At 39.0% G+C, this 475,695-nt stretch overlaps 4 protein-coding genes across 7 annotated transcripts; 2 read left to right on the top strand and 2 right to left on the bottom strand.

The window, feature by feature from the left end:
- Nucleotides 1–22,466: 22,466 nt before the first annotated feature.
- Nucleotides 22,467–61,355, top strand: LOC307183087 (coagulation factor XIII B chain-like; the record flags this gene model as incomplete). The annotated part of the gene is made up of 12 exons (XM_079915086.1): nt 22,467–22,603; nt 29,702–29,902; nt 38,100–38,285; nt 39,407–39,583; nt 39,953–40,129; nt 42,814–42,993; nt 43,086–43,271; nt 44,374–44,556; nt 48,044–48,244; nt 48,974–49,156; nt 60,048–60,258; nt 61,322–61,355. Exons 1-12 carry the CDS (start codon nt 22,540–22,542, stop codon nt 61,353–61,355), a joined length of 1,983 nt encoding a protein of 660 aa, XP_079771212.1. The 5' UTR covers nt 22,467–22,539.
- Nucleotides 61,356–68,281: 6,926 nt separating this feature from the next.
- Nucleotides 68,282–135,527, bottom strand: ASPM (assembly factor for spindle microtubules). Of its 2 annotated transcripts, XM_079940843.1 has the most exons (28): nt 135,082–135,527; nt 124,545–124,688; nt 122,896–124,390; nt 114,014–114,118; nt 113,465–113,611; nt 111,512–111,757; nt 111,166–111,233; nt 108,704–108,845; nt 108,027–108,157; nt 107,339–107,514; nt 105,151–105,296; nt 104,976–105,061; nt 104,310–104,531; nt 103,057–103,264; nt 102,810–102,952; nt 102,562–102,690; nt 97,340–97,534; nt 84,641–89,350; nt 81,119–81,285; nt 79,532–79,628; nt 78,046–78,255; nt 76,588–76,740; nt 75,549–75,737; nt 74,720–74,912; nt 74,435–74,589; nt 72,414–72,590; nt 70,994–71,160; nt 68,282–68,409 (listed from the first exon to the last, which is right to left on the bottom strand). In XM_079940843.1, the coding sequence occupies exons 1-28, from the start codon at nt 135,364–135,366 to the stop codon at nt 68,307–68,309; spliced, it is 10,389 nt and encodes a 3,462-aa protein (XP_079796969.1). In that variant the 5' UTR covers nt 135,367–135,527; the 3' UTR covers nt 68,282–68,306. The 2 variants fall into 2 exon arrangements, with proteins under 2 accessions (XP_079796969.1, XP_079796970.1); XM_079940844.1 differs by lacking the exon at nt 84,641–89,350.
- Nucleotides 135,528–140,519: 4,992 nt separating this feature from the next.
- Nucleotides 140,520–191,768, bottom strand: ZBTB41 (zinc finger and BTB domain containing 41). The gene is made up of 11 exons (XM_079918199.1): nt 191,607–191,768; nt 189,755–190,994; nt 181,354–181,561; nt 180,555–180,624; nt 169,445–169,592; nt 167,218–167,347; nt 163,493–163,588; nt 161,977–162,083; nt 160,219–160,324; nt 155,073–155,161; nt 140,520–146,750 (listed from the first exon to the last, which is right to left on the bottom strand). The coding sequence occupies exons 2-11, from the start codon at nt 190,875–190,877 to the stop codon at nt 146,095–146,097; spliced, it is 2,733 nt and encodes a 910-aa protein (XP_079774325.1). The 5' UTR covers nt 190,878–190,994; nt 191,607–191,768; the 3' UTR covers nt 140,520–146,094.
- Nucleotides 191,769–191,976: 208 nt separating this feature from the next.
- CRB1 (crumbs cell polarity complex component 1) lies at nt 191,977–457,578 on the top strand. 3 transcript variants are annotated; one of them, XM_079912086.1, is made up of 13 exons: nt 191,977–192,518; nt 232,543–232,680; nt 311,865–312,446; nt 334,899–335,094; nt 337,711–337,850; nt 343,236–343,418; nt 404,756–405,712; nt 410,933–411,480; nt 412,866–413,031; nt 418,758–419,664; nt 422,470–422,598; nt 426,046–426,172; nt 456,720–457,578. In XM_079912086.1, exons 1-13 carry the CDS (start codon nt 192,434–192,436, stop codon nt 456,933–456,935), a joined length of 4,374 nt encoding a protein of 1,457 aa, XP_079768212.1. In that variant the 5' UTR covers nt 191,977–192,433; the 3' UTR covers nt 456,936–457,578. The 3 variants fall into 3 exon arrangements, with proteins under 3 accessions (XP_079768212.1, XP_079768213.1, XP_079768214.1); XM_079912088.1 differs by lacking the exon at nt 232,543–232,680 and adding an exon at nt 203,791–203,865 and having other exon boundaries at nt 192,430–192,518; XM_079912087.1 differs by lacking the exon at nt 232,543–232,680.
- Nucleotides 457,579–475,695: the final 18,117 nt, after the last annotated feature.

Raw genomic sequence — 475,695 nt, 5'->3', positions numbered from 1 at the left:
AATTTTGGAGATTAATCCTTTGTCAGTTGCTTCATTTGCGAATTTTTTCTCCCATTTGGAGTGTTGTCTTTTCATATTCTTTACGGTTTCCTTTGCTGTGCAAAAGCTTTGAAGTTTCATTAGGTCCCATTTGTTTATTTTTGTTTTTATTTCCATTTCTCCGGGAGGTGGGTAAAAAAAATCTTGCTGTGATTTATGTCAAAGAGTGTTTGCCTATGTTTTCCTCTAAGAGTTTGATAGTATCTGATCTTACATTTAGGTCTTTAATCCATTTTGAGTTTATTTTTGTGTATGGTGTTAGGATGTGTTCTAATTTCATTCCTTTACATGTAGCTTTCCAGTTTTCCCAGCACCACTTATTGAAGAGGCTGTCTTTTCTCCATTGTATACTCTTGCCTCCTTTAAAAAATTAAGGTGACCATATGTGCGTGGATTTATCTCTGGGCTTTCTATCCTGTTCCATTGATCTATATTTCTGTTTTTGTGCCAGTACCATACTGTCTTGATTACTGTAGCTTTGTAGTATCATCTGAACTCAGTGAGCCTGATTCCTCCAGCTCCATTTTTCATTCTCAAGATTGCTTTGGCTATTCGGGGTCTTTTCTGTTTCCATACAAATTGTGAAATTTTTTGTCCTAGTTCTGTGAAAAATAACAGTGGGAGTTTTTTTGTTTGTTTGTTTCTTGTTTTGTTTTGTTTTTTGCGATATGTGGGCCTCTCACTCTTGTGACCTCCCCATTGCGGAGCACAGGCTCCGGATGCCCAGGCTCAGCGGCCATGGCTCACAGGCCCAGCCTCTCCACGGCATGTGAGATCTTCCGGGACCAGGGCATGAACCCATGTCCCCTGCCTCGGCAGGCGGACTCTCAACCACTGCACCACCAGGGAAGCCTGCCAGTGGTAGTTTGATAGGGATTGCATTGAATCTGTAGATTGCTTTGGGTAGTAGAGTCATTTTCACAATGTTGATTCTTCCAATCCAAGGACATGGTCTATCTCTCCACTGTTTGTATCATTTTTAATTTCTTTCATCAGTGTCTTATAGTTTTCTGCCTACACGTCTTTTGTCTCCTTAGATAGGTTTATTCCTAGGTATTTTATTCTTTTTGTTGCAATGGTAAATTGGAGTGCTTTCTTAATTTCACTTTCAGATTTTTCATCATTAGTGTGTAGGAATGAAAGAGATTTCTGCGCATTCATTTTGTATCCTGCTACCTTACCAAATTCATTGATTAGCTCTGGTAGCTTTTTGGTGGCATCTTTAGGATTGTCTATATGTAGTACCATGTCATTTGCAAACCATGACAGTTTTACTTCTTCTTTTCCGATTTGGATTCCTTTTATTTCTTTTCCTTCTCTGATTGCTGTGGCTAAAACTTCCAAAACAATGTTGAATAATAGTGGTGAGAGTTGGCAACCTTGTGTTGTTCCTGATTTTATTTGAAATGGTTTCAGTTTTTCAACATTGAGGACGATATTGGCTGTGGGTTTGTCATAATGTCCTTTATTTTGTTGAGGTAAGTTCCCTCTATGCCTACTTTCTGTAGGGTTTTTATCATAAGTGTGTGTTGAATTTTGTCGAAAGCTTTTTTCTGCATCTATTGTGATGATCATATGGTTTTTCTCCTTCAATTTGTTAATATGGTGTATCACATTGATTGATTAGCGTATACTGAAGAATCCTTGCATTCCTTGGATAAACCCCACTTGATCATGGTGTGTGATCCTTTTAATGTGCTGTTGCATTCTGTTTGCTAGTATTTTGTTGAGGATTTTTGCATCTATGTTCATCAGTGATATTGGCCTGTAGTTTTCTTTCTTTGTGACATTTTTTTCTGGTTTTGGTATCAGGGTGATGGTGGCCTCGTAGAATGAGTTTGGGAGTGTTCCTCCCTCTGCTATATTATAGAAAAGTTTGAGAAGGGTAGGTGTTAGCTCTTCTCTAAATGTTGGATAGAATTCTCCTCTGAAGCCATCTGGTCCTGGGCTTTTGTTTGTTGGAAGATTTTTAATCACAGTTTCAATTTCATTGCTTGTGATTGGTCTGTTTGTATTTTCTATTTCTTCCTGGTTCAGTCTCAGAAGGCTGTGCTTTTCTAAGAATTTGTGCATTTCTTCCAGGTTGTCCATTTTATTCACATATGGTTGCTTGTAGTAATCTCTCAGGATCCTTTGTATTTCTGCAGTGTCACTTGTTATTTCTCCTTTTTCATTTCTACTTCTGTTGATTTGTGTCTTCCTTTTTTTCTTGATGAGTCTGGTTAATGGTTTATCAATTTTGTTTATCTTCTCACAGAACCAGGTTTTAGTTTTATCAATCTTTGCTATCACTTCCTTAATTTCTTTTTCATTTATTTCCACTCTGATATTTATGATTTCTTTCCTTCTGCTAACTTAGGGGTTTTTTGTTCTTCTTTCTCTAATTGCTATAGGTGTAAGGTTAGGTTGTTTATTTGAGATGTTTCTTGATTCTTAAGGTACGATCGTATTGCCATAACCTTCCCTCTTAGGACTGCTCTTGCTGGATCACATAGGTTTTGGGTCGTCATGCTTTCATTGTCATTTGTTTCTAGGTATTTTTTGATTTCCTCTTTGATTTCTTCAATGATCTCTTGGTTATGAAATAGTGTATTGTTTAGCCCCCATGTGTTTGTATTTTTTACAGATTTTTCCCTGTAATTGATATCTAGTCTCATAGCATTCTGGTTGGAAAAGATACTTGATATGATTTCAATTTTCTTAAATGTACCAAGGCTTGATATGTGACCCAGGATATGATCTATCCTGGAGAATGTTCCATGAGCACTTGAGAAGAAAGTGTATTGTATTGTTTTTGCATGGAATGTCCTATAAATATCAATTAAGTCCATCTTGTTTAATGTATCATTTAAAGCTTGTGTTTCCTTATTTATTTTCATTTTGGATGATCTGTCCATTGGTGAAAGTGGGTTGTTAAAGTACCCTACTATGATTCTGTTACTGTCGATTTCCCCTTTTATGGCTGTTAGTATTTGCCTTATGTATTGAGGAGCTCCTATGTTAGGTGTGTAAATATTTACAATTGCTGTATCTTCTTCTTGGATTGATCCCTTGATCATTATGTAGTGTTCTTCTTTGTCTCTTGTAATTGTCTTTGTTTTAAAGTCTATTTTGTCTGATATGAGAATTGTTACTCCAGCTTTCTTTTGATTTCAATTTGCATGGAATATCTTTTTCCATCCCCTCACTTTCAGTCTATATGTGTCCCTAGGTATGAAGTGGGTCTCTTGTAGACAGCATATATATGGGTCTTGTTTTTGTATCCATTCAGCAAGCCTGTGTCTTTTGTTTGGATCATTTAATCCATTCACGTTTAAGGTAATTATCGATATGTATGTTCCTATTACCATTTTCTTAATTGGTTTGGGTTTGTTATTGTAGGTTTTTTTCCTTCTCTTGTGTTTCCTGCCTAGAGAAGTTCCTTTAGCATTTGTTGTAAAGCTGGTTTGGTGGTGCTGAATTCTCTTAGCTTTTGCTTGTCTGTAAAGGTTTTAATTTCTCCGTCAATTCTGAATGAGATCTTTGCTGGGTAGAGTAAACTTGGTTGTAGGTTTTTCCCCTTTCCTCACTTTAAATATATCCTGCCATTCCCTTCTGTCTTGCAGAGTGTCTGCTGAAAGATTAGCTGTTAACTTTATGGGGATTCCCTTCTATGTTATTTGTTGTTTTTCCCTTGCTGCTTTTAGTATGTTTTCTTTGTACTGAATTTTTGATAGTTTTAGTAATATGCCTTAGCATGTTTCTCCTTGGATTTATCCTGTATGGGACACTCTGTGCTTCCTGGACTTGATTAACTATTTCCTTTCCCATATTAGGGAAGTTTTCAACTATAATCTCTTCAAATATTTTCTCAGTCCCTTTCTTTTTCTCTTCATCTTCTGGGATCCCTACAATTCGAATGTTGGTGCATTTAATGTTGTCCCAGAGGTCTCTGAGACTGTCCTCAATTCTTTTCATTCTTTTTTCTTTACTCTGCCCTGCAGTTGTTATTTCAACTATTTTATCTTCCAGGACACTTATCTGTTCTTCTGCCTCAGTTATTGTGCTATTGATTCCTTCTAGAGAATATATAATTTCATTTATTTTGTTGTTCATCATTTTTTGTTTGCTCTTTAGTTCTTCTAGATCCTTCTTAAACGTTTCTTGTATTTTCTCCTTTGTATTTCCCAGATTTTTGTTCATCTTTACTGTCATTATTCTGAATTCTTTTTCAGGTAGACTCCCTTTTTCCTCTTCATTTGTTAGGTCTGGTGGGTTTTTACCTTGCTCCTTCATCTGTTGTGTGCTTCTCTGTCTTCTCATTTTGCTTAACTTACTGTGTTCAGGGTCTCCTTTTCGCAGGCTGCAGGTTTGTAGCTCCCTTTGTTTTTGGTGTCTGTTCCCAGTGGGTAAGGTTGGTTCAGTGGGTTGTGTAGCCTTCCTGGTGGAGGGGACTGGTGCCTGTGTTCTGGTGGATGAGGCTGGATTTTTTCTTTCTGGTGGGCAGGTCTGCGTCTGGTGGTGTTTGGGGTGTCTGTGACCTTATGCTTTTAGGCAGCCTCCCTGCTAATGGGTGGGGTTGTGCTCCTGTCTTGCTAGTTGTTTGGCATAGGGTGTCCAGCACTGTAGCTTGCTGGTCATTTAGTGAAGCTTGGTCTTAGCGTTGAGATGCAGATCTCTGGGAGATTTTCACCATTTTATATTACGTGGAGCTGGGAGGTCTCTGGTGGACCAATGTCCTGAATTTGGCTCTCCCACCTCATAGGCACAGCCCTGACACCAGCCAGAGCACCAAGAGCCTGTCATAGCTGCAATATTTTATAACCTAATCTAGGAAGTGATATCACATCACGTCTGCCACTGCGAGTCCCTAAGTCCACACCACTTAAGGGACACAAATTAAGATTCCCCTCTTGAAGGGAGAAGTGACCAAGAATTTTTAGACACACTTTGAAAACCTCCACAGATTCATTGGTTCTAGAGAAAGCATTCTGTACGTCTGTGCATGGATAGTGGGGGCAGGTACAGCAATCTATACTCAGCAAATGCATCTACTCCAGAGAGGAAAATACCACCTCTTCTGTGGTAGAAAGGGTTTAATGTAACCGACATGCCACAGGTAACTGGTTGGTCCCTGGGGAGTGGAGTCACATTGGGGGTTCTGCTTGGCCTCTGTTCGCAGGACAGGCTCTCAATGGTGGGATATCCGATCAGCCTTGGAAAGAGGGAGACTGTTTAAGCTCTTTCATAGCCCGCATATCTGCGGCCATGGCCAGTGTATACATGGGTTCACCAAATAAGAATGGGGTCTCTGAGGAAAGAGGTTCTGACACCTAAGCAGGACAGGTTGTCTTGTTTGCCTGATTTTTGAGCTCTTCCTTTGCCTTGGATATTCTCTGATGGCATTTACTAGGGACACAAATTTCTTAATTTCCTGTCCCTATTTTTCTTTTAAATTAATTAATTTATTTTTGGCTGCGTTGGGTCTTTGTTGTGGTGCACGGGCTCCTTACTGTGGTGGCTTCTCTTGTTGCATAGCACGGGCTCTAGGCGTGCAGGCTTCAGTAGTTGGGGCACATGGGCTCAGTACTTGTGGCTCACGGGCTCCAGAGCACAGGCTCAGCAGTTGTGGCGCACGGACTTAGTTGCTCCGCAGCATGTGGGATCTTCCCCGACTAGGGCTCAAACCCATGTCCCCTGCAATGGCAGGCGGATTCCTAACCATTGTGCCACCAGGGAAGTCCCCCTGTCCCTATCTTGAGATGTCATTTTACATACCTCTCCTCCCCAGACTTAACTTGTCACCAAGTTTTCATTTTGCTTTTTCCAAACCCTTGACCTGCTGCCCAACCTGTTGACTGTGCCCTTGAGTCAGCAGAGAGCAGAGATGTGTCTTCTCCCCTTGGAAGTGGATTAGATGCACCATCCAAACTTCTGCTCCCTGAGTGTTCTCATCTACCCTGAGGGGAGGCTATAGCGCAGCTCTGCTCACATCTGGCCTACCATACACAACCGTCCATAAACCAGGCTTTGTCTTCCTTTATGAAATGGTCAAGGAGATCCTCGATTTCCCCGAGGTACAGCCTGAGAGAGACAGTGTAGGAGGAGGAGATATTACAGGACCCGTGTCGTCTGTGCAGCTTGTGAACTTGGGGCCTGCTCAGCCCTGGGCTGGTGTTCACCACTTTGACTTGATAATGGAATGTTGCTTGTCACATCCAGTTGTTTGGTTCCTTGGATTAGATCCCAGGTCAGCAAACTTCTTTGTAAAGGGCCAGATACTAAGTAGTACAGGCTTTGCAGGCAATATGATTTCTCCTGGAACTATTCGACTCCACCTTTGTAGTGTGAAAGCGGCCATAGATAACATGTAAAGGAATGGGTGTCTCTGTGTTCCAGTAAAGCTTCAGCGGGGTAAGTCTCAGACCCTCCCAGCTCCTGACAGCTGTTTCTTGCTCATCAGATTTAATTAGCAAATGTCATCAATATAACGGACCGGTGGAGGGGCTGCCTCTGCTGGTGAGGGAGGTTTGTGGGAATAGGGAGAAATACAAGCTCTCAGCCTTTAAAATTTTGCCCAAATACCGTACTCCTTCCCAGGGTCCCCCTCCCTCCCCTTAGCTAGGAGGGCTGGTAGGGTCGAGCATTTCATCAGTGCTGCCACATTTACCAGCAGCCTCGGGATTAGTCCTCGGCCATGTGTTCCCTGAGACCACAGGAAGTGAGGGGCTTCTTCAGGCCTTCTGTCCACACATTCTTGTTCTCAAGATATGTTCTTAGTGGTACCCTTGGATGTTCAACAGAGTTTCATTTTCTTTTTCCCTATGTATGCTCTCCAGGGTGGTCAGGTGAAACCAGGTGACACTCTAAGCTTTATAATCATTTATAAAGTGTTGGCATAGCCACTGTGTGCCCCGGCCACCTGATCTTTGAATAAATTGCCCTTCGTATGCACTTCATCTCATGCTGCCGCCACAGATAGATGATTTGAGGACTCAGGATGCTACCGCATCCCATGGATTATCATGATGTTTCTCGCTAGCAGGAGTTTATCCCTGTGCTCCTCAGATAGGAGCAACTCAATTCAGAATTCGATCTTAAGAGGCAATTTCCTAAGGCCACTATTGCATCAGCCAGGGACACTAAGAAAATAGTTGGCCCTCTCCAATTTAGTGGAATTCAAGGAAGTTTAATAAAGGGACCATTTGCAAAGATGTGACAGGGATGCAGGGAAACAAGCAATAGTGCCATATCCTGGGACTAGTAACACCATGGTATCCCCACACCCAGATCCCCAGAGACCCATGAGGAGAGGGCACCTCTCCAGCTACTTGTGATTTTAATGTTGAGATGGAGCCAGCCCAAGGGGGGCAGGAATGAGGGAAGTACCCTTACCTCTCTCTTTGAATAAAACAGAAGCTACAGAGTAAAAAAAACTATGGATGTAGCAAATACAGAACACAGGCCAGCATCCCACAGCAAAGAGCAGGCTGGAAAAGGGTGGAGGATGGAAGTGGAGGGCAAATAAAAAATAATCCATACAGTTCATTCTGGATTTTCTAAAATTGTGCGTCAACAGCTTTGCTTTATGAAGAGAAGCTGTGAGGGGAGAGCATAGATAAACAAGATGTGTTACTATCATGTTAAAAAGGGTTGAAACAAACATTTCAGTGACTTAAGCTTAAGGGCTTATATGCGTAATGTTAATTTGATGAACAACATTTATTATTTATTAAATAATAAATATAAATTAAGTGTATATGAAGGTTATTGTTGTTCACATTAACATTTTGCTAAAAAATTATGGAGTAGTGGTCTCATTGTGCATCAATCCTAAATTAGGATTTTAAGAAACCTCCATGAACACTTTTGATTCAGTATCGTTAAGATAACCGGGTTCAACATCAGGTCAAAATGGGTGTCAGTGAATATAATTTCAGATCCCACCTTCCTCATTTTGGTTTTCCACCCAGGGAGATTTCTTTTGATATATTTCATGCACGCGTACACACATCTACAATTTATTTTTTAAAGTCTCCTCCTGATATATTTCATGCATGCGTACACACATCCACACCTTATTTTTTAAAGTCTTCTCCTGTCTTTAGAGGCAGTAGGTGCAGGGGTGAGAGCAAGACCAGCCGAGCTGCCTGTGTCCGTCTCTTGGCTTTGCCACTTCCTGGCTGGCTGGACGCCGGCCTCGCTCATCTGTGAAGCACGAATCATGGCACCTCCCTCACAGGGTTGAAATGAAGGTTGAGATAAATATGTGCAGGGCTTAAAACAATGCCTGGCAAGGAGTAACATGTAAGCGATAACCATTATTATCAGATGTCTACAATTAAAATGAAAACCGGAAGTTATTTGTCAAGGGCAATGCCAGTCAAGACCATCGCTTATGAATTTCTGGGAATCTCAGGTTTTGTTTGTTTACCTAGTTTTGCTGCCAGTATCACTGAGGCCCTGCTGGGGTCAGGCACTGACATCAGCACGTTCACACTAACTATTGTAAGGTCGGATCTTAACAAACGGCACCACGAAACAGAGGAAAGCTTCAAGTGAGCTTTATTAAGGAGCGCTCCCGGGCCAGGTTCACTGGTCCGAGAGAAAGGGGCCAGAGAAGTCGCAGCCGGGCGAGGGTTGGGCAAAACTTTATAGGGGAAGAAGGGAAAGGGGTGTGGTGAATCTGGGAGGGCGCAGGGTATTCCTTATTTGGTGGTCTTTTCGGGTATCCTGGGGGACCGTTAGTCCCGCCCCTCGAAAGGCGGGAAGGCTGGGCTGGTTTCAAAGTCCCCAGGTCAGTTCCTGGAACTGGGTGGTCCGGAATATCTCCAGGACAGTTTCTGGAACTGGGTGGTCCGGAGAATTTCGTTCTGATGCAACCTGTGAATCTGATTGTGTTCCCCTGCCTCGGGCCAGTTGGCCTTACAACTATACATTTAATTTTCCTCATTTTCTCCCATTTGGGCCCAGGAAGCCTCTGCGGGGAGCTCAGGGTTGTGACCCTGCGCGGGGATACTGGGGGAGGGAAATCACTGTCCCAGCAAGGCAATGACTGCTGCATTTACGGTGGAAGTGCTGTGACCCTCTTTCTTTCAAGTAACCTGTTCACAAAACCGAAAGGCGAATTCCGAGTCTGAGCCCCGGGCCTCGGGGCCCACCGAGACCCCGACGCCACTGCCGCCTCCGCGCGCAGAGCGACGCGCCGCCGCCGATACGTTTAAATAAGGCGCCTTCTTCTCATTGGCCGGGGCTGCTGCCGGGAAAGGTGATTGGCCCCGCGTGGAGGCGGGCGGGGCCTGGGGATCCCATTAGTGGAGGCGGGAAGTTTAAACAGCAAAGAATCTGCGCTGTTTGCTCCTGTTTCTAGTTTGCGAGTCTGTGCCACGCTTATTTTCCGGGTCCCGGCGATTGCACGAGAAGGGGGGCGAATTCGCTCCAATTCCCCCAGCTTCCCGAGAGGACACGTTGGGCGTTCCTCCACGGGCGGCTCGGAGCAGCCTGTTGGGCCCAGAGGCCGCCATGGCGACCAGGCGTCGGGGGCGCGACTGCTGTGAGCGGAGCCCCCGGAACCGAGGCCGCGGGCGGGGCCGCGGGGCCCCCGAGCCGAGGAGGAGGCGGCCTCCCCGCCGGTCCTGTCCCTTAGCCACTTCTGCAGGTCGTCCTTCCTCTGCTTCGGGGAAGTGCTCCTGGGAGCCTCGCGGACGCTGCCCCTGGCCCTGGACAACCCCAACGAGGAGGCGACCGCCGTGAGGTTGTCCCGTGGCCCGGCCGCCGAGTGCGGCTTCACCGTCTGGCCGAGCGCCTTCGTGCTGCAGGTAGGAGGGGAGTGGGCCCTCCGCGGTCACCCCGCCGCGCTCCGGGAGGGGCCTCGGAACGAGCAGCAGCGGACCTGAGGCCTGGAGATAAAGCCAGGTCCTTCCCTCTAACTCTGGATGAGCCCTGGTCCCCGGGGCAGAGGAGCCGGGTCGGCGGGGACTCGGCGGTGACAGCGCGTCCACGCGCCTGCGCGGAGCATCCTTAGGAGCACTTTCCTAGCTTTCTGTTACAGAGAAGCGTTTTTCATAGGCTTCGGCCCTCGAGAAGACTTGCGGTTCTAGAGTAATGGATGGCACTTTTAAAATTAATATTCTTTCATCTGTCTCTCTATCCATCCATCCATCTGTCTGTATTTAAAACTGCCAGGAGTACTTTGGTTAGAGCAGGGTTTTTTAATTGCTTTTCATCAGTCATCCTAAATATCCACTTTAGTTTCCATAGGGAAACTGATTCCACAGAGTGAGGGTAACTCTAATACTTATCATAGAGAAAGAGTGAGCTCCTTTTTAGCTGAATGTCTATAGCAACAAAGCCAAAAACACCTCTTCAGGGTTGTTTTCAACAAGTATGAACACTTCAGTGTTTTACTCTTTTGTTTCCTTTGCTGTAGTGTAGTTTTTTGTTTTTGTTTTTTTTTTCTAAAGAGATGGGGAAATGAAGATATATGTATCAACAGAATAATTTTCATTGCAGTGCTTTTGTGATAATAGTAATCTGTAATAATGCAATAGTTAAATAATACATCCATTAATTGTATCTATCAAAATTATTTTAAAGAGTTCTTTATGCTGCAGTGTACTTTTTATTTTTTAATTTTTGGCTGCATTGGGGTCTTCGTTGCTGCGTGCGGGCTTCCTCTAGTTGCGGCGAGCGGGGCCTACTCTTCGTTGTGGTGCGCGGGCTTCTCATTGCAGTGGCTTCTATTGTGGCAGAGCACGGGCTCTAGGCCTGCGGGCTTCAGTAGTTGTGGCACTTGGGCTCAGTAGTCGTGGCTCGCAGGCTCTAGAGCTCAGGCTCCGTAGTTGTGGCGCACGGGCTTAGTTGCTCCGCGGCATGTGGGATCTTCCTGGACCAGGGCTTGAACCAGTGTGCCATGCACTGGCAGGCGGATTCTTAACCACTGCGCCACCAGGGAAGCCCTGCAGTGTAATTTTAATGGCGATTCAAATTTTGTGACTTTTGTTTCAGAACTTCCTGGGTAGCTTTTCTGCATTGCATTGACCAGAGCAATGCTCCCATTCCTGTCACCAAAATCCAAAGAATTTACATCCTTATTTTGACTGCTCTGGTCTTTCCATTGATTAGAACCTCTGAAAGTGTGAAAAGGAAAAAAAAAAAAAAGCTGAGGGAGTCTTACTCCTTGTCTAAATAACAGCTTCCTAAGGCAGTGAGAAGAGGCTCTAATCTGAGGTCCATGGGCTTGTATCTAAGCAGTGGTTCAGCTACACTTAAGAACCTGCCCTTCCCCTTTAGTTTATAAATGCTTGCTTTACATGGAAAGGTATATATTTTTTCTATCTACGTAATACTTTTTTACTTATTCTTTTTTGTTATGTGGAACTAAAGGTTTGCTGTGTTATTTTTTTTTGCTTTTGTTCTTTTGTTTTAGAATTTACTCTTTTATAGTGTAAAAGCTCACTGTTCTTTTTAAAAACCAATTGTTTATGATGTGTTATGGTTTCTGCTTTAAAACAAAACTTCTCTTTTATTAGCTGTTGATTTCCCTCAGCTTCAGGTCTGAGTGTGCTGATTCCACTTAACCCACCAAGCCACTAAGATAATACATACAAACATAATGTTCACCGTTTACAAATTCTTTTAAACTCTGTTGCCTTATTTAATCCTTACATCAAACTCATGGAGTCCTTATCCACATTTGTAGATAAGGCAACACTGTCAAAGGGTTTGTGTCCAGTGGATCAGGGTAGGCAGCTCAGTTCACTCTTCTGAGTCTTCCGTGTCTATTTTCTCATCCATCGGTTGGAAGTAATGCCAGCTGCAGTTGTGCATGGTGCTCAAATGAGAGAAAGCTTCAAGCAAAAGTCTGGACTCTGTGTCCTGAATAAATGTTCTCTTCCTGATTTTTAATGAGGAAATATGCTCAGAGGGTGGAAATATTTACGCATGGTTTTATTCATAGCAATTGACAGAGCTGGGATTCCCATCCAGGTCTTATAATTTTAAATCCCATGCGCTTTCCCTTATATTGATTTATAGACGTGAGACATGGTTCCTCCCTAAAGACATATGTTAGGAGGTTGAGGGAAAAATTCTAAGAACAAGAAGAAGCTACATCAAACAGCTATCAAGGAGGTTGGGATGTTTTGAGGAGACCGGTGGTTCTCACATTTAAGAATGCATCAGAATCACCTGGAGGGCTGGTTAAAGTACTTTTGGGTCCCCACCTTCAGAGTTTCTGATTCCATATGTGTAGAATAGGACTAGAACTTGCATTTCTAAGAAGTTCCCAGGTGATGCCTCTGCTACTGGTCCAGGGACCACATTTTGGAAAGCACTGTAGTAGAAAATAAATATTAGAACATCCCTTAACTACAACACACCCCACACCTTCAGTGAAATAGCGTGTCACGGTATGACTAAGCAGCGTTTCTCTGAGATGCCTCAACCACGTGCGTCAGATTTGCCTGGATTGCTTGTTAAATGAGGGAGATTTCTACTCACCACTCCACACTCACTAATGTGAATTTCTGGGGGTAAATGCAGAAAACTCGATGTACGCAGATGGCATCTAACGAACCACTAGGTAAAGTGTTATACTTGCCAAATAGTGACAGAAATTCACAATTAGTATAAAAATAGGTCTACAGTACAATGTATCTAGGCCTAATAAGGAGTGAGGACCAGAAGACTGTCATTTGGGATATTTTTGTAGAGCAGATTTACTGGGGCCAATCCAAGGAAAACTTTTTTAAATGATCTTTTGGGTTTCTTTTAATCTCCTAGTCATTCTTTTTAAAACTTCAATAATACTGGTGTGTTAGAATCTGCATAGGACTGCTGTAATGTAGGGGGTTTGTCATTTGGGTCTAGGTCTTCAAAATAACATTCAGTTAAAATCACCAGCCATCCTATTGAATGGGATTAAGCTACGTGGTGTTTCCATCCTGACTGCACGGTACCTCAGTGGTGAGCTTTAAAAAAACCACCGGTACCAGGACCCCGCTTCAGCATCACTCCTGGGGAGGACATAGAGGAGGGTCGGGGCATTTTTACTTTTTACAAACCCCTCAAATGATCTCTGTATCCAGGGTTATGAACAACTCAACTGGATGGTTTAACAGACTCATTGGTGCCAGTTCTGGAAATAGGAGCTTTTGCTCTGCAAACGAGTAGAGGCCAACATGAGGCAGCTCGCACTTCTTCAAGAAAATAAGGCACCCGTCTATTGTGCAATGAGTTTGATTCTAATTTGATGTGACTGGGAGACTTGGATGAACTGACTGGCAAGGCAGCCCCAAACCTGACTCTTCCCTCCTTCACAGGCAGGCTTCTCAAACAGTCATGGTCATTGCACTTATGGCCACAAGGGGGCGGGCCAGATCCATTTAATAACAAGGCAGCTTCAGTTGTCACTGGCTGCAGCTACCATTTTCTGATTTGTCACTAATAAAAAGTTTGTAAACAAAGACCACAGAATCTTAGAACTAGATGGAATTATGAGAGATCATCTTGTTTATTGATTGACAATATTTTTTAATCTTTTCCCAAAGGAGGGAGATGCAGCCCACTTTTTTAATTGTAATTCTGACTTTCTGCTGTCTTTCAGAATCTAGATAAAATAGTAAGATTCTTATCTCAGACACATGGCAATGCTTCTGTTCAAAAATTAACAGTGATGCATATCCAAGAATGCCATTACTGAAGGTAATAGAGGCATATTTAAAAGAAAGTAGTATAACAGATCTGTTCCCTCATTTGTTTGGTTACCTAAGAAATTTTTTTAAAGGGTGGAGTTGGGGGGTGGGGGAGACCAAATAAAGATTTACAAAAGGGAAAAGGTAAAATGCTTTATGTTTTATTTCTGTTTTTAGACCTCTGAGGGTATTTGTCTCCATAAAAGCTGAAGTTTTATAGCTAGACTATCACTGCAGTCTGAAAAGCAGGTATCAGTCATAAATCCCTTTGTGTCTCTCAGAACTGACTCGCTCTCTGTGCCTTAGTCTATATAGATTGTTACAAATGATGGAAGGGCTTCCTCATGGGAAGTTGGATGGAAGCGGAGAAGGCAGAGAAAAGAAAGATGGAGTGAACACTTTGAGCATCTTTTTTGCTCATGTGCTCTCCTCCTGGATTAGCCGATTAACCTTTCAATTAAGGATAAAAAGACTAGCACTTCATTTTGTTATGCCTTAAGAAAGGCCTTAAGAAAGAAGGCCTTTCTTTCTTATGCCTTAAGAAAGAAAATAGACAAACTAAAAATCAAAAGCCTTTGCAGCCACAAAACATACACCTAAGTAATGTTTATAATTCAAATCTACTAAATAAATTACATATATACAACCATCCCCAACATTTTGAAAGATATAATTTTAATGAGAAAGTCATAACTGAAACTTCCTTTGACCCCATAGATAATGTTAATGGCCAAAGCGAAGAGAATAGTAAACTTATTCTTACCCCCAAACTGTTTTTCAACTTTGAACATCACACAAAGCCAAGGAAATTTTCTAAGTCCAGATTTTTTTGTGAATAATAGCTGTGTAGCTAATAATGAACCAGAATTAGTGGAATGTCTTTCACCAGATATGTTTGTAAAGATTATTCAAAGCCTATGCATTTGGAATCAAAACGTGTGCATGAGATTTTCTACACAATTTTAAGTCCAGATTCTTTCATAAATGATAATTACAGACTAAATTAGGATCTAGAATCAGAGTCAATTAGTCCAATTCTACCCCCAAGTCAATGTGTAAAAGATAACATGGCATATATATCTCAGCATATATGTGAATTATCACCATCATCAAATGAAAATTCTCACAACCTCCTCAAGATGAGAGAAGAAATGAAGTTTTACCTTGATTCCTGAATGTCAGGGTTCAAAATCTCCAAAAGCTATTTTTGAAAAATCCAAGCTTTAGAAATGAAGTCAAATTATTACACTTTTAAGAAACCATAACCAGCCTAAATTTTCTGCAGTTCAGGATATTTCTAATCACAGCCATAATAAACAACTTAAGTGATGACTGCATGAGGTAACCTAAATTACAAGACTCTGATAGTGCCTGGCACAAAGTATTCGACTGTTAGCTGTCACTGTTATTTTTCATAGTATTGAATTCTTTTCTACCTCTTCCAACCTCTTTTTTGTCTTGTTTTTCTTATCTGTGTTCTTGGCTCCGGGCACTTTGCAGTTCAGTGGAAGGCCCCGTTCCTGGTGTGTCACGTCCACTGCAGGGTCAGCTCAGGGTCACCCCTGCCAGGAGGCTGGCCTGCCGTTTAGGTGACTTAGCTCTCCCTCCCCTTGTCCCATGACTCCTCATGTGTACTTCTCCTTATGCAGTGTATTGTGATTCTTTCTACACTTCTGTGCTAGACCGAGAACTTCCTAAGGGAAGAAAATGTTTTATAAAAATTCAAATTGCATTTCAGAATTTAATTTTAACAAATCAAATTCTTTAAGGGCTTAGCTTTCTAATTTATAAAGGGGGTGGAAGCAGAGAAACCAGTTAGGAGGCTCTCCCATTAGTCTGGGTTAGAGGTGATCATGTTGGAACCTGGACAATAGAGGTTGTGAGGAGTGGTTCGACTTGGGATACAGTTTGCAGGTGTAAGTGTCCTGAGAGCTCCTACCAAGGATGAAGTGTCTCTCAGAGCTTACAAGTTAAATAGATTACGTTGTGCTGCATGTCATTTATTTACTTCTGAAAAAATGGTTAAAGCTATGAAAAATCTTGAAATTGACATTGAAGTTAAGCGGTTAATTCTTGGAAGAAAGATGTGGGTAAGAACATTACAGAAATCTTGAGATTAATTCTTTAAACTTTAAATTCTTCAAATATACTCTAGAAATGTTGTATTTCACAGTTTGGCTTTGCTGTCTAAAAATCTCACAAACTTAAATGTGGTCATGTATGTTAAAGAGTGGAAGTATACTTTATTTAAATTATTTCATGTATGCGACTTTCCTTTTTTGCCACTGAATTCTCCATGAAATTTTATTTACTGTCTCTATTTGATTAGTGATCTGAGCTTACTTGCTTTTCACTTGCATTTCAGGAGAATGACAGAAAGTCCTGAACTGGCTGTTGTCATATAATCCTTTGTGGTTACAAATCAGCCTAAAGGTAAGTCACCATTTGATTTTTGAAAAAAAAGATAATTTTTTTAGTATATACTTTTAATAGATTCTTTAATAAAATATGGTTTCACTTATAAAGACATTTGGTTAGCTTAATTGACCTCTCAGTATGAAATTTAAAGTCCTTTAATAAATGCTCATTAGGTTAATAGACCCTGTCATTATATATTATTGCCATTTTGTTATACAGCAATTTTCCTGTTAGTTTCTTGAATATATAAGATGTGGTACTAGACGTAACAACAAGTATAATAAACTCCTTTCTGAGCATTTACAAATGACAATACTAGGATGTTTTAAATACATTTTCTAGTTTAAATTTTTATAAAACCCAGTGAGGTATGTATTATTATTTCTACTTCACTGACGAAACAGAAGCTCAGATGTTAAGTGACTCGCTGAATGACAATGACTGGTTGGGACTGGAATCTACAGCAATCTGATGCCATTGGAACCATTTTGATGGAACATTGCTCATAAAAAGTTCATCGGAATTTGAGTTTTTCACATGGTGCATGGTTCAATAATATTTAGAATGTTAAAACGAACTGAATTAGAAAACCACTCGGGGGACTTCCCTGGTGGTTCAGTGGTAAGGAGTCCTCCCTGCAATGCAGGGGACATGGATTCCATCCCTGGTCAGGCCACTAAGATCCCACATGCCACAAGGCAACTCAGCATGCGTGCCACAACTACTGAGCTCACGCGCCTCAACAAGAGAGCCTGCGTGCTGCAAACTACAGAGCCCACATGCCCTGGAGGCTGCGCACCACAACTAGAGAAGAGAAAACCCGCACGCCACAACTAGAGAGAAGCCCGCGCACCGCAATGAAGAGATCCCGCGTGCCGCAACTAAGACCCAAAGCAGCCAAAAATAAATAAGTAATAAATGAATAAAAATATATTTCAAAAAAGAAAACCGGGGACTTCCCTGGTGGCACAGTGGTTGGCAGTCTGCCTGCCGATGCAGGGGACACGGGTTCGTGCCCCGGTCCGGGAGGATCCCACATGCCGCAAAGCGGCTGAGCCTGCGCGTCTGGAGCCTGTGCTCCGCAGTGAGAGACCCGCGTACAGCAAAAAAAAAAAAAAAAAAAAAAAAAAGAAAACCACTAGGAGTTGACTGTTTTAAAAAATTAATCTTTTATTAAAATCCTCAATGTTTTCATTTCCTTTAGTCTTTAACTGGTGCATTCTTCTATTTTCTTTAGTTTTTTTTTTTACCATTATCATGTCGGAAAATCTGATGGTCCTCAGAGAGATGCATGCCCTCAGGATTCTGCAGCAGGATGGGCACAAAACCCAGGGTGTACCTGTGGTAGCCAAGTCTGTATATCAAAGAATACTGCTTGTTGGTTTTTCCTTTAAATAGTTGCTATGCTTAACTTGTATGGTTTGTTTGTTGGTGTATTCTCCATTACTGAACTTCAGCTGTGACTTTACATTTTGTTCAGGCAGTTAAATTTTATTTAAAAATGATTAATTGATTTTAGCTTATTAACAAAAAGATTTAATTGATTTTGATGAACTAGATTAACTCATGATGTTAATTTTCTTCCTTCCCTCTCCCTCCCTCCCTCCCTCCCTCTCTCTCCCTCTTTCCCTACTTCCTTTCTACAACTCATCAGTTCTCTACTTAGTGCAAATCCAACAGTGTTGACAGTGACCTATTTCTTGGCCTGGGTTATATAGCAGTTAGCTTTATAATTACTCATAATTATACAATGTGTAATAGTTGTAAATTGGTTTTGTGCCTGCATGTTTCACAGTATAAGGTAAAAATAGTCTACTTGCATGAAATTTATTAGTGGGAACCATCACTACATATGATTTTTATTTAAGGACCGGGTACATTTTAATACTAATTATCTTGTAAAAACTATTAACATATGAATGAATAGGTTCTTTTTTTTTTTCTTTTGACATAAGCAAGTTTTCTGAGGTAAAACTCCCAACAGTATAAATGTACCCTTTATTTAGGTATGCAATTCAATGAGTTTTGACAAACGTATACAGTTGTGAAACCACTACCACTGAGATAAAATATTTCTGTCACAACAAAGTTCCCTTGTGCCCCCTTGCAGTCAGTTCTCTCCCATTTAACCCCTAGGTTCTGGAACCTGCTGATGGGAGTTCAGTGCCTTTAGTTTTGCCTTTTCTGCTTTGTCCCATAAATGGAATCACACAGAGGTAGCTCCTTGTGACGGGACTCTTTTACTTAGCGTAATGCCCTTGAGGTTCATCCATGTCGACGCATGGCTTAGATTGCATCTCTTTCTCCACAGACTGCTGTTCCACGGTAGGGGGATATATACCCGCTCTGTTTGACCACCCCCCAATTCATAGATGTTCGGAATTTTCACTGGAAAGAACAGGAAGATGGAAGTGCATATAGTGGTAGGGATTCATGTGAGGAAGGTGGCTGTGATGCCGTTTCCTCAGTGAAGAAGGAGATCATAAACATTAGCTCAGAAGCAGATGGGGGACGGTGTGGAGGGGACATTTGGAAAGAAGAAAACAGTCATCTTGGGGAAAGAGAAAGGAAGCAATTTCTAGGTAATTTCAATCATTGGCATAAAATCAGCCAGCCTGGTTGTGCAGGTTTTCTTTAGCAATGTCCAGCTGTGCAGGAATGGAGAAGGCAGATACCTGGATTCAACTTGGAATCCACATAGAGCTTTCCAGTTGCATTCAATAGGGAAGAGCAACAATGGCGTTAACGGCATTTGCAATGGAGATTATACTGAGGGACCCAAGCTAGACGGGAGGGAAAGGAGACCAGCATTGTGCTGGGTGACAGGCACGGGCTGAGGTCCCCTGAAGTGGACACCACAGTGGGAGGAAGCTGTGAGCCGTGGAAGTATTAAGTCAAAGGGTGTGGATGAACCCCAAGAGGTGGTTCGGGCTGGAAGGCTCAGGCTGAGCAGTCGGTGGCCGGGCACTTTCTGAGGGTGACAGCGGCTGTCTTGTGATTGTGTGACGGGGGGTGTGCTGAGTGGACCCAAAGGAAAGGGGGCAGAAACGGAGAGGTGAGGGGTCGGCTCTTTAGCTACAAGGCTGCTGAAGTTCTGAGATGGGGCAGGAGTTGAGGGAAGACCAGGAACCAGGTTTACAGACAAAACGCTGGGGTTTGGTAGCTGAATAGCCTGAGCTTCAAAGGATCCAGGATCATCCTTCAGGGAAGATGGAGAGAAATAGTCTAAAGTCATAAACGGCCATAACATGAAGCCTCCCACCTGTGTGAGGGCCTGTGAGGGAGGTGATGTGTCTAGGAGGGACCACATTTCAGTTAAGACAAAGCGATGGACGTGAGTCTTCTAAGAGAGGAACTGGGTTAATGCAAGGTTTCTATTCTTCTCACAGACTTAAACCGGATTGGGTGTTGAGAAGAGATAACTTGGATGAAATCGTGAATCCTCTGAAAGCTATTCAAATGGTGATGGACACACTTGGCATTCCTTATTAGCAAAGGCAAACGTCTCAGTATGTACAGGAAAAGAAATAGGAAAGCTGATCACATGTATGGAAAGTGCTTTTTGCTTTCCTTGTACAATTTTTAAAATCTGACTTTGTGTTAAAGTTAAAAAGGTATAGGTAACAAACAAACTTTTTCTATTCTTCGTTTCTTTTATCTAAAATTTAAAATTCTTTTTAAAATTCATTTAAAAATCTTTGCTGATTAAGAAAATACTGTCTTTTGGATTGCTTGTTGCTAGTAGCTAGGCTTCCTAACAGGCTTCCTTTTAATTTTTATATTGTTCACTCAGTCCAGAAAGAGTGATAATTAATCTACTATAGTTCTACTTTCACCAAAAAGAGAGAATTCCGGGCTTCCCTGGTGGCGCAGTGGTTGAGAGTCCGACTGCCGATGCAGGGAACACGGGTTCGTGCCCCGGTCCGGGAAGATCCCACATGCCGCAGAGCAGCTGGGCCCATGAGCCATGGCCGCTGAGCCTGCGCGTCCGGAGCCTGTGCTCTGCAACGGGAGAGGCCACAACAGTGAAAGGCCCGCGTACCGCAAAAAAAAAAAAAAAAAAAAAAGGAGAATTCCGATGGAAATATTTATAGCTTCTTTATCAGAGGTAAATATAATGCAGATAAATATTTACTTACAATTTTCATTTGAGGGCATGTGTATTTGTTGGTATGTGTAAAAAATTCCAACCTATATAGAGGAAGAAGGAAATAGTCCAAAAACCTGCTTATTTCTAGGAATACTTAAGGGGGGTCTACATAAAGCAGTGCTTCTGCATCTTGCATAAATTATGGACCCTTTTTTTCTCCAATTATACAGAAGCCTATTTCAGAAACCAGTCTTAGAGAGTAGAGTTTTATTCTATGAATAATATTCCATTATTACTGCAGATAACTTTTGTATTTGGAATAGTGATGGTTTATTTTGAATTATCTAAATGAGACCAAAATGAAACTTGATCTAAACTTTGCCCTTGCTTTGCCAAAGCATCATTAATTTTCATACCTGCTGAACATTGTTGGAGTATTAGAAACAGGCTCTTCCTGCCATCAGTAATTGTGATGGATCTTTATTGAGGTACATTTGAAGAACAGTCCGGTGACATTTATATTCACCTTAACAACGTTATTAAAGACATAGGTTACTCAGTGTCTTCCTTCTACTGTTACTGTCTGTCTGAGGCTGTCTGGGTTCCATGGCCACTTTCCTACAAGACCATTCAATTCCATGTGTGTTCCTATCTGCTCTAAAATAAGTGCTGACCTACTGGACAGGTAGCAGTGATCTGCTTCCATCACACCCAGGCAGTTTTCGAGTGAAAATCCATCCTGATTTGTAGCCTCGCTGTCAGCGTGCAGGTGTTTGCTCTTCAGCAACTTCTGTGCTCCACGTTTAGAGATGCTGTTTACGTCAGCGGTTTGAAGTATCCCGTTGTATGCCTTGCTCAAGGCTCAGAATGTACACTTAAAAATTCTGCATTTCTTTGTAAATTTCATGGCAAAAGAATCTTTAAAATTACTGGGTTAAGGATATATTTGCTTTAGTTTTTAGAGGAGCACACACAAATACCTACCACTTACTTTGAAATGCGTCAAAAAAGGACAGATGGATAGATGAATAAGTACATGATTTTAAAAAGTATAATAAAATGTGAACAGTAGAATCCAGGGAGAGGTTATGTTTGAAAATTTTCAAATTAAAAAATAATCTTTGAAAATAAGCAGAGGCCACCTTATATTCCTTAACTGGAAGTCACCCAAATGTCCATGAAGAGTAGAATGGGTGGGTAATTCGCGCCATATTAGCAGAGTGGAAAACTGCAGGGAAGGAGTTACCTTCTACAGCCCAAGACCAGAACGAATCTCACAAGCAAAATGTTAAACAAAAGAAGCCAGATATTTTAAAAAAAAACCAAAAAACTCTAGGATTTCATTTATGTAGAATAAAACCAGGCAAAATTGACCTATGCTGTCAGAAGCCAAGATTGTATTTATACTGGGAGTAGACCTTGCCAATGACCCGGAGCGGGGACTCTGGGAACTAGTGTATCCTCTTGTTCTGGGTGCTGGTTCACAGATGTGTTCAGTTAGTGAGAATCCATTGATCTGTGCACTAATTGTACATGCACTTTTCTCTTAATATGTTGCATTTTAATAAAAAGTTCCTGAACTGAAATAATAATAGTTCCCACCTCACAGTATTATTTTGTAGTTTAAACTAAAACCCATTAGAATGTAAACTCCATGAGGACAGTCATTGGAATCTATTTTTTCACTGCCATAAACCCAAGACTAGAGCATGTCCTGATATAAACCAGATAGTCGAAGCATTTTTCATGAATGATAATTCAGCACAGTGCTTCTCTAATCACCTGCCACAGCATACAACCTCTCTCAACATTAGACTTTACAATCAATAACATTATTCTATCACTGCTCGAGACAATTAAGGCCACTTTTCCCTTTAGCAGTGCAGTCTAGACAACACTGTTTTCATATCAGGGATCCATTAATTCATGTACCTAAGTTCATCCCTTCATTTGATCTACAGTGGTAAAGAAATCAATGGCCACCAATGAACTTTACTCCATGGACTTACATTGGGAAATTAACATTGAAAATTTACCCTGTTTTTTATGCAGCCTGAGTTAATTATTTTGCTGCTGTTATCGTTGACCTCATCGGTGGTCATGTTCTTATTGGACTGTGGCGTGAAAAGTACTGTCAATTAATGTAGTTGTGTATTTTTAGTGTTTTTCTAAACTGTTTTAAATCAAATATAAGGCTTGTTACAAAGGGACTTAGATGTTGTAAATAATTAACTTTTTTCAGGAGACGTATTGTGTACTTAATGAGGAGTCCCTAGTACTTTAGAATGGTTAAACCCTTTATTAAGCACACCATAGAAGATGAGGTCGAAAGGCTTGGCTCTGATTATCATATTAATCATCTCAGGAGAACTCAGTGCAGAAGGTAAAGTTAACTTTAAATATTCTTTATTCTTTAATAATTATAAAGGGAAATTCTAACATTATTTCTCTTGAGCTTTTAATATAGTCTTTCATTTTTATGTACCAATTTTATAAAAAAGATACTTATAAATATAATTTGTTATAATATTTAGACAGACTTTTTCCTTTGAGAAAAACTACTAAACTATTCTTAGAGTAACATAGCTTAGAAAACCAAAACAAGACAAAAAAAAAAAAACCTTTTACATCTTTAGTTTTGAGGGTATAGGAAACCAGGATCTAAAGACTTCAAAGTGTTTTCAGGCTAACAGGCTAACGGTACCACCATTTGAAGCTGTAAGTTAACCTTAATTCTAATTTCAGACCAGAATTCATTCCTAACACTGCACAGCTTGTACAATTTTAATTCTTTGCTCTTAAAGAGAGAGCTTTCATGTGGGAAATTTTAAAAAGAACCATAAATCATCAGCAAGATCTTTGACTGTTGACACCTTGATTTTTATCCTAATTTTTATTCTTTGGTTGAAGACGGTAAGTAATGATTAGTAGGAGGACCATATGATTCTTTATGTAAATGAGGACATGCCTCAGGGTGAAAGCAGGTTTTATTAATACTCAAATGGGACAGCAGGGGTAAATCAGTACTGTCCAGACAAGCAATACCTGTGGACTCCCTAACTGTTAGAAATCTTTCTACCCAGACTGCCTCATGTGTGAGGTGAATGTGAGTGTGCAAGTGTGGGTTATTTAGGAAGAGTTAACGATGTTCTTGGGCTGTAGGGATAAGAAGCCAGGCAAGTCATTAAGTATCAGCAAGAGTAGTAGACAAAGTAGGAAACCACAGCCATAAGCCTCTTTTAAAACACCTTAGGAAATTTCTTGAAATAAAATATCTGACAGATTATATATAATTGCCTTAGTTGAATAGTTTACTACAAATTTTCTGCCAGAAGAGGCTCTGCAATTAAAATTATGAAAGTGAAATTAATAGAATTCATCTTACACGTTTATTTCTACAATAAGATAATTTTTGCGTGAAGTTTCCTTTTATTTTTCTGTCTAAATAGGGAAAAAACAGCTGATATAATTGTCTATTATCTATACCATGAAAACACTGCAATATTCTAGCTAATTTTCTAATTATTGTGTAATTATAATCTTCTTTCACACAAACAAAGAAATGTCAGCTGCCTGAAGACAGGGACCATGACCTCATATTCCCATGCTTCCCCCACCCCCATCTGGAATCTTGGGGGCAAGATCAAGTTAACTATGCTCCTCATTTCATGTGACCATCACTGGCCTATGAGAAGTGTCACTTTTGTTTTATTTACACATTTTCCCTCTTCATTCCTGACCCTGAATTCCATTTCCCTTTCAACCCAACTGTTGAAAACCCAACTGTTGGGACGCACTATAATGTTTGATATATCCTTAAATATGCAAATATGTTTGTAAACTATGTCTGGTTTTGTGTGTTTTACATTCATATAAATGGAAGCTTGCCATAGATTTTATCTCCTTATTGTTTCATTTTACTTGCTACTGTTTAAACGTATTTCCTTGTTGCTGAATCTAGTTTGTTGCCCTTTAGTGCTACCTATCTTCATATATTTACTTATCCACTCTCCTAAGGATGGACACATAGTTTCCTCCTAACCTCAAGTAACTCTGAAATGAGTGCTTTCATGTAATCACCTTATTTCTCTGTGACGATTTCTCTTGCCTGTATATATCCCCCATGTAGGGCTATGGGCTCAATTCCTTTTCTTTGTTTCCTGATTTATAACAGATTAGCATTTCCCTCTGCTTTCTGCCTTTTAAAGAGCTGATTTGTGGGCGCTCTTTGCAGACAATACATTTTAACTTCTTGTCACTTTTAGACATTGCAAATTCCTTCTTCCAAAATGTGATGTGTGTGTTTTGTCAACAGTACTTTTCATGGAAAGACATTCTCAATTTTCATATAATCAGATTCATGAACTTTTGCCTATAGTTTCTGCTAGTTCTAAAGAGTCTTCTTTGTAAATCCCTGGTGGTATGGGTATGGAAAATTGTGAGAATTCTCAGGGGACGGGACCTCCCCTGCGCATGTTTTTATCTGCTCCTTCCTTCCATCAGACTCTGGAAAGTTTCTTTTACTCATAATTCCTTGCCCACTTCCCTCAGCCCTGGGAGGGCACTGCTATTATTTTATGTCTCAGGGTAGCAAGAGGGTTGACTGTCGTCCCCAAGGCATTGAAGGAAAAATAATCCCATCCGCCCGGGTCTTCTACACACCTGCCACTTCCTCCCAACACAAACCCTAGGGGCTGCTCAATAACTGCTTTCTTTTAAGTGTATTTATGATTTTAAAGTCTCCAACGTAAGGACAGATTTTTAAAAATAAATGTTTTCTTTGGAGTATAATGTATGCAGAAAAATGCAAAAAATCATAGGATGCCCCTCTATAAATGTTTACTAAATTTTACTGCACCCGGATCAACATATAGAACATTGATCGGCACTCAGAAGCCTCCTAAATGTCCCTTTTTTTTGCGGTACACGGGCCTCTCACTGTTGTGGCCTCTCCCATTGCGGAGCACAGGCTCCGGACGCGCAGGCTCAGCGGCCATGGCTCACGGGCCCAGCTGCTCCGCGGCATGTGGGATCTTCCCGGACTGGGGCACGAACCCGCGTCCCCTGCCTCGGCAGGCGGACTCTCAACCACTGCGCCACCAGGGGAGCCCCCTAAATGTCCCTTTTTAAAGGACTAAACCTCAGGTAACCATCCTGACTTCTCTGACCATGGTTTATCTGGCATGAGGGTGACGTGCCAGAGGTGGGTGGAAGAGGCTTCCAAAGGGATGCTCTCCAGAGCCATCCTGGAACAGGAGCCAGTGCTGCCAAGCTCCAACTCCCCAGAGACAAAGGAGGAGCCTTCACCCACCCCCTGAGCTTGAACACATCCCCAGAAAAAGCACAGGAGCCCCAGTAGAGCTGTGGGACTGGCCTGGGCCACCAGCTTCCCTGTGGCACCCTCTTCTCCATCCTTCTCTCCCCCGTGGCACCCTCCTCCCATCCTCCTCTCCCCTGTGGCACCTTCCTCTCCATCCTCCTCTCCCCCGTGGCACCTTCCTCTCCATCCTCCTCTCCCCCGTGGCACCTTCCTCTCCATCCTCCTCTCCCCCGTGGCACCCTCCTCCCATCCTCCTCTTCCCTGTGGCACCTTCCTCTCCATCCTCTCCCCCATGGCACCCTCCTCCCATCCTCCTCTCCCCCGTGGCACCCTCCTCCCATCCTCCTCTCCCCCGTGGCACCCTCCTCCCATCCTCCTCTCCCCCGTGGCACCCTCCTCCCATCCTCCTCTCCCCTGTGGCACCTTCCTCTCCATCCTCCTCTCCCCCGTGGCACCCTCCTCTCCATCCTCCTCTCCCCCGTGGCACCTTCCTCTCCATCCTCCTCTCCCCCGTGGCACCCTCCTCCCATCCTCCTCTCCCCCATGGCACCCTCCTCCCATCGTCCTCTCCCCCGTGGCACCCTCCTCCCATCCTCCTCTCTGCCATGGCACCTTCCTCTCCGTCCTCCTCTCCCCCGTGGCACCCTCCTCCCATCCTCCTCTCCCCCGTGGCACCCTCCTCCCATCGTCCTCTCCCCCGTGGCACCCTCCTCCCCTCCTCCTCTCCCCCGTGGCACTCTCCTCCCATCCTCACCACAGGGAAGCAGGAGAGGACCATCTGCAGAGGTTGAAAACTGCCAATCATGCGGCAACAGCATTGCCGAAGATGAGAGCCAGGGTCTGGGCCTCCCAACATGCATCTCCGGAGGTGGCACTCTCCCCTGAACGACTGACATGGTCCCAGACTGTAGAGTTCTTTGGGTTTGGCCTCAGTTCTGGTCCTTGCCTCAGGTCCAAGGAGGGCATGTGAAGCCCAGGCTGTTGCCAGCCCCACCCTCTCCAGAAGCCATCCAAAAGTAAATAACGTTAGTTATTTGGTGGGAGGCTTGGTGAAGGGGCATGAGAACTGCTGAGGCAGAGGATCAAGCAGAGGCTGGTGGATGGGGGTGAACTGCCCCCAGCCCAGCCATAGACCCTGGGACAGAACCACACATCAAAGCGACAAGCACCCAAAAGAAGAATCTGGGGGGACCCTCTTATATCCAGGGGGCCTCCTGCCTTCCCACCACAAAAAGAAAAAGTCCTTCAGACATCGGAACTGCTCCTGCGGCTGAGGGCCGTCATCTTTGGCTCTTTCCCTCTGACCTCTGCCACTTGCTCCCAAAGCCTGACTCTCCCCTTGTGGGAGCGAGGGCTGGAGATGAAAGAACAGGGAGGCCCTGCGGTGTAGACCGTTTCTCACTCTGCGAGCACCCATCCTTCCTGGCCCAGGACTGCTTCTCCCATCACGGCCCCCTGGGCTGTCCAGACGGGAGGCCCTGGGATCAGGAGCAAGGGACCAACCTCGGAGGCTGCCTCCAGGCCTCCCTCTCCGGGTCTCACAGCGGGGTGTGTGCACCTTGTCTGACGGCTCCCGGCGAGGCCGGCTCTGGGTGAAGCCCAGTCCTGGTGGGAGAGGTTCCTTTCCCTGCACGGATGCCCTCGGCTGCCTGGCTTGACCTCCTGCACGATGAGCCAGGGACCCGGGCGCGCAGCCTGGCCTCCTCGCCTCGCGCGCTGTGTCTTTGGAAGCTCCGGGCAGGCTCTTCTCCTCACGGTCACACTGCTCTCTGGACCTCAAGACTGTCCTCTGGCCTTTCTCAGGTTGGCAGGTGGCCTGAGAAACCGAGTTACCATTCAAGCTCTGCAAACTGATGGAGATGCAGACGGCCCCCACCTGTGGCCGCTGGTGGAGCCGAGGCAAGAGCGGTGCAGTCCGCCCAGCACTGCCGGAGGACCCACCCGGCCTCGTGCGAAGAAAGGATGCTCAGGGCACCTGGGTGCTCACCAAGCAGGAGCGCAGCACGACCATCCAGGCACTGGCTCTCCTGAATGTCCACGAGTCAACCTTCCGCCCCCACACACCTGGCACCGCCGACGGGTCTCAGGTTCTCCACGTGCTCCGTCCCCGCGGCATCTCACCCACGGCAGCTGGGTGGTGGCGCCTTTCAGAAGACGGGAAGGCAGGTGGGAGGAGGTGGTGCCTGTGATGATAGTGGCCTCTGCTCTGGGAAGGCGCCTCTGGCCTGCGTGTCCGAGCTTGATGCCACCAGGATCTCTGAGCCTAGGGGTAGTGGCCTGGGTCAGGACCCACGGACGCCAGGCTGCCATTGGCTACAACCACCGCTTTGGGTAAAGGTCTGTGTTTCATCAGTGCCTGTTGGGATTGAGGGCAGAACGCCTGGGCCTGATTTTTCTCGGCCATCTCTGCTGAGTTCCTGGTTGACCCTCGCCCCTCACCCTGATGGTCGGAGGTCTGATGGGACAGGAGGCGGACGCTGGGCTCATCCTCTGAGCTGCCACCACACGATACACTTGAGAAGATAAAGCGCCAACCACCCTAGGACCTCAAGTCTGGGTGTAGGGTCGCTTGATGTGTCTGCAACAGCACCTCCCATCATGCAGTCTGAGAACCTGAGAACAACCATCCATCCCTCACATTCTGCCACCGGCACCGATCCCTGCCTTCAACCTTTTGTTGCAGTGGGGCCAGTTCTTCACTTCCCGTTTTACTACATTTCTCCTGGCTCTCTCTGCCTGACAGCTGTGGCAGCTTCCAGAACGGACTGGTCCTCCTGAGGGGTAAGAACCCAGCTGGCACCTGATGGAGGGGTTCCAGGCAAGTGTACCCACAGGCAGCCTGCATATCTGATGAGAGATGGGCATTGGACCTGGAGCAGGTCCATGACTGAGCTCTCCAGTGAGGTGACAAGGGCCCAGGCGGAGTGGCTGGGGGCTTGGTTGAATGAGTGGGGGAGGGGCTCCTTCTTCCAGGAGTGGCACAAGTGGGGAAGGTGGGAGGTGGTGAGGTTGGCAGAAAGAAAAAGGAGGGGACTCAGTAGGAAATTAGGTGGCACGGCGGAGACAATCATAGGTCTGTGAGGTTCACCATGAGCATCAACACTCATGTTGCTGTGTAATATCCCTTGTGTGGATAGTCAGGCGTGTGTTTGTCTTTTCTGCTGTCAGTGGGCACTTGGTTGCTTCCAGTTGGTACCACATGCAGAGACTTGCCAGGAACACTCTCTTACACATGTGGCTGCACAGAGATGTGCTTTCAACGTGGTTTGTACACATTCTGTCGTACTGTTTTCTCAGGAGAGGTCGTACCTGTTTACACTCTTACTTGCAGTGGTCTTGAGCTCCCTTTTCTCCATGTCCGCCCCAACCACTGGGGTAGTCAGTCTCTTCCAGGTCAGTCATTCCTCTGGATGTATGGTTCTATCTCACAGTGATTTAAATTTGCCTTTCCCTGGTGACTGATGAAGCTGAGTCCTCTTTGCTAGACCTCGCACCGTTTAATGTAAGGTTCTCACTCAAGTCTTTTATTTTTTCAGTTGGTTGTCTGTCTTTTTCTTAAAAAACAAAACAAGACAAAAGCCATTCATATGAAAACTTGTAACTGCGTATCTTAAGGAGAACCTCATCTATTCTAGAACTTTCCCATCCAATAATACAGTGGCCAGTAATCGCATGTGGCTTTTGAAATGAGACTAGTCCATATTGGGGTGTGGCATGAGTGTAGATACACACTGGAGTTCAGACTTAGTAGGAAAAAATAATAATGCTTTTAGTATATTGGGTTAAATAAAATCTGTTATTAAAATTAACTTCAACTGTTCCTTTTATTAATGTGCCTGCTAGAAATTTAAATATACATATATGGCTTGTGTTCCTATTAGAACGTACTGTTTGACAAAGTTAGGAAAGGCTTCTCTGAGGAACTGGCCTGCCCAGATTTGTTCTGACTCTTGGGTGTTGTTGCTAGCAGATTACTTCCTGATTGAAAAGGATTGGCAAAAAATACCCTAAAATGTTAAGTAATAAAAATAAGTACTGGGTACTTATGGGTACAAAGTGTCTGCAAACACTTTGAATTTAAAAACCTATTGTCACTTCATCACAAATTGTATGGTTTTAAATATATTTTTCAGTGTTCAGCTTGATATTTTCTCATTTCAGAGAAACCCTGTGGTCTTCCAAGTGTGGAAAATGGAAGGATTGCCCAATATTACTATACTTTTGAAAGTTATTACTTTCCAATGAGCATAAACCAAAATCTGTCATTTTCCTGCTTGGCTGGTTATACAACTGAAACTGGGAAACAAGAGGCCCAGACCACGTGTACGGCAGCAGGATGGTCCCCAGAACCACGGTGCTTCAGTAAGTCAGTGGTGGGGTCAACATCACGTGATAACACGGAAATAAATGAGCTTGTAAAACTAGCATCCCCTAAAATATGGCAGGTGTCTAAACCTTTTGGTAGATAAGAACAAAATTGCTGGCCAACTGTCTTTTTTACAAAATGAAAGCATATACTGTAATTCTGTAAATCACGTCTTTCATTAAAATGTTATCTTCTTTATCTGTTTGTAATATTACCCTGTGAAGAGAATACTGATAGTTATTGAAATTGTTATTATCACATTGCAAAGAAGAGAGGCACCACTGCATGAACACAACCTGAAGGGGCTAGTGCGCCACAGCTGGCTGGGAGGGATTCTGGGAAAAGGTCTGGAGCTGCCGAAGAGGCAAGAGACCTCCAAGAAGCCTGTGTGTGAGCACAGGTCACAATCCACACCTCCTCTCCTGGGAGCCTGTGCAGCCTGCCACCGCCGGGTCCCAGGATCCAGGGACAACTTCCCCGGGAGAACGCACGGCGCGCCTCAGGCTGCTGCAACGTCACACTGGCCTCTGCCACCGCAGGCTCGCCCCACACTCCATGCCCCTCCCACCCCCCGACCTGAGTGAGCCAGAGCCCCCGAATCAGCGGCTTCTTTAACCCCATCCTGTCTGAGCGAACAAAAGACGCCCTCAGGCGACCTACACGCAGAGGCGGGGCCAAATCCAAAGCTGAACCCCAGGAGCTGTGCGAACAAATAAGAGAAAGGGAAATCTCTCCCCGCAGCCTCAGGAGCAGCGGATTAAATCTCCACAATCAACTTGATGTACCCTGCATCTGTGGAATACCTGAATATACAACGAATCATCCCAAATTGAGGAGGTGGACTTTGGGAGCAATGATATGTATATATATTTTTTCCCTTTTTTCTCTTTTTCTGACTGGGTATGTCATGCTTCTGTGTGAGATGTTCTCTGTATAGTTTTGCTTTTACCATTTGTCCTAGGGTTCTGTCTGTCCTTTTTTTGTTTGTTTGTTTGTTTGTTTTTTAGTATAGTTTTTAGCGCTTGTTACCATTGGTGGATTTGTTTTTTGCATTGGTTGCTCTCTTCTTTCTTTCTTTGTTTATTACTTTTAAGTAACTTTTTTAAATAATTATTTTTTATTTTAATAACTATTTTATTTTATCTTCTTTCTTTCTTTCTTTCTTTCTTTCTTTCTTTCTTTCTTTCTTTCTTTCTTTTCTCCCTTTTATTCTGAGCTGTGTGGATGACAGGCTATTGGTGCTCCAGCCAGGCATCAGGGCTGTGCCTCTGAGGTGGGAGAGCCAAGTTCAGGACATTGGACCACCAGAGACCTCCTGGCCTCACATAATATCAATCGGTGAGAGCTCTCACAGAGATCTCCATCTCAATGCTAAGACCCAGCTCCACTCAACGACCAGCAACCTACAGTGTGGGATACCCTATGCCAAACAGCTAGCAAGACAGGAACACAACCCCACCCATTAGCAGAGAGGCTGCCTAAAAGCATAATAAGGTCACAGACACCCCAAACCACACCACCAGACGTGGACCTGCCCACCAGAAAGACAAGATCAAGCCTCACCCACTAGTATACAGGCACTAGTCCCCTAGCCAGGAAGGCTACACAACGCACTGAACCAACCTTACCCACTGGGGACAGACACGAAAAACAACAGGAACTATGAACCAGCAGCCTGCAAAAAGGAGACCCTGAACACAGTAAGTTAAGCAAAATGAGAGGACAAAGAAACACACAGCAGATGAAGGAGCAAGGTAAAAACCCAGCAGACCTAAAAAATTAAGAGGAAATAGACTGTCTACCTGAAAGAGAATTCAGAATAATGATAGTAAAGATGAACAAAAATCTGGGAAATAGAATGGAGAAAATACAAGAAACATTTAACAAGGACATAGAAGAACTAAAGAGTAAACAAACAATGAGGAATAACACAGTAAATGAAATTAAAAATTCTCTAGAAGGAATCAATAGCAGAATAACTGAGGCAGAGGAACGGATAAGTGACCTGGAAGATAAAATAGGGGAACTAACTACTGCAGGGCAGAATAAAGAAAAAAGAATGAAAAGAACTGAGGACAGTCTCAGACACCTCTGGGACAACATTAAAGGCACCAACATTCTAATTATAGGGATCCCAAAAGAAGAAGAGAAAAGGAAAGGGACTGAGAAAATATTTGAAGAGATTATAGTTGAAAACTTCCTTAATATGGGAAAGGAAATAGTTAATCAAGTCCAGGAAGCACAGAGAGTCCCATACAAGATAAATGCAAGGAGAACCATGGCAAGACACATATTAATCAAACTGTCAAAAATTAAATACAAAGAAAAAATATTCAAAGCAGCAAGGGAAAAACAACAAATAACATACAAAGGAATCCCCATAAGGTTAACAGCTGATCGTTCAGCAAAAACTCTGTAAGCCAGAAGGGAGTGGCAGGATATATTTAAAGTGATGAAAGGGAAAAACCTACAACCAAGATTACTCTACCCAGCAAGGTTCTCATTCAGAATTGACGGATAAGTTAAAACATTTACAGACAAGCAAAAGCTAAGAGAATTCAGCACAACCAAAAGAGCTTTACAACAAATGCTAAAGGAACTTCTCTAGGCAGGAAACACAAGAGAAGGAAAAGACCTACAATAACAAACCCCAAACAGTTAAGAAAATGGTAATAGGAATATACATATCGATAATTACCTTAAGTGTAAATGGATTAAATGCTCCAAACAAAACATAGAGACTGGATGAATGGATACAAAAACAAGACCCATATATATGCTGTCTACAAGATGCCCACTTCTGACCTAGGGACACATACAGACTGAAAGTGAGGGGATGGAAGAAGATATTCCATGCAAATGGAAATCAAAAGAAAGCTGAAGTAGCAATTCTCATATCACAAAATATAGACCTTAAAACAAAGACTATTACAAGAGAAAAGGAAGGACACTACATAATGATCAAGGGATCAATCAAAGAAGAGGATATAACAATTGTAAATATTTATGCACCCAACATAGGAGCACCTCAATATATAAGGCAAATACTAACAGCCATAAAAAGGGAAATTGACAGTAACACAATCATAGTAGGGGACTTTAACACCCCACTTTCACCAATGGACAGATCATCCAAAATTAAAATAAATAAGGAAACACAAGCTTTAAATGATACATTAAATAAGATGGACTTAATTGGCATTTATAGGACATTCCATCCAAAGACAACAGAATACACTTTCTTCTCAAGTGCTCATGGAATGTTCTCCAGGATAAATCGTATCTTGGGTAACAAATCAAGCCTTGGTAAATTTAAGAAAATTGAAGTCGTATCAAATATCTTTTCCGACCACAATGTTATGAGATTAGATGTCAATTACAGGAAAAAAATCTGTAAAAAATACAAACACATGGAGGCTAAACAATACACTATTTAATAACCAAGAGATCACTGAAAATATCAAAGAGGAAATCAAAAATACCTAGAAACAAATGACAATGAAAACGCAACGGCCCAAAACCTGTGGGATGCAGCAAAAGCAGTTCTAAGAGGGAAGTTTATAGCAATACAATCCTGCCTTAAGAAACAAGAAACATCTGAAATGTAAAACCTAACCTGACACCTAAAACAATTAGAGAAAGAAGAACAAAAAAAACCCAAAGTTAGCAGAAGGAAAGAAATCATAAAGATCAAATCAGAAATAAATGAAAAAGAAATGAAGGAAACAATAGCAAAGATCAATAAATTTAAAAGCTGGTTCTTTAAGAAGATAAACGAAATTGATAAACCATTAGGCAGACTCATCAAGAGAAAAAGGGAGAAGACTCAAATCAATAGAATTAGAAATGAAAAAGGAGAAGTAACAACTGACACTGCAGAAATACAAAGGATCTTGAGAGATTACTACAAGCAACTATATGCCAATAAAATGGACAACCTGGAATAAATAGACAAATTCTTAGAAATGCACAACCTTCCGAGACTGAACCAGGAAGAAATAGAAACTATAAACAGACCAATCACAAGCAAAGAATTTGAAACTATGATTAAAAATCTTCCAACAAACAAAAGCCCAGGACCAGATGGCTTCACAGGAGAATTCTATCAAGCATTTAGAGAAGAGCTAATACCTACCCTTCTCAAACTCTTCCAAAATATAGCAGAGGGTGGAAAACTCCCAAGCTCATTCCACACGGCCACCATCACCCTGATACCAAAACCAGACAAAGATGTCACAAAGAAAACTACAGGCCAATATCACTGATGAACATAGATGCAAAAATCCTCAATAAAATACCAACAAACAGAATCCAGCAGCACACTAAAAGGGTCATACACCATGATCAAGGGGGGTTTATCCCAGGAATGCAAGGATTCTTCAATATACGCAAGCCAATCAACGTGATACACCATATTAACAAATTGAATGAGAAAAACCATATGATCATCTCCATAGACGCAGAGAAAGCTTTTGACAAAATTCAACACCCATTTATGATAAAAAAACCCCTCCAGAAAGTAGGCATAGAGGAAACTTACCTCAACATAATAAAGGCCATATATGACAAACCCACAGCCAACATCGTCCTTAATGGTGAAAAACTGAAACCATTTCCACTAAGATCAGGAATAAGACAAGGTTGCCCACCCTCACCACTGTTATTCAACATACTTTTGTAGGTTTTAACCACAGCAATCAGAGAAGAAAAAGAAATAAAAGGAATCCAAATCAGAAAAGAAGAAGTAAAGCTGTCACTGTTTGCAGATGACATGATACTATACATAGAGAATCCTAAAGATGCTACCAGAAAACTACTAGAGCTAATCAATCAATTTGGTAAAGTAGCAGGATAGAAAATGAATGCACAGAACTCTCTTGCATTCCTATACACTAAAGATGAAAAACCTGAAAGTGAAATTAAGAAAACACTCCCATTACCATTGCAACAAAAAGAAAGAAATATCTAGGAATAAACCTACGTAAGGAGACAAAAGACCTGTATGCAGAAAATTATATGACACTTGAAAGAAATTAATGATGATACAAATAGATGGAGAGATATACCATGTTCTTGGATTGGAAGAATCAACATTGTGAAAATGACTCTACTACCCAAAGCAATCTACAGATTCAATGCAATCCCTATCAAACTACCACTGGCATTTTTCACAGAACTAGAACAAAATAATTCCACAATTTGTATGGAAACACAAAAGACCCCGAATAGCCAAAGCAGTCTTGAGAAAGAAAAACAGAGCTGGAGCAGTCAGGCTCCCTGACTTCAGACTATACTACAAAGCTACTGTAATCAAAACAGGGTGGTACTGGCACAAAAACAGAAATATAGATCAGTGGAACAGGATGGAAAGCCCAGAGATAAACCCACGCACATATGGTCACCTTATCTTTGATAAAGGAGGCAAGAATATACAGTGGAGAAAAGACAGCCTCTTCAGTAAGTGGTGCTGGGAAAACTGGACAGCTACATGTAAAAGAATGAAATCACTACAGTCCCTAACACCATACACAAAAATAAACTCAAAATGGATTAAAGACCTAAATGTAAGGCCAGACACTATTAAACTCTTAGAGGAAAATATAGGCAGAACACTCTATGACATAAATCACAGGAAGATTCTTTTTGACTCACCTCCTAGAGAAATGGAATTAAAAACAGAAACAAATGGGACCTAATGAAACTTCAAAGCTTTTGCACAGCAAAGGAAACCATAAAAAAGACAAAAAGACAACCCTCCGAATGGGAGATTTGCAAATGAAGCAACTGACAAAGGACTAATCTCTTAAAATTTGCAAGCAGCTCCTGCAGCTCAATATCAAAAGAACAAACAGCCCAATCCAAAAATGGGCAGAAGAACTAAATAGACATTTCTCCAAAGAAGATGTACAGATTGCCAACAAACACATGAAAAGATGCTCAACATCATTAATCATTAGAGAAATGCAAATCAAAACTATAATGAGATATCATCTCACACCAGTCAGAATGGCCATGATCAATAAATCTACAAACCATAAATGCTGGAGAGGGTGTGGAGAAAAGGGAACCCTCTTGCACTGTTGGTGGTAATGTAAATGGATACAGCCACTATGGAGAACAGTATGGAGGTTCCTTAAAAAACTACACATAGAACTACCATATGACCCAGCAATCCCACTACTGGGCATATACCCTGAAAAAACCACAATTCAAAAGAGTCATGTACCACAATATTCATTGCAGCTCTATTTACAATAGCCAGGACATGGAAACAACCTAAGTGTCCATCAACAGATGAATGGATAAAGAAGATGTGGCACATATGTAAAATGGAATATTCCTCAGCCATAAAAAGAAATGAAACTGAGTTATTTGTAGTGAGGTGGATGGACCTAGAGTCTGTCATACAGAGTGAAGTAAGTCTGAAAGAGAAAAATAACATATGCTAACACATATATATGGAATCTAAAAGAAAAAGAAAAAAGGTCATGAAGAACATAGGGGCAAGACGGGAATAAAGACGCAGACCTACTAGGGAATGGACTTGAGGATACAGGGAGGGGGAAGCGTAAGCTGGGACAAAGTGAGAGAGTGGCATGGACACATATAGACTACCAAATGTAAAATAGATAGCTAGTGGGAAGCAGCCGCATAGCACAGGGAGATCAACTCGTGCTCTGTGACCACCTAGAGAGGTTGGATAGGGAGGGTGGGAGGGAGGGAGACGCAAGAGGGAAGAGATTTGGGGATATATGTATATGTATAACTGATTCACTTTGTTATAAAGCAGAAAGTAATACACCATTGTAAAGCAATTATACTCCAATAAAGATGTTAAAAAAAAAAAAAGAATGAGGGGCTTTTACAGAGAGTTCTGCAGGAGACCGAAAAATGCTTGACATTGGCCTTAGGAAGCATATATAGGGTTGTTACTCTAGTATTTTATCATTTGAAAGACTCTCCTTTGTATGACAACTTTTTCTCACATAATATCCATTGAAAAATGTGTTTTTTTGAGTTCAAATTTGTGAAAAGGAAATCTGATCGGCTCATCTCAATATTTCATGTGAGGCTACACTAGAGTCAAACTATCAGCTGGCTTCCATGGAGTCAGGTTACCTCTCTTGATTGACACATTCCCCAGGCTCTGTTTTGCAGAGTAAGGCGCTTTGGTTGAGTCAGTTTCATTCAGAAGAAGTGGGTATGTTGCTTATGGTGGTCGATATGTCCAGTGAATATATCTATTTGGGATAATTATCCACTCCATGACTTGTGGACGGAGCATCAATTTAAGCATTGCACTTTTAGTATTAACATGGACCACAGATTAACTGTAATAAATACATCTCACTCATAACTAGAGCATAAAAGTAAATTAAACATCTTAGATGAGATGATGTGAGAGCAGTGAAGTAGGACCCAGAAAAGGATGTTGCAGGGTTAGCATTGCAGTGTCAGGATTGAGACACCCTCTGTGGCCAGACTGCCGCCTGTGAATACTGCTCCAACACTGAAAAGTGGCTTAAACATTCCGAGCTGGACTTTCTCACCTATAAAATGCAAATCATACAGCTTCGATGAGATCATCTTTATAAAGGGCTCGCCACACAGCAAGTACAACATATATTTAAACTAATATTAACCTTGGACAAGTCTCTTCGCCTTTCTGAATTGGTTTGTTATGAGGGTCCGTTAATGAGGCTTAAAAAATGATTAAACTCCATACAATGCTAAGGTAAATGTACTGTCCAACACATCACAGTTCCAAGTATTTAGTAAAAATTAGCTCTGTGAACTCCAAGGTTTTGAGTAGCCTGTCTGTGACTCAGTCACAGTTTACATGGACTGACTATGGAGTCTTACTGTGCAGGTAGGTGATCAGAGGCTTAAAAAATAAATGAACACAGTTTTCACATTAAATTGTCTGCATGATTCTTTAAGGATGCATAGAGTAGGTATATGTGCTTTAGTTACATCATGTTAAAAATTATCAAATGCAGTGGCCTCAAAAGTATTAGGAAGTAAACCCAAAAGAAATTCTTTCTATTTTCCATTAATGACAATTAGTTAGAAGAAGATCCCTGGATATATTTTCTAACGTAGATGAGGTAGGGGTGGGATGACTGTGAGAACCGAAGTTAGTACATCCAAGAATTTTATTGTCAAATTGAATCAACTATTTTTTCCCCACAGAAAAATGCCCTAAGCCTGACCTGAGGAACGGTTACGTCTTTGACACAAAATTATTTTACAAAATTCAAGAGAACATGCGTTATCGTTGTGCATCAGGCTACAAAACCACAACAGGGCAGGATGAAGGAGTGGTTCAATGCCTCCCTGTTGGATGGTCTTCTCAGCCAACCTGTAGGAAGGAACATGGTATGTGTTTAAGAATTATCTCCTAAATCTGAAGGTAAGAGCTTGTGAGTTCAATGCTTTCTTATATGGGTAGGCATTCTTGTTTAAATATAATTGTTATTTTATTATGTCTCTCGATGCAGGAAGTTATTATATTGTTTCCCTCTAATGCTGGGTGTTTCCTTAATCCAAGGATTCCCAACCTCTACCACACACCTACTCCAGCAGTTCCTATTTTTTACTAGTAAACAAAGAATTGGAGTGGAATAAAAGGAAAGACCCTTAATGAAACTTTCTGTCACAACATACATAAATTAGTATTTCCTTCATTAGAGAAGAGTTTGAAATAATGCACATTATTTTATACCTCAAACCAATATCAGATAAACTTAAAAATAACCCAATCAGGGACTTCCCTGATGGCGCAGTGGTTGCGAATCCACCTGCCAATGCAGGGGACATGGGTTCGAGCCCTGGTCCGGGAAGATTCCACATGCTGCGGAGCAACTAAGCCTGTGCGCCACAGCTACTGAGCCTGCGCTCTAGAGCCTGCAAGCCACAACTACTGAGCCCGCATGCCACAGCTACTGAAGCCCACGCTCCTAGAGCCTATGCTCTGCAGCAAGACAAGTCACCACAATGAGAAGCCTGTGCACAGCAACGAAGAGTAGCCCCAGCTCACCACAACTAGAGAAAGCCCACGTGCAGCAGCAAAGACCCAACGCAGCCAAAAATAAATAAATAATAAATTTATTTTAAAAATAACCCACTTATTTGTATATATATATATGTATATATATAGTTAGTGTGGTGTTATCTATTTAAATTATACAAATCCACAGATGGGACATCATCAAAAAATCGCTACTGCACAAGTTTTCTATTGAATTGTGACCTTTGGCCAAATACACTAGAGTAGAATTTTAAAGACTGAAGACAGGTAGAGTTAGGATTCAGGGTGCATGAAGAAAGGGAATCCAGAGACAAAGGCAAACTTTGATTATTTTTCAATTTTGCCAAGAGCTGATTCTGTCATGTATTGTTAAAATTCATAGAAAATACTTTTTGAGATTTCCTTTTAATATTCTAGGTTTAGGGATGGAGTTCATAAAACAAATGACTTTAATTTCTTTTTTTTTTAGAAACATGTTTGGCCCCTGAATTACATCACGGAAATTATTCCACAACACAGAAGATGTTCAAAGTGAAGGACAAAATACGATATGAGTGTGCCTCTGGGTACCACACAGCTTCCGGGAAGAGGACAGAGGAGGTGGAGTGTCACCCGTATGGATGGGCCCTCACCCCACGATGTGCCAGTAGGTTCTCACTTTGAAGACGACTACTTTCACTTTGAAAACTCCCTCTCAGAAATGGGTACAAGTTGTTATGCGAATTATGTTCCTTTTTTCATATTTTTTTGCTTCTGGTTTTAATGATGTTGACAGTAGGCTTTCATCATTTCAAGCTCTCAAAGAGGGAAAAATCCTTTTAGCTCAGATACTTAAATTAAAATAAGTTTAATGATATTCAATAAATATATAAATTGGCAAGCTTTTACTAGGAATAACAAAATTTGGCAAAGTTGCTGATTTCTAATTCAGATATGGCAGGTAAGTAGTGGGTGAATTTTGTTCTAGCAGGAAAAATAACACTTCTTTGTTTTTTATTTGTTCTTTCATTTTTAGAATTAATATGTTCTTCTTTAAGATCAATAGAAAATGGTTATTTTCATCCTGTGAAGCAAACCTATGAAGAAGGAGACGTAGTTCAGTTTTTCTGTCATAAAAATTATTATCTAAGTGGATCTGATTTAATTCAGTGCTATAACTTTGGTTGGTACCCAGAATCTCCTGTCTGTGAAGGTAATTTTTAAAATTTCATACTCACACAAATAAAATATCATGTCTGAATCAGCTTTAATTTCTTTAATTTCTATGGAAAAAAGTCTCTGATGATATCTAATTCTTCTCCAGAGTGCTATTTTTTTAAATAAATATTGTCTTTTAAATCAGTGCTATTTTCAAGAGTCTTTAATACATTTAATCTGAAGAAATCTTAATTTTTACATTAGTTTGTAGAGTGGATATATCTTTTAAATATATTTTTAAAAATCTATTATAAATTGTAAATCTCTCATTATAATGAATAATTGTTGTTGTTGGGAATTAACTAGATCCAGTTGTCCCAAGTTGGCAGCTTTGTGGAGGTACTTTCTTATTACTTAGCCACATATTCCCTGATGTGAAAATACAGTCTTCAGAACAGTGGGGTAAAGAGCAGGAAAAGCAGCAGAATGTTACCCAGATTGAAAATGAAAACTGAGGTCATCCAGTAAGAGCCACTGTCAAATGGGACGTCTGTGGTTCCATTTATATCACTGGCTGTGTTCAAGCAGGTGGTATGATTATCTGTTAAGAGACATCAATTCAATAGTCATATAATCACACCTGCAGTGTTATATGAAGGAGGTCCTGGTCTAGCAGAGGAAACAGATACAAATCATTGGTACAATGTGACAACTGGTGTAATAAAGTCAGGTATAAGGTGTTTGAACAAACACTGAAGGTTCTGATTGATATGGTGTGGGACAGTGTTTACAGAGGTGATGGATAATGTCTGAACTGGGCCTTAAAAGATAAATAGGACTTGGAGGATTGGGAAGGATGGGGAGAGGTAAAGGGCTTGATAGCCTCTATTGTCTCTGTAATGTAGGAAATAGTGTCATTATTAACAGGCAGGAGAAAGACAGGAAAGGAAAACTTGGAAGAGAGTAGTGAAGATTTGAAACAGTTGCTGGGAGGAACGAAAGAGGGGTCACCAGGGTTATGCAGTGGGGTTTCCCAGAACTGCCATCATTCTCTAAATGCTGCCATCATTCTCTAAATGCTCATCCTCTAAATTCTCTAAACAATGACTTTAATTTTTTTTGTTAGAAATATTCTTTTTAAAACTTTCCAGTGGTGCCCAACAGCCTTGCTCTAACAGCAGAGAGGAAGATTGTTAGCAAATTACCTGTAGCATATTATTTCAAAATGAAATGGCAGACCCCTACCTACTTATCACCTGTTCGCCCCACTCCCACCAAATTAAGTCAGGTGCCAACATTCCTGCTATCGTTTTCTAGCAAACAGTCCTTAGATGTAGGATGGGCAGTGTAGTCGTCTGAGTAATGCCTCCCTCCCTCCCAAAAGAAAATATTCATATTCAAGTCCCTGGAACCAGTGAATGTTACCCTATAGGGCAAAAGGGACTTTGCAGATGTGATGAAATTAAGGATCTGGAGAGAGGAATAATATCTGGGATTATCCATGTGGGCCCCAAATGTAATCATAAGCATCATAATTATATAAGAGGGAGGCAGAGGGAGATTTGACTACAGAAGATCAAGTATGAGATGTGACGATGGAAGCAAAGGTTGGAGTGAAAAAGGAAGGGGTCATAAGCCAAGGAGGGCACGCAGCCCCCAGAAGCTTGCAGAGGCAAAGAAGCTGCTTGTCTCCTAAAGGCTCCAGAAGGAACACAGCTCTCCTGATACCTTGATTTCAGCCCAGTGAAACCGATTCTGGACTTTGGCTTCCAGAAATGTAAGAGAATAAAGGTGTGCTATTTATTAAGCCTCTCCATTGTGGTAATTGGTCACGGCAGCCATGGGAAATTAATATAGTCAGTATTTTAGAATAGTTAAGAGCAGGAGATTTTAATTCAGATAGACATGGGTTTAGGAACAGATCCACCACTTACTAATAATTTACTTACTTCATAAGTTTTAGTTTCTTTGTCTGTAATATGGGAGATGTAATAGTCCCCACTTAAAGTTATTTTAAGATTAAAGGAGATAATGAATGTAACGTGCTGGCTCTTTTAGTTTTCTATTGGCACGAACTTAACAGCTTGAAACCACACACCTGTGTCTCACAGTTTCTGTGGGTCAGGATTCTGGGTGGAGCTGACCTGGCTCTGTGTCCATGTCTAACAAAGCTGCAGTCAAGGTGTCAGGTGGGACTGTGGTGTCATCTGGGGCTGGGCTCGGGAAGAACCTGCTTTCAAGTTCACTGTGGTTTGTGGCAGCATTTGGAGCTTGGCAGGCTGCGGAGCAGAGGGCTTCAGTCTCCTCCTGGATGCCCCTGCAGGCAGCCCTGTGCCCCCTGCCCTCTGACCCACCCCATTCGGAAGCTCGCGATGAAGCAGCTTGCTTCTCTTCCAGATCAGCTGCGAAAGAGCTTGGCAAGAACGGCCTTACCATACTGTGCTGCGAGAGTATGTGTGCATGGTCACACGCATCCATCCTTGTGGCTGTGTTTAAACAGGTCACATGCATCCCATCATCTTGGCTGTGTTCATTGCTTAGAAGCAAGTCCCAGTTCCTGTTCTTGGGGAGGGGCATGACTCAAGGAAGTCAGCCTCAGGATGTGGGGATCCAGGGGGTGGCCCCAGTCTGTCTGCCATACTTCTTAGGGTCCTTGGCACAATGAATGTGCTTATGAAATCTTAACTATTATTTTTTGGTAATTATATGACTAAATATACTGATGTTTCTCCATAAAAGGAAGAAGAAATCGATGTCCTCCTCCCCCTGTGCCTCTGACTTCCAGAATCCAAAGGTACTCAACCACTTATCGTCACGGAGAAACAGTGCGTATAGAGTGTGGACTTAACTTTGAGAGGCAGGGATCAGAAGAGATACGCTGTGAAAATGGAAAATGGACAGAACCTCCCAAATGCATTGGTTAGCAGCACCTCAAATGAGCTTTCCTTAAAATGAAACCTGCGTGCATGTGGAGCTAAATGGTCTCTTCTGTTTCAATTTTCCCTTTTCAGAAGAAAAGCAGAGGATGGGCTGTGAGGAGCCGCCCTTGGTTGAGAATGCTGCAGCAAACCTATCCTCCAAGGTCTATTATAATGGGGATAAAGTGACATATATGTGTGAAAGAGGGTATCACCTCCAGGGACCAGAAGAAATAACTTGTAAACGTGGAAAATGGACCCTTCCCCCTGAGTGTGTTGGTATGTGTGCTGCGTTTCACATCCAGAGCTAAGCCTAGTGTGTAACATTTTCCTTTGTTTAATTCACACACTTACAGCAACGGTCCATTGCTTAGAAGAGTTTGAAACACACAGAGAGAGCACTTACTCTGCTATTTTTCCTGAGCATATGGAGCTCTCTGTAGAATTTAACTGGATATAAAGAATTGGGAAACAAGTTTTTAACATCTTGATGATAGTACTTTTGCATCTGGCCATTCTGAGCCCTCCACCCTCTGAGCCATATACCTGCTGTTTCATCTCACTGAAGGGCACAACCAGGGTACCACTCCTTGGTGCTACCCATCCTGCCATCCTTCTCATTTCTTTTTTTTCTTTTTTTTTTTTTTTTGTGGTACGCGGGCCTCTCAGTGTTGTGGCCTCTCCCGTTGCGGAGCGCAGGCTCAGCGGCCATGGCTCACGGGCCCAGCCGCTCCGCGGCATGTGGGATCTTCCCGGACTGGGGCACGAACCCGCGTCCCCTGCATCGGCAGGGGTACTCTCAACCACTGCGCCACCAGGGAAGCCCTCTCCTCATTTCTTGATCAGGTCCTGGAGAGACCTCCACAGACATGTTTACCGAGGATATCTGTTGTGTAAGAGAAAAGCTATTAAAGATGCTAGAGAAATTAGCCGAGTAGGAGAAAGACTCTGAAGACAGAGAGAAAAATGGAAATTTTCATCCATGTGTTGATTGAGATCTGAGATGAAGAGAGATGAGAAGGAAAAAATAAAAATGGATGATAACAAAGGTCAGTTTTTAAATGGACCATAATCGTTAGGTTAAAGAACACTGTTTACCTTTCTGTACATTTTAAGAATATCTATAGCAAGAGTCCTTCAGAAGCAAGAAAAGTGAAAAATCCGCTGCATACTTGTCCTTCAGCAAAACATTTGCTCTTTAGTTTGGCTTAGTAAATTTTAACAATACTTAGCTGAATAAAGTTTCTCTGATTCTGGTACACTGAGAGATCAATTGTCCTAAATTACATAGTGAAATATTAAAGTACTATTGTATGCGCAACTGTATTATATCATTATGTTGTTATGTTTGTATTAATTTAAAAATAACTTCTTTTCTTAGGAAATACTGAGAATTGTAATTCTCCACCTGATATAATAAATGGAGCTGTTATTGGTGGATTATTAGCAAGCTACCCAACAGGATCCTCAGTGGAATATAGATGCAATGAATATTACTTATTGAGAGGAGCAAAAATATCTCATTGTGAACAAGGAAAATGGTCATCCCCACCTGTTTGCTTAGGTAAGATAGAGAACACATTGAATTAAAAAAATTTTTCCCAGCCTTATTGAGATACAATTGACATATAACCTTGTGTATGTTTAAGGTGTATAATGTGATGATTTGATACACAAATACATTGTGAAATTATTACCACAATAAGGTTAGTTTATTTATCCTTCACCTCATGTAATTTTGGGGGTTGTTGTTATGATGAGAGCATTCAAGATCCACCTTAGCAACTTTTAAGTGCACAACATTGGGGTGGTTTTTTTTTAATTTTTTACTTTTATCTTATTTATTTTTTTATATATTGTTTTGTACATTAGGTCCCTGGAACTTATTCTGCTTATAGCAGGACACATTGAATTTGTTTTACCCTTATGTTTGTATTCTTACGTGATTTTCATATAATGTTTTATAGCATGGAAAAGAGAATTTTGTATATATCTTTCATTCTTCAAGAGTTTCACCTTATCGTTTCTGTCAGCAGAAAAACATCCCTAGTATCTTAGGGTTTAGGCTATACTCGTTCTTACCCCACTGCATTTTTTTTTTAATGTGGTAACATAAGAACAACAAAACTTTACCATTTTAACCATGTTTAAGGGTCCACTTCAGTGGCATTAAACATAATCACGTTTGTGTGTCTGATTACATTTGTGTTGTCTTTCTCCTAACTGGAATTTCCCCTGGTTGTTTATATTCCTCGTTGTCTCTCTTATTGTCCTCAGAATGTCATTTGGACAGAAGAATAATCAATCCAATTCTTTCCTTGGTAGAGCATGTCATTTATAGCTTTCTTTGCCACTGCTTCCTCACTTTTGTTTTATCTTGTTGAGCAGATAAAAACGTTTGTAGTTACTCTATATTTTGGATTAAGGCATGGATTAATTAATGTTAATGTCTTCAAGTAGAAAACTGAGGCAGCTATCTAAATAATTACCTAAATTGAAATTACTTTGGGAAAACAATATTCACCTCTCATTTCAAGCCTATAGATTTGCCTCATTTTTTAACTTTGCTAGTCAGAGTTACATTTAAAAGTAACGTACCTGGTCACTACAGTTGCAAAGAACTTCTTACATTGTGACTTCTACAAATAGAAAATTGCATGATAAACTCCCTATAAATTAAAAAAGACGTTTAGTTAAAAATATTAGCTCTTTAAACTACAAAAGCAAATCATTGTTATCTACAAGAAAATTAATAAACATACAGAATAAACTAGAAGAAAACAGAAAATATCAGTAACCTTGCCGGAAACGTCAGTGACTTAGATAATGGTCTTTTACACCTTTTTCTACACCAGCTTCCAACATACATATTCACAAAACTTTATGATATCATGAAAAGGCTATGAATCTTGTTTCTTTCACTTAAACTATATTATGAACATGGTTTGATATATTTCTACATTATATTTTAATGGCTATACAGTTTTCCTTAATGCAGATATGCCATAATTTAATTATTTTTTGATGGACATTTAGTGTGTTTTCAACATTTTTATATTCCACACAGTACATCTTGTACTAAATATTTGTACATGTAAATAATCTTTATTTTTTAATAAAATAAAATTAATTCTATTTATTTCACATGTTTTGTTTTTGTTTTCAGATTATCTGAAGAGGAATTTCTGGATCAAAGAGATCTGGAATTTTAATTAAATTTCTGATAATTGCCAAACTGCCCTTCATAAAGTTTATTCTGATTTATGATCCTAGCATCAGTGAATTAATGAAGTAGTTTCTTAATCTTTGTGAACTTGAATATCTTAATCTTTACATATTGTTAATAAAGCAATTAAAATTACTTTAATTGGATTTATTTGGGTATTAAACAGTTGACATTTTTCAATTTTCTAATGGCCATAGGTGGTTTTTCAATGAACTGATTGTTCATAGTTTAGCGATTTTTCCATACCCATAAGAGCTTTATCTATATAAATTACATTATCCATTTGACAGTCATGTATATTGCAGCTATTTTTTATTTTCCTCTTCCTTTTATTTATAGTGTTTTTAATATACATAAATTTAAGTTTTAAGTCAGCTCTTTCAGCATCTCCTTTGTGGTTTCTCTCCTTCAAGTCATTCTTAGTTTGCTGTTCACATTCACATTCAGATATATCTTCACCTGTAGTTTTTCTATTGCTCTCATATTTTCATAAATGATTTTGATGTTAAGCTTTTGATGATGTGATTGATATTGCATTGAATGGAAGTACAGTCATCTCTGAGGATAGAGACTGGACCGAAATTGTAAAGGAAAAGCTAGTAATGGAACAATCCCATAGGGAACAATAAGGTTTAAGGAAACCTATCATTTTCTGTCTGGAGCAATTGCCTCATGACATTTAGGCTTGGTGCCCACAGCCTAAAGCAAATACTGAGTGAAGATCATTTATTGTCATCAGGGCAAGAGGAGAGAGCTTTGTGCATCTTACTTGTCCTGTGGGACTGAAAATACTCTCACTACGAATGGGAAAGATGGTGCTATAATTCCCATCTGTGAATTATTCCAGATGTTATGAACTTCTCAACCTCCCCCCTGCTGGTCTTCCCTGCCCTTATCCTACTTCAGCCAGTCTAGTCTCATTACTCCTCCCCAAGTAAGCCAGGTGTGCTCTCACCTCAAGGTAGTTCCCTGTGCCTGGAATGCCCTTCCCTCAAAAAATGACTTGGTTCAGGGGCTTCCCTGGTGGCGCAGTGGTTGAGAGTCCGCCTGCCGATGCAGGGGACATGGGTTCGTGCCCTGGCCCGGGAAGATCCCACATGCCGCGGAGCGGCTGGGCCCGTGAGCCATGACCGCTGAGCCTGCACGTCCGGAGCCTGTGCTCCGCAACGGGAGAGGCCACAACAATGAGAGGAAATGACTTGGTTCACTCCTTAGCCTTCTGCAAGTCTGTTCAAAGATTACTTATTTAAGCCTGTCCCAACCACCTTACCTAGAAGCACAGCCCCCCTTCCCCCACGCCTCCACTATTAATTTTCCTATCGCACTTATTATATGTAGTTTAAAGATGGCCCCAAATTATAAGATCCATATATTTATTACATTTATTGTTGATTGTGTGTGTGTGTCTCCCAGTTAGAAGGTAATCTCCATGAGGGCAGGGATCTTTGTTTTATTCACCGACGAATATCAGTGGTAAGTGTCCCACAAATATTACACAGTTAATACATTTTCTATTTGAAGATTTTATTTTATAGGAAGGAAATCAGGATGAACCTAAGTGGTTGTTGCCTTAAACAATATTTTTAATGTTTCAAATTAGGTGGTTTTAATTTATGATATATTGAAGATAATACAAAATATATAAATTCATTTGACAGCAATAAAGTGTATCCTTTATCATGTATATGTGTGAAGAGCTTTAATAATGATAAATGGTAAATATAAAATACTGCTTTTGATGCCTGTCATAATTTTTTTTGTAAAAATATATCACTTTCATACTTGTGAGATGAGTAAAGAATTGAAAAGACCCTTTGTTTTACAGAGCCGTGTACAGTTAACATGGATGACATGAGAAGAAATAACTTAGAGATGAAATGGAATTATGAAGGAAAGATCCTACATGGAGATTTAATAGATTTTGTATGTAAACAGGGGTATGACTTGTCTCCATCAACTGCACCCTCTGAATTATCGGTGCAGTGCAACAGAGGTGAAGTGAAATATCCTTCATGTATTAGAAAAGGTAAAACAGTAGTGCTTCCTGACAATTTCTTGGGTGACCAGTATCACAGGTGATCAGTATGAGTTCAAAGGATAAGACCCTAAGCAATCCACCACCCTCATCATCTAATCTATAAAATTGGGAATGACCTGATCAATTTCCAATCAGCACATACCCTTAAATAGGATCTATGCTGACATCTTTTAATTCTGTAAGTCAGTTTTATAAAGAGAGAAATCATGAGATTTTGTACATATCACCAGACTTTCAGAGGATGGATCACCCTCTTGTGAGCAATCAACAACCCTGTAAAGCATTGCTCTCCTCAGGGTTTGCAGGGGAGCATTGTCTCAGAAGAGGGCTTAAGGTAGAGTGAGAGACTTTGTGTACTCCTTGGGCATGGGACTGTCACTTTTAATAAGGAAACAGGAAGAGAATGCATACAGAAAGCATGGCCTCAAGACGGATCTTATATGCTTTCACTTTTGGCAAACAGAAAGGGGAAAAGTAAAATCACAATAATTAATACTTCGCTAGTTTTAAACGTGTATTTAATATTATGATATTCTAATTGCAATCATAAATTTTATGTATGAAGTTATTGCAGAAATGCTTTTGATATTTAAAAATTACTTGAGAGATGTCTTAAAAATGCTTTTACATGAAATATATTGTTTTATTTCTGTAGAAATTATAAAAACACTGGCTGCCTATTGTAGCAATTCATTGCAGACTTTATTATTTTTGCAGTATCTAAAAGAACATGTGCATCTCCCCCATTTATTAAAAATGGAGTTATTAAGAGTTCAACAGTCAGGACCTATGAAAATGGTTCCTCAGTGGAATACAGATGTTTCGAGCACCATTTCCTACAAGGGTCTAAGGAGTCCTATTGTTTAGAGGGAGTGTGGACTACACCACCATTGTGTTTGGGTAAGTACTGCCACATATGTCTCTATTTATTAAAATAAAACCATTTTTTTCACTTCCTCTTCTCTTCGAGTTGATATAGCACTAATGTAAAATTTAAATTTTGCATTTTTGTTATTTTATTAGTGTGCTTGTTGAATTACTGGTTTCTACTCTTTCCTCTAGATCATAAATAACTAGAATGCAGCTCATTCTAACAAGTACTTTTTAAGTACAAACCATACATGAGGTACTGGGTTGGTAGGACCTATAGGATGGTTAAGCTGTGTGCTGTGGGTAACCAGTCTAACAGTGGTCATTCAGTGTTATTGGTGCTGTGCTAGAAAACACGAGGACAGCGGGAAACAGATACAGGAATGGTCCCCTCAATCTGAAAGATGATAATGCCTTGTTGATGAGGCATCCTAATAAAAGTAACACTATCTCCCAAAATTCTCAGGAGTCATAAAATAGCATATTTTTAAATAAAAAGAAAATATTTCTTTGTGTTTATATCTGACTTTCATTTATTTTCTTATTTCACTGTCTTGGACTTCAGTATAATGCTGAGTATAAGTGGTGGGTATCTGTGTTCTGATCTCATAACTAAATCTTTCAGTAATTCATCTTTAAATATGGTGTTACAAATACGTTAAAAAAATCAAAATAAAGATATAGAAACCACCTATTTCTATTTTGCTAAGAGTTTAAAAAAACCTTCAGTGAGTTTAATTTTAGCAATATCTGTTGAAACAATCATATGATTATTACATTTATTTTTTTTTCCCTGGAATTACATTGCTTCTTTTTTGAATGTTAAAGCAGGATTGTATTTCTGTAATAAATCCCACATGGTTGTGATGAATTATGCTTTTTATGTATTGTTGAATTTTATTTGCTAATACTCTACGTAGGATTTTTGCAACTATTTTCATGAGGGAGATTGGTTTGTTATTTTCCTTTTGGGTTTTGTATCAAGTTTCTGCTAACTTCATACAATGGGTTGGGAAGTATTCCCTTTTTATCAATTCTCTAGATTTTGTCTAAGACTGGTACTATTTCTTCTTTAATAATTGTAAGAAATCATCAGAGATGCCACCTGGGCCTTGAGGTTTTTTTTGAGGAAAGGTTTTAATGACAACTTCAATTTGTTTAATAGATATTAGGTTATTATTCTCTTCTCTCCGTTTCAGTAGGAAGTGGTTTGTAAGAATGTGTCCATTATATCTAAATTGTCAGGTTTGTTGACATAACGTTCATGACATCCTCTTAATGGTCTTTTTAATGCCTTTAGTGATGTGTCTTTTGTTATACTACTGTGAAGAAGTATGTCTTTCTGATATATCTTGCTGAGGGTCTGTAAATTTTATTGGTCCTTATAAGCAATCAGTATCTGCATTTTTTGATCCTTTCATCAAATGTTGCTATTTCATTAATTTATATTCTTGTCTCTATTATTTCCTCTCTTCTACTTTCATGGATTTATTTTATTATACTTTTCCTAGCTTGTTTAGATGTATACTTAGAGTACTAATTTTCATCCTTTATGTTTTTCCCTAAAAATGAATTTAAGGATATAAATTTCCCACTGAGCATAACTTCAGCTTCATCCCACACATTTTTATATTTTTGATTTTTACTATCATTCAGCTAAAAATTTATAATACCCATTTTGATATCTTCTATGCACTCTGAGTTATGTAGAAGTTTATTTTTTAAATTCTAAACATTGGAGGATTTTCTAGTTTTCTTTTGGTTGTTGATTTCTAGTCTAAATCCATTGAGACATACTTTGAATTATATCTGTTCTTTGAAATTCACTGATACTTAGTCTATTACAAGCATATACTTGTTTCAGGTAAACCTTTTTACTGGAAATAAATTAATTTTGTCCTTGTTGGGTTCACTGTTGTTACATACATATCAATTGAATTGAATTTTGTTTCTCATGTTACTAAGTTCATTCTTATCTGTCCAGATTTATGTTTGTTTGTTTATTTTTCTACCAATTATCAAAAGAAGTGTGTTAAATTCTCTCACATGGTACATTTAAAAATGTTTATCATTTTAGTTCTGTCAAATATTGGTTCTGTATTTTGATGCTATTTTATTAGGTGCACACAGATTGAAACATGTTGAATCTGTATAATTTGAGTCTTTCTTTACCTATAGTAATGCTTTGTTTTTGTTTGGTTTTGCCGTAAAAATCTACTTTAGCTGTACCAACTGGCGTTTGCCAAGTATTTACAAGGTGTACAATTTTTCATCCTTTAACTTTCAACTTTCTGGATTCTTACTTGTAATGTGTATGTCTTACAAGCAATATATAGTTAGTGTATGTAAAATTATACTTATTCAGTCTGACAATCATCTCCTTTACAATGGATTATTTAGTCCATTTACATATTAATGTGATTACTGATATGTTTGGGTTTATAGCTACTACCTTACTATACTAGATATATATCCTATCTGTTCTATGTTCTGTTTTTTCTCTCTTTTTTTTTGTTTTCTCATGGGCAAATCAAATTTTTTGTTATACCATTTTACTCTCTCATAGCTTGTGGATTATACGTTTCTCCAGACTTCCTTTAGCTGTTATCAGAGATTTCATAATGCAAAATTGCCTTATTACAATTGAGTACAAATTCGTAGTTTTACCATTTCTCTAGGACACAGAACACTTTATTTACTCTTCCCACTTTTTGTATTATTATGTCATGCATTTTCATTGTACATATAGTTTAAGTCCCAAAGATATATTAATATTATGTTGTCCAACAATATTCTTTTAGATTTACCCATATATTTGTCAGTAATTTGTTCCTCATCTTTTCTTTTTTTTTTAATTTATTTTTTGATACAGCAGGTTCTTATTAGTCATCCATTTTATACACATTAGTGTATACATGTCAATCCCAATCTCCCAATTCATCCCACCACTACCACCACCCCCCCACCACTTTTCCCTCTTTGTGTCCATACGTTTGTTCTCTACATCTGTGTCTCAATTTCTGCCCTGCAAACTGGTTCATCTGTACCATTTTTCTAGGTTCCACATATAGGCATTAATATGCAGTATTTGTTTCTCTCTTTCTGACTTACTTCACTCTGTATGACAGTCTCTAGATTCATCCACATCTCTACAAGTGACCCATTTTCCTTTTTATGGATGAGTAATATTCCATTGTATATATGTACCACATCTTCTTTACCCATTCGTCTGTCGATGGGCATTTAGGTTGCTTCCATGACCTTGCTATTGTAAGTAGTGCTGCAATGAACATTGGGGGTGCATGTGTCTTTTTCAATTATGGTTTTCTCTAGGTATATGCCCAGGAGTGGGATTGCTGACTCATATTGTAATTCTACTTTTAGTTGTTTAAGGAACCTCCATATTATTCTCCATAGTGGCTGTATCAATTTACATTCCTACCAATGGTGCAATAGGGTTCCCTTTTCTCCACACCCTCTCCAGCATTTGTTGTTTGTAGATTTTCTGATGATGCCCATTCTAAATGGTGTGAGGTGATACCTCTTTATAGTTTTGATTTTTATTTCTCTAATAATTAGTGATGTTGAGCAGCTTTTTATGTGCTTCTCGGCCATCTGTATGTCCTCTTTGGAGAAATGTCTGTTTAGGTCTTCTGCCCATTTTTTGAATGGGTTGTTTGTTTTTTTTAATATTGAGCTGCATACGCTGTTTATATATTTTGGAGATTAATCCTTTGTCTGTTGATTCGTTTGCAAATATTTTTTTCCCATTCTGAGGGTTGTATTTTCATCTTGTTTGTAGTTTCCTTTGCTTTGCAAAAGCTTTTAAATTGCATTAGGTCCCATTTGTTTATTTTTGTTTTTATTTCCATTACTCTAGGAGGTGGATCAAAAAAGATCTTGCTGTGATTTATGTCAAAGACTGTTCTTCCTATGTTTCCCTCTAAGAGTTTTATGGTGTCCGGTCTTACATTTAGGTCTCTAATCCATTTTGAGTTTATTTCTGTGTATAGTGTTAGGGAGTGTTCTAATTTCATTCTTTTACATGTAGTTGTCCAGTTTTCCCAGCACCACTTATTGAAGAGACTGTCTTTTCTCCATTGTATATGCTTGCCTCCTTTCTCATAAATTAGTTGACCATAGGTACGTGGGTTCATCTCTGGGCTTTCTATCCTGTTCCATTGATCTATATTTCTGTTTTTGTGCCAGTACCATATTGTCTTGATTACTGTAGCTTTGTAGTATAGTCTGAAGTCAGGGAGTCTGATTCCTCCAGCTCCATTTTTTCCCTCATGAGTGCTTTGGCTATTTGGGGTCTTTTGTGTCTCCATACAAATTTTAAGACTTTTTGTTCTAGTTCTGTAAAAAATGCCATTGGTAATTTGATAGGGATTACATTGAATCTGTAGATTGCTTTGGGTAGTATAGTCATTTTCACAATATTGATTCTTCCAATCCAAGAACATGGTATATCTCTCCATCTGTTGGTATCATCTTTAATTTCTTTCAACAGTGTCTTATAGTTTTCTGCATACAGGTCTTTTGTCTCCCTAGGTAGGTTTATTCTTAGGTATTTTATTCTTTTTGTTGCAATGGTAAATGGGAGTGTTTCCTTAATTTCTCTTTCAGATTTTTCATCATTAGTGTATAGGAATGCAAGAGATTTCTGTTCACAAATTTTGTACCCTGCAACTTTATCAAATTCATTGATTAGCTCTAGTAGTTTTCTGGTGGCATCTTTAGGATTCTCTATGTATAGTATCATGTAATCTGCAAACAGTGACAGTTTTACTTCTTTTCCAATATGTATTCCTTTTTCTCATTTTCTTCTCTGATTGCCGTGGCTAGGACTTCCAAAACTATGTTGAATAATAGTGGCGAGAGTGGACATCCTTGTCTTGTTCCTGATCTTAGAGGAAATGCTTTCAGTTTTTCACCATTGAGAATGATGTTTGCTGTGGGTTTATCGTATATGGCCTTTATTATGTTGAGGTAGGTTTGCTCTATGCCCACTTTCTGGAGCGTTTTTATCATAAATGAGTGTTGAGTTTTGTCAAAACCTTTTTCTGCATCTATTGAGATGGTCATATGGTTTTTCTTCTTCAATTTTTTAATATCGTGTATCACACTGATTGATTTTCATATATTGAAGAATCCTTGCATCCCTGGGATAAATCCCACTTGATCATGGTGTGCAATCCTTTTAATGTGTTGTTGGATTCTGTTTGCTAGTATTTTGTTGAGGATTTTTTTTTTTTTAATTATTATTTATTTATTTATTTTATTTTTGGCTGTGTTGGGTCTTCGTTTCTGTGCGAGGGCTTTCTCTAGTTGTGGCAAGCGGGGGCCACTCTTCATCGTGGTGCGCAGGCCTCTCACTGTTGCGGCCTCTCTTGTTGCGGAGCACAGGCTCCAGACGCGCAGGCTCAGTAGTTGTGGCTCACGGGCCTAGTTGCTCCGTGGCATGTGGGATCTTCCCAGACCAGGGCTCGAACCCGTGTCCCCTGCATTAGCAGGCAGATTCTCAACCACTGCGCCACCAGGGAAGCCCTGTTGAGGATTTTTAAATCTATATTCATCAGTGATATTGGGCTGTAATTTTCTTTTTTCGTAGTATCTTTGTCTGGTTTTGGTATCAGGGTGATGGTGGCCTCATAGAATGTGTTTGGGAGTGTTCCTTCCTCTGCAAATTTTCGGAAGAGTTTGAGAAGGATGGGTGTTAGCTCTTCTGTAAGTGGTAGAATTCACCTGTGAAACCATCTGGCCCTGGACTTTTATTTGTTGGAAGATTTTTAATCACAGTTTCAATTTCATTACTTGTGATTGGTCTATTCATATTTTCTATTTCTTCCTAGTTCAGTCTTGGAAGGTTATACCTTTCTAATAATTTGTCCATTTCTTCCACGTTGCCCATTTTATTGGCACAGAGTTGCTTTTCGTAGTCTCTTAGGATGCTTTGTATTTCTGTGCTGCCTGTTGTAACTTCTCCTTTTTCATTTCTAATTTTATTGATTTGAGCACTCGCCCTCTTTTTCTTGATGAGTCTGGTTAATGGTTATCAATTTTGTTTATCTTCTCAAAGAACAAGCTTATAGTTTTATTGATCTGTGCTATTGTTTTCTTTGTTTCTATTTCATTTACTTCTGGTCTGATCTTTATGATTTCTTTCCTTCTGCTAACTTTGGGGTTTGTTTGCTCTTCTTTCTCTAGTTCCTTTAGGTGAATAGTTAGATTGTTTATTTGAGATTTTTCTTGTTTCTTGAGGTAGGCTTTTATAGCTATAAACTTCCCTCTTAGAACTGCTTTTGCTGCATCCCATAGGTTTTGGATCATCGTGTTTTCATTATCATTTGTCTCTAGGTATTTTTTGCTTTCCTCTTTGATTTCTTCAGTGATCTCTTGGTTATTTAGTAACATATTGCTTAGCCTCCATGTGTTTGTGTTTTTTTTGCTTTTTTCCCTGTAATTGATTTCTAACCTCATAGTGTTGTGGTCAGAAAAGATGCTTGATATGATTTTAATTTTCTTAAATTTACTGAGGCTTGATTTGTGACCCAAGATGTGATCTATCCTGGAGAATGTTCCGTGCGCACTTGAGAAGAAAGTGTAATCTTCTGTTTTTGGGTGGAATGTCCTATAAATATCAATTAAATCTGCCTGGTCTACTGTGTCATTTAAAGCTTGTGTTTCCTTGTTAATTTTCTGCTTGGATGATCTTTCCATTGGTGTAAGTGAGGTGTTAAAGTCCCCACTATTATTCTGTTACTGTTGATTTCCTCTTTTATAGCTGTTAGCCATTGCCTTATGTATTGAGGTGCTCCTATGTTGGGTGCATATATATTTGTAATTGTTATATCTTCTTGGATTGATCCCTTGATCATTATGTAGTGTCCTTCCTTGTCTCTTGTAACATTCTTTATTTTAAAGTCTATTTTATCTGATATGAGTATTGCTACTCCAGCTTTCTTTTGATTTCCATTTGCATGGAATATCTTTTTCCATCCCCTCACTTTTAGTCTGAATGTGTCCCTAGGTCTGAAGTGGGTCTCTTGTAGATAGCATATAGATGAGCCTTGTATTTGTATCCATTCAGCAAGCCTGTGTCTTTTGGTTGGAGCATTTAATCCATTCACGTTTAAGGTAATTATCGATATGTATGTTTCTATGACCATTTTCTTAATTGTTTGGGGTTTGTTTTTGTAGGTCCTTTTCTTCTCTTGTGTTCCCACTTAGAGAAGTCCCTTTAGCATTTGTTGTAGAGCTGGTTTGGTGGTGCTGAGTTCTCTTAGCTTTTGCTTGTCTGTAAAGCTTTTGATTTCTCCATCGAATCTGAATGAGATCCTTGCCGGGTAGAGTAATCTTTGTTGTAGGTTCTTCCCTTTCATCACTTTAAGTATATCATGTCACTCCCTTCTGGCTTGTAGAGTTTCTGCTGAGTAATCAGCTGTTAACCTTATGGGAGTTCCCTTGTATGTTATTTGTTGTTTTTCCCTTGCTGCTTTCAATAATTTTTCTTTTTATTTAAATTTTTGCCAATTTGATTACTATGTGTCTCGGCATGTTTCTCCTTGGGTTTATCCTGTATGGGACTCTCTGAGCTTCCTGGATTTGGTTGACTATTCCTTTCCCATGTTAGGGAAGTTTTCGACTATCTCTTCGAATATTTTCTTGGGTCCTTTCTCTTTCTCTTCTCCTTCTGGGACCCCTGTAATGCAAATGTTGTTGCATTTAATGTTTTCCCAGAGGTCTCATAGGCTGTCTTTATTTCTTTTCATTCTTTTTTCTTTATTCTGTTCCACAGCCATGAATTCCATCATTCTGTCTTCCAGGTCACTTATCCATTCTTCTGCCTCAGTTATTCTGCTATTGATTCCTTCTAGTGTAGTTTTCATTTCAGTTATTGTATTGTTCATCTCTGTTTATTTGTTCTTTAATTCTTCTAGATCTTTGTTAAACATTTCTTTCATCTTCTAGATCTTTGCCTCCATTCTTTTTCCAACGTCCTGGATCATCTTCACTATCATTATTCTGAATTCTTTTTCTGGAAAGTTGCCTATCTCCACTTCATTTAGTTGTTTTTCTGGGGTTTTATCTTGCTCCTTCATCTGGTACATAGCCCTCTGCCTTTTCATCTTGTCTGTCTTTCTGTGAATGTGGTTTTTGTTCCACAGACTGCAGGATTGTAGTTCTTCTTGCTTCTGCTGTCTGCCCTCTGGTGGATGAGGCTATCTACCTTATCTTTTCTTGTTTTTCTGTTTCTCATTTTTTGTATGCCTGAAAAAATTAGTTCTTTATTATTTTCTCAGTTTGTGTTTGTCTGCAAATCTCTTTATTTTTTTTCTCCTTTGAGGAATATTTTTGCCTGATATAGAATTCTAGCTTGTCCATTATTTTCTTTCAATGCTTTAAGGATGTCATTTCATCCTTTTCTGTTTTTGTACTTTTTGTTAAATAGTCAAAGACCATTTTAATAGTACTTTTTTGAAAGTAAGCATCTTTTACTCTGCTGCCTTTGAGATTCTCTTTGCCTTCTCAGTAGGTTATTTTGGTTGGACATAGATGTTGGTTTCTTTGTGCACTTTATTCTCCTAGTTGGTAGGACTTCTTGAATCTGTGACTTGATATCTTTCATGGGTTTTGGAAATGTTTGGCTAATGTCTTTTCAAATATTTTTAACATTTTCTCTTTTCACTCTTTCTGTGATTCCATAAAACACGTTACATCTTTTTCCAGTGTCCCCTGTCTCTTAAAATCAATATTTTCTTTCCTTTTATCTTCTCATTGTTTCAGTTTGGTAATTCTCTGCTGATCTATTTTCCAGTTCATGAATCCTCTCTTTAGATGTGTACAGTCTGCTTTAAACTTGTATACTGAGTTCTCAATTTCAACTATTATCTTTGCATTTCTAGAATATCCATTTCATATTTTTTTGTAGATTTGAGTTGTCTGATGAAAGACTTCATCTTAACATCTATTTCTTGACCATATTAGTCGCAATTATTTATTTTTAACTCCTTGACTGCAAATTCCAATATCTGGATCATCTGTAAGCTATATCTATTTTCTAGATCCATTTCTTGCTATTTCTGTTAATGGTTGATTGAATATCAAATATTTATGTGTGGATAAAATTTTAGGATCTTGAGACAATGATGCCATCTTATTCCAGACAATACTCATCCCATCTTCTGGCTGATAGTGTAGGGAAATTTATTCTCTATTCAGTGAGAGACAAAGCTTTCTCTAAGTTTATTTTCAGAACTTTGTTTGCTCCTGCTCATAGAATGTACCCTGCAGGGTTCTTCACTAGAGTTTGGTGTGTATACCAAGGTCCCCCTTCCTGCCTGGCTCTGATATTCCTGGGAGATGGCCACTGCTCACTGTAGCTTTCCGTTCACTTCAAGCTGAACTCCTCATTCTCTCTCTGCACAATCAAGAATAGGCAGATGCCCCCCTGGCAAAGCCAGGGCAGAGTATCAAGCTCATTTCACCATACCTCCCATCTCTCTGGGCTCTGACACGTCAAGTCCTGGCTGTCTTGGCTGACCCACTTTTCTATCCTCAACCCCGTGGGATTTCCAGCAGCTCTTCTGGCTCTGTGTTTGTCGCTGGCCCATCTGTATCTAGTCTCTCAGCTTGCGCTGAAAATCAACAAAGCCCCAAGAGAAAAATGGCACAGAGTGTGGAACTCATCTGAATGGGCTTTTACCAGACCCTTAGCCTCTGGAGTACTGCCTGCCTTGAAAATTCTCTGATCCCTTGAAATACTTGCTTTGGGTCTGTTTTCAGAGTTTCTAGTTCTTAGTAGAAGTGCTGGTCTGATATAGGTTACTCTGTCATGGTTGAGAGCAGAAGTTCCGTGAAACAATTTTGAACTCGTTTTAATTTAAATTGCATGTTTTGTAGAACATTCTAAACAATAGTACCATTTGACCTCATTTTCAAAACTATTTTTCAGTGACTATAAAGATCCTGTTAGACTCTTTCTAATCATTCCTGTCATTTGTTTTCTATCTATAGCGTTTCTAGGATGACATCTGACACACAGGCCTTCACTTGAGAACGACTGAATAAAGAAATATTTTAGCGTGTCAGTTGTATGATTCATTTGCTCTGTTAGCAACTCTGGACCTTTTTATTTATCTCAGAAGCAACTGCTTGGTGCGCTCAGTCATCCAGGAGGCAAATATGAACGCAAGCAGCCCCATTTTCTGACATGATTTGACATTTGGTATCTTAAAAATACCAATGTTTTTATCAAGGGAAAGAAACCAGAGAAGTTTGTTGGGTATCCTAGTTCTTATCTTAAGTTTTTATTTTGTTTTGTTTTAATGCATAAGGAGAAGGACACAATAATACTGTCAATGCTTAAAATTTAAAGCATCTCAATCCAATCTTAATAATCCTTAATAACTGAAATTTAAAAGAGAAGAAACTGTTAATTACTTTGGATATACTTTATACATCAGCTCATAAATTCTGAGTCAGTGTCGAAACTCTAGCTTGTTTCTACATTTCCATAAAATATTATCTATCCAACCATCAATGGTTTGTCTCATGGGTGTTTTATTTGCACTTTCTGAAGAAGAAAAAAGAAAAAGAACACTATTTCAATGACTATTATTAACTATCAATGTTTTTTAAAAAACACCTTTTTTGCCTTCTGTCTTTGCAAATCTTAATGGCAAAAAGCTCAGTAACTGGCAGGACATACCCTTTTTCCAAATTCAGGGCAACAGAGATAAATGGCAGGCTGTTTTCTGTGAGCTTTGAACATATTTTCTGACTTGAATACGAATTCTAACTTACTTGCTGCTCTAATGCCTGGGAATTTTAAGGTTATTATGAGAAAGCAACACAATGGTTCCTGTTAATTCTGAGAGGTATCAAGATAGTTTTCTTTGTTTTTTATTTTTTTCAGAGCCTTGCACATTATCTTTTGATACAATGGAAAGTAATAATTTGCTCCTGAAATGGAGTTTTGACAATAGGCCATATATTTTGCACGGCGAGTATATTGAGTTTCTTTGTAAGAGAGATACTTACATTGAGTTTCCTATTATCGGATCGAAATTGAGAGTGCAATGTGACAGAGGGCAGTTAAAATATCCAACATGTATTCAAAGAGAAAGGTAAGGAGAGGCTTGTACCTGCAACTATTTTTTTTTCTGTTCAGGTTGTTATTCATGAGATTCATTATGTTATAAATTTCAGAAACATTAGGTTCTACAACAGTCCTACTTTATGGTCATTATAAAGGGAAAAAAATCATGTTGTCTTTATTTTTTAAAACCAAGCCAACTCCTAGACGTATTAACTAATTCAACAAGCTTTCTGAGTGGTCTAAAGTCAAAGCACTGTTTGCTATTGGATATTTGTGACTCTTTGGCAATCAGGTAAATAAATCAATTTGAGACAGTTTTACAAACTTGATACTGAGGGAAGAGCATGTCAATAACAAAGATTAAAATTATGGTATTTGTTTTCAGGAACACGGTTCTATATAAGAATTTGGAAGTTATTTCTGAAGTGTTTTCTCATATAGCAATTTTTAACATATATTTTCTACTACTTGATCAATGGAAAACAATCCTGTTCTTTTCTTAGAGAAATGTTAAAAGAATGCAATAAAATAATGTAATTCATTTTATTGGGTCAGAGTTTTGCCCCCTTTGAAGATACATTATAAAATGGGAATTATACTCTAGGTTCAACTAAGAACATTTTTAAATGACTTAAAAGTGCATGTGGTACTCTTCTAATGGTTATAAAGAATGAGCTGTATGAACTACATAAGGACAGTTTTTTAGATACTTGGAACATCCTAGAAAAAAAATTCATAAGACACACAAGTGGAAAACTTTTTTATTTTTAATTGCAGTGAAAATCAGAGTAGAAAAATGTATGTGCTATTTAAATTTTTTATTATATCTTGCATTTCCTATTTCTAAGAGAAAAAGGAATAAGTAACTTAGGAAAAAAAATGTAGAAAATGGTGTTAGTGTAGTTAACGACATTGAGTTTTTAAAAAGAAATTGGTGGTATAATTTACCAGGGATGGTTACTTGCTTTTATCAGTACCTCATTAAAACAAGGACCAGTTATATGAAATATTGAAGGGCTAAGACTGTAATAAATACTTGACCAGAAATGATGCTTATTTCAACCCCCACCTTCTCTTTTTTTCTTATCAAGGATGTTGTCTTATCAAGAACGCTTAAGAACATGAAAATGAATGGCAAAAAGAAGAATAACATTTTGACACATCATAAAATCCTTTATAAAACATAATTGTTAGAAGAAAAATGTTGAATTAAAAACCTCTGATTTTTTACTTGCATGAAGATTTGAATCTAAACTGTTTACGCTGGACATTTTCTTTATTTATAAATAAAAGCTACACATGCTATTGTTTCACTTCTGGTTTGGATGACTTGACATGTGACCTCATCTTTGCTGCATGTCTTTCATCTATTAAAACATCAATGTGCACATCAAAATATTTCCGGTTCCTAATGCCAGTTCACTGGACTATACTGTCTTCAATATATGTGCAAAAATTCACACGTCTTTAATCGTCTTTGTTAATATCAGGGTTTTCTGTTACTTTGAGTTCAATATTTATTCAAAAGAACCAGCACACTAGAGCTGAGAAACTATACATCATGTTAGAGGATTTACTTTATTAAATGAGCCGAGACTGCCCTTCAGACTTTCTAAGTGTAAAGAACTTTTAAAATTAACTGTACTGTTAGCTACCATTTGTTAATAATCAAATGGTTTGTGAATTAGTGAACCTTCCACATGTTTAAATGTTGCCCAAAGAACACAGCTATAAAAAAGAATAACCCTTACTATTTTTATATTATACACCGTCAATTTTTTTCTTAGATCGGGTAATTAATGGAATCATGCAGATTCTGAAAAATAAAACCTGAAGTCAGAGAGACCTTCAAGCACCAAAAAAAGGGTGTGTCAATAATACTAGGGCCTGTCAGAGGCCTGAAATACTGCGTTGTCACTTTTCAGTGTGAAAGAGAGTTACTCACCCAGTTGTTATTACGGCTCATTCATAAGCACTACCTGGTTCTAGTACCCTTGTTAGGACCGGTTGTTGTTCCCAGAACAGCACATTTTTCCTCCCTAGAAGGTCTTCAGTTCTTCTAACTCAAGACCTTATTTTCCCAGTATGATGGCATTCTTCAAACCCCAACGTACAATTCCTGCTCCTGGGCTATGAGAGTTTCTCTGGAAATGAAGCCACACCTGGACTTAGCTCTGTGGATTAAACATGAATTCATTTAATGTTCAAGCATGTATGTTTTAGAACTGTCCTTCCTTGAGTTCATATGCATTATTTCAATTAATCTCCAAGAGCAGTTTTTCACAGTGGCTCTCATAAAATTGAAATTTGACTGAACTATCAACAGGAAAGTATTAATCCTTTCCAATTAATTCGACCAATCCATTAAGAAATGATACTGATCAGGTGTGGTGTCCCAGGAAACATGTTAGGTAATGCAGGATTCAGAGATGAATAAAATTCAGCTCATTATTTCAAGGAACTCACAATAATGAACTACTTAGTTTAGGAAAAGAGTTAAACTTGTATTATTGGTCATAAACTCTGATGCCTGGGGACAGGCACAACACGTGGATGGGTGAAGCAGGTCTAGTGGTATTTCTGGGCAACTGCTCACGGCATGCTCTCTTTAACCTGGGTAGCTTGCTAGCTTCCTGATTTTAGTTTTTAAATGTGGGTTTCTGCATTTTAAAAGTAATTTAGCAATGGTATGTAAAGTTTTGTAAGTTGAAAAAAGGTATTAATCTTTTTCCATTAATTCATCAATGAATCCATTTATAAATGATGTTGAGTACCTGCTTTATCCCAGGAAACAGAAGTTTTGCTCAAGGAGGGTAATTGTCATGTGGGAATGTTGTATCCAGCATTGCCGTATCTTCTGATTTGTTAATTGTGAAATCTACTGATTTTTATATGGGGGGGCGCCTAAAAAATCCGTGACTCACATCGTGGCTCATTAGCAGCCAATTTGTAAACTCCAAATGCTAAAGCAATAAAAGTGTGAAAAGTGCAGCGATGGAGCATGTAAAAGGAGTGGCATTGAGGAAGCAGTAATTAACTCTTTTGGTATTAACTGGGCTGTAGGAAGATTCCTGGAAAAAGTTAAGTTTACAAGACTAGGGAAGACATTCCAAGTAGAAGGAATGGCACACACAGAATCAAATACTGAGCACACACTATGTGCCAGGCCTGAGGCTCCACACTGGAGGTAAAGCACTGAATAGGACACGTTATTTCTGCTGTTAGGAGCTTGTGCTCCAGGTAGATAAAAAAGATATTAAACAAATCATTACAAGATGCGGTGTGTCAGGAAAGATCCTGTCTTAGGCAGCAAGGACCAGGAGGGACAACCTAGCCCTGGATGCCCAAGAAAGGCTCCTCTGAGGAGGTAATACGGAGGCTGAGATTTGAAGGGAGAAAAGAAAGCATTTCAGGTAGAGGAAAGAACACGTAGAAAACAGCAAAGAGCATGGTGTTTCCAAGAAGCTAATAAAAATGCATACTGGATTGAGCAGAAAGGAGGGAAGGCGAGAGTAGAGGAAGGCCTTTGTCCGCCAAATTAAAGATGTCGGAAGTCAGTGACTGAAATGAGATGTTTACAGTGTTTTTTTTTTTTTTAAAAAAAGAAAAAAAATGGTTCTGAGAAACCTAGGGGCAGGACAGGAGTAAAGACGCAAACGTACAGAATGGACTTGAGGACACGGGGAGGGGGAAGGGAAAGCTGGGACAAAGTGAGAGAGTGGCATGGACATATATACACTACCAAATGTAAAATAGATAGCTAGTGGGAAGCAGCCGCATAGCACAGGGAGATCAGCTCGGTGCTTTGTGACCACTTAGAGGAGTGGGATAGGGAGGGTGGGAGGGAGACGCAAGAGGGAGGAGATAAGGGGATATATGTGTATGTATAACTGATTCTCTTTGTTATAAAGCAGAAACTAACAACACATCACTGTAAAGCAATTATGCTCCAATAAAGATGTAAAAAAAGAAAAGAAGAATAAGATGAGCAGAGCTATCAACAGACCCTGGGGTTTAGAAAACCAAACAGTGGTTTTCAGAGTCTGTAAGAGAACAGGAAACTCTAGGGCCTTGAAAAATAAGAGTAGGTGAGAAGTAGACATAGACTAGCCTGCCTAGGGACCGAAATCCATCTCGAAACTGTCTCAACCTAAATTGGATAAAGGTGATGTGAGGTAGCTGGTGTTTCTAGCCTAGTTGTCAGCTGGGAGCACAATAAACTCTCTGGAGAAGATGACATCATTCACAACCTTGCATTGTACCTGAGTTTTCACATTTAATGTCCTCAATTAATTTTTTAAAAGTAAAATTGTATTTTTTTTGAAGGAGAATACAACAGATGATAAACAACCTCTTCAACTTCTGCTATGAATACGCACAAGTAAAATTCTAAGAGATAACAACTATAAGCTCTGAACAAAAGCCAAACTAACCCCCAACCCCAAACAGAAGACCAAATACATGGATGCACAGCAGAATGGAAAATAGCAGATTGTGGACGGGAGGATTCAGCTGAAAGAAGGTAATGGAGCTAGTTCTCTCAGGCAGTAACCCATTTTTACAGGTTACTGCCTGAGAGAGCTCTGCAATCAACACGTTTGCAATGGAGTTAAACCTTGGACTAAAAGAAAAAGCCCATAGCATTCTAGCCAGAGGTACCAGTGAAGTGGGTGTGGGGCAGTCACATCCACTGAGAAAGGAGGCGGACGGGTAGATCAGACTAGTGAGAGCAAAGAGAGGGCCCCAAATTTCGTGTGTAAATTCTACATAAATCTCCAAATGACTCTTGGATATCTATGTATTGGGCAAATTCAAAGTAACTCAGATAAGAATAAAAAACAATTGAAATAAGATTTGAGCTGCCACCCCAAAATCAGTGTTCAGCTTGAGCCGACCAAGTTGTTAAAAACATTATTTTTTGGAGGACTAGAAGAGAATCCAGAGTCTCCACAATATAACATTCAATATGTCTAGGATACAAGACAAAATTATGTGATATACGAATAGAAGAATGTGGTCCAGACACACCTCACGGAGGTTGTTGAAGAGCAAACACCTACATGCTGAGAGCGAGGCTACAAATCAGGATGGATTTTCACTTGAAAGCTGACTGGGTGTGAGGGAAGCAGATCACTGCTACCTGTCCAGTAGGTCAGCACTTATTTTAGAGCAGATAGAAACATACATGGAATTGAATGGTCTTGTAGGAAAGTGGCCATGGAACCCAGACAGCCTCAGAGAGAGAGTAACAATAGAAGGAAGACACTGAATAACCTATGTCTTTAATAACGTTGTTAAGGTGAATATAAATGTCACCGGACTGTTCTTCAAATGTACCTCAGTGAAGATCCATCACAATTACTGACGGCAGGAAGAGCCTGTTTCTAATACTCCAACAATGTTCAGCAGGTATGAAAATTAATGATGCTTTGGCAAAGCAAGGGCAAAGTTCAGATCAAGTTTCATTTTGGTCTCATTTAGATAATTCAAAATAAACCATCACTATTCCAAATACAAAAGTTATCTGCAGTAATAATGGAATATTATTCATAGAATAAAACTCTACTCTCTAAGACTGGTTTCTGAAATAGGCTTCTGTGTAATTGGAGAAAAAAAGGGTCCATAATTTATGCAAGATGCAGAAGGACTGCTTTATGTAGACCCCCCTTAAGTATTCCTAGAAATAAGCAGGTTTTTGGACTATTTCCTTCTTCCTTTACATAGGTTGGAATTTTTTACACACACCCACAAATACACACGCCCTCAAATGTAAATTGTAAATAAATGTTCATCTGCATTACTCTTACCTCTTGTGAAGAGGTTATAAGCAAAGTATTTTCATTGGAATTCTTCCTTTGTTGAAAGCAGAACTACAATAGTTTATCACTCTTTCTTTATACCAAGAAACAGTGGCAGCTGAACAATATTAAAATTAAAAGCAAGCCTGTTAGCAAGCTTAGCTACTAGCAAAAAGTAATCCAAAAGGCAGTATTTTCTTAATCCGCAAAGATTTTTAAATGTACTAGGCTTTCATTGCTACAATGAAAAATTAGAAGTTATAAAGATAATAAAACCTGGAAAAAAATCACCTATTGAGAAAAATTCAACAATTTTGCATAACAGATTGCACAATGTGAATTTCTTCCTCTCAAGCATTAAGCCAAAATACGGTATGGGTAAGAAGCTATATTAGGGATAGATAAATTTTCCAAGGTTGTAAAAGTATGGATTTTTTTTTTTTTTTTTGCGAAAATCATAACTATGTAACTTTATATATGTATACATTTAAAACTAAATTAGGTACTTTCCTGGCGGTCCAGTGGTTAAGACTCTGCGCTTCCACTGCAGGGGGCACAGGTTCGATCCCACGTGGCTTGCAACACGGCCAAAAAAACCAAAACCAAAACAAAACAACCAAAAAACCCCACTAAATTAAAAATGACACTCTATGGTTATAATGACATCTACTGGAAATCTGGGTTAATTACAGACAAGAAGGTGAATAAAATTCACCTAACTTCACCAGTAATAAACTCACCTAACACAGAACTAGATTGGAGTTAACGTATTTATATTCCTTCTTTAATACAATGTAATCTCTCTGTAGGAAACAGCAACTTCTAAAGAAAAAGGCTTAATTACCCCTCAACCATTCCTTCCAACCACACACACACACACACACACACACACACACACACACACACACACACACGCCTTCCAGCCTTCAGGAAGCCTTGGAATCCTGATATGGATTTATCACATACATTTAAGAGGAATATCCTTCACATGAAAATAGAATATTATGTAAAATTTAAAAACTTTTAGTCTGAGTTCCAACAATAGAAAAACTGGACATCTAGAACTCACCTTTCACGTATAACTTCATAGAAATATTTCTTGTGCAAATACTAATTGGTTATAACCATCTTAGAGGAAATTAACACCAATAACATTTTATGTTGATTATATCCTAGTGGTATAATTTACCAAGTAAATAAATTGCTTACACTAAAATTCTGTTAAATGAAAGAGAAAAACAAACCATTTGGGAGAGTCAACAAAAACTATAGTATTTGGCATATTCTAAGTAACAAGAGTTCTCCAAACTCCAAACACTTCATTGGAAGAAAAAAAAAATTCTAAAAATTTCTAGTTACTTTCAATATATTCTTTAATATGTCAATATGGTCTTTATTCTAACCAAATCTCAACAGTCTCTGACTAGGTTTAATCCTCATTCCAACAAAATAATAAAGTTAAGTAGTTAAATGGTCTCTCCATTTCTAGCTACTACTGATTTATTTCAAGCACTTTAAAACTGTCCTGGCCCCCATAGCTAGACAGTCTTTGGGACCCGATCAGACTGCAGACAGCCACTGGAAATAGCCTTCTGTGGCTCTGGAATCACACTGGCTCAGTATTGGTAACAGTGACCCAAAGCTACTGAAAATAACAAGTGAATCATCTTCAGGTCTGTGCTCAGTGACTAGACAATGAGTTTCTACTACAAGCAATACCTTGCTCTTCCCAGGTCAAATTACAGCCCCACTCAGTTCAAAGTCAGGAGTTTTTAATATATGAAGGGGTAGGCTGAATTTGTCTAATTTCCTCAGAGCGGCTCATTTGCCCATCTTGATGGTCCCGTCAGTCAGGAAACAGGGGTGCTGTCTATGGCATTTGTGGGATTATTTTATCCTCACTTCTACGTGAGTTGGCAGAATCTTAAATTTTCAACATTTGTTTTAGATAAATGCCTCAATTTACCTATAAAACAGGAATAATAAGCTAATCTTTTCCCTTTAGGAATATGATTATATTCAAACTAATATAATATTTTAAGACAACAGACATAGATAACAGTGTTGGAATCATGTCATGACATTAGTTTGTTATCTGCATAAAGCTATTAAATAAAAGAAACGAAGAATATAAAAAGTTTATTTGTTACATACCTCTTTTGAACTTTAATACAAAGTCAGATTTTAAAAGTTGTACAAAGCAAGCCAAAAGCACTTTCCATACATGTGATCAGCTTTCCTATTTCTTTTCCTGTACATACTGAGACGTTTGCCTTTGCTAATAAGGAATGCCAAGTGTGTCCATCACCATTTGAATAGCTTTCAGAGGATTCATGATTTCTTCCAAGTTATCTCTTCTCAACACCCAATCCGGTTTAAGTCTGTGAGAAGAATAAAAACCTTGCATTAACCCAGTTCCTCTCTTAGAAGACTCACGTCCATCGCTTTGTCTTAACTGAAATGTGGTCCCTCCTGGACGCATCACCTCCCTCACAGGCCCTCACGCAGGTGGGAGGCTTCATGTTATGGCCGTTTACGATTTTAGACTATTTCTCTCCATCTTCCCTGAAAGATGATCCTGTTTCCTTTGAAGCTCAGGCTATTCAGCTACCAAACCCCAGCGTTTTGTCTGTAAACCTGGTTCCTGGTCTTCCCTCAACTCCTGCCCCATCTCAGAACTTCAGCAGCCTTGTAGCTAAAGAGCCGACCCCTCACCTCTCCGTTTCTGCCCCCTTTCCTTTGGGTCCACTCAGCACACCCCCCGTCACACAATCACAAGACAGCCGCTGTCACCCTCAGAAAGTGCCCGGCCACCGACTGCTCAGCCTGAGCCTTCCAGCCCGAACCACCTCTTGGGGTTCATCCACACCCTTTGACTTAATACTTCCACGGCTCACAGCTTCCTCCCACTGTGGTGTCCACTTCAGGGGACCTCAGCCCGTGCCTGTCACCCAGCACAATGCTGGTCTCCTTTCCCTCCCGTCTAGCTTGGGTCCCTCAGTATAATCTCCATTGCAAATGCCGTTAACGCCATTGTTGCTCTTCCCTATTGAATGCAACTGGAAAGCTCTATGTGGATTCCAAGTTGAATCCAGGTATCTGCCTTCTCCATTCCTGCACAGCTGGACATTGCTAAAGAAAACCTGCACAACCAGGCTGGCTGATTTTATGCCAATGATTGAAATTACCTAGAAATTGCTTCCTTTCTCTTTCCCCAAGATGACTGTTTTCTTCTTTCCAAATGTCCCCTCCACACCGTCCCCCATCTGCTTCTGAGCTAATGTTTATGATCTCCTTCTTCACTGAGGAAACGGCATCACAGCCACCTTCCTCACATGAATCCCTACCACTATATGCACTTCCATCTTCCTGTTCTTTCCAGTGAAAATTCCGAACATCTATGAATTGGGGGGTGGTCAAACAGAGCGGGTATATATCCCCCTACCGTGGAACAGCAGTCTGTGGAGAAAGAGATGCAATCTAAGCCATGCGTCGACATGGATGACCCTCAAGGGCATTACGCTAAGTAAAAGAGTCCCGTCACAAGGAGCTACCTCTGTGTGATTCCATTTATGGGACAAAGCAGAAAAGGCAAAACTAAAGGTACTGAACTCCCATCAGCAGGTTCCAGAACCTAGGGGTTAATGGGAGAGAACTGACTGCAAGGGGGCACAAGGGAACTTTGTTGTGACAGAAATATTTTATCTCAGTGGTAATGGTTTCACAACTGTATACGTTTGTCAAAACTCATTGAATTGCATACCTAAATAAAGGGTACATTTATACTGTTGGGAGTTTTACCTCAAAAAACCCCCGACAGTGTCAAAAGGGGAGAAAAAAAAAAAAAAAGAATCTACTCATTCATATGTTAATAGTTTTACAATGTAATTCATATTATAATATGCCAAGTCCTTAAATAAAAACCGTATGTAGAAATCGTTCCCATTAATAAATTTTAAGCAGACTATTTTTATGTTATACTGTAAAACATGCAAGAATAAAACCAATTTACAACTATTATACAGTTTATAATTATGAGTAATTATAAAGCTAACTGCTGTATAACCCAGGTCAAGAAAGAGTGCATTGTCAGTGGTGCAGGACTTACACCTAGTAGACAATTGTCCAGTCATAGAAAGGAAGGAGAGAGAGGGAGAGAGAGGGAGGGGTTCTAATGATTCCTGCATCTAATTTATATCTCTAGACCATTTCCCTAATTTATATCTCTAGACTGTTTCTTCTGCCCAGAACCAGAGAGCAACAACGAATGTCCTTACAAGAAACACAGAGGAGGGAGAGGGAGAAGAAGCCCTGTGAAGACTTAGGCGGAGGACAGAGCTATCGAGCAACAAGCCAAGGACACTTAGCCGCCAGAAACTGGACGAGCCAGGGAAGGATTACACCCCAGAGCCTCAGACCAGGTGAGGCCCTGCTGACAACCTTCATTTCAAACTTCCAGTTTCAAGAACTGTGAGAGAATAAGTTACTGGTGTTTAAGGCCACTAAGTTTGTGCTAGGTAACTAATACAAGGTCAAAAAGAACTTCTCTAGGAGGAGAAATTTCAGGCATCGGGGTGATTATGCAAGGAGTTGGAGGTTGATGTTTTGGCCATCAGAGACCTTTGCCACCTCCCCAGTAGTGCAGCTTGTCCTACATGGAAGGGAAAAAATGATACGGCAAAGCTTATTGAGAGCTAATTATCAGCCTTAGCACGTACCTTGTTAGAACCAGGAATTTACCCAATAACTACTAAATACTCTTGGCTGCAGTGTTATTACTTCATTAACTGCTGAGATCGTCTCCTTTAGATTTACCAAAGATTTTCTTCTTGTTCACATGCTGTTTCGCCATTGTCAAGCACAGTGTCTTGCTCATAGTAGGTGCTCAATAAATGTTTGCTAAGTGGATGAATGAATGAATGAATGAATGGTGACACAAAACTATAGGGTACATTTACTGCTCACCTTGAAACCATTCTGGTTCTTACAGGTGTTTCTGGAATAAAGGAAATGCTCATAGATTTCTTCTTTTGTTTACAAAGGATTCTTTCAGTATTCACTTTATGTTTATGAGCTGTAAGTTTATAGAGACTATAAATACGGTCAACAACTTTGGACCTACTTCGAACATCCTACAAAAGAAAATGTGCATTTATTAAACTAATAAGAATTCTATATCCCTTCTATGCTAGCAAAATCAATCACAGTATACAAACACTATGCAGTAAATTAAGAGCTTTTAACAATAAAAAAGCCGAGCTCTCCAAGTTCAGCAGTTAGATTGGTTTAAATTATGAATTTATAAGACAATTATGAAGAAGGCAAATATTCAAAAATTGTACACTTAACTCCATACTAAATAAAAAAGCAAACATTTAAGTAAATATACCTATTATACATGGTTACCAAGTCCTGTGAATTTTACCTTCTTTTTTTTTTTTTTTTTAAGATGTTGGGGGGTAGGAGTTTATTAATTAATTAATTTATTTTTGGCTGTGTTGGGTCTTCGTTTCTGTGCGAGGGCTTCCTCTAGTTGTGGCAAGCGGGGGCCACTCTTCATCGCGGTGCATGGGCCTCTCACTATCGCGGCCTCTCTTGTTGCAGAGCACAGGCTCCAGACATGCAGGCTCAGTAGTTGTGGTTCACGGGCCTAGCTGCTCCGCGGCATGTGGGGTCCTCCCAGACCAGGGCTCGAACCCGTGTCCCCTGCATTGGCAGGCAGATTCTCAACCAGTGCGCCACCAGGGAAGCCCCGAATTTTACCTTCTTAAAGTTTCCAGCGTTACCCACTTACCTCTGCCTGATGCGACCCCAGGTCAAGTACAGTCTCTTGCCCAGACCACTGTGTGTCTACACTTGCCTCTTTCCTTAATGGTCTCCCTATACCCACACGATCTCCCAAATCCATTCTTCGACCAGCAGCCAAAGTGATGTTAAAACTTAAACTGGAACATATCTCCTTGCTTAAAATCCTCCAGTGGTTTCCCACTGTTCTCAGGATAAAGGCCACAGTCCTATCATGGCCTGCAGTCACCCCTGCTGACTGTAACTCCTGGAGAGGATGCTCAGAGGCCTCACCGGAGAAATGCTTGTCACATCTTTATGTCACAGCAGGGGGTGAGGAGTTGTGCACATCTGGATTTCTACCTTGCTGGGACAGCTGTTGCTTCTCTCAAGTACATGGGAGCTGGTTGCTCCTAGGGCTGTGACAAATTCTACTTCTAGAATTCAGCTTCTCTGACACATAAGAAACAACTCATATCAGCACAAAGAGCAGGTGTGAACACACGCAAAGCCCTATTTAAGTTGTGATAACTGCTTAAAAGTCTTGGACTTAAGAACATGTAAAGATAACCTCAAAGGAAAAAAACTGATGAATACTTACAGAAGCTCGATTTGTCCTCTTCAGTAAAACAGCTAACAAACAACAAGTTTTTGTGAAAATGCTTCTACTCTTGTCTGCAACTTTGTCACCGGGCTTTTCTTGGTACATTTGCAGAAGCTCCAGCAGTGTATCTACACAGTTTTCTACATCGTAAACTGCTGAAGTCGTTTTCTCATACTGGAAGAGAACAGAACCAAGTTACAAATTATAATAAACACAGATACTGGGCTGGCCAAAAGGTTCGTTCGGTTTTTTCCGTAAGATGGATCTAGTAGCATCAGTTTTCTTTAACTCCATTCAAAACAATTTTGTTAGATTGTATATGGCAGCTGTCATATCAGCGTGCATTTAAAAAAAGACTAATCAAAATTGATGAAGTTTTGTGTAGTTATTTTAATACTGAAGATGGAAGGAAAAAAGCAACATTTTCAGCATATTCTGCTTTATTATTTCAAGAAAGGTAAAAATGTAACCGAAATGCAAAAAAAAGATTTGTGCAGTGCATGGAGAAGGTGCTGTGACTGATCAAACGTGTCAAAAGTAGTTTGTGAAGTTTCGTGCTGGAGATTTCTTGCTGGACGATGCTCCACGGTCGGGTAGACCAGTAGAAGTTGAGAGCGATCAAATCGAGACATTAACTGAGAACAATCAGTGTTACAACACGTGGGAGATAGCTGACATACTCAAAATATCCAAATGAAGCGCTGAAAATCATTTGCACCAGCTTGGTTATGTTCATCACTTTAGGTCTACGTTAAGTTAAGCGAAGAAAACCTTCTTGACCCTATTTCCGCATGCAATTCTCTACTTAAATGTAATGAAAACGTTCCACTTTTAAAACAAATTGTGATGGGTGATGAAAAGTGGATACTGTACAATAATGTGGAATGGGAGAGATCGTGGGGCAAGTGAAATGAACCACCACCAACCACACCAAAGGCCAGTCTTCATCCAAAGAAGACAATGTTGTGTATAGGATGGGATTGGAAGGGAGTCCTCTATTATGAGCTCCTTCCAGAAAAGCAAACGATTAATTCCAAGAAGTACTGCTCCCAATTAGACCAACTGAAAGCAGCACTTGACGAAAAGCATCTAGAATTAGTCAACAGAAAACACATAATCTTCCATGAAGATAACACAAGACCACATGTTTCTTTGGTGACCAGGCAAAAACTGTCAGAGCTTGGCTGGGAAGTTCTGATTCATCCGCCGTGTTCACCAGACGTTGCACCTTCGGATTTCCATTTATTTCTGTCTTTACAAAATTCTCTTAATGGAAAAAATTTCAATTCCCTGGAAGACTGTAAAAGGCACCCGGAACAGTCCTTTGCTCAAAAGGATAAAAAGTTTTGGGAAGATAGAATTATGAAGTTGCCTGAAAAATGGCAGAAGGTAGTGGAACAAAAGGGTGAATACGTTGTTCGATAAAGCTCTTGGTGAAAATGAAAAATGTGTCTTTTATTTTCACTTAAAAACCAAAGGCACATTTTGGCCAACCCAGTACTTTAGAAACACCAACCAAAAAGGAAGCCAGACGTGATCAGAAGAGGTTCTGCTGTTCTGATATAGCGCAGTGTACAGGCTGTCAGCTCCGGAGGGAGATGGACATGAACCCTCCACCACTGACCACACGCTGGTCCTCGGGCGAGGACCTTACCTCCTGTAAAAATGATTATCCCTTCACTACAAAATGGGAAAGATAATACCATAAGAACCATCTTAGAGGATGAATGGGAGCACTAAATTAAATGATGCATGAAAAGAACTAGCACATAGTTAGCAAGGCCTTAACTAACTTGCTGTTATTAATATTATAAAAACAGGAGAAATAAATCATAAATAATTATAGTTTCTATGTACAGTTATGTTAACAGAGTAAACATTCCCCCCCGAAGACTCTGGCACATAGTAAATGAACTTTAACTCGGGGATCTGAGTTCTAGTGATGAGCAAGCATAAACCCAACTTGCTAGGGGAGGTTTCTTGACCAAGGAACTCTTCATTATCAAGACGGAAACTACCTTGGCGACGTTAAGCAAGACCTGCACAGCGTATCCGATGACCTCCATACAAGGGACACTACGGTTACAGCTTCGGATCAAGACAAATATTTTAGAAATTGCTCCACTCTGGGCCATATTCTCACAGCAAAGTGAAGACAGTCCAGTAACTACCTCTGAAAGGGGGAAAAAAAAGAGATACATTCACAGCAACAAAATCAGTATCGTATTATTATATTCTTTGTACGACTCAAGGGTAAAAACGCATTTCTAACCTTATACAAGATATTGTTAAAACAAACTAACCCAGGTGCTTTAGAGCCTCAAGAATAGCGGAAAGGTACTTGTATGTCAGGAGATAGTGCAGGGCAAGTGCGGTTCTGTGGTAGAGCTTGTTTTCTTCTCGAATCTCCCGGTTAACACACTGAAGTCTCTGTCGAATGGCTTTAATTTTTGAACAATCATTTTTCTTCCTCCAAGAATATCCTCTCCATAACGCCTTACCAAGAGACAAACCAGTAACTTTAAGATTACAACCTCTGATGTTGTGGACTTAACATCTACATCTACTTCCACAAAGTAAATGTTTTCAGTAAAATTATATGATGTGATCTTTGCAACTTTGCAACTACAACTTCAATTCAGGTTCTAATAAATAGCAAAAGCAATTTTTCTAGGAAGAAATACATACAATATTCCTGTATATAAGCTAAAGCATCATTCACTGGCCAAAGACGGCTAAATCGATTCAAAAGGCAAAAATGCTTTTGCATCTTTCAGTCATCAACTTCCTCTCTGGAATGTGAAAATAAAGGGCTTAACAATGAAATTATGGTAGCATAGTGCATATGAATTATTCTATTGGCCAATCACAGCTTTTTAAAATGAGTATGACTGTGCTTTTTAAAATGTTAGATGTTGGGGATTCCCTGGCGGTCCAGTGGTTGGGACTCGCCGCTTTCACTGCCGTGGCCCGGGTTCAATCCCTGGTTGGGGAACTAAGATCCCGCAAGCAGTGAGGCGCAGCCAAGAAATAAAATACATAAATAAAAATAAAATTCAATAAAATGTTGTATATCGTGTAGATGAATTGCAAACCAAAGTCTTGAACTAAAATCATAATATTTTCAGTTACCTGGATTTTAGTGACTCTATTATCAAGCTTTTCCTGCTTTTTACGGAGGAGGAAACGGTGTACGGCTTTCTGTATTACTGATGCAGCCCTATTTTGCTGGCTTATACGTTCTTGAGCTTCATTCTGAATTTTCATGAAGCGATGTTTCTGAAGAAACCTCTTATGCTGTAATCTTGCTCGAAACCATCTCTGTTTAAAACATATGAATAGTTTTTTTACTTCAGGTTTCTTAATGAAATAAATAGAACATTTATTGAAATATCTTTCAACCCTCCCCAGTGGCATTACACTTCCACTCTAGTTGGTGCAGAAAATTCCAGGCCACAGTGGGTTTAAGTGTGTGTCTGTGTGTGTGTGTGTGTGTGTGTGTGTGTGTGTGTGTGTGTGTGTCTGAGAATTTAACCCTGCACAACATGTTCCTCATTTCATAATTGATATAAATCTTATCAAGCTGTATATTATTCTTCAATTTCTTTACTCAATATTTTATATGTAAGTATATTAACATATACTGTACAAACAGGATTCTTATCCAGAATACATAAAGAACTCCTATAATCATTAAGAAAAATAAAACACTCAACAGAAAAATGAGCAAAGTATGTGGAAAAAAAAATTTAAAAAGCATACCGTACACAGATAAAAATTTGAATAACCAACACAGAGGAAAGATTTTTTAGAATTGCTAGCAATCATAGGAAATCCAAACCAAATATGAGATGTAATTTGCCATTCATCAAAATGACAAAATCACAAAGTCTTGTAATGTCACGGGTTGGCAAGGAGGTCGAGAGACAGGTGCCCTGGGTGTCGCTACATGAGGGGTGAATGCGTACAATGCGCCAGAGGATAACCCACAGCCTTAGTCCTGAGCCATAAAACGCAACTCACCTCTAAGCCAGCCAACCACCCTGATGGCCACATGGCAAAAGCTAAATACTACATAACTTTAGCAGGGGTATTTGGAAATTGTTTACGAAATATTAAAAAGTTTCAAACAAAAATTAGGTCATAGTTTTACTGCAAAGGAAAAGCTAACCTGAATACGGATGGCTGAGTTAACCTGTTTATCATCAGCATTCTTCAGAGCCCTGTGAAGTCTGTAGGCTCTTTGAATTCTAAGAGCAGACAGGTGATAAAAGGCAGCTGCTGTGAAGTGAAGAAGCCTAATTTTGGCTCTCTGTTCTAAAATCTAAAGGAGAAAAAAAGATTAACAACCAAATAGTTGACTCTTAAGACAATCAACCAATGTTTATTTTTGTATATCCTTAATACCAAATTATATAAATTAGCAACAATAAACTAACTTGTAACTATTAAAATTATCTACATTGTAACCTGAAGTAATTATACTCCTTTACTATACAACACTTTCAATGGTGTAACCCCTAACTGAGGATATAGAAAGCACAATTATATTTGGGCACTTCACTCCAGAATTTAACTAGACTACCCAAGGGCAGCTAGATAAGGATTTGAAGGTACTAATTATAATGGGAGAAGTCTAGGAATAGTAAACTGAGAAAGGGTTAGAGAGCTCCAAGCAGAACCGTTGAAGATGGTGACGTTAAATTGGGCAAACATTTGACCTGACTTCTCCAGTAGTGGTCTCGCCACATCCAGCACAAGACTTCTGCAGCTGAAGCTCCCTCCAGGGAGGGGCCTTTGGCCTTCAGAGTTTCAATTTATACTCAGTGAACAAAACACAAAAGATTTCTCCTTTAATTTAATTATTTTCTGTTTACCACTGCTTCATGTACTGGATGCTCAGAACGTCAAGAATTCCCTAGGGAGGATTCTCTCCTGCTGAAGGTGTGGAAGTTATCAACGGAATGGTCCTACAACCCCTGAGAGAGTTGCTTGGTGGTAGCAAAAGGTGACTTGAATAACAACCTCCTTCACGTGTGGGGAGGGGGAAGGGGAAGCTGGGACAAAGTGAGAGAGTGGCATGGACTTATATACACTACCAAAAGTAAAACAGATAGCTAGTGGGAAGAAGCAGCATAGCACAGGGAGATCAGCTGGGTGCTTTGTGACCCCCTAGAGGGGTGGGATAGGGAGGGTGGGAGGGAGACGCAAGAGGGAGGAGATATGGGGATGTATGTATGTGTATAGCTGATTCACTTTGTTATAAAGCAGAAACTAACACACCATTGTAAAGCAATTATACTCCAATAAAGATGTTAAAAACTTAAAAAAAAAAAACTCCTTCACATGTGGAGCCCTCCTCATACTTCAGTTCCTTTGTTAAGATTTATTACACGAGAAAAGTTATTTTGCATTTTTGGTGAGCATCTATGGGAAATAGGATCACAGAACAAAAATCTATGGCAACCAGTGATCTTGTTACATGGGGCTCTTCAGAAGCTGAATAAATTCTAGTTAATGGCTATATCAGTTCTGAAATTATTCTCCAAAATCTCAAATTTCTTAACACAATTTAACATCAGGTATTTCCACTTCATAAGACTGAGATATCCTACTTAAAAATACTTACCCTTTTTCTTACTAACCAACCACGCACCAGTGCTTGTAGAACAACTGTAGATTTTTTTAATTCAACATATTTTCTCCTTTCAGACTTCTCAGTCTTCCTGGCTCGTATGTATCTTTGTATGGTCAAAGCAGCTGATTTCTGCTGGAGAAAGACCTGCCTTCCTTTATATCCTCTGAAATTTGCTTGGATCAAACAAGCAGCTTGAAATCTCTATAAGGAAAAATTTGCAAGTGACACTAATAGATAGAAATAATAGTTCAACCCACTGGAGGTTCTGGAATTTCTCAATGAAAAATAAGATGGTATAATTATGATTTTTTTTTTTTTACATTTTTAAGAATGTCATATTTCACAGATTTTGAAACCCACAGAGGGCTACAGCTGAAAATGAAGCTTTTATGAAGGTGCAAACCAGGGACCATAGATACCTGGTGTTTTTTCCCTCCCTTCCTCTTGATACTTTTCATTGTGAATGAGCAAAGAACTAGTATTACTACAGGACAAATGCATTTAATACAAAAGCTAGCTACACTCTAGAGAACAGAATGGGCATTGTAAGCAGCTGTGAGGGAAGCTGTCTGCTGCTTCGAGAACCAGTGTACTCCCAGCACATCTTAGATTCCTCAATTCTAGAACATCCTGATAATCAAATTCCAAGACACATAAAGCATCTGGATTGAAACGAAAACTAGGTTTGTTTTACAACATAGACCCCCCCCACCTACTAGCTGAGTGACTTTGAGCAAACCCCTTTATCTCTCCAGACCTCAGTTTACTCATTTGTAAAATGGGAATGCTGATAATAGCTGCCTCACAGAGTTATCATGAGGATCTGATTAGTTAGTAAATATATAATAGAAGGTGTAATAATAATAGTGTGTATATAATCATACATAGTGAATATGAACATCAAAATTTACAAGTAAAATTTTGATTTCCTTAATAAAAGACCATAGGTACCACCACTGTTCTAGAACCGATGTTAAATATTTTAAATAGATTACCAAATGTGGCTTAAAGAGTATGTGTTGACTACATACTACAGGATATGCTACATCTATTACGATTTTCTTCAAATAAATCACTTCAAATTGGGTTTGAGAATATGTTATAAAAACAGATACACAAATAAAAATACAAATAGTATGTTTATGAGTGAATAAAATTTTTTTTTTTTTGCGGTATGCGGGCCTCTCACTGTTGTGGAGCATAGGCTCCTGACGCGCAGGCTCAGCGGCCATGGCTCACGGGCCCAGCCGCTCCGCGGCATGTGGGATCCTCCCAGACCGGGGCACGAACCCGTGTCCCCTGCATCGGCAGGCGGACTCTCAACCACCGCGCCACCAGGGAAGCCCGAGTGAATATAATTTTTAATTGACTGCAATGATGTGTTTAAAGCAAATGTATAGTTAGATCTTTAAATCATTTTTTGTTTTCTGTTTTTTAAAGTAGTTCTTTACATATGAACTGTTTTTTTAACACCTACTTTTGTCGTTAAGAATTGCTCATGAGCTGTTCTTCCAGAAAGTACAGCTCTCCATTTTCTCTGAATGATGATTGTTGATGCTCTCACGTTCAAAAACCTAAAAAGTGATTATTGGAAAGCAATTTCAAATTAACTCATTTAGTAAGTATTCATTGCCCACCCCCTATAAATACTAGAGGAGAAAGAAAATATAAGAAAGGCAATGAGAGAATAAAAAAAAGTAGAAAAGGATAATTCATACTTAGGTTCTAGCAATCAGAACTTTACAAACACAAACACACACACACACACACACACGGTAACACAATGCAAAACAAGTTTTACAATTGGCAATATTTCAGTGGTCAAGAAATATTAAGTTCTAGAATGACAAAAAATTCTGAACGGGATCAGAAGAAAGTAGGATTAGCCAGATCTAGACAAAGCCTAGATAAAGGGGAGGTGGTAGAAAAAATGGTAGAGAATAAAGTCTGAGTCCACACTGTGAGTGAGTCTTTGAGCAGACAGGTGTGGCTGAGAAGACAGCCTGGGAGGGTGGAGTGGCATCAGGCAAATGAGAAACAAACACTTGTTTGAAAGGAAAGATGGCATCATCAAAAGATTTAAAAAGGAATATTCTGTAAACAGAACTGGAGAAAAATTCTAAATGTGAGGGCTAGAGATTAAACTTTAGGCGTCAACATAGCAGTGACAACAATCGAGAATCGGCAGGCTCTTTCATCTGTTCATGGTCCTGTGGAAAAGGGAGAGAGATTAACCTATGTCATGTGGCCACCTTTCCTAGAAAGTAAGGCTGAATATCAATGGGAAAAACTGGACACTGGTCCTTAATAGCTGAGAGCAGCAATTATATTTTTATTTGTTAAGCCCTGACTCTGCCCATGGAATTGATCAAGAAATGCCTGTAACACTAGTGTGCTCTCCCAAAATGATCTTTAAAACCATCACTGATATAATAACTCATCAATTCTGGGAACTGATGAAAAAATTCTTACACTATGAAATAAAAAAATAATATAGACTATCTGGTAAGAGCTTCTGAAAATGTGTTTAAAAGAAATGAACTAGGAATAGGGAAATACGAGTAACATAGATAAGTTGGTAATTAGGTCTTCGTCATTAAGGATAAAGAGTACAGGGGTTAATACAAAGAAAAAAAAAAAGCATAAGAAAACAAATGTTGCCAGTAGCTAAATCAACAGACAAAATGGACCCGTGCACTAACAAGGAAAACAAGACTTACTAGATCATTTTATTAACTTCCCATCCTCAGTCCCTACTGAGTCCCTCAGTCCCTTATCCTTATGAACCTGAGTTAATCAAGTTTAATATTTTCTCCTGGATTATACCATCAAGGCTGTATCTCAAAAAATAAGACAGTCTCAGAGATAATTTTGTTACATTATTGCAGGAAACACCAGCAAACCATACAAATTAAGCATAGCAACTATTTAAAAGAAAACCCAACAAGCAGTATTACTTGACACACAGACTTGGTTACGGCACATGCGCGCGTGCATGCACAACCCTGCCCGCCCCCCCCCCCCCCAAAACACACGCTCTCGCCCACGCAGCTGACACATTTACCGTCTTCTCTGCAGTTTGGTACGGAAGCAACCCTGAATGATTCTAACAGCTCTTAACACAGCCAGATACTCTTTACGTGCTTTCCAACACCTGTACCAGGCTTGAATCTTGCAGGCAGCTTTCACTTCACGTAAATATTTCCTGGCTTTATGTCTCCTCCACGCAGTCTATTAAACATATAAACATAACAAATATGCAATGAGATGTCTAATTATTTTTTTGTAAACTGGAAGACTCAGTATTGATAACAGTTAATATAAGGTCAAGCAGACAGGATCAACTGCAGAAATGCAGTCACACCCCAGCTCCACTGTGGGACTCGCTCACTCCGGACACATGAGCCCCCTGAGAACAGCGGGCTGACCTGTGACCTCCTACTACCTGCTTCAGCACATACCCTGCGGCTGGCTGCTGGCTAAGCCCAATACAACCCTGGAAAGTATTTAAATTGTAAGCTGCACGCAAAGCCTGGGAAGCCAGGTGTGTGCACTGCCCTCACCTTCTCAGTCCATGTGAAGGAATGAAAGGAAATGAACACACTGATGCCTCCAATTCCAGGGAAGGGACGGGAATTCTTCCGACTGCCCTCCCCACACACTGCAGACACATCCTGGGTTCTGGGTCCATCCTGCTGCAGAATCCTGAGGGCATCCATCTATCTGAGGACCACCAGATTTCCCGACTTTGGCAACCTTGTGACTGACTAAAAGCTTAAGTAACAGCTACAACTTCTTAAGTGCTTAGCGCTATACTAAGCACTATAATTCTTTACAGTAACATAGGTAGGTAATACTATTATCTCTAATTTAGAGATGAAAACAATGAAGGCCCGGAGGAACTGACACCAGTAAAATTACTTGTTGATGTCACAGGTAATAAGTGACAGACATATCTTATTTAATCCTTATAAATATCTTGTGAGATGATTATTAAGATCTCTATACAAAACAGAAATTAACGTCAAGAGACTTGTTACCACATAGCCAGTAAGTGATAGAGTCAAGATTTGAACCTGAGTCTATCTGACTTCAAAACACCTACAGCAAATACAATAGCTCCACCTAACATGGGGATCAGGCTCTAAATTCAGTTGACAGGCGAGAATGATATGTATGGTCAAACTGAACTCTTGTGATGTCCTTAACTCAGAGTATTTCTATATGGTTTTTATGTAAACAAAACCGAATACCAACATAGTAGTATTCATAGTGGAAGCCAGGTATCAGTACTTTTAAAGATTCCAAAGTGATTCCAATGTGTGCTAAAGTTTAAGACCACTGGTTGGTATGTGTTAAAAACTAGATTGCAACATGCACTTTTATAATTTAGTTATATAAAAGAAAAAACAGGGCTTCCCTGGTGGCGCAGTGGTTAAGAATCCGCCTGCCAATGCAGGGGACATGGGTTCGAGCCCTGGTCCGGGAAGATCCCACATGCCACGGAGCAACTAAGCCCGTGTGCCACAGCTACTGAGCCTGCGCTCTAGAGCCCTCAAGCCACAACTACTGAGCCCGCGAGCCACAGTTACTGAAGCCCGCACGCCTAGAGCCCGTGCTCTGCAACAAGAGAAGCCAGCGCAATGAGAAGCCCGCGCACCGCAATGAAGAGTGGCCCCCGCTCGCAGCAACTAGAGAAAGCCCCTGTGCAACAACAAAGACCCAATGTAGCCAAAAATAAATAATTTTTAAAAAACCCCCCAAAAAACAACAACTAATTACTAAAAAGAAAAAAAAAAGAAGAAAGAAATAACAGTTGAATTTTCCTAAGGTTGTTATTTTGGCTTTTCTAACATAACCCCAACTAACACACGCGCTTGACACCCACCAGTCCTTGACTCCTGGCAGCGTCTGGAACTTGGGCGCTCCTTTCTTCCTCCCTCAACCCTTGGTTTCTTCATACCACAATCTTTAGCTTTCTTCATTCCCTCTTAATACCATATGTTGGCTTCTCCTCTCAGCACCCCTGAATTTTGATGCTCTTTAGGGCTCCAGTCCTGGGCCCTCTTCTTTTGCCCACTTCATGCATTCTCCCTACGTGATCCCCTATCTCCCACAAGTTCAGTTATCACTGTATGCCAACAATGTAGAAGTCAAATTCCAAAATCCGTACTGCTGTCCGAATTACAGCAAACATAGCAGCTGGACGCGTGGTGGTCACGTCAGCTTCACGTACCCCAGGCCGAGCTCATCGGGCTCCAGACCGTCTCCTCCCGTTGTTCCCACGTCAGTGAAGGGTACAATCTACTGAGTCACCTCAGCCATAAAGATGGCTTGGCTCCTTGTTTACGCTCTATACAAGGCCAATCCCATCCTCCACTCACACTGACCCTGACAACCCTGCTGTCAAACGGTGGTTCACTTTCCCTGACCTACTGCCTGCAGTCTCCTGGCTAGCCGCCCAGCATTCAGTTCAGTCCATCTTCCACATCCCTGCCTGAGTAATTTTTTTTTTTTTTTCGGTTGCACCACATGGCTTGGGGGATCTTAGTTCTGTGACCAGGGATTAAACCCGGGCCATGGCAATGAAAGGGCTGAGTCCTAACCACTGGCCTGCCAGGGAAATCCCATCTGAGTAATTTTTAAAAAAATAAACTATGATTCTGCTCTTCTCCTACTTAAACTCCTCTAGAACTTCTTTTAGTCCAGAGGATAAAGACTAAACTTTTTCTCTCTTACACAGCTGCCCACATCTCACTCCTTGGATCGCATCCTGGTCGCCGGTCACCCTTTATTGCACACCTGTTCTCTCTCATTTTTGAACTCCGTGTTACCTCCTACAGCTGGAATACTCCTTGCATACATTTTACTTGGCTGTTTCCAGTTCATCCTTCAGCTTAACATCTCAACTTAAATCACTGTGACTAGCTTAGGTTTCTCTTCTCTGCATTCCCAGCAACATACATTTCTCGTTCTGTATTATCATGAAGAAATTTCCATACACTGAGGTTATGGGCAAGTCATTCTGGCTAATACAGGATTTAATTTGAACTTTATGTTAACTAGAACAGCCTCTTTTGTGGCCTATTAAACATATACTGTGTATCTGCTTTAACCATTAAAGAAAAGAATGCATTTAAAAATCAAAATGGATTAACTGTGGTTCAGGCATCCACAGTGGAGCCGGGTGGCCATTGTGGATGTGGTTTCAGACATGCTCCTACATCACTGAGAACGTGAACTGTATCAGACTCAAGGACACCACCAGCTGTTCTCAAAAACAATATCTGCTCACAGCTGCCAGCTGCAACCTGATGGTCTCAAGGTCTCTGCTTTTAACTGTGCAACCATAGTTGCAACAAGCTTAGGGTGTCACACTCAGAACAATCCCAGTTCTGTGCCGTCTTCGGTGAATTATTTTTGGTATCCTTTGCCCAACCTCAAAAATGTTCCATTTTGGAAGGTAAATGAAAAGGCCACGTAAACTAAGTATTAATCTTTACAACCTGCTTAAGCTCATTTTATAAATTCTAAGAAATACTGGTCAAAGAAAGAATGAAAGCTTTATATTTCAATATATAAATACCTGGATTTTTATGGTGCTATCTTTAATTTTCTGAAACTTCCGTTTCTGTATAAATCCTTCCATTCTAGCCTGAATAACGATAACACTGCTTCTTATTTGTAAATAAACTTCTCTTTGATGTTTTGCAGACAAAAAGGCTCTGTGGTGATTTTGTAAAACGACTGCTGCTTCTCCATACAATAAAAACTGTTTTCTGGTTTGCCTTTTCCTGAAATACCGCTGTAAAGTGATAGCTGCCCTTTTCTGCTGAATGAATCTTCTTCGATACACAGCCATCTGAAGGAAGGACTGAATTCGCACAGCAGCACGCTTGTGCTTTTCCAATCTTCTTGTGACCATTTTACGAAAAGCTTTTTGAATTGTTACTGCAGCCTTTCTTTCAGAATGATACTCTGCTTCCTGTAAGGGACCAACCAGAGAAGCTTTACACCGCCTTTGAACCGTAAGTGCTGGGCTTTGGCCAGCTTCATACTGAGTTTCAGTTCTGTGACAGCAGAATGCAGTTTGGGCAGCAGGGACTGCCATTTCTTCTTCGGGCATGTTTTTAAATTTCTGTCTAAGTTTCATGCCGCTAAGCGCAGCCTGAATAGGTCTTACAGATTTGTGAATGGCTAAAAATTTTTTTCTTTCCATTTTTACTCTGGCGTATGACCTGTAATAATTCTGTATAACAACAATTGCCATTCTCTTTGCCTGATAATCCACTCTGGCCCTGTACATTCGGTAGAATGACTGAATTCGGGTGGCAGCCAGGTGCATGAGTTGGATACCCCTTCGTGCCTTAAAGCCTCTGTAGTAAGACTGTATACAAATGACTGCCTGGGTTTGCACTGCAACTAGTGTTCTGTACCTTCTTTGAACAAAATCTACCTTTGCTCTAAAGTGGAGATGGTGCCTCCTTGTTTTAAAGGCTCTAAAATGCTTCTGAAGAGTAATGGCAGCCTGATGCTGCTTTTCCTGAATCTCTCTCCTTATAATCATATCCTGAAAGTCTGCTTGGACACAGGGTGCTGCTTTCTTGAGTGCATTGTGTTGAAGAGCTTTCTTTTTATTGGCTCTATATCTTTCTTGTATTACTTTTGTAGCCCACTGAAGCTTTTGGTAGAAAAAATACTGCCTGTACATTCTGTATGTGCTTTGTATTATGACAGCAGCTCTGTGCTTTTCCCTTAAAAGCTGTCTTGCTTTCATCCCCTTATAGGCAGCCTGAATGACCACTGCAGAATGCCTTTGTTGGACATAATGCTCTCTTTGCAATTTTGCAGCTCTGTATGCTCGGTAATGTTGCTGAATGAGAATCGAGGCGTGTTTCCAGGTCTGAAAGGTAAGGTGTGTTCTGTGCATTCTGAAAGTTGCCTGGATGAGGGCTGCGGCCCTGTGCATCTCCTGTAACTTCTTCTTTGCCACCAGCCTTCGGTAAGATGGCTGGATTGTAATGACTGCCTTCTGTAACTCCAAGAATTGGTGCAAGTGATGTTTGGCACAAATGGTGGCTCGATATTTCCTCTGAACAAAAATAGCTGCTTTCTTGAGGGAAAGGAACCTTTTCCTCATCACTAAAGATCTAAACCTGCTCTGAATCAGGGTTGCAGAGGCATGCATCCTTTTCAATTGTCTTCTGGTTTGCATACCCCTGAATGCAGCCTGGAGGACCACAGCAGAGTGTCTTTGCTGGAGGTAGAGCTGCCTCTGCAGCAGTTTGGCCCTGCTTGCCCGGTATTGCTGCTGGATGACCCGCGAGGCGTGCCTCCAGGCCTGGTATCTCACACGTGCACGGTGCCTTCTGAAAGCCGCCTGGAGAACGGTAGCAGCCCGGTGCATCTCTTGCACCTTCTTCCTCACCACCCACCCTCTGTACCAGGACTGGATTTTGAGGGCTGCCTTTTGTAACCGTAGTAACTGTTGTAAGCGATGCTTTGCGCAAACATTTGCACGATATTTTCTCTGAATCCACACAGCGGTATTCCTGAGAGACAGGAATCTCCTTCTCATCATCAGAGTCCTAAATCTCCTCTGAATCATAGCCGCGGCTGAGTGCATGACTTTTAAGTGTCTTCTAGCTTCCATCCCCCTAAAAGCAGCCTGAATGCAGATTACGGAATGTCTCAGTTTGTTATACCTTTGTAATTGTATGTTCCTTTCCCTCACTGCCCGGTACTTTTGCTGCACCATTCTTGTCACCTTCTTCAACTTATTAAAATAAGCTTGTTGTCTGTGTCTTCTGTAGTGGGACTGGATGAGTGTTGCTGCGGTCTGCATCCTTCTCAGGGTCTGTCTAACTCGTCCTCCTCTGAAACTGGCCTGGAGAATGGTAACAGCTTTCAAAGTTGTCAGGTACTTTGCACGTTGAGTTCTACCCTGATGATATGCTCTGTACCTTACCTGAATTATGACGGCTGCTGTTCTCATTTGATGATATCGCCTCCTTGATTGCTGCATTTTAAACACGGCTTTAATAAGAGTGGCTGCTGCGTGCAGGTGCTGAGTCTGTCTTCTTACTGTAACACCTCTATAAACAGCTTGGATTTTCACAGCCGCCTTCTTTAACGTAAGATATTCCTTACGCTGACGGTCTGCAATTTTAATATCTCGATACCACCTCTGAATTATAACAGCTGACGCTCTGTAGGTGGCATACTTCTTTTTGGTTTGGTAAGCTCTGTAACTAGATTGTATAGTGGCTGCCGCCTTGTGGTGCTCCTTTATTTTTTTCCTCACTCTCATACCTCGGTAAGCTGACTGTAGGATTACTACTGCTGCTTTGGTTTTCAAATACAAATGATGCTGTTTTCTCCCAGTACTGTAAGCCCGATAGTACATTTGAATCAGACAAGCCGCTTTTTTCATGATTTTCCACTTCTTTCGCTGCACGTACATTCGGTAGCACGACTGTATGAGGACAGCACATTTGTGTTGCTTCTGAACCTGTCTTCTCGCTGCTCTGCCCCTCCACGTGGACTGGAGCATCACTGCTGCAAGGCGGAGCACAGTGTACTCCATCCGTTCCCTCCTCCCTGCAGCCCGCGCTCTCAGATGTTGCTGGATGACGGATGCTGCCGTTTTTAACAACCCGAACTCTTTCTGGGCCTTGGCCATTCTGAAAGCAGACTGAATCTTCACTGCAGCTTGATGTTCCCTTCTGATCTGCTTCCGAACTTTCCAGCCACGGTAAGCGGACTGTAGAGAAATCACAGCTGCCCTTGTCTTTAAAAATTGTGTCCTTATGTCAGAAGCAGTCTTGTGTGTCCTGTACCATCTCTGAATCTTGAGAGTAGACTGAAGCACAGATCGATATTTCATCCTCTTACTGTAGCCTCTAAAAGCAGTTTGAATTTTAAGAGCAGCTGTAGATTGTTGTTTGATTAGCTGGCGTACCTTATAACCTCTGTAAGTGGCCTGCAAGCAGATAACTGCTCTTTTGACTTGCAAGAAGTTCTTCCTCTGATTGACCTGCGCTTTGTATGCACGATAGTAACTCTGAATGACAACAGTTGCTTTATAGATTTTCAGGTAGTACAGGCGCATCTTTCTCATCCTGAAATGAGACTGTAGTGAAACAGCAGCTTTTCTCTGCAACCTCACTTGCTTTCGAACCAGGTACCCTCTGACAAAAGCTTGCAGTTTGATGCAAGATGCCCGCATGTGTTCTTCTATCTTTAGTGCAGCTGCTCTTAAATGTAAATATTGTTTACGAGTTTGCTTCATCTTGACGATGGATTGTAACTTCACTGCAGCATTTTTTAGCCTCAGAAATTTTTTTCTGGAAACATAAGCCCTGTAATATGATTGAATCCTTATAACAGATGTGAGGATGTGAATAAACTTTTTCCTGGCCTGCATCCCTCTAAATGCAGACTGCAGAACAATGACAGCAGATCGTGTCTTCTGGTAAGAAGCTAGAACTTTCTTGGCTGAAATGTAAGCTCGAAAATGAATCTGAATTACAAGGGCAGCTTTCTTCATCTTCTTATATTTCTGTAGTTGTTGATGCTTCCTTATGTGTGCCTGCAATCTGATAATATTTTTCTTAAGGTTTAGAAATCGAAGTCTGTCCTGTCTCATTCTCCAGTATGACTGAAAGACACAAGCAGCGGTGATCTGTTTGCGTAAATTACGAGCTTTCATTCCCCTGAAAGCGGCCTGTAGTCGGATGGCTGCAGCCCGTTTCTGCAAATAGCTGGTGCGCTCAACCTTTCCTTTCAGATATGCTTTGTAGTACTTCTGGAGAGAGAGGATAGACTCTTTTTTCCTTTTATATAACTTTTGGGCTTGAAAGCACCGAAATCTTGTCTGAATGATGACAACACAAGATCTAATATGAATGTATTTCCGTAATTCTCTCTGCATCCTGTACCAGGATTGTATGACCATGGCAGCTTTCTCTTCTTTAACCTGTTTCCTGACACACCGTTCTCTAAAAGCTCTTTGCAGTGTTATTGCAGCTTCTGTTTGTAGCTGCATTTTACGTTGCCTCCATCTTCTGAACGCAGACTGGATTATAAGGGCTGATGATCTTAGCATTTCATATCTCTGTTGATCCTGCTTTCTTCTTAAACAAGCACGCCAATGCCTCTGAATTGTAACTGCAGCCCAAAGGTATCGTTTGTAAGAAGCAACAGCAATGATCATTCTTATCCTAGATTGCAGGATGATTGAATAATATTTCAGCTTCAGAAACTGTTTTCTAGTGGAATATCTTCTCCAATATCTCTGAAAAAGGTAAGAAAGGACACAAAGTAAAATAGACACATCTTTCTATACTTAACACCCTTGAAAGTATTAACGTTTCTAACATTTTGCTTAAAAACAAAGACATTAATTTTAAAAGCAATATATTTTTAAAGAAGATACTTATCTCTTTTGTTTATAGTTTAGTTTCTGTGTTGATACAACTGTAGCCAATCCAAACTAATGATATTTATATGGCATTTGTATTCAGGAGACATAAGAAATATAAACAAGTTTATGCTGTATTAGAATAATATATTAGAAGATTTAAAATGAAACTATAGTAATATTCTGCTATCTATTGATTCTAAGTAATTTCCTATGAATGTATCTCTGGATCTTATATTTTCCCCTTTTATTAAGGTTGCTAAGCTATCTTATAATGATTGAAAACTGTTTATAGGAGGGACCCTGTGTTACAGGCCTGGTAACATCAACACAGGATTTTGAGAAATATCACTGAGTCACAGCACTCTCTGAGTCAGTATTTTCATTAAGAATAAAATTTAGGAATTATAGATACATGGTTAAAAAGTAGGATTCTGGAAAGACTTGAGAAGTAATAAAGCTTTTTCCTCTTGCTTCCTTCCCAACCACCCCACATTCCCTAACTCCTTAGTTATCCCAGCAACATGCGAGCTACAAAGTCTCAAGCGGATCCTGGCTACTGGTTATCAAGCTCTGGACGTTCTTCTCGCAATAAGACCATTCCTTTGTCCAAAACACTCCAAATATTGCTGAGATGTGGCAGGGACTAATGGAAGGATTAAAAGTCTCAGAAAAAAACCATCAAAGATACAACTAAGAACCAAATGGGAATATTAGAACTGAAAACACAATAACCAAGACAACAGCAACAAAAAACCTCACTGGCATGGCTCAGTAGCAGAATGGAGATGACAGAAGAATCAATGAACTTGGAGATCAATACAAATTCTCTAGGCTGAACAAGAAAGAAAAAAAATGACTGGGGAAAAAAAGAGAAAGAAATGTCTCAACAAACTAAGAGTAGAGGGGTATAATAAGAACATTTACACAAACCTACAGCTATCATCAGATTTAACGGTGAGAAACTAAATGCTTTCCCTCTTAGACCAGGAATAATACAAGGATGTATCCTCTCACCAAGCCTATTTAGCATCTACTAGAGGTCCTGCCTAATGCAATAAGAAAAGGACATAAAAGCTATGCAGACAGAGAAGAAATAAACCTTTTTTTTGTTCATAGATGACATGATCATTTATGTAGAAAATTCAAAGAAATGACAAAAAAACCTCCTGGAATAAGCAATTATAGCAAATTTGTAGAATATGGAAACATTAGCATTATTAGCAAAAAAAAAGAGAAATACTTAAGAATATATCTAACAAAATATGCACAAGATCTGTCAGAGCTACAAAACTGTGCTGAAAGATAACACAGAATATCTAAATAAATAGAGATATATCATATTCATAGATAGGAAGGCTGGATTTTGTTAAGATGCCAGTTCTTCCCACCTGGATCTATCAATTCAATGTCGTCTCAATCAAAATCTCATCCAGTTACTTTGTGAACACTGGCAGACTGCTTCTAAAGTACATAAGGTGACGCAAAATACCCAGAATAGCAAATACAATAGTGAGGAAAAACAAAGTTGGAGGACTAACATCATACAACTTCAAAAGTTATTATAAAGCCACAGTAACTGAGACAGTGTGATACTGGCAAAATAATAGAAAAATAGATCAATGGAACAGAATAAGGAGCCCAGAAATAGACCCATGCAACATAGTCAACTGATGTTTGATAAACAAACAACACAACTGAATGGATAAAAGATAGTTTTGTCGGGCTTCCCTGGTGGTGCAGTGGTTGAGATTCTGCCTGCCAGTGCAGGGGACACGGGTTCGTGCCCCGGTCCGGGAGGATCCCACATGCCGCGGAGCGGCTGGGCCCGTGAGCCATGGCCGCTGAGCCTGCACGTCCGGAGCCTGTGCTCCGCAATGGGAGAGGCCACAGCAGTGAGAGGCCCACGTACTGTAAAAAAAAAAAAAAAAAAAGATAGTTTTGTCAACAAGTGGTACTGGAAGAAGTAGACATCCATATGAAAGAAAAGTGAGTCAAGCACTAACTCTTAACCTTTCACAAAAATTAACTCAAATAGATCATAGATCTGAATGTAAAATGCAAAACTATAGAACTTCTGAGAGATAACAATAGAATATCTAAGTAACTTTGGGTTTGGCAATGGCTTTTTAGATATAATGTCAAAAGTATAATCCATGAAAGAAAAAAAATTGATGTCAGAGTTTATTAAAATCAAAAAAAAAAGTCTGCCCTGTGAAAGACTGTTAACAGAACAAAAAGATAAGCCATAAACTAGGAGGAAATATTTATAAAATATAAATCTGATAAAGGGTTTGTATCCAGTTATACAGAGAACCCTTAAAACTCAACAATAAAGAATTCAAAAATGGGCAATAAGAATTTTAAAATGGGGAAAATATCTGAATGCTTCACCAAAGAAGATATACAGATTGTAAATGGCATATGAAAAGATGCTTAACATCAAATGCACTAGGGAATTGCAAATTGAAACAGCAATGTGATGCCTATACACATCTATTTTTAATGGTAAAGTCTAAAACAGTGACAACACCAAATGCTGGCCAGGAAGTGGAGCAACAGGAACTCTCACTCATTGCTGGTGGGAATGCAAAATGGTACAGCCACTTTGGAAGACAGTTTGGCAGTTTCTCACAAACCTAAATATAGTTTTGTCATATGATCAAGCAATCCCATTCCTAGGTACCTACCCAAAGAAGTTGAAAACCAAGTCCACAGAAAAACCTGCACACAGGTGTTTATAGCACCTTTATTCATAATGGCCCCAAATTAGAAGCAACCAATACGTCCTTCAATAGGTAGGATAAAAACGACTGTGGTACATCAATATGATAGAATGTTATTCAGCAATAAAAAGAAGCAAACTATCAAGGCAGGAAAAGACATAAAAGAAACTTAAATGCATATTGTGAAGTGAGAGAACCTATCTGAAAAGGCTACATATTGATGAGTTCAAATTATAGGACATCCTGGAAAAAGCAAAAGTATAGAGACAGTAAAAAGATCAATGGCTGCCCAGGATTTTGCAGAGGGATAAGAGATGAATACGTAAAGCAGAAAGGATTTTTAGGGCAGGATTTTTGTCAAAGCACAACTATACCACATAAAGAGTGAAACCTATGGAAACTAAGGACTTTAGTTAATTAAAATGTTCATAAATTGCAAAAAGTGTACTATAAAAAAAGAAAGCAAAGCTACAGAAATGAAAAGTATCTGCATTAACAGGATATTATTCTCATGTACTCTTTAAAATATTTATTATGATTGAAAGCAAAACTTATAACATTACCTGATGTGATTTTATTTGTATGTAGGTTTAATAAATAAGACCGCTAAAACATAAAAGTGGGAGGAGCAAAGGGACCTAGATAGTGGTAAGTTTTCTACATTCCATTTAAAGGGATAAAATATTGATTCTAAGTAGATTAAAAGTTTTGTATACTGAAATGCCTATAGCAACCAAAAAAAGGCAAAAAACCAACCAAACAACCAAACAAACAAACCCCAAATGACCAAACCCCTGTACAAGGGGATAAAATAATAACTAAAAAGAAAAATGATAAACTAAAATGTAACACTAAAATGTATTCAAATAATTGAAAAGACAGGAAAGGGGAAAGAGAAGAATGAAAGAAAGTGAACATTCAGAAAACGAAACAATAAAATGATAGACCCAAATCCAAGCATATTGATAAATATCTGAAATATAAATCGTATAAATCATCAATTAAAAGATAGAGATTTTCAAAACATAAAAACTATATGTCAAGACTTTAAGCCATATATAATGATGTAAGCAAATAATAAGTAAAAGAAAGGAAAAAAATATACCCTGCGAATGATAATCAAGTGAAAGCTGGAGTGGTTATAGTAAGAGCATGCAAGGTTGACTTCAGAGCAAAGAAAATTTTGAAGGATAAAAAAGGAACATTACACAATGATAAAAAATGATTTAAAAAAATTCAACTCACCAATGATAAAAAATGATGATAAAAAACAAAACTCAACTCACCAAGAGGACATAAAAATTCCAAATGTGTATGCACCTAACAAAACATCTTCAAAATACAGGTAGATAAAACCAAAGGGAGAAAGATATATCCACAATTATAGTTAGAGACTTAAATACTGCTCTCTTGGTGTAAGACTAAATAAACAGAACACCAGTCAGGATATAAAAGAACTGTTAAATATCGTCACCCAAGTAGATCTAATTGACATTTATAGAACACTCCACCCAACAACAGAATACACATTCTTTTCAAGTACACAGAACATTCACCAAGATCAAAGGCCAGCAAACTCTGTCTGTAAAAGGCCTATTAAGAGAAAATAGTTGCAAATCACTGACAAACAACTTGTACCCAGAATATAGAAAAAGTCTCAAAACTCAATAAGATAAGCTCTCAATTATAAAAATGGGCAAAAGATTTCAAGAGACACTTCATAAAGAAGATAATCGAAAGGCAATTAAGCATTTGAAGACATATACATAGCCATTAGGAAAATAGAAACTAAAACCAAGACACCACTACACATCCATCAGAACGACTGAAAAACATGGAAATCCGTGTTGCTAAGGATATGGAGCAATTAGCATCCTTACACTTTGGGGGTGGGCAGCAAAGTGGGTTAAGCCACTCTAGATACAGTTGGCGATATCTTATGGAGCTAAACATACACTTACCAAATGACCCAGCAATCTCATTCCCAGCTGTTTACCCTAATGGAATGAAATCACCTAAAACTGGAAACAATGCAAATACCTCTCAACAGATTAATGTATAATCAAATTGTGGTACATCCATACAATGGAATACTATTCAGCAATGAAGGAGAATAAACCACTGATACATGCAACAACTTGGATGAGACTCAAAGGCATCCTGCAGAGAGGGAAAAAAACCAGTCTCAAAACTTACCTACCGCATGGCTCCCTTATGCGACATTCTCAAAAAGGCAAAACTATGGGAATAGAGAGCAGAGCTTGGGTGCCTGGGGCTGGGTGAGGAGGGAGAAAGGACCGCAAAGAAATAGAATGCAACAGCTCTTCTGGGAGATGGAACTGTTCTGTATCCTGATTGAGGTGATGATTTCACAACTGTGTTTAAACACATGTGTATGTGTGTTTAAATCTGTGGAACCACACACCAAAAAAAGAAAAGCACATTTTACTGAGGGTTAATTTAAAAATTTTAATTTTAATCAACGTAAAGTTAAAATTTATTAAATTTAAATTTAAAAAAATTTATAATATACCTAGGAACAAATGAAGATATTTAAGACCTCTTGCATCAGATCATAAAACCATTTCAGGAGACTTTTAAAGAAGGCCTAAATAAATAGGAAATAAATACCACGTTTAGTAGCTAAAGATATCAATTCTAACTAAACTGACCTATTCAATTAAATCTCAATCAAATTCCAATATTTTTTAAACTTCAGATTCAAAACGTGTGAAAATGCAGAGGACTTGAGAATAGCCAAAAACTTCTTAAAGAAAACAAAGAAAGTTTTATCTACCAGACATCCAGATTTCTTGTAAAACTAGAGTACATGGCTCACTGGTAGACAAAAAGAACAATGAAATAGAAAAAACTCTAGAAACAGAACCACACATATAAGAATATTTTATGTATGCTAAAGATAGCACAGCAGGGCTTCCCTGGTGGGGCAGTGGTTAAGAATCCGCCTGCCAATGCAGGGGACACAGGTTCGAGTCCTGGTCCGGGAAGATCCCACATGCCGCGGAGCAACTAAGCCTGTGAGCCACAACTACTGAGCCCACGCGCCTAGAGCCTGTGCTCCACAACAAGAGAAGCCAACGCAATGAGAAGCCTGCGCACCACAACAAAGAGTAGCCCCCGATCACTGCAACAAGAGAAAGCTCGCACGCAGCAACGAAGACCCAACACAGCCAAAAAAAAAAAAAAAAAAAAAAAAACTAATTAAAGATAGCACAGCAATGAGGCAAGTGTGGTCATTTCAGTAAATTGTAACTGAAACAATGGCTATCCATATATACAAAAAGAAAAATGGTCCCTAACACAAATCATATGCAAAAATTAATTTCAAGAGAGATCTAAATGTGAAAGACAACACATTAAAGGATTCAGAATATAACACAGGAGAATATCTTCAAGGCCTTAGGTTGAAAAAACACTCCTTAAATGGTTCAAAAAAAAAAACAAAACCCACTAACCATAAAAGAAAATTAAGATCTTTCACTGAAGACATAAAACTATAAACCACGGTCTGGGAGAAGACATTTAAAACCCACATATCCAACAAAGGTCTGATAACCAGAATAGATAAAGATCTCTTACAAATCCACAAGAAAGCAAACAATCAAAATAAGAAACGGAAAAAAAGATCCTTGAAGAAACACTTCATGAAAGAAGACTTTCAATATGAAAATGTGTTCAATGTCATTCATTATCAAGGGAATGCAAATTAAATCTATTCTAAGATACCACCACACAAAGACCAGAATGGTGACCAGGATGGCTAAAATTAAAGAGATAACTTCCAAGTATTATAAACAGCTGGTGGTGCTATAACCACCTTAGAAAAGTCCTTGGCAGTATGTACTAAAACTGAAATATATATACTCTAAGACAAACAGTTGTACTCGTAGGTATATGCCAAACAGAGTGAATATATTTCACACCAAAAGGCACGTTCATAAAAGCTTTAGTCATAACAACTCAAAACCAGAAAGCCAGATGTCCATCAACAACAGAACAGACAAATAAATTGCAGGATATTATAAAATGAAAGTTAAATCACAGTTACACTCAACAACACTGATAAATCTCCACAAATTTCATGTTCAATAAAAGAATTCGCACTGTCTGAACCCCTCTATGTAAAATTCAAAAAACAGGCAAGACAATATTAGAGCATTTAAGAAAGATGTATAGGAAAAAGGCATGATTAGCATACATTAGAATAATGGTTACCTTCGGCTGGGCTGGGGGATTAACTGATTGAGAAATGCCTTCTGAGAGGCTAGCAATATTCTATTTCTTGACCTAGGGTGTGGTTACGTAAGTATTCACTTAGTGAAAAACCATTAGGCTCTACATTTGTGTTTTGTGCAATTTTTTATGTGTAATATTCCACATTAAAAAAAAGGTTCAGAGAAAGAGAATTTATTAAATCAGAATCTCTCACTTTCAGTAGTAGTAGCCAGAAACAAATCTCCAAGTTTATAAAATAGATAAAATTCAATGGCATTTACATAGGGTAAATTTAAATAGTACACCTCTCTGATGTTATTAAAATAGAATGTAATATCAAAGACTAACATTTGGATGTAAGGAATATGTCCATTAAGTAAAGTAGATAAGTTAATTTTTTTTTTTTTTACTCAGTAGAAAAATTACATAGGCATTCTATAAACTGATGATAAGTAGTATTTCCAGCACTTGTCAACTAAGTGGGTTGGAGAGGAAGATGTACACTGTTATCCCCAAAGAAAAATTTCCAGGACTCATAGTAAAGATGCAAAAGAGAGTGTGGCTGGGTTTATGGATATACAAGGTAGAAGGATACAGTGTGCCAGCATGACCCACAGTGGAAGATTGCAAACTTCTAATGTAAAGCAAAGAAGACAGCACGGGGTACAGAATTAGACTGTTCCCTCCTTCAGAGCAAAGGAGGTGTTTCGATTTGTTTGACCTTTATGCTGAACACAGCCAAGAGTTTTACATGTAGCAGGGAGGTATCAAATATTTGTTAAGCTTAAGTACTATATAAAATATAGAAGCCTAAAATATAATAATTTAAAACTTTATCATATTTTACTTTCTTAAAAATGTCATTAAACCCTTTTAAATTCAAAAATTCAGAATACTATACCTGAATAACAGATGCTGATTTATTTTGAACTTTTTCTAGTTTTTCCTTTTTTAACATTAATAATTTTCTCTTCGCTAAGAGTCTTCGCCAATATTTCTGAATGACCAATGCTGCGTTGACCTCCTTTTTGAATTGTCGTTTAGTTAGAAAATTGATTACAGCTGACTGAATAATTCTTGCAGCTTTGTCTCTCTTCTAGAAAAAAAAAAAAAGCACTTACTCACTTAAGACCCTAAACCATTATTTGTAAGAAAATCACCTGTTAAATATTAATCAAATCGATCCTGGAAATAAAATGTCCCCCAGACTTATTGTAAAATATGCTCATCACTTCTGGGCATGTTGAAATAGCTGATATATTGTTGAACATATTGAATAGACGTGCAGATATATTTATATGATAAAACAAAGATTCCTAGGAAATATCATCCTAAAATAATGATCACAGACATGTTTGATTTATCACAGATCATCGGTAGTCAATATAAAGTCAATTTAAATGTGGTATGTGTCTCATTATGGTGCAGTGAATTCATGTTTGATTTGAGAAAGGGATGGATTGTAGGAGAAAAAAAGAGACTCTAAAACAAATGCTTTACAGTATAAGGTGGTACTGTTCTGCTACAATTTGAAGAAAGGAATTCACAAAAAAGGAAAGGCAAAATACCCTCCTTTATCCCCAGAATACATGGTGGCTTTAAGCCATACAGGCTGAAGAGAACAGAGTACTGGGTTGTGATAACTGATGCCAGCATTGCCCTGCAGCATCGGTGGCCAGAGAGGAGCTGGCTGCCCCGGGAGCGCTAGAGGCCAGTGCCCTGCACATCTCTACTTCTTACTTCTAATCATGAATTAGTATGAATAATAAAAGATTAAATACCAGGTGTCAGGCACCATTCTAAACACTGCAGGAATGATTCACCCAACCTCACAACAACCATTAAGAACAGATGAACAGGCACTACTCTCATGGCCATGAGGAAACTGGGGCTGAGCGCTCAGGTAGATAGTCAGTCCACCAGGAGGATGGCCAGGATTGGACATAGGTAGTCTGGCTTCAGAGTTCGTGCTCTTAATCATTTTGCTATACTCTTCAAGGCTAGATCTATCACTTCAGTTCACCTGAATTAGAAACTGGAATATAAATTATTCATCTAGTGAAAAGGAACAACTTAGAGGTCGTCTGATAACCCTTTGCATTGCTGTCTGGGACCACGCACTACGCAAGAGTGGGCTCTACACAGAGATTAGCAGTTTGCCTCTACACAGAGATTAGCAGTTTCCTAGGGAAGGGATCAAACTGCTATTCTGACAGAGGAAAAAGGGAACTAATGGACTGAAACATATACTAAGGAATGGCGGGGGCCATATATTGGATCACACCCTTGAGTGAGGAAAGACTAGAAAGTTCTAAAATTAGGCTGAGGAATTATGTCCAACAAGTGGATTAAGCCATCTAACGTCATTGTCAGTGCCCTGTGAAGCCTGTGGCCTTTAAGGCTACAAAGATCCAAGTTAAAAGCACACCCCCCTTCACCAACACCCACAATTTCAAAACATATCACAAAGCTACAATAATCAAACAGTGTGGAACCAGCATAAAGACAGATATATAGAACAATGTAATAGAATAGACTGCCCAGAAATAAACCCCCATGTAACTGGGTAATTGATCTTTAACAAGGGTGCCGAGACCACTCAATGGGAAAGGGACAGTCTCTTCAATGAATGGTGTTGTGAAAACTGGTGTTTGGATACCAACATATCAGAGAGTGAAGCTGGACCCTTATCTCACACACTATGCATTTATTAACACAAACTGGATGAAAGTCCTAAACATTCAACCCAAAGGTATAAAACTCTTAGTAGAAAACATAGGGTAAAATTTCATAACATTGGATTTAGCAATGATTTATAAGATATGACACCAAAAGCACAGGCACAAAAGCAAAAATTAGACAAAATGGGATTACATCAAACAAAAAATTTTGTTCATCAAAGGGCACAATCAACAGAGTGAAAAGGAAACCTACATACTGAAAAAAAATTTTGCAAATCATATATCTAATAAGGAACTTGTATCTAGAGTATATAAAGAATTGTTACAACTCAACAATAAAAAATCAAATAACCCAATTAAAATATGGGCAAACGAAGATATTTCACCAAAGATGACATACAAATAGGCAACAAGCATATGAAAAGATGCTCAACAACACTCATCATCAGAGAAATGCATATCAAAATCACAATGAGATATCTCTAAACTACTACAAACAAACAACCAGAAAACAACAACTGCTGGCAGGGATCATGGAGTAGCTGGAATCTTTGTTCACTATTGGTGGGATTGTAAAATGCAACCCACAGTGACTACTATTGGAAAACAGTATAGTGGTTCTTCAAAAAAATTCAAAAATAGAATTACCATATGATCCAGCAATACCACTTGTAGGTAGATCTCCAAAAGAACTGAAAACGGGGTCGAAAAGAGGGATTTGTACACTCCTGTTCATAGCAGCATTATTCACAATAGCCCAGAGGTGGAAGTAACCCAAATGCCCATTGAATGGATAAACAAAATGTGGTATATACACACAATGGAATACTATGCAGCCTTTAAAATGAAGGAAATTCTGCTGCAGGCTACAACATGGGTGAACCTTGAGGGCATATGTTAAGTGAAAGAAGACAGTCACACAGGGATGAATATACTGTATGATTCCACTTATATTAGGTGTCTAAAGTAGTCAAAATAGGAAGTAGAAAGGTAGTTACCAGGGATAAGTGGGGGAGGAAATGGGGAATGGTTAATGAGTACAAAGTTGCAGTTCTCCAAATTGAAAAACTTCTGGAGATCTGTTTCACAACAATGCAAATATACTTAACACTACAAATGGTAGTGATCTGTAAACTTTAAAACTAGGAATAACCCAAAACACAGTTAAGATGGTATATTTTATGATATGTGTTCTTTACCACAGTTTAAAAGAAAAATATTTCAGGGGAATAAAAAGCACCCAACTGATTAGCTTAATAAAGAATACAATGCAGTTCAAAAGTAGCTTTTGAGTCAAAAGCTCTAAGGACCAGGGGCATTTTTGGATGCAATAAGTTGATGTAAAATGAAACTGAATTCAGCTTGTAGATCATCTCAATCTCAAGCAAACTAATGTGGAACAATTGTATGTGACATTAGAAAAGCTACAGAAGGAAAGTAGATAAGTTCAAAGAGCCAAATATATTACAAAAACTAGCAACTATTTGAAAACTTACATAAACCAATGGCAAAAGTTCCCATACCCGCAGTCACTGACCACATGTCATCATTTTTAATTCTACCGTGTGGCTGAGCCAACGTGTTACCAGTTTATTTTTATTTTGCTTTGTATATGTAAAGAATTTACTTTGCTTTGGAACTGGTGCCTATTCACTCAGGAAGAACTAAGAGGTAGAATGTGTCGGGGACCCTTGGATAACCCTGCTTCATTCGTCAGGGAATTTGGGCTGTTTAGCCAATGCTTCTCCATCACAACAAGAGCTTGAACCATTCTATTCTCAATAAATAGTTTATCTAAATTATAATAATGACTAAAGGAAAATATAGAACCTGGAAAATAGCTACCTCAAGGTAATGTTTATGTGCTTACTACCTTGTGATATTTCTACAGGAATATGAAGGGAACCTGCTGCTTAATGTTCCCAATAGCAAATGAAGAGGTATACTTGGATCTCAGTGTAATTGTATAAGAAAAGGAGTATTGTCACCTGGAGAAAGGAGAGAAGCAGTGGTTTTCAAAAAAAAAAAGGGAAATTTCCAATACTTGGACAAAGGAAATAAATCAAGAAAAGGAATCTTGTGAGGAAAAAGCTAAGAAATTTCTGCAATTGATATGTGTGATTAATACAAGACTACCTTGAGCAGAAAACTAAGATTTCATTACCAAAAAAAAAAAAAAAAAAACTAATTGATACCTGTTTCTTAAAATCTTAACTGTCTCATTTATTGCCATATAAAAAGAATTAATGAACTAATTTGAGGACTGGCCAGGAGGGTGCCCTCCCTGAAAACTTTGCTAAAACAATTCTCCGAAAAGCCTCCAGAAGTGCAAGTTATCCTCCAAGGATATGTGGGCAAGGAGGCGGACCCTGGGAAGATAAGGGGTGAAAGAAGGCACAGAGAATACGTGGCAGCAGAGAACACCCCTTGCGAGTGTAAGCCACTGCCTACTTCCCAAAAGTTACTACCAAGACTTAGTGGGGCCAGAGCAGATTATTTCAATTAGTGTTATTTCCAGGTCTGATATGGTGTGAGAGAAAACATGGTATGTTTATGATTCGCCAAAATTTAGCTACTTTACAGCTACTAAGAACTTTATCGTAAGTGCATTGTAATTCAAAACCGAGGCGCAATCCTGGATGAAATGTATTTCTGAAACAGATCTGATAAAATTTCTTAAGCATGGCTGCTTCTTTGATTTCTCCAAATAAATACAGCATCATTAGTGGAAAGAGTACTGAGATAAAAGGATTAAAATAGTTTTTTCAATTTGATCAAGGAGACCATTTCTCAGATTGTTAAAAATGATATTTTTCTCAGAACTCAAGAAAACTCTTATTTTATGTTAATGCAAAATTCATACTACTGGGGTTGCAAAGGAAAACAGTAAATAACATCCTTCTCCCTGTGCTCAGGTCCTAAACATTTTGAGAAATAAAACGATGGAAACCAAAATGCTGCTTTTAAACTAACAAAGGATAACCTAGAAGACAGTTCCATGGCAGACAAAATGAGCTGGCTAATTGAACTGCAGAATCAGGCAGGCGACACCCAGGCCCGAATGGCACTGGTTGGGGTCAAGCCTTCCAGAGCATAGCATGAAAAATTAAAGGAAAACTCCTGTTTCCCGGAGGCAAGTCAGAGTCCAGGAGGAAGGAGGGAAGAGCTGAGTCAGACCTCCCCAGTTAACTTTTCACCAATTTACAACGTGGTTAAGGTACTCCATGTCCCTTGGGGCAGAGGCTGGAAGAAATATTGAATGAAGGAAACATGAGGAGTTAGGGGAAAATGTTCATCCCCAACTCGAAACACACACAATTATGAAAATTACCTCAGTAATTTCCTACCTCGGTAAAACGTAAGAACAGTATCAAGAATCAATCAGCTGACATCTTATGAACTACAGTTTAGGTTATAGTGTTTTTTCATTTTTGAGGAGTACCTGATGGCGTTTTAGATCCTTTTTTAGCTTATATTTTCTCCAAGTTGTTTGTATAAGTCGAGCGGCTCTCGTTTCTTTACGAAGATCCAAAAGCCTCGCACAAAGAAATGACAAATAGGTAATAACCACCTAAGAGATAACATAAAAGATGAAAACAGAAGTTTCCATGAGACAGAGAATATAAAACTTCCTGTCGTCTGAGACTCTGATTATTAAGAGGTATTATTGGTTAAGAAACTTTTACTTACCTTCTCGTCGGGAATTGTATTTGACATATCTGAGTGATGGATCATAGCAGGTATTCCACCGAGGTCTCTAGCTGCAGACCTGACCAACTGAAAATTCTTCTTTTCATTTTCTAGGAGTTCTTTGTATAGTTCCGAAGTATTTTCTGCAATGCAAGTAAAAGAGAGAGATCAGATTAGACTGCTCTTGCCAGAAATCACACAGGCCAATGAAAAAACTGGAAAAGTTAATCAACCAAAAGGGACTAACCCTGATCAAGTGCTTTAAGAGACAAATCCAGGGAACTTTCATCAGATTCAGATGATGAGTTTAACACCACAGAACCAGTTTGCGTACACTCTACGGTTTGGGTGGTACGCTGACATATGGCAGCAAAAGGCACATAGCAAGGATGGTAGTGGTGGATCAGGTAACATAACACCCGGCCATCTGAGAAAGACACTGTAAAATTCTCCACCTGATTGGAAATATCAGAAAAAGAATGAACTGTATTTAGATAGGAATATAGATTCTAATGGTTTTGTAGTCCATATTTCCTTTGAATAGCTGACTATCACGTTAATTTCTAGTAGCGCCTAGTATAATACCACATGCACGGCCAAATCCTCACCTATAAAATATCAGTCATATTGTTGTTCTGGGTTGGACAGTGTTCATCAAAAATTCATGTCCTTCCCAGAATCTCCGGATGTGACCTTATTTGGATACAGGGTCACTGCAGGTTTAACTAGTTAAGGTGAGATCACACTGGAGTAAGACGAGTTCTTAATCAGACGTGACTGGTGTCTTTATAAGAAAAGGAGAGACGCAGAGACAGACACACAGGGAAAATGCCGTGTGAAGATGGGCAGTGATGGGAGTGATGTGTCTACACAGCAAGGAAGGCCAAGGGTTGCCAGCAGGACCGGAAGTTAAGAGAAAGGCATGGGACACATTCTCCCCTAGAGCCTCAGCACTAGGGTCTTCAGGGCTCTCTAGTGCTTAATTAAAACATAGACGATTACCCATATATTTGATGGTTTTTCTGTTTTATATTCCTTACCAGATATTTTATTCATGTGTGTCAGGACCATTTATTTTCATGTATTTATACTTAAACGTACATTTCATACAGAAATACAGGATCGATCTAACAAATGATTATAAAAGACACAGCTTAGACTCATCTCCTCCTCTCTAACGTCCCTCTGTGGTTTATTTGCATTCCCTCTTGTAATGAGGGTGTGATCCTTTGGCCCACAGTTCAATGCAAGCATCTCCTATTAAGACTCCCAACTAGGACATTTTTTTTTCTTGGTGATACATAAAATAATCGTGCATTATACAATTGGTGACAGATTAGATGACACTAGGTATGTGACAGTACCCTTACTCATTAGAGGAAAAGTTTGCTTATACATATCAACTAAATTATTTAAGAAATTAAAGAAAATATTTCACATGCTAAGTTTGACTTTAACCAAAATTTACTTAAAGAAACTGGGCTAAAACAAAGAACTTACTTTTTTATTATAGAAGTCACAGACAGCATTTACCCAATCCATCAGTAGCTTTACGCTTTCACTATATTGTTCAAAGTGACCACTATGCCTTTTGTCTTTTTTCTTACTGATAACAGCATCAGAATGGCATGACAGTGCAGACATTGTTCTCTTCATACTCTGTGTGTGCTTTAAAAAGTCAATTTCTTCCTTTAACTGATCTAAATTAAGGGAAATATCCACCTGAAATACGAAAAGAGGATACATATCTTTATATTTTTCATATATTATTTTTGACCCACAGAAGCTAAAGTCTTCTATTATCATGATTTTTTTTTTTAAGGCAAATACAATCTACGTGGAAGTGATGGAATGTGTAAGTGGTTAAGTGCATGGGATCTGCGGCCACGCAAGCCTGGGTTCTAATCTCCTCTCTGCTTCTGTTCAATGCTGAACCCTAACTCCAGTCTCCTCCTTTCCCTATGAAGTAATGACAATTAGCTACCTTATAGGGGCATTGAGAAGATTAGACTGGAATATACTTAAAGCAGTTACCACAGTTCCTGGGACAGAAGAAAGTCTAGTTAGTAATAACTACTACTGTTAGTCTTTATTTGATGAAAAATGCTTTTATAAATCAATATTGAAAATTGATAAAAAGTACAAAATGTACCAAATGTACAATACCTGAAAAGCCAATACTATCTTCCAAAGCAAAGCCAGAGTTTTTTCTTTGTGCCTATCCACAATATCCTTAGAGAGGATTGTATTTCCTGCAAATGGAAAGATAGTCCGTTAGCACAATATGTGTACACATCAATTTTTAGTGAGAAGAAAAGTTTTATAGTTACTCAATTTTTACCATGCTCATCATTCAACTGAATTCCTCGTGATTTAAGAACTTCAAGAACAATGTCAACATTGTGCATCTTTTGAAGACGACTTATTGCAGGAATCCTGAGTTTCTTTGAGAGATTCCAGTTTCGTGTGAGAAGTTCCATGGTTCGCCTAACAATAGAGGAATTTTCAGATGAAATTGTTAGATAAAAACATACATGAAAAATGAACTTCATTTAAATAAAGTAATCACCCACATCAATCTTCCCGATTTAAAGGGTTTTAGGTTAGAAAGACCCCAAAATACTATCTCAAAACTCTGGTTGCTCCACAGTTAGCAAATAGAGTTATTTCTCATTTAAGTCGGGGGGTTAAGGTCTGTGAACAGAATGTAAGAATGAAAAATAAGATGCACACACACAAATGCACACAGGAACAGAACAACAAGGTTCTATAGGGAAAGGAAAGGAAAATGGACATTTATTGAGGGGCTACTGTATTCTACACATCAAGTAAGTGCTTTCTTTTATTTTAGTCCCCATGGCAAATCCCACAATCAGGCATTATTATCCCATTTTTGGCAGATGAAGAAACCAAAGCCCAGAAAAGTAAAGTAAATTGCCTGTGATCATACAGCTAGTAATGACAGGACTAGCTGTATCAGAGCTAAAACCCAGTTTTACAGTTTCCAAAGCCATGCTCTTATACCTATACCAGATAAGATAAAAATGCTTGAGTGCCTACCTTAAGAAGTCATTTATACCACAGTTTAAATCAAACTCTTAGTATCATGTAGTGTTTTACACTAGACAAAGATCCCTGTTTCCACAGAAAAATCAAGCCCCAACTGATTACCATATATAGTTAAAATTTCGCAGAATTGTTTACAGAACCGTATTTCTAAAGGTTAGGAAGCAATGTACGATCATTGTAGGCCAACCACTCAGTCAATGTCTGAAGCGTTTCTGCAACACTAGACTGACTGCCACCTACAGCATCAGTGGATTAACCGTTCCCAAGTATCCTCAAATGACCTTGAAGACCTATGGCCATTTTGCTGACACTGAAGAAAACAGAAACTTGGTATGCAAGATCGAGTCTCTTAACTAGCAAGAGTTCCTGACCAATGACAAAGCATCAACACCCAACACTGGGAAATCCTCAGTAACTCCTATAAAAGCACAAAAATGTCCTTCATTGTCAAAAATAGCACTGAACATAAAGCCAATCACTGCTCCTCCTGGACAGTGGAAAAAGTCTAAAATCGTGAATTCCCACTGGCCAGAAAACAGATGTGGTGGCTTGGATTTATGAAATGAAAAATTAAATATAAAAATAATATGGAAAACATTATCAGCAAACGCTCTGGCCTATATGGAAATTACTCAAGTGAGAGGAAGCTACAGTAAAGTTCAAAAGACTGTTACCTTGCCATGAGAATATATGATCAGAAAAGAAAAGAAAGTTCATGGAGACTTAATTTAGAAGGCAACAAGGGACATGCATGCTGTTTTTGAAGAACTGGGGATTCACAGAGATATAGGGATCCCTTCCTCACAAATGTCAAACGTAATATAAATTAGAGAGTTTCCTAGAAACAAGACGGATGTCTTCAATCCACCTGTCCTAAAGAAGCCAACCAAGGCACAGTGTAAAGGCCACTCCTTCCAGAGCAGGCCCTGGTAACTGTTGTCACACCAAAGCCAATGTTGAGGATTCCAGTTTGTTACTGAGGAAACAGCGTGGGATCTGAAGCCAGACATCCGGAGCTGATTTCCACCACCACTGTATAAAACCTGGGCAAGCCACTTTATGTCTTCATCTCACATGTCCTCACGTGTAAAACAAGGTTAACACGACTAAAACTGGTCTCAAACGATGCACTCATGAACCCACTGCAGATGTAAAGCATCATTTAAATGTCTGCTAATTTAATTAGTTCCATGCTTTCCCCAACTCCTATTCTGGGGTATCAGTGGTTCCTACTCAGACACTGTCACATGCCAGCAGGGAGAAAAAAATGTGGATAGGAGACAAGGTTTCTGGGCCTAAAATTGACAACATTTTCCCAAACTTATCCCAACTTTTTTAAACCCTAGATTTATCCCATTACGTAAAGGAGCAAGAAAGATTGTGTATGTACAGAAAAAAGTGTTTTCCAGAAAATTTTAGTCTATTCTAGTGAGCAAAATAATTCCATTTCTTATACTTACACAAGACGCACCCCACACTGCAAGTCTACAGCAAGATTTGTAACAGCAAAATCAAATTCATCGAAAGGTGTCTGAACATGGTTCACAGGTAATCCCAGGAAGCTCAGGTGACGGGAAAGGTCACCTTCACCACCTAGGAAGTTTCGTGAAAAAGCCAGAAGAATTTCTTTACTAGCCTATGGAAAAACAAGTGGCAGCTATTATATTCTAGAATTATAATTTTATTTACAATGAAAACAAATTCTTCAAATCATTCTGTGCATATAGAAATAAAATTAATAGTAGTATAAAAAGACGGTCAGTTTCATATCCCGTAGTAACAATGCGAAACTCATATATTTCCAATTTAAGACCTTTAAAGAAAGTGCTCATAATTAATAATACACTCTAAAAATTAGCATTAATTTGATAACATACTAAATTAGGAAAGAAGTTTTCTCCCAAATTAATTCCTCAGAAGCATAGTGACATTCATTCTCAAATCAAAGTTAAGAACAGGGTGATATGCTGGTGAAATGTCAACCAATAAAAAGTTAGGCAGGGTTAGAACTACGGGGTAGGCATTCTTATTCTACTCCAGAGTCCTGTTCTTTGGGAAACTCACTTTTTCTAAGGAGGAAATATATAATAAAAACAGGCGAAAGTCTTAACTGTGAAATATAAACCAAATATAAACTGAAAACTATACCTTGAACTCAGCATCTTTACAGAAGAGACAAGGATCGTGATCAATAAGTCTGGAGATTTTAGCATAATCAAGGAAACAAACCAGCAGCAATAGCTTTTTCAATGTAAACTTAGACAAAGCTTCTTCATGACCTGAAATAAAATACAAAAAAGCCTAGCAAGTTAACCTGTACCCAAGTTGTTTTTTGTTTTTTTTTTTTTGGTTCTGAATCTAGTTTTCTATATTTATTTATTCTGTTGTGCTTTTAGTCTATATATCCCTACTAAGGATTCTTGAGATGTGTTTTAAAGTCAAATTATCTTGGAATTCTTAATAAGATTATAAAACTTCTTATGTTTACCTTTTTTTCTGGCTGGGTTGGTTGCTTTGTTTTGGCAGGGGGAACGTAAATTGGTGCAGCCACTATGGAAAACAGCATGGAGGTGCCTCAAAAAACTAAGACTAGAACTACATGTGATCCAGCAACTCCACTGCTGGGTATACATCCAAAGAAAACAAAAATGCTAATTCAAAAAAATACATGCACCCCAATGTTCATAGCAGCATCATTTACAATAGCCAAGAGATGGAAGCAACAACCTAAGAGTCCATCAACAGACGAATGGATAAAGAAGATGTGGTATGTACATAATATATAGACATATAGATATATCTGCAGTTGAGGCAGAACCACTTACCATCTCCATATAGATGAGGAACGGTCGGGTGCCGGTACTCGGCTGCAATATCAGGATTCCAAAGCAAGCGATTCAGAATAAACATTGCCAACCCTGTGACGTCACTGTTGTCTTCCAAAGGGATGAGTTCTCCATATATTGTCTAAAAAGAAATTCATGCTAGAGTTGGGACTGTGTCAGCTCTAAGGGGCAGTGGGATGCAAAAGGGGAAAGACAGACAATGACGGTCTAAGGAACTGGCGCTGTTCTACGTCCTAGATAGCATGGGAATAATAGGAATATTTGCTACAACTCTTTGGACTGAACATATACGTTTTGTGCAATTTTTAGTGCATATAGTATATTTCACAATGAAAAAGAGACGAAAGCTCATGACTAAGACAAATTCTTAAAAATCATGTGACAAGTAATATTTACATTTTAATTTTTTCCTTTAAGAACTATCAAATGTAGGCCTGTTGCTCAAATTTAATTATAACTGTCCCACAGAGTATATCATGAAGGTACAACAGACACGTAAATAATTCTAAACTTTCGAATAGTTAACAAATGGAAAACCATCTGTAAACCATGGTTCTAAACTATCTGGGACGCTCAGATCTGTATATAATCAATGACTAAAATATGTCATTAATTTGACATCAATATGATTAGTATTAACGATTTTTAAAGCAATTAGAAAAAACTAAAAATATATCAAATTATATTTTATAATCTTACACTGACAAAACTAGACAAAAGCATGGGAAAGTATTAATATCTGCCAAAATACAGAAATTTTATCTTTGTTTACTTTTTTTTTTTTTTTTTGGCCTGTGATGCTTTTTTAAGATACTCAAAGGTCACACCCACTAGCAGAACCCTAAGGTGTGGTGTAAAGTAGAATGTTTTGTCCACAATTATTCATCCCTTCCTTCCCTTTAAAAGGTCTTATTCCCGAGCTTCCCTGGTGGCGCAGTGGTTGAGAATCCGCCTGCCAACGCAGGGGACACAGGTTCGAGCCCTGGTTTGGGAAGATCCCACATGCCGTGGAGCAACTAGGCCCGTGAGCCACAACTACTGAGCCTGCGGGTTTGGAGCCTGTGCTCTGCAACAAGAGAGGCCGCGATAGTGAGAGGCCCGCGCACCGTGATGAAGAGTGGCCCCCGCTCGCCGCAACTAGAGAAAGCCCTGGCACGGAAACAAAGACCCAACATAGCCAAAAATAAATAAATAAATTAAAAAAAAAAAAAAAGGTCTTATTCCCAATAAATGGCATAGACTTGCTGTGTCTCTTGCAAGAGAACAAATATTTCTGCCTCATTTGTGTCTGGACAGATAATGCACTTTGGCCAGAAATACGGTTGGTAGTGATGCACACTACATGTAAGCAGAAGTTTTCAAAGGCATTGCATGTTTCCACCGAACTCTCCTATGTTTTACTTCTGCCACAAAAAAGCTATGCCCCAAATAGACAGGTTCTACTTTAATTGAGGTTCTGGAACTATTTGACATGTGAAAGCACAGCCAGGTGATATATAATTTTCTAATTAATCTTTCACTGAAAGAAATAAGAAATTGAATTGAATTTCAAATCAATTGAAATAAGAATTAAAGTAAGAAGTCTTAGCAAGGACACTATCGAGCTGAGTGACCAGAGTAGGCTTCTTATTCATTGCCTCAATTCCTTGATAAATAGCCAGATTATTGTAAAGATTCCTTTCAGTACCAAAGTTTTTTAATTCAAAAGCCTAGAAGTAATTGAAGCAAGAATGAGATATCCCACATGACAAAAGTAAAAAGCCTGAACAAAATATGAGTACACCAGTAAAAGACTGAAGGAAATGGAAACACTGAGGATTGTAATAAAAGAATATTTTTAAGAGTCAACTCCTAGTGGCTTTCTAATTCAGTTAGTTTTAACATTCTAAATATTATTGAACCATGCCCCACGTAAAAAACTCAAATTCCGATGACGTTTCCATGAGAGGTGTTCCATCAAAATGGTTCCAAAGGCATCAGACTGGTGTAGATTCCAGTCCCGACCAGTCATTGGCATTCAGCGAGTCACTTAACATCTGAGCTTCTGTTTTGTCAGTGAAGTTGAAATAATAATACATACCTCACTGGGTTTTATAGAGATTTAAATATGGAAATGTATTTACAACACCCTGGCATTGTCATTGGTAAATGCTCAGAAAGGAGCTAACTATACTTGTTATTACATCTGGTACCAAATTATATATTGTATATATTTAAGAAACTAACAGGAAAATTGCTGTATAACAAAATGGCAATAATATATAATGATGGGGTCTATTAACCTAATGAGCATTTATTAAGGGACCTTAAATTTCATACTGAAAGATCAATTAAGCTAACCAAATGACTTTATAAGTGAAACCATCATTTTATTAAAGAGTCTATTAAAAGTATATAATAAAAAGATGTTCCTTTTTTCAAAAACTGAAAGGTGTACTTACCTCTAGGCCGATTCGTAGCCACAAAGGATTATATGACAACAGCCAATTCAAGACTTTCTGTCGTTCTCCTGGAATACATGTGAAAAGCAAGTAAGCTCAGATCACTAATCAAATAGAGACAGTAAATAAAATTTCATGGAGAGAAATCAGTGGCCAAAATGGCAAATCACATATATGAAATAAGTTAAAGTATACTTCCACTCTTTAATATACGTACATGATCACATTTAAGTTTGTGAAAGTTTAGGCCACAAAGTGAAACCATGTACATATATTTGACTCTGAAATAAAAAATTTCTAGAGTATTTTTAAACAATTAATGTCAAGATTTCTATAATCTTCTTACCCACATCTTTCCAGAGGTGTCTGTCTTTTCGAACAATTAACCGTCTAGCTTCAATTTCAATTTCAAGCTTTTTCATAGCTTTAACCATTTTTTCAGAAGTAAATAAGCGACACGCAGCACGACGTAATCTATTCAAACTGCAGCGAGCGGTATAAGCTCTGAGAGACACTTCATCCTTGGTAGGAGCTCTCGGGACACTTATTTTATGTTGACTCTCCAGTCCCAAAAGAAGAGTGGAAGCATTTACTGGGTAAAAACGAAAGAAAGAATGTTTTTGGTTAAACAATATTTACATACATTTTAAAACCCTGCAATAAATGCAATTGAAGATGGCCAAGACAGAACCTATTCCCCGCCCCTTCCAGCCTGCTTCTTCTCTTTCCCACGTCAAAATAAAGGTGTCGCCATTCACTCAGAACCTTAGGCCATGCTATCATTGCAACATCTTGGCTCTTGCCTTCAAACTGTACCCCAAGTCTAACCATTTCTCACAACCACTATTGTCCAGGTTCCAACATGATCACCTCTAACCCAGACTAATGGGAGAGCCTCCCTGACTGGTTTCGCTGCTTCCACCCTCTTTATAAATTAGAAAGCTAAGCTGCTAAAGAATGTGATTTGTTAAAATCAGTTAAATTTTGAAATGCAATTTGAATTTTTATAAAACACATTTTCTCTCAAAAAGAGAACTAGAAATCATGCTTTGTTTACTTTTGGAAAATAAAGAAAAGTACCTCAGAGATCATCTAATCAAAGGGCCTTTTAATGTAAAATTCCCATACACACTTCTCTGACACTTACAGACCAGTGTCTGCTGGAACACTGCAGCAATGGAGAAAGCATCTCCCTAAAGTCAGCCTGGGTGTTGCTTTGGCAAGTTAAATATTTTAAAGGGTTTTTCCTTAACTTGAGTAGAACTGATCCCTATACCAACTTCCATGGGAGAGCAGCCCAAGTGAAGCTTCCTTCTCTCAGGAGAAAACTCTTTAAATATTTGAAGGATATCATGTTTCCATCCTGTTCTATACTTGAGTTTCTCTCTTTTCCAGAACAAACACTGAAATATTTTTAAAATTCCCCATATCAACTGGTTTTCAGAGCCCTCATAATTATATACTTGTCTACAAACTTCTTAAACTAAGGTACAGTGGAGACAACATCCCTAATCAGGCCACATAAGACTTAAATTGATTCACCAGGACATTACACTTTATTAATGCAGCTAAGACTGAACTGGATTTCTAGGCAGCCATGTCTCACTGTTAGTGCAGATTGAATCTATACTAAAGTAAAACCCATTCACTGCAAAGGCTAGAAATTGAACTGGCTGAGGAGCAGGAAGATAAAGCAAAAAGAAAAAGTAAAGTTCGGAACTTTCAGCACAAAATTCTCACCCGCACGATCTTGAGTATTTGTGTTAATGATCTAGCGAGCCATGCCATTAACTACAATATAATAAACATGTATAACTAAAGAATGAAGAATCACGTTAAAAAACTACCTGTTAAGGGACTTCCCTGGTGGCGCGGTGGTTAAGAATCCACCTGCCAATGCAGGGCACACGGGTTCGAGCCCTGGTCCGGGAAGATCCCACATGCCGCAGAGCAACTAAGCCCGTGGGCCACAACTACTGAGCCTGCACTCTAGAGCCCACGAGCCACAACTACTGAGCCCACGTGCTGCAACTACTGAAGCCTGCGTGCCTAGAGCCAGTGCTCCGCAACAAGAAAAGCCACCACAATGAGAAGCCCACGCACTGCAATGAAGAGTAGCCCCCGCTCGCCACAACTAGAGGAAGCCCACATGTGGCAACAAAGACCCAACACGGCCAAAAATAAATATAAAATAAATAAATTAATTAAAAAATATATATTAAAATAAAAATAAGTATTTTTAAAAACTACCTGTTAAAACAAAAGTATTATTTAATTTAAACATTAACTAAATGTTTACCTTCAGAAATATTTGTTTTTACAGTGAAGTCATCAGGAGTTAATATAAAATTTAGCCACCAAGTAAAGCCCTGTTCCTGCTTTTCCTTCCAGCGTTCATCATAAAACATGTTTTTTGCAGCAAATGGCATTGGGTGTCTAGGAATACCTAAGAATACAATTAGGTTATGGCATAAGAAATTTTCCTTTAAATTATTATACAATCTATAGCAAAAGACCATTTTTACCAGCAAAACCACCTTTAAAACACTGAACAATGTTTGCTTTTTCACTACTTCCTAGAAATAGTTGAAAGCATTTTGAGTATAAAATGTAGTCAAAGTAAAAGAGAAAAGGTATGGCCATACCTCCTGGTTTTTTAAAAATCCCAGGTAAAGTGGGTCAATTTCATTGAACTCTGAGAAAATATCCTGTTATTTGAATACACACTTTAACAATTTTTCAAAGCCTTTATTTGACAAAAAAGTATCAATTCATTTCCATTTGAAATGCAATTAATGCTTCATTCCATGTCAGTTTTTCATAGACTTTAAAGATATTAAACACTTGCCTGTTTTTAGTGGTTTTATGAAGGTCAAATTAGATTGTGCCACAGGAACAATGGGTTTTGTCTTTTTGTTTTTTTTAAAATTAGGAGTTCTGTGTCCTAAAGACTCTAAAATATATGAGAAAACAGAACAATAGCATTAAAAAAATGAAATAAATTCTGTGAATGAACTGCTGTCAAGTTAAGGTTTGGGCTCTCCAAAATCATATCCGTTTAGAAAATGCTGAATAAACACTATGTGCCAGGGTATGAACTCGGGTAATAAAACTTATGTCTGAAGTTACAGACCAGAAACTACAGTATATTTTGTGTCTACAGAAGCTAGGGTTCAGATTCAACCAGTTCACTGTGTGTGTGTATACAGCAGACTCCGTGCCAGGTGCTGAGAACGCAGAATGGAAAGATGTGGTCCCGGCCCTCAGGAAGCTCTCGGTCTAGCACAGAAGTGTAGAAAGAATCACAATACACTGCATAAGGAGAAGTACACATGAGGAGTCATGGGACAAGGGGAGGGAGAGCTAAGTCACCTAAACGGCAGGCCAGCCTCCTGGCAGGGGTGACCCTGAGCTGACCCTGCAGTGGATGTGACACACCAGGAACGGGGCCTTCCACTGAACTGCCAAGTGCCCGGAGCCAAGAACACAGATAAGAAAAACAAGACAAAAAAGAGGTTGGAAGAGGTAGAAAAGAATTCAATACTATGAAAAATAACAGTGACAGCTAACAGTCGAATACTTTGTGCCAGGCACTATCAGAGTCTTGTAATTTAGGTTACCTCATGCAGTCATCACCAGAAACCTATGAGAAGTGCGCTTTTATTCTCTACATTTTATGGAATCAGGATACTGGAGCTTAGAGCAACTAAGCCACTTGGTCAAAGTCACGCATGCTAGTAGGTGGCAGAGCTGGACAGTATAGCTCCAGAGCCTGCACTATTATTCAGTTAGAAGTACCTGGTGGGCCAGTGAAGGATTAAAGTCCAGGCAGTAACACCATCATATATATTTCAGAAGACAGAATGGACAATGGACTGAAAGGAGTCAAGAGTAGAGATGGAAGCCAAAAGGAAGCTATCCCAGGGGCCTAAGTTAGCTATGATGAGAACTTAAAGGAACACGGAAGCACTGGAGACAGATTAGAGAAGAGTTGTTTTCACAGCAGAACTAACAAGGCTTAATGTCAACTGACTAGGCAAGTGATGGAGAATGAGAGCCCTGATGGGTCCCCGTGCCTCACCCCGGTGATGAGGGAGACAGTGGGTGGTCCCTACAAGTAACCTGTCCGAACGCAGTTCACTCCCTCAAAGGCAGGTTTCACACCAGCTCGTGCTGCTGCTCAATACAAACAAGAAGCCAATAAAGACAGAGGAGGGAAAGCTAAGGCCCAGGGCAGAATCCAGCCCATGGCTGTTTGTGTACAGTCTGCAAGCTAAGAAGAATTTTCACATTTATAAATACTAGTTGGAAAAAAAAAAAAACCCTCCAAACAATTATATTTCATGACACATGAAGATGGTATGAAACAGTCACACCTGTTCATTTACACATTGTCCATGGCTGTTTTCCCTTCCACAATGGCAGAGCTCAGCAGCTGTAACAGAGATCGTATGTCCTGCAAAACCTAAATATTTACTATCTGGACCTTTAGAGAAAAAGTTTGCTCAGCTTTGATTTAGAAGAGTTGAAAATCTACTCCAATTGTCAAAATAAGGAGTATGACCAAATTGTTACACAATAGTTATTAGGTTATAAGGGTCTTTGCACTGTAACATATTTAAAAATAAAAATATGAGGAAAAGTTCCTCATTCTGAAGGCTTGCAAAAGCTGGCCCCTCCGCCTAGAACCATTTTATTCTGTGGGAACCTTCTTTGGACAGGTCTCACAGCTTCTTGTCAGTCATGTAAAGCCAAGTAAAGTGCCCCCACTTCTGTGCTTTCGTGATTCCCTGTGCATAACTCAAAGGACTGGGAACAACTTGAGGACAGGAATGATACCTTTTCTCCTTGTAGCCACAGAGCCTAGAACAATGCATAGGACATAGTAGGTACCTTATCAAGGTTGAATAAATGCATCTTGAAAAACTGACTTCTTTTTCTGCTCTCCTGGGTTTGTCAGAATAGAAAGAAGGCAGACACTCTTAGTGAGTTACCATGCTCATAAATCAGATATCCAGTGTGTGCAATTCTCTTTAAACCTTGCAAAGAGGCTCAGCTCAGCTAGGCGGTCACCTCAAACAAACTGCAGGTTCAAGTGTCAACACATCAGTGGTTTATTTGCTCATTCATTCATTTACTGTGTCATTCATTCATCATTTAGTGTACACCTTGTAGGAGGTCAAAACAGATATGTTCCTTACATTCAAAGAATTTGTTATCTGGTCAGAATATTTCCATAGGAAATAAAATGATGCGAGCAAAGAAATGGAGTTAACAGGTAGATACGAGATGTCTCGTATGCTGCATTCAAATTTGCTAAGGGAATATACATAGAGGAAAAAGTCATCAGGGAATAAAGTACTAGAAATCAGTGAAAGATTTGAGTTAGTGAGAAAACAACATATATGAAAGTTAATAAGAGGATACATGGTCAGGAACAAGATAAGGATGCCCACTCTCATTACTTTTATTCAACATAATCTTGAAAATCTTAGCCACAACAATTAGGCGAGAAAAAGAAAGAAAAGCCATCTAAATTGGAAAGTAAGAAGTAAAAACTGTCACTATTTGCAGATGACATGATGCTATATATATAGAAAACCCTAAAGACACCACCAAAGTACTGTTAGAACAATAAACAAATTCAATGAAGTTGCAGGATATAAAATCAATGTCCAAAAGTCTGCTGCATTTCTGTACACTAATAACAAACTATCGGAAAGATTCTTACCACATCAAAAAGACTAAAATACCTAGGAATAAATTTAACCAAGGAGGTGACAGGCTTGTACACTGAAAACTATAAAACATTGTTGAAAGAAATTGAAGAAGACACAAATAAATGGAAAGATATTCCTATGTTCATGGATTTGAAGAATTAACACTGTTCAAATGACTATACTATCCGAAATCTACAGATTCAATGCAATCCCTATCAAAATTCCAATGGCATTTTTCACAGAATGAAAACAAACAATCCTAAAATTTGTACGGAACCATCAAGAAAGACCTCAAATAGCCAGAGCAATCTTGAGAAAGAACAAAGCTGGAGGCATCATGCTCCCTGATTTCAAACTAGACTCAAAAGCTACAGTAATCAAAACAGTATGATATTGGCATAAAAACAGACACACAGATCAGTGGAACAGCATAGAGCCCAGAAAAAAACCCATGCACATATAGCGAATTAATTAATGACAAAGGAGCCAAGAATATACAATGGGGAAAGAAGAGACTCTTCAATAAATGGTGTTGGGAAAATTGAACAGCCACATGCAAAAATATGAAACTAGACCACTATCTTATACCATACATACAAAAAATAACTCAAAATGGATTAAAGACTTAAATGCAAGACGTGAAGCCATAAAACTCTTAGAAGAAAACATAGGGGGTAAGATCCTTGACATCAGTCTTGGCAATGATTTTTTTGATCCCACACCCAAAGAAAAGGCAACAACAGTAAAAATAAACAAGTGGGACTACATCAAAATAAAAAGCTTCTGCACAGCAAAGGACATCACCAACCAAATGAAATGGCAGCCTACTGAATGGGAGAAAATATTTGTAAATCATATATCTGATAAGGGGTTAATATCCAAACTATATAAAGAACCCATACAATTCAATAGCAAAAAGCAAACCATCTAATTAAAAAATGGACAGAAGAGCTGAATAGACATTTTTCCAAAGAAAACATACAGATGGCTAACAGATACATGAAACCATGCTTACATCACTAACCATCAGGGAAAGGCAAATCAAAAGCACATTGAGCAAATCACCTCACACCTGTCAGACGGCTGTTATTAAAAAGACAACAAATAACAAGTCTGGAAGGGTGTGGAGAAAAGGGAACCCTTGTTGGTGCAGCCACTATGGAAAACATTATGGAGATTTATCAAAAAATTTAAAACAGAACTACCAAATGATCCAGTACTTCCACTCCTGGGTACTTTCTGAAGAAATGAAAACACTACCTTGGAAAGATACATGTTCACAGCAGCATCATTTACAACAGCCAAGGTGAAAACAACCTAAGTGGTCATTGATGTTGTATACATATGCCATGAAATATTAATTAGCCATAAGAAAGAAAGAAATCTTGCCATTTTCAACAACATGGATGGATCCTGAGGGCATTATGCTGACTGAAATAAGTCAGAGAAAGACAAATACCATATGATCTCACTTACATGTGGCATCTGATGGAAACACAAAAACAAACTCACAGGGCTTCCCTGGTGGCGCAGTGGTTGAGAATCTGCCTGCCAATGCAGGGGACACGGGTTCGAGCCCTGGTCTGGGAAGGTCCCACATGCCGCGGAGCAACTAGGCCCGTGAGCCACACTACTGAGCCTGCGTGTCTGGAGCCTGTGCTCCGCAACAAGAGAGGCCGCAACAATGAGAGGCCCGTGCACGGCGATGAAGAGTGGCCCCCGCTCACCGCAACTAGAGAAAGCCCTCGCACAGAAACGAAGACCCAACACAGCCAAAAATAAATAAAATTTAAAAAAAAGAAAATAAACTTGTTTAAAAAAAAAAACAAATAGATACAGAGAACAGATTGGTGGTTGCCAGAGATGGGGCTGGGGGTGGTGGTGAAATAGGTGAGGGGGGTCAAAAGTTACAAACTTCCAGTTATAAAGTAAGTCCTGGGGGTGTGATGTCCAGTGGGGCGGCTGGATAAGACTGCGCTGTGTATTTGAAAGTTGTCATGAGAGCAAATCTGAAAAGCTCCCACATAATAAGAAACAATTTTTTATTATAATTATGTATGCTGAGAGATGTTAAGAACAACAACAAAAGAGGATACCTGGACGGAATGGCAAGAGTAGCATGGCGAGAATGTTGTTGAATAATAAGACAGCAGGCTGGATAAGGGGAGGTCACATGAAGAGAATCTTAAATGACAGAATAAGGAGCTTGGAAATCATCTGGTGACAGCAGAGGGCCGCTGAAGGTTCTGAGGAAGGAAGCAGGTAAAGCCACGTCCTGGACACCAAGTGCCTCGAGCTAACTGGCACATCACAAGTTTGAAGTTGGTGGATCTCCAAAACTGTCATCCTTGGTCAGTGCCCAAAATAAAAACCTCATGTCTACCCGCTCTCTCTCTTTCTCAAATCACAGTAGGATAGAAAGATGTGGTAGAACATGCACGTTGCAGACAGGGAGACCTGTGTTTAAACCGTGGCTCTGTTTTAGGAGATTTTGTGACCTTGGGCAAGTTACTGGCCCTTTTGAGGCTGATATAAGGGACTTAGAGAAGGAAGTCATTCTATACAGAGGGGACAATTAACAGCAAATACCCTGAGGGAAGAGAATGTTGAAGGGTCAAGGATAACAAGGAAGCCAGGGTGACAGAAGCAAGAAGGACAGAGAGGAACGACGGAGGTTGGGAGGAGATTGGGGCAACACAGACCTTACAGGGCCTTGTGCATCATCATTGTAAGAACTTGGTTTCCAGTGAGACGAAAGGTCATCAGGGGCATAGTAACGGACAATGTTAGCATCCACTTAACAAATATTTGAAAAGTATGGCCCTGGTTGCTACGTGGAAAATAGACTCCAGAGAAGGCAAGGGTGAAAGCAAGATCTGTTAGGGGGCTTGCAGAGTCACAGACAGGCTCAGATGGTGCCATCAGAAATGGTGAGAAGTGATCCAATCCTGAATGTATTGATACTTGGAAGGAACAGAAGATAGGATTTGTCAATGGACTGAATTTGGAATCAGGCAGACCGTGTGCATTTATAGAGAAAGGGTAGGAGAGAAACACACTTAGGGACAATCCCAAGCTTTGGGGCCTGAAATGAGAGGAGGTCATAACAGAAGTGCTGTGTCGGGAGTGATACACCAGGTACACGTGTCACGGGAGTGGGGATAGCAAAGGGCTGGTTTTGGACAAATTAAAGATGCTCACTTGGCAGTCAAGTAGAAATATTAGATGTTGGATAAATGAGTCTACAGATTAGCGGTCCATCCCAAAGATATAAAATTGTGAGGCCTCCATGTACAGATAGTATTGAAAGCTGTGAGATGGCCTGAGAGCGTTAAGGGAATGAGTGAAAGTATAAACAAGGTTCAGTGACTAAGTCTTCATGTACTCCAAGGTTGGGAGGCTGGAGAGACACAGTGCTCCAAAGAGAAACCTGAGAAGCGGCCAGTGCCGCGGGAAAAGAACCAGGAGGAAGTGCGGCTGGCAGGATAAAGCATTTCGAGAAGAAGGAGATTCAAAGCATCAGTCTGCCTAAGAGTTCAAGATGAAGACTGAGAAATAACCACTGGACTCAAAGTGTGGATGTGTTCATGACCTTGACAGGAAAAGTTTTAGTAGAGTCGTCAAAATCTGGTTGAAGCGGTTTCAGCCAATAGGTGAGGAATTGGAAACAGCTAACATAAGCAACCTTCAAAGTGATTTTTTTTTACACTAGAAAGCACCTTTTAATTCAAGCACGATGTTTACCCGGAAAAGTATACAGAACTCAGTGAACTATCACAAAGTGGATACCTAGGTTCTTTCAAAGAGTTTTGCTTAAAAGAAATCAGAAGAAAGGAGCAGGGCCTGAACGGGTAAGTGGTATCAGCAAAAAGTCTTTGTTTCTTTAGGAGCTGGAGGTAAGAACGGCACATCTGTGTGTCAATCAGAAATGACCCAGTAGGGAGTAAAACACTGGAGATGTGGGAGAGAGAAGGCAGCTGCTAAAGCAACGTCCGTGTAGAGGGCGTCGGGCTTTTGGTGCCGGTAGAGCCCGGCCTCACTGGGCGTGCAGACCTTTCAGGCTGTAATAGGAGGGAAGGGAGCCGTGCATGAAAACACAGCGGGGTGGTGGATGCTACGGAAGTTTCCCTCAGTGAGGCAGGAAGCAGGTTGGGGAAGGAGCAGAGCGCCAGCTCCGGAGCCCTCCTGACCAGGTGGTACCCCAGCCCAACCACTTACCACCCGTGACCTTAGGCAAATTACTCAGCGTCTGGATGCGTACATTCCCTCATCTTCAACATGTATTCATGACAACATCTACTCGGTATGATTGCTGCAGGTAGGTATGAGAGGAGGAAATAGCAAAGCACTTACAACCGGGGCCGCAGAGAACGCAGTCAGTAAATGTTCACTGCTGTTATCCACCCTGAGCGGAGGGAGGGGGTGCTTGAGAAGAAGGGAGGGATGAGATAGGCTGCAGCAAAGTGATAAAGTCAATAAGCCAGGAGGATAGAGCCAAGAGGAGCTACGGTTAGTGGTCAGGAATTTGAAGGCCAACCAGCAAGGTCCAGGCACAGAGCAGGCAGACTTGGGCTGGGATTGGAATTTGCCGGACAAGCACAATGAACATAAGAGAGGTGAACAAAGGGATTATGAGGAACTGTGGAATCCAAGCTGAATAAGTAAGAAAGTGAGGATATAATGAGGTGACGGCTGGGGAAATGGGGCTGGATTAGTTGGGTTCTAGAGAAAATGCTGAGATCATAGCGAGGGAGACGTCTTTAGGACAGTGTGGCCTAAGTACGCTGGAGCTAACACGCCAGGATATTGGAAGGCTCTCCTACAAGAATCTTGAGATCATAAAGAATCATCGTAAAGTAGTAGTTTTGGAGAAGCTCTCGTGAGCCAAATGTAAAAATCTCGAGTTATCTCTCACTGTAACAAGGAGAACTCTGGGTGGGATAGTATGAAAAACGAACTTCAAGCTGTTTGTTGCAGTTTGCTTTCTTTTCGTTTGTTTTTAAGGAAGAAAGGAGAAGCAATAGTCTGGAAGCAGATATGAGACGGCGGGCGGTCCATTGTCCCGCCGAGATACTCAAGGCCAGAGGAGCGGGAGAGAAGACAGCCAGTGCTGGAGAGGGTTGCATGAGGGTAGTGTTCTCGGGGGAGGGCCAGGCTCAGCGTGGGAACAGGAGGGAGTATCCAGAAGACAGGTGCTAAGGAAGGGCAGTGAGTCCACAGGGCACAGACCCTGTAAAGAGCTGCGGAGAAGGAGTGGAAGATGGTCCCAGTTAGGCGGTGTGCAAAGAAAAATGAGATAAAATACAGAGGGGGATATTTCCTAGGAGTCCTAGAACTCTTTTAAAATTACCTGTTAAATAACCTGTGTGGTTTGTTTTCCTGTGGGGACCTTGATTGGCGTCTGAGGGAACTGGGGTTAAAAGGTCATGATGGGATTGGCCCTAACAGTTTTCAAGGCAGACAGCGGTAGTACGGCTGTGAGCGCTAGGGAAGGAATGGTGAAGTTTTCCCCAAAGGAATGAGGAGCTCAGGTGCCCTGTCTTCATTCCTAAATAACGGCCAAGTGAAGGCTGAGCAGAATGATGTCCCCGGAGCACGGGGAGTGTAAAGGCCTCCTCTGCATCCCCCCAGGTGGTGTGATGGGGCCAGGCATTCACTGGGTCCTCCCATCAGGGCCTGGACTAAGGTGAGGCACGTAAAGTACAACACTAGAGGCGGGGGCCAAAAAACTCACTCATCAAGTATTTTAATGCAAAATTTTTTAAAAATCAAAGTTAATGCAGAAAAATCACGATGAACAAAACGTTAAAAGTTTAAAAAAGAACGAGATCACAGTGACTGCAGAATTCAGCCCTGCGCTACGTTTGCTCCATCTTCCACTAAGCAAATTGCTAAATGAAAAGTACAAGTAAATTCAAGCTTATCGATAGTAATTTACTAAACCAAAAGAAACAGAAAATATGCCCTGCATAGCTATACTTTCATTAAAGATTTTATTAACAAGACTCACCAGTTTTCTTCTTCAGCTTTAATTTCTCTCTGTTGCTAATACGTTTCGAGGTGGAGGTTATCACTTTCTTTGTGTTTTTAACAGTTGATGTTTTGGACTCCACAGGAGAATAATGGATCCTTTTGATTTCTTGTACTTCTGTGTATTCTGTAACTGTAACCTTCAAATTTGCATCTTCTGTGTTTCCCTCACTCTTTCTTTTACGAGCAACTAAAGCTACCTTTGAGGGAGGAGTTATCACATTTTTACAACTCTTAGGTCTACTCAGTATTAAATCTCTAGCTGGAAGAAAAGAATGAAAATCACCTTTCTCTTTGTGATCATCTGTTTCTTTTTCACACTCACCCACTACAATACTGAGACATCTTTTTGCCTTCGGTTTATCAGCCTCCGTTTGGTTTTCTCTGGCACAGGTGGGCTTTCTTTTAGTAACAGTGGCAGAAAGTATTGGGCGTCTCTTAAGAGGTTTATCGTGGCTGTGACTAGAAATATCCTGAACTGCAGAAAATTTAGGCTGGTTCCGTTTCTTAAAAGTATAACAATTTGACTTCATTTCTAAAGCTTTGGATTCTTCAAAAGTAGCTTTTGGAGATTTTGAACCCTGACATTCAGGAATACAAGGTAAAACTTCATTTTTTCTCTCATCCTGAGAAGGTTGTGAGGCCTGAGAATTTACATTTGATAATGGTGACAATTTACATGTTTGCTGAGATACACATATGTATGCCATATTATCTTTTAAAAATTGATTTGGGGATAGAATTGGATTAATTGACTCTGATTCTAGATCCTGATTTAGTCCATAATTATCATTTATGAAAGAATCTGGACTTAAAATTGTCCGATAAATTTCACATACACTTTTTGACTCCAAAATCACAGGCCTTGAATTACTTTTCACACACATGCCTGGTGAAAGACACATCACTAATTCTCGTTCATTATTAGCTGCACGGCTGTTATTCACAAAGGACTCCGGACTTAGAAAATTTCCTTGGCTTTGTGTGATGTTCAACGTTGAAGAATAGTTTGGGGTAAGAGTAAGTTTACTGTTCTCTTCAATTTGGCCACTAAGATTATTTATGGAGTCAAAGGAAGTTTCAGTTATGACTGTCTCATTAAAATGAAAATCGTTTACAATGTTGGCACCTTCTACTTTTAATACTTCCCCATTTTCAGATGCAGGAAGGGATGTGTAGGTAGTAAACTGATGGACAGAAACTGGCAAGCAGGTCTCCCCATGGCACTCTTGGAAAGTGGGACTGATAGGTGATATGGGTATTTTATTTTCTTCAAGGATTAAAGAATTGTTTTCTGTTGGGGAACAGCTTTCGTTCGTAGCCAGATTCTCACATGCTTGTAGTGGGCTTCTAACTCTGTCAAATTTTGAGGAAACATTAAATGTTTTATTTACATTTTGAATATTTGAAATATTCTGGTTATGACCTGAAGAGGCTGATACTTTCTTTTTATTAATGGTATCCCAAAGACTCCTCTGCAAAAATAAGAAAACATACAGATTAAGTTGATAACTATTGAATAGTACCTTTAAGCAAAATTATGTATGCTACCTCAAGACTGTTAACAAAATAATTTTTACATATTATTATTTTCCTAGAGTAAATTACAGAATGATGAAAACTTAGTACCTTTTTCTTTTTCGGCTCTTCTGCATTTCCTAGTAATATAGCTTGGTGTTTCAGAACATCATTTACAAGAAATGTCACGATCTCTCTTACTCGGCCTCCTTTTAACGGTGTCCAGGTAATAGAAATAACAATTTTTTCTTTAGGCTATAATTAAAAGAATACATTTTAAATGACTATAACAGTAGTGATGTATAATAACCAAAATATATTATATGCAACTTAGAATACAGTAGATGATTAATAATTGTTACTCACTAATACTCTATACCCTAACAACATTTAGAAATCAAATATATTTTCCTACCCTATCTCATTTCATTATAAGGAAAAAAGTTACTAGCAATAACAAGCGTAACAACAAAATAAAATTATAATAATCACTCAGTGGTTTTTAAAAATTTAATCACATATTTCCACTTCTTTAGAATATGTACAGAACCTCTATTTCAAATATAATGACCTTACATTATAAAGAATTTTTCAAAAAGCAATGTAAAGATGATCAGCTAAATTCCTTGCTCTCCACTTCTCTAAAGTCCATATTATCATTATTGATATTTGTTAAATACTTACTTTGTTCCAGGCATAGTTTCAGGTATCTAATATAACTAGTCAAATCCTCACATCCCTAGGAAGCAGATACTGTGATGATGCACGTTTTACAGATGAAGTAATCAAGGTCCAGAATGCTTTAAGTATTTTGCCAAAGTCATACCGCTAGTAATTAGAACCCAGGCAGTCTGAGTCCAGAGTTTAAACCTTAACCGCTACACCCTACAGCCTGGCAGGAATTTGCAAAATGCAAAACTCTCACATGACAAAACAAACTCTGTCTTTGTTGTTTTTCAGGGGAAAAAAAAGACAAGTTTTGTTTGTTTGTATGTATGTATGCATGTATTTAGACAAATTAAAATAGAAGTTTTACTGCAGAAGTTGTATTACGGTAATGCCGGAAGGGAGGAGAGATGGTAGACCAACTACCAACATTAGGACCCACGATCACACAACCCGAAAGACAAGAAATGGTAGAGCTGAACTGGTATCAGCCTCACAGAGGAGGTCAGACCTTTACAGCTTTTCCCCTGGACAGAAAAAGCAATTCTCCTGTCCTCTTCACAGTACCTGGGCTTCTCAGAACTCATACTCCTAGAGTTTAGTTATACAGGTGCCTGTTTTTAGTACCAAGCTTGCCTGCCATATAATAAAAGTCCTTACTTTGATATCTGTCTTTTATTCCCTTCCCTATGCTTGGCCATGGGCCCAATAGAAGCATACTCCAGTTTCATGATACTGAATGAATATCTTTGGATCTTTCTTGTTGAATTATGCTAACTCAGTTAAGTGACCAGCTACAGCAAAAACAACAAGAATAAAATCATAAGAAAAACTCTGGTGAAGGCTAGCCTCCCCCTCGTCTGGCCTTGCAGAATTCCTGAGCTTCTCAACAACTTAGTATCCATAATTAGGTGAGTGTTCGAGACTCACTTTCAGAGCTCTGAAGGCCTCAGTAGATGGATAAACTGGAAAAATCTCAGTCCCAGAGACCACACACACCATCTTCAACCCACCTGTTGTTATCCTAGGTCAGATCAGACTCACACAACTCTAATAAAAGGAAGGGGGATTATAAGCAAAGGTTAGGGTTGGAAGATCCCCCGAATTTAGAGCTTAAATGGGCTTTGTCTCATTTCACTAAATTTCAACTCATCACTTTGTTAAATTAATGTTTAACAGCACATCTGTGGTAGGCTAGATTATTTTGGTTCCAGGCTAGGATGTTTCTGGTTCTGTGATGTGTGCTCCCCATATAGAAATCATTAGGTCAGTGAATGTTCTTTCTTTTTTTGTCATATACACACATACCTTGTTTTATTTTTCTTTATTTCGCTTCATAGATACTGAATTTTTTTTTTTTTTAACAAATTGAAGGTTTGTGGCAACCCTTCATTGAGCAAGTCTACTGGTGCCATTTTTCCCACAGCATTTGCTCACTTTGTATCTCTGTGTCACATTTTGGTAATTCTTGCAATATTTCAAACTTTTTCATTATAATATTTGTTCTGGTGCTCTGTGATCTTTGATGTTAGTATTGTAATCGTTTGGGGTCCAGGAACTGAGCCCATAGAAGACAGCAGCCTTCACTGAGAAATGCTGTGTGTGTTCTGACTGCTCCACTGACCAGCTGTTCCCCCGCGTCTCTCCCTCTTCCTCGGCCTCCCTGTTCCCTGGTTCCCTGAGACACAACAACATTGAAATTAGGCCAATGAACAACCCTTCGACGGTCTCTAAGTGTTCAAGTGAAAGAAAGAGTCGCATGTTTCTCACTTTGAATCAAAAGCTAGAAATGATTAAGCTGAGTGAGGAAGGCACGTCGGAAGCGTTGACAGGAGGAAAGGTGGGCCTCCTGCGTCCAGCTGTGAAGGAAAAGGAAACGTTCTTAAACGTGATGACCTATTTAAGATCATTTAAAACTCAAAATGGAGCAACTGTTGTTCAGGCATCCAAAATGGAACCTGGTGGCCATCGTGGATGTGGTTTTAGACAAATTCCTGCATCAGTAAGAACCTGAATTTTCTGAACGGTATCAGACTCAAGGATACTGTGGTAGGAGATAGACGGGCCCTTGGGCTGGACAGCTGGTGTTTGTCAAGCGGAGGAAAATCTGTTCTCCCTGGACACTCCAAGGACAAAGTTAATGGCAGGAGCTGAGCTCTGCTGGAGTAACAAGATAAGATGACCACTCCTGACTCCTTGGGGGTCAAAAAGGAGGGGGCACCACCCCATAATAGGTGATGCCAAGCCTCTCACAGCCCCTGTGATGGAACCCATCTTGGAAAAAAGATGCACACACATGTTGGGGAGGGTCCTAGAACAGGTCATTTGTGGGAAAAGAAGTGAGATAATTGGCCAAAGGTGAACAAAGACCCAGAAGGACTGTCCTGTATAAAGGGTTTAAATCGCCTCTTCACTGCACTCCTCTTCGTTAGGAAGGACACCCACACCCTTTCTCCCCAGGTGTGTATTGCTTCAGTCTTAAATAAACAAACTGCTTCTCTGTGTGCTCTCCCACTTGTTGTGCTGTGTCTCTAATAATAAACTTTGTACCGTTTTTACAGTTTTTGCCTCCTTGAAACATTCTCGCTTTCAAACGGGGGTAAGAGCCAGGGCCACTCTGCTTCTAGTCTCTGGCCCCTGGTGGTCTGGCAGCTAGGATTCCTGGTTTTCATCCAGGTGACCCAGGTTCAATTCCTGGGCAGGGAACTAAGATCTCGCTTCAAGCCACGGCTCACTTCTGTCTCTCTGAAATCACTACTACCAGCCGTTCTCAAAACAGTATCTGCTAGAACTGCCAGCTGCAACATTATGGTCTCAAGGCCTCCCCTTGTAACTCTGCAACCCTTTTGGACCCCAACAAATCCTGGCTTAACAAGCACCCTTACTTCTTGCCAGCTCCAATCCTAATCCTTGATGAACAACTTATGTCACCTTCCTGTTTTTTGCCTTAATAAGCTTTCCTCATTTTGTAGTCTGATGGAACACAATTCAAGTACTTTTTGGATCTGTGTCTCCTGGGCTGGAGTCCTAACAAACCCAAATAAACACCTCTTTATTTCAATCAGTTCTTGGAATTCTTGGTTAACAAAGGAAATTAAAAGTGCTACTCCAGTGAACACAAGAATGATAAGAAAGCAAAACAGCCTTATTGCTGACATGGAGAAAGTATTAACGGTCGGGATAGAAGATCAAACCAGCCACAACATTCGCTTAAGCCAAAGCCTCATCCAGAGTTAAGATCCTAACTCTCTGCAATTCTATGAAGGCTGAGAGAATTAAAGAAACTGTAGAAGAGTTTGAAGCTGGCAGAGCTTGGTTCATGAGGTTTAAGGAAAGAAGTCATCTTCACAACATTAAAAGTGCAAGGTGAAGCACTAAGTGCTGATGTAGAAGCTGCAGCAAGTTATCCAGGAGCTCTCCTAAGATAATTAATGAAGGTGATTGCACTAAACAAGAGGTTTTCAGTGTAGAGGAAACAGCCTTCTACAGGATGAAGATGCAATCTAGGACTTTCATAGCTGGAGAGGAAAAGTCAATGCCTGGCTTCAAAGCTTCAAATGACAGGCTGACTCTCTCCTTAGGGACTAATGCAACTGGTGACTTCAAGTTGAAGTTAATGCTCGCTTACTATTCTGAAAGTCCTATGGCCCTTAAGAATTATGCTGAATCTACTCTGCCTGTGTTCTGTAAATGGAACAACTAAATCTGGATGATGGCACATGTCTTTACAACATGGTTTACCAATATTTCAAGCCCACTGTTGAGACATACTGCTCAGAAAAAAAGACTAAATTCCTTTCAAAATATTATTGCTCACTGACAATGCACCTGGTCATCCAAGAGCTCTGATGTAGCAGTGAGATTAATGTTATTTTCATGCCTGCTAGAACAACATCTATTCTGCAGCCCATAGATCAAGGAGTAATTTCGACTTTCAAATCTTATTAAGAAATACATTTCATAAGGCTATAGTTGCCATAGATAGTGATTCCTCGGATGGATCTGGGAAAAGTAAATTGAAAACCTTCTGAAAGGGATTCAGCATTCTGGATGCCATTAAGAACATTCATGATTCATGGGAAGAGGTCAAAATATCAACATTAACAGGAGTCTGGAAGAAGTTGATTCTAGTCCTCATGAATGACTTTGAGGGTTTCAGTTACTTCCTGGAAGTAACTGAAGATATGGTAGAAATAGCAAGAGAACTAGAATTGTAATAGGGAAGAACAAATCTGACTCCATATTAGATCTGTTTCTTTTACTTTAAACTTTGTACTCTATTGCTTTTGCTACAAGTTAAGAATGTTGCCTATAGCCTGAAATATACAGGATAGCCCATTCTCAAGGCTCTGACCTTTAAAGGCATAACACTTTTCCATTCATATAGAGATTCAAAAGCTGCAGAACAGAGAATAACATTTGTCTTGTTGGAGGTTTATAGGAACATCATGACCTGACCTACAGGGACAGCTGCGAGAGCAAAGGATTCTGACACCAAGAAGTTTGCAACAACTAACAAGAGACCCTCCCCTTTTAATATAAAGGAAGCCTGAATTCTAACTCAGGTAAGATGGTTCTTTGGAATACTAGTCTGCCATCTTCTTGGTCAGCTGGCTTTCCAAATAAAGTCACTATTCCTTGCCCTAACGACTTGTCTCTAGATTTATTGTCCCGTTGTGTGGTGAGTAGTACGAGCTTGGACTCGGACAACAGATTTAAAAGTGTTGCTTGCAGATGTGACTGAATTGCTGCAATTTCATGATAAAATTGAATGGATGAGAAGTTGCTTCTTATGGATGAACAAAGAGAATGGTTTCTTGAGATGGAATCTACTCCTGGTGAAGATGCTGTGAAGATTACTGAAATGACAACAAAGGATTTAGAATATTACATAAACTTAGTTGATAAAAAAAGGCAGGGTTTGAGAGGATTGACTTTAATTTTGAAAGACGTTCTACTGTGGTTAAAATGCTATCAAACAGCACCGCAGGCTACAGAGAAATTGTTCATGAAAGGAAGAGTCAATCAATGCAGCAAACTTCACTGTTGTCTGGTTTGAAGAAATTGCCACGGCAACCCCACCCTTCAGCAGCCACCACCCTGATCAGTCAGCAGCATCAACATCGAGGCAAACCCTCCAATGAGCAAAAAGATTACAGTTTACTGAAGGCTCAGATCGTTCGCATCTTTTAGTAGTAGTCTTTTTAACTTAAGATATGTATATTGTCTTTTTAGACATGATGCTATTGTACACTTAATAATTACAGTATAGTGTAAACATAACTTTTATATGCACTGGGAAACCAAAACATTCTTGTGACTCGCTTTACTGTGATTTTCACTCTATTGCAGTGGTCTGAAACTGAACCCACAATATCTCCAAGGTCTGCCTGTACAACTGACTTAATGGGCATATCTATCAAATTTTGTTCTTATTGAGATTCAAATGAAATTATCTGTTTAGGATAAATTCAAGAGTGTGAACTCTTACTACTTGCTTCTCAATTTATATATAGAAAATTTTAAAAGGGGGTGTCCCTTCTAAAAAGTTACTGTTATTTAACAAATAGTTATTGAGTGCCTAATGGCATACATAGTGCCTGACACAGGATAGGCATACATTAAATATTTAACTGACAAAATTATTGAATGAATGAAAAGTAGACATGGTCTCTGGCCTTATTGACACTATATTCTTCCCAATAAAAGAAATTACAAAATCTAAGTGAAAAGATAAATACAAAAATACAAGTCCCCAATACTGTTATCAATAAAACAAAAAAAAGGTTTGAGAGAGCCAGAGTGAAGGGACCTATAATCTCTAACTGGGTGATCAGAGAGTATACTACTAATTTTTAAGCTAAGACAAAGTATATGAATGAGCTGGACAGACAGAGCTAAGGGAGGAGCAATTCAGCAGAACGTGCCAGCATGTACACAGCCCTGAAACAAGAAACTGCTTAGTGTATCCCTAGAAACAAATAGAGGACCAGTGTGGCTTCATGTCAGCGGGAAGGCAAATGACCTGCGATACATGAGGTTGGAGAGAGAAGCAGAGGACTATGGTATATACGTAATCTCTTTAACAGATTTGAACATTATAAACAGCATTACTTAGGTGTACATTTTGTGGCTGCAGAGGCTTTGTTTTGTTTTGTTTGTTTGCCTATTTTCTTTAAGGCATACCAAAATGAAGTGCTAGTCTTTTTATCCTTAACTGAAAGGTTAATCAGCTAACTCAGGAGGAGAGCACATTGGGAAGATGCTCAGAGCGCTCATCCCCTTTTCCTTTTCCATGCCCCCTCTCCATCCACCTTCCCATGAGGAAGCCCTTCGTTAATCTGTAACAATCCATAGACTGAGACAGTGAGAGCGACTCAGTTCTGAAAAATATGTCAAGGGATTTATAACTGATACATGCTTTTTGGACTGCAGTGATAGTCTAGCTACAAAACTTCACCTTTTATGGAGACAAATACCCTCAGAGGTGTAAAAACAGAAATAAAACATAAATCATTTTACTTTTTCCCTTTTGTAAATCTTTATTTGGTCTCCCCTGCCCCCCAACTCCACCCTTTAAAAAAATTTCTTCGGTAACTCAAACAAATGAAGGAACAGATCTGTTATACTACTTTCTTTTAAATATGCCTCTATTACCTTCGGTAATGGCATTCTTGGATATGCATCACTGTTAATTTTTTGAACAGAAGCATTGTCATGTGCTGAGATAAGAATCTTACTATTTTATCTAGATTCTGAAAGACAGCAGAAAGTCAGAATTACAATTAAAAAAGTGGGCTGCATCTCCCTCCATTGGGAGAAGATTAAAAAAATGTTATCAATAAACAAGATGATCTCTCATAATTCCATCTGGTCCTAAGATTCTGTGGTCTTTGTTTACAAACTTTTTATTAGTGACAAATCAGAAAATGGTAGCTGCAGCCAGTGACAACTGAAGCTGTCTTGTTATTAAATGGATCTGGCCCGCCCCCTTGTGGCCATAAGTGCAATGACCATAACTGTCTGAGAAGCCTGGCTGTGAAGGAGGAGGGAAGAGTCAGGTTTGAGGCTGCCCTGCCAGTCAGTTCATCCAAGTCTCCCAGTCACATCAAATTAGCATCAAACTCATTGCACAATAGACGGGTGGCTTATTTTCTTGAAGAAGTAAGAGCTGCCTCATGTTAGCCTCTACTCGTTTGCAGAGCAAAAGCTCCTATTTCCAGAACTGGCACCAATGAGTCTGTTAAACCATCCAGTTGAGTTGTTCATAACCCTGGTTACAGAGATCATTTGAGGGGTTTGTAAAAAGTAAAAATGCCCCGACCCTCCTCTATGTCCTCCCCAGGAGTGATGCTGTAGCGGGGTCTTGGTACCGGTGGTTTTTTTAAAGCTCACCACTGAGGTAACGTGCAGTCAGGATGGAAACACCACGTAGCTTAATCCCATTCAGTAGGATGGCTGGTGATTTTAACTGAATGTCATTATGAAGACTCAGACCCAAATGACAAACTCCCTACATTAGAGCAGTCCTATGCAGATTCTAACACACCAGTATTATTGAAGTTTTAAAAAGAATGACTAGGAGATTAAAAGAAACTGAAAATAACATTTAAAAATGTTCCTTGGATTGGCCCCAGTAAATCTGCTCTACAAAAATATCCCAAATGACGGTCTTCTGGTCCTCACTCCTTATTAGGCCTAGATACATTGTACTGTAGACCTATTTTTATACTAATTGTGAATTTCTGTCACTATTTGGCAAGTATAACACTTTACCTAGTGGTTCGTTAGATGCCATCTGCGTACATCGAGTTTTCTGTATTTACCCCCAGAAATTCACATTAGTAAGTGTGGAGTGGTGAGTAGAAATCTCCCTCACTTAACAAGCAATCCAGGCAAATCTGACGCACGTGGTTGAGGCATCTCAGAGAAACGCTGCTTAGTCATACCGTGACACGCTAATTCACTGAAGGTGTGTTGTAGTTAAGGGATGTTCTAATATTTATTTTCTACTACAGTGCTTTCTAAAATGTGGTCCCTGGACCAGTAGCAGAGGCATCACCTGGGAACTTCTTAGAAATGCAAGTTCTAGTCCTATTCTACACATATGGAATCAGAAACTCTGAAGGTGGGGACCCAAAAGTATTTTAACCAGCCCTCCAGGTGATTCTGATGCATTCTTAAATGTGAGAACCACGGGTCTCCTCAAAACATCCCAACCTCCTTGATAGCTGTTTGATGTAGCTTCTTCTTGTTCTTAGAATTTTCCCTCAAACTCCTAACATATGTCTTTAGGGAGGAACCATGTCTCACGTCTATAAATCAATATAAGGGACAGTGCATGGGATTTAAAATTATAAGACCTGGATGGGAATCCCAGCTCTGTCAATTGCTATGAATAAAACCATGCATAAATATTTCCACCCGCTGAGCATATTTCCTCATTAAAAATTAGGAAGAGAACATTTATTCAGGACACAGAGTCCAGACTTTTGCTTGAAGCTTTCTCTCATTTGAGCACCATGCACAACTGCAGCTGGCATTACTTCCAACCGATGGATGAGAAAATAGACACGGAAGACTCAGAAGAGTGAACTGAGCTGCCTACCCTGATCCACTGGACACAAACCCTTTGACAGTGTTGCCTTATCTACAAATGTGGATAAGGACTCCATGAGTTTGATGTAAGGATTAAATAAGGCAACAGAGTTTAAAAGAATTTGTAAACGGTGAACATTATGTTTGTATGTATTATCTTAGTGGCTTGGTGGGTTAAGTGGAATCAGCACACTCAGACCTGAAGCTGAGGGAAATCAACAGCTAATAAAAGACAAGTTTTGTTTTAAAGCAGAAACCATAACACATCATAAAACAGATGGTTTAAAATATAAGAACAGTTAACTTTTACAGTATAAAAAGTATAATTCTAAAAAAACAAAACCCAAAAACTTTAGTTCCACAAAACAAAAAAGAACAAGTAGAAGCATTATGTAGATAGAAAAATGTATATATCTTTTCACGAAAAGAAAAGCAAACATTTATAAACTAGAGAGAAGGGGCAGGTTCTTAAGTGTAGCTGAACCACTGCTTAGCACAAGTCAACAGACCTCAGATTAAAGCCTCTTCTCACTGCCTTAGGAAGCGGTTATTTACATAAGGAGTGAGACTCCCTCAGCTAATTTTTGTTTTCTTTTCACCCTTTCAGAGATTCTAATCAATGGAAAGACCACAGAAATCAAAATAAGAAAGTAAATTCTCTAGATTTTGGTGACAGGAATGGGAGCATTACTCTGGCCAATGCAATGAAGAAAAGCTACCCACGAAGTTCTTGAAACAACATAAAATTAAATTTCAATCACCGTTAAAACTACACTACAGCAAACAAACAAAAATAAGATTAAAATAATAAGGTGTTCATATTGGTTGAAAACAACACTGAGAAAGTGTTTTTGGTTTTGTTGCTATAGACGTTTGGCCAAAACAAAGCTCACCGGAATAGTAGTTACCCTGACCCTGTGGAATCAGTTTCCCTATGGAAACTGAAGTGGATATTTAAGGTGACTGATGGAAAGCAATTAAAAAACCCTGCTCTAACCAAAGTACTCCTGGCAGTTTTAAATACAGACAGATGGATGGATGGATGGATGGAGAGACAGATGAAAGATAAGAATATTGATTTTAAAAGTGCCATCCATTACTCTAGAACCGCAAGTCTTCTCGAGGCCTGAAGTCTGTGAAAAACGCTTCTCTGCAACAGAAAACTAGGAAAGGGCTTCTAAGGATGCTCCGCGCAGGCGCGTGGACGCGATGTCACCGCCCGAGTCCCCGATGACCAGGCTCCTCTGCCCCGGGGACCAAGGCTCACCCAGCGTTAGAGGGAAGGACCTGGCTTTATCTCCAGGCCTCAGGTCCGCTGCTGCTCGTTCCGAGGCCACTCCCAGAGCGCGGCGGGGAGACCGCGGAGGGCCCACTCCCCTCCTACCTGCAGCACGAAGGCGCTCGGCCAGACGGTGAAGCCGCACTCGGCGGCCGGGCCACGGGACAGCCTCACGGTGGTCGCCTCCTCGTTGGGGTTGTCCAGGGCCAGGGGCAGCGTCCGCGAGGCTCCCAGGCGCACGTCGCCGAAGCAGAGGAAGGGCGACCTGCAGAAGTGGCTGAGGGACAGGACCGGCGGGGAGGCCGCCTCCTCCTCGGCCCGGGAGCCCCGCGGCCTCGGTTCCGGGGGGCTCCGTTCCCAGCGGTCGCGCCCCCGACGCCTGGTCGCCATGGCGGCCTCTGGGCCGAACGGGCTGCTCCGAGCCGCCGTGCAGGAACGCCCACCGTGGCCTCTCGGGAAGCTGGCGGAATTGGAGCGAATTCGCCCCCCTTCTCGTGCGATCGCCGGGACCTGGTAAATAAGCCGGACACACAGACTCGCAAACTGGAAACAGGAGCAAACAGCGCAGGTTCTTTGCTCTGTTTAAACTTCCCGCCGCCACCAATGGGGGAGCCCGGACCCGCCCACCTCCCCGCGGGGCCAATCATCGGGCAGCAGTCCCGGCCAATGAGAAGAGGGCGCCTTATTTAAACGTGATGACGGCAGCGCCTGGCTCTGCGCGCGGAGGCGACAGTGGCTTCGAGGTCTCTGTGGCCCCTGAGGCCCGGGGCTCAGACTCGGAATTCGCCTTTCGGTTTTGTGAACAGGCTGCTTGAAAGAAAGAGAGTCACAGCACTTCCACCGTAAATGCAGCAGTCATTGCCTTGCTGGGACAGTGATTTCCCTCCCCCAGTATACCCGCGCAGGGTCACAACCCTGAGCTCCCCGCAGAGGCTTCCTGGGCCCAAATGGGAGAAAATGAGGAAAATTAAATGTATAGTTAGTGTGAACGTGCTGATGTCAGTGCCTGGCCCCAGCAGGGGCTCAGTGATACAGGGAGCAAAACTAGGTAAACAAACAAAACCTGAGATTCCCAGAAATTCATAAGTGATGGTCTTGACTGGCATTGCCCTTGACAAATAACTTCTCGGTTTTCATTTTAATTGTAGACATCTGATAATAATGGTTATCGCTTACATGTTACTCTTTGCCAGGCATTGTTTTAAGCCCTGCTCATCTCAACCTTCACTTCAACCCTGTGAGGGAGGTGCCATGATTCGTGCTTCACAGATGAGCGAGGCCGGCGTCCAGCCAGCCAGGAAGTGGCAAAGCCAGGAGACGGACACAGGCAGCTCGGCTGGTCTTGCTGTCACCCCTGCACCTACTGCCTCTAAAGACAGGAGGAGACTTTAAAAAATAACGTGTGGATGTGTGTACGAGTGCACGAAATATATCAGGAGGAGACTTTAAAAAATAAATTGTGGATGTGTGTACGCGTGCACGAAATATATCAAAAGAAAACTCCCTGGGTGGAAAACCAAAATGAGGAAGGTGGGATCTGAAATTATATATTCACTGACACCCATTTTGACCTGATGTTAAACCCGGTTATCTTAACGATACTGAATCAAAAGTGTTCATGGAGGTTTCTTAAAATCCTAATTTAGGATTGATGCACAATGAGACCACTACTCCATAATTTTTTAGCAAAATGTTAATGTGAACGACAATAACCTTCATATACACTTAATTTATATTTATTATTTCATACTGTGAATGTTGTTCATCAAATTAACATTACAAATATAAGCCCTTAAGCTTAAGTCACTGAAATGTTTGTTTCAACCCTTTTTAACATGATAGTAACACATCTTGTTTATCTATGCTCTCCCCTCACAGCTTCTCTTCATAAAGCAAAGCTGTTGACGCACAATTTTAGAAAATCCAGAATGAACTGTATGGATTATTTTTTATTTGCCCTCCACTTCCATCCTCCACCCTTTTCCAGCCTGCTCTTTGCTGTGGGATGCTGGCCTGTGTTCTGTATTTGCTATATCCATAGTTTTTTTACTCTGTAGCTTCTGTTTTATTCAAAGAGAGAGGTAAGGGTACTTCCCCCATTCCTGCCCCCCTTGGGCTGGCTCCATCTCAACATTAAAATCACAAGTAGCTGGAGAGGTGCCCTCTCCTCATGGGTCTCTGGGGATCTGGGTGTGGGGATACCATGGTGTTACTAGTCCCAGGATATGGCACTATTGCTTGTTTCCCTGCATCCCTGTCACATCTTTGCAAATGGTCCCTTTATTAAACTTCCTTGAATTCCACTAAATTGGAGAGGGCCAACTATTTCCTTAGTGTCCCTGGCTGATGCAATAGTGGCCTTAGGAAATTGCCTCTTAAGATCGAATTCTGAATTGAGTTGCTCCTATCTGAGGAGCACAGGGATAAACTCCTGCTAGTGAGAAACATCATGATAATCCACGGGATGCGGTAGCATCCTGAGTCCTCAAATCATCTATCTGTGGCGGCAGCATGAGATGAAGTGCATACGAAGGGCAATTTATTCAAAGATCAGGTGGCCGGGGCACACAGTGGCTATGCCAACACTTTATAAATGATTATAAAGCTTAGAGTGTCACCTGGTTTCACCTGACCACCCTGGAGAGCATACATAGGGAAAAAGAAAATGAAACTCTGTTGAACATCCAAGGGTACCACTAAGAACATATCTTGAGAACAAGAATGTGTGGACGGAAGGCCTGAAGAAGCCCCTCACTTCCTGTGGTCTCAGGGAACACATGGCCGAGGACTAATCCCGAGGCTGCTGGTAAATGTGGCAGCACTGATGAAATGCTCGACCCTACCAGCCCTCCTAGCTAAGGGGAGGGAGGGGGACCCTGGGAAGGAGTACGGTATTTGGGCAAAATTTTAAAGGCTGAGAGCTTGTATTTCTCCCTATTCCCACAAACCTCCCTCACCAGCAGAGGCAGCCCCTCCACCGGTCCGTTATATTGATGACATTTGCTAATTAAATCTGATGAGCAAGAAACAGCTGTCAGGAGCTGGGAGGGTCTGAGACTTACCCCGCTGAAGCTTTACTGGAACACAGAGACACCCATTCCTTTACATGTTATCTATGGCCGCTTTCACACTACAAAGGTGGAGTCGAATAGTTCCAGGAGAAATCATATTGCCTGCAAAGCCTGTACTACTTAGTATCTGGCCCTTTACAAAGAAGTTTGCTGACCTGGGATCTAATCCAAGGAACCAAACAACTGGATGTGACAAGCAACATTCCATTATCAAGTCAAAGTGGTGAACACCAGCCCAGGGCTGAGCAGGCCCCAAGTTCACAAGCTGCACAGACGACACGGGTCCTGTAATATCTCCTCCTCCTACACTGTCTCTCTCAGGCTGTACCTCGGGGAAATCGGGGATCTCCTTGACCATTTCATAAAGGAAGACAAAGCCTGGTTTATGGACGGATGTGTATGGTAGGCCAGATGTGAGCAGAGCTGCGCTATAGCCTCCCCTCAGGGTAGATGAGAACACTCAGGGAGCAGAAGTTTGGATGGTACATCTAGTCCACTTCAAAGGGGAGAAGACACATCTCTGCTCTCTGCTGACTCAAGGGCACAGTCAACAGGTTGGGCAGCGGGTCAAGGGTTTGGAAAAAGCAAAATGAAAACTTGGTGACAAGTTAAGTCTGGGGAGGAGAGGTTTGTAAAAGGACATCTCAAAATAGGGACAGGGGGACTTCCCTGGTGGCGCAAGGGTTAGAAATCCGCCTGCCATTGCAGGGGACATGGGTTTGAGCCCTAGTCGGGGAAGATCCCACATGCTGCGGAGCAACTAAATCCGTGCGCCACAACTCCTGAGCCTGTGCTCTGGAGCCCGTGAGCCACAACTACTGAGCCCATGTGTCACAACTACTGAAGCCTGCATGCCTAGAGCCCGTGCTATGCAACAAGAGAAGCCACCGCAGTAAGGAGCCCGTGCACCACAACAAAGACCCAACGCAGCCAAAAATTAATTAATTTAAAAGAAAAATAGGGACAGGAAATTAAGAAATTTGTGTCCCTAGTAAATGCCATCAGAGAATATCCAAGGTAAAGGAAGAGCTCAAAAATCAGGCAAACAAGACAACCTGTCCTGCTTAGGTGTTAGAACCTCTTTCCTCAGAGACCCCATTCCTCCTTGGTGAACCCATGTATACAATGGCCATAGCCGCAGATATGGGGGCTATGAAAGAGCTTAAACAGTCTCCGTCCTTCCAAGGCTGATTGGATGTGCCACCGCTGAGAGCCTGACCTGTGAACAGAGGCCAAGCAGAACCCCCAGTGTGACTCCACTCCCCAGGGACCAACCAGTTACCTGTGGCATGTCGGTTACATTAAACCCTTTCTACCACAGAAGAGGTGGTATTTTCCTCTCTGGAGTAGATGCATTTGCTGAGTATAGATTGCTGTACCTGCCCCCACTATCCATGCACAGACGTACAGAATGCTTTCTCTAGAACCAATGAATCTGTGGAGGTTTTCAAAGTGTGTCTAAAAATTCTTGGTCACTTCTCCCTTCAAGAGGGGAATCTTAATTTGTGTCCCTTGAGTGGTGTGGACTTAGGGACTCACAGTGGCAGATGTGATGTGCTATCACTTCCTAGATTAGGTTATAAAAGACTGCAACTTAAATCCTGCCTGTGTTCTCTTTCATTTTTTCAGCTGGGGGCAGCCAGCTGTGTATCTATCACCAGGTAGCCCTGTAGAGAGAGGCTGTGTTGGGAGGAACTATGGCCAGAAGTGGGCTTGGAGGTGAAGTCTGCTCCAGGATGGCCTCTAGAGACTGCAGGTCCCATGAAGTTTGACTTCAACCTCTGGCCCTGAGCCAGAGCCACCTAGCTCAGCCAGTCGATTCCTGACCCACAGGACCTGTGAGATAATGTCTGTTGTTTCAAGCCACTACATTTGGTCTAATGTGTTACACAGCAATAGAGAATTAGGTGTCCCACACAACACCGCCTCCAGTGGGAAGGCTTGGAATTCACTAGTCTTCTACCAGCTGCCTGTGGAGGCTCAGTTATGGTGCCAGATGCAGATGACAGCTGGCCAGGTCGGGTGTGTCCTGTCACTCAGCTCTTGCCTTAGACCAGCAGTGGTCCCTCCTGTGGCCAGAGTGTACAGTTCTGGGAATGAGAGGTAGTGGCGAGAGTGTCCCCTCTCACTGTCGCAGGCAACAGCCCTTTCATGGGATTTTCTACACTTCAGACTCCTTGGGGAAAAACAGCACATGACTACTTCAAGCATAATAGTCCACTATTAATATTTAAACATATTAATTAGCCACTTAAAAACCATTAAATAATGATTTATACATTTAACATATTTCATAATGATACCTAGCTTATGAAAAATAAAGAAAATTTTAATAACTGTGCCCCAAGACACTGGTTTTCTATGTGTTCATGATCTTTTTATTCAATTTTTCAGGAGGCAGGCAGAGCACTGCATTGTCATGCTGTGAAAATGTGTTCAATAAAACCTAGATATGCTTTATTAGGACCAAAGAACTTTATTTTAAATATCAAAACAACACAAAGAACTAGTTCAATATACAATACACTTCCTAGTCTTCACAGAGAACTGAATTTTTCTATAAAGACATTGGTACTCAGGATACACGAGACAATCAAAATATCTATAAAACTCACAAGATACTTTACACACAGTTGACAAAATAATGAATCTTGATATTTTAGATTTTTCTTTGCAATCGTTTTTTAAAAGAGTTCTCATGATTAAAAAGAAAACTTAGGATTGGAGACTGAAAACTAGGTTCATAGGCATTTCCACTTTAGTGTACATCATAAATCCCGTAATGAGAACACTTCCTACACAACACGGAGCAGCCAAGTGCCCACCTCTGTGCTCATGTTTTGGCAGCCGCACGCATCGGTTGTAAAACAGTTTTGTCCACAGGGATAAGAAAAGTCCGATTGTTACAAGGAATAAAAATTTTGTAATTACAAAGCAGGAATACCAAGCAACGAGGCGAAATAACAATGAGAAGTGTGCATGCTCTTCTTTCAAGAAATGTTTTAAAATCGCCAGCAGTAATGCAAGCACCGAAATTACTTCTTTACCTAAGAATTTGGAAAAAAGCAGAACAAAAGACGTATATCCATCTTTGTATAACCTCTAGTCTCTGAATATAATTCTTATTTTCTCTCTATATAAATGGCTACAGAGGCTAAATTTAAATTGGGGATTTTTCAACACAGACTCAAGATCAATGCACAGCAAGTTGAAAAGTGAAGAGTAAACACAGTACAGACGCTCTCTCTACCAGACCTTTCCCTCATCCTCCACATGACCTAATGCTGTAACTTCTACCTTATTAAGGCCACTTCCAAAGAGGAAGCTCAGAAAACATGCAACTATTGCAGGAAAAAAGTACCTTGAAGTAGAAATAATTTTAGAGGAAATAAGGGAACGATCCCCCCTTCCTAAACCACTACAGACTTTACTGAGAGGAATGTGCAAAAGAAAGGGGGGGACCTAAAAAGAACTGTCTATGGTTCCTAGAAATTATCAAAAAATTATTCTCACATTATCCATTATTCAATCTAATAGTAACATTTACTGTAACACTATTAAAAGTTTTAGAAATGCTACTTTTGTTTCTTATTAAAAAATACATTTCGAGTCATTTTAAATTTGGCAATGAATCTTAGAATAATCCAACATGACTTTAAAAGTCCCAATTTTTCCTGAGTTCATCAACTCAATTTGTTTGTTGGTTGGGATCTTGCTGCTTTTTATGAGACCCATCTCAAACCATCACCTCTGGCTCAGTTTTAGGCAAACTGAAAAAAGAAGTGGTTCAGTGTAGAGCTGGGTGGTTTGGTAACTGATTATTAACAAGAAAAGGTGGGGGATGGGAGGAGGAGAGGCAGACACACTGCTCTTTTTACTTTATTTGTCAGATTCCTCTAATGAGCATCTAGAGACAGGCCCAGGAGTGGCTTCACAGTAACTAGAAAGGCCACAGTAGTAGAGATTAAAAAAAAAAAAAAAAAAAAAAAAAAAATCACACTAGTACTTGGTGCCAATTTTCCTACAAAAACATAAAGCAACCTAAAAACAACTGTTGCCTGACCAGCAGGCAACACACACATAAGACCCATAACAACAACAAAACCACAATCATTTTTTAACCAAAACAATCTAGCCAGCAGAGTCAACTCCAAGCAAGTATAGCGCACTGAAAAGGCACAAAGCATTCAATCCAGAGAAGACTGGGCATATATAAAAGGACACTGTCAAAGAGCTGATGCTCCCCGTCTGACTTTCCACCAATGATACAGCAGAGTGATCTGCTAGGAAGAGAACGCAAACAAACTTACACACACACACCAGTTAATGGTGTTTTTAATTCGTTTGCAATTATAGAGTGAAAAGCAATGAATGACATTTAAATACTTGTTAGCCCTTAACTAATAGCTTATAGTCACTCCTCAAAGATGTTTTGACAATTTTAAGGTTGACAGAAAATTATTTATGTACCTACTTCATGATCTACCATCACTTTAAAGAAAGTCACTTAATAAAGCACCAGTTTAAAACCCTATTTTTGCTACTCCTCTTCAACAGATGACTAAGTTACTTACTTAAAAGTATGCAAAGATCACTGCCTTCACAGTCGTTGGTGAAATCTTGCTGGCATGAAGAACAAACCCTAATCTTAAATAGCATTTTAGGCTGCAAAAAATAGGTGGGGTTTCTTACAAAAAAATCTTCAGCTTGTCTTAAAAAAAATTCTAAGGCAAAATTAATTAATAGTGTAGTGTAAAAAGTAAGCTTATTTTTAGCATTTAATAGTGTCCACTTAAAAGATAACATTCAATTAATTAAACTGAGGAAAACTGAGTATTTTTATTTGTAACTGGTTTGTCAGTATGACTATTCCCAGAGTGTTTTCTTCTGTTCTCATTTTTATACATATAAACACAAACATTTAATCTTAGTATTCAAACGATTTTTTAAAAAAATCCATAATCCTAGGACTTCAACTGTGCTTCTTTGGACACATATTTATTCAAACAACAAAGAATTTAAATTCTTTTAAACTATTTTAATACCTACTAAAAATCTTTGGTACATTTAAGTAAAAATGGATTAGGTTAACAAATTCCTACATTTGATAAATTATTCAATTTACATAATAAGTGCTAACTGCTATCAACTACAAAATTAATTTAAAACAATAAATTATGCTCATAAAATAAAAAATTCTGCATGAGGCTAAACTTAGTTGCAAGATTCAAAATTTTAAGTATAAAATTTACAGAATTAATGGGTTTTAGAGTTAATGGAGCATTTGTTCAAAATGCTCCAAATCACAATGTGACAAAAGGTTAACTGAAAAGAGCAGGCCTCATTTCATATTTTTTTGTGCCAACTTCAAAAACTTATGTACATTCAGTTTGCTCAAATCCATGAGGTTTTCACAATTGTAAAATTTCGTATATTCTAATTTGGAAATTAGAGGCAGATTTGTTTGTCTGTTCACCCGCTGAGGTTATTTCTTCATAAGAATTATACTACCTACCTCCCAGACTGTTTTCAAGATTACATGAGAAAACGCAGTGCCCGGCACCTTGTAAGCATTCATTAATGCTCCATTTCTTTCCCTATTAGTAGCTCTGCCACTTATTAATGATGTAGGCTTAACCTCAGATTCTTTATCTCTAACATGGGAATACAGTATGTCATTTCTATTTCAGAGCTGGTTATGAGGTTTAAATGAGATAACTGTGAAAGCATTGTATAAAACAGTAAACTATTCAAGTTTGTTATCTACAATAATAACTAAATATAATTATGTTTCACTTTATATAAGAGATGTATTCCAGAAAAGTTCTATACTGTAAACCAATTCCTACAATCAAATCATATATTTAAAGCATTAGGAGATTATTATTAAAAGAACCCTAAAGTCAATACCTTCAAAAAGCAAGGTATTCTTTTGAATGTTGAAAATGCAACACCGCAACACCCTCTTTTTCTGCTACCAAACATATAATATACCACACACATATACATATATACCATTTGCCTTTCTGTAAGTCCAAACTTTTCTACATTGGTTTATATGCAAGGCAGGGTACACTTTTAGATATGATTTCTTTTCATCATACTAAGTTTTTTAGTTAAGTCTTGCAGGTCTTTATGATAAAAATCATAAAGATATGTATTTTTTAAAGTCATTTTGAAAGACAGAATAATAGTACCTCATATAGTCAAGTTCTATCATGTAAGTACTCCAGACATAACATTTCCACACGAAAGTAAGAATGCTTTATAAAGAATTAATACATAAGTAGTATCTATCGGTCCTAGGATAATTATAACCAAACTTTAATAAATGAGGCAAAACTCAGGTTGGTTTTATTACTTATATGCGCTACTTTGGTTAACTGCCCTAATTCTCAACTTTTTTTTTCTTGTGTTTTATTTCCATTAGTGTGGTGAGTATTCCTGTAAAGTACCTTCATTTCTTAAGTGCTTCAGGAAACAAGTTTCCACATTATTAAGTGGTTAAATTTTATTCACTAAAACTTCATTATTTTATTTGTGATTTTTTTCACAAGGGCTGGGCCAGACTTTACACAAAAAAAGTGCTTAAAGCAATTAGGAGTGTAAACAAAACTGAAGTAGAAAACTCTTAAAATTGCTATTTTCCAGTAGTTTACATACAAATGACATGCTAATAATAAATCAACCCTGCCTATTCTCTAACCCTTTAAGCAGCTCTACTAGGAAACATCCTAGTTTAAGTTTAAACTGACGTGAAAATATGGAAAGTGCACATCTTTAAAGGTTATTTTACAATTCTGACTGACTTCTTCCTCATTTAATTTTAATCAGTGAGGCTTTGCTCCAACTGCTATTTACTTTTACCAAGTCCTCAACTTTTGTCTCATACAAAAATAAAAATCAAGGATAATTACAGACATTAGGCTTATTGTAAAGCAAAAATAAAGATCTAGATTACATGTAAATCTGTATACAAATAATGGTTCCCTTTAATTAAAAAACATTAAGTTCAATTAGACACAAATTTTATGTTTGTTTGGCACCTTTTCTAACAACCATATATGAAATCTGTAGGTTCTATTTCCCAGAGTTTCAGTTAGCAAAGGTAAATGAGACCAAAAGTAGCTTGTTAAATTTTCACTAATTAGTTATAACTGCCCTTCCCATAGTAAGATGAAGATATATGTTGTGATATATTATTGTTTCTGAAATAAATGGCAAAATACATAAGGTGAACTTACCTTGAAAAATATCAGTTAAAACTGTCATATTTTGCTTTTAACACATTTTCAACTTGTGTAATTTAATGCCTAGACCTGTATTTGCATTTCTTATTCACAATAATTGAAGCATAGGCAAAAACCAACCATCTGGGTAATTATTTCAATTCTACATTTCCTTCAATGAGCTAATCCTGCATTAGTTAGCTTTCTGGCTTTGAGTTTGTCAAAAGACCAAAGGATAGTCATAAACTGAAATTATGGCCGGATGAAAAAAGAACACCCAACTATCCAAGACTTTCTTATAAATTCAAATTCCTGATTTCAGTTTTTAAAAATCTGGAAGAAATAATCATGACACTTAAGTTAGGATAAGGAACCGTTGCAATTATCAGTTCTATATACTCTTGTATTCTTTCTTAAAAGCTACATTATCCTTAACACTTGTTTGGAAGATGGGGAAGGGAGAAATGAGGAATGAGACTAAAGAAGAATAAAAATTTCCATTGATGACTAAAAACAAATACCCTCATGATGTTAACAGCTAATAGTTTTGAAAAGTTAAAGAAACCATTAAAAATTAGCATTAGCCTTTAAAAAAATCATAAAAATGTCCATTTCAAATATTATACCTCAAAATATGTCCAAATATTCATATGTTCAGTAAACAGCGATACATATTTTTCTTGATTTGAAATGGTTCTGAGGACTTGAGAAACTAGAGAAAATGAAAAAATAGCAGCCCCACTAAGTTAAAAGCTGTCAGCTCTAGGCTACCATTAACACGTAACCACAGAAAAAGTCTGTGGAATGCTTAGATTTACTCATGAATGATGCTCACGATTAGAAATATTTTGTACAGCAGTGGCATTATCAAGGCCCAATAACGTTCCAAGATAAGACTGTTCTCTAGGATCTAGCATTTGTTCAGGTCGGACTGGATGAACTATATTTGCAGGCTGAGGAGTAAGAGTGTATTTCTCCAGGAAAGCTAAGTCAGCTGCTCGTGGGTAATCAGTGGATGGCTGCTGTGGCGACAAGATCTCGTGAGAAGGTGGAGGGAGAGTAGTGGTGTGACGCACCAGGTCACTCTGAGTGTCAGGCATCTGGACTGGAACCAGCGTTACAGGGACACACACTTCAGCAGACACACTCTGCAACATAGTCTTGGCTTCTGACGGGTAAACTTTGGGCTGGTCCATATATTGTTTTGTTTCTGTTTGAAAGATTTTATCATCGGACGAGTACTCTACTGGCAAGGATACAAGCTTCTCCTCAGAAGCACTGAGAGGATCGTCAGGTGACTTTATGCCATGAACGTGGTCAATGTGGTATTTCAGCTTGTCTTTCCGCTTAAATGTTGCATTACAGTGCTGACAGTTGAAAGGTCGGGCATCAGAATGAATGACCAAGTGTTTTGTTAAAGTTTTCTTAATTCTAAAAGATTGATTGCAAATTTGACACTTGTATGGTTTTTCACCTGTATGAACACAAATGAAATTAACTGTAAAACGCAGTCACTTGGTAAGACAATGATTTTAATTAAGTAGCAAATTTTCCATGGGAATTCTTACACGAAGTTAATAAAAGCAGTAATGCATGCTATCACAAAGTGGAGACAGTATAGTAACTGGTAAAGAGAATGAACTCAAACATCCAAAAGATCTTAGTTTGAATTCTAGCTACACCATTTACCAGGCAAACCTGGAGCAAGCTCCCCAACTTCTAAGCACAGTTTCCTCACCTGTTATAGGGAATAATAACAGTACCTACCTCACAGACTTGGTGAAAGGACTGAATGAGAAAATGAAATAATAGTGCTTAGCATTACACTGGCACGTGGTAAGTACTTGATAAACCTAGGCTGCTTGCTTGCTATTATTCCCACTATAGCCCCTAAAAGAGTTGTAAACTAGAGCATTTGATTTCCTCCCACCCAAGAAGGATAAAAGCTAAAACAGCAACTCGATTAACCTGGTTCTTTGGATCTGAATGAGAAGTAGTAACACCAATGTCTAGCCTGATGTTAGAATAAGGAGAGTTGATGAGGATCAAGAATAAGGAAGCTTGGGCTTCCCTGGTGGCGCAGTGGTTGAGAGTCCACCTGCCGATGCAGGGGACACGGGTTCGTGCCCTGGTCCGGGAAGATCCCACATGCTGCGGAGCAGCTGGGCCCGTGAGCCATGGCCGCTGAGCCTGCGCGTCCAGAGCCTGTGCTCCGCAACAGGAGAGGCCACAACAGTGAGAGGCCCGCATACCGCAAAAAAAAAAAAAAAAAAAAAAAGAATAAGGAAGCTTGGCCAGTTTTCAATTCTTCCTGAGTCAGGTTCTCACACAGCAGTTTTTGGTTTTTGTTTTTTTCCCATGAAACATAAATTCCTACAGTAGCCAGGGTGGTTGGCTAATCCCCGAAAGTTATCATTTTGTTACCTTACATGGTGAAACGGTCTCTGCAGATATGATTAAGGTTAAAGACCCTGAAGTGGGGAGATTAACCAGGTAGGCCCAATGTAATCACGTGGGTCTTTAAAAGCAGTGATAACTGAAGATGAAAAGGTCAGAGAGCTGTGACAAGAGAACTCAATCCCGAACTGCTCGTTCTGAAAATGGAAGGAGGAGGCTAGGACCCACGGAATGTGGCAGCCTCTAGAAGCTGAGAAAGCTCTCAGCTTACAACCAGTTAAAAAACTAGAACCTGGGCCCTGGTCCTGCAACTCAAAGAATCGATTCTACCAATAACCCAAATGAGCAGGAAACAGATTCTCCTCTAGAGCCTCCAGAAAGAAATGAAGCCCTACCAACACCGAGGTTTTAGCTTGGGTCACACTTCTCACCTACAGATTTGTTACATCATAAACTTGTATTGTAAGCCATTTGCAAGAGAGGGGTACATAAGACAAAGTGATCAGTCTAACATACATATAATTGGAGTCCCAGAAAGAAAATAAGAGTATAGGTCAAAAACAGTATTTGAAAGAAAAATTGACTGAGAATCTTCCTAAATGAAAGACAAGTCATAGATGCAATAAGTTCTACACATCTTACAAAATACAAAAAGAAAGAAAAAAAAAAAAACAACCCCCAAAACACATCTGGGCACACTATAATAAAACTACTGAAAATCAAAGACAGAAAAATCTTAAAAAGCAGTGAATTAAAGAGAGATTTCTTTTAAATGAGCAACAATAAGACTGCCAGTATGTTTTTCAACAAACACTAGAGAAGGTCAAAGAGGAAAAAAATGACACATTTAAAATATTGAAAGAAAAATAACTGCTAATGTAAATTCTATAGTCAGCCAAATAGTCTCCATAAAGTAAAATAACATTTTCAGACAATCAAAACCTAAGAGAATTTGGTGCCAGCAGATATGCACAAAAGGGAATCCTACATGAAGAAGGAAAATGGTCATGAAGGAAGGAGTGGAGAGTAAAGGGTAAATATGGTTAAAAATAAATGAGTTATTTAAAGCAAACAAACAAAATAATAATGTTTTACATGGTTTAAAGTATATGTAAAATTAAAATACATATAACACGTAAAGGCTGAGAGAGATGAGGTGTCGTAAGGTCTTTGAATTGTCTAGAAAAGAGATCAAGAACTAATTTAAGATAGACTCTAATAATTTAAGAAGAACACATGTTGTGATCTTCAAGGTGACCACTAAAAGAATACTGAAAGAACATACAATTAACAAGTAAACTGAGGGAAAATGGGTTATAAAAATACTTCATAATTACAAGGAAATGAAGACAAGAAAAAGAAAGCATCAAGAAACAGACGGGACAAATAGCATGATGACAGATTTGAACCCAAATAAATGAGAAATCATGTGACATTTAAATGAACTAAACATCCTGATTAAAAGAGGTTACCATAATAAAATAATACTCCAAAGACACACATCTTAAATACAGGCCCATATAAGGACTGAAAGTAAAAAGAAAAAAATACCACATAAATATTATCCAAAAGAGAGCTGGTCCTTTATCCCAGCATAAAAAGGGACATTTTACAATGATATAAAGGACCATCAACAGTAAGATATAACCATCTGTACATAGCTAATAACACAGCCTCAAAATATATAAGGCAAAAAACTGAAGAACTCAAAATGAAAAATAGATAATTTATAATCAACAGTTAGGTTAGAGATTTTAACATATAGCTCTCAGTAACTTATAGAATAAGTAGACAAAAATATCATATTAGAATGCAGAATATTTGAATAAAATACATTCTCTGACAAAAGTGGAATTAAGCTAGACATTAGTAACATAAAAATACTTAGAAATCCCCAAATATTTAGGAATTGGGCAATACAGTACAATTTAAAATAAAGCACAAATGAGAGAATAAATCAGAAGACATTAAAAACTATTTTTAACTGAATTCTAATGAAAACATAAAATATAAAATGAGTTGTGAACTGTAACTAAAGCAGTATTTAAAGTGTTTAGAACTTTAAAATATGTATAATAAAAAATAAGAAATGCCAAATTTAATGAAGTTAGGCATCTATATAAAGAAGATAGGGAAAGACAGAAATTAAATCCAAATAAAATAGAAAGAATAAAAAAGAGAAAAGCAGAAAAGAAATATACAACAAATATAAAAGAGAAAAAAAAATCAACAAAATCTAGTAGTTTTTTGAAAGATTAATAAAATCAACAAATTTCTAGAAAGAAAAAACAAATTACCAATAGGAATAAAATAAGGTTATCACTAAAGATCCTATAATCATTAAAAGATAAATAATACTCTGAATTTTGCCAATAGATTTTATATTTTAGATTAAATAAAATTCCTTAAAAATGAAACAAGAATTGAAAATCTGACAGCTCTGAAACTATTAAGGAATCTTTAATTGAAACCTTTCTCCAAAGAAAACAAGTTCAGTGGAATTTATCAGTGAATTCTTCCAAATAGTAATGAGGAAATAATGCCAATATTATATAAACTCCTCCAGTTAACTGAAAAAAGATGTATTATTTCCCAAATTATTTTTTGATGCCAGCATAGTCATAATAAAACCTGTTAGGGACATAACAAGGAAAAAAAATAGACAGTATGACTCATGACCATAGACCAAAAAAAAAAAAAAAAAAACCCCAAACAAAAATCAATGTATTTTATCACAATAATAAAGAACAAATATATAATCACCTCAATAAAAGCAGGGAAAAATCTGATAAAATTCAACACCTATTCATGACAAATACTCTAACTAAACTAGGAACAGATGATAATTTCTTTATCTGAAAAACAGTATCTACAAAAATCTATAAAAACCATACTCAGTAATGAAATATTGAAAGCTTTTCCCTGGAGACAAGTATTTCCACTATCAATATACCACTGATGATATGAAGCAAAGCAATAAGGTAGAGAGAGAGAGAGAGAGAGAGAGAGAGAGAGAGAGAGAGATGCAAGGACTTAAAAAGGGAGAAATAAACTGTGATTATTCACAGATGGCCAGTTTGTATGCTTTAGAAAATCCAAAAGTAGCTAGAAGGTATTTGTGTTTGGAAATTTATAAGCTGTTTCTAAATTCAGATGAAAACATAGAGGAAAAAGAATAAGAAAGACAATGAAAAAGAACAAAGTTGGAGTATTTACACTACAAGATATCAAAAGCCACAGTACTTTATATGGTATAGTAATGGTGAAAGAATATACACATAGTCCAATGAACAGAAGAGAGTCCAGAAACAAACCACACATATATGATCACTTAACTTAAAACAAATAGGCCATTGAAATGCTCTGAGGCAAGGATGGTCTTTCCAATAAACGGTGCTAGGGCCACTAGATAACCACATGTCAAAAAAACAAAGAACTTTGACCTTACCTAATAATAAACACAAAAATAAGATAAAGTTCATAATCTAAATATGTAAGTCAAAATAAATCGTCAGAAGGCAAAAGAAAAAATATTAATGACCCTGGGGTAGGCAAAAGTTTCTTAAAGGGGATACAATAAACCTAACTAGAAAGAAGAAACCTGATACAAGACTTCTTTAAAATTTGGGACCTTCAGTCATTGAAAGATATCATTACTAGAGTGGAAAAGCCAGCCACAGACTAGAAGACACCTGTAATTTAGATATCCAACAATGAATTCATACCCAGAATATAGAAGGAATTCCCATAAATCAATTTGAAAAAGATGGACAATCCAATTTAAGAAAATCAGCAGAAGAATGAATCATGTGTTCCATAAAAGTGAATATCCAATGACCAATAAGTGTATGGAAAGGTGCTCAATATCATTACTCATCACAGATATGCAAATTAAATCCACTTTGAGACAGTGCAACATATCCAACAGAATGGCTAAAAAAAGAGACACTATCAAGTATTGGTGAAAATGTGGAGCAACTGGAATTCTCATACACCATACACTACTGGTAGGAGGTAAATTGTCACAATTACCTTGGAAAACTGGTTAGTAGTGTCTACCAAAGTAAAACATATGCATATCCTATAAGCCAGCAATCCCAGGGCTAGGCACGTACACAAGAGAAATGAATTCAGTGTGTATGAAAAATCATAGACAAGAATATTTAGAGCAGCTTTATTTATAATAGACCCAAGTAAACACAAACCAAGTGTCTATCAAAGTAAAACGGATAAATAAATTTTGATATATTCATATGAAAATGAAACAAACTACTTTCATGGATGAATCTCATAGACATATGACTGAAAGAAACCAGACAAAAGAGCGCATACTGTATGATTCCATTTATATGAAGTTCAAACAGACAGACTAATTAATGGTGATATAAGTCAAAATAATGATTATTTTGCAAGGAGGTTACTGATTGGGAGGGGCCAGGGAGGGTGCTTCTGGAGTTCTGAATGTCCTACATCCTGATCTGAATGGTGGTTACATAGAAGCACTCATTTATAAAAATTCATTTGTGTACTTTATGTGTTATACTTCAATAAAAAACAGCTTAAAAATTCTGCCAAGTCTAAAATCAAGCCCTAAATTTATCAGCTTTATACCCATTTTAACTGAATGTATTACATCTCAACAAGACTACTGCTGAATAGACATAATTACTACTCTGAGGATTACACAAGCAAAGCACATAAGAGATGAGAATAAGACATTTGTAGAAAAAAATCTTATATCCATTTTCCAATGAATTTCTCTAATTGTGTGGTTTGAAAACATACATGAGTTTAGAGGGTAGTTGTAGGAAAACATGATAAATTCATTCCTTGAATAAATATTTATTAAGCACCTACTATTTACAAGTCCTGGGCTAGGCGCTGATCATATCTATTCATTTGAAGCACTTAAGGGTACTGACCTGGCCAAAACTAAAACCAATCACTTATTTGTACCTCTTCTAAAGAAGGAACAATGGAAGAGAAGAAGTCTGTAGGGACTCCGGCAAGGGTATTCCAAAAAACAAGAATCTAACAGTACAGACAATGCAGTAAGGGTACCTGCACTAGAGAAAAGGAATCTGGGGAACACAATTATTCTCATCACCAGAGAGGTGCACTGTTACAACAGGAAAGATGGCTCAGCATCCTTCACCATTTCCTCAGTAAATGATTCCATACAATTATTACCTAATTTTATTCTATAACTACATTTAGCAATTCTCCTTCTGATGAATAAATTTAGCAACTCTACTTCCTTGATAAGAGAAAAGGACACCTTGGCCAGCACACATTAATATCTCATTCTCTAGAAGGTTAATAGTAAGCTGACACTCTGGTGATTCTACTTCCAGTGGTTATTGAAGAACTCCTTAGAATACTTATAACTATTAGTGCACAGATATAAAATTGAGTTTCTGGACCTGTAAATCTCAGGAGTGGACTTGGGAGCATAGCACCCAGTTCTTGGAACAGCTGCTCTGTGAAGTCCTGTCTGGGTAGCCTGCTGATCACTTTAGATCAAGAGGTGGCAAACTATAGCCTGAAAGCCAAATACAGTCTCTTGCCAGTTTTGGTACATAACATTTTCTTGGAATGTGGTCACATTCATTTATTTATACCCTTCTATGGCTGCTTTCATGTTACCACAGAAAGTTGAGTGGTTGAGACGGAGACTGTCTGGCCCACAAAAACTTAAATATTTACTATCCAGCCCTTTACCAAAAAAGTGGGCTGACCCCTGCTTCAAATGATTTCTCCCTCTCATTTCATAACAGCCATAAACTTTATCTTATTCTGTAACAGAGCTCATTTCCTTAATTTTCAATGGACAGAGGACTTGCCCCTAATTTCAACTAACGTTGAGATATCCAGAATTGAGAATTCCACGGTCATTGGTCATCAACTAATTACTACAAATCAGTGTTTTCAAAAAACTTAATGCAGTTAGAAAGCCAGCTCTTATTAACTTTCTCCTCTAGATAATTCCTGTAGTTTTACAATTCTTAAATCATCAGTGGTTTCAAATTAACTTTTCGTAAGTTCACCAACTTTTTCAAATCATGAGTTTATTAGGCATATTACTTACAACTAGTGTGGAGACTAGCATTAATATAGTTTCCTCATTTTTTACATTTTTATATATTTATATACCCCCCAAATTATGACTTTCTCATTTTGAGAGAGGTGTAATTTTATTTTTAACAGCAGTACTATATCAGTAATAAATTCTTTACTGAAATTCTTTGCTATTGAAATTGCCCAAATCCAGTTATTTCCAATTTTGATATTTATGAAATCAATTATTTTTCCCTACCAGAACAGCAGCTTGACAAAATCCAAAGTAAATATAAAGCAAGGCAGCCATAAATGCATTAATGGGTTTCTTTCTTAAAAAGAAGGAAAGAAAGCTTTAAAAATTGTTAATTTACATGAGAAGTCAAACAAGAACTATGACAACATATATGAAAAAATCCAAAAATCTATGTTTCAATATATGGTAGCACTGCCAAGGGAAAAAAGGAAAGATTAAAAAAAAATAACTTCCGGAAACCAGCTGAAGCAAATCATTCTACTAAAACTACCTATAAATCACAACAAATCATTCTACTATAAATCACAACTGACTATGTAAAAAGGAAAGCTACCCAACAGTAACTTGGGGGCTTTCCTGGTGGCACAGTGGTTAAGAATCCACCTGCCAATGCAGGGGACACAGGTTCAAGCCCTGGTCTGGGAGGATCCCACATGCCACGGAGCAACTAAGACCGTGTACCACAACTACTGAGCCTGTACTCTAGAGCCTGCGAGCCACAACTGCTGAGCCCATGTGCCACAACTACTGAAGCATGCGCACCTAGAGCCCGTGCTCTGCAACAAGAAAAGCCACGACGAGAAGCCTGTGCACTGCAACGAAGAGTAGCCCCTGCTTGCCGCAACTAGAGAAAGCCTTCACACAGCAACGAAGACCCAATGCAGCCAAAAATAAATAAATAAATAAATATAAAACAGTAATTGGTAAACAGGACAATGAGGTCATATTTTAATTACTCTTTTAAAAGAGAAGAAAATAAAAGAAATGTCTTCAGAGCATCTCATAGATATAGAGGAACCAAAAACAACCAGAAAAGGGGACGATGAGAACTAAAAGTTGAATAAATTCCCTAAGGAAAAAAATTTTCCCAAATTCTACAAAATGATATTCAAAAGTATTGAAGCTTACATAATAATGGAATAGTAGATCAGAATATTGTCTGTTCATGACATCAATTCTAATAAGTAAAAATCTTACTGGGGGAAAAACAAAACAATTTCACCAAGAACAACAAAGTATAAATGTCCATATTTCACTTCTGAATAATTACACAAAAATATATACAAAATACCCATTAGGTTTTACCTGAATGTGTCCGAAAATGCATTTCCAGACTTGATTTGCCTTTAAAAATTTTCTTACAAACATCACACTGATGAAAGGTTGCTTTATATCTAAGAAAATAAAATGGTTTGAGCTTTTCAATATAATTTTAATAAATAACATAATGAAAATACGTTACAACTCATTTACAACTTCATATATAATTCTCACATTAGTAAAGCATAGAACTCCAAATGAACATGGAAATACTTTTTAAGTATCAACCTTATCTCTGATTCTTCCTTCTCCAGTTATATTCAACAAATAAATCTATAAAAGATGTCCTTAGATTTTCAACTTTAAACTGCTTAATTTTAAGCTTTAAATCAGCAAACTTTTGTATTATTATTTTCTGTTAAAAAATACCAAAGGAAAAATTGTAGGGACAGAAAAAAAAAAATCAATGAGAGGGGTAAAAGGGAGTTGACTACAAAGGTACAAAGGTGGACATTTCAGGGGTGATATAGATCTATTCTGTGTCTCAACTTACGGTAATGATTACATGACTGCATGCATTTGTCAAAACCTGCAGAACTACACACTAAAAAGAGTGAATTTCTCCGTATATAAATTGTACCTTAGTTAAAATAGATGCAAAAATGAAACTGCAGCAGTCTCAAAATCTGCATTCATCAAAAGGGGACACTTTTCCTCGGTAGGTACGCTTTATAACAAATAAATATTATAAACTTAAAATAAATTTTACACCTAAGTAAAAAAGAATGAGATACCAGTCTTTTATTTTTATTGTAGATTAATAGACATAAAAAGCTATAAATTACTCAGAAGTTAACTTAGAAGCAAAGTGTAGTGCCTAAGAGTATGTACTTGTGAGTTAAACAATCCTAAACTCAAAATTTAGTTGTTAGGATTAATATATTTGTAAAATGATTAGCATTTAAGTGATAGTTACTAGGAAAGCCATATCATCTCACCTTGGAAGCAATTCACTTCTAATGAGTACATGGAAAAACAAATCAAACACAGGCTACCATAATGTTCTAGAAGACAGCTGGCCTTAACATATCCACTGAGTGTTACTGGAATGTTTAGCATGTTGTTACTAATATTAAATAGCAATCGTATGCCTAGGGTTTCAAATGCCATTCTCACTTTTCAATTCATCCAACTCTACATTTACAAAGTAGCTACAGAGACACCAGGCAAGGCCCTGTCTTCTAGGAACTTACTTCTACTTGATGAAATGGACATTTAAAAAGATAATGTGGATTTAGTGAACTGGGAGTGTCATTGATAAACTTAGCAAAAGACTTGCAACCTGTATGCCTGGCTTATCTTATTCCATGTATATCCATGTTAAATACAGAGATACAAACAGGGTTCCCACGGGCACATAGAGAAAGCAGCAGTGGTAACTCAACTAGGGGCAGTTTTGACCCCCCTGGGACATGTGGCAATGCCTGAAGACATTTTTGGTTCTCACAACTAGGGGTAGGTAGGTGCTACTGGCCACTGCCATCTAGTGGGTGGAGGCCAGGGATGCTGATAAACATCCCACAATGCACAGGACGACCCCACAACAAAGAATGACCAGGCCCCAATGTCAGTAGTATTGTGGCTAAGAAATCTTGGTCTGTACTATGGACAGAGTGACATTTTAAACACGGATATGCTCAAAACACAAACTGTCTCACAGTGTATGTAGGAAAAAGATAAAATCTACAAGGACCTGCATGGGTCAGGCTCTATGTATATATCTCTCCATTCTCACACAGATGCTGAAGAGCAGAGATTTTCAGGGCAGGAGTGATACACAGTTCCACATGGAGCAGAGATGCCTAGTATGAAAGGGATTTAAACAGGTCTACTGGATTTGGCAATAAGAGACTCCTACTGATAGCAACTGGAGAGGGATAGTAAGGTCAGAGGTCACATCCCAACAGCTTACAACAGTGAACAGAAAGTGAAGGAGAGGATACTGAAGGAGTCACCATTTAAAAACATTCAGAAGAAGAGACATTTGAAAATGACTGGTTGGGGGGCGGGTGCTAGTCTTCATCACTCTCCACGTTCTCTCCTTGAATAATCTGCACATAAAGTGCTCACATGTAATTCTTTATACACAGCCCAGACTTCACTTCTGAGAGGTAGACTACTATCCACCTATCGGATTTTATGTTTCAGTGTGCACTGAGCATCTCAAAGTCAATATACACCAAACTCATCATCTCCCTATGTTATATTCTCTAACTCAGTGGCTGGTATCAATCAACCACTCACTTGGAAACAGGAATTCCTCGGAAAGAGGAATCACCTGTGACTGCTCCCATTCCCTCAATAAAGGCCTAAATATTGGTCAAATAAGTACCTTCCACTGTTCATTATTAAGGCTACTGCCTAGTTTAGGTCCTCACCATCTTTTTCCTAGATTATAACAGCCTTCTAACTGGTTGATCTACTTGCCTCCAGATTTATCCACCACTAATCCAGCTTCCATACATCAATAAGAGTGATGTACCTAAAATACAAATCCAATTATGTCATCCTCTTGTTTAAAATCTTCAATGGCTTTTTATCTCTTAGAAGTAAGTGTTGGTTCCACGAAATGATCGTAAGGCTCCATATTCTAGATCCACCCTTAGCAGCCCTTGCAGAGCATGGAGAATACAGATTCTGGTTCCACAAGTATCTAGGCCAGCAGATAGGTCACAGGCCCTGCTGGCGGGGAGAGGATCCCAAAGGTCTTTCATGGGGTCTACGAGATCAAAATTATTTTCAAAATCATACTTTAAACATGACTTGCTTTTCTCACGATGTTGACATTTACACTAAAGAGCAAAAGGAACAGTGGGTAAAAGTGGTGGTGCCTCAGCTCTAAACAAGGTAGTGATACCAAAATGTACTAATGGTCACTGTACATTTTCACCACGATGTACTCACAGAAAGAAAAACAACTGTGATAAAGCAGTAAAATTACTAACTTTATTAAAGTTCACCCTTTGCACTGTGGCCTTTCCGCTAACCTCGTGATGAGGTGGGAAGCATGAAGCTCTACTGCACGCTGGGTACTCTGTGTGCTCGAGGCGCCTGCGAGACCCGCTGTGAGCCCAGGGATCCCTCCCCTCACGGAGCACCATTCCACTTGAGGAAACGGAAGTCAGAGTACAGCTGGACTTGAGTAGGTGGCAGACATTTTCTTGAAAATTCAATGAAGTAAGCCTGTCACTTCAAGGGAAAAAACTGACAGTATTTGTTATCAGTGATAAAATTTGAGCTTTCAAGCTAATTAAGAATTTTGGAAAACTTGCATCTGCCCCTGTGATCTTGACAACTTCCCAGTTCTCCTTCTGAGAGACTGGAAGCAATGTTAACAAGTGTGATTTGTTGTTCCTGTACTGTGAAATGTGGTAACATTGGGAAAATCTGCATAACTCAGTGAACCCTTATTTTCCAAATGACAAATGCATATTACAGTAGGTTAAAAATCCACTTCAGAGCACAAGATAGACCAATGGACTGAATGGAAGAGTATGAAAGCTTCATGAATCTTGTTTCAGATTCCTCTTTGCAACTACCTTGAAGAAACTACCACTGGTTTAGTTTTGGTGTGGCAGCAAAGGGTAACAACCACAATTTTCTAAGAAGGCTTAATATTCCTCTACTACTAGTTTTACCAACTATGTATCTGAGTGAGCTAGATTTTCTTCATTTACTTCAAACAAAATAACACATAAGAGCACATGTGACAATCCAACTGTCTTCTATGAAGCCATTAAAGAGACTTACAAAAATGTGAAACAATGCCACTCTTGGGACTTCCCTGGTGGTCCAGCGGGTAAGAGTCCGCACTCCCAATGCAGGGAGCCGGGTTCGATCCCTGCTCAGGGAACAAGATCCGCATGCATGTCGCAACTAAGAAGTCCACATGCCACAACTAAGACTCGGCACGGCCAAAAATAAATAAATATTTTAAAAATGCCACTCTTTAGTATTTGTTTTTGTTCTGTAAAGTAGTTATTTTCCATAAAATGGCTATTCATGTTAGCATGATGGGTATATTATTACTTTAAATGAATTAATAAGTACTTAATTTTTAATCATTTTAATTTCTAATATGATTATATAATTTATTTAGACAATAATCTTATTTTTATATTATATAATTTCTATAAACAAAAGCCCCCGAAGTACTAAATAATTTTTAAGGGTATAAAGGAGTTGAGAAAAACAGTTATAGAATCTGTGGAGCAAGTGAGTTTCCAGTTCTATTTTCCACCCACTCATACGATATGTTGAAGTTTTTATTTTCTACTCCAGACAGCATCATGTATATCTTTATATCCCAACACTTAGCAGCATTCCTTGTATCTAGTGAATACAAGAGTTCAATGACTACAATGAATACATTGATTCAATGAGTGTATCACTGAACAAAATCAATGAAAGAAACAATAAACCAACACATGAAAATGGAAAAAAGAAATACAAATCAACACTCCTTACTCTTCTTCAAATTGGCCTATCATTTACTACATTTACATATACTATGTGTATTTTGTTGATCATATCATTACACTAAGTTTCTTGACACCCTAGACCAAGTCTATTACTTACCATTTGCTCCAAGTACCTAGTCCAAGAACAGAACTTCTTTGAACATTTTAAACTCAACAACTAATCTCAGTTAAGCCTGGATATCTAAACTGTGCTAAAAAGTTGATGTTCAAAGACAGTACATACCTCCTTCAAATAAAATACCATTTTAAATGTTTAGTGTGAATAAAAAGAGGTTTAAATTCTGACAACAAATATTTTCCAGTAACTGCTGTCACATTAATGACAATATATGTAGGCAGTATGTTTATTTATATTTAGCTCTCCAAGAGCCCCTGAAACCAAACATAAATGAAATCCCCAAAGAAAGCCAAGATTTTATACTAGTCATTCACTTCAATGTCTAGCTCCTCCTAGCCATTGAATCAACCGAAAACAAGTATGAAAAATATGCTACATTCAATTCCTTTAGGTCTGCAGAAAAGCTATAGAAGCTAGAGAAAAATCACTGATTAACCCAACATCAATTACATAAAATGAACTATGAGACAACTTTCCTCCAACCCAGACTTATCAAGGTAATGATGATGAGAAACTCTGCCTTTTCACTTACTTTTGCCACACTTTCTCTCCAAGGTGTACACTTTTGTAATGGACAGTGAGATGATCCCTACGACCAAAGCATTTTCCACATTCTTCACACTGATGAGCCTTCTCACCTTAAAGACCCAAATATTTTCGTTATAAGGTGCATTTCAATTTTTTTTTTATCTCCAGAAACAAATTATCCAACAGTAAGATAACACGGTAGAAAACATATACCAGGAAGGTAAAGCCACCCTTTATCTGGGCTGTTTGCCTTATATTCTTACTCAAATATCTTCCTTCAATGACTCTGTACTTATTTTTATGGGTGTGAAGCCTCCTCCCCACTTGGAGAAGGAATCAGTAGCCTTTTGCCGTACACTTCAAACCCTGACGTTCAGTGTAACAGAGTAAGATAAATGAAAGGACCTCAAAACTCAGGATGTGTTTTAGGAATATGTAAGTCTGGATATCAAACACCTCAAATGAATGTACACTTAAGATGAGGCTGTCTTATGTTTATAAAAAGGACCTGAACATTTTCAGATCTTTGTGCTTTACTTTTAAAAGATTTTTCATCTGTGGGGATTTCTTACATTTGCAATGAGCCAAAATACAAATATAAAGGAAAATCCTAGATGAGTCCAATTTGTCATCTCTATTTTTTTTTTTTGCGGTATGCGGGCCTCTCACTGTTGTGGCCTCTCCCACCGCGGAGCACAGGCTCCGGAGGCGCAGGCCCAGCGGCCATGGCTCACCGGCCCAGCCGCTCTGCGGCACGTGGGATCCTCCCGGACCAGGGCACGAACCCATGTCCCCTGCATTGGCAGGAGGACTCTCAACCACTGCACCACCAGGGAAGCCCCATGTCATCTCTATTCTTATATCCAGTTACAAAGGCTTGGCCTTTAAAAACCAGCCTCAACTTAACACCCGTGTGCAATTAAATCATGTGACCTCTAGGATTAGGAATTTAGAATTCTCCTGAAAATGGAAATGCGCAATTCCAGTGAGAAAGTCATCAGACCTTCAACATCTCTTAAAAGTGGCTATAACAACCGCAACCTGCCTCATTGGGGTCATTTAAGAAAATGTTATATCTGTTGCATACTTTATATTTTAATTATGTTTAAAATAATAATAATAATCACCTGTTCTACTGGGCTCATAGAGATGGCTCTTTCCCATTATTGTGCTCATATAGGTGGCTCTTTTAGCACTTCCTGAACATCAATCTGAGAGGAAAATACGAAATGAATCCCCAGAGTATAAAAATTATAAATACAGAATAAAGATCTGAAATTGATCAGGATTATTAAGGTACTCTTCCAAAGATAGGGCTTCAAAAATTCACTAGTACTCAACTTTAACACCCCAATTATAATAACTCTCTTCAAGCATCCAAGTTTTGCTAACTTCTTTCAAATCCAATCAAAATGAGAACTATTATCTTGGCTTCTTCCTTCAAAGAAGTGCCAATAGTAATTACGTCACATATCTACATAATACGCAAAATGCAAACCTTGAGAATTTGATTAAAACAAATTTCAAAATACGGTTTGTGGTCATAAAGGGTAACCAAATGATTAAAATTACAGTGATCAAAAAACATGTCACAAAATTATGTCTCTTTCAGATGCTTTTTAAAAAAGGTTTTTACAACCAGCATTACAAAGAGGTGACCAAATATACCAAATCACTTAAATTACAGCCAAAATAAACATGATGTGGTTTTCAGGTGTTTTTGAAAAGGATCTTGGAAACATCATTACAAAACGCGCCTCACCTGAATGTATTTTCTTGTGCTTTGTAAGGTGATCGTGACGGATGAACGTTTTCCCACATTCATCGCACTCATATCTTTTATCGTCGTGATGTACTCGTAAGTGAAGTCTATAAAGAAAAAAAATTGAAGCCCATTGACACTAGTGACACAGAAGGAAAAAAAAAATTGAAGCCCATTGACACTAGTGACACAGAAGGAAAAAACTTGGTTAACTCTAAATAACAAGAGCTGGCTGCTTACTCAACCACGCTCACCCACTATTTGCTCCATTTCTGACTTTCAGGGTCCTTCCCACTTTCACCACCTGACTCCAGGGCTCCCACTCACCAGTTTCAAAGCAGCACTTCAACATCTGCACAGGCTCCCACGACCTCTGGATGATACTCCTTCCTGCCTTTAAGATCCTAAATCTGCTTCTGGGAACCTACCAAATGTCTAGGGGCGTCAGCCGATGTTGCAGAGGGAGCAAAAGGAGGACTGAATCAGATGGAATTAGAATCGGACACAGGGGGTAAGTGCACAAGTGACTTAAACATATGATGATAGCAAATTACTAAGGATTAATCCTATTCTGGACAACTGACACCACTTATACACTGACAGTTGAGAACTTAGCAAATTTAATAAGTAATCAACTTTCTGACAATCACATTTTACTACTTTTCTTCACACTAAACAAATAAAGTGTGGCTCATTTCATAGTCACCCAAAAACAGATTATAAAAGGTTATTATAATAGGTTATTAAAATTCATTCAATTTCAATTACTTTTATCCCCACAATCCTCCAACTATATATCAATACATGCTAGTGAAATGAACAGCCTTCCCATTCAAGTTGTCCAAACAGGTATTGATTCCCCTATGACTAAAACCAGTAAATGGACTGGACTACATCTAAAGGGGAAACATTCTGTTTAAACTTAAAAAGAGGTAAGTAAGAAATGATAGTGTAAAAACTAGATTCTTAAGAATATTAACAAAATTTGAAATTGTATACATATCTCACAGTAAGTAATCTATTATTTATTCATTAAAAAACTTTTCATAAATTGCAAATGTAGTCAGCACTCAGCTATACAAGTATTACGTAAGTTACAACTATTACTCAGAAGACATTCTAAAACTGAGAATCCTGGAGTTTTCAATTTTGTCATATTTTCACATCAAAATATTCTTTGATAATTAGTACTGAAAAAACACACCAACTTTAGAACACCAGAGTTTTCACGAATTTTGATTCAAAGAAAAATAATGAAATATTTAAATGACAATGACTTAGTAAAGCATTCACCAAACTTAGTGATGAGGAAATATTTTAAAATATTTTATACTACAAAATGAATATTAAAAGGTAGGGGCAAAAGTCTACAGTTTTCTGCACAACTTTGCTTATCACAAGCGCTAAAACATGTTTTAATTCATCAAACGACTAACGCAATGATAAGAAAAGAGAGTTAAAGTGGAGATATAATTTTATTGTACCTAATATTGGGGAAAAAAATGGCTTGACCTACCTGTATGAGCTTCCATGACGAAAACTTTGCCCACAAATACTACAAAGATGAGGCTTTTCTCCACTATGGATTCTCAAATGTTCTTTCAAAGTAGTTCTGCATTAAAAAAATATATATATATATATTTAGCTACGGATTTTTTAATGCCAATGTATGTATTAAACACAGATTTCTAGAAAGCTTACTAGAACAGTGTTCAAGCTAACAGATAACGATGTCAATTATTCCCTTTTTCATACAATATGTTTGCTCTTTATTGGATTAGTAGCACCAGCACAATAAACATGTTTATTATGTCTCTCTCCTTAAAAAAAGCAAATAATTTAACTTTGGACTCCTTTGCCATTCGTTTGCTCTAAGATTTAATATATAGCTTATGTAAACTTCCAAGAAATACAAATGAAAAATGCTCAATTGTCACTACTGATTAGGTAAAACTGACGTTAGTTTTAGTGGACAGTGTTTAATAATATGTAAGAAATCCAGTTTATCAGTACTATTCCTTTCCAATATGTGCTCAAAACTTGTTAAAAGAATGTTTTAAGGCAAAGAAAACTTTACAGGCACTTGTAATTTCCAGATGCCAACGTTATAAAGGGAAACCAAATAAAGGACGCAACTCTTGCTAGTCCTACCGACCCTGGATGGGCCACTGTGTAACCACTGCTGCATTTCCGACAGTTCTAACATTCGGAGATTTCCCACGTACATACACTGCTGAGTAAGGATGGACAAAGTTATTCTGGGGGGGGAAGAAAGGAAAACACATGGAAAGGTTGTTTTCTTTTTTGGTTTGTTTGCTTTTTGTTTTTATAGGAAGACCTTTAAGGGAAAAAAATTTATAATGTATAAGATAAACTATAATTTACCAATCTGTAAATACAAGTTTTCATATAAATATAGCACATTGATTTTCCTGCCATCATACCCATTTGTTTTCTTTTTAGGAAAGTGGCATTTCTAATCTTTTTAAAATAATGAACTTCTATATACTGAAGAATATAAATATACACATATTGTTTAAAGAATAGTACCAAACGCTGATATGCAGGATAAGACAGAGAACACTCCCATCCCTTACAACTCCCCACATGCTCCTCCCTGGTCCTATCCCCCACCACGTCCCTCTCTCAGAAATAACCATTTATGTAACTATGCCCTTTCTTTGCTTTACTACCTATATAGTACAAATCACTAAACTATGTATCGTATGTTTTTGAAAAACTGAGTAGCAAGCACAAACCTAAAAATATGGCCACTACTGGATAAAGGGCCCACAAGGTAATAGCAGCAGGGTCTCCATGTCGGCTTGGCTGCTCAGCTTCCCTGAGCGTTGGCACCAGCCCTTTCCAGCCTGTCAGCAGTAAAGTCACGACCAAATACTGCAAAGCACAGGGTTCATCCCAACCAGAGCATCTGGCTGGCTGGAGGGGACCTGGTACTGTAATCTGGCAGAGACACGGTCAAAGTGAGTAGGCTGCTGTGTATATCTGGCTCCTAGGCGTACCATGACCTACGTCTAGTTCTCATGGACAGGTCACAAAAGAACATTTCTGTGAAATGAAATGAGTATCCTCAGTTAAATCAAGCAGCCAGGCAAACAGACAACAGCAGGAGCCTCTTAAGCATACAGGTACTATACAGCCAGCAGAATACAGATGAAAATTTGGGTCAGCGAGGGGGACATGGGGAGTTGCTGTTCATGCGTATGAGGTTTCAGTTACACAAGATGAGTAAGTTCTAGAGACCCAGTGTACAGCATTGTGCCTGTGGTTATCAACACCACATTGTACACCCAAACATGTGCTAAGAGGGTAGATCTCGTGTTAAATGTTCTTAACACAGTAAAACAATAAAGCCTTGGGGTCAGACCTACTCCAGCGTTCTGTCCACTAGTTAACAGAGGAAACATGTCAGCAGGGATCTTAGCACTGACTACCCTCAACATGTCATGGGTCACAGCCACTATGAGTGTGGACTCAGTACCCATCACATAATCACATGTGACATCCTGGGATCTTCATTCACCATCCTGCACATGTGACATCCTGGGATCTTCATTCACCATCCTGCACATGTGACACCCTGGGATCTTCATTCACCATCCTCCCGTGAACTCCCTTTGCCTCTTTACCATATTAAAAGTCCGGTTTCCTGGTCTTCCTCTTCATCAGTTTACTTTCTCATTCTGGTGAAGCACACCTTCTAGGGGCTTCATGAGAAAGATTACAGTGAAAGCTAATTTTTTGACATCATGAAGAGTATCCTTATTATCCTCAGACTTGTTGACAGTTTAAGAACAGAATTCTAGGTTGGAATTTCTTTTTTTTCCAAATTTTGAAGGTACAACTGGACCACCTTACTTCCAGGGCTGCTGCTCAGAGGGAAGTCCGAGTAACTCTCATTCTTAATTCCATGTGTGTGACTTTCTCCCTAGAAAAAACAGAAGCACAGACAGGCTTCTCCTTGTCCCCAGTGTTCTGAAACATCATAGTGCTGCACCTTGGAGTAGGTTTATTTTCACCTAATGTCCTAAGCATTTAATGTGTCATTTCTGTCTGGCAACTCATATCTTTCAGTTCTGGGAAATCATCTTGAACTATTTCAGTGATGATTTTATTCCCTTCCATCTTCTCTGTTCTTTCCTTCTGGACCTCTTGCCTGGTTTCCAAATGTTCTAATCTTTACTTTTCAGTTCTGTATTTTTTTGCTCTACTTTTTTGGAGATCCCTTAACTTTGTCCTGCAATCCATCTGTTAAGGTCTTTACTTTGTGGATCATGCTTTGAATTTCTGGGAGTTCTGATTTGTCATGTCAGTGACTCATTTGTATAACATCCTGTTCTTGTTTAATGGATTCTATATCTTCAACTGAGGATATTAGTAATTGTTTACTTCTTTTTTTGCAAGTTTTCTTCTTCCTGCATGTTTCCTTCAAGTTTTTGTTTCGTTTTCTGTTGGAATAAATCTCCCATGTTAAAGGTTCTCCTTCTGCGTCTTGTAATTCTTCACTGTTTGCTCATGATTAAGTGTGATAGGCTAAACACAGATGGGAGGATCAGGGAGCATGGGTAGGCCTTGATGACTCTGTGTTTCACTGTAGGTGGTCTGGGTGTATTATTTACCAGGGAATATATTTGTCCTTTGGTTGCTCATGTTTTCAGGGAATTGTTTTCTAATCTACTGTCTGAAGGGTAAAATCTAAAAGCCAAGATGTCCAGCAGCAACGGCCTGTGTGGGTGACGGAAGAGAAGCCAATGATCTAACTTAACTTCTAGAGCAGTTCTGACTCTAGTGCTCCTTACTCCGCCTGTCCTTCACCCTAGTTCCAGAGGCATCTGAGACTGCCAGTTCCCATACCTTTCGTGGCTTCTGGGATGTAAGCTAGGTTCTCAATTTCTCCATTGCCACTTTGGGATCTGTCTTCCTCAGATCTGCTAAGTCAGTTACCACTGATACATCTGCTTTCTAGCTTCCAAACCTGTGTTGCTCTTGTCATTTTTCTGTCTCACTGTCTTTGTAGCTTATGTCTTTAAAATAAATAAATGAATGAATAAACAACCTTCTACAACATATTACATAATTTCTTTTATCCTTAAATTTCAAATTAAAGCATAATTCAGGTATCTTGTGTCTTGTGTTACCCTAATCCTTATAAAATACATTCATTAATTATTTCTACATAACAGTACCAGGATGTTTCTGGGTATTTAGATAATTCCTCACCTTTCTCGTACTGATTTCCCACAGATAAAGCAAGTCCATTTTCTCTTTCCACCATGGGTACACTCTATATGGCGTTTCAAATTTCCAGTGTCGTTAAACTGGCGACCGCATATATCACATGGAAAAGGACCTAAAAAGGAAAAAATAGTGTGCATCTAAACTTTAAGAATAGATACTATGTTAAATTTAATACGTATGTTATAAATTCATGCCTACCACTACTAACGTATATATCATAACACAATCTATTATTATTTTTTACACAATTATTATTATTTTACACAATCAATTATTTATTTATAGTTTTCTCTTCCCTTCTAGAGTGTTTATTTTATTCCCAGCAGACAGGATACAATCATCTCTGTATTCCCAAAGCTGAGTATGGCACCAGGCATCTAATATAACAAAAGCTGAATAAACTAATGAGTTTATTATAAACTGAAACAGCCAGTTCCTAGTTTGAAATCAGACCGGGTCAAACTAAAAAATGTTACATACCAAATTTCTGGGGAAAGGAGGTAATGAGAAGCCTTAAAGAACCAACAGAACACTAAGAGAGCTCATGGTTTGGAAAGGCACTGCTGCTCCTTAGAGCCAAAAGATCTTAGTGACACTGCCTCTACCGAAAAGACTGTGGCACATTTCTGTTTAGTCGTACAAAATTAAATACACATTTCTTACAGTAATATTGACCTTAGCTGGATTCAAAATTTCACCATGATTTTACCAAATCACTGGAGAGAAGACAGAGTTCTACCGAAGGGCAAACTGAAAAGATGACAAAGGATGTGTGAAAAAGAAGTATAACTCAGCTTGCTTCACCCTCCCCACCCCAATATCTGTGGATTCAACCAACTCCAGATAGAAAATATTTGAAAAAAATTCCAGAAAGTTCCAAAAAGCAAAACTTGAATTTGCCAGGCACTGGCAACCATTTACATAGCATTTATATTGTATTTACAACTATTGAAATAGTATTTACATTGTATTAGGTATTATAAGTAATCTAAAGATGATTTAAAGTATACAGGAGGATGTGCACAGGTCATATGCAAATGCTACACCATTTTATACAAGGGACTGGGGCATCCTTGGATTTGGGTATCTGGAGAGGTCCTGGAACCAACCTCCATGGATACTGAGGGGCAACTGTATTCCTCATTGTGCAATACAGCCTTGAAAATATCTGAAGATGGCTGTCCTGTCTCCCTTTCCCAAACAAAATATTTCAAGGTCCTTCAAAAGTTTTTCAGATGACATGATTTTAAAGCCCTATGTTGCCATAATTACCCACCTCTAGAATATATGTCAGTATCCATTTTGAATGTGTTATCCATAAATGAATGCAATATTCCAGATCAATTTAAAATCAGCCAGATGATTACCTTCCTAATTCTGAACATTTTTATTAATGTAGTTTAAAACTACAGTTGTTTTTGTCAGTCATATGACGTTACTGGTTCAGACTGTGCCTCTGCTATTAATAAGCCCATCTGAAAAGTGAGGCATTTGGATTCTGTACTATTTTAAAGCTCTGCAACTCCTAATGATTAAAAAAAGTCAGATCATTCCCATGTGTACAACTTTGTATTTATTCTTAATTAATTTTAACTTTTTTTTTAAAGCAGAGAGTTTTTTTTTTTTACTTCTTTATTTTCTGCTGTATCAACTACCCCTGCCAGCTTTATGTCATGTAGCATATGGATAAATCATGAAATATATTATTTTTATCCAAGTTGTCAATAAAAACATTGAATAGGATAGGGAAAAGGCTACTTGAAAGATAATAATTCATTATTGGGAGTAACTGTCATAAATAAATGTACCTAACTGTACTACCATCTGGAACACAAGTCTCCACCTTGGCCATAAGCATGAGGGAGAGAATTCATCAAATACAATATTGAATTTCAAATATACTAAGTTTACTACACTCTCTGAAAAATGAGTTTTTTCCAAGACAAAAATGCCTACCCCCAGGCACTCACAAACCTATCCAACAATCAACAATAAATAAATGCAGTTATGACCATGAACACATCTGCCACCAGAAAACAAAACAAAACAAACCCCATATTTACTCATCTCCAAGAACAGCAGCAAATCCAGTACCCCTCCCCACATACATGACCTCCTTCTCCTAGTGATTCAACAGCAGCGGCCTCCTCCAGCACGACGTGACCACCAACAGTTGCTATGCTGCTCCTAGGAAAATTAATCTACTTACCCAGATGGAACTTCTCTTGATGCTTTAACCGTGCAAATCGTGATTTAAAATGTTCTTCACAATAGGTACACTTAAAAGGTTTATCTTGAGAATGGAGAATCATATGTTCCTCCAAGTGTGGTCTTCGAGTAAAAGATTTCTTACAAATCTAAAAGAAAATGCACATAAAATGTAAGGGAACCTGAATTTAAAATAAAAATACAAAGCTCATGATGAGAAATAAACACATATATTCAAGTAGCTAAAGAGAAATTTCTCCTAAAAGAAAAAACTTACCAGAAGTATAATCAACTATTGTGCAGAAAAAATACCTTGGAGGAATTACAATAAGAATTTATTTTAAATTAGTACTAAAGTTAGCTAAATTTCAACACCTTACATTTCTAATAGGCTAATTCCTAAGATCATACAGTAATCACACTATCTTAATCCTGGTCAACATTTCTAAATCCATTAAATTTATATTTTAAATCGAGGGCTTCCGGGAAGATGGCGGAGGAGTACGATGCGGAGATTGCCTTCCTCCCCATAGATACACCAGAAATACATCTACACGTGGAGCAACTCCGGCAGAGCACCTACTGAACGCTGGCAGAACACCTCAGACCTCTCTAAAGGCAAGAAACCCCTCACGTACCTGGGTAGTGCAAAAGAAAAAAGAATAAACAGAGACAAAAGGATAGAGACAGGACCTGCACCAGTGGGAGGGAGCTGTGAAGGAGGAAAGGTTTCCACACACTAGAAGCCCCATCGCAGGCGGAGACTGCAGGTGGCGGAGGGTGCAGCTTCGAAGCCGCGGAGGAGAGCACAGCAACAGGGGTGCGGGGGGCAAAGCGGGGAGATTCCCGCACAGTGGATCAGGGCCGACTGGCACTCACCAGCCCTAGAGGCTTGTCTGCTCGCCCGCTGGGGCGGGCGGGGCTGCAAGCTGAGGCTCGGGCTTTGGTCGGAGCGCCGGGAGAGGACTGGGGTTGGCGGTATGAGCACAGTCTGCAGGGGGTTGGTGCACCACGGCTGGCCGGGAGGGAGTCCGGGGAAGAGTCTGGACCTGCCGAAGAGGCAAGAGACTTCTTCTTGCCTCTTTGTTTCCTGGTGTGCGAGGAGAGGGGATTAAGAACGCTGATTAAATGAGCTCCAGAGACGGGCGCGAGCCGCGGCTGACAGCGCGGACCCCAGAGACGGGCATGAGACGCTAAGGCTGCTGCTGCCGCCACCAAGAAGCCTGTGTGCGAGCACAGGTCACTCTCCACACCCCCCTTCCGGGGAGTCTGTGCAGCCCACCACTGCCGGGGTCCCGTGATCCAGGGACAACTTCCCCGGGAAAACGCACGGAGCGCCTCAGGCTGGTGCATCGTCATGCCGGCCTCTGCCGCCACAGGCCCGCCCCGCACTCCGTACCTCTCCCTCCCCCCTGCCTGAGTGAGCCAAAGCCCCCGAATCAGCGGCTCCTTTAAGCCCCAGCGGCTCCTTTAAGCCCGTCCTGTCTGAGCGGAAAAACAGACGCCCTCCAGCGACCTACACGCAGAGGCGGGGCCAAATCCAAAGGGGCACAGACGCCCTCCAGCGACCTACACGCAGAGGCGGGGCCAAATCCAAAGGTGAGCCCCGGGAGCTGTGCGAACAAAGAAGAGAAAGGGAAATCTCTCCCAGCAGCCTCAGAAGCAGCGGATTAAAGCTCCACAATCAACTTGATGTACCCTGCATGTGTGGAATACATGAATAGACAGCAAATCATCCCAAATTGAGGAGATGGACTTTGAGAGCAAGATTTATGGTTTTTTCTCCTCTTCCTCTTTTTGTGTGTATGTATATGCTTCTGTGTGCGATTTTGTCTGTATAGCTTTGCTTCCACCATTTGTCCGAGGGTTCTATCCGTCCGTTTTTTTAAAAAATTTTTTTCTTAATAATTACTTTTCATTTTAATAACTTTATTTAATTTTACTTTATCTTCGTTCTTTCCTTCCTTCCTTCCCTCCTTTAGACAATGAATCATCCCAAATTGAGGAGGTGGACTTTGAGAGCAAGATTTATGATTTTTTCCCCTTTTCCTCTTTTTGTGAGTGTGTATGTGTATGCTTCTGTGTGAGATTTTGTCTGTGTAGCTTTGCTTCCACCATTTGTCCGAGGGTTCTATCCGTCCATTTTTTTTTCTTTTTTTCCTTAATAATTACTTTTCATTTTAATAACTTTATTTTATTTTACTTTATCTTCGTTCTTTGCTTTGCTTCCACCATTTGTCTGAGGGTTCTATCCATCCGTTTGTTTCTCTTAATAATTATTTTTTTATTTTAATAACTTTATTATATTTTATCTTATTTTATTTTACTTTATCTTCTTTCTTTTTTCCTTCCTTCCTTCCTCTCTCCCTCCCTCCCTCCCTCCATCCCTTCTTTCTTTCTTTCTACTTCTACTAATTCTTTCTTTCTACTTTTTCTCCCTTTTATTCTGAGCCGTGTGGATGAAAGGCTCTTGGTGCTGCAGCCAGGAGTCAGTGCTGTGCCTCTGAGGTGGGAGAGCCAACTTCAGGACACTGGTCCACTAGAGACCTCCCAGCTCCACATGATATCAAACGGTGAAAATCTCCAAGAGATCTCCATCTCAACACCAGTACCCAGCTTCACTCAACGACCAGAAAGCTACAGTGCTGGACACCCTATGCCAAACAACTAGCAAGACAGGAACACAACCCCACCCAGGAGCAGACAGGCTGCCTAAAATCATAATAAGTCCACAGACACCCCAAAACACACCACCATATGAGGACCTGCCCACCAGAAAGACAAGATCCAGCCTCATCCACCTGAACACAGGCACTAGTCCCCTGCACCAGGAAGCCTACAGAACCCACTGAACCAATCTTAGCCACTGGGGACAGATACCAAAAACAACGGGAACTACGAACCTGCAGCCTGCAAAAAGGAGACCCCAAACACAGTAAGATAAGCAAAATGAGAAGATAGAAACACAGCAGATGAAGGAGCAAGATAAAAACCCACCAGACCTAATGAATGAAGAGGAAATAGGCAGTCTACCTGAAATAGAATCCAGAATAATGATAGTAAAGATGATCCAAAATCTTGGAAATAGAGTAGACAAAATGCAAGAAACATTTAACAAAGACCTAGAAGAACTAAAGATGAAAGAAACAATGATTATCAACACAATAAATAAAATGAAAAATACTCTAGATGGGGTCAATAGCAGAATAACTGAGGCAGAGGAACGGATAAGTGACCTGGAAGATAAAACAGTGGAAATAACTACTGCAGAGCAGAATAAAGAAAAAAGAATCAAAAGAACTGAGGACAGTCTCAGAGACCTCTGGGACAACATTAAACGCACCAACATTCGAATTGTAGGGATCCCAGAAGATGAAGAGAAAAAGAAGGGGACTGAGAAAATATTTGAAGAGATTATAGTTGAAAACTTCCCTAATATGGGAAAGGAAATAGTCAAGTTCAGGAAGCACAGAGAGTCCCATACAGGATAAATCCAAGGAGAAATACGCCAAGACACATATTAGTCAAACTGTCAAAAATTAAATACAAGAAAACATATTAAAAGCAGCAAGGGAAAAACAACAAATAACACAGAAGGGAATCCCCATAAGGTTAACAGCTGATCTTTCAGCAGAAACTCTGCAAGCCAGAAGGGACTGGCAGGACATATTTAAAGTGATGAATGAGAAAAACCTGCAACCAAGATTACTCTACCCAGCAAGGATCTCATTCAGATTTGACGGAGAAATTAAAACCTTCACAGACAAGCAAAAGCTGAGAGAGTTCAGCACCACCAAACCAGCTCTAAAACAACTGCTAAAGGAACTTCTCTAGGCAAGAAAGACAAGAGAAGGAAAAGACCTACAATAACGAACCAAAACAATTAAGAAAATGGGAATAGGAACATACATATCGATAATTACCTTAAATGTAAATGGACTAAATGCTCCCACCAAAAGACACAGATTGGCTGAATGGATACAAAAACAAGACCCATGTATTTGCTGTCTACAAGAGACCCACTTCAGACCTAGAGACACATACAGACTGAAAGTAAGGGGATAGAAAAAGATATTTCATGCAAATGGAAACCAAAAGAAAGCTGAAGTAGCAATTCTCATATCAGACAAAATAGACTTTAAAATAAAGACTATTAGAAGAGACAAAGAAGGACACTACATAATGACCAAGGGGTTGATCCAAGAAGAAGATATAACAATTGTAAATATTTATGCACCCAACATAGAAGCACCTCAATACATAAGGCAAATACTAAGAGCCATAAAAGGGGAAATCGACAGTAACATATTAATAGTAGGGGACTTTAAAACCCCACTTTCACCAATGGACAGATCATCCAAAATGAAAATAAATAAGGAAACACAAGCTTTAAATGATACATTAAACAAGATGGACTTAATTGATATTTATAGGACATTCCATCCAAAAACAACAGAATACACATTTTTCTCAAGTGCTCATGGAACATTCTCCAGGATAGATCACATCTTGGGTCACAAATCAAGCCTTGGTAAATTTAAGAATATTGAAATTGTACCAAGTATCTTTTCCGACCACAACGCTATGGGACTAGATATCAATTACAGGAAAAGATCTGTAAAAAATACAAACACACAGAGGCTAAACAATACACTACTTAATAACGAAGTGATCACTGAAGAAATCAAAGAGGAAATAAAAAAATACCTAGAAACAGATGACAATGGAGACACAACGACCCAAAATCTATGGGATGCAGCAAAAGCAGTTCTATGACGGAAGTTTATAGCAATACAATCCTACCTTAAGAAACAGTAAACATCTCGAATAAACAACCTAACCTTGCACCTAAAGCAATTAGAGAAAGAAGAACAAAAAACCCCCAAAGTTAGCAGAAGGAAAGAAATCATAAAGATCAGATCAGAAGTAAATGAAAAAGAAATGAAGGAAACGATAGCAAAGATCAATAAAACTAAAAGCTGGTTCTTTGAGAAGATAAACAAAATAGATAAACCATTAGCCAGACTCATCAAGAAAAAATGGGAGAAGAGTCAAATCAATAGAATTAGAAATGAAAAAGGGGAAGTAACAACTGATACTGCAGAAATGCAAGAGATCATGAGAGATTACTACAAGCAACTCTATGTGAATAAAATGGACAACCTGGAAGAAATGGACAAATTCTTAGAAATGCACAACCTGCCAAGACTGAATCAGGAAGAAATAGAAAATATGAACAGATCAATCACCAGCACCGAAATTGAAACTGTGATTAAAAATCTTCCAACAAAGAAAAGCCCAGGACCAGATGGCTTCACAGGCGAATTCTGTCAAACATTTAGAGAAGAGCTAACACCTATCCTTCTCAAACTCTTCCAAAATATAGTAGAGGGAGGAACACTCCAAAACTCATTCTACGAGGCCACCATCACCCTGATACCAAAACCAGACAAGGATGTCACAAAGAAAGAAAACTACAGGCCAATATCACTGATGAACATAGATGCAAAAATCCTCAACAAAATACTAGCAAACAGAATCCAACAGCACATTAAAAGAATCATACACCATGATTAAGTGGGGTTTATTCCAGGAATGCAAGGATCCTTCAATATATGCAAATCAATCAACATGATACACCATATTAACAAATTGAAGGAGAAAAACCATATGGTCATCTCAATAGATGCAGAGAAAGCTTTCGACAAAATTCAACACCCATTTATGATAAAAACTCTGCAGAAAGTAGGCATAGAGGGAACTTTCCTCAACATAATAAAGGCCATATATGACAAACTCACAGCCAACATTGTCCTCAATGGTGAAAAACTGAAACCATTTCCACTAAGATCAGGAACAAGACAAGGTTGCCCTCTCACCACTCTTATTCAACATAGTTTTGGAAATTTTAGCCACAGCAATCAGAGAAGAAAAGGAAATAAAAGGAATCCAAATCAGAAAAGAAGAAGTAAAGCTGTCACTGTTTGCAGATGACATGATAGTATACATAGAGAATCAAAAAGATGCTACCAGAAAACTACTAGAGCTAATCAATGAATTGGTAAAGTAGCAGGATAAAAAATTAATGCACAGAAATCTCTGACATTCCTATACACTAATGACGAAAAAATCTGAAAGTGAAATCAAGAAAACACTCCCGTTTACCACTGCAACAAAAAGAATGAAATATCTAGGAATAAACCTACCTAAGGAGACAAAAGACCTATATGCAAAAAATTATAAGACACTGATGAAAGAAATTAAAGATGATAAAAATAGATGGGGAGACATACCATGTTCTTGGATTGAAAGAATCAACATTGTCAAAATGACTCTACTACCCAAAGCAATCTACAGATTCAATGCAATCCCTATCAAACTACCACTGGTATTTTTCACAGAATTAGAACAAAAAATTTCCCAATTTGTATGGAAACACAAAAGACCCTGAATAGCCAAAGCAATCTTGAGAACGAAAAACGGAGCTGGAGGAATCAGGCTTCCTGACTTCAGACTATACTAGAAAGCTACAATAATCAAGACAGTATGGTACTGGCACAAAAACAGAAAGATAGATCAATGGAACAGGATAGAAAGCCCGGAGATAAACTCACGCACATATGGTCACCTTATCTTTGATAAAGGAGGCAGGAATGTACAGTGGAGAAAGGACAGCCTCTTCAATAAGTGGTGCTGGGAAAACTGGGCAGGTACATGTAAAAGTATGAGATTAGATCACTCCCTAACACCATACACAAAAATAAACTCAAAATGGATTAAAGACCTAAACTCAAAATGGATTAAAGTAAGGCCAGAAACTATCAAACTCTTAGAGGAAAACATAGGCAGGACACTCTATGACATAAATCACAGCAAGATCCTTTTTGACCCACCTCCTAGAAAAATGGAAATAAAAACAAAAATAAACAAATGGGACCTAATGAAACTTAAAAGCTTTTGCACAGCAAAGGAGACCATAAAGAAGGCAAAAAGACAACCCTCAGAATGGGAGAAAATATTTGCAAATGAAGCAACTGACAAAGGATTAATCTCCAAAATTTACAAGCAGCTCATGCAGCTTAATAACAAAAAAAACAAACAACCCAATCCAGAAGTGGGCAGAAGACCTAAATAGACATTTCTCCAAAGAAGATATACAGACTGCCAACAAACACATGAAACAATGCTCAACATCACTAAGAATTAGAGAAATGCAAATCAAAACTACAATGAGATATCATCTCACACCAGTCAGAATGGCCATCATCAAGAAATCCAGAAACAATAAATGCTGGAGAGGGTGTGGAAAAAAGGGAACCCTCTTGCACTGTTGGTGGGAATGTAAACTGATACAGCCACTGTGGAGAACAGTATGGAGGTTCCTTAAAAAACTACAAATAGAACTACTATATGACCCAGCAATCCCACTACTGGGCATATACCCTGAGAAAACCATAATTCAAAAAGTGTCATGTACCAAAATGTTCATTGCAGCTCTATTTACAACAGCCCGGAGATGGAAACAACCTAAGTGTCCATCATTGGATGAATGGATAAAGAAGATGTGGCGCATATATACAATGGACTATTACTCAGCCATAAAAAGAAACGAAATTGAGCTATTTGTAATGAGGTGGATAGACCTAGAGTCTGTCATACAGAGTGAAGTAAGTCAGAAAGAGAGAGACAAATACCGTATGCTAACACATATATATGGAATTTAAGAAAAAAAAACTGTCATGAAGAACCTAGGGGTAAGACAGGAATAAAGACTGTGTCCTACTAGACCTACTAGAGAATGGACTTCAGGATATGGGGAGGGGGAAGGGTAAGGTGTGACTAAGTGAGAGAGTGGCATGGACATATATACACTACCAAACGTAAGGTAGATAGCTAGTGGGAAGCAGCCGCATAGCACAGGGAGATCAGCTCGGTGCTTTGTGGCCGCCTGGAGGGGTGGGAGGGAGGGAGACACAAGAGGGAAGAGATATGGGAACATATGTATATGTATAGCTGATTCACTTTGTTATAAAGCAGAAACTAACACACCATTGTAAAGCAATTATACTCCAATAAAGATGTTAAAAAAATTTATATTTTAAATCAATGATATGAATAAAGGTTTTATCATGCTTGCCATATATTTGATTAGGAATAGGAGTAAGAAACTTCAGAAAAATTACTTTAAAAAGTTTATCTCTTGAGGTGGTCAGAAAGAATAGACACAACATTTTAAATAAATTTGGCAGACATCAGATTTAGAAAAGGGGAAGAGGAACTGCTGTACCAATATAGCATGTCCTAAACACCAAGCATAACAACCACCACAATACAGCATGTACTATACACCAGGTATAACAACACAGCATCTACTGTACGCCACGTATGTAACAACATAGCATGTACTATACACCAGGTATAACAACACAGCATGTACTATACACCATGTATAACACAGCGTGTACTATACACCAGGTATAACATAGCATGTACTATAAACCAGGTATAACACAGCGTGTACTATACACCAGGTATAACACAGCGTGTACTATATACCAGGTATAACACAGCGTGTACTATACACCAGGTATAACAACATAGCATGTATTATACTCCAGGTACAACAACAGCACAGCATGTACTATATAACAGGCACAATGCTAAGTAATTCATGGATTATTTTACTTAATTCTCACAATAAACCTAAGAGGTAGATATAATTGTTATCATTTTGCAGCTGAGGATGATGAAACTTAGTAAGGAGAAGAAACCATCTTATAAAGATCCAAATAATTAATAATTAACTTCAATTCCTAGAAGCTGAAATCAGAGAAATGGTGAGAATCTTGTCATGTATTGGGTTGGCCAAAAGGTTCGTTTGGTTTTTTGCGTCAGATGGCTCTAGTAGCACTTAGTTGTCTTTAACTTCATTCAAAATAATTTTGTTAACCGCAAAAAAACAAAACAAAACAAAAAATTTTGTTAGATTGTATTGTGACAGCTGTCATATCAGTGTGCATTTTTTTTAAAAAGTATCAAAGTTGGTGAATTTTTGTGTGGCCATTTTAATATTGAAAATGGAAGAAAAAAGCAACATTTTCGGCATATTACGCTTTATTATTTCAAGAAAGGTAAAAACACAGCTGAAACGCAAAGATTTGTGCAGTGTATGGAGAAGGTGTTGTGACTGATCAAACGTGTCAAAAGTAGTTTGTGAAGTTTCGTGCTGGAGATTTCTCGCTGGACGATGCTGCACGTTGGGGTAGACCAGTTGAAGTTGATAGCGATCAAATCGAGACATTCACTAGAACAATCAATGTTATACCACGTGGGAGATAGCTGACATACTCAAAATATCCAAATCAAAGGCTGAAAATCATTTGCACCAGCTTGGTTACGCTAATTGCTTTGATGTTTGGGTTCCACATAAGTTAAGCAAAAAAAACCTTCGACCCTATTTCTGCATGCGATTCTCTACTTAAACATAACAAAAACGTTCTGTTTTTAAAACAAGTTGTGGTGGGTGATGAATAGTGGATACTGTACAATAATGCGGAACAGAAGAGATCATGGGGCAAGTGAAATGAACCACCACCAACCACACCAAAGGCCAGTCTTCATACAAAGAAGGTGATGTTGTGTATATGGTGGGTTTAGAAGCGAGTCCTCTATTATGAGCTCCTTCTGGAAAACCAAACAATTCCAAGTAGTGCTCCCAATTAGACCAACTAAAAGCAGCACTTGATGAAAAGTGTCCAGAATTAGTCAACAGAAAACACATAATCTTCCATCAGGATACCACAAGACCGCATGTTTCTTTGGTGACCAGGCAAAAAACTGTTAGAGCTTGGCTGCGAAGTTCTGATTCACCTGCCGTATTCACCAGACATTGCACCTTCGGATTTCCATTTATTTTGGTCTTTACAAAACTCTTCTAATTGAAAAAATTTCAATTCCCTGGAAGACTGTAAAAGGCACCTGGTACAGTTCTTTGCTTAAAAAGATAAAAAGTTTTGGGAAGATGGAATTATGAAGTTGCCAGAAAAATGGCTGAAGGTAGTGGAACAAAACAATGGATACATTGTTCAATAAAGTTCTTGGTGAAAATGAAAAATGCGTCTTTTATTTTTATTTAAAAACTGAAGGAACTTTTTGGCCAACCCAATATATAAGTTGAAGCCTAGGAGTAAACAAAATGATATCTGATTACTCCTTTAAACAATATTTACCTAAATAATGAAAAAGTACTTTAGGAGTTGCGGTAGAATAAAAATACGTACAAATTCTTTGCTACTCCTATCATTGTAAAATGGAGATTAATTCCACTCCCCTTATATCTTCCTAGGCTGTAGTGCCTTGTGTGACCAACAGAACATGTTAGAAGTGGTGCTCTGAGACTTCCGAGGTGAGGCCATAAGAAGCCTGAGAGCATTTACCTCGGCTTCCTGGAACAAACACACACTCACTCCTGGAGCCCAGCTGCCATGCCAGAAGGCAGTTCAAGTAGCCCCAGGAAAAGCCAGCTGTCCTTGCTGAGCTTCTAGCTGTTGACCAACACCAGGTTTCCAGCCATGTGAGTGAGGCACTTTGGAAGCAGCCCCAAACCAGACCAGATCATACAGACCATCCATCAGCTGAAAACAACTGAGTGACTTCAGCTGACACCATGTAGAACAGAAGAATTGCCTAGCAAAATCCTGCCCCCATTTACATTACTGACCCCCAAAATGATGAGATACAATGAAATGGTAATTCAAGGCCACTAAGTTTTGAGGTGGTTTGATATATAGCAACAGACAACCAGAAATGGAAGGAAAATTCTAACATTTTATATTCTGTGCAACAGTAACATCACAGTTTCAGACAACTGTAAAAACATGGTATAGTGATTACAATAAAAATAAAAACTAGGATTTCTATTTTTCAGGTCCATCATTCAAAAACTAACTCATACCAGGCTTAATTTACAAAAATATTAGGATAACACTGTATAAAAGAGAGATTCTAAAAGTGATATAAGCTAAGTTTATATTACTTTAAAATTTAATTACTTTCCCAAAAGGTCACAATACATTTAATTTGGTTTTCTACAACAAATTAAAATCTCTTACATCACATTTCCAACTTTCACTCTTAGTCTTCTTAATGGAAGTAAATTCTTGTGCATTTTCAGGATGAAATCTATAAGAAAAAAATTAAAAGGCTGTCAGGAAAAGATTATATTAGTTAAGTCAATATTCTATCTAATATGTTGACAGTGATTACAAGAATCAGGCACTGATTCCTTTCTTAAAGAGACAGGCACATTTGAGTACTTCAAGAATACAGGTATCGCTATTATTTTAATATATGAATATGTGTGCTTAAAGTTATGCAGAAATAGTCAAAGTGAAGCATAATCATACTTTACATATATTCAGGAACCTATCTATTCACAGATAATCTTCAATGCCATTCACTTGACTTGTTTTAGTCTGTATTTCAGTAAATTTAATTTCTCAAAGTTAAATATGCAATACTATACTAAATATTCTTTCTCCCACAAATTTGCATACACTAAAGACAAAGTTGAGCATGCAGAATAAGTTTCCTACAGTTCTAAAATCATATAGGTTGAAAACATACTTGCCAAAACCCAAGACAGAAAACCCAGGATAACAAAAATTCTGTATCTTAAACTTCTATAGCATAGACTATAGTTTTTGTTTCAGTATCAAAAAACTTCATCTCAATAGCAATAGTAAAAAATATGAACTAACATTTGCTGTTCTTTTCTTAATAAATTTGTAGTCTAGAAAATGTAAGCAATGAAAAAATTGGAGACAAGCACCCCATAGATGTTTTTAGCTCACTACGTATTTAAATTAGAAGGCACACTAAAGTATATTACGGAAGCAAGATAATACTTGCCTCTTAACATGCTTGGCTAAAGTCTTCTTGCTTGCATGAAGTTTATTACAATAAGGGCACTTGTGCTCCTTCTTATGAAATTCTGTTTCATTACTGTGCTTCTTTCTGTGAACAGTTAGGTTAGACTTTGTCGAATAGCGCTGGTGACAAATATCACACTCAAAGGGCTTCTCACCTGTGTGAACACGTGTGTGGCTCTCATATTTTCCTATAAAAAGACAGAAATTAAGATTAAATTCAGTACATTTACTACATAGTGACTGAAATTTGACAGTGGAATAAAATCTCCTGATTAACAGTTTATTTAGAAGCCATGAATTGAAAGGAATTTTCAGATTTGGCAGACCTTTTAAAAATATTGTAAAAGGAAATATAATATGTTATGTATCTTATATATTTTCATCTCTCTTCACAAAGAAGGTAATCTGGAAAGGGCACTACAAATCTAGTATACTCAGAAAAATTTATACTTCACTACAGTCCATTCCTACAAGACCTCTCCAACTTATAAGACATTAAGACACAAGTAAATCACCTGTACTTGACTGCATGCTTAACACTAAGCTACTAAGGCCAATATATATGGGCAGTATCAAGGGAAGTAAGAAAAGGAAAAAATGAACAGGTATGATGTACAGACATATTAATGTGAGATTTGTATTATATTCTGAATGCATATCTGAGTTCCAAACAAATGTTACAGGTATTTGCAATAGAAAGAATCAAAAAATTTTAACCCTCCTACACTGTTGGGAATGTAAATTGGTGCAGCCACTATGGAAAACAGTATGGAGGTTCCTTAAAAAAAGTAAAAATAGAGTTACCATATGATCCAGAAATCTCACTCCTGGGCATATATCCAGAAAAGACAAAAACTAATTCAAAAAGTTTCATGCACACCAATGTTCACAGCAGCACTATTTACAATAGCCAAGACCTGGAAGCAACCTAAATGTCCACTGACAGATGAATGGATAAAGAAGATGTGGTATATATATATATATATATATATATATATATATATATATATATATACACACACACAATGAAATATTACCCACTCATAAAAATAATGAAATATTGACATTTGCAGCAACATGGATGGACCTAGAGATTATCATAACAAGTGAAGTAAGCCAAAGACTAATATTATTCTCATTTATATGTGGAATCTAAAAAAATACAAATGAACTTATTTACAAACACAAACAGACTCACAGATATAACAAATCTATCATGAAAAAGAATCTAAAAAAAAAATATATATATATATATATATATCTGAATAACTTTGCTGCACACTTGAAACTAATGCAATATTATATATCAACTATAGTTCAATAAAAAGATAAAATAAAAAAAATAGAAATTTTAACACAACCTGTCCAAAGAGAAAAGTGACAATAAAAAATGAAATACAAGGATACATTTTGGCTTAAATCTTACCTATATTCCTACTTATACTAAAATTCTTTTACATCATTATTTAGAATATAAATTTCCACATTACAGAGGCAGAACAGCATCATAGGTAGGGGCACAGACCCTGGATCCAGCCACCTGGAAATGAATCCCAATTCTTTAAATTGCAGGCTATGTGACCTTGGACAAGTAACCTTTCTAAGCCTCAAATCTTTCTCATCTGAAAAAATAATAATGGAATAATAGATTTACCTCAGAGGACTGTTGTAATAATACATAAATACACATAAAACCTTTATAACTGTGTCAACCCATTATAAGCTATCAATTAATGTTGGCCATTATTATTAACCTGTAATCAAGTTGTGAATGTGCACATCTACTAGCTTAAAATAGAAATCTCAATTAAGGATACCTCTGAGTGAAAGGCAACAAAAATAAGAAAAAAATACTATCAATATGAAGAGTAATTTTCAATGAAAAGCTTAGCTTTGCTTTGTCCTAAAAAAAAAAAAGTATAAATTTTTCTTCAGGCTAAAGCTAACATGAAAGTACAGCATTTCATCCATATACTTTTAAAAAATATATAAATCATAAATATATCATGGAGATTACATAAAACCCAAAATATTCAAAGGCCACTAAGGACAAAAGATAATCATAATTATTCGTCTACTTAGTAAATACATTCATCAATTTATTACATGTATCTAAATATGATTATATTTAATAAACACAGTATATTATCTAAAAGTTAACTGCACTGCACTTACATAAGCATATTGAGGAAAGGGAACCAAGGTATTTTTTTTAAGGTGGGGGGAAGGATGACAATCATAAGCAAAGTAAAACAAAAGTATGATAAAAATCCAGTAGGTATTTAGGTACTGACCATATGATGATGATCTATGCATCTTTTACATGCATGTAGTCAGGAAACTCAGCCAATGTTTGGGCACCTACTAAATTAGCTGTGTGATCTTAATCAAGCCAGTAATTTAACCTCTGTCTACTTGCGTTATTAACACTTCATGGGGCTGTGGGAAGTAAACAAATTAATATATACGCGACACTTAAAACATCCTAGCACATAGTAAACATTAGTAACTATTAGTCATCATCATCATTATTATTATTATTATTAGGATTACTGGCCACAGGACGGGCACATAGATCTATCTCAAGTATAAATATGCATACACCTGGTTTATGAATATGTTATAACAGATCAAACTGGAGTTTCAGCTCTCTGAAAATACTGTAAGAACTTGACTTTGTCCCCTGGCCATTGCTAAAAACGCCTAGTATCTCCTCAGTTCTCCCTCTGCCACTGCCGGGGCATGACCGCATTGATACATGTATACACACCGGAGCACCACCGGTTCCCCTGCTGTGGTCAAGGGATCAGAGCTAATATGGGGCTTGCCTGGGGGAGAGGCGTGCTTGTGTGTCCCAAGGCGAAATCTTTCCACAGACATCACAAATAACAGGTAGGTTCTCAAAAACAAGAGTTGAGCTACATTATGGCTTAGATCAGTGTTTCACAAACTAAAAATCATGTGTCAATAAAATCAATTCTGTGGGTTATGATGATTAGCACTGGGGGGAAAAAAGGAACAGAACAAAGCAGAAAATATCAGAGTGCATTCACTCTAGATTCAAGCAATTATTTTGCTTCAGTGCATGTATGAGCACATATATATATATACATATATATGTATTAGCATAATAATATATGTATTTCTGATCTTGAACCATCCCCCCCAAAAAAGTTGGAAAAGCACTGATTTTTATTACTTTTTGCAGGGTATAACCAGACCAATACTGCTATAACATAACTTCTTTGGGGAAATGTTTTCTGAGTTGATTTTAATCTTTCTCTATTATAATATGGCATGCTTGTATTGGATTCCTTAATATTTGTTACACATCTACTGGATATGAGAAAAGGTACAGAATCCAAACATCAGTATGTACTAATAACCCACAATTCTAATTTGGCAAAGGTAGGGGTCATTTTATGGAATTAAAAAAAAATGTTTTCCTTGATTGTGAAAGTGTTCACATTTTTCATAAACTTGCTTTTTAAATTATGGAAATGAATCAAGAGTACACAGTATGAGTTTAAGTGACTAAGTTACAAGTGATTTTTGGAACAGGACCATTCTTACCTGGGGATTGACTGCTTGCTTAGCACTGACTCTCAGGACTGAAGGCTAACTTATCAACCCCCTACCACTCAAGTCTCCTGATTTTTTACACCCAAGTGAACAGGAAGAGCAACTTAATAAAAATCTTAAATTATAAGAAAACTCTTAACCAAAACTTTTATTTTCTATGAAAATGCCTTTGCTGGAAAGATCAATTAGTAGAATTTTCCGTTTATTTGTAGTCAAGAAATTCTTGCTTGCAAATAAAAATTAAGTTATATGTAGTTGAATATTAAAGCCATCAAGTGGCAGTTAAATTAAAAATCAAAACCACTTTTGATTGTTAAACTTCCATTTGCCTACAGACCAGTAGACTTAACCAAAACACAAAAAGAAACAAATAAAATCATTTAAAAATAAATTCAGCAAAGTCCAAAGAGACCAACGAAAATACATAAATTTGAATAATTCATTATAACATTTAGAACCTCTAAAGTAAAAACACATTTTTGTTATGTTATTAATTCAAATTTAATGCACAGAGGCATTGCAGGACCTGTTATCTGCATGGATTTGAATTTCTGACCAACAGAAGAGACAGAACTTCTGAGGGAACGCTGAACTCCAAAGTCAGATAAATGTTCAAAGAAATCCCATGCTTAAATCAATTGGTAGGGATGTGTGGGGGTTCTCCTCAGCATAAACACAATCTACACATATATCTGTTTATTTTCTTATGGGGTGGGGGGAATTCAATAATAATGTATAAATCAAATGTTCACTTCAAAGTTATCAAATAAAAAAAAAACCCTCAGTATTCTTTCACAGAACACTAAACTATGCCCCACCATTCTTAATCACCAACAGAAAACAAATAATATTAAGAAATTTCATCCACAGCATTTTTCTGACTGAATCCCAGTATGAATTGTGTCCCAAATCAGGACACACAAAATAAAGATATTTTCACATAACAAAACCTGACCCTGTGCTTCACTCCATATGGGTCATGCAAAATTATTATCAGATTTCGTATGGAGGTTTTACAAAGAGAAACATCACCAAATTAGCTCATTATATCTCATATGCCAAATCTTAAATTAACCTTGAATTTATTCATTTGGCATACCCTAAAGAATATTTAACTAAAATATTTAACATTAAAGTAGAGAATTATGCTACTGTCATTACTCTTTTCTATTCAGAACCAAGCAGAATCTGTCAGGATGGTCTACACAGTCACATTTTTTTTTTTTAAGTTTTTAAACATTTTCTACCTCTAGAAAAGATTAAATTTAATCTAAGGAAAGATTTTAGTTCCCAGTAGGAACGACAAAAAAGATAAATTATCCAAATTTTTTCTCTCACCCCCATCTGTCATCTTCTCACCATTTTTGCCTTTTCACCAGCTAGGTTTTCGGTACAAGGGGAAAGGTCAAAGGACTCTTATTTTGCATGAGAATAGGCTGAAAGGAGGACAGCTGGGAGCCTAAGGAAAAAATACAACTGGATCAGTCTGAGCAACTATTAAGCACGTCAAAAAAGATAAAAGATCCAAAGTGCTGGAATCAAATTACTAAACTACATACTGTGGAGCTAATGGTTCCAGCAGAACATCTCAGAGCTTATTAATTCTCTCTCCTAAACCCACTCTGAGACAGCAAGTTAAAGACTTCTTACAAGTCCAAAGTCAGAGTCAACCTTTCACCTTAGTTCAATTAAACAAGAGCTTACTGAAAACTTATTATCTGAAATAACCTGGGGTATCATGAAGGATACTAATCAAAAGTAACATACAAAACCTTCACGCTCACAATCTAATGATATAGGGAAATAACAATCAAAATTCTAGGTGGAATCCTATGAAAGGATTAAAATCCTATGAAAGGAATGTGGGTGATATGAGGATTACTGGAAAGTAGCCCTTGAACTGTTTTATTTTAAGAATAAAGAGGACTTCTGATAGGGATGATAAAGGAGGACATTTAAGAAACACAGGTCTTCTCCATCTGCATATTCTTTTCACTCTATCCATCACCAGTCCACTGAAGCCTATATTCAGGGCACCTCTGATCTACTCCTGTCCCACATCCAGTTCCCAATGCTGCTCATCTGCCTGGTCCAAGCCTGCAACACCTCCAACTTCCTTCTCATCACTGAAGCCAGAGTATCTTTCTAAAACTCCTATGGCCGTCATTTCCTTTGTCAAAGTTTTCTCAACTTTCTATCACTTATTGGATAAAAACTCCTCTGTACTGCATACAAACCACTCAAAACTTGACCTCTGCTTACTTGCCAATCCTCACCTCTTGTCATTTTCATTATGCCTCCTTGCCCACCCCGAAATCACCCTGCCTTTAGCAATTTCCAGAAACAGCTACCTCCATGTCTTTGCAGCTGTGGTCCTTCTGCCTTGTAAGTTCCTCCCTATTCTTTAGGTCTGAGCTCAAATGCTACCTGCTCCGTGAAATCTTTCCTAATTCCTATAAGCCTCTGTATTTGTCCTGATAAGATGATCTTATTGTAATATAATTGTATTTGTGCATGTACTCATTAACCTCTAAGATTCTTGAGGACAGAGAATATATCATTTCATATTTATTTGGCATAGTAGAGACACTCAAAAACTGCATTAATGATCAATAAGAGAAGCTAGCATTCCCTACACACCTAAATTTCACACGATATTTTAAGTGATTCACAAGGACTATCCCATTTAATCCTCATAGTAACACCCATGAGAAGGTACCATTAGCATCAGCCCACTCTATCTGTGAGGAAACAAAAGTACACACACAGGTTAAGCAACTCACATAAGACCTGGATTCAAAAATGCAGGCAGTCTGACATCACCACAGCTCATACTTTGTAACCAATATGATAAAATCACAATCTCAATCTCTTGCTTGCTCTCTTTCTCTGTACTGGGGAAAAGCCAGCAAGCCCCAACGAAGCTAAGCAAGAGAGGGGCTCAATAAGAGGGGTATAATGTAAAATACATCCAGGAAGGAGGCTGGAAATAAGCTGACAATGTGCCTTACTGATTCCCACAATTATCTGATTATCTGAACTGAATTTGGTTAAAAAAGCTGCAAAACGCCTTCTTCTTAGTACATTAGGACCTTGACCTTGAGCACTCTTTCCCCAAATAGTGTGCACAGAACTCTACTTTCCTGGGAGTTTCCAAGGAAAACTCCAAAAGTGTCTAGTGGTAAAATTATTTGAGGAAATGCCAGGTTAAGTAAAATGAACGGGTTTCTTTACTAAAGAATTTGAGAGCATTAATACAGATAGATGAGTATAGTTATCCCCGTCTTACCTGAACACAGAACCCCTTGCTCATAACATATCTCACGGGCCTAGTTAGTGTTCGATAGGACAGTTTGAGGTCTACAATGCCATTTGCAAACTGACCCCTGCCCACACACCTCAAGTCAAATTAGGTCAAATTAAGGTGTAATACAGGAAGCATGTGCTAAGAATACAAAGTCTAAAAAAGAGACTCAACTGGAAAGATGAAATGTTGTCAGGTATCTCAATCCAAAAATGTTGTTCTCGTCTCTATACCCCTCACAGCATCTGTTCACAGCTCTTCAAGAGCATTTACCAACCTGAGTTTAACACGCTACTTGTATCCGCACACTTTTCCAACTGACCTACTCAAAAAAAGTTGTTTTATTCATTTGTATAGAAACTTAAACACAGTAAAAATAACAATAAATAATTATTAAATTGGATTGTCAAAAGCATTCTGATTTAGAAAAAAATATTCAAAGGCATAAGAAAAAGCAAAAAGAGGTTACCACTGCTATGCCATAGTTTATACTATCGAATATTTTGAGAGCAAATAATTACCAATGCCTATGTAAATGCAAATGTAACCAATTTTCACCTATGCCAATAACAAGTAACTCAACACTCCAAGACACATTGGGATATATTAAACTGTATAAGTAATTTTACAAGGTCAAATTACGCTTATCTCTTCTTTTTATCATTCTATGCAGTTGAACATATTTCCCAATTTCATAACTTTGATTTATATGTAAATAGCTGAACTGCTGCAATTTAAAATTTCACATTAGAAAGTCCATATAAGACACCTCCAAAAATTATTTTACTAGCAAATATTAGATCTCTTGAAAGTAAATATTCACTGATAAAATTTTAACTTAAGGTTAGAGACATTTCCTATATAGGCTTTTTTAATAAAGAAAAAGTTGATATATTCATTATTATAATAACCCAAGAATACTATTAGGATACTTCCTGAAGTCTCTGTCTACAGAATGAAATTACATTTAGCACAGTTTTATTCCTAACTATGTATTAGAATAATCTGAAACATCCCAATTCTAAACAGTACTGGATACTGGAAAAGTGACTGTATTTATGACTCACATTATTACCATGCTCAAGGGGAAATAGTATACAAATTATTAAATTACATCTAACATAACCTAACTCAATTTTCTATAATGACTCAAAAATATCAGTTACCTATGAAATTAAATTAGCATATAAATCAAAGCTCTACATTCATAATTATTGATACTCTGGAATTTTTCACACTAAATACAGGAACTAATGATCTGTCACCTACTGCCACGACATGAGGAAGAGAAAATAAAGGGTAATATAAATACTTAATTCCTGAATCACAACAAACCCATAATAACAGGATAAAATATGTATCAAAAATCAAATATCCTCCCTACTTAAGTTTTCTTTTTAAAAGTTACTTTCAAAGTTTAGCTTCCAACTATCACCTTTAAAATACCCATGAAAAGTAAGTTATGAGAGACAGGAAACAAGCTTTCTTTTCTTACCTATGCGGTCAAATGTCTTATCGCATTTGGGACATTGCAATATTTTTTTGTTACTGTTCTGAATGACTACAGGGGTTAATCCCTCATGAATGCTTCCGACAGAATCACCAGCCTCAGCCTCCTCTTCTGCATCATTGGGATCCTTTTCACTGTGCTCTTCAATGTCAGAGTATTCATCTGACATTTCCTCCTCTAGCTCATCCTCTTCAGCATTACATTCACTGCCGGGATCCTCAGAATCATTTCTATCTGACTTTTCCTTATCAAAACTGTCTTGATTCAAATTGTCTGACCCATCACCACTTTCTTGTTCATCATCACTAGTGTCATCAAACTTAACAGGGCACTTCCGATTCCGTTTTGATCTCCTTGTGGAAAAACTTCTCTCCAGCATTTTTAACCCATGCTTTTTCCCTAATAAAAGGGATCTATGGGTTTTCGCCAAATGATTCTCTAAAGACTTCTTATAACAAAAATGTCTACTACAGAATTTACACTGATGATTACTCGACAGTCTTCCAGTTAACTCACTTAGTGTTTCTTCTGGTGACGATTTTTCAGTTAGCTCAGACTGAAAAGTGGCAACATTTTCGTTATTTAGCAGCTTAACTGCATCTATAATATCCAGGAATTTTGCAGCCTCTAAAACAAGTGGGATTTCATATTTGTACACAAAAAATTCTGATGTGTAAAGAAATTCAAGCAAATGCTGAAAAACGGAGTGAGTTACGTGATCCAGGGTGACAACATCCGTGCTTGGATTTTTGCTCAAACACGCATGAAAATAACTACTGCCAACAGCAACGACGACTTTGTGCGCGCTAAATTCTTTTCCTTCTACTATGATAAGTAAGTCACAGAAAGATGGCTGCTTCTGCCTATCATCATTTAAATACTTCAGCAAGTTCTTATTGTACTGCAAAGAACTCAGAAGTTTTCTCTGATCCGGAGAGGGAGGAAGTTCCTGGTAACAGCGAAGAGCTTCGGGAGCTGGTCTTTCCGTGGAATGAGTGTAGGTTACTTGCTCACACTCCACTGCAACATTTCCTTCCGAAGAATCTTTACGGTAGCCTAGATGGATCTTCTCGTCAAGATGTGAAGTAACCTTTCTCCTTTTCTTCATTGCAGTACAACGGTATCAGAACAAGAAACTTCATAAGTGTCTTGAGGGATTTATAAAGGAAAACTAGATTGTCTTGGATCACAGCTTCTGGAGGGGCGTGCCCGAGGGTTGCATGGTCTGCGAAAAGAGTTATGAACCATGAAAAATAACTGCATGGCCAAGCGATCCTAAATCCTTCGCGGCATTGTAAACAAATCCTTCCTAAACGAAAACTAAATTATGATAAAGTCACCGCTTCCACTCATTTGTGGCTGAGATTTTAGGGCGGAGAACAAGGAGGGCCGGGTTAGAAAACACAGCCAACAAAAGAATTTTAAAGGAGGCAGAGCACACCTTGCAGGCCCGATTCCCGAACCGGGTAGGGGAAAGTGGGGCAGAAGGGGAGGCTCCGCGGAGCGCGCCGTGGGTGCAGGTCGAGGCGGCCACCTTCGCGGTGCAGGGGCGCCGGGACAGTGACAACCAGGCCGTCGCGGCCGCGGAACCCACGTCCCCCATTAATACGCTTCCCAGGGGCGGCTAGGCGCACCTCCTCGGGGCCGGCGAGCGTCCAAATGCTGGAGGCGCCCGGCGGGACGGCCCCGGGAGGCGCGGAGAGGAGAGCGGGTCACCCGGGGGACGGCCGCCGGAGCAGAGCCTCCTCAGGCCCCGCCGGGTGGAGATCGCGCCGCCGAGGGCGCCCCCGCCGCCCGCCAACCCGCTCCCCGCGCAGACGCCCCGCGCGTCCATTACCGGGAACCCAGGGCTACCCGTTGGCTCCCGGCCGCTGAGCTCCACTCCGGGCGCGCTCGCTCTGGCGCCGACCCACTTCCGGGTTCAGCCCCCGGCCCCGCCCGCCCTTCCCCTCTTGACGCCCTGCCGCCGCCGCCGCAGCCACCGAGCACGTCAACCGCGCGCGCAGCCTCTCGGCCGCCAGACACCCCAGCGCGCGACCCTGCGCCGGCAATGCGCATGTGCGCGCACCCTCCCTACGCATGCTCCGTGAGGCCCCCCGCCACCCTCGCGGCGACCCCAGCGACTTCAGGAGTCCGTTAGTCCGGGTTTTCGCGGCAGTCCGGTGGCCGCTGTGACTGAGCCAGTCGGGGTCTCGCCGGCAGCCAGGCGGGGACCGGCGGAGGGGAAGATGAGGCGGAGTTTCGTAGGGGTGGGCGGAGGCAGCATGCCGCGAGCGGACAGCGTCCTCATGGCTTGTGGCCGGTTGCGGCAGCCCCTCAGCGGAGGGCGAAGCCGTCTCCACAAACGCTGCCCTGCGTCTGAAGAACCCAGCCGGACGCAGCTAACGCAGTTGCACCTAGAATTCATTTTTAACTTTTTATTGTCCACAGAAAACACTGAAAAATGTACATACAAGTATACAGCTGGCAGGACAGGAAAGAAAGCCGAAACGAAAAGAAAAAGGTCCACAAGGATAACTTTTGGAGCCAAGATTGTGCGTTTCTAACACAGTCGCAGGTGGTGCTGGTATTGCTGCTCTGAGGACCACATGTTTAGTAGCGAGGTCCTAGGCTTGTGACTTTACAGACACGAGGAAAATAAGGCAGAGACTGAAGCCAAATAGGATGGGTGACCAGGTTGGTGAACCCATGTCCGAGTCCCCTGTGGATGGAAGAGTTACAGAAAAGTTATCGCTGACACTTGTTAACGGTAAGGCAAACTTTATTCAGGGCGTCTACTACAGTGGGGTTTTGTACTAGGTCAGAGAGATTGGGCGCAATTCCAGACAAGGGAAGGTGGGAATTTGTAGCCCAGGAGCCGGCTGGGCGTGGCTGGCATGTCCGTGAACAGAAAACGGCTAAGAGAAAACAAGAGGGGTAAGGGGGGCGGAGTGGGGGCCGGATTCTGGCTAAACTGACCTGACAAGGGTTCTTGCGGGAGGCAGGTGGGATGATCAGACAGGGCTCGAGGAGGAGGAGGAACCAGATGTCAGATATTAAGGGTGGGAGATTCTGGCTAAACTGAGGAATGCAGGAACCTTGCTAAAACTGAGGAATGCATAGACAAATAACAGAAGTTCAAAAGTCAGAGGAGCCTAATTGAGAAAGGAGTTTAGGGCCACCTGATTAAAGTTTGGTGAAGGAGAGAAACTTTGTTAGACCTAATCCAATCAGTTGAACGTCTTTACCGAGGAAGCTATTCGCCTCGAGAGCATAGAAACTCAGCCTGATTCCCTGAAGTATTTGGACTCAAGGCTGGAACAGCAATTCTTACCCGAGTTTCCAGCCTGCAGTCCTGCCCTATGGATTTTAGACTTATAAGCCCTCAGAATCAATCATGCAAGCCAGTTCCTTAGAATATCTGTCTATCCTCTATCTATCTATCCAGATAGATAGAACCAAACAAATGTTGGTTCTGTTTCTCTGGAGAACCCTCGCTCATACACCAGCAATGAACAGGAAGAAAATAAAATTGAAAAAATCATGCCTTTATGTTTTCCTCGATCGTATAGCACCAACATCCATGTCCCTAAGGTGTCAGAGGTCTTTGTCAGAGGAAGTAGCAGTGGGGCGGGGGGGCCGAAAAGGAAAGCGCAGGGGCAGAAAGCCAAGACAGAAAGGAAATCTACACTCTTCAGAATCTCTTTCCTGTGTCTTCCTTTTGCTGATCTGTCATGGTCTTAATTCAGCATCCTTTAGCAGGCTGTTTCACAAATTTATTTCTGAAAATGAAAATGTTTTTCTTCATTTATTTGTTGAATATCCATTAAACAACCACTCTGTACCAGGCATGTAACATTTTAAATAAACTTAGTCATAAAAGATGTTACTTGATGGCATCAGAGGTATAAAATACCTGGGAATGAATCTAATGAGTTATGTTCAAGACCTCTACACACAATTCTCTACAACAGGGCTGACAAAATTTTCTGTAAAGGACCAGATATGAAATATTTTAGGTTTGTGAGCTATGGGTAGTATCTTTTCCATTTTATTCTTCATTTTTATGACAACCCTTTAAAATGTAAAAATTATTCTTATCTCATGGACCATACAAAAAACAAGCCATGAGCTGATTTTGGCCTGTGGGCCATTGTTTTCTGAGAACTCCCCCTAAAACCCAACTCAGGGAAATTAAAGAAAACATTGAAGAAATATGTCATATTCATAGATTGGAAGAATCAATATTGTAAAGATGTCAGTTGTCCTCAAATTGATCTGTAGATTTAAAGACATCAATGTATTGGACTTAATCAGTATTAAAAACTTCTGTTTTTCAAAACCAATTAGGAAAATCAAAAGGCAAGCCAAAGATTAGGAGAAGATATTTGAGAAACATATGCCCCCAAAATAAAACGGACTCTTGCAACTAATGAGAAGGAAAAAAATATGTAAAATGAGCAAAATATTAGAACAGACATTTCATGAAAGAAGTACATGAAAGATCTTATCTTTAAATTGCATCTTAAAGGAGATGCTAATTAAAACCACACTGAGATACATCCCTGAGCATAACTAAACTTATAAAGACTGACAGTGTCAAGTGTTGATAAAGATGCAGATCAACTGGAAATCTCATTCACTTCTTTTTTTTTTTTTAATTTTTATTTATTTATTTATTATTGGCTGCTTTGGGTCTTCGTTGCTGCACGCGGGCTTTCTCTAGTTGCGGCGAGCGGGGGCTACTCTTCGTTGCGGTGTGCCAGCTTCTCATTGCGGTGGCTTCTCTTGTTGTGGAGCATGGACTCTAGGTGCTCAAGCTCCAGTAATTGTGGCACACGGGCTTCAGGAGTTGTGGCATGCAGGCTCAGTAGTTGTGGCTCGCAGGCTCTAGAGCGCAGGCTCAGTAGGTGTGGTGCACGGGCTTAGTTGCTCCGCGGCATGTGAGATCTTCCCGGACCAGGGATCGAACCTGTGTCCTCTGCATTGGCAGGCGGATTCTTAACCATCACGCCACCAGGGAAGTCCCTCATTCACTTCTTATTGGAATACAAGCACTTTAGAAAATAGTTGAGCAATTTCATAAAATTACACATATACAAGCTAGCCATTCCATTTTTTTAATAATAAATTATTTATTTATTTTTGGCTGTGTTGGGTCTTCGTTGCTGTGCGCAGCTTTCGCTAGTTGCGGCGAGCGGGGGCTACTCTTTGTTGTGGTGCGTGGGCTTCTTATTGCATTGGCTTGTTGCAGAGCACGGGCTCTAGGCATGTGGGCTTCAGTAGTTGTGGCATGCGGGCTCGGTAGCTGTGGCTCGTGGACTCTAGAGCGCAGGCTCAGTAGCTGTGGCGCTCAGGCTTAGTTGCTCCGTGGCATGTGGGATCTTCCCGGACAAGAGCACAAACCCGTGTCCCCTGCATTGGCAGGCAGATTCTTAACCACTGCACCACCAGGGAAGCCGTAGCCATTCCGTCATTATTCAAGAGAAACCAAAGCATTATATCCACACAGTCTTATATACAAAATTTTATAGCAGCTTTCCTTGTGATAGCCCAAAATTGGGATCAACCTAAATGTCCAACAACAGGTGAATGGAAAAACAAATATATAGAATACTATTACTTAACAATAAGAAGGAACAAACTAATGCCAAAGGCAACAACATAGATGAGTCTCAAAATAACTTGAATAAAAAACAAAATGAGTATATTCTACATGATTCCATTTATCAAATGTCTAGAAACTGCAGATTAAAATGACAGTTTGTTGCTTAGTCACAATGGGTGGCATCAGAGTTTGTGATAAATTAAAAAAGGGCACAAGAAAATTTTAATTATTTTGATTGTAGTGATGGTTTCACTAGTGTATACATATATCATAACTGATCAAATTATTTACTTGAAATGCATGCAGAATATTGCATGACAGTCAATCTTAAAGTCATAAAAAAAAGAATGTCACACAGACACTTGAACAGGGACATACAATGAAACAATAGAAAAATCGAAATTCCAGAGCTTCAAATTCACAGGTTAATTTACTATATAAAAAGGTAAAATTTCAAGTCTGTGACATAAAGATAGAATATCCAATAAATGAAGATAGATAAAGAGGTGGCATCAGAAATAAAAGTAAGTTGTATATAACCTCAGTGAATCAAGATAAATCCCAAATGGATCAAAAATTTAAATGTAAAAACTGAAACCATAAAAGAACTATAACAAAACACAAACTTCTAAATAACAGTAAAATGGTGAAGGTCTCTCTCACCACGAATCAAAATTCAGAAGCAATTAGGGAAACAAATTGTTAAATCAACCATATAAACTTAAAAATTTTTTTGCATGGAGGAATTCCAGTATCAGCAATGGTGAATTAAGTAGCTGGAACCAATTCTGCTGTGAACAGCTAGGACAAAATGTTTTTTTAACAAAAGCTACTGTTTTGGATGCATGGCATAGCTACCAGGGTTATGTGTGAGGAATTGTGAGGGCCTGGTCTGCAAGAAAAAGAGGCTCAAAGTGGTGATCTGGCTTTGGGAGGCGGGGGCTTCTCCCTAAAGGCAGTTACTGACTGGAAAGAAGCAACTGAGAGGCTGATAAAATGATTAGATCCTTGACAGACTCATGAGGCAGGGAGACAAACATTGAAATTTAAGGACCCGGAGAAAGGAAGGGCCCTAATAAACACCCTGTGTTTTCAGCTGGGACTCTGAAAGGCCTAACCTATGAGTAAGAACGTACTAGAAATAGACCACCCATCACAGCGCTGAAGCCCTTACATTTTTACTCCTTTGAGAAAGACAATCAGGAATTGCTTCTTCTCTTAGTCTCTCTGCCTGCCAGGAGCAAAACCAAATGCTGTCTTGATTAAGGTGATGTCATCCAGACTCTTAACTTGTTAATTTTTAATATAAAATAGCCAGCATTGAATCAAACACCCACACACACAGAGGATATTTCCAAAAAAGTAAAAGACAGACAAAACAGATCCAGAGGAGATCAAGAAAATGAAGTTATTGGACCAATACAACAACAAATAAACTATGAGTAATATGTTCAAGGAATTGACAGAATATTGAAAATGGAAATGAAATAGAAATTCTAGAACAGGAAAATATGATAGGTGAAATTAAAAAGAATGGATGTGTGTAAACTAAGATTAGAAAGAGCTGAAGAGAAACTATTGAACTAAAAGATAAATCAGAAGAAATATCCAAAATAAAACACAGAAAGCAGGTATGGGTAATACAGAAAAGAGGAAAAAGAAATATGTAGAACACATAAAACACCAAGCACAAATCTTAATAGAACTGCAGCAGCAGGAGAGGAGAATGACAATGAGGAAGAGGCAGTATTTTAAAAGACAATAGCTGAGAATTTCCCATCGATGAGAGACATCAAGCCAGAGATTCAAGAAATACTAGGAACTCCAAAAGCAGGATGAGTTCAAAGAAAAGTAAAATTGGGCATGTCATAGTAAAACTGCTGAAAATTGGAGATAGGAAAAAATTTTTAAAAGCATGCATAGGGAAAAAAAGTATTGGCATTAGAGGAGCAAAATTAGACCAAGAGCTGACTACCCAATGGAAGCCTAGGAGGCCAAAAGACATCTTAATGATATCTTAATGACGCTCAAAAAAGGTAACTGCTGAGCTAGAACAAATCCTTCAAATGAGAGCAAGATAAAAAGTAGTTGAAATAAGCCAATCTTGAGAGAATTCGCTAACTACAGACTCAGAGTTCCAGAAATACCAAATGGAGACTTTTAGGCAAAGGGAAAAATCACAGATGGAAGCAGTGTAGTGAAGGAAAGAGTAAAGAATAACATGAATAAATGCAAATTGACTGTGAAAATAATAATAAAATGACTGTGGGATTAACAAAATAATAACATAAAACACAAGATATATTGAATTAAGAATTTCTAAGGTCCTGTGCTGTCCAGCATGTGTTAAAAGTTCTAATTTATATATAACTTTATTAACTCAAGGATGTTTGTTACAACCTCTGGAGTAACTACTAAAATCAAAATTAAACAAATGTTTAATAAATAGGCTCATAGAGGTGGGGAAATTGAACACTGAAGAATCAAGATGAAGAAAAGAAAGTGGAGAAAAAGAAACAGCATTTGAAACAAATAGAAAAATATAATAAGATGGTAGATTTAAAACCAAATGTAATAATTAATTACTTAACTGTAAATTGACCAAACTATTCCATTAAAAGGACAGTCATTGATAGACTGAATGAAAAAAAAGACAAAAACTTGCTACTACAGACTTGATTACTACAAAAACTTGATTATTACAGACAAAACAAAGTTAAAAGGACATGTTTGGAAAATGATACACTATGCAAATACTAACCAAAGGTAGGTTGATGTATGTATATTAATATCAGACAAAGTAGACTTTAACATAAATGAGTTATTTGAGATAGGACATATCATAATAATATAATTTGCAATCCATGCAGAAGATATAACAATTTCAAACATGTATGCCTGTACTAAATTATCTACATATTTTATAATATATACTTATGAATTTCTATCTATCCATGTGTATACATATTATGTACTATTTTATTTACTTATATAAAAAGATAAGTATACTATTCCATAATATTTTATATACTAATTATATATATAACATTATTATATATACATATTAGTACAAAAAAAGATAACTTGAAAACCCCAAATGTTTGGAAATTCATTAATACATGGGTAGCCCATAGGTAAATAGCCCAAAGAAAAAGAAAATAATCTCAATAAAATTTAGAAAATATTTTGAACTGAATAATAATAAAAATATATCAAAACAAATGTGACAGCTAAAATCATGTTTAGAGGGCAATTTTAACTTTAAATGCTCACACTAGAAGAAAAAGTGAAAATCCTTGACCTATGCATTCATTTTAAGAAATCAGCACACACACACACACACACACACACACACACACACACACACACACACACACACACACACACACACACCAAATTCCAAAGAGGTTATAAGGCTGGAAACAACAAAGAACAGATATCAATGAAATGCAAACAGTCACTTAAAAGAGAGGGTCAACAGTATCAAAGTTTTCTTTTGTTGTAAAAAAAAAAAAAACAATTTATAATTGATAAGGAACTCTTACCTTCCTGTGTGCCATTTATTAAGTTATTGTCTTAACTTCAAGTCCACCCTTCAAAATTCTGCATTGTGATGCTGGGCTGGAATTCAGTTTTGCAGGCTGGCTACTTGTTAGTTTCTGCAAGGAACAATAGAGATTTTTAAAAAGTAAGAAAAACATGGTTGCAAAGTGACATTCAAGCAAGTGACATTTTCACTCAGGAAAGTGAAAAGACAACCTGAAAATGGGAGAAAGTATTTGCATATAATAAATTTGATGAGGTTCTAGTATCCAGAATATATTTTAAAATCTTATGAGTAAAAAAAAATAAAATAACCCAGTTTTTAAAATGGACATTGGATTTGAATAGACATTTCTCCCGAGAAGATATATGAAGGCCAATAAACACATGAAAAGTTGCTCAACATCATAGTCAGTATAGAAATGCAAATCAAAACCACAAGTACATACCTACCACTTCACACCAACTAGGATGGTCATAATTAAAAAGATAACAAGCATTGGCAAGGCTGTGGAAGTTGGAATCCTCATACACTGCTGGTGGAAACATAAAATGGGGCACCCACTTTGGAAAATATTTTGTCAGTTTCTCAAAAAGTTAAGCACACGGGTTACCATATGACCCAGCAGTTCCACTTCTAGGTATATACCCAAGAGAACTGAAAACATATGTTCACACAAAAACTTGTAAACAGATGTTTATGGCAGTATTATTCATTTTAACCAAAAGGTGGAAAAAACCCAAATGTCCATCAGCTGATGAACAAATAAACAAAATCTGGTATATTCATACAATTTAATATTATTCTGCCATGAAAGGGATTAAAGTACTGATACATACTACAACATGGATGAATCTTGAAAAACTGTGCTAAGTGAAAGATGTGAAACATAAATGACCACATATTGTGTGATTCCAGTTATATAAAATGGATAGCGAAATTCACAAAGACATAAAGTAGATTAGTAGTTGTAAGGGTCTATAGAAAAAGGGAGTAGGGGAATGAGTGCTGACGGGTACAGGTTTCTTTTGGGGTAATGAAACTGTTCTAAAATTAGATTGTGGTAATAGTTGTACAACTTTGTGGATACACTAAAAACCACTGAATTGTATGCTTTAAAAGGGTAAACTTTGGGACTTCCCTGGTGGTGCAGTGGTTAAGAATCTGCCTGCTGATGCAGGGGACACGGGTTCGAGCCCTAGTCTGGGAAGATCCCACATGCCGCGGAGCAACTAAGCCTGTGCACCACAACTACTGAGCCTGCGCTCTAGAGCCCGCGAGCCACAACTACTGAGCCCGCGTGCCACAGCTACTGAGCCAGCATGCCCTAGAGCCCGTGCTCCACAACAAGAGAAGCCACAACTAGAGAAAGCCCGCACGCAGCAACAGAGACCAAAGCAGCCAAAAGTAAAATTAAATTAAAAAAAACCCCTAAAAAACAAAATTAAACAAAGGGTAGACTTTATATTATATGAATTATATATATATATATGTAGTGACTGCCCCATTGTGTGTACCCAACAGCAATGTATGAGGATTGTGAATTCCAGTTTCTCCACATCCTTGCCTTATTGTCTTGTCTTTTTTTTAATCACAGCCATCTTAATGGAAGTGAAGTGGTGGCTCAATGTAGTTTTTTTTTTTTTTTAACATCTTTATTGGAGTATAATTGCTTTACAATGGTGTGTTAGTTTCTGCTTTATAACAAAGTGAATCAGCTATACATATACATATATCCCCATATCGCTTCCTTCTTGCGTCTCCCTCCCTCCTACCCTCCCTATCCCATTCCTCTAGGTGGTCACAAAGCACTGAGCTGATCACTCAATAAAAATGATATATTCATTTTTGTAACTGTAATAGCATAGAAGATGCTTACATAATAATTTTTATGTGTAAAAGAGTACTTTTTGTTCATATGGTATGGTCACATGTATAAAAAAGTTATACTGAGTAAAGATTGGAAAACGTTGCACCAAAATATTAATAGGAAGTCTCTCTAGGTTGTGGGGTGACATAAGATTTTCTTTTCTTCAATTTTTTAAAAAAAATTTCAACTTTTCTATTATAAACATGTATTTTTATAATGAGAAAAATATATATATTTTTAAAGTACCATAAAGAAAAGATGTCAGGGGCTTCCCTGGTGGCGCAGTGGTTGAGAGTCCGCCTGCCGATGCAGGGGACACGGGTTTGTGCCCTGGTCCGGGAAGATCCCACGTGCCGCGGAGTGGCTAGGCCCGTGAGCCGTGGCCGCTGAGCCTGCGCGTCCGGAGCGGAGCCTGTGCTCCGCAACGGGAGAGACTACAACAGTGAGAGGCCCGCGTACCACAAAAAAAAAAAAAAAGTGGAGTAAATAAAGAACTTTGAAGAAGTAGAAATTAAACCTAAAACCAGCAACATTAAAACATTGAATTAGGTTGAGGAAGGTATTCAAGAAGGGTGAGAACAAATCTTAACTTGACAGCTCAATGCCTAGGCTGGTTCCAGAAGGGTTTCTGATAAGAGACAAGACCAAAGGAGCAGAGGGGAAACAGAGGGTGTCAGAATTTGACCCTGGGCTGTCAGAGCTTCAGGTAACAAAGATAAAAATTGTGTTTGCTTTCTTTTGTGAGAAAGCTTTAAGTTGATTTGTCAAGTACAGCAGATGTTTGTTTGGCAAAGGGGCAGCATGGAGAGAAAATTGTATTTCTTAGTATGACCATCTGCAAGGAAGAGGTTTGGAAATCCTCTAATGAGCGTGCTAGGATAGAAGGCACTCAAGTTGGATTATCAGGCTTTCATTTTGCCTGGTGTGTATGGTGTGTAAGGCAAGGCTAGAGAAGAATTGGGAAAATAGAGGGGATTTTTGAGGTCAGATTGAGCGGAGAGAGGAAAGCAAAGAAGGGAGGAATTTCAAGGAGAGATGACAGCTAAGAAAAGAACCTCAGTTTTAGGTGGTACCTGCTCCTGATTTTGATAGTGTGGTGTTAATTCATGAGAAGCAGAAGAAGATTGAGCAAGGGTTCAGTAACCATAGGATTAGCATAGAATATTGTGGAATGAGTTCAGTTTTGGAGTCAAACTGATCTGTGTTCAAAACATACCTCTTACATCCTGTTGGTGGCAGCTTGTACGCTTCTCAGACTATAGTGAAAAACATAGAGACGTGCTTAGCCTTTCAGTTCTTTCTGAAAAATAATAATTTGACAAGCAGTAATTCATATTTTTCCAATTGAAAAAATCATATACATTTTAAAGAAGAATGAAACACTTGCCTGATGATGTGGTATAATATATCTAAACTATTTCTACATGAAATACAGAGTAAAGGATATTCTTTTAGAAAATATTCAATTTATGCCTGTGCATGTCCAATTTTATCTTTTACTTTTTCTTTTTAATTTTTTCATTTAAAGCTCTTTTACTTTCCCAGCATTTAATGGCCTGTTTACACAGTAGATTCTGAAACTCAGAGCAACTCTCTGGAGACCCAGAGGAAATGAATAGTGGTAGATATACATTAGTGCAGGTTATAAAACATAATTACATTAAAATTTTTAGGTGAAAGCACATTTTAATGCATTAAACCTGCATTGCAGAAGCATACTAAGTTTTTATGGATAAATTTTTTTCCCACTGGAGGGTGCAATTCATCAGTGTATCAAGATTTCTACAGTTCCTTTAATGAATATACTTTATAAATAATATCAAAGAACTGATTATTTCCAAGACACTAATGTAGAATGCTGAGTAGATTTTATAAAACTTTAAATAGATAGAATTTCACTAATAGGAATCTGGGCTTTATTCTACAATATACTTGTGACTTAATTAGGATCAAATGATTTTTAAGCCAAGTGTATTCTTTTATTCTCTCTTTTGGATACTATGTATGACTTTCTTGGTTATTAATACTGCAAAAATGTATGCTAAAAATTCATAATAAAGAGAAATACAGTCCTAGTTATTATGAAGTTTTTGCAGTTGTTTTCTTTAGCAGTCTATGTATTTAATTAAAATTCTCTGTGAAATATAGATTATTAGACTCTACACACAGTAATAATGTGTGGTCTAAAATTAAATGTAAATTTATTAAGCATAAAACTAATATATACATTTAATTGAATTTTTTGTTTTCATTATATATCTTTATGTAGTATGAAGGCTTTTAGATAATGTGTGCCTTCAGTATAACACTAATAAAATATAAATTTTAATAACAGCCAATATTTATTGAACACCAACCAACTGGGTCTCAGCAGAGTTCTGTACTGATTAACTTTACATTTTTAACTTATTTAATTCTCACAACAACCTCAACAAATAAGTAACATTTTCCTCACTTCACAGATGAGGAATCTCAGGTGTCACGTGACTTACCCAAGTGCATACAGTTGGTATGAACTGCTGCTCAACCTGGGTGACCTGACTTCATGGCCCAGACTTAATCACTGTTTAATAGCTATGTTAGACGTGTTGGTGCCAACCCCTGCTACCCAAACAGTAATGTGTTGATTTTTATTTTAGACACCTGAAGACAGGCACTTTGCATTGTGGTTAATGTCTCAAAGATCTCCATCAAATATTGTGGCTTTTGCTTGCCTGGAACTGATAGAACTGCTTTAATTATGACTTAGATGAATGGTGGCTCAGACTCTTCTTTTAAATCGTCTGCCCCAGCAGCTCTCCTCTCCTTCCCTACCCATAGCAGAACACCAAGACTGCCACTCAGAGGAAAAGACTGCATTGTCCCATCTCATGCCGTCTCAGAGATGCACAGTTACATAACCAAGTGGGCAGTGAAATGTTAAGTGTAAGTGTTGGGTGGGACTTCCAGGAAGTCTCCTTAAGAAATAAGGTCTGTGGCCTGTGACATTACTCCAACTTACCCTCTCCCACTGCCCACAGTGCCGGCATGAAGAGCAGCTGGGGCTCAAGCAGCCAGGATGACAGAACACGAGAGGGAAGGAACATCTATCTCCTGTAAGCCTCTATTTTGAGTTTTTCTGATATAGGCAGCTCTTTAATCATATTAACAGTTAAGGAGTTTTCTAAGGTTTAAAAACCCATGTTGTCTATCTTTTGATCCTCAGTCAACACCAGACTACAGCCTTTCTCAACAGATGTGACCCTACCATGAGGCCACCAAATATCCTTTCTATATTAATTTTGAATATGTTATTGGGCTAGTGATATGTGTTTGCTTAATTCTACAACATCATTTCTTTAAAGATCATTTCTATCCATAGTTTAAAATTAATTGCAAAACTTGTTCTACTCAGGGTAAAAACTTGCAGCTTGCTTTTACTGTTGTCAATGATTTAAAATATTTTAATTCATGCCAGGTGTTATTTCCCTTTTTGTAACCAGGAGGAGTACTATGGTGTATTCTTCTTGAGGTCAAATAAGTTATAAAGTATTTTTATGAGATTAGTAACATGATTTGGCAGTAAAGAATATGCATGACACATTTTGTATAAAAAAATTGACAAACTTCCTGGATTCCCAGCATTTCCTCTTTGCTCAGACATAAACCTAGATTATGCTGACCTCTCTTTAAACTTGCCACCTACGTCTAAGGAAAAGAATAAAGAAGTTTGCTTTAAAGCCCTTTCCTTGAAGTTTAATCAATATTTGAGAAAAAAAAATTCATGAAATGTCTTAGATTAGAAGATGACCAAAGGTGTATGAGAGGTAGAATATCATAGAGGTTTTAAGGTTTTTGCCAGATGTAATAGTAACAGTAGCAACATAACATGGTTATTAATAGTACTGTCTTTCACTTATGCAGCACTCATGGTGTACTTGGCACAGTACTTAATGATTTGTATGTATTAAGCCATTTAAGTCATTCAGTTCTCTCCATTCTAACAGAGGTACTGTTTTACAGCTCAGGGAACTGAACCATAACAACGTTAAACAATTTGCTCAAGGTCACTCAGCTAAAATGGAGAAATCAGGACTTGAACCCATGCTTTTTGACCTTGCAATAGTACAATATTACACAATAGTCCTCCATTCAGAGAATTGTTATAATTATTGTATTAAATTAGCTGAATGAAAGATATAATTAGAGAACTATTTAGAAAGCTATACTGAATATAGCTTCTTTCCTTTTTTTTTTTTTTTTTTTTTTGTGCCGTGGGTCATGTGGGATCGTAGTTCCTCAACCAGGGATCGAACCCATGCCCCCTGCATTGGGAGCATGGAGTCTTAACCACTGGACTGTGAGGGAAGTCCTGAATGTAGTTTCTTGCTCTATGCTTCTCAGACCCTCTTTCTTGGGATTGAAATGTAAATTTGTACAAACCACTGTCTGAATACTTAATAGTTGAATATTTAGTAATTTTTTTTTATCTCCTACCCCTATCTTGCCCCTTCCCCCTTCCCTCTTCCCACTGGTAACCACTAGAATCTCTATATCTGTGAGTCTGCTACTCTTTTGTTATATTTACTAGTTTGTTGTAATTTTTAGATTCCGCATATAAGTGATATCATATGATATTTGTCTTTCTCTTTCTGACTTACTTCACTTAGTATGATCATCTCTAGGTCCGTCCATGTTGCTGCAAATGGCAAAATTTCATTCTTTTTTGTGGCTGAGTAGTATTCCATTGTGTATATACATATATCACATCTTCTTTATCCATTCATCTGTTGATGGACACAGGTTACTTCCATATCTTGGCAATTGTGAATAGTGCTGCTATGAACATAGGGGTGCATTCTGAATTAGTGTTAGAATAATTTAATATTGAATAAGATTTTTAATTCATTTTTCACCAAGTTAATTTCCAAAGGAAACATTCATGATAGTTATCCAAATTTTTCTTTTTATTTCTATTTTTCTATGGCCTCACCAGATATAGGTATTAGGATAGACATTGTAATCAGGTTTAGATTAAGTCTTGGGAAAGAATCACCATGTGGCAAATTAACTCTATCTGATAAGGGGTTGATTATATCTAGTTCCCTTATGGTTGGTCCTGTAGGTAGAAAAATAAAATAAATTATCCACTTTCATGTCTGCCAAGAGTATGCAAAAGAAAATGATATATAGGGCTGAAAATATCCTTTATAATCTATTAAATACTGCCTGTATTTTGCAGAGAAAGATAAAGTCCATATTGATCAAAACACTTGACCAAGATAATTTACGCAAGCAAAAGGTAGCAGTAAAATATACAGAGCATGTACTCTAGTGTCAGAAGATGTAGGTCAAATCGTGGTTCTGTAATTGATTAATCAAGAAAACTTGAAGTGTTACTTAACCTCTGGGAGGATAAAGATTTTGACTAGTAAAATTAGCTAATGATACAATAATATTGCCTATAAAATTGTCTTGAGGATCAAATGAGAAGATATATGTGGCAGTGTTTTGCAAACTATTAAGTGTTATATAAATGTTAGCTACTATTAATTAGATTTTGTTTTCCATTATAGAGAGGAGGTACTATAAAATCTACATATCATCAACAACTTAGAAATTGTTCCCATACCAAGGCAAAGGCAGGAGATACTATAGCTTCTTTATAAAATATTTTTATAAAAAGTTTCAGATGTTATTGAAAGTACTGAATAATTAGATTACAATTCCTAGCTTATCATTTTAAAATCATACATTTATAAACTCATAAAATAGCCTTCAGTTTTGTTTTAGTCTGTTACAAAAAATTACAAAGGATTTTGCAAGATCTGCAAGAGAATAAATCTGTGTAGTTTTAAGCCACTGCTTTTGGTAATGTGTTACAACAGCTATAGGGAAAGACTTCACTTTTAAAGAACTGGACTAACTAATGGGGATGACCCCCTAAAACAGTGGAGACCAAATGGCCATGCTTCACAGTTAGGAGTCAGGTGGGTGCACTTATGGTAAAGAGGAGAAAGGTCTGAGTGGCATTCAGCAGAGCTGACTAATGGAGAGGCTGTGGCTCCCAGAACATAGTGCCCCAAAGAGGCAAGACAGATGGGCAGCCCACACAGACACTACTCAGTCTACACAGTGAGAAGAGATCAAGGATGGATGACCAGGAGGCTGTAGCCAGTTGCTTCAAAAAAAACTCATGATTCCTTTTCCAATTTTAGGATTTGAATCACTTTTCAAACCCACTGAGTGAAGAAGAGGTCAGGTATCCAATGGCAAGCACTCTTGAAAAGTGTATATGGCAATAATTTACCTAATGCTACCACAATAGAACCTGTGACCAATTCTTTGGGTAACAGGACAAAGGTGAATACCCAGACACTTTAAGGACTGCTTAAAGTCAGAATCTGAGTTGACTTTGTTACTCAGAAACCCCAAATCTCATCACAGCCCTCCTATTAGACTGAAGTCATATGAGGCCAAGTAATAGAATCCTGGCCCAGATCCAGTTCACAGGGGGTCCACTGGTTCCACAAGTATACCCATTGTTTATTTCCCTTCCTTGAAAGTATAATTGAAGAGGACATACTTGATAGTTGACACAACCCTCACTTTGATTCTTTGGCCTGAGGGTGGGTGGGTGAGGAAGGTCAAGTGGAAGTTTTTGAAATTACTTGCCATTGTGGCCAAGACGGTGAATACAAAACACTATTCAGTGTCAAGGAGGAATGGCAGAAATTACTACCACTCTTAAAGGATGCAGAGATGGTGGTCCCCCCTGTATTTCTATTTGATCCACCAGTTTGTTTTCTACAAAAGGCGATGGTCCTTGGAAAATTACAGTAGATACCATAAATTCTGTCAAGTACTAGCCCCAATTGCAGTTGCCATGACATAAAAGAATACCTTTTCTAGAGCCAATTTAAAAAAGAATGCTAATCATACTGGATGAGCAAGAAATGATAAGTATCAAGGATGCATTGATAAGATACATTTACTTGAGAGGGAAGGAGATTAATGCTATGAGATTTCAGGGACCTGCTACATCAGTAATATTTTAGAGGTCCAGTCGTCTGAAGCATGTTAGGCTATCCTCTTCACAGTGAAGGAGAAATTCTTGCATCTTGTAACTTCCATCATGAAGAATGAAGCAAAAGGCTTGGGAGGCCTCCTTGGGCTCTGGAGACAGACTATTCCATACTTGGAAATACTGCTCCAGCCCAAATATTAAGTGATATGAAAGGCTGACAGTTTTGAGTGAGGCCTGGGGCAGAAAGGGGTTCTGATGCAAGACCAGCAGATGATGCAACCTCCGCTTGGACAATACAACTCAACAGACCGTATTATTTTAGATGTATCTGTGAGATAAGATGCAGTGTGGAATCTATGGTCAAATTCCAGAATCTCATTGCAAGCCTTTGGAGTTGTGAAGCAAGGCCATGCCATCTGCAGTGGAGAACTATCTAGCTTTTGGAAAACAAATCCAGATGGGCTACTAGGCCCTGGTAGAGATGGAATGCCTGGCTATGAATCATGAGATGGCCCTGCTGCCAGGGCTGCTCAGCATGAGAAAGATTCCATCGAACACACCAAGTCATAACGTCAGGGCCCCAGCAGCAACCCAGTTTGAAATGGAAATGTTACACTGTGGATTAGATGTAAGTGGGGACAGAGGGCACAGATACTTCAAAAGCCCCATGGCATCTACGTTCCACCCTTCATGGGACCTGGATCCACTTCTGCATATTCATTCCAGGAGCCATTCCTTCAGGATTCTAGAGGGCCTCTTTTCCTGGGAGAATCTTTAAGGAGAACATAAGTGGCACTAACCACAGCACCCTCCATTGCAGCTAATCAAAGGGGTATAACTGGTCTTCTGAATCTTTCTTCTCTACTAAGAATTCTAGATGACGCTCACCCTCAACTGTTCTAGGTGGATTAATGGTGGTTTGACCTAGACCCCAATATGTGATGGGTCTGAGCCCTTGGCTCTCCAGGCCTTTCTTAGGGCATAGCTGTTACACTTGCCCATTAGCCATCAAGATTGGTCAAGGGTGTATCAAGGGCCACCTAGTTGGGAGCCAAACATATTTCTCCTGATGCAACTAGGGTATGGTTGGCTAACAATCTGTAGCTGTTTTCTTATTCGATATCTACCTAACGTTTGAGCCAAGGTCATGGTCTTCTCAGGGAAGCCAGTGAATAAGATGGCAGTACATGGGCCTAGCCATTTCTGCCCAGTGTGAGATCCCTCTTATGGACTCTTCTAATGAGTTCTTTGCTCCAGAACTCCCCACTGAGCTGGCAGACAACTTGTCCATCCTGCATCATGATTTGATTGATCCCCTGCCAAATTGTTTCCTCCTTTTGTCTTTCATGGGTGTTACCTCCCCTCCTCCAACAGATTAATTTCTTCTCCTAACTCCATCTCTGTGTCTGCTTCTCAGAGAACCTGAATGACCTTCACAAAGAAGTAGGGTAGGGTAGAGACATGTGGATGACCTTTGGGAGTGGGCACACAGTCTGAAGATCTTTGTACCATTTGTGGTAGTGGTTTTAAGTGTCCCCACATTCTTTGATACTCCTCTCTTCAAGAGGTGGAGCGTAGTTTCCCTCCCCTCAACTTTGGGCTAGACTTTCTTCTAATGAAGAAAGTTTACAAAGTTTACACTAGTTTACAAAGTTTACACTAGTTTACAAAGGGCACTGTAGCTTCCTGCTCCTTCTCTCATATCACTTCCTCTGGAGGAAGCCAGCTGCCATATCATGAGGAACCCAGGGGACACAGGAGAGCCCCATGTGATGAGCAACAGAGGCTTTCTGCCAACAGCCATGTGAGTGGCCTTGGAAATGGACCCTTTAGTTCCCAGGCTGCAACCCTAGGCAGCAGCTTGACTGCAACCTCCTGAGGGACCCTGAACCAGAACCAGCTGCTTCTGGATTCCTGAGTGGAAGTCGATGCAGATAAATGTTTGTTGTTTCAAACTGCCACGTGTCAGAGGATTTTGTCACACAGCAGTGGATGACCATATACTTGTAAATGACCATCTGAAAGTATCCACTATTGAAGAAGCACTAAACAGACAAAGTGACTCACCCAGTTGTCATCAGCCAGCCTCTGTCATCAGCCCCTCCTGTGCTGGTAAAATGGTTGCAAGAATAGAGAAACCATGGGGACAGGGATGAAAGCTATTCGTGGTCCCAACAACTTGGGCTCCCATTCACCAAGGCTTATCTGTCTAGTTCTGCAGCTCCTGGAAGCCTGAACTGGCGGCGATGGAGGCCAGCACTGAAACATTCTACGAGGAAACTCACCTGCCAGTTGGTGGCAACATAGCTGCATTGGACCCTTCTGTGAGGCAGGAGTGGGCGTGTGCCCTTGGAATCCACAGGTTGTGTCAGTTATATCCCATGTCACTGAACAGCTGCTGGCCTGACAGAATGATGGAAAAGTCTGTCAAAAGCACAATTAAGAAGTCAGCTCACATCATCCTCCAGGACGTAATGTATGTTCCAAATCAGTGACAATGTGTGGCTCTGTGTCCTGTGGGCAAATATGTGGGAACCAAGGGTGGAAGCAGGAGTGGCCCAACCTGTCCTCCTTTTGGGGGCCCAGTTGGGGAGCTTGTACTTTCTGTCCCTGCAACTCTGAGACACTGAAGTGTGTTTTGAGGACCTGATTTCATAGGGGAAATAATTTCATTTGGGTCCCACTAACTCTAAGCTACAGTTGCTAGCTGGGCACTTTGGGTTCCTCATGCTAACGGGCAAGCAGGCAGGGAGAGTCGTCAGCATCCTGATGGGGATAATTCGACCTGATCATCAAGCAAAGGCAGGACTTCAGAGATTTGACATATGCAGAGCTCTGTGGCTGGCTCCCCTGCTGCTCCTGGAATCCTGTGAGCACCATGTGGTACAGCCTGTGTTAAACTGCTGTGATGACAGACATGTGGCCCAGGTACCCATGCTGCCAAATAGCCATCATGTGAGTGAGACCATCTTAGTCACCTACACACCAGCCAAACCACCAGACGAGTGTGCTGGAGGCATGAGCAAGCCAGAAGAGACAGCTGGGTGGTTCAGACCACAGACTCACAATTAAATAAATGATCAGATTTCTAAGTACCTAAATGCTAGAGTAGTTTGTTATAGAGCCAGAGTATAGACAAATAACTCACAAGGAGAAGGGTTGTAGGAACCAGGTTACTGGGCCATCTTTCTTCTCAAACACTGTGTGATCCAAAGGTCTTTCCAAGAAAAATGGACATTTACTAATGACTAGAGTTTCTGAATTAAATCCTTCTCTCATCTATCCTTCTGGTGACTTGATTGAAGCCATGCGTGAATCTTGGGGCTGTTCTTTCCTATTTTGTGTTAGGCTTATCCTGAAGCCATGCTCTTGTGGCCTATCCCCTGGTTCTAGCTTTGGTTCAGGTTGGAATTCTCAACCTTATCACATAGTTGTGCTCTTATGAGCTCTAGTACAAACACATTATGGACAGAAGTAAGGCTGTGTGATTATAGCCTTATGTATTATGGAGTGAACTTGAGAAGTAGCCCCGTACACACTGTGTAAGTATGACCTGTAAGGCTTTTATTTTCTTTTTTTGCCTTATTGCACTGGCTAGAACTTTCAGCACTATGTTGAATAAGAGAAGCTAAGAATGGACATCCTCGACTTGTTCCTGATCTTAGGGTGAAAGCATTCCATCCTTCACTATTTAGCTGTGGAGTTTTTGGTAGAAGCTCTTTATCAAGTCGAAGAAGTTTCCCTCCATTCCTATTTTTCTAAGCGTTTCTGTCATGCATGGGAGTTAAATTTTGTCAAAGGCTTTTTCTGCTTCTAATTATATGCTCATATGATTTTTTTTCTTTAAAGCTTTTAATGTGGTTGATTACATTGATTTTCAAATGTTGAACCAGCCTTGCCTATGAGGAATCAATCCCTTTTGGGCATAGTGTATAATTCTTTTCATATATTTTTTGGATTCAATTCACTAGTATTTTACTGAGGTTTTTTTGCATCTATGTTCATGAGATATACAGACCTGAAGTTTTCCTTTCTTCTAATGTCTTTACCTGTTTTAGGCATTAGTGTAATGTTGGCCTCGTAGAATGAATTAGGAAGTAGTCTCTCTTCTACTTTCTGGCAGAGACTGTAGAGAGTTGGTCTCATTTCTTCATTGAATGTTTGGTAGAATTTACCAGTAAAATAGTCTGGGCATAGTGCTTTTATTTTTTGAAGATTATTATTTGAAGATTATTGACTCAATTTCTTCAATAGATATAGGCCTCTTCAGATTATTTATTATTTCTTGTATGGATTTTGTATTTTCTGTCTCTAAAGAAAATGGTCCATTTTATCTAAGTTACCAGATTGGTGGGCACAGAGTTGTTCATAGTACTTCCTTTTATTGTCCATCTGATCAGTAGTGACATGTCTGTCTTGCTAGGTTCCCTATTTTCTGGTCCTTTGGCTAAAGAGTGCAGGCTTTTGCTCGACGTTTATTTGTCTACATCTGTTGGCATTTTTGAATTTCTAGCTTCTTCAGATCCAAGTGTGGGATACACAAGGCCAAAAAACCCCAAAAAAGAGCTTATCATCATATCATTTCTTGAGCCTCGAGTCCACTAGCCAGTCTGCTTTGCTCTATCTTTTAGAGTCTCTCATGTTTGCTTTACATGTATAATGTATAGGGTTTTTAGTTGTAATTAGCAGAAGGAATAGGAAAAAAATATGTATATTGCATTTTCCTGGAAGAGGTCCCAAGAATATTTTTAGATTGTTAAGTGCTTGAAAAAAGAGCAAAAGAAGAATAAAATTTCATGACACATGAGAACTATATGAAATTCAAAATTCAGTGTCTATAAGTAAAGTTTTAATTGTCCATGGCTGCTTTTGTGCTACAATGGCTGAGGATGAGCAGTTGCATCAGAGACTGTATGGTTCAAAACACTAAAATACTTACTATCTGATCCTTTATAAAAATTTGCTGACCCCTGGATCACATGACAGAATGAATTACTAGAACTTTATTAGCAGAGCTGAGTAGAGTACCTCCTCAATCAAAATTAAAAGAATAAAGAATGTGTAAATTCAGATAGACTCTATTTAGGTTTAGGCCCTGGTGAATACAGATTTGGTTGAAATGTTGGTTAGGAAAGGTGATACTTCTACAGAAGGTTTCCTGCACTCCTACCCCTAGTATCCATATTTTTTACATATTAGTTTACAATACTTATTTCATCAATTCTAAGAAGTATCTTTCCCTATATTTTAACATCTCTGATGTGACTTGCAATCAATACCTTGTCATAGTTTAATTGGCAGCATTTTTTCCTTCTTAGTAATATAAAAAATAATGATGCATCTTATAGTTGATGACATCCTCGATTAGATGAGATATGCAATTGATCTGAAGCCGTCACAAATACATCCTTGAGCAGTTAAGAATGTATACATTTTTGAGTTTAGGCCAGAAGCTACTCAGGTTATATTAACTTTTCCTTAAACATTGACCTCAAGGTCACCCTTTTAAAAAATAAATTCTTTTTAGTGCAAAACCTTTTTCACTTATAATTTTTTCAATTAAATGTTTTTCTAGCAAAGTCCGGTACGGATACTCTTAAATATTTTTTCTACTCTCAAAATGTTCCCCTCAAAACGTGAATGTTTCCAAAAAATTTTCTCATTTTGATTATACATAATTGTTGTGTGTTTGTAACTTTCATTTGCATATTGGAATTGTATAACCAAGGTTGTCACTGTCATAATGTCGACCAATTCTAATTATGAGTCCTAAAAGCAAAGCACCAAACTAACTTTGAAAGGCATATTGCAAGAAAAAAAAAAAACCAAACCAAACCAATGGTACTATTTTCCACTTATCTAACCTTTCAAGGGCACTTAGCAGTTAGAAGATTATGATAAGTACAGACAGGTTTCATGATTAGAAGGTTCATTAGTAAGAAGGTACAGAATACTAATCACAAGACTTTCATTTGCACTGACAAGGTCTGACCTAGCTAGCATTCATCAGTGACAATGGAATTGCTCCCTGGTGGTATCAACCCCAGGCAAGGCGGAGAAAACATGTTCTTCATGGAGGAATTCATCAAAAGTAAGCAGCGCTGTACCACACACCACTGCTTTCAGGTGCTCCCCGGAGGGTAGCCAGCATCTTCTCCGAACTGGTTTGTTTGGTCTGTAAAATGCAAAATGCTTAGGGGAAGTTTGCATGTTAAAGAAACAGAGCTTAAACTTTGGAACTTGGGAAAAACAATCATCACACAAATTTGCACCTTAAATAATCTAGGTGACCATGAGTAGGTGCTTTGGTAAATGTTAAACCTATAAGCCCAAGAGAATATTATTAACTATGAATATTATTAACTATTAACTATGTAGTAGTTATACATGTTATAAATTCTTGTAAATATTGCCATTTTAAAATATTGTGACACCGAAAGATTACTACATTAATATCACTCAAAATTGCATATTTGAAGCCTGGAAAGATATTTGTACATTTTAATTATTCATGTATATTAAATGGCTCTTTTTACAAACATCACAATTTTCAACAAAATATACCCTCATCATGTAAAAGCATTTTAGGAAGAATAATTAAGTTCCCAGAGTTTGGTCTGTGAAGGACAAAACCGAGCACTGCCAATCTGCAGAAATTTTCCCATCTGCAGAAATCTTACTGCTAATTTGTTACAGAATTAGCAAATGAAATAATTAGAAATTATACAAAACAAAATATGCCTGAGTGGGAAGCATCCAGTCTCTGGAGTCAGACAAACCTGATTTTGAATTATTTTGATTACTTAAGGACTCTGGGCCTCAGTTTTCTTATCTGTAAAGTAGGACAATACTACCTAAAATACAGGGTGGGGGATAAGTGTTAGATAAATGGTGATTATTGTAGCCAACTCTAAATTGTGTAGTAAATATTTTAAATACAAAAAAACTCCAAAAGAGAAAAAGGAGCTCAGTGAAACAGGTGAGAGTCTCCTGGAGGTGAGACTTGGGCTAAGCCTTAAAAATTCTCTATTTCTTACAATAATAACATTATTATTATCTTACATTTTAATGTTTCTGAAATTGATGTTAAGTGGTAAAAAAAAAAGCAGGTAAGGATTAAATTATGATACAGTTAGCATTGCCTACATATTTGCCAATTCATGAGATCCCCACAGATGGGTAAATTTTAGTTTTAATTTGGATCTTTATTATTGATTGCAGTGTCTTCACAATAATTAAACTCTGGTACAGCATTAAAACAAAATGTTACTTTTTTTTTTTTTGCGGTTCGCGGGCCTCTCCCTGTTGTGGCCTCTCCCGTTGCGGAGCACAGGCTCCGGACGCGCAGGCTCAGCGGCCATGGCTCACGGGCCCAGCCAATCCGCGGCATGTGGGGTCTTCTCGGACCGGGGCACGAACCCGTGTCCCCTGCATTGGCAGGCGGACTCTCAACCACTGGGCCACCAGGGAAGCCCCAAAATGTTATTTTTTTAAACAAGGTGTGATTAAAGGCCACAGACAAAACTGGTTTCTCAGAATGAATCATGAAAGTTTTTGTTAATCTAATTTTTAAATAAGTACTATAATTATAAATTTCAAAATTAAGAAAGATAAGTATAAGCAGGCATGCTATGAAAAATCTCCAACTCACTTGTGTCTCCGACCATCCAGGTGTCTTATCCAAAGTGAAATAAAGTTACTGGTTTTTCTTTTTAATTCTTCTACTGATATTTTATGCATATATAAGCGGACACAGGTAATTATAATCCCTTCTTTTTGTAACACAAATGTTACATACTTACTATACACACCATTTTTCACATTGCTTTTTTACAATGTCTTTTGGAATACTTTATTATCATGTTCATAAATAACTTTTATTTTTTTAAAACAGCTGTTTAGTATTTCATTAAATACTCAGATCATACATTTTAACCAGTCCCCTCCCTATATGTCCCTTTTGGTAAGAGGGAAATTTCTCAATATTTTATAATTACAATGAAGCCATGAATAATCTTGTACATAGAACATGAAATTTTCAAATTAGGAAAGGCTGATACAAAGCTATTTATTTTGTGAATGGTGTGTGTACAGATTTCTGAACATTTCTGAATGGAGAGGAGGAAATATGATTAGATAGCAGAGGGCTGTAAACTACAGATTCTCTGAATGCAGTGGATGATAATTAATGATGTGATAGAAAGTAGTATGGAACTATTGAAAGTAATGAGTAGTGTTTAAGGAAGATGAATGTTCTGAGTGTGAGGTCTTATTTCCTGCGTTCTGGAGTGTTGGGAGCGTTCAGAAAGGGCGTTAGGAGATTTTCCAGATAGAATAAAACTAGCGGTCTGATAGGTGTAGGCAGTCAAAATGGCGAGGTCAGAGAAGACAAATGTTGCAGGAGGGAACAGGAAGGAAGCCAGAATCTAAATTCTGGGAGGTCAACTCAGGTGAGAGAAGCAAGTTAACACTGACATTCTAAATAGCAGGCAAAGTCCAGAGTGGAAAAATCCATCAAGAGTGGAGTTAGTAAAAAAAGTATTGACACTTAGATTGCTTCCATGTCCTGGCTATTGTAAATAGAGCTGCAATGAACATCGTGGTACATGACTCTTTTTGAATTATGGTTTTCTCAGGGTATATGCCCAGTAGTGGGAGTGCTGGGTCATATGGTAGTTCTATTTTTAGTTTTTTAAGGAACCTCCATACTGTTCTCCATAGTGGCTATATCAATTTACATTCCCACCAACAGTATATGAGGGTTCCCTTTTCTCCACACCCTCTACAGCATTTATTGTTTGTAGATTTTTTGATGATGGCCATTCTGACTGGTGTGAGATGATATCTCATTGTAGTTTTGATTTCATTTCTCTAATGATTAATGATGTTGAGCATTCTTTCATGTGTTTGTTGGCAATCTGTATATCTTTGGAGAAATGTCTGTTTAGGTCTTCTGCCCATTTTTGGATTGAGTTGTTTGTTTTATTGATATTGAGCTGCATGAGCTGCTTGTAAATTTTGGAGATTAATCCTTTGTCAGTTGCTTCCTTTGCAAATATTTTCTCCCATTCTGAGGGTTGTCTTTTGGCCTTGTTTATGGTTTCCTTTGCTGTGCAAAAGCTTTGAAGTTTCATTAGGTCCCATTTGTTTATTTTTGTTTTTATTTCCATTTCTCTAGGAGGTGGGTCAAAAAGGATCTTGCTGTGATTTATGTTATAGAGTGTTCTGACTTGCATGCTGCTGTATACTTGACACCTTGCCCAGGGCATTCATTGCACAGAGAAACTATCCGTTGAGTGGACAAATGAATGATGTTCCATTTGTCATTGAAGTAATTTCAGCTTTGATTGTGCTTACAGTTTTGTGGAGAATATTGATATTAATAAAATAATAACACAAACAATTGTAAAAGTATATCTCTAATTCATGGGACAAAGGAAAGGAATATTTTCCTGGTATTTGAAGAATGAATATAAAAAGGAGGCTTGGATTTAGGTAGGTGTTCTGGGTTGAACTGTGTTCTCCCAAATTCATATGTTGATGTTCTAACCCCCAGTACCTCAGAACTTGACCTTACTTGGAAATAGGGTCATTGTGGATGTAATTATTTAAAATGAGGACATACTGGAGTAGATCGGGCCCCTAATCGAATACAACTTGGTATCCTGATAAAGAGGGGAAATTTGGAGCCAGACATGCACCCAGGGAGAAAGCTGTGTAGAGATGAAGGTGGAAATTTGGGGTAGAGCAGCAGGGCCCAAGGAGTGTCAACTATTGCCAGCAAAACACCAGAGGCTGGAGAGAGGCCTGGAACAGATCCCTCCCTCACAGCCCTCAGAAGGAACTAACCCTGCCAGCACCATCATCCCATACTTGTAGCCTCCAGAGCTGTGAGGAAACACAGCCCTGTTGTTTAGCCCCCCAGTTATAATACCTTGTTATGTCAGCCCCAGGAAACGAGCACACTAGGCCATGAATGCCTGCCTGAGGAAATGACAGTTAGTGATGACACCAGGCACTGAAGGATGAATTAGGGGAGCATTTACACAAAGAGAGAATAGCATGTGCAGAGGCCCTGTGATGGGAGGAAGCCCACCTGGAATTATCTTGCCATTGTTTTTCTCAGTTTTTCATCTGCTTTGCAACCAGATCAAATATATTAATAATTTTTCCTTAAAGGGCTTGTTTTGGTATTAAAAACAGTTTTCCCCATCCCAAAATTACATAGTTGCATCTATATTATGCATTATTTATTGTCTTATATTTTTCATTTAAATCATTCATCCATCAGAAATTTATCTTGATGAATAGCATTAGGCAAAGAAAAATCTTTTGAAAATGATTTTCAATTCTTCTTCCCATCCTTCGTGGGACCACAGCTTTTCGCATCAGGGAAGAGCCCCACCTTAGTTACAAGTGCCTCCTCGCCATGTTGTTTTCTGTGTGATAGGTTTTTCTTTCCCTTGATTTTCCTGGTGAGCGTCTCTCAATGCCCTTGATATAAAGGTTTTCAAGCAAAGTGATTTCCATCTATCCTCCATTCTGTCCACTTGGTAGCCTTCACCTCTGTATCAGTGATTAAAGCAATTCCATAAAATATGGAAATAACCACCATTTACTAAACAATCAAAACATAGACATTGTGCAGCTTTTCATATTTTATTTGATTTGAAGAAATAGTGCAGCGCAGTGGTTGAGAACATGGGCCCTGTACGCAGACCATCTGATTTCCAATCACGGTTCTGCTTGCATAGCTGTGAAACCTCGTGTAATTTACATAACTTCGTTTACTACCGTTTCCTTATGTATAAAATGGTGTCGTAAGGATTTAAATAAATGAACACATAAGGTGCTTAGAATAATGCTGAGCACATAGGAAGCTCTATAGAAGTGTTTGTAGTTGTCCTTGTTGTAGAATGTTGGAGGTGGCTGTTATTTGATTTTCAGAGCAGACCTATAAGGTGCCTTTTAAGAAACAGGTTCAGTGATGTTAAGCTTGTGCAATATCATGTAATTGCCTGGTATGCAGTCAATACTCATTAAATACACATTTAGTGAATGAAGTTATAGACAGGACTGGCTGACATTGAGTCTTGTGCTTTTAATCACTGTTCCTCAAAATATCTCTTTTACTTATTTCCTGCCAAATAAGATCACTTTCTCCAGAATGGAAGCTGTGTGCTTGACTCTCCCTGGCTTCTTTAGTCTTGTCTTAAAAACATTCTGTTAGAAATTCCTTGAAATTTGTCCCATAGAGCTAGCTTCCTCCCCAAGTCTTCAGTGCAATATGGGGTTTTCCAATATTTTAATGTTTTAAAAAAATCATTTCAGTTGGTATTGTGGTGTTAGGAAGAAGGAGAGTTAGATTATCTGCTTAGTGCCAGCTTACCCAATATTCTCTTGTAGTGATATTTTTCTGTATTCAGGATTTTTATCAGTTACCAGAACTTGAACTAGGTTAATATCTAGAACGATGAATAGTTTTCGGTGATGCTGTTACTTTACTACTGGTGGTAGAATCTTTCTGAATATAACTCATTTTGGACCTAGCTATCCAGTTTGTTTATACCCTAGATCAGACATTAGCAAACTTTTTCGGTAAAAAGCTAGGTCATAAATAGTTTCGGTTTTGTAGACCACGTGGTCTTTGTTGTAATGCTTAGCTCTGCTGCTGTATTGTGAGTGCAGCCAGCTGTAGACAACATGGATGTGAATACATGGCTGTGCTCAAATACAACTTTATTTATGGACACAGAAATTTGAATGTTATATAATTTTTACATTTTATGTGTTAGATATTATTCTATTAAAAACCTGAAACTATTTAAAAATGTAAAATCCCATTCTTAGCTTGCAGGTAATATAAAAATAGGCAGCTGTTTAGAGTTGTTCCACAGACCGTAGCTTGTACCCCCCCCTTTTCCTGCATCAAATGGCCACAGTCCCTATCATCCAGATGATTCCACTTTATTCATCACACTGCAGCTGGGATTATCATCCTTAACTTTAAACCACTCATCTAATTATATTACTCCCTTCCTTATGACCCTTTGTTGACCCTCCAAACTCCTTGGCATGACATTCCAGGTCACAAAACCTGCTGAGTCCACCTCGTCCAGACATCTTTCAATACTTCCCTCTGAGCATCCCCTGGTCAAGCTAATCCCAGTTATTTGCTGATTCCATAAATACATTCATATATTCTGCTGTCTCCTGGGTCTTGAATACTTTTATCACACATTATTTCTTGGCATAGTTTTACTTATTCTTAAAAAGTCCATTTAAAATGACATCTCTTCCAGGAAATTGTCTCTGAATTTTCAGGCAGAATTAATCACTTTTGCATTCATGCTTTCATAGCACTTTGAACATGTTTTAAAACATTTATCTTATTATGTTACAATTCATTGTATTCGTGGTTGTCTACACTGATTTTAATATGAGCTCTTAATGTAAATAACTGGGTTAATTTATCTGTGTTTTCTCCAAACCTGTATATATTTGGGACTTAACAAATGATTTTGAATGTTGCAACAATAGAATTAGATTTGAGTGCTCATATCTGCCATACTGCACACAAAATGTGTTTTATAAAGAAGGAAAAAACCCCAACACTTTTGGAAGGAAAATAGTGTATGGGTTTATCCTTTACAAAGCAAAGATTCACTTGGTAAACTAACAAAACTCTTAAATTTGTTTGTTTTGAATTTTTAAGGCTATAGTTTCATTTGCTAAAACTATCAAGGTTTTAAAGAATTAACAGCTCTTTGTGCTGATACCTTCCTCTGCCACTGCCAGTGAGGTCGAAATTATAAATCTGAGATTTGGGGAGTTTTTTCAGTACTGAGCACTTGGGTGCTGAAATAGTCTCAGAGTTCATCCCAAATGTCCTGGGGATGGAAATGGTGATAAAGCTTCGGGTAGCTATGCATCCAGACTCTGAGCTTCCACTCTGTTCTCTTCAGCCTCCCAATTCATACATCTTTTCTCCTCCTCCACAGAGAGGTAGATACATTTATTTACAGATATAAGAATAATTATTGGGAAGAAATCCACAGCCCTAGTATTTGATAAAAAGCTTCCTGGAGATTCTGCAGGCTCGTGGACCTTACAGTTATTCACCTGGTGTAGTACCCGGGCCCCCTGAAGACCAGGGTCAGCACATGAATCCCTCTGTACTCCTTTGCCCTCCCTTGTCCTGAGTGATGCACAAAAAATTCTATGTAATCATTATTTATAGCAAAATAGAAGAAAAAAGTACTATAGGGTGCTGAAAGTTTTAGTCCACTAAGGATTTTAGAAATTAATATTGATGTCAGTGGTGACAACTTGTCAGAATTGTTCATGTTTTTTCTTAGTAGTGTCACAATGATTTATGATATGAATAGAATGTATTTTTTTATATTGTCTCTCCTACTCAAATCCCAGCTCTGTTGCTATTTCTGCTTTTCTGTGGTGGTGATAATTGAATGAGGAGAAGGAGCAAAAGAGCCTCATCTGTTTTAATTTCTGAGTAGGGACATAGATTAACTAGAATCAGGACTGCCCCCTGAACTCAGGAAGTCAGTTTTTACAAAGACACTTGTGTGTGTGTGTATATATATATATATATATATATATATATATGTATATATATATATTAAGATATATTCATATATATATATATCTGAATCACTTTGCTGTACACCAGAAACTAACACAACATTGTAAATCAACTATACTTCAATAAAAAGGTGTCTATATATATCTTTATGAAAGATAATAATTTCAAAGGCAATTGTAGGGTTTGAATAAAGTTCATATATGCCAATAAATTAATTGAATCATTGCCTTTATCTTATTATATGACTTCACAAATTTATATTTGTGTTCTCTCTACAATTCTAGAAAATATCTCTCAGTTAAACTTTTGCAGAACTCTGTAACACAAATAAGTACATTTTAATATATCTAGTAATTTTGTGGTGGGCATTCTCTTCAATGGGGAGTAATTTTTATGTGACAATGTACAGTGATTTATTCATTGGATTTTGTCGTTGTTTAAATTTAAAAACCTCTTAAGGATACTCAGCCTTGTCATGGATTCTTCATTAATTTTTTTTTTTGCGGTATGGGGGCCTCTCACTGTTGTGGCCTCTCCCGTTGCGGAGCACAGGCTCCGGACGCGTAGGCTCAGCGGCCATGGCTCACGGGCCTAGCATCTCCGCAGCATGTAGTATCTTCCCGGACCAGGGTACGAACCTGTGTCCTCTGCATGGCAGGCGTACTCTCAACCACTGCGCCACCAGGGAAGCCCCTCTCTTTAGGTTTATAATGGGCATTCGCTCCTTTTGGTTGCCAGCATCCATTTCCCCGTCATTTGACAGCAGCATCCTAAATTCCTTTGGGGGAGTTCTTGCTTTTTCATTTGGTGTAGCTTGGTAGCACTGCATGGCAAATCAAGGTGCACAGCCCTGCCTTACTTTGGTAGGCCACTCTGGTTCCCTCTTCCTCGACTTTGACAGAATGGGGGAGATTATTCAAATTCATTCATGTGAGTGGTATTATCCTCACAGAATTATGCGATTCTTATTGTCCTGACTCAGCACCACCATGGTTTCGCTCTATTCAAACTTGTTCTCCTAAATTCTCATCTTCCTGTGAGGCATTGAGTATTCTGCCAATAAATTCTTTATTTTCTTAAGGTTACCTGTTACTTATAATCTAAGTATTCTAAGCTCTTAGATGTGGGTCTAGCCAAGAAAAATATTTATCAAGAATCAATACCTGTTGGGACTTCCCTGGCGGTCCAGTGGTTAAAACTTCACCTTCCAATGCAAGGGGGTGTGGGTTCGATCCCTGGTCAGGGAGCTAAGATCCCACATGCCTTGTGGCCAAAAAACCAAAACATAAAGCAGAAGCAATATTGTAACAAATTCAATAAAGACTAAAAATGGTCCACATCCAAAAAAAAAAAAGTCTTAAAAAGAATCAATACCTGTCATGGTTCAGATCCTGGTTGGAAATGAGCATTAATAATTGTAAGAAGGCACCCACATCCAGTGCATCTGGATTACTGGCACCTATGCCGATTTTGGAGAAACAAGGACTCTTCCACCTGTCGGTCGATTGCTTTGGTCTGGCTGTCTCATCTATTCGCTAGGGAACTTCAAAGTGCAGACTTAGCCCCTTAGAGCCGCAGACATTTTTGCCAAAGCAGTACAAGTTGGGAACCAGAGTTAGTCCTATTGTCCTTAGCATGTTTTCTCACATGACTATCAGGCTTATTCTTTCACCTTAATTCCTCTCACACTTTTTCAGCACATTGAGCTTCTGCCTGGACTTGCTGATTTGTCTCCCTTTCTCACTCTGGGCCTAAGTCCCTGTTTTGAACCCAGGCCATGGTCTTGGAACCCTGAATATCCTAAGTATATCATGTCAGAACTCTCCCCGTTGTGGTCTAGCCCAGTGCCTCATGGCATGACCACTGGCTGAGTTTCTGTTCTGAATGGACCAACTTGGAACCTCCTGAGGTTCTGAATCTGCTCTGAGTCCTTTTGTGGTTGCCAAAACTATAAACTTGAAAACACACACACACACAATGTAAGAGCTGTGAGCTTAGTTTATTCAGTGTCTTATGAGGACTATAGCCTGGGAGAAGCCTCTCATACAGCTCTGAGAAACTGCTTCAAAGAGGTAGGGGAAGAGGCTGGTATATATGTGATTTTAGAAAAGGGGTACATGTAATCAGCATATATCTTGGTAGAAGGTTACTGCTAATCACAAGGAACAGATATCTCTGTTAATGATCTTAGTACTTTTCTTAATATGAGGAGATACAAGAGTCCAGTTTCATTAAAAAAATTTTCCTGAAGTATTTCTAACTATCTGAGGGCCTATTCGGCCTATTTCCCCAGAGCACAGAGTGCCTCATTCCTGATCTTCACCCTGAATTTCTTTCAGGGTGTTCCGTAGGTCAGCAAATGCAGTGGCTAATGAGTCAATCCTTGTAGACCAGATGGTGAGTGACAATTTGCACTATCTATCATCTATCTATCATGTTTCTATTTATTGTCTATCTAACTATAACTACTATATAACTACATAGTTATATATTCTACAGAAAATATATCCTTCACAAACTTTCTACACAGAACTTGGAGATTTCAACTTCATCCACTGTTTTGGATGTTACTGAGTGTCTGAACTCACCATACCTTTTCATTTTCTGTATTTTCAATGCTTTGACATCTTTTTCTGACCTTGGAGAGACTGAGAAAGTGCCCCTCCTAGGACTAGCCAATTCCTAGAAATAGTAAGTCTCCTCTGCAAGCATGCCTTTCAGATGCAAACTAACCAATTCAGAGCCCACACCCCACCACTTCCTTTATCAGACTCATACTCCAGACCACTATTCTCCTGCCCAGATCACTCCAGAATCAGGGACCAGACCACTAAAGACAACCTCTACACCCCAGAGCCTGCTGCAATTATTCCAGCTAGCCTGCTTACCCTGCCTCACCCATTCCTTTTATATCTTCTAAACGAAACCTGCTTACCCTGCCTCACCTGTTCCTTCCTGCAGAAACAGGAAGGAACACATTTTCCTACTGTTCCTTCTGCCTCCTGGATGACCATGGTGCTTCCTGTGTGGCCCTGCCTGGCATGAGGTGTCCCCTCCTCTTGGGAACTGTGAATAACAAACAAACCATCTTTTCAGTGGCAATCATCTTCTGATCTGCTGGCCTCAATATACCTGAATAATAATAAAACCTACATTTTAAAACAGAGTCTCTTTAACAGGTTATCAGGTTGTGTGCCTTTGCTTGGATTTCCTGGAATGAAGCAAGGCTTAAGTGCTAATGTTTTATTGAGAGGTTTAATTCCAGAGCAGGAGTGTGGGAATTGGTGAATGAGAGAGAGAGGAGTATGAGAGAAAATATAAAGTGGTACTTTCCTTAACTGGTCCTTGCTTGATAAATCACACACACACAAAAACATTATTTAGTTCTGTCTCTAAGGGATTCAGTTTTGGTAATATGTATTTTTCTAAGAAATTATGCACTGAATCTAGATTTCCATATTTATTTACATAGAATTGTAAAAAGTGATCTCTTAGAGTTTAAAAAACGTCCTCTGAGTTAAATCACTGTATCTCCCTTGTCATGTATAATTTTGTCATTTTTCATTTTTTTCTTAATTTATATATATATATTTATATCTGTAGTATGTTGGACACTCTAAAATATGGGACTCAGCATCCACCCCAGAGGAGATTAGATGAAGGTCATCTGATCTGGAGGCGTAGAGAGAGGGTAATAGGGCTTGGAACTGGAGAGGCAGTGACAGGAGACAAAAGGGCAAGTTAGACCTGGTTGAGGGTGGGAGGCATGGGAATCGATTAGAAAGAGATGAGAGAGTCAGCTTAACTATGAGAGAGCCATGGGGATGTTAAACCAACGTCTAAAACCATGCCTGTCCATCCCTGTGTGCATATATTATCCATTACTTATGTGAAAGAGTTGGTCAGCTATTCTCCAGGCTATTCTAGAAGACTTTCCTTTGAAAACTGTCTGTGGCCTGTTGATTATGTAACAGAAAATTCTGTTTCATGCCCAGTGACTCTGGTCTATACTTGGCCCCAACTGTCCCATGTGTCCTTAACTCCTTGTTGTTAAAAAACCAGGACACTTGGAAGGTTCCATGAAACAGAGGGTGGAGTCCTTGACTCCTTGTGGGGCTATGGTGTTGTGAAAGAGAAAGCCTTAGTGTTGGTATTGGGTACACTCTGGTGTAGTAATCAATAGAGTGTTTTCTCTCCTTTTATATCATTTCTCTTGTACTTGTAAGGAAGCCGAGACCTACTTATCTATAAATCTGTAGAGTCTGTATTATCTATACAGACTATAGATAATGCTCATATTAAATTAATGTTTATTTTATTTAGTTGAATAAGAGATTGTACCAGCAACTAAAATTCATTCATGAAATCTAGCTTTCTTTTTTGTTTTTATAGTCTATAATTTTTCAAAATCTAAAACAAAGCAATCACAAATGGAAAGCTCTCTAACTCAGTAAATGCTACTGGAAAATGGATAACATTATAAACATCAGTGATATATAATCAGAAAACAAAAAGATGAATAAAAAAGAATAAAGGTTAAAAGACTTTTCAGGATTCAAAAATAGCTCTTACTCTTTGAATAAATAGATTTTAAACTTGATATGAAATTTATTTTTGGATATAATTTACAAATAACCTTTACTTATGAAAATAATCAGAGTTTGGGAGGAAGATTACTGAAATCATCATTAATAATAGAGATCATTTGCATAAACAAAAATAATGCAAAATGGAAATATTAGATTGTAGGAATCCAAAATAGAATAATAACCACAGGGTCAAAATGAATTAAATACAAGAATCTCCTGACAGTATTTTATCAAAACCCAGTGTTAAGATGATCCTTAAGCTTTATTTATATCTTGTTACAATTTATGATATTGAAATTATTTAGAGGATTACATCTAAAATTGCCCTATGAAATTTTCCATATTTATCAGCCCTCTGTAAGAAATATTGACCACTTAAATTTATATTAGTAAAGATAATTTTTGACATTCATTTCTTTTCTTTTTTTTTTTTTGATGTGAACCATTCTTAAAGTCTTTATTGAATTTTTTACAATATTGCTTCTGTTCTGTGCCTTGGCCTTTTGGCCACGAGGCATGTGGGACCCTAGTTCCCCGACCAGGGATCAAATCCCCACCCCCTGCACTGGAAGGCGACGTCCCAACCACTGTACTGCGAGGGAAGTCCCTGACATTATTTTCAAAAGACAAGATCTTATCAGATCCAGCAAAAGGGAATTCATATAAAGTAGAAATTTGTGTGTTAGGAAATACCTAGACATACTCTAAAACCTAAAATTACTGCTTTTATGCATTTGCCCTAGAGAAACTCTTGTGCATTTGCACAAGAGAGGTGTGTAAAATGATTATTGTTAAATTATTGTTTGCATAGAGAAAATTGGAAACAACACTGACACCCAGAAAAAGAAATAGTTAAACTATGGTACATCCATCCTGTGGAATGCCATGTGGCGTTAAAAAGTGTGAGCTGGAGGGCTGCCTTGGTGGCGCAGTGGTTGAGAGTCCATCTGCTGATGCACGAGACACGGGTACGTGCCCCGGTCCAGGAAGATCCCACATGCCGCGGAGCAGCTAGGCCCGTGAGCCATGGCCGCTGGGCCTTACGTCCGGAGCCTGTGCTCCTCAACGGGAGAGGCCACAGTGGTGAGAGGCCCGCGTACTGCAAAAAAAAAAAAAAAAAGTGTGAGCTGGAGAGCTGGACACCACCTACTTCTCGGCCCCTGCCCTCCCTGGCCAGGTCCTGGTCCTTTGTGACCCTTGGCCGCTGTGGTCTGGAGATGGAGCCACTGCTCCTGGTCTGGAGCTATTTTAGGCGCAGGAGTTTCCAGCTCTGCGCAGATCTGTGCAGACAGATGCTGGAGAAGTCCCTTATGACCAGGTACCGGCTGGACCCTGTCAGCCCTGTGGATCCTGGAGATAAGGCTGAGGGCCCTGGGGGGGGCGGTCTCTAGGTCCCTGGGAAGTGGGTCCAGGGAGGAGGGCCCGGGGTGGGGAGGAGGTTGACTGTGTGGTCAGCATAGACACCTGGAGCGGGACCCCCTGGAGACACACACACAAAAAAGTGTGAGCTAGGTAGATTTAATAATGTGCGGAAATACCCAAGACATATTGCTGAGTGAGAAAAGAAAGTTGCATAATAATACACATACTATAATATTATTTAAAAAGAAAAAAATGAAAAGAAGCCAAATAATTTGTCTGTCAGTCTATCAATCAGTCATCTATATATCTGTCAACCTGTAGTCTAGAATGGTATAAAACAATCTTCACAAACAATAACAATGGTTATTTCTGAGGAGGAGTGTGAGATTGGTATTCATCAAAGATTCTTTAGAGTACTTTTACAAGAATACATTTATAATTTACTTATATAATTAAAAATAAGTACCATCATGACAAGAATTAAGAACAATAGATTAGTAGAACTGAGTTTGAATCTGAACTCTATCACTTATTATATGTTTGACCTGGCTGGCTCAGCCTCTCTTTTGTCGAATCGAGATAACTTCATATACTTTATGGAGATTCGATTCTGTGGGTATTAAACGAGAGAGCGTCCAGGAAAGAATCTGCAGTCCAGAGCAGGTAATCAGCTGAAGATAACCAGCGCTCTTTGCACTCTATTAAGTCAATTTTAAACCTCAAGTAACTGAATGATGAAGTATTTTTTCTCACTAGGTTGCATCTGCTCACTAGAGTGTAGATCCATAAGGGCAATGAGCCTGTCTTAACATATATATATGAATTACTGATGTTTACTCTGGTGTCTGGTATACAACAGGCACTCAGCAAATGTTTGTACATTAATATGATACCTATCTATTCCACCAAGAAGAACTGCTGTCCTGAATTCTGGAGTTGTATTTCCAGATCCTATCACATATCCTCATCTTGCTTTTGAACAGGCACCTCAAACTGAACATATTTTATAACTGTACTTATCATTTATATCTACACACCTTCATCTCCTCCTATATTCTTTGTTTTATGACATCTAGCTTATTGATGAAAAGTCTTCAGTACTTTTTACTGTCATTCCACCGTAGACTTTTTAACTTTAAAGACAAATATTGACCTTTAAGATTTTATTTTGTTCACTTTGTCTTATTTCACTTATTTTTGATGCACTTTAAATATGGTATCTTCTAGGGACTCAGTGGGCTTTTTTAAATTCAAGAAGTCATATTTTTTTACTCATATTTAAAAAATATATACCATTAGGAATTACATCCTCCCCATTTTCTTCCTTCGTTCTTCTGGAATAGAGCTTTCTACCTCTCTTCGTTGTTCATTCTTTTGGACCATCTCCTTATCTCATACCGCTCTATTCTGGATGAATTCTTTGGAACCATCCGCTAGTTAGCTGAGTGTAGTGTTGTCTACCATTTAAGCCATCAGTTGAGTTTTTTTATTTCACTGACTACTTCTCATTTTTAGAATTTATATTTGGTTCACTTTCTAATAGGCCTAATTGTTTTTCATGCATTCTTTTATCTCTTTAAAAATTTTAAACAGACATTTTATAGTGTTATTTTAAAGTCTCTTCTGATAGCTCCATTTTCTTTGAGTCTTTTGAGTGTGAATGTTTCCGTTTGTCATGTCTTCTGTCTCTTATGGCAGCGGGTTTCTAGTTTGATCCATAGTTTTAGACTGTGAGCTTATCTTCAGTAGAGGCTGCCTTCCACAGGAACCCTGTGTGAACAGTGGGTTACAGCATTCCCACACAATGGTTCCTATCAGGCTCCTCTCACTGGACCATTGATTTTCCTATTTCCAAACAAGTACTTCTTTCTTTCCTTTTTATATTTAATAAGATTTTTGGCTTAGAATTTTGCACCCCATGTTCAGTGCAAGTTGAGACCTCCACATGGTGTAGGTTCACACATGGGGCAGGTCTGGGTTCCTGTTTCTCACAGGGAGCCATCTATCCACGTTCAAGAGTAGGAGTCCTGCTTCCAATCTGCATTCCAAAGCCAATGGGAAGAATTGGAATTCGTCCCCTGCATGAAGCCAAAAGGCAAGCGATTTCTGTCCCAATTGGATATTCCCCTCCCCCCCTTTTTAGAGCTAACCTATGTATTTTTACAAAAGTTATAGTTTGTCCAAATGCATGTATTTCAGTGTGTTTGACTTGCAGGAGAGTGCTTGCTCCTTCTTGTTTGGAAGCCCTTGTCTATATTATTTATTTCTGTGAGTGCATTACTATTATCCCAAGTGCCCAAGCTGGAAAAATTATAGCTTTTCTGCAGCCTTATTCTCTACCTCAGTCCTTTCGATCTATCTAGTTTACTTTTACTCTTTTTTTTTCATTTGCTCTGCCCACTGTCTGATTTAGTTTGGGCCCCATCGCTCTCTTGTGGGCTATGACAACATCCTTTTCACTGGTTTCCATGCTTCTCATCTGCCCTCTGCCAGTCATTGCCACGTGACCAAGGGAGTTATCTTTCCAAATGCAAATCTAATTAAATTATGCCAATCCACTGTTTAAAACCTGTTGATTGTTTCCTTTCTTCATATTAGAAGTTAAACTACCTTGATTTTGTGGTTTACTGAGTTTTATGTGCTGACATTGCCCTGTTCATACTTGTATTTCTGCAATATCAGAATATGTTCAGTTCCTTGATCTGCCCATACACTGTATGCCTCTATTCCTATACACGTGCCCTTTTCCTGAAAAGCCATTAAACACCACTTTCCCTCTATTTATTTGTTTCACCCACACTTGAAAATTCAGCTTAAATATTACTTCTTTTGTAAAGATTTCCTAACTTGCCCCAAATCTGACGCATAGTAGCCATTCACTCTTTTGTTTAATAGCTATATCTGATTATTTTCCTATATTCAAGCTCAACGTATACAATTTCTTCACACATTCTTTGTGTAATATGTTTCCCCAACCACTTATTATCTTTGATAATTTTGTCTTTTGAAAAACCCAAATTTTCTTTGCCTCTTTAATTGTGACACTCATAACACAACTTTACAGAAAGTTTTCTAGTACCGTCAGATTCTATGCCTGGAGCCCTTCATTTCCTCTCCAGTCTATCAAGTGGTCTTGTACATTGTCACTCGCTTAGCCTTGAGGTCCATGAGGTCCATGGTGGAACCCAGTTTTATTTTTTTATTTATTTTAAAAAATTTTTATTTATTTACTTATTTTTGGCTGCATTGGGTCTTCGTTGCTGTGCGCGGGCTTTCTCTAGTTGTGGTGAGCGGGGGCTGCTCTTTGCTGTGGTGCGCGGGCTTCTCATTGCTGTGCCTTCTCTTGTTGCGCAGCACGGGCTCTAGGTGCGCGGGCTTCAGTAGTTGCAGCACTTGGGCTCAGTAGTTGTGGCTCATGGGCTTAGTTGCTCCGCGGCATGTGAGATCTTCCCGGACCAGGGCTCGAACCCGTGTCCCCTGCATTGGCAGGCAGATTCTTAACCACTGTGCCAGCAGGGTTTCCAATAAAATTGAGAGTTAGGTATAGAGATTTCCCATATACGCCCTGCCCCGACACATGGAGAGTCTTCCCCATTGTCAGCATCACCTACCAGATGGTACATTTTTTATTAAATAAACTTACATTGACAAATCATAATCACCCAAAGTCCATTACCTTAGGGCTTGCTCTTGGTGTTATACAGTCTGTGGGTTTGGACAAAAGTATAATGACATGTATCCATCATTATAATATAATACAGAGCATTTTTCACTGCCCTAAAAATGCTCTGTGCTCTGCCTATTCATCTCTCCCTGGAGGCCTTTTTAGGACAGATGGAAGATTTGATTGTTCTAGTATGTGGATTTCCCAGAGTCCACATTGCAAAAAGCATAAAGGGATATGTAAGAATAAAGATGAAAATGGAAACCATAGGGTTTATTGAAGGCATAATGTTCTAGAAATCAATGGGGAGACTCTAGTCCTAACTCTGCCATATCTTTCTAGATGACTCTGGGCAGACAGTATAATTGCTCTGCATTTTCATTCTCTAACTGATAAAATACAGGGATTAGAATAGAGGATTAATACTGCCTCTATAATCTGTAATTATTTTACTCTAATTGTTAAATTGCTCAAGCTAAATTGTTTGTATTATAGGGAAAGATCTTTAAAAACAATAACTATCATGAACTCTGTAAGAAATAAAAAACTAAAGTGGATAAGCCCCACTATAGCAAGTAAAATCCTCTGGGAGTGGGTCAGCATATAACATTAGTAGGAAACATTAAGCCATCAAAATATTATTCCCTATTTAGATACACAAGCAGGAAATATAGAGACTTTAAAATACATAAACTTCTGACAGAGCTCTCAAGTTTTACACAAAATCTGAAATGTAAATTGCGTTTTGAGTGTAACAAGTAGCCAGTTTTAACAAGGGAGCAAGGCCATGTACTAGCACTAACCTTAGAGAATAAGACATCTGACTTTAACTATAGATGTTTCTGTGAAGTGTCCAAGGAAAATACAGTCTTAAGGACTTGAACAATTTAATCTGAAGAAAAATACCACAGTACTTAGCATAAGTATATATAAAAAATAAGCAAATATATTTGCATTCAACAATTATGGTAAAGCAAAAATTCAAGAAACCCCAGAGGTTATAAATATCATGAACAGGATTAGGAATGGGCTCTAGGTTTATGGAAGAAAAACTGCTTCTAAATAGTCTCCAGAACTCTGTCCATTTTATCAACAACCGTAATCTGACTGAGTTGTGAGAGTATGTTTATGAAAAGGTGACGTGTCTGTGAATTGTGTTCTGAAGATGAAGGTAAATATACAGAAATACAGGGTGTTCCTTTAATAGTTGTCAGATCATAATGATTGTGTGCCAAGACGGTCATCAGAAATTAATTCCTCTTTTAAGAATGATTCAGGACACTCACCTAAAGCAGGCCCTTTTCAGGCAGCATTGTTAAAGGAAGGAAAGTAGTACACAAGGTCTGAGGGGGGATGACTCCAGTCCAGCATGAGGAAAGTCTGCACCAGGTTTGAAAAATCACCCCATCCTCCTGTGTAAGTAAGATGCTAAGAATCACAACTGCTTTCCGAATCTAAGTCCCCAGTCTTCTGTGAGGGAGCTGTAGGAGGGGAAGGGGCAGAGGTGGCACCCAGGGGCTCTGAGACTCTGGCTTCTTTCTGAGTCAGGCAGAGCTCGGGAGCTGGACAGGGACCAGACCACCACCAGCACGTCGGAGCATGTCCTCCACGAGACCATGGCGCTTCAGACAGTTACCCACCTTCTCATCTTCTGCCTCAGTCTCTCACTGCTCATCTCCATAAAAAGTAAGCCTCTTCCATTTGTTGAACTTCTGACATTTCCTGACTTTTAAGTATTTCATGGGAAAAGTGTGTAGTGTTGCATGTTCTACAAAATGAAAGGCTTTAAAAAAAAGTAAAAAGAATTTGGTGTGAGCAAGCGTCCTGTGTTAAACAAATCAGTGGGACCAGTCAGTGTGAACAATTTTCTGATTCTATGATTTCCAGTAAGTATTCTAATAGAAAATGTTCTTTTTCAGTCTTTTGAGTGGTGAGCAGGAGGTTGAAATGGCCACATAGAGAAGGTTTTTTGATGTATTTATACTTTTATGGAATAGATCTGGCACTTTGTAATTGATATCCTTTAAAAGGAAATTAATCATAAGCTATAAAGCATTTTATTCCAATACTGTGTATGTATCTTCACTTTTAAAGAACTTGGTGTCCCAACATTTGCTCTCACAATCAAGGAGATAGAGTCTCAATTTTCCCCAAAGGATGATGGTTCAAAGCATTTCTTTTGCCAGAGAGAAATGGGCTTCCTTTCTATTGTATGTGCTTCTGTTTTATAAATGGAGTTGTCATATTCCACAAACTTCCCCAAATTGAAACAAGAATAATGTTTCTGAGATAATCTTGTTGGATGTTCGGCAGTGTGGAAAATCAGAGGAGACCAACAGCCTCAGCTGTGTGTTTATGAAGGACAGTAGCTATTGAACATGCTTAAAACAAAGACAGGCAGAGTGTGTGCTTGTCAAAGGGGCCATGTGATTTGTGTCTGTCGAATCTGAATATCAATAAGGCAAGGCATAGATCAGCTGCTGTTGAACAAGACTCCTTGGTGTTAGAACACAGAGTTGTGTAATCTGGGTCACCTGCTGTGGCTGCACCAGCGAGAGCGTTACTTGTATGGTTTACAGCTGAGCGTATATCAGAGGTTTGGTGAAAACAGGAATAGATGCTATAGCTAAGGCAGCTGAAGGCAAGTGGAGAAAGACCAAGTCAAACTAAAAGAAGGAACAGTAAATTCACAACACATACCACACACTCAGGACTTTTTTTCAGAGTGGTACTTATTGAAAAGAGTTGTCATTTAAATAGTATTCATCCTCCTTGAAACTTAAAGTGGGCCCCATGCAATCGGAAGTGAGGCATAGAAGTGATATGTTGAGACGTGGGGGGAGAAATGGAGCAAAAGAAATGACAAGACACGGAAAACGCAAGATGAAGTCAGGTTACAGTACATTTTATGGCAAAGACCTTTGTAATTCCAATGCAGGGTATACTCTAATTCCTAGTGTTTGCTGCACTTAGCTTTTAAGGAGATGAATATGTAACCTCTAGAGTACCATCTCTTTTTTTAGGGGCTCAACTGTGCAAATGAAATTACATACAAATAATTTGTCTTCTTTCTCTTTGAGTGGGGGATTATTTATTGATAGTCTTTAAATAAATACTTTGTAATTACTTGATATATTCTCTAGCACAATATTTTTATTAGTTAAAAAAAATTGAAGCTTCATTTTGTTTAATTTTTAGGCAGGCAGACTCTTATCTGTGTTAATATATTTGCCGGCAAGTTGTGATGATATTGCCTTCCTCGTCAAAACACTTAGTTTAGACTTTTATTTTTAACTGACTTGAAAACTTTCACAACCTCAGCCTTCTTTTCCACCCTTGCCTCTTAGTACTCATGACACAGATCCTATATTCCAGCCATATTAATAAAATAATAGCTAATAGTAAAAGTTGCTGACATTGCTAAGCATTTTATATATGTTATATTTCATTTAATCCTTACAACTCCACCATAAGATAGATATGATAATGATCATCCGTATTGTATAGAATCAGATGGCTATCCCAGGTATCTCAGCCTTTGGTACATAGCAGAGAGCTGGTATGTTTAAGACGCAGCCTCTCAAGTCCAGCCCCAGATATTTCATATGTCTGGGTAGGTCCCATGAGTATGTCGTTCAACAAGCTCTCTGTTTCAAATGCAGGTGATCACAAGTTCTACACTACCCAATATATCTTTCTTGAGAACTTTAGTCATCAGAGTTGTAAGATATAAACATCTCTCTCTCTCCTCGGAAGGATTATTTAGGAGAGAAAATAAGCAGTATGAGCTTTACAAGCATTATTTCCATTTAACTTGCATGACAAGTAGAACTTGTCATTAATTCCATTTTATAGCTGAAGAAACAGTGGCACAGCGAGGTTATTTACTTTCCCGAGGCCACGCTGCAGGGAACGGTGGACCTGGGACTAGGACCCAGAGGTCCGACTCTGGATTCTGTGCTCTTAGCTTACATGTACAGACTCTGTTGAAGGGATAGTGTGGAGGGATTAGCGTGCTGCTCAGAACACAATAAAAGCACACAGAAAATTTTAGTTCTTTGGATCATATGCGTTCAATGAATCAATGATTTTTCTTCTTGAACTTTGAAATACATTCTTTTAAAATTAAGAGAAAAGAGTCACCCTTGACTCCACACTATACTTTTTCATGAAAGTGGTGCCTTGCTGTCCTTCAAGGGGCATGCTGTGACCTTGATGCATGAATCTGTGGTGAAAGGCTTTAAAGAAACTACCTTATTAGAGCTACCATGCATTAGGAAAGTGATTGACAGCGGTATTTCATGAGTCCTTTATGCATCTGGAGGTAAATTGAATATTTGTCAATGTAAATTCCACATCTAGTTTAATTTAAAATTAATTGTTTTAACCCATATTCAAAGTGTGGTCATAGTATACAAGTGAAATGTGGTTTGATAAAATTATTATTTAAGTTATTTGAATAATTTCAAAGACTTTGGGATAGCTGAATTTGAATAGAGTTATTTTAAAGAATGCTTTCTTTTCAATCTACCTAAAGTATAAAGAAATAGAATCTATAAAGACAAAATATGGTCGTATTTATTCAGTCTTAATGCCGCTATCAAGAAATAATTGAGTTTGCTCAATAGGTCAGAGAAGGTTGATGTTATTCATTAGGGAGTAATCGTCTAATTTTCTTTAAAATGTTACTTATGTAGAAACATTTGAAACTTTTATATTCACCATTCCAGTTAACATCTTTGCATGTTGTAAAGCGCTTACAGAATTATCAGAGTGAGAAAAAGGTATCTTTGCTTCTTCATAAATTAAACAATTATCTCATCAGTTTACAGTAGAAGTCTCTACTTCATGAAGGTTACTCACTGTTCCCTGAATCATGCAGCAGAATTAATTTTAGCTTGTAATTTTTGATGCTTATTTTATGTGAATCAGATTTTTCAGGAGAACTGCATTATTTTTCACCTTTGGTGATTTTCAAAAATTACCATTAATGGTATTACAATATAAAATTTTGAAATTCGAGAGGACAACAACAATCAGGGTTTTTAGTTCTCTTTTATATTTTACTGCTGGTTTATTGGAAATCCCTGAGAAGCCCAAATTTCTCCTTTTAGAAAATGAAAATGAGAGTATCCATCTTCCCCATTCACACCATCCCTGTTCACATTAGATTAAACTTCACTATACATACTTTCATTACAATTTGCATTTCTTTTCATAGTATGTGCCAAAATTTGAAAATATTACTTTTGCGTTGACTTATGTTTTACCTATGAGGTTGTAAGACATGGGTGTTTTGCTAACTGATATATCCTTAGTCAGTGGGTAGCTACTGTCCAGCTCAGGGTAGTCACTCAAGGAATAGTTATTAAATGAGTAAATGAATGATGGAACTTTTATAGCATTTGCTATAAGAATTGAATATCTTCTTTACTCATGACATTTTGGCATTATTTTTTAACTCTTACATTGTTTTACTTTTTATAAAAGACTTTATTATTTTAGAATAATTTTACGTTTACAGAAAAATTGAGAGGATGGTACAGGAGGGCCACCTATATCTCATACTCAGTTTCCTCTATTATTAACATCTTACCTCAGTATGGTAGATTTGTTACAATTAATGAACCAATATTGATACATTATTATTAACTAAAGTTAATAGTTTATTCAGATTTCCTTAGATTTTTTTACCTGATATTTTTTTTCCTATTCCGGAATTCCATTCAGAATACCATGTTATATTTGGTTCTCAAGTATCCTTAGGTTCTTTTTGGCTGTGGCAGTTCCTCTGGCATTGTTTTTGATGACCTTGACAATTCTGAGGAGTACTGTTTAGGTATTTTATAGGATCCTCTAGTGGAATTTGTGGGATGCTTTTCTCATGGTAAGACTGGAGTTATGGGTTATTGGGAGGAAGACCACAGAGGTAAAATGTCATTCTCAAGATATCACATCAAGGATCTGTGCAATCAACATGATTTATGACTTCTCTCTCCTTTTTTCTTTTTTTTTTGATTTATGACTTCTGATGTTGACCTTAATCACTTGGGACGTGGTATTTGTCAGGATTCTCCACTGTAAACTTCTTTTTGTTCCCTTTCTGTACTTTCTTCTTAGGAAGGAAGTCACTATGCACTGCCCACACCTAAGGAGAGGAGAATTATGCCCACCTCTGGGAGAGCAGAGCATCTACATAAATTACCTGGGATTCTTCCGCATGGGAGATTTGGCTTTTCTCCATTGTTTATTAATTTATTCGAGTATTTATGTCACTATGGAGTCATGGATATTTATTTTGTACTCTGGTTTATACTACTAATACTGCTACTACTTTACTGTTTAATACTTACTGTCTAATACTACTTTACTGTTTTGTTTCTCAAGTTGTTCTAGCTTTGGCCACTGGGAGTTCCTTCACTCGGTCCTGTTCTCTTTTATCCTACTCCCTATCAACGTGAGGTGCTTTACTTCCTGACTTTCTGGCTCTGCAAGCTGTTCCAGACTTGTCTTGTGTATTTCCTGCCCCAGTCCTACCATAAGCCATTGCTCCCGTGAGCCCTGGTTCCTTTTCACTAGAGAATGGCAATAGAAACCAATTATCTGAATGTAAGGTGTGCTTGGTGCCACTGGGGTATCATTTCTTTCAGGCCATCTCAGCTGATAGAGCACAGAAATATATGTGTGTATATACACATTTCCTTACATATATCTATAGGTACCTTGGTACATATATTAAGCTAAACATGAGTTTATGTTGATGCCTCTAACTTCATTACCACATGGATCATTCTAGCTTCTTCCCCTTCCTGGTCTGTAAATTTCCACTCTAACAGTGAGAAACCTGCCATCTGCCATTCATTTACTTAATTGTTTAAATTCAGTAAATATAATTTAAAAAGTATGTAAAGTATATAGGAGTGTCAAATTCTTAACCCATAATCCTGTAGAAATACCTTTATCAATTTGAGTACACTACTTATGTGCATTTCCTTTTGTCTTTAGTCTTAACACTTTGCTTGTTTCCTTAGGACAGCACCTTTTTCCCCACCCCCTTCTGTGTGATTGTATTATACATTTTTTTGTGTGTCACAATCAACATTCTTTCCTGGGATCTTTGCATACAAAAAAATTCACTCTTTGTGCTCTAAGGTTCTATAGGTTTTGACAAATGCTCCACTACAATAGTATACAAAATAGTTTTACTACCCTAAAAGTCCCCTGTGATATACCTTTTTCACCCTCCTTTCTTGTCCCCAACCCCTGGGCAATCACCGATCATTTTATTGTCTCTATGGTTTTGTCTTTTACAGGATGGCATATAATTGGAATGATAAAATATGTAGCATTTTCAGACTAGCTTCTTTCAAGTAGCAATATTCATTTAAGTGTTCTTCATGACATTTTGTGACTTGACAGCTCATTTCTTTTTATCACTGGATAATATTCCATTGTATAGATGTACCACAGTTTGTTTATTCAACTATTGGACGTCATCTTGGTTGCTTCCAATTTGGGGCTATGGTATTAGTTTCCTAAGGCAGCTGTAACCAAGTGCCATAAACTGTGTAGCTTAAACAGAAATTCATTCTCTCATAGTTCTGGAGGCTAGAAGTCTGAAATCAAGGTGTCAGCAGGGCCCTGCTCCCTCTAAAATCCTTCCTTGCCTCTTCCCAGCATCTGGTGGTGGTCTTCAATCCCTGGCATTCCTTGCCTTGCAGCTGCATCACTCCAAGCTCTGCCTATATAATTACATGGTGTTCTCCCTTCATCTGTCTATAGCTCTTCTCTTCTTTTTACAAAGACATCAGTCATATTGGGTTAGGAGCCATCCTAATAACCACATCTGAACTTGATTACATTTACAAAGACCGTGTTTACAAATAAAGTAAACAGGGCACAGGTACCAGGGTTTAGGACTTCAGCATATCTTCTTGGGAGACACAGTTCAACCCATGATATCTATTATAATAAACCTCTGATTTATGATGAAACTGCTTAATTAATACCACTTTTATTGGGCAAAATTAACTTTACATGCAAATGAATTATAAAAGGATTTTTTAAAACTTGACAAGTGCTCAGTGTCATATGTCCATATTTTTCTCTTATTTTTCCTCATTCTTTACACTATCCCCACCTTCCACACATTAAACCTTTGGTTTTGAATTGAGGGCTCAGAAATTTCCTCCCACATAGATTTTCCTCATGACATTAGAGTCTGGTTAATATAGAGAGTGGCACCAGAATTGGGCATAAATGTGTTTTCACATTTTCTTGGGACAAATAGCTTAGCACTCTTCCCCTACATGAATGTTCAATACTTTAACCTACTTTTCTTTCACAAACTGTGTTTGTTACTTGGGGCACCAAAAGATTACTATCTTTCATTATCAATTCAAAACAATGGTTATAAATTACTTTGTTGTAAATGTATTATTTGTTGTGTTTATTAATATAATATCATTCTTTATTTTCTTCTTATGATTTTGCCATAACAGTGAAATTGGAGGCAGGAATGTACTTAGTCATCTAGAACTAGGTTGTTGATATTAACACCCTTTATCAGTCTTCTAGGGTTTCCTTCCCAATTTAATAAAAAGCAGTGACTCCTCTGAAGTTTTCCAGCAATATGTTAGGTAAGTTGTCATATATTCCCATGCCTTCTTTTTGTTCTCAGAAAAGTTCTACTACAAGGGAAACTGAAGCCAGTGTACTTAGAATAATAACAGTATGGGACCAAAAAATAAGAAAAAGCATGGCAGTAGGTATGGGCATGACTATTCAGAGCCAAAATGTTTTGGCTGGAGCAGAAAGTTTATTGGTTCTAGAGGGAAATCAAGTAAGATTAGTTGTCCCTAGCCTCAAGATAGGATAATTAATACATATTTAAAAGTTTACTGTTTACTCACTCATTTCTTCATTGACTCCTTTATTCAACTATTAAGTCTACATGCTTGCCACTGCTCAGAGGATACAGTAGTAAACAAAGAGACCACAATCCTTGCTATTGTGAAGTTTATATTTTAATGGGGTGAGACCAGATAAGTCTCAAAAACCAAATAAGTACAGTATGTAATTATAAGCTGGCAGTAAGTGCTTTGGAGAAAAGCAAAGGATGAGAGACAGAGAGCAGTTGAGCCATGAGGATATCTGGGTGAATACCATTTTGGCAAAGAAAATAGGGGCAACTAGTCCTGAGGGAGGAGTGTGCCCAGAGTGTCTGAGGTATTGCAAGGTGTCCAACGTTGCTGGACTGGATTAAACAAAAAAAGAGCAAAGTAGGAGAGGTCTCAGGGGTTTTGTTATCCATATCTCAAGTCCTACAAAGTAGCTATTATTAAGCCAATTAAGACACCTGAGACCATGGTAGCTTACGTGATATACCTAAAACACAGCTACAAGGTGATACAACTGAGATTTAATCCCAGACCTGTCAGGTTCTAAGCCTCATACCAGCTCACAAAAGCCAAGACATGTTAAAACATTCAGGAATTTTGCAAGCCAGTTATTAAACTGCTGGTGGCTTCAATGAGCAACAGTGGAAGTAACTGCATCACAGAAATTGGCAAACACTACAAATCAGGGTGGTATTTTTTTCTTTTTGAAAAAAATTAGTGCTAGATAACTGAGTGTCCACTTCATCTTTAAAACTTTTCCAAATTAAAAATGTTTACAGTTTCAACTGCTCTTCCACTCCTTTGACTAATATCTGCAGAGGCAAAACTTGCTCCTATGTAACCTAGATTAAACTTTCTGTGGTCTTTTTCGTTCTTCACATAATTGTGCTGATAATTCCCAAATGAATGATTCTTTTCTCTGAATCCAAAATTCTTTTATCCTTAAAATAAGTCCACTGTAGGCAAATTAGTGAGAGCAGAGTGCTAATGAGGCTGGGTTTATTGTTCAATCTCAGTATGGTTCTGTTTGCTTCGCACAGAGACCAAGTGTATACAACGAGTACTGGTCAGTCTGATCTGCTGGTCTCAAATTTGTCGCGTTGAACAGAAGGAGAGAGAATGGAAATAGCTCTTAGCAAATCAAGCATCACTACTGGAAAAATCAGTTGTGAGTTAGCAGCAATAACTTTTTCATACAGGGAATTCATTATTTTGATTTCATATCTGTCTATAATTTTAGTGATCCTTCCTTTTAATATAAAGAACAAATATTTATATTCAGCATTAATTTTTAAATAAGTAGAGTCAGGACATTCAGATTTGGGCCCTGGCCCATCATTAGTTAATTGCATATCCATGAATGCATCTTTTACGCTAATTTCTCACTTGTAGAATGAGGGGGGTAGATTATATAATTTCCAGGTTCCTGTGAGATCCACGTTTTTTGATTCCATGATTATTCTAAGTAATGGAATCATAGGCTTGGATAAGTAAAGAGTGTTTCTTTTTAAATTAATTTTTTTATTGGAGTATAGTTGATTTACAATGTTGTGTTAGTTTCTGCTATACAGAAAAGTGAGTAAGTTATACCATATACATATATACATCCACTCTTTTTCAGATTCTATTTCCATATAGGTCATTACAGAGTACTGAATAAGAGTTCCCTATGCTATACAGTAGGTTCTTATTAGTTATCTATTTTATATATAGTAGTGTATATATGTCAATCCCAGTCTCCCAGTTTATCACCCCCTCCTTTTCCCCTTTGGTAACCATAAGTTTGTTTTCTATATCTGTGATTCAATTTCTGTTTTATAAATAGGTTTATTGGTACCATTTTTTAGATTCCACATAAAAGTGATATTGTATGATATTTGTCTTTCTCTGTTTGACTTACTTCACTCAGTATGACAATCTCGAAGGTCAATTCCTTTAGCTGCAAATAGCATCATTTTGTTCTTTTTTATGGCTGAGTAATATTCCACTGTATATATGCACCACATCTCCTTTATCCATTCCTCCATCAATGGACATTTAGGTTGCTTCCTTGACCTGGCTATTGTAAATAGTGCTGCAATGAATATTGGGGTCATTGTATCCTTTCGAATTATGGTTGCCTCCAGATACTTGCCCAGGAATGGGATTGCTGGATCATATGGTAGTTCTATTTTTATTAGTTTTTAAAGAAATCTCCATACTGTTCTCCACAGTGGCTGTACCAATTTACATTCCCACCAACAGTGTAGGAGGGTTCCCTTTTCTCCACACTCTCTCCAGCATTTATTGTTGTAGATTTTTTTAAAAATTATTTATTTATTTATTTATTATTTTTGGCTGTGTTGGGTCTTCGTTTCTGTGCGAGGGCTTTCTCTAGTTGTGGCAAGCGGGGGCCACTCTTCATCACGGTGCGTGGGCCTCTCACTATCGCGGCCTCTCTTGTTGTGGAGCACAGGCTCCAGACGCGCAGGCTCAGTAGTAGTGGCTCATGGGCCTAGTTGCTCCATGGCATGTGGGATCTTCCCAGACCAGGGTTCGAACCCGTGTCCCCTGCATTGGCAGGCAGATTCTCAACCACTGCGCCACCAGGGAAGCCCCTGTTGTAGATTTTTTCATAATGGCCATTCTGACCGGTGTGAAGTGATACCTCATTGTAGTTTTGATTTGCATTTCTCTAATAATTAGAGTTGTTGAGCATCTTTTAATGTACCTCTTGGCCATCTGTATGTCTTCTTTGAGAAATGTCTATTTAGATCTTCCACCCATGTTTTGATTCAGTTGTTTGTTGTTGTTTTTTTTTTATATTGAACTGCATGAACTGTTTGTATATTTTGGAGATTAATCCCTTATAAGTTGCTTTGTTTGCAAATATTTACTCCCATTCTGTGGGTTTTCTTTTCATTTTGTTGATGGTTTCCTTTGCTGTGCAAAAGCATTTAAGTTTAATGAGGCTCCATTTGTTTATTTTAGTTTTTATGTTCATTACTCTCAGAGATGGATGAAAAAAGATATTGCTGCAATTTATGTCAGAAATTGTTCTGCTGATGTTTTCCTCTGAGAGTTTTATAGTATCCCGTCTTATATTTAGGTCTTTAATCCATTTTGAGTTTGTTTCTGTGTATGGTGTTAGAGAATGTTCTAATTTCATTCTTTTACATGTAGCTGTCCAGTTTTCCCAGCACCACTTATTGAAGAGACTGTCTTTTCCCCATTGTATATTCTTGCCTCCTTTGTCATAGATTAGTTGACTATTGGTGTGTGGGTTTATCTCTGGACTTTCTATCCTGTTCCATATCATTTTTCACAGAATTAGAACAAAAAATTTTATAATTTGTATGGAAACACAAAAGACCCTGAATAGCCAAGGCAATCTTGAGAAAGAAAAATAGCTGGAGGAATGAGGCTCCCTGACTTCAGACTATAGTACAAAGCTACAGTAATCCAAACAGTATGGTACTGGCACAAAAACAGGAATAAAGATGAAGAGTGTTTTTGTAATTCACCCTGTATTACGCAGCTTTCATTAGATTATGCTGCAACAATCAAACTCAACATCTTAGCAGTTTACAACAACAAAGGTTTATATTTTGTTCCCACCGCATATTGCGGGCAGGTTGACTGTAACTCTACTTCATGTATCTTCATCCGGAGACACAGGTTGAAGAGGTAATCCCTTTTTAGAACTGGTGTTTTCACAGCAGAGGGAAAGCGCATTGGTAGAACCATGTCATGGCTTCAGTGCGTATGTGACCTATGTCAGTCTGGCTCACATTTAATTCATCAAAGCAGGTTATGTGGCTAAGCCTGATGTCTTTGAACCAGGTATATATTAAGGCAGAAAATATTTGAAACAAATAGTATGGTCTGCTTAACTTTTCCCTTGTTTCCAACTTCCAGAGGGCAATTTCTATACAAATTTATTTAAATAAACATTAAGGTTGAATATTAAAAATGTACTGACATTGACAAACATTTCAACAAATATTTATTAAGTAGTTAATATGAGCAAGGTAATGACTATAGAAAATACCATTGTTCTCCAGGCAAATTTACATTGTAGTGGGCTGGACAGATGTATAAAGGCTGTTCACACATTGTTGTCAAAGAGAATAATCACGCTTTAAAGTATTGTCAGAGATCTGTGCATGTATCTAGGCATTCTTTTCCGATGTAGATAGAGAAAATTTAGTCCAAAAAATCAAACTAGTCTTGTGATACGAAGAAATGTTTTCTGAAAATAAATATAATCAAGCTTGCTTTGAAATCATTAACCCTACTAAAATTAATTATATTTTGAGGTTAAGTTCAACTCAGAATTTAGGCAATAACATATCCGGTTTGTATATTATAAATTCCTAGTTATCTCCATCCTCATTTCATTTACTGATATCATTAGAAACTTGAAAGGAAAAACTGTTTCTCCCTCTATTCACCAGTCTTCTCACACCCAACACAGTCAACACTCTGGTCACCAACTGTGGGGTAGTTTTGCCCTCACCAAGCAATTCTCCAATTCTCTGTGCACACCAACTGGGTGTCCTACATTTCAGCTAAATTCTGACGCTGTCTACCTGGGGCTAGCTCAGACCTCACAGGTTAAGGGCTCTGTCCCACTCCCATCTCCCCCACTTCAGACACCAATTGCAAGTCTAGGTTGTCACCTGTGCTTCTGACTCGCTGGCTATAAATAAGAGGTTCCCACAACCACTTCCTCAGGTTTGATAATTTGCTAGAGTGGCTAACAGAACTCAGTGCGAAAACAAGTTTACTTACTAGTTTACTGGTTTATTATAAAAGGATACAACTCTGGAACAGCCAGATGGAAGAGATGCCCAGGGTAAGGTGTGGAGGCAGGAGGGACGGACTCGGAGCTTCCACGCCCTCTCCAGGCGAGCCACCCTCCCAGCCCCTCCATGGGTTCATCAACCCAGAAGGTCTCCAAATCCCCACAGTTGGGTGTTTTTATGGATGCTTCATTACGTAGGCATGGTGATCAAATCATTGATCACAGGTGATTACCTCAACTTCCTGTCCCTGTCTCCTCCCCAGAGGTCAGAGGATGGGGACGAAAGTTCCAACCCTCTAATCCCTTGGTTGGTTACCCTGGCAACTAGGTCCCATCAGGTGTTTATCTAGGGGTTTTCCAAAATCACCTCGTTAACATAAACACTGGTGTGCTTGAAAGGGCTGTTGTGAATGACAAGGCACTGCTTTCACCTTTATCACAGGAACTATTGATATTTCAGGAACCAAGGACAAAGACCAAATAATATAAAAATGATGCTCCCAGGGCTCTTAAGAAATTACAAGAATTTGAAGAGCTATGTGCCAGGAACCATGGATGAAAACTTAAAAAAAATATTTCTTATTATATCACAATGTCACACAACTCTGTGAGAGGCTGGGTAAGGAAAGAGAAGAGAAATAAAATGCAAAGCTTTACATTTTAAGTATCAATGCCTGAGAATTGCATCAAACTCACTATTATAAGAAGCTATTATTAAAAGATAAACTGAGCCATATTAAAATTTTAAGAGTTTATCTGAGTAAAAATAGATTTGAATGCCAAATTGCACAGTCAGAATTTGGAAATACTGATTGCACTATTTATGAGACCTTCTAAATTTTGGTACACTGGACAGTTTAAAACTTTTGGTGCCCTGAATTATATAGCCTTTGGGTAGAAACAGCATCAGAGTCTGCCTCCAGACTTTGGGCTTGATGAAGAAAAACATTAATGCAAATATAATGGGCAATGAGAAATCAAAAAGTATAATCAAAGGAGAGAGATGCAGTGGGAACCTCATCAATCCAGCCTGTGAATAGGTTCCACCTGTGAATAATGACCTATTGCTTAAACCATAAGAAATAAAGGTATTAAAGACTGTGTATCACCTGTGCATGTGCTACAAGTATAATTTCAAATATCAACATACTGTATATTCTCAAAGGGAATTTGTTGTGAGACGGGTGAATTTCAAAGAGCCATGAACTTTGGGAATAAACTGACTTCCAAAAAATCTAAATATCATACTGACCATGTATGCTATTAAGCACATTTCTCTAAGGCTTTTTTTTCCCTCAATAGGTAATCATGAACACTGGAATTGTTTAGAGTGAAGATTGTCACAAAGATATATCTCATTAATTCTTAGGGTCAATTGTGTGCCTACCATCAATATAATTGTTTATTTTTTAGGTGAAGGGTAGTTTTTATTATGTCCTTTTCCTGGGAAATATTTCACTGTTTATTGATCAAAGCTGATGAATTCATATTTATGAAGGCAACATTTTCTTATGTAACTCTATTTTCTTTTGCTATTTTATGGAATATATGTAACCATATTTTGCAAACTAAATTGGTCAGTGAGATTGTGTGTACAGCAATGGTTTACACAATTTAAAGTGTAAAATAAAGACATGGGGGGTCATTTAAATAATGGGTTTTTTGTATGGGTTCTAAATCCAGATGTTGTGATTCAGTTATTCCTGGTGGGACCCAGGAATCAGGTTTTTTCTTTTCCTTAAAAACAAACCCCACATGACTGTGATGCATGTCTTTTACAGATTAGACTTTGAGACACTAATCCATAGTTTAACAAAGTAGGAGTTGGTAAATGATTGATTCTTAAAGTGTGGTGAAAACTGGCATGAGGGAAGAAGCAGGGAGAGTAGGGGAGTAACAGGGGTAAGAAAAAGGCGAGAAGCAGCCAAGGGCACAGCGCATTTGGGACCTATTAATAGAAAAAGGGAACGGGGGAGTGACGTGAGATGAGGGGCTGCGGGCAGGGTGCACATGAGAAAAGGCTTTAAGTGCCGCAATGGACAGTGATTAGATAGTCACAGGTGCCCAAATGTTTTCACACCGTGGTCCAAAGAGAAAGGATAATATATGCACACCACACTTACCACGTAGTCAGGACTGTTGGCAGCAAGGGTGACCACCTGGTGGCCTGCGGCTCTGGCACCCCTGTAACCTACTCTGGGCACACGTTTGGGAAGTGCCAGGAAGGACATGGGAAGCCACTGAGGGACTTGAAACAGGAACACTGACATGGCCACAATGAGGAGGTTCTGGAGGGCAAGGCTGTTAGGTAGGAGACCTCGAATGAAATGATGGGGACCTGAACGGTGTGGTTATAGTAAGGAGGAAGAAACAAGGGTGGCTTAAAATATTTCGGGGGGAAATCAGCTTCATGTTTGATGAGAAATGAGAGAGGGAAAGGGAGTATTGTGAAGGATGACTTCCAGGCCTCCAGCATGCCCACCTTAAATAATGCTATGATGTCATCGACTGAAATCATAAAGGCAAAGAAGAAAGTAGGGTGCATACTTACACTTTTTTTTTTTTAATGCCTACAGCACCAGGTATTCCCAGACGGTCTCCCACCCAAGTACTAACCAGGCCCGACCCTGCTTAGCTTCCAATATCAGACGAGATCCCGCACGTTCAGAGTAGTATGGCCATAGTTGCATACTTACACTTTAAACCTGTCTATTTTGAAACGTAATTGAGACATTCAGGTGAAGATGTCCATCAGGCAGTTAGAGACGCCCCTCCAAAGTTTAAGGGAGAAACTCAATTACGGATAAAGAGTCGAATCCTCACTTGCTAATTCAGTAACTACCATTGAGCCCACACTATGGACTATTTTCCATGACAGGAACAGGGCACACAAATATCTGAGAGAAGTTCTATAAAATATTTTCACATTGTGTATCAAAAGCCTTAAATAAGAATGTTCATACCTAACAACCTAGAAACTCTTTGAGAAAAATAATAATTGAAAATTAGGGCAAAGATTAACATGCCAAGGTAGCCATAACATTTGCATATAGTGGGAAATTAGAAATAACTTTAATGAAATCAATCAAGCACATTTGTACTAAGAAAATGTTTGAAATATAAATTGTGTTGCTTTATGCTCTGGTATCTAGAGATGCTTTCAAAGACAAACAAAATCCAGTAACCAAAATGAAATTAAAATAATTCAAATGTTTCCTGGGCTCTCTTAAGAAAAAAAAAAAACAGAATATAATACACAGAAAAACTGCAAAAAATACTTTCTCCATTTTTATGTTCTCAATATCTCTGACTACTTCCCAAAGTCCAGTCTCTCAGCCTCCCCAAAGCTCCTTTCTTTTGAAGTCCTCATAGGCCCCCCTTTCTTGCCTCTTGGAAATAAATCTCTATCTCATAAAAATTCCCTGTCCTAGATTTTCAAGTTCCATTTCTCTCTTTTTCCATTATATTAATTTTGCATCACAAAAACCCAGGAACAAAGCTGGCGAGGATCAAATGTTTCATAGTGGTTAGGAGAGGGGTAAGGAGGATGAGCAAACAAAGCCAAATTTCCTCTAGTGAATAAGGAAAGAGGGAAAGAATGTCAACACTTATTCAGAAATTAACTTTTGCCTCTCAAAAAATTGTAAGTGATAAAAAACCCATGCGGGATGTCAAATTGTATAGCATGTACAACACACAGTATGTGATGTAAAAAATAGGCAAAATTTTTAATCACCATAGAATAGTATTTGTACTAAAATAAATCTTATTTCAAAATAGTATAGGTATTCCAACAATTGTGGGCTTAAATTTTAAGTCACAGAGCTTCTGCTAACAGAAGGAGCTATATAGGGAAAAAAATATTAAGTAAATATTTGCTGTTTTTAAGATGCTAAAAATATATACTTACTAGAGAGAAATCAGTTTCAAAAATATGTAAGAAATGAGAAATAGTTTATTTCAATTGTAAGGTGAGTGACCTTGAACCATTTTACTTAAACTCTGCATTTTCCATCCCTGCAAAATGGAAATGGTGATTATGTCCAACTGCATTGCAGTATTGCGAGGACTGAATAAATTCATGTATGCGCGACATCCACTCTGCTCTACCAGTAGCTGAGGTCTTAACTTCAGATTGACAATCAAACTCAAAATTCACCATAGGCTTCAGCAAGCACCAGTTTTGGTTATCTTTAAGAAGGTTTGCAGAACAAGCATCATGGCACACAAAACAACTTGGCAGTAGTCCCATATTTCCTAGGTACAGCTCTCAATGTCCTGGCCATCCTGCACACTGGGTGTGTGGCATCACCAGGGGCAAAGTTGACTAGACACAGCTTCAGCCCAGGGTAGCCATCGGCTCTGAGGTCCTTTCAGCTTTTATAATGAGTCCTGTGCCTATACCCTCTGTGGGTCACATCTCCCCAGGTTGATGTGAATAGCCCCCGTGCTCCAGGACAGCTCCATTCCATTAGTTCCCAGTTACTCATAGACAGCCTTAACGATGATTACAAGTGCTTAGTCTGGGACATGGGATTCTCACTTATCTTGCATCTGATTTAGATGCAACTATTCCTCATTTACTGCTGCAAGACTAAAGGTCGAATCTTCAGGCCTGCTTTACACAGACACATAGTAAGCACATAAAAATCTTACAATCATTGCATTTGTCTTTCAAAAATGGATAAATCAAGTGTTCATTATAATACTATAATTATTTTAAAAAGAGAACAAGGAAATCCACTGCTTGGTTGACATATCTTTTCTTCCTTGATTTTTTTTTTTAAATGATCATTGCTGAAATTAGGTGTTCACCCTATGCTCTGTCAGAATCCTTTCATTTCTAGTAAAATTTAAACCTACTCTGTCCTTGAAAGCAGTTTGTGTTGCAGGTCAATAATTATCATATCATGTAACAATTCAGTGTAGCGGGAGTGAGGGATTTTGACAAGTTGTGGTCTTGAGTGTAAGTGGCTGAAATAGGTCGGGAGTGAAGGCTACTGTAGTGTGAGATTGGTCGTTAACCTGTGAAGGATGATTCTGATCAACACTGAAGTCCCTCTGGCTGGGAAGTGACCTGGATGGTAGTTGGGATAATTGGTTGGAGGGAGTGGAAAGGCGAGGCTCCATGTGCTCCAAGGGCATGGCTTCTAAGAAGATTGTGCAAGGAAATGATGGCTAAACTACTTTGAATGATAAGTGACCATGGATTTGGGGGTCAGAGAGTAAAAAGAGAGAATTTGGAAAGAAATGGAGGAGTGGGGAGAGCTTGGTCAACTTGGCAGAGGCCACAGCTTCCGGAGAAAAATAGCCAGTGAAACGTTCCTCTCTGTGGGGTGTACAAAGGGTGAGGAATGAGAATGTCAGAGTCTCAATTTTAACTCCTCTGTATTACCGCATTTTAAAGCCTCTCTGTCCCTCCAAACTTTCAGTAAGATTTTATTACCTTTCTAGCCTTGGGGAGTGGAATTGTGAAGAATGGTAATAATGGTGGAACTGAGCTATGAACAGTATATTGTGACTCCCATTTGCCTCCCTGCTGAGGCCAAAGTGATGGGAACAAGGGTTTTTGAGAGATCACAGTCCAGAAGTTTTGAGAGGTAATGCTGGCTCAGGAGGCAACCTCTTCCCATTTTCACCAGAGGACGAGCCTGCCAGGGAAACACACATGCTGATTAAATAGTGAAGAGAATCATCTACATAGAATTAAAGCTGTCTCAATAAATCTTACTTTTAAGGAATTACTAATTTATTTATTCTCTGAATTAGAAAAGAATCTACTTTTTATAAAGTTTTCCTGGCCTGTGTGAGTGTCTAGGACTTCTTAGCCAGCACAGTAAAGTCACAGTGTTTTTCTAGAATTAATCTTCAGGTTCTCAGTACCGAAGGACCCCTGGGTGCCGTGGATGCCCTCTTAATGCACCACCCAGCCCTGTGATTTTATAAAGAAATCACTAACACAGGTATCATTTTTTGCATTATAATTTTATAAAAATTTTGTTTATATCTGTAATTTAAAGGAAAACCTTATGGTCATCAGAGATAATGAATATTTGATTTGATTATTTAACTGAGTCATTTTGTCTCTGGTTCACGGGTAAAAGGAAAACTGTTTTGAATTCTATTAATTTTTTACTTCATTGAGTATTGGACATTTATGAATAAAAGTTCATAAAGATGAGAGAATTCTCAAATTAAACTTAGGTTGATAGATTCATTTATTGTGTAATATTTATATGCTTTTGAAATTCCAAAAATTCACATTGTATCATATATTCAGAGGTCACAAGACAGGTAAAAAGAATTTCTGGAATATAAACTGAATAAATAGGAGTCAATTAAGAAAGAAATGTCCATCGACAGATGAATGGATAAAGAAGATGTGGCACATATATACAATGGAATATTACTCAGCCATAAAAAGAAATGAAATTGAGTTATTTGTAGTGAGGTGGATGGACCTAGAGACTGTCATGCAGAGTGAAGTAAGTCAGAAAGAGAAAAACAAATACCATATGCTAACACATATATATGGAATCTAAAAAAATAAATAAATGGTACTGATGAACCTAGTTGCGGGGCAGGAATAAAGAGGTAGACATAGAAAATGGACTTGATGACATGGGGTGGGAGGGCGAAGCTGGGGCAAAGTGAGAGTAGTAGCATCGACATATATACACTATGGAATGTAAAATAGTTGTCTGGTGGGAAGCAGCAGTGTAGCACAGGGAAATCAGCTTGGTGCTTTGCGATGACCTAGAGGGGTGGGATAGGGAGGGTGGGAGGGAGGCTCAAGAGGGAGGGGATATGGGGGCAGGTGTATGCATATGGCTGATTCGCTTTGTTGTGCAACAGAAACTAACACAGTATTGTGAAGCAATTATACTCCAATAAAAACCTATTAAAAAAAAAAAGAAAGAAAGGTAGAACTTGATGATAAAGAGACTGACTTTGGTAAACACTAAGTTGGGAAGATATAATAAAGTTGGTCCTAGCCCTTTGAACAGTAGAGTAACTTTAACCTACTGTAACCAACCTGGTATCTTCTCCAAATCTCCTGATGCAATACCTGACATTTCTCCTCATTGTTTGTTGCTTTTGCTAGTTCAAACTCTCCAGAAGGTTCATTTATGAAAAGACAATTCCACGTTAATTCATCAATCCATCAACATAGATTTACTTTCAGTTTCTTAACTTAGAGACTTGAAACAACAAGACCTAAAGTAGATTACCTGTGGAGAGCTTGGAAAAGATTGTAAGCATAAGAAACTGGTTATCGTGACCCCTATAGTGGGGACCCTGACTGACCCCAGTGCAGCATGGGGATACTGACTTCTCATTGTGAGAAAGACAGATGCTAAAGAAAGATGCTGGAGGCAGTAATAAGGCAAAATTCACTCATGCTTAATTTATCTAAGTCTTGTCTGAAAATTCTAATTTTCACTCTACTCGTGAAGGAAAAAGAAATACAACTAATCAAATGATCCACCAGGAATTGCCTTCCTTCTTAGTTATACAAACTTGGGTAAAAACAAAAAAAGGGGATTAAGAGGTACAAACTTCCAGTTATAAAATAAATAAGCCATGGGGATGTAATGTACAGCAGAGGGAATATAGTCAATAATATAGTAATAACATTGTATGGTGATGGATGGTAACTAGGTTTATTATGGTAATCATTTCATAACGTATGAAAATATTGAATCGCTATGTTGTACAACTGAAACTAATATAAAATTCTAAATCAGTTAAACTTCAGTAAGAAAACCAAGTGCAAAAAAATAGAAATTCATTACATTTAAAGATTATGTTGCATTTAAAGGTTATATTCTATTCTTAATTTTTTGAGGAATCTCCAAACTGTTCTTCATAGTGGCTGCACCAGTTTACATTCTCATCAACAGTGCAGTAGGGGTCCCTTTTCTCCACATGCTCTCCAGCACTTGTTATTTTTTACCCTTTTGATAATAGCCATTGTAATGGGCGTGAGGTGGTATCTCATTATGGTTTCAATTTGCATTTCCCTGATGATTAGTGATATTGAGCATCTTATCACGTGTCTGTTGGCCACTGTATGTCTTCTTTGGAAAAGTGTCTATTTAGGTCCTCTGCTCATTTTTTAATTGGGTGGTTTGTTTTTCTGATGTTGAAATGGATGAGTTCTTTGTATATTTTTAGATATTAACCCCTTATCAGATATATTACCATATGAGCTAGCTATTCCACTTCTGGGTATTTACTTGAAGAATACAAAAGCACTATGCACCCCTATGTTCACCACAGTATTATTTTCAATAGCCAAGATATGGAAACAACCCAAGTGCCTAGTGATGGATGAATGGATAAAGAAGATGTGGTATATATACATATGATGGAATATTACTCAACTATAAAAAGAAATACAGTCTTGCCATTTGTGACAATGTGGATGGAACTTGATGGTATTATACTAAGTGAAATAAGTTAGATGGAGAAAGACAAATACCATATGATTTCATGCATTTGAGGAATAAATAAATAAATAAAACACATAAATACAGAGAAAAGAATAGTGGTTACCAGAGAGGAAGGGGATAGAGGGAGAGCAAAATGGGTAAAGGGGGTCAACTGTATGGCGATGGATGGAAACTAGACTTTTGTTGATGGGCACACTGTGGTGTATACAGAAGTCAAAATATTGTTGTTCACGTGAAACTTATATACTGTTATAAACCAACGTTACGTCAGTATAAATAAATAAATAAATAAACATTTTTAAAAATTAAAAAAATAAATAACGGTCATATTCTGAAGGGCACTTCCACTTCTGAGCAAGATGGAATAACAGGGACTGGAATTACCCTCTTGTCTGAAGCAATTAAAAACTTGACAATATATATAAAATAATGGTTTTTAAGACATGGCTATCAGGTAATAAGGGACAGTCATCTCCAAGTAATGAGAAACAAACAAGAGAGCCCTAATTTCTTGAGCTAACGACCTTGAGAGAGTTTCCAGGAAACAGCATTGGGTGGGGGGACCCAAGCTGAGCTCAGCAAATCACTGAACTGAGGGGGCAAAGCTGAATGTTTGAGGAGACTCTGCCAGAAAGTATTCTCAGTATAAAGTTCTTGAGAGGAGATTGCTGCCCAGAGACAGAGGACCAGAGACATATGCAGAGGCTTCCTCTTGCATATTCAGCTGAGTTCGGATCAGCTCATGCATGTGAGGAAACTACCCAAGACCCAGAAAAGAATATGACCTGAAATGATGGAAGATAATAGCACCCAGCATTCACAGAGGACTGAGAAGAGTACCTGTCCCCACCTGCCGGACTAGATAACTTCATGATTGATGGGACATTGGGTAAACAGAGGAACCTGCCTCAGTAGTGGTATAATTAGCTCTGGACTCCGCCTACTCTTGTCCTACTCAACAAATCTTAAAAGCAAACCTGAAAGGATTAAACTACTTCCAAATAACTGCATCACAGGACAAAGTTCAAGAATATATACAGGAGGACAAAAATAACCAGTACCTAACAGGGGTAAAGTTCACAAATAAAAGAGGCATGCAAAGAAACAAGAAAGTAAGACCCAAATGAAGAGAAAAATCAATTGAAACTGATCATAAACTGACACAGATGTTAGAATTAGCAGATAAGGACATTAAAACAGTTACCACTGTATTCCAGATGTTCAAAAAGTTAAGTAGAAATGTGGACAGTATGAGAAAAGATTTAAGTCAAACTTAAAGAGATTAAAACAACAATGTATGAGATGAACAGTACCCTGGATGGGGTTAGTGGCAAATTAGACATTGAAGGAAAGATTAGTGACACAGAAATAGAAACTGTCCAAAATTAAACAGAGAGAAAGAGCATTTAAAAAGAAAGCAAAGCAAAACAAACAGAAAACAGAGCATCAGTGAGCTGTTCTACAACTTCAAGAGGTCTAATATATGTATAATTTGAGTCCCTGCAGAAGGGGATGAGGAAAAAAAATACTTGAAGAAATAATGGCCAAAGTTCTCCATGGGCCAAACTTTTCTAGTGGATGAAAACTGTAAACCTACAGATCAAACAACAACCATCCCCCCCCAAAAAACAAAAAAAAACCACCCAACAAACTCAAAATTCCCAAGCACAAGAAACATAAAGAAAACTATACAAAGGCACATCATAATCTCTTTGCTCAAATAAGTGATAAAGAGAAAAATCTTAAAAGTAGCCAGAGGAAAAAAAGACATGTCATACAGAGGAACAAAGACAAGACTGTCAGCAGATTCCCCCTGGGTGAATAGGTAACTAGTGAGGTACTGATGGCAGGTTGATTATATTTTACCACTTCTGAGGTGGAGGGGCGGTAATTTACTCCCACTGACATGACATTATTCTGTTCTTGGGTTTTGTTCCTCCTACCCACCATATCTATCAAAGCAACACAGTCTCCATAGTCACCATCATGCTATTCTATCCAAAACTGTATCCTTCTTTCCTCATTTCTATTCTATTTTGTATCGGGAATGTTGTTTAGGGTTAATATAGTTTAGATCATGGGTTACAAAAGGTCAGGATAGAATTTTCACTGGATGAGGAGAGAAATGGCCATCAACCAGTATGGTAGGCAACCCTAAGATGGCCCACAGTGACCCCCCGGCAATATTCATCATTGTGAAATCCCTTCTTATTGAAGGGACTGAACCTGTCTCCTAAGGAATAAAACAACACAAAAACAATGGATGTCACTTTTGAGATTAGATTACAAAGAACTGTGGCTTCTACCTTGGGTGCTTTCTCCCTTTCTCTTGCCTGCTTGCTCTCAGGGAAGCCAGCTGTCATACTGTGAGCTCTTCTGTGGAGGGGATCACATGGCAGAGAATTGAGGCCCCAGGATAAAAGCCAGTGAGGAACTGAGGCCCCAGGATAAAAGCCAGTGAGGAACTGAGGCCCTCAATCCAATAGCATGCAAGGGACTAAATAAACTCTGACAAAACCACACAAGTGAGTTTGGAAATGGATCCTCCCCTCATTAAGCGTTCAGATGAGACTGCAGCCCCAACCTAATGAAAGACCTTGAGTCAGAGGTTTCCAGCTAAGCTTTGCCTAGAGTCCTGACACAAAGAAACTGTAAATTAAAAAATGTTTGTTGTTTTGGAGGTGACTTGTTATGCAAAAAAGGATAACCACTACACTCATAGATCCTGGAATTGGAGGATGCTGTGAATGACGAGAATATGAGGAGAGAGCATTCTGGTGTTTTCTTTTATAGGAGAAATAACTTCATTCTGTTAGGTGGGAGTATATTGTTTTTTATTTTATTTTTTGAAGTTTAGGCATGGAACAGTGATGCGTGTTGATGGCCAATAGGCATGCATATTATTACACGAGTTTTGCTGAACAACAGTATTTGAAAACCCTTTTTCTATGTAGGCAATTTCCCACTTTATAAGTTATCTCTTCCCAAGATAAGAGTCAGACTGCTTGGTGGCTACAACACAAGGCAGGAAATCTAGACTCTGCCAATCAGACATAATATATGCATGAAACTTGGATTTGGAAGTGAACAGATGAAATGGCAGCTCTGCCCAATGGAATTGGTGTAACATATTCAGGCAAGCATGATGTGATGATGATGGAGCTGTTTGTTTTTTCTTCAAACACAAGTGGGCGGAATTCTGGCATCCAATACTGAAAGTTACCAAGACGCAGAGAAAATGGAGTTTCCCTTAAAGCATTCCTTGTGGGATGGCTGCACACTTCAGAGCCACCTCTGACTTTCAAGAGAGGCCCCAGGCTACCCAATATTCTTTAATAAAATTCTTTTCTGCTTAAAGTAGTCAGAGAAGACTCTGTGGTAGGCAACTAAAATCCTTTTCCTGGTACATTATAACTTATGGAATGGTCCATTATTTTCCCACTGACTTGTCATTATACCTCTGTATATACGCATGGTTCTAAATGAACCTGTACTACTACCATATCATATTAATTCTTAGAAAGTTTGGTATGCTCTACCTATCTGTTTCTGAAATTACTGAGCTAAAAATCTTTCACATGGTTGGCAAAAGGACGTGGAAAATTATCTTTGTCATTTCATCTATTTTTGATCTTTTTAAGCTTTGTTTTGTGTGCTACTAGTTCATAATTTTATCTTTCTGGTGAATTATTTTATTTATAATTATTCTCTTATTCCTAATAATGCTTTTTTTTAATTTATTTATTTGATTTATTTTTATTTTTGGCTGTGTTGGGTCTTCATTGCTGTGTGCAGGCTTTCTCTAGTTGCAGTGAGCGGGGGCTACTCTTCGTTGCGGTGTGTGGGCTTCTCATTGCGGTGGCTTCTCTTGTTGTGGAGCACGGGCTCTAGGCATGCGGGCTTCAGTGGTTGCAGCACTTGGGCTCAGTAGTTGTGACTCGCAAACTCTAGAGCTCAGGCTTAGTAGTTGTGGCACACAGGCTTAGTTGCTCCGTGGCATATGGGATCTTCCTGGACCAGGGCTCAAACCCCTGTCCCCTGCATTGACAGGCGGCTTCTTAACCACTGCGCCACGAGGGAAGCCCCCTAATAATGCTTTTTATACAAAATCTGTTTGGTATTAATTTAGGTACACCAATTTTATTTTAGTTCATAATTTTCTGAGATAACTTTTTTATTCTTTCATTTCAACCTTTCTGTATCACCATGTTTTTAGGTTAATTTCTTGCACAGAAACTACAGTTAAATTTTGATTTCATATTTAATTTGAAACTTCCTATCATCTAACTGATGATCTGAGCTCATTTATATGTACTGTGATTATTAATATATTTGGGTTTGTTTATGTCATCCTATTTTGTGCTTTCTGTTTACCATGTTTTTTCAGAGTCTCATTTTCCTTCCCCTCCTTTTATGCACTATTTTGGGTTGATGCAGTTTCTTTTATTCCTTCCCCACCCCCACCTTCTGATTTGACAATATTATTTTGTTTCTATTCTTTTAGTGTTGTCCTTACAATTTAAAAGGCACAATCTGATTTTTTTAAGTCTGAAGTTAATAAATATCCCTGCACTCCTATTGAATAATATGAGCATCTTATTTTCTTTACCTCTGACCACAATGCTAATATATTGTATGTTACTGTGTATTTTCCTTGCATCTCCTTCATCTACACCCATCAATTTACTATTTTGTTATTGTTTTTAATCCAGTTAGTATTTGTGTATTAACAATTTCTTTGCTTATCGAAGCTTTTGACATATTACCTCTTCCATCTGATTTCAGTTTTCTTCTTCCTTCTGTAGTTGGGCCAATAAATGGGAAACATCCTTCTGAAATGTCATTATTTTCTCCTTAACCCTTGAATGGTATTTTATCTTTGACGCTATCATGTCTCTGTCTTCAGGTCACAGTTTTTTTCTGTGGAGAGTTTTGCTCTCACCCTGATTTTGGTTCCTTTGGAGGTTCTTTTTTCTTTTTCTGGTTGCTTAACACATTCTGTTCATCTTTGGTATATTATGATGTTCCTTGGTTGGGCATTTTCTTTAAATATTTATTTTATTTGTCATGCTCAAGACTTTTTGGGCTTCTTGAATCTGAATTTTTACACCTCTTATGGGTTTTGAGGATATCTGAGCCTTTTATCACTTTAAATACTGTCTCGCATTCTCTCTTCTCTCTCTGTACCCCTTTTAAATGAATACTGGAGCTTTTTCTTCTATCTTTGGAACCTGCTAACCTCACTAATATATTTTTTCTTTTTCTTTTCAGCTCTGTTTAATTTATTGATTTAAATGTTAGTGGCTACATTTTCCTGCCCAAGAGATCTATTTGCCTTTTAAAAATGTACCTATTTTTTAACACAATATATGATTTTTTTTGTATTGCAATTTCAATTTCTTTTAAGATATATAATATATATTATATACAACTGTATATGTGTATGTATAAAATACATGTACAAATGAAAAGACAAATAAAATACAAATATGTATGTATATATACATACATGTATAGTTATTTTTATCGAGTTATGTGAAAGTTATATATGTTGGTCTGTTATCTCAAGAGTTGGGAATTTAGTCTCCTGTTTATTGCTTCTGTAAACTCATTGCTTTTTTTTTAAATAACTCATGATTGTTTTTGTGTGTGAGACTCTTTGAGAGGTTTTTAAAATTTCTTTTATTCAGTTTTATGTATTTGATGAGAACATTTTGTGACCTGAGTTAGGGGAACTTCACTCTGAATACTCTTTTATTTGCTTTTGCCAAGTGGCCAAGTGTACCACTGGCTTAGAACCAGTTTTTTTTGCTCTCTTTCTTGTCTGTGTGTGTGTGTGTGTGTGTGTGTGTGTGTGTGTATTTGGGGGAAGGGGATTGAAGATCATATGGCTACTGTAACTGGGCCAGGTGCACAGTCCTGGGGTTTGATTTCTTGGAGAGCAAGTGTGCAAGGACCCTGACATCCTTAGCTTCAGTGTTGCCCCCCAACACCCACAAACCAACAGTGGGGAAGATTATTTGCTAGGCCTTCTTTTCACAGAACACCTTGGTTCCAAATCCCCAGCTGCTTTCCTTGGACATTAAAAACCAAGCTCCTGATGTGCAGGATCCACTTTCCCTCTTCCTCGCTCCCTCCTGTCATCCACCAGGACAGACACAGTGTCAATGTACATAATACTCCTGCTGGTTTGCAGCTCCTCCTGCCTTTGTGTCACCTGGTGATCCCCCTTTCCTTCACTTACACATTTAAATAACTTTTGTTTGATTGGATTCAGTGTTTCTGAGTATTTATAATGGAGGGGGGATTTTAAGTTTATTTACATTTGACACGTGCAGAAAGTAGGAGTTAATTATCCATTTATTGAAGTAAAATTATCTGTTAAAATGACATGCTATCACAGGAAACTGTGTTTCTTGTGCCTGGCTCCCTGGCAGTAAATGTAAGTACATTTTTAATTGTAATGGACTCTAATGAAGAAAGAATCCTTCTTTAAAATAAATACTTTTCAAAATAAGGGATGAAACTAAATACACTGTAAACATTAATCATCTTTTTTTATATATATGCCAGTCTCACAGGCAATTCAAAATTGGCAACTTCTGTAAGTTCGCATTTAATAGGTCCTAAGTAAAAGCAATAATTTCAAGAACCAGAATGACAATATCTTAAACCTTAATCAGTAATATTTAAATACCCATGTAAGATAATACATTTCTTGAACAATATACTCTTTAAAAACTCCATTTGAATGCAGATATTAATAATGAAAAAGTTGAAATATGTACGAGAGTAGACATATATGTCTTTTTCTTCGATTCTAATGATTGAGTTTTACTTTCCTTATCACTGTGGGCTAACAAACAGAAGACATTTCTTTTTTTTTTTTTTAACATCTTTATTGGGGTATAATTGCTTTAAATGGTGTGTTAGTTTCTGCTTTATAACAAAGTGAATCCGTTATACATATACATATGTTCCCATATCTCTTCCCTCTTGCGTCTCCCTCCCTCCCACCCTCCCTATCCCACCCATCCAAGCAGTCACAAAGCACAGAGCTGATATCCCTGTGCTATGTGGCTGCTTCCCACTAGCTATCTACCTTATGTGTGGTAGTGTATATATGTCTATGCCTCTCTCTCGCTTTGTCACAGCTCACCCTTCCCCCTCCCCATATCCTCAAGTCCATTCTCCAGTAGGTCTGTATCTTTATTCCTGTCTTACCCCTAGGTTCTTCATGACATTTTTTCCCCCTAAATTCCATATATATGTGTTAGCATTCGGTATTTGTCTTTCTCTTTCTGACTTACTTCACTCTGTATGACAGACTCTAGGTCTATCCACCTCATTACAAATAGCTCAATTTCGTTTCTTTTTATGGCTGACTAATATTCCATTGTATATATGTGCCACATCTTCTTTATCCATTCGTCTGATGATGGGCACTTAGGTTGTTTCCATCTCCGGGCTGTTGTAAATAGAGCTGCAGTGAACATTTTGGTACATGACTCTTTTTGAATTATGGTTTTCTCAGGGTATATGCCCAGTAGTGGGATTGCTGGGTCGTATGGTAGTTCTATGTGTAGTTTTTTAAGGAACCTCCATACTGTTCTCCACAGTGGCTGTACCAATTCACATTCCCAACAGCAGTGCAGGAGTGTTCCCTTTTCTCCACACCCTCTCCAGCATTTATTGTTTCTAGATTTTTTGATGATGGCCATTCTGACTGGTGTGAGATGATATCTCATTGTAGTTTTGATTTGCATTTCCCTAATGATTAATGATGTTGACCATTCTTTCATGTGTTTGTTGGCAGTCTGTATATCTTCTTTGGAGAAATGTCTAGTTAGGTCCAGAAGACATTTCTGAGTAGTTTATTCTAGCTTGTAATTACATTAGGGAATTTAATATCTCAATATTTCCTTAATTTTCCAATATTATTTGGTTATCTGTCTTTTCAAATTAATGTTCTTGATTATTGAAAATATCTCACATTCAAAATAGCCTCAAATTACATGATAAAATTCCATTCAATTGACTTTTGTATCAATTCAGTCATCAAAAATTTATGACTTTGTTGGATATTAGTTCATGCTATTATCTTTCTATAGTAAGAGCAGAATTAGTCAGAGAGTTCATATCTATTTATATTGGTCTTTTCTGTTCCCAGAGTTTTTGGTTAACATGGTTAGTGCTAACTAGAGCACATTCCCAGACAATTTGTCTTTATTTATTTAACTTTTAGATTACATATATATGTATGTATTACATATATATGTATAATGCATAATTATTAAAATTAAAATTAAATTAAAATTATATATGCAACCATGTTTTATTACATACCAGTCTTTCCTATCCTATCTTCTCCTGGGAAGTCTGTGTGAGATCAAGACCTAAGACTGTTTTACTTGACTGTTTGGGTGGGGAGAGTAACTTTTCCCTAAATGGTATGAGTGATATACTCCAAATTCTTACAAAACCACAAACTTCTTTCAACCTATTGGCAGGATGTAGGAGTCTTGATTCCAGTCCTTTTTTCAGTGTCTGTAGATGCTGTTCAGCTGCCCCCTGGCCTCCAGCCAGTCCAAGACCTGAGTGAGGGTGGCACTGGGTGGTGTCATCCGGGTTCTGAATGTCTGACTCCCACAGGACTGAAGTTGGAAGCCAAGGAAATGTGTTAAGTCCCATTAGGCAGACAAGAGCAAGGGTCAGACAGAGAGTAGGGAAGACTGAGAGCAATTGGGATAGCCAGAAGGTGAGAGCAGCTGAACCTGGGGTCACAGGGGGCAGGGGGGAGGATCTTGCCATAGGATAGAATGTCGTAGGATGCAGAATCTTTGAGGCGAATCATGGGACCAGACACTCAAGGACTTTACAGTCTCACTGAGTTTGTGCCTCATCATGTTAAGTGCTGTCGGTTGTATTTTACTGCTAATGGCCCAATTCCAAGCCTCCATGCCTGTGGCAGTGCGCCATGTAATAACTGTTATGTATTTCAGCAACTTTGTTTTAGTCACCTTCCCTTCTTCCACCTCATGATTAAGACTTGTTAATGGAAATATCTGTTGGATAGAACAAGATTGTGAATTAGATTTTCTTTTCTTTTTTTTTTTTTTGCTGCACGTGGGCCTCTCATTGTTGTGGCCTCTCCCGTTGCAGAGCACAGGCTCCGGACACACAGGCTCAGCGGCCATGGCTCACGGGCCTAGCCGCTCTGCCGCATGTGGGATCTTCCCGGACCGGGGCACGAACCCATGTCCCCGCATCAGCAGGCAGACTCTCAACCACTGCGCCACCAGGGAAGCCCTAGATTTTCTTTTAAGTGCAACATATGTCTGAGATCTAATCTTAGTTCTGCTTGAGACCAGATGTACCTAGGATGCTCCTAGTAAATACTGTGTCTTCATAAAGCAAAGCCAGCCTTACTGTGAAGCAAGGCATTGCATAGCTGGAAAGGGGTTTCTTTTGTCTCTGCCGCTGGCTCTAAGAAAGATGGCATCTGAACTCTTTTGAGATTTTTGGTTTTCTCCTCAGACAAGATAAGATATAGACCTTCATTAATGCATGGAAGAATGGGGCTTTAAGAGTATGGACACCCGACTGGGGAATCTGAGTCCCAGAACTGCTTAAGTTATAAAACGGGTCCCCAACCCCCGGGCCACAGACCAGTACCGGGCCACACAGCAGGAGGTGATCAGTGGGCCAGCAAGTGAAGCTTCATCTGCCGCTCCCCACCGCTCCCCATCACTCGCATTACCGCCTGAACCATCCCCCACGACCCTGGTCCGTGGAAAAATTGTCTTCCATGAAACCGGTCCCTGGTGCCAAAAAGGTTGGGGACCGCTGCTATAAAATACAAATTGCTTCATTTCTTGGATTGTTTTTTCACATGCAAAATGGAGGCATGAATAACGTTCTTAGGAGTAGTAACAAGAAACACTTTTCATAGAAGGTAAGAGCAGAGGGTTTTCAGCCAGGCTGCTGGGGCTGAAGCTTGTCTCCACCACTTACCAGATGTTTAGCTTGAGAAAATTACCTTTCCAAGCCTCAATTTCCTCATCTGTAAAATGAGACTAATAATGATACTTACATTAAATTGTTTATTGTTTTTATGAAGTTTAACTGACATAAGAGTAAATGATTTAGGACAGTGCCAAACAATGCCTGGCACATATTAACCAGTAAATTTTAATTTCTGCTTTTATTATCCAATGAGATCACTGAATTTCTTTTATATTTTATTCTGTCGAAACTGCATTGCCACAGATTCTGAAGTCTCCAGGTAAGAGGAGAGTGATAGACCTCGGGAACACAGCAAAGTGGTTTAATTTTGAGACCCCACTTATCTGAGCTTGAAACGCAGGGTTCAAGGACCGACTTCTCCCAGTAAACAAGTCTCTTCCTTAATTGACTTCCCTTCTTTGCTCTCCATTCCTAATAGGTGAATTTGGTTCTGTCTGACCTGGTAGCCTCAGTATTTGGATTTTCTAATCCTGTAACATCGAGTTTCTCCATGATTGGGTCACTGAATCCTGTGGCTTGATTCTCTACTGTGAACACTTGGGCACATGAAACCTCACTGATTACTTTCCATGATCTCAGCTCTGTCCTCTGTCCTCTCTTTGGACCTTGTCTAACAGTCCTGATATTCAAGCGGTATGATTTCCTTAAAGTTGATAACCTGATCCTAACTATCCCTTTCCGGACCAAGAGAATACCAGGTGTGCTTTTACATAGGTATGAATTAGAGTCTACAAGGTCTGATGAATCACTGAGTGTGTTGAATAACAGAGAGGAAAGAGCCAGGGATGACAGTCAGGATTCTGTTTTGGTCAGTTGTATGGCCAGCGCTTCCATCAACTTTCTAGCTGAGCTATGGAATATGGCAGGAGGAGAAGTGTTGGGTGGGGAGTGCAGGGGTAGGTGATGACTAGAGGAGTCTCATGCTTGTAAGTTGAGTTAGAATGGAGCTGTCAGATAGGGAGTTAGACTCATAAGCCTCAAGTGGAGGAAAGAGAGGTGCCCTGGAAATTCAGATTTGAGAGACATCAGCCTACAGGTGGCAAGTGAAGATGTGATGGTTAAAGATTGCCTAGGGCGACAGTTTACAGGGAGAAGAGAAATGGGCCCCTGAGGAATACTCATTTAAGTGACAGGTTGAGAAAAAAAGAATCCACAAAAGAGCCTGAAGAGCTTAAAGGGGATAAGAGAGAAGTCAGAAAAGTGTGGAATTATGAAATACTTGAGAGGGTAATTTGCAAGAGGGAGAGACCAGAGAATTTGAGTAAAAAGATTTCAAGTCAGAAAATGACTCCACGAGTTTTACCAGTGTCCTTGGCTTGGGTAGGTTCTTGGGGTGGTGAAGCAGTAATCAGATGACAGCTGACTGGGTACTAAGTAGAAGCTGAGTAAGAGTCAATGGTCAGCATGGACAAGTGTTTCGAGAGGCTTGGTTGTTAGGAGGGGAAGACAGATGCTGCAGTGGCAACAGGGAAATGGGTAGAAAAGAGGGCTATCCTATGGATTTTACTTCTTTGGTTGTGTTTTATTTTTAACAAAGATTTGAACATGCTTCATGCTTATAGAGAGAAGTTGTAGACAGAGAGGCAAAACTCAGGTTCTTTAACCTGATTCTGAGCACTGTAGTGTTTTCTCCTTGGACAAGGAGAGGAGAGCTGATAAACTGGTAACAGGAAGGAAAGGGGAGTACAGGGACATGGATGTAGATTACTTTGTGCAGTTGGTGCGGAGAAGTTGAAGAAGGTCTCTCACAGGTTCTCTTTTCTCTGCAAAGAAGGACACTAGGCAATTCCTGAGGGTGAAAAAAGAGGGATGAGGAGATTAAATGCTTCGGGAGACAGGAAGCTTAAAATATTAGTTGGGTTTCTCCACAAAATGATCTATAAATGCAACGTGAGTCTAATAATTTTCCTGATTGAGTGTTTTGGATGAACTTAATGAGTTGATTCTAAAATGTAGTGGAATAACAAAGGCCTAAGACTAGCTAAAACACCCCCAAGGAAGAATAATGAGGTGGTAGGAATATGTCCTACCAGATAATATAGCAAATCTTATAACACTACAACTGAGAAAGTGTGAAATTGGCTCAGGGGTGAATAAATAAAGCAGAGGCTCAGAAAGACCCATATGGAGATGGAAAATGGTACATGACAGAAGTGGTCTTGCCAATTACTGGGAATAGAATAAACTGTATTTAAATGATGTTGCCCAATTATTTGTTCATATAGAAAATTTAGATTTGGTTTCTGTCTTATTCATACACAAAAGACAGTTTCAAATAAATTAAATAATTAAACATGAAAGCAAAATTTTTAAGCTTTTTTAAAAAAGCAAAAGAACATCTTCTTACCTCAGTGTAGGAATACATTTGTTAAAGACACAAAAGTTCTAATTATGAAGCAAATTAGGGATTAGATTCAACTATGTTAAATTAAAAACTGTAATTATCAAAAATACCACAATGGATATGAGAAAAACAATCAACAAACTAGAAGAAATTTGCAGCGTATATAGTCAACAAAAAATTACTATGTAAAGCACTTCTATTAATTAATAAGAAAATGACAATCAACCCAATAACAAAATGGGTCAAAGACGTGAAGAGTTGTTTCACAGAAGAGGAACCATGGGTGGCTAAAAATATAAGAAAATACGGTCTATCTCGCTAGTACTCAGGGAAATGCAAGTTAATGTCACAAAAATACCATTTTGCTTCCAGATGGGTAAAAATTAGTAAGTTTTACAAAGCCAACTAGATGGGACCGTGGGACCACATGAGGGCAACTCTTGCATATTATTAAAGGAAGTATCAGTTGGCACAAGCATTCTGGAAAGCAGTTTGACATTATTTTACAAATTGACCATAAATATGCTCTAAGACCTAGTAATTCCACCAGTACATGCTAGAGGAGAAATCTTCAGTGTGTATGTGCAATAGGAAATGTGTACAAAAATGTTCATACAGTGTTCCTAATAGCAAAAATCTAGGGGAAAAAATCTGCCTTGACCAGAAAACGAATAAATAAACTATGATATATTTATACAACAGATTATTAGAGAATGTTGAAAATGAATGAACTACTGTTAATGCAACTACATGCATGAATCCTGAAAACCTATACTGAATAAAAGAAGTGGGACTCCATAGACTGCAACCATGATCTAGTTATAAAGCTCATAATTAACCAAAAACTAAGAAATATAAAGGCCTAAAAAGGGTCTAAAACACACAAGATGAGAGTAAAATGTGGCCAAGTGTGAGCTAAGTGTCAGGAGTGAAGGTGGAGTCTGCTGGTCTGCCTCAGACTGACGAATGGACAGTAGTAGGAAGTAGAAAATCCAAGGTGGGGTCGGAGGCCAGGGTAAAAGAACACCAGACAAGATCTCAGGACAGATGTAGGGCACTATCAACACAGGGCACAAGAGCCTCTTTAGGCCAGCTTGAGCTAAAATCTGTCAGTGTTAGAAATCACATCAAATTAAAATCAGAAGAACCGAACACACTCTTGAAATTAAACACCCCTTTAGGCTACAGGAGCCAAGTGGGAAGGGATGTCAAGTTCTTCCTGATAATTAAAGATCCATCCTCAAGGCTTACCTAAAACACACACATTTCCAAATTTCTCACCTCTCATGAAGCTACACTAAATACAAGCATTCTGTGTGTCTTGGTCTCTAGCATCCTACTTTCTCATTATCAGGTTTTTTGTTAAAATGAAGCCTAAATCCAAATGAGTTATTCCTAATGAAGAGAAGATCTTGGTCATTTTTTTCTGTTTATTTTTACTCTGAAGCAAAAGACTTATTACTCCTAACAGGGAAAAGTAAAATAACACATAATAGTACCATGTTGTATTTACATATAGCTTTGGACATTGTTTATAAGTATTTATTATCGAGCTTTACTCTCTCCAACACCTCTATTGTGGCCAGTCGGATAGGTGTTATCATCTCGAGGTTAAATATGATGAAATTCAGACCTTGAGAAAATAAGTCACTTGCCCTAGCTAGGTTAATGATAGAACCCAAACTAAAATTCAGCTATTTTGATTCATGCTATCCATGGATAAATTCTAAATAAGTCTCTTTAGATTTCCCATATCTATTTACCTTTTTCTAATAGCTAAACTTATTGTAACATTAAAAGAGATTATCATATACTTGGGAAAAACACTGTTCAAAAAATATTATTTAAACTTAGATGTGTTTCAGAAGAATAAAAAGGCAATACTCTAACGATCTTTCAACAAATCTTCAGCATGCCTTTACTAAGTAGAAGAAAATACGTGTTGACGTGTGATAGTCCTGTTGGTGGATAAGGACATATCAGGTAATTCTAGGTCATTATGATACTAAGACCATCCTTTCCTAAAACCTTCCCAATACAGATCTCAAAAATTGAATTTAATATACCCTTTTGAATTGAATTATATTGAATATAATATACCCTTTAATAATTTTATCTAATTTTTAAAAAGTAATTCAAATGCAATTTGATACCTGCTTTTCTAATGACCACATTTAAAAATATATTGATGTTAATTTTAAATGACATTAAATGTTTAACCGCGTTTGGGAGAGATTGATCTGTGAATGGCAGTGGGGTGTAGTAAAAAAGAATGTTGGATTTAGTCAATAAAGGCGATTTATGTTTCGGCCCCATGTTCTGGCTTAACCTCTATGATCCTCATATTCACCTTCTGTGAGTTAGAGGCGTTTATCCAGGTGACCTCTGTGTAGGTACTGTGGCCTGACTTGCTCATCCTTCATCCCACCCTCCTCCTCTGTGCTTTTCTGCATTGTGGAAGCTGGAAAGTTAAAATCTGCCTTTTCTGTTTCCTTGCAGGTAGGGTTCTATATGTAAATTAGGTTCCACCAATTAAAAGCACTTGGAAGGCAGAAGTGAACCCTCTTCCTCTTTTGGGCTGTGTGTACAGGCTTGCCCAGCTGTGATGATAGAAGGATTTGGGCAACAGCATTCTGTTGCCCACTACCTAGGTGTCAAGAGGCATTTGTGGCATAGACTGTGACGATGGTGGCAGTGACAGCCAGGCAGTCCTAATCCCTGGATCATTGCTCTGGCTCTGTGTTTGGCACTTAGCAATTCCAGTGGCAGAGTCAAGGATAGTTCTGTAGAGTTCTGGAAGTCATTTGAAGCCCAGTTGGAGCCCACTCTTGATCCCCTCCAGTGGTGTTGCTTGCATCTCATTCCCTGTTACTAAGTCTGTCTGTACTGAAAATATTTAGTGTTTTTTAATGTTCTATACTGAACCCTAATGCGGTATCTACATTTGCTTTGGGCTCTAATGTTCTTTAAGTCTGTTATCTTCACAGGGGCACTTTCCTCATGTGGTTTCTAATACACAGTGTCTAATTTTTACAGTTATTTTCTTAAATAATTTTAGTTTCTCTCTATGTGGAGTCTGTATATGGTGTAATTTTAATACCATCCAATAATTATCTTCATTTGTTTTGAGTATATGGGAGTCAAGTGTATAAACATGTTTGTTAATGAATCAGTAGCTTTGGGGTGTTAATAAAAATGAAGAGTGTGTATATGTGTTTAAAATTTTTTGTGTAATAATACAGCAAATTAAAGTGTCTGAAGTGATTTAAAAATATGTAATTGTGTTTTCTAAAAGGATTTTTGGAGGTTAGGATGATGACAAGATATTTTATATATGTATATAATATGTATATAAAATATATATAATGTGAGAGGGAGAGAGGAATAGTAATTACATGGATGACTGCTAATAATCTACACGTTTTCACCAGGGTCCTTTTATAAGTTTTATTTTGGATAAACTATTATAGCACCTGAAGAATTATCTGACTTTTATAATCAGCTTCTTGGTGTCTTTGATAATCAGTATTAACTGCACCTGAACACTTTAGTCTTGAACTTAAAAACATTCAAACACCTTCAATCATTGTAAATATTTCCCCCAAATTGCAATTTTTTGTATTTTAAAGAATATGATATAGAAAAATCTATCTAATGCAGGTGATGAATTATTCATTTTATAAACTGATATTTGGGATCTAATTAAAAAACTAAAATAAGAACTGACCAAGCCTCCACATTTTCAGGCTCAATTCTGGGAAGAGCTCTGTTACTGAACTATAGCGAGTGAAACCAAAGAGGATTAGAGGCAAAACAAGCAGTACAGGATTCAGCCTCAGCCTCAGTAAAGAGTGTCTGATAACGCGCAGCCTCAGGGAGCTGAGCAGAGGAACCGCTCTGACCCAGGAAAGTGACCGAGACGGGCACACACAAGGTCATCAGGCTCAGAGGAGGCACCTGGCCCCGAGCCTCTGTACAGTGCTAGACACGGAGATTCAAACTGGTGTAAAGTCCAAGATATAGGAGAATAATAGGTCCCAGGGGGTCGGAGGGAAATTAAATGGTCAAAGAAGGAAAGCTGTGAAAAAATTCCGACCTATAATCAGGAGAAACTAGGAGAAAACACAGCATATTTGAACTATCAAGAATGGGAATCATCGCGATAACTGTGGCAGAGATTTCTTGTCTGAGATGTAGGGTTTTTCTAAACCCTAGGGGAGAACTTATCCCATGGTGGACGGTCCAGGCTGGCCAGGAAATCGAAAATACTGCCCTGAGAGACAGAGGCAAAGAGGCTGGCACATGCAGTGAGTGGCAGGGTAGGTTTGGGTGGGTGTTGGGTGGAACAGTGAGACAGTGGGAAGAGAATTCTTTGCTGAGGGCGGGACTTGGGCACAGATGTCTCAAGAGCCAAGGATCAAAGAAGAAAGAGAAATCGGTCCATTGCTGACAATTTAGTTGCAGCAAAAGGAAAATGGCACAGAAAATAATGATGTAAACCCCCAAAGTCAAGTACACGGAGGGCTCACTGTGTGCTTCCTTGTCATCCAGTCATTTTCACTGCTAATGAAAGCTCACAGGTGCTCTTTTCTAAAGCAGGGCGAACGGAAATAGCCATTACAACAGAACATTCCCTATTCTACTCATGTCATGTTGTCAGTTGTGCTCTTAGCAACACACTGAAAAAGAAACTTGATTTGTGTAGCCTGACAATTTTCCCCCCATAACTGTGAAAATAACCCTTAGGTGTAAAATGGAGGCCCATTTACTTTTATTTGTTCCGTTTGAATTTCTTTTGAATACATGTGCTACCTGGAGGCCAGTACAACAATAACTAACATTTATTAACCGCGTTTTATTTGCCTTGCACTTTACCTACAATATTTTACACAAGTCTTCAGAGAACTTAGTAAGTGCTTGTGGAGCTGAGAAGTAGTGAAAGCTTTAGACCCACTGTCAGGATTGCCCGGTTCAAGTTTCAGACCTATTTCTAAGTGGCAGAAACCTTCAGCAGATTATTTCCCCAGTCATCAGTTTTCACAACTGTGAATGAGAATGATAAAAACTGTTTTGCAAATGGAAAGGATTAAAGGGCTTTACATGTGCAACTCAGTCCTTTTAATGGATGTTTATTAACAAAATAATGTGTGCCAAACAGCAGGCAAGGCCCTGGGGATGCAAAGGAAAGAAGCTATGGTTTCTGCCATTTAGGTCTTGAGTCTAAAAGAGGAGAGAGAAATACACACAAAAGGAAAAAAATGGCAGGAACTACGAAGGCAGAGAGAAGCCTGGCAGGAGGGTGACTAAATCATAGTCACACGCAGACCACAGTTGGTGGTGCTCAATAAATGCTGATTTTTTGTTTAATTATTTTAAAATTTAAAAACGATGAGCAGAAATGTCCAAAAACTGTCACTGATGTGTAGATGACCTACACTAGTGGATGGCGGGTTGCTCATTAATCTAATGGTACTAGAGCTTGAAGGTGCAGTGGGCAAGAGCCCCAAGGCTGTGTCAGGCTCTGGCCCGTCCTAGCTTAACCTGATGACCCTGGCAATATTCCTGACTCTCCCTCTACCTGGCCCTTCTGCTTACTAGCTACGTAATCTTTTGCAAATTACTTAAATGCTGTCCTATTATGGGAATAACAATCACTTCTACATCATAAAATTACTGTGAAGCTAATCTAATTAGCTAATGAGCTAATCTATATAAAGTGCTTAGAAAACTAGCAAACAGGTTGGACTCAATCAAAGTTATCTATTGTTGCTCATGTTATTTTTAGTATGATGCCAGTGATAGCGCTTGATGTATTTCTTTGTAAAATAGGGAGAAGAATGAGATTTATCTCTTAACTGTGTTATGAGGGTTAAATTTTAAAATGCCTTATTTAACAAATTCTCAATAAATGTTAACTATTGTGATGATAGAGATTTTTAAGAGAAATAATTCCTTACATATGTTTAACATTTCACAATATATCAGATGCTTTTTATAAATATATAAAATATAAAAATAAAAAATGTAAACATATAAATCCAAAAATGTATGAATATATAAATGTATAAAAAATATATGTATGTAGATGTGTGTGTGCGTAGATGTGCAAATGTATATCCACTGATGCTCAAAGAGAGAAATAGGACAGATTTTTCTGTTCCCAGTATTACTCACATTTTGTAGTTCACTATTAGGGTAGTTTGGACTTCTGTGAAGATCTTTGAACGTCCTGTTGTGTCTTTCTGACACACACACAAGATTTCCTAGTTGGTACCTAGGCTGGCATAGGTTTTCTGTTTAGTGGATTTTTCCTTCTGCTACTTCTATTGCTTCCTACCTCCAAAAGAATATTTGGAGTCAAGTATTTAGAGAAATTTACTTCTTGACTGTAGTGGTTCAAAGTGAGGGTTCAGGAAGCTTAGAACACAGAGCACGATAGTATAAGCATACTTGCATTAATATAGGCTCTTGAATGTAGTATACAGCACTTCTAGCAAGTGGACATCTGCTGGTCTAACAACATATTTAAAAAAGGAAACTGAAAAAAACCCACACTTGCCCACTGGCTGATAAAATTAAAATAGGTTCAATGAGTGATTTTCGGTGCATAGCTTTCTTCTTTTAACTTTTTCATTTGGGATGAGCAGCGTCAGTTAGATGGCATGGTGTTTATATGTATGTGATTGATACAGTTCCCTGTCCACAGAGGTTACCCTGCAGGGTGGGATTACAAGAAGTCACCATACTGTTGAAAACAAAATAATTAAAATTTCTAGGTCAAACTTCAAGGAAGGTCCTTCTCTTGAGACTCTCCTTGTTGCCTCAAGGAATGACCGAAGCCCAGCTGGTTTGGCAATTTTCAGAATAGAAAAATATAAAAGAAAATCTGAGCATTTGGGGACAAAGAAGAAAACATTCTCTTCCCCTTGCCTTCCCCATTATCAGGCCTTAGTAGGAGGTTGTGGTATCTAAATCCTTCTTCCTTTACTAAGTTGGAAACTGAGGGCATCTCCTCCTGGAAGTTGTTGGACCCCTGGATGTGCAGACTGCTGCTTTGGTGCAAGACTACAGGCTATAGGGAAAAGCAATTCCCAAGATGACGTGAAGGGAAATCTCAGAGTAACAGCCATGTAATTAGCTTGTTGAGCAGATAGTCTAAAAGGGAATGGACTTATAAATTTTTTAAATGTGTTTTTACCATATTGAGAGTAACTTTAGAATTTTGTCACAAACCTCCTAGATCAATGAGAACTAGTTATACAGAAAACTCTGTAAATAAAAATGAAAGAATATACTAATGGATATATAATTAGAGTGTTCTCTGTGAACCATAGAATTACTAGAGTATTCACCTGAAAACCATGTTTGCATAATTATACTAATTATGTAATGACTTTTATTTTAACAAAAAATCAATACATAAGGCAATGTGGGGTGGTAGGAAACACTATGTGCTTTTGTTTGCATTATATCTATTGATGCCCCTTTGGTCAAAGCAAGTCACACAGCCAAACCCAACATCCAAGTAGTGGGGAAGTGTATTCTACTATGGAGGTGAGGAAAGGAACGAATACTTTGCTGAACAATAATTTCATCCACAGCGCCTGCCTTCCATCGAGCCTAGAAATAAATTTCAATTTCAGAAGATTAAAGATCTAAACCTGAAAAGCTAAGCTACAAAATAATTTTTTCACCTTAATATTTTTATTTTGACATAATTTCAGATTTCTAAGGTAATAGCAAGAATGGTAAAAACTATAAAATATTTGAATGACATATAACAGAACTTTTTTTATAATCTTGGAAAAAAAAAGATTTTCTTAAGCAAGACAAAAACCTCTGAACGAAACGGGTTACATACTCATTTGGTTTCTATGGTGTTTTGTGGTGTGTTTTGTTTAATAGCAACTAATGAATAGTTAGTATGTAGTTATCCTTCCATCCTACAGTTTATTTTCATATTTTTATTTTCTAGTTTCAGGGATGTTAAAATTTTTTTTTCATCTTATCCAATATGGAGCAGCATGCCTAAGTTATATAATTTATGGGAAATCGAGGACATGATAATTGAGCTGTCATTTACAGAAAAGAAAGCAGAAAATATGAGAAAACCCTTATCTTTTACTCAGACATGCACAGAACACAGCTACAGAAATGATTTTTAACTGAAGAAGATTTCATTGGGAAAGAACCTTCTATCTCTGGCAGAATTAACAACAAAATCTCTTTAAAGTTTCCAGTAATTAAAGCAAATTGAAAACAACCCCAAGTATTTAAAGATTTATTCTTTTTCTAAACAACTATTTGTACTTATTTTTATATGATATCATAATCTGTCACTGAAACTGGTGTGAGAGATTAAAGATACTTTGGTAATCCAGTTAAAGTGTTGAAAAACAAAGGTTGACATCTTACTTACAACTAACTGTACATCCTAAACAATACAACTAAGGCTTCCCACTTAAGGAGAACCAAAAACTACCTGAATAATATTTGTTTCATAACTGTTTGAAAAGAAGGAAATTTGCTCCTTGCCTGAAATTTGTTCCTTGTCTGAAATTAGTCAAGGCACGCCACTGGGTATCATTTGAGTCATTTCATAGGTGTTTACTAAGTTGAATAGCCAATACTGTAATCAAATGCTGGATAGTGTAGGGATTTTAAGACAAATCTGCATTTGAACCCTTGCCTCTGTAAATGACAGTTAAATTACCATTCATAAAACCACATTAGGGCAGGAAAAACAGCGTATGGCTACAAAATAGGGGCCATTATCCATTCAAATAAAAGAGAGTGCTTTTATACTGTTTCTCCAGAAATTACACATAACAACATTTAATATTATCCTTGTATTTTTCACTTTCTTTAATATATTAAGTACATGAATGCTTTTCCACAATATTTTGTCTGGTTCCATTTCAAGAAGGTAATAGATTCATTAAATAGCACAGCCAAAATTAGTGAAAGAACAGAAAATGTAATTTGAAGAAATATTATACATATATATACCAATGTAAAATCAGGATCCAGTATGTTTATAAATTCAGATCAAATTTCAAAAACTATTAAAAATCTCAGAAAAGAGGCTCTTTGTAAAACAGATGAATTATGTCTATAAGAACAACTATTTTTTGTGCTTTTATCTTGTAGTATGAAGCCAAATAAATTGTTTACTGACAAAATATTGATGTAAATTGATGCAGATTCTGGAAGGCTTCTCCTGAAGGAATTATTATATTATGCTATCCATAATTTCAGAATAATAAGCAATGTAAATGTTCCAGGGTTAGAGCAGAAACAACTCTGGGGAGGTAGCTGTAATACATTATGTAACTCCAATAACAGGCCTAGACTTGTCTTCCCTCATCAAACATATTTAAGCCCCTTTATACGCCAGGTTCTACGACAGGTAGGGCAACCACACAAAAGACTAAGGCACTTTCTCTACTCTGTTGGGGCACATATCCTAGTAGAGAAAGTAGGGTAAGGGGAGGAAAGAAGCTATATACTATTAATTGAATTTCTAGGAAGTGTCACGTTTTACGATAAGAGTGTTTTACCAATTTTTCATTTAATTTAGAGGACAACTCTGCAAGGTTTTTATTACTCTCACTTGATATATGAAGAGATTAAAATAAAAGGGGATTAAGCAACTTGTCCTATAGGTATACAGCTAGTAATAGAAAGCGAGCGTGATATTGAGGAAAGAGGATGGAACTTGGAGTCAGAAAGACCAGGGGAATAATAGAAAAGATTCATGATGGTGTTAAATTTAGAATTTTTCTGTAACAATTACCTAAGAAAATAAAAATACACCACCTGTAATTATCACAATAAATACAGATACCACAATAAATGGTGGTTGGAAAAACCACAGTGCTTAGTACATTCCTAACTCAGAGTAAATAAACAAACAAACAAAAATCTTTCTGGCAAGTGTATTAATTTTTTTGGCTATTCTTCTACCTACTACGGAAATAGTGAAAGAAAGAATGAATGAATTCAAATCACATTAGATTCCTGGAAAGCTACTGTTTTATTTCTTTCTTTCCAGCTTTATTAAGATATAATCGATATATAATACTGTGTAAGTTTAAGGTGTCCAATGTGCTGATTTGACACGCAAATGTATTGCAAAATGATTACAGCCATAGTGTTAGCTAACACCTGCATCACATCAAATAATTACCATTTATTTTTGTGGTAAGGACATTTAAGATCTACACTCTTAGCAACATTCAGGTATATAATATAGTATTATTAACTATAATCACCATGCAGTACATTAGATCCCCACACCTTATTCACCTTACAACTGGAAATTTGTACTCTTTGACCAACATCTCTTGTCCTCCCTCACCCCCCAGTCCCTGGTAACAATTCTTTTCTCTGTTTCTACACGTTTGACTTTTCTAGATTACACATATGAGTGACATCATACAATATTTGTCTTTCTCTGACTTATTTCACATAGCATATGCCCTCAAGTTCCATTCATAGAGTCACACATCGCAAGATTTCCTTCTTTCTTATGGCTGAAATTTAATATTCCATTGTATATATTTACCACATTTTCTATATCCATTCATCCATTAACAAACTCTTAGATTGTTTCCATATCTTGGCTATTGTGAATAATGCTGTAATGAACATGGAAGTAGAGATATGTCCTAGAGATACTATTTTCATTTCCGTTAGAAATATACCCAGAAGTGGGATTGCTGGATTGTACGATAGCTCTATTTTTAAATTTTTGAGGAACCTCCGTACTGTTTTCCATAGAGGCTGTACCAGTTTACATTCCCAGCAACAGTACACTAGGATTCCCTTTCCTCCACATTCCCCTCCCCCGCCAAACTTGCTCTGTTTCATCTTTTACATGATAGCCATTCTGCCTGGTATGGGGTAATCTTATTGTGGTTTTGATTCCCCTGTTTAGTGGTGTTCAGTACCTTTTAATAGACTTGCTGACCATTTGTATGTCTTATTTGGAAAGATGTCTGTTCAGTTCCTCTGCCCATTTGTAAATCACATTGTTTGCTTGTTTTCATTACTGAGTTGTACGAGTTCTTTTTTTTAATAGGCAGGTTTTTTAAATTTTTATTTATTTATTTTTGGCTGTGTTGGGTCTTCCTTGCTGTGCGCAGGCTTTCTCTAGTTGCAGGAAGCGGGGTCTACTCTTCCTTGCGGTGCACATGCTTCTCATTGTGGTGGCTTCTCTTGTTGCAGAGCATGGGCTGTAGGCCCACGGGCTTCAGTAGTTGCAGCACGTGGGCTCAGTATTTGTGGCTCGCGGGCTCTAGAGCACAGTCTCAGTAGTTGTGGTGCAGGGGCTTAGTTGCTCTGCGGCATGTGGAATCTTCCTGGACCAGGACTCGACCTGTGTCCCCTGCATTGGCCGGCAGATTCTTAACCACTGCGCCATTAGGGAAGCCCACCAGTTCTTTATATAATATATATTTTGGATATTAACCCTCTATCAGATATATGATTTGCAGATATTTTCTGCCATTCTGTAGGTTCATTTTTCATTTTGCTAATGGTTTCCTTTGCTCTGAAGAAGCATTTTAGTTTGATGTAGTCCCACTTGTTTGATTTTGTTTTTGTTGCCTTTGCTTTTGGTGTCAAATCCAAGAAATCATTGCCAAGACCACTGTCAAGGAGCTTACTCTCTATGGAGTTTTATGGTTTCAGGTCTTACATTTAAGACTTTAATCCATTTTGTGTTAATTTTTGTACATGATATAAGATAGTGGTCCAATTCATTGTTTTGCACATGACTACCCAGTTTTCCCACCACAATGTATTGAAGAGACTGTCCTCTATTCATTGTATATTCTTGGCCCCTTTGTCATAAATTAATTGACCATACATGCATGTGTTTCCATGTGTCTTTTCTGTTACATTCATTTATGTATCTGTTTTTATTCTAATATCATACTTCTTTGATTACTATAGCTTTGGAATATAGTTTGAAATCAAGAAGTGAAATGCCTCCTGCTTTGTTCTTTTCTCTTAAGATTGCTTTGACTATTCAGGGTCTTTCATGATTCCATACAAATTTTAAGGTTGTTTTTCCTATTCTGGTGAAAAATGCCCTTGGAAATTTGATAGAGATTGCATTGAATCTATAGATCACTTTGGGTAGCAGGGACATTTAAAAAATATTAATTTTTCTAATCATAGACACAGAATTTCTTTCCATTTATTTCTGTCTTCTTCAATTTATTTTATCAATAATCTTTTTGTTACCGGTATACAGATCTACTTGGTTAAATTTACTCCTAAGTGTTCATCCTTTTTGATGCAATTGTAAATGAGATTGTTTTCTTATTTTATCTTTTTGATACTTCATTGTTAATATATAGAAATGCAAGACTTTTGTATATTGATTTTGTATCCTGAAACTTTACTGATTTTTTTATTAGCTCTAACACTTTTTTTTGGTGGAGTTTTGTGGGTTTCCTATATATAATATCATGTCATCTACAAATAGAGATAATTTTAATTCTTTTTAATTTTGGATGCCTTTATTTCTTCTTTTTTCCCCCCTAATTGCTGTGGCTAAGACTTCAGTACCACACTGAATTAAAGTGGTTAAAATGGGCATCTTTGTCTTGTTCCTAATCTTAAAGGAAAAGATTTCAGCTTTTCACCACTGAGTATGATGTTAGCTATGGGCTTGTCACATATAGCCTGTATCATGTTGAAGTATCTTCCCTGGAAACCCAACTTGTTGAGAGTTATCATGAATGGATATTGAATTTCATTAAATGCTTTTTCTGCATCTATTGAGATGATCATATGGTTTTTTATCCTTCATTTTGTTAATCACATTTATTTGTTGACAGCTGTTGAACCATCCTTGCATCCCTACATAAATCAGCTTGATCATGGTGTGTGATCATTTAATGTACTCTTGAATTGTTAATATTTTGTTGAGGATTTTTGCATCTACGTTCATCAGGGTTATTGGCCTGTCGTTTTCTTTTCTTGTAGTATCTTTGTATGGCTCTAGTGTCAGGGTAATCCTGGCCTTGTGAAATAAGTTTGGAAGTGTTTCCTCCACTTCTAGTTTTTGGAAGCATTTGAGAAGGGTTGGTTATTATTCAATATTTAAATGTTTGATAGAATTCACCAGTGAAGTCATCCAGTCCTGTACTTTTCTTTATTGGGAGATTTTTGATTACTGAATTAATCACCTTACTAGTAATTGATCTGCTCAGATTTTCTATTTCTTCATAATTCATTCTTGGTAGGTTGTATGTTTCTAGAAATTCATTCGTTTCTTCTAAGTAGTTCAATTTGTTGGTGTATAATTGTTCATAGTAGTCTCTTATGACCTTTTGTATTTGTGTGGTATCAGTTGTAATATATTTTCTTTCATATATATTTTTATTTCTTTGAGTCCTTTTTCTTTTTTTTCCTGGTTAGTCTAGCTAAAGATTTCTCTATTTTGTTTATCATTTTGCAAAAAATAGCTTCTAGTTTCACTGGTCTTTTCTGTTGTCTTTTTGTTCTCTATTTCATTTATTTCCATTCTGATCTTTTAAACTTCCATCCTTCCACTAACTTTGGGCTTACTTTGTTCTCCTTTTTCTAGTTCCTTGAGATGTAAAGTTAGGTTGTTTATTTGAGATCTTTCTTTTTTCTTAATGTAGATGTTTATCACTATAAATTTCTGCCTTAGAACTGCTATTGCTGCATCCCATAAATTTTAGTATGCTCTGTTTCCATTTTAATTTGTCTCAAGATATTTTTTGATTTCTTTTTTGATTTCTTCTTTGACTCATTGGTTGTTCAAGAGCTTGTTGTTTAACCTACATGCACAATATTTATGGATTTTTTTAGTTTTCTGCTTATAATTCATTTCTAGTTTTATATCATTGTGGTCAGAAAAGATGCTGGATATGATTTCAGTCATCTTAAATTAAGACTTGTTTTGTGGTCTAACATATGCTCTATCCTGGAGAATGTCCCATGTGCACTTGAGAAGAATGTGAATTCTACTGCTGTTGGATGGAATGTTCTGTAAATGGCTGGTTTGTGTGGTCTAAAGTATAGGTCAAGTCCAACATTTCCTTCTTGATTTTGGCTGGATGATCTATCCATTGATGAAAGTAGGGTATTGAAGTCCTCTAGTATTATTTTATTGCTGTTTATTTCTCCTTTCATTTCCATTCATATTTCCTTTATGAATTTAGGTGCTCCTTGTGGGATGCATAAATATTTACAAATGTTATATCCTCTTGATGAATTGTACCCTTTATCATTATGTACTAACCTTCTTTGACTCTTGTTTATAGTCTTTGGCTCAAAGTCTATTTCTCTGATACGAGTATAGCTGCCCTTGCTTTCTTTTGGCTTCCGTTTACATGGAATATTTTTCTTCCATCCCTTCACTTTCAGTGTGTGTGTCCTTAAAGCTGAAGTGAGTCTCTTATAGGTAGCATATAGTTGGGTCTTATTTTTGTTTGTTTGTTTTTAATCCATTCAGCCTCTCTGTCTTTTGATTGGAGAATTTAGTACACTTATATTTAATGAGTAATGATTGATAGGTATGGACTAATTATTGCCATTTTGTTAATTGTTTTCTGGTTCTTTTAGATTCCTTTGTCCCTCTTTCTCGCTTGTTCTCATCCTTTGTGATTTGACCTGCATCTGTATCCACAGGGCATGGGGAGTTCTCCTTCGACCGTTAAGAGCTGCTTGTTTGTTTGCTCCAATCTGTGGAACTGATTAATGCAAGCCTCATTGGCTATCAGAGCCAGGCAATCCAGAGCCCCATGCCTTGGGCAGTGGCCACAAAAGCTGGAGTGCCCGATATTTGTATAAGCTCCCCCCAGAGAGATACTGACAACCTGGGGCAGGCTAGAGAGAGAGGGGAGGGAAGATGTCCATAGGCTTGCTTCCTTGGTTTCCAGGGAAGAGCTCAGTCATCCCATAGATGCTTGCTAAATTAGAAGCCTGACTTGCAGGCAGCAGCTTTTAGTGTATAAAAATAGATGCTTCTCAGGGAAAGAAAGGGAGGTGGGTATTTTTTTGTCTGTTCCCTTCATACTGAATCCTGGGGGGATATCCATGGTGAGTTTTTTGGCGCTCATTAAGAACTGTTTCTTTGTTTCCTATAGTCTTGTGAGTCTCATGAATGCAAGTCCCATTGGTTTTCAGGGCTAGGTGTCTGGAGGCAGCCCATCCCTCAGATGGGGGTCTTAAATGTTGGGTGCTAGATGTAGGGTCCAAACACTTTGCTCCTCAGAAAGAAGCCGAGAATTTAGAGTTCCCTCCTGATTGTATGGTGCTGTGCTGGCAGTGAGGTTTATGGTGAGAGTGTGTCTCAGTCTTTCCTATCTGTTTTAATGTGGATATTTTCTCATTCACCCAATTTGTAGGAATCACTCAACTATTTTCTGGATTTCTCTCAGAGGGAATTGCTCCATGTGTATCTATACACTCAGTATGTCCATGGGAGAAGGGGGAGTTCAGGAGCCTCCTATGTCATCATCTTGGACCAGAACTCTTATCTGTCAAATTGAATGTAGAATCACGAAAATTTTTGAGTACTATATTTACATATTCTGAACATGTATTATTATTTGCATATATCAAATATTATATAAAAATTAAATACTAAATTTTATATTAATTTTATCTTAAATACTGTAAAATGTTTGTTTAAAAAGTAAAAAAATCAATATTGTATGAAAAAGGCCTTGAAGAGAGATCTAATTTGACTCTAAAACACTAAGCAGTTTTAAGAAAATGCTCATTAATATTAATACCACTTCTTTTATAAACTCTAGAAGTCATTTGTCATCTATGGCTTAAACTGAGAAAATTAAATTATTTAGAGAAGAAAATATTGTATTTCAACTTAATATTGACTATCAAATAGAAATATAGTAAATTAATAGCATTTCTTCAAATGACTCATGTCTTCCTTGGTCTATTTTTAGATGTATTATATTTTTCATTTTTTTTTAATGAGTTAAATGCACTTTCAGTGAAGTACACAGATATTAACTGTATCATTAGATAAATTTTTATAAACATATACCTTCGTATAAGCAGCACCACAATAGAGATAATAAATCTTCTATCACTCCAAAAATATACCACATACCACGTTCCAGTCATTTCCTACATCCCATAGGTAATCATTGTTATGATTAGTTTTGTCTGCATGTAAATTTTTAGGACAAATAACACTGCAGGGTGAAAAGAAAAATAATGTGTTAATTATAGTATGAAAATAACTTTTACCTCACGAATTCCATATAAAAGGTCTCCCTACCCCAGAGGTCCATGTACCACACTTTGAGAATTTCAGCTCTTACCACAACAGTATGTATCCTTAACTTACCATTGTCAACTTAGAGTTAGTATTTTTCCACTTCACATAAAGTGTGATAACCTTACAACAGTAAAAAAAACTCTTTACCGTCTCTGTCCTTTGTGCTATTCTTGACATATATTTTACCTTTATGTATGAATAAACCCCCCACAATGTAATGATTATTTTTGGTTCAAACCATAAGTTTTCTTTCAAGAAATTAGGAAAAAAGCATCTGAAGCCTTTTGTATATGCTGAAATATGTACTAATTCCAGTGCTCTTCATTCCTTCCTATAGATACAAGTTTCTTCTGATGTCATTCAGTCCCTTCAGCCTGAAGAATCAGATATGCTTGTGACTTTCAGCTTTTGTTATCTGAATATACTTTTATTTAACCTGAAAATTTTAAAGGACGTTTTCACCAGTATACAACTCTAGCTTGACAGTTGTTTTTCTTTAAACACTTTAAAGATTCCATTCCATTGTTTACTTTTGACCTCCATATTTTTCTAATGAGAGATTAGTCGTCAATCCCTTCATCTGTAGGCAGTGTGTTTCTGATTCTTTTCCTATACTCAATCCTTAGGCATCTTATAGATTTTTCACTATATATTTATTCTAAGTAGTTTTATTATAATGTGCGTAGGTATGATTTTCCTTGTATTAAGCTTGATTAGGGTTTGCTAAGATTCTTGGATTCTTGGCTTTCTTTTTTTTTTTTTTTGTTTAACATCTTTATTGGAGTATAATTGCTTTACGATGTTGTGTTAGTTTCTGCTGTATAACAAAGTGAATCAGCTATATGCATACATATATCCCCATATCCCCTTCCTCTTGTGTCTCCCTCCCACCCTCCTTATCTCACCCCTCTAGGTGGTCACAAAGCACCCAGCTGATCTCCTTGTGCTATGCAGCTGCTTCCCACTAGCTATCTGTTTTACATTTGGTAGTGTATATCCGTCAGTGTTACTCTCTCACTTTGTCCCACCTTACCCTTCCCCCTCCCCGTCTCCTCAAGTCCATTCTCTACGTCTGCGTCTTTATTCCTGTCCTGCCCCTAGGTTCTTCAGAACCATTTTCATTTTTTTGGATTCCATATATATGCATTAGCATACGGTACTTGTTTTTCTCTTTCTGACTTACTTCACTCTGTATGAGAGACTCTAGGTCCATCACCTCACTACAAATAACTCAATTTCATTTCTTTTTATGTCTGAGTAATATTCCATTGTATATATGTGCCACATCTTCTTTATCCATTCATCTGTCGTTGGACACTTAGGTTGCTTCCATGTCCTGGCTATTGTAAATAGTGCTGCCATGAATATTGTGGTACATGACTCTTTTTGAATTATGGTTTTCTCAGGGTATATGCCCAGTAGTGGGATTGCTGGGTCATATGGTAGTTCTATTTTTGGTTTTTTAAAGAACCTCCATACTGTTCTCCATAGTGGCTGTATCAATTTACATTCCCACCAACAGTGCACTAACCTTACACCTAAAGCAATTAGAGAAAGAAGAACAAAAACCCCCAAAAGTTAGCAGAAGGAAAGAAGTCATAAAGATCAGATCAGAAATAAATGAAAAAGAAATGAAGGAAACAATAGCAAAGATCAATAAAACTAAAAGCTGGTTCTTTGAGAAGATAAACAAAGTTGATAAACCATTAGCCAGACTCATCAAGAAAAAAATGGAGAAGACTCAAATCAACAGAATTAGAAATGAAAAGGGAGAAGTAACAACTGACACTGCAGAAATACAAAGGATCATGAGAGATGACTACAAGCAACTCTATGCCAATAAAATGGACAACCTGGAAGAAATGGGCAAATTCTTAGAAAAGCACAATCTTCCGAGACTGAATCAGGAAGAAACAGAAAATATGAACAGACTAATCACAAGCACTGAAATTGAAACTGTGATTAAAAATCTTCCAACAAACAAAAGCCCAGGACCAGATGCCTTCACAGGAGAATTCTGTCAAACGTTTAGAGAAGAGCTAACACCTGTCCTTCTCAAATTCTTGCAAAATATAGCAGAGGGAGGAACACTCCCAAACTCATTCTACGAAGCCACCACTACCCTGATACCAAAACCAGACAAAGGTGTCGCAAAAAAAGGATTCTTGGCCTTCTAAATTGCTGTTTTCCACCAATTTGGGGGAAATTTTGGTCATTATTTAATCAAATACTTTTTCCCTCTGCCTCTGGAACTGCAGTTACACATATGAGAGCCTGTCTGGAATCATCCCACGGTTCATTGCAGCTCTGTTCATTTTAAAAAATACTTTTTTCTCTCCATTTTTCAGATTGTATAATTTCTGTTAATTGTCTTCAGATTCAGGGATCCTTCCTTCTCTGGCTCCAGTATGCTGTCAAGTCCATTAAGAATATTCTTCATTTCAGATATTTGACTTTTCACTTCTAGAACTTCCACTTGGCTCTTTTTATAGTTTTCATATCTTGGCTGAGATTTCTCATTCGTTTACTCATGTTCATCCTTTTCTCTGTTTTTTGGTAAAATGTATTTTTAATGGATTTTGTTTCAGTTTACACATTTCTGTATACTTTTTTGTGTATTCATTAACTTGTTTTTTAAATACACTTTAATTGTGAGGTAATTGTAGTCTCACATGAAATTGTAAGAAATGATACAGGGAGATCCCTTGTACCCCTTACTCGGTTTCCCCAGTGATAACATCTTACAGACTATAGTACAATATCACAATAAAGATACTGACATTGATACAATCCACCAATCTTATTCCTTTTTCCTCCTTTTTACTTGTACTTACTTGGATGTGAAATGTGTGTGTGTTTAGTTCTATCATATGCAATTTTATCGTATGTGTAGTTTTTTGTACCCACCACTACAGTTCAGATATAGAACAGTTCTATCACCACACATATCCCTCATGCTGCTCTTTTACATCCATACCCACCTCCCTCCCACAGCCTTCTTTCCCCGCCATCCCCAACTCCTGTCAACCACTGATCTGTTCTCCGGTTATAAAATATTTTGAGAATGTCACATAAATGGAATCCTATAATATGTAATATTTGGGAACTAGATTTTATAAGTAAACATTATTCACTTGAGATTCATCCAGGTGGTTGCATGTGTCAATAGTTTGTTTCTTTTTTTTCCTGAGTAGTGTTACATGATATGGATGTACCACAGTTTGTCTAGGCATTCACTCATTGAAGGACATTTGTGTTATTTCCAGTCTGGGGCTATTATGAATAGAGATGATATGAACGATTGTGTACAACTTTCCATGTGGATGTGAATTTTTATTTCTCTGGGATAAATGAACAAGAGCACAGTTGCTGGGTGTATGATACTTGCATGCTTAGTTTTTATAAAAAACTGCCTAACTATTTTCTAGCATGGCTGTACCATTTTACATTCCTACCAGCAATGTATATATAAGTGATTCAGGTTCTCCACACTTTCACCAGCATTTGCTGTTGTCACTATTTTAATTTTAGCTATTCTGATAGGCATGTAGTGATAACTCACTGAGATTTTAATTTGCATTTTTATAATGATGAAAGATGTTGAAGGTACTTGCATGATCCTATTTGCTATCTATATATCCCTTCTTTAAGTCCTTAAAAATATTAAGTTATTGTCTACTAATTTCAACAATTGTGTCATCTCAATATCTATTTCTGTTGACCAGTTTTTCATTGGTTATAAGTCACACTTTTCTACTTCTCACACGTCTACTAATTTTTTATTATATGCTGGATGGTCAGATGATAATTCTAGGGGTTCCTGATTGTGTGAGCTTCCTTTAAAGGATCTGGAATTTTGTTCTGTCAGGCAGTTAAAGTTTTTTCCTTATAAATCTTGGTTTTATTTTTTCTTTGAGATGTTATGTTTTGGCTTTGAACTTACAGCATCTTCCTTTTTCAATGGTGTGGTCTTTACTCCCAAACCGAGGCTTTTCTGGCTTCTCAATGCTTGAGATGTCCAGTGAAGTCTCTCTACTCTGGCTGGGCTAGAACTCCAACTGTCTATTTTTCTGGTATTTTAATTTATCTCAGTCTCTCAGCAGATGATATCTGGTAAGCTTCCCAACAACCCGTGATGAATAATGAATCTTTTGGGCCCTCGTAAGAGTGTCTCTTTGTTCTCTGGTGCTCTGACCTGCAAACTGTAATTGCTTCTGCAGCCCTATGACTTGGTCTTATCCTCCTGAGCTCAGAAACACTGCTGATTCTCTGATTGTACTCCTCTCAGCATTAAAGTCATTCCATGCCCAGAAAGCCCTAGGTGTCTTTATTTGATTTCTAACACAAATCATAGTTCTGCACTATGTTCAATGCCTGAAAATAGTTACCTCATATATTCTTACTTTTTTTAGTTGTTTACGTTGGCAGGACAAGTGTGCCAAGATTGTGCCAGCTCTTCTGTCGTGGGCAGAAGTGAACATTGAGAAAAGGCAGCTGTCCCTTAAAATTGTTAGACACTCAGTGGGAGCTTAATAATCAGAAAAAACAAGTTGATTTAATTATGTGTTCAGCTGTAAGAAGAATGTGATTCAAGACTAGATAAGAAAGATAAATGCACTGTCTATGATCAGTGAGTATGGTCTTTCCAGCTGGTTTGAGTAATCACAGAAAAGCATTTTGTACCTAATTGGCTCAATCAAAATAACCAAACTAGTCACACATACAAAGTGGTATTAAGTATTTCCTGTGTGTCTGTGTGTCATGCACTATTTGACACATTAGAGAAGTTCATTCTCTAAATCTGTTTCCATTTTGTAAGTAAGTTCATTCATATTATTTTTTTTTAGATTTTGCATATAAGCATATAAGCAATATCATATGATATTTGTCTTTCTCTGTCTGACTTACTTCACTTAGTATGATAATCTTCAGGTCCATTCATGTTGCTGCAACTGGCATTATTTCATTCTTTTTAATGGCTGAGTAATATTCCATTGTTTATGTGTACCACATCTTCTTTATCCATTCATCTGTAGGTGGACATTTAGGTTGATTCCATGTCTTTGGCTATTGTAAACAGTGCTGCAATGAACATTGGGGTGCATGTATCCTTTTGAACCATGTTTTTCTCCAGATATCACCCAGGAGTGGGATTGCTGGACATATGAAAGTTCTATTTTTATTTTTTTAAGGAACCTCCATACTGTTCTCCACAGTGGCTGCACCAATTTACATTCCCACCAACAATGTAGGATGGTTCCCTTTTCTCAACACCTTATCCAGCATTTATTGTTTATAGATTTTTTTTGGTGATGGCCATTCTGGCCAGTGTGAGGTGATATCTCATTGTAGTTTTGATTTGCATTTCTCTAATAATTGATGATGTTGAGCATCTTTTCATGTTCATCTCGGCCATCTGTATATCTTCTTGGGAGAAATGTCTGCTTAGATCTTCTGCCCATTTGTTGATTGGGTTATTTGTTTTCTTGATATTGAGCTGCATGAGCAGTTTGTAAATTTTGGAGACTGATCCCTTGTGGGTCGCATCGTTTGCAAATATTTTCTCCAATTCTTTGGGTTGTCTTTATGTTTTCTTTATGGTTTCCTTGGCTGTTGCAAAAGTTTTTGAGTTTAATTAGGTCTGATTTATTTTTGTTTTTATTTCCATTACTCTAGGAAACAGCTCAAAAAAGACCTTGCTGTGATTTATGTCAGAGAGTGTTCTGCCTACGTTTTCTTCTATGAGTTTTATAGTATCCAGTCATACATTTAGGTCTTTAATCCATTTTGATCTTTTTTTTAATGTGTGTGTATATGGTGTTAAAGAATGTTCTAATTTCATTTTTTTCACATGTAGCTGTCCAGCTTTCCCAGCACCATTTATTGAAGAGACTGTCTTTCCTCCATTGTATAGTTTTGCCTCTTGTCATAGGTTACTTGACCATAGGTGTGTGGGTTTATTTCTGGGCTTTCTATGCTGTTCCATTGATCTATATTTCTGTCTTTGGGCCAGTACCATACTGTTTTGATGACTGTAGCTTTGTCGTATAGTCTGAAGTCAGGGAGCCTGATTCCTCCAGCTCAGTTTTTCTTTCTCAAGATTGCTTTGGCTATTTGGGATCTTTTGTGTTCCCATACAAATTGTAAAATTTTTTGTTCTAAGTCTGTGAAAAATGCCAATGGTAATTTGATAGGGATTGCACTGAATCTGTAGATTGCCTTGGGTAGTGTAGTCATTTTGACGGTATTGATTCTTCCAATCCACGAACATGGTATACCTTTTCATCTGTCTGTGTCGTCTTTGATTTCTTTCATCAGTATCTTATGGTTTTCAGAGTACGGGTCTTTTGTCTCCCTAGGTAGGTTTATTCCTAGGTAATTTATTATTTTTGATGTGATGGTAGATAGGTTTGTTTCTTTAATTTCTCTTTCTTATATTTCATTGTTAGTGTATAGAAGTGCAACTGATCTGTGTATTAATTTTGTAACTTTACTGAATTCATTGATGAGCTCTAGTAGTTTTCTGGTAGCATCTTTAGGATTTTCTATGTATAGTATCATGTCTTCTGCAGTGACTATTTTACTTCTTTTCCAATTTGGATTCCTTTTATTTCTTTTTCTTCTCTCGTTGCCGTGGCTAGGACTTCCAAAGCTATGTTGTATAAAAGTGGTGAGAGTGGACATCCTTGTCTTGTTCCTGCTCTGAGAGGAAATGCTTTCAGCTTTTCACCATTGAGTATGATGTTATCTGTAGATTTGTCATATATGGCCTTTATTATGTTGAGGTAGATTCCCTCTATGCTCAAATTCTGGAGAGTTTTTTTTATCATAAATGGGTGTTGAATTTTGTGAAAAGCTTTTTCTGCATCTATTGAAATGATCATGTTTTTTTATTATTCAGTTTGTTGATGTGGTGTATCACACTGAATGATTTGAAGATATTGAAAAATGCTTGCATCTCTGGGATAAATCCCAGTTGATCATGGTGCATGATCCTTTTAATGTATTGTTGGATTCAGATTGCTAGTATTTTGTTGAAGATTTTTGCATCCATGTTCATCAGTGATATTGGCCTGTTATTTTCTTTTATTGTGATATCTTTGTCTGATTTTGGTAGCAGGGTGATGGTGGCCTCATAGAATGAGTTTGGGAATATTCCTTCCTCTGCAATTTTTTGGAATAGTTTCAGAAGGATAGGTGTTAATTCTTCTTTAAATGATTGATAGAATTCACCTCTGAAGCCATCTGGTCTGAGCTTTTTGTTTGTTGGGAATTTTTTTATCACAGTTTCAATTTCAGTACTTGTGATTGGTCTGTTCATATTTCCTATTTCTTCCTGGTTCAGTGTTGGGAGATTCTAAGAATTTTTCTAAGATTCTAAAATTTTTCTAATTTTTCTAAAATTTTCTAATTTTTCTTTCTAAGAATTTGTCCATTTCTTTTAGGTTGTCCATTTCATTGGCATATAGTTGCTTGTAGTAAACTCTTATGATCCTTTGTATTTCTGTGGTGTCAGCTGTAACTTCTTTTTCATTTGTAATTTTATTGATCTGAGTCCTCTCCCTTTTTTTCTTGATGAGTCTGGCTAAAGGTTTTATCAATTTTGTTTATCCTTTCAAAGAACCAGCTTTTAGTTTCACTGATGTTTGTATTGTTTTCTTCATTTCTATTTCATTTATTTCTGCTCTGATCTTTAAGATTTTTCTCCTTCTACTAACTTTGGGTTTTGTTTGTTCTTCTTTCTTTAGTTGCTTTAGATGTAAGGTTAGGTTGTTTATTTGTGGTTTTTCTTGTTTCCTGATGTAAGATTGTATTGCTATAAAATTCCCTCTTAGAACTGCTTTTGCTAAGCCCCATAAGTTCTGTATCATTGTGTTTTCATTTTCATTTATCTCTATGTATTTTTGGATTCCCTCTTTGATTTCATCAGTGATCCATTGGTTATTTAGTAGAATATTGTTTAGCCTCCATGTGTTTGTGTTTTTTACAGTTTTTTTCTTGTAGTTAATTTCTAATCTCACAGCGTTGTGGTCAGAAAAGATGCTTGATATGATTTCAATCTTCTTAAATTTACTGAAGCTCACTTTGTGGCTCAGGATGTGATCTGGAGAATGTTCCATGTGCACTTGAGAAGAATGTGTATTCTGCTGCTTTTGGATGGAATGCTCTATAAATATCAATTAAGTCTATCTGGCCTAATGTGTCATTTAAAGCCTGTGTTTCCTTATTGATTTTCTGTCTGGATGATCAGTCTATTGATGAAAGCAGAGTGTAACACTAATAACACTATTATTGTGTTACTGTTGATTTCTCCTTTTATGGCTGTTAGTATTTGCTTTATATATTGCAGTGCTCATATGTTGGGTGCATATATATTTACAGTTGTTATATCTTCTTGGATTGTTCCCTTGATCATTATATAGTGTCCTTCCTTGTCTCTTGCAAAACTCTTTACTTTAAAGTCTATTTTGTCGGGTATGAGTATTGCTACTCTAGCTTTCTTTTGATTTTCACTTGGATGGAATACCTTTCTCTATCCCCTCACTTTCAGTCTGTACATGTCCATAGATCTGAAGTGGGTCTCTTGTAGACAGCATATATACGGGTCTTGTTTTTGTATCCATTCAGCCAGTCTATGTCTTTTTTTTGGAGCATTTAATCCTTTTACATTTAAGGTAATTATCGATATGTATGCTCCTATTAACATTTTCTTAATTGTTTTGGATTTGTTTTTGTAGGTCTTTGTTCTTCACTTTCTGTTGTGTTCTCTTCTCTTGTGAACTGATGACTAACTGTAGTGTTGTGCTTGGATTCCTTTTGTGTGTGTGTGTATCTACTGTAGATTTTCAGTTTGTGGTTACCGTGAGGTTTTGATATAGCAATCTATAGATAAACAGGATTGTTTTAAATTGCTGGTCTTTTAATTTCAAATGCATTTCCAATAGACTGCTTTCATGCTCTCCTTTTCTCACAATTGCTGGTTTTGATATATTTATGTGCAGATGATTTCTACCTTTACTTTATGTTTGCCTTTACCAGTAAGCTATTCCACTCATAATTTTCTTGTATCTAGTAGTGGCCTTTTCTTTTTGACTTGGAGAAGTTCCTTTAGCATTTGTTGCAAAGGTGGTCTGGTGGTGCTGCATTCTCTTAGCTTTTGCTTGTCTGTAAAGCTTTTGATTTCTCTGTCAAATCTGAATGACAGCCTTGCTGGGTAGAGTATTCTTGGTTGTAAGTTCTTCCTTTTCTTCTCTTTAAATATATTGTGCCACTCCCTTCTGGCCTGCAGAGTTTTGTTTTTTTTTTTACAGTACACGGACCTCTCACTGTTGTGGCCTCTCCCCTTGCGGAGCACAGGCTCCGGACGCGCAGGCTCAGCGGCCATGGCTCACGGGCCCAGCCGCTCCGCGGCACGTGGGATCCTCCCGGACCGGGGCACGAACCCGCATCCCCTGCATCGGCAGGCGGACTCTTAACCACTGCGCCACCAGGGAAGCCCAGGCCTGCAGAGTTTTTGCTGAGAAATCAGCTGATAACCTCATGGGAGTCCCCTTGTACATTTTTTGTTGCTTTTCCCTTGTTGCATTTAATAATTTTTCTTTGTTTTTAACTTTGGTCAATTTGATTACTATGTGTCTCGGTGTGTTCCTCCTTGGGTTTATCCTGCCTTGGACTCTCTGTGCTCCCTGGACTTGGTTGACTGTTTCGTTTTCCATGTTAGGGAAGTTTTCAGCTATTATCTCTTCAAATATTTTCTCAGTTTCTTTCTCTCTCTCTTCTCCCTCTGAGACCCCTATTATGTGAATGTTGGTGTCTTTAAAGTTGTCCCAGAGGTCTCTTAGACTGCCTTCAGTTCTTTTCATTCTTTTATCTTTATTCTGTTCTGCAGCATTGATTTCCACCATTTTGTCTTCCAGCTTACTTATCCATTATTCTTCCTCAGTTACTCTGCTACTGATTCCTTCTAGTGTATTTTTCATTTCAGTTATTGTATTGTTCATCTCGGTTCTTCAATTCTTCTAGGTCTTTGTTAAATATTTCTCATATCTTCTCCGTATGTTCCTCCATTCTTTTTCTGAGATCTTGGATCATTTTCACTATTATTACTCTGAATTCTTTTCCCAGTAGATTGTCTATCTCCAGTTCACTTGGTTGTTCTTCTGGGGTTTTATCTTGTTCCTTCATCTGGAACATATTCCTCTGCCGTCTCATTTTCTCTTACTTTCTGTGATTGTGGCTTCCGTTCTGCAGGCTGCTGGATTTTATTTCTTCTTGCTTTGGCTGTCTGCCCTCTGGTGGATGAGGCTGCCTAAGAGGCTTATGCAGGCTTCCCAGTTCAAGGGACTGCTTCCTGCTGGCTGGTGGGTGGAGCTGGGTCTTATTCCTCTGGTGAGCAGGGCCATCCTCAAGAAGACTTTAAGCAGCCTGTCTGCTGATGGGCAGGTGGGTGTTCCGCCCTGTTGGTTGTTTGGCCTGAGGCAACCCAGCACTGGAGCCTACAGGCTGTAGGGTGGGGCTAATGGCAGCCTCCGGGAGGGCTGATGTCAGTGAGTACTCCCAGAACTGTTGCTGCTAGCGTCTTTGTCCCTGCAGTGAGCCATAGCCACTCCCCACCTCCACAGGAGACCCTCCAATAATATCAGGTAGGTGTGGCCCAGGCTCTTACGATGTCATTGCTTTTTTCCCTGGATCCTGGTGTGCATGAGACCTTGTGTGCACCCTCCGTGACTGGAGTTTCCATTTCCCCCAGTCCTGTGGACTTCCTGTGATCAAACCCCACTGGCCTTCAGAGCCAGATTCTCTGGGGGCTCCTCCTCCCATTGCCAGACCCCCAGGCTGGGAAGCCTGACATGGGCCTCAGGACTTTCACTCCCATGGGAGAACTTCTGTGGTATAATTATTTTCCAGTCTGTGGGTCGCCCATCTGGCAGGTATGGGATTTGATTTTATTGTGACTGTGCCCCTCCTGTCACCTCGCCGTGGCTTCTTCTTTGTCTTTATCTTTTTTGGTAGGTTCCAGCATTTTTTTGTCAATGGTTGTTCAGCAGTTAGTTGTGATTTTGGTGTTTTTGTACGAAGGTGTGAGCTCACGTCCTTCTACTCCACCATCTTGCTGGCAAGTCCCTCCAACCCTTGATATTTCTAAGATCTTCATGGGGGTGACAGAGGTTCTAAACATTTTTGCCATCATCATCCTTGTGTCAAAAAAATCTGATTTTGAGTTATTTCCAAGTCAGTTTTATGTATGTGTCTGCTAGCATTCTAAAACTAAAAACCATAAAATCCAATGAACTAATTACTTTATTTATTAACAGACAATAATTACTTTATTTATTAACAGACAAGGCAATTCAACATGAAAAAATAAAGTCTGAGGTATGATAAAGAAAGTAAAGAAATAAGTCTGTTTGGTTTAATTTATGTAAGCCATTTTTACACAAAAACAGTGCCAAATTCAATATCATATGAGAATTTTAAAAATGATTACAACCTTGTAGGGAAGGAGATGAATTAGATTATGGTTATCAAAACATGACTTCTTCAGTATGACACCATATTAGGACTTAATATCTTATAAGAAACTATTATAAGAAAATTACCTTTTATTTATTTATTTATTTTATTTTTAATTTTTAAAATTTTTTGGTTGTGGCACGTGGCTTGCAGGATCTTAGTTCCCTGACCAGGGATTGAACCTGGGCCATGGCAGTGAAAATGCCAAGTCCTAACCACTGGACCTCCAGGGAACTCCCAGAAAATTACCTTTTATATTTAATTTGATTTAAACTAGGAGAGACAACACCAGGCAAAGGCATATATTCTATTGGGAAATTCTCTAAAATGTCCAATGGTGGCTTTAAAAATATGAGAATAGCAATATTTTACATCTACTTTTTTATTACTCACTTTGAGTCTGAACAGATGGTAATGAAGAGATTTGGTCACCAGTTTAAAAGCTTGTCTGTTTGTTTAATTATATTTCTTTTCCCTACAAAGTAAAACTGAAATACGTTGGATCTCTTTATTGCTTGTAATGTGCCCTCCCTCATTCTTCTCTCTCTCTCTGTGTCTTCTTTTCTTTCCCATTAAATTTGTTTACCCTTTTTTTTCCTCCTTTGTTTCCAGGATTTAGGAGCATTTAGAAGCAAAACTGTCTTGGAGAGGGGTGGGGGGGGGTGATGGCAAATGGATCAAAAACTAGCTTCTGGTCATTTGGTGGTTACTATAGCAATAATCATGATGGGAGATTTTCAGCCACAAGTAGTTTCTATAACAACATGATAGGGTGCTTTAGAAATAGACCTGAGGTAAATAGATTCTTTAAGCGTCTCTTAACCCCTTTTATACCACAGGATTAGCATCTTCTTGGAGGATAAATATTAGTTGGCTTATTTGATGGAAGCCTTTAAAATATTGCTTTTATGTTGTAAAGATTAAACATTTTATTTTTCTATAGAGACCTGGCTTTAGCTGATAGGATCTTAGGTTCCTTCATTTCAGAAAATAATTGATAGCATCCTTATTCTGTTTCTGCATTGTGAAATTGAAGTAGTCTTTAAAGCTGATTCTTTCATTGTATTGCCCCAAAATGTGGAAAGCGATAAATACTCCTCACTATAGCATCTATCAATTCTCTCATAGGTCAGATGTGCTTCAAATTAGGCATGGTTTCTATTTGACTTATAATTTACTAGGTATTATAAAAGGACGTTTATTGGAATTGTTTTGAATTTATGGTTTTATCTTGGTAAAAAATGACATAAGAAGAAAATGAAGGCTCCCATTTCATACATAAGTATCATTCAAGAGCCCCTTCTAAGTGAAAGATTAATGGGAGTGTACACCAGGTATATGATGCAAGAATAGATGATGGTGGGCTGGGGACAGTTTTTCAAGAGAAAAACACACGGAAAGCTTAAATTTAGTGACACAGTCAGTTACATTTCGGGAGACAGGGATTAAGCTTGCTTGGTTCAGTTCCATTATGAATTACTGATTATTGACTCTATGCTGGATATGGGAGGTATATACAATGATAACTAATACATGGGATTTACTTTGAAAACAATTACCATATCAAGTGAAAATATTTTCTATTATTAAGCAAAATATCAGTTTACTTAAGTTTATTGATTAAAAAGTAATTAATTATTTGCTCAAGTTCATCCTTCTTCTTTCCCCATCTACCCCCTCCCTCCACAATATTTTAAGTGCAAAGACACAGCCATGCCTTCCTAAAAGAGGTGATTATGGGCATATTTAAGCCCAGGTGATTCATCCAAGGTACAGTGTCTCATGTCTGCACATGTAGCTCACTTCTATGCATTTTCCACAATAGAACTATCCTTATACTTTTATTATTTTCTATTCAGTTAAGCTGCCAATTCCCAATATGAGACACTGTCTTTCAACTCTCAGGAGGATGTCAACAATCACGCGTCTCCCTCTGAGTTTTCTCTCGTTCCCCTGGTGTTCTGTGCTCGGTAATGAAGGCTCAGCCTTCATTCCGTGTGTGCTTGCCACAGCCTTCTGGGGTAGCGTTTGCCAAATGGGCCCCTGGGAGATGGAAACCCATCCTCCATGTGTGTCACGGGGTGTGCAGCGGAGCTAAGGCGTGCCTGTGCACCCCAGGGCCTGCTCAGAAGGCAGGGCACACGGGCAGGGGGACATCCACACTCCAGAATCTTCCCCAGACCAAAGGCGCAAGAGCATTGTACTTGCTGCACTCAGTGTCACGGGGCTTTTAGCTGAATAAAAAGAAAATGAAATGTATTCACGATGGTTTCCAGGTTATCTAGTAACCACAGTAACCTGGGCTTTCCCCAAGTCTGGCTCACAACCTACAGTGACCAGACCAGCAAATCATTCTCTTTCTGTTACAGTGTGGTGAGCCTTAAAGTGGAAAGAACAAATTGCCCCCGGGGGAAAACCAATCAATCAGCAAAGCAAACAGTCAGCGTGGACTTACTGCACTATTCAGGAGCTAGTGTTCCGAGTGTGGTGGGAACTGAATACGCAGAGCATATGTACAGACAGACTGAAAAATTGAATGTTCTAGTTCCTGAACTTAAAGTGTTTGTTTGCTAATTATGAAGACAAGTCTCCATAACGTGAAACAGAACAATTCAGGAAATTCATAAATAAGTGTGATGTTGTCTTAACAATGATAAGTTCTGTGTCTGCTCGGGCCAGGAGATGAACAAGAATGCAAAGATCTGGGACGACTCATGGGAACGTAGGCTTCTAAGGATGTGCACGATTTGAATGTACATCATAATTAATAGACTGTTAGAAAGTACCTTGACACCTCTTTATTCATGCCTACTGCTATAATCATATCATAAAAGAAGATAATTTAAATCCTAGAGGACTAATGACTTACTCATAATTATAACCAAAAGTTATTTTTCTAGACATTAGTTCCCTGTACAAAATAATGAGAAAACTGTTGAGATCTGCATTGTCCCACATAGTAGCCACTAGTCACATGTGGCTCTGAGCACTTAAACTGTGGCTAGCTAGGGCTGAGGTGCACTGTCAGTGTAAAATGCACATAGGATTTCAAAGACTTAGTATGAAAAAAGATGTAAATATCTCATTAATTTTTAACTCTACATATTAGAATGATACTGTTTTAGTTATATTTGGTTAAATAAAATATATTATTTTTTAAAATTTAATTAATTAATTAATTTTTGACTCTGTTGGGTCTTCGTTGCTGCTCAGAGCAGGGGCTACACTTTGTTTCAGTGCTAGGGCTTCTTCCTGTGGTGGCTTCTCTTGTTGCGGAGCATGGGCTCTAGGTGTGCGGGCTTCAGTAGTTGTGGTACACGAGTTCAGTAGTTGTGGCATGTGGGCTCAGTAGTTGTGGCACGTGGGCTCAGTAGTTGTGGTGCATGGGCTTAGTTGCTCCGTGGCATGTAGGATCTTCCCAAACCAGGGATCAAACCCTTGTCCCCTGCATTGGCAGGTGGATTCTTAACCACTGCACCACCAGGGAAGTCCCTAAAATACATATTATTAAAGTTAATTTACCTGCTTACTTTTACTTCTTAATTTAATTGTAATTTTTTTTAGCATCTTTATTGGAGTGTAATTGCTTTACAGTGTTGTGTTAGTTACTGCTGTATAACAAAGTGAATCAGCTATATGCATACGTATATCCCCATTTCCCCTCCCTCTTACCTCCCTCCCACCCCTCTAGGTGGTCACAAAGCACGGAGCTGATCTCCCATGCAGCTGCTTCCCACTAGCTGTTTTACATTTAGTAGTGTATATATGTCAATGCTACTCTCTCACTTCATCCTAGCTTACCCTTCCCCCTCCCCATGTCCTTAAGTCCATTCTCTACGTCTGTGTCTTTAAATTATACTTTTCACTAGAAGACTTAACATTACATATGTGGCTCACATTGTACCTCTGTTAGACAAGGTAGAGATGCTTGCTATTTAAATTGCAGTCTCTGGACCCTCAACATCAGCACCCCTGGGGGATTATTAGACATGCTGACTTTCGGGCCTCACCCTGAAAGAACTGGTGAGTCAGAATATTGGCAGTGTTCATGAGATCCTCGTGGTTCATATGAATGGGGAAGTGTGAGAAGTGCTTATCTACATACTTCTTAGGTGCTTCCTTTTAATGATTCTATATTCATGTTTCGGATTTTTTCAAATAAATGTTTTAAAGTCTTTTTGGCATCCTAATCTACCACATATTAGCTGCATAACTTTGGGGAATTTATTTAACATCCCTGAATCTCAGTTCCTTACTTACAAACTGGCTGTATTCCCTCCAACCTCTATAAGAACTAAATGTGACATTTATCCCCAGAAACCAATAAATTGGAGGCATTTTTGTAATATCAATAATAAAATTGAAACAGATTATTCTAATTTTTTCATTCTTATATCGTCCATACTATTTTGGTGTACAGTGGAACAAGCTAAAATTTGAAGGGCTGTTTTCACTTATTTTACCAATTTTCTTTATTTTTTTTCTTTAGCCTTAGTTACGTATAATATAATTACTTAAAAATCTGATAAAAATCTAATGGAAGCTATTTAAACTTTCAGGTGCCTTTTTAGAACAAAAGTGCCATGTAGCTAAATTATTCTTCATGATGGTTTTATAATTAATATTGAAATTATGTCTGTTGATCATTGATCGGTTAAATAAATGTGGCTTTATGGAGTGAGAAAAAAAAACTTTTATTTTTCTCCTCATTTAGAACATTTTTAGCTTTACTGTGGGAATTTCAATTCGCTAGAGGCAAAGGAGCTAGTAAAATGTAAGTATTCCGTTAAATAAAAGGGGTTATTTAAAAGCCTGTCCTTATTAAAGTGTACATGGATTATAATAAGGTCAGTGTTTCTAGGCCTGATTAGCTTTAAATGAATTTAATGTCAAAGGAACATATTAGACCCTCATTAAAACTTTCAGTGATTGACATTTAGTAAAAATGACCTTCACAGTTTGCATTATTTAGTCATGTTCTAAGGATGACACAGGGCAGGGCACCTTCTCTGGGGTTAGTGTGTGTGTGATTGCAGCCACAGGCAGGATGTACTTGGTCCATCACCCTGACCCTATTGACAGAGACCTGATCCCATCCAGACCTGTGATCAGGCATATTCTGTGTAGATGAGGACCCCGAGGCTTCTATTCTCATGGGGAGGATTTGAGAGCAAAAGAAAGCTTTGGAGAAGCAGGCCCCTGATTTCATCTGTGACAATGTTAATGATCAGAAATTGTACATAAAAGCACCTAGCAAGATGGCAACCATATGTAGGGGATTTAAAATACCTCTGTGGAAAAATTTCTTGGTGAGTCTATGGACACTCTATAGAGGAGGTGAGATGCAGATGACACCAGTGAGCTTTGGCACAATCTTCTCAACTGGAGCAGCAAAATGGTGCTTCAGAGTTTGCATGTGAGTTAACTGTGCTAAATTTGCAGTTGGCCATGCTGGGCTCCTACATGGACCCTGAGGACAGATTCTCAAGAATGTGTGATGACAGTAAATTTATACTTCCCAGAACTCAAAAACTAATAACTCTTTCCAATATCATATAGTCTCATTTTCCTTGGATTCATTCTTTTATTAAACATGCATTTATTTACCAAGCACCCACTATGTCAAGGTACTGTGCTTGTCAGTAGAAGGGGACCAAGGCAACTATGCTTTGGACTCTGCATTGAAAGGAAAGACAAATAATACTGATAAATCATTACTTATTATACATTTTTATAAAGAACTTTATGTATGTTATCCTTTTTATCCCTCATGATAATAACAATAATAACTATAATACAAATTGGCTGACAACGCTCTCTCTGTTACAAGCACTGCTGGGAATTTTATTTACGTTAAATAATTTAATCTCCACAATAAAATTATGGGGTAGGCATCGCTTTTATAGAAATGAGAACAAGGCACAGAGGTGTTAATTATCTTAATAAAACTCATGGCCTCTGTAAGTGGCAGAGTCAGGATATAAACCCAGGCTCCAAAGTCCATGCTCTGAAGCACTGTGCATATGGCTACATAGTATCTCCCTTAGAAACGAGGAAACAAGCTCCATGACACTGATTCTGCTAAGACCACAGGTATGGGTAACAGCAGAACTAAAATTTAAACCTCTGTCTGTCTTACCACAAAATTATACTCATGCTGTTACATTAAATTGGCCTCAATTTAGAATTTAAAACCATGTCTATAGAAATAGCTATGTATGAGAGAGTGAATGCCTAGTTTTTTAGAGGCCACAGGAATGCAGAGGAAAGGAATGGTCTTAAAGGGCCCATCTACTTCTTTAACTGTCCCGTGAGAGCCTATCATTCTGTGCATTAAAGTAAGTGATTTACCCGATGATTTGCTCTGCTTGATTTTATCAAAAGAGGTGAGAATAGGAACTTCACAGCGAGGCTTAAATGATAATTCAGGTTTTCTTGCTCATTCATCCATTATTCAACAAATTTCTATTGATTACCTACCATGTGCAAGCTATTTGACTACTTCCCGAATAAAGATTGGCCCCTCCTGCCACATTCATCCTCCCCCGGCCGGTCCCGACCCTGGAGTTATATTTCAGTCTCTGCAGAATGCTAGGCTCAAGAAAATTCAACCAGACACTATATTAGGTTGACATTCTTCAATCTGGAAATTTCTCCTCTATCTCCAGTAGCATTGTTTAAAACTTCTATTTCATTCTAAAGGCAACTCATCATGGATGATTTGAAACCTGAACATCCCAAATATTTGCTGTTTGAAATCCAAACTGTGATTGAAATTGTTAGGTGGTTCACCAAAATGACAAGGGCCATCCGATTTACCAAATTTCTGAAGGAAGAGACAATAAATCTTGAATAAAAATTTTTTTCTTTGACAGCTGAATTAAATCCTCTTTATTAAGTCAATGGCTATTCCAATTATAGAAATCAGTAGTGGCTTTTGAGATGTGGTTTAATGAAATATAGAAATCTATATTAACTTCTAAATATCAAGGATGTAAACATAATATCTATATAAAGACAGTAGATTTTGTTGTTTCTTAATAAAAACAAAAGTACAAATAAAATAAAAACAACTCACTAGCAAATGTTTACTTATTCTTCTATAGGAAAAGATCTTTTATATGAAAGAATATCAGAAACGATTCAGTAGATGTTGCTGGGAATATCAAATTTATGGTCACAGTTCCTCAATTCATCTTCCATTTTTACTTAGGTAAAATTAGGTTAAATGTATATTAAGAATGGAATTAACATTAAAAAAAAAAACCTGTGCCATAGTATGTCAAAAAAATTACTTTATCCTGCAATGGGCATGTCCTGCTCCCGTCCCAGGCAGCAGCTTTCCCCAGTCCCTGCCCACGTCTCAGTAGTTTGAGGAAACAACACAGTAAAATACCTGCCCCAGAGCAATGAGCTCAGAACACTTTATTTGTAATAGTGGGAGTACAGGTGAGTGTTTGATCTACTTAAATGTGAGGCGTATTTAAAACTGCTAATTTAACCCAGGTATGCACAATAACAGTAGTTCCACCTACAGCCCTTCCTTCTTCTGCTAACAGATTTGATTCTTAGAATTAATATCAATAAAAATGAGGACTAGAGAGTGATATGGGGAGAATTCGGTTAATAAATCCTAGGAAAAGACTAATAAGAGTTGTATACGAGGGCATTTAAATTAAAAAAAAAACAAGGGTCAGTAGTTAGCCCTACAAATACATACACGTGTACACATACACATGCAAAGTGTATACGTATATACACTTTATACAGCAAGGGACATCTTTAAGGTAAGGATCATGGCTTTGACTATTAATATCCACAAAATATTCACTGAGCATTTGCTGGGCATGAATAGGCACTAGGAACACAAAGATATAGCAGATCCTCTGAACAGTAAAACCCTTATCACAACTCTCAGTTCATGTGGTATTTCTCTGAGCCCCAAACTTAAATGATACTCAAAATATAGTGAGATGGTAAGATACTCTTGGGTGAGAGCAGATTTTTTCCTACGTCTAAACTGCATTTACCTCGGTTTGATCCTCAGCAACTCCAGGTACTTTACGGGAAAAGTGTCTGGTCTGTTGAATGAGCCCATCGGTAGGCTCTCCGTGTAAGCGTATACTTGGGTCTGTGTTTTGTTTCCTAAAATAAAATTCCTGCAGTGACAATGTGTTAGTAAATGGCACTTTTTATGTTATTATTGTTATTGCTATATTTTGTATTAATCTCGTAACTTCTCTATTAGGAACCCCAAACGATCTCTAAGCATCTTATAACAATAAGACCTAACATTTATTGAGCGTTTACCATATGTCTGCCAAGAGTTTAAATCTAGTGACTTAATCATCACAAAACCCCTAAGAAGTGGGATCTACTGTTCTCTCCTTCCTTGAGGCTGCGCGTGGCAGAGCCAGGACTGATAGGGCGTGTTTCACTTCACAGACTTTGCTCCTCCGTCACTCTCCCTCTCTGGCAAGTCTCTGATGGTTGGCCAGTCCAGACGTTGCCAAAAATGTTGGTAATAAAAAGAAAGTTGATAAAATTTTCAGATTCTTGACTGATGATTATTAAATCAGAGAATTACCTATTTCATAGATAAGTACATTAAAACCATCAAGGACAAAGGAATGAGTAGTCTTCATAGATAGTAATCTCGGAGATATTAAAATGCTTTTCCCTGAAATCACCTTGCAGTGTTTCATTGCTCTGAATAAATATATTCTACCTTATAACTAAGCTAAATTACCAAAATGGCCATTTTCCAAGTAAATCAAATTATTAGAAAATACCCACACACACATAAATAAATACTAAAATTTGAGTGCTCATCTTCTTTAAAACTGGTCAAGTTACGTTTTACTTCTCAGCAAATATATATATATATATTTGTATATGTATTTGTATGTAATGTATATATAATGTATAAATATTTTATTTTGTCCTGAACAGAGAGTTCAAATTGCTCTTCAACCTCTAAGGGCTCCCTGCAGGCATCTCCAGAAATTGTGGGAGGCTGAGTGACTGGACTGCAAGGTCTCCTCCCCTTCTTCAGCCTGAGCTGGTCCACATTCCAATTTTGTGTGTTGGGATTACTCATGGCGTTTTCCTTGGAGGAGTTCTGCTGTAATTAAGAAAAACGAAAAAGCCTGAAACCCATTATTCTAGAACTTCTTATAATATCCAGTAGATGGCAGACTTTACTACAAGAAAATAGTTTGGCATACTGTATAAATTGGTCTGAGAATATCAGTTACACTTCACACCCAGTAAAGTTTTTACCCTGTGTCTAAGGCTCATATGAAAGCTGGAAACAAAATTCTCTTCCTATAAGGTTTTTGTGTGTATGTCCATTTAAGTCTTGTTCTTTAGGTATTATCATTATGAGAATTATTTTGTTGTTCACTGAACGTACACACAGTGTACATGGTATAATGTAATAGTATATATGATAGATTGTTTTTCAACTTAGGTGCACAAAACTGAAATAATCATAACCCTTCATGACACTGCCATCATTGGTCTGTGCATATTCTGCTTTTATTTCCTTAGTTGGCTATTTAATTAGTTGTTTTTAATAAGGCAGTAAATTGCAGTTCCTTTTTATATTTGAAAAATATTATTTTCTTTTTGATAGGCAATTGTCTTTGCTTGTTTAGTAGCTGAAGCATCAGTTAACAATGCCTAGGTCACAGACCGCATTTCTAAGAGGGCCTGTTGGCATCTCAACTAGGGACACACCCGTAAACCCAGACAGCAAATGGTGCCAATAACAACATCACCCCCAGAGAAGACTGAGTAAAAGGATGTGTTTGGTGGATCATCTTGTCCAGTACCAGCACTGAAAACATAATTCGAAGTGCACATGTAAGCAAAGCGATGGGTGTGTGTGCATGTGTGTGTGTGACTATATTATAAATCTACCTATTTTGCTTTAAAGGATATTTTTTATTACATTTATTCAGTAATACTTTAAAAGTTACTGAGAGTTATAAGGAAACAATAGTACAGTTCTTACCATCCCCATGCCTGCTTCTCATTCCCAGCCTGCACTCCCCAGAGGCAACTACTTGAAACTCTTCCTGCTCTTTCTTATAGTTCTTCTTTATATATTTTTAAATAATAGGCTAGGCTTTACTTTTCACTTTTAGCTACTGACATAATCTCTTGGAATTCTACTATGATAAAAGTGGATTGAACCTTCCTGCAGGTCTCAAACACACACACACACACACACACACACACACAGAGTCACTCCCCCAGCTCTACTTGATATCATTACATTATTACCATTATTGTTATTATAAAGAATTCTCTTCAGTTACATGGTATATTATGACTTCATTTCCTTTCTTATACAACATTCAATTTTCCTAGAATTAATACTGGTAAGAGGTTTTTTTCAATTGTTTTGTTTAATTTTCTAACATATGGTACTCTGTGCATTTTTCTTCCTGGAATCCTTCCTGGAGCTCCACTTTTTCTGCTCTCAGGGCTGGTTAATCTCTAAGTCAGCAGCACACCTGCCATCTGGGAGCGATTTTCAGTAACATTTTTTGCTCCTTTCCTTTGTTAGATCCCTTGTACCCTAAATTCCATTCTCTTTCTTGGCTTACACCCTCATTTCCATGGCCCATATATCTTCAAGAAGCTCCCTGAAAAGTGAAAATTTGAATGCCTGAAAATGTTTCTCTTATCCCTTCGAATGTGATTGATAGTTTAGCTGGGCGTAGAATTCTAATTTAGAAGTTATTTCCTTTCAAGATTTTTAAGGCATTGTCCTAACGTCCTCTAGTTTCCAGTGTTTCTGTTGATCAATCAAATGCTATTCCGATTTCTGATACTTTGTGAATGAACTGTTTCCTGTCTCAGGGAAATGATGTGCCTTGCTGTGGATTTATTTTTTATTCATTTTCTAGGGCACGTCGTAGAAACTTTAAATCTGTAAACTTGCTTGTTTTTAATGATAGGAACATTCTTTATATTCTGTCATAACTTTAAGTTTCTTCCCCCTTCTCTCCTTGTCCCCCTCACCTCCTCCCCATTTTCTTTGGTGTCTCATATCGAAAGTCCTCCTTGACTGATCTTCTAGTTCCCTGTTTTTTCTACCTCCTATTTCCAATCTCTTGGTAATTCTTTTGTGGGGGTGAGGTGGGGGAGATTTTTCTCAGCATTAACTTTCAATCACTCAACTGAATTTTTAAATTTCTGCTACTTGTATTTTTAATCTCAAAGATCTCTTGTTTTCTACAAGTTTATCTTTATAACCCTTCTACTCATTTCATTGCTGCTGTATCTTTTCTTGACTCTTTAAAAATAATAATTCTCAAACTTACATAAGTTTTGGTCCTCTCCCTACACTGTCTTTGCCTCTTCCAAGTTACTTTTTTTTTTTTTTTTTAAATGTGTGTTTTGGTCTTTGTGTTTGATCTTAGTTAGAGGTTTTCCTCAAATGTCTGGAAATCTCATACAATCTGTTCATATATAATAAGGAAGTACTATTGTTTCTTAAGTTGATTAGTGAATACAAAAATGTTCATTTATCATTATTTTTTAGAGTATAATTTAAAGTATAATTAAAGGATAACTATGCCCTATATGCTTATGTACATTTCATATATAGCTCTTATTAAAGAGCTATTTGAAAGCTCTTTCTTTATGTTCTAGGATCTGCCAGCTTATTAGGATTTATTCTAGAGTGATCAGGCTGGGTCATTTCAATGGATGACATCCCATATCAGTATCTGAAAGTATTTTCACTCAGGCTGGCCAAGAGAAATAACTCTGTTTCCTGCTTGGAGTATAAACCTGGTTTCTAGCATTTTTAGAAATGAATTGGAAATGAGCTTGCGGAGTGCCTCACAATTCTGTATAGACATCCACTTAATTCCGTCTTCAGCCCGGACCCAGCCACTCCTGCATCACCAGTGTCTCTGAATCTGCCTTCATGGGAGAAACGGACTTGCAGTTTCCTAGTGTGAGAGTTAGAATATGAGCATCTAACTGCTTTCAGTGAGTTTTCCAAACAACCTTCCTTTTTTCAGCCCCACTTCCACGATCATTTCAGAAGTACCTGGAACGCCTAATTCCTGAACCTGTCTGGGGTTCTGTGGCATAAACTGGCCTGGTTCTGGGATTCTCCCACTGCTGGCATGGTGCCTGCTCTTTCTGGCTTCCTAAGACTAGTACTACTCGCCCACTTCCAGTGTGTATGTGTATGTGTATTTATGGCTGTCTACCTCCTCAACCTCTGTCCTGGCTCTTGTAAGTTTATGATGACTTATTCCTTTCTGTATTATTTTAGGATTTGTAGGGGGGTCTGATTTATTGAGGTATAATTTACATACAATAAAATCCACCACTTTTAAGTGGCAAATGCATACGATCAGTGACTGCCAGCACAATCACCATACAGAATGTTTCCATGAAAACTCCTTTATGCCCCTTTGCATTAAGTCCCTTCAACCACTTCCATTCCCTGGTGACCACTGAACTGCTTGCAGTGTTATAATTGTGCCTTCTCTGGAATGTCATAAAAATGGAATAATACAGCAGGTCTGGCTTTTTCATTTAGCATAATACTTCAGAGATTCCTTCATGTTATTCTGTGGATCCGTAATTTGTTTCTTTATATTCCTCTGTAGTAGTCCAACATATGATATATTAAAATTTATTTACCAGTTGATGAACATTTGGGTTTTTTCCAGTGTTGGACATTATGAATAAGGTTGTTAAGAATTTTGCAAGCAATTTTTTGTATGGGCATTATGTTTTCATTTCTCTTGGGGGAAATACCTAGGTGTGGGATTGCTGGGTTACACGGTAAATGTATGTTTAAATTTATAAGACACTTCAAAACTCTTTTCCAAAGTGGCTACACCATTTTGAATTTCCCCCAGCAATGTATGTAACTGATACAGCAATAATAATAATGATAAAAGTAGTCTTTTAAGGTATGATGTATTATTAAAGACAAAAAATGATATTTTATGAATATACTGGGGTCAAATCAGCAAGATGATGTAACCATTCGGAATTTCTATGAACATAAAAACATTGCTTCAGAATATAAAAGTGAAAATTGTCAGAACTAAAAAGAGAAATAGAAAATTTATAATCACTATGGGAGATTATAATGCATCAATCTCAACAGAGAGAAAAAGTAGAAAAAAATGAGTACTGCTATAGAAGCTCTAAATAACACAATTAACAAACTTGATCTAATTGATTCTTGTAGATTTTCCATGGGGCAAAGAAGAACTCACAATGGAAATTAGAAAACATTTTGAATATAATGAAAAGAAATTTTAAGAAACACAGTAAAGCTGCATTTTTAGAGAAAATAATTTTAGTCTTAACTTAGTAAATTAGAAAAAATCTGAAAAAGTAAACAGCAAGTTAAATCCAAACAAAGAAAAACTAAGAAAATAAGGCAAAAGCGGAAATGTATAGGGCAGAAAAGATAGTATAAACAAACTCTACAAAGTCGAAGTCCATTATTTGAAAGACTAATACAATTATTAATACATAGACAAGAAAGATCCGTTATAATAAAGAGGGCATGAAGGAGAGTTCCATTTTCTCCACATTCCCAGCACTTGGTATTGTCAATCTTTGTCATTTAGACGTTCAAATGGGTGTGTAGTCATACTGTTTTAAATTTCTGTTTCCCCAATGATGTTGAGCATTTTTCATTGTGCTTATTTGCCATTCCTTTAGGTCTTTCATGGGGTTTGGAAGGCAGCAGAAGTAACAGTTATGTGAATATCACCATGGTTAAGTAGGAAACTCTATTCAAATTATCCTAACTTCTAAAATAATGCAGTAAAAAGAAATGGACTTTGGAATCAGACACACGAGAGGTTCAAATCCCACCTCTCTATGACACTGTGCAAATGACTTATTCCTTATAAAACTTAGTTTTACATCTGTAAAATGTTTTACACAAATGTTGTTAGAAATTCAATTTTTAAATTGCACTGTAAGGGCCTTGGATATAAATGCTAATTTCTTTGCTGTGTGTTTTTCCACACAAATGCTTCAATTCATGGCTTAAATGAAGATACTTGATTTCTGAAGGAAGGAAAAAAACATCACCATTACCACTAACAAACTGAAGCAAAACAGAACAAAATCAAAAACATAATTTCATAATAGACCCTTGACAGTGGGAGTTAAGAGAGCAGACTTGTAATATTTGATTGTCTTTTTTTCAGTTTGGACACAAGAACTTTAAGTACTCCCAAATGTTTGAACTATTAAATATCTCTTCATTTTTCCTCCCTATTCTCTGCCCTACACCCTCATATTTTTCATACTATTGGCAGAGAATGCCAGTACCTCTCATGTGTTTTTTCTTTCTTCTGAAAATAATACCCTTCCTTCACTTGCATTCATTTAAAAAGACATCTCAAGTACCTTTTCTTCAGTGAGGTTTTCCCTGGTACATTTGCCCTGGGCCCTGTGATCGCACAGCACTCTTCCTTCCATGTTTCTGTGGTGACATTTCTCCCCCTTCTTCCAATAAGTATGTACTGAGCACCTACAATGTGACAGGTAACGTTATAGACCCAGGAAATACCAGAGACAAGGTCTTCCCCTTTCCTCCATGGAGCTAAGATTGTAATGAGGAAAACAGAAAACAAACATACACACAAAGAAATAAGAACATTTCATATGTATTAGAAAGCAAAACAATAAAGGTTTAGAAAAGTTCAGAGAAAGCTTTTCTCAGGAAGTGACATTGTAGCTAAGACACGAACAACCAGAAGCCAGTCATACATTTGAAGATGTGACTGGAAAACCAGCACCTGAAAAAAAAAAAAATAGTAAAAGGATGAAAGGATGATTAGTTGAGTTTTTCCATAGGGACTAGAAAAGGTTTGCTCTCAGATCAACCCTCCTGATAACATATAAGCATATGTTAATCTTCTGTGCTCACGCACTGGAGGAAAATTGTCAGCTGCCAGAAAGACTCCACTCCACGGAAGATAATTGTGAAAATCTTCTCACTCTTGTGTGATGAACCAGTCAATCATTATCTTCTCCATCTTCTCATCACCCAGTTGGTGGCCAGACCACATTAAAAAGAACAACTTCTCTAAACTCAAAATGGATTAAAGACCTAAATGTAAGGCCAGACACTATAAAACTCTTAGAGGAAAACATAGGCAGAACACTCTATGACATAAATCACAGCAAGATCCTTTTTGACCCACCTCCTAGAGAAATGGAAATAAAAACAAAAATAAACAAATGGGACCTAATGAAACTTCAAAGCTTTTGCACAGCAAAGGAAAACATAAACAAGATGAAAAGACAACCCTCAGAATGGGAGAAAATATTTGCAAAGGAAGCAACTGACAAAGGATTAATCTCCAAAATTTACAAGCAGCTCATGCAGCTCAATATCAAAAAAAAAAAACAACCCAATCCAAAATGGGCAGAAGACATAAATAGACATTTCTCCGAAGAAGACATACAGACTGCCAACAAACACATGAAAGAATGCTCAACATCATTAATCATTAGAGAAATGCAAATCAAAACTGCAATGAGGTGTCACCTCACACCACTCAGAATGGCCATCATCAAAAAATCTAGAAACAATAAATGCTGGAAAGGGTGTGCAGAAAAGGAAACCCTCATATACTGTTGGTGGGAATGTAAACTGATACAGCCACTGTGGAGAACAGTATGGAGGTTCCTTAAAAAACTACACATAGAACTACCATACGACCCAGCAATCCCACTACTGGGAATATACCCTGAGAAAACCATAATTCAAAAAGAGTCATGTACTACAATGTTCATTGCAGCACTATTTACAATAGCCAGGACATGGAAGCAACCTAAGTGTCCATCAACAGGTGAATGGATAAAGAAGATGTGGCACATATATACAATGGAATACTACTCAACCATAAAAAGAAATGAACTTGAGTTATTTGTAATGAGGTGGATGGACCTAGAGTCTGTCATACAGAGTGAAGTAAGTCAGAAAGAGAAAAACAAGTACCGTATGCTAATGCATATATATGGAATCCAAAAAAATGAAAATGGTTCTGAAGAACCTAGGGGCAGGACAGGAATAAAGATGCAGACGTAGAGAATGGACTTGAGGAGACGGGGAGGGGGAAGGGGAAGCTGGGATGAAGTGAGAGAGTGGCATGGACATATATACACTACCAAACGTAAAATAGATAGCTAGTGGGAAGCAGCCACATAGCACAGGGAGATCAGCTCTGTGCTTTGTGTCCACCTAGAGGGGTGGGATAGGGAGGGTGGGAGGGAGACGCAAGAGGGAGGAGATATGGGGACATATGTATATGTATAGCTGATTCACTTTGTTATACAGCAGAATCTAACACAAAATTGTAAAGCAATTATGCTCCAATAAAGATGTCTAAAAAAAATAAAAAAAGAAAGACAGCAATGCTCCTACCCGTGGGCAAAGTCATGGTGGCTTACGGTACAGATAGCACCAGCCCCGTGCACTGCATGCAGGGGATCCAGCAACTGGCTCTCTTCCTTTGGAGAGTGTTGTTTCGTGAAATGCAAGATTAGAGAATGATTAATGAAGAATTAACATTAATAATATTACCAATTATAAAAACTAACAATTGTAAAATCTTTGCTATGAGATAGGTATAAAGTCAAACATTTTGCATGGATTATACCATGTCATCAGCAGAAAATAAAATAAAAAACAAAAGCAAACAAACAAACAAAAAAACTAAAAATAGAACTACCATACGACCCCACAATCACACTACTGGGAATATACCCAGAGAAAACCATAATTCAAAAAGAGTCATGTACCACAGTGTTCATTGCAGCTCTATTTACAATAGCCAGGACATGGAAGCAACCTAAGTGTCCATCAACAGATGAATGGATAAAGAAGATGTGGCACATATATACAATGGAATATTACTCAGCCGTTAAAAGAAACGAACTTGAGTTATTTGTAGTGAGGTGGATGGACTTAAGAGTCTGTCATACAGAGTGAAGTCAGAAAGAGAAAAACAAGTACCGTATGCTAACGCATATATATGGAATCTAAAAAAAAAAATGGTTCTGAAGAACCTAGGGGCAGGACAGGAATAAAGATGCAGATGTAGAGAATGGACTTGAGGAGACAGGGAGGGGAAAGGGTAAGCTGGGACGAAGTGAGAGAGTGCATGGACATATATACACTACCAAATGTAAAACCGATAGCTAGTGGGAAGCAGCCGCATAGCACAGGGAGATCAGCTCTGTGCTTTGTGACCACCTGGAGGGGTGGGTTAGGGAGGGTGGGAGGGAGGGGATATGGGGACATATGTGTACGTATAGCTGATTCACTTTGTTATGCAGCAGAATCTAACACAAAATTGTAAAGCAATTATACTCCAATAAAGATGTTAAAAAAAAAAACTTCTCTTTCTGCAGGAAGAGAGGGAAGAAATTTATCATTATACATATTTACCAAAGTTTACATGCTATTTTCTTCTGACAGTAGTTGATTTATATCTCATAAGAGCAAACTATTCATTTTGTAATTTTTAAAATTATAAGCCTGTACGCTTACCCACTATTACATTAGTGAGTAATATTGTGAGACAGGAAGTAAAAATAAGAGAATGATGTATTAGATAAATCCACATGCAAAAGACAGTGTTTTGTGAGCTGATGCAATTGAGTTGCCAAATCATAAAGATTCTCTGTGATCATAATGTGTGTAGATTCAGGGGAACTTTGTACACATGCATATAGCCAGTGAATTTGGAAAAGAATCATAGAATTTTTGCTTTCTTGCAGGTTATCATTCCAATTAGAATTTTAAAAATGTATCCCTAGAACAGAGAAGCTTTCAGAAAATTGAAAGTCCATAAACTTTACAACATCTGCTTCCTTGCGGTGGGACTTAATCTGTCATCTGTTAAGATGTACACAATATTGTGTTGCTGTGAGGATTATAAATAATATCTGTGAAACACCTGACATGCTTGGTACAGAGAGTAGACCTTCCACAAATAGTTGGTATTTTCTTTTATTTTTATATTTTCACTTTTCTATGCTTTTCTTTTTAGAGCATAAATGGTGATTGTGATAAACAGTCATAAGCCAAAGTATAGTATTTATTCAAATATTAGTTTCAGTTCGTATATTCAGAGACAATTTTGTATCTCATCTCCCAGTATACCCCCAAAATTCTCCATGAGAGACTGTGAATTTCAAAATTTGGGATTTATGGGACAATTTAACAATTCACCCCATTGCTCAACAGCACTTATACCTGAGAAAGGAAAATGCAGGAGAAGCAAAGAATCTGAAACCAGCCATTTTTGTTTCTTATTAGAAGTATATGAAAAAAAAAGACAAATCATCATTAGTGACAAAAGTCATTATTAGACAAATTTGACAAATTCATCACCAGAATGCAGTCAATTTTGTATTTCATTGAGTTTCTTTGAGATGCATGAAGAGCAGAAAGAAGGAACTTCTTTAATTTATTGTCCACCATTTATTTGTAAGCTTCATCCTGATGTTTTTTATTTTCTTGTAGATTCCTTGTGCAATAAAAATGACACCAAGTGCCTCTCAGATTCTTGCCAAAACAATTCTACATGCAAGAATTTTTCAAAAGACGGCAGTTGCCATTGTTCAGGCACAGCCATTAATTTGGACAAAGACTGTGACCATGAGGAAGACGCTTGCTTCTCCAGTCCCTGTCCAGGAAATGCCACTTGTGTGAGCGTCCCAGGAGAGAGGAGGTTTCTGTGCAGATGTCCTCCTGGGTACAGTGGGACCACCTGTGACACGGCCATTGCTCCCTGTGGCACCAACTCCTGCCAACACGGAGGCTTTTGCCATCAGGACCCTGTGCACCCTGTGTGCATCTGCCCTGCTGGATATGCCGGAAGATTCTGTGAGCTGGAGCACGATGAGTGTGCGTCCAGCCCCTGCCACAACGGTGCTGTGTGCCAGGACGGAATCAATGGATACTCCTGCTTCTGTGTCCCAGGCTATCAAGGCAGGCACTGCGACTTGGAAGTGGACGAGTGTGTGTCAGACCCCTGCAAGAACGAGGCCACGTGCCTCAACGAGATAGGACGGTACACTTGCATCTGTCCCCACGATTACTCCGGTAAGTGTGATTCCACTCAAATCCCAGATGATGTAATTAGCATTCCCTTTAATGTGACAGAAGCAGAAGTGGCCTATTATGTCCCATCCAACTGCTTATGAAAATGGCCTTGACAGGAACTCATCAACAGATAGAAAGCTTCCTAAACTACTAAAAATCCACTGAGCTTAAGCATTTGTGTACTGTCACTGTCGTCGTTTTAAATGGAGTCCTACATTGTTTAAAACATAGATTTAGCCTAGAATTAGTGGGCTCTGCAGGACCTAGCCTTCCGGGTCAGGGCAATACAGGCTCCCTGGCAGGGCAGATGCCCTTCGTCCTAGCTAACCTAACATGTGCCCTCTCCTGCCACCGCAGCCTGGTGGGGGCAGGCCACAGGATGGACATGGGTAGATGGGTTTCTAGTGTTGGAGTGTGATAAACACACCAAGGATAGCAAGGCTGACAGAGCATGGCAGATGAGATAAGTCACGAGTTTACTCCTAAAGAAGTCGCTTCTTGTTGAATCTCTTGGAAATAGCAAGTAATAGTGCCTCATACCTATTCACAAAGTTTTTGCTGATGTTGATTTAGTAATAGAGTAACAAGCAGCTCATTCATTACAAGGCTACGTGCTGTTCATCATCCTCGCGCTCAGTCTCCATTCCTCCCCCCTCCCGCCATTCTCCTGAGTCAGCTGCCCATTTAGGTCAGTTTTTCATGCCAACAATCTTCCTTACACCGTTTTACTCTGTGGATTTTCCGTCTACTGTAAGGGGTCTTTGCTTTCTCACGTTCGTTCTAACTTCTGCTCACCACTTTCCCGGGCTTCCTAACTACTAGCTCTGTGACATCATTCTCCTGTTATGCCTCTTTTTCCCTTAGTTCGTGCCACTTTTGTAGCCTCCTGGGGTATTTGGCTTCCAACTTGCCTTTTCCCAACCCTTTGACACTTACTTCTTGGTCTTGTCATTCTTTTTCCAAGTATGCTAAGCAATATAATTATTTAACAAATATTCCCCTTCAAAATTTGTACCAGAACCCTCCAGGATCATTTTGCTAATATTACAGATTCTAGAAATGTCTATTTTACAAAGTAGACATATCCCTAGTGGCTCTGATATAAAATTTGCTCCCTCTCCCTTGACCTTCACCTACAGCTAATCCTCAAATTCTGTTGTTTTGACATCCAGGAGGTCTCCCAAATTGAGCTCATCCACTCTGTTGCCAGTGCCTTGCCTCATGCCATCAGATCTCTTGTGTGAAGCACAGTACATTCTCCAGACCCTTATCTTCCCCAACTGGTTCTAAACAATGCCTCCAAAATAATCCTTCTAAAATAGACCTGGCTGTGCTGTTCCCTTCTGAAGGGCCTTGAGAGCTCCCCACTACAAAGAGACCAATTTTAATGTCTCACTAAAAACCCTCCATAATTTGTCCCTTACTTATGGGTCATATCTCCACCCACCATTCCACCAAACCATTCTATTTCCTCAAGGCATCTTCACTCTTTATTCTAGTGGCTTCCATCCTTCTGGAAGGCCCTTCCTCGATTCACAATATCTACTCTGTGAAGTTCTTCTTTACTTTAAATCCTCAGTTCACCACCCAGCTCAAGAAGTATTTCTGACTTACTAGTAGCTATGTAGTAATTATGATTATTTATTACTTCCATAGTAGTTTGCACCTCTATTAAAGAACTCCCTGTATTCTGTCCTCTTCTTCAGATATATGTGTTTTTGTCTCCTCCCACTAAAGTGTTAGTTTTGAAAGAAGTCATGTCTTATATTTGTTCTTTAATTCATCAATACTTTGGGGGTATTTATTATATTAAGTTAGTGAATTAAAAAGAGCAGTACTCAGCACAGTGAATAATGGTGGCTTAATAAACTGTTAGTGAATTGTTCTAATTAATTCTTCCTTAACTTTCTGGGCACCCTTCCTAGTAATGAAACTGATGTATAATAAATAGATATTAAACTAGATTTTACTTTCTCTTTATGCATACTTCATGACGGTAGAATGCTTGTGTCAAGTGGAAAATTATTTTGTTGAGTGCCTTTGAATTACCAATACTATGCTAAAAGTTATGGGGTGTACTAAAGGAGCTTATAAAACAGTACTTCTACATGAAAAAACCCCTTGTTCATATGCCATACTATCATATCCATTCTCTTAATTGAGTTATAGCAATTGATTTCAATTATTAAGTTTTAAATTTTTTTTTATTGAGGTGCTGTTGATTTGTAACATTATGTTTCATACAAACAGCATTATATTTCTACTTTTGTATACACTACAGTGTGCTCACCACCAAAATCAATTTTATTAATTTTTGAATAAAAATGAGAAGTAAATTTTTGTAGGGCTGGTTTGGGATTGCTTCTGTTTATGAAGGTCACATTTAAAAACCACTATAGTTTACTAAGATAATATCTTCGGTTTCCTGCTCTTAATACAATATCCTGAATGGTGACTAAAAGGAATCGATGTGAGATCACATGTTTCAGCCATTTTAACTACAGTTTTCTGAAACAGTCTTATAATTGCAGAAACACAGCTTGAAAAATTATGTTTTACAGTCTGCGTGTTTTTACATTTACATTTTAATTTAATTGGATTGTAATGAATCTTTTAAGTGGTTTAAATTTAGGCATAAAAGATGTCAAAGGTGTGTCCCAAATGTGAAATGTAGTAAAACTCCATCATAAGGCATTTCACTGTGCAATAAATTAATGTATCCTGTGGCTGCATCATATCCCTGCTGGGCCTAATAAGAATCAATGCCTTTTCCTCACTAAAACACGCAAAGTCCACAATGAGGACACTTCCCTTGCCCAAACCCTGATATGAAAGTGTTGTTCCCTATTTAAATATGTTCTCCTTTTGTTTTCCAAGAAATCAGCTACATTTTAATATTTCAGCTTTTCAAGGGACGTATATACAACTTACCCACAAACAGCATTTCAGTGAACGACTCAGAAGGCATTAAGAACAAGGTCTATTATTAGCTGGGTAGGCTTGTTCGGAGAGAAATGTGTGGTTTAGGCTTGATCACCAGTCTCCTCCCACAGTGAGGTAGCCGGCGTCTGGGATCTCCTCCGTGGTTCTCAGGCCTGACTGCACAGGAGCAACTCCCCACGGAGCTCTGAGCCAGAGGTGCTCGTTTCTGCCTCCCGAGAACCACATTTAGCTGACGGTTCTAATGCACAGCCAGGCTGGAAGCCAGAAATTAAGTTTATGTGAACCTAATTGGAAAATTTTCTTGCACAGCCCCAACCTTTAGACCCTCAAGGAAGCTTGTTTTTTTGGCGCTGCCCTGTGGTTGCCAGTGTTCATGGCAACTCAGGCCAATTAATGAGAAACCCAAAGAAGTTCTATAGAATCAGGGAAAAAGCTGGAGCTGAAAAGGACAGAAGAAAGCTCTCGGCCCTCAGCACCGGTTCGCGGAGGCTCCGGCTCGCCCCGGCCCTCCAGGCGCATCCCGGAAACTATATCGCAGGCCCGAGCTGTCGCGGGCCATGTCCAAATTTAGAGTGATCATAAAGAACCCGGCTTACAGGAAAAAGCCCGCGTTCCTCTGAGCAGCACAGCCAGAAAACGCAATAAATTTCCAAAGACAGGGAGGCAGGAGAGGAGAGAGTGGTAGCACTTGGAGAGAGGGTTCACCCTAAGGGGCTTCTCCGCTCTGCGCCCTCCTGCCGGGGGATTCACGAGCTATACAGCAGCGGGCTCCGGCTCCAGAGGCGCTCAAGGTGCTGGCGGGAATCTGCGCTGCATAAGCAAAAACTCCGTTTCAGCTGAAAGCGAACAGCGGCCAACTTTTTTTTAATGAAAAGAATATTAGCTTTGAGTATGTGACTGCTTTTAGTTCAAGGGCTTGCAATGGATCATTCTGTAATTGAAGTCTTCGTTAGAATTAGCCCGATTGACTAATGAACATTTTTCACGTTAAAATGTCTGCAGCATGAGAAAAATAGAGCTACAGAAGGGCAGGAGGAAGGCCAGTTGGATGCACGGTGAAGCAAAACAGTGTAGGAAAAGATCTTAGTTCCTCAACTGTAAAACAGATCTTTGGTATAAAAATAATCTTTAGGGGGCTTCCCTGGTGGCGCAGTGGTTGAGAGTCCGCCTGCCGATGCAAGGGACATGGGTTCGTGCCCCGGTCTGGGAAGATCCCACATGCCGTGGAGCGGCTGGGCCCGTGAGCTGTGGCCGCTGAGGCTGTGCGTCCGGAGCCTGTGCTCCGCAACGGGAGAGGCCACAGCAGTGAGAGGCCCGCGTACCGCAAAAAAAAAAAAAAAAAAAAATCTTTTGGGAAATAAGAAAAAACACTATATTAAATGTACTTATCGACTGTAAGATCCATCTCTATTTCAGAAACAAAAATATGTGAAGAAATTCACTTTATATTCAAGAAAATGTCTTAGTATACGGAGACAAGTTAGCACATGGAGACTAGTTAGAAAGCCATTGCAAGACCAGGTGTAAGACGTTAGGACCAGGCCTGGAAGAGGGGTATAGGCGTGTAAGGGAAGAGTAGGTGTACCATCCCTAGGAAGAAGACTCGCTGACATTTATCAAAGCCGGAATATTTCCAAACTTATTTTACCAACAAAAAACTTGAAATCCCTAATACAAAAATGAGAATGCATTAAAAGTTCAATTGCCATTTCCAGGTTAATGAATTTATAATCTCTACCAGTGGTTCTCAAACTTTAGCATGCAACAGACTCACTATTAAAGTACAGTTTCCGATTCAATAGATCTGAGGTGGGGTCCAAGAACTGCATTTATAGCAAGTTCCCAGGCGGTGCTGATGCTGCTAGTTTGGGCACCACACTTTGAGAACCACCGATGTAGACAATTATGTGGATTCTCATGCGGCATCCTTGATTCTTATTTCACAAACGTTATGAGACGAGGAAAAAGAGTCAACACAAAGTAGTTATATGTATATTTTAATATATTTTATTTTATATACTTATATATTTATTTTATATATGTATATATATATGTATATATACTATTTATTACTGGAAACAGTTCCAGATAAATGATATGGGTAAAAATAAATGTTTGTTGAGTTCATTCAGTCATTAATTTAGTGAACAAGCACATATGTATATATTGGGTCCCTGCAATGTGTCAGGCATTGTTTTGTTTCTGTAAATATAATAAGAAAAGTGATGAAAAAGTCCCTTACATTCAAGAAGGAAGAGATAGACATGTATAAAATAAGTAATAGGTAGATAAAAATATGTAGTAGGGTAGGTGGCGATAAACTCAGTGGAAAAATGTAAAACAAAAAAAGAGGGAATTAGGGATTAAGCTTTAGGTAGAATGACCGGGGAAGGCCTCACTGAGAAGTTGACAGGAGAATAAAGTTCTAGGGAGGTGAGAAAGGGAGTCGGGCAAATACCTTGTGGAATAGCACCCCTGGAAGAGGAACAGCATGTGCAAAGGCCCTGAGGCAGAGTCCATGGAAGCAGCAATGAGTCCAAGAGAAGCAGCAATGAGATGTATGTGATTGGAGTGAAGTGGACAAGGAGGAGACATAATAGGATCAGATTACTGAGACTTATAGGTCACGGTAATGACTTTGGCTCTTCCTCTATGTGAGATGGGAAGTTGTTGGAGAGTTGTTTTTTTTTTTTTTTTTAATGTTTGTTGAAGTATAGTTGATTTACAATGTTGTGTTAGGTTCAGGTGTACAAGAAAGTGAATTGGTTTCTTTTCCATTATAGATTATTATAAGATATTGAATATAGTTCCCTGTGCTATACAATAGTCCTTGTTGTTTATCTATTTTATACATAGTAGTGAGTATCTGTTAATCACAAACTTGTTGAAGAGTTTTGAGCAGAAGACTGAAATGGTTTGACTCGCATTTTATTTATTTATTTAATTTATTTTTGGCTGCGTTGGGTCTTAGTTGCAGCACGTAGGATCTTCGTTGAGGCATGTGGGATCTTTCGTTGTGGTGCACGGGCTTCTCTCTAGGTGTGGTGCATGGGATTCTCTCTAGTTCTGGCACATAGGCTCCAGGGCGTGTGGGCTCTGTAGTTGTGGTGCACGGGTTCCAGAGTGCGTGGGCCCTGTAGTTTGCGGCTCACGAGCTCTAGTTGAGGCACACAGGCTCAGTAGTTGTGGCACGTGGGCTTAGTTGCCCCATAGCATATGGTATCTTAGTTCCCCAAGATCCTGGTTCACCGACTAGGGATTGAACCCCCGTCCTCTGCATTGTAAGGCGGCGTCTTTACCACTGGACCACCAGGGAAGTCCCTTGACTTGCATTTTAACAAAATGTCTTTGCTTATTATGTTGAGGATATGCTGAAGGGAGAGGTTAAGGTAGAATTAGGGTGCCCAATGGAGAGTAATACAATAATCCAAGTAAATGGACTATTATTTGAGAGGAAAGAGTGAAAGAGAAGTATCACAATAGCACCTTTTTTCCTTTAAAATTTAGTACAGAAATGAACACTGAAGGATCACGGATCACGCAAACGAAATGAGAGCACACTTTCCCTGGCCTGCTCTCTTCTGCCCTCAGGCGGGATGTCCAGATTATTCAGCACAGGTCTATCCTTCACAATATTTCTAGCAACCATGCAGGCTTCCTTAGAAGTTCAGATCGACCATATCGTCATGCAGCGTCTTTCACATCCACACCTGAGACTTACCCTACTTCTCTGCATCTTTTTACTCATTTAAAATTTCCTATCAGAGCTTTTTTTTTTTTTGATAATTCTTCATGTTCTTCTCTGAGCTTTCTCCAGTAGTCCTCATCCATTCTGATTGTAAGAGGTAGTGAACTCTGACACTGCAATTACAGTGGCATTTATTAAAGGCATATTTTGAATTTCAGTCATTGTGGAGATTAGAACCTATTCTTGATGTTCCATTATGCCTAAATGTATTTTTGATCAACTAAAGCACTTTGAAGCATCTATGATGAATCAAGTGGGTAATTTAATGGTCATGAAAATAATCTGGGAAAAATAAAAGTATTATATATTATAAAATATAAGCTTATTTCATGAGAAATAATATTATTATTGTTACTATTGAAGTTTTTTTTACTGAAAGTATAATCCTGATTATAAAATTAAGACATAAAACTTGATGAACTTACATCAATTTACCGGGAATAATTTTTAATAAATAGTCCATATTTATATAAACATACTCAATATATGATACCAGTTTAAATAACACTTAAATATTGATTCTATGAGCACCTACCTAGATATCTCAAATTTTACTCACCATGTAATATACCCATAACAATTATCTTTCAGACCTCAAAGGAAAATAATGTATAACAGCCTAAAGAGAAATTCTGAATTTCACAGGCTGTATCTTTATTTTATCAAAGGAAAATGGTTGTTTTTCTATATGCTCTTAATTATTAAATTGACCAACTTTTGGTGGTGTCATGTAAAGGCAATTAAACACTGTTCAGGCCTTTGCTCAGGACTAGAGCCATTTGAAGTAGTTTTTATGATGAAATGTAGTTTCTGTCTTTTGACAAATGTGTGTTGAATGAGTGCATAAAATAACAAATGCTATTTGCTCAGCAAATATTTATCACAGCCTTGAAAGGCACTGGACACTGTGCCGGACCGTGGAAATATAAAGATGACTAAGGCAAAATTTATTCAGGGAGGAGGAGTGTAAACAAAAATTACAGTCTCTCTCTGAACAGAGTGCAGAGGAAGCACAAAGGAAGATGCCGCTCAGGGTCAGGAAACGCTCCAGAGAGAAAGCAGACCATAGCAGAGCAGGGATGCACCACTTCCAGGATGCAGAGCTGAGACTTCTGTCCTCTGACTACATTTATTATTATTTTTGAATGAATAACAATGAGCTGAATGCAAGGGGGAAGGACTGCAGACGTGTTTTAGAAAGGGGTGATGTCTCTCCCGTCGTGTTTGCTCTGATGATTGGCTTGTGGTTTAGGCAGTAGTTACGGATGACGTGCTCCATCCTAAACTCTGTATCTCTCTGACTCCTCCTCTTAGTGCCTTCCCAGCTATGAGCAGGGTGCGCGGGCCGAGTGAGGAGGAGATATGGTCATACATGGTACTAGCCTGTAATATGAGGAATTAGCAGGAGACAGGGATTCCAGGCCCAGCCTTGATGTTCTCTAGTGGTTTGGTATTGATAAATAACAAGAGTTCTGAGCTTCTGTTTCCTCATTTTAACATATAGGCATAATAATATCACCTAACTTCAGGGTCCTGGTGAGAATGACATGACTTAATGAAAGTTTTTTCATAAACTATTTAAGTCTATGCATATGCTGGTTGTCACTATTTTAACATGTTCAATATTGCTACTAATACCATTGCTGTTTGTATTTCTCTAATAATTAGTGATGTTGAGCATCTTTTCATGTGCCTCTTGGCCATCTGTATGTCTTCTTTGGAGAAATGTCTATTTAGGTCCTCTGCCCATTTTTTGATTGTGTTGTTTGTATTTTTGATAATTCAGCTGATTGAGCTGTTTGTATATTTTGGAGATTATTCTCTTGTCAGTTGTTTCATTTGCAAATATTTTCTCCCATTCTGAGGGTTGTCCTTTCATCTTTTTTATGTTTTCCTTTGCTGTGCAAAAGCATTTAAGTTTAATTAGGTCCCATTTCTTTATTTTTGTTTTTATTTTCATTCCTTTAGGGGTTGTGTCAAAAAAGATCTTGCTGCGATTTATGTCATAGAGTGTTCTGTCTATGTTTTCCTCTAAGTGTTTCAGAATGTCTGGCCTTACATTTAGGTCTTTAATCCATTTTGAGTTTATTTTTGTGTATGGTGTTAGGGAGCATTCTAATTTCATTCTTTTGCATATAGCTGTCCAGTTTTCCCAGCACCATGTATTGAAGAGACTGTCTTTTCTCCATTGTATAGTCTTGCCTCCTTTGTCATAGATTAGGTGACCATAGCTTCATGGGTTTCTCTCTGGGCTTTCTGTCCTGTTCCATTGACCTATATTTCTGTTTTTGTGCCAATACCATACTGTCTTGATTACTGTAGCTTTGTAGTTTAGTCTGAAGTCAGGGAGCTCGATTCCTCCAGTTCTGTTTTTCTTTCTCAAGATTGCTTTGGCTATTTGGGGTCTTTTGTGTTCCCATACAAATTGTAAAATTTTTTGTTCTAAGTCTGTGAAAAATGCCAATGGTAATTTGATAGGGATTGCATTGAATCTGTACATTGCTTTGGGTAGTATAGTCATTTTCACAATGTTGATTCTTCCAATCCAAGAACATGGTATATCTCTCCATCTGTTTGTGTCGTCTTTGATTTCTTTCATCAGTATCTTATAGTTTTCTGAGTACAGGTCTTTTGCCTCCCTAGGTAGGTTTATTCCCAGGTATTTTATTCTTTTTGTTGCAATGGTAAATGGGAGTGTTCTTTAATTTCTCTTTCTGATCTTTTGTTGTTAGTGTATAGGAATGCAAGAGATTTCTGTGCATTAATTTTGTATCTTGCAACTTTACCAAATTCATTGATTAGCTCTAGAACTTTCCTGGTGTTATCTTTAGGATTTTCTATGTATAGTATTGTATCTGCAAACAGTGACAGTTTTACTTCTCCTTTTCCAATTTGGATTCCTTGTATTTCCTTTTCTTCTCTGGTTGCCGTGGCTAGGACTTCCAAAACTATGTTGAATAATAGTGGCGAGAGTGGACATCATTGTCTTGTTCCTGATCTTAGAGGAAATGCTTTCAGTTTTTCACCATTGAGAATGATGTTTGCTGTGGGTTTGCCATATACAGCCTTAATTATGTTGGGGCAGTTTCCCTGTATGCCCAATTTCTGGAGAGTTTTTATCATAAATTGGTGTTGAACTTTGTCAAAAGCTTTTGCTGCATCTACTGAGATGATCATTTGGTTTTTATTCTTCAGTTTCTTAATATGGTGTATCATATTGATTGATTTTCATATATTGAAGAATCCTTGCATCCCTGGGATAAATCCCACTTGATCATGGTGTATGATCCTTTTAATGTGTTGTTGGATTCTGTTTGCTCGTATTTTGTTGAGGATTTTTACGTCTATGTTCATCAGTTATACTGGCCTGTAATTTTCTCATATTGTGGTATCTTTGTCTGGTTTTGGTGTCAGGGTGACGGTGGCCTCATAGAATGAGCTTGGGTGTGTTCCTCCCTCTGCAGTTTTTTGGAAGAGTTTAAGAAGGATAGGTGTTAGCTCTTCTTTAAATGTTTGATAGAATTCACCTGTGAAGCCATCTGGTCGTGGACTTTTGCTTGCTGGAAGATTTTTAATCACAGTTTCAATTTCAGTGCTTGTGATTTGTCTGTTCATATTTTCTATTTCTTCCTGGTTCAGTCTTGGAAGGTTGTGCCTTTCTAAGAATTTGTCTATTTCTTCCAGGTTTTCCATTTTATTGGCATATAGTTGCTTGTAGTAGTCTGTTATGATCCTTTGTTTTTGTGTGTTGTCTTTCCTTTTTCATTTCTAACTTTATTGATTTGAGTCCTCTTCCTTTTTTGCTTGATGAGTCTGGCTAAAGGTTTATCAATTTTGTTTATCTTCTCAAAGTAACAGCTTTTAGTTTCATTAATCTTTGCTATCGTTTTCTTCTTTTCTTTCTATTTCATTTATTTCTGCTCTGATCTTTATGATTTCTTTCCTTCTACTAACTTTAGGTTGTGTTTGTTCTTCTTTCTGTAGTTGCTTTAGGTGTAAGGTTAGGTTGTTTATTTGAGATGTTTCTTGATTCTTGACGTAGGATTGTATTGCTATAAACTTCCCTCTTAGAACTGCTTTTGCCACATCCCATAGGTTTTGGGTCATTGTGTTTTCACCGTCATTTTTTTCTAGGTATTTTTTGATTTCTTCAGTGATCCACTGGTTATTTAGTAGCATATTGTTTGGCCTCCATGTGTTTGTGTTTTTTACAGTTTTTTTCCTGTAATTGATTTCTAATCTCATAGTGTTGTGGTCAGAAAAGGTGCTTGATATGATTTCAATTTTCTTAAATTTACTGAGGCTTGATTTGTGATCCAAGATATGATCTATCCTGGAGAATATTCCATGTGCACTTGAAAGTGTATTCTGCTGCTTTCAGATGGAATGTCCTATAAATATCAATGAAGTCTATCTGTTCTAATGTGTCATTTGAGGCTTGTGTTTCCTTATTAATTTTCTGTCTGGATGATCCGTCCATTGGTGTAAGTGGAATGTTAAAGTCCCCCACTATTATCGTTGTTTACACCATGTTGACCAATAATTTTTACAGGTATCATTTTCTTATACCTGAACTACTTTCTTTTTGAATATATTAGACTCATAGGAATGGGTTAACTGAGGTCATAACCTCTGCACTCTGTTTATGAGTTAAAACTGGAATATTCTGATATGTCTAGGCAAGAATTTAATTTCTGAAACTGCCATATCATAAAATAAAGGATTTAAGAAATTGTTAATATTGTAACTTTTCAAATACTCAGGAATAACAATTATCCTAATGAAGAGAAACATAAGAAAGATGTTTATGATGAAAAGATTGTAATTACCGAAGGGTGAAATGTATAATATTGGCATATTTAACATAAAATGTGAACTTCATAATTTTCCTATAATCTTCCCAAAAAACTTAAAAAATTAAGCAAGCTATAAGCCACTCAGAAAAGTAGTGTGTTTTTCAAACATAGCATCTTGGAGACCCTGAAATGGGTTACTCCAATTTAAACTTGGTATAGATTTTCTCACTTTTACACATTAAAAATGTATATCTACACACATATAAAATATGGGCAGTAGATTAAGGAAGTCATGCCTATTGACTTAGGAAAGTAAGATTTTAAAATCAAGTAACATCTTTGTACATGTTATGACATTTCAGATGGGATGAAGTTTGGAGGTATAGCACAGAGACGGGTTGAGAGAAAAATGGCTGGAGAAGAGGGATGAAGGGCGAGCTGGTTAGAGTAGGGGAGGCAGAAGAGCATTTCCACAGTAGACCAGCACTCTAGGAAGGGTCACAAACAAGGCAGAACAGGAAGGCACTGCCGCTCTCCGCCTGCCCTTAGGGCTGACGAGAAAAGAGCCGTTCTTTCCTCTCCTGGAACGAGGTCTAGCCTCCATGAATATTCTGGAAAGATGGGGATGAAATAGAGTCAAGAACATTCTTAAACTTTCACGAATGATAAGAGGAGGAGGGAATAGGGCAAAATATGAAAGGGGTTAACAAAATGAGCAAAAAGCATGCTTAATATTAAAGAGGTTATTCCAGTTATGACTCTTGCTAAAAGCATACCTTGCAGAAACAAAGAAGATTTAGATAGCTATAATAACAATGATATAATTAGTTAAATAAATAAAATAGTGCCTATTGCCCAAGAGTATCTCTCGTGGTTAAGGGTAGCCAATGGCCTGGAAGAGTTCAAGGGTCATGAAGACACAAGGCATCTGCCTAATTCCAAGCCTAACCTACCCAAAGGAGCTTATTCCACCTGGTGGCAGATGTGATGGGCCCTCCTAAGCCCCCCAGAGATGTGCGGGTCAGGCAGCAGGCATCCTCTGTGAGAGACCCTGGAGGCCTGGGAGCCAGCTCTGCGTGTGCTCCACACATTGCTCTCTGGAACAGGGGGAATCCGGGCCAGAACCCGGCTCAGGAGAGGCCAGTTCCGTATCTTGTGCTCCTGGGGGAAACCAGACATCTGCCAATTACAAGCCCTAATCCACCTAATGATGCCCGTTCCCCCCGAAGGCACAGCTGGCAGGAACTCACTGCCTTGCCTTGGCCAGCCAGGTGGTCTGCCTGGGGACCCTCCACTTGGTGCGCCTGGGAGCCCTAGTTTTTGGGTAGGGAGAGGCTGGGTCCCTGGAGTAGATTCTGGTGGGAATAATAAAGTATTAATAATACTTTAATATATATTATAATATGTAATAAATATTATTAGAAATAATAAAAGAATACATCTATTTTCATATTTTATCAGGGTTAAATTCATCATTGATAATTGATAATTGATCATTGATCATTGATCATTGATAATTACATTGACTAAAATATAGCACAACACCAAGGCACTGTTGATTGTAAAGTCCATGGTGGTTTCTAGGAGTTAAAAATATGAGGGTGGGGCTTCCCTGGTGGCGCAGTGGTTGAGAGTCCGCCTGCCGATGCAGGGGACACAGATTCGTGCCCGGTCCGGGAAGATCCCACATGCCGCAGAGCGGCTGGGCCCGTGAGCCATGGCCGCTGAGCCTGCGCATCCAGAGCCTGTGCTCCGCAACAGGAGAGGCCACAGCAGTGAACGGCCCGCGTACCACCAAAAAAAAAAAAAATATATATATATATATATATATATATATATATATATATATGGGGGTGAAACATAGCAATCTTGGAATTGATGAAACTTAGTTGTCCTTCAGAGATGAATCCTAGGCTTGTAAAGTCTACTTTAAGTGAATGCTTTTTAAAAGGTGTGTTAATAACTTTTTGGTATCTTTAGGAAAGGTGTGTCTAAATGCACAAGCCAGAGATCCTTTTGGGTAAAAATCCAAAGATGTTCCCACTGAAAATAAAAATCCCAACTCTAATCTCTCATAGCATCTTGCTAATCATTATTTTACTAGCTTGACACTATTAATCAGAGCAGGAAGTGGCACAGCCTCTTTTCATTGTTCCAGGATGTTAAAAGATTATACCTGATATATAGAAATCCAGACCTCTACTGTAAACCCATAGCTATAATGGAAACGTGTGCTATGTACCTCTGCACTGATACTGGGTCCAGATTTGCACTGACAAGTGTTGTAACTGATGTACCGTATATCATTCCTTAAAGACCCCAGAAATAGCATATATAATTCTTATTCAAAAGGAAAATGTTGTGCATAGAGAGGCCTGTTAGATATTAATTATATTGGGTGGACTCTGAAATTTAGGATGATAACTTAAAGCTAAAGTGGAATTATTTCCAAAGTGTGGGCTCTGCAGATAATGAGAAAGGTGATCAGAGTGGTTGGTCAATGCCACACGGTGTGTGTGGCTCCCTCTATCCCCACTGTGATGAGTGATGACAGCGTCGGTGACCAGACCTGCTCCTGGCTGATAACCTGTGATGTGCATTATCTTGCAGTAGAGTTAACCTTGATCTCTAATTGCTGAAAGATGCATATTGAGCTGAAAAATCTCTAAATGCTGATCAGAAGTTTAGGGCACAATTGTTCAGAAACAATGCTTTGTTTAGACATTTGCCAAAGCCACAGATTTGACTTTATGGCTTTGATTTTGACTGGGCCCAGGCTTGTGGAAGCGTTGAGAAGCTGCATCCTGGCATGCCGATCGCTTCCAGGAGAGAAGGTGAGTCACTCCATAGCTATGACATGATCATTCAGTCACAATTCATTGAACATTTGCTATGTCCCAGAATATGTGCTAAATGCTACAGATCTCAGTGTTAAAAGACAAAGACTTTGACCTCAAAAATCTAGCAATTTTGTAGATAAAATTGACAAATAAAGCGATTGCTGTACAATATAATATATACTTTTATATTACAGTGAAGTGGTGCTTAAGGCAGGTCTAAGTGGTTCACTACAGTTTCCAGGATCATGTGGTACTGGACCTCAATCTTGGAGAACTAACTGGAATCAGCCAGGGCAGAAGGGAGGGAGGAGTGGGCTTTACAAGTAAGGAGAACAGCTCTGTGCAGTCTAGGGGCATGAGACACGGTGGGCTGCAAGACCATCCTTGTAGGTGGCCCCAACAGAGTCCACATCTTTTAGAAGCTTCTACAGCACTCCAAGACACTGTACTTTTTCCTAGACAAGGAGAAAGTATTTTAAAAATTTACACACACAATAGTAAAATCAGATTTATATCATATAAAGATCACTGTCAGAAATGTAGAGAGTGATTAGGAAGAGAGAAGCTAGTAGTAGTCAGACCGGATGAGAGATGGTGAGGGTCTGGATAAGTTTACAGCAATGGGGATGGCACCTTAGATCCATTTCTAAGGGAGAAATGACAGGATTTGATGACTAATTAGGATGTGGGAAATAACAAGTGAGATGACGATAGTTGCTAGAAATCTGGCTTGGGTGACCTGGATGATAATCCCATTTCCTGACAGGGATGGGGGTGTAGAGGGTCAGAGAGGGTGGACGGAAGAGAGAGAGTCTGTATTTGGAATTGTTGAATGATGCCTGTGAGATAGTTGGCGGAGATATCCTGTAGATAGCTGGATTCAGAAGGGCGATCTAACCTCGAGTTACACACTGCTAATGTACAGTTTCTATGGAAGTGTCATGGGAAAAACTGCTTCCTGATTTCCAGAATAATGGTCACCTGCTTCCCCCCACTCCACCCCCATAGTCTTTTCTCAGATGCAAGTAAATAAACAAAACATTTTTATTTTTTTCCAATGCACCTTTAATTCCTTGGCCTTTGCTGGAACTTGGTATTTTTCTGATGAAACCACTTTGCACACAACACTTATTAAAGGGTTCCTCTCCCCTTGATTCTCAGGGCCAGGAGGAAAGTTGGCTTTCTCACTCAGCCCACTGCTCCTGAAAGACCATCGTTTGGTTCTTGACTCTCTTCTCTTCCTTGTAAGCTGTTACTTACTTAATCCTGACTCTACCCACTTTCTAACTTTTTGATCAGCTTCAAATTTCTTAACTTCTCTGGGCTTCAGTTTCATCCTTAATAAAATGGGCATCATAGTAGTGCCTCATGGATAATTTTTTGACAATTAAGCAAAATAAAATCATTCACATAAAATGCTTATTAGCACAGTATCTGGTGTGAAATAAACTCTCAGTGAATGTCAGCTATTACCATTAATAATAGGCAAGGATCTTTGTCTTCAAAGCAGTTGTGGGAGATAAGCAAGTAACAAATAAGTAAAATATAATGGTGTAAGGGCTGTCAAACACAGAGAATGAAACCAGTAAGGAAATAGGGGAAGACTTCACTGAGGATGGGACATTTAACAGAAGCCTTAAAGGAGGACTTCATCAGGTGGACAGGTGGGAAAGAATTTTCCAGAGAGAGAGGGAGAGAGAGCAGTGTGTCCAAACTCGTAGGAGGGTAGAAGTACGTGGTGGGTTTGAGAAAAAGCAAATGGTCTGATAGGACTGGCGTGTAAAGGGATGATAGGATTGTCATGGGAAATGAACTTGAAAATATTACAAAGGTTTTTAGGTACCAAAATAAGTTTTCGGTTTATCTAAATCCAATTAGGAGCTATTGCAGAATTTTATGGACCAAGCTTTTGGAACTTCTTGAGCTTCTTAATTTCGGTGACCTCCATCTCTACTCCACTATAGCCGTACAACGCCACAACTTCACGTTAGACCCTGCCATTGCTTTACCACCAAAATTCTCACCACAACCCGAGCTTCTCACTTTCTTGCTTCTGTTGAAATCTTACTTCATCTTTAGCAGAATCTCAGTCACCTGGCCTCTCCACACTCATGCTGTCCATCACTCCTTCCATATCTTGATGTCTCCTTAACAAGCCTGAACTCCATGGGGAGCTGTTTTACTGATGTGCCTCTGTCATCTCTATTGTTAACTTTCTTGCCCTTGACCTTCAATTAATATTTTGCAACTTTCCGGTCCTGGAAAGCCCCATTGCCTACTTTCTTTTCCCCTGATTTAAAGTCTATTGACCCACCTCAGATATTATCCAATTGTAGTTATGTATTTACTATTGTTCAGCAGGTATTTATATGTCGTGGTAGATTTTTAAAACCATATTTAATATAGTGGCTGCTCCAAATTTTTCCAGTTTCTAGCTCCTATACTCTTAGCATCACATCTGTGTTTAACTGAGTTTGAAGCGATTCCAGATTCCCTTGCAGAGTTGTCTTTGCTTCCAATTACTTTTCAAAATTTTTAAAGATTCTATTCTCTACTTGGAGAAATTGAGGAAGGAATACAGGCAAGAACAAATGACTGCAGATAATACCTACCATTCACTGAGCACTAACTACATCCAGCCTCGCTAGTAGCAGTGGAGAGCAGAGCGTGGGTCTGGGCGGTCTCCCCACAAAACCCGCGTCCCTCTGCTCTTCTGTGATGAACGGCAGAGGAGAGGGGGAAGAAGGAAAGCAATAGTAGCAGGTACAATGTTTAAAATTCTCTAACTCAGCATTATAAAAAAGTAATTACTTCACTTATTTTGAAAGCACTTGGCGGCTTTAATGTTTCCACAAGCATTCTCTATAAAACGATTTCACTTACTCAGGTCCTGTGTAGTTTTCTCTCTTCGACCATTTTGTGCTACGGTGGCTTGGCAATTATGGTGGCCTCATGTGTTTCCAGAGTTCTAGAAGGAAAATGGGACACTAACAACCTTTTTCCTGGGATTCCAGCACATATCTGCGGTTCTGTCAAATCCCCAGCCCACCTAGGTTGGGGGTGAAGAGTACGGGGCTTCTACTCCAACTGCATTTGTGCTGTATCTGTGACCCTCAGCTTCTCTCCTTTAATCTGAAGACTGGACCGAAACCCGAACAGTTCTGCTTGTTTGAGTATGCTACTCCAGTCTTTTCTATCTTAGGTCTGTGTATCAATCAGGATTTGGTCAGGAAAAAATTCATTCTATATATTTCAGATATGAAGAGTTTAATGTAGGAATTAAGGGCTTGTACACAGAACAGCCTATGTAATTTGTAAGCCCTTAATTCCTATTTGAGGACAGAGGACAGAGATTCTGGTGATGCTTCTATAAGCCAGAGGATGTCAAAGATTGCCAGTCGACCATCAGAAACGAGGGAGAGGCCTGCAATAGATTCTTCCTCACAGCCCTCTGAAGGAACCAGTCCTGATGACACCTCGATCACAGACTTGGAAACAGTGAGGCAATGCATTTCTGTTGTTTAAGCCACTTGGTTTCTGTAGTTTGTTATGGAAGCTCTAGGAAACTCATACAGGACCCTTCTAGGCGCAGGGCCCTGAGTGAGAGCGAAGGTCACGTGCCATCAAATCCAAGAGGCTGGCACTGCTTGTATGATGGCCAAAGGAAGTCAAAGAAGTTTCCAGGAAAGATCTTTGTCCAAAGCACCAAAGTGGGGGTTCTTGAAAGCTCCTAGGAAAGCGCTGAAGTTCTGAAGAATCTCGGGGAAGTTTCCAGCCATCCCATCCTGCAGCAGTGGAATGAGTGGTCTCCAGACTCCCTAGGAAGCTGTTATGAGGCACATCTGTGCATGTGTGGGACCAGTCTAGGAAATGTCCAGAGAATCCTGGCTTCTCTCCCACCTTCCAAACCCATAAGTGCCCCTCATTGGCAAGCTCAAGGCACGAGGCACTGGGAGAAGGAGACTTGAGAAGGTGTATTTTCTGGCATCTCTGTGATGCAGGGGAGGCCGTCTTAGGAAGGGGTGACAGCAGTGCTGTGCCGGCAGTAGACTTTCCGGCATACTTGGGCCGACACTCTGCACTCAAAGTTTGGATGTCACTTTTCTAACACGACAGCCTTCCGCCTCAGGCAATGGGGTGTTCTGACTGGATATCTGGAGGAGGGGGAGGCAGGAGGGCAGGAGTGGCCCTGGCCCTTCTCTTACCCTTAAGGGCATGAAGTGAAGATTCACACTGAAGTGGAGTCTCCTCCCACCAGTGAAGCAGATCTTTCCATATAAGGAAAAGGGAAAAAGAATGACGTAGCAAGTAACCAAGAAGGGGAAAGAAAGGAGGGTCAAGGAGAGAGGGGGGCGTGGGAAGGGAAGGAAGAATCAAGCCAAGAAGCGTTTGAAGAGACAAAAGGAGGACCCACTGAAAGCGCCGTCCTGAAAACCAAGATGAGGTGGAATGGCTTTTTGCTTTAAATTAATTATATAAGAAGAAGGGGAGCATTCTTAGATTATTTTCCAGGAATGCTGCTTCTCTACCAAAGCCAGCGCGTCAACTTGGGAATGTCTCATCGTTTTACCTTTCTACTTAATACTTAAGGGAAATGCGTGTAATTCCAATCCCTCTTTGAAACTGATACCTTTTTTTTTTTTTTTTTTTTTTTTTTTTTGCGGTACGCGGGCCTCTCACTGTTGTGGCCTCTCCCGTTGCGGAGCACAGGCTCGGGACGCACAGGCTCAGCGGCCATGGCTCACGGGCACAGCCGCTGCGCGGCATGTGGGATCTTCCCAGACCGGGGCACGAACCCGTGTCCCCTGCATCGGCAGGTGGACTCTCAACCACTGCGCCACCAGGGAAGCCCTGAAACTGATATCTTTAAAAATATTTGGGTGTGAGGGAATTTCTGAACTTATTTTGACAGCTAATGAAAATTGCATAGCTCAGAGTGGAACTATCCCTGACCGCCAGGAATTCATGATCTCACATCTTAGTCACCTGTATTGATGTAGAGATGCCACTGTGCATGTTAGCACAGCATTAGTCATAGTGAGTCGCCAAAGCTGATAAAGTCAGAGGATTTTTTTTTCCTGCCCTGTACATTTTTCTTTTGGTGAAGAGTTCCCCTTATTTGTGTTTTCTTCCCCCCAACTCTTTTTATTTTCTTTTGTTTCATACAGAATTATAAACCAATTCCAACAGATTGGTTGGGTTCCTGGATGAACTTTGTGAAAGAATTTTGCAGATATGAATTTTCCATTTATTAGACAATCAGCCACAGAAGTGCTACTCAGTATAACTGCATTCAATTTCTATTGCTACCTAGAGTTATAATGACATGGCGCCATACATAGTAACACTAGTCATAAAAAGAATGTTTCCAGATAGACTGGACCACACTGTGTAGGTATGTTTTTGAAGGTCAATTAACTGTCTATACTTAATGGCTGCATGCATGTAACAGTAAACATCCAAATGAAAACTGAAAGTCATAGTTTTCCAGATGTTTTACCTATGAAGCCAAGCATCTGGAAATACAAAAACATCTGGATGACTGACTGTACTTATCACTTTTCACCCAGCCATTTTGGCATCATGCAGACGTAGACCAAATCACTTTTTTTTCCCATATCAGTAGCAGTGAAAAGCTGCAGTAAGAATCACATTGCTAAGTAATATTAAGAGTAATACAGGGCTTCCCTGGTGGCGCAGTGGTTGAGAGTCCGCTTGCCGATGCAGGGGACACGGGTTCGTGCCCCGGTCCGGGAAGATCCCACATGCCGCGGAGCGGCTGTGCCCGTGAGCCATGGCCGCTGAGCCTGCGCGTACGGAGCCTGTTGCTCCGCAACGGGAGAGGCCACAACAGTGAGAGGCCCGCGTACCGGAAAAAAAAAAAAAAGAGTAATACAAACAAATCAAATAAATCTAAAGTAAATAGTTGTTTGAACCGAAATTGTATTTAAGTTATTGAAACACGTTCTTATACATGCATCAGGATCACTTTAAAGCTAAAGCATTTGAGCGACATTGTTATAAATGGAGCTGCAGTGTTTAAAATAATGGTTTATAATGTATTTCTTAAGGATTAGGAAATAACCTAGGTGTATAACAGATGAATATATGAATTTTATTTGAATTATGAAATAAAATTTAGGAAAGTGTTAACAAGTTTTAAACCACTGGTCTGGCTTTATATGTTAATAGTTTTCAACAAATACAGATGACTAAAATACCAAAGGACATAATCCGAAGGTGTTATGGAGAGGTGGGTTGACCAGGAGGAGACAGGAATGGCAGAGACACTGTCATTTACTAACTATGGGACACAGGCAAGTCAGTGCACCTTAAATGTGTTGGGATGGAATAAAAGAACACATGTGACATCACCTCACCCTGCACGTGCACATTGTAGCTGTGTGATAAGTGCCAGTTGCCGTCTGCGCAGAGAGCGCCACAGGAGCCCACAGGGATGGATCATTTTGGGGTGAGCAGAGTTCTCTCTTAGTCCTGATCGATCAGTGTCATTTTAACGGAGTGCTAACACATTATAGTTTCAGTTGCTACATGTGTTTAAAAATAATTATATAAAACTTTAAAAAAAAATGTATCATTTTTATCTTTCATATATTCTTAGAAAGTATTTAAAAAAGAGGTTTCTGTTATTGTATTATTTTACATGGCAGAAAAAAAGATATGAAAACATTGCTGAAAAGCTGTTTCAGAGACAGAATGAGAACACAGGTCTCCACCGGACGGTTCAGTGCTCTTTCTCTTGACCTTTCTGATACCAATGAAAACAGGTACGGAAAATCTCATTCACAGACTGGGTGAGAAATAACCTCAAATGGCAGGCCATTTACCTGCAACAAATACTATTCCACAACTTTCCATCTTTAGTGACATAAAATTTAAGTTCTTTTTCCTCTCAGAAAACAATCAAATTTACTATGCTGGCGTCTCTTTTCACTTCCGCATTTGTAGAATCTAGTCACAGTTGTAAATGGCAGGTGGTGTTAGAATATCCTATTGTATTTTCTATTAGGAAAGAGAGCACAGTATCAATCAAACTACTAAAAACCTCTGAGTTATTTGAAAACTCCTCAATATCATTTTAATAATTTATTACCCTGGGTCATAGGCACAGGAATAAAGATTGACAAATATAGGTAGCCCCCCTTCTGTGTCTTTTAAAACCTATGGGAAAATTTGATTGTGTATCTGATACTGTTTTGGCAGATTCAGTAGTTTGCTATCTCAGTGTGACCATTTTTGTAAATCTTAAACTTGGTTTGCTTAGAAAATAATCTTCACCTACTATTTGGGCAAGGGGGTAAATACAGATTTTTTTAAAATGTAATGTTACCTTAAAATGAAGTAGCTTCTAATAATACCACTAATTACAACGAGTTTAAGTCAAATTGATTTTCTATTTAAAAGCAGCATTTTACAGCACTATAGAAAATGTAAATATTTCTGTGCAAAAGGGACACTTAAGGAAAGAATTGCACATCATATTTGTACAATAAATTTTGTGGAAAGAACAAGTACTTTTTTTTTTTCTCTAGCAAACAGTATACACCAGCTACTATCATAAACATTTTAGAACACACTGTAATTGTAATAATTATCCTATGGGGTAATTACAACTATTGGTCCCATTTTTCAGGTGAAGAAACTGAGGTAAGGAAAGGTTAAGGAACTTTCCCAAGGTCACACAGCTAAAAAAGGCTGTGCCAAGATCCCAACCCAGGCCATTTGGCTTTGGAGTCTGAGCTTTTACCCACTGTTCAATATGACTCCTATTAAAAATAATCTAAAGACATTGACCGGTCCCCTTCCGGCTTCCAACAGAAGTACAGTAAACAATTACTTTGTCCTAAGAATGATTTGTGTCCTCGGACCAAAAAGCCACGAGCTGTTGTATGCAATAATTCTTTGTAAGTGACAGCTGCTCTGCTTTGTGAATGTCCCACGAGCATGCCAGAAAGTTAATATCAGTTACAATTAAGGAGGAAAATTATTTGGTGCAACACCACGTTTCACAAGAGCCTTGCTAAATAAAGCATTGCCAAAGAGCGAAAATATTAACGCTTTGCTAAAACTTTGCCTTTCTTTTCTGTGCCGACTTTTTAAAAAGGTGTAAACTGTGAATTGGAAGTTGATGAATGTCGGTCCCAGCCCTGCCTCAGTGGTGCAACCTGTCAGGATGCTGTGGAGGCCCATTTCTGTGACTGTGCCCCTGGCTTCCTGGGTGCTGGCTGTGAACTCAGCACTGATGAGTGTGCCAGTGGGCCGTGTCTCCATGGAGGGCTGTGCGTGGATGGAGCCAACAGGTACATTTTCTCCTACATTTGGGTCATTGGCTTGGAGCGAACTCACTGACCAGAAGCTATTGCACCAGTCATTCTGGTGAATTTGGAGATCTCACATCCTTGGCTTAAAATGTGCAGATTGCTTTTTATACTTTAAATATAAAGAAGTTGTGACATTCACATTTTATTAAAATAATGCAACCTTTGGACGCCATCTGTCTCAAGAGGGAGCATTTTCTAAGTCATTCTTGTAATAGTTTTGAACTGGTTCTGTTACAGAAAAGCGCCAGCCTTCCAAATCCATGAAACAAATGGAATCTACCTTCCGTATCTTTTGTAGATGCAAAAACAAAGCTAGAGATTATTCTATATGTGAATATAAGATTGTATTTATAAAATAACAAGCATATAAATCAAGTGGTGAAAAATAAATCCTTTAGGAATTTTATATAAACAGTGTTGGAAAGGGTGTTGATATTAAATTAATTATATCTTGAATTTCTAGGTGTTTGGAGAATTGAGTGAATACTTTGAAGACAGCAGAATGATGAGAAGTAGCCATGTAATTCTGTTCCAAATTAGAGTCTATCATTGGCTTTTCAGTAAAAACAAAAACAAAAATAAAACAATAAATTACACCTTAATATGATGCATATAAGAAATTTGGGTAATGGTAGTTGAATTCATATAAATATTTTTGAAAGAACTTTCTAATACTTATTTAAACCACAAGCATCGAGTTATTAAACACTTAAGTTTTAACAGCATTAAAATTTAATATTGCCTTGACACATCCTTCAGCGGCTCAGTGGACAGCAAGATGGGCACTAAAGCTCCCCCTTTACAATAAGGAGTCTAAAGTTCAGGGAAGTTAGGTGACCCCCCCCATCCCCCCACAAATTCACACAGTTAATTCTTTGAAAAAGGAGGCCTAGAATTGAACTTTCCTTTATTTAATAAATAAGATAATATATCCCAAATCTGAATTTTAAAGTGAATCAGACTCAAAAGGGCAGCAATAAAAGGCACGTGTGCTTCATATATACCCAGGAAAATAATGTGATTTTAAAAAGAGCAAAGTGGTAGAACATTTTTTTTTTTTGTAAATTATAACCATTCTCCACGTCTTGCCTGTGACTTTCAGTTACACCTTACACCCAAATGATTCTCCAGTGGCATGAATCTTCAGGCCTGGAGACAAGTAACTGGGCAACACATAGATCAGAAAGGCAGTTTCCACACAAGCGCTCCAGACAAAAGGAGGATGCTCTCCCAGCCATGCTTCACTGTTTCCAGAAACCATCAGAACAGAAGGCACACAACGCTTGTAATGTCTATGGAAATGCAAACAGAGCAAGGCTGAACCTGCCAGCTTTCCTCTCTTCACCTGAATGCGTGCCATGAATAATTTTTCTATTGTATCCACATCTCTCTTATGACCTAATTTTTGAGATCATCGCAAGGTCAGCAATTACAGCCTGACTTTATTTTCCCACAGCAAAAAATTAACACATTTGCTATGAGGAGCATGGGAAAGTCAGAAACTGTACCCCATGAAAGGTTCTTGCAGACAAAGGAAGATTCAAATGGAGACTGATTCCATGACTTGAGGTCCACTAGCCAGCCGTGACCACAGGGCTCTTGTCTCCAATGTCTTACACATAGTAGATTTGTAGTAGGTATTTTTAATCAAGTAAATGGAATAGTGAATAGAGGATTTCTGGCTAGCAAAATTATGTGTAAAAATTATAGTCACTTATATTTGCTAATATTTAAGTTTCCTTAGTGAAATCTTAATATCTGTGTTGGTGGTAAATAGACACACAGCCGTGGTGAACAGGACTGTTACTCTTTATACAATACTAGGTATCCCTCCCCCCAGACACTCATTTTATCTAAGCTGAGTGTGCAAGCCCATGTTTTTGTGATACTAGATCCTCGAGGAGAGACCGTCTAAATTGAAAGCCTATTATGATAAAGTGAACAGTTCTCCCCAACAGATTTGTATTTTAGGTCTGTCAGATAATCCCACTTAATCAGTGAATGATTACAAATAGCAAGACTAAAATATTCTTGTACTCTGAAAATAAGAAAACATAAGTCAAAATTTATATAATGAGAATTTTTCCTATTTTTTTCATAATTTATTGTTTCATTTTTCATAAGGGACTTCTTTTCTGGGCTCTCTATATAAAAAAGTGCCTTGATGATATAAATCAGTTTCTACTGCTTCACAATATTAACAACTTTATTTGGTACTATTCAGTAGTTTTATTCAGTATTTTCTGCCCTTTGGCATGCCGTGTCCATTCTTTATATGCACATTTAATTACGCCAACAACTCTGTCACAAAGGTACCATTACCTTCAATTTACGGGTGAGGAAATTGAAGTATACAATCATGGTTTCCCAATAATTTTGATTGAAAACTGTACTGTAAAATTTTAAAGATAAAAAGCTATTAATATGGAAGCACATAATGCTTTCAGGCTTATAGAGATGATTCCTCAAGGTTTTTGATAAGTATTAAAACCATGCCATGGGTCTGGGGTTGATGGACAAGTGAAGAGACAGGATAACAATATTTGATCTTAATATGACCAAGAGTTGATGTGACAATTTCATTTTACTCTCCAGGTACAGCTGTAACTGCATGGGTAGTGGATTCACAGGGACACATTGTGAGACCTTGATGCCTCCATGTTGGTCAAAACCCTGTCACAATAATGCTACATGTGAGGACAGTGCTGACAATTACACTTGTCACTGCTGGCCTGGTAAGTGACAAAATATCTTCCACCTTTTTTTTTTTTTTTTTTTTTTTGCTTAGAATAGAAACAAATCGCTTATAGCAAATAGAAACTAAAAATTCTTCTTTCTAAAGGTTTAAAACCAACTCTTTCTTCTAGTTATCATTGTTTAATTTAATTGTATTCTTCAGTGCTCAAACATATCTACTGCTACACTATACATTGTCTGAAGTAGGTTACCAAGCTGCCCAATCATCAGAATCTTCTGGAAGAAACACAGAGGAAAAAAAGTCAGTGGAAGGGTCGATTTCAGCATGGTCTTTGTGGAGTAAACTTCACTGGAAGATGCTTCCTTTTCCTCCAAGATGTTTTCCTTGACACCTAGAATATATTAAAACCCATGAAACACTATTAAAATCCTAAGTGCTTGTATTATAATTCATGGAGTCAGTGTGATCATAATGGTCCCCATAAAGGGTGTAGGATGGTATTCCAGAAATGGGTGTATTCTCCTAGCCTTTTATAATGTAAAAGACAATACAAGTTACACAACACATAAACCATAACTAAAAATTACACTTAAAAGGTAATTAGACTTGAGTGTAGAGGTGATAGCAGAATCAGGAGGAAACAGTATGTAATACTTGAATCAACAGGCCACCCATAAATATTGATGTTAATTTTGGCAATGAACCTGCTTGACATATTTTAACCTAATTCTTACTAGGATTTTATTGCTAGAAATGAAAGAGCATTTTATCTCTCTTCTTTCTTTCTTTCTTTCTTTTTTTTTTTTTTGCGGTAAGCGGGCCTCTCACTGTTGTGGCCTCTCCCGTTGCGGAGCACAGGCTCCGGACGTGCAGGCTCAGCGGCCATGGCTCACGGGCCCAGCCGCTCCGCGGCATGTGGGATCCTCCCAGACCGGGGCACGAACCCACGTCCCCTGCATCGGCAGGCGGACTCTCAACCACTGCGCCACCAGGGAAGCCCCTCTCTTCTTTCTTGATCCATTGGAAAACACTGATAAATTTATGATTATTTAAAATCTAGCTGTTGCAAGCTTGCTGGTCATCTGCCCCCTCCTCCCCACTCACATTACTGTCTGAGGAAAGGATGACCCTGTGGCCGGGGAGGAGGCATGGAGACCAGGGTCAGTCCTGTCAGTAGCAGCTTCTGATGGAAAGACATCTCATTGCCTGAGGCACGTGTAACACGCTTTGGTTAAATGCATTTTGTAGGTAAAAACAACGCAAACATAAAAGTATAAAAGGAAGTTTGGAATTCTTCTGTGGCTCAGAAATCTATGTATCTCATGTGTCTCCCCACTTCCAGATAACGAATAGGGTATATTTTTATCCTTTGGTCATTGGCTCTGGTCAGTAGGAAACAGTATGTAACACTTGAATCAACAGGCCCCCTGTAATACTGAATTTTTTCCAAAACATGTTATTCCACATTCTTGTCATCAACCGACACTCAACACTCAATCAACACTCTGGGCAGGACCTCAGTCCCTAAGCAGGGCATGGAGCAGACAGCTTGGGAGCAGGACAAGTCCACCATTTGTTAACCAAGTAAACTAGGGTGAGTTACTTCTTAATTCTTAAATTTCTTATCCGCAAATGAAGGATAAACAAAAAAACTACTTGTAGTGGTGTTGTGAGGGGTAAAATTATAAAAATAGAGCCTGGCACATATTAGGTACTCAAAGAAAAGGCAACTATGTATTACTACACACCAAGCTCTACACCAGGAGGTGGAAATTGTGTATGAGAGGTGGTTTCTGTGCCTTAAAGGCTTTGTAATGGAGCCAGGCAGTTAAGAGGAGCTGCCTAAAAAAAGACCAGTATGTTGCACAGCAAAGCCAGTCCTGGTCTTTTTGTAGGCAGCTCCTCTTAACTGCCTGGGTCCAATACAAAGCCTTTAGGGCACAGAAACTAACATGGTATTGTGAAGCAATTATACTCCAATAACAATTTATTTAAAAAAAAAAGACCAGCATGTGTTCCATACATTCAATCCACATGGATTTCAGTGCCATGATTCCTCATATGAGGAATCTGGCAATCAGAAAGACATGGCTCCTCCTTCCAAGGAGCTTAAATTCCATCTGGGATACAGTGTGAAAAAAATACAGTGTGTACAGTACAATTTTGTGTACAATAAGAAGCTCTAATAAATTCTGTAAAAGGGATTAAGGAGAGAAGAAGTTCAGGGGTGGCTTGACCAAGGAGGCACCATTTTAGAAAACTTGAAAGATCACTAAGCATATCCCAGAATTGTACCCACCAGCTGTGTGACTTTGGCCATGTTACCACTCTGAGCCTCAGTGCCCTCATCGATAGAGAAAGCAGAGATGATGATGATAATATCCACCTCATAGTGTTGTTGTGGAGACAATTCCAGCAATATAGAAGGAGCTCCCAGCTCAGCCTAGACCATAGGGAGCACTCGATAAATGTCAACTAGATACTAAGATTAGGAGATTGGCCATTCTAGACCCTATGGCCAGCACGTAGCAGCTCATTACTTATTTAAGGATAGAAGAGAGGAAGAGAAAGAAGAGGGAAAGAAGAAAGGGCAGCAGGCACACGTGGAAGAGAGCATGTCTAATTGTGGAACTTGGAGTGGTTGCTTAAAATGCTGGACTACACAGGGCTGAGGGTGGAGAGATGGGGCTGGGGAGCAAGATGTGACTGAAGCTGGGTCATAATGCTGTTTGTGTGCCCTGCAAACTACAGGGCAGAGAAGTGACAGAATCTGACCTGTTAATTTAAAAAGAGCTCTCTGGCACTTTAGTGGAAGGTGATTGAGAGAGATAAGGCTAAAGGCAGGGAATCTGGTGTGAGTTCTGCAATAGTTTAAATAAGAGATAAGCCAAATGGCCGGAACAAAGACCATAGTGGTGAGGGTGGAGATGAGGGGATTGATGGCCATGAGAGCACTTTAGGAGGTAGAGATGATGTGGGGATTGAGAAAGGGACACCGATTTAGGACAGTTCTACTTCTGAGTTTCTTGGGTCGCTGGATGGACGGTGATTTTGCCTAAAGAGAAAACTCAGAATGTCTTTGTACCCAATTCTCACAGTTATATAGAAAGAGAAGATTTAATGCTACAAGCTACTCCATATCTAAGAAAAGGAGACCATTCCTTTGGATCACGAGACCACTGCCACTGAGCACGATGGCAAGAATCCACTGCTGGAATTGCCCAGGGTCCTCATTTCAAGAGTAATTAATTACAAGAAGGGTTAGTCACTTTAAATGCCTATCTTGAAAGTTTTCCTGTTACCCAGAAAAGATTGGGTTTGTTTTTTTAAAAAAAACATAATTTAAGAACCCTGGGGTCTTGACTCAGCATCATATTGTTTCTTTGTACAGAGTTTTACAGGAAAACTTGTTAAATCTATTCAATGTAGCCTTGTTTGGAGGAATCTATTTATATACATGGTTAAAGGGTACAGCACAGCCCCACAGGGCCCCAGTGGTGGGGACAGGACTGGTAAGACTATAAATCAGAACCTTCCTAATGTTCAGGATAAGAATAAGACAATGCATGAGCTGGAAAGCCAGAAAGGACTTATGAAGGTTCTAAATTACTTCCTAACCTGGCCTGTGTGTGAGTCTTCAAACTTAGAATGAGAAGAAAATTGAAAATAGTCAGAACTTTCGTTAGTAAATCGACTATAGCACAAGTTTTTATAATGGCTTTGTGACAACCATTATTTAGTGAATATTTGTAGATCCGTAAGTATGAAATAGAAGCACTTAAAAAGTAGACATTCAGGCATAAAAGACTGAGGGTTCTGGGGGAGGGTCACTACCAAGGATTGTGGGACCTTGATCTGACATATGCTTTTAGTTTCCTTTTTGACTCTTAAGTTTCTTCTTCAGACCGATGACAAAGACCCCAGGGGTCAAATGTGACAAAAGTATTATATTGTTGAGCAACAGAATTTATGTTGTGCTTACGATCTGACATAGGTCCCCATTCAGGTTTTTATTAAAATTACAAAATAAGCGATTACATCATATTCTCATTATTTGCTTATTACGAGTTCATCAATTCTCTAGTTTATCTGCTAAGCTAGGATTATCATCTAAATTGTTGATTAGAACTATCTGAATCTCATTCAGACATTGATTGAAGGCCTACTACTCAGGTGTTGCTCTGTCCTGGAGTGGAGAATAAAAAAACAGTCCCTGCTTTTGTGAAGCTTACAGTCTGTTGAGGGAGAAAGCTATCAAATACATCAACAAATGAAAGCTATATATGTAAATAAATTTTAAAAGATAACTATAAAAGTAAGTACATAATATCAATCATTGTAAGACAATGAAAGGAAAGAATTGGGTATATGAGAGAAAAAAGGATCTTACTTAGATCTGACCATGAGGAAAAGAGAACGTAATAAGAGATGGAGCCTGAAAGCTTAGAGTTATCCAAGCACAGTCTTGGAGAAGGGTTTTCTGGAGAGGGAACAATGTTATGAAGGCCCTGGGGTAGAAAACATTCTAGGGACAGGAATGCAGAGATGGGATTAGGGCCAGATAATAAAGGGCCGATCAGCTTAAGGATTTTAAATTTTATTCTGTTTGAAGAGGGAAGCCATTGAATGGTTTTAAAGTAAAGAAATACCATGATTTGATTTATAACTTTTACAACTCTGGATTGTAAATTTAACGTGGATAGACCGTGCAAGGGAGTTCAAAAAGCAAGTTGCAGAAGGATGCGTGCAGTACAATTCCAGTTATGTTAACACACACACAATAAATATATACATATATAGTTTTAACAGGGCATATGTATGTAAAACCAGAGGAATAGTTCTGATAGGGACTTTTTTTATATTTAATATTAAAATGTTTTATAAAGTACTAAATCATTCATGTTTTATTGTTTTTATTCTTGTCCCTAACAAAATGACCCAGCTAAATCCATTCAAATACAAATCACTATTTTATTGTCTCACTGAGTGTTAAGAAGCAACCATTTACCTTTACTTTGAGTTTTAAGAGAAGAATTTAGGGTTGGCTATGTAGATCCTGCTGACTTTACAGCTATTCTCTGGAAAAATATATCATTTTTTTTCCTTGCTTAACATTCAAACAATTGGAATATTTGAGGAATTGGAGTCTAGTTAAAATGTCCAGGTTAGATCAAGGTTATCCAGAAGTTCCTTGTTCATCCAATCTTTATTAAAAGCATTGATCGATATTATAGGAGTGACTCCATTGTTACTATTACTCATGTTCGTGGAAGCCTCCCTTACCAGACCCCTTGCCAGCTCCTTGAGGGAGGGCCAGCACCTTGTTAACTGGTGCCAGCACAGTGACCAGCCTCCGGTCAGGCACATACTCTATGGTTGAGGGGCTTTGACTCAGCAGCTTCTCTGAACGTTTATCCTGCAGGATACACGGGGGCCCAGTGTGAGACCGACATCGATGAATGCAGTAGTAGCCCCTGCCAGTCTGATGGGGAATGCGTGGAGCTGTCTTCAGGGGAAGGGCATGGGCGTCTTGCCCAGCTGCTGTCTCTATCCGGCCACCCCGAAGCCTCAGGTTACATCTGCATCTGTCCACCTGGACTCACAGGTGAGGCCCAGGGCTGGGGAGATGCCTTGACTTTCTAGCGTTCGATGGCAGATCACGCATTCAACCAAATTGTGGATGAGCAGTGAGATCTGTGCCATATAACCTCTGTTGCTGTGGTGCAAAGGGTCCCCCTTGTGGGCCTGAAAAATACCTCATGTCACATATCCTAATTCCTCAGATCATGAGGAAAATGTTAAAAATAGGGATAGAAGAGGTGTACGAAAGGGGAAATACCTGTATACATTATCCTGGGAATTAGAAGCTGACTCAAATTCTTCACCTTATAAACAGAAAATGTTGGAATTTTTATGTCATTATATTTTATAATGATGTTACATTTTATGTTATTCAAATTTGCTTAAATAAGTTAACGTACTTATATTTACACAGAAAAATTATCTAGTCTCAAGTAATCAACTATTCTATAGCTAAAGTTTTTCCCTATATCAAGTTTAAATGACTCTAACTTGTTCTACAGCATTCTTACTCTAAAACGCAGAGGAAATGTGCACGTTTGTTTTCCAATGAACAGTTGTGTTTGTGTCTGCTCCCATTTCTGAAAATTTTCAGAAGTTTGGAGACAGTCCCGTATTTGGTAATGAGTAGCAACTTACCTGCAATTGCATGGATACCACTGAGAAAACTAATTACAACCTAGATTTCTATCTTATTCTTTTCTCAATAGATCCAGTGATATCTGAGGAAAATATTTCAGCTGCTATCGGGGATTTCTGAGAAAAGAAAATAAGGAATAAGAAAAATGGGAGAGGGGATCTATTTATTTGATGGCAGTGTTTGCTGTAAGGTTGCTGTAGAAGATTTCCTTATTCACTGTCCCCTCTATGAAAAACACACAGGGGAAAAGCCTCTCCAGTGTCAACATCAGTATAAGTATTGTTTTTCCTGAATAGCTTCTAGCTTGCATGCTTTTTCCCTTAGTAAATGTGTGCAAACAAATCTTGATAAATGAAAAAAAGCATGAAATAAATCTTGTAGTACATCACATTTCCCAACAATGTAAGATACCAGAAATCTTATAGGTAAAAGTGGGTTCTACAAGCATATATGTTTTTCTGGAATATATTTCTGTATTTACCCTACCTCTGAGATTACTTAAATTTCCTGTTTCTGTTTCTTACATTTGCCTTTTTTTTTTTTCTTATTTTTTCTGAATTGTTTGATCCTGGTATAGTGTAAGTATTTTTGTCAGCTACTTTAAATCCCTCTTGGAACAAGGTAAGGGAGTTCTAAAATTTTTTATTGGGTTTAGGGTTATAAAGAAGAGATTCTATCAAAGTCAGAGGCCATTGCTAACGTTGCCTTATCAGATAAAAGAATATGGTTGACCAAAGAATCTGCAGATCCAAACAGGAGAGGCAGTGAAATGTTCCAGGGAAGTGTGTTGGCCTTAATTTCTGAAGAGCAGCCAAGAATGACTATATGAGTTAAGAAGTCCTGGGCTGCCCCAAGTATGGCTTAATGAAATTGCTTATTTTCCACTCGTGTGAATTCCAAAAATGGGTTCTCATAATCAATTGTCCTTCAAATAGTGATTCAGGGTCACAGGTTCCTCTCTTTTTTTTCCATCTTCAAAACGTGGTTTCCAAGTTTACCATGCTCTATTGCAACAAGCAACTGGTGAAGGAAAGACAATGGAGTGTGGCATCTAGAAAGTTTTTTATGGCCCTAAAAGTGGTGACTATGTCTTCTACTCACATACCATTGGTCAAATTTAGTTTTAGGACCACATTTAACTGCAGCAGAGACTGGGAAATCTAGTTTTGTGGTGTACCTAAAATAAAAAGAAAATGGGCTTCATGAAGAGTTATCCACTTTGTCTTCTCATTCTTTTGACATTTTCTTTGGCAAAGCAGAAGTTTTAAATTTTAGTGATGTTTATCAATTATTCCTTTCATGGATCATGCCTTCAGTGCTGTATCTAAAAAGTCAACTTACCCAAGGTTACCTATCAAGAGGTTTTCTCCCATGTTATCTTCTAGGTGTTTTGTAGGTGTTTCTTTTTGTATTTAGGTCTGTGACCCCTTTTGTGTTAATTTTTGTGAAGGGAGTAAGGTCTGTTTCTAGTTTCATTTTTCTGCTTGTGGCCACCACCGTTTATTGAAAAGACTGTCTTTGTTCCATTGAATTGCCTCTGCTCCTTTGTCAATGATCAGTTGTCTATATTTACATGAATCTGTTTCTGGGTTCTCTATTCTGTTCTATTTATCTATTTGTCTGTTCTTTTGCCTGTACCACACTGTCTTGATTACTGTCTTGAAGTCTTGAAGTTGGGTAGTGTCAGTCCTCCAACTGTGTTCTCCTTCAATATTGTGTTGGCTATTCTGGGCCTTTTGCCTCTCCATATAAACTTTAGGATCAGTTTGTTGATATCTATGTAACAACTTGCTGGGATTTTGGTTGAGATCTCATTGGGAAAAACTGACACCTTGACAATATTGAGTCTTCCTATCCATGAACGTGGGATATCTCTCCATTTATTTAGTTCTTTGATATCTTTCACCAGGGCTTTGTACTTTTACTCATATCAATCTTATACATATTTTGTTAGATTTATACCTAAGTATTTCATTTTGGGGGTGCCAATGTAAATGGTGTTGTGTTGTTAATTTCAAATTCTACTTGTTCATTGCTGTTATGTAGAAAAGCAATTGACTTTTGTATATTATACTAACCTTGTACTCTGCAACCTTGCTATAATCATTTATTAGTTCCAGGAGATTTTTTGTCAATTCTCTCATATTTTCTACATAAATAATCATGTTCTTGCCTTTTAAAAAAATTAACATTTGCATGGTATGCCTTTTTCCATCCTTATACTTTCAACTTACTTATTGAACTTGAAGTGAGTTGCTTCTAAATGGCATATTAAAAAGCATATTATTGGGTCATGCTTTTTCAAAATTATGCTGTCAATCTCTGCCTTTTAATTGATATATTTAGACCATTTACCTTGAAGTAATTATTGATTTATTAGGGATGAACTCTGCCATTTTATTATGTTTTCTGTTTGATTTCTTTGTTTCTCTTTTCTTATCTTTCTGTGGGTTACTTGATCATTTTTTTAGGATTTCATCTTGATTTATTTATAGTATTTTCAGCTGTATTGTGTAGTTTTCATAGTGGTTGTTCTGGGTATTACAATATACACATGTAATTTATCATAGCCTATTGGTATTAACATGTTACAATTTTGGGTGAAGTGGAGGAAAACTTTATTTCCACTTAGGTCCCTTTGTCTTCCCCACTTTAAAATATCATTGTTTTGAGGATAAGATGGTATTATAATTCCTATTTTAATCATTACATATGATTTAGAAAACTCATGCAGAGAAGAGTGTTCTATTATATTTACCTGCCCTCTCCATTGTTCTTCCTTTCTGCCTTTTGCCTCAAGATTCTTATTCTACTGTTTACATTCTGTTTAAAGAACTTCCTTTAGCCTTTCTTTAAGAGTAGGTATGCTGGGACTTCCCTGGCAATCCAATGGTTAAGACTTCACCTTCCAATGCAGGGGGTGCAGTTTCAATCCCTGGTTGGGAGCTAAGATCCCACATGCCTCAGGGCCAAAAAACCAAGATATACAGCAGAAGCAACATTGTAACAAATTCAATAAAGACTTTAAAAATAGTCTACATCAAAAAAAAAAATCTTAAAAAAAAAAAAAGAATAGATGTGCTAGTGACAATTCTTTTGGTTTTCCTTTATCTGAGAAAGTCTTTATTGCCCATTTGTTCCTGAAGTGTAGTTTGTTGAATATAGAATTCATGGTTGACAATTCTTTTCTTTCAGCATTTGAAAAATTCTACATCACTTCCTTCTGCACTCCATGGTTTCAAATGAGAAATCTGCTATCATTGAAATTGGCAGCTTTTCTCTGGCTACTTGTAGAGAAAAAGTGTGGTAGTGATAACACCTTCAACTCTGTCTTTAGTTTTCGGAATTTTATTTATGATGTGTCTTGGTGTCAATTTATTTGGGTTTTTCCTATTTGGAATTCACTCAGCTTTTCAAATCTGTGGATTTATGTCTTTTGCCAAATTTAGGATCTCTTTAGCCAAGTTTTTCTTTGAATGCTCTTTCAGCCCTACTCTTTTTCTTCTCCTGCAACTCTGATAATATAAGTTTTGTGTCTTTTGCTATTTTCCCACAGATTCCTGAGGTTCTGTTCATTTGTTTTTCTCTCCTTTGTTTAGAACGGGTAAATTCTATTGATCTGTCTTCAAATTCACTAATTTTATTCTCTTTCTCTTTCATCTCCTCTCTACTATTGTACCCATCCAGAGAATTGATTATTTCTCCTATTTTATTTTCCAGTTTTATAATTTCCATTTTTTGTAGCATCTAATTCCTTGCTGATAATTTCTATTTTTCCTTTCATTTCTATTTTTCCTTTTATCTACCTTTCCTTTTTATCTCAAGAGAATTTGTAATTGCTTATTAAATCATTTTATGATGGTTACTTTAAATCTTTGTCAGATAATTCTAAAATCTGATCCCACTCAGGTTGAGTTGATGACATCAGTTCATTTTCTTTTCTCACTCAAGTTGTGGTTTTCCTGATTCTTGGTATGATGGGTGACTTTTCAGTCGTATCCAGGACATTTTGGATATTATGCTAGGAAACTGTTAGTCTTATTTGAATTTTTAAAATTTTAGCGGGCAGTCACCTTTTTATTTTGGGCAAACAGGTCATAGCCCACTTTTGCGGGCTATATAGGTCCAATAATCAGGTAGATTTCAGAATTGTGGCAGTGTTAGTTTAGTCTGCTTGGTATATCTGGTGCCACCAGGGCTCTCACTGATCTCTGCTGAGGATATAAATGACACAGTTTACTTTTTTGCAAGCTATACATATGTGCAGTTCTATCACTTGTTATATTAAAATAAATTTCCATCATGATGAAAAATATAATTGTGAATAATACATTTAATGACAGAGCTCCATTCAAAGAAACCATTAGAGTTGTTAAATATAGCTACAAACATTTCCATTTTTTTAATTATAATTAAGGATGTATTTGTTGCTCTTTACTACATGTACAGTTATGTTCCAAATTAAAAATGGTTTTGGTTGGATATTGAATGCAATTTTTTAGCTTTTTTATAATGTAAAAGTGAAATATACCAGAGTAGAAATTAACTGAGGGTCCCTGAAGACAGTACTCAGAGAGAGAGAGAAATAAAGAGAGCTTAAAGCCATGGAAAATGGGAAATAGTGAAAACATGGGTAAAAGGGGGCAGAGAATCCTAATGAGAGAAACCAAGCCCCTCTGAAGGGGGACCACCTTTTACCAGGGTTTCTTCTGGGACTTTCAACAGGTAAGGCAAGTTGAGCCCACAGAAACCAGAAGTATTATTTGATAAGATGATTGAGAAAAGTCTGAAGATCCATTTAGGTATTTTAATGATCAGAACTGAAACTTGGAAACTCATGAGCCTAGATGCAATAATGGTTACTCTTCTCTAATAATCTCAAAATCATTAAAAAATATTCTTTGGCAAAATATCCTTACATACTGCCATAGCCAGTTTGTGCCTATAGCTGCAATGCTCAGCTTGAAATGAGAATGGCGCATAAACACTTGATTTAAAGTCTGTGCATTTACTTAAAACCCACATATTCACATAATTTTAATGGCAAACTAAATAATTCTATAATTGGAGAAGGCCTGTAGTTGAAAAACACTGTGCAGTCCAGTCCAAAGCTGTAAATTATCTTTATTTTGTATGACCATCCTTGACCGCTACTAGAAGGAATGTTGGCTGCTTCTTTCTATCATGTTTTAACTTTTCACTTTGGGGTACTGGACTCAGTTCTAGGGATATAATGATGAAAATACATGGTCTCTTCCCAAAGGAAAGTGAAAGAGCGGGAGGAAAAAGATGCACAAGAATACAAGACGGTATGATAACTGTCACAGTGAAGCCATAAAAAGGTACAGTCAGAGAAATCAGGAAAGAGGACCTATTGCTATTTTTGCCAGATAGAATTTAGTGGAAATTATGAGAATCCAAATGACTTGGTAGTTTTTTAATACAAATGATCATGTTGCTTCTAAAAATTAAGAAAGGATCTCATGACCTGTGTGCTTACCCTTGAAGCATCGTGTTCTAACCAAGTTAAATTGGAAACAATTGACTCATGTTTTTAATGTGAACATTTTGTTTCTGTTTATCAAAATGTGATAGTGATAATACCTTTAACAAGTTTCCCAACTGCTCGTAAGCCAAGTCCAATTTTCAGCTCTAACTTTCACTCACCAACTCCAATTAGCATTTACTCCAGCAAAGAGCAACACCATTGCTGGTCTCTGGAGTGCTTCCTTGTTGCCTCTGAGGTGGAGATTTTATTCTGCTTCACCCCTCTGCTCTGTGCATGGGAAGAACTGAGTGGTGCAGCAGGGGATCCTGTGATGTCCTGGCTTCAAACCTTAGGCAGAAATAGAGGGGTTCTCAACAGTAAACACCCTGATGAGTGCCACCTGGCAAAGTGACTGTTCATGGGATCTCTCGTTCTTAGGTTCATCTGCCTCAAGCACAATGTTGTTAAAAATGAAGTGTTCACTTTTCCTTAAAAGTTAAATCCTGTCATTCTACCTAAATCCAACTAAAATAGGCACATAGGGCCGAACATGTGACATTGAAAGCTTTCTGTATTCGTGAAGCAATGAAGCAAGCATATGGGGCAGTCAGCATCTCCTGCCTACAGAGAAATCTTCCATAGAATTTGTTCATTTGTTGTTTTTGGCTCGCTGTTCTTAGAGATGCACTTTTTTCCTTACTTACAATTTCAAGTTTGAGAGTGTAGATCTTAAATAACTTGAACAGATATTAGATACACATATAAAGCTGTAACCCTAGAAGAGCCAACTTTGCTTCCATCCTTATTTACTTAATAGGGCATTTATTAATATTAATATTTTCAATAGATTAATCCAATTCATTTACCTTTGCTTTTATGATGAATATTAACATCTATAAACGAAACTCTTTTTAGTACATATGAGCACATTCCTGCTTGTACTACTTTTGATTCTGCTCTCTTAGCTACAACAATTAAGAAAGGTGTGTCACCTTATACATAGATTGATTTTGAAAATCATGTTCATTATGCTTACTACCTACTATCAAAAAAGATATTATATCTAATAGGGAAATTTAACAGTCAAGATTTGGAAGATCAAATGCAGATCAGATCCAGAGATGGACATGTCTGTGAGACCATCAGGACGGAGACAGGGAACAGCAGCTTCACGGGCTGTGGCTGCTTTATTAGGTTAGCATTATTTTGTTGACTTACCATCAAACAAGCTAAGGCAAAGCTCTCAAATGGATAATCAGCAGACAGATGTCAGTTCTCCACATCAAGGATTCTGGCCAACGTGTATTTGAAAGAGAAAACAGTTTTCTAAAGCTAAAGAATAAAACCACTGCAAATCCTTCACCAGGAAATTCATAATTAAATTCTCAATAATCCACATCGTCATGCCACAGGCGCTGTCCTTGCAACTTGGATTCTGTTTTTGTGTGAGAGATGTGGGCCTCCACCATTTCTTAGACCTGTAAGGGAAGTACCATTCTCTAGTAATAGCCAGGGATTGTTAGAACAAGGACTTGAAACAGATGTTCAGAGAAGAGGTTGAAGATACTAGGAATTGTGCTTACAGGAGCCCACACGGCAAGCCTGCATATAACCAGGCCAGCTGCGTGTTTGCTGCTTGTGAGGATGGCCATCTGGAAACCCCATTCTGCTTCTTGCTGTTCAAGATCCCCCAGAGTTTCTTTAAGCATGCTAATCTTTAGAAAGAGCAACATTAGTGACCGCCAGCTGACCAAATCAAAGATTATGGCATTTACCAAAGTCCGCTGCTGGGATTGTTTATTCAGAACATTGTCTTCTGACATTAACACGGAAGACTCTTCAGAAACACCCTTCTCCCCCCGCCCCATCCGCCTCCCTGACCACCTCCACGTACACATTTGTCTGGAGCTTTACTCCAGCCCTGAGCAGCTCAGGTCCCAGGCCTCAGGAAAGCATCCAAAACCTTAGATCAACCAAATCTCTGACTAAAGGGTTGCATCTCTTTTTCCCATGAAAGGTTTTGTTATACCTGCTCTTGGTAAAAACCACCCCTCCTTCCGCAGTGGTCCTCTTCACCTCTTCCTAGTCAGCACTCAAGCAGCTATTCTTGAAAAGGCTGAAATCAGAGCTGACTGTAACTTCCTCTGAAGTCCGTCAGGAATGGTCTCACCGTGACTTACCAGTCAGCTTACCTCCATCACTCACAGATGTCCCAGCACCCCAGGTCTCTTCATTCCGGCCCATCAGGCCCTAGTCTCTGATGCCAAAATGCTCTGGCCATTGCCTAATTTCACCTGATTTCCCATCCTTTTCTGAACGTCCCACTCTATGCTAAAGATCTCAAAATTTATTATAAACTCAATTGTCACTCTCCTCAACATCTTTTTCAAACATTTCTTTCACCTACGTGCTTTAGCTACAATCTAGCTATATTCTCAGGGTACTATTCTTCTGCAGCCCTCTCAAATGGCAGTTGTTTTTTATTCTTCTCCCAAATCCCATGTTCAACTGGTCCCCAAAGTCAACTCAATGTCCTTTTCACTTTATTTCTACCTCTAAGCAACTGCTCCTCCCTCTTCATTCAAATCCCCAACTCATTTGGAAGCATATGTCTTCATATACGATGGCACCTACTGCTCCTCCTTATTACAATCCTCCTCCCACCCCCTGACACCTTCACTTTAGTCATTGAAGATTTTAGTATCTTACTTTCTTATCATTCTTGGAGACACCCATATGGAATATCGCTGCAAACCTTATTTCCCAGTCATTTGACCTCGTTATTTCCAAATGACTCTGACTGCCACCCGGCAACTTCTACCCACTTCTGTGGTCACAGTGCAGACCTTATTGTCACCAATAACTCACTAAAAACCTCATTTTCCATCGTTCTATTCTCTGACCATAACCTCCATTTCTCCAGTTCACTTACATGCCAACACTTTTTCATTGCACCTAGTCAGTTGTTCCAACCAATTTTTTATTCATTGCCTCACCCTCTGTCTCAGCTAAGACTTCAGTCTAATACTGCAACTATTTCCTTGCGTATAACCTCAGCTCCCCAGATCCTGTCTCTCTCCATTGTACTTACCTGGTAAAAGTACACATAAGATTAAACCTCACACTTCATCTTCTGCACACCTACAGATAATTTGAGTGCGGCTGGAGAAAAACTCACAACTCACACACTTAACTGATGAATATCACTTGATATTTATGACCACAAATTTCCAGGAGACTCCTAGCCCTTAGAGAACACTTCTTTTCGAGGTCTACTTCCCAAGATGACCTTTTTATACTTTCTCTTTCTTCAAACTTCCATTACCTCCTCCCTCTTTGTTACCCTCAGTTATCATCAGGTTTCTAATTTCACTCAGAGAAGAACCACCTCATATTCCGTCCACTAAATCTATTGGATCTGAGATTTGATTTTATCCTACTTACAAGTTCATAACTTAGTATGTTACTGCTTCATGGATGCTGGCAGAAGACATAAGGCTTTTGAGTAAGGAAAAAAAATCAAATATACTTCAATGAAATTTTTTAAAAGTCTGTGCCACCTCTTAGTGGTGCCAGCAGCCTTATCAGAGAATAAAGGCGTGTGGAATGTCCTTTGTTTATCTTGACTATCCGTCCATTGTTGGGGGCCTTTATAAGAAAAAAAAATGCTACTGTCAGATTGCAGAAGGCCTGGAAAGCTGAAAACTAGAGTCAGCTGATCAGAATGGAACAGCAACAACATAACCTGAAAATGTATCTCTAGTGACAAGGTGCCAATGGCAGTCCCCAGGGAGAGTCAGAGATCCACTAGTCGATTTTCTAAGAGGAGACAGGAAAATGCTTCTCTGTGGAATGTGACCTCCTTCACTGCTGGACTATTGGACCAACTGTGGCAGGAGTCAGAGCCTGGCACACAGTGGTCCTTCTAGATCACAGTCATGTCTTCCCTGATGGTTGACCTATTGTTTTGTCTGGTACAAGAATGGATCCAGGCAGTGATAGCAGTGATCTGGGTGGTTCAGGCTTGATGGGCATCTTGATTTAGCCTCATCAGACAATGGGCCCTTCCCCTGGTGATCCGTGTGACTGGACCAGACTGTCCGATGGGCATTTGAAATTTGCTTCCACAATTGAAGGCCCTGAAGAGGAGGATCTTTAACCGGCCAGCCTGTGGTCTTCCAAGTGGCAGATCATTAACTGTAGCCCAAGAACTAGTAAAAACATAAAATGCCTGGTCCATAGGACTGTTGTCTAAGGCAAGGAGGACCAGCTTTCCATTCAGGCCATTGTGCTGACCAGACCTTATCTCAATCAGCTTTCTGGAGTTGTTGGGGCATGGATGACCAATGCTTTCCCATGAACACCATCAGCCTTTAACTTGGTCTGATCAGGCCCAGGCATAAGAGGATCCTAATCTCTGTGGATGGAGGGCCCCATTGAGTAAGTGGTTATATTCAAGGTAGTTGAATGGGGAATAGTTTTTTTTTCCCCAAAGGAATGGCTGCCACATTTTCATGTAAAACCAAAATGCTGCCAAGACCAAATCAGCCGTGATCTTGAATATATCATTCACGTTTGACCAACAGGGCCTGAAGGTCCTCTCCATATTTGCACTGAAGTCCAGGTTGACCATTCGAAAACGGGTCTGTCATGTCCGGGAGTCGCAGGTTGCCATGAATCAGGTGCAGTCAGTTGCAACAGAGATTAGTAGCTGCCTTTGTGTGTGTCTGTTTTCAGAGGGGTGTAATTGGATTAGACCAGGTATATTATACAGAGAAACAGCCTCTATCAATTCCCCAGCATCTAAAGCTCTGATACTCCTTTCTCCTCCTCAGATTCTACATTGTTTCTATTGCACCAGCCTGGAGGGGACAATACATGTGGCAAACCCTAAATGGGAGAAACCCCTCTGACACTTCTGGATTGGGGAAGTGCAGGCATAGAACCCATTATTTCCATTATATGTATGGATGTGGAAGCCACAGCTGTGCATCGATTCAGCCCAGGGTTCCCACCCATAAGGTCACTTTATCCTTTTCCTCTACCAGCCCCATCCAAACTCCATGCATTGAATTTGGATGCCATTTTTATCTCAGGAACACAGACTAAGGACTGTAACCCATGGTGACTTAGGAGATAAAGCAACAACCACCAAAAAACCCACACAGTCTCCCAGCTGGGAGTGCAGGAGTGCTAGGTGGGGGGAGGTTTGCCCTTGAGGAAGAGGGTGGAGGGTTGCCGGAAAGCTGTTCACCCAGTTTGGTCCTTACTCCAGGAATGGAGTCCAAGCGCCAGAGCTACTCCCTCCCCAGGGTCTCCTGATGTCTGGTGAGCCCCTGGGCTGGGAGGCCCCTTCGTTTCTGCCCTTTGCACGCCCTGCCCTCTGCCCTGTCAAAGGAGGCTCACCAGGCAAGAGCAGCTCCACCTCTTGGTGAGACAGTGACTCAAGGTCCTGTGTGGACAGGGATATTTGTCCTTAAAGCAGCTGAAGTCATGTTACAGGGGGAGGGAGGTACCAAGGGTCATGCAGGGAGACAGCAGGTCCACACCACACAGTACGTTTTTGCATCATTCAGTTTCAGTTTCATGTGACTGCTTGTGACTCATCCAAACCAATCTATAACATTTTGGTCTATCTGAGGTTCTGTACTGAATAGCAAGGTCCTCATTGTTGACAGAATCTATTTCAGCTTCCAATTCTCCTTGACTCAGCAGCACACACCTGCTGCCACTCAGCTGGAGCTGTGGGGCTTGCTGCCTGTTGCCAGGACAGCATCCTTTCCTCCACCTGCCCAGGGAGATCTGGCAACCACCAGGGCATCATTTGGGGCTGCTTATTTTAATGCTACCCCCTGTTGCTCAATCTTAGGTAGGATGGTGCAGGTCCCCTGCTTTCCTGTCTCACCCATCACTTGGGGGAGAGGCCAGAGAGTCCTGCTCTGTCCCTGAACCCATCCTGAAAGGCCCTTGACATTCTTCTTCCAGAAAGCTGTGTCTCTGTCAGCATCTCATCTTTGTTGCCATAACTGTTGGGTCTGAGATTTAATTTTATCTTCCTTATAGCCAGTGAGTTAGCCTGTTGTTTCATCGATTCTGGCAGAAGACATAAACCTTGGGTTAGAGACAAAGGACTTTATTACTCACAGCACAGCAGGCAGCTTGAGCATTGAGTTCACATAGACTTTGCCAGCATGCAAGTCTTACACGGATGTGAGATGGGCTCAAATGGACGGGGTGCATGCAGTGAATGTGCATCACACAGGGGAGCAATCACTTGGGGAATCCACTGCTTTTATAGCAAGCAGCAAGCCAGTCTGACTTTTATCCCAAAGGGAGATGTAACCTCATCCCTCAAAGTTCCTTGCTGCAAAAACCAATGCTAAGTATTGGCCCAGGTAAAGAATGGTTAGGGTCTTGCATTCTTGGTACACCCATCAAGAATCTGCAGGGATGCTGAGTGCCAGGGGCAGACTGAGTCTCTACCACCTACTTATTTACCTGGGTCCTTGCGGGCACAGGAGGGAGGCCAGGGAGATCAGGAGAAGCAGGTGGGAGGGGCCCTCTAGGAGGAGCAGGAGAAGAGCGGAGGGTGATTGCCCCACCCACTCAGGCCCAGGGATCCGGCTGAGCTCCCAGGACAGTCCCCTGCCCTCCAAGGCCCCCCCTTCCTCTCCACTCCCCCCGGCCGCATTGGTCCTGGGGGCATAGGAGGGAGGCTGGGGAGATCAGGAGAGGCAGATGGGAGGGGCCCTCCCAGGCCCCAGACTGGAGGAGCAGGAGAGGAGAGGAGGGCGTTTACCCTGCCCACTCGAGCCCAGGAAGCCTGCTGGGCTCCCAGGTGAGGTACCCTGCCCTCTGAGACCAGGGGTGGGGGGCACACCTGGGCCCCTTCTGTTCCTTGAGCCTAATCCCCACCCCCCCACAGCCCCCAGGGCCTTTTCCAGCCCTGTGGGTCCTGAGCATTGGCCCCACCCACCACCCAAACCTCACCCTTGCTTAGGCCCCACTCTCTACAGCCAAGGCCTTTCCCACCTCACTTTTTTTTTCTCTTTTCCCTCCTCCTCTTTTTTACTATTGTGGTACTGATGTACCTTCTGCTTGTTGATTCATCTATATTTTATTTTTACATTCTTTCTAACATATCTGTTAGTTTCCTAGTCTAATTTTATTTTTTACTTTGTTATTGTTCTCTCTCTCTTTTTTTTTTTTGCCACCCCATGCGGCTTGCAGGATTTTGATTCATGAGCCCGGGGTCGGGCAGAGGGTCCTGCAGTGGGAGCTCTGAGTCCAAACCACTGGACTAACAGAGAACCTCAGACCCCAGGGAATATTCATTAGAGTGAGGTCTCACAGAGTTCCTCATCTCAGCACCAAGACCCAGCTCTACCCAATAGCCTACAAACTCCAGTGTTGGAAGCCTCAGGCCAAACAACCAGTAAAACAGGAACACAATCCCACTCATAAAAAAAAAAAAAATGAGGTGGCAAAAAAATATGTCACAGAAGAAGGAACAAGGTAAAAACCTATAAGACCAAATCATTGAAGAAGAAATAGGCAATCTACCTGAAAAAGAATTCACAGTAATGATAGTAAAGATGATCCAGAGTCTTGGAAATAGAATGGAAGCACAGATTGAGAAAATACAAGAAATGTTTAACAAAGATCTAGAAGAACTAAAGAACAAACAAACAGAGATGAACAACACAATAACTGAAATGAAAAATAACTAGAAGGAATCAATAACAGAATAACTGAGGCAGAAGAACGAATAAGTGAGCTGGAAGACAAAATGGTGGAAATAACTGCCGAGGAGCAGAATAAAGATAAAAGAATGAAAAGAATTGAAGACAATCTCAGAGACCTCTGGGACAACACTAAACACACCAACATTCGAATTAAAGGTTCCCAGAAGAAGAAGAGAAAAAGAAACAGTCTGAGAAAATATTTGAAGAGATTATAGTGGAAAACTTCCCTAACATGGGAAAGGAAATAGTCACCCAAGTCCAGGAAGAACAGAGAGTCCCATACAGGATAAACTCTAGGAAAAACACACCAAGACACATATTAATAAAACTAACAAAAATTAAATTCAAAGAAAAAATATGAAAAGCAGCAAGGGAAAAACAAAAAATAACATACAAAGGAATCCCCATAAGATTATCAGCTGATTTTTCAGTGGAAGCTCTGCAGGCCAGAAGGGAGTGGCAGGATATACTTAAAGTGATGAAAGAGAAAAACCTACAACCAAAACTACTCTACCAAGCAAGGATCTCACTCAGATTCGATGGAGAAGTTAAAAGCTTTTCAGACAAGCAAAAGCTAAGAGAATTCAGCACCCCCAAACCAGCTTTACAATAAATGCTAAAGAAACTTCTCTAAGCGGGAAACACAAGACAAAAAAAACACCCACAAAAACAAACCCAAAACAATTTTGAAAATGGTAATAGGAACATACATATCAATAATAACTTTGAATGTAAATGGATTAAATGCCCCAACCAAAAGACACAGACTGGCTGAATGGATACAAAAACAAGACCCGTATACATGCTCTCTACAAGAGACCCACTTCAGACCTAGGGACACATACAGACTGAAAATGAGGGGATGGAAAAAGATATCCCATGCAAATGGAAATCAAAAGAAAGCTGGAGTAGCACTACTCGTATCAGATAAAATAGACTTCAAAATAAAGACTGTTATAAGAGATAAGGAGGGATACTACATAATGATCAAAGGATCAATCCAAGAAGATCTAACAATTATAAATGTTTATGTACCCAACATAGGAACACCTCAATACATAAGGCAAATGCTAACAACCATGAAAGGAGAAATTGAAAGTAACACAATAATAATAGTAGGGGACTTTAACACCTCACTTACACCAATGGAAAAATCATCTAAACAGAAAATAAATGAGGAAACACAAGCTTTAAATGACACAATAGACCAGATAGATCTAATTGATATTTATAGAACATTCCACCCGAAAGTGGCAGAATACACTTTCTTCTCAAGTGCACATGGAACATTCGCCAGGATAGATCACACCTTGAGTCACAAATCAAGCCTTGGAAAATTTAAGAAAATTGAAATCGTATCAAGCATCTTTTCTGAACACAATGCTATGGGATTGGAAATCAATTACAGGAAAAAAAACTGTAAAAAACACAAATACATGGAGGCTAAACAGTGTGCTACTGAATAACCAAGAGATCACTGAAGAAATCAAAGAAGAAATTAAAAAATACAGAGAAACAAATGAAAACACGACAACCCAAAACCTATGGGACACAGCAAAAGCAGTTCTAAGAGGGAAGTTTATTGCAGTTCAATCTCACCTCAAGAAACAAGAAAAATCTCAAATGAACAATCTAACCATACACTTAAAACAACTAGAGAAAGAAGAACAAAGAAAACTGAAAGTCAGTAGAAGGAAAGAAATCATAAAGATCAGAGCAGAAATAAATGAAATAGAAACGAAGAAAACAATATCAAAGATCAATAAAACTGAAATCTGGTTCTTTGAGAAGATAAACAAAATTGATAAACCCTCAGCTAGGCTCATCAAGAAAAAAAGGGAGAGGACGCAAATCAATAAAATCAGAAATGAAAAAGGAGAAATCACAGCTGACACTGCAGAAATACAAAGGATTATAAGAGACTGCTACAAACCTATATGCCAATAAAATGGACAACCATGAAGAAATGGACAAATCCTTGGAAAGGTACAATTTTCCAATGCTGAACTGGGAAGAATTAGAAAATATAAACAGACCTATCACAAGTAATGAAATTGAAACTGTAATTAAAAATCTTCCAACAAACAAAAGTCCAGGACCAGATGGCTTCACAGGCGAATTCTATCAAACATTTAGAGAAGCGCTAACACCAATCCTTCTCAAATTCTTCCAAAAAACTGCAGAGGGAGAAACACTCCCAAATTTATTCTAAGAAGCCACCATCACCCTGATACCAAAACCAGAAGAAGATATCACAAAAAAAGAAAATTACAGACCAATATCACTGATGAACATAGATGCAAAAATCCTGAACAAAATACTAGCAAACAGAATCCAACAGCACATTAAAAGGATCATACACCATGATCAAGTGGGATTTATCCCAGGGATGCAAGGATTCTTCAGTACACTCAAATCAATCAATGTGATACACTACATTAACAAATTAAGGAATAAAAACCATATGATCATCTCAATAGATGCAGGAAAAGCTTTTGACAAAATTCAACACCCATTTATGATAAAATGGGCATAGAGGGCACCTACCTCAATATAATAAAGGCCATATATGACAAACCCACAGCAAGCGTCATACTCAATGGTGAAAACTGAAGGCATTTCCACTAAGATCAGGAACATGACAAGGATGTCCACTCTCGCCACTGTTATTCAACATAGTTTTGGAAGTCCTGGCCACAGCAATCAAAGAAGAAAAAGAAATAAAAGGAATACAAATTGGAAAAGAAGAAGTAAAACTGTCAACTATTTGCCGATGACATGACACTATACATAGAAAATCCTAAAGATGCCACCAGAAAACTACTAGAACTAATCAATGAATTTGGTAAGGTTGCAGGATACAAAATAAATGCACAGAAATCTCTGGCATTCCTATACACCAGTAATGAAAAATCAGAAAGAGAAATTAAAGAAACACTCCCATTTAACACTACAACAAAAAGAATAAAATACCTAGAAATAAACCTGCCTAAGGAGGCAAAAAACTTGTACTCTGAATACTATAAAACACTGTTGAAAGAAATCAAAGATGACATAAACAGATGGAGAAATATACCATGTTCTTGGATTGGAAGAATGAATATTGTGAAAATGGCTATACTACCCAAAGCAATCTACAGATTCAATGAAATCCCTATCAAACTACCAATGGCATTCTTCACAGGATTAGAACAAAAAATCTCACAATTCACATGGAAACACAAAAAACCACGAATAGCCAAAGCCATCTTGAGAAAGAAAAATGGAGTTGCAGGAATCAGGCTCCCCGACTTCAAACTCTACCACAAAGCTACAGTAGTCAAGACAGTGTCGTACTGGCACAAAAACAGAAATGTAGATCAATGGTACAGGATAGAAAGCCCAGAGAGAAACCCACGCACATATGGGCAACTAATTTATGACAAAGGAAGCAAGAACATACAATGGAGAATAGACAGCCTCTTCAATAAGTGGTGCTGGGAAAACTGGACAGCTTCATGTAAAAGAATGAAATTAGAACACTCTTTAATACCATACACAAAAATAAACTCCAAGTAGATTAAAGACTTAAATGTAAGACCAGGCACAATAAAACTTAAGGAAAACATAGGAAAAACACTCTTTGACATAAACCACAGCAAGGTCTTTTTTGACCTACCTCCTAGAGTAACATAAACAAGATGAAAAGACAACCCTCAGAATGGGAGAAAATATTTGCAAATGAAACAACAGATGAAGGATTAATCTCCAAAATATACAAACAGCTCATGGAGCTCAATGTCAAAAAACCAAACAATCCAGTTAAAAAATGGGCAGAAGACCTAAATAGACATTTCACCAAGGAAGACATACAGATGGCCAAGAGGTAAATGAAAAGATGCTCAACATCACTAATTATTAGAGAAATGCAAACCAAAAGTACAATGAGATATCACCTCATGCCAGTCAGAATGACCATTGTCAAAGAAGCTGGAAACAATAAGTGCTGGAAAGGGTGTGGTGAAAAGGGAAACCTCTTACACTGTTGGTGGGAATGTAAGTTGATACAACCACTATGGAAAACAGTATGAAGATTCCTTAAAACACTAAAACTAGGACTACCATATGATGCAGCAGTCCCACTACTGGGCATATACCATGAGAAAACCATAACTCAAAAAGAGACATGCACCATAGTATTCACAGTAGTAGTATTTACAACAGCCAGGACGCAGAACCAACCTAAATGTCCATCGACAGATGAGTGGATAAAGATGGTGTGGCACATATATACAATGGAATATTACTCAGCCATAAAAAGAAAGGAAATTGAGTTATTTGTAGTGAGGTGGGTGGACCTAGAGTCTGTCACAGAGTAAAGTAAGTCAGAAAGAGAAAAACAAATACCATATGCTAACACATATATATATTGAACCTAAAAAAAAATGGTACTGATGAACCTAGTTGCAGGACAGGAATAAAGAGGTAGACATAGAGAATGGACATGGGGTGGGAGGGCGAAGCTGGGGTGAAGAGAGAGTAGCATCAACATATACACACTACGGAATGTAAAATAGTTGGCTGGTGGGAAGCAGCAGCATAGCATAGGGAGTTCGGTTTGGTGCTCTGCGATGACCTAGAGGGGTGGGATAGGGAGGATGGGAGGGAGGCTCAAGAGGGAGGGGATATGGGGACATGTGCATACATATGGCTGATTCTCTTTGTTGTGCAATAGAAACTAACACCATATTGTGAGGCCATTATACTCCAGTAAAGATCTATTTAAAAAAAACCCTGAAATCCTTTAAAATTTGGTTGAGTCCTTTTTTATGCTTTCATGATTTCTTTTTAACGGATAATGTCAAATCTGTAGGAGTTATTATTGGGAATGTGATTACAATCACTTGTACAATGAAGCACTTTGCCACTTAAGGCAAGGTTGCCCCAGCTCTGTGCCTGCTGTTACCCTTTGGCGTTATCTTTAAGTATTTTTAGTTCATTGGTTTGTGACAAAAGTAGCTTTACCAGTGAGATGTTTTAGTAGTGCTGTCCTTGCTGAGTTGGCTTCTTACATACAACAATGTTTTGTGGTTGTTTTTTCCAGTTTGACTTTCCTGGTTTATCTCCCAAAGTGTGTTTGGGGTAGGGGAGAAAGGAGATAGGATAAAGCTATGTATGGGTAGGCCCTGTTTGATACGTAAAACTTCCAATACTTCCCAAGTATCATACAATCATGCAGATGTTAGCCATTGTTTAAAACTTTTTAAACCCATCCAAGCAAGATTGCTAGCTCTCCACAAAGAAGTTGATTTTTATTTAAATTGGATTCACAGTTTAGATCAATATGTGTTTATTATTTGAATTTTTCCAGGTAGTTACATACCTGTTGTTTTAAATTATACCACCACTTTTATTGAAATATAGTTGATGTACAATATTATGTTAGTTTCAGGGGTACTGCATAATGATTTGACATTTGCATGTATTATGAGATGATCACCAGGGTAAGTCTAGTAACCATCTAGCCCCATACAAAGTAATTACAATATTATTGACCATATTCCTTTTGCTGCATTTACATTCCTGTGACTTATTTATTACATAACTGGAGGTGTGTACCTCTTAATCCCCTCAACCTATTTTGCCCAGCCACCCCTCACCATCCCCTCCCTTCTGGGAGTCACCCTTTTGTTCTCTATATCTATGAGTCTGTTTTCATTTTGTTTTGTTTGTTTGCTTTGTTTTTTAGATTCCACATATAAGTGTGATCATGCAGTATTGGTCTTTCTCTGTCTTACTTATTTCATTTAGCATAATATCCTCTGGATTCATCCATGTTGTCACAAATGGCAGGATTTTATTTTTTCATGGCTGAGTAATATTTCTTTGCATATTACAAATCTTCTTTATCCATCCCTCTGTCAATGGACACTGAGGTTGCTTCCATTTCTTGGCTGTTGTAAATAGTGTTGCTATGAATATATGGGTGCCTGTATCTGTTCGAATTAGTGTTTTTGGTGGGTTTTCTTTTCTTTTCTTTTGTGGGGGTGGGCACTAAATACCCAGAACTGGAATTGCTAGATCGTATGGTGGTCCTATGTTTAATTTTTTGAGGAACCTCCACACTGTTTTCCACAGTGGCTGCACCAATTTCCATTCCCACCAACAGCGCAGCAGGGCTCCCTTTTCTCCATATCCTCACCAACACTGTTATTTGTTGTCTTTTTAATAATAGCCATTCTGACAGGTGTGAGGTGGTGTCTCATTTTGGTTTCGATTTGTATTTCCCTGATGATTAGTGATGTTGAGCATCTTTTGTGTGCCTGTTGGCCATCTGCGTCTCTTTAGAAAAATGTCTATTCAGGTCCTCTGCCCATTTTTTTTTTTTTTTTTTTTTTTGGTGTTGAGTTGTGTGAGTTCTTTGTATATTTTGGATATTAACCCCTTATCATATATATTATTTGCAAATATATTCTCCCATTCAGCCGTTGCCTTTTCATTTTGTTGATGGTTTCTTTGCTGTGAAAAGCTTTTTAGTTTGACGTAGTCTCACTTGTGTATTTTTGTTTCTGTTTCCTTTGCTTTAGGAGACATATCCAAAAAAATATTGCTAAGGCTGATGTCAGAGAGCTTACTGCCAATGTTTTATTCTAGGAATTGTATGGTTTCAGGTCTTACATTTAAGTTTTTAATCCATTTTTAGTTTATTCTTGTATATGGTATGCGAAAGTGGTCCAGTTTGATTCTTTTACATGTAGCTGCTCAGTTTTCCCAATACCATTTATGGAAGAGGCTGTCTTCCATTGTATATTCTTACCTCCTTTGTCATAGATTAATTGAACATAAATGTGTGCATTTAAGTGTATTCTGGGATCTGTATTCTGTTCCATCCATTTATGTGTCTGTTTTTGTGCCAATACCACTCATTTTGATGACTGTAGCTTTGTAGTATAGTTTGAAATCAGGGAATGTGATACCTCCAGCTCTGTTCTTCTTTCTCAAGAGTGTTCATAGCTGTTCTATAGATATAGATTAGCCTGGTTTACTCCCATCTTTCTTCATTCTCAATCTCTCTCTCTCTTGCTTTGCTCACATCTCTCTTTTTCTATTTTAATGGTTCTTAATAAATACATTAAAATTTTATACGATAGATTCCCTAATCCAAAACTCTGTCAACCCTTCTTGACGGAAGAGGAAATAGACTCACTTTTAATGCCTCTGAGATGAAGCTATGTAATGAAGCTATTTCAGGCTCATTTTCAACTCCTCTCATCATGGTCTGACTCTGACAAGGAAGGTCTTTATGAAACATTTCATAAGTATCACAGATACTCTGCTGCTAAAGCCATATGTATATAGTACAGTCTGCTTAATGGGTTTTCTTTAGAAGCCTCCCTCCTGAAATTGTAGTTTACTTTCTCCTGAAAAACCTCACTAATCCAGATATGGTGATTCCTCTTCCTTTTTTTGTTTTTGTTTCTTGTAAACATTTTATCGAGGTATAACATATGTGCAGAAAAGTGCACACGTCATACATTTATAGCTTCATAAATTTGTTGTAAAGGGAGCACACTCATGTATCAAGAATCCAGATCAAGATAATGATTAAACATATGCTACTCTCTTTTGAAGGAGACAACTAGAATCAGCATAGGTAGTTACAAAAGCAAAACTCAGTTCAAAGGAATGACTTTTAGACAATTAAAGCTGTCTTACAAATGGTACAAGCATCCTCATGAAGAAACAGGGTTCTGTGGGATTGGAATTGCTCATGGGTAGGAAAGATGAGATCCTGGATTGAGTGGTTGGTTGAACTGGATGACTTCTTTGATTCTTTCCAACTCTAAAAATGTATGTAAAAAGCAAACTAAAGATCAATGTCCTTGTGGTAGCACAAGGCAATTATAAATGTGCACAATGAAATTCTATTTTCTAATTATCATTGAAGATGATATTTAGAAGACCCTTTAAAATGACTTTTCAATTTCAGGAAGCACATTAAGAATAGTAGGATGGGTTTTTTGTTTTCCATATTTATAAAATATTTTATTATAAATTTAGAATACTATCAGTGACATCTTGGTAGGAGGTTAGAATAAGTTTCATAAGATGGAAAATTTATACCTACCCTCATTCTTTGGGTCAGTTTTGGCAAATAGTGAAATTTTTATGCCTCTTCTTATTGAAACTAACATAATTTTATTTTAACGCAAAGATGCTGCCTAGGTAATGACTATAAAACTTTTTTTGTAACTCTGCACCCAATATTCAACAATAGAGTTAAGATTTCATTTTTTGTGCACCTTTTCATGATGGGGAACTTTGTTTCTTTAATATTCTTCCATATGTGACCATTTCATTTTGTGATTTAAATGTTTTAATATGTTACTTTGTTTCAATGATTTAATAAGTAGGAAGAAAGAGGCAAATAAAGATAAAAGCTGTCTAATTTTCTACTTAACACCTGGGTTCTGCAGAGCCTAAGGTGATTAAATTGAAGGCAGCACTCCTTCTGCGTCACCTATTAAACAAATATTCTGGAATATCATCAAAAGTTTTGACAAAGGAGAATCATTTCTTGTATGGGAGGTTAAACAAAGGCCAGGGCCTCAAATTTATCTATTTCTTTGAGTGAGCTTTAACACCATTGACCTGGCCAAACTCCAATACCATTCATTATATCTTGCCTGTCTCAATCGCCCTTGAAATTTTAATAAGGCCCTATATTTCTTCTCTTAACCCACTTTCCTACTATTGCTTGGAGCAGCCATCCAGCTGTGGTCTTTCACTTAAGTAGCTAGATTTATCTAGCAGTTAAGGGAATCCCTGTATCTCTCATTCCCCCCACAGAAGCGGGCAGAAGCTCAGAGAATTTGTTCCAGTGAAAAGATTTGAACAGCTTAGACAAATAGGTAATGAAATTCAAGTAAGATAATCCAATTTCTCGTAGTGCATTCATTAGGAAAAATGATAGAAGCAAGCACCCAGCTGAGCACTTAACTTCAACCACAGTTAAATTCTGCAAAGCTCCAAAGGTAAAATGCTACAAGAAATTAAAACACCGGGAAGCTTTGCACCAAGATAACTTCCAGATCATCTGAAGCCTTTTTTGCCTTTGAATTCTCACAGTTGGCTCTTGGGCGCTTTGATCCATCCAGTCTGAACACATCACCACGCCAAGTTACACAAAGCAGCCCAGCAGGACTGAGAGGGCCCAGGAGCCAGCACCGTGTGTGTCTGGCGCATCTCTCCTCGTTGAACTGTCCTCGTTGGTAAGAATTTTTAGCACGCAAATCATGCCTCTCAAAGCAGTAGAAAAAGGAAGAGATTCCTCAGCGCCTCGCTGTTTCCAGTGAAGGATATGTTTCTTTTCATGACCCTAGTATCTCATCTGACAACCATTCCCTTTTGAATTATTCCTCTTAGATCCTGACAAATCATTAATTACTATCAGCTTTATGACTCTTCATTTAAGCAATACCTCACCAGCACCTTCAGGCAACTTCTGTTAAATGGGTCCCTCATTCTGGTTTACTCTCATCCCTCCCCCATTTTAATATTGTAGCTTGTTCAGGCAGTGAACATTGGAGTAATAGGAGAATTTTGCAGTGATTTTAAAGAATATATTATAATAGAGAGATAAGATGAGAATAGATTATGACTATAATTGGCTCACTCAGATTGTCTGCCTAATCCCCATTTACTACATATTTCACCAACAAATTTAGATCATAGCAAGCATGCTGAGAAAATAAACACTTATATTCTTTCAGATGCACAGAATAAGTAATTATTTTCTCTAGGGCCTTACAGTGATATCTTTGAAAGGTTTTCTCCATGGAGAATTAGGACATCAATTTAATTTGTATACGTGTAACTAAAAGGGCTTCCTCGATAAACATAATTAATTTTTGTCCTTTGTAATAAATTCTCTGGCTGTAATGTATATAATTGATTTGGTCAAACCACGAATCTATAGAAAATGATTAAAGACACAAGAGGTTATGCCTATAGCCTTCAGTTTGTCAGATGACAGCATAACTCATTGCAATAGCAATAACGAACATTATTCCTGCCTCAAATTAATATGAAAACTTAACACGACCACTTAACTCACATGAAAAATTTTGGAAATTTACATGCTGATTGGCAAAGTCAAGTACATACCAACCAGTGAGATAGCTGAGCTCCTTAAAAGTGTTCTGCACTCTTTAATGTGAGGGAGCTGAATAATTTATGGGCTTTACGGAGTAAACTCTTCCCCACAGATGGGTTTGATGCTTTCCAAATGGCCTCTCCTCCTTTAGGCTGTAAGAATTTGGCTAAATATGCAATTTTCAAATACATATGGTGTGCCTAGCACTGTGCTAGGCATTCCTTTATTAAGCCAAGTGAAGAGAAACTGATGGTGATTGGGAGCATGGACCATGGGGCCAGACTTCCTTGGTGTAAAGGCAAATTAGTCTATGTGTCTGTCTAGCTCCTCACTTACAAAATATAGATAAAATATTACCCTCATTTACACAGTGCTTGTAAGGAATAAATGAGTTAATATGTGCAAGATGCCTAGAACAGTTCCTGGTGCAGAGAAAGCCCAATATAAGTATTTTCTATCATCATGTGTCCTCCTTGAGGGCAGTGATAGTGAGGCTCACCATTTCCTTTCTAATACCTGGCACCATGCCTGATGCAGACTTGATAACTGGTAAAGTATGTGATAAAGGAATGATGAATGAATGAATTCAGTGAAAATGTCTCACCTCTTTTAATGATATATAGACATTTCAAATTTGTTAATTCATTTAATAATTTACTTATTTATTGGCATAAGAAAGCAAATCTCAGAGAAGATGCTACAGTGGTCCTTCTAAGATGGTAAGATATTTTCCAAAGGACCATCTGTGTTATAAAGCAGCCTGTTTTAAGTGTCAAGTGAACCTGCTTATCAATTGCATCCAGCCGAAGCTGCAAAATTAAAAAATATGCCCAAACCAAAATTATCATTGAATAAAAAATCACACATGTATGTATCTGGATGTACAATAACAGTTATGATCATGCACTCAACAAATAGTAAGAGCAGACTCTGTGCCAGCCACTGTTGCATGTCCTGAAAATATGAAACAGACATTAATCTCTGCCTTTGTGCGATTTACATTCTAGGGAAGGAGGAAGAAAATAAAGGTATATACATAAGAACTCATTTCAGGGTACGTTTTGCTGCTTTTTTAAACTTCCCTGACCTCCCAGGATGCAGTTCTTTCTACAGGAGTTAGATTTAAATTCTTCTATAGCAGAAATAGAAAACTGATGACTTCCCTGAAAAATCTCCTAGGCTAAGGTTATTTGCCCACTATTTTTGGCGCAGAATTCTGGAGCTCTGTTCTAGAGTCATTCAAGGACTTGAATGGGCCCAAAGTTACATTTTGAGAGTTCTTGGCCCCCACCCCTATGTTCTTCTCCCCTCTCACTTGCAAACCCCTCCCTCCACCCCACACACCTCTTTGGTTTGTGCAGTAAACGGATCTTCTTTCAGTCAACCCATAAGATAACTGTATCACTATGGAGTTTCAATATGAACCCCAATTAAAACTGTTGATATTTGGGAAAGCTAAAATAGGGATCATACTCACAATTCTTTCCTTGAGATTTTCTAAGATGCATCTGAAACTGCTACCCTCTCCACTTACCTGCTTCTTGCAAATACCTTTACATGACTAGGTGCCTAGGGTTGGTCCTGAGGGCCGAATTAAGGATCTGACGCATATAGAAATGCTTTACTTTTTCCATAGAACTGCTACTTAAGTTAGTTACTCTTTGTTAAATGTTGAATGTCTTTGTCAAATGTCCCTTATACAAAGACCCTTCTAAGAAATTTTAGAGTTCAAAATTGAAAGAAATTTCTTTCAACAATGTGATATGCTGCTTCTCTCTGTGGGACAGTGTGACCTCAGAAAAGTCAAGGCATTTCTCTTTTTGTCTCGGTTGCCATGAAACTCAGAGTTCATTTTTTTCTCTTCTCAAAACTCCTCTGAAGTACTATCATTGTCATCATTCGAATTTCACAAATGAGGAAATTAAGGCATAGAGAGATTCAGTAACTAATCTTCCAGGGTCACACAGATAGCACAGGGCACAGCGGGGACCTGGACCCAGACCACTGGGCTCCGAGCACTCCCAGGTGGGCCATGCTGTGCCCTGAAAAGAGAAATCCAGAGGCCTGGGCCCATGTCCCTCCTTGACAACCTGGCACCAGTAGCTGGTCCTGGAAACAGCCCTGCCTCTTCAGATGGTCACCTGGTGTGTGTGGGCATCTCAGTTTACGACCCTTGCCTTAATTCTAACTTCAGAGCATATTGTCTTGAGATGGAATTGCATCTTAAATATATTTTCCACATTCTGTAGGTGTAGGCTCTCCTTGAAGTCAGTTAACATTCATGAGTCCCCCAGGCCTCCATAGCTCCCTGTGAAGCCCTCAACAGTGACAATAAAATGGGCACATGAGCACAGAAATACCTTTCACTGTGACGCTTGCAGAGCATAAAGGCAGTTTTACCTAAATTATTCCCCAAAGCATTTCACACTTAATTGTTCAGCATTTACGGATAATGAGGACGTGAATGACCCCCTTTGCTATTTACATTGCTCCTTTGCCTGCATGCGGTAGTCACTGCCTTAGAGAGAGATTTGGGTACCACCTGTTCTCAGTCAGTTATCTTTTCTCTCCAGTAAAGATTTTGGATAGAAAAAAGTACAAGTAAAAACTAATCTCCTTCATTAAAGGTGGAGAGACGTGTAATAAAAACGGGACTTGCTCTGCACTTCAGAGGATCAGCAGAAACCTTTGAAGGATTTTCTATCTGAGGAGTTTCCAGGGAGGAAGGGATGTGATTTAGTCAGCTAGCCAGCTAAGCTCATTAATTCACGCAACTTGTTTCTAAAACGGGAATCTTCCTTGGAAATTTTGCTATTGCAAACCCTTTTTTTTTTCCCATATCACAAATTCTAGCCTCTGAGACGAACTGCTGTTGTTAATTTGTTAAATTAGTTGTACAATTGTGCATTGTCATTTGTTAAAATTGTTTTACTGATTCCCAAATTGTAATTTAAATTAAAAAGCAATGGAGGATTTGCTTTTTCCAAAACAATGTCTTTTTTTAATGTAAATAGATAAATGAGGCATTTTTAGAAAATGCTCTCTGTAATTCTCTTTGATATTCTACCCGAAAAGCATGCTATATAATGTAAGATGTAAAATTATGAAATAGGAAGTAAGTTTTCAGGTTTCTCTTCTTTCTTGAGTCTTTTTCCAACTCTTCAGGGTACTGGTTTCAACAGGTTATTTATAATAGTAATAATAATAATATATTAGAATATATTATACTCTAACAATACATATTCTATATATAACATTAATGTTAATAGAATATATTAATATATTGACATCAATATAGATACATTCATTAATATTAATTCTAATATAATATATACTATTATAAATACACCATTATTATTAATAGTATTATTCTTACTCTTATAATTTTTAGGCAACCTTTACTTGTCCTGGATTGGGGGAAGGTGGTCAAAGGGTACAAACTTGCAGCTATAAGATAAATAAGTTCTGGGGATCTAATGTACAGCACAGTGACTAGAGTCCTCAGTACCATTTTATATAATGTAAAGTTGCTCAGAGAGTAGATCTTAAAAGTTTTCACCACACACAAACATACACAAGAGTATGTGAGGTGCTGGAGGCGTTGATTAACCTTCTTGTGGCGCCCGTTCCTCAATATATTCAATATATGTATATCAGATTATCATGTTGTACACCTTAAACTTATACAAGCTTGTAGATCATTTATATCTCAATAAAGCGGAAAAAAGAAAAAAACATAGCCTAATTAAAATATTTAAATCCCCTTCCTTTCTCATAAAATTACAACCCCAGAGTTTCTCCTTGATTCTTGGTGATCAAATGTCTTTTTAAATAGAGACACTTCCTATTAAAATTATCATTTTTCTAGTCTGAGGCCTTTAAGAATATGCTGTGATAGGACTTAACAATAAGGTCATGCAAGCATAGTTACTTATCCATTGCAGGTTCATATATTTTGGAGCAAAAACATTTTTTTTAATTCCTAGAACTTGTCTCAATACTTTCCAAAGAAACTGTTTCCCCGGGCAAGAGTTGAAGGCAGAGCCAGTTTCCTAACAGACAGCAGGAGCGATTGCATGCCAATTGCAATTAGAACAAGCAAGAGAATTCACCTAGAGACCAGAAACACAATTCCTGTTATGGCTCATTCGAAACTCGCCAATTTCTCTCGGTAGTGGTATTCATCAAACAGCTAATGTTCTGAAACTCCCCTAGAGGTTGTTGGAGGGAAGACAGATTTGTTTTTAGGGCGGCACCCTCAGGAAAGAAGGCTTATAAAGTCGCTTGCCTTGTTGACCTGTCCACCTGCTGTAGTAACTGTTGCTCCCACGGGCTAATTTCACCCCACTTCGATAGAGGGGCAAAGGGTCTACAGCCACACAGAGTCTCACAAATTTCTTGTGACTTCTGATTCCCTTCAGAGGAGTTGTTTAACGGTATCATTTCGAAGAGTATAGATATAGAAATGCAAACCAAGTGTCTGCTGTGAAGTTGTGACTGTAATGGATGATGATCACATCAGAAGTTCAAATGGAAAAGGATGTTTGTAGTTGCTTGTAGTTTTACTGTTAACAAGCAAAGTGAGCACCATAAATAAGTCCACAGACCAGCAGGCATCTCTGCTTCTGAGAGCTGCATCCTGAAACTTTATAATTAATTCCACTCTTGGGTTTTGCACATCCAAGGCGCTGAGTTCTTGTTTATTGCGGTTAAACTTAACCAGTTCCCCGAAGTGTATTGCCATGACGGAAAGGCTCTCCAAGAGGTGCTGGTGAGTCAGCCTGTGGGTGCAACAAACAAGAATTAAGAAAAATGTCAGGAAGGATGGGCTAGACCCTCCCATAGTAATAGACATCAGGGTGACAAGTCAAGTTCAAGTCTTAGAGAGAGTCAGTACCTGAGAGGGTCCAGGTCTGAGTGTGATGGAGGATCTATCTGCTTATAGAGTTTGCAGCTGAAACTTGGGGCATCTTCCTGCAGAGGCACCCAAAGGCACATTTTGTTGCAGTGGATGTACTCAAGAGGAAATTAGGGGTGAGGCCAGGGAGGGCTTTGAAGGCTGGTACAGGATACAGCATCCTGTGGTGCCCACATCCTAGAGAGATGTGGGCACCACCTAGAGAGAGCTACCAGGAATCCTGGTAGCTGTGGAAGGTACCAGGATGGTGTGGCCAACACCTGAGGGCCACCTTCTACTCTTATTCCACAGCTGAAGTTCTAATTTTTCTCTCTGATGACAAGGCAAAAAAAACCCAAAATCACTTACATGCAATTATATATATATGTATAAATTTTAATAGAAAATATATATGTATATCAGTTTTGCCACTTGCAAGTGAGGAAAATAGCTCCTAATATCTTACTCTAGCTAAGACGTCAGAGATTGCGTAGCTGGATGAGAAAACCTGCAGGATAAGTGGATCATAATTACAGACTGTTAGGCACTGGTGCTATGATGAAACACAAATAATTTACTTCCATAATTTCCGTATTTCAACCTGTTGTACTTGAACACACTCTGAACAGGAAAGAAATAGATTGCATTAAAAATATACAGAATTATGTGCTTAAGCACAATGTAAAAATAAGACCAACTTGGGAGCTGGCTAGATTGGAAAAAGTATATATTAAATCTTTTTGGAAAATAGTCCAAATGGAAACAAATACATTTCATACCGATACTTGGAATGTTAACTCTTCTTAGTAAGGTATAATAATTATTTCTCCTGGTGCTACTACTGGATACCCATTTTCCAATCTCTGCTGCCATATTGTTGAATGCCAAGGACCACAAAAAGGAGAAAGGGTAAGGGGATGAATTGTTTTCGTGAAAGTAGTTTCATAAAACGTGGACCGTAGAACAATGAAGCCCTAAAGCCTCACTTAAATGAGTCAATATGACCACAGAGAAATTGTAATAAAACATAACTTTAAAAAATACCCTTGATCAAATATAAGATGTGCAACTAGATAAAACTGTGACAGATCTGCAGTGGACCAGGGAGGTTGCCCTCGCGAGGAAATTAAGTCCTATTGGAAATGAGAAAGTGCAGCTGCAGAGCTGGGAATGTCATTTTCTGGAGCTGCCACCACGGTGGCCAAGTAGCGAATCAGGTTACAAATGCAGGCCGCCTTTCAACTTGGCACCTGGAGAGAAAGTCCTTACATGGTGCCCTGGGGAATGTACAAATACATATACTCTGTAGTCATATCCAAACATATACTGGATAATTACATTGAGTATCTCTATTACAACATAAGTCATATCCAAACATATACTGGATAATTACATTGAGTATCTCTATTACAACATAAGTCATATCCAAACATATACTGGATAATTACATTGAGTATCTCTATTACAACATAAGTATAATTAGGACTATAAATCAAATCAAACTTTTTTTCCATAGAGTTTATGGTACAGATTTAAAATAGATTAAAATTTAAAAGTACATGCAAAAGAGGCACAGGAATGAACACAGACAAAAAATAGAATTGCTTGCTCAATGTTTTATCTTCCTTTCTAGAAGCAGTCATGGGAACTAATATAACTACTGTTTCTTAAAGCTATGTTTGCTGCTGCTAAATTAATACCTTCAGAATCCCAACCTCCACGATGTGGTTGGGAGAAAATCCACAGGTAAAGACCCAGCAATAGTGTAGCAGAAGAAGGGGAGCTACAGCGGCTCAGTAGCTGATATTTGCAGTTAAATAGCTGAGCTGTTTTCAGTTTTCCTTTGCAAATCTAGATGAATACACCAGGTATCGTCAGCACTACTAATTGCTTAAAAAGTGGTCATTTTTTCAAAGGATAAAAATTCATTGTTTAAGAGGTGAAACCAATGGGAAAAAAAATACTATTATTTTTACTAGAAAAGGTCTAAAGGTTTAACAGATTTAAATAATCGAACTTTTACAAAAAAAAGTAATTACCAGTGCTTCAAACAATTACTACAAAAAAAAAAAAAAACAATTACTACAGATCATGTTTCAGCCAATGAAATTTCAGATGTTTGGGTTATGATATATTATTACAATCCTAGGCCTTTATAAACTCTGCTTCTGTTAGTAAGAATGGAATTTTTATGAAGATTAAGTCACTTTGGTCTCTTCTTTTACTTTATTTTTTTCCAAAATGCTTACCTCTACAAAGTGCATTTAACTAAGCATTAGAAAAACAGAATAAAGAGAGGTGAATATCTAGTAACAAAAGGTGCTTCTGTTGAAATATTTTTTTTCATTCAAAACTACAGTGATGGTCTCAAGACCAATTTTTAAATCTCACTATATATAAACAGTGTATAGGCAGCCTTTTAAAAAAGTCACACAAAATTTATGAAGTTTTGGGTGGTATTATATATATCTAGAATTTCTATATATATAGATATTATAAGAGTACTTATTTTATATCAATTAACCACCTAGAGGGGTGGGATAGGGAGGGTGGGAGGGAGACACAAGAGGGAGGGGATATGGGGCTATATGTATACCTATAGCTGATGAGCTTTGTTATACAATAGCAACTAACATAACATTGTAAAGCAATTATACTCCAGTAAAGATGTTAAACATATATAGAGAGAGTACAGTCTCATCCAGTTTTCCCAGTATGTCATATGTTATTTTCATAATCATCTTTATAAAATCTTTATTAGATATCAGATGAAAAATGTTCATTTCATTCATAACACATACTTATTAAGCCATGTGGCGAAGTAATAACAATATTTTAAATTTTAAAAATCCAGTATACTTTGAGTTATATTCTATAACCAAATTGTAGTTTACCTATTAAACCACTTGAAAATTTAAAAAAACAAATTATAATTATATATATTAATTTCTATAATTATAAATTATAATTTAGTTTCTTAAAAATAATCCTAATGACTGTAATCTTCAATTTGCTTTTTGCTGTTCCCTTTCAAGGAATCTTGTTGATTTCAGTTTCATTAAAGTCAGTTTCAACACAAAGATACCATTTCTGGTCAATGACAGGATTAGCTGTCAGTCCCTATTTCTCCAAAGGTGGTGATAACATTTTAATTCAGTAGGTTGTCTAAACCATTCACAGAAATCACATTTTATACCAGAAATCCCATTTATGTATTAGGCTGTGCTCTAATGAGACAGGTATCTCCAAGTCATATCTGTGTGTTTCATAACTTGCTTAGTTCCTAAGGCAACCAGAGGAATAAATAATTCTGACTTATGAGGCAGTCGAGGAGCATGGTTTACACCATTTAGTTTTCATACCAACTCTGGGGTGTAGTTATTATTATCAGCCTTGTAGAGAGAAGGAAGGTGGGGCCTCATACCTTAAGTAACTTGCCTGAAGTTACAGTTTCCACATAAAGCAGCAAACCTGGTCCTTCCAGGGCCAGGGCACAGGAAAGAGTAGAAGAAGAAAACCTTATCCTGTAGGAGAGGCAGGAGAGAACCCTGTGTCCAGCCAGAACCTTATACCAATACCACTGGAGGTCTCCCACCATTGGAGAGAGATTGAAACTCTGTCCTGCACAAGATCAGCTGCACGCACAAGGCAGGATTTGGCTGCCATGGGCAGGAGGGACGGGAGTCCTAAAAAGCCCCAACTCCAAGATCTAAACCTCAAACCCTACCCAAGACTGAAGCTCCCCCAGGACAACGGAGAGCACCCCTGCCCCTACCACCAGCCTAGCCAGCACCCAACAACAAGCAACAGTTCACCACCAGGGAGACAAGAACACAGAGAGATGACTTCTGTGCTTCAGGCACATGGCAACCACTGAAAGAGCAAGAGGCCCAAATATGGCCCAGATGCCGGGAGTAGCAGGTAGGACCTTTAAGATAACGCTAATCAGTATGTTAAAAGATCTAGTGGAAAAGACAGACAATATACAGATTGCTAATTTCAGCAATGAGATGGAAATTCCAATAAGCATCAAATACAACTGGACTACATTAAAAAAAAATACAGTATCAGAAAGGGTTACTTCTACAACCTCATGAGTAAACTCAGCACAGCTGAGGAAGGAGTCAGTGAACTTGAAGACAAATAAATAGAAATTATCCAAACTGAACATAAACAGAAAATAAAAAGAGTGAAAATTGAAAGAAAAAAAAAGACAGTACATCCAGGAGCTTTGGGACAATATCAGTTTAACATACCTATAATTGATGCAAAAGCAAGAAAGGAGATGAAACAAACAAAATATTTAAAAAGAAAGTGGCTAAGAATTCTCTGAAAATAATGATAATGAAAGACATTAAATCCCAAGATAAAGAATATCAGAGAAAACTAGAAAGAAACCACACACACACACACACACACACACACACACCCCTACATACATCATTTTCAAACTGCTGAAAACTATAGAGAAAGGGAAAATCTTGAAGTCAGCCAGAGGAAAGAGATATTACATACAGAGAAGAAAAGATAGGAGTTTTAGTAGACTTTCAGCCCTTATGTCTTATATGACATCTTTAAAATACTAAAAAATATAGCCTGATCTCAGAAATTTATAGCAGGGTTGGCAAACTATAGTGCACTGGCTAAATTCATACCAATGCCTGTTTTTGTAAAGAAAGTTTTCTTGTAAAACTTCCATTCATTTATTTTCTACAGCTGCTTTTCACAACAATATAGAGTTGAGTGGTTGTAAGAGGGCATATGGACCACAAAGCCTAAATGTTTACTAAGAGGCCCTTTACAGAAAGAGTTTACCCATCCCTAATTTATACAATTAATTGCTTGTATTAGGAAAGTTTGAAAAATTTCAAATAAATAATCTAAGCTTTTACTGTAAGACACCAGAAAAAGAAGCAAATTAAATCCAAAGCAAGCAGAAAGAACATAATAAAGGTAACATATAATCCAGCAGAAATCAATTGGGATGTAATCTGCTTCCAAACCTTTTCATGTGTTTGCTGACAGGATTCAATTCCTTGAGGGTGATTGGACTGAGGGCCTTCTAACAATGGCAGTTTGATCAAAGTCACCAACAGAGAGTCACCTGGCGAGGTGGAAGTCCCAATCTTTTTAACATAATCACGCAAGTGAATCCCATCCCCTTTGCCATACCCTATTGTTTAGAAGCAAGTCAGTCCCAGCTCAGACTCAAGGGGAAGGGATTACAGGAGTGTGTGGATACCACGAATGGGGATCTTGGGAGCCATGTAAGAAGTCTGCCTACCATGTGTGAGGATCAAATCAATGAAAGCAAAAGGTTTAGCAAAACATCTCACACTACTCAGCCATTTTTATCCCAGGAGTAAATGAACTAATGAATGAATCAGTGGTTCTGCAGTTAGCCTGAGTTACCACTAGATGGTGGCTGCATCCTTCATAGCTTCTATCATTAAAAGTGGGTCAGAGACTTTGAACACAGGAGCCACCAACAGAAACCAGAAGTAAAAGAACATTCAAAAATGATAAAATAAACAAGGATACACCTTAAAAACAGGAGCATTAAGCACCTTTTCAGAACTCTTGGATCTCTAGTGCTCTTACAAAACCTGTTTGGCTTTTTTCTTCCAGAGTAAACCATAAACCATGCAAACAAAAATAAAAACTCCATTCAGCCTCACTGATGATCAAGATTTCTCACTCAGATATTTAGCCAGCCCTAATTTAAGTTGTCTTTTGTTTTAATTTGGCTCCCGGAGGCTTGGATGCTTTTGTATTTGCTTTTTGAAATATAATGACTGTTATATTTTCTAAATCAAAGCAATGTAAAATATGCTCATTGTAGAAAATTTGGAAACTACTGAAAAGAATGAGGAAAGCTGAAAACAATCCTAATCCCTCACTCAGAAATATTGTGGTATATTTCTTCTGCTTTTTCCTCTTCTCTCTCTCCTCTCAAGTGTTTTCTGAAAACATAATTCGGGTGGACTAAATCTCTGCTTTGGTAAATCAGAGATGCTGCAGTTTACATGAAACTGCATGATGAATGAAACAAAGTAACATTTAGGATTCTATGGGCAGAGATTCCAGTGAGAACTCTGTCACTTGCCAGCTGTGTGAACTTCACCTTTCTGAAACTCAGTTTCCTGATACCTAAATACGTCTGTATTTCAGAGATACTAAAAGGATACAATGAGCTAATGTTCAGGGCCCAGGAGAGTGACTCAATTTTAAATGCTGCATAAAAAAGGATTACGTTTTGTTTGCAAATAACTCTTCTTTCCAATAGCTACAATTTTTTTCATCTCTTATTATAATGACCAAATCTTCTGACAAATCTCAAAAGGTATATTTACATGTAATTATGTATTAAGAGTAACTAATGTGTAATTAATTACAATTAAGTATAATCGAGTGTTAACTCATGTTGGGTTCCAGATTTTACCGTAGTCTGCTACCATCTGTGCATATTTGGTAAAAGATAGATGGACTTATCATGTTGATCTTGCATGCTTCCACCTCACTATTCTAACAGAATGTTATTTCTAGAAATGAGGTTGGATTTTTTTGAACTGATTTTTATCACCTACTAAAAGAATCATGTTTTTACTGTTATACATATTGAATGTAAACTATTGACAGATTTTCTAGTATTAAATCATCTGAATTTTTGGAAAGATCAGAATTTTGAGTTGCTTCCTTTAATAATTTTTTAAAAAGATTTCCTCGTTCTGATTTTTTATTATTTTTGTTTTTAATTGTGATAAAGTACACATAACAAAAACATATCTTCTTAGCCATTTTTAAGTGTAGCGTTCAGTAATGTTAAGTACATTCACATTATTGTGTAGCCAATCATCAGAACTCTTTTCATCTTGCAAAATTAAAATTCTACACCCATTAAACAATTCCCCAGGGCCCCCCTCCCCAGGCCCTGGCAACCAGCATTCTACTTTCTGTCTCTATGCATTTGACTAGTCTAGGTACCTCACATAATTCAAGTTTTTCAGTATTTCTCTTTTGACTGGCTTATTTCACTTAGCATAATGTCATCAAGGTTCAGACATCAGTAGCATGTGTCATAATTTTTCCCATTTAAAGGCAAAATAGTATTCCTTTGTGTGTATATATTACATTTTGTCTATCCAGTTACCCATTGACAGACACTCAAGCTGCTACCACATTTTGGCTATTATAAATAATGCTCCTATGAATATGGATGTACAGAGATTTCTTTGAAACCCTCCTGACAATTCTTTTGGGTGTTTACCCAAACTGGGACTGTTGGATTGTATGGTGATTCTATTTTTGTTTTTGAGGAACAGCCATGCTGTTTTCCATAGTGGCTGCACTATTTTACATTCTCACCAACAATGTACAAGGGTTCCGATTTCTCCACATCTTTGCCAACACTTGCTACTTTCTGTTTTTGGTAGTAGCTATCCTAATGGGTCAGGTGGTATCTCATTGTGGTTTTAATTTGCATTTCCTCTAATGCATTATAATAAACTTTTTATTTTAGAACCATGTCACACATACCGAATTATTTCAAAGATATTACAGAGTTCCCTTACACTCCACACCCAGTTTCCTCTGTTATTGACCTCTTACATTGTATGGTACATTTTTCACAATTAATGAACCAATATTGATACACTATTATTAACTAATGTCCATACTTTATTCATATTTCCTTAGTTTTCCCCTAATGTCATTTTTTTTCTGTGTCAGGACCCCATCCTAGATACCACACTACATTTAATTATCATGTCTCCTTAGGCTCTTCTCGACTGGGACAGTTTCTCAGACTTTCCTTATTTTCGATGACCTTCCTGGTTTTGTGGCGTACTGGTCAGGTGTTTTGTAGAAGGTCCCTCAGCTGGGACTTGCCTGTTGTTTTTCTCATGATAAAAGCAGGGTAAAATGTTTTTGGAAGGAAGACCACAGAGATAGAGTCCCTTCTCATCATATCATATCAAGGGTACATACTCTCAATATGACTTCCTATGGTGTTGTTAACTTTGATCACATCTTAAAAATAGTGTTTGGCAGAAATTTAAAAAAAAATTTTTTTTTTAGTATCTTATTTACAATAGTATTATTGTATCAATATACATAAATAAGATTAGCTTATACTCTATTTTGGATAATCTCACATTTAGATGCTGATTTTATGATAGCTAAATATAGTGATTTGAATACTTTTCCATCTTTTTCTGGAAGATATTATCTAACATGGGGATTATTATTAATTTATAAAAACTGTTTAGCACCTGAGCCTTTTGTTGGTAAACACCTCTTGAAATATTTCTCCTAGCTGTTATCTCATTCTATTCCACCTTTAGTCAAGTTTGATCATTTTTATTTCCCAGAAAATTATACATTGTTTTCAGGTTTTTGAATGTATTACTATAAATTATAAATGGTATTCTTTTATATATTTTATTTTTTGTATCTGTTTTTACAGTATATTTTTTATTTGTTCTTAATTTAACATTTTTTCTTGAGTAAATTTATTATGTTATTTACTTATCTTTTTCCCTCCATGGAAATAAACTTTTATAGCTCTTGAACCTTTCACTTCTACTGTGTATTAAGCTTAATAATCTCTGCCTTTATCTGTTTTATTTACCACTTCTGATGCTTTATTATTTTCTACTTCCAAAATTTAAAATTTGAACAGTATTTATTTTTACTGCATTTTTTATTATTTTCTTTTTTTATAAGATCTTATTTTTATTTTTTAGTTATGAATTAAATCAGGAATAAATCATTATGTTCAATGACTTGCTTCTGAAAACAGTTTTAGCCGTTTAAAATGTTTTCACATATTTACTATTTACATTTTTATTGTGGTAAGAATATTTAACATGAGATCTAGCCTCTTAAATTTTTAAAAAATTTTGCTACAACATTGAACATAAGACCTACCCCATTAGCAAATTTTAAGCATAAAATACAGTATTACTGACTGTAGTCACTATGCTTTACAGTAGATTTCTAGAACTTATTCATTTTGCATAAGTGAAACTTTGTACTAATAACTCTCCATCTCCCCCTCATTCCTGTCCTCTGGCAGCCACCATTCTCCACTCCCTGCTTCCATGAATTTGACTATTTTAGGTTCCACATGTAAGTGAGATCATGCAGTATTTGTCTTTCTGCTTCTGGCTTATTTCACTTAGCATAATGTCCTCCAGGTTCATCCAAGTTGTCATATGTGCAGGATTTCATTCTTTTTTAAGGCTGTGGTATCAGTTGTAATGACTTCTCTTTCATTTCTGATTTTATTTATTTGAGTCTTCTCTTGTTTTGCCTTGGTTAGTTTAGCTAGGAGTTCATCGATTTTGTTTATCTTTTCAAAAAACCAACTCTTAGTTTCATCAATTTTTTTCCCTTGCTTTTATTCTCTATTTTATTTATTTCTGCTCCAATCTTCCTTTCCTTCCTTCTGCTAACTTTGGGCTTAGTTTGTTCTTCTTTTCCTAGTTTCCTGCAGTGTAAAGTTAGGTTGTATATTTGAGATCTTCTTTTTTAATTTAATGTAAGCTTTATCACTATAAACTACCTTCTTGGTACTGTTTTTGCTGATCCCATAAATTTTGGTACGTTGTGTTTTCATTTTTGCTTATTATAAAGGACACAACTCAGGAACAGCAAAATGGAAGAGAAGCATTGGGCGAGGGAGTGGTGGTGACTGGCGCTCAGTCCCCTCTCCGACAGGCCACCCTCCCAGCACCTTGAGGTGGTCACCAACCTGGATGTTCTCTGACCCCTGTCGTTTAGGAATTTTTTATGGAGGCTTGATCACGTAGGTATGATCCCTGGAGAATATGGGGTGGGGTTGAAAGTTCCAAGCTTCTGATCTCGGCTTGGTCTTACTGGTGACCAACCCCCCATCCTGAAGCTATCCAGGAGCCCACCAGAAGTTGCCTCACTAGAACAAAAGCCAGTGTTATCATCCAGGAAATTCCAATGAATTTAGGACTTCTGTGTAGGACACTCCTAACATCCCATCACTCAGGAAATTATAAGAGTCTTAGGAGTTCTATGTAGGAACCAGGGGTAGAGGCCATATGTATTTCTTATTATGTCATACATAGAAACCAGGTTTTCCTGCATATTATCATGAACATAGTGCAGTCTCCTAAAATCTTCTGCATCTTCCTTTATACATCAAAATTTGGTCCTTTGTCCTAGGAATCTGCATTTTTAAACACATACCCCCCACTAAGTGATACTTATGATATTAAATTTTAAAGAGTCACTGCTATGAATGTTCTCCCCAGAAAATGCAATAATAACAAATCACAAAATATTTCATATATTTTCAAGAGGTTGACAGACCTCAGATGTCCGTTCATGGGTGCTTTAGACATCTGTGAATGCCAGGTCCAGAGCCCCTGCGTAAAGACTAGAGTCATCTTCCAATACATTAGACTTTTCTTTTATGTATGAAAAAGACTGAATGCATGTTTGCTTTAATTCTGGAAACATAGGACAGTACTGCATTCATTTCATCAGAAATACACACATTATACTGTACCATTGTGCAGAACTGTTTACAGTATCAGTACTGTTGTATAATGCAGTGAACTAGAAAGTAAAGATAGAGGTGTTCATACTTACAAACCTTACAATGCAGTTGGAGGAAAGCAAGTCACAAATATTAAACAATAAATAGCACTACAACGTAGTCAATTCTGGGTTCCATGGAGACAAGCCTGGGATTGTTGAGGGCAGAGCGTCACTGAGACTTTCCACGGAAGGCATTCCATAGGCCTGAACACCCGCTAGGCTGAGCCCGGAAAGAAAGTTGGGATTTTGAACAAGTGGAGAGAGGGAGAACGCTTTGAATGTGCTTCAATTTTCATTCTACTAAAAGTGTTTTAATACAGACCCTTTATGTAGCGGGCAGTGGAAAGTAATGCCGGGGATGGGGGCAGGGGCGGTGTCGTAAATAAAAGCCAGATTGTAGACGGCCTTGAATGTCAGGCCTCACCAGGTCAGTAATTTCCTCAGCCTTGGACGTTATTTTGTGGCTGTGCAGAACAAAATATTAGTAAACGTGTGAGAGAACGATTGTCACTACCAAAGAATGGAAATGCACTTCTTACCATGGCAGAGAGAAAGCAAACATTACGTGGAATAGCAACGCATCCAACCCAGCACAAAGCAGATTTTTGTAATTCATCATAACCTGAGTGTTTTATCATTCACTTTTGACAAGAAGAGGGGGAAAAGGACTAAGCAAGAGCAGAGCCATTTCTGATGATTTACTGATCAAAGCCAATTAGGATAGTTCTGGTTGAACTGGGTTGACTTTCTCTGAAATTACTTTTCAAAGTAAAGAAAACAAGAGTGAGTATGTGCAATGCTGTATTTTCTACTTGTTAGTCCATAAAATAACTAAAAATCACCCCCTCATCTCCGCTGGGCTTCAAAGTGGGACTTTTGAAGTGTAAAAATCAAATGAATCGTAGACCTGAAATGCAAAGCTTTTTTGCAGCTCTTTTGTCTTTCGTTTGAAGATCCCAGCATACTTTTCACACAATAGACTGAATCAAATCTTCCTCTGGGCTCGGTATTTTTATCTGAGCTGCTGTATGGCTCTGAACAAATGTCAGGTCTAGAGAGTGTGTGTATGTGTCTCTTGAATCAAAACTTTAAAATAGTGTAATAATGAAAGAGATCAAAGGAATGGATGCTGAAGAAACAGCCCCATGCACTATGCTGTACACATACACGTCTTAATAAACAAAATAATCACCAGTGGTAGAACCATGTTCATCTGATGTCATTAAGGTTGGGGGGGTGGCCAACGTAAAAGACATAACACATTTTTATAATTCTTGTGGGAAAGTGTTTTCTTTTAACCATTTTGCATTAAAATATTTCAGAAATATATTACACATTTTCTTGCATTTCTGGGTGGAAAAGTTTGCATGCACTTACGTATTTTATTGATGACTTTTGTTATTGATTTATGTTATGTCATTGTCCTATGCGATGAGGCCTTAAGATACATATTGATTTTGTTCCTATTTTCAATGTCTCCCAAGTGCTATACTGTCCTATATTATTTTATGCCAGCTCATTGTATTATTTTCCTTGGAGGCAGCATGACTTAGAAGAAAAGAAAAAGGCTCATCTCAGGAGTTAGGCAGATTGGGGCACCAGTCACACCTTGGCTCAGTTTCATCATCTGTGAAATGAAGGTAGCAACACACTCTGTCGTTAACTGAAATAATTAAATGTCCACATAGCTGAGACCCTTCACACAGTGCCTGCAACAGATCTTGGGCTCCACCTACTCACATGCACTGTCCAGCTCTCAACTGTCATATCTCTTGTTGCTAAAAATATACATGGTAGCTTCCCCTTTTCTTTTCCTGGATACTGGATAATCAAGCTTATTTTAATTGTGTCTAAAATAATAATAAATGGTGAACAAGAGCTTGAGGACATAGTTAATAAATTTGCAATCTCTGTTTTTAAACATAGACGCTTTTAGAATGTATCTTCATGATTATGTTCTGGATGGTTGAGATCACTTCCAGTGACCTCTGGAAACGTGGAATTTAACTGTAATCAACTGAGAGTAAATGATGGATACCAAAAAACCTAACTACCTTCTTGAGCAAATAAAAATGGAGGTAGGAGATTTTGGCAAGACAAGCAGTGCCGGATAAGCCCCTAGCAGGACCTGGACCTACAAGCTTAGAACAACTGTCTCATGGATTCCTTGTAGCAGCCTTCTAAGGAACATACTGCTCTCTCTTTTGTACAGATTTTAAAAGCTGTGACAAGGTTATGAAGATGTTGGAGCTTATTATATTCAGCATGTTCTCTGCCATTATTATTTCCTTAGCAGTGATGCATACAGCACGTCTTTTACTTAGAAATGATGAAAGAATCTCAGGGCTAAAAAAATCATTAGAGGCCATTGAACTCTATAGCCCATCTTTTCTTTAATTTCCTGTATAACATCCATGCTGAATGGCAATCCTTTCTAAATGTGCACGTCTTCAAGGTCAGGAAACTTCCTGTCTTTCAAGACAGCTGATTCTATGCTTTGCAGCATCTATTACTAGGAGATTCTGTGTAGTGAGCATGAATATAACATCCTATGGCATCTTACCATTGGTGCCACTTTTCCCTGGTAGGACCAAACAAAAAATGTCATGGGATGGACTTTCAGCTCCATGCAGACCCTTCTGATGTGCCCTAGTACCTGCTTTTCTCTGGGTTAAATATCCTCATTTTCTTCAAGAATTTCTCTAGTGACATGATTTCAATTGTAATATATTACAATTATAATAGCTTTCCTTACTGGATTTGTGCATGTTTTAACTTTTCCCATTAAAGGATTCGAAACAACAAAAATATTTTGAGATCAAATCTGGAATTTGAGAGGGATGATCATTTTCTTTCCCTAGATACTATCATTCCCTGTGAAAGCCCCAAAACCACATAAAATTTTGGAAGCTACATCACCATGGATCCATACTTCAAAGATAAATTGGGATAATATATATGACAGTAAACCATAAACTATAATACACTCTATAAATGTTAATAATAATTACTACTGGTTGTTATAAAGTTTATTATCAGTTGAAGCTCCTATGTCTTCAACTGATAAACTATGTCTCCTCCAATTTTGTGGCTGCTTAATCTCAAGTGAAAAGAGTTAACTCTTCTCCTCAGCTCATAGGAAACTGTCTTGTCTGGTTTGCATGGGAATCTTTATTTCTATTCTCTTCTATTCCTTCCTCTATCCGCTGTTCATTTTTTTCTTCCCTCCGTTTGGAAATCTCAGTAATATATTAGACATATAGACATTAATTTGCATGTATTCACGTAATGTTTTCTAAATCTGCATGTATTGTGTTAAAATCCTCATTTTCTTTCTCTCTCTCTCTTTTTTTTTGTCAAGTGCCATGTTATTTAGCTCTATCTGTGTTGCTGGGTTTACATCTGTTTCTAACTGTAATACACATTTTCAGGCTATACATCCCACTGTTTTCTTTAATCCTCATTCTCATGTCCTATCCAGTTTTTTATGCACTCTTCTCAGACTTGTTTAAATTTTAATAAAATTTAAGGTAAGGAGAAAATGTACAAGTTTACATTTTTCTTTGATAAAGTTTCTTTTAGAGTACATTATTCTTGCCTATACAGATCTTTCTTGATCCTGGTAAGTGTAACATCTTCAGTTAGGATGCTTTTGGATAAAAAGAAAATACACACCTGATAATGAATTATAAATTTAGGAAAGTCTGTTATTTTTAGGAAAATTTAGGATTCACATTCTCAGTATCCTGCCATGTGTTTTGAACGTATCTCCCATGGCTGTAGCATGTTTAATGCAGTTCCGGGAACACATCTGTACAAGACGATGTCAGATTAAAGGGGCATGTCTTTTCATATTAGCAAGGAAAGCCCTTCCCAGAGTCCCCCTAGCAGAGCTCCCTCAGGTCCTGTTGCCCAGGACTGGGTCACATGCCCATGACCCAGCTGTAAAGGAGGATGTGAAAGAATATATTTGTCATTTGCATCATTTATGGTTGTGTTACTGAACCGAGGTTCTGCTGCTGGCCACTCATAAGCCAATAATTCGAGAGGCAAGTGTCAGTAGAAAGGAAAGTTGCTTAAATCAGAAAAGCCAGCAATCTGGGGAGAAGGTGGACTCGTGTCTAGAGACCAACTCTGAAGATTCTGCTCAGCCATGATGGTTTTTTTTTTAATTAGTTTTCATAGGAACATAATTGATTTACAATGCTGTGTTAGTTTCAGGTGTGCAGCAAAGTGAATCAGTTATACATATACATACATCCACTCTTTAGATTCTAATCCCATATAGGTCATTACAAGAGTATTGAGTAGAGCTCCCTGTGCTATAAAGTAGGTCCTGATTAGTTATCTATTTTACATATAGTAGTATGTGTATGTCAATCCCAATCTACCAATGTATCCCTCCCATCTTCTTTCCCCCTTGGTAACCATAAGTTTGTTTTCTACATCTGTGACTCTATTTCTGTTTTGTAAATAGGTTCATTTGTACCATTTTTTTAAGATTCCACATATAAGCAATATCATATGATATTTGTCTTTCTCCATCTGACTTACTTCACTCAGTATGACAATCTTTAGGCCCATCCATGTTGCTGCAAATGGCATTATTTTGTTCTTTTTTATGGTTGAGTAATATTCCATTGTATATATGTATCACATCTTCTTTATCCATTCCTCTGTTGATAGACATTTAGGTTGCTTCCCTGTCCTAGCTATTGTAAATAGTGCTGCAATGAACATTGCGGTACATGTATCTTTTCAAATTATGGTTTTCTCCAGATATATGCCCAGGAGTGGGATTGCTGGATTATATAGTAGCTCTATTTTTAGTTTTTTAAGGAAACTCCGTACTGTTCTCCATAGTGGCTGTATAAATGTACATTCCCACCACAGTGTAGGAAGGTTCCATTTTCTCCACACCTTCTCCAGCATTTATTGTTTGTAGATTTTTTGATCATGGCCATTTTGACTGGTGTGAGGTGATACCTCATTGTAGTTTTGATTTGCATTTCTCTAACAATTAGTGATGTTGAGCATCTTTTCATGTTCATCTCGGCTACCTGTATGTCTTCTTTGGAGAAATGTCTATTTAGATCTTCTGCCCATTTTTCGATTAGGTTGTTTGTTTTTTCGATACTGAGCTGCATGAGCTGTTCGTATATTTTGGAGATTAATCCCTTGTTGGTTGCTTCATTTGCAAATATTTTCTCCCATTTTGTGGGTTGTCTTTTCGTTTTGTTTATGGTTTCCTTTGCTGTGCAAAAGCTTTTAAGGTTAATTAGGTCCCATTTTTTATTTTTGTTTTTATTTTCATTACTCTAGGAGGTAGATCAAAAAAGATATTGCTGCGATTTATGTCAGAGAGTGTTCTGCCTATGTTTTCCTCTAAGAGTTTTATAGTGTCTGGCCTTACATTTAGGTCTTTAATCCATTTTGAGTTTATTTTTTGTGTATGGTGTTGGAGAATGTTCTAATTTCATTCCTTTACATGTAGCTGTCCAGCTTTCCCAGCACCACTTATTGAAGAGACTGTCTTTTTCTCCACTGTATATTCTTGCCTCATTTGTCATAGATTAGGTGACCACAGGTGCATGGGTTTATCTTTCTATCCAGGAACTTTCTATCCTGTTCTCTTGATCTATATTTCTGTTTTTGTGCCAGTACAAAAACAGATGACTGTAGCTTTGTAGTATAGTCTGAAGTCAGGGAGCCAGATTCCTCCAGCTCCAGTTTTCTTTCTCAAGATTGCTTTGGCTATTTGGGGTCTTTTGTGTTCTCATACAAATTGTAAAATTTTTTGTTCCAATTCTGTGAAAAATGCCACTGGTAATTTGATAGGGATTGCATTGAATCTGTAGATTGCTTTGTGTAGTATAGTCATTTCCACAATGTTGATTCTTCCAGTCCAAGAACCTGGTCTATCTATCTGTTTGTGTCATCCTCGATTTCTTTCATTAGCATCTTACAGTTTTCTGAGTACAGGTCTTTTGCCTCCTTAGGTAGGTTTATTCCTAGGTATTTTATTCTTTTTGATGTGATGGTAAATGGAATTGTTTCCTTAATTTCTCTTTCTGATCTTTCATTGTTAATGTATAGGCATGCAAGTGATTTCTGTGCATTAATTTTGTATCCTACAACTTTACCAAATTCATTGATAAGCTCTAGTAGTTTTCTGGTAGCACCTTAGGATTTTCTATGTATAGTATCATGTCATCTGCAAACAGTGACAATTTTACTTCTTCTTTTCCTATTTGGATTCCTTTTATTTATTTTTCTTCTCTGATCGCCATGGCTAGGACTTCCAAAACTATGTTGAATAAAAGTGGTGAGAGTGGACATCCTTGTCTTGTTCCTGATCTTAGTGGAAATGCTTTCAGCTTTTCGCCATTGAGAATGATGTTGGCTGTGGGTTTGTCATATATTGCCTTTATTATGTTGAGTTATGTTCCCTCTTTGCTCACTTTCTGGAGCGTTTTTATCATGAATGGATGTTGAATTTTCTCAAAAGCTTTTTCTGTATCTACTGAGATGATCATATGGTTTTTATTCTTCAGTTTGTTAATGTAGTGTATCACATTGATTGATTTGCATATATTGAATAATCATTGCATCCCTGGGATAAATCCCACTTGGTCATGGTGTATGATCCTTTTCATGTGTTGTTGGATTCATTTTGCTAGTATTTTGTTGAGGATTTTTGTGTCTATGTTCATCAGTGATATCAGCCTGTAATTTTCTTTTTTTGTGATATCTCTACCTGGTTTTGGTATCAGGGTGATGGTGGCCTCCTGGAATGAGCTTGGGAGTGTTCCTGCCTCTGCAATTTTTTGGAAGAGTTTGAGAAGGATAGGTGTTAGCTCTTCTCTAAATGTTTGATAGAATTCACTTGTGACACAATCTGGTCCTGGACTTTTGTCTGCTGGAAGCTTTTTAATCACATTTTCAATTTCAGTACTAGTGATTGGTCTGTTCATATTTTCTATTTCTTCCTTATTCAGTCTTGGAAAGTTGTACCTTTCTAGGAATTTGCCCACTTCTTCTAGGTTGTCCATTTTATTGGCATATAGTTGCTTGTAGTAGTCTCTTATGAACCTTTGTATTTCTGTGGTGTCAGTTGTAACTTCTTTTTTATTTCTAACTTTATTTATTTGAGTCTTCTTCCTCTTTTTCTTGTTGAGTCTGACTAAAGGTTTATCAATTTTGTTTATCTTCTCAAAGAACCAGCTTTTAGTTTCATTGATCTTTGCTCTTGTTTTCTTCATGTCTATTTCATTTATTTCTTCTCTGAGCCCTGATGGTTTGTAAAAGGAAAAATGGCGAGGGGGAGTGAAGAATCTCAGTGAATCATCAAGGCAGGAGTTTGGGTTTTGCATCATTCTCCATCAAGTGACGGCTGGGTGACTCTCTCTTCAGATGTTATCTTGCCCATGTGACCAGCCTGCAGGAGTCATTAGGGGCTCTTGGGGGTAGAGAGCTAATCATTCTTTAACTATTTAATTCTTCATTCTTACTTCTTCTTATCTGGGAAAAGAATCAACAAGTTAGACAAGGCATGGTGTGCAGTCAGGAGAGTATAAGTCAAAAGTTAGTTTCAATTGCTTAGTAATCTCATTCCTATAGTTAGATTTTTAAGGTTAGAGGGGGACAGAAATTGGTAAACAGGAAAGGGGGAAAAGATCTGCTTTTAGTGGAGGCATGTTCTCCCCATAGGAAGGTGGGTGGGATGAGTTGGGGAAGTGACTGCTGGGTTGAACCATCATTTCTGCTTCAGAGCAGTCATTGTCTTTAACAAGTTCATGTTGCCTGCAAATTTGGTAAACCTTCTACATTTTTATCCAAGTCATTTATGCTCAAGTTCACCTATTCATTACACACACACACACACACACACTCACACTACTGAAACTGTTTTAAAATACTACTATGCCCCAAGCAATTATAGTTCCCATTTTGTTCACACAAAATAACTGTTTAATAGGCTTTATTATGTCCACTTTATAGATAAACTTCAACTTAAAAAAAAAATAGCTACTCGCCTGGGTTCTCCTAGCCTAGTATCAAAGTTGGCATTTGAAAATCAATTTTCAAGGCTCCTGTTCCCTGTTTATTCTACTTCATTATCCTGGCTCCCTGATGATTGCTGGAAACGTCTCTCTGAGCTGATCCATTGATCGGAACTCTGAATATGTTGCTTGTCTTCCCCACCCCATTCTCACCTCTAGCCCCCATGGCCTAGCTTTGTCCTGCAGTCCCCAAGGCCCCCGTCTGCCCAGCTCTCCCTAGGGCTGTAAACTTGGCCAACCTGTGTACCCCATGAAGCAGAACCCAGGCTCCTTTTACCCACCATCCTATTTCCAGCACTGCTAAAAGGTTGAATGAATAATAGATGAATGGAGCACATTCGTCCAGCACAGGTCACAGGTAAAAGGTGAACCAATGACAAACAAGTGAAGAAGTACACTACTGCAAGGACGCCGGCTTTGCCTCTTTCCTGCCTCCCTCACCACCTGGTTTCCACCACAGCTTACCAGGCTTAGATCCATGGCAGACTTTTAAGGCTTGGTGATGTCTCACCCTGTACTGCCCGAGTAAAACCTCTGCACATCCTCAGGTCTGCCTCTCAGAAAATGTTAAAAAACAAATGTCAAGCACCAATTACCCTAAGTACATCCCAAACACCTTGCCTACTCAAATTGTTCTGTTGTACAAGATCAAATACCATTGTATTTAAGACGAGTAGAGCATGGTTATTTTTTCATAGAGAGTGGAATTTAAGCCTGAGAGCATTGCACAAATAACTCTTTTGCCACAGTCTGTTAAGTCTAATGAAAACCCCTGCTGTTTTCTTGATTTCTCTTTTCCAATTTCATGCATAGATATTCAATGGATTTGAAGTTGCCATGAATTTCTTAACTGCTATTCAAAAGCAAAACAGAACAAAAAAGAGTTAAAACAAAACCAAAAAACGGCATTTCTGTTGTGAAGAAAAGTATAAAACCAAGCTCTAATTTTCCATGATAGAAGTTACCAAAAATGGCAATCTGTCTGTAGAGTCCCCCAAAACTCATTTTTCTGTGATAAAAGTGTCAATGTTCACTCTTGTGACTTAAAAAGGGGAGGCCCCAGGTATAAGTAGGGACTAAGAATGTCACAAGTCTGCTTGGTAAGCAGCACAAATGGGTCTTACACTAAGCCCCACAGATCTGGCACCCAAACTAAGTCCTCACAACTCTCTGCCTGAAGGAAGAAGGTGACACACTTTTGGAAATGGAAGAAAATCATCAGAAACTGGTCCTGTCAACCTAGTAGGTGTTTGGATGGATATCTCTTTTTCTACAGAAAAATGTTTGGAGCCAGGACACAAGGTTTTCACATTTTAATGGTGGTGCTCATAGGTAACTCACTCTTTTCTTATTACTTGTATAAGGTAATTGGTACCATTGTTAGAGTTTTTAAGATGTTTATTTAGCAACTACTATTAATGCTATATTAGATATTATTATCAACTGAAAATTAGAAGTTTTGAGGAACAGAAAGTAATGAATAAAGGAAATACTTATGCAAGGAGTCCTTGGACTTTAATTTTTTCTTGATTTCAATTTACTAAAATAAAAAAAACACCTAAGTCAATTAAAATAGAGAAAGATGAAACATATGTGTATATAAGTTTTTTCAGAAATAATATTCTGATAACTTCATTAACCATGACTTTCAATAAAGTGGGAATATAGCAAGGTCATTTTAATAGCCCGTGATATTTATATTAAACATAAAGTCTATGTCCTTTTTATCCATTAATATAATTTATTCTGATGTAAATATGGGATATTCCAGGTATAGGACTTTTCCCTATCCTGATTATTTTTTGAAATACAATCTTATCATAGAATCATATATGAATATAAAAGAATTTTAGAAAAATAAAAGGAGTGACCCTTTTGAATTAAATGAATTGACTTCACATAAACAAAATAACAGTCAGCTTCAAGCAGTTCACCTCGTACTATAAATACATGGACATAAATAACCAATTCATTGTCAACTAAAATACCCAGTTAAGAAGACTGAATGACACAGGTAATCCCACAAATATTGCCTAATCCTTTTAACTTGATTGACAGCAGATCTTCTTTGCTGAGCCAGTCAAATAGCCAATAAAAGAAGTTTCAGTCTTTCTTCCTACTTTAGTTTTCCGGGTCCATCAAATAAATATGTCTAACCTTATTTTATGTTGGAGATATCAATAGAACAGATTTTAAACAAAGTAAAAGCATAAATTACTGTGTATCACTCTACTTTTAATATCTAATTCTTCTTATTTTCTTCAGACTGTTGACCTAAATTCGGGCTTTCTCTCCTTACTTTTTTTTTTCCTCCATGAAGGTAAAATTTAAAACTAGTTTCTCTGTTTATATTTAAAGAAAATACATAATCAAGTGATTGATAGTTATGTTGTGAAAGATTAAATATATAAATTTTAGGAATTACAAGATAAAATACAGTAAGCAAACGTAAAGAAAGTATCACCCTCTGTACTTATTTGCTGACCAATGATAAATGAAAGGGTACTGTAAATTATAAAGGAATAAATGTCTGATACTAGGCCCTCATAATCTTAGGTGTGGACAATTTTAACAACTGTCTAGCATGTTCCTGTCTCTGGTTTCTTCCCACTTCACTCTGTTACAGATCCCTGGGGGACTGATCTTTACAAGAAACCACTTTGGTCTTCCATCCAACAACTACCAGCTTATTCCCCACTGCCTTCCAAAAATAAATAAGTAAACAAATTAATTTTTAAAAAATAATTAAAAACTCCCTAAATTCCAGACCTTCTTCACTCTGGCTACATTTAGTCTTTCTGACTTGCTTTTCCTATGTAAATCCTCCATCCCAGCTAGATTGCCAAACGCACTGTCACCTCAAAATGGCGTATGGTTTTCTGTGAAAGAGTTTTTGTGTATTCAGTTACTTCTGCCGATCTTTGTCATACTTGAAAACCTATCTAAAATTCTATCACTACAAAATCTTCCCAGCCCAGCCCAGCCTGAAGAGCTCTCTCTCCAGAGCAGCTGTTGTTCATACAATTCACTTGGAATTCATTATACACTGTTCAGTGTTCTCTTCAGTGTTGTCTTGATTTACACTATCATTTAACATTTGACAAATTTGTCTTGCTTTTCCATTAAACTCACTGAGGGCAAGGACCAGTTTTTATTCCATGTTATCCACAGTATTCTATACATGGTAGATATGTAATCAACATTTGTTTATTGATGTAATTTAAAATTTTGAGTTTTTTTAAGATTTGTGATGATCTCTCATTCAGTGCTTTTTCTTTAAAACTTGGCTAAATCTTCTCTAATGTTCCCTGAGTTTGATCCTCACATATTTTCCATACACTCTCTGAGAACCTGCCGTATGCAGTGCATTTTCCGTATTTTCAATGTATTTCTGTATTGCCGTTATGCTGTAAGCATATTGAGGTCAGGTCTGTCTCTTCTGCTTTGCGTATCTTACAATCCTCAGTGAGGGTCGTGTACAGAGTAGGGGTTTTGTAAATTTAAGAAAACAGTAAATTAAAGTTTCAACTAAGAGGTCAAAATATGGTAGCTGTCAGGAACCAAAGTGAATTATGAGAGACTATAGTGCAGAATGTCAACATCAAGACAGATGACAGACTTCAGGCTTTTGAAATGTTTGCTCATTTCAAGTGTATGTGAAAACTCTTGAGAGACAGTTTTGTTTTTTTTTTTTAATAGTTAATTTTTTAATTTATTTTTGGCTGTGTTGGGTCTTCGTTGCTGTGAGCAGACTTTCTCTAGTTGTGGCGAGCGGGGGCTACTCTTCGTTGCAGTGCACAGGCCTCTTCTCACGGTAGCTTCTCTTGTTGTGGAGCACGGGCTCGAGGCGCGCGGCCTTAGTAGTTGTGGCACGTGGGCTCAGCAGTCATGGCTTGCGGGCTCTAGGGTACAGGCTCAGTAGCTGTGGCGCACGGGCTTAGTTGATCCGCGGCATGTGAGATCTTCCCGGACCAGGGATCAAACCCGTGTCCCCTGCATTGGCAGGCGGATTCCTATCTCCTGCACCACCAGGGAAGCCCTTGAGAGGCAGTTTGAAGGAGTGAGTCTGTGCAGAGTTTTCTCTGGAGACTTGCTGCTGTGCCAAGCTGTAGCCCAGCCCTCAAGTGTAGGGTTGGGAGCTACATTGTAACCCCAATGAGTGGCAACAGCTTCAGTGAGACTCCAGTCTCACCCAAATTGGGGGAGAGAGGCGAAGGGCAACTTAGACTAGATTCTCCACCGACCTGAGGAATATAAAAGGTTTTTAAGGAAGTTTATTGTACTTAAGGGTCTGTACCATTTGTGTGAGAGGAACCCAAAGAGGGTTCACATTTGTTTTAAAGCTTATACCCCTTAACCATTCACAACTCTGCTACTTTTATTTTATCTTAGAAAGAGATGTCAATATAGACATATTTCAGGGTTAATAAAATTAACTTATCACAAAGATTTTTTTACAAATGGAGCTGTAAGGTTATATTTGAAAATAACCCTCTTAAAACCAGCCAACATCTTTACAACAAACTTTTGCTGCTGTAACTGCTAGAATTACCAAAAAAACATAGTTTCATCTTTGTACATCTGTGGGGATCTGACCTGAGACCATACTTCCTCTCCCCCACTCCCACCCTTTAAAGAAATATGTGTTTTTCTCTAGAATGATTCTAAAATAGTGTCTGCACTTTTTCTAACATCTTTATTGGAGTATGATTACTTTACAATGTTGTGTTAGTTTCTGCTGTATAGCAAAGTGAATCAGTTATACATATACATATATCCCCATATCTCCTACCTCTTGCGTCTCCCTCCCACCCTCCCTATCCCACCCCTCTAAGTGGTCACAAAGCATCGAGCTGATCACCCTGTGCTATGTGGCTGCTTCCCACTAGCTATCTGTTTTACATTTGGCAGTGTATATATGTCCATGCCACCCTCTTGCTTCATCCCAGCTTACCCTTCCCCCTCCCCATGTCCTCAAGTCCATTCTCTACATCTGCGTCTTTATTCCTGTCCCGCCCCTAGGTCTTCAGAACAATCTTTTTTTTAGCATACTTTTTTTTCTTTTCTCTTTCTGACTTACTTCACTCTGTATGTCAGACTCTAGGTCCATTAACCTCACTACAAATAACTCAATTCCATTTCATTTTATGGCTGAGTAATATTCCATCTTCTTTATCCATTCATCTGTCGATGGACACTTAGGTTGCTTCCATGTCCTGGCTATTGTAAATAGTGCTGCAGTGAACATTGTAGTACATAACTCTTGGAATTATGATTTTCTCAGGGTATATGCCCGGTAGTGGGATTGCTTGGTCATATGATAGTTCTATTTATAGTTTTTTAAGGAACCTCCATACCGTTCTCTATAGTGGCTGTATCAACTTACATTCCCACCAACAGTGCAAGAGGGTTCCCCTTTTCTCCACACCCTCTCCAGCATTTACTGTTTCTAGATTTTTTGATGATGGCCATTCTGACTGGTGTGAGGTGATACCTCATTGTAGTTTTGATTTGCATTTCTCTAATGATTAGTGATTTTGAGCATCCTTTCATGTGTTTGTTGGCAATTTGTATATCTTCTTTGGAGAAATGTCTGTTTAGGTCTTCTGCCCATTTTTGTATTGGGTTGTTTGTTTTTCTGATATTGAGCTGCATGAGCTGCTTGTATATTTTGGAGATTAATCCTTTGTCAGTTGCTTTGCTTGCAAATATTTTCTCCCCTTCTGAGGGTTGTCTTTTCATTTTGTTAATGGTTTCCTTTGCTGTGCAAAAACTTTCAAGTTTCATTAGGTCCCATTTGTTTATTTTTGTTTTTATTTCCTTTTCTCTAGGAGGTGGGTCAAAAAGGATCTTGCTGTGATTTATGTCATAGAGTGTTCTGCCTATGTTTTCCTCTAAGAGTTTTACAGTGTCTGGCCTTACATTTAGGTCTTTAACCATTTTGAGTTTGTGTATGGTGTTGGAGAATGTTCTAATTTCATTCTTTTACATGTAGCTGTCCAGTTTTCCCAGCACCACTTATTGAAGAGACTGTCTTTTTGTCCATTGTATATTCTTGCCTCGTTTATCAAAGATACGATGACCATATGTGCGTGGGTTTTTACTGGGCTTTCTATCCTGTCCCATTGATCTATATTTCTGTTTTTGTGCCAGTACTATACTGTCTTGATTACTGTAGCTTTGTAGTATAGTCTGAAGTCAGGGAGCCTGATTCCTCCAGCTCCGTTTTTCTTTCTCAAGATTGCTTTGGCTATTCGGGGTCTTTTGTGTTCCCATACATATTGTGACATTTTTTGTTCTAGTTCTGTGAAAAATGCCATTGGTGGTTTGATAGGGATTGCACTGAATCTGTAGATTGCTATGGGTAATATAGTCATTTCACAATGTTGATTCTTCCATCCAAGAACATGGTATATCTCTCCATCTGTTTGTATCATCTTTAATTTCTTTCATCAGCGTCTTATAGTTTTCTGCATCCAGGTCTTTTGTCTCCTTAGGTAGGTTTATTCCTAGGTATATTATTCTTTTTGTTGCAATGGCAAATGGGAGTGTTTCCTTAATTTCTCTTTCAGATTCTTCATCATTAGGGTATAGGAGTGCAAGAGATTTCTGTGCATTAATTTTGTATCCTGCTACTTTACCAAATTCATTGATTAGCTCTAGTGGTTTTCTGGTAGCATCTTTAGGATTCTCTATGTATAGTATCATGTCATCTGCAAACAGTGACAGCTTTACTTCTTTTCCAATTTGGATTCCTTTTATTTCTTTTACTTCTCTGACTGCTGTGTCTAAAACTTCCAAAACTACATTGAATAATAGTAGTGAGAGTGGGCAACCTTGTCTTATTCCTGATCTTAGTGGAAAAGGTTTCAGTTTTTCACCATTGGGAACAATGTTGGCTGTGGGTTTGTCATATATGGCCTTTATTATGTTGAGGTAAGTTCCCTCTGTGCCTACTTTCTGGAGAGTTTTTGTCATAAATGGGTGTGGAATTTTATCAAAAGCTTTTTCTGCATCTATGGAGATGATTATATGGTTTTTCTCCTTCAGTTTGTTAATATCGTGTGTCACATTGATTGATTTGCGTATATTGAAGAATCCCTGCATTCCTGGGATCAACCCCACTTGATCATGGTGTATGATCCTTTTAATGTGCTGCTGGTTTCTGTTTGCTAGTATTTTGTTGAGGATTTTTGCATCTATATTCATCAATGATATTGGCCTGTAGTTTTCTTTTTTTGTAACATCTTTCTCTGGTTTTGATATCAGGGTGATGGTGGCCTTATAGAATGAGTTTGGGAGTGTTCCTCCCTCTCCTATATTTTGAAAGAGTTTGAGAAGGGTAGGTGTTTGCTCTTCTCTAAATGTTTGATAGAATTCGCCTGTGAAGCCATCTGGTCCTGGGCTTTTGTTTGTTGGAAGATTTTTAATCACAGTCTCAATTTCAGTGCTTGTGATTCGTCTTTATATTTTCTGTTTCTTCCTGGTTCAGTCTCGGAAGCTTTTGCTTTTCTAAGAATGTGTCCATTTCTTCCAGGTCGTCCACTTTATTGGCATAGAGTTGCTTGTAGTAATGTCTCGTGATCCTATGTATTTCTGCAATGTCAGTTGTTACTTCTCCTTTTACATTTCTAATTCTGTTGATTTGAGTCTTCTTCCTCTTTTTCTTGATGAGTCTGGCTAATGGTTTATCAATTTTGTTTATCTTCTCAAAGAACCAGCTTTTAGTTTCATTGATCTTTGCTATTGTTTCCTTCATTTCTTTTTCATTTATTTCTGATCTGATCTTTATGATTTCTTTCCTTCTGCTAACGTTGGTGGTCTTCTTGTTCTTCTTTTCTAATTGCTTTAGGTATAAGGTTAGGTTGTTTATTTGAGATTTTTCTTGTTTCTTGAGGTAGGATTGTATTGCTATAGACTTCCCATAGGTTTTGGGCTGTTGAGTTTTCATTGTCCTTTGTTTCTAGGTTTTTTTGATTTCCTCTTTGATTTCTTCAGTGATCTCTTGGTTATTTAGTAGCGTATTGTTTAGCCTCCATGTGTTTGTATTTTTTACAGTTTTTTTCTTGTAATTGATGTCTAGTCTCACAGCATTGTGGTCAGAAAAGATACTTTGTACGACTTAAATTTTCTTAAATTTACCAAGGCTTGATTTGTGACCTAAGGTATGATCTATCCTGGAGAATGTTCCATGAGCACTTGAGAAGAAAGTGTAATCTACTGTTTTTGGATGGAATGTCCTATAAATATCAATTAAGTCCATCTCATTTAATGTATCATTTAAAGCTTGTGTTTCCTTATTTGTTTTCATTTTGGTTGACCTGTCCATTGGTGAAAGTGGGGTGTTAAAGTCCCCTACTATTATTGTGTTGCCATCCATTTCCCCTTTTATGGCTGTTGGCATTTGCCTTATGTATTGAGATGCTCCTATGTTGGGTGCATAAGTATTTACAATTGTTATATCTTCTTGCATTGATCCCTTGATCATTATGTTGTGTCCTTCTTTTTGTCTTCTAATAGTCTTTATTTTAAAGTCTATTTTTTCTGATATGAGAATTGCTATTCCAGCTTTCTTTTGTTTTCCATTTGTATGGAATATCTTTTTCCATCCCCTCACTTTCAGTCTGTATGTGTCCCTAGGTCTGAAGTGGGTCTCTTATAGACAGCATGTATATGGGTCTTGTTTTTGTATCCATTCAGCCAGTTTATGTCTTTTGGTTGGAGCATTTAATCCATTTACATTTAAGGTAATTATCAGTGTGTATGTTCCTATTACCATTTTCTTAATTATTTTGGGTTTGTTATTGTAGGTCTTCTCCTTCTCTTGTGTTTCCCACTAGAGAATTCCTTTAGCATTTGTTGTAAAACTGGTTTGGTGGTACTGAATTCTCTTAGCTTTTGCTTGTCTGTAAAGGTTTTAATTTCTCCAGTGAATCTGAAGAAGATCCTTGCTGGGTAGAGTAATCTTGGTTGTAGGTTTTTCCCTGTCATTGCTTTAAATATGTCCTGCCACTCCCTGCTGGCTCGCAGAGTTTCTGCTGCAAGGTCAGCTGTTACCCTTATGAGGATTTCCTTGTATGTTATTTGTTGCTTTTCCCTTGCTGCTTTTAATAGTTTTTCTTTGTGTTTAATTTTTGATAGTTTGATTAATATGTGTCTTGGTGTGTTTCTCCTTGGATTTATCCTGTATGGGACTCTCTGCGCTTCCTGGACTTGATTAACTATTTCCTTTCCCATATTAGGGAAGTTTTCAACTATAATCTCTTCAAACATTTTCTCAGTCCCTTTCTTTTTCTCTTCTTCTTCTGGGATCCCTATGATTTGAATGTTGGTAGGTTTAATGTTGTCCCAGAGGTCTCTGAGACTGTCCTCATTTCTTTTCATTCTTTTTTCTTTATTCTGCACTGCTGTGGTTATATCCATTATTTTATCTTCCAGGTCACGTATCCTTTCTTCTGCCTCAGTTATTCTGCTATTGAGTCCTTCTAGAGAATTTTTAATTTAATTTATTGTGTTGTTCATCATTGTTTGTTTGCTCTTTAGTTCTTCTAGGTCCTTGTTAAATGTTTCTTGTGTTTTCTCCATTCTATTTACAAGATTTTGGATCATCTTTACTATCATTACTCTGAATTCTTTTTCAGGTAGACTGCCTGTTTCCTCTTCATTTGTTTGGTCTGGTGGGTTTTTACCTTGCTCCTTCATCTGCTGCATATTTCTCTATCTTCTCGTTTTGCTTAACTTACTGTGTTTGGGGTGTCCTTTTCACAGGCTGCAGGTTCGTAGTTCCCATTTTTTTTGGTGTCTGTCCTCAGTGTGTAATTTTGGTTCAGTGGGTTGTGTAGGCGTCCTGGTGGAGGGAACTGGTGCCTGTGTTCTGGTAGATGAGGCTGGATCTTGTCTTTCTGGTGGGCAGGACCACATCCGGTGGTGTGTTTTGGGGTGTCTGTGATCTTGGCAGGGTTTTAGGCAGCCTCTCTGCTAATGGGTGGGGTTGTGTTCCTGTCTTACTATTTGTTTGGCATCAGGTGTCCAGCACTGGAGCTTGCTGGTCATTGAGTGGAGCTGGGTTTTAGTGTTGAGATGGAGATCTCTGGAAGAGCTCTCGCTGATTGATATTACATGGGGCCAGGAGGTCTCTAGTGGACCAATGTCCTGAACTCAGCTCTCCCACCTCAGAGGCTCAGGCCTGACACCCAGCTGGAGCACCAAGACCCTGTCAGCCACACAGCTTTTGGGAAATCTGAGGTCTTCTGCCAGCATTCAGTAGGTGTTCTGTAGGAGTTGTTCCACATGTAGGTGTATTTTTGATGTATTTGTGGGGAGGAAGGTGATCTCCACGTCTTACTCCTCTGCCATCTTAAAGGTCCTCTATCTGTCTGCATATTTTAAGAAAATGCTAGAGACATTATATGTATGCCATTACAAAAGTATTAGGAGGCCTATGTATTCTACTGTTTACCATTGCATTAAGCTGCACAAAGTTTATGCATTTTTAATGCATTTTTCTCTTCTTTCTAAGCTCAGTATTCTTGTGAGCTAACATTTCCTGAATGGTTTCTTCTCTGCTCCCTCCCTCCCCCCTTTTCTTCTCCTTTTTTTTTTTTTTTTCCCTTTCATCTTTCCTTCTCTTTCTTTCTTTTTCAGAAACCACCTTATCTATTTTTAGGTGTTTCAAATTCTTAAAATGTGAACTGTTGGGTGGTCTGAAATTTGGCCCTCTAATGACTCTGGGCTTTCATGGCCTGCACATGATTTTATTTCATCAGAACTTCACGTATTTGGACAGTAATAAACAATACATAGTCTAAGCAGATCTGAAAACTCTTTTAAAAAAAAATAAAAAATGAAAGGTTGTGACTGCTTACCTGGGGCAGCAGGAAAGAGAGAGAAAGAAGGGGAATTGCTGCTGGGCTGTGCTGGGCTGGGCTGTGCTGGGCTGGTCAACAACCATGCTCCCCTCCACCTGCAGGGCAGAGGCCCGTGGACCTGGGGTCCTTGGGGAGTCACGGGAGGAGTGTCAGTCAGTGGTCAGTGTAAAACGGGTCCTGGTCCCCCTCAGAAGGTGCAGGAAGAACAACAGACAGAGTTGGTGATGTCAAGTAAACCTTAGGAAGCCAATGAGGAAGGGGCTGAGGGAGGGACATCGTGAGAACAAGGCCTTGTGCCTGGAGTCTCAGCTGGAGCGATGGACCAGGGGGCTCCAAGGACCCCACAAAGAGCCCCAGGATAAAAGTCACCTTGAAACACCTGCCAGTCTCAGAGAGAGTGGAGCCATCTAACGCCGGCACCAGTCAGGGGAAACTTTCTGAACCCTTCTGACACTCAGGCAGAAGTCTGGAGGTGGGGAGGGGAGGGAAAAAAGAAGGGGGCACCCTTCCTGGTCCTTTTTCAAGACAGCCTGAAGTCGACCTAACAGACAAAGAAAAAAGATTCAATTCCAAAGTGCACTGAAACTTACATTTCTTTTGACTGGCCATCCTTCTTATTGTAGGTCTTTAAAATGTGATCTTAAGACTTATTAATCAAGGCTGAACAGAAAAGGCTTGGGGTCTGTAGGAGATTTTATCCCCCATTAGATATGTTTAAAGGCACAATGGGTGGGAAAAAAGAGTTTTTCTTCAATTATAACTCATGAGCTGTTCAGCATTCCTCTTAATTAAATGCTTACGGTTTGATTTTTTTGTGTTTTCAAAATCCTGTGAAAATCAAATTTAAGTAAACTATCTTCTAATAACAAAAGTTTGAACTTTTCGTAAGTTCAGTTAAATGAAACTTGCATTCTAACATTCCTTTAAAATATAGCCTGTAATTTCTGTGTCAGTTCTGTTACCTATGAGGATGATTATAGATCACATAAATCAGTTTGATTTAGTTTTATTTTTTCTACTCATCCAGCTTTTTATAACACACATATGCACAGCACTGTGCAGGGACTGTGGGAGACTCTAAGATTGTAACACGTTCCCTCCTTTCACAGAGCTTGAAATACTTTTGGATTAACAAAGATTGTATGAAAGTAATCCAAGTAAAGTAAAATATAAGTACAGGAGGGTCCAATCAAGGGTCTAAATATATGGTACATAAATGGCTGTGGGCAAAAATTTAACCACTGTGCCACCAGGTAAATTTATCTCAAAATAGACACAAAAAGAGCACTTTGGGCTCTGGAGTAGATGAGGTTAAATGCAGTATAAAAATTTTAATCACCTTACAAAGGTCATCATTAATCAATTCATACAAAAATTAATTACCTAGTGCCAAACGTGAGCCAGGCATCGTGCTGTGCTTTAGACATACGTTGGTAAATCAAACAGCTTCCCTTCCCTCGTGAAGAGCATGATCTAATGAGATTCCAGCCTAATATGCTGTCCAAGTCAATCTCTCATTATGTAAAGTTATGCAATTTGTGGGTCATTCCGTATGCCCACACTTTCTAAATAGTCTCTCTCAATGATGACAGTGCTATTTGATTTTGTCATGTGAGGGTAATTTCTTTGGTTATTACTTTTTAATTACAGCCAACACTTACTGAGAAGTCACTTATATATCAAGCAATGTTATGAGCATCTTATGTGTCTTTACTCACTTAACCTTTAAAAAGCCCTGTGATACAGATACTATTTTTAACCCCATTTTATAGATCAGAAGACCTAGACACAAAAAATAAATGTAAGCTGCTCACTGCCTAGCTGGGATTCAGATCCAACATTATCAGTATAGGAGCCTTTGATTAAATTTAAGAAGCACACACTTAGGCGTGGAGTTAAATGGGAAAATAGGACAGACATGTTAGTAATAACAAAAAACAAGAATGCACTAAGTTATCAATTAAAAAACAGAAAGTGTCAGATTGGATTTTAAAAACCAGATTGTAGAAGTGCTTTGGAGTTTAGACGTCAATCTTTCTAAGCCGCAGTGTTGTCTGTGAAAGAGAGCTAAGTCTATCTGCCTTGAAAACCTCAGGAGATTGCTGTAAACACAAACACATAACGTGGAGGATGGTGCTGTCGAAGCCACAGAGTCCTATACATGTGTCAGTTTTCGTTAACACTATTTGTTCATTTGAACTTCGTTAAGAAGCAATAGCCATCACTCTTAAAAAGTGTTATAGTTCTTTTTGTTACCTGGATTAAATGAATTCTAACAATTCTCTAATTAGATACCTTTTTTTGACTTAGAACCAGGAAAAAGAGTAAAAAAAAAGTAAAGAAACTAGAAACCGGAACTTGTTATTGGATAGATTTCATGGTTTATACTAGACTTGTGGAGAGGAGGTTATGGGACCTTCCATTCTCCTCAGAAGCCCTCCACAGAGAGAGTTGTCTGGACTGTCTGTGTGTCTAGGGATTACGGGGAGGTACAAAAAATGGAGAAGGCAGATCGCTGTTTCCAAGTAGAATAGAGTGAAATTAGCAGCCCAGGGCAAGATAAACAATATCTGGGAACTAAGTCCCCAAGTAAGTAATTTGTGTCTAGCATTGTTCCCAATAGCAATCTAACTCTCTTTTAAAAAAATTTTTATGATATTCAGTGTCACATATATATCTGACAATGATAGTTTGAGTCAACTATTTTTGGCAAATAACCTATTTCTAGAGGGAGAATTCAAGGTTCACCATGACTGCACTTCTGTGCACCATACGTGCAGAATGATGGAATTGGTATCAGCTCCTCAGTCTCTAGTCACATTTCGCTCTGTTACACTCCCTACACCTGAGCTGGTTCTGCACCTCCAAAAGATTATACATGAAGATTATGAGAAAGTTCTATTTTTGATCTGAATATATGTAATTTCAATCTGTTCTTTATCACTGAACAGGGGTCCACTGTGAAGAGGACGTCGATGAGTGCTCTTCAAGCCCTTGCCAAAACGGTGGTACCTGTGAGAACTTGCCTGGGACTTACACTTGCCGTTGCCCATTTGATAACCATTCTGGAGCATTTTATGGAGGAAGGAACTGTTCTGATTTGCTCCTCAGCTGTACTGATCACCCATGTCTAAATAATGGAACATGCGTCCCTCACCTCCACAATGGCCAGCATGGATTCGGCTGCCTGTGTCCCTCTGGCTATACTGGGTCACGGTGTGAAACGGTCACCACACTTTCTTTTGAGGGTGATGGCTTCCTGTGGGTCCCAAGTGGCTCAGTGACAGCCAAGGACTCCGGTTGTACAATAGCCCTCAGGTTTCAGACTGTCCAGCCAGTGGCACTTCTACTCTTCCGAGGTGACAGGGACGTGTTTGTGGTACTGGAGCTGCTCAGTGGCTACGTCCACTTATCAGTTCAAGTCAGGGATCAGCCAAAGGTGGTCCTGTTCATCTCCCACAGCACCAGCGATGGGGAGTGGCATGCAGTGGAGGTGACATTTGCAGAGGCTGTGACCCTTGCCTTACTTGACGAGTCTTGCCTGGGAACATGCATCACGAGAGCTCCTTCTCCATTTGGAAGCGATGGGTCAACATGTGCTTTACAAAACTCCTTTTTGGGGGGTTTACCAGAGGGAACAGCCCACAGTGGTGTTGCTCTGCTTAACGTCTATAATAGACCATCCATACCTTCGCTTGTGGGCTGCCTCCAAGATGTTCAACTTGACTCGAATCCCATCACCCTGGAGAACATCTCGTCCGGCTGGTCATTAAATGTCAAGGCAGGCTGCACGAGAAAGGACTGGTGTGAGAGCCAACCCTGTCACAACAGAGGACGCTGCCTCAACTTGTGGCTTAGTTACCAGTGTGATTGCTACCGGCCCTACCGAGGCCGGAGCTGTCACAGAGGTGAGAGGGGCAGGGCGCCAGGAAGGCTGTGCCTCAGAGCAGAGCTGGGACAAAACAGCCAGGCCATTCCTGCTGGTTATGAATCATCAGGAGCCCTCAGGACTCTGCGGCTGGCTGCCCACTGACAGGAAAAGGAAGAGGCTGATGATGTACCTTAATTAAATCTGAGTGGATTCATAGGACGCCAGGGTTTCACTCATGCAGAGAAGTGAAAACTAAGCCCATAGCTCCCATCCAAATGGGTTTACATCTTGGTGTTTACAAAATGCTATTACAATTTTACCATTTGTTGTGTATCAGAAATTTATTGCAAATCTTATTTGAAAGAGGAGTAATCTTTTTGGAAAAACAGGACCGTTAGACATGAAACTAGTCAATGCCGAATTCTAGCACAATGCCGCGTGCATAGTAGACTCTCAGTACGTAGTTACTTCCTTGCCCTCCTCTCTATGCAGTTCACACTAGCTCCAAAATCATGCTTAAGTTTAGCACGTTTACAAACCAACAATTTTATGCAAAGGTGTATTTTCCAGAGTTGCATTGGAGAAAACAGGTATTTTACCTACGTGTCCTAAGAAAAAAAAGAAAGAAAAAAGTTTAAAAAAAGTAACAACACTGAAACTTGGTAGATGCCGTAAACTAATTGATCTAATTTCTCTAGCAAATCAGTTTGAAATGCATTTCAAAATCCTTACTTCCGACATTGTTGCAAAGACTGCTGTTGATAGTGATCAATACATACCTGTTTCTTTTTATTATTCTCTTGCATTGCAAATGTTGGAAAGGTAATTGCAACAGACTGCTTTGAAGTGCAGCTGTAATTTACCCCAAGATTTGAGAGTAACGTGAAATAGGACAACATCTGGTAAATAGTCTTCTTTGCTTTATATGAAGTAAAATTGAAACCAGTCTTGGTCTATACCCTACTCCGTGTATGAAGGGCTAAGAATTATTAGAAGCTATTCACGGTCTCCCCCTGACCACAATATTCATTACAAATCACGGACCTGCTTGACTATGAGGCCTGGCGTCTACTAGCTCTATGTAATATTTTAAAGGGAATGGCAAGTTGTTTTGTGATATTTTTAAAGGAGAAAAGGGGAGATTATGCTGAAGCAATGTTCACTTTTTGAAGAAAAATTTAATTGACCTAAGGCAATATTTTTACTACATATACAAAATAACAAACAGATGCTGACTCATTTTGACCAGCTTCCAAGTGCAGTGACCCATGAGGTTAATACTTGACTGTGGGGATGCTAACTGTCCTGGTAAATAGATTCAAGGGATGCCAATCCAGTGGGTTCTGGTTTTCTTTAATTTATTTTTTCCAACTTGGAAAATCACAGAGTCTTTAAGCCCAGTTCCTGAATTGGTTAGCTGTCCCCTCTCTTCCTCCAGTTTCCTTTTCCCCCGGCCGCCCCCCACCCCTCCACTATTTTGAAACTGTATAATCCTCATGAAAATGCTTAGCTTCAGAAGATATCTTTTTAGGGAGTAAGTTCTGTAAAATCGTCCCTTTCTGAAAATTCTTGGTATAATTTTAAGAAAAGTTATATTTCTCATATCACCTCTTAGTCATAAATTTAAAGTATTTTGTATTTGCTATCATCTCTGAGGAATGTTTGCTGGGGAGTTTATTCCCATCACAAAAGATGCTTACAAGCTGTAAGGACAACCTGGAATCTTCCTGTCATTGTACATAGATGTTCAGGAGGAGATGGGCTAAAAAGTACAAGGCAAAAACTTCACCCAATTCATGATCCTGGCTCAGCATTTCCCAAACATGGTACCCATTGCAAGGAACAAGCAGACTGGATGGAGGATTTGGCTGGCTGACGAAACATGACAGACAGACAGGCTTCCTATATTTTAAAGTTGATTTTTTAAAAATGATCCAAGTGTCTCAATAAGAAGAGTTCAGAAAAGAGTTTCTCAAAGCTTAGTTCCCAGAGCTGTCTGCAGGGTCGTCGCGGTGTATCTTATCGCCCTGGCTGTGTCCAGGAACGTGGAGCTTCCAGGATACTGTTCAGGATAAAGGTATCACTGACCTCGTCCCTTCTAGAGAATATTTGATTAAGAGAGGCAATTGACATATGTTTTATCTTCAGTCGTACATCTAAACTTTGACACTCTTATCTGCTTGGAATTAGAGTTTCTTAGATATAGAAGGAGCTTCACTCCATGACTGAATTTTTTACACTGTTGTGCACCCAAGTGTAGTGGCCCAAACCTCTGCTTACACACCTTCAGGAATGGGAAACTCACTCACACTCCATCTTCCCAGAAATCCCCTAGAAGTTGTCTTTTTTGTACTAAAATAATATATGATGACCTATAGCTTCCATTCATTGGCAGCATTGTAACTCTTGAAGCCAATGTCAACCTTACTTACATGTCTTCTTCTTGAGAACACAAATATTTGAAGAAAAGTGTCTTGTACCATCCAAGCCATCACTCCTATCATGCTAAACACACCCAGTTTCTTCTAATGTTTTCCACCTGACATCGTTTTCAGACACTCCATCCGCTGCTTGCTTGCTCTGGAATAAATCTGCTTATCTGGCTCCTAGATGTGCCTGACAGTGCAGAGTGACACAGGACTGTAACCTTCTCATTCCAGAGAATGTTCTTCTATTCTGCAGCCTAATGTCCCGTTGACCTTTGGGCAGCCACATTCTATGACTGGTTCACTTTGAGCTGTTCTCCCTCTTGGTGCCACAGATTTCTGCTTTTTCCACCCTAAACCAATGAAGGGCACTTAGACCCAAGTGGCTTTTATTTATTCTAAATAAATTTCTTCTTGTTGTAGTCCATCAATCCTTAAAACTTGGTTATTTCTTATCCCTATTTGTCGTCCCTCTTCATGACACATCAACAACACATATGAGAATCATTCTTTCCGTGTCCACAGACAAGTCATATATGGCGTCAGGTGTTTCTAAAATCATGTAGTAAATCATGTGCTCTGACTACTTGCTTGTGATTTCTGAAGAATAGGACTGCTGGAGAGTCAAGCTTCTGAGAAAAAGAAACAGCTCTGTGTTCTGTCTGTCTTTTCATCTGGATCCACAAAGTGATGCTGCAGGCGTCCCAGGATGACCAGCGGGGACCACCCCTGAGGCAGAGCAATTCTGTGCGTATTCCCAAACCTCGGGAACTTCAAGAGCCACATTTTCTTATTGAGCATTTTATCTGATATGAAAGTGCTGCCGTGCATTCAGAGATGTTAGCCTCTTCAAACGGATTGTTACATCTAACAATGCACTTTGAAAGCTACCTGTAGTTGCCTGGAGCAGGTGGTCTCCAAATGCAGATTCAAAATGTAACGTTCCTGTCGAAAATCAAGGCAGAATTCTGAAAATGCAGACTTTTATGCAGAAGGTCTTCAAACACAGATGGTTACCTAAGCAAGCTTCACTATAATTCAGCTAAAATAAAATATGTCCCACCTTTGCTCAAACTTCAGTGGAACCATATGACAACATTTAAACATGCTGGAATGTGCTTTTTTTCTGGTTAGGATTGGGATGTGAAGACTTGAAGATAGCAATATGTTTAAGACAATGCTCTTGTCAAGTTCATCAGTGATTTCCAGATTGCAAGATTCAGTGGTCATTTTTCAGTCCTCATCTGCCTTGACCTCTCAGCAACAGTTACCACAGTTGAATACGCCCTCTTCCTGAAAACTCTTTCCTCACTAGGCTTATGGGGTGTCACTCTCCCTTTGTTCTCTTTCTGTCTTACTCTTTTATCATCTCCTTTACCTCCACATGTCTGATGCTTAAGGGTTCAGTTCTTGGACCTCTTCTTCTCTCTCTAGATTCACTCTCTTGGTGATCTCTTCCAATCTTAGGGCTTTAAATGCCACATTTACACTGACAAATCCAAAATTACTGTGACTAGCCTAGAATGTCTCCCCTGAACCTCTATATCTAACTGCTGACTAGAAATTTCCACCTGGATATCTAATAGGGCATCTCAAATTTAATATGGAATCTCATTTCTCCCCCAAATCTGTTCCTCCTGTTTTCTTCCCCATCTCTGCAAATGGAAACTCAATGCTTCTAGTTACTTGGACCAAAAGCCTTGGAGAGCAACTTGCCCCAGAAAATCCTGGTTTTGGTTCTACCAAAACATTTCCAAAATCTGACCACTTCTCCCCATCTGCACCATGACCACTGATCCAAGCCACCATCATTTATCTCCTGAATTTCTGCAGTAATATCTCTACTTTCTTCGGGGTTCTGCTCAAATATTACCTTCTCAGAGAGTTCTTCCCTGATGACTCCATTTAAAATGACAGCTCCACTCCCTCCTGCAGGTCTTCCTAGTCCCTTTCTCTGCCTGAGTTTTTGTATATCAAAGAACCTATCGCCACCTGACATACTATATAACCTCCACCCAAATGGAATGTCAGCTTTAGGAGTACAAGAACTTGTGTTCCTACTATATCATCAATGATTTTGAAGGTCAGCATTTATTTTTATACTTCTCAAAGAGTTTTCTTGTGGTGATGCACATCGATAGCATTGCCACGTCAATGCATTAGAAATCTCTCTGTCCACAGGAAATGTTGGGTGAGTTCAGAACTCAGCTTTGCCCTAGTACTTTGTGCCCCATGCCTCTCCTTCACCCACCCAGGACCAAAGAAGGAAGAGTCCTCCTCTTCCTTTGTTCAGCTGCCTTGCCTCTTAATATTATTAGGGGTATCTTCCCAAAAGAGGATTTGCAAATCTAATTCTTGGTTTCTGTCCTTTACAAGGAACGGTTAGGTTTGATGCCATTTGTTTGAGCATGGCCCCAAATAGCAGCGATGACGATTGCTCAGTCTGCTTACATGTGTTGCAGGAAGAGCTCTTGCTTCCCAAATTTCTCCAAATCAAGTTGGAGTGCAGTAGTATCTGATATTCCATGTTTAAGCCCCACCTTTTTAGGGCAGTGAGGAAGAGGTTCAAAAGTTTATCGGTGCAGAAATCTTCTCTTTCTCTTTGTGATCAGTGAACTTCAACTATAAACTATAAACCAAAATCTAGTTATTTTCAGAATAAAGTAAACTCAGAAGTTCAGAAAGTCAGGGATGACTTTTCAAATTGTCATTCTATTGAATAAGCCTGTCTTGAACTTTTAAAAATATGAATGTGCATATATGTATATATATATATGCATTACTTGTGTGTCTTCAGATGTTTCCTCTTTGTCTCTCCTCCTCTATTAAAGCGTATGTGGCAGGCAGATTTGGCCAAGATGACTCCACTGGATATGCGGCTTTCCATCTTGACAAGAGCTACGGAGAGGCCTTCACGCTCTCCATGTTTGTTCGAACACATCGTCCATCGGGCTTGCTCCTAGCTCTGGAAAATGGCACTTGCCAATACATCCGTGTTTGGCTAGAGCATGGCAGACTAGCAATGCTAACTCCAGGTTCTCCCAAATCATTAGTAAAATTTGTTCTCAGCGATGGAAATGTCCACTTGATATCTTTGAAAATCAAGCCAAATAGAATCGAACTGTATCAGTCGTCACAAAACCTAGGATTTATTTCTGCTCCTACGTGGAGACTCCAAAGAGGAGATGTCCTCTACATTGGTGGACTGCCTGACAGACAGGAGACTGAAGTTAATGGTGGATTCTTCAAAGGCTGTATTCAAGATATAAGGTTAAACAACGAAAATCTGGAATTCTTTCCAAATTCAACGAGCAACGCAGCCCAAGATGCAGTTCTTGTCAATGTGACCCAAGGCTGTCCCGGAGACAACCTGTGTGAGGTAGGATTATTCATACCAACTATGTCCATATTGTGTGCTAAAAGTTTCATTTTATTAAATAGATAATTTATTATAACTGTTCTTTGTATGTGAATATGGTGTTACTGACCCACTAGCTGTAGAATAATGCTTCATCCATACTTTCCCAGCAGGACTCGGGGATTTATGTTGAGCCATGAAAGTGTGGCCTTGATCTTATTGCCATTATGGTCCATTTAACCAACCAAAATAACTACGTCTTCTACAACCAAATGACTTAAGAATAATTGTATTTTAATTCCCAAATTCTTAATGGCATCCCAGAGGTTTAACTGAATTAATTCATTTTGAAGATACCATTAACTTTATCTTAAATGCCCACCTACCATTGTTTTGAACATCTACTAAGTCAATAAGGAGAAAAAATCTGAGAGGTAACTTCCTTCTGGGAGTTGGATTTGAAATTTTCTGTAATATAATTACTCAGAGCCCATGCTTTACTTTGTATATTTTGTATGCTCTTCTGAAAGCTACTTCAATACGTGAATTTGTCAGCTCTGCATGAGCTTTCAGAGGAAAAGAAGGAAAGGCATTTTATCTGTTGAACATTTATTGAGCTCCAACTATTGCCATGTACTGGGCTTGCTTCTAAATACACAAAAATGAATCATTGTAGCATTACTATAGGGGCACCTCCAATGTGCCAGGTGCGATTTTCCATGGATCAATCCATTTCATTCTGTGGAAGGACTACCGTGCAAAGCAGGCATTTTTATTCTCTCCATTGATGTTATTTACAGAAAAGGAAATTGACGTTTAACAAGGTTGGGTCACTAGCCTAGATCACATGTTAACACTGGAATGGGCATAAATAAAGACGGAGCTCTCAGAAATTCCTTTATCAATACTTCCGTTTTGAACACTTTGTGAGAAACCTTGTGAGAACTCAAATTATGATACGCTTCTGATTCAGAGGCAGAGCTGGAGGGGAGATGGTGTCACTCCTCTGGGGACCCAAGTACCAACTTCCCTGTTTGACTGTTGATAGAATCTTGGACAACGAAAGGGACCTCGGTTTCCTCACCAGTAAAAACAGGAGGAAAAGTCTCTAACTCAAACTATCATTAGTGACAGTGAAAGTGCCTGGTAATTTATAAATTACAGAGAATATAATTACACCTTTGAAAATCCTCCTTGTGCTACAGGAGATCAGTATTGTATATTTTTCTTTATTTCCCTTTTCCTCTCTCTCGATGGTAGCAGTAAGTTTTATTCTATTTATCAGCCAATGGATATAAAAAGTTCGAAATGTAAATATGTAGGAAATTAGCATTCAGAGATTAACAGGGTCTTTTCCATATTTAGTTGCCGGCGCTTCTAATGCCTTTGACTTATTGTCTGCTCAGCCCAACCCCTGTCACAACGGAGGCATCTGCTACTCCCTGTGGGATGACTTCTCCTGCTCCTGCCCTGCGAACACAGCCGGGAAAGCTTGCCAGGAGGTTCGCTGGTGTGAACTCAGCCCGTGCCCTCCCCGGGCCCAATGCCAGGGGCTGCCTCGAGGATTTGAATGTAAGTGCACTTCAAACTTATCACCATCCAGTTCAGCTGGGCATTTCAGTTGTTCCATGAGTCAACCCAGAAAAAGAATACAGACAACTCCAGCTCAGCAGAGAAATGTGTAGCTGCTTCTCCCTGCGCGAGTAGTGGTATAACAAACCTAATGGGAGTGTAATAAGCCAGAGTAGCCTCGTCCTGCCCCTGGGTTTCTGAGTGGGAAACGGCGGTCATAGCAGCACCAAGCCTAGATCCTTGATCATTTAAGACTAATTTCTAGAGAAAGAATTAACCGGGTGATGTTTGGCTTTTCTTTTCTTGTTACTGGCAATACAGAGTGAAAGTGCCAGTGTGAGCACATTGTCATTGGTTAACTATGAGGCTTCTGGCAATTCATACGTCTCAGTAATCTAAAGCTTCCTCTGTAAGAAAAGGATAAAACGTCTACTTGATAAGTAGGTAACTATGGGTGTGTGTGTGATGATTATATGACCTCGTGTGTAGAGAGCCAAGCGCAGTAGGCACTCGATTGGTGTTGGCCATGAGTATTTCCCTCAATCTGAATGGTTTTCCTGCCCAAATTCAGTACTACTGAACACAATTTACCAAATGTTAGCAATTTGAATACTATCTTTACAATTTTGACAGGTCTACGTGGTAGCCACACTATTATTTATAGTATGTCTTTTCTTCTAGTTCAAATAATGCACAGTTCAGTCTATAGCCAACTGTCTATGTTCGCACTCAATTCTAATCTCTTCCCCTTGTTCAAAGATTTTGCTTCTGAAATTTTTCTCTCACCCGCCAGCATCATCAGTTTTCCCCTCAGTATATAAACATACTGTCAAATTTACTCATTACAAACTATTTCCCTTGATATCCCTCCCATCCCCACCAGCTACCATCTCATGTTCCTGCTTCCTTTCTTAGTGGGAGAAACCCTCTAAGAGTTGTCCTCAATGTGCATCCGATGTCTTTCTGTCCAGTGTTCTTTGACCCCGGCAGTTAGCTCCCATGCACCATCACCATCTCTACCCTGAACTCTGTCAGCCCAGAGCTTCACAAGGGCCTCATCCCTCCATTCCCTTTTCTACCCAAGTGCCCTCTTCCCTGGCTTTACTTTTCTTCATGGCTCTAATCATCCTTGGATGTTTTGTTACACAGGTATTTGTTCACTTGTTCATCATCTTTTCCTTGATGGAATATAAGTTTCAAAAGGGAAGGAGATTTTCTGTCTGGTTTCCCACGTTACTCTTAGCACTTAGAATAGTACCAAACATGTAGGAGGTTGTCAGTAAATATTTGTTAAATAAATATATATTTTTCTTCAATTTAGCTCAGTATTTTCACTTAACTGCTCTAGACTTAAATTACATTATCTGCATACAATTAAAAAAATACATAAAATACCTTGGAAAACACTGCACTAAAATAATGGTCTGGAGCTAGGCGTTGACTGACCTGAGGCCCAAATCAACAACCAAGCCCCAAAGTGACTGAGAATGAGAATACAGTTACTTTTATGTTTCTGTATTTTAAAATCATATATCAAAATGGTATGTGAAATGTATTGCACAGTGTATATACTTGGGGGGCAGTTTCTAAAAGAATACACATACTCTTATGTTTCATATTTAAGAAATAATATGCTACACACATGAATAAAGCTTGATGAATTTGCATAAAGAATGAGATCAGGCCTCTAATATGACACAGAACTTTAATGGCACCTTTTCCGTTTTTCTGCCCTCTGAATTGCTTGTTTAAAATAGTTTACTACTTATTAATTTTACTGTTAATCTTTTGACAGAAATACTAAAGTTCTCAGTCCCAGTTATATTCTACAATGGGGTTTAAATCATTTTGAACATTTTCATGGGGAAAAAAAGAATAGGGTTTCTAAAAACAGTGGTGGTCCAAGAAGCATACCCTGGGTGCGTATTGCCCTCCGTCTCCACATAAAGGATTTGGATGCCCCACGTCAGAAAGGCGTGAATGATCTTCACTGCTACTGCATGGCCACTACAGAAAGTGGAAAAAGCTTGCCTCGACCTTTCAAAAAGTCTCAGTAACATTTTTTTAATTATGACTTATCTTAAGGGAGAAAATGTAAATTAGTAGGAGGGGTGAAATTTTCCTAACCGGTAGGTATAAACCCTAGCATTCACTTTTGCTATTTTGTATAATTTTCATTTGATGTGACCTCATGACACTATTGTATTTATTTCTAGGGAGATGTGTTGGGAAGATAGTTCTGCTAGAATAACATACTCTTGAGAGTATAGCTCGTGCATGACCCCGAGTTTGCCCTTAGTACTTAATCATTTCTATCTCTGTATCCTATCCGAAAACAGACAATTAAAAACTACAACCCACCTTAGACACAGGTGTGTTTATTATGATAAAGTTCCCTGAAGAAAAGGCAAAGTATAAATGTTAACGTGCACTGCGGTTTTTACTCAGATCACAAGAAGTGATTTCCATGTGCTCAGTCGGTCAATGAAACTAGTTTATACAGCATGACAGACAGTATTCTTCCTTCAGGAGTTGGAGGGCTAATGAGATTTGTCATGTTAACATTTATTCAGAAACATGTAATGAGACACTTCTTGCTCTTTTCCTGCCTAATCCCAACCCCAAATTTGCTGGGAAAAAACACCACAGTCAAAAGCAATAAAATCAAGTGAAATGTTAATCCAGTCAAATGATACACTTGAATGATACCCTTGAATTTACTCCTGCTGTGGTTTCTAATCATTATCTCACTTTTCAGAATTAAGGATTGAGTTATTTTTATAGATTATTCATTTAGTAATATTTACTGAGCACCTGTTTTCTGCCAGGCAATGTTCCCTGCATCGGGTTTAGTGAGAACCTAGACAGAGAAGTTCCGTGATCTCGTAAAAGCTCATGTTCTAGTGAGGAGAGACAGACAAGGAACAAGTAGGAAAGTTAACAGTATAATTTCAAATAGCTACAAGATGCTATGAAGAAAATAAAGCTGAGTAATTAAAAAGAGAGTGGGTGGCGGGGGGTGGGGGGAAACATTTTCACTTGGATAGTTGGGGAAAGCATCTCGGAGGAGGTGACATCTGAGCGCATATTTTGTTGAGAAAGAGTCCGGTATGGGAAGATCGGGGGCCAATATTGTGTCTAAGCAACCGCAAATGTAAAAGGCCTGGTTTGGGAACAAGCTTGGCGTCTTCAAAAAATAGCAAGAAGTTTTTGTGGCTGTAGTACGTGCATGAGGAAGGGTGGCAGGAAATGGGATTGGAGAGTTAGGGGTCGGGTCACATAAACTCTGTCCGCCATGTTTAGGATTTAGGAATCCTTTCTAGATGTGATGGTAACCATGGAGGTGTTGAGCTAAGGCATGGTTGGTACATTGCTCTGCAGCGCAATAGAAGCCAGGACACTGAGAAGTGGTTGGAATAGGCTGTATAATAAAGTGTTCGAGGTTGGGTGTGGTGACCCACACATGAGGTAAAGACAGTGTCTTAAGGTCAATTTCTACTGAAAGCCGGAAGATAATGAGAATAGAGAATTGACTGCTGGATCAGTAACACAGAGGTCACCATGACCTTGACAAGAGCGGTTTCAGTGATGTGATGGGGAACAAGGCTGAAGGTATTAAAAAGAAAATGGGGGATGAGAAAGTTGAGACAAGGTGAATCTAAAACTATGTGGAGAAGTTTTGCTGGAAAAGGAACTAGAGAAATAAGAAAGCAACAGGGTAGAGGGAGGTCAGGGTAGTGCTCTTGGGTCTTGCCTGTGTTTTTATTTTTTAAGATTGGAGCAATTACAGCATATTCTTATGCTGATGGGAAGCAACAGAAAGGGAGGGAAAATGATGATGCAGAACAGAAAGAGATTACGTCTAGAAGTAATATCTAAAAAAGGTGAGAATGAAAGGGACCCAAGACGTGACTGGGAGAGTTGCCCTTGGATGTGTGCTGGAGCACCTACAGTTTCCCACCTGAGTAGGGAAAACCCACAGTAGGAATACACGCACAGCACTGCTGACACCTGATATGCGGGGGTCCCCCCACCAAGCAATTCTGCTGCAGTAGCTGGGTGTCCTACGGGTCATCTCAATTTAATTCAACTCTGACACTATCCGCCCAGATATAGTGTCAGATCTCACAGGCTAAGGGCTCAGTCCCACTAGAAGACCCCCCACTGCACTTCAGATGCCAATCGCAAGCCCAGGTTGTCACCTGTGCTCCTGACCGATCAGCTATAAATCTGAGGCTCCCACGACCCCCGCCTCGGTTCAATGAATTTGCTAGAGCAGCTCACAGAACTCGGGGAAACCCTTAATTGTTTACCATTTTATTAAAGGATATGATAAAGGTCCCAGATGAACAGCCAGATGAAGAGATACATAGGGCGAGGTCTGGGAGGGTCCCCAGTGTAGGAGATTATTTCCCGAGGAGTTGGGGTGCATGACCGTTCCAGTGTGGGTATGTTTAACAAGTTGGAAGCTCTCTGAACCCCATGCTTTTGGGATTTTATGGAGGCTTCCTTATGTAAGCATGACCAATTATTAACTCCATTTTCTGCACTCTTCCTTCTCTAGAGGATGGGCTGGGGCTGACAATTTCAAGCTTCTAATCATGACTTAGTCTTCCTGATGACCAGCCTGCATCCAGGCTCCACCTAGGAGCCCACCCAGAGTCGCTGTCTCATTAGAACAAAGATGCTCCCAGTGCAGTGCTCTTATCACTTAGGAATTTACCAGGGTTTTAGAAGCCCTGTGTCAGGAACCAGGGGCAGAGAACAGGAGATCTTTTTTCTATTATTGTACAGATAAGAATAAGGACAATGCATCCATTATAACAAATGGAAAGCAGAGTGGATCCAGATTTGTTAGGTTTACAGGTTCGGTGGGAAACTGAAGCAGTTCTTCTTTCTCCTGTTTTCTCAGGAACGTAACAAAGGAGATCATAAACAGAAAGGGTTCGATATTTTAAGAGATAAAGCAAGCTGTGAACGAGTGATCTTGTGGAATTGGAAAAACAGTCTAATAGAAAAATGCAATAAGATTGCCCAAAAGTGCTGTGGTCCCATGTGGTCACATGTATGCGGGCGTATATTAGAGCAGAGGGTACGGTTGTATAATTTTGCCCAACCACAGGATGCTACTTGGAGTTAGGCACAGATTGGTGACTCAGCACATGACTGGAGTTTGCCAGGTAGTAAATCAGTCATTTAGAATGCTACTTTTAAGTGCCTCCCGGTCAGCTTACTCAGAAGCCAGACTCCACTGTTAATTAACTGTGTCACTTGAGGCCCAGCTTATAGCTAGACTTGTGAGTTCTTTGTGCTCGATTTCTTTATGTGCAAAACGGGTAACCAATGCTTTATTTGTGGGAGCAGCTGTAAAATAACATTAGAAGGTACTGCATTTCAGTGGAAAAGAAATAAATGATTTGGGTTTTGGCATCTGACCACCCAAGTTTGACATTCTGGCTTAATTATCTATTAGCCACTTGACCGTGAGAAAATTCCTTAACCTCTGTGAGTCTCACTTTCTTCTTCTGTAAAATAGAGATGATAATAACAATGAACCTACATTCGAGAACTTCATATTAAAAATAATATAAAAGCGACTAACAGAGTGCCTAGCCTGTATCATACAATCCATACATGACGGTAGTAACGTGATGATCATTAAAGGTACTTAGGCAAACATTACAGATTTACTAAAGTTGCTGATTGGCGTTGCCTTCTCTCTTTAGGTATCGCAAATGCTGTTTTTAATGGACAAAGCAGTGAGATATTATTCAGGAGCAATGGGAATATTACCAGAGAACTCACCAATATCACATTTGGTTTCAGAACAAGGGACGCAAATGCGATCATATTGCACGCAGAGAAGGAGCCTGAATTCCTTAATATTAGCATTCGGGATTCCCAGTTATTATTTCAGCTGCAAAGTGGCAACAGTTTTTACATGCTGAGTCTGACAAGTCTGCAGTCAGTGAATGATGGCGCGTGGCACCAAGTGACTCTCTCCATGACAGACCCACGGGCCCAGGCTTCCAGGTGGCAAATGGAAGTGGACCAGCAAACACCTCTTGTGACCAGCGCAGTGGCTACTGGGAGTCTCAGCTTCCTGAAGGATGATATAAACATTTATGTGGGTGAGCGAGCTAGTGACAACACGCAGGGCCTGCGAGGGTGTCTAAGTACAATAGAAATCAGTGGCATTTATCTCTCTTACTTTGAAAATGTTCATGGTTTCATTAATAAACCTCAGGAGGAGCAGTTTCTCAAAATCTCTATACATCCAGTGGTTACTGGCTGTTTGCAGTTAAACGCCTGCAATTCCAACCCCTGCTTGCATGGAGGACATTGTGAAGACACATACAGTTCTCATCACTGCACCTGTCCCGTGGGATGGTCAGGGGCACACTGTGAACTCGACATTGATGAATGCCTTTCAAACCCCTGTATCCATGGCAACTGCTCCGACAGAGTTGCAGGCTATCGCTGCAGGTGTGAGCCTGGCTACACCGGTGTGAACTGTGAATCAGATGTAGACAATTGCCAGAGTCACCTGTGTGCAAACGGGGCCACCTGCGTCAGTGACACCAGTGGCTATTCTTGCCGCTGTCCAGGAAATTTCACAGGAAAATTCTGCAGGTGAGCATAATATCCACATAAAGTGTGTTTCGAGCTGTGTTCTACATCTTCAAACTGGAAAGCTCTCTGCCCAGGTATGAACATACAGGCTGTGCTGAGCAGGGGGTGACAGTCAACGGCCATCACAGTTTGGTCTTGCGAAGACAGGATCTCACCTGCTGGCATGTTCTACAAAGAGGAAGGGCAGGGTTTGGACCAGACTTTGAGCAAAATGTTTTCTCAGTCATCTCTGTTAGAATGTCTCAGGAACTACAGCCCCAGAGTCTGACAGCCTTAAGGCCTCAGGAAACAAATACATTTACAACAAATGCAAGAGCTGAATTTTAGTATTGTTGGAGGAAGCATGACTCCTACCCCTAAGAGAATACTCTGGGGTATTTCAGGCAGGTAAACTCATATAATTCTGAAAAGACTATGTTAAAGTATAATTTCAAAAGGGTGAAATCATGACTCTCAGAATGAACGTTTTGATGACTTTGTCATTAATTAATGAGGGAACCAGTAAGACAAAAATCAAAATGTCAAAGGATAATCTAATCATATACATAAATATGTCCATATAATATATATACACACTTGTAAATAGGGATGAATTTACCAATAAATGCAAAATTTTTTAATAGCCTATAGGGCAACAAAATTAGTACTTGAACCACACTATTTCTACAGTGTGACAATGGACTGTATCACTTCAAATTCATTTGCACTTCAATGAACAAGATCCATTAGTATTACTATAATTTTCTACAACTTACAGAGTTGTGAACTAGCTTGGTAAAGAAAACCTGAGTCATACACATTAGAAAAATCAGATAATCTTAGAGGGTCTTTTATATAACACCCAGCATTCCACTGAAAGAATACCCAGTGATCTCTTTTGCCCATTTCAAAGCATTTCACAGTTTTTTCTAAAACTATAAAGCTTAGTTCTGGCAGTCACATCCGTTTCATGTAATATAAATAGAAACAGGAATGAATATTTTCCTGCCAAGTCACACTGCTTTAGTATTTCTATGTAAGTAGAATTCATTATTGTTTTTATAACTTATACTTGTTTTGAATTCACTAAACAATTGAGTTGTTATAGGCACGTGAGACGGTTATTTCTAGCAAGCAATAGATTCCAGAATGTGGACAGGAAGGCCTGGAGTTGGCTGGCAGCCTGCAGACATTACACTAATTCAGAAGTGGTACCTTAACTGGATGAATCTCCTAGTAGACAGAATAGGTAGCCACACGTGTAAGAAGATGTATTTGTCTCCATAACATTTATTGCTGTTCAGAGTCTGTGAAGGCATGACACAGGGTTAGGTGCTGAGTGTTGACATTCCAATAAAATGTCACTTCTCATGAGTTAACCAACTCATTGGCCAACAGGTAATCTGAATGCTTAAAAGCAAAAGACATTCAGGATCAAAATTAATAGTACTGCCATGGTGACTTTGGATAAGTAAAATAAACAAATATGCCCCAGTAACCAGTGCTCCAGTATCTTTTCTGCCTAATTCATCAAAGTCACGTTTTCAAAGATTAAAGTTTTGATTCAAAAGTACTTTGTAATGAGGTTCAAAATTGTGTATTAACATATGATGTATACAAAGCTTCATATTTGCATTGCTAATTGACCTCTTTCAACGCTGGTTGACGCTTTTGGCTCCTTTGAAAAGTCCTTAGGGTATTTTCTTTTTTTTTTTTTTTTTACATCTTTATTGGAGTATAATTGCTTTACAATGGTGTGTTAGTTTCTGCTTTATAACAGAGTGAATCAGTTATACATATACATATGTTCCCATATCTCTTCCCTCTTGCATCTCCCTCCCTCCCCCACTCCCTATCCCACCCCTCCAGGCGGTCACAAAGCACTGAGCTGATTTCCCTGTGCTATGTGGCTGCTTCCCACTAGCTATCTACCTTACGTTTGGTTTAAAGTCGAATTGATTAGCTCTTGTGGGAAGAGACACATATAGACCGGTTTCTCCATATAGACACATATAGACCGGTTTCTCCATATTAGCTGCAGCACGCACAGCAGGACAAATTAAATTCATCTGATATTTCCTGAATATTAACTATGTATCCAGTTCCATGCATAACATGCACAGTGGGTCGAAGGACCTGAACACCATAAAATCTTTTTAACCAGTCCCTTCACACCACTGGATTTTATCACACAGTAAAGTTCTGCTTAGCTTCTAACAATTTGTTCTGCCCCTTATAAGGATTCCTTAATGTATACAGCTCTGTTGATAAACGAAAGAGCCAAGCTCAGAATTCACACGTGGTCACCACTGAGTGCCGTGTACAAACCTCCTGGACAGCACATGGCTTGCATTCTGCTGAGCTGTGAGTTATTAGATGGGGGCAGCAAGTGTTGGCAGGGCAACTGGAGTTCAGCTGTGAAAGGCAATGGAGAAATCACATGAGGGCTTGGGTACCAGAGTCCTGTCCTTTCTTTCCTGGCCTTTATAGAGATGCAATTTTCCTCTGGCCCTAGCTATAGCAAGTTTCTTTCCAGCGCTAAATTTATTGCCACCCCCCACCCCCCAGCATAGATCTTATCTCACGAATGAACACTGGGTAGCAGTGGAAGATGGATAGCCATGCTCCGAAACAGCGCAGCCCTCCAGCAGGAGCTGTGGACTGAGAAGGTGATTCTGGAACAAAACAGCACAGTTAAGCATTCGTGGCTCAGCCAGACTGAGTACCTAGTTAGTTTGGCATTGACTATATACATGAACTTTTCTAAAACGTTTTCATAAATGAAATGAGCAAGGTGAACAGTGTGGCTGTTACTTTTCTCTCTAGATACACCAGATTACCCTCAGCGGTCTGTGGGAATGAGAAGACCAACCTCACGTGCTATAACGGCGGCAACTGCACAGAGTTCCAGGGTGAAGTAAAATGTGTGTGCTGGCCAGGTTTCACTGGGGAATGGTGAGTCACAGCAGAGCTTTATAGGAGAAAAGCCTGGGCTGAACAACAGCGAGATTATGCAAAGTTTATTTCTCCTCTAAATTTTCATCTCAGTTCCCATAGGAAATCTGTGCTGAAATATAGGTCCGGACAGAGACAAATAATAAAAAAGAAGAAAAATTACAGTTTAGGTCAAAATCAAGAACACTTTTTTAGCCGAGACTTAACTAAGGAAATATGTCTTCGAAAACAGTAAAATGTGATATTGTTTTTTTAGAGGTACTTCTGGATGCGTGTTTCTGTCCCACTAACTCTAGTACGTGATGTAGACACGGTTGTTGGTGAAGGTAGAATGTAATAAACCTTAAAGATTGCCCCTAGAATTACCTTCAACCCTAAAAGTATACACACTTTATCCAGATGAATCTACCTTTCCCAGAGAAACCCTTCAGCTCTGCTGTACCCAATGGTATGGGGTTGATCGCTGGCTGGTTTCGGTCTGTGACTTGCTGAACATGCAGACAAATTTGCATATGCATTTGACTGGCCGAGGTGAGGGCAAGTGCAAGAAGGTGCGTATTCCGTAGCTTTTATCGGATTCCCAAGGGGATCAATGTTCCCAGAATGGTAACAAACTGGGGCTCTACGAGGTAGAGATACTATAACAGCAGGTAACAGATACGTAGCCATTTTTTTCTAGTGCTATGCCAGGCACCGGACAAATTGTTATTATTGTTAGTGTTATTATTGTCTCTAATTGTTATTATTTCCATTTTGCATTTGTGTAAATGGAAGCCAAGAGTATAAGTGACAGGTCAGGTGCCAATCCAGACACGTGCTGCTGCAAGGTCGCACTGCCTTCAAAGCCTCTGCTCACCTGTAGATGTGCTAGCATAAATGTATGACTAAATCTTTACTTGCAACACTTAAAAGAAAAGGGAAAGAGTTCTCCTCCATCTCATATATCATGCAGGGTAAGATAATACTGATCTCTGATCAAACTCCCTCCGAACAAATTAGATCAATTCAAGTCCAACACGTTGGACAAAGAGATCTTGACTGAATTAATTTTCCCCAAAAGAGTAGTTAATAAAATAATGGGTATATTTTTGCTCCACAACAACAAGAGTTTGGATTAATTTGAATTTTCTTTTTTTCAACCAGTTCTTTGGGCACCACAGAGATACAGCTCTTTCGTCACGTTTACAAAACAGCAGGCAATCTTGGCCACACCTGCATTTTTCCCTTCCGACATTCAATGATAAGGCTAGCTAGCTCTTGCCTTCACGGCTTGTTTTCAGTGGCTGGCTCTAAGCAGCACAGGCAGTCCGAGTATCCACGTGCACGGAGTTGTGTAGCCTAGAGTCACGTTCCACTTTTCATTGCACCATATTATTAACCCAGAGACCATTCGGTTGGCCTCCAATCCCACATATATCAAAAACACTGCAAAGATTTTCTTATCCTAAAGTTTGAACAACACTTCAACTATATATTTAAGTGCTGGTTACTTCCAGCCTTCAATGTCACCATTTAATGCTTAATGGCACATTAATGTTTAATGGCCAATGCACAGAACTCATTCAAAGCCTTGGCTTATTTTTCTCCACTACTCACACCTTATTCCTATTTACAACAAACATTTCCCTTTCCTCCAACGTTTATTTGTTTTTTAAAAAAAGGAAGGTATCTGGCATTTAAATTCAAATTGTTGACTTGAAATGTGGTAAGAAAAGGAAGCTCAGCATTTCTGTTCCTCTCCCAGGAGTCTTTTCATCCGGATAAACTTCTCTACTGAAAATGGATTTCTAAAATAGTGAACACATGTTCCATGGATTCTGTGCTTTCACAGTCCTTCTCCATCATTAGTTAATTCACTGGATGCCAATGGATTTATTTGTTTTGATTTTCTACCTATTAATAACCGCTAATGAAAGCTCCAATAATGTTTATAATGATTGTGTGTGTATTGTGCACTGTTCAGCTCAAAAGAGAAGTAGATAAGAAACAGAGAAAGAATAGCTGGAGGAAAGCTAGAAAATACTGGGCAGTCTCCCAAGGCCTGGGGGGATGTGACTTCCATAAAGTCCAAAGATATTGAAAAGCTGTCCTCTAACAAATTGCCTTCTCTTCTGTCGGGTTAGACCTCCAGCTCTGTGCTGTCACCCTGGCAGGTTGTACATGATGGATGCTGTGAACACTCTGGCCCACCCAGGGCAGGGAGTACTTGGCAGGCTCCCTCGAGCTGCCGAGTTATGCTCCGGTCTAATCAGAGGAGTCTCCTTCCAGCCCAGAAGCCTAAGCCAAAAAAGGAAAACAAAATGTCTCAGCTATGCTTGGTATCTAAGGGGATAAGGAGCTGTTTTTCTGGGAAGAAATCTTTTTCCCTTTATGCCTTGGGTTGGCCCTGCCCAACCTACCACCTCATCCCTTCAGTTTGAGCCTAGGGATTAGTGGATGACCCAGGCACGCACGCTTACCTCTTAGGAGGTGGGGAATGAAAAATTGTTTACAGTGGACTTCAACCTTGTGAGCTGCTCTATAGAGATTCCCAAAGCTGAGGTTTTGTATGAATTTCCCAAAGTAAGAAAGACGCCTCAGTTACCCGTCTATCCCAAGGCCTAGCAGGGGGTTTGGCACATGGTTAAGTGCTAAATAAATATCTACTCAATGAGTGATTGGGGAGTGATTGAATAAAACACGTAGTAGTTCATGGAAAATTAGGGGGGAAATGACAGTGTCCCGGGGAAGAGGAAAGTTTCTGTTTACCTTAGAATTGATATCACTTGTTTTTGGAAAATTTGGCTTTTGAAAATCATTCTCCCTGAGCATGCACATATTACACTTAGCTATGAAACTGATTTATTAGCAAGTGCAAGCTTCTATTATCTATTTTGGCTTTTTGTTAAAAATGGGTTTCCCAAGGATAATAATCCCAAATCTCTCAGAATAAACCAAATACATTTTTCTGTTTCTGAGGGGCTTTACCCCTTCGCCTGGAGGCACTGATGCATCAGAACCCTCACAGCTGCAGTGGAGGTCTGCTCTGTAGATGCTAGGTCGAAAAACTACAGCTCACTCTCCTGGTCCTCGTGTACCCCAAAAAACTGAACTTTTATAAGGTGGCAACGGCACTAACACTCTTGAGGGAGAAGTTGACTTATGCATGGCCCCATTTTGTCTTGGTTTCTAGATATTTGCACCTGTTTTCTCTTTCTAATTAACTGTGTATGCGTCTGTGTGTGTGTGTGTGTGTGTGTACAAATTATTTTCATTAAAAGAAAAATTTGTGAAAGGAATTTTGAAGATTATCTCCCACATTATCGAGCATATACAACAAAGGGCATGGGGATTGGTCAGTTACACCGCGCTGGTCTAGGTGAATCAGGCCAGAGTTCTCCCTCCCCATTCATTTCACAGCCAATTTATTGAACTGGGGCCCGGGTTTCTGCTGTTTCCGTTTTCAAGGTGTGAAAAGGACATTGATGAGTGTGCCTCCGATCCCTGCCTCAATGGAGGCCAATGCCACGACTTGCTGAACAAGTTCCAGTGCGTCTGTGATTTGGCCTTCGCCGGCGCGCGCTGTGAGCTGGACGTAAGCGGCCTCTCCTTCTATGTCTCCCTCCTGCTCTGGCAGAACCTCTTCCAGCTTCTTTCTTACCTCATTCTGCGCATGAATGATGAGCCCGTGGTCGAGTGGGGTGAACAGGATGATTATTGACGTACCTGTGAACATTCCCAAACTTTAAAGCCATGAATTTCAAGAGATGCCTTGAAATAAAAACCATCTTGAAAATCAAAATAAATTCAAGGACTATTTTAAGCATATTGCAGGCACTTTATGAGTATGTCAAATATTTACCTATTCCGGCTCTAAATGCAAAAAAGAATTGTTGTTCTTAATATGAGCAGAAACATCTCACTGTTGCGAGTATTTAGTACAAATGTGCCATCATTCTTAGCGCTTCTGTATTTGAATGACCACTGCAGTAAGAAACAACTTTCTCCCACACCCCATTCTTGTGTGTGCTTTTACAATATAAGTTGCCCTCATTCGCCCTCATCCTCAGTCATTTATGTTCTTTCATTCCTATCTATTATTCATGACATGACAATTTGAAAATTACTGATTAAACTTTTTGTATCCATCTATGCTCTTATACAAGCAGTTCAGATGAAGTGTTGCCAGTTCTCTGGTAAGTTAAAAATATATATAAAGAGAAAGTGGGAAATTCCATGAAATCCCTCAAAATCTAGAAAGAAAATTTTCTAATACAATTGGTATCAATTCTCAAGTTATATACCTCACCAGTATAATTTACAATTCCATAAAAACCTTCCTTCCTCAGAAAAAATGACAGATAAAACCTTTCTCCATTTTTTTCCTGCAATATTTTCTATACAAGTAATAACTTTTTGTTAATTGCTTACAGATTTATGAGCTTATCGACATTTCTATCAAATGGACTAATCTCAATTGCTTTTCAATGCATATTCAATAAAGAAATAAGCATTATTGTATATGCATACACTAAAAATGTAAATTATAAAGCTTGAATTTCTTGGAGGCATATTTTTCTAAAATTTGCAAGTAAATTTATCCTCTTCAACTATCTGAGAACAAAAGCATAGTACCTATTATAATCAAAGTATATTTGGCATTATGACTTTTTTAAGAAATAAATACCTGAAATGACAGATCTACAAAGTAAATTAATAAGGTATGCAAAGATTAATATATTCTTGCTTAGAGTATATAAAATAGTAATTAGAAAATAACTTTATTTGCTAATATTTTTATTGCTTCCACACTGCATGTTATCATTTATGCTAAATATCCTTGTGTGGATATACCTTCCAAAGGAGCCATTATTTGTGTTCATTTAAAGGGAAACTAATTTGATCCTATGAATTAATTTAGAAAGCAACTATAATAACAATGGCCCACCAAATATCATTTTGTAAATGTGTTTGTGTCTTTAGGAGCTGCCCTGGTTTGAAAATATGAGGGTAATTTATCCATTGGGTGATATCCAATACTCATTTAGTCCCAATTGTTTTAAGAAACTTGTTTTTCTTTGGAAATAACCAAGGTAAACTTAACTATACCATGAAATCAAAATTACAAAGTAGTATACTATAAAAGAAAAGGAAATATCTTCAGTTTTATTTTTCAACAATAATAGAAGATTTTATGCAGCAAATTTATCCTGTGGAGTGCTAGCAGGCACTTAACTGGGAGAGTCTCATGTTGAAGTCTTTCCTTTCTACTCCCTGCTCCCCTCGCCTCCACACAGTATGTGCCATCCTGCCATCTCAGCTGATCTGTTCCAAAGCTAGATTTCATGGCAAGAGACGTGGGGAAAACCTTCCCATCAATATTTGCATTCCCATATTATCTGAAGTAAGCATAAAATTGATACAGCCAAAGACCACATGTACAGTTTTCACATTTGCTCCCATTGGGCATATCCATAATTATATACTTACAGGTCATTCCAAGTGTAACATGTTTCCTTCCAAATATATTTAAGAATCACTCACCATCTCTTTCTCTGTACAATTCTGATGGCTCTGTTGTCACTGTAATTGTCAGTAGTTGCTTTTCTGTTTTCCGATGTCTTGTCATAGCTGACTTAAAAACACTCCCTTTTCTCTGTCTTCTTATTTTCAATTGCATTGTGTGTGACTATGGCTTTTGCACATTTGCACAGAAAAATAAAACCATTGTTTCTGTATCTCTACTCCTCATCCTCTGATAACTGTCTTCATTTGGCTTGACTGTGTCTTGCACGCTAAGATGTCCACAAGCCAGGCGCGCGCACACACACACACACACACACACACACCCCACATAATGAACACAGAAGTACCTGTGCTGATCACCCTGAATTGTGGTCTCTTTCCCCAGATGTGTTACTGCAGGTAAACACCTGCGGCAGTCAAGGTCAAAGTTCCATGTATTCATACTTTCCCTCTGTGGCAGGTATTCCTCTAGTTGTAATTCTAGTATTGATGACATCCTCAATTATTCTTACTATTGTTTGCATCGTCCCCACCAGAGCTAGCCATAGTTAACTTGGCTCTGAGGAGGGGCCATCTCACCTGAGTGACAGAAATTCACACAAACTCCTCTGGACCCCATTTCTGAAGCATAGCCTATAGTAGTTGAATTTTAAATTTTTTTATTTTGTTCTTTTTTAAGGTTCAACATTTGAACTAAACAAGGCTATATCTCTGTCTTTGGCCATGCCTCTTCCTTCTGTGTGTGTGTACATGAGGAGTGGTTTTTATCACCCTCCTTTTTGGAGAACAGGGAAGCTGAGAAAACAGGGAAGTTGGGAGAAATTAGTGTTTTGACAGCACAGAAAGACAAATTCACTTAACACTATCAAGAACCTTCTCTGTGCCAGGGACTGTGATAAACCTTTTATAAATACATATTTTTTTCAATATAAGGGCAACCAATATCTCTCACTTTCCAAATTCTTCACTAAATTGTATTTAAAGATCCTTTTGCCACGTCTGAGTTTTAAAACAGAAGTTATTCAGCTTTAATTTTGCAAAATTTAAATGGAGCCTCTTCTAGAAATGGTTATACATAAAATTTGAGTTTAGTGATTTAGGAAGAAAACCAGTGAAAGAAATAGGAAAATTATTCTCAACTACCAAAATTATTACTAATGTGGACTAATTTCATTTCTCTACTTTACTCTTTTGATTTATTCAACAAATATCTGATGAATACCTACTATGTGCTGTGCCCTGGACTAGGTACTGAGAATACAACTGTAGATTAGACACAGCACTTGCCCGCAAGTTGAGGGTCTTGTAGAGCAGGGGTCCCCAACCCTGGTACCAGTCCACAGCCCGTTAGGAAGCCGGCTGCCCAGCAGGAGGTGAGCGGTGGACAGGTGAGCTGAAGCTTCACCTGCCGCTCCGCATCGCTCACATTACTGCCTGAGCCATCCCCCCGTCGCTGGCATTACTGCCTGAGCCATCCCCCTGCACGCCCCCGCCTCCGGGGTCTGTGGAAAAATTGTCTTCCACAAAATGGGTCCCTGGTGCCAAAAAGGTTGGGGACCGCTGTTATAGAGGATGTAGGTCAACAGAGGAGGAGAGTTCCTGGGTCCGTGTTAGGATGGAACTTAGTGCCGGCTCTAGAGGAGCACAGAGGAGGGGCATTTTTGCCCAGTCTTAAAGGCAGAAGGTCAAAGAAAGTCCCAAAGCCTAAGGGGAGATTCAAAGGCGAACAGACATGAGGTTGTGTCAGGAGGGCTGGAATAGCAGGGGGCATGTCAGCAGAAGGGGCTGCAGCGGTGTGCAGTGTGGCCATGTGAAGTTGGCGGGGGTGGGGGCCGGGGAGGGCGGAGTAAGCCTGAGGCTGCAGAGTCAGCGGAAGTGAGTCCTTGGAAGCCGTGTCAGGGACCTAGGCTTTTCTTCCTAAGAGCAATGGAGAGTCTTTGATAGGGTTCAAACAGAGAGGTGACATGATTACGCTTGCACTTTAGAAGATTACTTGGGCTTCTAAGGAGAAAATGGATTCAAAGCAGGGCAAGACTGGACCCATAAAGACACATTTAGGAGGCTGTTGCAGCGATACAGACAAAAGGGCAGGGCACTTTGAGCTACCTTCTATAGTGAAACGGGATGTAGAGAAAGGGCTTCATTTAACAAAGTTTCAAGCAGTAAGATCTTATGATTGTTTGGGAGAAGCTGTAGATCTGAGTACGTGAAAAGTTAAATTTGGTGAATCTTATTTTTTAAATTTTTGTTAGTTGAATAAATGAATACATGTAAGTTCAATGGATTATCCAAGTACAATTATTAGTTAGTGTGAATATTCCAGTCTGAAGTTCAAGAAACATGGCAAGCTGGGAGTATACATTTCGGAGCCTTATTATAGATCTATTGAACTTTTGTATTTTATTCTCCATATCTGTATTATTTTTTGTATTTTTGAATTTTGTTCACTTGTATTTTTCTTAGTATTTTTCCAGCTTTGTTGAGATATAATTAACATATAACATCCTGTGAGTTTAGGGTGTCCAGTGTATTGGTTTGAAACACTTGTATTTTGCAAAATGATGACCACCTTAGCATTAGCTAACACCTCCATCACATCACATGATTACTATTTCTTTTTTGTGGTGAGAACATTTAAGATCCTTTCTCTTAGCAACTTTCAAGAATACAGTATTATTAACTATATATGGTCACCGTGGTGTACATTCGATCCCTGGAACTTATTCATCTTACAACTGAAAGTTTGTACCCTTTGACCAGCATCTCTCCATTTTCCCCATTCCTCAGCCCCTGGCAGCCACCATTCTGCTCTCTGCTTCTTTGAGTTCAACATTTTTAGAGTCCATATATGAGTGAGATCATACAGTGTTTGTCTTTCTCTGTCTGACTTGCCTCACTTGGCATAATGCCCTCCGGGAGAGGCCACCGCAGTGAGAAGCCCGCGCACAGCAACGAAGACCCAACGCAGCCATAAATAAATAAATTAATTAATTTTTAAAAAAAGAATATATTTTTTGATACAATAATCTACTATGCTGCTTCCTTTGAAACTGAAAGACTAACACCATCAGTTCTTCCTCATTCACCCTCTGAAAGGCATCTTTATCATCCATAGCAAGAACGGACTGGGCCTGGATGCTTGTCCTGTTCTTCACATGCTTTTGAGAGCAAACTTTGCGGTTGGCATTGCTCTGCAGTCAATCAGTTTCAGGCAAGATCTGTAATCGAATCAAGGCAATAACCGGGGGAAAAATAGAGCATCTGGGAAAGTTTATTTGGGTGGTGTTTTTCTTTTTTAACTCTTATGGTAAAATCATGATGTTAGAAAAATATTCCATTGTAAGTGTAGGGTGTCCTCTAAAGGAATATTAAGATAATTCTCTTTCAGTCATTACACGGAAGTACATGACACTGAAATATTAGACAGAACCACGTGAAATTGCATATTTTGCAAACATGGCAACTTCATATTGTTTTACCTATTACATGAGAAGGGCCTGATAAGTGCCAGGATGCTTCTCCTAAATTTGGAATTATTAATGCAGAACAGAGAATCAAAGAGTTAAAAAGTTCTCATAAACCATCTAGTCCAACTTCTTTCTATAAAAGATGAAGAATCTAAGGCTCTGAGAGGGTATGCCTTACTTGATGTCTATTCATGTCCTTCCCTCCTTTTTTAATTAGCTTTTTTTTTTTTACTACTGAGTTGTAGGAGTGCCTTACATATTCTGAATATTAATCCCTTATTAGAAAGAGAGTTGGCAAGTATTTTCTTGGAAATTTCATAGGTTGTCTTTTCACTCTGTTGTTTGTCTCCTTTGCTGTGCAGAAATTTTTAAGTTTGATGTCGCTCTACTTGTCTATTTTTGCTTTTGTTGCCTGTGCTTTGGGCATTGTGTTCATGAAATCATCGCCAAATCCTATGTCAGAGGTGTTCTCCCCTATGTTTTATTCTAAGAGTTTTACAGTTTCAGGTCTTATGTTTAGGTCTTTAATCCACTTTGAGTTCGATTTTTGTGTTTGGTGTAAGATAGAGTCTAATATCAGTTTTCTGCACATGGATTTCTGGTTTTCCCAGCACCATTTGTTGAGAAGAGACCATCCTTTCCCTGTAATGTATTCTTGGCACCTTTGTCAAAGATCAGCTGACTATAGATCCAAGGGTGTATTTCTGGGCCCTCCATTCTGTTCCATTGGTCTATATGCCTGTCTTTATTCTAGTACCATACTATTTTGATTACTTTGTAGTATATTTTGAAATCAAACTTGTGAGGCCTCCAGGTTTCTTTTTTCTCAAAATTGTTTTGGCTACTCAGGGCCCTTTGAGATTCTGTATAAATGTTAGCTTTTTTTTTTTTCTGAAAAAAATGTCATTGGGAATTTAATAGGAATAATATTGAATATGTAGATAGCTTTAAGTGATATGGACATTTAAACAATATTCTTCCAATCCATGAACACAGGATGTCTTCTCATTAACTTGTGTCCTCTTTCATTTATTTCATTAATATTTTATAATTTTCAGTGTACAAGTCTTTCAGCTCCTCAATTAATTTTATTCCTAAGTGAATTATACTTTTGGTGCTATTATACATAGGGTTGTTTTAATAATTTCCTTTTCTAATTAGTTGTTCATTGTTAGTGTATGGAAATTCAACTGATTTTTGTGTGTTGATTTTGTATCCTCCAACTTTGCTCATTTTGTTTATTAGTTTTACAAGTTATTTGTGGAGTTTTTACAGTTTTCTACATATAAGATGTCATCTACAAACAGACAAATTTTAGTTATTTCCAATTTGGAAGACTTTTATATCTTTTTCTTGTCTAATTGCTCTAGCTCAGACTTCCATTACTATGCTGAATAGAAGTGACGAGAGTGGGAATTCTTGCCTTTTTCCAGATTTTAGAGGGAAAGCTTTCAGTTTTTCACCATTGAGTATGTGGTCTTTTCATTTATGGACTTTATTGTGTTGAGGTAATTTTCTTCTATTCCTAGTTTTTTGAGTGTTTTTATCATAAAATGGTATTGAGATTTGTCAAATGCTTTTTCTGCATGAGTTGAGATGATCATGTGATTTTTCTCCCTTTATTCTGTTAATGTGGTGTATGACACTGATTAATTTCATATGTCAAACCATCCTTGCATCCCTGGGATAAATCTAACTTGATCATGGTGTACAATCCTTTTCATATGTTGTTGGATTTGGTTTATTAGTATTTTGTTGTGGTTTTTGCACTGACGTTTAGCAAGGATATTGGCCTGTAGTTTTCTTTTCTTGTGGTGTCTTTGTCTGGCTTTGGTATGGGGTCATGTTGATCTTATAAAATGATTTTGGATATGTTCCCTCCTCTCCACTTTTTTGGAAAAGTTTGAGAAGAAATGGAGTCAATTCTTTTCTTTATTTTTATATTTTAAATTTTTAAATAATAATAATTATTTTTTTTGGCCACAGTGCACAGCATGTGGGATATTTGTTCCCTGACCAGGGATCGAACCCGCACCCCCTGCACTTCATGCATGGAGTCTTAACCATTGGACTGCCAGGGGGGTCTGGAGTTAATTCTTTTTTAAATGTTTGGTAGAATTTACTAGTGAAACCATCTGGTCCTGTGGTCTTCTTTGGTGGGAGGTTAAAAATTGTCACATTTTCGGGCTTCGCTGGTGGCGCAGTGGTTGAGAGTCCACCTGCCGATGCAGGGGACCCGGGTTCGTGCCCCAGTCTGGGAAGATCCCACATGCTGCAGAGCGGCTAGGCCCGTGAGCCATGGCCACTGAGCCTGTGCGTCCGGAGCCTGTGCTCCACAATGGGAGAGGCCACAACAGTGAGAGGCCCGCATACCGCAAAAAAAAAAAAAAAAAATTGTCACATTTTCTACTACTTACATTAATAACTCTAGTTTCTCCCCCTCATAATCACGCTAAGAGGCATTATTATCTTTATTTAAAGATAAATAGAGACTTAAAGAGGTTACCTGAATTGCTCAAGGCCAAATATATAGGAAACATCAGAGCTTGGGTTCATCAGAGTCTTCCATTTCTCATGCTAAAGAAAGGTTTGAGATTACCAATTAGGAAGGGGATGTAGTGATAATTAGCAGGAGTTCCTTTGTTATTGTGGTCCAAATTGGCAAAAATAAAAAATGTTAGCCATCATCAAGAATGGTTTTGAAAACCAAACAGGAACTTCTTTCCAATTCAACCCTGAAACTTTGGTGCCTATGACTGTTTGCGACACCTCTAGAAAGAAAAGGGCGGTGACTGTGTAATAGAAGACAGGGGATTTGAGGAGTGGGCAGATGGGTCTAACAACAAAATTCCTCTTTATTCTGGCTAAATGAAGAGTCTGAACATTCATGTAAATGAATAGATGGCCTGATTGAGGGAACCTGTTCAGAAAGTCCCAGATTTTCAGGGTGGGAACCATTCATTGAAACACAGTAAATCTAGCAAGTGATAGGAAATTCTTCTTTATGCTAATAAACTTAAACAAAATTCATTAACTTAAGAGAGCAAAACAGAAAAGAAAAATAAACTCGGCAGGGACTTGGGGTTGTTTGTGGATGACAGAGTCATGCACGGTTTCTGAGAGGATTAGGGTTGTGTTTGATCCAGAAGGCTGATGTCAAGGGTGACGCCAACCGGCCCACATCCTCGGGCTCCTGATGGGAACAGAGCACTGGCCAAGGGCACAGCATCTTTCTCTGAACAGCAGTCTCTCTGGGCTCTCCATTTGACTTTCAGGAAAGAGGCACCCAGAATGACATTCTCTTCAAATCACAGTTTTAAAAAGCCCCGTCACTTTTCACTGAGTTTCCGCTAATTAGCATTCAGGAAGGAGTAAATATAGCACTAACACAGGAAAAGGTTCTTAAATGTTATTTTGATGTATCTCAATCACTGAAATCAGGTCTGATTCAGTTCACTAATCTGTTTTCCTTTCATCTTTTCACACATTATTAAGATTTCTGCTTCACCAACTATAATTAATGCTCTTCATTTCTTAATGTGAGGTCATCGCCACCGGCTTCACAGAAATCATGTAACATAGAGTTTCACCTTCAGAACACATTTCTTCATGTCAGAACACATTTCTTCATGTGTCCAAAGTAGAACGGAAACCAGCGATAGGGAGCAGGGCTCCTGGATTGCAGGCGTAAGTGAATTAATTGGTTGGTGTTAAACCACAGACAGCAGAGGGAAATAAGCAGGTTGAAGTCTGCCGCTGAGTTGACTAGCTAACCAAATCATACAGCTTTTTGGCTACCTGTCAAATCAGTTCTCATCATTAAAAAAAAAAACAAAAAAAAACTCCCTGAAGTGATCCTTGCCTTTTGCTACAATATTGGACTTTGTGGAAACTGATTTCTAAAATCAGCTATTTACCCATTCATCCACCATTATCAAGGGTCTGCTATAAACAAGGCTCTGAGCCAAGCTTGGTGAGAAACTAAAATAGACGCAAAAGACACGCTCCTGCTCTGAAGAGCTTGGACTAAGGGAACTGGGTGACTTCCACGTATAGCTCCACCCACACAGTTCTCCAATTCTGTAAACCATGGAGATATTTGAAGTGAACGTAATGTCGTGTGTTGGTTATGACACGGATGAGTGTACTACTTATTGTTCAACTGGGATACTTTGAGAAGGAAAGGAAGCACTATTCATAATTACATTGGCACAACAGCCTGAACTGACATTGTTCTAGGAAAACCGAGACACATCCTAGTTATTCCCCCCGGAGAAGCATCATCTCTACCTGACACACTTCCGTTCTCTTCAGAATGTCACTGAAGTCGATCACAGATCATTTTAGAAATCAGATGACCACGTTACAAACCAATTAACTTCCCAGAATACTCAAAGTGAATAATGAAGTTGATTGCATCTTGTTATCGTTTTCTTGAGTTATTCCGCTTGCTTTTTACTCAAGAAAAACTTTTGGCATTGGTTCCATCTATTAAAAACAGAGTTGTGATCAACAAAACTGAAGACTACTATTATGCAAGTGAATATCATGATGTCGTCTAGTTCAACATAACATGAATTTAGTTTCTCCTAATTTTTCTTTTCAAAAATGGAGTGTGTAAATTCTCATACAGTATGGATTTTCTTCTCGACTGACTTATACTGGCTTTAGGAAAGGAGGCTGCAGCTCACTGAATCCATTGCTAATCTTTTTTGGGAGAGCCAAAAACTAGGCACACTCTAGGAGATTTCATATGTGAACAAATTTAAATATCAAGATACCTGACTTGAAATTCGTACTTGTTTTAACTTTATTTTTCCTTGACACTTTTGTGACTCATAATGTATATTTATGGGTTATATGTATATTATTTTCCCAACCTTGATAAAAATAGAAAAATTCTTTCCTTCTAAAAAGGCATAAGGATCATGGCTATTATCTTCTTCTCACATTGTAATGACTGGACCACAGATTATTTCACGTGGGATGGTAATCTATTGGAGACTAACTGTATAGAGGAAGAAAGCACTGTAGTAAATATAACTCCTCCAAAAACAAACAGGCTATTTGCAAAGAAATATATTTGATCATTTGGAAAGCATATTCATGATTGTTTCATTGTCTACCTGACTTTAATTTAGTTGCACATCAATCTCTGAATAATATTACTCCCACCCACTTCCCCTAACATTTTTTGATAATCCTATGCTGATAGCAAGACTATGTTATAAAGGAAATTTGAGGTACCCGTATATTTGTTATTCAAAGTGGCAAAGCACATATTAATTTCTGATGAATGAATGAAATCACTCTGGTTGATACCTAAAACTCAGGAAAACATCTGTTTTAAAGCGAGTATGTTCCCTCAAATTTTTCAATAGCCAACTTGATGTCGTGTATAGTAGATAATAAATATTAACTAACCAATATAATGAATGAAGTGTTTTTGAGGTGAGTTCAAAGTGGCAGTTTCTAACTTTGAGAACCGTTTGTGTGTATGTGTGTGTATTCAGCCTGTCCCATAGTTATTAAAATTAAGATGAAACTGATAGTGCATATATTAAGTACAGAAAGTTGGCCCATTTTCCCGGCCAAATTCTCAGAACGAAAAAGGCAAGGCTTGGTCTTTAGTAACCCCTTTGGTGATGGTAGTGTCTTGAGGATAAGTGATCTACATTCTCCGTTAGGGGAACGTTACTTCCATCCAAGAAACAAATGCACAGAAACCCTATTATTCATGTTGAAGTGAAATTTGATATAAATTGGCTCTTTCCTGAACCATTTCCCAGAGGAAGCTTAGATTCATAAAGATGTGGGCTCTCACCTCTAACATAGTCACGTGGACACCCAAGGGCGCTCTCAGAGCAGCCCTCCGGGATATATTTAATTTGACTTCCTCTTTGCTTTTAGGAAAGCATTCCATTATAGCAGAATGGATAGGGCCCCTAAAAATCTTAGTAATTCAGGAGAGGAGTGTAAGTTTTCTTCTCTTCAAAGATGAATATGTTGAATTGTTAAAATCCATGTCCTTTTAATTCACCTCCTCTAAAACCAGTAGGAACTGACCGCTGTTGCAACTTGGAAAAAAGGCATTTTAAAGAATCTGTTGCTCTTTGCTCTGTGAGCTTTGAATTCTCATTTCATCCTTCTTTGCCTGGTCAAGTATGTATGTGCTCAGAACTTGCCAGTGAAGGCTTCCTTTCTCTTCTCCCTCCCCGTCAGGGCTGGGAGTGCCTTCACGCTCCCACACCATCCCAAACACACCTCCATCGTAACATTTAATGGTAACAAGGCTAATAAAGTTTAATAACTGTAGAGCTTACTCTGAGCCAGCCACTGTGCTAAGGGCATCTCACACATTATCTTAATTATTTGTCACAAAAATGCCGAGACTTAGGTGGTATTATCTTCCCATTTTACTGATGAGAACACAGAGTCAGAGGTTAAGCACACCTTTCCCAAGCAGATCCAGTTCAGAAGGTGTCGCACCGAGCATCCAGGCTCTGGGTCGTGTGCCCCACTTACCCAGGAGCAATGGTGCAGATGCTCCTCGAGGCTGTGAGCGTCAGGAAGGCTGTTTAACTTTGAAACCTCAGTGCCTGGCAATCCTGCCTGGCAGAGCAGGTGCTTCAGTACTTACTGAAGGGATAAATAGATGGACGAATGAATGATTTGTGGTATGGGGTTTACACAGAGGTGGGGAGGGCAGGGAGAGTTACGCATGGAAGATAATTGACCCAGGTCTTAGAATGAGCAGGAATTTTCTTAACAAAACAAAAACTCATGTTTTCCTGACATGATTTTTGGTTTTGTTTGATTGTTTGTTACCCAAGGGCTAATTAAATTGGTTTTCACAGAAGAAATTAAGTCACAAATAAAGTTGTGTGCCTGCTAGCAAAGAGAGCTCAGGATCCCAAGTTCTCGTTCGTGTGTAAGGGCCATGCTGCGTTTATGATTACCCACTGCCTAGATGATCATGAATTCTTCTTTGTATAACTGCATCTGCCTCTCAAGGGTTTGAGAAAGGAAAGCTGGAGAAGAGCCATCAGAGCCATAAACTTCCTTCGGGATCAACGGAAAGAGGCTTTAAAGACCTAAGACAGGGAGGGAGATTTATGGCACTGATCCCAAAAGACGATAAACATCGGACTGACTGTTGAAGAGCCCTACGCAACGAGAGAGGGAAAGATGCCGAAGAAATTCAGGTGGTGCCAGGAGAAAAGGAGGACCTGGGAAGGAGCTAGAGTTCTTCCCAAGTAGAAAGGGCCCTACGGCTGCCACACACGCCCGGGGACGTGGATGAAATGCCCATATTTGCCCCGAGAACACCATTAGCAAGACCAAAGCTTATCATTTTTCACAATTTGTCTGGTCAGACAAGCCTCACAAAGAAATGCCCAAATGTTCTACCCTTTTCGAATTCAGCTGCACCTGAGGGTTTGAGCCGTCCACTCCCTCCTCCTCATTGCCAACTTATCCTCCCTCTGAGCCACCTTCTTCTGCAGTAACTGCTCCCGTGGGATGAGCTGACATTCTGGGCCTCTCAGCAGGAAATCCAAAGTTTTGTCCTTGCACACGTCCCGCGACGACGCAGGGAACTGCCGAGTCAGTGCCGTCGCCTGCCCCCGAGAGTCAAAGAAGTAACCACCGCATCCACGCATGCATTTCTACAACCTGTCTGACAGTGGGCTGGACACAGGGCGCGAGGAAGGAGGGCAGGGAATCAGGGAAATAGAATCTATAATCCCTGCTCTAAGAATTTCAAGAAAACAACAATCTAGTTTCAGAGGAAAAAGAGAAACTACAAGACATATTGAAAACAGCCCCTGATTTATGTTACTGAGTAAAAGCACAGTATGAATTCACAGAAGTCTGGTCACTATGAGCTATTCCAAGAGGGGGAGTTTTCATGGAGGTTATGGGAATTAAAAGAGGCCATAAAATACGAGAAAGATTATTTGGAGGACACAAAACGGGAGAGCATTCAAGAGAGAAGGAAGGTCACAAGAAAAGATGCGATTGTGGGAACAAAGTTTGGATGATGTGAAGTACACAGAGTGACCAGGCCTGACTAGGACAGATGAAGGATGCTGGGAAGTGATGGGATGTAAAATCAGATAAATTCAAGCTAGGGCAAGATTATGGATCCAAGCTCCTGTTGAAATCCAGCCCGAGAAGCAAGAGTCATTTCCTAATAACATGATTTAGGCCTCTCCATGCTTTCCTCTAAATTATTACCAATAGGTTGTGATTATCTGTGGGCTGCCACTCACTTTGATTAGAAGGATTACCTTCCACCAAAAATGGTAGCACCTTTCTTTAATGATGGTTTTATTTGACTGATGAAAACACCTCAATGATATTCTCAGTCTTATTCTTTCCTATTAGAACTCAAACTAATACAAACTGTTCCTTGTTTCAGATATTCTATTTTTTTTTTAATAATGCTGTTCAGGCAGGAAGTTTTGTTGAATAGATTTGGTGGGGTGGGGGGCTGTTTTTTCACTAGCTTATTAAAGGCACATATTCTTTAACTTAATTTTTGATTTCTACCAATTAAAATTTCCTCTAGGCATCATTTTGTTAACTACGATTGGCTTTAAGCATCTTTTTTAAACTTCATTTGTATCTTTCTAAAGTTCTTATTCATTAATTGAGGATTTTCAGGCCCATGATGCTCTCCCTTTTCTTCTCAAAGGACCAAAGGCATGTTTTGGTCTGAGGAGATTCAGATTGTCTCCCTTCCCTAAAAATTGAGCAAATTCCCTGGATCAGCACCATAAAGAAAAGATTCTTTGAGGCTATAGACTAATGCTGCTGTCATTCATCATCTTAAAGTACGTAAAATTAATAAATACATTTAGTCACTTTTTAAAAATATCCCAATTGTGCAAATCCTTATAAAATGTACCCTAGACCAAGCAGGAGGTGGTTGAAGCATTTCTGTGGTTAGTGCCATCTATTTTCAGAGCTAAGGACGCCAGAAGTTTCTGAAAGTGGACCATCAACTGGCCAAGAAGAGTCACCAGCCCAGGAAACCTCACTGGCTCAGGGACCAGGTGACCAGGGCCCCATGGTGTCTCTTCCTACGGGAGCTGGGCCTTCTCTGATGTCGAGCTGTCCTGATGATCAAAAGTGCCCAACGTGTAGTATCTCATTTAATCTTAACATCAGTAGGAATGTTGTTGCCACTTTACAGATGCCAAAACTAAGGCCCAAACAAGTTAAGTGATTTACTCAGACTCAACACTGATTTTCCTCCAAAATACAATCGTGGGTTTCTGTTTCCTAAATTATAAAACACAACACTTGGAGATTGTTTTTAAGCAGACTGCCCTACCCAAATATTTCAGAAATGTTAGCATTTCTTAATTATAAAATGGGTGTTTGAAATAGGTACCATTATATATAGTTTAAAGAAATGCAAGTTCTTCATGAGACAAACTGCATCCAGGGAACTCTGGAATGTTTTGAAGAACATTTCCAGGGAGAAAATGAAAAAATGGAAATGGAAAATGATTGTAAAATCTCCTCTGTGGCTCTCATGGAATCCAGTACCTATTTATTTTTACCAGTTAAGTCCTGTGAATGCTAAAGATATTCACAGCTGGCAGTATGTACGTTATCCTAATTTGCAGCTTCTTGAGGGTAAAGGTCATGTGTGTTTGAACTGGGATAACTCCATTGCCACTTAAATTACCAAAATAAATGCTCTTGAATTACAGAAACCAATATAAGCATCTCAGTTTAATATTGTATTTGCAGAACCCTAAGTGATGACTTTGAGCTTCCCACTCACCTTGTGGGGTGAGCTCAAGAGGTACAGGTTCTGAGTAATTGCATATAATTTGTCTTCTGCCCTGAGACAGAAATGGTGGCGTGCTTGGCAGGATTCCCACCACGGCAGTGGAGGCGGGTTGGGACTATAACGTGCACCTTTGTACAGAGGCATTCTGGGATGTAAAGAGCCTGGGAGGCATTGTGAGAGTCACGAAGGTGATGTGCATTTACAAAGGGCAAAGCATTTGAGTGGCTCCCTGATCAACTAAAATATTCTGGGAGGGAGGAGTAGGCTGTGTCCCGCTTATTAACTCACATGGCACTGTTAGCTAGAGCAGATTTGACGAGGACACCATCCTTGGCCCAATTCCCTTTTAAGGTATTTGTTCACTGATTTACTCATTCCAGTGGTCACAGATTGCAGTTACAATGACAGGCTCCTGCTGAGCTCTCTGAGTTCAAAGTGAGGCCCAGGTGGGCCTTGACACGCAGATCTACCAGGTCTTCCTCTCTATCTGACAAGTAAACCAAGTATCACCTGGATAGATCAGGAGCTGCTCGTCATCTATGTCAAGTTTGCTTTTGCATTTGTTTTACAATGCTATCTAATTTGTCAATTCAGTCAAAAATAACTCGAGCACCTACAATGTGTCATGAACTCTGAAGTTGACAGGAGAGAAGAAGATGCTATATTCTGTTTGAGTGCAGCTTTCTAAATATAGGAAAGTTTGGATCTTGAAATCACACAATAAGACAGACACATGGCATGTAATGAACTGTAGGAGTCCACGGCCGAGAATACGCCAATTAGAATTTTTGCTACACAATTCAAAGCGTGTTCTTTTTTTTGGGGGGGTGGGGGGGCTATACGCGGGCCTCTCACTGTGTGGCCTCTTCCATTGCGGAGCACAGGCTCCGGACGCACAGGCTTAGCAGCCATGGCTCACAGGCCCAGCCGCTCCGCGGCATGTGGGATCCTGCCGGACCGGGGCACGAACCCGTGTCCCCTGCATCGGCAGGCGGACTCTCAACCACTGCGCCACCAGGGAAGCCCCAAAGCATGTTCTTATAAATAAAAGTAGGTAGACTTTATAACATTTTGTACACAGGTAATGCTGCCTTCCCTGATTTTGTACGTGGTAGTGTAGGATAACATTTTTGCGCCAGACTTTATGGGTAGTCATGTGCCATTGCAGTGGGACAGCTTAAGTGCATTTTAGGGACTCCTGTATCACCATCCTCATCAACCGGCATTTACTGAGCGCAGGAACTATAAATCATACTTATATACTTTATATAGAGTAAAATATGCATGCGTGTTTTCACATAAACAATGTTGAGTCCACTTTTTTAAATCTACAAGAAAATAGGAGCTCCTATATAACGGTTTTGAAATTAGTGTCTCAAAAGGAGTATAAAAACAACCCTGTCATTCTTCCAAGCTCATGGAAACCTTAAATCCTTTGGCAGTGGGTGAAATGTAAAAGGCCTTCTTAGTTTGCCCCTGAGTGTTCCCCAGTGTCCTAAAAGCATTATAGACTTCTTCATCCAGGAGGAAGCAAAAGAACTTTGGGGAACCAGGTATAAATGGTGCTTTGGGGAACCAGGTATAAATGCTATAGCTTCCAGAAGGATTAGCTCCTTTTACTTGGAAATTAGCAAATGGATGTACAATTTTTAATTATAAATTTTAAACTTTCCATCAAAGTCAAATTGTGCTGATGTTAGTCAAACCTAATCTAGGCATTGATTCAAGAACCTGCTGATGGAGTAAAAAATACATGGAAACTTGTTAACAAGAAGTTCAATTTTCTACATCTCAGCAAATCATGCCAGAGTGTCATGTAATCTGCTGAGCTCAGGCAGCCCAGAGCCAGGGAAGATCTCTTTCTTTCCTTCACCATTAATATTTACAGTTGGAAGCACTATGTGGCTGCAATCTCAGTGCTGCACCTACAAAGGGAGTTGTTGGCTTGATACCTTGTTTTCTGACACTGAGAAGCGAGGAAACAGCTACCTTCTTAATCATCGCCTGATAACATTGTGTTGAAACTGGAGGGTAGCACAGGGCTGTTTTATACAAGCAACAACCCTGGGAGATTTTCTGCATTGTTTCCTTGTTTTATTTCTTGATAGACATGCTGGGGTGTTAAAAGCATGGGACTGAAAGTTGTGAATTCTGGGTCCTTTTCTTTGTTCTCCCCCTGAATTTTTCAGGGTCTATGCAGGCACAGTATATAGAGACAGCTTACCTCCCAGACAGCCACTGTGTGCTGGGCACCTTCCTAGAACTCACAAACAAAATCCTTCCACCTCTCAGCCTACTTTGTTGGAGTTTATTCTGACATACAAAGTCCCAAAAAATTAAACCAACACCGACAAGCAGGGAAACGCAGCTGGTTATATAAGTGCTGTCCATAGCAAGAGACCTGAAGTGTAAAATAACTATTATTACTCATCTCTCAGTGTGTAAATATGTCGAATAAGGGTAACTTAGTTGAAATTCAGGGTAGATTTGGGGTTACAGCTATATAGTGCTCTACCTAGGATGCATCTGTGCATAACTGAACAAGCCCTGACCGTTTGGGTACCGGATCTGCTGCTTAAGTAATTTGTTACTTGGGACAAATTGCTTAAAAGATCTTTTAATTAAGGGCAATGATCTCTGTATCATTAGACTAGTGTGAAGATTAAAATGAGGTGACTTGTCAGATGCCAGGGAAAGATTAAGTCCTCAGGTTTTAATTACTTTTCCTTTTTCCCCTATGTACCACCTTTTAGTTCCAAAGTGTTTTACAGCTGATCTCATTGTAGAATATCGAAAAGATGAATGGCCTGGGTAGAATGTACAAATAATCAAAGATCTAGTTGCCACCTTGTAGTAGAAACACTAGATTTATTCTAGGTTCCTGAGACCAGGGGAAGAGGCCTAAAAAACGGTAGCAAAGACATTTTAATAAAAGAGAACAATGAAACCATTGGGTAGAGGGCCAACCTCTAAGGATAAAAATGCCTCTTAATATGGAGGCGATTCCTCCCCAGGTCCGCCGCGCAGAGGAGTGGTTGGCTGAGGTGAGCCACGTTGTAACTCTCTTTCTCTTCTCAGAGCCGTAGCTATCCCTTGTGTCGTTAAATCAGAGCAGATGGCTTCCTTTGACACCCCGCGCTGTCAGTGGAATGTAAATGCTTCTCCTCACAACACTGAGAGTCCTGAGGCTGTGTGTTTAATCTGTGCTGTGCGAGCAGAGTGACCCTGAAAAGAACATGAGTGCAGAGCACGTTTGGAGAATTGGCAGCCATCCTCGTAAACAGAATCGGGGAGGATTCTGCAAGCCTGGTGACTAATCTTGGTTTTCTTCCCGAGGCTCTTAGCACAGCCATATCCCTGAGGACAAGTCATCTAAATGGTGGTGGAATAGAAAAGTTATAGACCCAAGGGAAATACTTTATAAAGGTGGGAGAGAAGTGTTATTCTGGGGTCTGGGAAAAGAAGCAACAAAACTGAAGAGGCTTAGTTTATAGCTTGAATTCTCAGTTCTCAGTCTCTTTGGGAGTTTAGAAAACAAAATTTCCACATGTTTCAAATTATTTAAGTTAGTAAGGGGAATATTCTTTAGGCAATTACTCCAAACTTCAGGAAAAAAAAAGAATGTAAATAATTAAAATTTCAGTATGACACAGAATATGAGAAAATGCAGCAATCAGCAAAGTTTATCCGGAGAAAAGCCTTATATTTTGGAATATTAATGACAAATTATAGAACTAAAACACAATTTAACATGTTAGCTAGGTTATCTCATTCCTTCTTAAAAAGGTCTCTGAACTGGATAGGAAACAGAATCTGATCTTCTTCTTATTAAAACAGTCACTAGAAATTAGTCAGTGGCAAAAGGAGAAGATTCGTCCTTTGAGCCCTTTGTAGGGAAGGAAGAGAACTTCTCAGGCAAGAATCTCCTAAACCGTTATTTCAAAAGGCAATGCAGACACGTTGTATATCATAATTACTGTGTACATACACCTAGAGCTCCAAAAGTGTAAAATAACCAGCACAGCTATATTGTCTGGTCTCATTTTATAATAGGCTGTCAAAGTCTATGCTACTTGAATACATAGAGATAGGGCAACTGTAGTTCAGCAGGATTTTTAGACTGAGTTAAATGCTGTTAGACTTTATTTTTGTCCCCCCAAGAAGGAAAGCTGTACATCCTCAATACCACTGTAAATAGATCTTTACCCCCAGTTGCATTTTGGAACATTTAGGTGGACTATTATCAAAATCAGACATAAGGTTTTTGTGTTGTGTTTTGTTTTGTTTTAATCCTGCCATAGACTTTTACCAAATGGCTTATTTGGAATTTGAAAGCCTGACTTCTGAAAGAACTCCTTAGTTCTAAAACTAAATACTACTTTAATCAATCTTCCCAATATGAAGGTTTCTATCTTTGCTGGTGGTAAGGTACCCTGGTGTTCTAAGTGGTGACAAGCTCATAGATTTTTAGGAATGTTCAGTTTGGATCCGACCAACCTCAGCACGGCAGGCTCCTTCCCCGTTTAGACGTAGCAAGTCTCAAAACGATTCGGAAGGGAGAGAGCTGCACTGTGAAAGGATTCCAGTTAAAGCACGCAATGCTGCTTTCATCTTCCACGAGGCAGACTTTGAAACTGAAAATCTGATAATTTGATGTAAACCAACAATGACAATAGAAATAGCTACTTCTGAGATTTTTTTAAGAGAAGGTACAGGGCATAGACATTCATCCATGAAACACTGGAAGCAAGGGTTTTCATTTCTATTGTTGCTTTGTAAAATAAGAATAGAGTAAATGGCACAATAGATTATATAAACAACGACTTCAATGACAAGCTGTCAAAGTTAAGGTAATATATTTCACATGGGTGACTTGATGCCACACTTTATCACCTGCACGAGGGGAAACCAATTTGAGTCTGGTCAATAAAATACAACCTCCAGAGCTGGGCCTGGGGCACAGCTGACATCATGCGGCAGAGCCTGGTGACTTGGCACTCACTTCTGCTGGGACCCAGCAGGCGCTGGCACGGCTGCCATGTGGGGGAGGTCAGACATTTAAGCTCGATTTGGTTAATAAACATGGACGCAGGTATGTCAGGAGAGAGGATGCCGTTGATCTTCCTGCTCTGCTAATTTAATGCAGGTCTGAGGTATCAGTGGAACGAGTTATTCAAAAGCTGGATTTACTGCAGTCTCACAACTGTTGAAAATTAAACTACATGTGCTGCACGTTAGGGGTTACTGGAGTATCTCATTATAGAGGCTGTTTTTTTCAGAGGCTGGAATCTTTGCTGAATTACTGAGGGACCTATTTGAATGTAGACTTGGACCAAATAATTTTCTGATAAGTTGGCCATAAATCCTCAGTAAAACAAGCTTGGTGTTCTCAGCATATCTGTTAGCGTTTTTGATCATTTTTATGGCTTTCCTTTTGCTGGTCAAATTATCCTTATATGCCCCTAAAGCCCCCCTGATGTGGATTAAGCCAACACAAACCAATAGACCTTCATTACTCTGGCAACTGGTTCTGATTTGGGGGCAATAAATACAATGACACAGGCTAGATTACCTTTGCCAAAAGGACATGTGATAAGCCATAAGGATGTTGGGGATTTGGCATTCTTTCTCCTGCTTAATGTGAGAATGAATTAATAGCAGCTTTTCACCGACTGAAGAAAGTTGGTAAGAAGAAAGAATTCCAAGTGAGGAAAGGGCCAAGGTACAGCCTTTAGGTCAGGAAGGACAATGCCAGGAGATGGTGAGGAAGTCCACGGATGCCCACTGTGTGCCTGGCACTGCGTTAGGCTCCAGCAGGAGGGTTAGGGCCAAATGTGTGAGGAAACTGGCATGTGATGTGATCCATGAATGTCTCAGTGTCTACATGGGAGATAAAACCGTCGATGGGAACAAGATTTACTAGGCAATAAAAGTATAGCAGGGAGAGAAATCAGCAAGACCCAGAGTAGCAGAACAAACAGATAGTGAAGAAGCAAGATCCACAAATTGGGGGCTTAGAGGAATTATTTTCACGGTAACATCATTTTTAAAAGTATTACTTTTCTAACTTTTTTGGAAAAAAAAATGAAAGCTAAAGAAAATCAGAAAAAAAAATAGTGCAGTGAACACATATCCTTCATCCAGTTTCAACAGTTTTTTAATATTTTGCTCCCTTTCTTACCTCTATGTACATACTTTTTTTGCTCTAGCTTTAGAAAGTAGGTTGCAGACGTTGTAACACTTTACCACTAAATATTTCAGCGTCTCCGAAGAAAGAGGACTCCCTTCTACAACCATATACCAGTATGGCATTTAAGAAATTTACCATCTCATATACTATCCATGTTCAGATTTCTCTAATTGTCCCAAAATTGTCCTTTAGATTTTTGTTTTTGATCAAGGATACAATCAATTGCATTTAGTTGTTAGTTGTCATGTCATTTTAGTATGATTTAATCTCAAAAGTCCCCCTGCCTTTTTAACTTGTTTGCTGGATATTCTCTTGCTTTTGAAATGTTGTATAAAATCAATTGATATACTTATCAATCACCTTCTGAAATCTATAGACCATGTCAGAGAATGGGTATAAAGAAATTTAAATCTTTCTGTGTCCTCCAAAACCCAGGTTAGTAGAGGACTCCTGGCCTATGAGGCTGATAGGTTTCTTATAAGAGGTGTAGGTCAGATGTGCTAGGAAAGAACCTGCAGAGAATATCTATGAAACTGCGCGTGCGATTCTGTCCTCTGCTTCGCTGAGGGAGAGGAGAGAAGCTTCCTGGAAGGGAACCTGTTGTGGTTACTGCCCAGGTTGGGTGAACGCTTTCCTGACACGTGGGCTGCTGCTTCTCCGCGTGGGTCTCTGCAGAAGCAAGAAGCACTTCCCTCCACCGGCCTCCCAGGCAAGCAGGAAAGGCCCAGGCACGCTTCTCCTCTCTCCCGCTGGATCGTGGTGTTTCCTTCTGCCTTCAACACGCTTCCTCACCTCCTTCTTCCAGCAGCTCCCTTTAAGAAAACTGGAGCATGTCATGAAGTCCACCTTCTCGCCTTTCTTTCCTTCATACTCGCCTCTAACCCGTCGCCTGAACTGTGGCGGTTTGCGTAGCCGCCCGGCCCGGGACTATCACTCCACGGTGAACTCTCTGAAGGCGATGCCTATGCCTTTGGATCGCGTGTGTCCAGGACCCAGGGAGCTGCCTGCCACGGTGACGGTGTTCACTGACGATGCGTGAGTGAATGAGCGCATGAACAAATGGGTGGACCATGTCCCCACCAATAAACTCCCGGCAGTAGAGAAGTCTCCCGACGACTGAAAACAGAATCGAATCAAGGCGTTCAACAGAGCCACGAGCACTACCAGTGGGTGAGTCAATAACAATTGATCGGCCACTCTGTGCAAAGCACTGCACTTGGTCGTGTCGGAAAGTTCCAGAGGAAACAGATACTCATCCGTACAATCCTGAGGGGCGGGGTGGAGGGTGGCCTAACCCCTGATGAACAGGGCAGCACGTTCAACTGCACGGGACAGTTCACGCCGGACAGGCCGGGCCGCAGCTCTTCTAAACGGGGCTGAGCCCTGGGCTTCCGGGAATGAGATGCAGGGAGGAGAGCCCGCGGGGTGCCCGGGGGTACTGCAAAGGGCAGCTAAGCCCCAGGGTGCTCTGAGCAGAGGAGAGGTCTCCTGAAAGGGCGTGTTCAACCTGGAGGAGCGGCATGGGCGGGGGAGGGGCGGAGGAGGCTGGTTCCTGCTGGAGAAGGGCGGGTAAGGACAGTCGCTTTGCAGACGTGCAGGGCGTAGCTGATGCTGACCTTCACAGGGAAATGGGGGCAAAGTCAAAACGAGCCTTGACTTAAAACTCAGCAGGTTAGGCTTGACACGGTTAGGACTGATGCGGATAGCATCCGTGGGCTTCCCAGCCAGGTAAGCAAGCTCTTTTTTTTTTTCTGTAGGGCTGGCTGGCTGGCTGGGGTAGATCCTGGGGCAAGAAAGGATGGCTAGAGGACCGTTTAACCAGCCACGTAAGAGACAGTTACTGTCTTAACCAGGTTGCGACCCTGAGAATGAACAAGAGAGCAACCCGAGCGGAAGGGCAGGGGACTGCGTTCTGAGTGGATCCCAGTGTAAAATAATGAAGATGGAAAGGGCGTCCGATTGACAAACACAAGTGTGTGCAGCTCACAGTGTGGTGCGCACTACACAGCCCGAGTCTTCAGCTGGCGACCACTGTTTTCTGGAATGCAGAAAGAGAAGGAAAGGAAGTATGACTGTCTACCCAGGTTTTCTGAGACCAAAATGGGCCATGATAATGTCCAGGGGGTCACCTAGCGGAGACAAAAAGAATGTTTCACACATAGAAAATGGTATTAAAAAAACAAATGATCTCTCGCATCTCCTGCTTGTGTCACCTGATGACATTCCCATCTGGGCTCTGGTGCAGGAGAAGGTGAAAGCAGACTGTTTGTGGCGGATTCCACAGAAAGGAATAGTAGCCAAGTTATATAATAATAGTAGCCCCCTTCACTCTTTGATCACGTGGTTTCTGATCTGCCGCACCCCCCGCTCCCCCCCCCCCCCCCGCCCATTGTCTGCCCGCAGCCCCTCCGAGGCGCCCTGACCCTTCAGCGGAGTTAGAGAGCAGCTGTCTCTCCTCTTGTGGGTCACAGGCTGAGGGTGTCCTCCTGCAGGAATCCCTGGGGAGAAGCTCTGTGCATGAAGTTGAGAGCTCGCCATGTGCTGCTGGGCAAGCCTTCTGCCCAGTGGCGATCACCGCGGGGTCCCTGGGGCACGGATGCCGGTCCAGGGGCTGGGAGGCAGAGGATGGAGCTGCACCTTGATGGAACTTCTGCCTTGGGAGGGGAGGGACTTCCCCCGTGAACTGTTAGGTGTCCCAGGGCGTGACGTGCTGGAGAGAGATGAAGCTGATTACAGTTAAAGAGGACAATCAGGCAAGGCCTCCCTGAGAAGGTGACAGGATGTGATAATCCCTACCTGGAATTTGAACGTTTCTGTGCGTACAACATCTGGTAACCCCCCTGACCCAGGGTCAGCAGAAAGGGCAGCAATTATCTTCAAACAATGAATTTACCAAAACATAATGAAATCTGAGTTTGGGCTGCTGGGATTTGGTTCTTGTATGAGGCAAAGAGTGAATTTTTATTCATAAGACCTGGTCTTCCAAGGAGAACAATTATATCACTTACACCACCTGCTTAAGGAGAGAGAATAGGAAAGCCCTGTCTCCAAACTTCTAGCTACATCTATGCTTCTGCTGAAAATGTGGCATCCTGAGTAGGAAAGAGCTTGTGAGACATCGGGGCAAGAATTCCAGACCCAACACTAGATGGGTGGGGTTGGGAACTGCCGGGCTCACCACTGTATTCTAGCTCCCACTGTGCTCACACAGAGGGCGTGTTCAAGAACCACTTGCTGAATGCAGGAATAACTGTGTCCCTTCATGACCAGTGTCACAGCACCCCTCAAATCTCAGAATAATGGTGCTCTTCCCCTAAAAGCCCACACACGTCATGCGTGGGCTGGTGGTCAGTTGTGAAAGAAGCGATGCTTTCAACTAGGGCTGCAACCCCAAACGTGCAGCCTTGTGCTGGACCAGCTCCTTTTCTGATTTGTCTCCTGTGTACCAAATTTCCAGTAGCGATTCCAACGTCTTCGGTGGGGCCTGATGTGGAAATCGCATTAGAAGGTTCCCAGGACAGCACCCCTCCGGGAGTGGGGGTGGTGCCCGGAACCACCTCGTGTCGCCGGGTTTCTCCATCACCAGGCTGTCAAGATGGTCCCCAATTAGTAGAGTTGTAAGGAACTGTAATTACTTGGTGAGAGTTGGTTGAAAGACTATGTCGGCTTCCTTTGAGAGCCTGTGTGTCTTCTGGGAGAGGCAGAGCAGCGGATGAAGAGATGGGAGCACCAAGGAGAAAATGCTACTGGGCTTGCAGTTCAGACGCCCCCCTGGTCCCTGCAGCCGTCAGCTGCCTGGAGAGGGCTCCGTGGCTGCCATGCTTCCCAGTCCTGAGCATTTTACAAGGTGGCAGGAGCATCTGCTGGGTGGTCCCCTCCCTGTGCCAGGATGCTGCCCAAGGCCCCGCTTTCAGCTTCTCAGTACCCTGTTTCCCCCCTTATAACTGTAAAGGGGACAGTGTATTTATGGTTGAAAATTGGCTGCTGCAGCAATATTCATTTTAAAAACAGAGTTCTGGCACATATTCAATATTACTATGGAAACGGCTGTTCCTAGCAATTCACTAATAAGAGATAGTTCAAGGACCCAGGTCTGTGTGGGAGTTTTCTACCATCCACCAAATTGAAGACCTACTTGTTACAATAGTGATTCACAAGAACTGCTTGCTCTCTCTCTCTCTCTCTCTCTTTCTCATCTATCTCTTCTTTATTATTAATTTGAAGGATGAGAGTCAAAGAGATGTCCTCATTTCACTTTAGATACACAGATGGAAGGTAAATATTATAACCAGCTTTGTAAAAACACAACATCTTTAAAGTATTTTTCCCATTAATCACTAACGCTCATAATAGTACATAACGTACTATTATGTACTTGTGTAACACTACACACACACACACACATTTCAGAAACTCACATATTGAAGCTGGAATATAACCTGTAAACAACTAGCACATCCAAACATTCTAACTTCTTGTCTTCAACTGTCTCCACATATTTCCACACAACGGACATATAAACTGAATTCTAAGAAGGATTTGGGGAATTCACTCCACCCTAGTGTTTTTCAGGAGCCAGTTTTTAACTCCCAACATTTCTGCTTTTTTCAACTACAAACGTACTTCTGCTGATTTTACAAAATCCGACGTGAGAAAAATATGCCCCTAAGGGGGAAACCATGGCCTCAGTCCTAGATTTTCCTCACCTCAAGTCAAAGCTTTAACGTCTTCACCTCCTTTCATCTGGAAATAGGAGGTCAAGTTTCCTAAGATATCCTGTTTTTCCAGGCTCCTTCCAATGTGCTTATTATTTTCACGTTTTTCCGAATTGGCCCTAAATATTATGACAGGCGGATCCTCGTGCTGAGGACAGAGATAGTCTCATTACTTTTCCTTTCCAGACAAGCCAGCTCGTTCCGTGTTTTCAAAATCAGATGAACTGACCAGCAGTCAGCTAGTGAGGGGCTGTGGGCCCTGACGGCCAGATGGCCCAGGCCCCTGCCAGCTCCAGGTCAGTGGCTGCCCCTCTCGGCTCCCAGGCTGGGCTCTGAGTCCCGACTTGTTGCCAGAGTGGGTGGCATCTGGTGGGTGTCCTGACGCCCAAGCAGGACCGGGGAAATCAGCCGGGGAAGGGTCATCCCTCTGAAGAGTGCTAAACAGGAGTGGCCACAAGGACTGACTTCCCTTCTGAGCCTGCCCCTCAGAGAAGCTCCACACACCTGGATACTCCACGTCTCAGAGCAAGCCTAGGACGCAGGAACTGTCACTCCCGCTTTACAGGTGGGCAAACAGCAGAGATAAGTGTAGGACACCAGTGGCAAAACTGGATTCAAACCCATTTCCGTCTGTTTCCAGTCTCCCCCAGGGGAATCACAGCATAGAATTCCTCTTCTGGAGTTTAAGGGAAAAAAGCTAATGTGCATTTCCAGCGTGTTCTAGCCTAGGCTCAGGTGAGAAGGTTCAAAATAAGTTTTGGCAGTTTCCCCTGAGAATGCCAGCGTGCATCCTTGCCTTGGGTCACATTTGGCCACAACCAGTCAATGTTTCAGAATGAATCTTCCATGGAGGAAAAAAAATGAAGCACCTATTTATTTCATTCTGCAGATGGGGAGTTCCAAGTCACCACAGTTTAATGTGATCATGTATAAAATGTACATTTAAACGGGATGTTAACGATACGGATTGCAGCATAAGCCATCTGAACAGTAATTTTACATGAAATTTTAATGAATTTGGGGTCTATCTTTTCTGAAAAAGGTTACTCAAAAGTGCAGCATTAGCAGCACAACCCATCCATACAGGCCTGGCCTTAAACTCACGCTGTTTTTCAGGACGGTCCACACCTGGCGGCCTTGTCAGTTCCTGTGTCCCAGCAGTTTCAGTTATCAAAGGATCCATTCCAGGGCTGTGTATTTTAAGCCCAGTTGAAGAATAGCAGAGCAAAAAAGGCCTTTCAGCCAGGGGAATTCAAAAGCAAAGGGCCCTCCAGAGGCGATTTCAAACTGACTCCCTCAGCTCCCCACCAAAGCCGAGTGACGCGCCCTATCTGATATCGCTAGGCCAGCCATTTCATCCAAAATTTATCTGAAGCTCGGAATTGCCGTGTTAGGTTTGTAGGTTGGCTCCCGGGTTGTATCCCGAGGCACTGAGGGAGTTCTACGTCATCTTTCAGAATTGAATGAAGTCAGCGAGGTGATACATCACATCTTCACGGTTGCTCACATTCTCCCGTGCTGGGAACTTACTCTGGGACATTCTCTTTGTCTTTTGCATGTGTTGTGTCTCCTGACTCCCATCCCTGGGAGTAGATGCTAGGATCTGGTGTTACAGGTGATCAAACCCAGTGTCTTGCAGGGACTGGCTGAGGCCCGCCACTCAGCACACAGCCGGTAGAGGCAGGGGGTTTCTCTCAGGTCTGGAGCTGGCCCTTCCATTCTCTCCACATTGCTGAGAGCAGTGGAGCCTCTACAGACAAGAGCCTTGGTTCCCCGCAGGTCCCGAGATAAGTGAAGCGGATCAGTCCTCTGGTTCTGCCAGAACTGGGGTCCCAACGAGAACTCAGCGCCTACACCTGCCATGTCCCCTCCCTCTCCAGCTGCAGGGTGGCAGGGGCGAGGGTCTGGGCGGCATTAGCTTTCCCCGTGCAATCATTCTCAGCCCAAATGAGAAGACGCCGGAGAAGTTTAGAAAACAGAGGCAAACCAAGTGATCCGTCTCCTCTCTGTGTGGGTGTGGACCCTCCCAACTCACCCACCCAGCAGAACAACCATTGACTCCCAAAGATGACACAGTTTACTGGACAGATTAAGGAGAATTCAGCATCTAGGAACAAGAGGGTTAGACAATCTAGAGGTCCCCAGATAACACCAAGGGGTCCATCTGCCTGCTGAGACCCAGGCTCTTGAGCTTTCAAGGCCAGGTCTATGGCTGTATTCATCTGTCCCAGCCCACAGTTATTCCTACAGATAAAGGATGTCATTGCCACACAGTGTGGCCGGAGAACCTGCCCTCTAGTTGAGGTAAACAATTTTTCTCAAGAACGAGTGAATTCTATGAAACTCTATATGCTTTTTCTCCAATAACTGGAAAAGTTGCTGTGACCCAGAATTTTAGACAATAATGTGGAGAGTAGCAGCGCACACCTGAATGTTGCCCAGGAACCTGACGCTAGCTTTTCCCAGCCTAAAGGCAGTCTTCCCATGCACGCCTGTTTCTGCTCCTGTGTATCTTATCCCAGCTAATGAGACCCCAGCCAACAGGGTCATCTCCTGTGGTGACCATTCTTGTCTTCCCTCCGCTCCCCCCAGCCTCGCTCACACAGTCTGCCGTGGACTGGCTCCGCCTCCCAAGTCTCTCTCCACCTTTTCCTCTTCGAGTCTCACTCCACTGGCAAACTTAGACCGAGGTCATCTCACCACGACTAATACAATAAACTCCTATTTCCTCCACCTCCAGCCCCACCTTCACTTTCCACCCACCCTCCATCCTGTTACCAGAGCCAAGTTTTAATGAAACACAGACTTGATCATATCATGCTCTCACTTAAACACCTTCACTGGCTCCCACTGACCTCAGGACCAAGTCTGAATTTTAGTGTGGCCTTCAAATTTCTTGTCCAGATTCATCTACCTTGTAGTTCTGTCTCTCACCAACTTTTAAAATCCTTTTCCCACTCAAATGTACACATTTATGGACAATACATTTCGTCACGCCGGATTTCCTACTGTTTCCCCAAACTCTAAGGACTTTTATATACTCTTGCCCTGTTGATTTCAAATTGTTTCATCCAAGTAGAATTTCCCGCTCAAACTATTTGAATGTTCATTTATCCTTCAAAAGGTAATCACATGCCACATTCCAATATTACTCTACCTACACCCCTGTGCAGTTCATTTATGACATTATCATAACGTGTTTATAATGTATGATTATCTGTGTATATGTGTGTGCGTGTCTGGGCTCCAGATTTCAGACTTTGACTTACCTTCTATTTTTATCTCCTAGTTCAGTTCAGTGTTTATAGCAGATAGTCAATAAGCATTGTTGAATGAAGGAGGAAACTAATGAAGCACATTCAAACAAGGCTCATAGTGAGTATACCCAAGACAATATTATGAAGAGATACAGTATTAAAGGATTATATTAATTATATAATGGCTAAATCAAAGCACAGTGAACAACAGCAAAGTAAAAACACAAAGGAAAACAAAGGTGTTTAAAATTCCCTAGGATGTTAAACTAACAAAGATTACATTTATAACAGTAGCTTGGTTAGGTAACAGGGAATGGGTCCTAGAGAAAGCTAAATGAGAAGGTAAACTAATTTACTTCTGCTTTTACTTACCCTGACAGAAATATTTCTTTGAAAACCTGTTAAAAATTCAAATAGCAACTGTGTCCTGTCTTTAATATTTCTATGCAACTAAATCAGTTTCATTTTACCCATTGCTAAAAAAGTGCTTGGCAAACACATTGGAATCAACATTAGGCAAACCACTCTGTCCAAGGCACACCCCTGAGAGTCCAGGACCGAGCTACTCCATGTGGGGCTCTGCCTGCAGTTTTCTGTTCCCAGGTTTGGTTCCATGTGGCGCACGTGTGTTTTCACAACCATTCAATTGTCACATCGAATCCAAGTCAGAGTGATGACTGTGGAAAGCAGCTCATTGCAGCCCAGCCTATGTCTCAAGATCTTTCCCATGAGACCCAACTAATTTAATTTTCTTCCTTTCCCGAGAAAGGCTGTAAAACAACAATTTTTTTTCAGTGCAATCAGAACTTTTTGCAAGGGAGTCGAAAGACTGTGAGCCATACATCTCTATAGATGCAGAACTATTTTACAAATAAACGTGCGGGTTCATCCTTTGGCCTTGATGTCGCACAAATGACCTCAGTCACTGAAATTAAGACACAGAGTAGACACAGTAGGTGTCTCCTGCCTCACTTTCTGACTCTAGACCTTGGACTCTAGAGACAGTCACATTCTCATGATCTTGGAATAAGGACACCTGACTTTCCTTCCACACCTTGATCTTTCTCCAGCACTGAGTGGCACCTGCGCTCTGCTTGGTTTCCATTCCAGGGTAGTTCCTTGACCTGGACGTTCTCCTTTGCTCTGTAACTCACATCACAATTATTTCTATCCTTGCAGTTGGCAGACGACTTGCTCTCAGACGTCTTCGCCGCCATCGGTTCAGTGACTTTAGCCTTGTTGTTGATCCTCTTCCTGGCAGTGGTGGCCTCCGTCGTTGCCTCCAACAAGAGGGCAACCCAGGGGTCCTACAGCCCGAGCCGTCAGGAAAAGGATGGCTCTCGCGTGGAGATGTGGAGCATGACGGCTCCCCCTGCAATGGAAAGGCTGATTTAGGGCCATCCTGTCTCTAGAGGAAGAGATCCACACACTGCGAATGGGACACTTGCACCTGAGTGTTTTTCTGACAAACCTGGAGACATCAGGTTACAACTGGGACCACACTGAAACTGTGGGAAGGACTCCTTTGACCACTGTATGGATGTTCATAGTGGTTCAACTTGACACCATTGTTTTATTGTATTATGTTAGCCAATCACGGAACAGTGTTTCTTGTGCCAATAATTTCAGCCTCATAATTAGGAAAAATACCTTCCTGAGGATGCGACTTCTGGGAAAAGCTCCAGTGCCTGACATTTACACTCTGTACTCTTTGCAACTTGGGGACACGTTTTTAGTTTGCCCATCAGCTGGCAACTGCATTTTTTTCACACAGAAACTACAGAAAAAAAAAAAAAAATAGACACATCTCTCACTCTTCCTGTAGCGAAAGGTTTTAGTTTGTACCTATGAGGAGATGCACATTTTTTTGTCCTTCAGTCATGGATTCGAGAAAGTTATGGGAAAGACCTATGGTTAAAAAGCGACTCATCATCCACAAATAAAAATTGAAATGTGGTTGTTCCTCTTTCTGAGTATTTTTTTGCATTTTGTGACACTACATGTGACAAAAGTAACCTCTAGGAGCATTTGAAGAACGTTTTAACTAAATCACCCCGAGCGCTATGTTTAAAGTCCTTGCCCTTTGTAAGGTGTTGCTTAAGGTCGAAACACTTTCCGAGGCAGAAAACAGAATAAAAGGAAACCTCGTGTTCTCAAACCTGAAGGACCAAGCTTTTTCCTTCCAACTGCTTTTTGACAAGTCAGTGTCAGACAGTGACCTTGTCTAAAGGTAAGAACCCCAAAGTACAGTGCACGCACCTCAACGAGCATGTGTGTAGGACTATCTGTGTGGTTTGGAGGGAAAATACTGGGCCTTCTGTTTATGTATTTTTTCCTCCAAAGATTTAATTAGATTTTTGTATGTGTTTTGAAATGCATATAGCATGCTATTAAAGTAGCATATAGATAAAAAATTTAAATGTATGCATATATTGGTTTGGCCAAAAAGTTCGCTTGGATTTTCTGTACCAACTTATGGAAAAACCCGAACGAACTTTTTGGCCAACCCGATATACTTTGGATATATGCGTAAAAATTAATAACATGAATTTTTATATATGTTCTATAGCAAGCCATGCTCCTCAACTACTCAAGGACACCACTCCAGAAATCGCCCCTCTACCTTCCACATCATCAACATTCCCACCGTACTAGATCATTTCCAATAGCACCAAACATGCTGCCATATTTTCTACCGTATAAAATTACCTTCTGTGGCCCCATCTCCCTCCAATTACCATCCCGTTCCTCACTATGCCCGTCAGCAAAACGTCCATAAGAGAGTTTTATATTCTCTGTCTCCCCTTCCTCTCCTCCCATTCTCTCTTGAAATCAAACTAATTTGGCTTTTCTCTGCACCACCCCACAAAAGAGCTCGTGTCAGGGTCACCAATGGACACGTTGCCAAACACAACAGCCCATCCTCAGACTTCAGCAGCCTTTGAAACAGCGGTCATTCCATTCTTGAAATACTTGCCACCCAATGGGACACCATTTCTTCCTGATTTTCCTTTTACCCCACCGTCCAGCCCCTCTCAGACTCTTCGCTGGTTTTCCCTCATCTTCCTCTGCTTTATTTTTTTTCCATACTGTTTATCACTACCTGACAAATCACACAATTTTTGCTGTCTGTTTCTCCTGACTAAAGTTTAAGTTACATGGGGACAAGAACTTTGTTTTTCTGCTTTCACTGCAAAATCCCTCATTTAAAAGAGGCCTAATGTACAATAAAAACAGAATGAATATTTTCTGCATAAATGTACAAATAATAAATGAATGTTATTTGTGCCTGCCACCAGCAAAATCCCAAAGTGCCCAAGATTTGTGTGACTTGTCATTGGATGTTCCTGCTACTAAACTGTAATAGCTTTGTAGCTATTAATGGCTTAATCTTTGGCTTTCCTCAATTTTTCATATTGTTTTAAGTGTTTGTCGAAGAAAATGGATGTCTCTGGGTGTCTGCATGTGGAGTATGCCATAAGACATTTTCTTTACATTTACATCCCATTAGAGTTACAGCTTCTTAATAGAGGCTTATATGGACAGGACAAAAAGAGCTCTTGCTTAAAGAAAAAAAAAAAGTAGCTGACTAAAAAACTACAAACTAAAAAGAATCACAGAGGAGAAGTTGGTCCTGTTGGGATCAGCAAGGGTAAGAAGAAAAAGATAACTGTCAATGGTAATACTTTAAGTGTAGAAAAGATGTCTAACTAATCTGGCTACTCACCCTCCTCCAGTGCCTAGTTCAGGACTTCACATAGGAATGCATGTTCAAATATATATATGAATGAATGCATGCAGGCATTAATAAATGAATGATTCCATGTGGACGTGCCAAACATATAGGAGGTTACTTACTGACTAGCCCAGCAAGTCAAATCTGCATCTTTGAACAAGCTAGATATACAATATCTTATGTCAGAATGCTTCCAAGTTAGCCCTATGGAGTATTTGTAGTGAATCATCTTTAACAAGATAAATCTCACCTTAAGTAGAAAAGTCTAGTAATTGCATCACCAATGTTGGGGCGACTTTTTTTAATTAACTTTTTTTTTATAGTAGTATTGTTAATTTACAATGTTGTGTTAGTTTCAGGTGACAGCACAGTGATTCAGATATATATATAATATGTATTATAGTATATATATATATATATATATATATATATATATATTCTTTTTCAGATTCTTTTCCATTATAGATTATTACAAGATATTGAACATAGTTCCCTACGCTATACAGTAAGTCCTTGTTATTTACCTATTTTATATATAGTAGTGTGTATGTGCTGCTCCCAAACTCCTAATTTACCGCCCCCCCCCCACTATCCACTTTGGTGACCATAAGTTTGTTTTCTATATTTCTATATTTGTGAGTCTATTTCTGTCTTGTAAATAAGTTTATTTGTATCATTTTTTAGATACAAATAAAGTGATATCATATATTTTTCTTTCTCTTTCTGACTTACTTCACTTAGAATGATAGTCTCTAGGCCCATCCATCTTGCTTCAAATGGCATTATTTCCTTCTTTTATTATGGCTTAGTAATATTCCATTGTATATATATACCACATCTTCTTTATCCATTCATCTGTTGACAGACATTTAGGTTGCTTCCATGCCTTGGCTATTGTAAATAGTGCTACTATGAACATTGGGGTGCATGTATCTTTTAGTTTACTCCTGATGTATATATCCAGGAGTGGGATTGCAGGATCATATTGTAACTCTATTTTCAGTTTTTGAAGGAACCTCCATACTGTTCTCCACAGTGGCTGTATCAATTTACATTCCCACCAACAGTGTATGAGGGTTTCCTTTTCTCCACACCCTCTCCAGCATTTATTACTTGTAGATATTTTAATGATGGCCATTCTGACTGGTGTGAGATGATACCTCATTGTAGCTTTGACTTGCATTTCTCTAATAATTAGTGATTTTGAGCATCTTTTCATGTGCCTGTTGGCCATCTGTATGTCTTCTTTGGAGACATGTCTATTTAGGTCTTTTGCCCATTTTTGATTGGGTTGTTTTTTGTTTTTTGTTTTTTAAGGTGTATGAGCTCTATGTATATTTTTGAAATTAATCCCAAAACTGGAACAAAATTTTTTTTTAATTTTTATGGAAACACAAAAGACCCCAAATAGCCAAAACAATCTTGAGAAAGAAGAACAGAGCTGGAGGAATCATACTCCCTGGCTTCAGACTACCCTACAAAGATACAGTAATCAAAACAGTATGGTGCTGGCACAAAAACAAACATATAGATCAATGGAGCAGGATAGAAAGCCCAGAAATAAACCCACACACCTATGGTCAATTAATCTATGACAAAGGAGGCAAGAATACACAGTGGAGAAAAGACAGTCTCTTCAATAAGTGGTGCTGGGTAAACTGGACAGCTACATGTAAAAGAATGAAATTAGAACACTCCCTAACACCATACACAAAAATAAACTCAAAATGGATTAAAGACCTCTGACGTAAATCACAGCGATATTTTTTTGGATCCATCTCCTAGAGCAATGGAAATAAAACCAAAAATAAACAAATGGGACCTAATTAAACTTAAAAGCTTTTGCACAGCAAAGGAAACCTTAAACAAAACAAAAAGACAACCTACAGAAGGGGAGAAAATATTTGCAAATGATGCAACATTCACATCATGTGTATTTTTGCAATTTGTGTTAGCTTGGTTTCAGAGATGGTGGAAACAATTCCTCTCATGCTTGTTTGTACTGTGCTTGCCACTGCTCCTCTCAAGAGGTGGGTCTGTTTGCCATCCCCTGAGTCAGGGCTGGCTTTGTGACTTACTTTGACCAACAGCATGTCATGGAAATGATGCTAGGTGCAAGAGACTTGCAGGGATTTTTTCTTCCCTTAGATGGTTGTCCTGAGACTTCCATGCTGTGAAGTCTGGAGTGAATGTACCAACTGGAGAGAGGCTCAGCTCTGCCAGGCTCCCAGCCACCCTTCCTGCTGGATGCAGCCACATGGTGACCCCTGTGAAACCAGCAGAGGAACAACCCCATCAAGCCGCGGAATCAAAGAGAAATCATAAATCATTGTTTGACATCACTAAGGTTTAGGTTGATTTGTTACATGGTGGTTGGTGACTGAGACACACCTGTCCACACCAAAAAGGCAAACCAAAGAACACAGCAGGATGCAGGACTCATCTGCTTCTAATTCCTTTGCTTGCAAAACTGCTGCTCTGGGAACCAGTGGGCCATGCAGTATTCATCTTCAGAGTAAGGATAATTAGCCTAATATTAATAAAGGATGAGAAACGCATGCTGATTTCTCTCAGAGCGGGAAATATGGTGAGAATCCATTCACTCCAAGCCCTGTTCTGGGTGGTTGAGGGTCCCCTGTCCTTCCAGCACAGCCATCTACAGGCTTGGGGGCTGGGGTGTAAAGGGGACAGAACTGTCCCGCTTCCTGCCCTGGGCGAACCCTGGCCGGGCAGCCAATGCAAAAGGCACATCTGGTATGTGTTTACAAGGAGGGACAGGAAGGCTCCTTCAAGGGGCCTTCTCCTCTCACATGGCTCCTGTAGGCGCAGTGAGTGCAAAGGGCAGCAGGAAATGACAAACGACTGTAACTTAAACCAGCCGTCAAACCTGCCCTATTTTACTTCCTTAAATGATCACTGTTTAACAGGCCTTCATCTCAGACAGAGGAAGGTGTGGTCCCAGAGTTTGGCCCTGGGTAGCACAATTATTATCATTATCAATCAGTATTAGCTGCAGTTATTGAAGAGTAACTGGTATCGTACCTAGAGGCGGAACTAGAAGGGGTCAATGTAATGAACGCTTCCATTATTACAAGGACAGTGAGGGATCCTTTGGGGAGCTCTGGCTAAGGGCCAGGACTATATTTAGCTACTCTGCATGCATCCCGGCTCATTTAAACCTTACGACAGCTCTCTGAAAGAGGAACTTTTATCTTCACTTTAAGAACCTTTGGAGACAAACATAGGTTTAAGTCTCTGCTCTGCCCCATCCAGGTGACATGAACTTAGCCTGAAAAAACAGGCTCCCACCTCCTACTCATCGGTCTGCCAAACCAATGCCGTGGGTAACTGCTCCTCAAACCCCCTTCCCATCCATCTTATGATGTATTTGTAAAATAAGCAGATTTCGTGCAAAGAAAGGTTACTTCTTCATGTCGTTCTCATGTCTCAGATTGCCCCTGTGATAGCAGCCCCATCCGACTGGAGAAATCACTTCATCTGTAAGACTGGCATGAACTGTATAGACCACCTGTATGTCCTCAATAAAACGGTCAGAAAATAAATCAAAGGGCGCAGGTCTCTCAGTCCCCCAAACAACTGACGATAAGAATGAAAGAAAACAAAACCAAGTTTTCTTTACAGAGAGTACTTTTTTTTACCCAGCCTTTTAGCATTACTCCTTAAACCTCTTGTGTTAAGGAATCACAGTCATCTACAATCATCACCAGCAAGAAAGACTGAGTTTAAATCTTTCTCGGTTTAAATCGTCCTTTTGATGATGATTAGCTAGCCAACTTTACCTGGTTTTATGCTCGACAGGGATATGGTTCAAATCATGAAACTTCCCTTAATTCTGGAGTGAATATGACCTTTCACATTTTAACCGGCTTCCAGCAAAAGTGCAACTTTTACTGCTGTGCATTGCATTGAAAAGCGATGTCAAAAATGCAAGTCTCCCATTTAAGCCCATTCTTCTGTAATTTTGGTGCCCAGGCTTTGCTTTATGTGGTCCCAGAAACCTGGGAACGACATCCATCAAATATATTTGGCAGTACCTGCCTGAGGACAGCCGCTTTAAGAAACAGCCGTGGGGTTGGGTGACAAACTATCCTTGAAAACTGCTCCCGAATCCACCTCTCCCAGCTCTAAGAAGCACCTCCTGGAGGTGTTCATGGTTTGCAGCTCGAGGCTCCAAAACTGAAGTTTATTCAGGCTGAAATAAAGTAAACACCAAATGGAAACAAGTATGTGTGTTGGTAAAAGTCCCCAAAGCATAGGTGCTCCTGAACCCTGTTGTGGCTCAGCCCTTCATGTCATGGATTTGGAGATGTCATAGGTCAACTCATTCAGTGACACAATCAACATCCAAAAGCCTTTTACTGCCGGGGACAGGTATCCACAGATACCTTCTAGGTGAGCTTCCCCAGAGGTCATTCAGAAACCTTATTTTGCCAGGCCAGTCCTGTTTCCAGAAAACAAACACAAAAATTGCTCTCCATTTGAATAATTTTGGGATGTTTAATTGTGCAAAAAGGTAAATAACTAAATACTAACCACCAAGAGGAGGTTTAATTTGAAAATACTTTGTCATATGAAAAAGGTCAGTTAAGCCTAACTCTTAAGGTTGCTTTTATGAGGTTCCCAAAATTATTAAATCTCTGAGACCTGGAATATAGGTATCCCCACATGAACTCAAGCTCAATTTTTTTCTAAAAGTCTTTGCTGTTTTTCGAATGAATTGGTATTTAATTCTCTGATAGACAGAAGAGAAGCCAAAAGGTCCTCTTGCCTGGTGATCTGAACAGTACATGGATTTCAATTCAATATCCCTGCACTACTAAGTACTAATGTAGTTCAATTATTGAACCTGCAGTAATAGGACTTAAATATTCCAGACTTGAAGAGGAGCAAGGATGATCAATTTAACAGTTATTAAGTATCTGAAGCATCTAATGACCAGAATCACTGATTAGAGGAGATTCCAATTATGTCGGCTTATTTAGCATTTGGTAGAATATTATTACTTTGGTAGAATGGGAGGCCTTGTCATGGGAAAAAAAGAATAAAGAAAATATTGTTTTCAATTAGAAAGTAAAATATGATATTGTCATCTGAATTGGTAGAAGCCACTTTAAATCATTTGAAACGAAATACAAATTAATTCCAGCACCTCTCTCTTGAAGAAACTAGCCAAATACGTCCATGTGATAAAATTACATTTATTTAGATTTAATGGAGTTCCAGTAACTTACATGAATATTGTTTTGACCTTCTGAATGCATTTCAGTAGATCTAACATCTGCCCTCAAGGGTTACTAGTCCAGAGATGAGACAATTGTAAAAGACTCAGAAGGGCTATAAAAATAAACACGCTGTTGCCATGAATAGTTAGTTAATCTTAAAACCTGTGTAATAAATATTCTCAGTTTGTTTTAAAGAGGATGATTGGACCTCTTCTCAGAGGGTGTTTCTTTCTGTGTTCTCTGACCCAGAAATTAAAACTAGAAAAAATGAAGCTAGGTGGGAAATGCTTCAAGATGGTAGATCAATTCTTAGCTCAGCATTCAAGGTAGATCCCAGTAGTATTCAGGAATAAACTTGATCAAAAATAGTCACCTTGCATGAAAGCCATTGCTGACAATAGACTAAGCAAACAGACTTCACGTTATTTAATCAATTATACAGACAAAATAAAAACAGATTATTGGGTTGCTGTGGTATTTTTCATCACTGTTACAAGTTATATATCCAAAATTCAGTTCTTAAAGTCGGTTTACTATCTTCTCCTTAAGACTATAACAATTTCTCTTTACTGCTATCAGATGCTGGTCAGGGTGTGTGGAGGAATTATCAAGTCTCTGTCCTCAGCTGTGGAGTAAGATTTATAATCCAGTAAGTATCATTTCTCTCCAGAAACAGCTCTCTTTATTTAAAAAAAACAAAAACAGGTATTTGTGACCATTAATTATTTGAAGAAATAATTGAAGAAATGGGGCACTGGACATAAATATGAACTTTCTGACCAACTGTGTTTAATCCAACTGTGTGTTGTAACTTCTGTTTCCCACTAAACTTTTTTTTAATTGGGATATAGCTGCTTTACAATGTTGTGTTAGTTTCTGCTGTACAGTGAAGTGAATCAGCTATATGTATGCATATATCCCCTCATTTTTGGATTTCCTTCCCATTTAGGTCACCACAGAGCACTGAGTAGAGTTCCCTGTGCTATACAGTAGGTTCTCATTAGTTATCTATTTTATACATAGTAGTGTGTATGTGTCAATCCCAATTTCCCAATTCATCCCACCCCCCTTCTCCCCTAGGTGTCCATACATGGACATGGAAGCAACCTAAGTGTCCATTGACAGATGAATGGATAAAGAAGATGTGGAACATATAGACAATGGGATATTAGCCATAAAAAGGAACAAAATTGGGTCATTTGTAGAGACGTGGATGGACCTAGAGACTGTCATACAGAGTGAAGTAAGTCAGAGAAAAACAAATATCACATATTAACGCATATATGTGGAATCTAGAAAAAATGGTACAGATGAACCTATTTGCAAAGCAGAAATAGAGTCACAGACATAGAGAACAAATGTATGTTTCCCACTAAATTTCTGAGTGTAACCCTCTTTTGCGGACCATATTCTTCTGGTGTTTATTAGTAAAAACTCATTAACTCAAAGCCCCCTCTAGAACCTCTGAAACTCCAATCCCCATAATGTTCTTGGGGCAAAGTTGCTTTTTCTTATTTTGATAAGAGATATCAATTAGTCATCTCCACTTTCCTTTTTATGACAAGATAATAAAGGGCACCCCCCCTCCCTGGAAGGTGACCTATTAGGGGTAGAGGAGGGTGGGTCTCTCTAGGCTGTGCTGACTTTACAGGTGTCCCCTCCTTGTCAGGAGTGGTGGTGCTGGAGCCCCACCCAGGCTGCAGCGCCTCCTGCAGGGCCGCTGCTGGAGGAGGGTGGTGGCATGTTCTTTTGCATCCTCTAAAGGTCCCTAGGCCAGCAGCTGCCTCACCCAGCAGCACTGTCCCCTTACCCCGACCTGGATCCCACAGGTGACTCTGCCACCCTCACTAGCGGTGACAGTAACTCAGCTCCCGCCGTGCTCAGCACTTCCGAGAAGTTTCAGTCTCCTCAAGCGCACTAGGAGGTTAGGCTCTCCTACTGCCCCCCTCACGTCTTCAGAGTCCTCTCTTCTGTCCAGACCACCTTCCCAAGCACGTGCACCAACTCCCTCCAAGAGTTCAAGCGATGCTCTCCACCTGCCCCAGAGGGCTGCCCAGGCTCAGGACAGAGACGGGGGCCTGGCTGCCCCAGGATCCTCCAAGACAGACACGCACACAGGACTCTAACTGGTGACCTGCAGAGGCATGTGGATGGTGAAACTCTGTCTAGCAAGAAACTGGCAGGATAAGGTAAACATCCTTACGCAGACGTAGCCATTTTCCCCCACGAACTGTTGTGTCCCAGTCCTCCTATATCAGCATGATCGCCCTTTGTAACCTGTGAGAGGACACTTCATCTGACTTTTTCTTGCCTGGTACTATTTACTTTTCAACATAAATTCTTCTGTTCTGAGTTTAAAATCCACTCCTTGATCATTTTCTTCCTTCTTCTTCCACCCAAAACAAGGAAGCAAACTGAGTTAGCTGGTGGCTCCTGGATCTCTGGTAAATTCCCCGACTCTCACATTCTACGTATTGATTCACTGAAGTTAAGTTAAATACACTGATTGGATGCTGTCTAAAGGGTCTCCTCCTCCCGTTACACCCCAACTCATTCTTTTGTTGACAATTTCATGAATGTCCAGACCTCCAAGGCTTTTAGCACTCCCCAACCCAAAATGAGGTTGTTCAAAATGCACATTTTCTGAATCATTCAAACATATCTGGAACATACAAGTCTGACTTTAAAACCAGTACCTATAATAATACTTCCCTCACATTCGTTCTAAACAGCAGAATTATTCACTTTGCTCATTTAATGAAAAAAAGTCACCAAATGTCTTGCATTTGCTGCTAAGTACAACATAATTAATTGAAATCAAACATAACATCTGAAATCTTACCTAGGAGGAGAAATGGTGGGGTAGAGAATATTGCACAAAACACAGAACACAGAAATTTCTGAAAGGAGTCGATTATCCTGAAAGGAGATTGTTTTACTGTCCAGGGAGGCATGATGTCCTCTCATGTGGAGGGAGGTATAATGGATGGAAAGGGTGGGAAGGGAGATTTATATAAATTATATACAGTGATATATATAATTATACAATCTATATATACAATTATATAAATACTGGCCTGGTGACATTTAAAATGTGACAGGAGGGGCTTCCCTGGTGGCGCAGTGGTTGAGAGTCCGCCTGCTGATGCAGGGGACGCGGGTTCGTGCCCCAGTCCGGGAAGATCCCACGTGCCGCGGAGCGGCTGGGCCCGTGAGCCATGGCCGCTGAGCCTGAGCGTTCGGAGCCTGTGCTCTGCAACGGGAGAGGCCGCAACAGGGAGAGGCCCGCATACCGAAAATAAATAAATAAATAAAGCCTCTAATTAAAAAAAAAAAAAAAAGTGACAGGAGGAGAAGGATTACAAAAAAGATTCATCCCGCAATCAAGGGCACCCAAGACAAATCACAGAAAAAGATGCAACGAATTATGTTGAAATTCTAATGTTGCTGAGCATGTCATTTAAAGTATTCACGATATCAAAAAATGAGAACATGACTTACTTTACAATGTGCCAAAGGTCAAGTATGGCCTTGATTCTATCAAATAATTGAAGCACAAATAAGCTTTAAACTTCTAAATTTTTCCCATTATGCTAACGTTTTCAAAATCATTAAAGAAATGTGTAGAGCAATTATCGGAACAAATGAAATGCCAGTTGCTTGTATATATTGTTCAGTTTAAATCTTAAAATACACAATAATCTCTACTGTTAACACTATTAATGGACAAAAATATGTAAAGGAAGAAATTATGCTTAATAAAAAGTTTCACATTTACATTCATTTCCAAAGAACATGTAATAATACCTTCCTGTACTGTAATTTGAGAACCTTTACCCATAATTCATGCAGAAATGACTACAGGATTAACCTCCTCCTGGGATTTGAGTTTTAGAAACAAGTTCCTGACTGCTTGCTTCTTTCCATCCCACTTCCGTCATAACTTCAGAGTTAGTTTCAGACTTTTAGTTTTACTGCTACTAAGCTCAACACCATTCCTTCTATTTTCAGTTTTGCATGCCTGGTGTGAATATTTAGTGGACAGCCATCTCCAAATGAAGGGATAGTTAACAGAGAAGTATAAGACCTTTCCAAGGTTCTTCCATCTTGACTAATGATATTCTATTCAGTTTCATTCAACACAAAGCTACTAAGTATCTACTGTAAGACAGATGTTGTGCTAAGAACTGGAGATTCAAAGATGAACAAAACAAGAGGTAGCTACGATGGTGGAGCAGGAAGCCCCTGAGCTCACTTTCTCCCACAGACACACCAAAACTACAACTATTTACACAGCAACTATTGATGAGAACAACCTGAAGACCAGCAGAAAAGATCTCCTACAACTAAAGATATAAAGAAGGAAACACAACAAGATGGGTAGGAGGGGCAGAGATGCTGTATAGTCAAAACCCACACTCCCAGGTGGGCTACCCACAAATAGCAGGATAATCAAAATTGCAGAGCTTCCGCCAAAGGAGTGAGGGGTCTGAGTCCCACATCAGCCTCCTCAGCTGGGAATGCTACACTGGGAAGACAAGCCCCAGAATGTCTGGCTTTGAAGGCAGGCAGGCTTGCATTCAGGAGAGGTGGAGAGCTATGGACACTACATAATGATCAAGGGATCAATCCAAGATGAAGATATAACAATTGTAAATATATATGTACCCAACATAGAAGCACCTCAATGCACAGGCAAATATTAACAGCTATGAAAGGAGAAATGAACAGTAACACAATAATAGTGGGAGACTTTAACACCCCACTTACATCAATGGACAGATCATCCAGACAGAAAATCAATAAGGATATGTAGTACTTAAATAATGCATTAGACCAAATGGACTTAACTGATATTTATAGAGCATTCCACCCAAAAGCCACAGAATACACATTCTTTGCAAAGGCACATGGCACATTCTCCAGGATTGATCACATGCTAGGCCACAAGACAAGCCTCAGCAAATTTAAGAAAATTGAAATCATATCAAGCATCTTTTCCAACCAAAATGCTGAGACTAGAAATCAACTACAAGAAAAAAAACTGCAAAAAACGCAAACACATGGAGACTAAACAATATGCTACTAAACAACTAATGGGTCACTGAAGAAATCAAAGAGGAAATCAAAAAATACCTAGAGACAAATGACAATGAAAACACGATAAACCAAAGCCTATGAGACACAGCAAAAGCTGTTCTAAGATGGAAGTTTATAGCAGTACAGTCTTACCTCAGGAAACAAGAAAAATCTCAAATAAACAACCTAAACTTACAGCTAAAGCAACTAGAGAAAGAATAACAATCAAAATCCAAAGTTAGTACAAGGAAAAATATTATAAAGTTTAGAGCAGAAATAAATGAAATACAGACGAAAAAAAAATAGAAAAGATCAATGAAATTAAAAACTGGGTCTTTGAAAAGATAAACAAAATTGATAAACCTTTAGCCAGACTTATCAGGAAAAAAAAGAGAGAGGGCCCAAATCAATAGAATCAGAAATGAAAAAGGAAAAGTTACAATGGGCACCACAGAAATACAAAGGATCATAAGAGACAACTACAAGCAACTACATGCCAATAAAATGGACAACCTGGAAGAAATAGACAAATCTCAGAAAGTCACAATCTCCCAAGACTGGAACCAGGAAGAAATAGGAAATATGAACAGACCAGTTACCATTCCTGCAATTGAATCATTAATTTAAAAACTCCCAACAAACAAAAGTCCAGGACCAGGTGGCTTCACAGGCAAATTCTATCAAGCATTTAGAGAAGAGTTAACACCTATCCTTCTGAAACTATTCCAAAAAAAATTGTAGAGGAAGGAACACTTTTGAACTCATTCTACGAGGCCACTATCACTCTGAAACCAAAACCACACAAAGATACCACCAAAAAGAAAATTACAGGCCAATATCACTGATGAACATAGATGCAAAAATCCTCAACAAAATAGTAGCAAACCAACTCCAGCAAAACATTAAAAGGATCGTACACCATGATTAAGAGGGATTTATCCCAGGGACGCAAGGATTTTTCAATATCCTCAATCAGAGTGACACACCACATCAACAAATTGAAGACTAAAAACCATATGATCATCTCAGTAGATGCAAAAACAGCTTTCGATAAAATTCAACGTCCAAATTAGGCATATTTTTAAAAAGCATTTCTCTTTTTGTTACTTCCCTTTACTTTTGACAAGGATGAACTAGCTATAAAAAGAATGTGGTAGATAAACAGTACATTTTAATCCTGTATTAATGAATTAGAACAAACAGAAGAATTTCCATTTTTACATATTGTTATATGCCTACTTATAAGTCAAAGATAATGGCCAAAGATAGATAGGTCTTTATTCTTAATTGAAGCATGAAAATTATAAATTAAGAAATGTATAACTCTTCAAGAAATAGAATATTACTTATCATCAGCATTATGGACTGAATTGTATCCCCCCCTCAAATCCATTTATTGAAGCCCTACTCTTTTCTCCCCCAATACCTCAAAATGTGCCTGAATTTGGAGACAGCCCTTAAAGAGGTTATTAGGTTAAAATGAAGCCCTTAGGGTGAGCCCTAATCCAATCTCACTGATGTCCTTATAAGAAGAGGAGATTAGGATATACAAAGAGATACCAAGGATGCAATCACACATGGAAAAGGCCCTGTAAAGAGGCTGCAAGAGGGCAGCCATCTGCAAGCCAAGGGCAGGCTTCAGAGGAAACTAACCCTGCAGGCACCTTGATTGTGGACTTCCAGCCTCCATAGCTGTGTTTAAGCCTTCCGGTTTATAATAATTTATTATGGCAGCCCTAGAAAAGTAATATGATCATCAAGCCAGAAAGAAGAAAATTAGCCTTGAAAAGGAAAAATGAGGCAAAGAAAAGTAAGTGAAAGAAAAATCTAAAGAGAATTATTTTATCTTGGCAATTAGTTGGCTATATGCCTTTCCAACTCTTTCATATTGTTGGTCATTCAAAAACAGTGGAGAGAGTAGAAATGGACCACAAAGGCTTGCCTCACCTGTTAAGTTCTTCTAACAAATCTCTCTTACATTCACAGTGTAATGAGGCAAGTTAGAAGTGAGAGTGAGTGAAAGAGTCAGAACCGGTGTTTCTCAATACTTGTTGGGCTAATTTTTATCACCTTGAGGCAGGGCTGTAGATGGAGTGAAAGCACACATCTGATGCCTCTTCTTGCCTTGCGAACCTTATCAGACTTCACCAAACCCCTGCCAGGTGTGAGACAAAATATATTCATCAACAGTAGAGAAACCACACTGAATTTGCTAATGTTCCTTTAATAAGCTCATCACATCCAATGTTAAATACTCCCTACAATTTAAAGCTGTGCTGTCCAATGTGGTAGCCACTTGCCAGATTTGATTATATAAATTTAAATTTAATTAAAATATCAGTTCCTCAGTCACATTAGCCAGATTTCAAGTGAGCCACACGTGGCCAGTGGCTACCATATCTGACAGCAGTGATATGGAACATTCCCACTGTCATGGGAAGCTCTGCTAGCACTGCTTTAGAATATAAAATTTGGCCAACTTTATAGCTATAGCAGCCATCTCCATTTAAATTATTTAAATCCCTATATGACCTGTATCTTCCTTTCAGTATTTCCTCTGTTTCAGGGAACGCATGATTTCCCTGTGCTTGGGTTTAAAACAGAAACACAAGTTTTAATCTGTACAAAAAAAAAAAAAAAAAATGATACGGTTGGCAACTTCTGAGTGAAAGCAAATGTGGTCAGGGCACAGGGGGTTTCCCGCCCCTTTCTCCCCAGAAAGATGGTCTTTCACACAGTGTTAAAAATCGTTCCAGTTGGTTGAGTCCAGACTTTTCACTTACAGACACCTGCTGTCCACTCAGAGCCATCAGAGGGGCTCGTGGGGTGGGTGTTTCCGGTGGTCTCAGCTTGTCCACCAGCACCTTTGGAGAAACAGAGGGTGCAGTGCCGTGCCCTACGGCACCTGCATCGGAGCATCAAAGTAAAGCCCACATTCCTCACCACACATTTAACTCTGCAATCCTACACCGGGAAGTGTTCTCCCTGACCCAGACTGGTAATCAGCTTCTGCCCTAAAGCATGAGAAAAAGGCCATTAATTCTACAGGGAACTGGGTTTTACAAGGATCACTTCAGCATGAAAAACAGAATACAAACAGCCTTTAACTCGTGTTTCGTTGTCCCTCCCCTTAAAGTGGAACATGGGAGGGTTTATACTACTTATTTTAGAAAGAAGGGAATATTGGCCCCTAATTAAGAATATTGCTGGAGGCTGTGTAGAGAAATGGAAATGTGAGAGATTCAAGTGGAAAGTATCTAAGTGTCTTGCTAGGGGCGCACTATTCTTTCTTCTCTTTTTACTGCAAAATATATAAAAGGTGTTAGGGCTTACAGAACCTTTTTATTGTTTTTGTTTTACAGCTCAAAGAATGGCCCACGGAGATTTAACCCCCTTTACGTCTAAGAAAAATGTGAACCTTCCCATCTGAAGGAGGGGGGAGGGGAAGAGTCAGGAAGAGAAAGATCGCTTTCTAGTCCTTGGCATGAACTGCCCCAAAGCTGGCGTGGGTGGCCGCCACCCAGATGGCTGTTCCCTTTGCAGCCTCACTGGAGAGCAGACGCCTAGGGCTGCTGTGAGAGGGGAGAGCTCCCGTCCCACCCGGGGCAGGTCAAAGTGCGCTGATGTCAACAGTCTTAGAATCTATAGAGAAGCTGGGCCAGGCCTGGCATCCGGGGGAGATACGGGGGGCCTGCTGTCTTTGGCAAAGCTCTATCTGAGAAGCTACCACCACGTCTAACACCCTCCCCGTGGACATAGTGCGACTTAAGGGGAAACACGGGACTGAACACCGCAGGCATGGGGCCCGCACGCTGCCTGCTGTAATTAGCCGGAGATCATCTAGGCTCCCTGATTTTCTCTAGTTCTTCAGCTGCAAGGCAGGGATAATAAGATCCATCCCATCACATCGCTCGGAGGAAAACTAAAATACGTAAAGCTCCCGGGCACGTAGTAGGTTTCCAATCCGTGGTGGCTCTGAGGGTAGTCACGACTCTGTGGGTGCTTTTCCTGGACCCACAGAGACTCTGCCCTAGATTCTCAGTGTCACCTGCACCCAAATACTTAGGGCTGTGTTCAGCTTTCGAAAGTGACAACTGTGCTGGGGCAAATATTATTTTTTGTCCAAAACGTCAAATGTTTAGAGTGTCCTTCTCAGGGCCCTCCCCTTCTGCACCCTCGCAGGAAAGGCGTGCCGGCTCCACACGCGCTCTCTCGGCTTGGGCTCCCGTGACAGGATGTCATCATGAAGCGACTGCGCGTGGTGGTGAAGCAGGAGAAAGGGGTCTCTGTGCAAAGGCAGGAGTCATGGCCGGAACTGGGAGAATTTTGCCGCCAAAGGCAAGGAGCAGCTGTGGGTGCAAAAGGAAGAGACGCAAGAGGAAAGGGGGCTTGTGAGAAACGTTGCAGGGGGTTCAGAGATGTAAGGTGGGGGGACTTACTACTTTGAACGTCCTGCTCTATTGGCCAGGGTGTGTTCTGACTACATCACCACACCAGTATTAAGCCCCGCCCTCACCTTTTCAGTTGGGTTTACACCTGGGTGCGTCCTGCTGACCGCTCTGCGCAGACGCGTCTGAGGGGGTGGAGCCCTCTCTGCTCACCTCCCACGCAGGCCTCTTCGTGTGGACGCGGGGCTCTGTGGGCTGATGCGCCCCGTCTCCCCTAACCTCAGCGGGGGCTACTTCAGACCAGGAGAAAGGTACGAAGGGGGTCTTTGCACACTCTGGGTACCCCTGGTGCACCTCAAATCCGTGCTCTTGTGCGTGGCATGGGGGAGAAGGGAAGGCTGGGGCCCAGGCCCCTTTCAAATGTGGGACGTTTTATTAGGAGACGGGAACCGCCCAGCGGGCGGAAAGCTGCTGCATGCTGATGCCGGCGCCCACAGGAGTGGCCTCAGGTTTGCAAATATCCTTTCCTGTCCGTCCAGCACCATGTGTCCGCCTTCGGTGTCCAGGGCAGAGACGCTCAGAGAATGTGGCGTCCACTCTTCCCTCGGTTTACAATGTCCCGCTGCCTCTCCTGGCGTTTAGAACCGCAGGAAACTGTGAACGCTCTTTGAAATTCCCGGTTGGGGCAATTGAAGACCTTTCGGGAGCTTTAAACACCGAAACTTTTGTGGTACCTCTCCCACATGTCTTAAAAATGAAAACAATTCTTAATTCATAAATGAAGACTACGATAATGCAACGGAGTTTTTGTTTTAATGTTTAACTTCGATGCTTCTAATTGAAATAGCAAGTATCATCCTTCAAAAGTAGTTTTGGGGTCTCTAATTTGTTGGCACCCTGAGTCTGGGTTTAGGTAGCTCTTGGGTAAGTTTTTGCTTGGCGGCTGACACGTGGGTGGAGAAAACAGATGAAGGATGAAGCCGCCTTGTAGAAACACGGGAGCATGGCTGGACCCTGAAATCCCATCGCGTTAACACCAGGTGGAGGTCATTGTAATTTCTAAACTAGATGAGATAATCTAGCCTATTTGTTATTTTGTCTCCCTGGTAGCACACAAGGACTTTTCTTTATGACAGAGTTTTCCCTGATAAACCTTTTTGGAAGTATCCACTTTGACATAACATAACAATATTTCAGAACCATTTGTGTTTTTCGATTTTCTCCAAGTTATGTTTCCAGGGTCCAGAGAACTGATAAAATAATCCTTATTACAGTAGGAATGGTATTACCATGACAATAGTGATAGGATCACAAATATCTAACAGCTGCGTTGTACTTTACAATTGACAAAGAATGTGATTCCCCAAATATCGTATCATTTGAACCTCATATCAGTTGTGTGATGTAACAGGAGAGTTATTAAAAGTCCTATAAGTGAGTTAATGAGCCAACCTCCTTCACATTTTAACAGGGACTTTCTGGAGATGGAATTTCTTGACACCCAAGATCAAAGCATTGTTACTAGCTTACAATCATGATTTTATTTTATTTTATTGTTTTGCAGTGGGCAAGGGAGAGGCCCCATTGGCACAATAAAGAACACACTATAAAAGGTACCAATACTCCTTTTCACAGAATCCTCGTTCTTTAAGGCCTAGGGTAAGTGTTACCTCCTCTGGGAAGCCTGCCTTGCTGCCCAAGGAGTATTC

The sequence above is a fragment of the Stenella coeruleoalba genome, assembly GCF_951394435.1.
Source record: "Stenella coeruleoalba genome assembly, chromosome: 1".
NCBI classification, from domain to species: Eukaryota; Metazoa; Chordata; class Mammalia; order Artiodactyla; family Delphinidae; genus Stenella; species Stenella coeruleoalba.
The sequence above is the reverse complement of the archived record's forward strand: the minus strand, read 5'-3'. Positions and strand labels throughout refer to the sequence as shown.

Bases quoted from the DNA above. Each gene is read 5' to 3' on its own strand.
- ZBTB41 (XM_079918199.1), bottom strand. From the start codon at position 190,877: ATGAAGAAAAGGAGAAAGGTTACTTCACATCTTGACGAGAAGATCCAT. The intron at 167,348-169,444 runs GTAAGTAGATTA...TTTCCTTTTTAG, and splicing joins TCAAGAGAAGTTCCATCTGG to GTCCTTTTCCATGTGATATA. The intron at 146,751-155,072 runs GTAAAACCTAAT...GTGTTCATACAG, and splicing joins GCATTTTCGGACACATTCAG to GTGAAAAACCATACAAGTGT.
- CRB1 (XM_079912086.1), top strand. From the start codon at position 192,434: ATGGGTGACCAGGTTGGTGAACCCATGTCCGAGTCCCCTGTGGATGGA. The intron at 312,447-334,898 runs GTAAGTGTGATT...CTTTTTAAAAAG, and splicing joins CTGTCCCCACGATTACTCCG to GTGTAAACTGTGAATTGGAA. The intron at 413,032-418,757 runs GTAAGTGCACTT...TTCTCTCTTTAG, and splicing joins GCTGCCTCGAGGATTTGAAT to GTATCGCAAATGCTGTTTTT.
- ASPM (XM_079940843.1), bottom strand. From the start codon at position 135,366: ATGGCGACCAGGCGTCGGGGGCGCGACCGCTGGGAACGGAGCCCCCCG. The intron at 105,297-107,338 runs GTAAGTATAAGA...CTCTATTGTTAG, and splicing joins CAGTGTGGGGTGCGTCTTGT to GCGAACCATGGAACTTCTCA. The intron at 72,591-74,434 runs GTAGTTTCCGTC...GTTCTCTTCCAG, and splicing joins TCTTGCTTAACGTCGCCAAG to TATGAGAAAACGACTTCAGC.